This window comes from Epinephelus fuscoguttatus, linkage group LG7 (assembly GCF_011397635.1).
Source record: "Epinephelus fuscoguttatus linkage group LG7, E.fuscoguttatus.final_Chr_v1".
Taxonomy (NCBI): Eukaryota; Metazoa; Chordata; class Actinopteri; order Perciformes; family Serranidae; genus Epinephelus; species Epinephelus fuscoguttatus.
In genome coordinates, this window is record NC_064758.1 from 32,770,016 (window position 1) to 33,268,512 (window position 498,497).

The following is a 498,497-nucleotide window of genomic DNA, read 5'->3' on the forward strand; positions in this document are numbered from 1 at the left end:
TTTGGTTCTGAATGAAAAGCTGACTCACCACGTTAATAAACAGTCCTGAGTAGAACAAAGAGCCACTCCAAAAAGAAAATAAACTATAGACAGGAGATTGAAAGCCAGGGGCACAGTGGGGATTGTGTGTGTGTGAGTGTGTGTGTGTAATAACAATGCCCTGAACACAGAGTGAGACCCTGAGTCACTGGTTGTCAAAATAAAGAAGTCAAGAGGCAAACAAGAATAGGTAGAAACAAACCGCAGGGCTCCTCTGGGATTAAGGATAACCAAAATGCTTCATACAGAAACTCCTTCTCTTAATTAAGAGAGCAGAGACCAAAGGTCCGCCTGCACAGACAGAACTCTACAGAGATAACAGCTGCATGAATATCATCTTAGTGCCTCAAGTTTCAACATGGTCAGAAAATAAGTGAGAGCCTACGAGCGACTGCTTTATATTCATATCTATATTTTATGCAGTATGTATCTTTAGACTCATTAGCAGTGTAGCTCTAGGATGGCTGTCTGTCTGTTGAGTGGTTAGTCCACCTGTTTGGTCCAGACTGAATATAAAGGATTGATTGCCATGAAATTTTCAACATACATTCAGAGGATGAAAGCAGAGGATGGAACCCAGTGACTTTCCCCTCACTTTTCCTCCAGTACCGTCACCAGGTTTACTTTTTTGTTTTTTATTTAAATGTCTCAATAACTATTAGATCAATGGCTGTGAAATTTGGTTTATGCTCACCTCAGGATAAATTTTAACTTTGGTAATTCCTTAACTTTTCATCTATTTGTTGAGACATTGATCTTAAAGCCCAGTTCAGACCAAAGAATCGTGACGAGACAAAACCATTTTAGAACGCTGCAGAGAAAAGTTGCAGCAGTGTGAACTGGCTGTCTGAGCTTGACTCAAACCAGCTGATGGTGTCACCTGCCACTCCGCGAGTCAAATAGCCGGTGGCTGGATTTAAAACGTAAAGCACGTCACCTGTTTGTACAGCCAGTCGGCTTATCATGAAGTCCCCTGGTCAAGTCAAAATGACCGCAGACGGCGTGTTCACTTGCTGCAGCAGGTGCTCCGTTCCAGCTAAGCCCTCTGTTTCTGTCTTCACAGTGTGCCAGTGTCAAACAGTGGGTCGCTGCTGCTCACTGTATGTGCTCATGACCCCTCCTACACATACATACTCATTGACTAACTAATTGGCGCTGCTTACTTGTATTATTGTGGCGTATTGATTATGAATACAGTCCATCTGATGCTCTTTATATTTATGTTTTTGGCCATTTCATCACTACTACAAATGCAACTGTAGCTAGTATCTCGCTATCACTATACTCATTCATATTTTAGGAAGCTACAAATTATATTCAGCCACTAAATAAACCTGAAATGCTGGAAATCAGAACAAAAGTACTGAGAGTTGTTGCATAAAGATGCATTGCAACTCATCTCATCGCCAATCTTTTGTCTAAACTGGGCTTAAAGGGCCCTATCTCACTTCCGGCGCAAAGCTAGTTGGTGTGTAGATCTTAAAATGAGGTGTGGTCAGGCACATTGTTGTACTGCTATTTTTGAGGCAACAGATCGTGCAATTGACAAACAAAAACCTGCTCTAAAGTCAGAATGGCACTGCTATTTAAAGGTCGTATTATTCAGATAGTAAGATGTGCCTACGTAGGCGGGTTCACAACGTGCATACACTTTGCTTGTTACACACACAGGCCCGAGCAGATGAGTTGCAGGTGGGTGAAATAATGCATCATGAATGAGGAAAATATTAATTACATTTTCTAAACTGTGAACACATCAGAGAGCAGAGCAGAGCTGCTGCCCGACTCCCCATTAAGAGAGACGATAGGCGCATTTACTCACAAGGAGCACTGTAACTTTTGGACGTAACATTGGTTATTTCAGAAGCTGGAAGTTTAGTTCTGTTTCCTCTGTCAAGTTCGTAACTACAGTTTTAATTTTTGCTACGTAAACGTTATCTGCTGCAGTGACATCACTGCTCTTAGTGCTTTACTCTGAGCAGAAAACCACTTGCTTGTCAAATTTGCCAAATCCACCATGTAAATAGCAATGTGCCAGCTGTGGGCACACTTGACTTTTAAAGGGCATGGAAGATGACACCAATTGGTTGAATTCAAATTATACCCATAATCCACATATGATTAATTAAGGAACTAAAAAAAATAACCCTTTACTCCTATGTCTTACTTTGTGCCCTGATTATGTGCAGTTAAACTTGCAAAAGTGGAGATGGACACGCTGTAAATGCACTTGCACCATGCACTTTAGATTTAAATAGAGTGCAAAATCATGGTAGGATTTATCTTCTGGTAAACATGAATGTCTATACAATTTTTTTGTATTGTACACCACTAATTTACAGAAAAAGCTGGAAAATTTCCATAAAAAACCTGGCCACGGTTGTTTCTAGCAAACACACCTGAACAGAGGTACACAGAGTATTTGTTGAGCTGTGTCAGTTTCTGTCCACACAGTGAATATTTGACCAGTATTCTGCAGAACTGTAAAGAGGCTGAACCCCTGTATTTTTTCTGGAGGTCAAAGTCTGAATAATGAGCAAGAATTGATCATGCAAATCAACACCATCATGTCCAGAGCATTGACTGCTGGATGACACCTCGGGGTGGTGCAGGCTGCAGGGCAGGGAGGTGTAATGATCACCTAATCGGTTCGGACGGCTGGTCCTCCTGTCGTTATTGACAACAGAGGAGAAGACAGGGGACATGAGCTCTTGGCTAAACCTTTTCAGTGCTTCAGGCATATGAGTCTGAAATCAGTTTAAATGTCAGAATTCGATATTTCTAGGAAACCATCATCAGTCTCTATCTTACCCTACCTGCTGCTTTATGGATGAAATATCATAAAAACCTCCCCCACTGTCATGTGGGGATTTTTTATCTATCATATTCGGGATTTCAACCAGCTCCCACACAATAGAAACATTTCTTTGCCTCCTACATTTCCTTCCTCCCTGGTCTGCATCGCTCTTCCCTCCCTTGTGTCTCCTGAACTATGATGTTCTTTCCCCCGTGGACTCCTCTCCATCTCCTGCCGCACTTCCCCACCCGCCCCTGCTTCATTTGATGAATATTTCACAGGCCAGTAGAGACAGTCCTCCTCCTCTCTCATCCTACTCTCAGACACCGTCCGGGCTCTCAGTACCTATCACCTTCAGAGACGATAGCATCATAACGCCGGGTAAGGGGCACCTCAGGAGACCGGAGGAGAGCGGGGAGCATATCATATGAAGAAAAATGAAAGTGTGTATTCACTTAAGTTATATATGCCTCAGAGAACTGCCTCTATCTAAAAATCAGGACTGTGCTGACCTTAGCACTATCACAGCATGACAGAGTGAAGATGAGATTTGCGTTAAATCAGGCAGGTGTTATGATATAAGACCGCAACTTCCAGCAGGTGAGAGAAGAGGTTGTTTATAGCCTGAATGGATGCATAAGGATAATATCCAGAGGTGGAAGAAGTATTCAGACCTTTCATCTTAGTAAAAGTAAAGTCCTGCAGTCAGAATTTGAATTAAGTACAGAAGCATTAACAGCAAAATGTCCTTCAAGTATCAAATATAAAAGGAGTAATTCTGCAGAAAATTGCCCCGTGACTTATATATTATTACAGGTGTATATTATATATTATGTATATCAATGCAGTAGACTGAAATGCTCAATATTTCCCTCCGATATACAGTAGAGTAGAAGAAAAAAAGTAGCAGGAAATGGAAATACAAGTAGGCATGGGATGATACTAAAATTTTATGTCTCAGTTATTCTGACCAAAACGATTGTGATTCATGATATTATCCCGATAATCATCAAAATAAGCTTAAAACTCTCACAATGGCACTAAAACACTTCAGGTATCACTTTTTAGTGAATATCCTCTTCAGTGAAAAACAATCAAACAATAGCCAGGTGAGGTTGGTGTGTATGCAGCCTGTTTTGCAGAGTCTCTTCTATTGTTGGGTACCCAGCAGTCTTTCTTGGGATGCTGTTGGCCACAATATACATAATGATTCTGAAGATGCAAATTCACCATTAGTTACACCTGTTCAACTGCTCATTAATGCAAATAGCTTATCAGCCAATCACGCGGCAGCAGCTCAATGCATTTAGGCATGTAGACATGGGCAAGACGACCTGCTGAAGTTCAAACCGAGCATCAGAATGGGGAAGAAAGGTAATTTAAGTGACTTTGGACAGGTGGCATGGTTGTTGGTGCCAGACGGGCTGGTCTGAGTATTTCAGAAACTGCTGATCTACTGTTTTTTTTTTTTTTAATCCACAGCCATCTCTAGGGTTTACAGAGGATGGTCCGAAAAGAGAAAATATCCAGCGAGCAGCAGTTCTCTGGGAGAAAATGCTTTGGCAAGAGTAACTCAAATAACCAATGGTAACAATCACACTTGTATCAACGGTCAGGCTGCTGGTGGTGGTGTAATGGTGTGGGGGATATTTTCTTGGCACACTTTGGGCCCCTTAGTACCAACTGAGCATGGTTTAAACACCACAGCCTACCTGAGTATTATTGCTGACCGTGTCCATCCCTTTATGACCACAGTGTACCCATCTTCTGATGGCTACTTCCAGCAGGATAACGCACCATGTCACAAAGCTCAAATCATCTCAAACTGGTTTCTTGAACATGACAATGAGTTCACTGTACTCCAGTGGCCTCCACAGTCACCAGATCTCAATCCAATAGAGCACCTCTGGGATGTGGTGGAACAGGGGATCCCTCCCCAAGTGCTGTTACCTTGTTGGGGTGGGGAGGCTTGTGTGCTTCCATGACTCTGGGGGTTATGCCAGAGCCACTCAAACCCCTGGCAGGTTCAACCAAGCTGGGCAGGTTCCAGGGGAGAGGCCTGACAAAAAACAGCACACTGGCCCTCCAGGTTGGGGATTTGGCGTGGGGCTACCAACCCCACCCCAGAAAAAATAAGATGTTACAGAAACGAAGACAAGGGAACAAAGAGAGAACTTTGACCCGGGAGAGAAAGGTTCTTCAATACGCAGACCTATGACGTTGAGTGGTGAAAGCCAGGAGCTCCTGGAAGCCTCAGGACTGATAACCCTTCTCTCAACCCAGGAACAGGAGATTCACATGATGGATGTATAGCCAACAAATCTGCAGCAACTGTGTGATGTCATCATGTCAATATGGACCAAAATCTCTGAGGAATGTTTCCAGCACCTTGTTGAATCTATGACACGAAGAACTCAGGCAGTTCTGAAGGCAAAAGGGGGTCTGACCCAGTACTAGTAAGGTGTGCCAAATAAAGTTGCCGGTGAGTAAATTGAGTATTGTAGTATTTTCATCGTGGTCAGTGATTAAATTGTCTATTGTCCCATCCCTGAATACACGTACCTGACAACTGTACTTAAGTTTAACACTTGAGTAATTATACTTATACCACCACTGTGTAGAAAGTAGGTGTCTTCCACTGACACACTATAATCTGGCCTCTAGTTCAAGCTTCTCAAATGTGAATATTTGCTAGCTTACTTATTCTATTATAGTAAATTCAACATCTTTGCATTTTAGATTGTTGAAGAAAACTCCAGCAACACTTGAAGTGTATTGAGCAACTTCAACGTAAGATAAACACGTTTCGCCTTGTGGCATTCATTGGGGTCAACCCTGATCCCAGGACGACCCCAATGAATGCCACAAACCAATGCGCTGCTTATTATACTTCAAATGCTGCTGGAGTTTTGATATCTTTCCCTTCTCCATGCACCTTGAAAGTAGGTGAAATGTTGCCAGAAACCCCGAAACTGCCTCTTCAGTTTTAGATTGTTGGTCGGATAAAACAAATTGAAACTGAAATTTGAAGACTTCACCTTGTTGCTCTGGGGAGCTGTGATGGGCATTTTTCACTATTTTTTCTGGCATTTTATAGCCCACATAAAACAAGAATAAATCCACAAAATAACAGGCGTATTAATCTGCAATGAAAATAATTTAATAATATCAGAAAGTGGCAGAAATTTTTCATAACATTCAGATGGCTGTGTCACACTGGGATCTAAATCAGCTGAGAATTAAAGAGGGACCTTTCCCGAGGAAAACAGAGGAGATTCACAACAAAACAATATAATAGCTGATGAAGTGGAAGCAGCAGAGCCTGCGGGGCCACTATCTGTCTCTGAGGACAACTAATTGTTGGTTTAATGCAATCCCTGGTGGTGTCTATGGTGGATGGAGTTGCAGTGGCTCCACATACTGAGAGGAAATAACACCCCGAGGGAAGGTTCTCTGTGATTCCTCCCACCTGCTATTCGCCGAAATGAAGAGAGGGGGAAATTTTTGTTCAAAGGCTAATTTAAATAACTATTGAAAAATGATGGAAATGGTCTTGTGAATTTCGATGGGGGACATAAATGTCTTAGAATTGTCAGTTCATATTCATTCAGAGCTGTTCAATTTTCTATAGAGGCTCTTGCAGTTAGCAGCCTCCCTCTTATTTTTCCCCAAGTGAGCAAAAGTAGAGTAGAGTGAGATGGTAAATGGCTGCTCTGGAGGACGGAGACATTCACTATCAGCCAGTTATGTGATGCAGTTATACAGTACATTTTTACGATATAATTATATAAAATTAAATCGCTCTATGGCAGTTTAAAAGTACTTGCACTGCTTGCAAATTGTGACATGTAACATCAATCTCAGCATCATCACCCCGTCTCCCCCTCCTCTTTCCCCATGCCTTGTGCCAAACCTTGATGTACAGCAGATCCATATGGGATGTTAAAACCTCCTCTGCATGTCTCAATCATCACAGTCGCCTACAAATCTCCTGCCTGTATGCTTGTGCCAGTCGTGTGCAGAACCCACGCTCGCAGGGCAGGCAGAGAGGCCATCACAGCAGCAGCTACAGTAGCTGCCCTATAACTCCAACGTGCACCGCCGTCTCGTCACGCACAGCTGAGTAAACATCGAGGGATAAACAGCCCCGGGCCCAGTCAGAGGCCACACTACAGCTGAGGGCACTTTAAGCAGCACACAGCAGGGTTAACAAGGATTAAATCCTCATGTGTCAAGTGTAATGTGTAGGTTGTGCTAGAAAAAATATGTACAAAATGTAGCGGGAGCAATGAAATGCAACATTAAAATGGAGTTTCAAAGCACAGCCAGGAATGAAGTGGCTTCATCATGAAATGAGGAGTGAATATCAGATATTATAACATGGCATTGAAACTGAATACAACCATTTAAAGAGCCTGAGAGAGGTAATAATGAACTTGAAATGGACTGCTGGTCCAACAACTGACCTAATATTGTGACTAAGCATAAAGTCCATGTAAAGGTGTCTGACAGTTTGAAGAAAGAAACTTCTCCACAGAAGCTTGCTTTCAAGGTGCAGTAGTGCAGCAGAGAGATGAGGCCATTGTTGGGTTGGCTGGTGTCTTTTTTCTTCCTATTGTCCTGCAATGCTTGTGGTAAATGTGGTAATGCAGTCCGGATGGAGTGCTGTGCTGACGGCACCACCCTCAGCAGGGCCTGCCGGGTGCTGTTCCCAAACCAGTGTGAAATCGTTCCTGTCAGGAAGCACTCAGTGGTGGTGTTATGCCCACCATACAGTAGATGACTTTGAAAAGACATTTAAAGGACTGAAGCCTGACACCTTCTCACATCCAAAGACAATGTGAGTTTCCCATCCTGCTCCTGGTGGAAAATGTTACACCAAACTCCCTTTAAGAAATATGTCATATTAACAATTACTTACATGTCTGCAAAAACATGTAACTCTGGAAACACAAGATAAAAGTTGCCATATGTTGATAGTATTTTTGTAAATTCGGCCTCTGAAAGTTACCTGTGCTATTTTAGTTTAAGCAGATGGAACCATGGACATTGAAAGACCATGGCAATGACAAGTGAACTGTTTTTTAAACAATTAAGACTTCTCAATAAATAAATTGTGGTTGGTGGATCAGATAGACGCAGAATTAAGCACTGACTCTTGTTCACTTAATTACTTGACCAGTTTTCTCCTTCTTTTCCACAGTCCGAGAGAACTCAGACTTATTGACGATGTCCACATCACCAAACTTCACTATTTGCAAGAGCCAAGACTAAAAACGTCTGATAATAGAGAGAAAACAACTGACTTGAGACAGCTTGGACTGAGTTTTATGATCACCTAACACCAGATAATCGCACCAACTGGGATAAACTTTCATGATTTTAATACAGCATTGGAAATTTGTTGCAACAGTGAAATTGCTTGAAATGTCTTTTAGTGTAAGGTCGGCATTTATGACAACCATGCAAAAATCTTTGTTGGTTATTTTTCATAATGGAAACAGGACTATAACTACATAATGTCACAAAAAGTACAACAGCTTTTGTCAACAAATAATAAATAAACAATAACATGAAGGACAAATGGATGAATTATTGTTTTGATGCAAAGTCTTATTCAATGACCTGAATGTGTTTGCACCAACCACACACTGTATTGTATGAAACATATATGATATTACATACTGTGGTTAGGGAGTGTGTTCCTAACTTTGAAAGATGAATAGCTGGCTGTGTGGCATTTGACGTATTTATCATAGACTGCAATAACAATCGGAAGTTCAGAGACATAAAAAGGCCTGATAAGGTCACCAAATCAACTAGGACTGAAATAATACCCATGCTTTTATTGCAAATATATTATTTGATCTTTATATTATGTTATCATTGGACCTCTGTTGCTGCAGCCCAGATGGGTCTCCATTAATTATCTCAATGAGCCTAATAATAACGGGTCATTTCGGGTGAGTTTAAATTAGTTTGCGCAGTCAGATGATTGGTTGTCCGTCTGGCTGCAGAGACCATGAAAAAAGGTCATCTGTGAATTACTAATGATTGGCTGTAATGAGCGGTGATGATATAGTTCTGGCTTAAAGTGGGTGCATGTTTATAAGATGGTACAGTACAGCATGTATGTGTGTGCATACGTCAGTCGGTCTGTCTCTGCATGTGTGATCATTTGAATATTTAAATTTGTGTGAATGCCTCCTCGGTGCATGGCTAATATTATGCATTGTATAATAACGAGCTGTAATCACCCTCCAGCAGGATGGAGGAAAATTCACTCAGGAAAGCCAAAAGGCTGTCACCCAGCATTTCGCCTGACACCTGACTTTAACTCTCTAATGGCCCCAGAAGGGTCTCAAAATTGCAAGTTCAGTTTGCACGTTCATCCTGACTTTTCTCATAATTCACGCCGACTTAAATCGATACCTTCTTCACCCGCTTAATTAAACTGTATATCAGGCTTAAAGTTGCTTTTAATTGCTTTTTTCTGTCTTCTGAAACAGACAAAATAACTTAAGTCAAATCCACCTAAAAGAGCCCACTTTCCTCACAGCGTTGCTGAGGTGCAGTGATGCCATTGTGCTGCTAATGTGCGCTGTGAGAGCTCGACAAAATGGACACCCTCCCTTTAAGAAAAGCTGTGGATGCTGTGCAACAGTGAGACGGCTTCCGAGGAAAAAGCCGCATAAATAAGTAAAACACAGTATGTTTTGTGGTCAGACGAAGACCATAAGTAAGCATGGGCATATGGTAATGTGTCAGACGCTAACAGTACACAAACATGTAGAGATGCACAATGGGGATGCGCTGACAGATGATGCGTGACATGCATGCATCTTCATTCCCTCTGGACTTCCCTTGTAAAACATACACACATAGTTCAGTTGGACAATAGAGTACTCATAGATTTATTTTAGGAATAGCGCCATGATTCAACATCTGAGTGGTTGTAATAAAGTAGTTTTTGGGGAGGGGGGGGTGTATGGGTGAGCGGAGACCAGCTCATACAGTAGCTCTGCCCCTGGATATAAACTGGACAGCAGGAAGAGTCACTGCAGCCCTGAGCTTTTATTCACCAGCCAATGTGATCACCGGGGACTGCATCCCAACAGAGGAGGAGGAGAAGGAAGCCATCACCCTCATTAGTTAGAAAACATCAAAAGACAGATAGAGGTGCTACTGGCAGAGCACCTTTTTGCTTCTTTGCAGCTAACAAACCCCTCTTTCATCAACTGTATTTCATTTCACTATTCCCAAAATACCACCCAGCAAAGGTGGGACGAACCTCAATTAATGAATGCATTCATTATGGGACTCCTGTCACTTTTTGGTGCAGTTTAGAGGGCGGGAAAACTGTCAAGAGGGAAAAAAGGCCCTGCAGCTCTTCCCCTGGAGTGAACCTCCTCCGTGTGACAAATTTCACACTCTGCTGGGAGAAATCCGCTGAGGCTTTAGATTTCCCAGCCTGTCACATGCTGTTGCTGAATACCAAGAGATTAATTCATTCCGCAGATGGTGCATGTAAGCAACTCAGACTCCCAAACATGCAGCGTTCACACCATCACTACCTGCCCAATCTCAAAGTGACAACTAGGGAAGTTTCAAGCTGGGAGGCAAGATAACAGACAGCGCACACAAAGGTCAATGTGTCAAACAAAATACCCTGATTGTCAAATGAATCATGTTTAATATACAGTAGCCTGAATGGCCACAACATGTTGGTCAAACTAATGTAGCAACTTCAAGGTATAAATGAACAAACATTTTTATACTGACATTGTAAGGGGTTGCTTATTGTTGAACCTACAGAGAACTTCGGCTTTATGGAGGTTTATAGCAAGTTTCTGCTGTCCGGGAAAAAACTTCACAGTATTAATTCACTCTCAACACACTTACCTGTGAACAACTCATTGTGCACGACCTGTTTAACACCACACAGGATACAGACACAGTTAGCAGCTAGCTGGTGATCATAGTGGAGCATTTAGCAGCTAATAAGGTTTAAAGGTATTTTTCAACCTGGACCCTATTTTCCAACGTTTTTGTGTCTAAATGACTAATGGAGACAATGATTTTTGAAACTGGTCCAGTATTGATCGAGAGTGCTGCAGCCGCCAGCAGCAAAACAGGCTGCAATGTAACTACTACTACTGCACTATCAAGTTACGACTAGCCACTTACATGTTCGCAACGTCAATTTAAGTCCACTTTTTTGCCATTGAAAGGCCTAGATTTTTACAAAAGTGTCTAACAAAATTATGGAGAGGATCCCTACAGAAACAGAACTTTTTGTTAAAGAGTAAGATCCAGAAACAGTCCTGAAATCATTATTGCTAATCCCCCCTGACTATAGAGCAAACAAAAGACAAAGCAAGACAGCTCTTGTGAGTTTTATTTTATTTCTGTCATGTTTGAATGAAGTGTGTTTTATTATAGTAATAAAACTACTACAAGCCAAAAAAAAGCACTTTTATATCCCTTTTCCACTAAATAAGCATGTTTATGCAGGTTTTTTAAACATGGGTAAACTGGCTAAACTCCCTAAAAAATCCCACTGCCAGTGGACTAGAGTATGTACAAGGCTCTGCTGCAGACAAGCATGCTTTTCTGTTTGTTTTATTTTATTGGTGCTTCACATTCGACTTCATGGACAGGTCAGAAAACAGGTTAGTAAACAGTAGAAAGCATAATGGAGGCCAGTGAAAATGTTACAGTGTTATGTCTTTTTATATATGTCTTACTTATTCAGTCTCTTTAAAACTTGGTGCAGACTAATTTTGATCAATGTTTGCTGCTTAGGCAGAGACAGATGGGAATTTGTGGTGGCATGTCATTGCATATTGCTGGCAAAGAGTCTCAAATTAGTGCGTTCCCTTGGATGTTGTATTTCCATCAATGCTGATCGGAGCTGGAGCTGATAGACTACTGCAGAGTCATAGAGTGTGCATAGTAATGAGTCCTAAAACCTGAAAATGAGTTGCCATTTTACCACTCACGGTTCCCTCATCTCAAAGTCAATGGTTTTTGATTAAACACCTGAAATAAGGTCTGTGGTTAACACAAGCTTAAGAGACTTTCCCGTTTTGTGCAACAACATAAAATATGTCAGTAAATACCTCACTTGTGAACTTCAAGGCTTCTATGGCACGGTCACTACCTGGAGCTCGCAGAAACGGAGCGTGGGTTTGTTGAAGGTGGCAGTGCTGTTTGGGCTGAGAAAGCCTGTGAGTTTATCTTCTCTGTCTCCCTTAACTTTAGCTCATATTGGAGTTATGATATGTAGCATGTGAAATAGAGTATGGTGAATGTGCTAGGAAAGGTAGTATTAGCACGGTCGCTACCTGGAGCTCGCATCAACCGAGCTTGGGTTTGTTGAAGGTGGCAGTGCTCTTTGGGCTGAGAAAGCCATGTGTAATGTAAGGTAAAGCAGGTTGTTGGGTTGGTGCGGGGAGCAGTGAGACCTGGCATTAGGGGAGTGTCTCTGGGGCGCCAGAGATCACTGTCTAGCCTCCTGGAGGTGTCGTGGGACCAACTAGACGAAACACTGGTGAAAGGAGGTTCCCACCTGATGACCCCAAAGACATGTTAGTTATCACTGCTCATTGGTCTGTATAGTTAAGCCTTGCCATAATAGCTTATCATAGGGCTTAGGAAGTTATTCACTGAGCGCTGATCCTTTATCTAGAGCACAAATTTCTTGTATTTATTTGAACTGTGTCTTGAAAAAGGTGGTTGCTAACAGGCTAAATGAGACTACATCTTGTTATGTTGGTGGTGTTAAGTCAGGCAATTGTAGTGTTGTTAGCTTTTTACCTCTAGCGATTACATTTAGGTTTCAATAATCATGAAAATGGTGTTCATTTGTGAAGGTAAGTGTAAGTATCACGAGTGTTAGTTTGCCTCAGAGCTTATTTTAAGCAATAATGCAAAATCCAATGGAAGAATCCCACGGGCTTTTTGACAAGGTAACCAGTGCGATGCTGATTTCCACATCAGCCTACAGAAAAAAACGTCACCCCTGGAGCACACTATTTGACCCGGGTGTGAATGCTGATTGTAACCTCTCCCATTACATTAAAAAGCCAGATGTTAGTGAGTGTTAGCAGGATTTTTGTGCAGTGGGAAAGAAGCTTTAGTGGATGTAAACTGATGGTGCAAGTACACCCCGAGTGGTTACATTGCAGCCTGTTTTGCAGCTGCCAGCTGCAGCAATCTTGCTCAAAAATGGACCACTTTTAAAAACGGCTGTTCCTATTAGTTACTTAGACACACACACACACACACACACACACAAAAATAGGATCCAGGTTGAAAAATGGTTCAGTCATCCTTTTAATTACCAGGTCGACAGAAACATGACTCCGAACAGACTGTAATGTTGCTTCATAACTGCTGGATGTGAAAATAAGCAACCGTTTGCTAACAAGTTTGCCACATCAACTTCAAAGTATTAATATAATTTTTCATTTTCAGCTTGTTTTTTGCTGCCCCCAAGTGGCCAAAAGAATCTGTTACTGCCAGTACAATTTTTTAATGATTAACTACAGTTGCAACTAGGGTTGGAATTCGTTAGGATTTTAACGGTCCGATTCCTTACCGATTCCTCTTACCGATTCCTACATTATATTCATTATACTTGCTATACTTAAACAAGTATGTAATAAACACAAATGCAATCATACAAATACAAAAACTTTATTCTAACTGTTGCACAGTACAATTAGATGAAAATACACATTTGTGTGTGGTGTGTATTTCAGATTTAGAGCTTGTATCATCTCCCTGAGAATATATAACAACAAAAAGTTATTCTCTGATTTCTACAGTAACAATATTACCTCAAATTAACCACAGCAATGTAATAAAAAATACTCATATGCATTCATGCTTGGGCACTGTTATTTACGTGACAACACCTGAACATAACACACACAGACACACATTGGCTGTTTGTTTCTACCGCTCCCCTCGCTGGAAGTCTCGGACCTCCAGCCGCCAGCCTCCGCCTTGATTAAACGCTGAAAATAAAATAAAAGAGGGAGACAGGTTTTCCTATTTTACTTTATTTTGTTATATTTATCCCTCTCCCCTCGCTGGAAGCGTCGGACCTCCCGCCGCCCGCTCCTGCTGCCCGCTCCCATCTCAAACACGGAGGTCTCCGTCCCCACAGCGCCTGTTAAATAGCCTGTAACTGATCCGGATCCCAACCCTAGTTGCAACAATCATTACACAGAATATAAGTGTATGCCCTGTCTCTTCTTCTATCAATTGAATATTAGAGCCATGGAGAGTTTTATTAAAGACTCCATCATGCTTTACACAGAAGCAGAGCTCAGACAGCAGTCAAAGTATATTAGAAGATAACTTTTCAAAGTCTTTGGATGAATGTTTCTCCCTTTTAAAGATACATCAGTAGTCTACACGTCCACACCCTTTGGCCAGCTAAGATTTTGTGTTACCTCTATGCTGGAGAAACTGAAAGAAAATATGTTTTACTTCCAAGAGGAATGAGCCATAGTTCAGCCATTTGTTTTTGTGTTGTGCATGGTGTTTCAAAGAATCAATCCTTTTTTTATTTGCCTCACGCTGCGTGTGTTTCTTTTGTTGGCTAGATGGATGTGAGTCTGTGGGGGGAAGGCTGGAGTGTTTACTGAGGACTCAGAGAAATAAACACTCAGAGAGGTGAAATAGGCCACCCTGCTGTGTCCTCTCAGAGACAAAAGGACAGCAGGCCATGACACAAACAGCAAATGTGTACTAACAAACACTTCACATTTAGTCATCCCTTCCTGCAATCAAAAATATTGTTTTGTAAATGTGTTGATCATTTATATTATTAGAAGAGAGAAAAATAAGTTGTTGGGGAAATATCAGAAATGCTCCTTTTTGTCCCAGATATCTGGAGAGGCGTGTCGATATCTGTGTTTGATTGACAGCAGCAGGCAGGCTGAGCACCAGAAAAAGTAAACTACCTTGTGCTGCAGCTTACAGGCCACATGCAGACAGAGTAGCCTCTTTGCCATAGGACAAAATAGCCTACTATCACCCACTAACATCTGGCTTTGGTATTTGATGGGAAAGGTTACAATCAGCATTCTCTCCAGTGACAGATGACTCTGCAGTCGTCACAGGTATTAATCGTCTCCAGCTCCGATTGGCTTCACTTGATGATGGAAATATGAGGTTCATTTTGACCCCTTTGCCAGTGTGATGCAATGACGGGCCGCCACAAAACACTGTTGGTCTCCGCCCAATCAGTGCTCGAAGGTGACACACCAGAAATAAAAAAGAGAAAGGCACACTCACCTACTGCAGAGCCATGTATGGCTCTGGTCTGCTGGCAATGGGAAAAAAGTCCATCCCATTTAACAAGTTTTCCCACTTTTAAAAAACCTGCATAGATGTGCTAATTTGTCTACAAGTACCAGACATTTACATTAATACTTTTTAAGACATTTTCAAGATCATTTTAACCACATTTCTGACAGATTTTTGAACACATTTTTTTTTCTTATTCAAAGATTACAGTCCCCTGTAGAGGTAGAAGTAGGTTGTGGGAACATGATTATTAAAAGTTAGATGATTTAAAGTCATTTCCATTTTGCCAACAGGTAACTGCAAGTATAAAGTATTAGGCTCAGTGGTAGGTTTAAAGATTTACAACATGAAAAATGTGGACTTTCGCGCAGAAGATCTTGACTCATTTTTACAAAAAGAAATTACAAGATAGAGGAATGACATTAGATAACATGTTTGTGGCAATTAAGCCCATGCAAATGTAAATTTGAGACTATTTATAATACATACTTCATAAACTCCAGCTGGTCCTGAATTCAGCCGCTTGTATCATTACCAGAACCCCCTCCATAGATCATAACACTCCTGTGCTCCAGTAGCTTCACTGGCTTCCTCTTAAATATCACATTGATTTCAAGATTCTGCTTCTCACCTTTAAGGCCCCTCACAATCAAGCCCCTTCCTACTGTACCTGTCTGAACTCCTTCATATCTACACACCCTGCTATACTCTTAGATCCTCTTCTGCACTCCAACTCACACCACCTGCTTGCTTGACTACCATGGTTTTTAGAGCCTTCAGCCATTCTGCCCCCTGCCTCTGGAACTGTCTCCTCCAAACTCCCTTTCCACCTTCAAATCCCATCTGAAAACACACCTTTTCAAGCTGGCATGTTCGGTCTGATTTAATGGTGACAGACATACTGAGACTTGCACTGATGATGACTTTGTGATGATGATTTCATACCTAATATTTCTAATTATGATTTTTGTCTGGGCATTTTATTAGAGTTAGAGTTAGATTAGAGTTGTTTGATTTTTTGATCTATGGATACATTGCCACTTGATTTTTTAAACTGTGTCTTGTAAGGTGTCCTTGAGTGCTTTGAAAGGCGCCTATAAATAAAATGCATTCTTTTTCTTATTAATATTATTGAATGACGTTTAAGGCCTAATGTTTATAAAATTGAATCCAAGACATTTTATGTTTTTTACAGGACCTGCAGACACCCTGCACACCAGCATCTAAACATACCAAAGTGACATTTGCAAGCAAGTTCCTCTGGTGTTGTGTTGCAGGATGCTGTCTGACTGTTAGTCAGTGTGACCCTCTGCTCTGATGGTGCTGCTTCATGCTAAGATTTGAAAAGCTGCACGGGAACTAGTTCTCCATATGAAGCTTTAGTGAAAGTTCTGTCAGGAAGACAATACTTTTCATGCTTTCTTTCTCACCCTGCCATTCACTCCTTGCATGCATGCATGCATGCTCACTCACTATCTCTAGGTGTCATTGTCTGGGTAGGTCAGTTTCTCTTCCTGCCGCTCAGATGTCCCTCAATCACAAAATATCTCCCTCTGGTAATGTTCCTTTGAATTAATACAAAAACAGGATGACGCCATGATGAAACCAAAAAATATCCCTTTTGAATTCGGATTTTTGCTGAAAGGAAAACACAGGACGAGTGATTTACAGATCAGACATGTATGCTGCTGTGACAGACAAAAAAATCCACGCAATATGATTTGAGTTGGACTTAAAAGAAGCACAAACAGTTTCAACATACAGGAGGCATTCAGGGTAACAACCACAACTGCACTGTCAAATGAGTCATAAAGAAAGTCAAAATAGTTGTGTGGTTTAAAGCTGGAAAAGAACCTGATGTGAAAGTTACACTAACAAGACAAGGAGTAAAAAAAACAACAATACTGCATTTGTGACTGCGGGTGTTAAAGATTCAGTGCAAAACAAAATGGCAGAACTATCCAAGGCCATTTGCAAAACATTCCCCCCCCAAAAAATGGAAGCTGTAGAAAACCATTTCAAACAGTATTTCACACAACCAGTAAATGATAGAGGGGAGCAATTATAAACAGAGGCATACCAATCTGTGACAAATGGATATGAAATTGATTTGCATCTGTAAACGACTGTCTCTTATAAATTAGTTCTCCTGATTTGTCTCCCTCGAATGGCTATTATGGATTTCAATTCTTTTCTTATCAGTTAGAAATGGTGGGCGGAAAAAAAGCTTTCCGCTGCAGTGCTTTTCATTTTTACTGGGAACTGGTTCATTTTAGAAATCCCACTGAGCTTACAGCAAGTGAGTAGTGTCGGTGAAAGTTGAGGGTCAGGTCTGTGCTGCCTCTTAACAGGCTGAGGTTGCCATGGTGACCTAAAAATGGGGGGATATTGGGAGGCTAACAGCTCGTTTAGACAGAGGTTCACCGTAATCCTAAACACCAATCCTCCAACAGGTGTCAGATTATTGCGGGAGGGCATCTCTGTGTTTATTTGTTCATTTTCTGTGAGTAAAGATGTTTCCTACGGGGGCTGAAATAAAAGAGACACTGCAGTCATCCTCCTTGTCTGGAGGAGCAGCCCAGGTCTGAGGCGCAGCTAATGAGAGGCATCATTCAAGGCGATGGCATTGAAATACACGATGCAATCAAATGATGACTTGATGAGCGCCTCGCTGCTGCACAAATCAAGGGAGGGAGCACAGACACACAGCACTCTCTCTGGAGCAGCATCTGCATATTGACAATTTGCAACTGCATGTGATATTGAGGCATGTTCTGAACAGAGGGGAAGTTTGAATCCAACTCTTATTAAAAACATCAGGATCCAGCATTGAGACTGTCAACGCCAGCAGCGTGAAAACTAGCTCAACACTGCTGAGGATTGGATGAATTCTCTTGAGAGGAGAGCAGGAAGAAAGCAGAGAGATTTCAGAAACATATGAGTTGTTGTCCATCGGTGGTTTAGCAGGCCTGGCTGCATATAAAGTACTCACTTCAGCTGAAGCATCAACTGGCTCCTTCATACGTTTATCTGTCGTATCTGTTAACCGCTGTTCACTTTTATCACCACATTGACATTCTCTGAGCGTCCGAGAGCAGCGGTGCACAGTATCCTCGCTGAGCATATGTCTGAACCAGTTGGTCATGAGCTGGTCTGACTGTTCGTTTACAGGAACTGGAAGGAAACCTGAAACTACTCTGAAAACTAGATAAAAAAGTCCTGGTCTGATTTTTCTTTTTCTGGACGACTGCGAGGTGTTTCTTTGAAGCTTCATGCTCCTGTAACACATTAATGTTCTGCGCAGTATGGTGGCTCACAGCAAGACAGTCCTGAGGGTATCCCAATGCATGCTGGCATATACAGGTCCTTTCCCATCTATAACCGTGAATAAAAATAATCTGGTATAAAAAAGAGATATACAGGATTGTTCAGGTTTTGTTAACCTTCAGTTTAATCCTTTTTTATTCTAATTTAAAAGCCTTGCACACCTGCTCTGTTTTAACTTATTCTGGCTGATTACACCTCTGCTCTGGCTGAAGAGGGGTGCAGCTGATGCTCGCTCCACACTAGAGAATAATTGGGCAGATTTTGAGTCTGATTCACCTCTCCTGACAATGGCGGGGCTGTTCCCAATACAAGGCTGGCCTCAACAAATTATGATCCTGTAGTGTGAGGGGTTTGCAGACATAATCTTAACGTACTGACTGGAGCAGAGCCTCCATAATTTCAAATCATCAACTATATACCGTAGTGTGAAAAGGACAGTGATGGAATATTGAGCAGAAACCCGCAATAGCCAATGACAGCCAGCTGACCGGAAAGCGTCCAGGGTTCCCACACATTTTCATGGACAAAATTTCCATGACTTTTCAATGACCCATAAATATTTTCTTTTCATGCCCAGCATTTTTCAAACTGATTCAAATTCTATTAAAATATAATTCCAAGTATCTAAAATGAGCTTGTGTTGTAGAAACTGTGGAACATGCACTGCCAATCACACACATATATTCTGTCAATGTCCGAAGTTAGGTTTATACTGGAGAGAAATATTTGATGCCCTTAAAGAGATCTTTCGACAAGATATTTCACAAGACCCTGCAGTAGTACTACTGGGTGTTATCCTTGAAAGTCTGAATGTGAGGAATAAGAAATGCCTCCTACATATATTACTTACAGCAGCCTTAAAGTGTGTAACCATCAGATGGCTGAAACCAGAACCTCCCACATACAATACATGGATCCAAAAAGGAAATGTATTCACTGTATTTTTATTGAACAAAAAATGAAGTTCTAGAATAAATAAATAAATAAATAAAATAACAACATAATTCCAGCTGACTGGCATACATGAAGGGAGAGAAAGAACGTGGTGAGAAAATGAAGAAATGAACGTGATGGTAAATAAAACATTGCCCGACATTGACGCAAATTATGTTAAGTCGATAGCTACAGAAAATAAATTTGCCATTATATTAAATTACATGGTAATCATAAGTGCTAATATCGTACGCAACTGGACTTGCTTGCGTTTCTTGAAGACGTTTCGCCTCTCATCCAAGAGGCCTCTTCAGTTCTAAAGGACTGGTGCAGAGTTACAGGCTTTAAACCCTGTGTGGGTGTGAAACCTTGCAGAGTTGTAGGGGTCACGTGTCGTAACCTCGCAAGGGTTCACACCTACACAGGGGGTAAAGCCTGCCACTCTGCACCAGAGCTTTCAAGAAATGCAAACAAGTCCAGCTGCCTACGATGCAGCACTTATGATACCATGACCTGGATGACTGAGCATCTTCACCAACACATTACATAGAAGGGTATCCATGGGAGATTATTGTAACAAAATTTTAGGATTTTTCAGAAACTTACAGTCATTTTTTTATTAATTTTATGAGTTTTCCAGGCCAGGAAAACATGATTGAACTTTAACTTGAACTCTATGTCTTTTCATTCTAATTCTGTATTTATTAATATTGTGTATTTATTTTTTTCTATGAATCTGTTTTTGTCTAGTTGGCATATTCTTCTATTTCATGACTTATTGATTTATTTTATCTTAATTATCTATTTACTTTTTTTTCTTTTTTTGATATTTTTTAGGGCATTTTTTGCCTTTAATTGATAGGATGGTGAAGTGTGTGTGTGGGGAGAGAGAGAGAGAGAGAGAGAGAGAGAGAGAGAGAGGGAATGACATGCAGCAAAGGGCCACAGGCTGGAGTCAAACCCGGGCTGCTGCGGCAACAGCCTTGTACATGGGACGCCTGCTCTACCACTAAGCCACCGACGCCCTGTGTTACATTCTGTTTCTATGAAAAGTGCAACATAAATAAAGTTTGATTGATTGACTGATTGATTGATTGATTGATTGAGAAATGTCATGATTTTTACAATTTTTCATGACCATAGGAACCCTGGAAGTCACATTTGATCATGTGATTCCTTGGAATCGCCACTCTGAAATCATTTAGTATAAATGGCAAGTGTGTGGTCCTCCATTTTGGCTGAATGGTCTGGGGTGTGTTCTCACGATTTAACATATTAAAAATCAGTTTAAATCTGTCATTATGTCGGTGGTCTCCCACGTTTTAAAAATCCGTTAAAATTTAAAAATCCTCTTGTGTGCACCAGGCATAAGTTAGGGATAACATAAGGACTCTATGTACTCATGAAGTTGTAGTGCTATTTTTGTTGGCTCTGGTTCTGGAAGTAAAAGTCACAATAATTTTCTCTAAAGACAATGTACAATCAGTAACTGCATTATGTAGTTCTGTGTACCTACAATAAAAGGTTACGACCGCCAAGGTGCATTTTGGTAAGAAATATCCCATCTCAGAGCTTATAATTCTGGTGCATGCCCCTGTAGTCGCCCCTGGGTGGAAGCTTAAGATTACTTGGTTGAGAAAACTGAGGAAACAGTCTGCAGCCCCAATAAATTCACTTCCAGATTCTGGGTCAGCTTTGGATGACTTCAGCAACTGTGGCACTGTGTGCAACAATAAAGATATCATTAAAAGAACATTTTGAAATGGGAATACAGAATGAGGAAAAACACTTATGCGACCGACTCTATAATGGTGCCAAAATTCACTTCCCATTCATTTTTTATGTGGAACATGGCAAGACACATGCGCTTCCTGTCACTAATTGACCTCGCTTCTTTCCCTCCATGCCAGCTTGAAATCACAGGGCTCTCAGATGTCCAGCAAGGTTGAGAGAGGTCCATTAGAGTTTAACTGTTATTAAAAAAACATTAATTATATTCTTGCTTTGTAACTGTTTGATGAGATAATACGGGCAGCTGAAAGGACAGTGACAGTGAAATTAATGAGCGAAGTGTGTGATAAGAAGCTGTGTTTATTGTCGTGGGCTGGTCTTGTTAGACTGATAGATATGTTAGCTCCTGCAGTTTATGTTTACAGCGCGAAATTCATCTGTGTGTTCTTTTATGAATCTGAGAGAAGTTTTTTATTAGATGTTACCAAAAGGTACAAACTGGACTTTACAGCAGACGCTATCTGATGCTTTCCTTCCTGTCACCTCTCTTCTTTCCCTCTTCCCCCCTGTGTCTCCCGCCCATCCCCTCTGCTAGTTATTATGCAACCCTTTCTCCCTTTTCCTATCTGAACCTGCGCAGCCCACTTCCACAAAGTGGAACTCATTTGTCTGTCTTCAGATGCTAATAGAACACATAATGAACGCCACTCAAAATTATCTCCACTCGCTGATATCAGTGTATAATTAAAACAACAGTGTCCTTAATAAGGTGTCAGAGGTGATAACGCGGGGCACTGATAACTCTTTAAAGACACACATACACATGCATGCACCCAATCACTCCCTCGTTACCAGGCAACAATAGAGTTATAATGAGAGGGACCATCAGGCCAAAATTAATTTCCAAGTATAAGGACTAATGCTCTGATTGCTCAGTGGCCTTCCATAAGTAGGTTATTGTCTTTAGTTATTTACTATTTTAATTAACCTTTTTTTTCTCCCCAATACATAATTTCTCTTAAGCATACTTTACATTATGTTATGGCTAATTTCGAATGATGGTAATTTTGGCTTAACAGTTATATTATTAAGCTCTCAGAGTTCATATAAACTGCTATAATCAATATTTCTATACTAATAAAAGATTACGTGACTATTTGCATGTGAAAAGGGTCACTCGAATAGACAAACCCACAGAAAATTATCATCCAACTTTCAGCTTGTAGTTTCAGTTTCCTGGTCTGCAACTGTTTTAGTTCACTCTCAACAAGGGCTGGCACATTATCAGATTTCCACTACAGGACTACAGGCCGTAGCCAATCCGATAGGAAGACAGACAAAGTAAGCGACTAGCTGGTGAACACAGTGGAGCATTTAGAGCCAGATATTTATTCCAGGAGTCAGTGGAGCTCAAAACAAAGATAAAAGAAGATGCAATATTGAACTTACATTCATCAAATGGACAGAAACACAACTTCAAATAAATACTGATCTTAAGATAAAAAACAACGACTGGCCAGCTCACTCAGTGTAAGAGTCAGACAGTCTAAAAAGTGCATCTGAAGCACTCTGACTGAAGTTATAAATCCTTGACACCATGATGAAGACTCTCTAGTTGAAACATGGTGGTTATCCATGTATTAATAAAGGACTTTGAGTGAGCTGGCCAGTCTTTGTTTTTTTTATCTTTATGTGACTTTTTGCCCCATCCTGAAGAGGACCTGATTTTTTTTATAACTAACTACACAGAGCCTTCACCCAGTGCAGCACTCCCTATTTTTTTTTTTTTTTTTTTTTTTACCTCAAATACTGCTGGATGTGTAAATGAGCAACTTTTTGCGAAAATGTTCACTGATACTAGATTTTTTTCTGCTGTCCCCCAAAAATGATTAATGCAGACTGCAGCTTTAGCCAGTTTCTGCTTCCAGAAGCAAGAAAACCTCATTCAAAATCCTATTGAAACTAATAAACACTATTAAGAAATACAGGCTTGGTGCGAAACCTTATTCAACAGTACGTTGTGTGGTTAATCCTATATGTTGAGACAAGGATGGTAATTTTAAAGAGGGCAAATCCAATATTGTTGTTTACACAATATTTCAGTATTTCAGTGACCTTTAATGAACAGTGTTTTCCACAAGCCCTAGACCATTGCAGGTTAAATGTCACAGCTCCATGGAAGAGATGAGTCCATATCACCTCAGACATTATCTGTAATAACAGCAGCGTAGCGAGGTCTGAATGCTGTACAAGTTTTATGCCCAGTTCAGACCAAAGATAAGCAATAGGATGAGTTGAAACAGGCAACTGCTTGCAATGCTCCATTCTGCAATGTTCTAAAACCTGCCGGTTCACACCAATGCAACTAGATGAGACGGTGTATCATCTCTATGCAACAACTCTCTGTACTTCTGTTTTCCAGCTTTTCAGGCTTATTGTGTGGCTGAATATAGTTTCTAGCTTCTTAAAATACGAATGAGGATAGTGATAGTGAGATACTGGCTTCAGTTGCATTTGTAGTAGTGATGAAACGGTGAAAAACATTAAATGAGCATCAGATGGTCTGTATTCATGATGTGCGATGATGAACGTTCTAAAATGGTTTCGTCTCGTCGTGGATCTTTGGCCTGAACTGGGTTTTAGGCAGCACAGATTACAGCTACGAAGTTTAAAAAATGGCTATAGAAGAGAGCGTACCCATGTACAAGTACCCATGCTGTCACCCTTAAATTACAGTTAAACAACATTAAACAAAGCTTTCAAATCCTGACAGTAACTATGGACTCTGGAAAATAAACTCCAGGGAGAACATGCTTCATTCTTTTATAAAAGCGGATAAAATTACCAAAGGAGACAATACTGAGCTACAGAAACTCTCTGTAACCTTCTAATATCAGGTCATCTTGGGAAAGGGTGTTAACTTTCTTGCATCACTTTGCTGACAAACACTGGGCTTTGAGGGCTGCTCACAAGATTTAAAAGGCAGAAGCTCTGAGTCATGTCGGAGGTTAGAGCCAAAATTACAACCTGAGGCTGTCTAAGAAGTGTGACGCACCGTTCCATCAACCTTGTTTTCTGCTGTTCTGACTGAAAACATATTGCCTGATGCCTTAATTGAGCAATGAAGTGTCACTGAGGTGGAGAGGATGGAGAGTAGCTGGACCGGTGGGGTCCTGCGGGGCAGACAGCAGCATCTGCACCCAGCGAGGACTGAAGACTGGAGGAGCATAATAAGTTTCTGCTGCTACTTTAAACAGGTGTGTCCCTGTCAACCGGAGGACACCAACAGAGAGAGAGAGAGAGAGAGAGAGAGAGAGAGAGAGAGAGAGAGAGAGGGAGAGAGAGAGAGAGAGAGAGAGAGAGAGAGAGAGAGAGAGAGAGAGAGAGAGAGCCCGGCCAGACAGCACACACCTGACAACTCGGCCACGGCTTCAACTTCAGCTGCGCTCCACTTATCAGAGCAGCAGAAAAACAATGACCAGCAGAGAGTAAACAACAAAACGCAAAGCCAATTTACTTTTTCAGATATACCTGTCATTCCCCACTGAGGCCGCACGCCGCAGTGACTGATGTCCTCTATTCTGGGTGGCTGTCTGAACATCACTCACTAAGTGGTAAAGCCTGTTTTACCTTAATGCCAATGCATAGCTGGATGAGTGATGCGTTTCATTTAATTCATTACACAAAGAGAACAGTTGTATCATATTTACTGTGAGCGTGTAGGAGGTAAACGGAGGAGAATGTTCATTCATCCCAGTAATGTGTTTGATATTCAGAGATAAAAGGACAAATCATTTCTCCGCTCTTTGTTTGTATCTCACCTTGATGAAAGATGTGATTGTTGTACAACACTGGTGAGCCCACGTATTTGTCCTCAGTGTCAATCCAGAGCTATTTCAGCTCTTCACATCTGACATGAGCAGTGTATGGATCCACAGAATAACAAGGAATAATAGCATGTTAAAAAGTATTTGTACACATGGAGGTTAAAGGGTAACCTTTGTTTTATTCAACCCGAAACCTATTTTCCAATTTTTTTTTATGTCGAAGTGACTAATAGGAGCATACATTTTTTAACTGGGCCAGTATTGAGTGAGAGAGCTACAGCTGGCAGCAGGCTGCATGTAAGCACTTAAAGCACTTGTGCACCATCAACTTACATCCACTAGAAGTGCTTGTTTTGCCACTGACAGGCTCAGATTATTATTCTAAGTGTCTGACAACACTATGGAAAGGATCCCTACAGAGATACACCTTGTTGTTAGAGAATAAGATTGTTTTTATTACCAGGAACAGCCCCCAAATTGCTGCTGCCAAACCCACCAGGCTCCATTTATCCATCCATGCATCCATCCATTTTCTCTCTCTCTTTTCTCTTATCCAAGCCAAGCAAGGCACCCCAGACATCCATGTCATTAGTGACGTTTTCCAGCTCCTCCTGAGGCGTTTCCGGGCCAGATGAGATATGTAGTACCTCCAGCATGTTCTAGGTCTGCCCTGGGCCTCCTACCAGTGGGACATGCCTGGACAACCTCTAACCGGAGGCGCCCAGGAGGCATCCTGATCCAATGCCCGAACCACCTCAACTGACCCCTTTCGACGTGAAGGAGCAGCGGCTCTTCTCCAAGCTCCCTCTGGATGTCCAAGCTCCATTTTAATAAACAGTAATTTTATCATCCAAAAACAAACTTCATTCAAAGGTGAGAGCAACAAAATAAAACTCACAAAAGCCATCTTGGTTCATCTTTCCATCTTTCCAACTTGCACCAACTCTGGTTTGGTTGAAATAAACCCCTAATTCCCAGAGTTAGATATAAAAATATGCTGGCTCTATACATGCTTTAATTAATATTTGTCTGAATGGAGTCTGGTGAGGCTGGTGGTGGAAATTTCAGGGCTGTTTCTGGTTAAACAAAAAGATCTATCTCTGTAGGGATCCTTTCCATAATGGTGTCAGACACTTACAATAACAATCTGAGCCTGTCAGTGGCTAAAACAAACACCTTCAGTGGACGTAAACTGAAGGTGCACAATCACCTGTGTGTTAACACTGCAGCCTGTTTCACTGTTGCTCACTGCAGCACTCTCACTCAATACTGGACTAATCTAAAAAAATGTTGTCTCCATTAGTCACAACACAAAACATGCAAAAAGGGTCACACAGTTACCATTTAAGTGGACTAAATTGTTGTGTAAGCTTTCTTTTGCACATGTTATGATGAAAGACACACAAGTACTTGTTATGATCAGTAGTCAGAGGAGCAAAGAAGAGTTTCTTTGGCAGCAAGTAGAGTAACAAACTACACAGATACAGGTTTGACTCTGATTAATCTTTTAGAGCTGTTCAGTCACCACACTGCTTCTCCTTCTCCTTATTTAAATCTGAATTTACAACCTGTAAATACCTAAAAAGTTGATAGAGCAATTCCAATATTCACTCTCTTTTAGCGCTGAATTTGCTCTCCACAAACCCCTGAGGGAAATACCTGGCTCTACTGTCTTCAGCAACTAGTCTCTAACGGTGTCTGCATGCCGTATGGTGCTGGACAGGTAGTGCATTCCAATTAAAATCTGGCTAAAAATTTTCCAATTTGTATTTGAACCGATAATTCTCTATGGCAGTGAAATTTGGGGACCAAAATTAAATCATGAATTTGAAAAATGGGACAAAACAATAATAGAATCTTTCCACACAGAGTTCTGTAAGAACATCATACACATCCAGAGAAAGACACCAAACAACGCATGTAGAGCAGAACTCGGCCAATTCAATTAAATTTTACAATCACCTAAAAACTAGTGACCCTCAGACATACCATCACAAAGCCCTAACCTGCCAAGAGCTAAAGCCAGAGAAGAGCCCCCTCAGCCAGCTGGTCCTGAGGCTCTGTCCAGACAACCTAACATGCCCCGGACAGCCTTGGGACCACAACACCGAGCCAATCAGACCAAACTGAATTATCAACCAACAAAAAGAAATCTATATCACATACTGGAAGGAAACAACTAAAACACAGAGTAAATTAAAATGTTATCTGACCCTAAAAAGAAACTTCACATTAGCAAATTATCTGAGCACAGTAAAAGATCCTAAATTAAGAAAAGCCTTGACTATGTACAGACTCAGTGAACACAGCCTAGCTATAGAGAAGGGTTGGCATAGACAGAGCTGGCTGCCAGAGGAGGAGAGACTCTGCTCCCACTGTGACAGACAAGAGGTCGAGTCAGAACTACACTTCCTCACCTCATGCCCCAAATACCAGGCTCTGAGAAATGAACACTTTCCCAAAATAATACAAATACACCCTGAATTTGAAAACATGACAGACATGGAGAAACTCCCATATTTACTTGGGGATATGAGAACACTGCAGCTAAATTCATCATCTCATGTCACGACCTGAGGACAGCCAGTGGAACCTGAGAAACACAGCTCAGTATTTACTTCTTTTTAATTGTTTTTAATTGTTTAATTCTTAATTATTTATTTATTCATTTATTTCTCGTATAAACATCAACACACACACACCACCACCAACACACACACACACACACACACACACACACACACACACACTAACAACTTCAACACAAACTTCCACAATCTTTGTGCCTGCCATAGACTGTACAACATATTTGTTGTTTGTTGTTTTCTTCATTGTTGTTGTTCGCTTCATCCTCTTGAGGGTCTTGGGGGGGGCTGGAGCCTATCCCAGCTGACATCGGGCGAGAGGCAGGGTACACCCTGGACAGGTTGCCAGACTATCGCAGGGCTGACACATAGAGACAGACAACCATTCACGCTCACATTCACACCTACGGACAATTTAGAGTTACCAATTAACCTAGTCCCCAATCTGCATGTCTTTGGACTGTGGGAGGAAGCCGGAGTGCCCGGAGAGAACCCACGCTGACACGGGGAGAACATGCAAACTCCACACAGAAGGGCTCCCATGCCCGGGATCGAACCGGCAACCCTCTTGCTGTGAGGCGAGAGTGCTAACCACCACACCACCGTGACGCCCTTGTTGTTTTCTTCTTTTTTGTTATTACTGTTATCATTATTATTGTTATTACTGAGAGTGATTGAATGTGACTATGACTGTGATTGAGTCAATCATAGTTATACATATTATACATACAGTATTACCAAAAGTATAGATTATAACTAATTTATTGTAAATATTGTTTTCCTTTATTGTTATTATTATTTTGAATTCCAAACAATTGCTTTGGCAATATGTGCAGTGTTACCTCATGCCAATAAAGCCATTTGAATTTGAATTTTAGTGCAGAGTCAGCATTGAGGGCTTTTATACTGAAAACAGCTGGGCCACAATGGCACATTTACTGCTGCTGCAACATGTTGCAGATCACACCCTGAGGACGTAAAGCATCTGCAGGACCATGTAGATCTATCTGCAGAGAGTGATGAGGGCAAGCCCGTCCCCCTACAGTGGTCAGCGTCTCTTTTCTGTGTTTGACAATATATATTTTTTTGGCCTAAGATTTGAGATTGACATGCTCTTCACCGGATACAGCTTTCACTGGACAAGGACTAGCATCCCTTGCATCTTTTTTTTTTTTGGTGTAATGTTTTACCCACTACTGATGCTACTAAATATGACAGTTTGTTTGGCATTCACCTCCCGCAGAAGTGCCTCCACTTTAGATCTATTTAAGTTTTTGTTTGGCATCCAGTTCCCCAGACTTTGGGGCATTCTTGACTTAATTCTCTCAACTTCTCTTTTCAATTTTTGCGTGCACACAGCCCTGCGGTCTGATGCCCTTTAATGGGGATTTGTGGGGTGTTTACCTATGATAATCAGGATCAGCTGGCACAGACTTTCAATTTACGAGGACAAGGGGATTCACCATTATAGGAGCACAGGTGTGAGCAATTCTGCAGTTTAAGAACACGTGAATCTGACGTAGACTTTCTTGGGACTTCTCAAGAAGAAATTTAAGAAGACACGTATGTATGTATAGCTTATGAATATTGCTGACTTTTGCTAGAAATAGAGTATTTTCACATTGTTTTGTCAGTACTTTTATTTAAGTGAAGGATCTGAGTGTTGCTTCCACCCCTGTGATTAGTGCAGTTTGTTTTCATCAGGTGGATCAGGATGGTTAAAATCTCTGACATGATGTGCTGTGATGTGCCGGTTATTGTAAGCCCACTGAAGTTTATGTTAAATTCAAGACAGGACTGAATGTTTCCACGGTTACCATGTCAGACTGAATCATAATCACAAGACTTTTTCATTTTGATGTAACAGCACAGCCATGAAAACATGACACACTGGGTTTTAATATTTCTCTCAATGTAATATTTCTCTCAGTGTAAATGTGATACTTTACTGCTTTAATGAAGCGCAGAAATGCGCAGATGCGGAATATATGAGATATTGTTAAACAGAGTGGAAAAAATGAAGCTGCCTAACAGGAATTTAAGAGGGACATTAGGAGCATTTTTTATGGTTTAAAATAGGTTATCCAGTCAGATGCACAGGAATGCGCAAACACACACACAAACACACAAACAGCAGCTCCTAATAATCCTGTACTGTCGGGGAACATGCACTGTAAACACAGCTGAAAGATAGCAGACAAGCGCAAAACCTGTAAACAATCAAATAATCCTGCCACAGTACAAACGGCGCTGACAGAGACACAAACACACAGAGAAGAAGAGAGTGAGAGGCAGCTGCAGAATAAACATGCTTTTATGTCTTTCTATGTAAACTGCACAAGAACTGTGTGCAGACAGACGGGGGCTCAGTGTGTGACGAGGTCGCAGAAATGGATGCAGGGCAGGACAAAGTGAGAAAAGACAGATGGGAGCATTTCTAGTGACAGGTGAGGATGCAGACTGTAGTCACTGTAGGTGTGAAACACAGTGCAGAAATGAACTGAAGGAGGCAAGGACACATGGATGAAAGAGAGGGGAGAGAAGAAAAGAAAATGAGCTGGAGGCATGTTATTTAGAACAAAAAAATGAGTGTTATAATGAGGTGGTTTTGAATGGAAGGAGAAAGCGGCGGGAGATGGGAACAAGTAGGGAACAAGGACGACTCCTCTCTGCATGTCTTACTCTGACGCCGCTATAATGAGTCATTTATTTTAATGTGCGGGGAAGATCCTGCCCAAATTTACTCTGCTCATATTAAAGGTTTTTATTATTGTCTGAGGGAAAGTAGGCGATATTAATTTCTTTGCCAGTAAGATCATACATAGGTGCACTCATGCAACACACACAAACACAAACCTACACACAGATAAAATGCTGTGTGCAGGAGGCGGTGGCATTCACAACAACAGCAGCAGCCTCCCGGGAGAACAGCCGGGAGACTTTGATTAGTATTTCCTGGATGTGCTTTTGCACTTTTATATCAACCTCAGACTGGCATTTCCACCACAATTACTGAGCTAATCAGTTAACCAGCTCTGGCCTGCAGCCTGAGTTTAGCAACATTTCTCTCTGTGTTGTTTTTCTTTTTTTTAATGTGTCTGCGGGAAATAATGGCACGTCAGCAGGAGCCACAGTTCAACGGCCGATGTATGTGTGTGGTGTATTGTTGATTGTTTGAGGCCTTGGCTCCTCTGGATGCTGCACTTTCCTGAAAGATTATCATTGTGACATTTTGTGATTATCGCACAGAATACAATGCAGGCTGGCAGGAGAGTTGGGAGACAGATAGAAAGACATTTACAGGCTGACAGGGAGGGGGAAAGGGAAAGGACAAAATGGCTCAGGGAGACTGTTCAATAACTATTAATAATGCCTGAAGTTCACTTATTGGCTTAATTAAAAATGATCTCATGAGAAAAAAATACATTTCTTTTTAATTCAGTGCAACAGAATTCAAACTTAAGTTACCAAACATAACCTGTTCAAATTTTACTGACGTTAGGCACTTAAGGTGTTAACTGCTCATGCATGTGCTCAGAACCTTTTGCTGAAAATCACATATGGTTATTGACACTTTCAGTAGATATCTACACAGGGAGCAGATCCTCCTCCAGGGAGTGCACCTTGCTGTTTCTACAACACACTCTCACTCCGACCTCGTCACATATTGACGTGCCAGAGAGGCCAGAAATATTGGAGGCCACTGGTTTAATCTTCAATAATGCACTGTTTTCTATAATGTAAAATCTTAATCTGAAGAGTAGCTGTCAGACAAATGTAGTGGAGTCCAAAAATGCAATCTTTCCCTATGAACTGTAGTCGAATAGATGCATTAAGTAAATGTTCTTGGTTATTTTCCACCACCCAGCCTCTTTGTCACATCAGAGAACTTTATGTCTCCCAGCCAGCCTCTGGAAACACACAATTAGACTGATTTCGGGGTCAGGCGAGTACAGAGGAGCTCGACGGTCTGAACTGCGGCATCATCCCTCCTCGGTCTCCTCCTCCTAAACCCCATCCAGCAGTCTGAGTCACAGCTAGCCCTTTGCCAGCCTGCCTCCAGCCCACACAGAGCTCGGCCCTCAAGTCACCTGCACTAATCCTCAGGATAAATAAACCATGTGCAGAGCAGTGCAGCCAACCCGGGCTATTTTCAGCCCCGCTGTGCTCTTTTTCTTTCTCTCTCTCTCTCTCCCCTTCCTCCTTCTTCCCCGGTCCGAAATGTCTTCATAAAAAGCGTTTCCCCCTCTCAGGCCCGGGCAAATAGAGCGTGCTTGAGCAGCATTACTGATCCGTCTAGAAACCAGCTGGAGTCATGGAGATGCTGTGTGGCTGTCCGCCCTTTAACAACATGGGATGAGATATCTCAGGGGTTTAAGATGAGCAGATTTGTTTGGGGTTATTAAAGTGGGAGTTACAGTGAAAGCATCGAAAAGAATGATTAGGCTGTTAGCATGCTAAAACAGCTGGTGATGTTTTGAAGCTTGCTGATTGCAGATGATCAATCTGGTCCTCCTGCTCTCAGTGAAAGCTGATTTTTGCCTTTCATGATAAAACTGCACACCTCCTACCTTCCTTCATCCTTTTATTTCCTTTTACCTTCAGTGCTTGATGCACTAAACATCCCCTGACTATTCCTTAAAAACCCTCTGTGGGTCAGTTTCCCTGGTTTCTATAATGGCATGAAACGAAATTGTTTTTCTGCAATACGGGGAAACAAAGTAAGCAATTAAAAGACAGAAATGGAGAAACGGAGAGGAAAAAAGACGGTAAATGCGTTTCCATCCAGCTGTTTTCATACAGATTTTCAATTTGCACATAAAAATACCTGAGTGAAAAGCCCAGACATTAGAAGAAAAGTCAAAACATCACATCAGTACATGAAGAATCTACTTAAACGTAACTCGCCATTGAGGAGATGAAAAATGGTACCATACAGAGACATCTAATCTGTGTGGACTAATGACGAGACTGCAACCTTCCTGATAATAATACATGAACCAAACATGAATGCCACGTTTTTCAACATTTGAGGTTTGACTGGTGCTCTTTTAAAAAAGTATTTTACTGCAGGAAAGATGGTCTTTTCATAAAACCAAGCTGTGTGTAGTAGAAAGATGCAAATACTTTTGAAATTGGTGCTACGTGACCAGAGTAACAGAGAAAAAGGGCTGTGGCATTCGCTTTTGCTCAAAAGGTAAAAAACCTGCGACTAACAGAATGCCTGCACCCCACCGGACCACTTAACAACCTGCTGGGAAATGAGAGTTGCCAAACAGCCACTGGCAACAAATGGTCTTGAATCACAGTTAAACAGCGCACAAAATATGTTTCTGAAAACTGTCTAGGAGAGAAATACGCAATGCAGTAACAGAATCTTGGTTTATATTTGATCGGCACTGCCTAGTTTAACCATCTGATCTGAGTTTGATCCGAGTTTGAGAGAGTAGACAGTGGGAATGCGCGCGATTAGCGGTCTAAACGATTAAAGGTCCGCCCCCTGGCTAGTCGGCACCAGAAATATTAATCGGTTAAACCAGTTAGTGTTTTAATCACGTACAAGGCTGCTTAACTGTCATGCAGCCACCCGCCACTAATGGGTGCTACAGAGCTGTCAGACAGCAGTCCCCCTCCCTGCGGTAATGCTCATGTACAGCTCCGGGAAATTGGAGAGATGTCCTCTCGCAAAACCAGCGCGGTTTAGTAGTACTTTGATGGAGGAGATGAAAACAATGTAGGCTGTGTCAGAAAAAAATGGCATATAATCACTCGATTGGAGCAACGCGCAACCACATTCAACTCAAGCATTTGGATGTTAACCTGCACGGAATGACGGCCGCTGCTGCTGGGTCCATGTCATTGATCCGACAGCCTATTGGTCCGACATCCCATTAGTCCGACGGTCCGCGGTGCTGAATGGCTCCCTGCAGGCGTATTTCTACCTTGATGGTGCGCCGCGACCGGCTCAGGGTCAGCTGGGAAAGGCTCAGGAAACCCACACCATGATCTTTTCCTGACCCTAACCAAGTGGTTTTTGTGCCTAAACCTAACCAGACCTTAACCACAGGGCATCATGATGATTTCGGAACAACAGGACTTCGGAACAATGGGTTTAATATGGTCGGAACAATGGGATATCGGACCAATGGGCAGTTCCCCTGCTACTAGCGGTGCGAGCCACACACCACCCACATTGACAACGTTCACCCAGAGACGCTGTGATCCCACCCAGTCTGAGAGGATAACACAGCCCATCACGACAATGACCTTGCAAGATATGCTTCCACTTAACTTTTTTAAAGGTAAAAGCTTCAGGAAGTTAATAGAATATGTTAAGCCTGAATACACTGTGCCGGGACGCAGAATGATAACCTCCAGGCTGGAGCACATTCACCATGAAGTGTGTTTGTCTTAATTAAAATTTTCATTTAGTCAACAGGGAAATTAGTTGCCAGGAACATCCCTAGTAAAAAGGGGTGGGCCTCTCTCAGTTTGCACCTCTACTGTTTGTATCCGGGTTGGCAAGCATACCAAATTGAGGAAGTACAATCTGTAGTTCAGGTAACAGCCCTAGAGCGAGTGAAGGATATGAGCACGGAGATCTAGGCACTGGAAAGATGGAGGGAAGTTTCAGTTCATTTACACATACTACCTACATTGTTATGATACAAAGCTGGTTGAAAATTGATGAAGTATCCCTTTAATTACGTCATCTCATTAGGCCTCTTCTTCTGCATTGTTAAATGGCACCCGACTGGAGAATTAGCTCCACCAGCTGTATTCATCACTTTGCCCAACTCTTAATATTCCTCAACAGTCCTGGATGGAGACACACATTAACTCACATTTCCTTTTGACACTTTTCTGGAAATTAGGTTAAATTTTGTGCTACATTCGGATGGAAACTTGACTGCTGAGGTTTTCTCTGAGTTTAGGGTTTCACATAATAACTGAAGTGGCACGAGGGAAGCTGGCAGACTTGTAATTTAATATGGCTTTAAAGTTGTATGCATGATGGGTCTAATCTGCCGGGATGTAAGGAGGTGAATGTTTATTAAAGTTCCTGTTTTAAAATACGCTCAATAAAATTGCACTTGAGCTCTCCTGCTGCGTTTGGCAGTCTCACTGCTGACAGTTGGCTTTCATGTACAGGATTACTCTCCATTATGAGCCCTGAGTATTCACCTGCTGATCTGGGTAATGTGGTTACTCTGGCCCTCAATCAGTCTTCGGAGGTGGTCAGCACTAAATACCCCTCGTTCAGCACTGTGGGGCGAATATTAATTTAATCCTCAAAGTGTGTTCATACGTTCATCACAGTGGGAATACATTTAAGAGGCTGTTTAAGTGATTCATTGTGTACTTATTAACTTTACCTATCCTCACTTCATCAAGATTTCTTTTTGCCTCGTATTTTTTGTTTTCAAAAAGTCAAGGTTCTCAAGTCAGGGAGTGAAAGGGGGATGTCATGGGAGCAAGGAGAACAAAGGAAAGGGCATAAGAGTGAGGGAGGGAAAGGGAGAGGGAGCGCGAGGAGAGAGGAGAGAGGAGAGAGCACGACATGAAAACATAATGAGGATTGTCATGCCCATGGGGGTTGATGTGAGGGATGTACTGCGCAGGGGTTGAGACGGAGGAGGAATGCAGAAAATTGCTCAAGAAAGGAGGGAGCGAGAGGATAAAAAAATGAGGATAAACACCATGACCGAGAGGTGACATAACTTTGCTGGCTCAGCGCATGAGTATGCGACAGGTTCAGGAGCCAGGATGTGGAGCGCAGCTGTGCTGACCCACACGCCGCTGGGCCGTGTGGGTGGTGGCTGTGCTTCACATCTGTCGCTTCAGGCCACAAAACCCAGAGGAAATGCAAGCCTAAGTATATTCTTGCCAGAGGAAAAAAAAGGGCTGTTTCCCCCCCAGGAGTCTGGTTCTTTTCCAGCTGCCAACACGGCCGGAGTTGTCGGAGAAATCTGAGCTCATCGTCACCCTCTGGGTTGCTTTTAGAGAGTTCAGGTTTGGGCTAAAGACCATCAGTATGCAAGCTTTATAGCAGTCTAACTAGACGTGAAAGCACATGGGATGTGTTGCAGCTGCAATCCTGCACTCCAGTGACAACATCACAGAGCAGAAATGAAACTGTATTTTGGATTTCAAGGGAGCACAGTGGTGGTTTTGTATGGTTTGTTCCATCCCTTGAGAGTTAGGGTATATTTTACAGTACTGCTGACCATTTTTTCCATAGCATACCATACATTTTAGATTTCCCACCTTTCAGACAGCCATTAGACTCAGGTCATGGCAGCACAGTTTGAAAATCGACTTACTGAAACTTGAGGAAAGTGATCCAAATGTTCACCTTTATGTATTTATTTCATGTCAAAGTTATGCAACTGTGAGCTGTAACTACTTTTAAGCTGCAATGCTTTGGGAAATCATCATTAGTAGTCTAATTAAGATATACAGGATTTATAGGGAACAGGCTAAAATATGCAGGAAGAGTTATATAACTGTATTTCTTTAACAGACTTCCTTATACATTTCCAGCAGCACAGCTTTCAAATGATAAAAGTGATACAATATGCAGTGATTCTCGTACTGCCGAGCTGTCTCATCCCCTCTCCAAGGTACAGCATGCCTCACATTTTGTCTACAAAATCTACAAATGCATGTTGCCTTCTTGAGACATGACAGCAGCGATCAGAGTACAGAAATTATAACACAACTGTCACGACAGCAGTGTGCTGGGAGCTCACAGACACACACATCTATTCCCCGGGTAGAGCTGTCAAAGCCGGGGTTTGACAAACAAAAAAGGGCCAAGCATCAGACCAAGGCAAGCGCTCGTCACGAGTGGGACTCTCGCTCTGTTCTACTTTGCTGGAGTTCACTGCTGAGTGGGTTTTTAAATAAGCACAGTTTGCCGTCTACTTCAGAAATACCTCCGAGTCCAATTAGCAGTGATGATTCTCGGCAACTGTTGAGGAGCAGAAGGGGAGCGCTGGGTGCTTTCGATAACTCCGTAATAACTGCCGGAGCCATTTATCCATTTCTCAAAGTGCTTCTCTGAGTAAAGGATCGCAATAACTTTTCACACGAGTCTGATTGGCTTTCCTTTTCACTCTCTTATAAAATTAAATCAATCAACAGAGGAATATTATGTAAGAATGATGGAAAAACACAACAACAACAATGAGAACAGTTCTGCCTCTCTTGCTTTGAAGCTGTAATGAGGTGTTAAACATTTGGGGGATTTTACTCTCTGGTGGAGAGTAAGATGAGGGTAGTGACACAACCCTCATGTCTGCATATTATATATGAAGCTACAGCCAACATGAAATGCCATATTTTGCACTTTGGTTTTTGTCCAAGTTAAAGAGAGAGCTATAATGTGTTAATTAGCAAGTTTTAGAGGTGCTGGTATGCTGATTTTGTTATCTCTGGGCAGTGCCAGGCTACCTGTTTCCCCTGTGTCCAGTCTTAAAGCTGAGCTGATCTAACCAGCTTCTGGCTGTTGCTTCATATGAACCATACATAGTGGTATTAATCTTTTCATCTAACTCTCTGACAGAACGCAAATACAGTAAGTTTATTTCCCAAAATGTCCAACTATTCTGCTATAATTATGTACTTTCAGCCTGGGCTCATAGAAATACACAAAATGGACGGTGAGCGCGAAATGTGTTAAAATTGCTGGCAACACTAAAACAATGCAAATGAAAAGTCAGTGAGGAACTTTTGTTGTCAAATTAAGTACATAGAGTGAGAAAGTCCATGTAGGGTGGACAAGAAGGGTGCTTGATGAGTCAAACAAACATGGACTCTCAACCGGGAGACTGCTGTTTGTGTCCTGTGTGAAACCAAAAGTCACCATGGTTACCTGACTTTCTGAACTTAATGGATAATTTCACCATTTTTCAACCTGGACCCTATTTCCCGTGTAAATTGATCAAAGAGACTGATGTGAACAGCAATTGTTCCAGTATCGGGGCAGTTGGCAGTGGGGCAGCAGCGGCAGAATGAGCTGTGATGGAGGCACATGGTTATTTTTCCCACAGAGCAGCTCAGATTGTTATTATAAGTGTCTGAAGTGTCTCTTTACCTTTCACTTGATCCCGTCTGTTTGTTATTGCCTCGTTTAGCAGAGGTCTCGTTCATAAATATCACGAGATATCACAAGATGTTACTTGTTGCAGGAAAACAACAGTGGAAGCTTGTGTGAGTTCTGGAGAGAGCATTTTACAGTAATTGTAGTTTAGTGTTATCTAAAATATATTCAGTGTCATGGATGATTATTTATCTGATTTCAACAATGTGACCGAGGTTTTTGAATTTGACCGCTGCCCATATTTATGTGAACATAACAGGGTCCAGGTTGAGAAATGTAAAAATTATCCTTTAATGTAACGACAAAGTTTGTAAGTTTACGTCACTTGCGTCCCGTTCAAATTTATTTTGACCAAAACCACAAACTTTTCCTAAACTTAACCAAGTCTTTGTTGTTCTCTAAAGTGTTTTTCTTTCTCTATACCTGACCAAACTGCGACCACTCGTAACAGACTTTGCAATGGCATTGTTTTCTTGTCACTAGCATGTAATTTTAACACATTTTCATGTCCCCGTCATGCCTTGTTATGTATATTCCACAAAATGAATGATGATGTGTGTCACTCGTAGCGGTGAATGCTTATCATCAAAATCTGCAGCTCCTTTTAGCTTTATGGAGCTTTACTTTGACTTTCAGCTCATGTTTTAGCTGTCAGGACCTCAGCTTTACTAAATTGTTTCACTAACACTGCTCTCATCTGGTTAAAACATTTTGGCAGAAAGAACAAGAATTCTTTATGACAAAACCCCAGTTTTTAATTAAACTGAAATATAAAATCTCAGAAGAATCCTGTCAAAGTGAATCTGGATTTTAATTGGACACAATCAGATTTTAAGTTTTTTTGTGAACAGCAGATGTTCAAACAAATGCTGCTGATAATTCCCTTTTTGGGGGCCAACTCTCATCACACTGGTATATCATTAAAAACTACCTCAGCAGAGGAGCTGTGAAGACACAGAAATATGAACTGGTACATTTGTAATTCTGTGACAGGAGATGACAAGGTATCGTCAACTTTCTGTGGTTGCCATCAATTGGAAAAGTTTCTCCCTGAGGCATCTTACAGGTGAAGAATCGCTCCTTTGTTTTCCACATAATATGGTATGAAATTATTGTTTAAAAAAAAGAAGTGATCCTGTCAATTCAGTTGAGCGCTGAATCTGTATTCTTATCAGATACGGCCTGAAATAGTTTCTTATCTTTCCTTCTTTTGATCTTTTCACAAAGAACAGTCAGTTGGGATATACCTCTTTCCTTATTCATCAAGCACTTTGCAATGAAACAATGAGAAAAGATTAACAATGCAATGCATCAAAGACGGTCTTCAAAGGAAGTGCATTTTCCAGTTTTCTGGAGCTGTGCGGTGATGTAGATAACAAAGGGAAGTTGAGAGGAGAGAAATGAAGGCCTTAAACCTCTCCAGGGGAAACACCTCTCTGCTGCCACTATGTTCTGGCCAGATGCAATTTCCTGAACGCAGCACTGCTCTTCAAAGAGAAGAGAAATTGCTCCATCACAGTAGAGAGCTGAGAGGAGGGGGTGGTGTGTGGGGTGGAGGGCAGTTTAAGAAACAGTCTTGGACTTGAGAGCTACATAAATTAACTACTACATAAATTATCCATCCCCCTCAAAGTAGACAAAAACACGGAAAGGTCAGTAAGACGCTTGAGTGGGTGTTAGGACACCACACACACACACACGCCCACACACACACACACGATAAACAACCATTTACATGCTTAATATGTGTGCATTTCATATTCCACTGCGGAGATGAATTATTGAGGCAGCAGTAACCAAATGTTTGGGAGCATGTGCTCAAAACCAGAAGGCTGTGTTGAATCCTATCGGGGAAAAGTCATGATGCAATGTTTGGGTTTCGGAGAAGGGCACTCTGCTCAGCCAACAACTACTGCATCATTAAAGTGTCACAGAGCCACAATCTTCACCTCTCAGTGCAAGGGACTGTTGTGTTTTCTCTTCTTATTCTGAAGATCGCAAACTCATTAAAGGCCTTGTTGCGTTTCTGGTGGGTGGGTTTGAAGGTGGTCTTGGCCAACGTAGTGTTATTAGACAGCAGATATTTTGACTTGCTTTAGTGGGAACAACTCATTAACCATGGCTGCGCTCCCAGTCGGTGAGCCAGCGTGCACAATACCAGGACTCTGAAAACTGAGGCAGCTAAATGGAGTTCAGCCGTCATTAATTTTATTTTGTAAACGGTTTCACTCTTTGATTACGATTGGCTGTTTGAAGCTGTCATAAAATACTCCATAAACACACAGCTGTGACTGCATTGCAATTTCAGCCTTACTGTGCCAGTTAGTCACCTATTGTCATATGGGACGCAGAGCAAAAGAGGGCAACCGCCAACTGAAGCGCAAATCATTTATTATCTGCCAGGATGAGAACAGTCAGCGTTACGCAACACTGTCATTCAATGAAGGTATAAAAAACCATAAAGATGCTGCTAAAGAAACAAAAACAGCCTCCAAGGATTTTATGTTTGAGCAGCCAGGGAACTCACTGTGTCCTGTCACTTCGTTGGAGAAATACACGTCTCCATCCTAAGTGGACAAACTACACCAACGATCTATGGCAGTTAACAATGTAACTTCAGTTCGCTCGCATGTTATCTGTAGCCTATAGACCCTGGAGGCAAAACCTGACTCTCCACCACAGGGCTGTAGGCTACATAGGAGTCATAAAATGTTGTGTTTTTGGTAGAAGAAGGAGTCATGGCTCAAAACTGGTTAAATGCGATAAGACGAAAGGACTGGACGGAGGTGATTATTGAAAATAGTTGCATGAGCTGCGCACACTTCACATCAGGTTAGAGAAGGAGTATTTACTGTTGAAGGGATGAATAACGTTATGCGTATTAAAGGTTATCACCTAATCAGAAATAGAGGAGGTATTAAGAGGAATATTGGATTTCTCTGTAACACTAACTTTTTAGCGCATTAGTTTCCAAGGAACACTTGTGGTACCGGAGAGTTAGGGACCTGACATGATGCGTTCATAAATTCAGTCTGATGTTCGACACTAAAATGAGAGCCTTGTTGGTCAAAGAAACTGGTGTTATATTTCTATGTGAATTAACGAACGGTTAAGTTAGTCACACATTCACTCCACTCGAAGCTCTGCTGCTGTGAGAGTGAGAGCACCGACAGCACTCCGAATTTATGAACGGTCCAGATTGTGCCAGAGTGTGCTCTGAGTGCGCTTTTTTGTCTTATCACAGATAAGAAACAGTAAATTGCGAAGATAATAAAGATCCCACAAAATAGCATTTGAAGTCTTGTGTGTGATTTATCCTGGCTTTTTATGATTAAAAGAAAAGTCTGTTAGCTGCTAGGCTAATTTATGCAATGGGAAATGTTGTAGGCTTATGCTAATACCTTTAGCATGTTATATTTGTGGAGAAAACATCTTAAGCAAAAGACAAGCATTTTGTCTCTAAACCTTGCAAGTTATAATGCAGCTGAGGTTTGTATTTTGTTTCAAGTTATCCCTAATTTTGTGATATATACATGATACATTTCCATTTTGTATTTTAGGTGTTTGTTGAATGAATCATACTTTATTGTCCTTCACAGAAACACAACACAGTGGCAGAGAAGCTCCACCTCTAACTAGGGTTTTGGCTGTGTAATTTGGCGACCTAAACACACCACTGCACAGATCAATCATAGTACAAATGCTCACAACTGCGTAGGCCACTTGCGTAGGCTACAAACATTAATCAGCCTTTACCAGGCAGAGCAGATGAGGGGTAGCTTGTGTTAAATCAAGCAAAAAGGAGCTTGATGGGTGGGTACAGCTCCACAGAAAGCATGTCCCCTCTGGTGTGTGACTTTGTCTAGTGTTTTGTTCTTTATTTTAAAATGCATTTACATAAATTTTTCGCCTGGGCTGCAACAGTGGGGCCACCTCTGACAGTCCAGTAGGCAGAATAAAATATTGGCATTGTATGTTTCTGAAAACCACGGATGTGTCACATTTGTATGTGTCATGTATACATGAGCTGAGTGTCCCATAAGGAGGAGGAAGGGATGGTGGATGGCAAGACACTTTGGCAAGATTGCCGCCAAGCTTCAGAGAGCAGCAAACCAATGTTAAAGACAAAAGCGGGTACCTTTTAACCATACATTAAACATAGCATTGTCAAAACAAAAAAAAAATGAAAATTGAAACATAAAGAAATGTTAAGTTTTAACATAACCGCTACATTAGACGCATACAAATGTACATATCCATGGTTTGCAGGGATGTACAGTGCAAACATTTATTCTAGCAATTGGGTCTTGTCTGACTGTGTAGAGCTCTAATAAAAAAAAAGAAAGAAAGAGCCCCGAATTGAATTCTAAATTTAAAGAGAAGCCGTTGCAAAGAAATCAAAACACATCAGAGTTGGTACTTACTAGCAGAAACATCTAATAATTGAGGTGATCCAGACTAATATCACTACTTCAAACTGCATACAGAGACATAAAAAAGGCTTCCAGTGGTTTTCTTTTCACTGGGTTAGTGAGAAAAATAGTAAAATTGCCCATGAGCAAAAATATCACTTCAAAGCTACTTCAGTGCAGCTGCTCCAGTAAGTGGCAGCATGTAGAGCCCCTCTTTGGTGTCACTGTGGATGAATGCGTGTATTAATGTTCCCCCCCCCAAAAAATAAATCTCCGAGGCCAGCCTGTTCTTAGTCAACTCTGCTGGTTAAATCAAGGTAAGGACCATTTTGTGCTATAATATGTATAAGAGGATCTACAGCCGCAGATGTCTACTGAAGATAAACAGGAATCTTCCTGGGGAAAGAAAAACTACCATTAAACTTAATCTAATCTATTCAGCGCGGCTGCTGTGTGGAATGATCAATGTTCAGCTCCAAATTAAAAACCACGTCTGATGCCAGTGACCGTTGGCAACAGTCTCTGGGTGCGCCAGCAGCAACAGCAGGCGTTTATGGCAGAGACATTACAGCCCCTACTTTCTGCTGCAGGGAAAACTTACATGGGCATCAGTCACTCACACACATATATATACCACCAGTGGACCGTTCAAACACATTCCTTTGACCAGCTCCACTACATTATTTTGCATCTTTTTTTACACAAGGTTTAATTTCAAAAGGACATAGCTGCACAATGCCGCCTCTCCCTTGTTTTAAAGTACAAAATTATAATTAAAAGATGAAAAGGGAGATGTAAACATTTACTCAGAGCTGTGGGGATTAGTTAAATAAATAAATAAAGAGCTCAAAACAATGTTTGATCATAAATTTTAACAAGGACTTGTTGACACAGATTCAAAAAACACATTTTATACGCAGACTGCCATCAACACACCCCAACGTTATTATCATAAACTAAACTAACTGAATCACAGAAGTGCACCACTGATTTTGTTTCGTAAACGTGTGGGGAATAAAAGACATACATGTTCACACAACAACACGTACTGTGACATATTTACACCAGAGAGGGTTTCGATTGAAACCAGCGGTGTCCACAGACAAAAACACAGCAGGTATCACCAGGTTAGAAAACTACATGTCTTTCTGTTCAGTTCACTCAGAGGTTTGCTCTTTCTTTGCTGGGGGGGGGGGGGGGGTTGTCATTCTTCAACCCACTATAAATAGATAACCCTATGATTTATACAGTATGTGTCGTCTGCACTCTTCCAAACTGATTTGTCCTGCTGAAGATATAAATCTTTAAAAACAGGTCATAAAAATATGTTTTCAGAAAAATCCTAAAATATCTGGGCAGTGTTATTTTTAGAAAACATTACTCAAACAGGATTAAATTGTGCTTTTGATGAGGACTATTTTCGTCATTAGATTTGGACCACTATCATTAACCTTTTCTTAGTCATGTCTGTCATTTTAACACTCCCAACTTTACCTCATGAGTCAATTCATTGCTTGGTGTTGTGATTTACATCATGGGGTTATGTAGAGAACATCTGGTGGGAATCAGTGCTAACATCAGAGCTGCAACGATTAGTCAATCAATCAGTTAATCAATCAAGGCAATTGTTTTGATGAACAAATACTCGTTTTAGTTTTTTTTAATGCAAAAAGCCAAACATTCGCTGGTTTCATGCTTCTACATTTGTCAGAATTTGAAGCTTTTCTTTGTTATACATGATAATAAACTAAATCGCTTTTTTTTTTTTTGGACTGTTGGGCCTAGTCTGCTATGATACACCAAGCCCCTCCCCTGTCAAGTTTAGTTTCTGAAAAGCTGGTTCTTCTTCATCTGCTAACATTCACGTCCTGTTACTGCACATCACTAACTCGGCTTTACTGCATGTCACTAACTCGGCTTCTTCTCCGGAGACTTTGTGCTCCACTGTCTTGCAGGTTTTCTCGTATCACAGCTACGCCTGGAACGCGTGACGTGGTTGTGCTGCTGCCGTGGTCCTGCTAGTGAGTTCAGGAAATTACATCACTTTACTGTAATGCAGCTTTTAAAACCAGAAATAGAAAACATTCACCGTATTACGTCACCCAAAAAATAAGAGGATATATAATCTCATATTACGACATTGATACGATGTTGATATATTGCCCAGCCGGAGCTGCAGTGTCATTTGAGTTTATATTTCCTTTCACATAAAGTCTGAAGTTAGTTTGACTTTAATGGGAATAAGAGGAATATTCTATATCAGACTTTGACTACACAGATTAAGTCACTGTTGGTTTTGGTCTTAAACAGGATTTGTTGACAATCACCAGACTTATCCTTTAATCGTGATCGGATAAAATTTTCACAGGAGACAACTCACCACTTTGAAGTCCTCCGCTCTGCACTCGGTTCCATGAAAGTGGCAGGCGAGCAGCATGTCATTTATGTCGTGTCCGGTGCGGTCGTAGAATTCCCGCATGTTGAAGGGTCGTGGCTTGAAGTTATGGAAATCAGCTTTAACCTTCAGGCTCTCCAGGACGCTCTCCTCCACAAGATGTATGTCCCTGATCTCATACCTGGGCAAACAGACAGACAGACAGACAGACAGACAGAGAGGTCAAAGAAATATTTCATACTTTTCAAGTTCAAATTTTATGTCCCGTAGGCTGGTATGGATGGATGAATTTCCTTGAGCAGGACGTCTTCACAGTGAATAATCGCTGCCTTATGATAAAGTAGACTTCATATAAAGTGAATCTCAGCCTTGGAACATTTTTTTGCACACTTCAGGAAGGTTTATGAGTCTTTATCTGTGAACCCTCACTCCTCTCAACCATAGCTAAAAATAATACAGTCCAGAATGAATCACAAGAGACAGAAAACAGACAGTAAAAATGTACGAGATGGGTTTTAGGTGGCATTTTCCAGCTCTGAACTGATGGCACTACCAGAGTGTAACGCTTTATTGTACAGTACATAATAAAGTTCAGAGACAAGACCTGTACAGGCCCATAAAGCTAGTCGTCCATTTACTGTCAATGCAGCAGCTTCAGGCTACACTTCAACTCCAGTCTCACTCATCTGGATTCAGACGCTGAGAAAAATGTGTTTGTGTTTATGTTGATTTTATTGTTTTGGCCATGACATTTAACTTTCATGCGAGTATTGCAACTTAGAGGCCAATCTGACTAAAATATTAAAGGTATGGCAAGAAGACACAGTCTTTTTTTTTTTTTAAGGGAATCGTGTTTCTTTGGACTTGGAGTGAATTCACTCATTACAAGAATCTCTGCTCATTATTTTTGTCAATTTCTTTAATACATGATACATTTCCATGAATCAAGGTATATGGTGTATGTTATACTTTGATGAAAGTCCCACATAAAACTAAATAAGAACATGTATGCATGTATTTATACTTGGGCAGTGGTGTGTCTGTGTCACTCTGCAGTTACACTTCCAAAACACTTTTTGGTGTCAGGGTTTCTGTGAAGTGCTGTAAAGTTTAGTTGATTAAAAATGGTTTAACAGAGACAGTTTATAACACAGGTACACAAATCAGCTTCACTATAACTCGCAGCATTCACAGACAAAGCGCTTGTCTTTATCTGGACAAATTTTCCCCACAAATACAACATGCTAATGTTATTAGCACAAGCCTATGGCATTTTACATTGTATAAATTAGCCGAGTGACGAGTATAAAGTACAAATCCCCAAAGGATAAATCACACAGAGGACCTATAATGTTATTTTTGTGGAGGCTTTACGGTCTTCACAATGTAGTGTTTCTTATCTGTGAAATTAAAGCAAATTAAAGCTTCGTTTCTACTAGAGGAAATGGTTTTGGTTTACAAAAATAGACATGATGTCTATATCGCTGCAACGTATAGTTCCATTTCTGGGGAGGTGCATATGTGCTCTACGTCGACGCAGAGCCTTTGCCGTAAGTATGGTATCAATGCGACACAAAGGTATAAATCCCGTATTAGAAGTCCTTGATCATGTTTGTTTGTTTTCTGTGTATCATTATAGATTTTTTACCATGGGTCTAAGGACTTTAATGTTGGTGTATCAGTCTACCACTTTGTTCCAGACAGACATATCTCAACAACTATGTGACAGATTGACATGAAATTTGGTAAAGACATTAATGGTACCCAGATGTCAAATCCTAGAAACTTTGGTGATTTCTTGGCTTCTCATCTAATGACACCAGCAGGTTAAAGTTTTCACTTATTCTGAGAAATAACTCAACATCATTTGTTTCCTCGATTACGTCTCTAATTACTCTCATGATGCTTAGACTTTTCCTCTAGCCCCACCATGAGGTTGATATTTATGGTCTTAATTGTCTTGATATTTATTGGAAGATTTGTCTTGAAATTTGGTAAAGACACCTATGTCCCCTTCAAAATGAATTGTAATTATTTTGGTGATCCCCAGAATTCCTTCCTTTCATCCTCTTGACTGTCCAATACTTTATTTAATGACCAAATACCTGACAAACTAATGACGTAGTCATTAGTCTCTGCTGTACTTTGTGCTTGGATCTGCAATAATAATATATCATCACTTTTTAAGTTGACATGGTAAATTTGTTAGCAAACGAGTACTTAATTACACATCCACCGGTTACAGAGCAATATTAACATTCATTTGGAGTCGTGTTTCCGGCCACCTAGTGAATACAAGTCCAGTATGCACTCTCTCTTAGCTCTGTTTCTGGTCTCATATATTTCCTGAGAGAAATATCCTGAAGGAAATATCTGGCTCTTTAACTGCTTAATGCTCAATTATGTTCACCAGCTAGTCACTAACTGTGTCTGTCTGCTGTTTGGTGCTGAGAAGGTAGTGTACAGCAGGTTTTGATAGGGTTTTTTTTTTCCTTCTGAAAATAACGCTATAAACCCTTTTCCACCAACAGAGAACTGGTTCTGTTTCAGCTCCCGCACCTAATTTTTAGAGAATTTCAACCAAAAATAAATTGGTTCAGAACCTGAAAATTGGATTCTCAGGTGGAACCAAACTATACAGCAGGTTTGTCTTGACCTGAAGTGCCAACTGTGATGACATAAGTGGGCGTGTCATATTCTACAGGTTGGAAAGAGAAGATGGAGTACGAAATAGTCAGAAAAAAGGGCGTGCAGTGGTCTCTATAGTTCGTCCATGCTTGTTTTTCATCTGTAGTAACGGAACAAAGTTTGCAGGTAGTCACTGTAATTTTGCTTCTACTGTTGATATCCATTGTGCATTGTGCAACGCCCTCCATTGGTTATACATCCTTGATTACGATGGTTTCACTCATAACTGGTGGAAATGCGGGCACTAACAGGAATGAAAACAGTGAAGATGCAGCAAAACAGCTCAACAATGTGCTGAAACTCACTATAAAGCTCCGTAAAGCTGAGGGGAGCTGCTGATTCAGGTGATAATTATCTGTAGGTTCATTTCACCCGCTTCACATTGTCACATTATTTTCAAGTTGTTATTTGATAAATTGCTATGATTAAAAAAAAAAAAAAAAATAGACTACAGCTGCTTTACGTTGATTAGCAAGTGTTAGCATGCTAGCACCCTAAATTGAGATTGGTGGTAAACATTAGTGTACTGCCTGCCTGCACCATGGATTTTAACACTGAGTGAGCTGACCACTCATTGTTGTGTTTTATCTTTATCAAACCAAAGATACTCTATGACAAAAGATGAAGCATTACAAGCTGCTAAGTGAGTGCAGTCGTCTCTCTCCCACATCCCCCCACCTCATCATGAAGCATTGTGAAGGTCGTGTGGATGGATGAAAGCGTATTCAATACAACACTATATACAGTACAAATTGAATGTTTGCTCCTCATTTGCCACTCGTTTTCATCTGCAAGCTTAACATCTGATATCAGTAGAGTACAAGATCTTATCAGTTGTTGCCAGATCTCACAAGAGTGTGTTGCTGAGACAGAGGCAGGTCACAAACAAAGTTAACTTTCTACGGATTTGTCTGGAAAATGCCATTCCAGTATCAGAATGTTCAAAAGATATGTGACTGAGGTAGACGCAGAACATGCCGCAAGCCTGCTAAAGGTGCAGGGCAGGGGCGAAACCCACATGACAAAGTCACAGGAAATGCCTCTAAAGTGAGCTGTCTCCTTTCTGACTGGTCTCTGATTACACCAAGCCCGCAAGAACAACCAACCTCCAGGTCCATTATGTGATGCCACGGGGCCCAAAATAACTTTTTCCCATTGACTTACATTGTGTAGGAGTAAATCAGCAGATACTTTATTTTTGAGCATCACAAGCCCTGCAAAATGACTCATTTTAAGATTGGGATATGATCCTTTAGGTCTGCTAACATTATGAAAGTCTGGAAGAGCCGCACCATTAAATCATTTTATCCCGATTCAACTTAGTGCCGAGCTAAACCAGAAGTTAGCCACTCATTCACCGTCAGTCTCTAATGTGTTTGTGCTACAGGCCCCACGGTGTGGAAGATCTGGGTAATTTCATACTGCAGGGGCCGAGCTTTTTTGGCTTCATATGGTACTGAGCATCTTTCATCGGATAAACGGGCCCCAGTTCCCTTCATTTCTCCATGAAAGTAAGCGGTATCCTTTCTGATCTCTGATTACACCTGCTAAACATCAGCATGTTAGCAGAGCTAGCATGGGTGTATGTTGTGTTTGTCTATTAGAGAGTCTTTACAAGCAACTGGAAGGTTTGTTTTTTATATCTGTTGTGCATATTTAATATACATGTAAATATGATATAATATTGAGATGTTAAGGTGGCCTTTCCCTTGTCTTACAGTAAAGACTGTATTATTGTGAAATGATATAATGTTTTCAGTGTATTAGATTGTTCAGTGAAAGCAGCAACGAGCGTGCCCTCATGTTTCATCATATGTCTATCACTACTGATACATTCTCAAAGGTTTTCTTGTGTGGTAACAGCCAAGCCCTCGACATCACCACATTATTGATAGCTTGGTATTCTGTTACACTTCTGTAATATTTCATTTTGTCTGCATCACCAGCTAAAGTCCTTTAAAAAAAAAAAAAAAAAAAAAAAAAAAAACTACATTAAGAATAAAAGGCGAGTAACTGAGTAGCGAGCCAGACAACCCACATCACACCCGGCATTATCGGTGGCACTGGGAAATTTCCTTTCATTTAATGGTGCTCGCAGAAATCTGACCACGTTGCCTCATATCAAAAGAGAGCAGAATAGCTGTAAATGCACCCAGCCTCTACCCTCGCTGTGATCTCCCGCTGTGCTATTATTAAAAATGTCACCATTTTAATGGACTCACCAAAGAGCAGACTGTGTGAAGGTTCTTTTTTTCAGAGCACTGCCTCAAATGAAATTTTCTCACATGAACGTAGCTACTCCTGTATGAATATAGTCCTTTATTGATCTTTTGTGTGACATACTATTACTGCACCCCATGTGTTTTCATGCACCACATGAATAAAAATGACTTTCACTTTTACTTATACAAGGGCTTTTAATGTATGATGCATAATTACAGCATCGCTACTACATTTCCTGTAAAATCTGTAAGTAAATGCAGTAATCCTTTTGTTTTTCATGAGGGCAAAGGGACATTTAACACTGTAAGTGAAACATTTCAAACATTAAATCAATAATAACAAGCCTCATTCAGGTTCAGAAATAAGTTCATAGATTATTTTTGTGACATTAAGATCAGACTGAGCTCCATTATAGCAGAGGCGGGGAGTGTTTTTGTTTGATTGAAAGAGAACTTAATTGAAGAGAGGCAGTCGCTCCCTACTGTTTGTGTAGTGGACAAACCTGCCAAGAAGGCACTTATGAGATAAAATCCCCAAAGAACGAGCCGACAGAATCAGCGAGGGCTGACACTTCAGGATGTGTGCAGCTTAAATATCATGCCACAAGACATTTCCCAGACCAGTGACTCCAAACATGGGAAGTGGGCGGAGAACGGTTTTTAAATGGATTCATGCCACAAGCACTTTCATTTCTGGCCGGGGGTATAACAGCTAAGTGTGCCGTTGCATCGCCTCTCTACCTTGCCAAGGGAGGCAGGATAATGAGCACTAAACCTACTTCAGAGTGTAAGAGTTGAGATGAGTACATGGAGAAGGAAACTCAGCCCCGTTTAAGCTTTGGTCTCCAACTTTGAAAAGTCTTCCTTGTGAACCACTGCCTGGAAATGTGAGATTAGGAGATGTATTCCTAAAAAAAAAGAAAGAAAGAAAAAAAAAATCCAGATGGCAAGTGTTGATCATCAGTCACACCAGCGTCACAGAAAAAAAAAATGCTAATTTTAGTGTTCATTCTGGGATCTTCATTAAAGATTTAGTATAGAAGTTGGCTGTATATCCTCATAAAAGCAAAGCCACCAGGGGCCTTCAGCACTGTATGCTGCTGAGCCCTGTCCTTGATCTCTGTAACTGACAGCCTGTCAGACGTCCACATCATCTGAGGCGAGTTTTTGATCACTCAGATGATAGGCGCTGGTCATCAAATGTGGTAAATAGGGATGGGACGATATATGATTTCATCGCGGCTCTCGATTTAAAAAAAAAAAAAACACTCACAACGTGTCTACAGGTATCAGACACTTAAATGTAATGCTTTCTACGACCTTTTCAAGACAATTCTTTGACAAAATGTATGCCTCACTTTTGGACAAATCACCTTTTTGTTATTCAAGCACTGAAGGTTAAATATATAGGTAAGTAGTATATATGTGGTCCTGCACAGAGGTAGGTTTTATGCAGGAATAGTTATAATAATATAATAGTTATTAGAGTGAGTTAAGTTAATCTACACTTTGCCAACAGGTGTTAGGTTCAGTGGTAGATTTAAATACTTGTAACACCAATAATGTGGACTTTCACACAGAAGTGCTTCACTCATTCTGACAAAGAGAAATTAAAATATGGAGGAAGGAAATTAGATAAAATGTTTGTAGCAAATATCGTCTCAGACATTCAATTTTAAGAATATTTAATGACTTCTAAGGTTTATTATCTGGAAAGTTAAATAGACATTTTAAGACTTTTTATGAACCTGCAGACCCCCTGCTCTCAACACGTTCATTGTGATTAAGTTCCATTGTTGAGACAATAGTGAATATTGTGTCAAGTAGCATCTGAAGAGACTGCTGGGCAACCAACAACAAAAAGAGACTCTGCAACAGGGATCCTCAGCTTGCAATGCCTGAGGGTCACTTTTGCAAAATGACAGGAGGCCGGGAGCAGTAGCAGCCTGCATTTGTATACAGGGGCATTTCTAGGATTTGAGAACATTTGGGGCTTAGCCCAGACCTCTGTTAGAGAGTTCAGGGGATCCTCCTCTGGCACTTTTTTAAGAAACAAGCTCTATTTTGATATTTTTTAATGGCGTTAGTAGTAGGGATACACAATTAATTGATATATCATCAAAGTCGTAATAGGCTACGGCAAAGTGCAATATCAAACTCGCAGTAGCTGCAGTTTTTTTGATAAAGGTACAATGTGTCACAACAGACCATATAAATGAAGCATTGTGGTGCTACAGAGCTGCCCAGGCCTACAAATCATATTCCAGACATAAGGAAGCATGCTTGTTTGATTCAGACCCCAGCAAAAATCCCATCATCATCATTTTTATATTTTTTAGTGAAGATGTAATGCAAAACTAACCACTCCCAATAAAATCGTGACTCATATCGCAATATCTGTCAAAAATAATAATTACAACAATTTCTTCTCACTGTGATTTAGAAAATGGTTATGGGGGCCACCCACCACTCTATCAGGGGCCAAATTTGGCCATAAGCTGGGTATCAGTACTCTGCAATAACAAGCTGCATATGCACCAACCTTGAAAAACGCAAAAGATCTTAATCAAGAATTGACATTTTTCATATTGAAAAATATGATGCCATTTCAAATAGTTATATACTAAATAAATACTAAAAAAAGTCTGTGATGCAAGATTTATTTTCTTTTGCTAAAATGTGAGGTACAGTGATTTTGGTGTTTTGGTGCCATTTTAAGAGTTTAAAGTATGGTGGTTGATGACTATCAGGATAATATTTTGAATTATAACTATTCTGGCTAGGATAATCGTGACATGAAATTTTCACAGCGTCCCATGCTTAGTGGCAAATGACAACATTTTGCTGATTTGTTTCATTAACGCTGCCTCTGCTGACATTTGGAACAATATTACTACACCACAGGTAGAGCAACATGTTTATCAAACAACTTTCAAACCAGGAATAGTCAGTTTCTCTCTGGGAGGTCCTTCTTCATTCACCTCGGCCTCTCTGACAGCCCTGTGCATCATCTAAATCAACTACCAGTCCAGAGAAGTAAAATCTGTAACAGCTCAGAAGCAAAGTGGATTAAATGTGCAGCAGTGGAGTTTTTCAGCAGCCCTGCTGAAGCGACAGTTACATGAGGATTTAAACGCATAACCGACAAAGACACCCAAAGCATCTGCCATTTCACTTGTAATCAAAGGAAGCAGTCTTTCTGCATCTTTTCCTCCTGTGCATACACTACATGCTGTTGCCAGCCCCAGTATCCAGAGCCCTCAGCTGCACCAACAAGACGGCTGCCGTTCTCTGATTATGATGCCTCACTTAATTCAAGCTTGACAAGCCTGCTCTCCAAGCACTGAATGACTCAACAAGGTAGAAACTATTAGAGCTTGCTGGATGAGTGGGACACAATTACCAGTAGTGGATGAAGTACTCTGATCATTAACTTAAGTAAAAGTAGAAATGCAGCACTATAAAAATAATTCATTACGATTAAATGTCCTGCATTAAGGATATTGTTAAAATGTGTGTTATTATCAGTCAAATTAAATGTTTAAAATGCAAAAAATGGCCCCTGTGATGGCTGAAATGGAGCTACTTTAACAATTTTGTATCATTATTTTACATAAATACTGGAGGTTTTGTGTCTGGATCTTAATATGCACAGTATCTAGTAACTATAGCTGTCAAATCAATCTGATAGTGGGTCAATATCTGCCTCTGAATTGTGGTGGAGTAAAAGTATAAAGTGGTATAAAATGGAAATACTCAAGTACTGTACATGCAGTACCTCAAGTTTATACTTGGGTGCAGCACTTGAGTAAATATAGTTAGTAACATTCCACCACTGACATTTCATTCATTCATTCATTCATCTTCTAACCGCTTCATCCTCTTGAGGGTCGCGGGGAGGCAGGGTACACCCTGGACAGGTCGCCAGACTATCGCAGGGCTGACACATAGAGACAAACAACCATTCACGCTCACATTCACACCTACGGACAATTTAGAGTTACCAATTAACCTAGTCCCCAATCTGCATGTCTTTGGACTGTGGGAGGAAGCCGGAGTGCCCGGAGAGAACCCACGCTGACACGGGGAGAACATGCAAACTCCACACAGAAGGGCTCCCACGCCCGGGATCGAACCGGCAACCCTCTTGCTGTGAGGCGAGAGTGCTAACCACCACACCACCGTGCCGCCCCCACTGACATTTGCAATATGAAAATAGTTTATGTATTTATAATGACAGGGGAATGGGTGGCAAGTTTCTAAGTGGATACTCTTCCATATTAAAAGGGAATATAAAGTATTGATGATAAACAATAAATAAATAAATAACCACATGCAGAAGCAGCACTGAATTATGGGCTTCATTTTGCACTTTTTTAAACTGGTTAAACTGGTTACCTCTGGTTGAGCAGGGCCAGCAGCTCCCCTGCGTGGTACAGGTCATTGCGCGTCACCCGGCTGAAGCGGAACGCGTTCAGGTTGCAGAAGGTGACCGCGGGGAACGTCATGATCGGGGTCGCGACCTCATCCAGTTTGGTGACGTGCGGGTACTCGAGGTAGAAGTGGATCCTGTCCACGCACACGTACAGCAAGAAGGTCAGAGAACCCAAGAAAAACACGACCCACAGGCAGCGTTTGATGCAGACCCGCTCGTACGTGAAAATGTGCGAGATTCCGTGCAGAGTCGAGCTGTGCGCAAAAACTTCTATGGGCGGCGGTTGATTTGTGTCCATTTCTTCGGTTTCCACTTTGAGATCCATTGTCACTGTGCAACAAGCTCGATCTGAATGCCAGAGTCAGAGAACAGCTTCAAACACCCCCCTCGCTGTTAAGAGAAACTGAGCCGATATTCATTCACCTGTGGCATAAACTGTCATTATCCACCCGGACAGGTGCAAACGTGCAGATAAACACTGTTGGACTTGGCGCGGTTTGGTCGCCATCCCTCATGCAGACAGATGGAGAAACATTTTGAGCATCCGCCGCTCTTTGAAAAAGTCACACGAGCAGGAATTGTGCGCAGAAGTGATGCATTTCACAAAAGCAGGGTGACTGACAAGCGTGCATCACCAAGATGTCAAAACGAAGGTCCATCACCGCTGCACTATGTAGTGATGTTGTGCAGGTTTCTCGCTGGGTTGCAGTAACGCAAAGAACAAGGATTGGCAAAGTGTTTCATCAGCCTGCGAATCGGCTGCTCGAGTCCAGTGAAGCACGCATCATTCCTGCACGCCAGCCAGAGGAAACCCGGAGACCGAAAACACAGAGAGAAATCCTTTTGACACTTCAGCTCATTTATTAAGAGTTCCTCTGTGGCGGCGCTTTACGCACGTCCCTCTCAATCCGCAGATTACCAGGTCAAGTCTGGAGATCTTCTCTACTCAGGAATCACAAAACGTGTTTAGGAGTCAGACGCTTGGTTATTCTGGTCGGTGGTGAGTCGTGAGCTTTTCCTCAGCTCGTGAGTGTGTGTCTGCCTGTAGACGGGAGATGAGAGGAGAGAGGAAGAGGAGAGGAGGGTGGACCGGACTGAAGCGCTGCCGTTCACCTGTGAGTTAGTTTCACATCTTCACTACACAAAACCGCAGCCCGAGTAAAAACAGAGAGAGGGAGGGAGTTTCTTGAAGGGGCTTAGAGCATGTGGCTGGATTTACTCCCATTATCTATTGTGGTGACAGTTTGGACAGCATCCTTCTGCAACATGTTCTCATAAGAGGGAGAAAGATGGAGAAATAAACAACCCAAATGTAGCCAAGGAAAAGGAAAAGGAAAAAACAACACTAGGCATAAACTCAAACGCTATATTTAGATCTAAACAGATGATACCAAGAGGAAGAAAACAGCAATAAGGGGTCCAACAACAATTTAGTTTTGCATTTCCATAAAGTTGGGGTCCTCACAAGAGATGGATTTAAGATAGAAAAGTCAAAATAGAAGCAGCAGAGGCAGAAATATCCTGACTTTATTCTTTATTCCTGTTAATAAGAGTCCTGCCCTTCCCATCATGCAACTCAAAAGTGTTTTAACTTAAATCATGATGATGCAGCCTGTCTGTAAATCAATGCAATCTCTCATTCAGCATTTCTTTAATCTGAAAATCTGAAATCTGTGACGTCACCCATTGTTTTGTTTTTTGACTGCTGTTTTGAACAGGGTGTCTACAGATACAGGCAAATTAAATTTAAGACTTTTTAAGACCTTTTTAATACCACCTAATTTTAAGACCAAACCTGCAATGGAAAAACACATTATATAAGTGTGTTTGTGTGTGTGTGACAGACATGTGTAAGTACTCTTTCCAAGTAAACACACTGATGTCAGTTCAAAATGAACAGTAAGGAAAAATGACAACAATTGGATGAGTTTAAGTTTAATGTAAAAATAAAACAAAATCTCATGGCAGTCATAAATGCTATTTATTGTTGCAATTCTTCGGTCTGTCCAGTGATTGTGAACAGTCATTGAGTCTGTCAGGCTGGAGAAATTTTCGTGATAATGTGATGTAAAATATTTAACACCCATCGAATCTGAATGTAAGATTTTTTTAAGGACCTGTAGACACCCTGTTGAAGCATCGAGTTCAGCATTTCACTTCAAGCCTTAATAAAATGCACAAAGGTGAATTATATAAAAATTCATCCCCCATGGAGTTGTCATGAATGTTGAGATTAGCTACAGACCAAAACAGTTTTTTTGTACCAGGCTGTGAACATGTTTATTTCTGATGTAAATTGGGCATGTTAACATGAGGGTCTATGGGAATTGACTGGCTTCTGAAGCCAGCCTCAAGTGGCCTTTAGAGGAACTGCGGTTTTCAACAATTCACCACTTCCAAACAGAAGATAGAAGATAGTATTATCTCGGAGCCTCACAGTGGAAAGTTTCTCCTCCTCTGTGACGGTGCATCACGTCTGCAGCTGTCTGTACACAGCAGAGCACTGAGGGGTCTCTGACTGATGATTCGAATCCCCAACTTTCAAGGGGCGGCCCTACTGCATTGGCTTAATTTTCCAGCCTCAGATGTTGATGCTCACTCATGACAAGTAAACTGAACTTCATGTGTAAAACTGGTGGCATGCCCCTTTAACCAAACACAAACCGAGTGCCCACTGCCCTGGCCACTGAGACTGGTGGACCAAGACAAATCTGGCATCTCATGGTAAACAGACTGTGTCAACATATGCCAACTATAAGAGGCAGAGACAGAGCAACACTTCCTGCAGACTGTAGAGACATTAAATATAACTCAGATACCAAGAATTCAACACACTGTCAGACCAAAACATAATTCTATATTTACTATTTGCTTGGGTCTGTACCTCACAAGCACATACCCTCATATCTGGAATATGATTCGTAGGCCGGGGCATCTCTGCAGTATCACAATGCTTCATTTGTAACAGTCTATTGTGACACATTTTACCTTTATTAAAAAAAATAGCAGCTCCTGCGATCTGGATATTACAATTGGCCTTTTCGCAATTTTGATAAATTGTACACCCCTAATTACCATTTTGTTATTAAACTATATCTCATTTTGTAATGTATACTGCGACTGCCACTGATAATTATCTGCATCATCAGTTAGTCTGATTATATTCTCTATTCATTATTAATTGTTTGGTCTATAAAACATCTAAATAAAATCTAGAAAATTTGGTCCATGAAGTGAAATAATCACTTTACTGTTTTGGACTAAAAAATGAAATCAGGATATATTTAAATCTGAGAAGGTGGAAGCAGAGAATTTTTGGCTTTGCTTAAAAAATAGAAAAATGATTTAATATTTTTCTTTCCTTATAATATACCATGCAGCAAAGTTGTACAGTATAGTATAGTTTCATTTGTTTTTTAGTCTATATGACAGTCGTGACTTGTCTTTCTTTCTTTACGTTCTTATTTAATCAGAATTGTATTGATGAAACAGAAAAGGAGATTTGCATGTGACTTCACCATACAGACTTTGATTGTGAGCCATACACATCTATCAGAAGTGCAGAGAGGTGAGGGTGTATTAACAGCTAAGCTCCAAAACAAAGTCATCATCAGGCACTGCAAAGCAAAATAATGATATGTGCTATGTTTAGATTGGACCATGAATAAACAATGACATTTAGTCCCCAGCTGGATACTGGCGTGAAAAATGGAGCCGGCTGTGCAACAAGGCTGAATCAAGCTTTGTTAATATAACGAAATATTTCATTGCGTGTCATGAAAGATGCATCACCCATCTTAAATGCATCAGCATGAAAAAAAGATTCTTATCTGTGACATTAAAAGTCCTCCTACAGTTACCACTGTGCCCAGGAGCAAGTCTTATCTCAGATCCAGCATAAACAGCTATAAGTAATGCAGGGATGTGTATTAAATTTGATATATTTATAAAGCCCGAGCAAACTTTTCCCAGAGCTGTCTGGTTTTAGATATGCGACTGTAACCAAGTCATTTAATCAAGCTCTGTATTTTACTTAACTAAATTATCTTTATCTGTCCTCCACTGCTGCTGTAGAGTAACAAACAGTTGTAATGATAAAGCAGAGGCAGAACCATACTTTTTGTTATGAAATCCAAACATGAGTTTTAAGTATTCAACAGCTGTCCTAACCCACAATCCTCTCATTTGAAGCTGGCACTTAGTATGGATCCCCACTGCTTTTTGTTTACAGCCAAATGCCGAACATTACCTCTATGCGATTTTCAGTTTGCAGCTGCCAGCGTGACTCTGAGGTCATTATTTTTTTGCTGTGAATGTGGGAGTTTTCAACAACCTGGGGGGAGATTACACTCTGCAGTTAAATATTGCCACATGGTGACCATTCCTTGCCTGGGTCTAGACCTTTGAATCTGTCCACTCCACGCAGATATGTAACAGGCAAGAGTATTGAAGACTTTTTAAATTCAATATCTCTGACTTTGACTACTTTTAGCTCTATTAAATGAACAAATGAAGAACCAAAACATAACTTTTGAATAGCTTTGAAACAGCATTTAGATCCTTTCGGTATTTTGGGAAATAAAATGTTAAACTTTATTTTGCAGGTCAGTATAATTTACTAAAAATATCCAATAAGGTTTGGATGCAATCTGGTTATTCTGCTGCCACAGGTTGATTTCAGTTGAACGTTCTGTTGCTAGTAGCAACCACTACTCGCAGGGTGCAATAGCAGTTGAACTGACATTATTACATTTAATATTTTGTCAGTTGCCTAAGGTCTGAACCCAGGCAATTTTATCAGATCAGTGTCCGAGCAAATACTGACGGGCATTTTTATCTACTTCCCACATGCTCTCATGAGAGTGTTACTGATTTGTATTACAGCTGTCATGCAGTTGTTGATTTGAGATTTAGTCAAAATTTTTGCTTCATCAGTTTATCACTAACTAAGCTAGTTACCACACTTACCTAGCTGTCTGAAGCTAATGTGATGCCAGTACAACATTATAAGTGACTGCTGAACTACTGTTGGGATAACTGCTCTGTATTCTATTTTTACTGTTATGGACTTAATGTATATGTTTACTAGTTTTTAATACTTGACTACTGTTTAGCTCGCTGCATAGCTGTTTACCTGCGCCATAATGAAGGCAGAAGGTACAAAATGCTGGGGAAATTATAACAATGTTACCTGTGAGACTGTTATTCTATTTAAGAGTTTCATTAGTTGAGTTTTAGAACTCATCACACCGTGACCTCCAGCATGCACTGGGGCGGTTTGCAGCCGAGTGTAAAGCAGCCAGGATGAGTGTCAGCACCTCAAAGTCTGAGGCCATGGTTCTATGCTGGAAAATGGTGGACTCCCCCCTCTAGTTTGGGAGTGAATTACTGCCCCAAGCAAGGGGGTTCAAGTATCTGAGGGTCTTGTTCACGAGTGGGAGTAGAATGGAGCATGAGATGGATTGGCGGTTTGCCACTGTGTCTACAATGATGCAGGTGCTGTGCTAGATTATCATGGTGAAGAGGGAGCTTAGCAGGAAGGCAAAGCTTTCGCTTTTACTGGTCCATCTACGTCCCAACCCTCAGCTATGGTCATGAGCTCTGGGTAATGATGGAAAGAATGAGGTCGTGGATATAAGCGGCCAAATTGAGTTTCCTCTGTGGGGTGGTGGGGCTCAGCCTTACAGACAGAGTAAAGAGTAAAGCCGCTGCTCCTTCATGTTGAAAGAGGTCAGTTGAGGTGGTTCGGGCATCTGATCAGATGCCTCCTGGCCACTACCTGTTAGAGGTTTTCCCAGCACGTCGAACTGGTAGGAGGCCCTGGGGCAGACCCAGAACATGTTGTGGGTATAACATATCTCATCTGGCCTGGGAACGCCTCGGGGTCCCTCAGGAGGAGCTGGAAAGCGTTGCTGGGGAGAGGGACATCTGGAATACTTCGCTCAGTCTGGTGCCCCCGCGAACTGGCTTCAGATTAGTGGTTGAAAATAGATGGATCTAGTTTAGAAGCAGTTTTTGAATTCCAGAGAACTGATCAATATAACCCCTTAACATCCAAGTGTTCCCTCTTTATTTCCCTTTAGCTTTAAGGTTGTTGAAATCATCTTATTGTTTGTATCATACTATGGTATTACACTGTACATTCTATTTCAGCTTTATGTCATTCATTCATTCATTCATTCATCCATTATCTGTAACCACTTACGTACAGTGCTGCAGGGGCTGGAGCCTATCCAAGCTGACATTGGGTGCAAGCCAGGGTACACCCTGGACAGGTCATTAGACTATCACTGGCCTGAAGCTTAGAGACACACTCACAATCACATCTACAGGAAATTTAGAGTCACTGATTAACCTAACATGCATGTCTTTAAACTGTGAGGAGGCCAAAGAACCCAAAAAAGTCTCATGCTGGAGAACATGCAAACTCCACACGGATTCGAACCTAGAACCCTCTTGCTGTGAGGTGACAGTGTTAACCACTGTATGCCATGCTGCCGATAGCTTTAGGTAATTTTGTGAGCAGAAATGCCAAACAATAACTGGCTTCAGCTGCTCAGTTGTGAGAATTTGCTGCTTTACTTTTATTTTTTGTGATTATAAATGGAATATTTATGGGTATTGAATTGCTGGCAGGACAAAATAGGCAAGCAAATTACATCATTTTGTGATGTTTAATAAATCTAAGCATTAATCCATTGTCAGTAAAACAATTAGCAGATTAATAACCCTTTGTTGCAGCCCTGAAGTTTACATTGAGTTAAACTCCATGCTTTTTTTAAGACCCCATGTTTAGTTTTTATTTACTATTTGTTTTAAGACTGCTGTGCTCAAAATTCAGTCAGATTTATTTAGTATCTTTGGGAGCTTTGGCATCTCTACTAGGAATTTAAATACAGTTGTGTGGGTTGAACAGTGTTTAGCTGTGGGTCAGGGGGGTTTAAGAGGAGTACTTACGGAGAAGTGCAACTCTGCAAATGTTGAGACATCACAGTTTTGACAGGCTGTCTGCTGTCCTTGGTGCTGATGTGTCTCATTGGTCATGAGGGTCTGGGTGTTCCCCTCCGGGTCTGCAGGGGGTGGCAGAGTGCGCTGCTGCTACATTTCCATACCCTGAAAAAAACAGCATGTAAGCGGCAGCAGAGAAAAACATGGCGATGGCCGCTAATGCAGCCCGTCTCTGTCGTCGCCTGGCAGGACGGAGTATCACCTCCCTGTCGGTCACCACACACAGGCGAGCTGTCAGCCTGCAAGCCAGGAGATGCTATACTGCCACACCAGCGGGGAACAGTGAGTGAAGTTTAGTAAACGTTAAAAACACAGAGTTGTTAGCTTCTGAGCTGCTCATCAGAGGTCAGAGTCCCATCTGACAGCTTATGATTTATGTGTGTTATTGTTCTAGACTTCTCCTCTTACAACCTGCCCTGCTGCTGCAACAACAGACTCAGTGACTGGGCTGCAGCCGTAGTAATAAAGCAACTGTTAGCACGTCTTGTTGGCAAAATAAATAAGCAAATGAAAGCTACGGAAGTTGAGGAAACATTAAGCAAGTTTGCACGGGTGGATACATTTGTCAGATCTCTTTGAGCAGCTCCTCAGCTGGCATTGTAGTCTGAAGTGTGTGTGTGTGTGTTGTCCCTAAAACTGAGTGGATATAGTGGCGGTTTTAGGCAGGAAGACAGGGTGGGGCAAATAAACCTATTTAGACAGATACAGCACTAGAAAATTGCGCAATATTACAGTTTTACATAATGCGCCAAGATGTGTCCCACACAGTTTCATACAGATGATGACGTTAGTCCGGCTGACACACATGCCTGTTCTCAGTCTGCTGTTCCAGTTACTGCTGGTATGCGCTGTCATTTTGCTCAGTTTAGCAAGTCCAATTTTACCACGCTGCCATGCTGCTTTCATGTTTAGTAATTCTTTCAGACAGATATGAAGTACTTAAAGTCTGTTCTTCATCAGATAGCATCCCCTTCGGATAACAGGACGGCAGGAAAAAAGCGTCTTCTCCCACAAGCTAGCTGTTAGCCATTTTTTCACGGACAACTACTCCACGTTAAATACCTTTTTTTTTAACCAGCGGTTTGATTTATTATAATATCCCGCAGCTGATGGACAACGAGATATGAAATCTAAAATTTCTCTTAAAAAAAGACTTTAAACTGAGTGCTGAAGAAACTAATCTACATCGTTCATCGTTCAGCTACCAACGTCTGTCAACTACCGGCAAATGACGTCAGCAGGCAAATAGCCAATGAACTTGCAGATGGGCAGTTTGGAGCATGCGCATTGCTGTTTTCCCGCATTCGCTGCACTTGGCATCACAAGCTAGCGGCCAAGTATAATAACAACTTCATTTTATAGCAAATGTTCAGCCCTTAAAATTGTAGAACACTGGAAAATAACGGCAGCAATTGAGGATTTTTTTATAGCATGCATTATTCCAGAATTATATTAATTTCTAAGTCACTCAGCGCCACTAAAACCAAACTCTTTTGTGCCGCCAGCAGGTGGGGCTTTACCCAAAATAACCAGAGGCCACTTGATGAAATTTGATGACTTTAGATTTTGACAAAACCAGAAAACCCTGCAACGTGAATCTTTGTAAATTTATATTTTATTTAATATATTATTACTCTCAAAACAACTCAAAACTCAAAGTTTAGGACTTGGGACTTGAGATGTACTTGTGACTTGCAAACAATGCCATAATCCTACCTCTGGTGGCCTCTAGCTAATACAAGATTTTTATGCACACTGGTGGCTCAATGAGTGTTTGGTTGTTTAGATTTTCATCTGAAAATATATTTTAATTAACAGCTTTTTTGAAAAGGGATGTGTCCTGATTCCTGACTTTCCTATGATGCTGTGCACAGACTGTATTTGTGACACTTTGTCCCTCTCTATATAATACGGTATTCATCTGAAATAATAATTATCAGTGTGCTAACAAGATTACAAAACAAAAAATGCAAACAGGCAAATTACCCAAAATACTGTGTTGAAAAATACACACTTATTACAGCTGTCAGTGTGACCTAAAATGTGATATGTGCAGTGGCAATTGAAGTGAAATTCCAAATCAGGTCACAGACTGTGTTGGGTCATTAGTAACATAAGGAGTCCAGTTTTCTCGAAATAAGATTCAAGAATATGGACTGTGTTTCTTTTAAACAATGTCTCTTGGTATGTTTTGTGCAAATGAAAAAGGCAAGTAAAACTTGACAAACTGACAGTTACTTCAAAGGTTTTGACCGATGTGTTCCCGTACATTTCTGTCCAGACTTTGGTGGTAACAAAGATACCAATGAGACTTCTAAAGCATTTTGTCTTCTTGTTATTCTCTGCAGATCTTCAGTTCAGGCTTGATGAGCGAACAGCTCACAGCAGTCTTGACCTCTTCAAGAAAAATACTGGCGTCATCTACCGCATGCTGGGTCTGGACCCCAGCCATGTGCAGGACAACCCAGAACGTTTCCGAGACTGGGCCGTGGTGTTTGGCGACGAGAAGATCAGCAGCGGCCGACACTACTGGGAGGTGACAGTCAAAAAGTCTCAGGAGTTTCGTCTGGGTGTGGCTGAGGCCGGGATGTCCAGAGAGGACTGTGTTGGCACCAACAGCTCCTCCTGGGTGTTTGGATACGCTCAGCGCAAGTGGTTTGTCATGACCAATAATAAAATAGCTCCCGTGACACTGGTGGGCAAACCAGACCGCATAGGCATCCTGCTCGACTATGAAGCAGGCATCCTGGGGCTGGTGGACATCAAAAAACCCAAAATCATTCACACCGTAAGGGCCCGGTTCAAAACACCCCTCTGCCCCGCTTTTGGACTTTGGGACGGGGAGCTGCTCACACACTCAGGTCTGGAGGAGCCTGAAGGCCTGAAGTGAAGCAGGATGAGTGGTGATGGTGGTGTTAGGGTTTAGGGGGGTGTTAGGTGTTGAGGTTGTGTTTGGTATCAGGCAACATTTATCACAACAGTACATCAAGGAAAGCAATATCTCTGCAGAAGTCATTTACAGCTTAATTACAGGTGATGGTTTATTTTCCGTGGTCCAGCTGGTGCATAATAATGACTCATAACAATGCAAGTTCATACTTTGTGTATGTCATTTATCCTCAGGCAACTGTATCACAGACACAGCATTGTGTGTACCTCATGTATTACCTCTCAGACTAACTGATGTGAAACGAATGTTTCTGAGCAGAACATTAACTGCCAAGTTTTTTTTTTACGCGGTGTTCTCGTATTACTCACAGTTACAAAGCAGAAATCAACACAAAACCTTTTTCAGTCTCATGTTCATACTGTATATTGTTTAATAAAATAACTTCAATTAAACTACTTTGACATTTCTTGTTTATTTACAGCAGGATGATACATATTTACAGTGATGACTTAATCTTAAGTCGTGTCAAGGAATCACTTCACTGAGTTAAATGAAATAAAACACAATGAATAAAATGCAGTCATTTGAGATGACTTGCAAAATAATACATTTTTATCACGACTTAGTCGAGGAGGTTAACTTAGCTGTGTCTGACTCTCAGTACACTTCATACTAACAAGCAAAAGCTTTGATTTAATTATGTCATTTGCATAACTTGAATTATACATTTTTCATTAGAGTAACCCAGATAGGCAGTGTTCCCAGGGCCTGAGACATGCAGATACTAATGTGATACACAAGTGACTAGGGATAGGAATTGAGAACTGGTTCCAAATTGTCTGATCCATCAGAATTGTATACCTCTGCTCTTATGAATTCCTGTTATCAGCGCCAGCATGTTTATTTAACAGTTGCGCATTGCAAAACAATGACATCAAACTCCTGCATCTATGCTGCTGGAAACAAGGAACAAGGAGCCATCACAGAGATGCAGAAATGGTCCAAAGTGAATTTCAGGGATGCCATTTATTTGACACTACGCATAAGTGCCACAGCCTCCCGACTGAGCAGCACTGCAGTTACTGGAGTAAATATCCTCTTACAGTAACATCAGTGCAGCGCAGGCAGGCTTAGCAGGGTTTTTTTTAACAAAGAAAACCTAAATAAAACAAACGCTGTACAAATACACTCTCTTTTCATTTATACTGCATTCATTCTCTGAGATAATTAAACGGCTGCACTGACAATTAAACCTGTGTAGGCCTTCTTTTTACCACCACACAGAAAACTGAGCAGGAGCCAATAAAGGAATTGAAAAAGTCAGACTGATAAGAATCAATAATAGCATTGGTATCAATATATACTTACCAATTCCCATCTCTACAAGTGACCAATGAAAAGAGTTCACATTCCTCCAATAATAAAACAATCACTATGTTAACACAAGGTATCAGCAGTGAATAAACTGGCCTATGAGCCTTAATGAACTGATAAAAAGTACAATCAAACAGCCCTTCCACAGTTAAAGGCACAAATGCAACTGAATCACCTCTCGTTGACTGAGAATAATTAATGAAGCAGCTTTGGGAATATTTATACAGTTATTACAAGGGGAGCATAAAAACCCCTGATTAAACAGCATACTGATAAGGCAAAATATATTTCAATATATTAACAATAAATATGCACAGTATATTAGATATTTACATCACAGTGGCAATTTCTATCAGAAGCAGAGCACAAAAACAGTTCATTAATATTGCAACATGAGCTAAATCATGGCTTACATTAATGTCATTTTTCTCCACACAAGCAGCAGATTGCCTGATTATACCGGGCTTTGTTGATACTTTACATTGTTAAATGATTCCTCCAGCCTGCAAAATAAAGGACCTAACGGGACAGTTCATCCCTAAATCAAATATACATACTTTTTCTCGTACCTGTAGTGCTATTTATCAGTCTAGATCAAGGGGTAGGCAACCTGCAGCTCAGAATTTATATGGAATATATGGAAATGAATAACAGTTATTTCTTAACATTTTAATTTTCTTTTTTTTTTATAATTTTTTATTTAGAAAGAGCACTTTCAAATGGCAATGTCATAATCAGGTAAAATAATCAGCATAAAACATATGTATACAATGACATTATCAAATAAGTAGTCACAGATCATCTGAGTATATCTCCATATAGCTCTTTCAGATGTTTTTGAGCCTTTATGTAAGCATTAAGTGTGAATTATTTACAAGAACACGGGGGGCCTTCACATTGGAGAGGTATAGAAACAGAATATCAGTACATCCATATAACAAAATAAAAAGTTCAGGTTAAAGGTCACAAAAAATTACCTAGGTCAATACAACACTGTTTGCCTGACCTTTTCCAATAATTTAAGAGAAGTCTGGTCTTATAGGTTTAACGTACTCAGTCCATTTGCTCCAAATTTTGTAAAATCTATCTTTCTGGACTTGAAGGGAATATGACAGCCGCTCCATTATGTAAATTTCATAAATAATGTCTAACCATCCATCTATAGTGGGTAAGTGGGGTTTGAGCCAATTTCTCGTAATAACTTTTTTGCTTCCAGCCAGGAGAATTAGAACCAACTTTTTATCGTTATTTCTCCATCCGTCAAATTGAATATCTCCCATATAAACTGTATCCATAGTAAAAGGAATATTGACTCCAAATATATTGTTAATATGTTTGTGGATTTCCTGCCAATAAGGAACAATGACTGGGCAGTTCCAGAAAACATGATAATGATTGGCGTCGTCCATCCCACATTGTCTCCAGCAGCTGGAACCCCCTCCCCCATGTCTCTTTTGTAAAGGTGTAATAAAAAACCTAGCAACGTTTTTCCAACAGAATTCACGCCAGTTAGTGGAGCAAGTTGAAGTCCATTGTATGAGACATATTCTTTTCCAAGCATCCTCTGTTATAATCAAATTGCCTTCTTTTTCCCACTTTTCTTTTATGTACCACGTATTTCCTGATTAACATTTTAATTTTCATTCATGATTATTGTAGCCGTAAAGTGATTCTTACATTTTCCAAATGTATTAATGAGTGGCCTATACACTGTATAAAAAATGTTTTAACATCTCATCAATTATGCCTGGCACTTTTTCCTAGAATTTGCTCAATCTCAATACCGATGACTGAGCTTGAGTCTCCTTAGTGAGGCTAGCTATTGTTTCCAAATCCAAAAAAGAAAACGTCCCAAAGGAAAATAGTAAATTTCATAGTGAGTGGACAGATTTGTTTGTTTTCACTACAAACACTGTCAAGTTAAAGTACCAAATAATCATAATTAACCCACTGCAGAGTGGCTATTTTGTTGTAAAACATATTTTGAACAATCATTCAGACCTATTAGGAATGTTTAAAGGCTAATTTAGATTAAACAGGCTGCGTTGCCATCATTATCAAGGCACAAATATGTTTCGTGGCTCCAGAGAGTTTTTTAATTTTTTTTTAAATGGCTCTTTTGATTGTAAAGGTTGCTGATCCCTGATATAGATCATTTGGGTGTGAATTTCAGAGTGTTGGGGATATCGGCTGTAGAGATGTCTACCTCTCAAATACAATGAAACTAGAAGGCACTTGGCTTGTGGTGCTCAAAGCGCCAAAAAATACATTTAAAAAACTCAACAGCAATGTCTTTGTCCAGAAATCACAACCTCGTTGTATAGAGTTTTCATGTAGGAACTATTTTCTTTCTTCTGAACTACACCCAGCAACTGTATCACCACGCAGAAGGAAACGTGCATCTACTGCTAGCTCACCTAGCACCATGGAGCTAGGTAACGTTACAGCTCAGCCGAGGAGGACGCCATTGATGTTTACATCTCATGTTGTCACATCCATGAGTAGATGCACACTTCCTTGGGTGAACTGTCCCTTTAATCCTGGACTTCAAAGTTTTTCAGCAGTCTAAATATAAAATCTCTATTATCATATTAAAGACATTTATTCATCAGGTCTCTCCATCAGACTGTGTCCTTTCAGTCCTCTCATAATAAAACAGATATATTTCCATTACAAACCCTCTGATCCCTTATGGTTTAGATGATGCTCTTTAATGTGTCTAGTGGGGTCTTCTGCTCCTCTGTGTCACATGGTGCCTCGCTCTCAGTGTAGACACGCTGGTACTCTTGCAGAACTGAGACAACGACATCATGGCCAAACTGCATGGCGTCATCTAGAGGTGTGTTCCCCCATCTGATAGATAACAATGTAATATGGAGATGATTGTTAGGGTTGGTAATATGGAGATGGACATGTGTTTATACTATTTCTAATCTAATATCAGATGAATTTATGTTTAAACCCCTACCTGTCTTTCATGTAGGGATTCACTTTACATACTTCAGTTAGGAAGACAATAGCTTCCACATGACCTGAAAGACAAAAGGGAGCAACCCCCATGCCATATTTAATTTATTCTCGATTTCAAAGAAGAGACTGTTGAAGAATGAATGAACTGGTAATGAAGTGTCACCTTCTGCAGCAGCAATGTGGAGTGCCGTGCGAGAGTCGTAGTCTCTCTGCTCCATGTTCACAGCTGAAAGAGCAAACCTGGAGGGATAACAGAGGAACAGAGGGAGTGCACATGGAAAGGTTGACTTGAGTGATGGCAAATTATCAGAAACCCTGCTGAGTCGCCCGACAGTGACATGAGTAAAGAGCTCGTTAATACGAAAGCTGACGTGTTTTAAAAGGCAGTGAATGAACTCATGAAAGAATACTTAAACATTGTGGGGAATAAGCTTTATTGCTTACTTGCCAAGAGTTCCCATCTCTCAAGTCCGTATGGTAAATATAAAGCTATAGCTGGGACGGTATACGTAGCATAAAGAACAACTAGCCTGGCCCTGTCCAGAGGTAACAAAAATTGCCGACCAACACCTATAAAGCTTAATAATTAACATGTTATGTCTTGTTTATATAATCAAGTGTATAAAGTCTAGTTGTGATTCAATGGGGCTGGGTTATGTGCAGGAATAAATCTGTAACTACTATAAATTGTGGAGGACATAAAACCTGGGATCAGAATCTTCACTCTTATGACGCTTACTCAATTGGGCTCACTTCTATAGTAAAAAAAATATTGAAAATAAACTATTCCCCAATTTTCAGGCCACCCTTCGCTCTCCCTCAAGGACCCCTGTGGGTCCCCGGACCCCTGGTTAAGAACCACTGGTCCATTCTTCTCTAAATGGGACAATAATTCAAAAAATGAACATCACGCTGGATTGAATAAGACTTGAAACTAACGACTGGGACCATACATTCATTAGAGAAATGTTTTCTGAGATCATAAATCAAATGAGAATACATTTCATTTTCTTATAGACTTCTATTCAATCAGACTTCTTTTTGCAGCCAGTGTCGGCTGTTAGAGCGGTTAGAGAGAATGCTGGTTTAAGACACTTCTACATTGGCTTCACTTTTCAGACCCCTGAGAAAAGGCCTTAAAAAATCTAATTTGTTCGGAAAAAGAAACAAATTATAATAGATTTAGTTGTTACGTTTAGACAAAGCTGTTTCCCCTGTGTTCAGTCTTCTAGGCTAAGCTAACCTGCTCCTGGTTCCAGCTTCATACATAACAGACAGTATTATTGATCGTCTCATCTAACTCTCTGCAAGCGAGTGAATTTGTGCATCAATGTCAAACTGTTCCTTTAGGATTGCATCATCCAGCTGATGTGTATTCATCTGGTGTCTGCGCTTTGTGATGAAATATGAAAGGCGACATTTCTGTTTTTACTTACCTCCTCAGAGCGGAGACGTCACCGCTGAAGGCTGCAAACATCAGGTTTACCACGGACTTGTTCTAATGAATCAACAGACAAAAATCATATGAGTGTGGACTGTTTCGTAAACATTTTACATACATTTTCTCTGCTTTATTTTAATCATTCACTCCAAGAAGCATCTATGTTGCCTTGTAGCCTGAATGAGAATAACAACCTCGACAGCTGTGGGGCTGAACTTACTGGATCTTCATCTGATCTTCTCCTGGGGTCATGTTTCTTGGTAAAGTGTCTCAGATTGTCATAATTGTGGAAGTTGAAGTGAGACACCAGCTCCTAGTGGATCAGAAGAAGATTAAGATGACATATTTAAACCATGCATATACTGACAAATTGGATAAAGACATAATTATGAAATTGTGATGGTTACAGCATACCTGACAGAAGTGAATGCCACGAACACTGTTTCCAAGCCGATCCAAAGGTGGGGACCAACACATCATGCCCATGACGTTGGGTACAACCAGCAGAACAGCGCCTGAAACGCCAGATTTAGCAGGCAAGCCCACCTGAACAAAAAGGAGCAAACAAAAGGTCGCAGTTAATCTCACGACATGCTACCACTTAGAGCTACAAGAGTCACATTGCTATTAAAAAGATCCTTGAATTCCAGGCGGCTTACATGGAAGGCAAACTGTCCAGAGAAGTCATACATGCCACAAGAATGCATGAGGCTCAGGGTGTTACGAACGGCTTCAGCACTCAGCACACGCTCGCCTGTGATTGGACAAATGCCCCCGTTGGCCAGTGTGGCAGCCATGACACTTCCTGACTCACAGGTCACCTCAATGGAGCACAGCTGGAATGGAGAAATACAAAAATCAAAACTTTGTAAACTGGAGAGGCACACAGAACGGTTTAGAATAGTTTTGCTTCATTGCCCAGAGTTAGATGTGTACATCTATAGCTGGTTAGCTTGGCTTAGGGGGCGGCAGTAGCTGAGTCCATGGGGACTTGTCTTGGGAAGCGGAGGGTCACCAGCTCAAGTCCCCATTTGGGCCAAATATGGAGTGTGGGCTGGTAGCTGGAGAGGTTCCAGTAAGTCTCCTGCCAAGGTGCTGAATACTGAACCCCCAACTGCTAGGGCACCTGTCCATGGGCAGCCCCCTTGCTCTGACCTCCCTCCATTTAAAATTGAATTTCCCCCCAGGCATTAATAAAAGATATCTTCTTCTTCTTCTTAGTAAAAAGACAAGAAATAGCTAGCCTGGCAAATAAACACTATATCTGTATAAAAAACAAACTGCAAAATCAAAAAGGGTGGTGCATGGACTTTATGGAGTCCCACTTGCAGCTTCATATTTATCCCACAGACCATACAAAGAGCAGTACCCATCTTCTGATCTAATTCTTGATTAGAATTTTTTTTACTTATGTCCTAAAATATGGAACTATTTCATGACAGTTTCATCCACAGAATACTACAATGCGAAAGACAAAAGGTGGGTTACATAAGCAAGGATTAATTTGAAAATATGATCATAGTTTAAATTTAAATCATGTTGCACCAAACTTTAAAACTATCTTAGTTTAAGATAAGTGATATTTAAGCCTGTCTGTAAACATTAGTTTAGTTTTTTTTTTCTATTTTATTTTTTCAAAATATACAAAGCACAGTCACAAATTGACAGTACACAGACACCGATTTACATTACGAATGTTTCAAAAATTGATTAACAATAAAATAAATTGGGACATAACAATGCAAATAAAAATGTAACTAATAAAATCAAGTACTACACTACAAATATGGAGGACGCGGGGTTTGAGAGATAGGGTAGTCTTGTCCACAATTGCATGGTCTCTTATAAAACTAGTGTGGCAAAAAAATAGAACACGTAGACATTCAATCATATTGGATGGGAAATTTTCCATTTAATTAATAAAAGGTTGCCATATTTTATAGAAAGAGTGTATCTTATTCTATAAACACCAACTCTTAAAACTTCAATTTGAAATGTGATCCAGTGTAAACTTTAAACCTTTGAAATCACTGCCTTTTTGAGATGGACTGAGCAAACTCACCAAGTTCCTCAAAGACAGTTAAAGGACAGACTATACTGAAGTTTTATGATTGTGATAAATTTCTCTCAAGATATCGGTTCAGCAAGGAAACCATTATGGAACTGAACAGGAAGATTGGACCTGCTGTCAAACATGGCAGGGAAAGAAAGAAAATATGAAACTGTCTGCCAGCTGCTGTCGGGGCAGTCTCTTTTTTTCTTTACTGTGCTGTTGTCCATTTTTTTTTATCTTATCTTTCATCTTCTTTTATTATTTTATTTATCTTCAATAAGTTTTTTTCTCAAAGGAGGAGAACCTGCTGAGCCATCATGAGTTAGTAGCCTACTTACTAGGTCTAGACAGCATGCAAATTAATTTACTTATTCATTTAATTTAGGTAAGCGAGTACCGCCATATTGATTTAACTCTATTTAATTTGGGTTTACATTTTTAAAAAAAACCTCTGGTTTACTAAACATAAATTAGATTTTAGTTGTGCATTAGAGCTTTAATCTAGATTGACATTTTTTAAATTCTGATTACAACTAATTACAGACTAAATTAATCCTGGTAGGTGAAGCCCTGCCAAAGAGTCTTACCTGAAAGTAGAAGTCAAGAGCTGCTGTCATATCTGCATTCTCTGGAAAGCACTGCAGGGATTAAGATCAGAGTCAGCATATAATCAGGACATTTATTTTTTCTGAAAACCTGAGCATGGAACAAGCACTTGAAGTCATTGTATTTAAACATAAGATACACCATAACTCACTTTTTTCTCTTTGAGATAATAACCAATTGCATAATTCCTATCACCGGTCTCCCTCTCGGACTGGAAACTGCAAGAACATAACTGGTATTCAGAGAGTTGCATTTCGTGTGATGTAGGACAATAAGGTTGCATTCCTTGAAGCGCAGTACTCACGTTGCGTTGCTAAAGCCCACAAACTCTGTACCAGCCAAACTTTTCAGGAACTCCATCATCTGAAATAACACCATGGTTCAGCAGGGAGACCAAACAAGTATGTGGCATCAAGAAAAAGTCTGGAAATTAAAAACTTTTACTTACATAGTCGAACCTTTCGGCTTTATTTGAATGTGGCTGTCAACAGAGAGGGGCAAAAGTCACGTGCTGGTGCCAATTTTAAGTATGCCAACAGTCAGTGAGTCTCTATAGATGGCAGTGTTTGAATACTTTGACACCAAAGTGTACACGATGTCTTTGTGCCTGTCAGTGCATGGCAATGTGCACACGGTGGCCTGTGGGCTGTTCATGGCTGTGCTTGGATTTCACAGACCAGTAAGGGATTATTACCAAGTTGTAAAGTTACCAAATAGGGACCGTAGTCACATTCATATTTAATGGGTCTACCTTTAAAGGTTAAAGATGGTATCAAATATTACTGAGAGTTGAAGGGTGACCTGGGGCTAAACCTCATTGCCAATACAGGAGTTGATTTTATTTCTGGTGGTTACTCTCCAGGTGCTCTGACAACTAGTTTTTGAACAAAACATATAAATTTGTGACATTTAAACTTTTGCAGGTACAGCTGTTCCCACCGGGGCATGAATATTTCAGAAAATCAAAAACAGCTTTTATCAGCTTTGTAGTTTCCCCATTCTGTGTGGAAAATTATCAACCTTCTTCGTATCGAACCTCCTCAGTATACGTATAAATTACATGCAAATATAATATTCTCAAGCAATATTGTTCCCCTCCACACACACACACACACACACACACACACACACACACACACACACAAAAACAAACACAAGCGAGGGTGGCTAACACACCTTCTGTTTCGGGGGCTGTTATTGGCCAGGAGCACACACACGCCCCTGGTGCCAGGCCCACACACACGCAGTTCCTCCCTCGCTGCTGAACCTGACCCACATATGATAAAAAGTCCAGAGTATCTCTTCAGTCAGCTGGAAACATTATGAAAACTCCATGGAGGAAAAATAAACAGCCATATATGGATAAACTCCACCCCCACAACTCTCACAGTAAGGACAAAGCTCCCAGATAACTCTGACGGATGGTCAGTCGGATGTTAATGACCAGAGTCCAGCTGCTGGGCGCCAAGTGACCAGCTAATAGATGAGTGATTAGACAGTACGACATCACTGATAGCTCCAGCTTACAAAGGTTTCATTCTGTGAGCCTGAACTCAGTCCAATGATTCAGTCGTTCAGGCCTTTAAGACCATAATAAATGTATAAATAATATATAATCTAATATATAATCTAATTTTCAGAACCAGAAAGCTTATGTTTCACAGCACAAAAGCAGTTTGCAATCACTTCTTTCACACAGAGTGCGAATAGTGGCAGTGCCATGTTTCACAATGATTTCTGAAAGCATTTTTCAAATACATTTGTGAGTCCTGGAGGGCACCCACATGACCGTGCATGAATCGCAAGTGCAGCTTTTGTTTTGATGAGTGAAATGTGGTTTCATGTTGCAGATTGCAGCTTTCATTTTGCAAATTTGATGAAATGGGTCCCTGTACTTTTTTCTTCTACTGAGGTTGCAGCTAAAAAACAGATATAGAGCATCAATTGTAGTCCTTTTATTAGTGTAACACAGAAACATATCTGATTATCCTATTTAGTTTCTTTTTTCTATTACTTTTGAAGGACTACATCGCTGATTCTATTTATTTATAGTAAGCCTATATCTCAGCATTTAATTAACATCTCTGAAGAAAAATCAAACTTGTTGTTTTAAATGTTTAGCTTATTATCCAAGATATAAACTTCTTATAAAATCTCACAGGATACGGACAAGATGAATACCTGAACACAAACAATATTCACAGAGCTTACGCAGTTAAAACAACCAATGAGCTAATAGAAGAGTGTCAGGAAGAAAACAGATTTTTTTTTTTTAAAGCTTGCTAAATATGTATGATTGTTAAAAAAACAAATAAACAAACAAAAAAACACAATACAGAGAGAGATTTGTATAAAAAGTCCCAACAAATCATCTCCAATGAAGTATTCACAGAAAATAATCTAATCAAAATTCATTCAAATCGCTCGTTTTACGAAAACATTCTGCAGCTGCCACATTCACTCAGGAAGACTGTCTTTATGCTATATCCACTCACAATTCCCTCTCTATCCCACTCCCATCACTTCCACCAATCAGCTGATGATGGGTGTTCCCTCTCCCAGTTAGCCAATCAAACTTTGCCACAGTGTCCTTCAGCCATTTATGTTGCTGCTGCCAAACTTGAAATCTGTCCTCCTCTCTGCTCCTGTTGGCTGTCATTTTAGGCGGAATCGTCTCGCCCTCCTCCACCCCGTTAACCTCCAATCACCTGATCCTGAGCCCAAGACGAGCTCATCAAAATTCCTCTCACACTCCTCTTCACATCCAGATCCTCAGCTCCCTCTTCATCTCATCACCAGCATTACCACCACCAGCATCTAGACTCCACAGGGGGGGGTTCCCTAATCTTTCCCATACCTATGTACACATGTAAATAAATATTCTTTTATCTCAGAAGAGTATCTCCTGATTGAATTTGGGTTAACTGTACAGTTTTTCAGTTCAGTCAGGAACACTTTAGTCAAAGAAAACTTTATTTCCATTTGCAGTATTATATTTGGTGGTATGGCTCTGTTCTGGGGCCCCTCTGCCTTTCCTCTGGCCTATGCAGAAAGCCTCTTCCACATGCCTACATGGAAAGAGAGAGAACACACCTCTCTGCCCTTCCACGTGCCTGCATGGAAAACCATAAGGCAGAGAAAGCACACCTGTCTGCCCTTCCACGTGCAAATGACGGAAGCCTGAGGCAGAGAGGCAAACCCCCCCTGCCCTTCCATGTGCCTACATGGAAAGCCTAAGGCAGGGAGAGCAGTAGCAAAGACCCCCCAGGACTGGAACAGAGCAGCAACAATGACAAACAGAAATGACATTGATAAGTCAGACACAGCATCAAAAGGAGGAGCTGGGGTGGAGGCGGGTTGCAAAGCAGCTTGCAGAGGAAGCAGCAACAGTAGGCAGAGATCAGCTGATGTAGCTGGGATGTGAGCTGAGCTTGACATTGTGTCCTGCCTGAACTAACTCTATGATGAATTTGTTCTGTACTGTTATAGTTATGCATTTCATATAATATGAAATATCCATTAAATATGCCTCTTAATTTGGGGTTGTCAGTTTACTCAATAATAGAAAAGTGGTCCCTTAAGGAACACTGCCGGGAACCACTGGCCTACATTTGATCTGTGTAGTGAGAAGTTGCAGCAGAAAGCTACATTTAACATTTAACATTTAATAAGGTCTCAATTTCAAAACAATTTTTTTGGCATAAACAGATACTTCCTGAGATTCCACTCTTTGTTTTTTACCCTGACATCCTAATTAATGACAAATGACTGTTAGTAAGTATATTTTGTGTGTGTAGTCTAAAATGAAAACCTCTGTATCTACTGTCATATCAGTGTGTTCATTACTGACAAGCCTTCAGATTTTACCTTAATTAAAGAACTGATGACGATAGCTCCGGCATTCACCATCGGGTTGTGTGGTTTATCTGCATGAGAAACGAGAGAATGTATTACTCATTTACTCCTTGAACACAAGAGCAATAAAGTGCTGAGATCAGAGAGGATATTTCATCACAGTAACTGATGAGCTAATAAACTGAGCACATAAAGTACACTTCTGTTTGCTTCAGAGGGAATGTAATAGAAAATTGCTTCAAAGTTAGGTGTTTAAATAATAAAGTCCTTCTGGACAACTTATTTTCCAGTAAATTCTTGCAATATCTTTGTTCTGTCAACAACTAGAGACTGTTGAAATTTCTGTTTCCAAAATTTCGCAATCACATTCTGGGGGAGAAGGTGTGTTTTGTGGAGTTTCACTTTTTACAAATCCAGGATTAATCACATGTACACTCAGTATTACTGTTACTGTTTGTTCTCATGTAAAAAGGATAACTGGAGTGAAAGTTTCAATAACGCTCACCACTTACCGTCCTCATTGAGTGACAGCTTGTTGAACTTGAATCCACTGGGCTCTTTGCCCACAAAGTGGTGAACATTGTCACCGCCGAACTCGTGCACAGCGATGGCATACTCCAGAGGTTTCACACACGACTGCAGACAAAAGGGAACCTTGGTGTCACCAACAGAGTGTCTGCATGGCATGAGGATGTGATGGAGAAGAATGGAGACAAAACAAAAATGGAGGAGTGTTAGTGAGGGAGTACACATGGTGGAGGTTTTCAGAATGGTAACATGATGAAGTGATGATGTCACCGTACCTCTGTCCGTCGATTGTGCACAGAGATACACCCCAGAGATCAGGGCTGAACTTAGCCAGCTGAGGAATGTAATCAGCTACCTGCATGAAGACACACGACAGTTACTGTAATGAATGAGCACACAATGGATTAGTATGTGGATTAGTTTATTACAGGGCTGCAAGTAACACTTATCCTCACTGTCGATTAATCTGTCAATTATTTTATCAAATAACCAATTAGTTGTTGGTCTATAAAATGTCAGGAAGTGGTGAAAAATGTCAATCAGTGTTTCCCAAAGCCCAAGATTACATCCTGAAATTTCTTCTTTTGTCCACAACCCAAAATATTCTGTTTAATGTCAGAGAGGAATAAAGAACCCAGAAAAAAAGTCACATTTAAGAAGCTTAAATCAGAGAACTTTGACGTCTTTTATGAAAAAATACTTAAACCAATAAACTGATAGTCAAAATGTGTGCCGATTAATTTTATAGCTGCCACTTAATGGATTAATCGCTTACTCTCTGCATCTCTAGTTTATCACAGTACTCACTTGTCCTGCCTCCTGCTGTTGTGCAGCCTCATACATCCTGTCAACGTGCATGGTGAACTCTTCAAAGTTCGGGATGATGAACTTTTTTCTGAAAGCCTTAGTCAGCAGCATGATGTTGTTGCCCACACATCTGTAAGAGGACACATTATTGAACAGACGTCATGAGGAGAATTACAAAGAATTTCAAATACAGATCCTGCAATTACAAAAACACCCCGGACCGAAACACATACACATAACGGTAAGTTGAAGTGAATTCAATTTTGTTTTTGGTGCTCAGTTCATTTACAAAGTGCCTCTCAGTGTCTTTGTCCCTGGTTACTTTGTGTGTCTTATGGATTGTCCATAGAAACAGTTACACTGTTTGAGGAAACACATCATGCTGTTGAAATTCTGAAAGTAATTTCATGATAAATTTCACTCACTTCCATTGTATCACTGGCGAGACAGACATCTCTGAGACAGATGTTTCTTTTTATTGATTTTGGTAAACTAAAATAAGCCGAACAACCACAGTTCATAGGCTACTAGGCAGTAGGCTTGGAAGGTATGCGGTTTACAAATCCTGAAGGTATGATTTTCAATATCGTCACAAATACAGACACAGAATCTACCTCTTCGTTTTCTCATATTGTAGGATATTGTAATGTGAAGCACTCTGAAACTCTGGTTTAGAAAAGCACTACAGAAATAAAGTTTAATATTATTATTATGAATAAACTGATATGGAGATGCTGCATTGAGGTGATGTAGTGCACAGCATACGCCATGAGGTATACTGCCATGAGGTCAGTCTGTACTGGTGGAACAGGCAGCTGAAGCTAAGGAGGCTGGTAACAGTGAGTGGTGGAGATAACATTACAGGGCTAGTGAAAAAACTAAGACGCCTCTGCCTCTGTTTGGGAGTATTGCCACATATAACATTATCTTGAGATGACTTCTTTCAACAACAAAAGCAGTTTATAGCCATATGATTTTATTCAACACATCATGTTCGTTCAGCCAACTGATGTGCTGGTATCCACCACAGCAACGAGAAACCCTGTGAGAGTCTATACATTGTTTTTAAGGAAAATCCTGCATAGTAAGTAGAAACCAGAGAAGGACATAATCCTATAATAATTTACTCACATAAATGGTAATGACTTCTGCATTTATTAATTAATGAAATGACCATAGCATTCAGAGTGCTGTGCATATTAACTAGATGACTACAGGCTAGTATGGCTGATTGACCCTTCGCTAAGTCCTGCCCCTGGACGCAGACTGGCCAATCATAACGTAGCTTCAGGCTGGATCAGACCAGGGTCATTGACTGTGATGCAATCGTTTCAGATTTCCTTCATTTTCAGGCTGGTTTTGTGGATTTGGAGCTAAATGTTGTGCCTGGGGCACGTCGTGTATTGATGATACTGGTTACCTGGAGAGGCTGGAAAAAGATATGTTTCTTCCCTGTTCCAAAACCAAAATCACATCCTGAAAAGTGTAGGGTTAGCTAGCTAGCTACTGAAGATACAGCCTACTGAATGTATACACATGCTGCTTTTGCTTTGTAATGATTATAACAGTGAAAAAAGACCAACCCTACTGTACAGGAACCAGTGAAGGGAAGCAGGGAAACTTTGCTGATATTGAACCAGCTGTGTGTCATCGCACTTTATTTGACTTCCCTCAGAGATCCCTGCCTGTCTGTTAGCAGAGGTCTGTGTACTGGCAGTGGCACGGGGGCGAAGCCAAACACCGTTCATCTGCACACACTGTGATGCCACACAGCCGGTTCAATATCAGCAAAGTTTCCCTTTATATTCATTGTCTTGTGTGGCGATCAGCAGTGATGTGGTGGTTCACTTTTACACTGTGATCTGTAGCCTATTGTTTGGCTTTAGCTTCTAACTATCTTTGTCTTTTTAACCTGTTGTTGCTGCTGAGTCAGTTTGACATCCTGGATATATCCTTCTAACACAGACTGTAGACCCCTCTGTCTGCTTATCTCTGGAATCACTGTTTCTTTTTCCCAAAAATATGATAATATTTCTTCAGGGAGTGCAGTTAGTTACAGTGTGGGCTCCTGCTTATTTAGCTTGGACAATCACAAAGGGGTGGGGCTTAGCGAAATGTCAAGTTGACCTCTAAAAGTAAGGTAACAGTTATTATGAGTTACAGTTATATGATTGGATAACATTTTTTTACAATTAGCAAGAACACCAGACAAAGTTTTGCTTCTCTGACTCAAACACCAGAGCCTCCATCACTGAGAGCGGTTCTGCCTAAAAAGTGTTTGTATAACTGAAGATCCAATCAATATAATTGACATGCTCAGCTCCTCACTGGGCTTTCATCATTTTGTTTTCATCACACTGGAGTCAAAGCGACCATCTTCAGGCCAATAAATACCCAACTAACAAACACGCCTGCCCATATCAGCAGATCCTGATAGTTATTATAGATTTTCACTACTATGATTGGTCAGCAGTGTTGTAAGCTCTCAAGGAAAGGTCTGTGCATTCTGTCACAGCTGGTCTGAACTAAAGTATCTGGCCTGCAGCCCTCACTAATCCAAAGCGATGCTAGCGTGAGGTTTTGAGACACCAGGAGAAGAGAGTGGAGAGTGCCTGCATTATTCATATGGGTCATTTCCTAAAAAAAAAAGAGGAGATAGCGCTCTCTATTTCTAGTAGCATATTTATAGTAAGCTCTCAAGTGTTCTTCAGGAAAGGATAGCCTCGCAAATCAAAGAAAGCAAGCAAAAAAGGCGGACATGGCCAATTAAATTTGACAAAGACTACCAGACTGTGTAACCCTCTGCTGTTCCAAACCAAAGGAGGAGATTGAGTGAATTACACTTACAAATGATACTGCTGAGATCTGTAGAGTGCACTCATGTAATTGCCACAGTGTGGACTGGAACTTAACCAGAATGATGCCCTTTTATTAACAGCCCCTGAGACCCCTATGTCTTTCTGCACCGTCCACTGCTTTGACTGCCATGTGTGCATGTGAATTTGGTTAGCAGCAGCTGTCGGCCGTAAAACGCCTGTCTCTGTCAGTCTCTTGGACTCAAATAGCGCTGACCACAGTTTACTCCTCCTGTTACTCCTTTGCATGTCCACAAAAAAGCGTGAATAACCCCTAACCTCACCTAACCTTACAACTTGCATCATCCTTTTTCTTTTGCTTTTTTGCAGATCTGCTGGTTTCACAAACTAATTTGAATATGCAATTTCCAATTGAGAAGAAATGTATGAAAACATTAGAATAAAAACCAAATTAGAAAAGCACTCGGAGAGCGCAGACCTCCACCAAACAGCTCGGATTTTATCCACTTCGCTTCAACCGATCACCATTTATCATCTGTTCCTCGTCCCATTATCAACCTTTCCTGAAAATTTCATCAAAATCCGTTCAGAACTTTTTGAGTTATGTTGCAGACAAACAGACAAACAGACCAATGCTGGCGAAAACATAACCTCCTCGGCAGAGGTAAAAGTGGTTGTGCAGCAGTGATAGAAATCAAGTGTTCATATACATATATATGTAATTACAGAGGGTGTTCTTTCTACTTTTCTCTCGCAGGTGAAAGTTGAATACTCCCCCTCTGTGCATAACTATGTCTCCATAAATACACAAAGCTTTTCTCACCTTCTGAAGAGCTTCTTGTCCATCATGACAGGCCCTATAGAGTCACGTGAGGATTGTCGCATCTGACGGACACAGTCACGCAGCCGAGGGTCAGATGTTAACAAACCAGTTTTTCTCAAAGCCTGGAGAGGGGGTAAATAAAGCAGGTTTTTAAGACGGAAAAAGTGCAAGTCATAGATGACAGACATTATTCATAAACATTTTGGATCATCATGCACAGTAGTGTTTATGTATTTTCGGTTAGCAGGGTATCAAACAAGTAGATGGATATAATTAGGGGACTTAAAAGGCTCAGGGGTGCCCACATGGGATTTGGGAGGAAATACAGGCGTAGACTGGCTCACTGGAATCCTTCTAGTAAATCACACGTCAAGCTAACAGTCACTGTGTGAAGCATGTGCGTCTATTTTGGGGACACCATGTGCATGACTGATCCGACCTACGAGGCCCCAGAGTCATCTCATCTGGTAACCGTAAGCAAACGGACCAAAAAGCACATGGCTACAAGCCTGCTGTTGCTGTTGTTGAATGTCTGTGAGTGATTCTTTGCTTCAGGGCAGGAAATGCTAAAGATGGGGCTTCCCTCGTCGAGTTTTATCCTTCAACTGAATGTATGAGAGGGTTTTGTGTTCAAGTCTGTGGAGTTTTTGAATAACAACACACAACAGACACAGATAGGCCTTGTGAAAAATAGCTCAACTAACAAGATATAGTGCAGGGGTGTATGTCTGTGGGCCAGAAGCAGGCCGCAAAAGGGTCCAACCTGGTTCACTGAATGACTTTGCACGCCTAGTATTAATGCACTTGCAAAGGCCAAGTGGTGCCAGGTTTCAAGAGCACATTAACACTGAGGTGCCTACTTTATGCAAAGAGCTACTTTAGAGACTTTTCCACCCTGAACACAATACAGTTACCTGAAAAAACTACAACAACAACTTATCGTGGTCATTAAACATTGTGCAAAACATTGTCAATCTGCCACCTAAGTACAAAAGAATCTGTATCAGACACTGCCAAAAACTTTAGATTTGTAAATGGTTTGGAACGCAGCAGACAACTTAACCTGCTTCCTCAACAGCTTCCACTTTAATTTGGTGTGGTGATGGTAGAATTAATACAGAGGGGTGGAAATGTATGTAAAAATGCACATGTAATGACAGTGAGTAGCAGAATGACTGAATGTGGAAAACTGAGACGTATTGTTGGAATTGTACGTATTCTTCTTAAGACACGTCATCCATTTAGTAAATGAATGAACATTTTCTTCTTTACACTGAAAGAAAGAGAAACATTTGGAGGTGTTGTTACTTACGGGTTATTATGCAATGGTTTTACTGGTCCAACCCACTTGATATCAAATTCACTCATAAACTAAAATTAGTTTAACCACACTGATATAGTGTTTATTACATGATATCTTAACTAATGAAATAATGATGCACCATGTATGCCTGAATCAGTATATAATGAATAAAACTGTTATTAAATACACATGGTCGTGTAGAGTTGACACAATGTTGATTATTTGATTCAAGTCATTTTAAAAATAAACATGATATAAATACATTGTATCTAGCTGAGCGGCAAATGTGAATATTTGCTGGTTTTCTTAGTCTTCTATGATAGTAAACCAGGTATTTTGGACCGTTGGTCAGATTGAACAAGTAATTTAAACAATCAAACCTGGGCTTCTGGAGGGTGTGATGGACTTTTTTCTTTACTATGTTCTGGTGTCTTATAGATCAAACAATTCATTGATTAATAAACAGTACTGAACAATCAGTTACATTGTCAAGGGCACTATAGAATATGTATATCAATGTATGCCTCCACGCACCAGTCAAGCTGCAGTTATAGTTTACGTCAATGTTTGTGAAAACGTGGATGCTTCAAACACATTTTCAACCCAGCAGCCAAGAAGATCTAAACAATCAACACAGTTTCAAGGTGGACACGAAGATTAGTGACAAGGTTTTGTAAGGTCACAGTGACCTTGACATTTGACCTTTCAACCACCAAATTCTAATCAGTTCATCGCTGAGTCCAGGTGGACGTTTGTGTCAAATTTGAAGAAATTCCCTCAAGACATGTTCATGAGAATGAGACAGATGTAAAGTCATAGTGACCTTGACCTTTGACCACCAATATCTAATCCATTCATCATTGAGTCCAAATTCATAAAATTTGAATGTTTTTGATGGATTTGCCAAACAGATCACTGCCAGGTATCTCCATCTTAACCAGGCATCTTAATCAGTCGACAACAGTTTCAGCTATTTAAATGTAAATCAGCTACTTTCCACATCTTTATAAAATTCAGTGTCATTTCCTTGATACTACTACAGTGATTTCCCATCTTACGCTGCCATTTCTACAACAGAAACTGGATTTAACTAACACGTGCTTTAAAAACAATTATTTCTTTCTTAACAAGAAATATTCTTGAAGGCTGACTATGACCCTAATATGACTTGTTAGGAAGAATGTTTTGCAGTTATCTACACGGAAGGACACTAACACCTTCACCATCTATGCTCTAACCCGGTCACCTCTACAAACACAGCCAATCATCCGTGGCACGACAACAAGCCTCCTGTGTTGACACATGTCTCTTCTCCTGAATGTGTGCTCGTTTTTAAAATTACTGAGTTGCCATAGACACTGAGCTCACCAGATGTCCATGTCTGCCTATCTTTTAACGTGACTGTGTAAAAGGTTGCACCACGTGAAGCTAAATGAGAGTGAGATTAATTTCAAGACAAAAACACCACACAGTATATGTCCTGGTCACCTTCTGAGTATGTAAGGTACAGAACGTGCCCCTTGCAAGACTTTAAAAAGATGAACTGTGGCACAGATTCAGAAAAGCTCAACATCTTTTCAGTAATATGTGTGTTTGGGGTGCCAATGTATAAGGAGGTCTGTGCCTTAGTCTACCATAGTCACTCTGTAAGCTCTTAGGTTCTGTAGTTAAAATTAAATGCCTTTAATCTGGTTGCCATCACATCTGGTGGTACAATCTCAAAATTAAGATATTGTAATTAAAGCCCCAAAGTAATTAAACTTCAATGTTAAAAATGCATGTTCCACTGGTGCCGATTCCCTCAGAGTCACACCTACTATATTTAGTCCTATTACGTAAGACAGTCTTTAAACACCTTTTAAACTTGACCCCGTGTTCAGCTGGAGACACTCTGGAATCCTGTCGCGGGCTTCTATATACTCCCCAAGGCTGCTTTAACATAAGCCATAGGTGTTTTATGGAAATACAATACTGCTGTAGGGCAGAGTGTGTTTGTATATACATCCATACACGTCATGGAAAGTCAAAAGAGTCCATGGCGTGACAGAGAGTGTGACTGTGTTGTTGACTCACAGAGATGAACTGAGACAGGGGGATCATCTCCTTGCCTTCAGTGATGGTGTAGAAAAGTAGGTCCTCCATGCTGGACATCAACCTACTTCTGCCAAAACAAACAGCACACATAACATGTATGTTGTAATCTTTGATTTTGGACTGGCTCCAATGTATCAAGTGAAAACCATGACCGGTGTGCCAATGCTTGTGTTGACAACATGGCCTGTAGTGAAAATACTGGCAAACATCCAGCTATTGACCTAGTTCTTCACACAAAGTGTGTTTTAGAGGGGCCATGACCTCTATACCATGACTGTATGTATATGAAATATACAGTATGTTTTCTCAGGCGCCTTTGGGTCTAGCATACCTAAAATACACATGTACTTTGAAATATTATTCACCTTGCCAATTTAAAAAATGAAAAAAAAATGAATTTTTTTTTTTTTACCCAAACCCTAATTGTGTACTTGTAACTCATATACTCCATGCCAATCATAAAATCTATGAATAATTCAATTTAAAAAATGTAATTTTGTGGGAGACAATGCTTATTTGCTTTCTTAGCAAGAGTAACTAAAGGACAAAATTGATACCACTCTCTTATCAGTGAGTTAAAGCGATAATTCAGTTTTTTTTAAGTGGGGTTGTATGAGATACTTATCTTTAGTTAGTGTATTATTTATAGTAGATGTCAGTCGGCATGCCCCTAATTTGGAAAGGAAAGACTGGAGTCCAGCAAGGAAGCTGCGCACTTTACTGCTTTGGAGGAGTCAGCAACAAAACATATTTTTAAAAAATCCCACCTAAAACAATCAATAACAGTTCAAGCGTACGTTATATTGAGAGTATTTTAACCGCTTTACCTTTCTGTCAGACAGCTCGTTCCAACAGGGAAGTCATTAATGGCTTCAGTTCCATAAGTCTACACTCTTCAAAGCCAACAGACTCCATTGACAAAAGCAACAATTTTGACTCATTGAAAACAGGAGCTGCTGGTCCACCGCTGCCTCACTCAGTTAGTTAGTTAGTGTTAATGTGTCACTTTGGCTAATTAGAAATAGTCCATTTAAATGCCAAAGTCACACAATTACACAAACAAAATAACTATTGAGGCAGTGGTAGACCAGCAGCTCCTGTGTTAAATCACTGTTTTTCTCAATGGAGTCTGGCTTTGAAGAGAGTGATATATTGGCTTCAGTTTTCAGTCAGAAATTTCTGTCTGATGCAAACGTAAAGCAGTGAAAATACTGCTAATGTAGCGTACACTAAAAGTGATATTGATTGTTTTTGGTGGCTAAAATACATTTTATCGTTGATCCAATCCACAGTAGTGAATTGCTTAGCTTCTATTGTGGAATTTCTGCCTGTTTCTTCAAACTGGGGGCATACCGACCACCATCTACTGTAGGTAATCAACCAACTATGGTTAAGTACCTCATACAACACCGCTTGAAAAATCAGAAATATCCCTTTAACATAAGTAACTAGATAATGTTATGTAATACTAGCTAGAGACAAAATATAGTTAGCTTAGCATAAAGGCAGGAAGTAGGGGGAAAAGTAAGCCTTCCTCTGCCCAAGGATGAAAAAAAAAACCCCACCTACCAGCACTTCTACTGCTCACCGATTAAAACATTAAAGTATATCTCGTTTGTTTAACTTTTACAAAAAGGTGTGTGTAAAAAAAAAAAAAAGAAAAAAAAAAAGACATTTTGTGGATTAACCTGGGAGCACTTCTCGGACCGGACTGGCTGAACACAGTAACTTCCTGGCGCCATGTCATTAGTCTGCGGTTGCTAGGCAACCAGCAGAATGATATTAAACCGCATATGCTAACCGATGCGCTAACTCTTTAAAACTAATACATATATGCTTTAAAACCGCAACTTGTTTTACACTTTAGTTTGTTTATTAATTTAAAAAAGAACAAGTACTGGGCGTTGTTTTTCATTTTATTTATTTATTTATTTATTTATTACTTTTGTACAGAACGGGCTAGCTGTTTCCATCTCTGTGGTTAGCTAACGTCGTCTGCTAGCTTTATGTTTGGCTAACGTTAACGGACAAATATGACGGTGGGATTGCTCTTAAAACGCCTCGCAAGAAAGTGAATAATATTACTGGTAAGAGCTGTTGCCATCAAATATTTAAGACAAAAAGTTAAAAATTATCGTGAATGCTAAACTTAAGAGATGTTTTAGGCTTAAAACATAAAGTTGAACAGACAGTCAACATAATAGGATAGTCAGAGCGGCCGTTTCCATCTGTTTCTATGCTTAAAACAGATTTTACTGTGGTTACTGACCACCATTATTCTTGTTATTGTTAACGTTAAGTAGGTGTTAAGTTTTATGATATGGTAGGAGTTGCTAGTTATAGTAGCATGAAATGTTACAACCACACAGTTAATTACATCTGACATCTCTCAGGAATTTCATTGTTGTAAATTTATGAAAACTATTTTGGCTACTTAATGGTGATTTATTCGTTCATAGACACCCTACTGTGACCTACTTGGGGTGCTCTTGGTCCACATCAGGGGGCTTCTGTTCGTGAAAGGCTCTGTGGGTGTGCGGTGATGCTGCAGCCCAGCAGGGGAGATGAACAGGTTGCTGCGTCCTCGACCAAACAATGTTTTCAGCTCCAACTCTGGCGGAGATCCCTGCATTTTTAAATAGCTGCAAGATTCCCGGGTTAGCTGTCCTCAGACTCTTCAGACAGTGCATTGTGATAAGTAGGGCTTAATCTTTAATAATTCAGAAGAGTTTATTTTTTTCCCCGCCAGTAGCTGATCTAGAGAGATATTTGTGACCAATGCCCCTTGGTCCTCAGAGCTTTAAAAGCAGCTGCTGTCTTGCAGACTGGGTCAAGTGAAGGCTCGGGGGGCGGGGCTGTGACACAGACAGCATGTTGGTTCAGACGGTGGGGTCAATATTATAACTAGCAACTACTGAAACCACTCCAGTGTTTGGTGTAGGTATAACTTTCAACTGCAGCTGATTATTAAGGTGGAAAAATCACGTTCATACTTAAGTTATATTACTTTTAGCACTTAAAGTCTACTCTCTGATCATTGGGTATTCAGCTTTTTCATCCTAAATAACTTGCAGTGTATTACGTTTCAAATTAAAAGAAAAAAGCAACAGACCTGGGGTGACAGAGCTTTCTTCATAGTCGCCCCCTCCCTCTGGGACTTTCTCCCCAAACACGTGTTTGCAGAGTGATTGCATCAACCTTTCCGGTTGAAATCACTCATCAAAACGTTTCAAAAGAGCTATTAATGTGTGAATAATGTTGGATGTATTTTTGTGAATTTCAATTTTATGATTGTTTATAACTAATGTGTCTTTGAGTGCTATGAAAAGTGCTCTATAAATAAAATTTATTATTATTAATAGATGAATAATGTCACTGTGGACAGTGTAAACATAAAATACTGTAGTGATAATCGTGGTCCAAATTTGAACGTAGAATTGTGGTTGAAATTGCTAGGAAGAGCTCAAATATCACTAAACAAATTTTATTCTCCAAACATTGCAGCATTTAGCATCAACTGGCCTTGGACAAGTGGACATGTCAGCAAACAAGTGCATTTAAAGGAGCGGTTTGTAGGATTTAGTGGCATCTAGTGGTGTGGATTGCAGATTGCAAGCAGCTGAAACTTCTGCTCTGTGCCAAGTGTGAACCAAGTGTAGTTAGCAGTCTCTCTGTCGTCACAGAGAGGCTGCTAACTACAGTGGCTAACACAAAAACCTGGATGGTCCTATCTAGAGCCAGTGTTTTTTTGTTGTCTTCTACTGTAGAAACATAGTAATGCAACATGATTCGTATTTTCAGGTGATTATGCACTTAATAAAATATACTTATATTCAGTTTCTAAAAATGTATCTCCCTAAATCATACACTCTGAAGCTTTCACTCTTATTACAGAAATTTGACCATTTAAAGCCTGGAATTTTTTACTTTTCCTTGTATACATTCATATACTGATATTTCATTTATAATATATTTTCTTTTTTCTGCAACTTTATGTTTCGTTAATTATGTTGCTTTCCAAAGATTTGCTGTAGAAGAACTACTACTAGAAAGACATCTTACTATTATTATCAGTAATTACAAGGATGGTCATGATGATGTTGGCAAAAATGCTGATGATAGTCAAAATAATAACAGTCATTAATTATCTACTATTAGCTCTGTGGAAGAATAAATATTTAATGATCTGCATCTCAAACATCTGTGCTCCAATGTGACATTCACTTGGTGAATCCCTTATCAGTATCCCAACAGGAATCTATGATTAAGTGTTTCAGCTGTATCTGTCAGTTAAATTTAATCTTATATGGGGTGTCTTTGTTGTCTAAACATGGCCTTAGTGGATAGAGCAGGCGCCCCATGTACAAGACTGTTGCCGCAGGAGCCCGGGTTTGACTCCAGCCTGTGGCCATTTCCTGCCTGTCACTCCCCCTCTCTCTCTCCCTTTCACACTTGTCTGTCCTGTCGATTAAAGGCCAAAATGCCCCAAAATATATCTTTAAAAAAAAAAATAATAATAATCTTACAGTATTCATTGAATCTAAATATGGACTGGTGTAAATGTGTGTTGTTATTCAGTCAAGTAAATGATGTAAATAGGTAATAAGTCAAGGTGTCAAGAGAATTATTTCTACTGCTGTTAAGTGGCGACACCCCATGGTGAGTTTCCCACACTGACTTACTGAAATCTCACTCTCTTGTCCTCTAGGTGGCGCACTCACTCCAGGACCCCATATTCAGGTTAGTCTCTGTTCTCTGACTCTGCTGTTTTGTTCCGAGGACACATCACAGTCGTGTGTCTGATACCCTTCCTCCCCACATACTGGTTTTGGCAGGCTTCCTGGTGCTTCAAACACAATTTATTGTATAATTTGTGATCTCTTGAGGTTGAGCCCTGGCTTCCTGTCTTTGATGACAGCTGCTTTGTGAGATGCTCCTCAGCATGACAGAGGCTTACTGTGATGGAGCTTTTTAAAGCATACTCAAAAAACAGTTGGAAATTTGTTTCTTTTTTTTGCCAGTTATCCTACTTTTTGAACTATTTTTCATTTTCCTCCAAGGCAATCCTTGTGAAGGCAACTTAAATCAATCAGGAGATCAAGGATCCTGGTGATCCTCCACCACACCTACCTCCAGTTTCACAGCACACATGCTAATCATTCACCTTCTACCTTTCTAATGCTTGCAGACTATGCAGTATTAATTTCCAAGCAGACTCTAGAGGGTGACATGTTATTATCTCCATTACCAATTAAACAAGGCCCCACTAGGTTCTGGTGGTACCCTCTGCATTTCTAGGTGTGTGACTTCTCCAAAGAAGTACATGCTAACCGATGGCCTCCCCGCACTACCTCTGCCGGTTGTAGCTTCTCTGTTTTCAGACGAAAATGTTTTCCATTCCTGGGCCAATGAATGCCACCTTTGTCCCTTCATCCTCCATCTTGTGTGAGAAAGCCCCCCTCGCTGCACTCGCCAAGCCTGCACAAACTTAACCTCTTCCCCCCTCCACCTCACACAGGAAAAGAAACATACCGGGTCTGGTGCTTTGATTCAGGCTCAGTAATCTGGAGGTCTGGATAAAGCCCTGGCTTAGAGTCCACTTTGGGCAGCCAGTTTGGAAGAAAAAGGTGTAGTAGCTGCTGAAATGTGATTGGAACAGCATTTGGATTAATCAGATAAAAATTTGGGTTAATAAAACAAATTGACGATACAGACTAACAGCCTCTAAGAAGTTAAAAAGAGTTGGCTAAAGATGTAGAGTCGTTATTCAAAGTTAAGTTAGAACAGCTAGTTCATGCTTGAAAATGTGTGGTAATAAACATGGTAAGAGATATTTATTAGTTCTAAACCAACTGAAAGCACCCGGACACATTACACGAATTACCCTGCCATTTTCATAGGATTTATTCATGCTTATTTTTCCAAATCACCCAAAGCCCTTCTGGGCCTCGAAACCCTCCTCAGGCTACCACACACACCACTCATGTTGGACTGAATGTTTTATTACCACAGAGACAACGTGCCTAAAACACCTTAATTGAATCCATTTCCAGTCTCAGTTAAGCCTAAAGCCTTTTACTTTTCCACTGTCCTACTGTAGAGCTGCATATTAATAATTTGATATTAAGTAGAGCCATGAAATAAGAACAGTACATGGTGAGGCAAAGCTCCTTATTGGAAACTGTTAAATGCTTGTAGAGATTTAATGCATCGTTTAATGCATCTCTCAAATTAAAGGATAAGGGCCATTATCCCTGTGCCACCCAGGGAGAAAGGAATTCCAATCTCTTCTCCGAAGTGAACCTCACCCACATAGTGAAACACACACACACACACACACACACACACACACACACACACACACACACACACACACATGTACCCACACACACACATACACATAAGGGAGAGTGAGAGTATAAAGGATCTATCCATCCACCTATCTTTCCTTTTATCCAATAGATAGTGGTTCCCAAAGTGGATGTTGGGGTGCCAAGGGTGCTGCAAAATGTGTTTATTTCAATTTCTAAGTTGTGCATTTTTAATAATGTTTTACCACCTGAGACAAATGAGGCAACATTTTCATTAACTACATTATTACATTATGTTTTTAAACAAATTAACAGTAAGCATACAAATAAACACATTAAAAAAACATGCAACTATGACGACTGATGACCTGACAGCTCTACCTTTGAATAAGACTTAATCAGAACAATTAACCAATTAGTACACTTAAACAGGAAGACCACCAAAATCAAGAATTCTAGTATGCTATTTCCATGGCATAAGAACCTTTATCAGTGTTTGTGAACATGAGCTGCTCTTTCTCAAAACCAAAGAGGTGAGTCTCACACTGGTGATGTCAAAGGGTATAAAGTCTGTAGCTGCTCCACAGACAAAGGATGGGAGCCTGATTTTGTGAAACCAACTAATGTTTGTTTCCTTTTTAACCAAAATGAACTGTAGTGTTCTCAGTTCTGAGACAGAAATTGTACCCATATATTCAGTACATTTTCCTGGGTGCTCTCGGTTTCATCTTGAACATTTTTCCCAGTCCAGTTTCAGACAAATCACAATTATGAGTTTTAGCACTCTGGTATTTGGATTTGGGAGAGTTGTTCATTCTTACTCATATTTTTGGACTGCCTCAGGCCATAGGAATAACATGTATGAATTTTGAAAATGGGCATAGTTCACCTTCAACTTTTGTTCTTTGTTCAGTTTGTCAGTATTTATCTCCAGTCCACACAGAAGCACAGCTCAAAACTGCTGATGTCTTTTTGCCTGAGTGGTTGAGTGAACAGTATTATTTAACTTAATAATGATGTAAAGTTGTCACATAATTTACTCTTGCAAATGTATGCGTGTTCTGTCGATTAATCCAGCTATGATTCAGTTAAGTCAAATTTACTTTAACACTACAGGGATCTTTTGAAATTAGTTATTTTAGTCTAAAGTGTTGCCTCTGCACTTTGGCAGATTTCATTGTCTGGGAACAATTATGGCCCTCAGAGGACGGATCCTACCTTTACAGCTAATGACCAAATTGCAACATCGGCAAAAGCAGCTATAATCTATATTTTCATCAAAACAATGTAATGTGGCAGGGTGAATTATCTTAAGCTCGAAGGGTGGCTGCAGATTTGGGTGATTCCGGAGCTGTACAGTGGGTTTCATCTCAATATTTAGCTGTTCAGCCTGCAAACTAGGCCACACAGCAAAACTACTGTTTTGGTTCACTCTCACCACTCTCACAGCAGCAGGCAGCTGTTTTCAGCGAGAAAGCTCTAAAAACTCCTCTGTACTGTACCTGCTGAGTGAATGGCAAACAGACTAGCTGCTGAGCATAGTGAAGCATTTAGCAGAGACACAGAGACACATGCTATTTACACAGATATTTACTTCAGGGGCTGTGCTCAAGTCTGACAAAGTAAAGCTAAAGCTGACAAATTCAGTCCCAGGCATCCTAAAATGGCCACTGTAGTAAGGATAAACTCTTCTGATTGAGGTAATATCACAGCCCTTCCTCTGGCACTGCCCCAAGGCCAAACTTCACATTTTCTGCCCCAGCAGCAAGACAAGAGAAGCAAAATTGTTTCTGCTTTTTCATCTATCAAGCCATTTCAGATTCAGGTGTGTAGTGAGCATCACAGCCTCATGGGGGTGCTGGTGGTGCTGTGTAGTAATTAAACCAAAGTATTTAAATATTCTGTACATTCATTTTTGTTCTCTACATTTCTGTTTTGTCCAGTTGTTCATTTAACTTTGGTTTAATTTCTTATTTCCATCCTTTTGTCAGAACAAAGTTGATGTTAAAACAGTAACAACAGTGCTTGAGCGTGCTGCCACCACTGGTGTCTTATCTGTCCTCTGATGATTCCCTGTGGGTTAATTACAACCTGAACATTTCATCAGTTTTGCATGAGGGATAGGATACATTGTGAAACTCTGTGAGCCCTCAGGGCCTGTCTGTCCTCTCTTCTCTCCCAGGTGGGGGCTGACTACACTCCCGTCACCACTTTGTGTGTACACAGAGGACCACAGCCACCCCTCTGCTGCGGTCACTGTGCCGAAACCTAGACACCCTCTAGACCCCTGGAGCCTCTGCGCACCCATACAGTTGTGAAAGGTCAGCCCCCACCTCATCAACCCCCCCCCCCCCCCCCCCCCAACCTCACCCCACCCCTCCTCCTTCATCCTCCTAGCTTCCACACCCTTCCTCACCCACCAACCCCCATCCTCACCATGCAGCTATCCCACTGCCCTGCCATCTCGCAGCATTCCGCGGCCCGTGCACACAGAGGCCTATTGTGTGTGCTGGGAGACGGCAGAAGGCAGTATACAGTCAGAGCACCAGAGAAAAAGGATGTGTGGCATTGAACTGAGCTCAGTATTCCTCCTGTACATTGATACAGATCTGCAGTTGCCCTGGTATTCAGTGACATTACTGCGACATGGTTTTAAAGAGAGCGGTGGCAGATGAATGTTGAATGAGTGCTCCACATCTCTCAGCTGTGCTCTTGTTTTGAGATTACACATCCTCTGCACTTGTAGGATGCTATAAATGGTTGCACCCATTTCGTTATTATCCCTAGATTCATGTTGATTTATGTTTTCCCTCAGTGTTCTTCTGATGAAGCATAATCAACTGATCCTTGTAATCTCCATTTACTTTCTTGCATGTACGTATCTATACTTTCAGGATGGTTTGGTTCCTCTAGCTATTTTTACTATTTCGGTTTCCTTTCCAAGAAGAGCTGTTTAGCTTACCAATGTTAACATCTGCGATGAAACAGGCTCTCAGTCATTCCCCAAGTTAAAGCCCCTTCTAGCAAAACTGCAACGTCATCTCTCTTAACGTGACACAGCAAATAAGACATGACCTGACACAGCAAACTGGACACAGTGTTTGTGCACTGTATACTCCCTCTATTGTCTAAAGGCCACAGAATATTTATTCAGCTGGGTAACTGGCTGTTTAAATTCCTGAAATGTCTTCGTTGCCAGTCTCATTAGCATTATCACTGCTTGCAATGTCCTGGTAAAGTTGAGATTACTAAGACCAGAAGATCCTACGATACTGGGACACTGTACTGAGCAGCTATGATGATCACCCCATATGGTCACAGGGGAACAGGACAGCAAGAAAGTGAAATCAAAGCATGCTGCAGTTTTCCACCAACTTTTGTCTTAAACATATTTCCAATATACCAAACAGCTATATGAGAGCTAAGATGGTGGCTTCCAATCTTTCCTTCCAGTATGTGGAATGAGGGGGGCTCACTGGAAGGTCATGACCCTGGGATTACTGTGCCTCTCCTTATTACAAAGACCGTCTTTCAAGCCCACTCACCTGAGCTATCTAGAGAGAGGTACATGATAAAGATCACACAGACGTTTCATCACGTGTCTGGCTCAGCTTCACAATGGATAATTCTGGCATGTATGTGCTATTTTATCAGGAATGTTTCTATGAAGGTAAATAAATCCTGTGACAGAGCTACTGGGCAATTAAACTGCACATGAGCAAGTGATAAACAGACTAGGGCTGGACAATATTTTAATGTTATATTGATGATGTGATATGAGGCAACCTATACTTATTCCCAGGTTGTCAAATACTGACGCTTTGTCACACTCTTTGGTGTTTCATCACAATGCACAGGGCACACTTTAGCATATGTGACATAGCCAAAACACATTGTGACATTTGCTCCGTGATTAAATTTGGGCAACAAAACTACTTAGAGACAGACAACCATTTACGCTCACATTCACACCTACGGGCAATTTAGGGTCACCAATTAACCTGCATGTCTTTGGATTGTGGGAAGAAGCTGGAGCACCTGGAGAAAACCCACGCTGACATAGGGAGAACACGTTAACTCCACACAGAAGGGCTGGGTTCAAACTAGTAACAGTCTTGCTGTGAGGTGACATTAATAACCACTACACCACCATGCCGCCTGGTTAGACTTAGAAAAAAGATCATATTTACAGGTTAAAAGAAGCATGTTTGTTACGTAACTTTAGTAATGTCAGTATGTAAATTAGGGGCGGCACGGTGGTGTGGTGGTTAGCACTGTCGCCTCACAGCAAAAGGGTTGCTGGTTCGATCCCGGGCGTGGGAGCCCTTCTGTGCGGAGTTTGCATGTTCTCCCCGTGTCAGCGTGGGTTCTCTCCGGCACTCCGGCTTCCTCCCACAGTCCAAAGACATGCAGATTGGGGACTAGGTTAATTGATAACTCTAAATTGTCCGTAGGTGTGAATGTGAGTGTGAATTGTTGTTTGTCTCTATGTGTCAGCCCTGCGATAATCTGGCAACCTGTCCAGGGTGTACCCTGCCTCTCGCCCGATGTCAGCTGGGATAGGCTCCAGCCCCCCCGCGACCCTCAAGAGGATGAAGCGGTTAGAAGATGACTGAATCAATGAATATGTAAATTACAACTGTACATAAATTGGGCGATGTCACTATGAAACAGTGGTGAGGTTTGGTTTCACACAGGACACAGACTGTTGTCTCCTGGTTGACAGTCCAGTTATGTTTGATCCATCCACCTGCGTGGTCTTTTTCACTCTTTATACACATCAGTTGCTCTCATAGTGCCATACATGGGTTTAAATTAGTGTTAGTTTGCGTCTGAGAGACACTAAAAGGTGCATTTAGCGTCAGAATCACATATCACATCCTTTTGCGTCGATATCACGCATGACAAAGCAACAAGACTTGACACCCAGGGAGTGAGAATGGACTGTCTCAGACTAGATATCGTCTTAGATTTTGGATATTGTAATACCCTAGGTGTTGTTTCCCCGGTTGTAAGGCTCCATTACAGTAAAGTGATGTAATTTGCCTTTATCCATTTAGTCAATATATCCACATTACTGATGATTATTTATCAAAAATCATCACATCAATCATTGTGTATATATTTTGTGAAAGCACCAGTAGTCAACCCTACAGTATTGTCACAATATTGATAATGAGATACACCGTAATATTTTATTTTCTCCATATCACCCAGCTCTAATACAGACATTAATGTAATATATCGTTGCTGAATGCAGGAAATGTGCACCTCTATCTCAGGGGAAACTTCCTTTTATGTGGGCCACAGTTGTATTGTTCTTTTAACTGGATCTCACAACCTCTTGTCAATGGTCTTTGTCCAAACAGGCGAGGCCCTCAGAAAAGTTTGACAGCCATGTGATCATGACATAACTGCACTGTTGATTGGTCAGCTCAACACTTAAAGGTTGTCTAAAGTCTGCGGATTAATCCTTAATCCAAGGGACTAGACTGAAACAAACAACCCCGCTGACCCGGTGCTGAGTTCCCATAATCGTGACTTTAACTGCACATGGCACCTCATTATTCTAGATGGCACTTTTTTGTCCTTGTCCCAGTACTTGAGACTTTATGTGTGTGTGTATATATATATGTGTATAAAATCTAACTGTTTCTAGCAGTTTCCAATTAGAGGAAAACTAGTTTTAATGACACAATGATTTTGTGTCTATTATAATTTTACCAATATTTTATGGGTAGAAAAAAAAACAGATTCATCAAGTTTTTCCCTTTGTTTGTGAAAGTTAGAATTTTTTTCTTATAGTTACTTTGGCTTATAGACTTATATATATATTTAAAAAGCACCAGATTCAGGTCAGTCTTGGAAAAAAAGTGGATTTTTAAGTATGTAGCACCCAATAATGTGATAATTTCCTAAATGTAATAACACTTGCACTAAGTATGATCGAACATTGTAATAACTTTCAAGTGGGTCTTTTTTTTTTAAATGTAAAATGTGCAGGTACAAAATTCTAACACTGTTAGCGTCACGTAAACCTACTGAAAAACACTGACATTTGACTCTGATTTCATGTTTCAGAAATGTAAGGCTTTGTGTAGAATTTGCTATTACAACAAATAGCAAGTGGTACTTTGTTATCAGGCAACGATGCATCAAACTAAAATCCCTATCAGAGGGAAATGAACCCAGCCATACCCATGTGGATTGGTTGTTGTGTAAGGATCATCCATTAGACCAGAATGGATCTTAGATTAGACACAATCAGAAGATGACAAAAGCTGCAAAAGATGAGCAAGCGATGAAGGCAAAACTGTCAGTTCAATCTCCACAAAATGTTCTTTTTCATCTGAGTCAAAGGTGATATTCATTGAATCAAGTGTCGTCTTTGCCTCACGGTATCGTGTCTGTTTTTATTTTTTTAAAAAGCTATTATTTTTATCAACTTACAAATTGGTCAATTGGAAATTAACTTTTTTAGCCACCTGCCACTGTGGCTTGTGGATTCCAAAATCTATCAGCCACTCAACAGATTACCATTGCTTTTTTTCCACTGGTGAGTAAAACAAAGCCACTTGCATATTTTACCGGCATTTTCTGGTGGTTGGTGCTAATTTCCAACCCTGCTGGTCATTGCAACACCAAGAATTTGCCCTGAAATTCATCTTAAGTTCTTCTGGTGGAGTCAGAGCTTGACCTGTGCTCTGCTGCTTGTAGCTCCTTTTCTAATGTGAGTGAAGGTGCATCTCATGGCCAGGCCAGGCCAAGCAGGTCAAGAGAGGAAGGAGGGGTTGAGTTAAAAAAAAAAAAAAAGAAAAACCCTGGGAGAGTAGATGCTGCTGAATTGAGGGGAGGGAGATGAGGTTCGGGTTTCAGCCTTACAGGGGGTCTGGGGGAAGGACTGGTATTTTGGAATATACGAAGATCCATACAAGGCACAGTGGACATAAAACCGCGGTGCTTGCCCTGACGCGGTGGGTGCAGAGTGCCAGCTGGGGCCCCGCGTTGGATTCCACTTAGATTTTTGGAGGGTTTGACTGCATGGTGCTATAAGGCTCTGGGACCAAACACCTAACACACCACTGACTGAAAGTCTGGTCAGACCATCTCTTCACTTCTCACCCAAGCTACTGCATGTCTAATATTTAGACATGTTCAGCTTTGTGGACTCAAGGACTGTTCTGCTACTTGTAGCATCCCAAGTTGTTTTACTATCCGTGGTCAGATGTCAGGAAGAGGACGACCGTAAGTTGCACTGTTTTCCTTGATTTTTTACTTTTTACTTGCAAAAAGAAATGTGGACTGTTATTCTGATGACATTACCGACTTCTTGTTGTCTTCAAAATCATCTCTACCTGATGTTTCGGAAGGAAGGTGGAAAGTAAATCAAAACCCGGTGGTGTGAGAAATGAAGAGCCCAAAGAACCAAACTCTTTTTGGTTTGCTGCCATGACCAGTAACATTATATGCTATTCCCAGTTATATAGTTATAACTGTTTCTTAGAAAGTGAGTGCATAATGTTAAGCAGGCTACCTAAGGTCTTTTCAAGTAATCCAGTGTATTTCTTTCTGAGGAGAAGAGAGGTGAGGCTGACAAGGTACATCTGTGAGGGATGGAGGACCAGGTGAACAAGTGTCCACTTGTCCTCACCTGGGTCCTGCTGCTCAGCCTCTCCTACTGTGTATGTTCCTACTGTAGTTCTCGTTTTCAGCTACAGATCTGCACATAAGCCTATTGTGACCTTAAATGCCTATGGATTACTTTTTTTCTACCATTAAGTGGCAGAAACACTTGTCTGTAGATTGCAAGGGCGTAGGATTTGTTACAGCATTTGAGGGGACACATATGAAACAGGGGGTTTGGGGTCTAGAAAATTTTGAGCGTCAAACACCTCCATTCTGGGGATCAATTTGCGCATTTACAGTGTAAACATCTTTAATTTTGTCAAAGTGAAAGTCCTCTGCTACTTTTCTGTTTTTATTGAGGGGGCCAGATGCATATATTCTAAATATTGAGAGGAATGTGTCCCTTGTGTCCCTCCCAAAAAAGATCTATGCCTATGGTAGATTGTGTAACAAATGAGGATTTCTTGAAAATTAATCTCAACAAAGTCCTGTAGACAAAATGTAACCGTCACCCACAGGGTTTGGCTGAGCAGATTCAGGACTTTTCATGATGTGAAGTGACAGGGTCAGACAGTGCTTGACCCCAGGCTAGCAGGCTCAAAGGGTAGCAGGAAGGAGAGGACAAGGGTCACAGCAGGGAGTCAACAGATGATGGACATATAGCTGTATTTATAGATGAACTTTACTGCTTCCAATTCCCTCTCTCATAGCATTAATCAGCTTTTAGCATTAAATTAACCCTTGACTTGTAATAAGAAAGAAGTGGTGGAGGAGTAGAAAGCAAAGCTGCAAGGAGCCTCATTCCTAACTACACGTCTTTGTAACATGCAAGTGCTAAGAATCACTTTCACAAATATGCCTCAAAAACAAACAGCAGTTAGTAGGCCCGGCCCTGAGCTGTATACATTAAACAAATCACCCTCTCTTAATTCCCCAAAGTGTTTGCACTGGCGCTTGACACAGCTATGGGATCCAGATGGAGAAATTTAGAAGGAACCCGTGTTTACTTAAGGCAGCAGCTTGTCAATTGGGCACAGTATCCCTGTAAGAGAGGTTCATTCATTCAAGGAGGAGAGCAGGCCTGCGGGGTTAAATATACTCAGCCAGCGACATGAAATACCTCAACCAGGGCTTCAGACACAACTGTTAACTGTGACTCTTGTTGACATTACATTTTATCCTGCTGTAAAAATTCTCTTTACTATAACGTAGAGCATTGTCTTGCCTTCTTGATGAGATATTTTTAAAACTAGTAGTCCACAGCTACTGATTTGCACTAGTGTATTTTTGGGTCAAGCCACCACCTGTTCATCAGCATCAAAGCAACAAGGCCAATTCCTCCTTATTCATTAACATGCAGTCACACTCAAACTGTTTTGTGTTTTTGAATGCCATTTTTTGTGTACTTTGCACTATTTTATGAAGGTTTTTTTTGACACAGGATAACTTTTATCTTTCTCCATCCCCCTTCATTCACTAACCACTCCTCCTCCATCTTACCCCCATACTGCTATTACTCCTCCTACTTCCTTGCTGTGCCTCTTGACCCCCTTTCATCCTCTTCCCTCTCTTAAACCAACTTTTTTTTAACATCTGCTTTACCCACAACACTGCATAATCCCCCAAAACCGTCTCCTATCTAATTCTCTCCTCAACCATCCTCCCTGTCTTCCTCCTCTGTCCACCTGCCACGCGCCCCCTGCTGGCCACCACAGAGGAGGCAGGTGGCTGCATCCAGGACGGCCAGCAGTATAATGATAAGGATGTGTGGAAGCCCGAGCCGTGTCGCATCTGTGTGTGCGACAGCGGAGCGGTTCTGTGTGATGAGATAATCTGCGAGGAGATCAAAGAATGCGCCAACCCTCTCATCCCATCTGGAGAGTGCTGTCCCATCTGCCCTGCTGATGCCAGTGCCCCCATTGGTTGTAATTTATTTATTCACATACCCATAAATAAATTACTCTTTTAGCTTGCGTTCATCTCACCCTGGCTAACACTTTTGAATGGGGAACTGCCTCAGGACCCAAATATCCTGCCTGATCAGGGCTGCAGCAGTCACTGATTTGATTTTAATAGTTTTGGCTGCTCTGAAACATTTCAGTTTTATGATTTAGAATCAGTCAATAATGATGTTCCCCATTCCGAAGTGGCCCTCTACATGGTGGTTTGGATGGAGACCAGATAAACAACATTATCAGGATCCTCTCAGTCCCAATGAAGGTCTGCTCCATGTGGAGTTGGATGGATCCTGAGATGTGTTGTCTGGTTCTCACCTAAACCAGTAGAGATGCTTCTGCTCATTTTAACTCAAGACGAAGCCTTTGTTCATACTAAGCCTCAACTCAATGATTTATTTGACCCATTTGAAGGTCTTCTACAAAATTAATGTGTTTTCCTTAAAGTTTTCCTGACTTTTAATGTATAAGGCCTTATGTTAAGACTAGATAGATAAACATGTCAGAGGTTCAAGGCCTTGTAAAGAGCCACTGTATCCCTGTGATGTCCTAAGAGACCTCCTGGTATATGAGAATTATTTGACTGATTATATATAACATTAAGGAGACAATACATACAGGTGTTTTTATATTTAAAGTAAGAGTAATATTGCAAATCACAACTTTTGCTGACATCTGACTTCCTGCTCAAATTTGGATCACCCAGGCCATCAGATATAGAATAAGTTTAAGGTTACAGTCAACATAAATTCATTACCTTAAATTTTGCCAGGCTTTATCCAATAAGCTAAGCTAGGCTGCTACAGCTTGCTTAACTCTTACTTACTTTCATATTTAGCTTTAATGACTGGATCGAAAACTACTTAACTCTCATCTCCTAGTCCTTGCTTGCTTCTGCTTCATCCTTCTCGAAATTACATTTCACCATTAATATAATCTGGATGGATTCTTTCCCTTGGGTTTGGTGAATGGTGTTTGATCACTTTAGCATCATTAGATTTCCTTGCAGGTCTCCTTTCCTACGAATCACAAACTAGGATTCAAATCAGTGAAAAATGTTTTTACTTACTTGTACACTTTTAATGTTTTGTTCTTTTTTTCCTCCTCCTTCACACGTCTGTCTGCAACATCAGAGACTATTGGTGCAAAGGTGAGGCAGTGGGTTATGGGAAAATACTGATATCCATTCACTCAATGAGTAACAGTATGGAAATATCTGTGGCATCAAGTAGTTTGTTTTTTGATAAAGTGTTTCAGGCCACTGACATCACTTTTGTCTTTTATCGATCAGGGCCAGAAAGGTGAACCAGGAGATATTGCAGATGTAAGTATAAATCCTTTAGAGTTGGTCATACTGAAGTAATTTCTCACTGTACAAGAGACTTCCATTCTGACCTGTTTAATACACATACGTATTATTAGCCTGTGTGTTAATTCATCTCAGAGAACAAACTATCAAACAGACTTTTTCTTCCTCTGTTGATTTTATTTATACTGAACAATTACACAGTTTTGGGACCGTTCAGTGTCCAACAGTGTGCCCATTCATGCTAGTGTTATTCACCTACACAATACACATATTTCTCAAGATCTTGCTTTGATGATTTTGACATTTCTCTGTGGATATGACATTATCTTCTTACACTGAGAAAGTATCCATCATTTGTTATTCTTCCATAATCTTTTTCCCAAGATTTAAAGATTTTGGATCATTACAGGAGCAATTTCTCACTCATAAGAGGCTAACTACAATGTCCGACAATCCCTCAATGAACTCTCTATCATACGAGGAAAAACCCCACATTCCTTGGACATAATGAACCCAATCAAATCCTCTTAGATCCTCTCAGCAACTTTGCTGCAAGTGCACATGTCAGGTGAACAAAGTCAGCCAAACCAGAGGTTAAGAGGAGGTTATGTTTTTAACAAAACTTGTCCCTGTCAAACGAAATCCTCATCAGATTGTGTTTTTAGCCTGATTTCCACCTCCTACAAAGCAGGAATGTTCAGGAAGTAAGACAACTGGACAAAACGAGAAAGATTGACCTTGTAATAAAGAGGCATTGACACAAGCTTTCTTTTTACCTTTGTGCAGGTTGTAGGACCACAAGGACCACCAGGCCCTATGGTAAATATTTTCCATTTTTACTAATTTTAGTGAGATTTTTAAAATTATCTTAATTACATTCAGTCTGCACTTGTGCAGTGAGGATGTTCATTAATAGACAATAATAGTATTTACTTTGAACAGGAGTTTTATCCATCTCGGGAATCTTACTGAGACAAATATCTTTGTTTTTGCAGGGCCCCCCAGGTGAACAGGGATCACGCGGAGAAGCTGGCGCCAAGGGTGATAAGGTGAGCAACAGCCCATTGTGTCACAAAAACCACCCCCCCCACCAATCTGCTCAGTGCAGCACTCAGAAGAAACTGTTCAGCATTAGGCTGCCAAATATTGGGTCAAACAACAGCAGTTCTAATCACTATAATAACTGAACTGACAGACTTCTGTTGTAGTTTGACTTTACAGTGTACCTGCTCAAGGTTGAGACATCCAAATTATCATGCAACAGATACGAGCTTTTCCATACAAATGTTTTGTAGGTGCTAACGAAAGAGCAGTTATTATTTCTGACCTGAAATCTCAGAGAAAATCACCCTGTCTCTTTTTCCCTAGGGAAATCCAGGACCTCGTGGAAGAGACGGTGAGCCCGGCACCCCTGGAAACCCCGGACCCCCCGGCCCACCTGGCCCACCTGGCCCACCTGGACTTGGAGGGGTGAGTCTGAGGGCACCTCTGTAACACATGGCACAAACAACAGTTGGACATAAACTCATCTTCTTTTCTCAGATTTAAGTTTCAAGTTCTTGATTATCATGTGCACAATTATAGAGGCAGTGTGGATAATGACAATGAAAATCTTAGATCAAATATGTATTAGAAAAGAAAATCACGCAAGTAAAAGCAAAATGAGATCTGTAAACAGAAATAAAATATAGATAAAGGAATATAAATGTGTGTAGACAGTATTTGCAAATGAATAAACTGAATGTAAACAGGACTGTGGTAAACATATAGATGCATAATGAGAAGTAATGAATACACAGAGGCATAAACAGTTTGTAAAACAGTAAGTAGAGTACATTGGGTCAAAGTGACCATGACAGTGTAATGCTTCTATCACAGTTTTACTCCCACACTCCTATATCTATACTTTACTCCTAATCATATCACACTGTGATAGAAATGTTTGGCTAAGCATTTAAAACGCAGGTATAAATATTCACTTAAAGATGACATGGTGGTAAATTGTTCATGTAAATCACAGACATAATTAGTGTCTTTACCATCACTACATCCATTGTTTGCTCTATTTGCCAAGTGCAGGATAAATTGAACCAATGAATGACTGTTTGTGCTTTGAGACTTTGCTTTGGCTACATTTGACTTGATCCATACATTAATTTTTCATTCAAAGAAAGAAGAGAGACTATGAATACACACTAGAGACCCACTGTCCTGGATGGACCGCAGCATTCTTGTATAGCATGCTTTCACAGAGACATTAAGGGTGAAAATGATGCTTATCTTTAGCAGGGAGCAGGTGAATCTTTTCCTCCTGTTTTCTTTCATGCTAACTGAAGCACCATTACACTCATTAATTTGCTTAATGTTGTTCACTTGCTGCTGTGTGTAATGGCCCACTTAGCTCGGGCAGCTCAGGCAGGATAAACTACATTAACTGAATCTCAGTCTCTGTCTGTTTTGTGCTTTCACAGAACTTTGCTGCTCAGATGGCTGGAGGTTTTGATGAGAAGGCTGGAGGCGCTCAGATGGGTGTGATGCAGGGACCAATGGTGAGTAGCACAATGTACAGGAAGAGTTTATGTGTTTCATGTGTTTATCTCTTACAATGACACAACATCATGACTGAAACTTAGCTTGTCTCAGTGTTACTGCTGGGGATGGTAAAAAATAAAATGTGAATGTTCATGAGATGGTTGAAATGCTGCCACCATGTGGCCAGCAGTTTTATTCTAACACAGAGATTTTAGTTGACTTTTTTTTTTTTTTTTTTTATCAGATTCCTCCCTGATGTTAACACTGAACTGGAGCAGAATTTTACTCTTCTTTAAAAGGACTATGATCCACATTAAAATCTGCTTTAAAAGCCATTTTTAAAATATATAGCATATCTTAAAATTCCTTAGAAATATGTTTTGCAGAGGTTTTGTAGGAGAGATATTGTACGGGGATCGCAACTTCAAATTGAAGAGATAAGTTTTCAAAAATCTTCTGAGCTCAAAATGGAGTTAGGTTTACATTTTTTCCATCACTCTCAATATGTAAAAAAAAAAAAAATCAAGCTATTTATTTAATTAATTTGTCACACTGTGTGGTATTTATGAAATCAGGTGAACTTACTCTGTGTTTCTCTTTCAGGGTCCTATGGGTCCTCGTGGTCCCCCTGGACCTAGTGGAGCTCCTGTAAGTACATTCATTACAGCACAACATCATTATGAGATTATTTATCATAATCAAACAGCCAGTGTGGAAATATACTGTATAGTGAGGAATTCTTGCTATGACTTAATAAATCCCTCATACTTTGCTTTGTTATTTGCACCTATAGGGGCCACAGGGTTTCCAAGGAGCCCCTGGTGAGGCTGGAGAGCCTGGTCCAGCTGTAAGTATTAACACATATCCGAGAATGCACCCCTTCGCTTCACAGACTGACTTTAAAATGCTGTAATGTAAAGGGGTTCACCAACATTATCAAACAGTATCATGAGCGTATTTAAGTTCATCTCTCTCACAGTAAAAATTATTGTTGTTGTCACAAAATTTGAACTGTAGCTGCAAATTTAGTTTAACAAAATGGGCAGTTATGAAGGTGATGTTTGCATTTTGCAGCACAAAAGTCTTTCTTACTGTCTTTGGAGCAACTGTCACTAATGAATTACCTTTGTTTTTACAACAGGGATCAATGGGACCTCGTGGACCACCCGGACCCTCTGGAAAACCTGGAAGTGATGTAAGAGTCGAGACTTTATCTTCATATATAACCCACAGCTCAGTGAAACACAAGCGCAAAACTAAAGCAAACCATAATGTTTATTAACGGAATGAAATATTTCACAGTAAAAAAACGTTTTATCATCATATGTCCCAAATAACAATGCAGCTATTTCACTTTTTTGTCATACCATTATCTCAGTGATGTTCCAATCCAACATAGAAGCAACTTTTTATGAAGCGCCCTACACTCATACGTACCACCAGGGGGCACTGTATGTCTCTTAACAATACTGATGATGACTTCACAAAACACAGGCTGCATCATGCTTATCTTTGAAGTGAAGTGCAGTGCAGCTGATCAAGCAGGCACTGTCCACTGGTTTCATAAATAACCATTCTACTTCCTGTTTGTTTCCAGGGTGAATCTGGCAAACCTGGCAAACCTGGAGACCGTGGACCTGCAGGGCCTCAGGTGAAAAACTCCAGGATTACACCACGTCACAGTCAAGAGAAGAAAATAGAGTGTAGAAAAGTAATAGTTTTAGTGTGTAAATATATTGTGCTTCTGTAACTTAGGGAGCTCGTGGATTCCCTGGAACTCCTGGACTTCCTGGAATCAAAGGACACAGAGTGAGTGAACCTTGCAACTCATGCTTGTACATTACACCTGAGGACTGACTGATGTGTGAGGTCCTGATGAGTCCTGTCTGTGCTTGTCTTTAGGGTCATCCTGGTCTGGATGGAGCTAAGGGAGAAACTGGTGCCGCAGGAGCCAAGGTAAAACCATCACATGGATTTTTTCGTTGCAATATAACCAGATTTTAATTGCTTAGCAGTAGTTTCTATCATTTTCTGCTCACATCTTCTAATTGTCTGATCTCTGTTCCCATCAGGGTGAGAGTGGTGCTGCCGGAGAGAATGGAGCCCCTGGACCCATGGTGAGTCTCCAGTGCTTTATCTGGTCTGCCATAAAATAGTTACAGAGTGGGATGCTCGGGAATATAAATAAGAGGTTTGTAAATTCAAGCTGTATGTTTCATAATAATCAAGATAAACTGACTGGTATCTTCTGCTGCAGGGTCCACGTGGTCTGCCTGGTGAGAGAGGACGTTCTGGAGCTGCTGGAGCCGCAGTGAGTAACAAACTCATGTCTGCTTCAATCCACAGTGTCAATATGTTTCTAGTTTTCTGTATAATGTTTATTAAAACTTTAAGGCCTCTTCATCACAGTGTACACAACTGACTGTTCTGTCTTTCTGCTCCTCAGGGTGCCCGTGGAAATGATGGCTTGCCTGGTCCTGCTGGTCCACCTGTGAGTATTATCATCATTACTTTGCATCCAATAGATGTTCGTCTTTGGTAATGTTTATAATAATTTTTGTTTTTTATTTAACTTTGTTTATTGTGATTTCTGATAAGCGGTATAATACTGTTTGACATATTCAGTGACATTATTTACACAATAAAGACAAAAAACAGAACGTAGTGATGATAACAAATAATAATAAAAGCAGCAAACCCTCAAACGTCAATTAAATTATATGACATATTACAGAACAGCAGGTCATTGAATTTTCTTTGCTCATAATGTTTTATAGTATTATTGCCTCTGATAACACAGCACCAAAGTGATGAGAAATGAAGCTGCAGATTTTTTAACTTCAGTTTTTACTGATGATTTCAACATGTAAAAACATATAAAACTCCCAAAAAACAAACAAAAAGATTTCATTAAGTAGTTGCATTTTAAACGTTCATCCATTCTGTTTCATCAACTAAATCCGGTTTCCTTTCTGTAGTTTTCGTCGCTGAATTGTAGAGCTGCAACAATTATTTGATTTGTTTTCCACTATTAAATTAATCACTAACTAATCTGATGAAAGCCAAAATTCTCTTAAAGTGCAGCTTTTAAATGTGAATATTTTCCAGTTTCTTTACTCCTATATGACAGTAAACTGAATATTTTTGGGTTGTGGACAAAACAAGACATTTGAGGACATCATCTTGGGCTTTTGGAAACACTAATCAACATTTTTCTCGATTTTCTGACATTTTATAGACCAACAAATTAACCAGTAATTCAAAAAATATAATTAACTGATTAATCGACAGTGGAAATAATCATTAGTTACAGCCCTGCTGTTTTGGGAAGGGAATGATATGTGTTTCTCCTACTTTATTTCCAACCGGTGCATCTTGCAATCTCAAACAACATTTCAGTTTTTCTATTATGTAGATTTCCTCTGCTGTCTCTATGTATTGTTCCTGGGTAGGAGGTTCCTAACCTGTAGATTTGTGTTCTGTCTACAGGGGCCTGTTGGTCCTGCAGGAGCTCCGGGTTTCCCAGGATCTCCAGGAGCCAAGGTTTGTACAGATCATGCCATCATAAACTAGATTTTTTTTTGTAGCAGACCCAAACATAAAGCAGTAACAGTCTTGTGAATGTCACTTGAACTATTTGTGGTAATTGCACCTCTTGGTTGCCTGGTTCTTGTGGTAACTGTTTTTTTTTCATACACAAATGATATGCTTCAGTCGTGTATTCTACAAACTACTCTACAATCTTCTCAAGAAAGAAAAAGATGCTTCAAGAGTCATATTCTGTTGGCTTAATTAAAATAAAGGTCATGTTCCTTTAATATACATGGGAATCTTGTATGGATGGACAGAACAGGTCCAAAACACACCATTATCTTCAGCTGTGCTATACAGAGGTTCAAGTGTTTGATTCACAGGTAAATGAAATGTTTTTCTACCTGCTGCTGAGAAATTACATGTGTCCTGTCCTGTCAGGGAGAAGCTGGTCCTACTGGAGCCCGTGGAGCTGAAGGAGCACAGGGACCCCGTGGTGAGGCTGGTACCCCAGGATCTCCTGGACCTGCTGGAGCATCGGTTTGTTTATTTTGATTTACTACAGAGTTATTATAGTTTTGTATCTTTTAAATTAGTTTTCATTGTAATTTCATTTTTCAGTGTTGGTTCTCAATTCAGTTTAGTTTCAGCTAGTTTCCATTTCAGTGTAGTTTTTTTGTTTTAATATAGTTATTAAAAGTTTTGGTATTTGAAGGCAATGACTCACAGTCATGTCTAATACCCTTGCAACATACAGCAGTACAATTCTTACACTGTGCTGGTTATTTATGGACTTATTGTCTCCACAGTATGATGCATTGCTTCTTCTTCTCTGTCTGTATAGGGTAACCCTGGTACTGATGGTATCCCTGGAGCTAAAGGATCTGCTGTAAGTTCACTCTTTGTTTATACGTGGTTTTTGCGTCCTCCATCACTTAATGTTTCTTTATAATTCATAATATTACTGTTTTACTTTATTCTGATATTTGGTTATTTCTCTCTTCCTTGAAGGGTGCTGCTGGTATTGCTGGTGCTCCTGGATTCCCCGGCCCCCGCGGCCCACCTGGACCACAGGGAGCTACAGGGCCTCTGGGGCCAAAGGGACAGTCTGTGAGTCACTTGGGAATAATCTAAAACTCTGTGAAACCTCAGTATTTGTTTGTGGTATGATTGTTTATTGTTGTGTCTGTCTTCTCTCTTGTCTAGGGAGACCCTGGTCTGCCTGGGTTCAAAGGTGAAGCTGGACCTAAGGGAGACCTTGTGAGTTGTTTCCACCTTTTGACTATACATGGCATAACAACTGTGAAGCATCTTGTAGAATTAAACTGAAGAGAAAAATTACTTATATATCTTAATTCTTTCAGGGCCCTGCTGGTCCCCAAGGCGCCCCTGGCCCTGCTGGCGAGGAAGGAAAGAGAGGTGCCAGAGGAGAGCCCGGAGCTGCTGGACCACTCGGACCTCCAGGAGAGAGAGTAAGTCATCAGGGTGTGCAATAACATCAGTAAAAGGTGACATGAGAAATTTTCCTGTTAATGCACAGTCTAACTAAATTCATCTCTGTGACCCTTTTCAGGGAGCTCCTGGTAACCGTGGTTTCCCAGGTCAGGATGGTGTTGCTGGTGCTAAGGTGGGTGCTGACTGTAGCTCACTGACACCATGAACTTCATTTGCAGCACAAGAAAAATGATCAAAAGTTAGCTGTCATATTTCCACCAGATTGATACTTAATTAGCTGATCTTATCCTCTTTAGGGTGTTCCTGGTGAACGTGGTTCTCCTGGTGCTGCTGGGCCCAAAGGTGCTTCTGGAGACCCTGGACGCCCAGGAGAGTCAGGCCTTCCTGGAGCCAGAGTGAGTCAGAACAGTCAGACAGAGTTGCTCACACGTCTCAAACCAGATTGTGGTTGGTTTGATGTGGCAGATGTTATTTCATTTTGTTGAGATTCATCCCACTTCTTGACTGATGCTGATGAGCATGTGTGTCTGTTTCAGGGTCTCACTGGTCGTCCTGGAGACGCTGGTCCTCAAGGCAAAGTTGGACCCTCTGTGAGTACAATATTAATCCTTAGATGTCACCTCAAGTCATGCTTAGAAAAGGATGCAGCATTTCACTTCTTATATAATACAAAGCATTTTAAAACATCTTAAGAAAAATGAAGAAGCACAACCTCACTAGTAACAGTTTGATTTGTTATGATACACTGGCGTCATAATTTATCAGCTAATCAACTAATGCAAATTCCACCATTGCCCAGGAATTCTACATGACCTTGCAATTTTTTTTCCAATCCCTGCAACTTTTCCACAAATTTGACCAGTCATTGTAGTTTCCCACAAGTTTCATCAATCATAACAGCCCCCCAGTGTAATGTCACCAAACTCATTTCCTTGTCTCTGGTTGTGAAGATGCGGACATGTGAGACACGAATGTCTCACATGTACCAACCCCAGTTTTTCTGCACAAAAGCAGGGGTAAACTGTTTTGGACCACGTGCAAAGTTGTGGTGGAACACAAGCAAAAGTCATCGACTGAAAAAAAAATTCTACCACAAAACACACCCAGAGAATGGCTGTAATGAGCTGACAACAGACACAATAAATCACTATGACAGAGGCTGTTGCATCCAGATTTACTGCACGCATTGAAAAAGATCAGGAGAGTTTGAGTAAATATGCAGGATAGGGTAACGTTAGTGTTAGTATAGATAACAGACTCACAACAATGTGACTTTATTCTCATTGGAACAAATTGCCTTCAGTTTTTAATGAATTATACAAAAACTATTCTTGCAACTTTCACTTGCTCCTGCGAAGTCATGGCAAGAAAACACCTCAAAACACTGCATCATGCCTCACAATATTTTAGTAAAGCTGCTGTTTGCCTGATGAAGGTCTAGTCACTGAAACGTTAAAGCATTAAAATAATGATTTTTGCAAGTTAGACAGTGTGTGGAAGTCTTTTCTACAAGTGAAGCTGCTGTGAAATCAGGCACTCTAGACCACAACAGTCTGTCCCCAACAAAAAGGCTGTGAAATCCTGGAGCATATAGCAGCAAAGTGCACAAAAAGTAAAATTTACTTTCAAGGTTAGAGACTTCAAAATGGGAAAAAAAATACAGCAGATGAGGCGTTCAAAGTGGCTTCCCAGCAGCGTTTTAAACAGATCATCACTTAAGATATGACAACACTACTTCCCATGTGCTCACAAACACAGGAAAAACATCAGTCAGGTGGCACAGCACATCAGAGAGTCAGTTCCTTTACATCTTCAATACATGGAGACCACACTTTAATTAACGTGTCACAGGACCCACTCAATGTTCGTCGTATTTTCTCGAACTGGAACAACAACAATATAAAAATCTTCATGCATATGCAAGCAAGGTGTACATAATAAGCACACACAAGTTAAACTCCCAAGTTAATATCTGTTATCTCACTGCTGATGTCTTACCTTGTGCCTTTGACAGGGTGCCCCTGGTGAAGATGGTCGCCCCGGTCCACCTGGTCCTCAGGGAGCCCGCGGACAGCCAGGAGTGATGGGATTCCCTGGACCAAAGGGAGCCAATGTGAGTTTTTATAAGAGCAGAGTACAGACAGATCAGTAATACAGCTTTTCAGTGGCCAGATATCACCACAAACACTAGTACTCTTGGTAACCTTGTAGCATTCAAAGCTAAAGAGACTTTCTAAGGATCATTCATTGTGATTTCTCCTCAACAGGGTGAACCTGGAAAGACAGGAGAGAAGGGTCTTGTGGGTCGTCCTGGTCTGAGAGTGAGTACATTGTCTCCATAAATACTTCACTCACAAGTGGATTCATTATTTTTCTGTCTCTGGATCAGTTTCTATAATTTAAATACTCTCTGAACAGGGTCTGCCTGGAAAAGATGGTGAGACTGGTGCTGCTGGACCTTCTGGCCCCGCTGTGAGTATTTCACTGTAATTACATGTTGGGAGATACAACTTACACACTCTGCTGCTCTTTGTGTCCTTGACTGATCATTACCTGTGTTTGGGTTCATCATAGGGACCTGCTGGAGAGAGAGGAGAGCAAGGACAGCCTGGACCCTCTGGCTTCCAGGTCAGTTTATTTTCTCATGAAATATCAGATACACCAGCCTGGGAATGAGAAAAATCAATATTATATTGGTATGATTCAGATTCTGTAGTGAGGAAGAGGAAAACCAGTTGCATTTGTTTTCTGTTATCCACATGTTGCAAGTTTGTGGACTAATATCCAAATTTAGCTACACCCACTCACCATTCATTATAAACCAACACCTTTCAACACCCCAAATAGTGTATACAGTTATTCTGTTAGCAAATGTTTTGTTTCAACATTAATGGAGACAAATTTGAAATGAAGGGGGGTGTGGGAGTCCTCCATCAAGCATCGAACACTTAATTTCTTGTACTAAATTGTGCATCTTTTGCATCATTTTATGGAGTATATGTCTTTAATTTTGTCAAAACAAAAGTTCTCTGCTACTTTAATGTTTTTATTCTTCTAAATCTTGAGGGGGGCATGTCCCGTGCAGCCCCCAAAAAATCTACACCATTGTCTGTTGGGTAAAATATTTATATTTAAAGCGCATTTTTCACAGAGCATTTGTTATCAATAAAAAGTTTTATCATTTTAAATTTGCCATATTTTAAAGATGTAATTAAAAATGTCATCAGGTAATCCTTGACAATGTAACTGTAATTTATTACACATTTTTAAAATGTAATCTTTGCTGATTATAGTAACTTTTTTTATTTTGTTTTTTTTTGTAATGTAATCCAAATTACATGTAACCTGTTACTAGCCAACTCTGTCAGCCCTATGACATCACATAATTAATCTCTTTGATGTTGTTGGACAGGGTCTGCCTGGACCATCTGGTGCCCCAGGAGAGCCTGGAAAACCTGGAGACCAGGTGAGTGATCTTAGTAATGAACCTGTTACTCTGGATTTGTTGCACGTGTATGACTGTGATTGTCGCTGTTGACAAGCTTCTTCAACCTTCCGGACACAAACTACAAGTAGTAGAACTACCTAAGCAAACCACTCCTGGAAATACCAGCAGATGTAGAAATTAAGGGAGTGAAAAGGTGAAAGATGAGCTAACACAGTCTCTGGTTCAAGATGGTAAAAATAACTTGGTGTATTTCTGTAGCAGAGAAGCCACTTAAATATTCTGATGCTAATGATTAATGATAATCACCAACTGGCTGTTAAACACACTCATTAGTCATTTTACAACTTTTTACATCTATGTGAAGTGGCTCCTGTAACAACATTTTACCTTTTGGATTAATAAAATATTGATCTATATAATACAATACAACATGTTTGCCAAGGTTAAACATCTTGATCATATATCTATAAATCAGTTAAGATTTTTTACTTTTTGTATTTAATTTAATTCAACAGATTTTTCAAGTTCATGAAAACAAAATTATTCTAAAAGCTGAAAATACAGTTTATTTTCTGCAGGTCATAAGTACTTTTCTGCAGTTCAGTTGTGTAAAAGCTGCAGAATGGTTTTTGAGCCCAAATGAATGACATTACAACACTGAATTAAGGTTATATTTAGATTAATTGTCTTGCCTTTTGATATTAGGACTAACAATGAAAGCTTAGAAGTTTAGATGTTTGTAATAATTTGCTTTTCTCTCTGTACAGGGAGTTTCTGGAGAGGCTGGAGCTCCTGGTGCTGTTGGACCCAGAGTAAGTTTCCATGTTAAAGCCTCATGTTTTCATTTCCAGTAAATATACACATTCAATTATGACTGATCTGCTGTTATGCATATTTTTACATACGACCTTACAAGCACTCCTCACAACACATACCTGAGTTGATTCAGTGTCTTCTTGCCTCCTAACAGGGTGAGCGTGGTTTCCCTGGTGAGAGAGGTGGTGCTGGAGCTCAGGGTCTGCAGGGACCTCGTGGACTTCCTGGAACACCTGGAAGTGATGGACCTAAGGTCAGTGGATGACTTTGAGGCAGTTTTTAGATTCAAATAGTTGTTTTTCTGCCTTTCTTACATGTCAGTGAGCATCATATTTACTAGGCCACACAACAGCAGCTCCCCCACAGCTGTTTAAACTATTCACCATGTCTGATGTGCAGCTTGAAAGAACCTGTACATGAATCTGAGGAGACTGGATTTACATTTATAAGATAGATGCACAAAATGAACTTGATGTAGGGGTGGGAATCTCTCTGCACCTCTCAACTCAATTCAGATTCACAGGGCGATTATTATCAATTCATCTTGATGCATCAATATTTTGAATTTCCATCTGTAATTCATATTTTCTCTCTGCGTGACTACTTTCAAAACATAGCATATTTGTTAAGATCAATATTTAAAATAAACAGAACAATTTACTTCCATTATCTTAGATTAATACAACAGAAGTAACAAATAGAAGAGACTTAATTCTTCCATATGCTTGCTTTTAAGCCAGGGGGTGCTAGTGGGATTGTTTCCATCTGTGGCTGCTCACCACTCGGCAATCCTTACCAAAACTTAAGAAGCAGCCTAGCTTAGAACAAAATCACATTGCATACTGTCATGTCTGTTACGTTTACCATCTGACTGGTTCAGCTGTAAGGAACGTACAGCCAGGTCTTATGAAAGTTATCATAATGTTGAGAATTGGGTTTCAAATGTCGATTATTCACTTTTCTGCGTTGAGACATCATCTTACAAGACAGTTCAATTTTTCCCCCACCCCTAACTTCTTGTTCTACCGACTAGTTTCCTCATTGTTCTTGAAAGTTCAATTACACCTCATTGCTGTTAATTCAAGCATGAAAAGAACGATTATTAATATTCTTTTAGCCACTCAGGATTGTCCTAAGATATCCTTGTCTAACTGACTTCCTGGCATCTCTGCTGGTTGCCTGGCTACCTGACAGTGACAGCAAGACTCCAGGAAGTTACTGCTTCCAGCCAAGAAATAGTCTGGCACATAACTCCCTGTCAAACACAAAGTGTTGTTTTAACGCTTTAGTTTTTGTATGGATTAAACAAACAAGACATTAATTAGTGAGCTTTGCCTGCTGGTAGGCAGGTTCATTACCTTTCGACAGAGCTAGGCAAACTGTGTCTGTCTCCAGTCTTTATGCTAAGATAAGCTAACCAGCTGATTGTAGTTTCATATTTACTGTACAGACATAAGAATGGTTTAGACCGTAACAAAAAAGCGCATTTCTCAAAATGTCAAACTATTGTTTGAAATTAAATGCAGTGAAGCTGTGAAGACCTCTCTGCTCTAGACATGTTTAATATGAACCTGCAGCTTTGGTCAAGCTCTCATTTTCAGGGAAATTACGACATATGTTAGATGAACAGTGAAACTTTATCAGGATATATTTAAAGCTTTTCACAATATTTATAGAATAATGTATAATCAAAGGACTAGCATGCCCACACTGAAGGGCAGTATATTTCTGTCAAAGCCTGAAACAAGTCCAAGACGAACTCGGACTTGGTTTGACAAACTCAGTAGGAATTCTGTCTTTATCTTCAAACCTGTTCCAAACCCGATGCAGTTAATGCAAACACTCTGCTTCAGTGCTGCTGCTGAAACATGCAGACAACCCTCTTTACGCTGCCCCCTCTATTTCCTTTTGTCATTTGGACAACAACCTGAAAGGCAACATAGTGAGGAAGTGGATATTAACTGGGAGGTGAAGCATGAAGCTTCATGTCAAGTGAGCTGAATCTGACCCGAACCCGAACACCATTTGGGAAAATTTGTCCAGACTCTGCCTGGTTCGGCTCGGGTATCCACACTCAGGTTCAGTTCGTTCACAGGAAACTAATCGACATCAAATAATTTGACTGACGAGTTATCTCCTGATTGTTATTCAGGGAGCTATTGGACCAGCTGGCGCTCCTGGATCCCAGGGACCCCCCGGTCTGCAGGGTATGCCTGGAGAGAGAGGAACCGGTGGCATCCCAGGACCCAAGGGAGACAGAGTGAGTAGCAGATTCTGTTGAAAGCTGTGAAAATGGACTTTTGTTGTAATATTATGGATTATTTCTTCAGTTGAATCGCACATACAGTATAACAGAGCAAAAGTAATGACCGAAGGCCTTGTAGTTTCACCAATGATTAACAAGAAACGTTCTTTTGCAGGGTGATAACGGACAGAAAGGACCTGAGGGAGCTCCTGGAAAGGACGGTAGCAGAGTGAGTATAAAATAAATCTCTTTGTTGACGGTCATCAAAGAAACAAACAAAAAAACATACAGTGACACACAAAGTCTCGATAACGTGTTTCCATGCTCTTTCCTCAGGGTCTGACTGGTCCCATTGGTCCTCCTGGCCCAGCTGGACCTAACGGCGCCAAGGTAAGAAATATAGTGCTACACTTTGGATCATTAAAGGGAAATGATATCAATGAAGTTGAATGATTTTGTTTGGTTTGACTGACTGGTTCTCTTCTGTCCAGGGAGAGACTGGACCCACTGGTGTTTCTGGTGCTCCTGGCGCTCGTGGTGCTCCTGTAAGTACTTCTTTTTGTGTCTCGTGCACACAGCAGGATACACCACAAACTGATCAGCTGGTGTGTGTGTAACTTATGTTCTTAATTTCTGCATATGATAAAATAAAACAAATGAGAAAAAATACAGTGACATAAGAAAGTTTGATGCTACTGCCCATAGATTAATTAAATTAACATTACAATAAAATAAGGGGTCGTCACTAAGATAAACGTGAAGTGTAGAGACTTTGCAAGTGAATATTAAACTCAGGTCGGACAGCACTGAGACTTTGCTTCTCTCGGAGACTGTACCCAGTGGCAGACAGAATTGTTTAGAGAAAACTAGGATCATAGTGAACCAATCTCAACTTCGATGGTGTCACTATTCTATAGCCATTACATTAAGCAATCAACATTAACTTCATAATAAGTTAAAGCAAAAAAAAGAGTCTAATTCCATTTTAATATTATTGTATATTTTCAAATGTTTTCTCCTTTTTCTATATGAACAAAAAACAGTAAACCTTGTGTCAAAGAAGAAATTTTAAAATAACTGATAATATAAACAGCATCAGTATCTCACCCTACGCTCGCCATGACCAACAGTCTCTTCTGTCCTCCTGCAGGGTGACCGTGGTGAGGGCGGACCTCCTGGGCCTGCTGGATTTGCTGGACCTCCTGTGAGTAAAGTCACCACAGACATGACATAACTGAAACATCAAATGTTTTTAATATAATAACATTACTGTTCTGTTTACAATCTCCAGGGTGCAGATGGTCAGCCTGGTGCTAAGGGAGAGCTTGGTGAGAGTGGACAGAAGGGAGAAGCTGGTTCTCCTGGACCTCAGGGACCATCTGGAGCTCCTGGACCTGTGGTGGGTACTTAAATATTCACATAAGGTGTCACATCTCTGTATAGTTACAGTGCTTTAAAATCACTCTGGTTTAATATCTACATTAATTATTGTTCTTCTCTTTCAGGGACCTACTGGTGTAACTGGACCTAAAGGAGCACGTGGTGCTCAGGGAGCTCCTGTAAGTAATGCCTATCTAACTGAAATGGAAGAAGTCTCTGTCTGTACGTTTGTCCTATAATTTTCATGACAATCGTTCCTCGGACCGACTTACTGGATGTATTGCTGAGGGCTCAAGGTAGTGCGGTGTTGGGTGTGAGCTCTTGAGAGCTATGGGACACATTTATAGAGTGCTGCAGGGATGAGTGCTAAAACCCAGAAATGATTTAGCTGGTTTGCTCTCCTGTTTCTCTCGTCTTGAAGGCAGTGGGTTTTGGGTGAGAATAACACAAGCTTAAGAGACTTTGATGTTTTGTTGTATGACATAAAATACGAAACCAAATACCCCACTTGTAAATTTTGAAGCTTTTAAGTGTCTTAAAAAAGGCAGTTGCTAACAAGTGGCTGAATGACACTTAAAAGGCTGTCAGGAACATTAAATGTCATCATGCCGAACACAGCTTTACAACCTTATTGTTGTGGCAATGCTGAAGTCATGCACACCTCAAAAAGTATTAAAGTGGTGTCTATTTGTTAAGATTATCTTGCTGAACAAAACATGTGACTATCATAAAGTTTTGTTGCCACTGAGCTTCATTTCTGCAGTTATACAAAATCTAATGGAAAAATCCCATTGGCTTTTTTATTGAGGGAACCAGGCAGATGAAAACTTAAGGGTTGGCCTACAAAAAATGTAATCCCAGCAGTACTCTATTAGTAGTGTGTTATGTACACACTGTGTAGTGTATTAAGGGGGAACCCATATTAACTGTTACACCTTGAACAGCAGTTTCGCTCTCTGTTGCTCACTACAGTACATCAGCAACAGAAGAATAAAGAGACTGGAGATGTTACATTGAAGCAAACTCAAACTTTCAAGCATCAGTGATGGATCTTGACATGTGTACTCAAGCATTGCTAGGGGATACAACTACCAGTATGACATGGCAGGTTTATTGATCAGGACAACAGGAGGCACAGTTTTCAGTTTTTTGGATGAGCGATTCTTGAGAAAGCTACAGTGGCAATAATGGAGGCTGAGCAATCAGCCTGTTTAGAACAGGCAGGTTTTAAATGGGCACTACGCTATTAGTGACTTAATTACATGAACTTAATCGCACAATACTTCTGCTGAATGCAGATACAGATATTATACATTACAATACATATACGGTGAACTTCAAAGTTCTAGACCTTGACTGACTGATTTGCTCATTGATTCATTCATTAATTTGACTGATTTAAGAGATAAGTGGTGTGGTGTAGTGTAGTGTACACTTGTAATTACTTTTTTTGTCTCATTTAATCCTAAAACAGTAATATTTGGGTACTAGACTGTTGGCTGGACCAAACAATCCATTTGAACCTGGAAATTATAACCAGTATTTTATACTATTTTTGGACATTTTATTGACCGTGCAGTCAATCATGAACAGTAAGAGTGATCAGCAGATTAACTGATATGGAAATAATCATCAGGTGCAGCTCTAAAGGAATTTATAAACATATACAGACAAAATACAACATATATAATGTCAGGGGTAGCTACATTGAATAAAACAAAGACAGTAATGCTGACATAGACTAATTTACATACAATATATTTCTATTTTCCATTAAGAATATTACCAGAGCTAGCCTCCCTAGCAATGTGAGCTCCAATACTGAGGAGCAGGTGCCTCTGATTTCAGTCAGATGACATTTATTTGCATGAGCTAATATCAGGCCCACAGCAGTAACAGTTTCTGTCTCATCCTAAGCTCTCAGATACGATAAGAGAAACCTGAGCACCAAAAGCAAAACATGATGTTGATGTCAGATAAATATATAGGAGGAGAACTGTACAACCAGCTGTACCCAAAACTGGCAGCATAGCAGGCCATTTCCAGACAGCAGCAGACATTTTGACTCATAGCAGGAAGAAACAATTACAGCAATAACATTAGTGACTGTTCCATTTCATTCAGGTGTCCCAGTTAAATTGACAGTGTGATAGTGAGCCCATATGCACAATACCAAGAACCTGAAGCCAAAGCAGCTAAATGGAATTCAGCTCTCATTCATTACTATTAATTACAGTTATGCTTTTCCTACTTGCAGAACGTGGGCCTTTTGCATTCAAGCGAATCTGTTACAAGTTCTCTGCTGAACAAGTTCATGCAATGCTGATTAACTCTATTGCTAAACAAAAGAATTGACATGCTCGATTCACCATCTGAGAAATCACAGTGTGCCGACCCAAAACTCACAAACTGAATATATCCAAATGTCAGCACTCACAAATATCATATATATCAGTCTTTTAATAAGGCACAGCAGTATCACAAACGGACGCGTTTCAGCACTTGGCTTTCCTCAGCGTGATATATATGATATTTGTGAGTGCTGACATTTGGATTTATTAACTCTATTGCTGCCAGGAAATGATCTCTGTATTTTGCAAGTGGCAGCTTCTGGGGCGTAGAAATGAAGCCAATACTGAAGTGCTAAAAACTGCAGTTCCTCAAATGGCCACTTGAGATCAGATCAGATAGCGAGTCAATCCCCATAGACCCCCATATAAAAATGCCCAACTTTACAGTAGAAATAAACGTGTTTACAGCCCATAGCTACTTCTCACAGTTCATGACAACTTTATGGAGGGTAAATTTTTATGTAACTCACCCGTTCATATTTTATTAAGGCTTAATGTTACTCACATTTAAGGGTCGGGCTGCTTGACTTCACTACAGTCTATGGGTCAAATCCACCCCTCGCTCCTCCCCTCTCATCCTAATATGGTCACTTTTGGCTCCAAAAATAAAAGATGGCGACGACTGAAACGCTGAACTAGAGGCTAAAAACTGGAAGTCCCCAAATCAATAGGTGATGTCATGGTAGCTATGTCCCTTATTACATACAGTCTATAATATTTCACAGTCTACTGGAGTAATGGTGTCCTGTGTCTGTGGTGACTTTTGCTCAGCAAAATGCAATGAGAGAGTTAATGATCAGAGTAGACTTATCTTTAAATATATCAGGTCAACAGGTTGGGTATGTTTTGGCTTACTGAACTCTTTTTCCCTTTGGCAGGGTGCTACTGGTTTCCCTGGTGCTGCTGGCAGAGTTGGACCTCCCGGCCCCAATGTAAGTGTTTCATCAATAACAAATTCTCGGAGTGTAAATTAATTTACTGAGTCAATTTAAAACGATCTGTGTACATTTTGGAGTGTACATCATCTCTTACCCACTGAAATTCCTCCTCGTCCCATCACAGGGTAACCCTGGCCCTGCTGGCCCTGCTGGTTCTGCTGGCAAAGACGGACCTAAAGGTGCTCGTGGTGATGCCGGCCCCCCCGGAAGACAGGGAGACGCTGGGCTTCGTGGACCTCCTGGCGCACAGGGAGAGAAGGGAGAGCCTGGAGAGGATGGACCACCTGTGAGTTCCTGAGAAAACATCCAGTCTCAAATAAACTAAATGAGAACTTCACCTTAACAAGAACATTTCATGACATCTCTTTCCTCACTCTGTAGGGTGCTGATGGGCCTTCAGGTCCTCAGGGTCTGGCTGGATCTCGTGGTATTGTTGGTTTGCCTGGTCAGCGTGGAGAGAGAGGTTTCCCTGGTCTCCCTGGACCTTCTGTAAGTGCTTTCATCTATACAGAGGCCAGATCAAACCCAAACATTCTTACATTTCACACAATTACATAGGCCACACAGCCTGTGTGTGTGGTGCCATCGCAACAAAACTAGACAGTGAAAGTGTTTTCTTTTTTTGTCATATTGACATCACACCAGCAGAATTACACATCACTACAGTTTCAGTATCTATATCTATAAAATATCTCACAGACATGTACAAAAAATATATAAATATTTATTTTTGACTCAACAGTTCTTGTTTCAGTTTCAAATTAAAAGCCTTTAACTTACTGTAGTTTATCTTAGGTTTGCCTTAGACGTTAGTTACATTATCCTTGAATAGCAGTGTAATAAGAAAGATAATCTACAGCATTGGGTCATTATTAATATATATTGATTGATTCAGGGTGAATCAAGACCCCTCCACTTCACATGGGGGTCCTGCATCACCCTGACCTGCTCGCTGTACATCATCTCTTACTCAGCCAACAGAAACAAAATACTGATCCAATGAAAGTCAGATGATTATTCTGTCTGCCTTCTATGTCGACTACTAAAATCTAATAATAATATGTCCTCTGTGTGTAGGGAGAACCTGGTAAACAGGGAGCTTCTGGTTCTGCTGGTGACCGTGGACCTCCTGGACCTGTGGGACCCCCTGGACTTAGTGGACCTGCTGGAGAGCCTGGAAGAGAGGTCAGTGACAACAACATAATGTTATAAATCACAGCGTCAGGACATCAGCTGTGCACCAATCCATTGCTGTAGAAACAGGGATCATAATTACAGTGGCAAAACTTCCACAATCAATCATTCACTGCTTTATAATCGTCCACATCTTGCTATCTTGATCTATCAAATGCCATATCATTAACAAAGATGTTTCTGTATCTCAGGGTACCCCTGGATCAGATGGACCTCCTGGAAGAGATGGAGCTACTGGAGTCAAGGTGAGAGACTTCAGCCTCAAATAAAAGACCAGCAAATCACACAGAAATCTACACGATCTGCGAGTTTGCAGAAATTGTTGTTACCCTGACTCATCGCCTCATGTCCTCCTGTAGGGAGAGCGAGGTAACACTGGACCTGCTGGCGCCCCTGGAGCTCCTGGTCCCCCTGGTTCCCCTGGACCTGTCGGACCCCTTGGCAAGCAGGGAGACAGAGGAGAGAGTGTAAGTAGCAACACAGAAAAAAGGCGCAATGTCAGGTACTGATCCATATTTTTAATGTTATCACGAGGAAACACTCATACTGTTATTTCTGTCTTTAGGGTGCTCAAGGACCTGCAGGACCTGCCGGACCTGCTGGCGCTCGCGGAATGGCTGTAAGTATCATCATAAGTATCATTACATTTTTTGAATTTTAATTTGATTTAGGTAATTAAAAGCACCACATGTATGCGGCCATGCATTTTAATACATGTTTAACATTTACTCAAGGGACCCCAAGGACCACGTGGAGACAAAGGAGAATCTGGTGAGACCGGAGAGAGGGGACAGAAGGGTCACCGTGGCTTCACTGGTCTGCAGGGTCTTCCTGGACCTCCTGTAAGTAATCCAAATCTAATAGTCCGTCCCTGTGGTACCATTTTTCATCTCACTCCCCTTCATCTGTCCGTTAAATCTGTTACTGTCCTCATCCTAACAGGGTCCTGCTGGAGATGCTGGAGCTGCCGGACCTGCTGGACCAAGCGGAGCAAAGGTGAGGAAACTGAGCAAAAGAGCAAACGAGAAGAGAAACTCTTATTACATTTCCATCCCGCGGCTTAAACGCCCCAGATATGTGATGGTAATGAAGGGCACAGGTTAGTCTTTTTGTAATTCTCAAATCACCTGATGAGGATGGGGACAGGAAAAGGCCAATGTGCTTTAATTACCCACCACTGTGATAAGATGGGCAGCTGAGGCATTTTGTAATTACTCTCTGTGAGGAAAAGAGGCAGACAGACAGGAGGGACTGCGATTTGTGAAACCACTCCTGCTGAGATCAGAAATGGACTTCAATATCTATTCTAGATTAGCTGAGCACTGCGGCTGATAAGGAAAATGAAGGGAAATGTCACCATACAAATAATCTTCATGCATAATAAGGCAAAGGGTCTGGAGGTGATTGGGGTAACAGAGAGGAACTGTTCGCACATTTGAATTGCTTTATCAGATTTTTTTTCTTATTCAGGCGACATGGTGGATCTAAAAAAAATAACTAGTACAGTATTTTACTTTGAACAGAAAATTCAGGACATGAGGTAATGCTTCAGATTAATGCAGACATGTTAGCAGCTTTTACTGTAACACTCACTGTTTCTGTAGGGACCAGCTGGACCCGCTGGACCTGCTGGCAAAGACGGATCAAACGGACTGCCTGGCCCCATTGGACCACCTGGACCTCGTGGACGCAGCGGAGAAACTGGTCCTGCTGTACGTAACTTGTCCTTAAAATTAAATCCACAAGCCTGTGCACTGTGCTTTTTCAGTGCTGTCTTGTATATGAATGCCCTCCTGATCCGTTCCCTGCTTTCAGGGTCCTCCTGGTAACGCCGGACCCCCTGGCCCTCCTGGTCCTCCTGGCCCTGGCATCGACATGTCTGCCTTCGCCGGTCTGGGTCAGACCGAGAAGTCCCCAGATCCTCTCAGGTACATGAGGGCCGATGAGGCCTCCAGCTCCCTGAGGCAGCACGACGTGGAGGTCGATTCCACACTCAAGTCCCTCAACAGCCAGATTGAGAACCTGCGCAGCCCCGACGGCAGCCAGAAGAACCCTGCTCGCACCTGCAGAGACCTGAAGCTGTGTCACCCTGAGTGGAAGAGTGGTAAGTAGGATGAAAAAGACAGCAGAGAAAGCTAGTCTGCTGACGGTTTGCCTTAAAAATGTTAATCTTGCGTACAGAGGCTGTGTCCTTATCAAAGCAGCCTGGGTTTGCTTCCGACCCGGGACCCTTTGCTGCATGTCGCCCCATCGTACTATCAATACAGGCCTAATTTGGATTATTAAATTAACAGCTTTACTAATGCTGAACTGAATCTTCAGATTCATTTTGTTGAGTGATACTGGGATAAGGATGGCTGCATCACCTGCAGCATCAAGACAGAGCTACAGAATCAGAAAGAAAGTTTACAAATATCATTAAATTTGATCCTTTTAATTAAATGACTGGGCCTGTAAGTTTCCCTGCCTGAATAAGATCACAATGAAGGTTATTTTTCTTGGACAGAGGGCAGAACACTAAGACAGGAATATCATCACCACTGTGAACAAGATCAGCTTTTTCATATCTTTAACAAAGGACAGTAAAAGTCAGACACCTTGATGTCCATACATCTCATTAACCCATGTTTCTCATTTCTCCAGGTACCTACTGGGTGGATCCCAACATTGGCAGCATAGCCGATGCCATCAAGGTCTTCTGTAACATGGAGACTGGAGAGACCTGCGTCACCCCGAGCATCGCCGAAGTACCAAAGAAGAACTGGTGGACTAGCAAGAGCAAGGACCGCAAACACGTCTGGTTCGGAGAGACCATGAATGGAGGATTCCACGTGAGTGCACTTTCACAAAACAAGGCTTTAGATACTGTCTTTGTCTTTAAACTTCTCTTCAAGTAAAACTAACTTATCCTTAACTTGAACACTGCTAATGAATTCCTCAACCTGTCATTCTGATCGTACAGTTCAGCTACGCTGAGGATGGCCCTGTCGCCAACGCCGGCAGTGTCCAGCTGACCTTCTTGAGGCTTCTGTCCACTGAGGCATCCCAGAACCTCACTTACCACTGCAAGAACAGCGTCGCCTACATGGACCAGGCCACAGGCAACCTGAAGAAGGCTCTGAAGCTGCAGGGCTCCAACGATGTGGAGATCCGCGCAGAGGGCACCAGCCGCTTCACATACAGCGTGTTGGAGGATGGCTGCCAGGTGGGTGCACACAGCTGCAAAACAGAGCCAGAGGAAATAATCTCTCTTAAAGTTTTAGATATGTATGATTGTCATCGTATCATAAAGCCCAGTTTAGACCAAAGATTCGCGAGAAGACTAGCTGAAACAGGCAACTACTTGCAATGCACCATTCAGCAACGTTCTAAAAACCTGCCTTAACACATTTCTGTTTGTCTCCACCAACAGAAACATACAAACCGATGGGGCAAGACTGTCTTTGAGTACAAAACACAGAAAACCTCCCGCCTGCCAATCGTGGACATTGCTCCCATGGACATCGGAGGAGCGGATCAGGAGTTTGGAGTGGAAGTAGGCGCAGTCTGCTTCTTGTAAAGTGGAATATCACAATGGCCCCCCAAAAAAAACACAGGAAATAAATAAACTCAACCATGAAAACATTACACGCACACTTCCACAATAAAGAAGACTGGAAATTGTAAAAGAAAAATTTTTCTCTCACAACGAAGTGCTCTCCAAGTTGTACTCCCTGGATGTTAGCACTGAAGGGCACCGGCAATATCTGTACACCACACCAGCATTCTCTGTCAACCCGCTTCCTGAGATCCAGTCATGTTTCCCATGGCCCACTGTTGACGGGAATGAGTCAGAGCCAGGAGGAAGAGGGACCAAGCGAACAAGTTATGGAGAACAGAAACATGACTTGATGTCACTTATTTATTGTCTAACCTGAGTGGGCAGAGTTGAGGTAGGACTGGACGGGTTTACTTTGTAAGTAAGACAAGCCCCCCTATCCACTACAGAACAGCCGCACGACCTCTGTCCCAGTCCTACTCCAGCTCCCTCCCTGTTTCCCTCCTGACACACTAATACGGCATTTTGAATCAGTGTAGACCAAAAATAAACATCCTCAGTAAAACCAAATCCAGGTGCTCCATGCCTGTCCATCGAGAGCAGGAGTAAAACCTTTACTGTGTATTATAAATCCTTGGTTCTATTGTTGTAAAAGTCTGTGTTTATAAACAACCAGATGGTTTTATATATATTTCCACATTATGTGTGTACATGTGTCTATATGCACACCAACACTTTTTGGAAAGTGAGGTTACATTTGGGATGTATGTTTCGATGTCCTGTCCCCCTTGACTGCCCATCAGAGGAAGGCCCAGTTCTCATCCAAAAGAAAAATAATAATACGTTTTGAAAGAATTTGAGGGAAATTTGTTTTGCTTTTTTTTTATTGTAGTCATCCAGATTGTTAAAAGCTACCTCACGCTGAAAAAACAAAGTGAAAATGTTGAGTTTAAATCTGAGCTGACCAAAAATTAGCTTTCAGGTGGATCTGGGGCTGAACGGCCATCTTTGCTCTCTCTTCAGAAGGTGCTATGAGTTCTGTAATTCAGTCCCCCCCCCCCCCAGCCCTCCCAAACCCTAATTCCCACTAGCCTCACACCACACACTCACACTCCACCCTGGAGGAGGGGTACAGTCGGGTTAAGACAGGGGAGACAGGGGCTACTTGGAGGCCTCCTCTGGAGACCCACAAGCTGAACGCGGGACTCCGAGGACGGACGCTCACAAACAACCAGGATGGGTTGTCTCTGTGTGTGTGTGAGGGCGTGTACATTTTTTTAATTAATTTTATTATGATCATTTTTTGTTTGTTTTTTTTTTTTTTGCTACACTTCTAATTGATGTAAATTGGAAAATAAAAGGAAAACCGAATTAAGAATGAAGTTGATTTTTAATTGACTTTTGAATAAAAACAGAAATGGCGTGGGGACGTATTTCTTCTTTCAACAGAACCATTCATGTGTGCTTAAATGTTTTTTTATTCTACTTTTTTTATTTCATGTGGTCAGTTACTCTTGACTGTGAGTGCATAGGTTGTGTGAGTGTGTGTGAAAGTACGACTGTGATGAAAGTGTGTTTTCATATGAGAGAATCTCATACCAACAGGAACTAAAGTACTGTAATCGTTGTGCGGTGTCAGGATGGGGCTGGGCGTAATGGCTCCTGATTGTCTGAACTAATAGGCATAAATAAAGAACATGTTGTTGACTGGAACCAAGTATTTTGTAGAGTAATGATGCATCTGAATTACTGCGTCTTGTGCTGTGGCCAGCTTCTTCTCCAGTCTGTCCTGAGTAATAAAGCTTGACTTAAGCCTTTACAGTGACATATTCTTTAATTATTTAAATGTGACCATAACAAGCCAAACGTATATCATTATTATTATATTATTCTGATTGTTATGGCACCAAAATTAATGGCAATTATTTTAAAAAGAACAATAAATTAGATCACATTTTAAGTGGAACTCTGCAGATTTAACACATCAGAGTTATTTCTCAGGTCTTGTAGGTGTATATGTCACTTGAGTCACATGTCACATGTGGGTTGGGCTGAAGACTACAAGCTTGAAATTAAACTAGAATGGCAGCCTCACGGTTGAATGCCTCCGCAAACTAGTCAAGTCACAGTAAACTACAGTTTATATCCACATCTGACCAGACTCATGTAGCTTCGACAACTGATAATTCTTCAAATATGGATGTTGCTGCAAAGACGCTACATTACCTAAAACATGGATGCTTTACATACATCTTCCTCCCATCAGCACAGATCTAAACAATCAGCAGTTTCAAGATGGACACCTGAGATCAGTGTCACCAACTGAGTATGACAGATGACAGCTTGACAGCTCATTGACAGCTGTCAGATGGATGGCAGTGCATTCAGGTGACTGATGACCAGTCGATAAGTAATAAAAGGAATATTAATTATTTAACTGTATAAAATAATCAAATATAACCAACAGCATAAGTATTAAATAACAATGACAGGGAAATGAATAACATAATATGTTACAGCCTACCATGTATGCAGTTATAAAAATGCAAAATAACACCACAGCTGTCCGGGCTGTCTCTGGCGAGCTCGGTGAATGGCATTTTGTTTTTTCTCCTGGACGTATGTGTCAGAGGGTCAAAGTTATAATTGTCATTGTCTGGGAGGTCACAGTGACTTTTGACCACCAAAAACTCTTCAGTTCATTGTTGAGTCCAGGTGGATGTTTGTGCCAAATTTACAGAAGTTCCTGCAAGGTTTTCTTTATATAGCCTAACCAGTTCCTAAGAATGAGACTGATGAGGTCACAGTGACCTTGACCTTTGACCACTAAAATCTAATCAGGTCATCCTGGAGTCCAACCAGATATTTGTGCCAAATTGAGGAGATTCCCTCAAGGTGTTCATGAGATATCATTTTCAGAATGGGACGGACAGACCGGCAGACAACCCAAAACACAATCCCTCCAGACCATAGACTATACATACACTCTAACTTACTTAACTTGTACTTTAACATTTATATAAACTTTATATAAAGTCTGTTTCGGTTATGAATGTCGCCGGTGCAGAGACATAAATAATCTGGGAGTGTGGAGGTAGATAAAAGTGACTTTACCAGATCTCTGTAGCCTTTCCTCATCCCTGCTTAAGGCTAACGGCTACATTAGCCGCTGCTAGCATAACGTCTGACCAAACCGTCGGCGGTCGACCGTTGACAAGGAAGAAAATTGCTGAAATAAAAATACTTCACTGTGTAACTAATCTATACGACATATACATTCTATACACTATGTAGAACATATTAATTGTCATAGTATGCTGTTTTAGCAGTTAGTATACAAAAATAGCCGGTATAAAAATATTAGCCGGTACTAGCATAACACACCTGAATCTTTTGGACCAGTTGCATTGTGGGTAACCCGGGGCTATTAGGACTGAAATAAAATTAATCAATAAATCAGCAAAGAATATCTTTCTAGCCGTTATTAGACAAAAATAAATAAATTAGTTAATAATAATTATAATAGTAATAATTAAAAATTAGTTAACATTAGCCGCTACTGGGGCTGTAAAGACTGACTGTGAAATAAAATTAATACATAAACCACCAAAGTATACTGTTTAAACAGTTAGCATTTTATTACTGACAGAAAACGATAAAATATGGTTGTGCAGTGTGACTTTGGAAAGCTGCTGCCAAGTAAACTTAACACATATAATGTTTTTCCCAAGATTTAATACTTTTTGCCTAGCAAGATTTCTTTTGGAGCCGTTTTATTTTTCCTGAAAGAAGCTCCTGCATTTCTTGCCTGCGCTGCATTAAGGAAGAATTAGCTGTATTTAATGTACATTCGGTCTGCTTTGAGTATGCTTTATTTTGTCACTTTTCTATACACACTACAGACAAAAAAACTCTAAGAAACAGTATATAGTGTAGACTTGGATATGGGGGATGTCTCTGACTGATGCACACATTTTGAGCCTTTTCTTAACTGCATATTGAGAGCCCAATGTTATTGAGATGTAATGGTTAAATTGGTGGAGTATTCTTTTTACTTAAAGGTATATTATGCAGCATTGCAAACTTGGTCACCAGCAAAAATCAAAGTAAAATCCAACCCCATATTCACTCTCAATTGGGGTTTTGACTTGCTATACATATATTTTTTTTTTTCTGAGTTATGTCTCTTGGATGCCTGCTGCTACTATCTGGCACCTGGTTGATACCTTTTCATAAAGCCCTGAACTTACCTGAGCGCTGTGGGAGTAAATGCCCATAAACGTCCAAAAAACAAGAAAATCCAGGCAGAGGGCAAAGTCTCTAGAAAAATACACCACCACACACACAGAGTGGGACATAAAGTGATGACTGAGAGGATTTACCTCTGTATGAGTGTATACATTATTTCTTATGAAAATCCTACATAGTTTATCTTTAGTAAGAAAATGTTTCAGCTTTGGAGCACATCTTAGCTGTTTTGAGAAATGAGGGAGCTCATAAGTCTCAGTTTAGCAAGTACTTTACAGGTTTATTAACAATCCATGATGACAAAAATGATTTGTGAGTGTGCGACGGAGGGTGTTGGTCGGTCAGGAGATGAGCTCTGTAAAGAGCGACTGATTAGCAAAATCTGCAGGCCTCTCCTGAGGGCGTGGCAGTGACGGACTGCCGCTGAGGCCAAAATGGGGCACGCCAGCACTCAGGAAGTAGAAAGGCACATGGGTTATTCTTCCACTGGACCAACACTGTTAACAGAGAAAGACAGATGTTACTTGAGATTAGGTAGAGTACAGACAGAGTAACCAATATGATTCCTACTGTATCAGGGATTCTGCAGGTTCACCAAGTTAAATTTGATACATTAAGTCCTTTTTAATACCACACGCAACACACATTAATACCTGTTTCACCATCATACCAACTTAAGTATGAAAGTATGAAGGAAAACCAGCAGGGAAGACATGATCTTATATTATTTATTATCAATATATCACATTTTTCAGTACTTCCCAGCAGTTTCTAACAATAATTCCTAATAATATTAATCAAATGAATGATACCTGGACCCAGATAGCCAGCCCAGAATAGATGAACACATTACCAAGTAAAAAATTATTAATTAATTGCAAGTTTTTGCAAAAATCAACACATGCCCATTATGAATCGATGAGCTTCCTATCTACTGTAGCGAGCAGCACTGACAGTATTTTCGACGGGTCTGATGGTGCTGACTCCACAAAATAAAGTTTAAACAGCCTCCTGCGTGTCTTCACTGTCACAACAATCCAACTTTTAGTTTAAAAGTGTATATCATCCCCCGACAGCCCTCAAACAGTTAGTAAAAAGTTTTCTCTTGCCTTCACAGCAGGCAGGAGAAAATATTTTGGAATTTATTTTACTTCAATGCTTTTTAAGACTTTATAAAAACCCACAGAAACCACAACATTATTTACTGAAACATAATATGAGAGTAAAAAATATAGGATAAGACTGACCACAGTGAGCAGAGCTCCATGCTGGAAGTTTGGGTGGAATTGCATCAGTCTTGGCTCTGCACCGGGCTCCCCCTGAACAAAACCACTAAAAACATAAACACAAGAAAAAAATCAGTGCACTCAGAGAGGGTGTGCAGTAGGGCTACACTGGGAAATGCAATATTGTTGAGCTCTACTAGGGCATGAAATGTAATCACATGTCAAAGTACAAACCAGGGCAAAAGCTCAAAAATAGGGTTGGTTCTCGTCTTGAACATGGCTATGATTGCAGGCCGACCGGCTGCTTGTGGATCACCTGAGAGAGAACATCAGATACAGAGACTCAGATGAGTTTTAAAAATAAAAAATAACATAACACTGATCAGGTTCATTGTGATGAAGAGAAGAGGTGGACCTTTGAGAAGCACTGCGAGCCTCTCTCCTGTTGGGTCCCAGGCTAAAGACTGGATCTCTCCACCGACGCTGGCAGACAGAGCAGACAGTAAGTGACACTAAGCTTGACTTTTCTGTAAGTGGCTGTAATGTTACAAGCAGGCAGGAAGCCAAGCAGCGCTGGATGCTGCCTGAATACTGAATAAATGCTTCAAACAGTCTTGTTTGAGCCTTTTTGGAAACCAAACTCATCACTGTTTCTGATGTAGTTCAGCTGAAAAGAAGCTAATTAGTGAATCTAGTTTAGAGCTCTTACATGATGTCTCCATCTGCTGTGTTAAAGGTTGTCTCTGATAGGTCAGCCACCACTGCTGCTGCCTGTGGCCCTTTTGATGTGCATGTAGGTACACCTGCTGAATAACAACATCATACAGGTCAATTTAAGTTATCAAGACTCTTTAAAGGGACAGTTCATCCAAAAAAATACATATTTTTCCTCTTTCCTGTAGTGCTTTTATCAGTCTGGATTGTGACCTTGTTGTGAGCAGTTTCATATATGACCTATACGGAAGTGACACCTACTCATGGACGAGAGGCTCATGCTTGTGGCAGTGTGAGATGTAAACATTATTGTCATCCTCCTCAGCTGAGCTGTAATGTTAGCTCATTCAGTGATGCTGGGCAAACTAGCAGTAGATGCACACTTCCTTCTGTGCAGTGATACGTTTGGCAGGTGTAGTTTGGTAGAAAGAAAGAGTTCCTACATGAAACTGCTCACAACAAGGTCTGTGGATTGTCTTAGCAACTGAGTCATGATTTCTGTAAAGAGACATTGCTGTCAAGTTTTTCAGATGTATTTTTTTAGCGCTGTGAGCACCACAAGCTGAGTGCTATCTAGTTCTATTATATAAAAGAGAAGGCAGACATCCCTATAGCTGATATCTCCAACACTCTGAGACTCACAGCAAAACAATCTAGACTGATAAACAGCACTAGAGGTAAGAGGAAACATATGTATTTTTGATTTGGGGTGAACTGTCCCTTTAAGTACTATAAACAGTTTTTCATACAACTTGAAACAAAAACAACTGAAGCTGTACATCAGTTACAAACAAGGCTGAATATTCCACAAGACAACTGGTTATTCTGTGTAAAGACTGTGGACAGATAACCTGGTGAATCAGTGAAGGTCAGAGCGTAGATGACCATCTCTTCCTGTACGGTGAAGAGCAGTCGGCTCCCATCTGGACTCCAACAACCAGACTAACAAAAACAGACAAACACACATTCATAATCATTTAATAAAATACATGTTACCTAATTAAACATTAACTTTAAAACATGGTGACAAGTTTTCACCTGGCAGCGCCCTTTCAAACATGGCCAACGCTCACAGGTCCACATCCTGGTCTCCCAAACCCTGAGGAAAGAAACTTTACTTATTGATGTGTAAAAACACCACGCTCTATCCACTTATTATCTTATAACAGCTGCTGAACTCCAGACTGTGCCACTAATCCCTCACATGTTCATAAATATTCATGAAGCTTGACACTTTATTGTAATACAGCATCGACTCCGTACACACTAATCATGACAGGGACATATATTCACTGGCAGCTTGACATATCTGTTGAATAAAATGTGCTTCTGTAGCTCTAAAACAAAGGTAGATTAGAAACTTTAGCTATCTGAATTGTTGTCTCTGACCTGAACAGTGCAGACGGTGTAGAAGCCAGGACGTGGCTGCCATCAGGGGACCAGGACAGGAAGGTGACCCCGCCTCCTCCAACACGGTGAAGAGGCACACAGCTTTCTGAAGCTACATCCCAAATCTGTAAGATACAATAAATCCAAAGATACAAAAGCCCACAATCACTTTGTGAATCACTTTCTTACGAGATGAATCAGACTTCAAGACAAAGCTGTTGCCTCGTACCATCATTGCGGTGTCCATAGGTGAGGCCGACGCGAGGAGAGATCCACTTGGAGACCAGGCGATGGAAGTGACAGGAGAGTGACCAGGATGAGACAAAACTTGAGCGCAGCCAGATGAAGGCCTGGAGGGGTCGAGAAGAGTGCAGCACGAGAAATTCCACTGTTTAGAGATGTATGTCATGTCACAAAATTCAGCAGCCACATGCACAAAAAGTTAGAACTAATTTTTAATGGTTTTTTTGAGAGAACTGACTACAATCATTTTAAGACTGTTTGGAGTTTACGTACCTGGTTGACAGTGAGCAGGGGTCCACATGCCAGACCAGTAAACAGTTTTGACAGGCGACAGCGAGAGCAGACGCACACAGCGGCTTCCACTGCACTGCTGCAACGTTCCTCTGTAGACGGTGCTTCAGTGTGGGAGTTGTGGCGCTGAGAGACACGAGAACAAAGGGAGACAGAGTAGTGAAAATACTGTCCCAGAATAAAAAAGAACAAGGCTGCACTATGAGGCTGACGTGCACTCAGATTTTGTGTTTCTGTTTACAAACTGTCCTGGTGACATACAGCTTTATTACCTCAGCCGAAGAGATTATGTTTTCAGTTCGGTTTGTTTGTTTGTCAGCAGAATAACAGAAAAACTACTGATCAGATTTTCATGAAACTTGGTGGAAGACTGCAGCATGAGCCAAGGAAGAAGCATCACAGGGTGGACACACAAATTATTTCTCACTTTTGTTAAGATTGTGAGATAAGGCATGTGGCCTTGGTGGAATAAATGCCATACATCTGAAAATCCTGTCAATGGTAGTAAAGATCAAGAGTGATAAAACAGCCAGCTGTAGAAATACAATTACTCCACAATCCACATCCATGAGTAGCCTGGGGTGGCCTTCACATGTAGCTGGTGAAACTTGACACAGGAAGCAATCGTCAGGAAGCACTCGGGGACAGACAGTGGTTTCATGGAGGAACAAACACAACTGTAATGTCATTTTTTTTCTCAAACTAAGGTGTGGCTACAGAAACATTAATACACATATATTATGCAACTAATTAAACTCACATCCGAATGTGAATTGTGTGAAATAAACTACACCACAGATACTGTTTTAAATTTGACTCCAGAAAAAATACCTTCTTGAATATAGTTTTCTGTAAAAACTGTTTTTGATAACAGCTGCTGATAACATTTGGTTTTTCCAAATGTTAATTATGTAAATTATTTCCAATGTAGCGGTACATAATTAATGCACAGCTGAGATGACGAGGCTACAGCTCAGCACAACCATATTTTGACAAATTTGGAAATATATACAAACATATTTGGTGGTTGTGTTTTCATATTTACATATCATAGAGCAGTGGTCACAAAATCCCACAGTGCACCTGGACTGACATCATGGCACACACAACATTTGAGAACCACTGGTATAGAAAACTGGACAACAGGAAATATTAAGTTGATATCACGTCTTGTTAAATTGTCTTGTGAGGTACGCATCCTGTTACCTGCGCCTGCCATGGTGGTCTCACAACAGTATCTGGACAAAGAACATAAATCCATATGACCTGGCAGCCCAAATCTGGATTACAGACTGCAATGCACTACCTTCACTGACGTACCTGGACTTTAGAAATCTTGTTTTTTGACTGAGAGCATTTACTTTGGTATAGAGTTGCAGCAGTATGAGTGTGAATGTATACACTACAATTACAGTCTTTTCACATCCTCTACTGGCCTTTGTGAATGAAGATCTGTGCTCTCCAAGTGCCCCTCTACTTGTTATTGAGATCAGAGGTTCACAGTTGCATCAAAGTATGTCTACAGACTAACACTGACATTCTGTTATTATGAAAAGTGAATGTCTGGACATGCTCCAGCACTGGATTCTGCCTCAGTATCAGAGCACATTAACATTTTTATACAGTATACTACCACGCTGCTGTTTGAACTGTTCCTGCTGCATTAGTGTTTCATGTCACTGTAGCACTGTAGAGCTTTGATCAGCAGTAATCTTTTTAACTACAATTATGTAGCATAGACTTAATTCCACAAGCTGTTCTGTCTGCCTTCTTCAGAGCTTTTTTACTGTACCTTTTGGGGTTGTAGATCTTAATGGAGTCATCCAGTAGCGCTACTGCAAATTTATCTGTATGAGGATGCCAAGCGAAGGCCCGCACCACACAGTCAGACCTGGAGAAGAAAGAGGGATGTAAGCAGAAAAAAACATATATACAGGTGCTGGTCATATAATTAGAATATCATGAAAAAGTTGATTTATTTCAGTAATTCCATTCAAAAAGTGAAACTTGTATAATGTATACATTAATTCCACACAGACTGATATATTTCAAGTGTTTATTTCTTTTAATTTTGATGATTATAACTGACAACTAATGAAAACCCCAAATTCAGTATCTCAGAAAATTAGAATATTGTGAAAAGGTGCAATATTGAAGACACCTGGTGTCACACTCTAATCAGCTAATTAACTCAAAACACCTGCAAAGGCCTTTAAATGGTCTCTCAGTCTAGTTCTGTAGGCTACACAATCATGGGGAAGACTGCTGACTTGACAGTTGTCCAAAAGACGACCATTGATACCTTGCACAAGGAGGGCAAGACACAAAAGGTCATTGCTAAAGAGGCTGGCTGTTCACAGAGCTCTGTGTCCAAGCACATTAATAGAGAGGCGAAGGGAAGGAAAAGATGTGGTAGAAAAAAGTGTACAAGCAATAGGGATAACCGCACTCTGGAGAGGATTGTGAAACAAAATCCATTCAAAAATGTGGGGGACATTCACAAAGAATGGACTGCAGCTGGAGTCAGTGCTTCAAGAACCACCACGCACCGACGTATGCAAGACATGGGTTTCAGCTGTCGCATTCCTTGTGTCAAGCCACTCTTGAACAAGAGACAGCGTCAGAAGCGTCTTGCCTGGGCTAAAGACAAAAAGGACTGGACTGCTGCTGAGTGGTCCAAAGTTATGTTCTCTGATGAAAGTAAATTTTGCATTTCCTTTGGAAATCAAGGTCCCAGAGTCTGGAGGAAGAGAGGAGAGGCACAGAATCCACGTTGCTTGAGGTCCAGTGTAAACTTTCCACAGTCAGTGATGGTTTGGGGTGCCATGTCATCTGCTGGTGTTGGTCCACTGTGTTTTCTGAGGTCCAAGGTCAATGCAGCCGTCTACCAGGAAGTTTTAGAGCACTTCATGCTTCCTGCTGCTGACCAACTTTATGGAGATGCAGATTTCATTTTCCAACAGGACTTGGCACCTGCACACAGTGCCAAAGCTACCAGTACCTGGTTTAAGGACCATGGTATCCCTGTTCTTGATTGGCCAGCAAACTCGCCTGACCTTAACCCCATAGAAAATCTTTGGGGTATTGTGAAGAGGAAGATGCGACACGGCAGACCCAACAATGCAGAAGAGCTGAAGGCCACTATCAGAGCAACCTGAGCTCTCATACCACCTGAGCAGTGCAACAGACTGATCGACTCCATGCCACGCCGCATTGCTGCAGTAATTCAGGCAAAAGGAGCCCCAACTAAGTATTGAGTGCTGTACATGCTCATACTTTTCATGTTCATACTTTTCAGTTGGCCAACATTTCTAAAAATCCTTTTTTTGTATTGGTCTTCAGTAATATTCTAATTTTCTGAGATACTGAATTTGGGGTTTTCATTAGTTGTCAGTTATAATCATCAAAATTAAAAGAAATAAACACTTGAAATATATCAGTCTGTGTGTAATGAATGAATATAATATACAAGTTTCACTTTTTGAATGGAATTACTGAAATAAATCAACTTTTTAATGATATTCTAATTATATGACCAGCACCTGTGTGTGTGTGTGTGTGTGTGTGTGTATATATATATATATATATATATATATATATATATATATATATATATATATATATATACACATATATATATATATACACACATATATATATATATATTATTAAATTTCTGTTTAAAGTACTGTTTCAAGCCAATGCTTAAAAATACTGCAAATGTATAAAAAGATCCCACAGTTTTTCCCAATCAAAACGATTGTTTTCTTTGTCCTTTAACCTGATGATTATTCCTTCAATCTATTGATTCATTGTTTGGTCTATAAAACACCAGAAAACTGTCAAAAAATCCATCACAATGCCCTAAAAGTCATTAAGTGACTTTTTTAATTCAACTGACAGTTGAAAACTCAAAAGATGTTCAGTTTACTTTAATGTAGGAAAACAAAAAACAGCAGATCCTTACATTTGAGAACCTAGAACACTGAAAAATGACTTAAACAATTACAACCACGATTCCAAAAAAGCTGAGACACTGGAAGGGAAGATTCTCCGTCCAGTTGCATTTTTTTCCCAATATCATAGATAAGCAAATATACACAGCTATCAACTTTTATATCACAGTATACCTTCAAATCGGTAAATCGCTGCAACTCTAGTCCCAGCTTTTTTTGGAATTGGGGGTTGTAACTTGATTGTCAAAATTGCTGCAGACTAATTTTCTAACTGTTTCAGCTCTACAGTTATATTAATATAATAAAAACTCTCAGCTCTTCATCAGCATGTCTGCTCACCACCAGCTTATTCATAATACATAATATCTTTAAGCATTTGCCCTTTGAAAGCAAAAATAAATGACAGATGACAAAGTTGGCACTCACCACTTCAAAACTTGTGAAAATTCAGCGAGCATGTCCTCACTGCTCATCTATAGAACAAATGACAAACAGGTAATACCCATTTGACAAACATCTGGTGATTAAGTGTATTGCTGTAAACAACACATTTAACAGCAACTTACTGTGAGGTGAGGAAACAGGGAGCCGTGAAAGGACGAGAACCATCTCAACAACGCCAGGGTACAACCAGAAATCACTGACATCCATTTAGGCACTACAAGAGCACAAGATACAAGAGAGTTGATGTGTAAACACATGAGTGGATAAATAGTGAAGGAGCAGGTCATCACTGTATGTGTTAGAGCAAACAGAAGATTTTGGCGTACCTTCTGTATTTGAGTTGGTAATTTCATCGAGTAGTCCTGTGAAACCACCGTCCCGCCTGAGATGTACAGAGAAAAGTTGCATAAATGATCTTTGTATGTGAAAGACATTGGACAAACTTTATTCCAAGGCCTACATGAAAAGTTTATTTTTCAACTACAAGATGTCCTACTTGCCAAAACGTGCCTTGGAAATCAAGTTATAGTTATAGTGAATGTACTATAACTTGTCTATAATAGCAATGTTATCATGGTCTGACCAACACAGGATTTGATTTGATTTGATTTCCTGCCAGTTTATTAAGTACACCTGGATAAAACACAGTCTAATGCAACAGTCCTGCAATAAATTACACCAACATGTAGGTCAGTGGTTCCCAACTGGTCCAGCCACAGGGTCCAGACTTCTCCTTAGTCATTAGTTCACAGTCCACACAGTTCAATATATTCAGCGTCATACTTGCTTTTGGCCATGTCATCAAGCTTATTTGCTGTCTCTGTCAAGTAGCTGTCCGTTAGTCACTCACTCTACAGCAGGAAATGGCACTTTGAAATAAACGCTATGCTTGAGAAATAAACTGTGGGTTTTACAAACTTGACACACTCTCAAGGCACTGACGTTGGTTGTAATGTTCAGATTTTTGTTGAAAGTATTGATTCAACTACGATCATTTTGTAAACTGCAGGTTGTGGTGACAGGTGTCTCTATTATTTATGTTAACAATGGTAAGCTAAATAAAAGAAATATCTCTCTCTCCTCAGTTTCTGAAACATTGCTTCTCCTCCATTTGCAAACATTCATGTCCTATTACTGCATATTGCTAACTTGGCTTCACTGCACGTCACTAACTCGACTTCTTCTCTGGAGCCTTTGCGCTCCACTGTTTCGCAGGGTCTATCATATGGCAGCTACGCCTGGATTGTGTGTCATGGTTGAGCTGCTGCCGTGATCCTGCCTGAGGCCTCCTACTACTGCTGTTATTATTAGTCATATTTCTACTATTATTATACACATAAGGGGTTTTGGGGGAGTTTTCCTTATTCTCTATGAGGGTCCAAGCACAGAGGGATGTCATACACTGTAAAGCTCTCTGAGGCAAATTGTGATTTGTGATACTGAGCTTTATAAATAAAACTGAATTGAAACTCTCTGTGTGTTGCAACATAGTCCAACAGCACCACAAACTACAGCCTCTAAGATGATCATGAAGTTGCATCAACAACACTGCTCTAATACAGTGAAAATAAAAACAACTTTATAACCCTCAGGAAGGGAATATTTGCAGGACTGCTGTATTGGACTGTATTATTCTTAGCTAGATGTATCTAACAAAGTGGCAACTGTGTGTACATAATGTAGTCTGTGTTGTAATTCCTACACCTAATCTGTGTCTGTGTGTGTGTGTGTGTGTGTGTGTGGGGGGGGGGGTTACCTACCATGCTGCTGCGCTCCTCATCCACAGTGTTTCTGAGTGGTCCAGGAAGGCCGCCTTGCTGCTGCTTTCTGTGCGACTGTGGAGCTTCAGAGACTCCCGGGGGAAATATAAACTCAGAGGACTGGACTCCTGCAGGAAACACACAACACCATAATGATAACTTTTCCACTAGGCACAGTACAAACACACAAGAAGATACTGTACATCTCACCACAATACATTGGTTACAAGATTTTGACCCCTTGACCATATCCACCAAACGTTTAATCAACATGTTGTGAGAGATTATCAGTTGTGTGTTAAGTGACCACAGCAGCTTTGACTCAGACCTGCTTCAGTCGGTCTTCAGTACTTGTTCCCGACAGCAGCTCGTTGTTGGACTCGCACAGAGTAGTCTGTCCGGAGGGCAGCGGAGGAGGAAACAACGCCAGAGAGCACATCTTCAACACGATGGAGCCTCTGGACCCTGAAAACACACCATGTATCAGTCAGGTAAACACAGAGGGACTTAGTGGAAGCCATGTTTACATCTATACAGCGGGCTAACAGCTGGTTAGCTAGCACCAACGGTTAAAGTTAGCTAGCTAGTTCAAGCTAACTTCTATTATATCGACCTCGTTTTAGCGACAACAGTTTCTCTTCGTTTATAAGTCGTTAAATTTACCTTGTAGTTTGTTATGTCCTGCGTAGTATGGTCAGTTATCACGCGCTGTATTTCCAAACAAAATAAAAGCGCATGCTACCTCGCTGTGACACTTTGGGATAGCTTCAGACTTCAAGTTAATCGCGCCGTGTGGGCTACGGCAAGTCAAAGGGACAAACGGTGCGGAGTCGGCTACAGAGCGCTGATGTGCTGCCCTCTTCAGGACTCAGCGCGACATTACATTATTGAAACAGGCACCAACTGTTTGTTGTTAGAGAGTTGTGATGCTTTAAATACACAAGGCATCTTATTTAATTATACAAGTCGAGTTGTTTCCACATGGATTTTCGCTGAAGTGTTTTTCCTCCACATTAGCCGTCTATCATCATGTTTTTAGTTAACTGAGTTGAGTTTGGTATGTTTTTTTTTCCAACTTATAAAACTCATAATGCACACAACAACAACAACAACAACAACAACAACAACAACAACAACAACAATAAGGCATTACTTTTGAAGCTGTGGCAAACCAAAGCAAATTTTGATGACCAAAAGGCCCTTTTAACACTTTATTTATAAAGATTTTCCATGAACATACAAGTCATTACCATGAGTTGTCTTCCAAGTTGCAGTAATGTGCAAAAAATAAAATATAAATAAAGGATACTGGAGACTAACAAAAACCAAAACAAAGAGATCATATTGAGAGAAAAAAACAAAGCAAAACAAAACAAAAAACAAGGAAATGATTAAATAAATCTATAATAACAGTCTATGATAATAAAAAAAAGGTAGCTACCCTTTTAACGTTAATTGTTTTGTACTGTTCTCTTTATATTTATACATTGATAGTTAAAGAAAGAAGCAAAACAAAATAAATGTATATAATGTGTAGGCCTACCAAAAAAAATTCATACACACACACTCGCTTCCATTACTCTGTTTTATATCTGCCAATCACCTCATTTTAAGATGAGTTTTACACATTTTCGAAATATTCCACAAATTAATTCCTTTGTCACTTTTTTTGTCTTTGTTTGTTTGTTTGTTTATTGACCACATTATAAGCATTTTTTTTTAAAAAAAAGCATAATCAAGTATGGTTTAATGCCAAGTAGGTTTAACATAGGAGGAATTTTTTGTGTGTGTTTTGTTGCATTGACAAGAAACATAAATATAGAATAGGGGGAAACAAATACAATAACAATATTAAAAAAAAATACAAATTAAAAACGTGTTTCATTTATTCTATTTAATCAGGAAGTCCCATCGAGACTGAAAAAGCCGATCAAAACACAGTTAAAATGCAACAAATACAACATATAATACAACAAAAATCCACAATAAAACAACAACTATTCAAAGATAGTGGCCTCTCAAGAGAAACAAGCACATGTCTCTGTCACCACATTCTTTATGATGCCTTTAAATTCATCAGTGGATAAAAGTGTTTTAGATGCTTTTTAAAAAGTGCTCCCAGTTTTTTCCAGTGTATAACTGTTTAAAATAAAGGAGCTGGACAGAGACTGTGCAGACATAGTATGGGCTGAGCAAAGGTTCAAAGTATTCAGATTAAAAAGATTTTTAAAAAAGCATCTGATCCGTGATTATGACTAAGATAATGATGCTGTCTCTTCATCCTCACCAGGGAAGGAAGGGCAAAGCGCATGGTCAGTTGCACAGCAGCCTCCCTGGAGCCGGCGGGGACCGGTGTGTCTTGCTCAAGGACACATCAGCAGCAGCAGCAGCAGCAGCAGCAGGGCGGAGGGCACGGGATGGGATCCTAGTTGAAGCTCAAGCATATAAACCAGCGAATGAAAGGGCACATTTTGGGACTGGAAATAATGGATGTGATTATAGAAAACTGATTCCCCTCTGTGTGTGTGTGTATGTGTGTTTGCAGAGGGTGTCGGCAGCGCCCCCTTGTGGTGCAACTCGCATTTCCGTGACGTCAATTCAGCACTGGGAAGGAGACAGCTCCCTCCCCCAAAAAACCCAGCGCGCCTCACGTTGCATGGGTCCCCGGTTATTGATAACACAATTTGCCCGATGGGATCCATCCCGGTAACGTGAAAGTCGTGGATCCAGCGGCTGGAGAGACCACAGAGAGCCAGGACCGAAGGAAGAAACAAACGATCTGCTCATTATCGCCGACAAATAGCAAGCCGAGCCCACCCCTTCACTTGACAACGCGACATCAAGCAGGCAGAAAGGTATGGGAATGTCATACTATCTGGTTAAATGCTGATAAAATCAGGTACCACAGGACGGTGAGGTGTGATGCTTGGTGCTTGGTGCGGTTGCGTTCACGCCGCTCACACTGCACCACTCAACTGATGCTGCCAAGAAACCAATCATCGTCGATGAATGCTGGAAAAATCATATTTTTGCAGCACATTACGAAATATGTGTGTTGATGCCAACGTTGAGTAAATGTTGAGACGCTGCGGCAGTTTGACTTGGCATGGACCATAGTAGGCATCGGGCGCTTGCAATTCATGCACGTCGGTTATGATGCTGCTGAGTGTCATCATCACATCCTCGGTTATTTAAAGATTGATCTTCCTGCGTTTGTGTGTGTTTGTGCGTGTGTGTGTGTGCACTGCTCCTTCGCACAGGCCCGGTGCTTGTTTATTGCCCGTTTTTTCACGCTCTCATTTCGCTCAGCCGTCGTGGCTCCTCTCATGCAGTGGTGCAGTACAAGAAATGGAGCTGGTGTAAGATATGTGAATTGGGTACATGTGCTCTCTCTCCCTCTCTCTCACACACACATGCAGGCACGCACGCACGCATGCACGCACGGACGGACCGACGGACGGACGTACGTACACATCCACACCGAGGCGGTTATGCAATTCGTCATATTCTTCAGATGCACACAATGCTCCTCACTTGATGCATGACGAGCGACATATGGGAGCTGCTGAGTCGCTTTGCTGTGATGTTGTCACACGCTGATGCTCCTCAGAGGGACACTTAAAGAACAGGTGACAGCCTTGGCCGTGGACTGCACAACCTCCTCTGGTAGATTCATTCATAAAGCCCATCTCCACTCCGGGTGATGGCTCCACTGGGCAGGCTGGTTCTCCCATTCATGCTGTAGACACACAGAGAGATGAGGCTCCCCTGCATGATTCAGACAGGACCTGGTTGTGGAGATGGAGTGGTTAAACTGGGGGACTGGCTAGGTGCCCAACTCACAGCACGACTCCACTGTTGTGGTGTTTTGCATTGCTTGAGTAAAAGAAAAGTTAATGCAAACTTCAGTTATTTCTTGAAGGATCAAAAGAAACTGTAGAAGTCAGAGTTTGGAGCAAGTCTTTATTTTGCAAGTCACAATTCAAGTCAAGTCTCTGCACTCAAGTCCCATGTCAAGACAGGCAAATCCCAAAGACTAAACTTTAAGTTGCGAGTCTTAAACAAGTCATCATGTGCTCTTCAACAAATGTAATGCAATTTAAACAACAGAGTAACAATATTGAATTCACAACATACATGAATAACCTTTAAAATTTGTATTTATTTGTTAAAACAAGTTTGTTGGATGTTGTTGCGTCTCTGCACAAACAGATTTACCTTTCATCTAATTTTCCCCAACTGGAGTTAAGTACCATAACGTTAGTTCTTCATGGTTCTCTCCACCAACTTGCCAGGATGCTGTCAGCATTCGTAGATTTTGGGGGACATGCCCCCCTCAGTACTTACAACACATGCATTTGTCCCTTCCAGTAAAAAGAATAAAGTTGCAGAGGACTTTGCTTTCGAGCACGACTCATTGACGCCACACTGTCTCTTGTAAAGTACGTAGTGACAGTGTGCAACCTCAGAAACAATGGTTGCTATTTGCCATGAAATGGAAGGAAGATGAAGCAGCTACACGTGGTAGAAACAGGAAGTAGCAGGACATTTCCAACATAAATTGATGCAGAAAAGGCACGTTTAGGTGCCTAAAAATTCACAAGGAAATTTATTAAGGCAGGACCTTCAAATACCCCAGTTAATATGTGCCCCCCCATGTTGAAACAAAAGTTGTGCCCTTGGCTGTTGGATTGGTCCAAACAAAGTGAATCTGGGGAATTAAATGTTGACTTGCTGGGAATGAAAAGCGTTAATGTTAATTGATTCAAGAAGTGGAGGGAAATGATTTGATTTGTGGCACATTTTTAGAATAACATACTTTTAAATCTTTAGGCTTGGGGGACGTTATCAAGTATTTTCAAGTCAAAAGGTTGGAATTAAGTCCAAGTCTTTTTTGATTTTGTCAGGTTGAGTCTAAAGTTATCAAACTCAAGTCTGACATGAGTTCAATTCATGTGACTCAAGTCCACATCTCTGGTAGATATGCTTAAATGGGTCTACCAGGCACAGGACCAGGGTCTCCTCTGGCCTCCTCCTGCAAAATGTCACTCAAAGAGACATGTACTGACCAGGAAGAGACTTAGAATAACCAAAAACAAACATAACATGACAACAAAGAGACACAAACAGCTACAAAGAGATGCAAAACAGCGGCAAAGAGACACAAACAGTGGCTACAAAAAGGGGCAAAACAACCAGAAATGAAACACAAGAGATGCAAAATGAGTACAAAGATACACAAAACCACAGAGAGATGCATAACAACAACAACAAAAAGTCTGTGTGTTCCTTCCTGTGTCAGAGAGGTGGTGGGGCCTTTTGCATGCCTGTGCCCAGGGGCCCATTGTCTCATAATCCGCCCATGCTGGTAGAGGTAAAGGGAGCAGTCGTTCCAGCATTGTGTCCAGAGCTGAAGTTAATCCACACTTGTTTGTAGCGTGGGAAGCAGTTAGAATATTGTTAACACAGAGATTGAACATGGCTGATGATTATAAATCATTCTAATGCATTTCCTGTCATTAATCTTCTCTTTCAGGCGTACGTCTCATCTCTCCACCCTCCATCCACCCTGACCTGCTGTGTTGGGGAAACCCCTAATGAGTGGGACCTGTATCCATGAGCCCCGTGCCCCTTCCCCCTCCCTGTCAGGCTTCAGCACCCCCATCTCAGAGCCCCCCTATCGAAGACTCGATGGAGACACCCCTGCCTGCACCCCCGAAACGGACCTGACCCCCACACAGTGTGTCCTCCGTAACGTGCTGTCCATCGACACCGGTGGACCGGGGGCGCCGGGCGGCAGCAGCCCCACTCCCAGTGATGGACCCTCAGCCCACTTTGACAACAGCGTGCTAAAACTACATGAACATGAGGCCTGCCAGTGTGGCGGCGGGGCCGAGGCAGGGCACAGTCCAGAGGCTGGTGCCGTCAGGAGCCAGTCGGAGAACATTCGGCTACAATCAGGAAGTGGAGGTTTTTTGGAGGGACTGTTTGGCTGCCTAAAGCCAGTGTGGACCATGATTGGAAAGGCCTACTCCACTGAACACAAACATAGCCATGAAGGTATGTGACAGTAAATGTTTCACCTCTGTGCTATCTGACATGACCCTCTGCTGTGCTTTAGATAAACACCACAGAACAAAGTCAAAATTTTGTGACTCAAACATGACATCCATTCACTACATGATTTATTATGGTGCCTTCGTAACCATGGAGATGCACTATAGAAAATAAATCTAAGCTCATGGATGAAGCTTCAACTCCAGAACTGTTCAGACCCTTTATTTAAGTACCAATACCACACTCCAAAAATACACCTGCATTTAAAATCCTACCTCAGTAAAAGCACAGAGATTTTATTTTATTTTTTTTTAAGATATTTTTTGGGCATTTTTGCCTTTAATTGATAGGACAGCTGAGTGTGAAGGGGGAGAGAGAGAGAGAGAGGGAATGACATGCAGCAAAGGGCCACAGGCCGGAGTCGAACCCGGGCCGCTGCGGCAACAGCCTTGTACATGGGGCGCCTGCTCTATCCACTAAGCCACCGACGCCCCAAACACAGAGATATTATTAGCAAAATGTACTTAAAGCGTCAAAAGTTAAACTACTTGTTCTGCAGAGAAAAATACACCTGTGACAGAGATATTATTACACAGTACCTTATTAGACTGTCAGTGATGCATCAATGCATAAGAAGCTGTTAGAGAGTTTATCCACTTCCTTAAAAGTGTAGTTTAGTCCAGTAGTTCCCATCCTTGGACTCAAGTGCCTCTAAAGGGTCACAAGATAAATGTGAGGGGTCATGAGATGATTACTGGCTACCATAGCATCACCCATTGGTTTGTGGACTCCCGTTTTGAAGCTTCAAGTTTGGCATTATGGCCGTCGCCATCTTGTTTTTTTTGTAGCCAGAAGTGACCGTTTTTGGGTAAGAGGCTGTAGCTGTGGAGGAGTGAGGACTGGATCTGACTGAGAAGTCAAAGACACTATTGGCAGAGCTTGTCACTCAAAGCAGCCCGCCCTTAATTATGTGTAACTTTAAGCCTTAATAAAATGTAAACAGTGAGTTATATAAAAATGCACGCCCCATACAGTTGTCATGAATGTTGAAATTAGATGTAGAGGCCAAAATCATTTTTGTACCAGGCTGTAAACTTGTTTATTTCTGCTGTAAAGTTGGGCATTTTAACATGGTGGTCTATAAGGACTGACTGGTTTCTGGTGCCAGCCTCAAGTGGACATTTGAGGAACGGTAGTTTTTAGCACTTCGAGGTTGACTGTTGCCTTAGTTTTTGTAGCGTGTCCCGCTCTGTTGGCACTTGCCGGCCCTTGTCAGCTGTTTCTCCGCTGATTCAGCGTGTTGAATCAGTGTCAGAGACAGTGGAGCCTGTCAGTTAGAGGAATCATGGCAGTTCAGCTCAGTGCACAAGAAGAGAAACGGAAGTGAGGAAAGTAAACAAATGACTAAAAGAGGGCGTGAGATCGAAGCAAACTTGTTAAATTAGGTATGATTATATTTGTAGCCACTGAGCTTTCTAGCAGAAGCTGTAATCATTTGTGGCATTGTTCATTAGCGCATGGTAAATATTCTTTGATCATTGTGTTGTTAATGTGCTAAATGGCTAAATTGCATCTTGAATTGAACATGTTGGTCCTCAGGTTTCCCTCTCTAAATGACAAATATAGACTACTGCTGCCTGCTGGTATGGAGAGTCATTTCCTCTTTTTTTTTTTTTAATTGCACAGTAAAGTGATTACAGGACAAAAAAAGACAGGTACAGGGACACGTGAACAGCAAAAAGTCATTATTTAAAATAAGAACAAGACAAACAATAAGAACAAACGGGACAAAACTAAACTGTCCAGGGTGTACCCTGCCTCTCGCCCAATGACAGCTGGGATATAGGCTCCAGCCCCCCGCGACCCTCAAGAGGATAAGTGGTTAAGGGAATGAATGAATGAATGAAAGTCCTAACTAATGGGTATACAGTTTAAACAATGAGGTGAAACAAACAAAAAAGCAAGCAGAAAAATAAACTAAGTTATCCTCTTGTACACAGGCACAGAATGTATGTGCTAGCTGGCCATTGGCTGTGGTCTTTGTGGTGTGTTCAGGTGCAACTTTTTGGCTGGGACACAGGCGACGTGAGTCAAAGCAACAGTTGGTCTTGGTTGCCACTAGTTGTTTCTAAAATTTTTTGTTAAATATTGGATGATTTTACATCTTTGAGCCTTCAGTTATTATTTAAATGAACCATGTGAGAGGTTTAGAAGGGAAATGTCTCTTTGGTGGTACTATAAGCTCAGACATCTGCAACATGACATGAGGCCACACTGCTTCGTTGTGAGGGGTCACAAGCCAAAAAGGTTAGGAATTGCTGGTTTAATCTTAAACATTTATTTATTCCTGATCCATAACTGCTTGTCCTGGTTCAGGGTTGCAGGTAATTTTTAACAATTCATTGTATTTCTTAAACTTATCAAGTAACTGCAGCTGTCAGATTAACATAGTGGAGTAAAAACTACTATATTTACTGCTGAAATGTTTGAGAGTAGTGGCATAAAGAAGTGGAAAACACAAATACTAAACTACAATCACTTCAAATTGAATTTATGTACCGCACTTGGGTAGGTTTACTTAATTTTCCAACACTAGAACTCATTATTTTCATTGCCTCCATGTCCTGCTGGCAGCATCACTTTGTTTATGAGTCGGTTCATTCACAGTCATCAGCACCAGTGAGTTTTCACAGCTGGCCAAGGGGAAGCATCATGTACATCTGCCTGGGCTGCAGCAGCCCCTCAGAGATCTCGACACTTCAGTGGACCTCATGAAGAATTGATCTGCCTGTCTCTTTTATTCTGCCCAGCTCGTCTCTCTTTAGCGACCATGCTCTCACAGTCGTTTAAGTCGTGTCAGTGTGACAGATGACAGACAGATTAGACTGTGAGTGGATTGTTGTTTCCCTTCTTATCTCTGGATGGAACTGTAATGCTCTACTGGATAAGTTATCAATATACCATTTGTTTGAACATGGCAGGCACTTTGTATGACGCAATGGTGTCCTGCCAGCCCATACTAATGTGTAGCATGGACGTAGCATTTGCTCAGCAAGCCCCCTGATTCCTCCCGGCCCAAACTGGCAAGCATGCGTTTTGACATTTGGAGGCTTTGCAGTGTGTGATGGATATAAATTAAGTCATTACTCAAAGAATGCTGCTAAAAAAAAATCTGTTGCAATGCCTGTGTCAAAGTGGAAACAGGCGACTTTTCATTCCCTCCTAGCGTTTCCAAGTAGTGTTGTTTTTGGCCAGTGTTGGGAAGTAGTTAGTCTCGCTCACCAGACCTTTCTCAAGAAAAGAAAGGTCTGGCTGGGCCGACTCTCACTTTAAGATTGGAGAAAAAAACGCCCCGGCTGCTTGTATTTCTTTCAACCAATCACAATCGTTCTGGGCGGTGCCACAGCAATGGTGCGCTTGCAAAAATATTGCCGGGGGGAAACAGGTTTTGGTGTAACACGCCCACAAAAATAACGCCTACAGGACGCGAACCATGGCAGAAAAATGGCTACATCCTCGCAAGATCAAACACCGCAAAAGTTAGTAAAGGACGTGTTGAAAACTGCAACCGGAGGTGGTAGGGCGGGACTTCAGTGGGTGGCTCGTTCCGCCCAATAAGAGGCTGATCTATGCAGCAAACTTCCACCCTCTCAGACTAGGAAGTAGTTAACTACATGTACTTCAACTAAAAGTTTAACTACTTGGGTGTCAGTTTATTCATTCATTTACCTGTGACCCCTTATCCTGTTGGGGGTAGCAGGGGGGCTGGAGCCTATCCCAGCTGATACTGGGTGAGAGGCAGGATACACCCTGGACAGGTCACCAGACTATCACAGGGCTGACACATAGAGACAGACAACCATTCACACTCACATTTGCAGCCAATTTTAGAGTCACCAGTTGACCTGCATATCTTTGGACTGTGGGAGGAAGCCGGAGTACCCTGAGAAAACTAACACTGACACGGGGACACATGCAAACTCCGCACAGAGGGGCTCCCCCACCCTGGGGTTTGAACCAGTAACCCTCATGCTGAGAGGCAACAATGTTAACCACTGCACCAGGGTGTCAGTTTAACTACATTAACGCCATGTGCTTTGGGACATGTAGTTTATGTAGTTAATTATAAACTACATATTCATAGTATTCTCATTATGTTTTTTGCCGTAAAATATGGCACAGTGCCACAGCTCATTGGCCGCAGTTGCAGTTGTCACCTTGTAGCCAAGGTGTCTGTAATCAAATGCTATAAATTTCCCAAGATTGTTAGTATTGTCCTGATTCTGACCCAACAATCGCTCCTTATCTTCTCCACAACACATGCTCAGGCTGCCGAGGTGAGGGCTGGCCCACACTTTTCTCAGCGTCAGTTCAGTTGTACCTCTGTGTAACAATATGAGACTCCAGGCTAAGATTGTAATCATTTCCCATGATGTGGTTTGGATAAAGTTAAACCACTTTTTGAAGCTAGTTTCACCTTGACAAGCAATTTCTTTTTATCAAATGTCATTGTGAAGTAGCTTGAAGTTTGGTAAACATCAGTTTTAATGCAGTTTCTCCAACACTGTTGTTGGCGCTGCTGATGCAAAGACAACTGGTTCACTTGCTGTTTTCCTCAGAACCCAGCAATAGGGCTCTATTTCTTTTTCTGGGTAGCGTTTCCACAGTTAGGTCTTTGGGTGGCCAGGGCTCGGAGGTAGAGCGGGTTGTCCACTAATCGGAAGATCAGCAGTTCAACCCCCAGCTCCTCCAGACTATGTCAAAGTATCCATGAACAAGATACTGAACCCCAATTTGCTCCTGATGGCTGTCCCATCGGTGTGTGAGTGTGTTAAAAAAACTAAGTAGCAGGTGGCACTTTGTAAGGTAGCCTCTGCCTCGAATGTGTGTGTGAATGGGTGAATGTGACTCGTATTGTGAAAAGCGCTTTGAGAGGAAGACCAGAGAGGCGCTATACAAGTGCAGTCCATTTACTTAAGTTGTTCCATCGTACACTATTTCCGCTACGGGGGATAGTACCTGCAAAGAACTTACACTGATACTCTTTGGTAACTGGGGATAGCTACTGATAGCTACCACGGAAAACAACAGTGCTATCCTCTTCCTGTTTTGGTTGTGCACTGGCATAAGCGTCAATCGTGTATCTTCAGTTCTTTTTTTAAATAAATTGAAAATTAGGAATTATTTTCCCGTTATTGCCTCAAAATTGATCACGTGTGTTCCACAAATCTTCCCTGGGTAAATAGAGCTATATTGCACATTTTGAGCATTTGCACGTGTTCTTGTGATTGTGTTATGTATTAGCAATGCGTAACACATAAAACGGGTCAACAAGATGGCCATCAGTGAATATGAGCGAGTTAACTTGTTCATTCCTCCATGATTTTTGACCGCATGTTATGGAAGCACTTTGCCAAGCTGCTTTAGATAAGTGTCCAACTGCCTCTACAAATGATTTCCATAATTTTAGGTGTCTTAATCTCTGGTAACGAATGAATTCAATCATGTTATTATGACTGAAAGTACCATAGCCATGTGGTCACTTTGAAACTACAATAAATGTTCCTATTTTGTTCCTATTTGCCTTTTGTCTTGTCTGTGCACTTCTTTATTTTCTGTGAAGTCTAAACAAATGGCTGCATGCTCTTTGTCCATGGTGCCAAAATAGAAACAATTAAAGGTGTTTTCACTGCTCTCGTTGTGCATTACCTGCAGCATTAAGCACTGTGAATGTGAGAGAGCTGTGTCTGTTAAAACAGTTTTCAGAAGCATGGGAAGTCCTTGAGGACATGTCACATTGCCATACCTTGACATTTGCTGAAACACAATGGTTGATGCACTTCCTTTGTGCCTTAAATCCAGCCTTCATTTTCTGGGAGATGGTACCCAGTGGCACATAGTAAAAGCGAGGCTTATAGGGAACCAATCTAAATGCTGATGGTGTCATTATTCTATAGCCATTACATTAGGCAATCAACATTTACGTTATAATGACAAGTCTGAGCCCAAACGTTTCTATTTCCATTTAAATCCTGTGTAACGCTTCATGCTTTTACATTTATTCATTGAGTTTCTTTTTGTGGACTTGTTGGTCTGAGTTTAGAGTCCTGGGAGGTCCCTTTTGAGGAGATCTCCGACCTGCAGTGGGTGGGCAGCGGGGCACAGGGGGCCGTCTTCCTTGGCAAGTTCCACGGGGAAGACGTGGCTGTGAAGAAAGTCCGGGACATCAAAGAGACCGAGATCAAACACCTCCGCAAACTCAAGCACCCCAACATCATCACTTTCAAGTGAGGAAACTCCCAATATCCTGCAGGGTCATCCTGCGTCTAACTGCATCACTCTCTCGTGCTTTCTCTTTCTGTGCTGTGTTATCTGACTGCCGTGCTGTCTTCCAGGGGCGTGTGCACCCAGGCTCCTTGTTACTGTATCTTGATGGAGTACTGTGCCCAAGGCCAGTTGTACGAGGTGCTGAGGGCGGGCCGTAAAATCACCCCCTCCCTACTGGTTGACTGGTCCATGGGCATTGCAGGTGGCATGAACTACCTGCACCTCCACAAAATCATCCATCGAGACCTCAAGTCCCCAAAGTAAGTCCACGAACTCAACATGAGAGATTCATCCAACACCAAACCTGAACATTTATAATCGATTCCTTCTTACTTCCATATAAAACAACATGAAATCTCGCTTTTGCAGCATGCTGATTACACATGATGACCTGGTGAAGATCTCAGACTTTGGCACTTCAAAGGAGCTCAGTGACAAGAGCACCAAGATGTCATTTGCCGGCACCGTAGCTTGGATGGCTCCTGAAGTAATTCGGAATGAGCCAGTGTCGGAAAAGGTGGACATCTGGTACGTCTGACATTTAACAATCTCACACCCTTATCTTTTCTATTTTACAAATACATAAGCATGTTTTTTTCTTGACTGGTTGCAGCGATTCAGCATTTATCTCAATGTACTGTACTACAGTACATTGAGATAAATGCTGAATCGCTGCAACCAGTGTACTGTGTACCAGTGTACTCTCAATGTACTGTACTACAGTACATTGAGATAAATGCAGTACAGTTTATAGAATAAAGCTTGCCTTCAAGGGACAGTTCACCTCAAAATCAGAAGTACATACTTTTCCTCTTACCTGTAGTGCTATTTATCAGTCTAGATTGTTTTGGTGTGAGTTGCCAAGTGTTGTAGATACCGGCCGTAGAGATGTCTGCCTTCTCTCCAATATAATGGAACTAGATGGCACTCAGCTTGTGGTGCTCAAAGTGCCTGAAAAAATACCTTTTAAAAGCTCAATAGCAATGTGTCCTTCTACAGATCAGTTTGCCAGTCTGTCGCTCATGCGGCATTTGAAGATAATTACAAGCATGGCTGTTCTTGGCTTTCAACATCCGGTAGTTGACCACGAACACTTTCATCACGTCTTGTCTCGTCAACAAAAATGAAACATAGATTTCGTCTTGGTTTTTATAATCAGTATCCATTTTTAGGTCATCGTCTCGTTTTTGTCATGGAAAAAAGGTTGTTGACAAAAGATTTTCATCGTAGTTTCCGTCAAGGAAAATAAACTCTTTACAGGTCACGACCTGGTTACTCAAGATAATCCACAGACCTTGTTCTGAGCACTTTCATGTAGGAACTATTTCTTTCTACCGAACTACACCCACCAACAGTATCAATGCTGTAGAGCAACTATCCAAAAAGCAAAAATATAGTCGCCAAGAGGCTAAGCAGGGGAAAAACTTTACCTGCCGGGCGCACTGGCATGTCAATAAATCTTCGCTCCAAAGATGTTGCATTTTACATATTTATTGCTGATAAAACAAACAGTGAAACAACTTCCCAAAGTCTAAAAACAGTTCCTTTTGCTAGTGTTGAGCGATCAAAAGCATCAAAGCGATCAGCAAAAGTGAGACTTCCCCCCCCCTCACCCTCTCAGTTCATTCATAAGAACCACCCGGTGAAGAACAGCTGATTTTACTACTACTGCTGCTGACGTACCACCAACACCACGTGACACATCCTCGTAAGTGACCAAATATGGCATGCAAAGAAACTTAATACAAAATACTACAATAACAATAGCTGGCACCTACAAATGCAAAGAAGGAAGCGTGCATCTACTTTGACGAGAGATGCTTGTTAGAGTGCGAGATGTAAACATTAATGGCATCCTCCTCGGCTGAGCTCAGTGTTGCTAGGTAAGCTAGCAGTATATGTACGGTTCCTTCTATGCGGTGATACGGTTGGTGGGTGTAGTTTAAGTTTAGAGTAGTAGAAAATAGTTCTTACATGAAACTGCTCACAACAAGGTCTGTGGATTATCTTGAGTAAACGGGTCATGATTCCTGGAAAGAGACATTGCTGGTGAGTTTTTTAGATGTATTTTTTTTGGCACTTTGAGCACCTCAAGTCGAGTGCCATCTAGTTCCATTACAGTCAAGAGAAGGCAGACATCTCTATGACTGATATCTCCAACACTCTGCAACTCATACCAAAACAATTTAGACTGATAGATAGCACTACAGGTAGAGGAAAAATATGTATTTCTGAATTGGGGGTGAACTGTCCCTTTAACTTTAAGGTCCTTTGGAGTGGTGCTGTGGGAGATGCTAACCGGAGAGATCCCTTACAAAGACGTGGACTCGTCCGCCATTATCTGGGGTGTGGGAAACAACAGCCTCCAGCTGCCCGTACCTGAGAGCTGCCCGGACGGCTTCAAGATCCTTCTCAGACAGTGCTGGTGAGTAATGCCTGGAAATGGAGAAAAACATAATGAGCGCAGCAGAGAAGACAAGAGAGGCAGAAAATGAGCAGATTAGAGTAGAAGTGAGAGTTAAGAGTAGATGCACGGAGAGGCGTTAGTCTGTGGTTTAAGGACTTTATTGATTTTACAGTGCCCTGTAAATGTGCACAGCTGTCTTCCCTGTCTTGGACTTGCAGGAACTGTAAGCCCAGGAATAGGCCCTCTTTCCGTCAGATACTTCTTCATCTGGATATAGCGTCAGCTGATGTGCTGTCCACTCCGCAAGAGACGTACTTCAAGTCACAGGTATGGTTGCTTCCTCAGAGTCCCTGTCTGACTATGGAAGATGTGTAGAAGCACTGAAAGACACACAAGTCATACATTTAAATACACAGACAAATACACAGGCACCCACATCGTCCAGACTTTAGCTGCCATGCAAAACAGAAGTGGTTTTAAAGTTAGCTCTGGCGAGATGGAGCTGGTTAACAGAAATGTGCTCTCATCAGGCTGAATGGCGAGAAGAGGTGAAACAGCACTTTGAGAAGATTAAATCTGAGGGTACTTGTCTCCACCGGCTCGATGAGGAACTGATCAATCGGCGCAGAGAGGAGCTCAGGTCCGGATTTTTTTTTTACTTTTGGATCTCACATATATGGTCAGATTAGTTGCAATCATAGACTGTATGTAAAGATGAACGACATGTCTCCAAGTCCTCCTACTGTACAAAAATGAAACCTGAATACAGGCCGCTATCTTGCGCTGGTGACATCATTTGAAGCCAGAGTATCCCTGCAATCCATAACAAGATGAAAATTGATCATTCCACCATGATATTCCCAGGTTCTCTTCTAAATGTGTCCCAGTGCATCTGCGCGGGGAATTAAAGATGAAGAGTGAGTGACCATGTGTGGTGCCGTGCAGTATGTATAAGGTGCATGGAATGGAGAGTCCAGTTTAACTGTTAAGCATCCTAACAGCCTGTGGGAGGAAGCTGTTAAGCAGTCTACTAGTCCTAGACTTGATGCTGCGGTCGCGTTTGCCTGATGGCAGCAGTTCAAAGTGCCTGTGGAGAGGGTGTGAAGGATCCCCGATGATGCTCAGAGCCTTGTTCCTGCATCGACTCTGAAAAAGTTCCCGGACAAAGGGTAGTGGCACTCTGTCCATTGATCTGTCCTCCTGCCATCCTCACTAATGTCATACCAGTGTTTCATAGCATCAAATGACTAAATGGAAATAAAGTTATAGGAAAATAAACACTTGAACAAACACCAGTGTGATAAGGACTACCTAAAATGACAGAAACATGGAGGAAGCAATGTTTATGACCGCAGCCAGCCACCAGGGGGAGATTGAGATGCTATGGCTTCGCTTTTCGGCAGCTGTCATGTCATCCATCTTTATATACAGCTTATGGTTGCAACCAGTGGATGATTGTACTTTTACTATGTTAGCTGACATGTATGAGGCCACTTTCACCGTGCCCCATTTCTCTGTGTCATTCCTTTGCCCGCCCATGTGGATGAAATAAGTGCCTTGAGTGCATGTCTATTGTGGAGGATTCGGAGTCTCTCATGCGGATGCACAATGACGGTAATCAGAAGCCTCTTTTTTTCTCAGGCATGCTTTGGACATCCGTGAGCACTATGAGAGGAAACTGGAGAGGGCAAACAACCTTTACATGGAGCTCAGCGCTGTCATGCTGCAGCTGGAGCTCAAAGAGAAAGAGCTGCAGAGGTACATCCATGAACACACTGGGTATACGTTCTTTACGTATTAATAAGCCACAGTGCATTTACACTTTGGTGTCTTTTTTCAGGAGAGAGCAGTCTTTGGATAAAAAGTATCCAGGTTTGTTTAAGCATCACAGCTCCAGGCAGAGCAGCTCCTCCAACTCCATGGACAAACTCATCAAGAAGAGAAACGTCCCACAGAAACTCCCCTCCGGAAAGAGGTGTGTGATCTCATTTCAGTCGTTATTTGATGAAAGATTGATGCTGAAATGAATATTCATCAGGCCTGTGGATTGTAGTTGTTGACTAATCCTTCCTACTCCTCAGGCCAGACATCCTCAAGTCTGAGGTAATCATTCCCAAAATGGACTCCTCAGTGATGCAAGTCACAATCCCAGCCTGCCCCAACAGAAGCTCCACTTCTCCCAGCCGGTCTCGGAGGGTAAAGACCCGCCATCGCAAGCCTGGGAAGGGCAGTAGTGGGGACCTGGCTGGACTTAAGGCAAATCAATCCTCCCCTAATAGGGACACAAATGCCCAGGCTAACAGCTCCACCACTAACACCTCCAAGCAGCTCCTGGAGCCCTCTGCAGCCCTGCGAGGCCTCAGCCACGAGCAGCAGCAGAGGCAGCTATCCTCCTCCAGCCCTGACCTCATCTGCACCACGCTGGAGGCAGAGGGGCAGGGGAAAGGGGAGCCCTCTGTGGGCGGACTGGAGAGAGGGGGGAGCCTCAGTGCCTCTGCAGGGTTAGGGGGATCAGAGGCGGGGGCAGCTGGTCTAGATGATCTCACAGAAACCCCTCCGCGCAGTGACACGCCGAGTGAGGATGCTGCGTCGTTCCCGTTCTCCAGCAGCCCAGACTCGCCGTGTGGGAGGGGGGCGGCAGCAGGGCGGGGGTCTCTTGGATCGCCACGTCTGCCTCATGATGGGGAGGATAAAGAGGAGGGAGCTGGAGCTGTCAGGTTGCCCCGTGGGGCATCAGGGGGGATTGGGAGTCAGCACCTCACTCCGTCAGCCATTCTGTACAGGGCAGCTATCACACGCAAACAGGTACAGAGATATCTGTACGCACTCATCAGTGTTCCTCTGGTAATGCTTTGATCATTCTCACTCGTGCATCTTTCCTGTTTCTGACTACAGAGGCGTGGAGTGTCATCAGAAGAGGAGGAGGGTGAAGTTGACAGTGAGGTTGAGTTACCACGGAGACGGTGAGTAACTTGCTGTCCTTCGTCATTGGAAAATTCCCTCAAGCCATCTTCCCTCTCTGACAGATTCACTGATTTATTCAGAGAACAAAGAATCATTTTGATTTGCATCATAGCTTTACAACATTAATTCACTGAATTTAAACCCAGTTCTGTTTTTAATCTCTCCAGACGTCCGACGAGCATCACCAAGTGCCAGTCGGTGTCCACCTTCAGCTCAGAGAACCTCTCGGTGTCGGACGGTGAGGAGGGCCACACTACTGACCACTCTCACAGCGGCACCCCCGACGTGGTCAGCACCAACACAGACGACAGGTTGGACGACCGCAGCGACGACCTCCTCTCTCAGGGGTCGGAGATCCCGGCGGACAACACTGATCCTGCGCAGGCTTCCGACGGCCTGTCAGAGAGAGACGGAGCACTGGGACAGGCCAAAGCTCAGCTGGACGCTGGGCAGAATCCCAATGAGGTAAAGCAGCTCCTCCACAGAGGATCACATGTGTTAGTTTGAGTCATCTGAGACTGAGGTAAAACAACAACCTAATACATGGCTCACAAGTTGACAAAATATGATACAAACAAAGACAATAATGAATTAAATTAAACGAGGAGAGAGGGAGAGAGACAAAAAAGGAGGAGTTAAAAGGCAGCATTCACTAAGTCGGCTTTATAGGGTCCTAAATCCTTGAGAACAGGTCAGTTTTGCCCTTAAGTAAGTATCTGATCTTCTCTAAACTCAAAGACATCAATAGGTCTCTAACCCAGTGTCTTAATGGTGGAGTGTCAGGGGATTTCCAGTTAAGCAGAATAACTCTAGCTAGGCTACTGCTCTACACTGGGATCCAGACAGTGGTGACCTCACTGGTAAGACTCCAAATCGAGCAATACATGGAGAGGGTTGGATATTTGGTTTGTATATCACAGAGACATTTAGATATTTTATCCCACAGTTTAGCTACTCAGGGGCAGGCCCAAAATTGACAGTATAAAGAGACAGGTTCAATCCTGCATCTGATGCAGGTGGCGTCAAAATTAGGTGCAAGAAACACTGATTTGTAATGTGAAACTGCTTTATTTGGTGTTCTTACTGGTTTTAATCACCTGCCGTGTTTGTTTAGAAGAGAAGGAGACCTCTGCAGATAATTCGGCTCCTGGTAAAAACCTCCTGAACAACTGAAGGAATTCTAACGCGTAGAAGTTTCAGCTCGTTGCAGTCTGCAAACATCACCACTAGATGCCACTAAATCCCCCCAAATCTTACACATTGGACATTAAAAAACACACTGACAACCAAAGAGATACAATTATACATTATTTCATATAATAGCAATGATCTGAGGGAATTCTTCTACATTTTTGTCTTGGTGCTTTTACTCAAGAAAAGGATCTGAATTCTGCCGAAAGCACTTAAAGGCACCAGGGATGCACAACATTGGATTTTTGCAGGTATCCGATATGCCGATATATAACAGCTCGACAATAACCGATCCCGATATCGATATTTCCATATATTATGAAAAATTATGCAACTCTATTGCCCAAATCCTCTGACTGAATATACCTCATTTTTCTGGATGCTTGTGCACCAGTTTATCTATCTACTTTATGGTGGTTTAAGAAATTTGTAACAGACGTAAAAACCTTTAAAACTCTGACAAAGACCTGCAGTGGTTGAAACATGTTGTTTCTTTTAATGAGTTAGCCGCTACAATTAAGACTTTTTAATATTTCCTTCCTCATTGTCTATATTTTTGGAGTGCCTGGATTGCCTTTCTGTGTATCCTGTCATTTCCCGTTCTCCACGCAAGGTTGTGATCGATTCTGATATGTCATTATAAAGCCATTATCAGTTGATACGGATGGCGTGCCGATATAATCGTGCATCCCTACAAGGGACGGTTCAGCCCAAGATCAAAAATAGATTTTTTTTTTTTCTGTTACCTGTGGTGCTGTTTATCAGCCTAGTTTGTTTTGGTGTGAGTTGCCCAGTGCTGGAGATACCAGCCATAGAGATGTCTGTCTTCTCTTGAAAGTTATGGAACTAGATGGCACTCAGCTTGTGGTGCTCAAAGTGCCAAAACATTTTTTTTTAAAATTTAGACAGCAATGTCTCTTTACAGAAATCATGACCCACTTACTTAAGATAATCCACAGACCTTGTTGTGAGCAGTTTCATACAGGAACTATTTTCTTTCTACCAAACTACACCTGCCAGCTGCATCACAGCACAGAAGGAAGCCTGTGTATTGGATTTTGGGATGAACTCTCCCTTTAAACAGGATTTTGAAAGCAGAATCTTTACTGTACTGAGTATTTCTACATTGTTGTATTGGTACTGGATCTGATTTCACGCTGATGTCACACTGACTGTCTGCTGCAGGTCATGTATGACATCATTTTTCCGTGTCCCTCCCTCTTTAGAGTCGGGCCCTGTGCGATGACTCCGACTGCGACAGTGCTGAGCTGGATCAGTCAGGAAGTGGAGAGCCCAGTCGTCCTCCCAGTGCTGGAGCGTGGGTGTCGCCATCTCAACCCTATCAGGGGTCTCCACAGGCGCCCCACACGGGACCTCCATAGATCACTGGACGCTCGTAAAGCCCTCCAGCTACCATCACAGGCGTACACCAATCTGTCAGTGCAGTACATTACTGTTGTCATGAGGGATCACACCTACTACACTCAGACTATGACAAGTTGACTTATGGTGTCTCATAAGTTTGTTGGCTGGCAAACCTACATCAGATGACATAGGACATTTGTCATAACCTGACATCAGATATTTTGGCAGCTTGTGACATCAGATAAATGTCATTTAAGTTCAGTAGGGTTTTTGTTTTAGGCAAAACTGTTACCAAGGTAACCTTAGGCCACTGCTCCAGTTCAGCAAAAACCCTTCCACAGACGCACACGCACGCACAAGATACCACACTCGTTGTCCTTTAAACACTCTAATCCTCACTCTGGGAGCATCCTCCATGATACTCCACACACTAATGCATCAAATACTAATGAATAATAATGTAAATATCCATTACATACCACATGAGAAATATCTAACTTTATTTTATTTGTAAGATAAAAATGTAAGACTAAACGGTATGCAGCCCTGTGAACAAATGCATGACTACATGTTTATAATTTATGGTTCGAATGTGTCAGTTTTATATTTTGTGAAAGTTTACACTTTTTTAATCCTGAAAGTATTACTTCAGTTATTTTGTTTTGGTTCTTTTGTTAATAAATGTCAGCACTCAAGAAAAAAAAAAAAAGGAATGAAAATCTCACCAAGACATCGATCATGATGCATAATTAGGATTCTCAGTAGGTGATATATTATTTTTTTTAACCCTCCTACTACTGAGTTTCAAATACACATAAGACACGGCTGAGGTTTTTATCAAGCTTATCAAATTTGTGACAGGACGGTAGACCTCAAATGATTGACTTTTAATGTCTTCTATTAGTCGGATGTACATTTGAAAGGGAGTGTGTTCATGTAAACGACCTCTGACATGCACTAGCACTGATAACCACGGTATTATCTGAGCATAAAACACCACTGAGGGTGCTTCAGTAAAAGAGTACTCCACCTGTTTAGCATTACACTCCTTTACAGTGAGCAGTTTAAGAAACAAAAATGCAGCAGAACCAGAGATATCATCTGTTGTATTCCACACACTCTTCCTCATTTTAAATAACAGGTGCCTACATTACCCACAGTGCAACCCAACCGACAACAGTTGTGTCGGAGATGTAGTTTGTGTTATGCTAGTGGCAGCTAATATGTAGCCAGAGACGAGCAGCAGGCTACAGAGGTCAAGTGAATTCACTTCTTTTTAACTCCACACCTCCTTCAGACCAAATCAAGGCTGACTCAAATGACATCACATGAGGCAGTTTATTTGTATAAAAAACACAAAAGGATTTATACGACTTTTTAAAGGGTGGGTCCATTATTTTTAGATTTTAGTCTTAAAATCGTTCTGTAGCTCCCCAGTGTGGTTCCTCATGAATTCAAATCCGAATATTCAAATTTTGGTCGATGTAAGTATGTTATAGCGTCAAAATGTTATTTTCCTGAGCCCTTTTTGAAACATTTTCCCGTGTGACTTGACGTCAGAGACCTGCACCGTTCCAGTTTTGCAAACCCGCACCCCCAAACCTCGGTATCGTAACCAACCCGTCCAAACCAGATCTGCCCTCATCCATTAATACAAGTCCCGCGACCTGACACATGATTAAACAAACCGTTTTGCCGTTAGAACATGGTCACATGAGCGAATGCAGGGGAATGTCTATCGCTTGCTGAGGAGGTATTCACTCTGAATGTAGGCGGTGCCAGGTGTGCAACCACAGAGAGCTAGCTTGCTAATAAATACAGTGAAATATGATGTTATCAGTCCAGTTTCCATTGTCTTAGGCTTTGCCACGGAATGTTTTATATAGCCTTTGAATAGAAGTGAACGGAAGGCAAACATTCACCAATGTTAATTGCGTGCATGTGTGATCATGTCTATACTCCGTTTTGCAAAATGTACTGTGCCATGCAGATGTGCGCTCGCTCAGTCAGCTCCCACTTGTTGTAATGTAAAGTGACACAAAGATGGCCGATTTTGAGGTTATCATCCGTCCACATATCTTAAGTAACTGTCCTGTCGCTGTCAGTCAGCTGCAGCCTCAGCTCTGGAATGTTGTGTCGAACATCCTGTGCATATTTAATCAGTCTGCCAGGAGATATAGTTGTTGGATCAGGCAGAAGCTGCTGAGCTCAGGCACCTATGGTTATTTTGTTCTCACCATATGCCCACCACATTTCCATGCCCCACAACTATTTTGCAGGTTACCCAGTGGGTACCAGGTGAAGTATTTTAACTCTGCCTGACGGGTTTCTGCATGATGACGTAGCCCGCCTAATGTGCCTCTTTGTGACTGAGCCAAGCCTTCTTTGAGAATTGTGTGTCATTGATCTTCCAAATTAGCTCTTCTAACCCCCTAACCAGTGCAGAAACAAAAAAAATGTACTGCTGTGGACGCCACGCTAGTTTAGATCTTAGAGTCACATAATCACACAAACTAACTTCACTATCGAGGCAATGGTAGACCAGCAACTCCCGTGTTCTGCCAGGTAAAAGCATAGATACCAGCTTCAGTTCCCCGTCGGGAAGGACTATCTGACGGCAAGGAAAAGCAGTGAAGACATCGCACTGACAATGGATAAGTACCTCAAACCTCACTTCAAGAAATCCAAACTAACCCTTTCAGTGCTCACTACTCTACATCCCTGCTTTTTGCTAACGCCTGATTGGGTGTTTCCATTTGAAAGATCTAGAAAAGAGCAGATGGACCCGCCCTTTACATCTGGATGTGTAAAATCAGCGTTCTTCTCCTTTAAGTAACGAACCAAAAGGACTCCTGTAGTTCACGATGTTGACGAGCTTGATAAAAAACCTCAGCTGTCCCTTTTACCCTTTAAGATAACTACGGAAGTAGCCAGATAAGGAATAGAGCACTTCTCTGTGGTGGTTACTAGTAGAACAGTAAGTATCCTTTGGGTTTGAATAGAAATGTTTTGTTTTTATACAGCATTGCACATTGTACCTGTAACATAGGAATTATATCGAAAGCAAAATATTATGAGCAACAATAAATAATGTATTGGTTAAAAAAAAAAAAAGAAAGTGTGATGTTTGTTTAAAGAGACGGGTCGTGTCATAGCTACAGTTTGTTGCTGCATCACATCGTAACACAGCTGAACGAGAAATAAATGACTATTTTCAATGACTTTAAGCATGTCCGAACTGCTCCAGTGTCGTTTCTTAACTCACAACTTTCATATGGCTACGTTTAAATAAGATTCCCCACAATAACAAAAACTAACCAACCGACTGAGGCAGCGGTACACCAGCAACTCCAGTGTTCTGCAAGGTAAAATTACTGTGTGTATCAATGGAGTCTGGTGGCTTTGAAGAGAGCGATATCAGGGCTACAGTTCCCCGTCACAAAGGGCCATCTGACGGGAAGGCAAAGTGGTAAGAATATTACATTGACTGTGGTTGAGTACCTCATGTGACCCCAATTCAAAAAATCTGAACTTAGCCTTTCACTTAATGTACTGCATCTCTGACCTCGGTCGCTGCTTTCTGCTCATGGCTAAGTGGATATTTCCTTTTGAAAAGCTTGGAATAAAATGCAGGTACATATACATAATATACAAAATGCAACTACAAAACACAAATACATAAATAATATATTGTGTAAAAAAAACCCCTGTATGTTAAAAAAGAGATGGGGCTATGTTTTGGGTTATTAAAAAAATCTGAGTTTGACAACAGGGTTCCTCCACATTTCCCTAGACAAAATTTCAAAACTTTTCAAGTACCCATAATAAAATTTTCATTGCCATTCACAGTGTATAAAACCAACTTTTAAAAGTAGTAATGGGGCAAAGCAGAGCAAGATTTATGGCTCTACATGTTAAATCACACTGTCACATTATTTCTTTTACATAATTTCAGCTCACCGGTGTACAAGGAGGGAGAGAAAATGAAGATGCATGAGTGATGGTAAACAAAATGTCACACACTGATGCATATTAGAGCTATGCTATGTCAATAACTAGCTCACAGAAAACAAATTTCCTGTTAAGTTCCATTATGTGGAAGGCTATCCACCGAAGATTACTGTAACAATTCCTGTCAATACACACAACAAAATTCCAAGACTTTCCCATGCCTGGAACATAGGTTAGCAAATTCCATGACTTTTCCAGATTTTCCATGACCATGGCAACTTGGGGTGGGGAAAAAAAAAAAAAAAAAAAAAATCGATACAGCATAATGTCGTGATATTTTGCATGGCAATATGGTATCGATTCATGGACGCCAAGTATCGATCTTTGTATAATTTTTGCAAATACATGTTTTAATACTTTTGGTACTGGAATAATAATTAATTGCCTTTTGGTCCACTAGATGGTGCTGATGCTTCTGTATTCCTGGTGAGGTCAGCAGAGGTCTCAACAGCAGCATTTGCGTTATCACATTACCTCACAGAGGACTGGAGACTGCTGTCTCACATAATTCAAAATCCAGCAGTACACCAAAGACCTTCGGCAAAATGCAGCACAAGAATGTCACAGGCATTCAGTTAGCGGGATACCTGCATGTTAAGTGTTTAACTTGTGCTTAATCTGGCCTCAGAAGGCATTAAATATGCCAACAGTTTAGTTTGGCAGCTTTTATGATGGCGTTGGTCGGTCTGACTTCTTTGCATCATATTTTGCCACAATAAAAATGATTAAATGATTTAATGATTAAAGTCATATAAACAGACTGAAAACTTTATCTTCTGAGGTAAAACTGACGTTGACAAAGTTTTCCTTTGGGGAAATAATAAGCAGTTGGGAAAAAGGTAATAATTCGTAATATATTGTATCATAATACTCAGCATATCACAGTATCACAATAATATTGATCATGACCTAAGTATTGTGATAAAATCATATTGCCAGTCCTTTGGCGATTCCCACCCCTAGAGGGAGCCCTGATAACAACGTAGTCCAGTGAGCTGCCTTTGTGAATTAACGTTAACAATACAACATTAAGAACAAACAACTGTTTAAGCATTTCACATCTTTTTTATTTCTGCATTTCATTTCTTCAACAATTTAATTGCACCCAGATCTACAATAGTTTGAAAACGTGCACAAAAACGTGAGTTTCTTCATCCTGCAAAGAATAATAAAAAATAAAATCTGACCCAGGCAAAAAAGGATAGCAGGAAACTAGTGTTAATTCTATAATTCTCCTTCTAGTTAATCATAATTTAATACCTCAGCATAATATACTTATAAAGACCAATATGTCTTCTTGTAGTTTTGCCCCTTGCAGCATTCCCCAGCCCTGCAGTTAAAAAAAATATTTTCTCTATTTAAAACAAACATTTCAATGTTATTTTCATCATCATCGTCATTACTATGGTCTTAGTAATTTCAGAGAAAAGAAAATATTTTCCTCTCATTCAGGCCCACACCTGGTGACCAAGGCCCACCCACCCTTATCAGAATCCAATACACAACAATGCTCAAAAGTCCTGATCGAGAAATAAAACGGATGGAAACACAGGAATGACACAAAACAATTACTCAGCAAATTAGAGGTGAGACAAAAACGTAGCTTAAAATTCTCCTTTGAACCCGCACTCGACAAGGGATAAATTACCTCCTGACTAAAAAGGGTTTTTCCTGCATACATCTTCACCTGGAGATCATTTACACCCACTGAACCCGTTAAACCCACAATGCCTCATTCAGGAAGTACAGCTTCAAATAGAAGATGGCAAATATCAATGACTTCTACTCTTACAAGGAGCTGTGTATTAAATAAAAATAAATAGATATTTAAAAGGGAAAGAACAGTCCATCTATAATGTTATTGTGTTTCTTTTTTTCTTCATTTTTTTACATTTTCTAAGAAAAATCTGACATAAGAAAAACATTATTTATGCCTTTTCAGATTTTTCCAAAACTTTTTACCTATATCAAGAAGTTCATACAGATATACAGTAAAATAAGAGGAAAAATACAACAGAAGGAAGTCTTTAAAAACTATATGCAATGGGAATTTAAAAACATAATAAATAAATAAAATACCAATATCATGACGATGGTGTAATTACAACCGAGTAGGTGTCTAACCAAAGCAGAGGAGAAAACAGTGAGTTTATAGTACTTGGTTTTTGCATTAAGTTCAATAAGGGACCTCTTGGTAAAAAGTAGGGGGAGGGGTTACGTTAGGTGCTGATGAAGATCCTCCATGTCAGTTGGCTGCGAGTCCAGTAGCTTCAGAAGAGAGCCTGAGGAACACGACACAAAAATAGGAAAACTTTAATACCTTAATATCTAAATAAAGAGATCATACAGCACAATTAAATCTTTAGACACAGACATATTGCTTGCTGTGGTGTCTCGCATAGTCATAGGCAATTTGAGTTTTGTGGCACATGATTTCACAGCAGAATGACCTTGACAATTACGAAGTACCTTCTGCATTTAGTAATAACGAAAATGCTGCCCCCAAAACGATGATAAGTCAGATAATTCAGGAGCATGACAAATATTCTATCATCCACTTCCTCCTGATATTTTTATCCTGTCTGAGCGGGACTTCCTGTCTCTAAAAACTGACCTGTCCAATGCTCTGGTAATAATAAATACATTACCCTCATCCCACTCTAATGCCTCAGTAAAATCAATCACATTTTATTTGCACAGCACCTTTCATACAGGCTAGTGCCACTGAGAGTGCTTTACAAGCAGATCATAAGATAGTTAAAATGTAAACAGTTAAAAAAAATTAGACTAATGCAACAAGAAATATAAATTTGAATGAAATAGATTTCAAACTAAAGAAAGCAAAGTAGATAGTAGAAAGACGGTAACAAATATAAAAGATAAGAAGGAATAAAAACATTTTAAAATATGAATGAATTACTTTCTAATGGGCATAAAACATATAATCTAAAGGCCAGGCTGAACAGGAAGGGTTTATGGTTACTTTATGTGTACGTAAAAGCTACATACTTATCCGTACAGGGCTTAACATTATTTTTAGAAAATATTTCACATTTTACAGTTGGCTGGTGTAATAAATAAGTACCGGAAAGGTCAGTTTTTACAGTGGTTGACTTTGAGCACCAGTCAAGATTCTGCTGTCTTTTACCTTCATCAAAGTGACCAATAAAATCTGTCTCAAGTAACATTAGTCCGGTGGAAAAAAAAGCCTTAGTGAACACTGACCAATTTCATTTCCCAGTCTTATCTCTTATTATTATTATTAATTAGCATGAAGGCTTGGTAGTGTCTTTAGCCCCTTTTCAACAGCCTGCTCAACGCGGGAAATGTAGGACTGTTATTCAGCCTTGCCATCTTTATAAGAGATACAATCGTGTAATGGGGGACAGAGTTGCCTCGCCTTTAAGCAATGGAGGTAGAGCGCCGCAATTTACGTCCGTGTAAAAGGGACAGCTGACAGGATTGGACCATGGACAGGACAAGTGTGACGTTTTGAGGATGCGTTATATGTGCAGCCCACTGGCCAGAGATCTTAAAAGCAGCTTGCATCATTTGGCTATTAATGCGAAGAGGAACAGCAGCTGGAAATGTCTGCAAACTGGGGACGCAATGAGGTCAGGGAGGTCCTTAACATTTGGACTGTGCTAAAGTAACTAATGCTAGTGATACTCACTACATACATATAACCATAAACAGCTGTAGAAAACACCAAATTAAAGCATGTATTCAAAGTGCCTGAGCCCCACTACAATGTTCCATCACACGTGCACTTTAATCTGTCCATTGTACCTGCTCTGTATAAAGGACTGAAAGCTGCCGTAAAGCACGGCACAGGTCGGAGCCTTATGATGGAGCTTTACTGACCTTTGTTTTAAGTATTCTTCCGTATTCACAATGTGTCAGTAGTTGAGTGCCTTCACTGTTACAGTAAGAATTATGGCCAATAAGCAAGTGGTGAATATTTACATTTTTCAAAATAAAAATAAAAAGTTAAATTGTGTGTATCGTTGCATTCATAGTTAATATTGAACCTTTGTAAAATGCACTACAGAGAGTTTTAGAACTACAGATACCAAGTGAACAGTCAGGCCTAAAACACCACTGTGCTCCTGTCGATTGGCTGCTTTGTGATGGATGTGTTGCGGCTGCATAAAGCCTCTTACCGGGCATTGATCAGGTACTCAGCCAGGCTGATACTGGCATGGGTGCCAGTGATGGTGACCGTTCTGTCAGTGGAACCCTCCACCGGGTTGGCAATCTTGATCTGAGCCCCTGACATCTGACGGATCTCATTGATCTTTGCACCCTGACGGCCAATGATGCAGCCAATGAGCTGAGGTAGAGGGGGGGGGGAGAGCACATCAGCACTGTGAATCTCACAAACAGCAAGAAAACAAGCTGCTTAAAAACTGCATCACATTTCTCTGCAAAGAACAATAAATGGGAGATAAATGCGACTTACATCGTTTGGAATGGTCAGCTCATGGGAGGCAGTTTGTGCAGAGGCGTCCATCCCAGCTGAAGAAATGCAAAGAAAGCCCATGAGACTGTTGACGAGGTGGATTATTACAAATCTACAGTAATCACATTCCCTCGTTCAATCTGTCCACCTACCCTGGAAGCCCTGGTTGCTATGTGCAATGGGGAAGGGGCTCTGCTGCATGGCCAGCTGGTGAAGTTTGGTGAGCTGTTGAAACAATGGAGGAAAGGACGCGGAGAGCAAACAAACGAAAAGCATGAATGAGGAAAAATCTAGAAGACATTTCAAAGCTGAAATTTTGTAATTATTTCCCTTTTGTAAGTGGTGACGGTGATGATGGGAGGAAAATGTGAAATGCAACATGGAGCTGGTGATTTAGTCTAGAGGGGTAAAAAGAAATAGTCGTTAAGATGTTAAATAAGTTTAATGTTTGGAGTTACATGGATATCAGGCAGCGGGAGGAAAATTAAGAGTCAGTGGGATGAAATAAGAAGGTGACATGACTTCCCAGGACCGAAGTTGCAAATATATTGGATCACTTACAGAGGGCCCTTCACTTACATCAGGCTGTGGAATGGCGTGCTGCCCTTGGACAGCGTATGCCTGCAAGGAGAGAACAGCACTTAGGAGGGTGTGGCAGTGTCACACACAGTGTACTCCAATATCCATCAGTCCCCTGTCCTTGGTTTGCTACAAGAACAAAGCCAGGCATGCTACAGACAGCACAGACGCAACCAGAATGACATCGAGTGTAATTAAATTCTTTTGACCAGAAGTGCTTCAGAACAAAACAATGGACACTGCTGGGACTGGGGATGTAGCAATCCCATACTAAGTATTGGTACTGGCCTGATATTGGCCACAATCTCTAGGGATGCAGCATTGGCATCAGCCAATATTCTCCTTGTTGGCTGCCATCAGCCTATCGGCCAATTAAACAACATTATCCAACGGCAGTGGCCAATGTTTTTTCCTTTGTGTCACATCTATTTTGCGTGGGTTAAAAAGCAGGGCTCGAGACTACAGCATCCTGTCATCCCGAGAACAATAGAAAACATGTTGGGGAAGAACAGAGATCTTCCCAGGGACGCCATTGGTATGAAAGATGCAGTAAACTCACTATCGACACGACAGGAGATGCTTATTTTCCCCTGATAATGCTACACTATGAAAGACAAATCCGTGTGAAATTGGCAGCAGAAGAGCTAGTCGATCTTAGCAGTTAGCAGCCGTGACTAACTGCTGACTGAGGTTGCAATGAGTTGCATATACTGGGGAAAGATAAATAATAATATTCTCATGATGTGTTCAATGTACCTTGTAAAATGTAGCTTTTAGCTAGAAAGTTGTACAGTTGTTTGAAGGAGAAATTTGTTGATTTCATGGCAACATAAAATTGACATTAAAGAGGGAATTATGATATAATATGTATAGTGAAAAGGCTTTTGAAGCAATTATGAAGAAATGCTTGTCGTGTGAAAGGTTATTTTAAATATCATTGCAAAGATATGTATGATTTTTCTTGTGCTTCTTAACAGAGTTTTGTGCGACATGCCTTAAAAGAACATGCCAGCTGTAGAGTTACTTTAGAGCTCGCACTGTCTACCCTTTTTTAATGCAGCTAACTTGGTATCATGTATAATCATACCCTAAAGTTTCAGCTGTAAGTGCCTTAAAGGACCAGTATGTAAGATTAATTGGCATCTTGCATTGAGTATGCACAACTTAACCTCTCCTGTGTGTCTAACATGCAGGAGAACTACGGTTGCACTGTGAAAATGCTAATGGCCCCATCTAGAGCCAGTGTTTGGTTTGTCTGTTCTGGGCTACTGTAGAAACAACATGGCAACCTCCATGGAAGAAGAACCACTCCACATGTAGACATAAATGGCTCATTCAAAGGTAATGAAAACACAACTTTTTTTCCAATGGTGATTATAAACTAATGAAAACAGTTATTAACATTATATTCCATTCCTGCCAACAGATGCCCGTAAATTCAAACCACTGGACCTTTAAGATGCCATGTTTACTGTACTGTGTCCTACTGTACATTTTATACTGGAGATGTAATTATTTTTATGTTAAGTTATTGATGTTTAAGTTATGGTACACTACAGTCCCTCGATTGCAAAAATTAACGCAAATTCAGCCAATCCCAGTGAATTCGGTGCGAACTTGCATCTTTGTCCAATCACTGCAACTTTATTGCAAATTTGACTGTTTAAAACAGGTAAAATCTCATTTTATTGTAGAGCTGTGCGCAGCGTATTGAACAGCTCAGCCCCTTTTTCCTCTCTGTTTGTCATGAGATTACTGCTGCAGGAGCAGAGCTCTCTGCATGGGACAAAGTCTGAAACACACAGTGACAGGGCTTACTGTTAGCATAACATGAGGCCTGTTTCCACTGAAGAAGTTCCTGGTACTATTTAAGGGGCAGGAACTACTACAGGAACGTTCTCTCGCTCGGCCCTCTCAACCGCAGTGTCTCCACTGAGAGAGCGGAGTAGGAGGAAGGTTCCTGTAAAGTTACCGGGCTCTGGATGTGACGTAATCGTTGTGCGACCATTTTGACCGGGGCGACGTAGGGGGTAGGGACGCCGTTAGCTGTTAGCCGATAGCGGTGCCTGTAATAACTCACGAAGTGGCCCGGGGAAAAATATTTTTTCCAGCGGATGTCTTAGTTACAACATGATTGAGCTAACTGGAGTAGTTATGTCGTATCCAACAACGGGAGGCTTTTAACAGATGACGTCCTGATGTTAGCTTTGCTGCTGCTGTTAGCTGTCCCTGTCAGCTGCAGCCACTGATGCTTTCTAGACATCGTGATTTCCCAAAACTGAATAAATACCACACATAGCAATACAAAACTGCTTTGCTAGCTCGATCATGTTGTAACTAAGATATCCGCTGGAAAAAATATTTTTTTCACGGACCGGTTATTGAGTTTGTTTACATGGCGGTGGAAGCTATGAACGAGCTAACTCTCGTCTGCTGAGTTTTAAAAATGCCGGCTATTTTGTTGCTTTCTGTTGACGTCACATCCCCCCTTGAGTATATCCAATCAGCACCAAGTAACCCCCAAGCCCCAGCCAGGAGTTTTTCGGGGCCGTTCTGAGTACTTACTCCAAGGCAGGGACTTGTTTAGCCCCTGTGGTGGAGACACGCACCAACAGCCCCGGCCCCGTAAAATTACCCCGAAGTTCCTGCGGTGGAAACGGGCCTATGGCTAACACTACCCAGCAGTAGTTAATAGGTTTAGTGAGAAAGTCAGGCTGTTTTGGTGTCAGTACAAGATCAACGGCTCAGTATCATATGTTAACTGCTACTGCAGTGCTTCGGTTCAAGCGGCAAAATATGATGAGTAGGGATTAGATTACATTGTGTTGTGTTAGCTCCGGAAAACAGCTAATCATCTACGAGCTGTTGCTGCCCCCGTCCCCCTACAATCACCAATAGATTCTAATTCTGGGGAAAACACTGAATGCTCATAATAAACACGCTCTGAATGCGTGACAGCACCACAACTATTTCATTGCAAAAAAACATCTATAAACACTGCAACAAGCATTGCAATTTTTTTAGAAAGGCTGCCATGAAATCAGGCTGCAACAACTCCAAAAACAGCTAGTGAAATTCGAAGGGACTGATACAGCAACTTTTGTTCTGCTATGTTACTGGGGCTACATTATGTGTTGTGATATATAAAGCTGAGTGTTTGAATGGTGCTGACCAGTCAAAAATGCTGCTAAAAGTTCTGTGTATGGAAAAAGGTTTAAATAAAAAGAAGCAGTAGAATTGCCTAACTGAGTCCTGTTGTGTGCCATTTATTTCTTCTTCTAAGGGACTTAAATATTTTTTTGGTTTGAGCTTGATGTTTTTTAGATCGCTATGTTAGACGAAGTGCATCCATACAATGTATTAACAGATTTGTTGTTTAAGAGAGGGAGAAAGACGGGCGGATACTCAAGGTTACTGTATCAATATTGGTACTGAACAAGAAACAGTGGTTGTGAGCCATCCCGAGGTGGGACAAATATTGTAAATGACAATCTAGAGAACAAACATTGTTTACCTGACCACCTGCAAAGATGACGGGAGAGCCTGAGGGTTTGGGTCTGTACGGGATGGTCACTCCCTTTGGTGGAGACTAAGAAAGCAGAAATATCCACCATTGGCTATTGAAGAAACATCAACAGTAACACAGAAAATAACAAACCATCAGGAGTATCAATAACAGACATCACAAATTCCCAAAAAAGTCAAACCAGCATTACAAAAGCCAGCGTCTGTACCTCAAGCATGACGACGCAGATCTGCTTGACACACTCGATTATGGACTGTGGGGTCCCTGCAACGGTGATGGCACGCTCTGTTGAGTTGGGCAACATGTCCCCTGCTACTTGTACCTGAGCTCCTGCTGACTGCAAAGACACAAACCAACAAATAACAAGTGTTAGGACACATCAATTAACAGACACAAACTTAACAAATGATAAAGAAATATGATGAGGCACCTCTCTGATTTCCTTGATCTTGCAGCCACCCTTGCCAATGAGTGAGCCACACTGGCTGGCAGGCACAACGAGGCGCATGGTGACTGGTGGTTTGCTGGTGGCTGTACTGTTAGTCATTGAGGTGCTAATGTCCTGGAGGGAAGGTGACACGACAAGAAGAGTTAGACGTTTCAAAAACTGCGAATTCTGTTGTTGTAACATGATGCAGGATGCAGTGAGCAGATCTAACCTCCTCCAGTTTCTCAATGATCATGGAGAAGGCTTTAAAAATGGAGGTGGTGGGTCCCGCGAGGGTTATGATCCTCTCCGGACAGTTCCCCTCTGAGATGTTTATGCGAGCTCCACTCTGCATGTACGGGGGAACAAAACAGGAAATATCCAATCAGTCACAGCGTTGTCATGTGATGCGATATGATGAGCGTGTCCTTTCTTTCTTTCTTTCTTTCTTTTTTTTTTTTTTACAGCATCTTACCTCCTCTCTCATCTTCTTAACCGACTCTCCTTTCTGTGACGGAAGCACAAATACACAAATGTTTACTAAACACACCGAGGGGCAAGATGCAGATAGCAATCACTCTGGCAGAATAAACAACTCACCTTGCCAATGATGCTTCCAACCTCCTACAGAAGAACAAAAATGCACGTTAAAGCAATAAAATCAGTGAAACAGATGTTTGTGTTCGTCGAGCGTGCTCTAATTAAACTCAGGAGTGAATAGAGACTTAAAGTGAGGCTCACATTTGAACTTGTCACCAAACAAAGCATGCAGACACACTCACCTTCCCATGCATGAGTAGCCTGATGGTTAAGGTGACATTAAGTCCTCCTTCAACCAGACTTGAGTCCATTGCTGCAGTGGAATCCAGAGTTAAGCCGGCCAACAAAGTGGGTCTTTGGTCACTGGTTGAATGTCTGCAATAGAGTGGAAAATGTGACCATCAGGGACAAATATAGTAGCTGGAAACTATGAGGACATCTCAACAGAAAGCCTTGTTTACTAAGAAGCTGCTGTCAGTGCAGATCAATGGAGCAGTGCATGCAGCTAACACGGTGCTGTACTTTAATAACGTGAACCAGCCACGTTAAAAGAATGAGGCGTTTCAGTTCAGTAATTCACGTTTGACTGGCCCGGGTCCACTCATTCACGTTAGCACAATGACCCACTGTCTCCCTGGGCCAATGTCTATTTCCTGGCATTAAACAGCTGTGGCGACATAGCTTTTAGATTTATATTAAACACCAAAATGCGAGCTACCAAACGTCCTCTTTATGTTAAAGTAAAAGTGTGTCGAGTGTACACTCATAGTAGCAACACAGGGCTCACAGGATAACATTAACATCGCAGATCCTGCTTCTGAATGAGCATCACAGCTAGTCACGCAAGCAAGATTTGGAGGCTAAGTTAGCATCTTTACATTCCCACCGTAACTTCCTAAATTAATACCTACAGGAAACACTAAGCAGCGGGAGTATTTAACCGCAACATCCGTAAAACACGCGTGGAAAACCAGCGTCTAGCAACTAACTCCTGGTCGGCTATAAAGTTAAATACAGTTCTGTAATTTTCCATCCAGGTCGCTAGCGTTAGCATCGCCTGATCCAGGAAATAGCCTGATCCCGCGGCCTACGGAGCGCACTGAGGCACGCCGAGTTATCCCTGTCCTTCACTCCGGCGGGGGGGGAGGCAAAGAGAAACAAAGCCGTATTTCTGGAGGTCTTACCCGAACCGTCCCTTGAAGAGTGTTCAGGGGGTGGGTAGGGTGGCAAGGGTAGAAGGGGAGAGGTTCGGGAGGGAGTTTTAAAAGGATCCGGGGAAGAGGGAAGAGACGCCGCTGTTCGATCGGACTCCACTCTTCTGCTTGGCACAAAAGACAAAATGAAATCAACTTTGACCTCTCAACTGCCCCGCCCCTCTGCCCGGGTCAACCCCGCCTCCCCCGGAGTGCTGCCCCCATGGATGTATTCAAAGAGCGGCCCCTCCACCATCATGTTTTTATTTATTAGAAAATAGATTTGAAATTCAGATAAGGAAACATTTTTTCTGTGTTTGAATTATTTTTTTTATTTTCGACATATGTATATATTTTTTTAATCAATGAGTACAATGAATATGCTGATTGATTTATTTAAAGTGTGTGAAGGAACGCTATCGCAGGTCCTTCCTGCCTGCTGCTGTCAGGCTACATAACCAGCACTGCTCACAGTAGATTGCACCATGGACACTTCATTGACACTTTATTGACACTATGGACACTTTATGGACACCACAGCTGTCTGCTGTTTTGCACATACAATTACTTGCACTAGATGTGCTCCCTTTATCCACTGCTCATTTTCATTTTCATTTTCTGCTCATTATTATCCACTTCCTATTATTTTCATTATTATTATTATTGTTATTGTTATTTATCGCCGACTCTTGGATTTTTGTACTTATTTGCATGCCTAGTTATTTAAGTTTTTTAAGTCTAATTTTGAAATCTTTAATCTGACTCTTTTTTCTTGACTGCTGTAACACTGGAATTTCTCAGTTATGAGATCAATAAAGGTGTATCTTATCTTATCTTATCTTATCTTATCTTATCTTATCTTATCTTATCTTATCTTAATGTGATGTATTTTGTGATAATCAGAAATACTTAATTGATGCCAGAGGGGAAACTGTGAATCACTTCATTTGCTCCAATGTAAAATAAATTAATTAATTAATTTTAAAAAAAAATGAGGAAGTGACTTAACAGTATTAAATAAGAAGTAAATATACTGTAAATATAGAGTAAAAAAAAATAAATAAAATAATAAATAGAATGAGCATTATACTACAATGTTTAACATTAGTGCTATATTATACCATACTATACTATTACACTAGTATTATACTATAATATATGATTATAATAATCTAACATTTTACTTTCTGTATAAGGTTAGTTAAGTTCTTTTGTCTACTTTTCTCCATTTTTTGTCATTGTCTTTGTTGTTATTTTATTTATCTTTTTTTTACTGTTTGGATTCTATGCAGTTTTATGTGAGTTTATAAAAAAAATATGTAAAATATTAAGAATATAAATATGCAGTCTGTAAAGTAAATAAAAATCTACAAATATGTGCATTGTGCTACATTACACTGTATAAACCAGTATGTTACTTTTCATAAATATAGAATATGTAGTATTATGTATATGTAGGTTATTATTATTAGATATATATATCATTATTAAATATTATCAGTAGTAACTGGAAGTGAGCATTTCCTACATGATTAAGTTAAAGATCATTCTGGGTTAATGTCACATCAAAAACTCAAAATGGACTGGAGTCAAACCCCAATTTCACTATTTTATTGTCAAAAGGGTAGTATGGGATCATACTTAAAGATGTGAGGAACTAAAAACAAAAAGCCAATCTATTATTATTTACAGTATTTTGCTGTGTTGTATATTTATGCACTAATATAGCATCTGTATAATGACATAATTATCTGGAAAGGGCTTTTCTACATAAAGTCAGTTTGGCTATGTTGTGCTGGGATCAAGCTTTTGGTTCTTTAGTGCTTCTTCCTCCTGTGCTCGTCTAAATTTAATCCAGTTTAAAGTGCTGCATCGAATGCATCTTTGTAAAGTTAAACTTTCGAAATTTTATACTGAAATAAATGATAAATGTGATCGATGTGTGCAATCTCCAGTTGATCTAACCCATATGTTCTGGTCATGCCCTGCATTGTTAAATTTCTGGTCCTTTTATTTTAAAATGATCTCTGAGATTATTGGGGTGGAGGTTCAGCCGAGTGCAGAAACCACTATCTTTGGAGTTCCTGATAAGAGTAATAATTTTACATCAAAACGATTAAACATTATTTCATTTAGCTCCCTCCTTGCTTGCAGAAGGATAATATTCCTTTGGAAGTCCTCTGCCCCTCTTTCATCCTCATCACTGTCGGAGGACCTGATTACATTTCTTAAACTAGAAAAAATCAAATTTGTCATTCGAGGGTCGGCCCAGAAATTCTATTCTACATGGCAGCCTCTCTTATCTTATTTTGATCAATTACAGTTTTTTACAGTTGTTTATGCACTAAAATGAAAATTTTCACACAATTACGTAACAGCTCTTTACACTCAAGAAGCAAAACACCTGTCCATAGTTGCACAACAATAAGCACAGACTCAGCTTCACACTTTTTGCAAAAAATTACACACAGTGATTTGCAAAACTCTACACACATTATCACACCTTAGACACAGATAAGGATTGTGAGGTTACTTCCTTCTCATTACAAGGCCCCTGCTTGCCAACGACCACAGTAATGAACAAATTGGATAATCACATCCACCTGGTGTGGAAGCACACAGGTGCTTACTGTAAACCAAGTGGACCACATGCAGTACATTGTCGTTTGGGACAATGTATCTTTCCATCAATCTGCTCTGGTCCACAACTGGTTCCATGAGCACCCTGAATTTGCAGTCTTATACCTTCCACCATACTCCCCATTCCTAAACCCAATAGAGGAATTTTTATTTGCCTACACTTTACAGTAGTAAGAAAAACTACTATTTTGTTCTGATTTTCATTGTTGATCTGTTACTGTAACTGAGTATGGTAAGAAATAAATATTTTCAGTCTGCAGCAGTCTGCAATCAGTGTTGTGTTTGTTTGTTGTATTTGTGTACTTTCTCTGTATACCTCAAAGTAATTGTGAAGAATGTTGTGGGTTTGACAATATCTTTTTCTCATCTAAATTATCCCTTACATAAAAATGTCTGGCAAAAAAGTCTAGCACTAGATCAGCTATTTCCCAAAATAGGGGTTTTTACAAATGTATTTTGTATTGATCACTGTAGTGTGTAACTGACTGCAATAATGTCTGATCATTTGAAGACTGTGTTAGTGAGATGAAAACAAAACAGCATTTTTATAAATATGTGTATATGTTTTGACTGAAGTGTATATGTTTTGACTGAAGTGTGTCATTTTGCAAACAATCTAGGCGTTATGAAAATTGAGTGTGGTGTTTGGATAATTGTGTGAATATTTTGAAAAAAGGAGCCCTGTTTTCAAAATTGCATGTAAACAATTGAGAAAAACTGTAGTTGTCCTTCCATAAGGCCATTTGTATGTATGTGTATATGTAGCCTGTGTGTATATAGATGTATGAATGTATGTATGTATGTATGCATGTATATGTATGTATATATATGTATATGTATGTATGTATGTGTATGTATTAAATATGTATGTGTATATGTATGTATGTATGTGTATATATATATATATATATATATATATACATATATATATATATTTATTTATTTATTTATTTTTTATTTTATTTTATTTTTTTTGTGTAAGCATAAGCGTAATTCTACTTGGGTGCTGTGTCTCAAAAATATGTAGGCCTACCTGTGTATATAAAAGGGCAGTACTTACGTGTACATGCAGGTACATGCATTTAAATGTGTGCATGGTGCACATGTATTTAGGGAATTTTATTTTTATTTTATTTATTTATTTTTGCATCAGCAGTGGGTGGGGATTGGGTGGGTGAGATCAAAATCAACAAATGGAGGGAATACTCTGAAACAAATCTATGTATGTATTTATCTGTACATTTATTCCTGCATATAAAAAAGTTAAAAAAAAAAATAAAAAAAAAGAATTCATTCACCTGTGTCATTTGTTATCAAAGTTTGCAAGTTTATAAAAGCAAACTTCTTTTTTAACCAAAGAAAAATTACCGAGCGTTCACAGGGGAGAGGTAGTAGACTCCAGATGAGTGCCAGGTGCTCTTGAAGTTGAAAATAGTCAATTGTAGAAAAAAGCACAAAGCTTGCTTCAGGCACACCGACAGAGCCAAGGATATTATAAAATGCCTTTACTGATTAGGGCATGTCAATATAAAATAACTACGAAACGCTGACCGGTTTCTTTTTTAACCCCTTTGTTCTTTGGTCTTTTTGCTTGGTCCCTGACAATTTTCAATTGTTTCAACTTTAATTTTAATCTGTTTTTAAGTCACACTGTGTATTTCTTATAGTTTCACTGTTTGTTTTGTATTTTTTAATTTATTGTAGTACTGTGTCCTTGAGTGTGAGAAAGGCGCCTTTAAATAAAATGTATCATTATTGTTATTATTGGTTTACTTTTGGTACTGCAAGATTTTACTTATAATACTTCTCTCTACTTCAACCTTTAGTTTTACATTGAGGTATTTCCACTATCACGCAAGTAAAAGATGTTAAAACCTTTCCTACAATTGTACAGTCCTCAGTGAATAGTTTGATAACCTCAACACGTTTTGACCTCTAACATATGTCAGGCTGCCAAACCTATCGTAAACATTGTAATACAGTGTTGAGTTGTGTTGCTTTTAACTTGGCATTACTATACTTCAAATAACTTTCCACTAAATTTTGCAACTCAGAAACATGACTATGACTGAAGCATCTGCAGCTGCAGCCTTTAATGATCATGCTTAAACTGCACCCTGAGAGCAAACAAGTCTAAAAGAAAGCAAACAAAAAGTACATTTGATGTCGGTGCCTGTGACTGGGTTAAATTTGTTCTGCGTAAATATAGTGAATCTTTTACTGGAGCTGACTCGCTCTGCTGTAGTTACCATAATTAAGATGCCAGTTTAAAGCATACTTTGTCCAAAATTATTGTGACATTGGTTATCAATGCAAAAAGTAACTGGATGAACTGTGGAAGCAAAAAACAGACAAACATCAGAACAACAAAACAAACAAAAAATGTAATTTATAACTATATAGAATCTCAGAAACCCATGCAAATCAAATTATCTAAACCTATTACTGACATTTTGTCATCAAAATACAGTAGAATTCATTATTTCCATTAATTAGTGGGCCTCATAATCCAGAATAGCACTCTAACATCTTTAATAATAAGAGCATCAGACATTTATCAACTCACTGGTGGCAGTTCCTTTAATGAACATGTCAGGTACAAATCATTCATGCTTTTTAAGGAAGACAATGTTGTTGGATGTGTCTCCACTAAAAACACAGTGCTGTAGTTATCTGTAAATCCAACAGATGGCACAATGACTCTGTGAGTGTCAGGAATCCGAACTCAGCTGCTGTCCTCTCTTACAGCATCCTCTCTGGGATTTATAGAATAATTAGCATTAACCATTAAAAAAACCAAGCATTTCACTCAGTTAAAGATAAAAATCTAAATGTATTAATGATGGCAAAAAGTCCTCACTCACAGGAACATTATGTTTAATGAGTCAGCACTCGAATTTTACATTTTACAGAGCAGGACAGATATAATAACTCTATTAATTATCTTTCTGTCATTAATCTCTCAGTGTAGACTCAGGCCACAGAGGCGCCATAAAATTGACTGAAAATGTTAAGCTGATTTCACTCAAATCCAGGGACATATCCACTGGAGTATTTAAAATATACAGTAAGTCAAGGTCTGATGTTTGCACCTGCAGGTTTTTACCCCTGATGATATTTGAAAGTGCTGATACAGTATCAGCGTGGCCTAAAGGAAGACCTCAGGAATTCACCTCCTGACCTGAACATAATGAGCTTCAGCTTTATTATTTGTTTATTTTTTCTTAAACAAAGAATATGATTGATGACTTTCCGCCTCATGATGGATTGCCTTGTTTTCTGCGAGGGTTGTTGTTTTGTTGTGTTGTCACATGATTGATGGGATAAATGAGGATCTTAATTGTGGACTATAGTGTTTATTTTGAATTAGAGGAGTGGAATCAAAGCGCAGTTAAATCCTCAGTCTCACAGTGTTATATTTGAGTGCTGTATAAGCCAGGAGAGCAGCAGAGACAGATAAGAGAGTGTAGCCCTATAGCCATGTGTTCATGGTCTGGTTGACAGCGTATTCTGCCTGAACTCACTCAGCACATGTTCATTAATCTGGTGCACATCAGAGCATCCACAATACAATTAGTCAATGGTCAGAATAGCTCGCTATTGTCTGTAACTAATCTTCCGTCTCCCTGAATCGTTAATCTTATGAATCCAATTCTCCATCAGAGCTGATGTCCTCCACAGCGAGCTTTACACACTCTTGTTTACATGCGTGGCTCATGAATCATGCCAGGCTCTGTTTCATTGGTTCAAAATCACTCCGCGTTCCATAGATTGCCTCCACGCTGGAAGAAATTGAGCTCAGCTATTCTGAAAGCAGTTTGTCTCAGCACTTCCTGTTTTTAATTTTATCTCAAACATGAATCCAGGCAGTAGATGTTGGAGCTTGTCTTACAAAGCCATCTGCAGTGCTGCCTGAATGGTGCCAGGCTCACAAGGCTGCTGGTGTGTTTCTTAAAAATAGAAGCATAGCTGTCCAGATTTGCCCCAATGAGAGGCCGTCATGCTTCTCGTAACAGGTAAAACATTTACTATAACTAACTACTCCTCCTGCGTACTACGCATAGGCGGATTATGAGACAGTGGGCCCCTGGGGCACAGATATGCAAAGGCCCCCACCACCTCTCCTATGTAGGAGCAAGACACTCAGACTTTGCAGTGGTTATGCATCTCTTTGTCGTTATTATTCATCTTTTTCTGATTTTGTGTTGCTTTATGAAGCAATTTTATGTCTCCTTGTGGTTGTTTTGTGTCTTTTTGTAGTTGTTTGGGGCTCTTTGAGGACATTATGTGTCTCTTTAAAGTGATATTTTGTCGCTTTTGTCATTTTATTCATTTTATTTTATGTTTTGCGGTCATTTTGTGTCTCCTTGTGGTTGTTTTGTCTCCTTATGTAGTCATTGCAGTCTCTTTAATGTAGTTTTGTGTCTTTTATTGGTCATTTTGTGTCACTTGGTTGTCATTTTCTGTCACTTTGTGGTTGATTTGCTTTCCCTTGTAGTTAATATGCATCCTTTTTGTGGTTTTGCTTCTTTCTTTCTCTCATTTTGTGTCTCCTTGTGGTTGTTTTGTGTCTTTTTGTAGTTGTTTGGGGCTCTTTGAGGTAATTATGTGTCTCTTTAAAATGATAATTTGTCGTTTTTGTCAATTTGTGTCACTTGGTTGTCATTTTGTGTCTCCTTGTAGTTGTTTTGCTTCTCTTCGCAGTTGTTATGCATCCTTTTTGTGGTTTTGCTTCTTTCTTTCTCTCATTGTGTGTCTCCTTGTGGTTGTTTTGTCTCCTTATGTAGTCATTGCAGTCTCTTTCATGTAATTTTGTGTCTTTTTTTGGTCATTTTGTGTCCTCCTTGTGGTTGTTATGCCTCTCCTTATAGTCATTAGGCATCTTTTTGTGGTTTTGTGTCTTTATGAAGCAATTTTGTGTCTCCTTGTGGTTGTTTTGTGTCTTTTTGTAGTCATTTGGATCTTTTTGCTGTTGTTTGGGTCTCTTTGACATACCGTTCTGCCTTTTTAAGGTAATGATGATGTGTCTTTTTTGTCATTTTGTTTCACTTTCCTTGTGATTGTTTTGTGTCTTTTTGTAGTTGTTTGTATCCCTTTGAGATACTATTGTGTGGGTTTTGTGCTTGTTTTGCATCTCGTTGTAGTCATTATGCATCTTTTTTGTGGTTTTGTGTCTTTATGGGGTCATTTTGTGTCTCTTTGTGGTTATTTTGTGTGTCTCTGTAGTCATTTGAGTTTCCATGTGCTTGTTTTGTGTCCTTATTATGTGTCTATTTTGTCAGTTTGTTTCATTTTGTAGGGTTTTTTTGTATCCCTTTTAGATGGTTTTACATTTGTTTGTTTTTTGTGTCCGTGTTGTTATGTATCTTTTTGTGGTTTTGTGTCTTTATGAAGTCATTTTGTGTCTCTTTGTGTCTCTCTTTTATGTCTTTTTGTAGTCCTTTGTATCTCTTTGAGATAATTTGTGGGAGTTTTTTTGGTCTCTTTGGCCTCTTGTGTCTCTGTAGTTATTTTATGTCTCCTTGTGCTTGTTTTGCATCTCTCTGAAGTCCTTATGCATCTTTTCACGGTTTTGTGTCTTTTAGTAGTCAGTTTGAGTCTTTTTGAGGTAATTTTGTGGGGGTTTTAGGTAATTGCAGGTCTTTTTTTGGCAATTTTGTGATGCTTTGTGATCATTGTGTATCTCCTTGTGGTAGTTTTGCCAATGTTTGTAGTTATTTTGTGTCTCATAGCAGTTCCTTTGCATCTCTTTGTGGTAATTTTGAGTCTTCTTGGTCACTAATTTAAGTGATATTTTGCAGGTGAAGGCCAGGGGGGCCTCTGACACTTCTGGCTCCTGTGCCTGTGCCTGGTAGACTCGTTAATTGATCCATCCACGATACTACATGAACCATGTTGGTTTTATTTTTTCCTATAAGAACACTGACAGGTAAATAAATGAAAATCAAAGACAGAGAACAAGTGTTTTTTTCTGTCATAACAGAAGACGTTTAATTAGAGTAAAAAAAAGTGCCTGTTCTTTGATGTGAAGAGCGATCACTGAGAGATGGATTATACAGAAGAGAGGAGGTGCAAGCTCTTCAGCTTTTTCAATCAGCACAGTTTCCCTGGCCTTTCATGTGTGTCTCCCCCTGTCAAGTAATTGCTTACATAATCATCTGCTTACTTTAATCTCTGAATCTTTCCCACAGTTTGTGCTCTTTTACACATCCCCACTTTTCTCTGTCATACCCCCCTCACCAATTTCAATGCAGCCTCCTCCTGTTCCCTGTTGTTCTCCTTCAGTGCTTTTATCTGACATGCCCACTGGCACTCTCACTCTCTCCGGTCCCTCTTCCCTCCACCGGTGAGTGGTCATTGATTACCGTGCATGAATTGTATGATGAAATGCCACTCGCCCACCTAACATCCTCTTGTCAGCTGCCCCTGACATCCCACCGCCTCTGTGCATTGCAGACTGTCTTTGCCAGCCTGTTTAATGCTCACAATATTGCATTACCTTTCTATGATAAGGCTTCACATCTGGGATCACTTTTGTGTTTTGGGAGGGCGGGAAGTGTTGCGTTGCTGAGCCTTTAGCTACGGTAATAAGCACATATTTGCTGCACATGTGCAGTTTGATACGGTGGAAAACACTATTGTTTACAATGATAAAAAAGGGAGCCTAAATCCAATTTATTCTCTTCAGCTGTAAATTGTCTGTGCATATTAAAGTAAATGATCTGGATTACAGTGTGAAAACTGATGACACACTCAAAGCCAGTGAGAGGGGTATCCAATTAGTCACCTAATTAGCAAGTGAATGTTGTTTTAAAATTTAAAGGTCTTGAAAAGCGAAGCAAAGCACATGCAAAGCATGCATCCCTAAAAAAGAGCATGCACATCTAGTATTGCGTGTTTTAAATTTGGTATCATGATGCCATGACAGTAATTGTCTTCCCATTTGTGATTTGTGACATCCAAAACAGAAAAAAAAACAGACTGTGTGTGTTTGTGGCAGAAGAAAAGGTTGGGATTCATGTTTGACAGAGCCATGGGCAAGTTGTTCAGATCTGTTAACTCACTAAAATGGAGATGCAGAGCTGCACAGTGGGACTGAATTCTCTCTGCAGGGGTGTGAACAGAACCAAAAGCCTGTGCTTGTATGGCGACTGCAACGTCACTACCTTTCCACAGCCGTGGTTAGATGGGCCTGCGGGTCGCAGTGAGAGCTGACACGTGCCCACGTAAACTGTCCAGTCAGGAACCAGAGAGGATGTAGAGCGGCTGTGACTCCCCACTCTAATTTTAAGAAGATCCTCCGCAAATAGGTTGCTCCCACAGAGACAAATAATTGGCGTGATATCTTGGGGGCACGAGCATGATGAGCAGTCTGCATTTCAATGCCAATCCTCCACAGGAAGAGCCCAGTTATGCATGCCAGTGGGCACATTCTCTGGACTCTGTGTGTTTAGGGAAACACATGCCATTGGAACAGCGCTTTAAAGGGACCTGTTATGCTTATTCTCAGGTTCATACTTGTATTTTAGGTTTGTAATAAAACACGTTTACATGCTTTAATGTAAAACCCCAGTTTATTTCACTCATACTGTCTGTGCTGGAACACCTGTATTCATCCTCCGTTTGAAACGCTCAGTGTTAGTGCCTGTTTCTTTAATTCCCTCTACCAAAAAATCCCAGTCTGCTCTGACTGGTCAGTGTTTCCTTGTCTTCTGCATTTTGGCATCTCTGCATCCTCATTGCAGCCAGGAGATGACTGTAACAGACTATAGCGGCCCTTTCTGTGGTGAAAAAAGACCAATACAAGCTGCTAATTCAAAATCTTTATAACCTGACATGTTCTAGCAGAAATATGATCTGAAATTGTGGAGAAATTAACAACACCTGATGTACCATGTAGCTACATGTAGCAGTGTACTGTCAGCCAGGAAATGACTGTAACGGACTATAGCAGCCATTTCTGTGGTGAAAAAAATGCCAGTACAAGCTTCTAAACCAAAATCTTCATCAACAGGACATGTTCCAGCAAGAATATGATCCAAAAGTAGGGAGAAATTAACGGCATCAGAAACCAAAATGACATGTTTCCCTGATGTGAGCATGTAGCTACATGTAGTAATGTTCTTTCAGCCAGAGAATGACTGTAGTAGAGTGGAGCCCAGCTGCATTTTCTGCGGTGAAAAATACCAATACAAGCTTCTAAACTAAAATCTTTATAACCGCACGTTCCAGCAGGAATATGATCCAAAACTGCGGTGAAATAAACAACATTAGCAACCATCATAACATGTTTCCCCTGACGCTAGCATGTAGCTACATGTAGCAGTAATGTAAACACTTACAGTAGCGTGCCTGTGGTAGATGACCATGTAAAGAGATCTGTCACGATCTGACGTCATCTGGTAGCCAAAGTAGAACCACGTTATCTGAAACTTTAGCCACTTTTAATGTGAACTTCTGACATTGTAAAAATGTATGTATGAAGCAAATTATGTAAGTATAGAAGGTCCCCTTTAAGACAGAATATGGAGTTTAAAGATATATCACATACAGTGATTAAAACTAATTATAGCATTTTATATTAATCTTTGTAGAGTAAAACTGTAGAGCAACTTTAGAAATTACATTAAAAAAATAGAATATGTGCTGTTCAATTAGATTAGTCAATTGTATTTAATTATATTCATTTATGATCAACTCAGTTCTTCGTTGTTTCTTTCTGATAACCAGTTAACAACAGACTACCTTAAATTAGTGACTCTACGGAGGTCAGTGTTCAAGGTTCACCATTTTGGTTCAGACTGAAATATCTGAAAAACAACTGGATGGATTGCCATAACATTTTGTGCAGAGATTCTTGGTGCACAGAAGACGAAGCCAACTGACTCTGGTGATCCCCTGACCTTTCAACACCATCATTATCTTAAATATATCATATATTATATTTGTTTTTAAATGAAATCTCTAAACAACTATTGGATAGATTATCTTGAAATTTGGTACAGACATTCCTATTGGCCTCTGCTGGATTCACTGCTAAATAGCAAATGTTAGCATGCTACACACAAAACTGAGACATGGTAACCATAATATCTGTTAAACACCAGCATGATAGCATTGTCACTGTGAGCATGTTAATATGATGACATTACCATTTTGCTCAAGGCACCACTGTGCCTGGGTAGGTCCTCACAGAGCTGCAAACATGGCTGTAAAATCTGGCTGGTTTCAATGTCATACCGTCTGTCTCCACCTTTATTCTCTGCCTGTGTAACTGAATACAACAAAAATATATATCATGAATTAAATCTAAAAATGAATCACAGGTTCTTAAGCAGCTGTAAGCATCAGAAATATGGAGAGTGAAAGCAACACACACACAAACACCTGGCAGTAATGCTTTCTGAGTAATCTGAGAAACAGTTTGTTAGTCCTGGAACGAGCACTGAATATGGGGATTGTTACATGAAACAGATTGTGAATGACGAAATGGAGCGATCTGATCGAGCTCACAACAGAACTTGGCAGTTGATGGTGGAACAGCTTTCTCCCTCCTCCAAAACACTCACTATACATCATACACTAGTCACAGGGAGGCCAGAGACAAAGCAAGAACTATCCCACTATTTTCACTCCCTCTGCCAACAATGTGTCACGATTCTGTGCGGGTTACTACGCTGAAAGGGAGTGCTTACAAACCTCATTTTGTTCCATGTTTAATTTAAAAAGAGAATAAAAATGCTTTGCTTTCATTTGATATTCTCACACGTGGACCCAATGAACCTCTCAAAGCACACTAACAATGATGGATGGATTGTGAAAGCAATGCCTATTTTAATCTGGAATACAGAAGAGGAAGCTGACCAAACAGCTGAATCTTTAAATAATTAAACAAAAGGCTGAATTGAGACTGTAAAAATGGTCTGTTTTGCATCTACCTGACTAGATCTATGTTGACTTATACAGGCTGTCGGTGCTAAGCTGATTAGACATGGTCTGTTTATCTCATAAGCATTTATTGAAGAAGAAAATAATGTACCACATTAAAGCTGTAAAACGGTATTTAACTCTTTGCTCTTTTAGTGTTTTACTACTAGTTAGGATTCTAATGCAGCAGAGCAAATGCCGGATCTTCATTACCATAGGATACCATTGGATACTATGGCAGTTCATTAGGTTTTAAAGGAGCAGTGTGTAGGATCGAGCAGTGAGAACTGCAAATTGCAGCCACTTGAAACCTCTCCCATGTGCCAAGAGTGAACTCTCGGCTAAGATACCTTCAGTGAGCAGGTTTTTAGCAGCAGCAAAATCATCCTCTCCAAAACAAATGAACCAGGTGATTAAAACCGGTAAAAATACTGATAAAGCAGTTTCGTGTCACAAATCAGTGTTTCTCCTACGTTGTTTGGCACGTCATCTGCTAGCCCAGTGTGCTCACCTATTTTCTCTGATGACTTTAAGATCCAGACATTCAGGAGGTTTTTTACCATGAGCTGAAATATCCATAGAGGTACATTGCTCTCCAAAACAAACAGACCTGGTGATTTAAACTGGTAAAAACACTAAATAAAGTAACTTTGATTTAAAAACCAGTGTTTTCCGACACTGCTCGTCATAGAGGGGATTCTAACTACAATGTTTGGATTGTCCTTTCTGGGCTACAGTAGAAACATGGAGGTGCAACATGGCAGACTCCGTGGATGAGGACCCGCTCCCTGTGTAGCTGTAAAGAACTCATTCTAAGGTAACAAAAACCAACTCTTATTTTCAGGAGGTTGTACACCAAAGAAAACACACTTATTATATCACATTCCTTTTCTGCTTGAGATCTCCCCCTAAATCCTACACACTGGACCTTTAATGTTGGTTTAAAACCACAACAAAGAATATATTTTGACAGAATAAAACACACTGGAGAGGACCAGACAAACAGCACACAGCTTTGAACTTCTGTTCAAGGCTTTGTTTGTTTTCCCCTTGAGTCATTTGTACTGCCTATTAAAAAACTCAACAAATTTGAGCTCCCCCATCTTATTTTACAACACGTGTTACTCCCAAATTAAGATAAGATAAGATAAGATAAGATAAGATAAGATAAGATAAGATAAGATTGTGTAGTGCAGGTGTATTGTTGTAAAGTGGGATGTACATCATTCAGCCAAATACTGGTGCATAGGTAATGTTTGCCTCTCTGTCCCTCCCTTCATTCAAATCCAATTTTCTCCATGCGTATCCATTACTTAGGAACTATCCAGACTTGCCACACTTGCTGTTCTGTACCTGTCCACCAGATGCCCTCAGACTCATACACCTGTCACCTGGCTCTCTAATTCACCTGCTCATCTATTTCCACTTTCCCCAGTCACCCCTGCAGTGTATAAAAGGCCTATTTCGTCTCATTTCCAGTCAGATTGTCATGGGGCTCTTCTCATTTCTCTTTTGTGCCTCTTTGTCTCCTCTATCCTCTGCCCTCCTGCCTGGGACTCAGGAATTGATCTCAGCATGTAGTCTTAAAGGATGTCTCAAAAATGCATTTTGAGAGAGGAGGCTTGCTGGGGCTATGAGTGAGAATGCACAAATGTTTCCTCTCTGTAATTCTTTTCAGCACACGTGACCAAAAGGCAACCTCGGGCTCAAGGCAGCTAAGAAATAAAGCCAATGTGGAAGTGCCAAATAATGCAATTCCTCTAATGGCCACTTGAGGCTGGCTCCAGAAGCGAGTCAATCCCCATAGACCCCCATGTTAAAATGTTAAAACGCTCAACTTTACAGAGGAAATAAACATGTTTACATCCTGGTACTTAAAACAGTTTTGGTCTCTATAGCTAATTTAAACATTCGTGACAACTGTACAGCAGCGTAATTTTTTTTATATAACTAAACCATTTACATTTTGTTCGGGCTTAAATGCATAATTAAGGGTGGGCTGCTTTGATTGAAAGGTTGTCATCAGATATTGTCCTCCGCTTCTCAATCAAATCCAACTCTTGTCCCTCTACAGCTCCGCCTTCTTATCCAAAGCTTCTGGCTTAAAAAAAACAATATGGCGATGGCAGTCCACCAACTAATTGCTGCAGTCATGGTAGCTACATCCATTATTTTATACACTTAAAGGGGCAAAAAGCGAAATCGTTTCACCGCTAGGTTTGCTGTTGTGCGCTGCCTGTAGACCAAAACAAAATGTGTCATGAGCCAGACCTCCCTCTACCTCTGCTCTCCACCCCCTACTGTGCAGCTGAGCACCGGAGCCTCTCCACGGACCATTACATGCAGACGGTCCCGGTGTTTCTTCCGCAGGCTCCACTTCACTAAGCTGCCCGATATACCCACTGCTTCTTCCCACATTGACCTGAATAACAAACCAGGGCTTGGTGCTCCGGTTGGATTCAAACGGAGAGCCGGGGCTAGCTGGGAAGCTAGCGGAGGCTAACTGGCTGTGCTGGCAGCTGAGTGAAGTGGAGCCTGAGGAGGAAGCACCGGTTAGCCCCGGTTTCACTACAGGCAGATTCACTCGCCACAGGGGCGAGGAAATAAAACCTAAACAGCCAACTTAGTTTGGCTTAGTTTAGCAGTTAGTGATGTCTTTCACTCACTCTCAGTCTCTGCTGTGTTTAGCTATTTCTCTGCTTTCCTGATAGCATTAGCACTAGTCGGCTGCCAAGCTAACGTCCCTACCCTTCTCCGTGAGCCCGTGAGCACGACTCCGGCTCACGCAGAGTAGGGACGTTAGCGTTAGCTCCTGGAGTTAGCACTAGAGCTACTACAGCTACTGCAGTAACTTACGGCTATGGAGCGCTTCTACCAGCTCTTCTAGTCACTAAGCCTCGCCTCCATCTCAGCAAATATATTACATTTATTACTGGTACCATCAGCATTGAAGTAGGCAGGGGAATAGCTAAACACAGCCCACCAGGCTGCTGCCGGGCTACATTTTACAATGGTAATTGCAAACGTTAACTGGGCTGCCGGGCTACTTACCTAACACAACCGAAACGCCTGACCCATTGCTGGGACCGAGCCGCTAATAATTCAAGCTCCAGACATTAACCCATGCTGCGATTGTAACATTAAATTTAATTGAATCGACATAGTGACATGTGCCTAACGTTATTGTAACACTAATTAAAACAGACATTTGACTCCGCCATTTCACTTTGAAAATATGTGTGTGAGGTCATGCTATACTCCAGATGAAATTACACTTCTAGTTCTTCACATAGCAATTTTTTAATTCCTTCAATCTAGAAATGATGAATTTCGCTTATTGCTCCTTTAAAGAGGTGTGACACACAGCTGATGATGCAGCCATGCCACATGTTGCGTTTAATTGACGTCACTTTAAAATGACAGCCCTGAATCACTGATGTCTCATTTTGTTTAATGCCTGTTGCCTCAACTCCTCTTTTCCTTATGCGTCTCCCTTGCCTCCTGTACTCACATCCCAGGAGGAGGGGACCAGAAGAGGGGGTGAGGAAAGGAATCAAGGATGACCAAACTGAGGAATGAGAGGAGGAGATTGTTGCTTTCCACTTTCATATTCAAGCCTCTGAAACCTGAAGACTGTACCTGTACCTGCTGACTATATTCTGAAACCTGTATCAGGATCTGTACCTGCCTGCTTGCTCTTTTACCCTGCCCCGTTTCTGATACCATGTGGATTCAATACTTCCTTTGTTTGGACTTGTTAGCGGGTGTATGTATCTTTACCACTCTCAAACATAGGGAGGGGAGAGTCTTAATGTCTCATCACATACATCCTCGTCCTTTTAAAGTCATTGATTTTGTGGCACACAGTCAGGAATGCAGCCAACTGATCCACTGGGGCTATTTAAATGGGCTTCAGCCTAAAGCCTGTTGGTTCATGTCACATGACTCACATCCCATCAGGCTTTGCAGGATGCTGAAAGACACTTAACGTCATTAAATAACTGCTCAATCACCTGGACCAAAGGCTGTTAATGTAACAGCCAGCTAAATGAAGACAAGTGGAACTTCACCATCCATGCAGGTAGAGTAACAGTCCTGGGAGGCTGAACTAATTGTGTGTCTTGTTGGGAGACAATATGCAAGGAGATTACTGTCAGATAACTTAGCTCAGCCCTTTGGAAATGGACAAGCTCAACAACAACAATAACAAAAAAAGGTATTCAGCTTACAACACAACAACTGGCTGCCTTGGTGCCCCTTTGGATATCCACCCTTGGATCAGATGCAGAGTTATTAGTCATGGTCTTATCCAATCAGCCATCCTTAATGCTTGTGCTACTGGGCATTACTCTGGAGAGGACAGATTGTCTTTTATTGTCAGTTTGATTTCAAACTGGAGATTAGTCATACTCACGCAGTAGCTGGTGGCACAGTCCTCTCATTGTGTGTGCGTGCGATATAATGTTTGCATTTGTGACTTGGAACATCTGTGTGGCCGTTATTCACTTCAGCAGACGTTCATGAGTAGACACAGATTCAGAGATTAAAGGGAAAATCCACCTTTAATTGACTGTCACATATTGTGCCTATGTTATTAAGACTAACAGCTCATAGATAGAGTGTAGCGGTGATGTCACCCATCCATAACAGCGTCATGGGCATCATGAGAAAATATGATCTTCATCATGTCCTCTGTATTTTTTTTTCCTCTGGAGGAGTAAGGTGGGTTAACAATTATAAAGACACACTTTCAGATTTAATATATTTGAATTTTACTACTTTAGGCTCGCATAAAGACATGAAGGATTATTTAACATTTACCCACCAGAGTTTGCAAAGAGAGGACTTTAAAACAGGCTTTGAGAAATAAATTTACAGAAAATGTAATTGAACAGTCGACTGAATAAATAAAATATGACAAATAATTTAGAGGAGCAAAATTAACTTGGACAAGTAATGGAAAAACTTTATATTTTAACACCCCATTTAGTATTTAAAGGAAGTATATAAACATACACAGTATATCAGGATCAGGTTATTGCCAGGTAGGTTTTCATGTATAGGAATTTGCCTTGGGGTTTTGGTGCATAATAATAAAAAAAAACACATTTAGAGAAAATAAAATAAAAATTGAGTGAAAATAAAAATAAAAGTAAAAAATAAAAATAAAATGAAATAAAAAAAATGAAAATGAAAAAAATAAAATAAATAAAAAATAGAAGTACTGCAAAGCCAAAAAAACATAAATATAGAATAGAAAAAAATATATAATTAAAACATGAAAAAACAGTACTGAAAAGAATACGTCGTACAGTGGGCTATATCTGTTTTTAAAATAAGAAAGCTGTACTGTTTTGTGCAGGGATGAACTAAATATTGTCCAGGGAATCTCCAAATGTTCACAGTATGAAGAATAAAGAATATGCACAGAGATAAAATTTCAAAAATTTCCAGTATTTGTATAAACATATACACCAGTTTATTAGGTACACCTTTCTAGAAATAACACAGTCTAATGCAACAGCCCTGCAATAAACCACCTTCATGAGGGTTATAATATAGCCTATGTTTGTTAATGTATTGAAATTGCTGTTGGTTGCACTGTATGGTCATTTTGGAGGATGTTTGTGGTGTTGTTGAACTGTGTTGCATTATTTTGTTATTTAGCCTACACTCATAACTATAAATGGGGTGGACAAAATAATAGAAACACCTGTTCAACAAACCACAACCTCCAAAGAGATCATATATTTGAATCAACATCTCTGTGGAACAGTTTCAACAAAGCCGGGATAATATGACCAGAGGGAGGGATTTATCACAGTTCTGTTGTATAATCCATTCAGATCCTCCGTCCATTCCAACAGACATATGTGGGATGTGTAGATGTATGATTACTGTCCTCTAACTCCACCCAAGTGCGCAGATTTATTTGATGGGATGTGTATAAACCAATCACAGTGTTCACATCATCTAAAGTGGACTACAGTAGAGCCACACCCCTATTTTAACAAGCATAGAGGGACTGTGAGTCTATTACTTATACATGTCAAAAAATCATATGAAGGATTTGTTCTCAGGATTAAAAAAATCAGCATATCTGAGTGTCACAGGAAAAATTAAATTTGATTTTCTAATGAAACAATCAGCCTATAATGCATTTTATTGATTATGAACACACACAATATTCATCTCAGGAGGTTTTCAACATACTGTTTTCTGGAGATATTCCGGAAACTGAGGATATTTTGACTGGTGATGATGAACACAATGTAAAATATATTTGCAATGTGTTTTAAAGCATCACTTTATTCATATAAAATATATGATATGCATTACCCATTCATGAAAAATAAAATAATCTCATGATTTTTGTTCACAAAAAGATTTATTAAGACCATGTATTGTAATTTTTTTTTTCTGTGTTAAGAATCTTTATCAGTTGGAATGGGAAAAACCCCAACACATTTAAGTATCCTAATAAAATGTGTTATTTATGAGCACATTTAGAGTAGAAATCCACGATTACATTTTTTTCTGTGTTTGGAACATATTGGGTTCGTTTTTTTAAACATGTTTTTATTTGAAGAAATGAACATTCATCACAGACATTCAACATATCCCTCCCACCCATCCCCACCATGCTGCCAACACGAAAAATAAATTAAATATTAAAAATAAATTCGGTGAGTGAAAGGCACACCTCCAATGATATACAGAAGAGGTTACAGGTATGAAAATATACAAGATTAAAATAATAATACATAAGTAAAAACAATAATAATGATAATAATAATAAAATAAAATAAATAAATAAAAATGAGAAAAAGTGGATATGGAATCATGCCTTCTTAATTTTCAGTCTTGTGGGAGGACTTCAAGTTTCTCAAAATAAGATAGTAGAGGGGCCCATGTTTCATAGAAATTTTGGGTTGACCCTCTAATGCAATATTTTATCTTTTCCAGCTTTACATATTGGGTTCTTAACTGGATAAAACTGTGTTAGTTTTAGCTTTAGTTTGGTGTATTTAACATACTGTATGCATATTTCAATTGTTTAAAACGTATTATACTGTAGCTGTGAGCTGATACAAGGACATTGTAAACCATGCAATATTATTTGGCCACTTGGGGGCAGTGTGAACATGCAGTAAACACTATGTCGACCTATTACGTTGACATGGCTAACTCGTTAGCAAACAGTTAATTGTTGACACATTCCGTGGTGATGGAGCAACATTATCATTTTGGAGTCGTGTTTCTGGACAACAGATGAATGTAAGTTCAGTATTTACTCTATTTTAAGTCTTGTTTCCTCTCCACCAACTGCTGAGGGACATGGGCTGTATGTCTCTTTAACTGCTAGCTTAAATGCTACACTAGCTAGCTGCTAACTGCTAACTTGCGGTTTGCTGCTGAGCAGGTTATGTGCGTTTTTTTGGCTTATTTAATATAAACAGCTGCCTGTTGCGGCTGAAAACAACCATACTGACAGCAGTGAGGTAAAACTGAAACAGTAAAGTTGCGAAAACAATGAGCTAAAAGATGCTAACGTTAAAACACTAGAGCTGAATGTAACGTAACTGCAGAGTGGAGGAGTCATAAGCTGTTAGCTACCTCTGTCCACTGGTGCAAAGTAAGGTAACTGTTAACCATCCAAGTAAGCTACATTAACTCAAGTAATTTATTAAAGTACAATTACTTATACAAGCATTTGTACTTTCTTGAGTATTTTAATATCCTGCTACTTCATTCTTCTCCTTGACTACATTTCAGAGGCACATATTGTACTTCTCACCCCACCACATTTATTTGACAACACTCAGCTACTCAGTTACTCAGCATGTCCAGATGAATTATACAACCTACACTACACATACATTATAATGCAATATAACAGATTAACACTTTAAAAAACTTTATTGATTCCTGGGTGAAGCTACCCAGCAGATTAAGTATACTGACTATTTAAAATTAAGTAGTTCAACATTGAAATGATGTAGATACTCATTAAAGCATCAATAAACATAAGTCAGTATATATTTTTGAATTGACATTTCTGCAGGCTTTTTTGGTATTATAAGTATGCTGATACTTTTGAACTTTTACTAGTAGACATTTTAATGCACTTAATATACTTTAACTTATGTTAATGGCCCAAACACTTCTTCCACCTCTACCTCTATCACATTAGACATAGTCTAAAAAAAGTTATTATAGCCACTTACTTATTGTTTATTAATGTATTTTTCGATAACTTACTACTCACCCATGAAGCATCTATAACTGGTGTATATACATATAATAAATAATAAACAGTGCAGTTGACACAATTGTAATGAGACTTCAATCTCTATGACCAGTGGGTTAACTCCATCTGCTGATGAAGGCCACAAGATGCGGCTAAGAGCCCCAGAACAAATCTAATAAGTGCACTTTTTTTGGTCAGAGTCTTGCCTGTGAGCCTGCCATTTGTACATGTGTGGAAGTAAATGATTTACAACACTTTGCTTGCTCATGCAGGTAATCATATTAATAAATGTGATTACAGCTAGTTTTATGTTATAAAGCATCCATTAAAGTATTTACAGTAGTTACAGATGATTCATAACAGATGACAAATACATAAGTCACCACTTAGAGTATGTAGTAGTAGTAGTAGTAATACTAGAGTATGTTGTGAAGTTAACTATTCTTTAAGTGCTTATATAGACATACAGTTTATAAATGTTAATATAAAGTGTTACCACTGAAACATTTTAGAGATTTGTGGGCCTAGATTTTGTGAGTGTTTGAGTCTTGACGTCAGTATTTCTAAAAATCCTGTCTGCAGCCCTGTGGGACTTTTTTTCTGACTCACATTCACATAAAACTCATTTAAAAGGAACATCTCAACAAAAACTCCATGAGTCAATCACTCAGACAGTGTTGAGTTGAAAGTACTGGTGGATGAATTGATTAGTTGATGGGCAGAAATGATGGATATATAGCTGAGCTTCTCACACCGTACCACCAAAACAGGCCCCTCAGGTCTGCTAATCTGGGTCCTCTAACCGTTCCAGAGTCCAGGTCAAGGACAAAGGGTGATCAAGCATTTTCAGTTCTTGCCCCTCGGCTTTGAAACAGCCTCTCACTGAGCATCAGATCAGCTGACTCTGTTCACGTCTTTAAATCTCGTATGAAAACTTACTTTAAGAGATTGTCCTTTCCTGACAGTTGGTAGACTTATTGTGTGTATGGGAGTGTGTGTATGTATGCAACTGTGTGTATATATGTGAATGATTTTTTCCACACATGAACTACTGTCTGACCAGTTGGACTCACACAGGCAGAACTACACTAAAACCAGTAGAAAGACTGAACAAACAGGCGTTAAAACGTTGGATAAACAGTCACAAACATATCATCATTGTAAAATTTTAACTAAATATGATTTTTTAAATTGGGAACATATGCTCAAATTGTATATAAAATTCTTCATGGCCTGGCCCGTCTCCACTCAATGAATTCATTAAACAAAATCAGAACTCATCTACCAGATCTACCTCCAGGGGGGGATTGTAAAGTACCACACAGAAAGAGCAGTTTTGGACAGTCAGCCTTTTCAAATCAAGCAGCACACACCTGGACACTGTACCTACAGAGTTATGTCATTGTCCAGATCAATGAAACTTAGGTTACTGGTCAATCAAACATGCTGTCATGATCTGAATTAGTGGTTATGTCCTCATTTCATTACTGTATGCTGGGGCTAATGTGCTTTTGTATAGTGTGTTTTCCTTAATGTGCTTTGGTTTTTTGGCTGTTGTCCTTGCTTACAGTATGTGCTTTGTTTTGTGCTCTTGTGTGTTTGTTTGTGGCTATGTGCTTTGGTCTATGTTGTGTTTTTCATTGTACTTTTGTATGGTATGTTCTTAATGTTTTTGGTTATATGGTTATGTCATTGTTTTATTAATAGTGCTTATGTCTTGTTTTTGCCTATATGCCTTGTTATGTGCTCTGTCTATGGTTATATGCTTGCTCTGTGCTCATGTGCCCTTCTATGGACATGCCATCAATCCGTTTTTATCTGTGCTCATGTCTTTCTGTGCTTTTGTATGTTATTTTGTCTTTTTCTTAAATATATTTACACCAGTGGTGTCCAGACTTTTTTGAATGGGGGCCAGATAAAACAATGTGAAAATACCTGGGGGCCAACTGATTCTTGCATCAAATGGGTTTAAAAAAAAAAAAGTGAGACCATGCAACCATTTTTAACTTCAATGAACTATTACTACTTGATGCCTGTCTACAAACTGTATGATAGTCCTATTATTGTGAGGTGAAGGGTGAAAATGCAAAGTGATCTTGCTCAATTAACCATTATTGTGGAAAAAGCCACATTTGGTATATTTTGAAAGTCAAGCCGAGGACTGATTAAAATTGGTCTGTGGGCCACAATTGGCCTGACTTACACCATCAGCCTACCAGGGACTGCAACTGAAAATTAACCTGTGTGGCTAAATCTGGCAAATTTACGTGATGTAAGTGATCATGTTCATTAATGTGCACTGTCCCTTTCTGAAAAAATAAGCATAAACGTGTTTTATTAGTATCACTTGTATTTTTATCTTCTTGGAAAGTACTTCCTGCTTTCAGCCCCTAAAGTGCTCTACAAATAAAGTTATTATTATTACTTTTTTGTCATGGCCTATACAACAGTGAACTGAATAGGATTGTTTGGACACAATAAGCAATTTGAATATGGAGGATATTGGATTAAAATATAAATTAATCAGCAGGTTAATCGATGACAGTTTTCTGACCTTATTGTCTAACATCCAGAAATATAAGACAACAATGTTAGATGTGTTTTTGAATGAATTTTCCCTTTAAAGTCTCCCCTTGAATCATCAAAGAGCATCACTCCACAGTCACAGTCTACGGAATTGGGAAAAAAACACGCGCGCATGTTGCCTCTCTGTGCGCATAATGATTCATCAACCACCGTTTGCTCACGAGACAGTGATTTCGGGTCCGACTAGTTCATTTTACAGAGCTGAGTGTTTTGTCGTGGGCCCTCGGATGCCCCCACCCCCACCTCTCTCATCCCGCGTCTCGACGGACCAAACGCTGCTGCTGCAGCATCACCGGCAGCCTCCAAACTGCGTTTTCCCTGCCGTGATGGATCCCTCTGTAAACCGGTGAGCTGCTACCAGAAGACCGGCTCAACTGTGGGCAACAACCGACGAGCAATAACCGCGGCGAGAATGTGCCATATATCCAAGGGATAAAAAAGAAAGATATATATTTCTAGCAATGTTATAGGAGCGTCTTGTTTACCTTGCCGACAGATAAACAGCCGGGTGACAGTGATATTACGGCCGACATGTAAGAGCTGGATAACTATTCCCGTGTGACCGACACCCATCTGCAGCTGCTCACAATAAAATGAAAAAGGTAAGCTTGTTGACACGTTCAGGATTTACATCGGGCGTTGCGGGGTTTCAGTCAAAAAACCTGACGGCTCGATCGGAGCTCATCATCAGGCTGCATTGTTGCATCGTCAGTCCCCCCTCTTGAGTTCAAATTGACGATTTGCCTGTTTTTAAATAGGTCGCTCTTCACCTGTCGACTCATGAGTGTGCCTGTAGCTGCAAGATGCCGCTGTATGACTTGTGAAATGTCACGTCAACAGCCTGGTTTTTACCCATGGATTTGACTCTGGACTTGAGCTGCCTCCAGACAGCCAAAGTCAGTTTACTGAGGCAAGTGGAATAGGCTATATTTAAATCTCCAGTGATAATATGTATGTGTCTAATCTGTGTTTGACAAAGTTATGAAATCCTTGCTTTCATGATTTCTTCAGGGGGAAAACAGCGAGTGTATTTAGAGTTGTGAAGGGGGGAGAAACACGTCTCTTTTGAGAACAATTAGGCACATCTCTGTTAGCTTTTAACTCGGTGCAGATTTTGAATTAATCAGCACTAAATTACCATTTACTCGTACTTGGTTGCGTGGCTTTTTTCCTCTGGCTTTTGATGAGTACAAAATCAAAACCACAGCAGCATACTCTTAACAGCACATCTTCCCTTTGAAGTTTCATCACTCTTGCTGCTTGAATCATTAGAAAACGTTAGTGTCTTTGGTATCTTAAATGTAAAAAATATGTGAGAAACATGTTTTAGGCCCCCCTGTGTGGATGCTCTCTTCCGATGCCGAGGATGAGGCTGCGTCTGTTGGGGGGGGGGTTGATCGATAGCCAGTTTGTGTCGAGGCCTGTGTTTCAGTTGTTGTCGAACAGGAGTCCCTACAATTAAAAGCCCATTTTGTTAGTGGAAGGCTGATTAATAATTCATCCGCAGCTCAATGGGACCACAAATCTGTGGATGGCACACTGAAGGATGTCAGTGTAGCAGTGTACAAGCCTCTGCTGCCGGCAGAGGAGTGCTCGGGCAGCCTGATGGGTTTACTCATCACAATAGAAAGCTGAATGGTAAATACCCCCCTTTTTTCCTGTTTTCCGAACCTGTTCACACTTTTAACTGTGTGCTGGATTGTTTGCTCTGGTGATAAACAGCTGGAGAATACAGGCACACAAACTCAGCACACAGTGCTGGAAAAGCTCTGGTTATCCTGTATATAAAACATCTCTGTTGGTGGTGGACTGTAGGCTCTCACTAAGGTGTCAGTGTCGTATCTGCTGCCAAGGAGCCAACAGCCATGATGATACTGTACCAGAGAGTTTGAAGAAAACCCAGCTGGCTCCAATCCAGGATGGTGGGTGTTTTTTTTTTTTTAAAACTGGCTTAGTCAGGACTACTGCAGGGAGTGATTAGACAAGATGCTGTACTGTATCACACACACCAGTATGACGTCAAAGGGCACTGAGCTTTAAAAGTCCTTCATACCAACACCCTGAGGAGTCCTGCAATAACTTGAGGACTACGCAAACAGTCATACTGAATATTAAGCTGACATTTAGATTACTGTCATGCAAATTGTCTGCATGGACATTTGAAAAACCTCTGAAGAGGTTGTGTTGGTGGATTGTGTCTTCGGAAAGCTCGTCATAGTTTCGAATAACCAGTGGAGGAAGTTCACTTGCTCAAGTACTGTCCTTGAGTACAGTTCTGAGATACTTATATGTCACTTAAACTTTAAATAGACCGTATATTTTTGCTTTAAGGTGTTATTATGAAGTGTTGATTGCACAATGTATTGGCTATAGAGTAATGACACTATTAGCATTGAGAGTGGTTCCCTGTAAGCCTCGCTTTCACTATTTAATTCTGTCGGCCACTGGGTATGATCTGCTGCAAAATGAAGTCTGACTGGTGATCCAGTCAGGCTGACAGTCTTGTGCTGTTTCTACCTGCTTTCATGTTTCCATTATAGACTAAATTAATGAATTAATGTGTGCTTTTGTCCTGCGTTGTTGGTAGGTGAGACTCTGAGGAAAACCAAAAGCAATTCGGTTGTTTTTGCCAACGATAATACCACTTGGAAACACTAGAGGGGAGATTATCTTGTCCATTTTAAAAGCTTTAATTTTATGTTACTTTGTACTTCAATTCCACTACATTTCAGAGGGAAATATCTTAGGCCAGTGGCTCCCAACTGGTGAGTTGCAGTCCAAAGGTGGGTCATAGATCCATTCTGAATGGACCGCAAGTGACTGTGAAATATGTGAAGTTTATTAAAAACACAATTTTTTTTAAGTACAGTGAATTTATGGCTCTGAGCTTTTATTTTAAAGTGCTGTTTCCTGCTGTTGTGTGGGTGACAATTGGACAGCTACTTAACAGAGACAGCAAACTCGCTAGTGAACATGGCCAAACGCAAGTATAATGTTGAATGTATTAAACTGTGTGGACCTTGAACTGATGACTAAAGAGAAATGTGGACCCTGTGGTCGGACCAGTTGGAAACCACTATGTTAGGCCTGTGTGTTACTGCAACACATTGATTCAGTCGTTCACTTAAGTAAAAGCAGTGGTATCACAGTGTCGAAATACTCCAGCAGCCAAAAGGTTATGCAAGTAAAAGTATAAAAAGTATTAGCATCAAAATATACTTAAACTAACAGAAGTAAAAGTACTGATTATGGAGAATGGTTCATTTCATAATAATGTAGATTATATTGTGGGATTATATGATGCAGTGATGTGTTCATTACTTTAAATTTTGCAGCCAGTAAAGTTTAGGCTATTTTAACTACTTTATATTCTGCTTTTTTAATTTATAATTGTAAGTAACAGAGCTGAATCAATGTCTGTGTAAAATGGGGAAGCCGTAACATTAGATGCCTGTAGTGGAGGGTATATGCAAGTATGCGGGATACCCTCCATTTTTTCTGGCTGTTTAAGTTATACCCACCTATCAGCCAAAAAGCCATTGCAATATAGTGTGCCCACTTCCTCCTTGGTAACCTTCCCATCTACTCATGATGATATAATCACACATCATCAGCTACCATTACATCAGTGGTCATGCTTCTTTTCTTCTGGAAAGCCGACATGCTAGCTAACTCACGCACTGGGGCAGCATTGTGCTAGTGTTGTTTGGTTCTGTGTAAAAAAGCAAACATGGCGTCATTGCAGATCTTCTTTACAGCAGTATTGTACGATGCCTGTATAAGAAGGGCTTATGATTCAGTGTTTGGGGCGGGATAGTCTACAAATAGAGGTTGCTGAGCCAGTGGCTGGCGCTAACAATGGCAGCAGTACTGACAGAATTAACATAACTACTCTGGGGGAAGGCCAGAGGGTGGACACTATGCTTCTGCCACAACACTATCTCAATAGCAGTACTAACTTCCATATGAGCGCTGGGACTGGCTATACCAGCACCAATACAAGTATGCTTAAAGTGTTACTGACACCAGCAGAGTACTTTGATACCCTTTTATTTTTTTTATTATTATTATTTTTTTTTTTGTATATATAAATTTTTTATGATACCCACGATGTTATTTCAACCATTTAGATGCGTAAAATGCTACTGGATGCCACAGGCATGTAGTATAGCCATACTTTTGAATGTTTCCGTGGCATTTCAGCTCACTGAACTGCCAACTCTGTCAAATTAACTATGCTCTGTTCTACCACATCAGACTGTATGGATTGTAGCTGCTGTGCCAGTAACAAAGAATGCCTGCAGTGTTTGGCTGCAAGCAAAACCATGCAAATAGTTATTTTTTTCGGAATCTGGTTACAAAACGGATCAAATACAGGTAACATTTGACTGGAAAAGTTTCCATACTACTTGGTACTGACTTATTTTAGTCAATATCTTGAAGGTATCGAGTACTTACACCCAGCCCTGATGAGGCAGTGCAGAGCAGTGGCAAAAAGCTAGCTAGTGGGACACACTCACAGACTCACATGCACTATAAGTGCTTTCAGACCTAGAGTTGTCTTGTTTTGGTCTGAATCAGGGACTAATTTTGTCACAAACTTGCATAATTGCCTAGAGTTGGTTCATGTTCTCACGGCAGAATTTACAAGAGGACCAGATCAAATGTCTTGCACAAGAAAGCTGCTCTTGAGTACAGTTGCAAGATAAATGCAACACTTTCTAATGTCACAATGGAGGGACAACTACGCAGGTTGATTTTAGCGCTGGTCATCGTGGACTATATTGCTGTCATTGTTCATTTTAGTCAAACCATACAGTTTGAAAACGAGGTGCGGCTCCAACTAGAAAACAATGTTTTGATGCCTTGGCTGTGCTGAATGTGCATATTAAGGCAGTACAGGAGGAGTTGGTTCAGATCGAGGTCAGAACACGTTCTCACCGCAAATGAACCACCCCAGAGTTTGTTTGTAACCAGACTGAGACCACCTCTTCAAGAAGGTCTTGGTCTGGTTGTTTTGGTGTGCACCTGAGTGTGACACCTGCCCAAACCAACTGCACTTAAGGGGCAAATGAACTTGAGTTTGATTAAACCAAACCAAACAGGGCAGGCGTGAAAGCACCCTAAAATGTACGTGCAGCTGGACCATCTACCACAAAAAGGAACAGAGAAGCTAAGATTACAACACACACAGATAAAGTGTGACTTCATACTCTGCTCGGGACGCCATTACTCCACTATATCTTTACACAGCAAATAGTTGTTTGCTAATACATTAATGCTCTGAATGTCGCACACAGCCCCTTTAAAATCCTGTGTGTCTGACTTACTGTGTTAGAGCCTCTGCATTATAAGGCTTCCTGAAGTATGACTGCCCATGCTGGGGCGCATTAGCTGTATCATGAGAAGAGAAAGAGCAGAAATGTCACAAGGTATCGGCCTAATTGGCATTTCAATGAACACAGACTCCAAAGCCCAGTCTCTTCTTCTCTCTTCTCATTCTGTTTTATTAGCTCGCCGGCTTCCCTCTGTCAGTCTCCCTACTATATTTGCTGTATAGTATGTGGTGGGTGTAAGGTCAGTTGACAAACACAACAAGGTAATTACAATATAGCAGATTCACCAGCCTTTCATGTCAGTCATCGCGCTGGGCGATATTGAATGATGTAGTGCTATAACTGAGTCAGTATGGATTATTTTAGCTTGCTATGTTATTATGTCAGCAGCGGTATGAAACTCATGTTATCAGTATGGATGATTGGAAAGGCAAAAAGACAATACTAATGTGTTTTACCGCCTGTGTGACTAAGTTTGACTCAGATGAAACAGTCTAAATACAGTAGATATACAATATCAAGCTGTTGTTTCTCTATATTTACCATAGCAACAAGCCATCAGTGTAACTTCAGTTCAGGCAGGAGAATGGCGCTCTGAGCCCAGCCGTGTGTACACTTCCTCCTTACCATTGCTGAAGTGTCTTAGTGCTCCATCTGATCAGCTATTGTCTCATCGTCGCCTTCTCAGATTTGTGGATAAAGAGGACTCAAATGGAGAGCAAAATGGTGTGATTTCGTCCCCGAGGAGAGCGGCTCATCCCGCTCTGTTTTACTTCAACAGAGAGAAAGATTTTATGACCTTGGTGATGCAGCTCTCAGTCCATCACATGCAGGAGCTGATGAAGTGTTTGGAGGTGATTAAAGTCTGCCTCCTCTGGAGCTGCTCTGTGCTGCTGAGTCAATGACCTTTCCTGCCATTAGGTCACCGTGCTCAACAATCCTCTCCTCTCCACTCCTCTCCTCTCCTCTCCTCTCCTTTTGTCCACTTTTATCTCCCCCATCCCCTGTTGTCTTCTCACCCACTCTCCTTTTTTCTCACCTGTCTCCTCTCCTTTTATCCCCTCTTCCTTCCGTTCTTCTCTCCTCTCCCTTTCTTCTCTTTTTCTTTCCTCTTACCTCATTTCTCCTCCCCTCTCTCCTTCCTCCTCCTCTCTGTTCTCCCCTCTTTCATTTCCTCCTTTCTCCCCTTTTCTCTAGTCTTTTCCTTTTCCCTCCCCCACTTTCTTCTCCTCTCTTCTCTCCTCTTTCTCTCTGTCTTTTTCTCCTCTCCTTTCCTATCCCCTCCCCTTGCCTTTTCTATTTTCCTCTCCTATCGTCTCTCCTTCTTTCTCTCCTCCTCTCCCCTTTTCCTCCTCTCTTTTCCTTCTCTCCCCTACTCTCCCCTTTTCTTCGCTCTTTTCCCCTCCTTTCTCCTTTCTTCTCTCTTTTCTTTGGGTGTCATTTCTTATCCTTTTTCCTTTCCTTTCCTTTCCTTTCCTTTCCTTTCCTTTCCTTTCCTTTCCTTTCTTTTCCTTTGCCTTCCTTTCCTCTTCTCCTTTATCTTTTTGATTTTCCTCTCCTCTCTCCATTCTTCTTCTTTACCCTTTCCTCTCCTCTTTCTCCTTCTTCTGTTCTTTCTCCTCTCTTCTGATCTCCCTTGTTCTCCTCTTATATCCTTTCCTGTCATTTTTCTCCTCTACTCTCCTCTTCCTTCCATCACCTTCACCTCTATTTTTCCTCCTGTCCTTTTCTCTCCTCTCCTATTTTATCCTCCTCTTTTTCTCTGCTCTTCTCCCTCTTTTCCTCTCCTTCCCGTAACTTTTCCTTACATCTTTTCTCCTCTCCTCTTTCCCTCCTTCTTTCCTCACCTTTTTTTGTCTCTTCCTCTCTTCTGTCTCCTCACTTCTCCTCTCTTTTCCTTGAGTCGCCTCCCCCCTCCCTCTTCTCGTCTCCTCTCTCCTCCTGCTCAGCTGTATTTTAATGCAGTATGAAAATCAAGGACAAAGCAAATCAAATGATAAACAGTGCGCCACGTCAAACCAAAGAACTCTTTCCCCTTTGCATTTCAGTATTCGTCAAATCCAAGTTGTAACATCTCACATTTTCCACTTCTTGTATAAGAGCTCAAAATAGAAACAACTGTTTTACAGTGGGCCCCTGACAAGCGTCTTGTTATCTCCCTGCATGTGTCATTTTACAATAAGTCCCTGCCTGGGCTGCGTTCGCTGAATGGATCCTCTGACACAAATTTGCATGTTAAGCTGAACGTTCCTCACCAGGGACGATTAATCAGCACACAGCAATTAATGAGTCTGTGTCCCGTGGTGATTAATTATGTCTCATGTGTCCAGTGTGGGGGAGATCCCTGCAACAGCTGTTTGTACATGTCAGTGTTTTTATGGCAGTCCGTATTTGTCATCCAACGTGCAAAGACTAATAGTTTTCTGGGGATATTAAGCATTAAAATTGGGTTTAAAGACATGGATATTAGTTGAGAGAAATTGTGTGTGTATTGGTTCTGCGTGCAGTTTACAATCAAATGCAGCTAAAAACTCACTGGTGTGGAGAAGAAATAAAACAGCCTTGATGGAGAAGCTGCCTAACGTGACTAAGAGAGGCATTTGCTGTGTGAAAGAAGAAGCAACACAGAGCAGCACCAAGGATGCTGCGGAAATAATGCAGGGTGATTTTCAAAGCTCAGGGATATTTTGTTTGCCACTACAAAGAGAATTTCTATAACCTTCGCTTGAATTTCTGGGGCAGTTCTTGGTGACTGCGTCTGTGGGCGTTTTGTGTGTATATATATATAAAGAATACTCTGTGGACAGGGACAGAGCTCACAGGGTTTCATTGTAATATACACTGCCCTTGAATCACAAGTTGGCTTTAATTATTTCATTGTAAATGTAAGAAAGCTGGTGTTGAGAGCAGATTTTTGCTTTTGGAAACCTGCTTCTCTCTGTCAGGTCCAAAACAAATGCATAAATTCACATACATATTTCAGAGAAGTGCAGGATGGCAGGAAAATACATGAGTTTTAAGTGTTGATGGCTGAGCATGTGGGAACACTGGGAAACAAGTGTGCAGACAAGATGGAAGGAAGAAATATTACTTAAATGGAAATCATGATCCAGTTTTTGCCTCATTGTGCAGAGAAAGAGATCAATTCCCGCCTCAAACTGCCTGCAGCAAGATTCTCTCTCATTAATGCCAAGTTAAATTGATTTGTCATCATTAATTTCAGAAATTTTACTCACTGACTAGTGATTGGTTTCTTAGCAGAAATGTTCACATGTCACTTCGCTGCGAGGGCACCAGTGTGCACAGACAGTGGGCTTGGTAGGGAGTTGGAGAGCAGATCTGAGCCCTCTGAAGATTAACACCATGGGATGGCTGCCTTCTGGCTTCTGCCACCGATTACATTCACTCAAACCGAGACCTGACCCATGGTGTGCCTGTGTCACAGCTCCAGCCCCGAGCACCATATGGACACAACACCTCGTGTTATCACGCCTGTTGCCATCACCCCTTCACACTCACCACACCAGAGTGTTTTCACCTTTTGACATACGTGACTCCACATTATTTCATGCACAGATGACAGTATCAGGGCCCCACATGTCAAGTAGATGCACATCTGACCAAGACTGATTTAGACTTGTGCAAGTAGCATTTTTTATGCAATGACTAAGCATGTTATTGAAATGGGAACTGCCCATTAGTTCGACAGCCCATTGTTCCGACCATATTAAACTCATTGTTCTGAAGTTCATTCCGAAATCATCATGACGCCATGTGGTTAAGGTCTGGTTAGGTTTAGGCACAAAAAACACTTGGTTAGGGTCAGGAAAAGATCATGGTGTGGGTTAAAATGAAAAAGAAAGTGACAAACACATAAGCCGTGAGCCTGCTCCGCCTCAAGCCAGTCGCTGCGCACCATACGCCTGCCGCGAGCCGTTCAGCACCGCGGACAGTCGGACTAATGGGATGTCGAACCAATGGGCTGTCGAACCAATGACATGGACCCATTGAAATAGATACAGGGGCCCAGATATAGACAGTGGAGGCAGTGTGGTTACACAGGGGGGTCTGTAAAGTGAGTGGGCCCTCCAACACAACGTTAACTCATACAATATGTAGGATATTTTATGAAAATGCACACAAAACAGTGAGTATAATATCCTTTGAATCACCGCTCTACCAATGAAGTTATGTCCTTAACATAAATGTAAAGTCATGGAGGTTAGGTTTAGACAAGTAAAGTTGCTGTGGTTAAATTTAAGGGAAAGACACATGTGAGGACATACCTTAATATGACCCAAATTTAGTCAATGTGAACACCGTTTTGAACACCAGTCCCCTGGGGGAAAGTCCTGTGTTTTTTGACCCAGAGGGCTTTCTACCAGAAAGGGATCTCTTGGCTATGGATAGGGAAACAGGTTGTGGTTTACATTAAAATTAATAGATTTCTATCAGAAAGGGGTTTCTTGGAATACTTCTCCCATGTGCTCTTTACTCCCATCAGTGCATTGGTCACGTGATGGCAACCTTCCGAAATCCATGGGTTATGCATGAATTACTGGGTCATACTTATTTGGGATATATACGAATTCTGGTGTCTTCCTTTTGTGGAAAAACTTGAACAGTGCACGAGAACAGCCTGTTCCAACAGTGTGCTGGGCAGGAACGAACCCCTGCGAGTGATTCAGATTGCAGACACATCACCAAAGCCAAAATGTATCAACTCTTGTTTGGCACCGTTCAGTTTTTCCTCTGTGAAGATTAAAAGTTTAGTTTTAAAATCGACCCCATTGCCAGATAACAAAATCAATATAGACTTTTCTGTGGCGACGTGTTTATGTTCTTCCAATGTCAACATTTTAAAAGTTGTAATTCTAAGATTTAAGTCCTGGTTGATTTGGCGACACTCGTGGTTACTGTGGTTACAGTGAGCGTGATTTACAGTAATACTACAGCAAACATTCCTTGAGCAGCTACTTTGTAAAATACAAATACAAGAGAACAGCAGCTTGTTTGTGTGTTCACAGTGCAATCAAACAAACCTATAGAATTCAGTCAGAAAGACATGCAATTAACAATCACACAATTAGTTTTACACAGAGAGAGCACAGTTAAGTTTGTTACCTTGCAGAGGAGTTGGAAGTATGCAGGATGTTGCCTACAGCTGTTTATCCAACAGCTCACTGTGGCCACTTCTCTCTGCTCCATTATGTTCTTGCAAAATTTAAAAATGCTCTGCCCATGAAAAAATAAGGAAAATGCCTGTTGTCTTGTTTCGTAGGTGCATTTTTTAGCAACTATCACCGACAGCACTAACTGGCAAAAAACACATTGCCTGTGGCTGCTTTACAATAAAAGCCACCCCGTGTTCCATCAGTTGGACGTGTTTAATGTGAAGCAGGAGCAGTGTTGAGAGCAAACAGTAAACAGTGAGACTTTAATCAGTTAGATAAAATTGCACAGGATTACATGCATGCGTTGTTCTCCTGTGGATCCCTTGTGCTTAAGTGGGCGGTTTGATTTCCAGAGTGGGATTGGCGGACTCCGCCACTACCAATAAAAACTAATATATTGAGAGATGCCCCTGAGAAATTGCCCATGTAAACACATTCAGTGGCTACAATGATGAGGTCTGATTAAAACCTTAAGGATTTTAACTTTATAATTCGTGCAATATCTGTGCACAGCATGAACATATGGCTAAGGTCAGTGAAAACCTGGTTATAGCAAGCACACCTGTTTATATCATGGTTAGGGTTAGGCAATTAAATCACCTTGGTTAAGGGTTAGAGGAAAATCACGGTTGCAGTTAATGAAAATGCAGGTGTTAATTGCAGGTCTGAGATTAGGTGTGAACTTTGGTCTCCTGTATGAAAGTCAGATGTGTTACACACCCATCCAGCACCCACCTCCACATGTTAACTATCTGCCTCCATGCATAAAGGACACACTACTTTCCATATTGATACTGAATATAATTACTGGTTAGAAGTGGCTAGGAGTTGTAGAATCATCCAGTACTGACATAATTTAATTAGGGATACTAGGCTGTTTGAAATATGTACAAAAGAAAACTACTCTTAGAATTACAGCCCAAAATTTAAACAAATTACAAGACTAAAAACAGACAGTAGAGTCTCTGTATTATAGTGATAGTGTATGTTAAAACTTGAGGTAACAGTTTTTCCCCTGAACTGGACATATGGCATCCAAAACATAACATCTGGACTGTGAGAGTTCCTCACGCCTTTGTGATTTAGCTGTTTCAACCCACATTAAGCAGGAGAGATTGTCAGAGTGAACAAAGAAATATCTAGGTCTTCATGTGCTAAAAAATGCTCCTCTCTCATTATCAGGCCTTTAATTTTAAAGAATTTCCTATTTCTCAAGGAGGACACCGACCTTTAATATGTTAATGTGTCTCTACTGCAGCAGCAGTAACCCGGCAGTCAGTATCCTACTCCCATTGAATTATTTACCGAAAACTACACTCACACTTGAAAGTGGTGTACGTGGAGGGTACACACAATGTGCAGCTGTCGTGCTACGAGTGTGCAGAAAGCTTCAAGCTCAACAAACTGACAGAAAACCTTACGTCTCTTCAACTAGCAGTTACTGTCTACGTTAACTTGTAATGATTCAAGGCTGACGTGCACTTTCACTGACATATGCACACACACATATAGTACAGTACGTACACACACATCTGAGTGGAGGATTTCAGAAAGGAATACTGTAGCCCTTTGTGAACTGCAGATTAAACTAAGCTTGAGTTGGAGACTGGGAAATCACACCACGGCTTCGCTTTGACTTAATCCTGCCTGTGCACAGTGTCAAGATCTTGCATAATAACGTAAAGTCGCTGCCGTAGCTTGAGATAACAGAAAAGTTAGAAAACTGCAGTGCTATCATAACTTTCAGTTGTGGTGTGGCAGTGCCAACCCATCAACAATACGTGTAACCTGTGACAACCTTGTCAAAAGAAAGTTTTTAGTTTAACGTTGTCGCTTTGATTGTGCTCAGTGACAATGTTTCTCAATGAAGAAACAGTTTTTGCGCCACACACAAGTCATAAGTTGTTATCTCCTTCACACATGTAGCACACAACAGGATATTGTCTGTGTCAGAAGCAGTCTCACCTACTGGAAATACTGGTTGGTTGGGGTAAGGGGTGGCGCCTGGGTAGAGTGTGGACGTGATGTGGATTACACCCCGGTCATGTAGTCGGTTTGTAATTAGGCCATATACAACAGAGCTGTTCCTTTATTTTGTCTGACAATTGCAGCTTTGGCCATGACTGATGAAAGTTCCTGAATCTCATCATCTCTCCAGTTAGACTTTTTTGTTGCTGTCTTCATGTAAATGACCTGTCCTCTTCACTCTTGGACGCTTCTGCTTTTGTGTGAGCCTTGTGATAGAAATGTCATCAGCACGCCCACTTGCTTGCTGTAAATTCTCCGGACAGTTACCTGCTCTATTCACACATGGGCTTGATTGGACATTACACACATTTTGTACTAGGGATCTGGCAGGATAAGTTCCGTATAATGTCTAACTGATTCAGACATTTGCGTTCTCACATACAACTCCTTCGGGTAATGTCTAGATAATTTCAGGTTTGAAGTGCATGTGTGAAAGGGGCTATAGTTTGGTGGTTAGGGTACAGTGTCTAGGTGCTTTCGTGCTATTTGTAAGTATTTAAATCAGGTAATATGCACACATTTAGTGCGGAATTGCTCCCTTTCTATACAGGCCTAGAGTTGTCTTGCTTTGGTCCGAATCAGGGACTAATTTTGTTATAAAGGTGTGTAATTGCCTAAAGCTGGTTTGTGATCTCACGGTAGCATTTACAAGCGGACCAGATCAAATGCCTTGCGCGAGAAAGCTGCTCTTGATTGGTCAGAATTTCCATGTGGGAAAAATCCAGCAAGTAAACAAAACGTTGAAGAAGAGTACACTTGCAAGATAAATGTGACACTTTCTAATGTCACAATGGAGGGACAACTACGCAGGTTGATTTTAGCGCTGGTCATCGTGGACTATATTGCTGTCGTTCATTTTAGTCAAACCATACAGTTTGAAAACGAGGCGCGGCTCCAACTAGAAAACAATGTTTTGATGCATTGGATGCGCTGAATGTGCATATTAAGGCAGTACAGGAGGAGGTGCACATTAATAATCCTCCAGGACTGTAACATGCTCATATTTAACCCAAACAATGTGTCATGTGACTGCAGTTGGTTCAGATGCAGGTCGGAACACGTTCTCACCACAAACGAACCACATCAGAGTTAGTTTGTAACTGGACCGAGACCACCTCTTCAAGAAGGTCTCAGTCCGGTTGTTTTGGTGCACATCCGAGTGCAATTGCTGGGTTCACACCTGTCCAAATGAACCACACTTTTGTCACAGAAGAACTTGAGTTCGACTGAAGTGAACCAAACAGGGCAGGTGTGAAAGCACCATAATTCGCAAAGACCAGCGCGAAGAGCCACACAGTCACACGCAGAGTTGGAGGTAGCACATTTATAAGGGGTGTCACAGTCATAAATGTGCACACAATATATGAGGCTGATTGGTCCCCTAGTATACAAGATTAGCTGTGGACAGATGGATAGACATACTCAGGCACACACACGACCAAATGCTGATCCCCTCCAGACTTTTGCCTGGTGGGGATGACAACAGAGCAGTGAGAGTGCATCAGAACAGTAATAGTGTTCACAAACAGTAACCAACAATTTCAGTTTAGTGTACCTTTAATGACAAAATATTAATTTACACATTATGTTGATTATAAATGTAACTCAAGTTTATGTATGAGCTTTGTAGAAATGTGAATTCTTGTCTAAGGTTGGATGGTTTCATGCGATTTAGTTTTAATGTGTTTTTGTAGCTGGTTTGGACACGTTTTTCTGCCCCCGCGCCGTGTTTATGACTTTAGTAACTCACAACATGTTTGGTCACGAGAGACTCGCAAGCGCACCCACACAGCCCCTTCACTGTCAGGGCCACAAAAAGTCAAGAACAACATTCAACCTTGTGACATTACACACCCGCATCCCCTCATCCCACACACACACACACACACACACACACACACACACACACACACACACACACACAAACTTTGACTGTAGCTGGAAGGAGTGATAGTGCACTGTGTCATCCTCAGCAGTGAGGCAATTTGAAGCCTGTCTCACTTTTCACAGATAGATGCAACACATCCCCGAGGACTGCTAAACACAAACACCCTCATGATCACTCACCCTCACTATAACCTTGAAGCTACACAGAACAGTTTGCCACATGACAACAAGGTGAGCCACTGTATCTTTTCTTATTAGAGTTTTGGTCCTGGGTGCAGCCTGGAAGCTGTTAGTGTATTTCCTCCCCCTGTATTACAGGATATACCTTTGCCGACACCAGACCTATATATACAGACAACTTCACTCAGTTGTAGCCTCAGGGTGTTTCAGTTTGCTAAACACTGTGTTTCATTCTTTGTTAATCCATCCATCCATCTATTTTCAACTGCTTATCTGAAGCCGGGTCACGGGGGCAGCAGGCTGAGCAAAATATTCCAGACGTCCCTCTCCCCAGCAGCGCTTTCCAGCTCCTCCTGGGGGACCCCGAGGCGTTCCTAGGCCAGATGAGATATGTAATCCCTCCAGCGCGTTCTGGGTCTGCCCCGGGGCCTCCTACCAGTGGGATGTGCCCGAAACACCTCTAATAGGAGGCGTTCAGGAGGCATCTGATCAAATGCCCTAACCACCTCAACTGACCCCTTTCAATGCGAAGGAGCAACGGCTTTACTCCGAGCTCCTTACCCTGTCTCTAATGCTGAGCCCAGCCACCCCTCTGAGGAAACTCATTGCAGTCGCTTGTATCCTCAACCTCATTCTTTTGGTCATTACCCAGAACTCATGACCATAGGTAAGGGATGGGACGTAGATGGAGCATGAAATCGAAAGCTTTGCCTTCTGTAGAAAGAGTACCTCGCCCGGTATGGGGACACTGGGGCCCCCTCTGGAGCCAGACCTAGGGGGGGAACACACCAGCAAGCGTCTGGTGGCTGGGCTTCGGGCCATGGGGCCTGGTTGGGCTTAGCCCAAATGGATAACATGAGCCACCACCACTGGCATCAGGGCTGGATCCATTGTATCTTGTGTGGCAGGCAGGGGCAGGGACCTGGGCGTGCTGACCCCTGGTGTCGCAGACTGGTTCTGGGTACGTGTAACGTCACCTCTTTGTCAATCCTTGAGGTAAAAATCCTCCCAAACTGGCAGCATTGAGAGTTGATACACTATCTAGTGCTCTCTGTTTCATCATACCGAATAGACTTGCAGGAGATTTGCTTGACAAAGTGATCACATCTTCACGCTCTTAAACTTAACATTATAGCATATGTCTGCCTTTTGTTCGTGTGCTTCAGTTGTGTTTCAGTAGCACTCAAAGTCACATGAATAATTGCTAGTGCACAGTTACATGAGATGTTGTCATATTTGCATCATACATTCGTCATGACCGTCTGCTCGTAGGTTGTATGCACTCTAACAAAATAAATATTTAACAGACAAAATAGCATCTAGTAATCAACCACAGCACTTAATAGATTGATTTGTTCCCTGTTCATTAACGTGGGCTAATGGACATCAATGCTGTGTGTTTTCACTGGCTTCAGAGAGAAGATGTGTGATGTAATAGAGAAACTTGTGCTGCTCTGCCACTGCGGCAGGATTAGCAACACAGGCAGAGAACTGACTTCTGCAATTCCTCTGCTGTCTTGTGTTTGTGTGTGTGTACCTAAACCTCTCAGTCGCCACAGCAGGCTGTCTGTATTGCTTAGATTTCTCCAACATGACTTGACCTCCGGTCTCACTGTCATCCTTCTGCGTGAAGTGTCAGTCGGTGAGCAGGTCACCCTGAGCTGTAAATTCCTGTCGTGCTAACTGTACGACAGCAGGAACAGCCTCCATCCTCACCCTACTGAGGGTATACGTCCTTGTTTGTGTTTCTACAGGCAGTGCAACCTTCATTGTAAACACCACTGTTGCATAATTCACAGCAGGAGGAAGGCAGCTGTTCCTGAAGACTGGCAGGTAATGGGGCAGCAAGATGCTCGAGAGCCTCACAGGAGGCTGGAGGGCAAATCCAAGACAACTTGGAGATGTAATGCAGTTCCAACCTTTTCCAAAGGGATCCTGTCTGGAAACATGACTGTTGGTCCTTGATAAAAGTGCTGCCTTGAACTTCCTCCTGTAACTATACTTTTCAATAGATATAGTTACAGGAACATGCACAGTTGAGCATTAGTAGCTGACTGATGACAGAACTGTTAGTCTCAGACTCACCACCTGCATGGAGAGCATCTGTCCATCATCGCAAGGCAATCTCTCTCCATTAATCTGCTGGTGGTGGTGATGAATTCATCTGGAGAATTGCAAGGGCTCCCAAAGGTCACTGTTTGCTCTCTTGCTTCCTCCGTCTCTTCATCCCTCCATCTAATCCTCCTCTCATCTACTTTAATTTGTACATCACACAGAAGCACATACGTACAGTAAATAACATTGTGTTCTGTTGTTGTTATGTTTATTTTTACAAGCTGAGAAATACTTGAAGTTCAGCTCTGTTTATAGGTTGGAGAGACTTGTTTTGGTGGGTGGCTTAGAACAAGTATTTGAGACTGGGAAAAAAAACATAAACATTACCAAAAATGTTGTATTTTTATGGATAGGTGCTACAAATTGATGCTCCTAAAAGGATATAGCACAGCGTCAATATGGCGACGTCACATCTTTGTTGTGTAAACTCAGAGAAGATCCACATTTGCCTTTCAATTAATTAGACCTATCCTCACAAGAAGAGCGACAGTCATTCAAAAGAGCATGGACAGACATTGTGTTTTGTTGTTTAATTTGGAGGACTTGTTGAGCAGTTACTACAACATTTTGGGTGTCACCATATATTAGGGCTGCTCCCTAATAGTCAATAGTCAATAGTCATTTGAAAAAATGTAATGCTGATATCATGTCAGTAACTTAGAATATTGTTTAAATAATCCAGTGTAATTTCCGTTTCCTTCCTTTGTTGCTTTTTCAAAAGAGTAGGTTGTAGTTAGTTTCAAGCCCTGACACAGGACATGTTACATTAAGGTCTTAGTTGTGTGTTGTTAAAGCTACATTATCATGGCACTGGATTTGACAGTATTTTCTCTCTCTTGGTTATGTGTCAGGCAGTGTCAAAGAAGCAAGAGAGCGCCAGGGATTCAGGTCAGCTAGTGTGTATCAGGATGAAGCCTTCACTAAATCACTGGCCTACTTGCGTAATTCATTTCAATCAGGAGAGACAGAAGAATGATGTAAATATAATATTTGATACAGAATATGAGTGTACAGATTAACAGATGATTTGTGCTGTTTAAGATTTAAGAGAAGTGCTTGGACAAAAGAGGGAGATATTTTGCGATCGAGGAACATCTGAGCGACAGAAGGATAAATCCCCCCCATGGAGTCCAGACACTGCATATGGTGGTGGTGGTGGTGGCAGCTGACTCTGAGGCTGATGAATGCATAAAGAAAAGGTGGTGATGGGGAGGTGGAGGATGTGCAGCAAGAAAGAACTACAGCAGAGAAAGAGCCATATTTAAAACAAGGAGCAGTAAGATGATAGGCTGACAAAGAAGGTGTGTCACTGTGCTATTGGTTTATTGTGAATCAGCTAATGACTCAATTGACCGACCCATTCAATGACACCTAGAGATAGTGAGTGAGCATGCGTGCAAGGAGTCTTCCTGACTGAATTTTCGCTTCAAGTTTTCTATATATGTCACAATTATGTTGTTATTGTGAATTCTTTTGGCCATGAAAACCATCTCTTGAGAATCTGATATCATGCCAGCTATACAACATATATGCTTAATTTATATAAAAGCAAAAACAAACCCATCTGACTTGTTACATTACTCAAAAAGATTTGGACACATAGTTGAGTAGCATACTGTGGTTAGAAGAAAAGATCCTTTTATTGTATTCTTGTTTAAGATGGAACCAGCTGTATTAAATGAATCTTTATGGAGCATCACTTCAGAGTGCAGGTGCATTTCTCTTAAATGGTTTTTGCCTTCTTGCCAACACACCAAATAAAATATAAGAATGTGAGAACACTGTATAAGTTCTGACAGACCATTCGACTCGTACTGCCTCTCTTATTGATAATATTGAATGAAAGGGGGTATTTATATCCTGCCGTCATGCTGCTGGGGATTCTTTAGTGTACACACATACTGTGTAAACAGTTTGATCAAATAAAGATGTATTTCTCTGTCTCCAAAGACTCAGTAGTGGATTAATTTTATTTAGATAATTTGTAATTGAAGACAAGATGGTCTGCGCTCAGCCTGCAGCGTATTCTTGAACTAACTGACCAACAGTGGTTGTTGTTCCTGCGGTAACAAGATCGATGTGTGGTTGTTGTCGGGGCTGTGTTGTGAATGCTTAGTGTGCAATAGATTTGTCAAAATGTTTCAAAGGTTGAGAGGATTGAGATGGAAAGAAAAGAAAGCAAATAACTTTTTTTCTGAATGGTGAAGGGTTTCCATGAGGCAATATCCTCTGTGGTAGCTGTGTGATTGTTTCTGCCTGATCCTCCCGCATACGCTTGGTCACTGCGCTGCGTAGAGTCTCATTAGTATGGGTGTCAGTGCCTCTCCTTCAGCTGAACCTGCCATGCCACTACTGTAGTAGAGCTGCTCGCCTGCCTGCCGCATTGTCCCTGAATGGCCGATGTGAGGCTGCCAGCTTCTGTCTCCTCCCAAGGATGACTGAAATGTGGGCGAGCGTCAGAAGCTGAATGTCATGATTCAAGCAAAGGAGATGTGTGTGTGTTGTGCAGCACAGCAAGGCATGTTTTATATAGACGTATAAAGAAGAGGGAACATGAAAGAGGCCTTTATCATTATCGCTGCTAACATAAAGCCTGCATTAGAATGTATGAATGAATGATGACTGAGGGGCTGTAAAAAACGATTTAAATGTATGTGAGGAACAAGAAAATTGTTCCTTCAGTCAAACTGATTCAATGTACAAATCCACTCTATATAAATATACTGTATGTAACGATTAGAGGCTGTAGTTGAAGCAGAACATGCTTACAGTTCACCTGAAGGAGCTAATTGCAATGTCCATGGTTCGATTCTAGGCTGAAGGACCTTTATTGCATCTCAAACCCCCTTCTTTGTCTCTGCCATCGTTTGATTCTCATTTTAGCCTTTCAAATATAGGCAAAATGCCCAAAAAGTCATCTTTTAAAAAATAAACAAACACACTGACCTGTGCCTTTGAAGTATGGCTGATACTGTAGATGTAACTCCAGTGTGAATTTTTCCTATTTTTGTAGCGATTCTGATATGATCTTAGTTGGAAAATGTTCAACTCTTCTCAGATGTACGAAAACTGACAGCCCAGCGTATTTGTTTGTTTACCCTGACAGCTTTGGCTGTAGCGCCACCGCCTTGCCTCACAGGTGGTGATGTACAGTGCAATCCAAGGACGCAAAGCTGACAAGGAGAAGCAAAGTGACGTCATTTATAAGATCCAATACCTGTCTTGGAACAAAACATATGTTTGTGAGACAGCCGAGGCGAAGCTTTTGGAAGCGGGAGAAGTCAACATAAAAAGAGTGTGAAAAGGAGACATCTGGAGTATGCACCTAAAAGAAAAAGCAGAAGAGGGAGAAAAAGACAGCCAAGAAAACCTGGAGTCGGCTGTCTCAGATCATCGCAAGGCAGCAAGCCACATCATGGGCTGGGAAGGGAACACTAAGGTACCCCTGGTGGATTATGGCAGGCACAAATATCTGAAAACTGGCCCACAGGACAGTCAAGCAAGATAAAGGGGCCGTCCAAGTACCGAATCCTTGGGATACTGTCCTTAAAAAACTGCCAAGTAATGCTGTAATGCCTGTCATGCTACCGTGAAGTCATATTATGACCTGGTGGCTCATGTCCTACATGATGCCTTGAACAAAAGTGGTGAAGTCAGAGCTGTAGACTTCAGTCAGTTTAGCCTTAAATCACAGAAATGAGGACTTAAAGTCTGACTTATTTTCTTGTTTATTTAATGCGTTTGAGAACCCTCGTGAAAAAATGATAAGTTTTGTTTTTATGGGGGAGTCTGCGCTGTTTTCCTGGCAACCGATTACAGCAATATTCCAGGAGGTCAAAGCACAATGCTAATTTGTTTTTGTTCAGAATAAACAAGGAAGATATCACATGTTAGTTACTGAGCTTTAGAGTTTTTGATAGTTGTTTTTTTTTTTTTTTTTTTTAAATTTGGTCAGGCTGTTTTCATTGTTTATGCTAAGCTAAGCTAAGCTAACTGGCTGCTGGCTGTCACTTTGTATTTACCATACAGACATGAGAGTGGTATCAATCTTCTCACCTAACTTACAGCAAGGATGTGAGAAGGCATATTTCCAAGTTCTGACTTAATAAAATCCCATAACAATAAAAAACTTAATAGGCTACATTCACATCACAGGGCTTGATGCTCAATTTTGATTTCTTTCCGCCTTGACTGTTTACATTCATGTTTGAGGTGACCTATATCTGGGGTGGCTGTGGCTTAGGAGATAGAGCAAGTCGTCCATGAATCGTAAGATTGGTGTTTCAATGCCCAGCTCCTCCAGTCTGCATGTCGAAGTATCTTTGGGCAAAGTACTGTAACTCAAATAGCTCCTGATGGTTCTTCCATCAGTGTGTGAGTGTGTGTAAATGGTCACTGAGTAGCAGGTGGCACCATGTACGGTAGCCTTGGCCACCAGTGTGTGAATGTGTGCGTGAATGGGTGACTGTGATTCATAGTGTAAAAGCGCTTTGAGTGGTTGGAAGATGAGACAAGGGCCATACAAGTGCAGTCCATGTACATCAGTGTTCCACCCTGAAATGCCTCACACGCAGCTACAAAAATGTCACCTTTGTGAGACATGCGGAAAAAATGATTGACATAGGGTGCAAGCGTTCATCTCCTGGCTGATTTGCCACTGAGGTCGGATGGAAGTTCATCATATGTTGAGGATGAGGGTGAGAAGATGAAGGAATGCAAAGTCAGTACTTGCCAAAAAAAAAGGGCAGAATAGGATGGGTCAGACCTTCACCATAGACAAAACGTCCGATGATGACATTCTGCAAAATGATTAGCCATGTGCTTCTGTTTGGGAAAGAGCCATTGGAGAAATTGCCTTTTAGAACACAATTATGGGCCATCGGAAAAATGGGCAGTCCACAGTAGACATATGGCTACGGCACGCTTCTGTAGTTTCAACGGACTGCTACGATGTTATATGGTGAGTGATTTGCTCCTGTGCAGTGAAGTATGAAGTGGAAAAACTATGGATGTATGGGAGAAACACTTCTAAATTCTGATATGACCCCATACAGTGGCTGCATGGCGAGTGATCGGATATGTATTGGATTTAGGACCTTATATACAGGAATACATGACCATTTACGGAAGTGGCTGAGATCTGATTGGAAAAGAAAAGATTTCTGTCTCCACACTATTCTGGAAAAATCAGATCTGTGTCACATAATAGCAAAAAAATCTGGTTTGGGCCACATTTGCTTTAATGTGAATGTACCTCCTATAGCTCAGAAGCACATGATCTTTGTCTCAGTCCCCCAAACTATTTACTGAGCAGCTCTGTCGTGATTTTCTGTAAAACAGATGGACAAACAGGCTGCTGGGCTTTCATCAAGAACCTCATTGGGACCTCTTACACAGCCTGACAGGCTTTCAAGCTTCTTACCCCAGTGTTCAAAGCATTAAAGTAAAGCGAGGTTTATACTGGCCATGAATGGAAGAGAAGGGATGATTGTATAAGCATGGAAAAGAGCTGAGCTGAGAGATGTTTATATATTCTTTCTCTGTGCACTCAGAGCCATTGTCCTTTGTCCCTCCTCGAGGCCAGAGGATAAACTCTCCTCTCGCTCCCTGCTGCTATGTCATCACTCCTGGCCTTCATTCAATCAGTGTGACAATAAGATGAAACTGCACTGCCTTTGCAAAGTCACCTGATTATGCAATATTCTGTTTTTAGCCCTCATAGCCTTGGCTCATTAATTCATGTATCGCCGGGCTTAAAAAAAATAATAAAAAAAACGCCACACAACACAAGAAATCACAGATAAAACTTGTTATTATTAGAGCTGTTACTTTGAGGTTCCTTGATGTAATATTATATAAATTGGTAGACAACGCTTGGCTTTGTTGTGCTGTGATTGCACCGAGGCCCTGCTGTGTGGTTTGCCATTTTCCCTGCTAAATCTAACTTTTAAGACATCACATTTCAGTCGTCATGGTTTCTTAGACCCCCCTCCTACCTGCTCTATGTTAACACACGCCACAGGAGTGAGAGTTTCTCCAGGCATGACTCTGAGACACTGACACCCGCCTGTTTTGTTCCTCATGTGCTCACAGTAAGACATATTGACATGTTGTCTCAGTGTTTTTGATAATGCATTTGGTCCTGGTAGATAAGAGGCCCATACATCAAGCTCGACAGATCTGTCGCGCAGCAGTCTCACCTCATCACTTACATTCTTTCATTCACCCTGCACAATCGTTGTTGTCTATGGTACTCCCACTCACTCCTGTTTACCTACTTTTATTTTTCACTCTCGGCTGGCAGTTTTCTATCCTAAATGCTCCCTCTTCATTTATTTTTTCTCTCCCAAGGGTTTGTCCTTGTCTCTGCCCTTGTTACTGTCTGTTCCTTCTTTTTAACGTTCTGGCACAGAGTCTGTCTAACTGATGCTCGTTTCGAATTTCAGTTTGACTCTGACGTTCTCCTCTTCTCCTTTGTTGTTTCATCGAGGCTTTGATTAATGTAGTTTTTGATCAACAATAATCAGCAATGCCCCTTCTTTGTCCTCTTACTGGAAGGAGCAGGCTGGATGAAATGGAAAAAGTAAACACCTGATGGAAAATGTATTTAAAAATTAGGGAGGCCTGGGTTTGGAATTAGCAGTGTTAGCAGGCTCCTGAGAGTAAACAGGGCAGGACAGGCTCATTTGTCACAAGCTTAAGCCTTAAAGGCAGAGTGGACTCGGACCAACAGGTGTAGCCCACAGAGGAAATGTCAGCTGAAGTAATTGTGGCAGTGGTATGGTGACTAGGTTGTGATTAAATTCTATTGATATCATATGGTAATGCTGCCATTCCTGGTGCATGGTGGTGAAATGCACCTATCAATCTCTTTCTTGAGAGTTAGCTAAATGCATCTCCCAAACAGCAGTAATATCTTACCAGCTTGTCAAGCTTTGGATTTCTCCACATAATGAAGCAGTTAACATGTTGCTGTACTAGAGTTATACTATGCACTTAAAGATATACTATGCAGGAGAGACAATGTATACACTCATACAGAAGTAATCCCTCTCAATCATTACTTATGACCAAGTGGCAACCTCGAGGGCTGAAAAATGAAGCCAATATGGCAGTGCCAAAAACTGCAGTTCTTTGAACAGCCACTTGAGGCTGGCTCCGGAAGCTAGTTAGTCCCCATAGACCCCCGTGTTGAAATGCCAAACTATACAGCAGAAATAAATGTGTTTATAGCCTGGTCGAAAAAACGGTTTTGGTCTCTATAGCTAATTTCCCCCTTCATGACAACTGTATGGGGGCAGAATTTTTTATATAACTCATCCATTTACAATTTATTAAGGCTTAAAGTTACGCATAGTTAAGGGTGGATCACTTTGCTAGTGACAGGCTGTCTTCAGATAGTGCTCTCAGCTTCTCAGTCAGATCCATTCCTTGCTTCTCCACAGCTCCAGCTCCTCGCTCAAACATGGTCACTTCTATCTCCAAAAAAACAAGTTGGCGACGGCCAAAATGCCAAACTTGATAGTTCAAAATAAGAGTCCACAAAGCAATGGGTGACGTCACGGAAGCTACGTCCATTATTTTTATAATCTGTGCTTATGACCCCCTAGAAGTGCGTGAGGGTGTCTGTTTTCTGCCTGTATTTTTGTATTTTCTTCTTATTCTCTGTGTTTAGGACATTTATGGGCACCTACCTCCACAGTGCTCAGGTGAGGTCAGAGCTTTATTGTTATGTTCAGACCTTGTCTAGGAAGTTCAGGAGTAACTGTAATAATTAAAAAATACATACCGGAGAGGGAAAAATGAAGCGCTGGTAGGGTAAACGTAAGCCAAATATTTTATTAACGAAACAAAAATGTAAACACGAACACAAAACAATCCTCCAAAAACTGAGGATGATAAGAACTAAGTATAAACTGAAAACAGTCCACTCAAAAGGAGAGACGATAATGCACAATCACTACACACTAGTATTACACTAACACACTGCGAGGAGGTACACTAAAACATGTGGTGGTGAGACGGTTCCCAGGAGCACTAGCGGTCCACTGACAGCCGGCGGCCTCGGTCCACTCTCCTTTATCCTCCACCTGATTGGCACCAGCTGCGAAGCACCATTCAGGGAACACACCCGTAACACGCACCTGTAACAAACACAAACACACCCACTCACACACACCACGAACTCTATGGCACACCAAAAGCAAAAGGTATCCTGGAGATCCAGCACTCAAAAACCACATATATAACATGGTGGAAAACAAAACGAGAGTGAATATGGAGTTAGCTTTTACTTTCATTAACCAACAGTACCACATAGTATACCTTTAAAGAGTTTAGGATGGTGTCTTTTTTAAGACTCTCCAAAGCCACAAACACAAAAACTCTAATGCAGGCTACCAGTCATTAGCATGTCCAATCAGCTATTTAGCTTACTTCCAACAGTAATGGCCAAGCAATAGCACATCAGAAACTAACTACGGTATTTTATGGGGTTTGTGTTCACAACGCCTCTTTCACGATGTGCACATCCTCTGTGTTGTATTTCCGCACTGTGTTGAAGCTGGTCCTTGGTGTCAGAGTTTAGACTAACATTAACAGCTCTGCCCTCTGCTCTTTTCTGGATATGGGGAAGTTTACACTCTAGCTACCCCAAAAATGTTAGCTGAGATAGCCAAAAACACTACTTAGTCCTCTTCCTAAGCATTTTGCCTTGTAAAAGTGAAAACATACTGAGTATAAGCTAAGCAGCTAATCATGTTTTGTAAAAAAAACAGCAGTCTGATCTTATTTACAACCATATCATACTTATAACAGGAATTTATTGATTCCAAATCTTAAACAGGGATCATGTAACTTTAGACAGTTCTCGTTCTACCTAGCTGCCAGCTTGAAATGAGAGGCTTGTCTACCTCTGTCTGAAAACAAGAACCCAGTGTTTCAAAAATGATTAAGAATTTGAACAGTAAATCTGCCATCAATGATAAACTGCATATGCGCCATGTGAAAATGGAAAACCTGACAGGCATGACAACCGTAACTAAGGGGGGCGAGGCAGTTGGGTTTCGACACCTTGATTTTGTGCTTGTAAGTCTTAAAGTATTTTTTTATTACACTTAAGGGTGCAGAAGAAAAATGCACAAAGAAAATCAATTCTCCAAAACTCATCAGCGTCAGTTCTGGCCCTGGTTTGATTCATGGGACACCTCCGCTATTGATTAAGCCTGCTTTGTTCTGAGATCAAGGCCTCCCCCCTGGCTCAACATGTGGTCAGGATTTGCATTCAGCATTCATTATCAAAGACTGTTCAAAATGCTGGCACCCAAAATGCTGATCCCTGGTTCTGAGTGATGTATCCTTGAACAAAGAAACTGTAACTTTTGCATTATTTATGTGTGCTTGGTGTTTGGTATGCTAATAGTGAACATTAATATTTTTTTTCCCCATGACATATGGCTGTTCTCAACCCGGTGTTACCAGCTGACCGAGGCTATCAGTGACCCAATTAATAAAAGTTTTAATGAGTGCTTTTTAAATAAAGTGTCTGGAGGTCACCTTGTCAAACTAACAACTTCGAGATCTGTTTTAAAACTTAAGTTCTGTTTGATTCAGTTTAACACTAAAATATTTTTCATGTTGTTTCTCCCCACTTCATTAATTTTCTGTTGAAACAGCTTAACTAAGTAACCCTTTTATCTTACCAGCACCCACTAACAGATTACAGATAACACACAGATCCCTCTCACTTTTTAACCAGCAGCAGCTTATCAATCGATGTATCATCATCTGGTCCCAGCGAATCTGCTCATCAGCAGAAACGACTGCAGGATATACATGAATTTTAAGTTTGCCTCAGAAGTAAATCTGAATCATTACCCTCTAACTAACTAGCCAGCCAGTTAGCTGACTCACAGCATGTTATTTGATGTGATCAACTGGTAGTGCTGATGTCAGGAATTATTCCTCGCAGTTAGACTCTGCAGTCACTGAATCACGAAACACTTTTTTGTACTGTGTAAAGCTTAAATATTAATGTGTTTCAAGCTGATTTGGAAGATTGTTTTTTTAATGTTAAACACACAACTTAAAGTTGGGGTATGCAGTTTCATTTTGGCTTCATCGAGCAAAAATCCAATAACACATTTTGAGCATATTATGATTTAAGTACACTGAGGGAAAACCAGACTTCTGCATCTCCTCTTCACTCTGTTTTAAGGCTTTAGAAATGTAGTTCATGATGGGAGACTTTGGTCAATCACAGGTCATTTTCTTGGCTGTTGTACAATTGCAGATTGCATGCATGTCCCTTCTGTGAAAGCCTGATTATATGGTGAAGAGTCCTGCAGAGAAAGTTTTATTCCTACGTTGGTAACAACAGCCTACACTGCAAAACAACCCCCAAAAAGGAAGCAGAACTTGTCAAAAAGAAAGTCTAAAGGCCCTGACACACCAAGCCGATAGTCGGCTGTTGGCCAGTGTTGGGCAGTCGGTGAGTAGGTGAGCATCCATGGTCCTCATTGCTGCAGTGTTTCCTGCACTGTTTGCCCTCCTTGGTGCAAGTCGGCTTTTTTACCAGTGATTTAGCATGTTGACTTGGTGTTAACGTTAGCAATGGCAGAGGCTGGTGAATGAAATCACTGTGACTTGTAGTTAAGCTCAGCGCACGAAAAGAGAATCGGAAGTGAGGAAAGGAAACAAAGAGCTAAAGTCAAGAGAGAATCGGGCCAAAACAGACTTGTTACATAGTTAAAATTGTTTGTCTTTACGCATTGAGCTCTTTAGAGGAAACGGTTCGTGAAAGTTTGTGTTATTGTTCACTGATGCGTGGTAAATATGGTTTGTTCTTTCAACACTGGATTGTGTTGTTAATGTGCTAACTGGCTAACTAGCATCAAGATGGTTTTCTGGTTTTGCTTTTGAATGACGAGTACAGACTACCGCCGTCTGCTGGTGTGGAGAGTTATTTACTCTCATGCAAGCATAGAACGTACATGCTGGTTGGCCATTGGTTGAGTCTGTGTTCATGTACAACTTTTTGGCTGAGAAACAGGCAATGGGAGGCATTTGATGCTGCTAGTCCTCTGAAATCAGTTTGGTATGTCTGTGCGTTAAAAGAGAGTCTGATAATAAATGAAACGAAACACATGCCAATATCAAAGCATTTCATAGATTAAGAGAAAATGTTGCTAATGGTTCAGCCCTCTGCTAACAGGAGCCAAAGGCTCACAGCTTGAAAGCTAGTCAGCCTTTATTGTCATTGCATCGGAATACAATGAAATTAGCGGTGACACTCAAGTAATGCATCCCAACAAAAAATATAAAAACACAAGACACAGGACAGTAAATACGCAGACAGAAGCACACAGAAAATGCACCAAACTAGAGAGCCAAGAGACGGTGCATAAGTTTGCTGCCATTTTTATCGCCATGTTTATGTAGCGTTAGCTAGAGCCTTGAATAACAGTGTCCCCTGCCTCACTCCCCGCCACTACAGACCACCTCGCTGGGAGGTGAGCAGGCAGCAGTGCCAGAGACCAGTCATCGGCCACAGCAACCCACATCTAGTCAGCATAAACCCCAGGTAATAATGGGAGCACACAGCCCTATCCTCCTGCCAGATCAGCAAACTTTCTATTGCTGGTTAGACCAGGGCCCGTATTCACAAAGAATCCTAAGACTAAAAGTAGCTCTTAGTGACGTCATTCTAAGGAAAAATCTTAGAATTCCTTGAATTTTAAGATTTTTCTTAGAATTTTCCCTTGGTAAGATAAAAGTTATTCACAAAGCATCTTAAGCCTTAAGAGAGCTCCTAAGGTGAAAAACTGTTAAGAGGAGGGAGGAGGACTTTTAAGAAGCCTAAGAGTGTCTTAAACAGAGAAGATGGCGGAAAGACAGAGAGGAAGGAGAGATATTCTCCGTATATTGAACGACAGTGATTTAATAAGATGCTACCGGCTTGATTGTGCAGGGATAATGTTTGTGGTTGACCTCATTAGGGATGAGCTTACTTTCCCACCCAGCGTAGTAACGCAATAACGCCTGAGATGAAGGTCATCACAACATTGCGATACCTGGCTACGGGGAAAATGCAACAGTGTGTAGCAGTGATGACTTGGGTCTGTCACAACCCTCTGTCAGCAGAGTGGTTAGTCAGACCATTAGGCTACGGCGCTTTAACAGCCTCGTATTGCTGCAATCTCCGCTCTCGCTTTGGGTTGCAGCACGTATGAGCGCTTCTCACACTCATCTCTTGTGCATAAAAGGAGAGGGAACGAGGCATTGATTTGTCGGGCAATGCGCTCCCAAGTTTGCCTCTTCCCTTGTGCCGTGATCCTGGGACCGAATTTCCCTCTTAACACTCCCTTGTTCTCTTCCACGAGCTGCGCCAACAGCAGGCACTGCTCTTCTGTCCAGTTTGGCTTTCTCGTTCTTTTTTTCTCCATTTCATTTGTTGTTTTGGTCATTCTGCCAAATCAAACTGCTTTTTACAAGGAGGCCAGCAATCACAGTAATTGCTGACAGCTGAGTCTGCGTCCACCATTAATATCAAATAGATTAAGTAGTAAAATTACCAGCATGGCGAGTAAACATAACAATAAGCAAATCAATATAATAATCGGCATGTGAATGAGGTACGTTCAAACATTTTTAAAGCTGTGTAACAATTAATTTAATTTTGCTAAGTTTCATCATCATGACATAAAATTATTTTCACGATTACACATTTCTTAATACAGTCTAAGTTCTATGATCGGTTCATTTCACTGTCCATTCATTACTAGGAGCGCATTTCTTTTTTCCTTTTTGTAACAACCAATCACAGCTTTTAGAAGACTGCGTCATACCTAGCAACGGGGTCAACCACACCTCCTCACTAGGATAAAAGTTTCTGTCCCCTCCTTGCTCAGAGTTGCTCTCAGAAACTTCCTGAATCACTCTTAAGCTAAGATTCCTTGCTAGGAATTTTTAGGCTAAGTTAGGAGCTCTCTGAGAGGACTCTGAGAATCTTTGTGAATACAGGCCCTGGTCTTGCTGCTGACCTCCAGCCAGCTGTGACCCCTGCTGCTGGGAGGTTCACACTGGCTGAATTCGAGACACTATAACTGTCAACCAAAGGTCTGTCTCTCAAGCTGCTGCCTGCATTCCTCTTAGGGCGGCAGTCCACAGCAGTGGGAAGCAAAGTGGCTAATTCTTGTCTTATTGGTGGTCTAATAGGCAGAGATAGAGAGCAGGGCAAGGAGAGGCTTAGCAAATGAGCTGTGGGCAACTGTGTGGTGAAATAAGATTAAATAAATTAGTGTATAGGAAATGCTGGGTTATTGTATGAAGCACGTTCATATGCCCATGTTCGTCTGGGGGGAAGGGGCGAAGGACAGAGAAAGGAGAGCTGTAGGAGGAGGTTGTATTTTCAGATTCTGACAGTTCTTTTGCCTTGTCAGATTTCTGCCTACCCCAGCTTTAAACCCAGTAACTGTATGTGTATAGATGTGATCAGTAATATAAGCACAATGGACAAATATCTGCTGTTGTGCTTGATAACAAAATGCAGACTAACACATTTGAAGCTCCATATATCATCAGCCACAGTGCTAAATACTTCATCTGAATACATACAGCCCCATTTATATTTTATTTTGTTTCAGCGTTTGTTTCCTCTACATCACAGAGGACGTGCAATAAAAAGACATTAATTAATAATCAAACAGAAGCACATTCAGCCACTGGAAGCAAAAAATTGGCCTGTTCTCCGTATTCCATACAAAGGGGCTGTAAACATGGCTGCAGCCCAAGAGTGGAATAACTGCAGTAACAATGGCTGTCAGATTATCAGTTTAAGCCAATGCCACTTTGAGATTTCAGCACACAGCTATTTCCTATTCTTTGATTATTGGTATTAGAGCAATAAAAATGGTTTCTCATTATTCTTCAGTTTGTAATCCCCTCAATATAAAATCTCACTTTAAGCTCATAAAAGGCCAAGGGAGGCCCCGTGTGGTCTTAATGTCAGATGACAATGCCAAATCCCATGGACTAAACTAATTGAATTCCTCTATTATCGCCCTTCTTTTGGGCCTGTCTTTAAAGAGATCTTATCAGTCACATAATCAAATCTCTGTTCAGTCATTCAAGATGTATGAGTCGTGCAAAATAATAGGTTTGACACATGAAATCTCTTTGAGACATAAATGTAGCAGAACATATAACTCCCCCCGTTGTGTACGCCACATACCACAACATTAACCCACATTTTCTACTAAGAGTGTCAGTATTGTTTGACCTCTCTGACGAGTTGGTATCACAGTAAAATCCCAATATTACAAATTACCATTTGCCCAGATTTGTAAGTACAGTTATTCCATGATAACAACAAAATATGTAATATCAGTTGCCTTTTTCCAGCTGTACATTAAATTGTAACTAAACCGTTGTCTTAAAACTTATATTTAACCTGCATTAACAGAGTTTTGAGGGCACTCAGAGGCAGAGTAATCAAGCTCAGTATTGAAGTATTATCCCATTATAAAGTTGTTGTGACATTTGCAACATTAAAGGTATACTTCACCTGCAAATGATCATTTGTATATCAATTACTTGTCACGTTTTAAACTTAAATTCAAAAAGCAAGCATTATTTTTTCTTGCCTGCTTACACAATGAACGGAGGATACAAAAATGGAGACAATTCTTTATTAATTTAAGCAAATGGGCACCACGTTTAACAGCAAAACTATATCAACACATCTGTTTACAAAATCGCAAACAACTTGTGTAGTATAATCCAAGTGTCATTTGTCCAGTCATATGCTCAGTACTTCCCAAATGTGCATTTTTGCTAAAACATGATTTAAAACACACAAGTACAAACAGTCTCATGCACGGCAGAGTAGTGTGCCTGAGCATCAGCGTGCGTTGAAACTCATACACATGCACTCATGTGTACTCAGGCACGCTTAAGGCGCACTACTTGTGGGTGGAAGTGTTTTGTATTCCAGTGTTATTGCTGAAAATGCATGTGTTTCGGAAGTAGTGAGCATACCACTGGATAAATGAGACTTATACTGCAGAAGTTGTGTGAGAGTTTGTATGAGGCTTTTTCTGTTCCTGTTTACTTTAATTAATGAAGAAGGCTTGCCTTTTTTTGGATTCTCCATTCACCGTGGACACATCCCAGATAAAAAAAAAAGTTTTCTTTACAAATTCTATGTAACACAAGGTGAATAATTGATACAAAAAATGGTCATTTTACAGGTGAAGTATGTTTCTAATTAAAGTGTAAATAGTTTGTGTATCTGCCCTGTGATTTGGATCCGGTCCAAAATTTAATTAGTGTTTTCCTTGGCTTAGGATACACCCATTTTCAGTAATGCAGTTTACAAGCAAGCCAACAAACAAACAAATCAAACTGAAAAGTTTATTTCCTTGGCAGTGGTAAATATGTGAAAACCCTGAACGAGACAGTTTCACTTGACTCCATTGAAGTTTCACCTCATAAAATGTCTTCATCAAAGTAAAATCTTAAAAAAGTGACGTGATTTCACAGCGGTGGGAGATTTTCTTTTTACTTTGTAGTATTTGATGAATTAGTAGGTTACAGTAAATTGATCATGTGATGAGAGCAATACCAATTACAAACCCTGTGATGAATACCTCCCTGCAATGTCTGTAATACTGGTCGTCATGTACAGATGGTTTATATTGATTACATCATCAGCCACTGTCCAGTCAGTCTTTACTGTTCCTTCATAAAGCTATAACTCAGCAGTGCAGACAGCAATCCAGTGAGAGCAGCGACTTCACATTAATTTAGCGATTAAGATTTCTCTCATGACGTATGTGAGCGCCACTGATGCAGCTGATGGTAGTTTTTGACAGTAGCTCTCAGTGTGAAAGGCTTGGTGATAAGCTGTTACAGAATGCTCCCCCTGTGTGTGTGTGTGTGTGTGTGTGTGTGTGTGTGTGTGTGTGTATGGGTGTGTGTGTTTTGGTGCAGGTGGCCTGACAGCAGTATGATGGCTGTGTGTGATGGAGTGCTCACAGCAGGCTGACCAGAGTAATGAGAAGTGCATGGCTGCAGCTGATACTCCAGGGCCTGGCTCACCTGAAATGGATACCCACTCACGTACCCACGCAGCCACAACCTCGCCCTAATACAATAAACTTAAAGCGCTTTAGAGGACGCTCGTATCACTTCATTTATCAAGCTTTTTTCTGACCACCTTGCCACTGTGAGAAAGATTTATGTGCGATGCTATCCAGGCTCTAATGGCACACGCCCTTCTTCACTATGTCAGTGATACTGACCAATGTTTCATAAACGTTGCTGTGGAAAATTGACCAGTTTAAGAGGATTGCACCCTAAGGAGATGAATTCTCCTCTATTTATCATGTGTGTTGCCGTGTTGAAGCTTGCATGTAGCTCTTGTGGTCACAGACGCGGTTGCTGAGATTTCAGGCTGGTCACTCAGGTTTGATCTCACTGTCAGATCAATAAGATGTTCGGGGCTGTCTCCTGAGTGTTGTCCTCTAGAAGCCCCTTGGCAGACACTTGATCGGAGAGGGGGTTTGCCTTTAGTGCAAGGACAGATAGTGAGAGTGGTTAGTGTGGCAGAGTGACTCAGAGAGGGAGGGTCTATCCAGTAAGTGGAGCCTCATCATAGTAGCTTGATTAAATCACTGGGGCAGCCTGGGGCAGGCCGGAGGGTGGGCACAGTGTTTCCACAGCAACGCTGTTCCGCCACCGTGGTTTGGGAAGGCAATGCAGCGGTGGCAACGAGCCAACCGATGTAGCATGAATACCTTTATAGAGTAGCTTTTCAGTAGCAAAATTAACCTATAGACTGGTTAAATATTGACATCCCTGCTGGTAACACGTTATTATCCTGATCTTATTTACGTCTATACGCCATCGTTGTCCACAAAATAAACACATGACAAATAAAACATGTTAAAGAGCGGTGCAGTTGTGTTGGTATTCAATGTAGGATTTAATGGGCCTTTTCCATTGTAACTTTTGGCCGCACTGAGTCAAGCCATGTCGCGCCAAATTGCATTTCCATTGCCAGTTTAGACGTGCCGTGCCACGCCAAGCTGCACCAGAGATAGACCTACCCTAGAGTAGGTCCAAAAGCCGAGCTGCCTGCCTTAAAGCAGGTAGCGGTGATGTCTTGCTTACCACAGCCTACCTGCGACGAAACCCGCCTCTTCCCCTCAAACAAGCTGCGTGTGGTACGAGACACTACTCACCTCTGTCTGCAGGAGACCAGAGGGAAAGGTGTTTTTAAAACTGTGTGTTCAGCTCTCAGTGCTTTTGCAACTTCTAACTCAATCTCTGTGGTTTGGAGTTTAGTTTCTCTCCTGCGTCCTGTTTTTACTTTAGACATCTGCTTTATTTTACTGTTTCATTTTGCTGTCAGAGCCCTGCGATAGTCTGGCGACCTGTCCAGGGTGTACCCTGCCTCTCGCCCGATGTCAGCTGGGATAGGCTCCAGCCCCCCCGCGACCCTCAAGAGGATGAAGCGGTTAGAAGATGAATGAATGAATTTTGCTATCAGCCGTGTCAGGTTTTTGGAAGGTGCTGTTCGAAAACTCAACATTTCCTTATTTTGCTGCTTCACAATAAAAGTCTTTATATGACAAAATAACAGGGAACTTTTATTGTGAAGAATCTATAGAAAATGAAATGTGTTAATCACTGAATTAGCGGAACTCTGTTAGTGGCTTTTCTTCAGTAAAGGCAAGTCTAGAGACAAGTAAAAGCAGAAACAGCCACAGGGAGATGTTGATGAAGAGCTGCAGGCAACAGGCTTCTCTGCAAACAGCTCACCTCTTACAGATAAACTTATTTTAGCTGCCCTGCTGTGGTAAAATACATGCAAGATAGCAGGGAACTTTAGCCGTGGACCTGAACGCCATCAGTGGAGATAAGCCGTCATCAGTTAAAGACACACCTTCAGATGGGTAGTCCTCTTGTAATGGAAGTTACAGGTGTCTGTTGTGCTGGGCTGATGGCCTAAACCAAACCAAACCAAACCAAGCCAAGCCAAGCCAGCCCATGACTGTCAAAAAGGGGTATTAGTCTCTTCAGAGTGGGTGTGGGGAATGTAAAAATGTAAAATAATTCCAGCTTTATCCTTTTAATGCAGTGATGGATTGTTGACCCAGCTAATGAACGGTTTAGAGAATAAATGAATGGATGATGATCACATTTGTTTTCATTTGATCTCATTGGATTCCTCTGCCAAATGGGCAATCTTGCAAGAAGACGGTCTTGTTCCACTAATAGGCTGTGGACTACACGTGACAGCACAACCAGCATTACAAATAGCCAGTTTCAGACGAAAAAAAAAAAAAGGACTTAGAGGCAGCTTGATTAATAGAAAAGTGACTTGGCAGAGTAGCGAGGCCGTCCATATAATTTCCTCATTCAAACAAATGAGATGTAGCTTAACAAGTTAAAAGACAGATGACCAGCTCTTTGTAGCATATTAGGCCTGTCGCTTACTATGGGGCATAATCATTTGTGTCGTACAAATTCTGTTTCACCTGCAGACCGTCTTTTTGTCTGTCCATTTAGTGATGCATTACATAATGCGGCACACTTAACCAGTGTTATTCAACTTAAATGTGCAAAGAAAATAGCCTTCATATCACGTGCAGAGGGGCTCATGCTGGTGTTTGCTTGTAGCGCATGCAAGTCCCTTTTCATAGTGCAGCAGAGACAACTTTTCCTCAGCAACATTCGGATATGACAACACCTTACACACTTTAACTAACCGACTGAATTCTCAAGTCAAAGGAAACTTTCTGTATGAAAGCACCCAAACAAAAATGAAACATAACAAGGTCCTGGAAGAATTTTAGCGGTCTAATTGGAGTCAAAGTTGATCCCAGCGTTAGGTTTCATGCTCTGCCTTGAGATGATGAATTTAGTTTGCATTTTTAGGGAATCTGCTGCATTGCTACCCAGTCAAATCAATTTTATGTAGATAGCCCATTACAAATCACAAATTTGCTCTAAAGGTGTTTTACAATCAGTGCAGACTCTCTATTCTCCCCCCAAGAACCCCATTTAGGAGAAGAAGAGACAAAGAAGAAGAAATACTTTATTAATCCCTGAGGGTAAATTCATTTTTTCACTCTGTTGTCATGTATACACAAGCCTGAAATACACAGACATGAACAAACAGGACCTATACATGTATGAAATGGAGAGATGTCAGAGTGAGGGGCCTGCCTTGGAAAGGCGCCCCAAGCAGTTGGGTGTTTAGTGCCTTGCTTAATGACACCTCTGTAGAACCCAGGGGGGGAACTGGCACCTCTCAAGCCACCAGTGCACGCTCCATATTTGGTCCAGATGGGGACTTGAAACGTTGACCCTCTGGTTTCCAATCCAAGTCCCTATGGACTGAGCTACTGCCGCTCCCAAAGTCAAAGGTGACTGAGGGAACAGACTAACCCGCTACTGCATGACTTTTTAATTTTTGGGGGAAAAAATATTTCACCCTATTTTTGGGGAGCTTTGGGGTCCCTGATCAATCATAAAATTTGACCCCCCCCCCCCCCCAACAGATATTGGTTTGTTGCTTCAAGGCAACATTGTGCAACGAGGGTAATAAAACACCAAGGTTTTCTATAATAAGTTTTATCAGTGGAACAAGCATAAACATATAATAATAATAATAATAATAATAATAAACAAACAAGAAATAAACAATTTCATACATTTCATATGTCAACATTTCATATTTCATAACTGACCCCTAAGCCCTCAAGTATCTCACACACACACAGTCTTGTTTATTTAGTGTGGAACCTCAGGAAGCAGTTGCGGTCGGTGGTGAAGCAGAGGTACACATTGCATTTGCGGCACATTGCGTTTGGTGGCACCCTGGCACACTGCATCGTCCCTCGTCCCCAGTCATGATGAGCCAGTGGGCTGTTTGATCAGACCAGAGTGCCCAAGAACTGCTCTAATTCATTGGTGGTAAGGTTTAGGGGCTTGTTGGGATCACACTGAATTGCGTACAAGTTGGATTCCTCTACAGTAACTTCAAGAATGTCCTCAGAGAAGAACTCTCTGAAGTATTGGAGGGAGGACATGATGTCGTCAGCTGTTGGCAACTGGCTCTGCCATTTTGGGTAGACATCGATGTTGGCGTTGTTGACTTTTCTCCATCTTGGGAGGTGAGACACTTCACCCTCCTCTTCATCTTCATCTCCTTGCTCTTCCTCTGTCTCAGACTCGCTGTCTTGAGGCTGGTTTTCTCCTGAAAAGGAGAAAAAGGAAGCACATATTAGAAAGAAAGAAAGAAATGCAACAGGAACACTTGCACACGCATGCGCGCGCGCACACACACACACACACACACACACACACACGTCCTTAACTGCACACTCCTGCTGCTTTCTGCCGTAAAGTAAAAAACATTGACTTTGATCATTTAAATGCATACAAACACATCTCTACACACACATGCTAAGGCATTATATTGCCTGAAAAAAAATGGGCTAACTGCACAGTGTTGCCTTGAGGCAACGAATGAAAATGAACAGTTTTACTGTATAAATAAAAACAAAATAAGTACTCAAACAATCAAATATACTTATTTACACATTCATGCACATGCAAGTATTTTTTAATATACAGTTATTTCAATGTAAACATGTAAAATAGTGATTTTTATCTTACTTACTAGTGGCGATCTGTCCCATGTGGTGCTGCTTCCTGAAAGGGGGTTTCCCGCCCCCAAATGAACGTCACACCACCTTCAACTTATCATTTCACTGGACAGAGATGTGTCTGGTAGCATTATTTGAAAAAAACAAATGTGGTTTGTTACCTGAGGGCAATGCTATGCAGGGCTGCAAGTCCTGCAAGTTAAAAACAAAACACATACATGTGCCCTCTAATACCATTACATTAACATACACATTAACTTTGGAAAAATAAACATGAACACAGGCGCGGGCAGAGTGGCAACAGTCAGGGAAGTAACTTCAGTGGCGAGAATTAAGGATACAAATGTGGCTATTTTGTCTGATATTGTGAATTGTGCCAACAAAGGCAACAATGAAAAGCGTCAGACTCAGTGTTCAAGATTTCTGTGTGTACAGATTTAACGGCCTTAAGCCACAAAAGTACAATTCAGCATTTTTGAACAAAACCAGTTACACTATCAACAGTCTTAGGACCTTAGCAATGTGTTGTCACAGGTTATATTGCCAAAAATAGAAACAAAAAGTTAAGATCTCCAGGAGCTACGTTAGCAGTGTAAATCCAAGAGCAAGGATTACAAAACTGTTTGCATGGATCTACAAGTTTTTTTTTATATCATGTGACCCCAGCTGAGCTTCATACTCTTCTTCTCTCTCTCTTTCATTCCACCACACACTCAAGAAAAAACAGCCAAATATGTACACTATGTCAGAGCACCTTTAGAGAGCTGCCGCAGTTTACCCTGACAACATCAGAGGCGAATTGATTGTGCTCAGCTCCTCCGAGTGTGGGGATCATACACGGTTCAATCAACCTTGCATCTGCTGTACTGTATTTATTAGTGATTTCACTGCATGTGGAAGTTCCTCCTCAGCCAAGCACAACCGGCATGCCAGCAGGAAATCATTAAGGCTTGTTTTAATGTCGACAAGCATCACACACTGTAGGTGAGGCCAGGAAACATGCTGCATCGTTTGAGAGTGCTGCCATTTCACCGCCGCATCCTCTTCTGCTCTGAGTGATCTATTAGTGGTTCATGCTGTTACACTTTCTGTTACAATTTCTGTTGTATTCCTTTGTATTTTTTTGCAAACTGAATGTGATGAAACTTGTTTTATTGAAAAAAGCACAATGTTCTTCTATTTCTGCTCCTAACTACCCGCAGTGCCTGGCTCATTGGTTTGTGTTGCTGCTGCTTCCTGTTCCTTGTGCACCACAGAAGTTGGTGCCATATATTTGTGTTCATGATGTAACTGATCAGCATGATGCCTGTGCAGCGCCTTGATGTTGCTAAGCTGTTTGCAGTCTGCTGTCATGTCCTCCAGTGTCATGTGCCTTGTCAGTGCAGTCTCTTTCTCTCTTTAAAATCTTGGCTCACTGAGTCTGCTGTCACTGACATCATCCAGGACTGCTTATAGATGACTGAGATAATGAATGACACACAGACCAGATGGCTGAGCAATTGCTTTATGTCCATGTGGTTTTATGGTTTCTTTGTCTGTGATGTGCAGGATTTATTGGAGGCAGTAAAAGAAAAGTGGACCTTCACAAACTATATTTAACTTTTTTTTTGCTCTATCTCATTCATGTGTATAAGCATCATGAGAATGAGCTCATCTTACTTTGCTAAAATGTAATACAGCAGCGAAATAGCCATGTTGTATTACACTGAAGAGTTTTGTATTGCAGCATATTGAATTATGGACAACTGAGGCTCCCATCATTGGAGAAACTACATGTTGTATCTTCGCAGCTGGCCACCAACGTTGTTAGACATTGATATATGGTTGACAGTAGGGTGTGACATTGGGTGACCAAAATTCGATGTCAGGACAACGACTACTGTCAACGTCAATTTGGTGTAGACAACTGACAACAGATGATGCTGCTATTTTGCTGGTTTTACGTTGTGTTGCAAAATAACCAAACTCTAATGCTTTCCAAATGTCTTGTGCTAACATCATCCAAGGGGGGGCAGTAGCTCAGTCCGTAGGGACTTTGGTTGGGAACCAGAGGGTTATCGGCTGTCCAGACCAAATTTGGAGTGTGGACTGGTAGCTGAAGAGGTACCAGTTTACCTCCTGGGCACTGTCGAGGTGCCTCTGAGCAAGGCATCAAACCCCTAACTGCTCAGGGCGCCTGTCCATGGGCAGCCCCCTCGCTCTGACATCTTTCAATTTATTGCATGTATAGGTCCTGTTAGCGTATGTATTTCGGGCCTGTGTATATCTGACAACCAACTCAAACAACTGAATTTCCCCTCAGGGGATTAATAAAGTATATCTTATTCTTCTTGACGTAGAATAATGACATGTAGTCGTAAGGTGTAGAGAACAAAACCCAACGTCTGCAAAACGTCATAATGTTAACGTCCACACAACGTGACACTCTAATGTTGTTTATCACTTAAAAAGTTGACAAGATTTTCATTCTAACCAAAGTATAACGTCTGTCCGATGCAAGACTCCAACATCTTTCTTACGTCATATTGACGTCCGGTGCCAGCTGGGTTTACTTATTCTACATTGTATTCTTAGTTGTATGATTACTGATGTTAAGTATCAGGTGGTCACAATGTTAATATTTGTCTGGCAGAAGCTATAACAATAATATAATGAAAACAAACAACACCTGCAAATCTGAGATACATCATCAGCTTTAATGTGGTTTAAGTCGCACTGAAGAAATGAGTATATATCCTGGATGTTTGTTTCGATTTCTGCATTTACTTGATTAAAATGGTACTTTAGTGTTCTCTGTGGGGATTGAATTTTTGGCTCTGACTGATGAATCAGTGCTAATGATAACAAGCTAACTATCTTCAAATCTTGAAGTGGAATACACAATGGTTAAAGGTTAGACATCTTAAATCAAGATTCACAAAGAGTTGTTGCAATGTGTCAGTCTGGCGCTGAAATCTACCAATTAGCACCAGTGTGACTAAATGAGGTGGTGGGGGCGGCAGTAGCTCAGAGTGAAAAATTGAATTTCCCCTCGGGGATTAATAAAGTATATAAAATTAAATTAAAAAAAATTTCTCTATAGCAACGACTCTGTACTTCCATTCAGTCTTCTGACTTTTCATGCTGTTTTTTGTAGCTGGATATAATTTATAGCGTCTTAAAAACATTTATGAGCATAGTGGTAGTGGCATACTTGCCACAGTTGCATTTCTAGAAGTGATGAAACTGTGATAGCATAAAAAAAACGAGTGTCGAGAATTTGGAGCTGTCCATGGGTGCTTCAAATGAATACCCAGGGGGCTTATGCAAATTTATGCCGTGATCTTGACACAGGAGAGCTCCTCTCTTTTGTGAATTTCTTCCAGCTATTCCTGGAGCGCTTCTGTCATTTAGAGGAGTTGGTGTCACCTCCAATCAGCAGAGCAAACACTAACTATAGAGACAGAATTTCACCAGGGGAACAGCTGATGGTAATGCTGTGCTTTTGGCGACAGGTGAGCTATAGCCAATTGATACTGAGAAAACCATGCACTTTATAGGACTTTCCTGTATGATGTATCCCATTTATTATTATATTCCCATTAGTGTAGCCACAAGCTGAATGGCTGTTGAAAAAGGTGCTGTAGCGTACCTTCTTAAAACAGCCAATGGTGATTTGACAAACTACATAGCAGGCGACACCATTAGGCCCCAATCACACAGAAAGTGTTTAAGCAGCTGGAAACGGCTTTTTGTAATTGTTTTTAATGAGAATGAAGATTTTTTGCTTGCAGTTTTTGCGTTGTGGTGTGCCTCGTGTTACTGCGCCCTGAGACCAAAGCTCCCCATGTCATCTCTTTTTCCATCATCTTTTTTTCCCATTGTCCAATGGGATAATTTGAGAGGCGAGCCTTCTGTGGTGGTTTACAGCTGGTAATCAATGGAGGAGAAACTGGTGGTAGCAGTTGCGGGATACTCAGAGCTGTATGGCCTGACGATAGACAGGAGGTTGTCAGACTGCCCCAGAGTCACCCTCAACCAGAGCTACAGCAAGTACCATATGCCTCAACATTTTAGGAACCAGAAACTAATTACTGTAGATTGATTACACAGGAAAGTTAGAATACGGAGGTGAGTCCATGGTTGCCCGGCAACAATAAAAAGGCGCAGCAAACGTTTTTTTCTCACTAGTGGCATTCAATTTGAAAAAAAGTCAGTATGGTGCACCTCGCGTTTTGCCACCTGTATAAGGCTTTCTGTGTGATCTTGGCCTTAGCCAGCTTCAGTCAACCTGAGACACACCAGCATACCGCTCCAACTCCTTCCTTCAATGGTCTTAAACTATTTCATTTGTCTCGTCCCAAATCTGGGCTTTGAGTTGACAACCAACGATGGGTGTGCAAGGAGACCTGGGGACAGCATTGGAGGGCCCTATTCATTCCTATGAAAGTTGCTCAGTGGTGCAGGAAGCCAAAATTGTTCAACTGCCGTGTATAAGATTTCCCCAATGATCAATTGATGTGTGGCCCAGAGAGACTGCCACTGGCTGAGCCGCCTCCTTCTGGTTTAGCTCTCTGCTAACTTGAATGGGGATAAAATGACTCAATTGCGCAGCTCTTCTAGATCTTCCCATGGTTGTCAGACCAAATGGATGATGGTGTAAGGAGTCATTTTATGGAGCTTGTCACAAAAAAATGTATCCACTGATTATCCACTGCATCTTTTTCCCAATGTAAGTGAACAGGAAGAAGTCTTTTTGGGGCCGCAGGGCATCATGTGAAGGTGTAATTACACTGTTTAGCCACTATGAAAATTGGCTTCAAAGCCTGATGCGCTCCCTGGGGGCCTGTAACCAACGCTATGTGGACTTGAAAAGGCAGAAAAATGTCTTCTATCAATGTACATAAACAAAACAGGGCTAACATCTGCTCCAGTCAGTAAGTGCACCACAGAGGTTCACAGTGCTTCTCCCAGTAGTGTCGGCTCTCAAGTCTCAGTCTGCTGCTGCACAGTGGTTGGAGTATCATAATAGTTTATATTTTCTCACACAGAACGCGAGTAGAATTCACATTTCACTTTGAGTTTTAGGTAAAAATGAACAGTCCTTAAAGGTTTGTGCTGTCTACTCTAGACTTACTAAGAAGTGGTATCAGGTGCATGTAGCCAACAGTCCAATCATATCGAAAAGAAAGCCTGCCCCCTTTCTAGAACTGAAAGAGGCTCATTGTAATTGATAGATTTCCACCTTTTAAGTTTGGCATTTTTATTTCCAAATGTTGATCTTTAAAACTACCTTGTCTCGCCAGCTGTTTTTATCTGCCATCCTTGAAACACCTCTGCACTCCTGCTCTATTTTCTCTCTTTAACCCTTGACAAACAACATCAAATCCACAACAAGCGAAAAGTGGTTGAAATTCATCCTGGTGCTTATTTTGACACGTCAGACTTCAGCTCCGGATTTGAGAGGCTGCTTAAAGAATCTGTGGCGTACAGAGAAGATAAGAATAGACCGTCTTTACGATGCTGACAGGGTTAACGTACCTAAATCATAATGAAGAGACTCTAAATGGAATTACCTCTCACACATGCATGCCCGCATCTGCCAAACACATGCTGTACCTATTTTCCTACAGAGGAAAAGTCTCTAGAGGACAGTGCCTATTAGTGCATGATTGACATTGGTGGAATTTCTTATGTAATCCATGGAGGGACAAGGACATTGTTATTGCTCGCTTTCCCTGTCATCTGAGTTTAGCGGCGGCTGTGAGTTTTTTCCCATTTTGGTTCAGCTCCCAGGGCCAAATGATTCAGAGATGCTGTCACATGACACAAGATAATGAGTAGACCGCGCTACTGCAGCATGACAGCAAGGAGGTCTGCTCAAATCCATTGCGGCAAAGTGCGCCTGAGCATCCAAGGACAATGCTTTGTCACTTAAAATGTCTGTATGCATTGTGTGTCGTTGCATGTGTGTGTGGGAATTTGGGGATGCTTGTGTATGTTTTGACCATACTGTGTGAGCACCTGTATGTGCATGTAGATGTGAGAAAGTGTGTTCCAAGAAAGTATATCCTGGCCTTCATACAAAATGCACTTTAATATACTGCCAAGGAGACCTGTCAGTGCAGCTTCAACTTGAGAGTCGGTGTCCTACATCCATATGAAATGCAAGTTTGGGTTTGTTTGATCCACACACCCCAGACATTGTTAGAATTGGAAGAGAATGCAATTGCATGCTTGGATAATTATCTCCCTGAACTGAATCCAAAATGAGGACCACGGGTTGCCAGATTGACACCATGTGCTCTTTAAAACGTCTCATTTTGTCTTACTGCGCTGTGAGATGCGTTGTTTTTGAATCTCAGAGTTTTCCTCTGACAGCCACCAGGGAGACGACTGTGGCATCAAAGTTCATCTCCAGTGGATTATCATCTTGCTTTTACAGACTGTTTCATCCCAGATTGCTGTAGTTTAACCTTTCTCTGAAGGATAAAATTGAGGTTGCCATTCTTGGATATACATCATATGACTCTATTCATAAGCAAGCACCATTCAGTACATTCAGTCCTTAGACGTTATTAAGACTTCCTGCTAAACCAGAGGAGGAGGGCTTACATTAACAGGGAGGTTGTTTGGTAAAACAGACAACTGAAGACAGCTGATTCTTAAAGGAGTAATCCATCAATTTTGCACTTCTGTAAAAGAATAGAAAATTGACACATTGATACAAATTAGATGCAGCAGACCTTGAGATCTCCTGACCTGTAGTCTGTTTTGTTGGGTCAAGCTCCAAACACTATATTGATAGTGATATTTGATATTTATTTCGAACATGTATTAAAAAAAAGACATGAACATAAAAACACGCAGACAAACAGAAAGAAAGTAGTAATTACAAACGATGAAGCAATTGTCAGTGTATAGTTAGTTTGATTTACACATTTGAAGGAGTGAGTGGAAGTATAAACTTATTAAATCCCACCTCTTTTCCATAAGTCCATAATTGAGTGAAATGACACAGACAGCTTTCTTATATAGATAAACCTATACCTAAGACTTTTCTAAATATGCCACGGTTATTACCTTATAACTTTGTCACACAAAATAACCCATGCCTATAATGTATAAAATACAGTTTCCCAAATATCTATCTTACAAAAACCTATCTTAGTATATGATATAAATTACCAATTATCCGTGACTTACAAGTATAAACCAGTCTAAATGTATGATATATATAATACCAAAATTTGCCTGACAAAAAATAAATATGAGTATTAATCTTACACATATATCTTCATCAACTTGTCCTACTATTTTTTTTATATTTAAATAAATAAACCTACACCTCCTATAATGCATCACAGTAGCCCAGATGTGACATCATGACCTTGTCTCTGTATAAATTTGTGGTGTCCCAAGGCTTAACTGCGATAACCCTGAAAATAACCTCGTCATGACAGGCTTATTTTCTCAGATCTGACAAAGTCCATCCAAGAACAAACATTAACATTAACTATTTTGTGCTCAAAGATTACATTTTAGTATGACAAGTAAAAATGCCACATTTGTTCTGATTGGTATAAAGTCTTGAAATCTGGCACGGGCAACTCGGGGCAAGTATCTTAAAGTACAACTTTGAAATTTTTAATCACGTGAAAAATCATACTTTTACTTTTATGATAATCCCCAGTAAAATTCCTGACATTTTCTACCATAAAAAAGAAAACAATGTGCCCAAAGACTAAATGCAGTAGAATTTGAGAGAAACTCATGTTTCAGCCAAACAGTTTGACGGATTTTGAAAATTTCTTCATTTTGTGCTTAATGGGCAAATTTCTGCTCTGGTAGTTACCAGCTACGCTCCTCCAAGTGGTGTCTTTTTAATGAACAGATCTCGGGAAAACTGCATTCTTCTGCTGTGCACCTTGGACATGGAACAATCTTCATGAATTTAAGGGCATCATAAAGAATGTGTGAGACGGGATGTTTGAACGGTTGACTTTTTATCGTGGATCTTGGTATTATATGTTGTATTTGTTGCATTTTAAGTGTGTTTTGATTGTCTGCTACCTCGCCCAGGTCTCTCTTGAAAAAGAGATTTTCAATCTCAATGAGACTTCCTGGTTAAATAAAGGTTAAATAAAATTAGGCAGTATCAATCAATCAATCAGTTTTATTTATAAAGCCCAATATCACAAATCACAGTTTGCCTCACAGGGCTTTACAGCATACAACATCCCTCTGTCCTTAGGACCCTCACAGTGGATAAGGAAAAGCCCCCCCCCCCCAAAAAAAAACCTTTAACGGGGGAAAAATGGTAGAAATCTCAGGAAGAGCAACTGAGGAGGGATCCCTCTTCCAGGATGGACAGACGTGCAATAGATGTCGTACAGAACAGATCAACATAATAAATTAACAGTTACCAGCATGACACAGAAAACACTTCCACCAAAGTAAATTCAAAATTTCAGTTGTGGGCACAAAAGGGTTTAAAAAGGAACTGCAGTATCATAATAAAATCGAACACAAATTATTATTCATTTAGAAAAAAAGATCACAATTAGATATTATTATTATTAGATACTGTTATTTTGTTTTTCAGAATTAAAAAAAACTATAGATATTTATTATAAGAGTTTGCATATTATCCATAGTGTTGTAACAAGTAGTTATGTTTGTATTTTATGACTGATAGGGTACAGACATAGTACAGGAATGTCCGGACATTCTGTTGCAAATGTGAAAAAAGACCTAACTACATTTGAATATAGTTCACAAACACAGAGCAGCATTTAATATAGTTTATCTTGTACATAGATTTCTGAAGACTTCTCTCAAACTAAGGAAGTGTGTTTACATTACTGTGATATAAAGAGTTGTTTGGTGACATCCTGAGCAATTGTAATTTTATTTATTTTACGTTTACATTATTTATTTGATGAATACTTTTAGTATTATCGCTGAATATATTAGACCATATTTATTTTATTGCTGCAGAGCCACAGCGGACACTCATGAGCACTCCCTGTCAAAGTAAATTGACGTCAATGTGAAAAATTAGTGGCATGCCCCTTCAATTTTTCTCTTTGTCACATGGGCTATATTGACAATACTTTTCAAGATTTGTGACGTGGTTGCCATCTAATTTCATGCAGCTCAAGTTATGGAGTATTATGCAACACCCTGTTAATCTTGAAAATGTCAGCCTATTTTCATCGAATCACTCTGGCGAAATAATGGTCTAAATATAGCAACAAAAATAATCACAAAAGGTATATTTCTGTGAAGTGAGACCAATGTCTGCAGCGAGGTACTAGCTCAGCAGTAGAAGGTCACTGTCGTCATGGTGTTTTTTCTGCATTTGCCAACGCTCCACTGAATCTTCAGACAGACAATTGGCCCATGTTCTCATAAATGTACTATACATGTCTGTGTTCAGCATCTTAGTCTTTTTCGGCACAGAAAGAGCAAGGGAAAGATCAGTCTGGCCACTCATGTGTATTCAGGCAGAAGGAACAACAGCCGGGTGCATTCTGTAGTGACTATAGCGACTTCTATCTTCCTCTCCCCATTTAGAAAAAACATGCAGAATTAACCTGCCTGCTCTGGAGTCGAGCACATCTTCTGTCCTCGCATTCCAGTGCAAGCACCGACGCTCACACATATACAAACAGTATACAGGGACACGTTTATGGCACAGCGTGAGTACAACACATGCACACAGCACGCGCACTCTGCATAAGTCCCCATCATGAATATAGATAGTAATGAGCTTTTCCCTCTGTATCTGGGCTCATGCTGCTGAGAAGGGATTGTCCCTTATGGCGGCGGTGGCACTGTCACCAAATGAAGATATGCAGTTCATCTAAAATTGAGTATCACCCTGGCTGGGATCCATAATTCATTATCTAAGTGAAGACGTGACTCTCATGAAGTGGAAGAGATTTAAAGGCTCAGTGGGAGGGGTTGATAGAACAAGGGCCCACACCAGGTGCCCTCATTCAGACAGCAGCTGACATCACTCCCTCTGTCTCTCCCATATCCCTTCAAGAGGTTCAAGTTCAAGGCTTGTCATTCCAGGAGGTTATCTCTGTCTTCTAAAGAGCTGCCACCATCCCTGCCATTCAGTACTTATGCTAATGAGCACGAGGAAGCACTTAAAAGCTTTTAATTTGCGCTGTTTGACACCGTGCCATAGGTGATATGTCTAATATATAAGCACTGCAGTAGTAAGCAAAGAAACATGGCAGGAGTGTCATAGTTTGCTTTTATTTGCATTTATTAAGGCAATGAATATAATTAATGTGGCTTTTCGTGTTTTTCTTGGTGCTTGTGATGCTAGTGTGAATAAATAGGAGATAATGTAAATGTATTCTGCCACATTATGTAACAAGAGTCTGTGAGGCTGTACTTTGGCACTGTGGTGCTTTGGGCCAAGTGCTAATGTCAGTACACTAACATGATCTGAGTGACAGTGCTAACATGATGATGTTTAGCTGGTATAATGTTTACCATCTTAATTTAGCGTTTTAGCATGCTAACATTCTCTGATAGTGCTAAACACAAAGTACAGCTGAGGCTGAGGAGTAAGTCTTTAGTTCTGCAGGTATTTGGTCATTAACGTAAGTATTGGACAAAGTGACATTTTTACCTGATGATGGTGCTAAAGGAAAAGTCTGAGAACCACCAAAGTTGTTGCAATTCTTTGTGAGGGTGATCTGAATGTCTGTATCAAATCTCAGGGCAATCCATTCACAGTAAGTTGTCAAGACATTTTACCAAAAAGACAAATGTAAATCTCTTGGTGGTGCGAAAATACATGATTTGTGAATGAAAGTACAATGTTGACCTGTTGGTGGTGCGGGATGATACGTCAAAGGATTTCACCAAAGTCAGTAAGGTTCATTTTCAGTAGATGACGAACACGAAATCTCATACCAATCCATCCAGTAGTGTTTGAGATATTTGAGTCTGGACAAACAGAAACACGAATAAAGTGTTTCAATTACAAATATTAGTAGAACTTGTGGACTGCTTTAAACTTTACAAGATATTTTTTCTAAACAGTGTCATGGTCTCTGCTTTCAAATACTCTTACTAGGTGTTTGAGGGGGCCTAACACTAAATGGAACATATTACTATTTAAACCAGAACAGGGAACAGGATGTTGGTGCATGCTACTGTTAAATTTGTGGTGCATCAGACCTCCACAAGCTTCTACACATACTGTATATTCAACCCCTTCTTATTTCAAGGTCGTCAAATACAGATGGCCCTCTGTGTTTGATATCGTCGCACAGGGCAACCATCAGTGTATCTATGTGACACACGGCTGAAACACATTGAAACATGTTGTTAATGTTGTGAAACATTAGGTCAGGTTTAGAAATGGGATCATATTTTGTGTTAAAATAAGTTCATTTGCTACTTAACAATAATGTAACGTGTAATGTGAGTGACATCAGTGCATGACATCGTACATAAATTATGTGATGTTTTGTAAAAACAATGCTGACTTTTGGTTTCACATGGGATGTAAGTACGTAGGTATGTAAGCAGTGTCCGAAATTAACTTTATGACTCGCCACCCAAGAGGACTGGTAAAAAAATCAATTTGTCATATTTTTTACTGGCCAAAATAATGAAATACCATTTAGTGTCACAGACTGTATACATTTGTTTCAGTACATTTCATTGAGATGAATTTTGTTGAATATAAACCTAAATAGGCCATATTAAAATGACTTTAATATATTGACTTTGATACAGTGAAGCTGTAATGCTCTGCTGTTGATAGTGTGAGAAGCAATAAAGAGTTTGCTGTCTTAGTTCTAAACATTTTGCCTCCGTGTTGTTATTTTATCACTTTTATAAATATGGGCGCAACTCAAAACCATCGGCTACATATTAGCATCACAGGAGCTAGCTGCAGACTGTCATTAAGTGATAGCTTAGTGGATCAGTTGATTTCCTGTACTGTAAACTGTGCTGCAAAACTAGGAGCTCTAGAGACAGTCAGTTTATTGGCACTGTTGTGATGCCTCTAAAAACACATTTTTTTTGTGTGTGTTTTTGTGTGTCAAACTCCAGCACTGATATGAGAAGAGCAACAGAGCAGCTCTACCATAAATGACGCCAAAACACAGTGGAGACTCAGTTTAGTTTACTTACTACATTACTATTTTGGTACCAGCCTTCTGAGATTTACGCTCTAAACTGAAATTTTACCCTCAATTGGCGCTTGGTGCGTGTCAGTTTCGCACCCCGTACATAAGTGATGTTAAACAACACTGACTTTTGGTTTCACATTGGACACAAACTATGGTCTCCGGGATGAAAGTCCTGTGCTTGTTTGACCCATCCAGCTCCATTCCCACCCACCCTATGCAGACTTTCTTGTTCTTATACTACGTCAGTTGCTTACAGCATCAAGTATTACCACAGCTAGGTTTACAGTGAAAGCCCAGCGCGTCTTGTGAAAATGCTTAAGGGTGACTTTGGAGTCGATATCACAGGCTGAGGGCGTGATAATGCATCAATATTGAGAACATGTTAGTATTTCACCATAAACATGATTATTGACTTAACACATTGATGGCTTGATTTTCAACCAGGTGATGACCTGCACTGTGTTATTAATTAAAATATTGATTGAGAACTGTCATTTCATGTACATACAGATTACTGTTTGTGTATATTGATGAGTGCATGCTGTATGTACTGTATATGTTGTTGCTGTATCTGACATTGCTGGCTTGTTTTGGAGATACAATGTTGTGTTTGAGTTGAAAAAGCTCCTTCTGCATTCATGGTGAACGATTATTGAGTCTGCCATAATCTGTTAAATGTACTGCGGTAGGTTACTGTTTATTTGCATATTTACTGCTAGTAGAGCATCTCATTAATTTTGGAATTGATTTAATCCACGCCTCTGAATACTTTTATAGGACTATAATTCATTACGTGTAAGCAAGTTAAATGGAGTAATCTGCCCGACTGTAACTGTAACTCGGAGGTTTTCTCTCACCCTGTACTGTAGTAGCAGCTGCATCCAGTTTACCATTATGAATAATTCAAACGGTACACAAGGCCACTTTTAATTTAGATATTCAGAGCGGCTATGTTTACTGCGTCATCCCTTTCACAGTCAGCACTTTTTTCATTTTGTGTTATGCTCTCAGTGAGGGGAGGGATGAGAGGAAGACAATGAGATGAAAGAGGAGGAGAACATGAGGAAGCATTTATGCAGCAGCAGAGATAAGAGCACCTGTGTGTGTGTGTGTGTGTGTGTGTGTGTGTGTGCGCGAGTGAATGTATGCGCGCTTGCAGCTCTCAGGTAGATTGTTGTTGAGATGTGCTGCCTGAGCACCTGCTCTCTGATGTCACTGTGACCCAATGTAACAAACAGGGAAACAGCCAGGGTGTCCAGCGTTCACATCGCTCATGCAGTCTGCAGCATCACTGTAGCATATCATTTGGCTCTCACTGTCAGACCCCGTAATTGATAGTCCTGCCCCCAATTAGAATAGTAATTATACCTGCTGTTGTTGTTGGAGGCGTCTAACTCTGGGGGTTAAAGGCGATGTTTTGTCTGTGCAATACACCCCACAAATTACCATAACATTTACTACACTGTACAGTAAAATAAATACACATTATCATTTGCCTACAACATAAATATTGACACAGGTTTTAATGCCAAACTGTCTGTAATTATTCATCAGATTTATTTTTGAGGGAACGTTAGATTGAAGCTGACCGAGTGAATCAGGTCTACTGTAAGAGATCGTTGCAGGCAAAGTTGGACACGGGAGGACTTCTACTTCTGTGAGCATTCACCTCTCACTGCAGGACATGTCAGCCTGCACTCACAGCTTTAATTATCCAGAACAATGGCTTTGCTGCCCATAAGGCTTGAGCAGGAGACAGGTGAAGGACACATAGGGTAGAAGCAGGCAATCCAAAACACATACAATGCAAAGCCACCACAACCCACCTCTCAACATGGATCCTGTGTCAGAAGTGACGGGATAAGTAAACACTGCAGCACTCGTATCGTCAGTCAAATATGTACGTTTGTACATGTAAAAACTGTCCAGCTTTATTTTCAGCAGGCCTAAAGAAAGCTGCGGTGACTCATGTGGAGACTGTTTGCACTTAGTGTAAAACCGTAATGGTCCGAGGCCATGCACTGTGGTGTACTTTCCATATAAGCCCTTTTATCAGGGAATATTTTGGACTGTCATTATTTTGGGGAACATAAAGAAAAAGCCTGTGCTCTGAATAATTGATAACTAACCCCAGATGGCTTCCAGTCTATAGTTTGTTTATAAGATGACACGAAAAAGTTAACTTGCTGAATGTCTAAACAGCTGAGTGTAGTGTACAGACAGACAGACAGACAGACAGGTAAATCACTAGTGTCAGCTTCATACAATATAATATTGATTCTCTGGACAACAATGTGATATGTGCTGATATTACAAAGTCTGCCACGAAATTATTTTGATTTGATTCAATTCAGGGGCCTGAGAGCCTGTTTAACACAATCTGTTAAACCATAGCTTCATCATACCGTGACCCGACCCGACAGAACAGCACAGTTGAATTTCAGCATACATGCAAGTTTTTTCAGCCTGACATGGTTGAAACAGAGCAACTCATGTTGCCTTAACAAGAGTAATCGGTTTGTCATTCCTGAGTATTTCATGTCTTTACATTATATGGCATGTGCTTTATCTTTCCTCCGAAATCCAAAATATTTCCACATTGCTTATCTATTCCCAAAAAGGGAGTAAATATCCTCATCATCTTTTTCATGGCTGTTTGCCGTTATCTGCCTGGTGCTAGCAGAGCGGTGACACGGGGAATTTTAAAATCAAAGCTTATCTTAAAAACGATGCTGGATCCATGCTTTCATTTTGCATCAATGATATTGGATTGGTGATCTTTGAATTGATGCATTAACCCGGCCCAATGGATCGCTAACCCCTATATACAGATATTATATTTAGTACAGAAAAGAGATGCTGTGACAGTTTATGCAGTGGAAAAAAACAGAATTAACACATCCTGTGTGAGAGAGAACTTGAAAGTTTCTTCTCTGTTTGCGGGGGATCAGCCATTTCCAAACAAAAAACTGCGTCCTCTGCCTGCCAGAGCTCTCAGCATGACAAATAGTCTTGGCAAAGCCTTTGGCCCCATAATTAACACCAGCCCAATGAGGAGCGATCTCTGCCTACAACCTGACAGGCTTGTGCCCACATTGGCCTCACACATCAGGGCCAGTGTGTCAGAGCAGATCTCCATTCACACCCATTTCTGCCCATACGAGTCTCGTCTCTCTGTCCTGCCTGCGTAAGCTCTCCACCCCCCAGGTGTTGCCAGACGTACGGCTTCCACCAAGTTTCATGAACTGTTAGATCAGTGCCATCATCGTTATTATCACTTGCACTCCCCATAATATGTTGACATCATGTATTCATACTCAGTGTATTCATCTCCCAACCCCAAAAACAGCAAGGTAAATTTCACCTTGCGCGTCTTTTCGTTGTTCCAGGCAGTAAACCACCATGTTGTTGTTAAATCAGCCATATCCTCCACCACTGCACTGCCTCTTGTGACAGAGTGCCTCTTTAGTATGGAGGTGGGAATGGACAAAGGGGACTTGGGAACTGAGGGCTCAGCAAGATTTGTCACATTTTGACACTCGCTTTGCTCCAGTAACCCGTGTCACACTAGGTCAACGTAATCCACCCCATTTCTGCAGAGAGATATTTCCCAGAGCAGATAGGATGATAGAGGTCGATGTGCAGCTGGTGTCTTTACATGCGAATCAAAGCTGCACAGGTAGCAAGATCTGGCACTCGGGTGAAGTCACTCCTTGTGGATGAGGCTCTCAAGTTTTAGGAAAAGTCAAAACAGATGGGTTTGACCCATGCGTCAGCTCATATCCGGTGCCATCAAGTTTCTTTTGTCTTCTTTCTGTCATTACCTCTCATTACCTAGTTAAGTCCATCACTCACTGTCTCAACTGATTATTTACTCTCACAGGAACTCATCTCTCTCATCAGCATCCATCCACACACGTCCACACCTGGACCGTGCACACAGTGAGTTGCAAAGCTAAAAAGTAACTTTGAGAAGCCGTCTCAGCTGCATACTCTGTGGCATTATCACCTCCCCTTGGGATGCTCTGATTAACTATTCCTAACCACAGAGATTTATGTGCTGCTTCTTTTACATAATTCCTTATCTCTGCCGCTATGAATAATTCATGTGAAACTGGAGAAGTGAGAAGACATTGAGCTAGAGAAGGCTGGGAGATGAGCGAGGACATTTTGCCTTGTCTTTGTTGTAAGTTTGTGACCTGAAGTAAATACTGGGTTTATAATTAGACCGCTTTTTAGCGAGGGAAAAAACCCAAAGTGTGGTTCGGTATTGAACTTCAACTTCAGTGTATGCCTAAGATAATTAACAGATTAATTAACTAACTAACATTTACATAGTATGGTATACAGATTACTTTGATTAATTGATTTGGGTAATGAGCTCAAAATAACAGGAGCAAATGAGCACATTGAAAGCATGTTTTGTCATTTTCCTGCTAGCAGTGACTTAGGTCACACAGACACGTTTGTTCTTTTACCTCCCTTCCCCATTATGCATGGCTACACTTTCATTAAACTGCATCAGCATTTTGTGCTTAGCAGCACCTACTGTTTGTTGTGCCCCTGAGCAAGGCACTGAACTCATACTGCTCAGAAGAAAGCTCAGTGAGCCCACTCTGAAACAAACCTACAAACTTCTATACCGTGTTTCAGTTTCTCAGGATAATAGTGTGACAGTCATGTGACCTACGTGTATGAAACATTGGTTATGTGGTGACAAGCAGTCGTATATGAGGAGGGGGTCACATACCCCATCTGTATTTAAAGATTTTCGACCGACCACTACAACCTGCAAGGCAAGGATTAGTCAAGAGCAACCAAGTTGCCAGAAAAAATGTTGCTATAGTACTTGTCTCCAAACCACGCACATAGCAGATATGTTGAAACTTTACACTTCAACAACGCTGTCATTAATGTGTGGTTATGTTTAGTCAGAAGACCACTTTGTTATGGTCTAGAAAAGATCATGTTTTGACCTAAAATACATGGGTTCAGGGGCATAGTCCCTAATGGAAATGCAGCAGTGTCTCAGTAAAAAACAACAAATTTCTCTGCTAATATCCCAGCAGGAAATGAAGCAGTGTCTGGGTATGAAACAACCATTTGTTGTAGCACTAGCCCCACTGGAAACACAGCAACAAAACTCCCAAGTTTGGTTCCTAAAAGCTGCTGGAACCACAGCAATGACTCGCTAAGTAACAACCATTTTTGTTGTTTGTTGAATGGTCTGCAGCTTAGCAGGTGTCTTGCTGAGGTGACACTCCACTGACTCTCCCCTCCTTCTCCTCTTGGTGACAAAGTCAACTTATACCTCACCTTAGAAACATTGATAGGATATGTATGAAAGTAGGAACACTGCCAACATTTTCTTTTGGCAACTGGGCTGGAAGAAGCACATAACACAATTGCCCAGAGTTTAAACTCTCAACTTATAGATCAACTTGCTGTGTTTTTTTTTAATTTTTTTACGTGTATTTAGTTTGGACAAAGCAGGACCCAATTACTGTGAATGATGTAATCAGTGCAAAACTGTTCAAGGTAGAAACGATTATGAAAGAGACAACCTATATTTTGATGTGTAACATATTAACCTCTTGCCAAAATATGACATTCTGCATGAATCATGCATAACATAGATGATCCCTTCAATATAAGTCAAAATTTTTTAAATTCTGAGTTATAGTTCTGTCAATTTTTACCTCAAATTCTTTGATCCAAAGAAAATATAATGTTGCATGTGATGTTACGTACTTCCTCTCTGGTTGGTACCTTTCTTAAAAAATGGAAACAGACAACTTACCTCTCCGAACGTTTCCAAGTGGTATTATAGTTGGCAAAGCTGTGGCAAAGACAGCTGGATTGCTTTCTGTTTTTCTCAGAGCCGAGCAGCTACCACAGTTTCCACAGTTACTTTGGTTGTTCCACCGTCTGCCATTTATGCTTCTGGGAATAGTAACTGCAGAGAACTTCAATTGATACTCTCTGGTAACTGGGGATAGCTACTAAAAAACAAAGTGCTACCCTCTTCCTGTTTTGGTTGATGCGTTTCCTTTGTGCTGTAAATTGAGCCTTCATTTTCCTGGGAGATCGTAACTGGTAGCAGACAGACCTGCATAGTACAATCCAATTTTCTGTTCAGTTTTACTCATAAAGCCTAATATCTCAAATAATGATTTGCCTCAGAGGGATTTACAGCATACAACATCCCTCAACCTACTGTTTCCACAGTGAAAATGAACTTTCCATAATTCGAGAAGTGACTCAGAAAATAGCTGATTGGAATTAAGTCCAGTGAGTTGCCTGTAAAACTGTCACTTCAACTCGCTTTATGTTACAGACACAAGAGGTGGTCCTGTGTCTCCTGAGAGACATTCTCATTCAAATATGCTTACTGACTTTGTGTAATGTATTCAAAGGAGTTTTGGTGAAAGCTTTTTTTCTCTTTGAAATCAATTCAGAATCCTGGCTGTCAGAAAAATAGCCAAATGATTTTGGGTTGGAGCTAAGCCTTCTTTTGCCTTTATGCATTTTCAATCTCAACCTCTAAATCTTTCACACAAACTCCTTTTCTCTCGGTGGGCCTGCCTCTGTTTTCTCTGCCTGCTTTATTTTTTCCTTTCCCATTTTCTCTCCTGCCTTGAAAGTCATTGATTCTGCCATCTACCAGAGAAAATGTCTATGCAGAAAGAAGACATGAAGGGTTGGTGGAGACCTTGAGGGTCTATTCATACATATACAATGACAGGAGGTTCACTAAGGTCTCCTGGGTTTAATGTGTTTGTGTTTAATCCCCTCAATTTATGCAGACCATGAATAGCTTTCAAAGTAAAGTGTTTATTGTGCCTGTTGTTTGCTTTTTTGATTCTGTGCTATTAAAGATGTAAAATGCTTGGCGAAGGCTCCTGGTTCAACTGTTAAAAAGGAGGTGTTTGTTCAGGTTTAACAATTTGGAGTGGGACCAACTTGATGGTGCCTTTGCCATACTTGAGATTAATTTATCTTTCATAGCTAAACATCTTGGGTTTTAAGGTCCAATGTGTAGGATTTAAGTGGATATATTGGCAGACATTGAATATGATATAGTAAGGATTTTTTCTTTGGTGTATAATCATCTAAAAATAAGAACCGCTGTGTTTTTGTTACCTAAGAATGGGCCGTTTATAGCTGCATACAGAGCTTGTTCTCATCTACCGAGATCGCTATGATGCTACTGTAGCCCAAAATGGGCAAACTAAACAGACTCCAGATAGGGCCGTTTGCATTTTTGCACCGGCCACTGTAGTTCACAGCCTCTCTGTGAAGAGAGCATTGGAAAAACACTGATTTTCTTTAACTTGAAACTGCTTTATTCAGTGTTTTTACCATTCTAAATCAGCAGGTCCGTTTGTTTTTGAGGTGAGCACACATTAGCAGGTGCTGGGCTAGCAGCCCATCTGCAACATGCCAAACAGTGTTGGAGAAACACTGATTTTTAACATGACACTGCTCGATTCAGTGTTTTTACTGGTTTAAATCACCGGGTCTGTTTGTTGTGAAGTAGAGGAGTAAAAAGCTCCTGAATGTCTGGATCCAAAATAAGGTGAGCACATATTAGCAGGTGGTGGGATAGCAGCTCGACTGTAATGTGCCAGACAGGGTAGGAGAAACAGTCATTAGTGATATGAAACTGCTTTATTCAGTGTTGTACAGGTTTTAATCAGCTATAAGTTAATTTTGGCGAGGAAGGGACCTCTTTGGATAATTCAGCTCCCAGTTAAAACCTCCTGAACAATGAACACTGGCTTAGTGGGTAGAGCAGACGTCCCATTACGAAGGCAATGTCCTTGCCACAGCGGCTATGAGTTCAGTTACAGCCTGTGGCCCTTTGCTGCATGTCATCCCCCCTCTCTACCCCTTTCACACTCACATTGCCCTGTATAATAAAGGCAAAAAGCAATTTTTCAGCACTACTCAAGTTCTGTCCATTTGTTGTGTGTAAGTAGCTTTAAACCCTCACATAAGCTTTGTTGAACTGGTTTGAGTTTTCTTTTATTTATGACACATTTAGTTTAGGTTGAAAACTTGGTCTTTTTCAGTCTTTGCTTATTTGTCTAGCTTCTACTTTTTGCTTGGATGCATTAGAAATTTCAATATTTCTGATGAAACTTTGATGGCATCTGATGAGAGTCTCAGATGCTGTACTGAATTCCAACTAATGAAAATTAATTCCTATCAAACAGATCAGAGCTGTTCCTAAAAAAAAAAATACATCTCGGTGCAACAAGATGATGCCCAAATTCTGTTGGACATTTGTAACAGAACAGAACTGTTCTCTGCTTTAATAGAGTGAATATTCTTGCTGTTTGAATGCATCCAAATTCCCACAAAAATATCTCATCCTAAAGCCACACTAGGTGTAGATACTCTGCCAAGTGTTGATTTGTACATTATCAGGTGTAGTGTAGTCCTCATATAGTGGCATTCATGTCTCATATTCACTTTCTTGCTGAGAGGTATTGATAAGCAGATTTTGTCTCTTTGGACAGAGCCTGGCTAGCTATTTTCCCCTGTTTCCAGACTTTATGCTAAGCTAAGTTAGCCAGCTGCTGATGGGAGTCCTATCAGCTGTTGAATCTGACTTCTTATCAACCCAAAAATATGTCTGTGTGTCATCCTGAGTAACTGGGACACTGTTTCTGGAGAGATGTGTTGCTGTTGATTTTCACTTGTGTTTGTTTTTTGTTGTTGTTTGTTGACTGCTGCATGAATTAATCATTTATCTGGTGCTCTCTTAAAAAGACTTTCAGCATTTCTGAAAAGAGATGTCAAAGTTTTGAGAGTGAAATGAGAAATGTGGTTTTGTTATACTATTGCACCATGGCTAGATGCATCATGTTTTTGGGTTTTCCCTCCATCTATACATAAGACCATCTGTCTGTCCATTCTTATGAAAGCAATATCTCAACGCCTTAAGGGAATTTCTCCAAATTTGGCACAAACATTCACTTATACTCAGTGATGAACTAATCAAATTTTGGTCATCATAGGTCAAGATTAAGGTCGCTCTGACCTTGTCTGTCTCAATCTTGTGAAGGCGATATCTCATGAAAACCTTCAGGGATTTTTAAAATTTTGGCACAAACATCCACTTGGATTCAGTGATGAACTGATTAGAATTTGCTGGCTACAAAACATGCTTTCGGCCATAAGAATTCCCACTAAGTATGACAAAATTCAACACAAATGTGTGATAGGATAAAACAATGAAATGATGTCATTTTGTATCCAAAAGGTCAAAGGTCAACTTCACTGTGACATCATAGTATTCTGCAAAAACTCTTTAGTCATTACTCAACATCATTACTTAGGAACAGAAGGGGAGACTTTTGGTCAGACAATGAATTGGTGACACTAATCTTGTAACTGCTGATTTTGTAGATCTTCCGTGTGGCCGGGGGAACCTGTGGGTGTAGCATCCGTGTTTTCACATACATGACTGGTTTGTGGAGGCATAAATATGCGAGGCAGTGATTCTAGTTAAAAGATAAATCACAGTTCATACAGATTAATATACATCAGAAACATCCATGCAGTAAACTGTGATGTAGATACAGCTGCATGAGCTCTTTATATGAGTCTGCATGACGTGTCTCTGCTGTAGGAGGACCCATTATTTGATTAAGAAAAATCTATAAACACATGATTATTTATTACTGAATCTATGCGACTAGATAATGGACTGGTAGGCAGATACAATGTACTTTATTTTTGTCACATAGTAAATGAACCTCTTTAACTGCTGACTGTGTTCATTTTGCTTTTCTTCTTGCACTCTGGTTGAGAGTTAACTGACCTCATGAAGTCTAGTGTATATAAAAGGCACTGATGCAAGTGCAGGCTTTAATTCGGATGAAATTCATCCCAGGGAGATTAAAGTGAAGGCTGATATCTCTGGATCTTAGTGTCATCCTAAGTGTGATGAAGAGACAAAGCAGTGCGACCTTTGACACTTCAACCCAAAGGCACAAATGAGATACAGCTGGAGAGGATGTGACACGTGATGTGGCTGTGTATAAGCTGAGGTTTAGGCTCCACAGAGGGTTAGAGGTCGGCTCTTCTCTAATGCTGAAGTCGACACATGGTTTTCTTTTAGCTGATTGGCAGAGAGGCCGCGGTTGGTGGAGCTGTCCAGGGTCCTGACCTTTGGCGCTGGTGAGGACCGGAGCATCTCTGAGCTCCTCTCAAAGTCTTTATAAGCTGAGCAGCACAAAGCACACAGCTATTTGAATGATTTAATTCGGGTGAAGTTGGATTTAGGTCAAATACTTTTTTCCACATGCATGTTGTGATCCCAAATATTTATTACAGCTCATGTCCAGAACATCATGCTGTTTTGTTGTCAGCTATCTTGTCTTCATCAGGCCTGTTTACAGTTTCCTCATTTATGCAAAGTATACAATGTATACTTTAAATTTACTGGTCCATCTACGTTCCAACCCCCACCTAAGGTCATAAGCTCTGGGTAATGACCGAAAAAATGAGGTTGTGGATACAAGCTGCTGAAATGAGTTTGCTCCGAAGGGTGGCTGGGCTCAATATTAGATAGGGTAAGGAGCACGGAGTAGACCCGCTGATCCTTCACGTCAAAAGGGGTCAGTTGAGGTGGTTTGGGCATCTGATCAGGATGCCTCCTGGGCACCTCCCATTAGAAGTGTTCTGGGCACATCCAACTGGTAGGAGGCCCCGGGGCAGACCCAGAACACGCCGGAGGGATTACATAGCTTGTCTGACCTGGGAACGCCTCGGGGTCCCCCAGAAGGAGCTGAAAAGCTTTGCCTGGGAGAGGGACGTCTGGAATATTTTGCTCAACCTGCTTCCCCCGCAACCCGGCTTTGGATAATGGGTTGAAAATGGATGGATGGAATGGACAAAGTATACTATTATCATACTTGTCTTAAAGGGAAGCTCCACCAGTTTTACACAGAATCTATTTACAGGTCTGGGGGAGTACCGCTGCACATGTAAAAAGTTGTATAAAGCCTTTTTGTGGCTCCAGAGGGAGGTTTTTGAAATATGGTAAACACTTAACACTTGAAAATGTATGAAACCTTTCGAGTTTTGACACTTTACAAAGTACAATGTCAGTTTTTCTGTGACACTCCATTATAGTACCTGTATGTTCGACAGCTAGAGCTGACGAACCCACAGAACTTTTCTTCAATGAACTACTAGTCGTTGCGTATAATTTTACATTAGTAAAGATAAAACGTTCATTTTAATGCATTGATTTAACTATGTAAGGTCAATATGATGTTACAGAAATGTCCCTGACCAACCAGCTGTTGTTCTTGAGGGGCAGTAGCAGTCACCTCTGCAGTCTTGTGCTGCATCCATGTGGTGTCAAAATAATCTGAAAAGCGAGTTTCTGATCCTTTGGTCTTCATTATCTATCTGTTGTTTAAACACTCTGAGCAATAAAGTACAACCCATCTTCTTTGTAGCATCCATGCTGTTTCTACATTACAACTTAAACCTTATGAACACACCAAAGTTGGAAAAAGGGTCATCCAAGGAGCATGTGTATGCACCATTGGTCTTGGCTGGTGAAAGTCTTGACTCAAGTCAGATTTAATAGGTCCATATTCACTCACCATAGCCGACAGCTTGAGCAGTACTCTGCAATAATAGCAAGTGGGAAAGGTCAGGGATTAATGAGCACTTCAACATTTGACAGGCTGACCTGGTACATACCAACACCAAAACGACTCATTCAAAAAGATTCATTCACGCATATTTCCCCCATCACTAATATCTGGGGTTGTAGAGTTAAAAAAAAAGCAACCTTACCAGACCTCTGTAGCCCGTAGGGCTGTCAAAATTGCTCAAAAATGACGTTCGAATATTCCTTCTAAAAATAACTCATAGGTTCGAACCATTCGAATTTTTTTTTTTCACATTATGTCCACAAGAGGCCAAAGTAATACAAAGAAACATACTTGTATATGTATTAATACAAGGAAACATAACTACCTGTAGGTATTTTTATTTCAACATAAACGTCTTTGAAAACATTTACATACCTATACATTAAAACACACAAAACAATTATCTATAACATTACGTTATAAACGACTGTGAACCTCTTGCTTGCCCCCCCTCTCTGACCCATGGCCACACCGCCCATGTTAACCGATTATGTCATCCACACCGGCTGCGCCGCGCCGCGCAGCTCTGTTTCGGCGTCTGGTCTATTTTCTGCGCGAGCCGTGAGCGAATGTGTCAAGCCGGGGGGGTGACGGAGACAACAGCTGAGAGCAGAACCTCTTGTCGACCAGCAGCACTTCCGCGGGCGGTGTGGCCCTGGCGTTTATGCAGTGGGTTCAGTGCAGCGGCCCAGGCCAACGCACACTCGCAAAGAGGACAGCTGTGGTGGTGTTTTTTTTTCTCCACAATCGAATATCAATTTTCACATTTGAAGGTCCATTTTTTTTTTTCAAATTCAAATTTAAATTCGAATATAGAATATTCGTTGACAGCCCTAGTAGCCTGCTCCCATTTTCTGCTTGAGTCCAACAGCTCAAGATAGCATTAGTTGCTGCTAGCATAGCACAGCTGAATCTCCAATGGAACAGTTAATGGTTGAGTTGCATTGTGGTTAATGTAGGTGCCAGGCTTTGACCATGGAGAAGAATGCATGGAACAAAAAAAGATGATGTCTCTTGTTCTGCCTCATTGATTTTTATCCTTTTTTAACTGCCTGTGAGGCAGACAATGTTGTAAGTTCACATGGTAAACATTAAATGTGCTTAAAGTCCAGATGAAACAGCATTTCGAGAGTATCTAGCTTTAGTATCATGATGTGTTTTGCTGCTGAAAGCTAAATTATTACCAACTCCAAAAAGAGGAGTGGCTTCAGTAGTGTGGAATAAACTGTGGCATCCTGAATGTTTTATAAACAGCCCTGGACTTCTCAGACTCTTTTAGCAACTTAGTGCTCAGAGTGAACTCATTTAGTGGCCCCCCCGGCAGCAGCACAGCGTCTTTCCCTTTCCTTTTTCACTGTGCGCCCACAAGAGTCGGTGTTGTCAAGTGTCATAAACCTTTGGTAATGTAAACGTACGTTACGCAAAAAACTACTTATATATATGTGAATGTGTGATAGTCCTGGTATCATAACAGCCTGACATAGGTTACAGTGTGATGATCAGAGGAGAAATGGCGGAGCATCAATCATTTAGGATTTTGTTAAAGAAGGAAACCACCTGTTGATTTATATACTATATAGATCCCAGGGGACATTTTTTGTATGTGGGAGCTGTTTGAAGGTTGACATGTAAAACCGTATCACTTATTTCGTTGCAATTATTATTCTATGTTCTTAAATTATTTATTTATTGATTTATTTTTTGTCTTATCATTAAGAATATCGTTATTGCAAAAATACCCTAAATATTGTGTTATTATTTTAGGGCCATATCGCCCACCAATAATTGATTTGATAATTGAAAAGAGGCTGACATACAGTAACAGTGAGGCCCCGACAATGTAACATCTCACTGAATTTGTTTGTACAAACTTATGTAAGAACAATTCTTCGACTTAAACATCACATTGTCTTTATGAGCGTGTTAGCATACTGACATTAGCATTTAGCTGTAGACTCTTAGTATTGTTTAAGATCAATCATCATTACCGATCAATGGGATGTTTTGTTGAAGAGTTGTGCTGCATGTTCGAAGTTTGATGACTTGCATTTAAGATCACCTTGGTCGGTGTCTGCATTCTCAAAGTCAGGGGTTGTTATCCTAAATTTGTCCTGTCCCTCTGGTCTGCTGTTAAGTCTAAATTTGCATCCCCTGCTCTGGGCCACAATGCTCTTGTGCTTTACACCGGCTGTATATATGTGAGTTTGCGGACAGACAACAAAGAGGGGTGTTCCTGGCAGAGCAGCAGCGCCACAGATCTTATAAGAATGGCCTCTGTGTTGCTGCCTCCTCGGAGCATTGTTCCTATTAATCAGAAAGCCATTTGTGATGCCGCATTAAACCCTCGGATGTCTAAAATGTGACAAATGATGATTACCTGGGGGAAATCGATGATGATCACCACACTATTAATGGTCCCTCTACAGGAACAGCATCCATCGACGTACAATTCTAGCAAGATTCACCGGCAGAGAAGGAGCTCTAATTTAGAACTGGCTTTGTGTCAGGTGATTCACTTAATCACTGCAGTTTGAGAAAGGGCCCCTGGTAAAAAAGCAAACAACAAAAAAACTCCTCGCATCTGCTACCTCATGCCTCTTTTGACATCAAACAGACTAAATAAAAAGAAAACAAAACCTGCATTGTCTTATTCCAGCCAGTGTGAATACAATCGCTGCGTTCTGTGAGAGCAGCCGGTGAGTCAGACTCTGTAGTTTTGAATTGCAGATACAAAGAGAGAGGAAAAAGGGGAGGGGAGTAAAATACTTGATAGTGTATGGATGCTATATGATAGTTTCTTCAGGGTCAAAAACATACTCAGTCAACACTTACCGCCCTTGGCCTCTGTCAGGTCAACGAGGGGCAATGAGCTCAGTGGCATTGGCTGCCACGTCTGTGCAGCCATGTGTCACTTCTCTCCAGGGGGATAAAATCCATATGTCACCTGCAATTTATGGTCTGCTTCTTTAATGTTCCAACACATGAATAAGTTATCGTATGAGTGTGACTGGCGCTTTGAGTCGGTTAGATAAGGGCTTTAATGTGTGTGTGTGTGTGTGCGTGTATGCGTAAGATCAGGTGTGTACAGCGTACAGGGGCCAGGGGGTGCCCTTTACTTATGCATGAGCCAGCGGTTTTCCAGCTGATCACCGATTTGATTTGCCATGTGAGATCGCTCCTGGGATCTGTCTGACTGCAGAAGTCGTGCTGGATTTAAAAAACAGAAAGGCCAGTACAGTGAAAACATCTGTGTGTGTGTGTGTGTGTGTGTGTGTTCATCAGAATACATTTGCACCTTTATGTATTTTTCACAACATTCAGTTTGTTTGCTTAAGACTGTTTCTTTTCTTTCATTCGATTCTGCTGTCATCACTTATAACTGTGGACGTCAACCTCCATGACCTTCAGGACTTTTTCTGTGTATGCGAGATACGGGGAGGCTATTTGCAGCTTTCTTTGTAAATACTGAAACTAGTGCTAACACAACTAAGCTGCTCAGTTACTGATTAGTTGACTGTTGGTTTCGAGTTCTGTTATTTCTGCCATTGAATGTTAGTCCTGTCCAGTGTATGATTTTATGGAAACCACCTGGCATTTGTCATTCTGACACATTATGGCAAATTAAAAAGTAGCCTACATCAGCAGCCTGTGCCAACGGCATCACGGCACTAAATCCAACTTATATTGCATTAGTAATAAGCAAATTTACAATGTGAGTCACCTAACAGAGCCACTAGGGTCTGAAAGGTTGTGTGCAATTTACAGCTAAACCGAGATTATGAAGGAGATCAAATTTCAGGGGAGATGTGAGGGGGGAATATGTGCATGCTGCACTTTGTCTTTGTTTACCAGAAAGTTGATGTGGTTTTTGAGGTGACAAGACGAAAAGGCTCTTTCAAGCAGTCAGGGATGTCGAGCCACCTCCCTGTTCTGTATGAAACATACAGACCTGGAATGGAGGGTATTGTTACTCTGCTGACAGCGGAGGTAGTAACAGAGCTGAATCTCACTATGTTCAAATTGGTAACAGCTGCTAAGTGCAACAACGAGTAGTAAAACCTGGTATACCTGTCTGTTGTTTAGCTTAATGCCAGAACCACTGAAAAACTTTCACACCAGCCTAACCGTAGTTAATAGAGGTGTTATTGTCAGCAGTTTTGATAATGGATTAAACCTACATTCAGTAATTTTTTGGCCACACTGTGCAATGCAACAAACTGTAACTGCTTTAAATCACCATTCCTATGTGAAACTAGTGTTGCATAGCCATACTTATTTCCACACTTTGTTTTAGTGCTGTGTGTAAAACAAAAATAACAACCCGTCCTTGTTAGCAACCTACGCATTAAAACATGTTAATGTTTTATGCAGCGTTTTCTTTTGCGAGGTTGAATTTTAAGGTTCGTGCCAGGGCTCGCCTCTGCAGTTGCAAATGTTCCACCAAAACAAGTTCCCTCCTGCCTCTGTTTTTTAGCCGCACCGTCGCTCCATCCTGAGCTCCTGAGCTTAGGAGCGCCAATGAAGATTGTGATTGGTTGGTGTGATTTTTTTTCCCGCAGTGCGAAATTGTGATAGGTTCTGATAGACCTTTCTCCAGCACTGGCAACTTGCGATAGGTCTGGCTATGCAAGACTAGATAGAAGAAATACATGAAGACGTCACTTTGGGCTCTGTGAAATCACCCCACTATTTTCTTACGTTAACTAAATGAGTAAAGGTGCCCTGCCCTGTTCTTACGTAAAGGAGGTTTCTATGTTATGTGTATCCTTGAAGTTTAATAACTGTTTTGAATGCATTCCTTTTTTTCTTTAACATTTATAAACCTGTATTGGGCACCCAGTAGCTTAGTGAGTAAAGCGAGTGTCCCATGTAGAAAGGCAAGGCTCCTTGCTGGGAGTTTTCTTGTTCCTTGCCTTTGCTGGCGCATTGTTGCATTATAGCCACCTGTACATCAGCGAATATCAGGAATGTGTACCAAGACAAAGAAAACAATCTCTGGAGCACCACTAGTGGTCAAGAATGTTATCTTTTATATTAAAAAACCCATCTAAACTGATATTAACTATTAAAACTATGAGCGTGATGGTTAAATTGCGATCTCAATAGCTTAGTTCATCTGTGTGTGTATGTGTGTGTGTGTGTGTGTGTGTGTGTGTGTGTGTGTGTGTGTGTGTTATTTGTTATTTGTTGTCCTATTGCTGAACAAAACTGAGTGGCTGAACCTGAGTAAGGTGGTGGTGGTGGTGGAGGTGTTAAAGAGGTTAGGAGAGAGTCTCATTGTCCTTCCGCAAAGCAATCACAGGGCCAGAAGAAGATTGTGTGTGTGTTGTGGAAACGGAGAGAGGAGAGCGTGTGTGAATTTACAGTTTGTGTACATGTGTGTGTGTGACAAAGGGAGAGAGCGGGCGAGAGGAGGCGATAAAGAGAGAAATAGGTATAAGAGAGAGGGAGGAGATGAGGGGATGGTGAGAGAGAAGGAAGAGAGGTGGCAGGCAATAAAGCGCCCCATCAATCTGGTAAATGAGTGTCCTTCCAGCAGAGGGTACTCCGAGAAATGCAGCCTGCTTCGTGTTCATCAGTCACAGGTTTAGCACTCATCCGCACGCTATCTCACCCTCCGCTCCAGCACTTCCTTATCGAAAGAAAGTAGCGACAGAACAAATGCTTCGTGTACGGGTCACTCTGCCAATTAGACCCCATTTACTTACAGTATGAACTCGTCTATGCAGAAGGATCATACCATTATTACTTAGTGAGGAGTTCGCTTAAGTAATCGCCCGATGCAGATTACACTTTTAGTCCATTTGTATGTTTATGTGGACAGTATTAGCTCATATACCTCACTGTTCACTCCACATTCTATTATTCTATATATATTTGGATTTTTGGAGCCAGAGGAACAGTGGTGACCATATTTGGATGATAGGATGGAGCTGGGGATTAGTGAGGAGGTGATCTGACTCACATGCCTAACAGCAAGGGTGTCACACAAAGCGGCCACACCCTCAATTATGTGTAAGTTTAAGTCTTTTTAATTCACCCACCGCACAGTTGTCATTAAACAGGAAATTAGCCATAGAGACCTAAACTGTTTTGTATTTTGTATATCTGCTGTAAAGCCAGTGTCAAGTGGCCATTCAAGGAACTGCTGTTTCTGGAATTTTCCTGTTGGCTTCCTGTTCAGCACCGCAGACCACTACTTGGTTGGAAAGCACGGTAGTTCAATTAAATGAATGATTCCCCAGTAAAAGGTCTTATGAGGGTCAAACTGCAGATAATACAGCTGCACTAATCAATATTTTTGATTAACATAGAAATCAATTACTGTGTGTAATGTGAAATGTAGGCCACTCATAATGATGAACCCATGGAGAATTATCACCCGACTCTGCAATTCTTCTTTTAGTTCATTGTTTTGGTTTTAAAGTGCAGGATTTTTTACTGCCCCCTTCAACCAGTTTTCACCTACAGCAGGCAGCAAACAACCTTTACTAATTAACTGTACACAACCTGCTCAGCACCAAAGAGCAGAAACTCAAAGTTAACGACTAGCTGGTGAACACAGTGGAGCATTTATTAGCTTAACAGACAACTGTTTCAGTCAGGAGGTGGTAAAGACCAGACAAGAGGTGGAAACGAATTAATATTGATCCTACATTCATCAGGTGGCCAGAAACGTGACTCCAGTGAAATGAGTAATAATGTTGCTTTGTATCTGCTGGGCTTGTACGGCTTGCTCACACTTTGGTTACTCTTCTTTTAGCTCTGTTTTTGGTCTCCACCAGCTCCTGACAGCAATATTCAGCTCTTTAGCTACTAAATACTCCACTATCTTCACGGTCTTGTCACTGACTTTTCTGTCTGCTGTTTAGCGCTGAGCAGGTACTAGGGCTGGGCGATATAACGACAATGTATGATATAATGATATATTTTCAAGCAAGATATAAATTTAGACAACACCGGTTATATCCGTAAAGGGTCAAGTTGCGTTACATAATGCATATCAGTGTGCATCTCTCCTCTCTCGCACTCCGCACAGCTCCACCCCACTCACTCACTCACAAGTTTTCCATCAACACTCAGAGAGACACAGAGCTGCTCCTCTGTTTAATCTGTCTGTTAATTAGCCTACAGTGAAACGTCAGTCTATATGCTGCAGGTGCTACGCTAAATCAGTCTGTTATGAATAAAATTACTGCAGCACTGTGTAATCCAGCGCTGCACTGCTAGTTTGTGTGTGAGGTGGATCATAGCGCATTGCAGTTACTCTTGGTAGTCATAGTTTATTGTATGACACTAACTGCCTGGATGCAGGTGACAGATGTGTTTAAAAATTGTAGCGACAAAACAAAAGACGCATGTAAAGCGGACAAGGTGTCTGTTGCTCCTTCCCTCCCTCTGCCTCTCTGTTGATGATATGTGCATGAATAAGATTAATATCCTGAATAAATAAAAATATTTAAATCATTTTCCAGCACTAGATTAATTTGAAAGGCCGCGGAAAATGACTTAAAGATTTCTAATTATTCCAAACTACATTAGGCCTTCTTGATACTTTAATTCTCATGTTATAGTTTTGTGTCCTGTGCTGCAAACCTTTAAACCTCTGTAGCTCCAGTGCTGTGTGCAAAAATGTTAATGTGCAGCCCTGCTTTTTGTTTTATATCATTTTTCATTTATATGTTGTGCAGCTGTATATTTTTTAAACAGGGGAAATATCAGTGTCTTTGCATTTTATTTTGATCACAGTCTGTTTTTATAAAAATGCTTGTGGCATCTCAAAAATGTGGCTCTGACTTGCAGCTGAACATGTCGCCTATTTCGTAGAAAATATCGAGATATATATCGTGTATCGCCAGTCAGCCTGTAAATACCAAGATATGAATTTTAGTCTATATCACCCAGCCCTAGCAGGCAGTAATCAGTCAGTTTTTAAAACTACTCCCTGTTGTGGCTGAAAATGGCACAATGAGACCTGTGAGTGAACCAAAACATTAAAGCCGCCAGAAAGTTCTATAGAGTTGAGAGGAACAGCAGTAGTACAAATGACCCCTTTTACATATATGTAGTCCTGTGATTCATTGTTAATGCACAGGAAGTACATTGATCGAAGCTGCTTTATGGAAAGAAATGACAATGGCAGTAGAAACAGTAGCAGTGAGTACAATTTGCCTCAGTGGTTTGGGCGGACATCAACATGTAAGCCAGGGATCTTCCAGTTCAGTGCTCAGATCATTAAATGATCCAGGAAGAGTTTTGATTGTTCTGTGTGTCAACATAAATCAGCTACGAAGGGAACAGAAGGCGCACAAATGTGGCCGCAGATGGATAACTTTCATGAAAAACGAAATCTCCGAGGAGCCTCAGATGCACATTTGGAGAGTTTTTAGTGGCATTCTTCGCTAAATAAAATGTTCTGCATATTTGGGAGCTTTTGTAATTTATTTTTGTTCAGAGCAAAGTAGAAGGCTGTTGTCAAGGCCGAGCTTTGTTGTTGGAATTGCTTTGTGGTGATATGATGCTCAGAGCGTAAAGCGAGCCAAGCATTTGTCATTGTTGTCACGAGTATTGTGACTCGACCACAGAATCCCATGGCTGTTAGTGGTGGTGACAATGTGAGAATCAGTGATACAATTCTGAGATGAATGTTAAGACTCTATTCTGTGCTCACACAATGATGTGAACGCTTGATATCGGTGTCAGTCATATAGTCATAGAAAAAGAAATCATACTCAGATTAGAGTTTAATGAATGAGGAATGCTGCTGTTCATGTCTGCGTGTTGTGTTTTAATATCAGCTTTGTGTATCTATACAATATCTACTGGAGGTTACTGATGTGTGGTATTCTTCATTGTGCTTAGTCTTGACAGTTTCAAGTGCTGTATGTTTTATTTAACCACTGATGTAAAAAAAAAAAAAAAGAATCTGTGTACTTATCAGTGCACAAAACCTGAGTTAATGTTTTAAAAATCTCATTTTGTGTTTCTGTGGAAGTAGTACTTGAAAATGTCCCTCAGTCCAGTGAATTTTGAGAGATGATTTACTGAGTTCTTTTCCACAAACATGATATAGCGTTCTCTCTGTCCAAGAATAAGTTGGACTGTTCCCAGACAAAGAAATAGAGAATTAACACCAGAAAGAAGAAACTGTTCCAAATTGTTCTTAATTTGTGTCTTCAATTAGGCATCTTTGAATAATAACACAAATTGCTGTTAAAGGTGCAGTCAGCAATTCTCATTAGGTTTGGGCAGTATCTTTCATATCTTCATGTCTGCAGTGTAACCCCAGATTGACCCCAAGCACTGTGCCGACTACTCTGCCTCTTCCCTGTCCTCACACATGCTACACACACGATGGAAATGAAACAAAAATAATTGGGTTGTCAGTTTCGGTTAATTTTGACAACCATTAACTGGTAACTACGCGGTAAATTTTTAAGAAACAAAAGGCAGTGAGCTTTATTGCTGCATTCCAAAGTGCTGTTCATTTAGAGGTGGTGATATTCAATGTTTTGTGATGTAAATGTCTTTCCTTGTATTTTATTTTCTGTTGGCTTTGTTGACAGACAGCTGGCTAACATGTGGTAACATGATGTCCACCGCCTACCCTTTGGTCTCCATTGGTTAGCTAACGTTAGCCTTGGTTACTTCACACTGCTCACCACCTGAGTTGTGGGAGCTAGCTAGTGGTGCTGCTCCTATTGGGATTACCTCTTGTAACGCATGGTTAGCTAAGATTAGCCTTGGTTGCTCTGCACCGCGCACCACCTGAGTTGTGGGACCTAGCCAGTGGTGCTGTTCCTTTGGAGATTGCCACTTGTAACACCATCCTAGTGATGGGACAGTATTGCCACAGGTCTCCGCAGGTAGCCCCGGTGAATGAGCGGCTTCATTTTGGGCTGCAAACCCCCTTTATCTTTGTTACCTATGTTAGCACCACTAGCCATGGTAACACTGCTAATGGTGTTAACAAAGCTGATAGTGATAGCATAGAAAGCAATGCTAAATGGGGTTTGCAGCTAAAAACTGAGCCATCCCTCACTGGAGCAATCTGGGGGAGACGGAGGATGGGTAAAAATTTTCCACAGCAACACTGTTGGGTCGAGATGGTGTTACTGGTTGTAATCGCCAAATGAGTGCCTTTGCTAGCTAGCTAGCTCCCAGTAGACCCGATTGGTGCGCAATGCTGTAAACTGACAAGCAGCAAATAACCCACAAACTGACGTGCATAACCAGTCAAAAGAATTCTTGGCTGTTAACTGATTAACAGTTAACCATTGACATCCTTTGTAAATGACATCACAGATAATACCAAGCTTCTGAAGGAGCACTGATGGGAGGGGTGTAGTACTTGTTTCAGTGTTCATTTCAAATATCAACAATCCTTCTCCAGAATCGCTGACTTCACCTTTAAACAACTGTAAATTATCGAAGCACATTGAACAGTAAGCACCATGACCAGCACCAAAAAACTGAAAAGACACTAATCATCAGGATATATCCTCTGCGTGAACGTGAACCTCCACCAGCAACAGCTTAAACAGAGGAGAAATGTGCAACAGCAGCACCTTACACTGACCTATAAAGGTTACACTGAGGGGCGTTCAGCAACGATCAAACGGGACTTCTTCAATCACGCAGTGACGTCAGCTCATGCAGATGTCTGGGCTTGTTCAAAATGCTTCACTGATAACAGTAATTTACTGGATGCTGTGATTGCTTTTAACAATTGTTGTGATCCTGCGGCCCTCACACCTATCAACAACCCACAGCGTCTACATATGTCTGTGCCCAGCAGCAGGCTCACAGAGACAGGAGTACCCAGGAGACGGGCCTAGCTCGACACTCTGTCCTACAGCGTTACACAGTCCCACAGGGAAGGACTCTCTCTTCCCCTCCGCTTTTTTTTTTTTTTTTAAAGCTGCCATAGTGGACCATCTGGCTGCAGATGAAACAAGAGAAACGAGAAGTCAGAGTGAAATGAAATTGCATTTTTTTCATCTGTCATCTCTGTAACTCACATTTTCTGCCTTCTCCTCAGAGAAACCAAAAGAGACAGAAATGTATATGGTATTTTTTGGTTTCATGATGGTGCCCTCTATTTTTGCATGAATTTGTCAGAATAATGTATATCGTCGACCTATGTAGGTGGAGATCTTGTTTCCATACCATTTTCAATCAAATCTTTGCATAAAGCAGCAACATCAGTGATCTATCATGGCAGACGGTCACACTGACAGCCAGAAAGCCGTCTTTCACACAACACAAGAGTCACAGACTTTGAGCAACAACCCACATTAGCTTTCTTGCTCAAGTCTCCATCTCACTCAAAAACATGAACACAAGTCTTGCCCTGCATCCTGGGTTGTAGAATGAGCGACCAGACAAAATTCACCAGTGAAAAGTACATGGCTAACGTCCGATTGCAGGCTAGACAGCTGATTAGCTGGTCAGTTGGAGCACATTAAACAGCATGTAGACTCACCTGCAGATGTCACTTTGGTCAATTTAGATCCTGGTTTTGTCAGGATCTGTCTTTGCTGTAGCAGCTCACGATTGCTTTCTTTTTCTTTTGCTCTCCCTGGCGGCGCTCAGCCTCCTAGCTGCCGTCAATCAAACACAGACACGCCCTCCCAGTCGGCTGAGATTAAGACAAGCATTGCAATCAGGAGAGACCGAAGAATGAAGTAAAGATAATATTTAGTACAGAATATGATTGTGCAGATTAACAGATGATTTGTGCTGATTAAGATTTAACAGAAGTCTTTGGCGCTTGGACACCAGAGGGAGATATTTTGTGATCGAGGAACATCTGATTGACAGCAGGATAAATCCCCCCATGGAGTCCAGACACTGGTGGTGGCTGAGGACTCTGAGGCTGCTGACTGAGAATGAGGCTGATGAATCCGTAAAGACTAGGTGGTGATGGGGAGGTGGAGGACACGCACAACGGCAGCAAGAAAGAACTATGGCAGAGAAAGAACCATATTTAAAATGAGGAGCAGTAAGATGATAGGTTGACAGAGAAGGTGTGTCGCTGTGCTATTGGTTGACTGTGAATCAACTGATGACTCAATTGACCTACCCAGACAATAACAGTGAGTGAGCATATGTGCAAGGTGTGAATGGCAGGGTAAGAAAGAAAACTTAAAGTCTCAGCATGAAAAGTATTGTCCTCTTGACTGAAGTTTTGCTAGAGCTTCACTTGTAATATTTCCCCAGAGACATTTATGTCTCAATTTAAAGGTCTGTCATGTAGAATTTAGTGGCATCTAGTGGTGAAGTTGCAGATTGCAACCAACTGAAACTTTGTGCCCACTGTGTAGAGAATGCAAAAACATGAATGGCTCTATCTATAGCTAGTGGTTGGTTGGTTTGTTCTGGGCTACTGTAGAACATGGCGGACTTTGTGGAAGTGTAGATATAAATGGCATCCTAACGTTAGGAAAACAAAAGGATTCTCTGTACTTAGTTACGATAGCATGAATATAATATACAATTTTTGCCAATATATGCCCCTTAATTCTACACACTGCACCTTTCATAGTAAAAATATTAATTACAATACATTAAAAAAATATTTGACAATATTTCAACTACAGAAAAGGATAACTTAATGTGATTTCAGTTGGACTTTTTATCAATAAACATATACGAAATTTTAACTAAAAAATAATATGCTAATTTCATTGCCTTATGAAGTGCAGTTTCTCAGAAACACAGTTAGAATATTAGCACATATATAGCATATGTGTATAGCAGATGGTCATAACATAACCCTGCAAACATTTAGTTTAGTGATCTATTATTGTTAAAAGTACACCGTCTTTACATTGGGGGAAAATACTGTAAGAACCAGTGGCGTCCCTAGTGCTTTATACATCTGACTATGGATTTAAGTCTGACTCTTGAGTGAGACCTTACAGTATTATTATTATTATATTATGCTTTTATTCTTTTTTATTCTTAAAGCTTTGATCATAAAAGGCTTTTTCTCCGCAGCTCACCAGGTAGAGCGCATACCGTTAAGGCTGAGTCCTTACAGCAGCGGCCCAGGTTTGAGTCTGGCCCAGGGCCCTTTGCTGCTCTCGCCTGCCTTTCCTGTCGCTGTCTCACTATCAAAAATAAAGCAGGGCTGGCAATAAATAAATCAAAGGCCTTTTCTTTTATGAAACAGTTCTTCCCTTCATCACTGGGGAAGTTAAATATGTAGATGCTGTACTATACTTTAATCCCAGTGTACTGGCAAGCACAACATGACACAACATCTCTATATTCTCTCCTACCAGTGCACTGTGTCTATCCACTGAAATCCACAGTACTTCAGGAAAAACAGTGTGACTCTGGATACATTTATATGTTGGATAATATACCTGCTTCTTCCAAGTAGCAGGAATGTAGGAAGAAATGCTAAAAAAAAATGCTGTGTACTATAGACTTAACCTCCAGCTGCTTGAAGCTTAAAATATAGCACGTAAACCCACAGAAAGATGTTCTATTTTCACTTTGCTGCTGCTCCATAAGCTTAGCTACTCATCTCAGTTGCAAGATGACAGCATAGTCAAGGATAAATTAGTCTGACACCACACTGGCTAAATGCTGCCCATCATGCCCCGTCTTGGTTGCTACTGTTGATCCACGTTTACTCCGCTTCATGTCCCTTGGTGTCAAGCACGCATGGGATCACAGACCAGCTGGAGAGCACTGACTGATGAGCTTTGTCAGCAGTGAGATGGCAGCAGCGGCGGCAGCAGCAATGGGAGGACTCCCAGCACTCTCCCAAGATGGAGCTACAGTGTGTCATCTGTGAGACATGCACTGGCGAGGCAGCAGAGTAGTCAGTGTTTACCTCCAGTCCATCATCACTGCACAAGCTAACAGGTGTCCTCAAGGTGTTCTTGATATTATCTGAGAATTTGGAAGATGATGGCTGAAGCTTCTGCCAATTGGGGCTCCCGTTTTCAGATTTGATCAGACAAATTCCAGGCTACACCTTTTGCCAGGATGTTCCTCTATCAGATGATGTGGTTGCTACCGACACCAGAATGTGCGAGATGCTTAAGGTCTAGAAAGCTTACTACACCTCTGGCCAAAAGTTTTGGGCTCCTTACTAAAAAATAATGTTATCACTTTACTCATTACTGCCAACAGGTATTCGTTACACTACTTGTTATATTACTTTACTGTTTCATCCTACAAAGTTTGTAATTGAGTACTTTCTCCTCAAAGTCTATTTTTTTTTGTCAGGTTAATCGTCAGTATTAACAGCTAAGGCTAAATTGCTATTTTCCCAAGGTTCTGTCTGAAACATGATGTCATAGTGTGCACTTTCGACCTGCCATACTAGCCTTTCTCTCAATTCACCCAGTAAATTTCCTCTAACCTCGCATACTGACCACACCTACCTGCCAGCCAATCACCTGTCCTCACATCTTCCGCTCCTGCAGGTCCACCACACCCACCTCATCAAGCCAACTCTGCTCACCTGTGGCTCATTACTCCCCTGCCACTATAAATACCCCAGCTCCACAGATTGCCAGATTGTTCTTTGTCATATCAATGCAAGACTTTCCAGCGTTCATTCCCGGATTGCTTCCTTGTTGCTGACCTTGCCTGTCTCTGACCTTCCTGCTTCGCCTGCTCCCCCGTAAACCACTCAGCCATCTGTCCCTGACTTAGAGCTCTTCTTCCACGTTCCTGGTTTGTGTTTCTCTGTTTCTAGTGGCTGAGTGGAGGGACTGCCAGTCAGTTCTACGTCATGAGTGTACCTGTTTTGCTGCCTGTGATATCCTGTGCTGTGGATTACTTTGCCACATGGTTGCACATTCTTCCTTTGTGTGCGCCATGGCATCTGCTCATCGTCATCGCTGGCTTCTCGACTCCTTGCCAGTTCCATTAGTTCTTTGTCTCTTATAGCCTGCAGCTGTCCACGATTATGTTTAGCCATTGTGGGGCTACAGCAATCTGCAGCCTAGGAGGGCTCACTTTTGGTAGGGTGTGTTTCCAGGAGTATTATGGTATTGTGCTGTCAGTTGTAGTAGGTGTTTCAAGGTTTGAGTATGTCTTAGAACTTCTACCTGTACACACATTTTGCATTGATGTTCTTGTCATCTCTTGTCACAACAACAATCTAATGGGGATATTTCCAGCCACTGAATGTAAGCACTTCCACTCCATTGTGCAACAATTCCAAAAATGAATCCGGGGATGTGACTAATGGTTGGATTTCAGATCAGAGGGTGAAATCAAAAGTAAGGTTATTTATTGGAGGGGTTACTGTAATATTGTTGATGAAATTGTATCAGTAGTTGGTTACGCTACTTGTTACTGTGAAAAATAATGTTACTGTAATGCATTACTATTAATTTGTTACTGCTGGCCAATGACCGGGAGCTAATGGAATATGTTAACATTATTATAGCATGACAGCCAACAAGCTGGAGCTGGATTTGGTGATCCTCATAGCAAGACAGATTGATAAATTGACCAAGTATGTTGCCGTTGCCAGAGGCTACATCACAGCATTAGTCATTGTTTGATTGGATATGATCACCCTTCAACACAAGGGCAGATAAGACCTGAAAGCATCCCTCTTCCTTAGCGACACATCATTCCAGCACACTAAAGGACAGAGTTGAAATATCTTGTAGTCTCGACAGCAGCAACTTCCAACATCTTCCTTCTGGTTCAGAAGACAAGGCATGTTTACGCCTAAAAGAAGAGACAAGTGCAGAACCATGGCTTTGCTCATTGTGCCTCTCTCCAGCCCCAGAACTGTCCTAGCCTCGGCTCGGCTGGCAGTCAGCTTGCCCTATGACCAATGCTCCCGCTGCTGAATCTCCAAAGTCCCGAGGGTCCTACAGAATCACCAGTCTGCTCTCACAGCTGGCGAAAAAGAGGGCCTCTCTCGTCCCCCGGCGGCAGTGACTCTGTTCAGAAATATTTCTTTGAATGTGTCTGATGTTAAGGAACTATTCAGATTAGTTTGATGGTAGTCTTATAATGAATGTGACAGATGAAGTGCCTACATTTGAAGTATTCTCGTGCTCACTGAATGTGTCTGAGTCAGAGGATTGTGTCACAGAGCATGTGAACAAGAGACTGACATTTATCTGATGTATACCACAGTTGTCTTTGTGCTTTGTTCTCTTCCAGACAGACTGCAAGGTAAATTCAGTTACCAAACGTGATGAAAATACTTTAGCTTAATTTCCCGATTGATTCTGCACCACTTACATTTACTCAACATTAAATTACCCCAGGAAAGACTGGCAGATTTTCATATTGCAGGCACCTGTAGGCCTGTCATGTTAACTACTTTTGTTTGACAATATATATGGCCCCAGAAATAAGTGCAATAAAAGATATTATTATCATTTTGAGACAATTTTTTTTTGCCACAGATATAATGATAACATAATGACATATTAATCCAAGTACACCTTTTCAATGAGCAATTAACTTTTAATTCTTACAATTATTCAGACAGTGGAATTGGGATATGATTTTTTTTTAATACATATTTTTAAAACGTAATTAACACCTGTCAATATACACAAGAAAGTGGCAACAAACAATATATTTTTTGGCTAGTTATTAGAGGTTGGCAAGCTAACGACTATCACGACTGTGCCTCTTCCACTCCAAAAGTAGAGATGTAGGCTACCAGTAAGCTACACTGTGTCGCCTTTAAAGTATGGTTTTGTTTTCCTTTAGACTTGCCTAAACAGGTGAGGGTGGAGAATAAAAAGGGGCAAAATGGATGCTCCCAAGTTTTATGTTGGTCTGGAAACCCTGCTGTTTATTCTGGCATCATGTTGGCTAAAACATGTAGCCCAAACACAAAGAACAATATCAAGATCAGCAAAATGATCAAGGTCATGTCCATATATCATACGATAAGTCATTAACGTAATTATTGTGACAGTTTACCTTATGAGAGAATTTTACTCTACAGTCCAGAGAGGTTACACATTTACAGTCAGGCTTTTCAGGGCACCTTTAATGACACATACAGGAGAAATATGTTGCCTTTGGAATAGGACATTACATTGCAAATGGACAGTAAGAGATATGGTCAGAGAGAGAAGCCATTTTCCTCGAATGACCCCGCTAACATGAAAAATATTGATGTGCAGATAATTCATTTGTATCTAGCTTTATAATTTTAAAGTGACATACAGACTGGGGGTCGGAGCACACACATACTGTCCTGCTGTGGGTAGGGGGTGGAGGAATATTTTGTTGGCTAACATGGAGGTACTGTAGCAAAAGCCTGAGGTGGTGTTCAGGGTTAGGGCATAACAATAAGGCATTATTTCTGTTTTTATCTGTGTATCAGTATTAAAAACAAGTTCACGGTGTACTTAAGCAATGAACGAGAGCACCGTCTACACCGTCTTACCATGTTAAGACCTAACACTGCTGTATATTCAGTACTAATAGTTATAAATGTGATCCCGTGGCTTCTTCTGATCCTGTTACTTCCATTGCTGGCTAAACAAGCTTTGATGTTCACTCTAATTAGACCACTTTGCTGTGCTTTTTAGAGAAAAAAAATATCTACGCATATTTAATATGACCTTGCTGTAATCCTCTCAACAGCCTCTGCTTCTGTTTAAGAGTGCCTCTTAATGGACAGATACGCTCCTCCTCCAGCCCTCTGCTCTACCCCGTCTGACCGCGGCTGCTGCAGTTGAACCGCTCTGCCTGGTCATGTGCAATACACACACTCAATCCTAAATCCTGATACTGGTGGATGCTCTAATCCCTTCACATTACTGAGAGCAAAACAGCATATTAATTTTATTTTGTTTTGAGTGCCGGGGCCAATTTGAGCAGCGAGGGACAGCTGCTGTGCGGCTGCCCTGATCTTGCCTCCCATAGGATTTACGTGGGACTATCTCCGAGAAATCCGTTTAATATGACACCCTGGGCTAGAATATGATGTAGCTGAAGCTCTTGTGGTTTATGTTAATGTAGCTGCAAACCCCCAATGCAGCACTATGTTGCTTTTTATATTTACACACTAGGTGAACTTTCAGGGCATATATTTTTATTTCATTAAACTTATAGTATGCAGGAATTATCAGCTACAGTTTGTAAACAGTATTGAACGCAAACATGAAAGCCCACCCCAGCTTTGTCTGCTTAGCATTTCGGTTCACTTTATTTGTGTTTTTCTGGTGCTATGTCTGTGATGTGTGTAGCTTCTTCTTGGACACGTGCTGCTGATGGTCTGCACCTGCACCTGGGGCACCTGGTCACTACCTTTATGTAAAGGCCCTGTGCCCAGGAATGTCCCAAACACAGCAAAATAAGACGTAAATACGAAAATCCCCCTTTTTTGCCAGAGAAACAAAGAGGTCTTCATTACAAAAACAAGCTAAACTGCATTTTAATGAACACAAATTCAATCATACAAATTTATGAAACAGCCTTTTTCTGAACACATCACTTTATGATTTACTTTCTCCCATGAGTCCTTTTTACTGAATTAAGCACAAATGCATCATAATGTAACTCTGTGCAACCTTCATGAATGATAAATTCTTGCCACCAGCTGCTAATAACTAATATTAACTTGCTTTGCATCTGTCGCTTTCAACATAGATTTGTTATCCTGAAGGTATCCCAGGGAAGACTGGCCACCGCCATCAGTTAATGTTGTCTCTTTTACAGGTAGACCAATGATGGTCATGTTGTTGCTTGTTTTTTATTCCTCCTTTTGTGCTAAACAATCAAATAAGTCTTCATTACAAAACAACAAAAACAAAGTAAACAGCCCTTTACAACACAACCTTTACATAAACACAAATTCAATCAACAACCTTTAATATTACCTTCTTTCAAATGGAAAAAACCTGCCTCACAAACCTTAATTCTCTCGATAATATCTAGTTTGTATTGCTGTGAAAACATCAACAAATGTCTTCTTCAAATAACTGTTTTTATTCAAGTTTTTCACCAAAAACTAAATTTTACATGATAACATTTGAACACATCATGATAACATTATAATTTTTACCCAATAATCATTTTTACTGAATAGAACATGAATGCATCATAACTCAATGCAATCTAATAACTAACATTAACTTGCTTTGCTTCTGCTGCTTTCAACACAGTTTTATGCGTTCTTCTGTCGTGGGGAAGAGCTCTATTCATCCCAAACCCGTTTTCTATCGTTTACGGTACAATGGGATGATGTTAGTTTAGAGCCCTGCTTTTTACTCAACACCAAATTGATGTTGCACAGACAAGCATTGGCCACTGCCATCAATGAATGTTGTCTTATTTGCAGATAGACCAATGACAGTCAACAAGGCAAATAACGGCTGATACTGATGTTCAGATGATGAATTGGTGCGTCCATAGAAAAATCAGGCAGATGGCATGGTCTCTGCAGATTAATACACCGCCACATACTTCTAGTAGGTCGTAAGTGATGATTGAGAGGGATGACTTTTGTAAAAACAGTGACTAAACTCATGGAGACATTGTTTTTGTGGGAAATTCTTGTGTAGTGTTCATTTAGCCTTATTTTTATAACTAACATTATCCAGATTGGTTTCATATTTTCATCAGGAATCTTTTTTGTCTTTATGAAGAACACAATGCAAAGATGTAAGGACTGAGTGGACACAAGCCATCATTATTTTACTCTATGTGTACGTGATTAGATGATTTAAGGTCACTGTCCTGCTGCATACTGGAGAAAGTCCAGTCCCCCTCTGAGGTCAGCTTGCATTGAGAGAGATAAACCACACGCAGCTCACAATCAAACAGATAGATTTAATCCAGCCTGCAAAGAATTAACCCCAATAGTTTGAAAATGGGTTAGAAATGCAAAGGGCTATTAAGATTCAGTTGTGCAGAGCATGATGCCAGACAGCAGATTAGTTTAAAACTCAAACAAAGCTCAAACAAAGCAATTGTACTACTTCCTGTGGCAGTGCATTGTCTGTTTTGCCTTTTCTTCTCAGAGTAGACTGAAGCGTTTCCTCTCTAAGCCCAAGCCCCCGGGACTATTAAAGCTTTGACAGCATTTTAAACGAGCACTGGTGGAGGATTCACCCTGGCAGCTACTAACCAATAGCATGCAATAATTCCCCGGGGGCCCAAGGGCTGTGCTGAATGTATGGGTAGCGTGTTTTAACAGTGTATACACTGGGCTATGGATGCTTAGCATGCATGACACAACAGCACATGACTGCAGAGGTTAACGCGTAACACGCAGCTTATTGGGTGCTTTATGTCTTGTTTTGCCTGAGACCAATACAATGTCAAAGTCATTTTGTCAGGGAGGGAAGTTCGCGGCTCTCAACACCCACCCTACAGCTTCTGCTACTGTTCTGCTTTATGAAGACACAACAGCAGAGATGCACATATTCAAAATCATGTCACTTCTTTTCAAACCCAGAATTTGCCTTTTGCTCTCAGGCCTTTTATCTTATTAATAGTTTAGTCATACTAGCAAGTGATGATTTACACATCTCTACACTCACGATATTGCGTGGCTATCCAATAAAACAATATTAGGGTTACAGCTTCTTTTTAATTAAACCCATAAATGTTAACCCTTCTATTCAGCACTGCCATGCATTCAATCTTGCAGAGTCACTGAAGTGGATCTTTGTGGTCAGGCGGTGCTGAAGCGCTGGCACAAGATGTTACCAAATGAAAACATGCAGAAAGGAACCAGCAGCAGTATAGTGAGGATGGTAAATGGCCCAAGGGAAATGTGCAACCTCTCTCTCTAATTACACTTCAGTGCGTGCAGTGGTGAACGAGGGAGAGCAGTGCACTGGGATCGCTTTAATGGGCAAAGCACTGATGAGAATCCTATGAACGCCAAATGCTCCTAGCTCTGAATATTTCAGCAGGCTTCGCATTTTGAGAGCAGCATCCCCCCATGTTCAACAATGTGAAAAGAAGATGCTTTCAGATTTTGGAAGGCGCGCTTGCATGCCATCAACAAAGTTCCCACAGTTCTCTGACAAGAAAGTCGCTGAATGAGATGAGCAGGTGTTTTGGAGCGCTTCTACCTACGGTAAATACAGGGGAGCAGGAAGAAAGCTGTCAGCTGCTCTGGCTTGTGCTGTAGTGTAAAGTCACCCATCTGCTGGACTATCTGTCTTTCCCATAGCCCTATGGTATACTCAAAAACAGTGGTGGAGTGTAACTAAGTACATGTACTAAGTACTGTGGTTAAGTACAATTTTTACTTGGGCATTTCCATTTTCTATTAATTTGTACTTTCACTCCACTACATGTCAGAGGGAATTGTTGTACTTTTTACTAAACTACATCTGCCTGACATCTGTTACTTGTTACTTCTCAGATTCAGACCAGTGGTTCCCAACTGGTGGGTCATGGTCCAAAAATGGGTCGCAGGTCCATTCTGAATGAATTTATTTTGAAGTGCCGTTTTCTTCTGTAGAGTGAGCGACTAACGGACAGCTACATAACAGAGACAGCAAACTAGCTCAGTGATACAGCCAAACTCAAGTATGATGCTGTATTTAACTCTGGGACCTTGAATTAATGATTAAGGAGAAATCTGGACCTGTACGCTGGACCAGATGGGAACCACTGATTTAGAGGGTAACTGGTATTTTTCCACCTGGACCCAATTTTTTCTTGTTTTCGTTTCTAAGTGACCGATGGGAAACAATTATTATTATGTCAGCAGCTGGCAGCCACCAAACAGGCTGCAATGTAACCATTAAGGGCATTAACACACCATCAATTTACATCCACTTAAAGTGCTTGTTTTTGCCGACAGGCTCATGTTATTATTATAAATGTCTGAAAACATTATGGAGGGGTTCCTAACAGATTTAGACCTTTTTGTTAAAAAGTAAGATCCTTTTTTTAACCAGAAACAGCAACAAAATCACTGTAACCAAACCCCCCAGACTCCATTTAAATAATCAGTACTTTTATCCTCATATCCTTTCCATAATGTTGTCAGACACTTGATAACAATCTGAGTCTGTCAGTGACGAACACAAGCACCCCAAGTGGACATAAATTGACGGTGCGCAAATGCCCTGAGTGGTTACACTGCAGCCTGTTTTGTGGCTGCCAGCTGCAGTGCTCTCGTTCAATACCGAACCAATTTTTTTTAATTTTTTGTTTTAAAAAGCTGATTAGTAGACACAAAAACACTGGAAAATATGGTCAAGGTTGCAAAAAAACTGTAACAATTTAACATGTAAAACATTTAAGTTTAAAAGATCATATGCATTCTTTTAAATGAAACTACAAAACACTAAGTAACCATTAAGTAGTTCTAATTATTCCTACCTTGACAACATTTAACTGCTTCTTACATAAATGCATCAGCAATTATATTTCAATAATATATAGAGAATATATATATAACACTGGAGGGGTCATTCTGCATATGTAGTACTTTTTATTTGACACTTTAAGTACATTTTAATGCAAATACTTTTACTTAAGTATGATTTTGAATGCAGGACTTTGACTTGTAATGGAGTATTTTTCTACTGTGGTATTACTCATTTACTTGAGTACAAGTCCTCACTCCTTCCATCAGTGCTGAGAGCACCTTGATGTCCGATGCTAAAATGTGTCATCAACTTTAAACAATACCAATGTTTTAAAAATGCTATCCATTCATAAACCCCTACTGTTAATCTAAAAAAAAGGCACTGCAAACATCTGCAGGCCCACTGTAGACAGAAAGAAAAATATATGAACTCCTCCTAGATGTCGTGTTGAGGAATACAGTTTTCCTGGGTGTAGTTGATTTTTTCTTCTAACCATTTTAACAACCTCTGCCTCCTCCTTTAATGTGACTGACCAACATTTGGCAGTTACAGCCCGTCTGCAGAGAGAAATGTCCTAGTGATAAAGCCTCTTGGGCGTATAAATGATGTTTGAATGGTTTGTTGGATATATATGCAGCTACACTGTCAGAATCACTCCGTTATATCTCAGTATCTTTAGCTTCCAGCTTATTGGACACTCAGTGGTACTTATAATCCTTGAAAGACTAAAAGCATTTTGCAATCATGGCACGCTAAAATAGAAAGAAGTCTTATTGTGTAACTCATTTCCCTCCTGGTTATGGACTTGGCCTTTTCAGCAACACAGACACAGAGGAGAGGAAGGAGGGTGTGTTTTTATCGTGTAATGGATATGCATTTATTGGCCTTGCCTGTTTCGGTCATGTTAAAGGAATGGTTTGACATTTTGAGAAATACGCTTATTTGCTTGATGGCAGAGAGTTAGATGAGAAGATTGATAGCACTCTCATGTCTGCATGGTAAATATGAACCTATTGCAAGCAGCTCTTCAGCTTAGCACAAAGACTGGAAATGGGGAAACAGCTGGCTCTGTCTACAGGTAATAAAATCTGCCTTGCAGTGTCTTAATGTGATCTCATCCCTATTCATTGTAAGTTGACGCTTGGGTGGAGGCTGCCTTTTGTGGTGTATCTTGGCACACAGGGTTGGCAACTAACAACTGAATAATGATTCACAACTGATGTGACAGATTAGCTCTAAATTAGATTTTTGTTTCACATGGGACACAACCACTGGTCTCCTGGCACAAAGTCCCGTGGTAGTTGGACCCATCCACTTCCCTTCCCACCCGCCCTAAGTGAAATTTTGTGATCTTAGATCTACTTCAGTTGATCTGAACATTTAATTGTGACGCTGATGAGTTTACATTGGATTAGGTTGAGAGCCCTCTGCATCTCATACAAATGCTAAAGATGCATTGTATGTCCGTAACTGACACTGACGGCCACTGCCCTACTTTTTAATCCCAGTAGTCCTGTAATATAACAAGTTACTTTTAGGGCTCATTTATGCTCAACGTTAAATACGGATCCGGCTACGAACGGAGCCTTCTGTCCGTGCTCCGCGTTCATTTTGTCCGTATTTCTGCACGTTTCCATAATGCTTATGAATATGGGCCAAACGGAGCAGTACCACCGGGAACCGTGGGGGCAGTGTTGCTGTCACTACCCGATACGTAGCTCTAGTGAGACACGAAGAAATAACAATTCAATTTCTCTAATTGGCAGTACTAGAGAAAAGAATTCTCCGTCCTCCAGTCGCGATGTATTTAACGGCCTCACCAACCACCGCCTCCTACAACGCTGCCTCTGTTTTTGTCTTTTATGCAAGAGAAACATTATCAATATCTCCTCCACAGTCGCCATTTTTGTTTTTGAGTTTGTTGTTGTCATAAACTTTTAACGCTGGGCTGCCTCCTGGTGGATATGTTGGTTAACATCCATGCCAACGTAAAGGGCGCATGGAAGTATGTGGGCAGTGACGGTAACATCGTTTGAAATGGACGTATACATTTTCGTACGTAAAGGGAGCATAAATGAGCCCTTGAATGTAACATCACCCAACACTGGTTATTGTATAATGGAAAAGTATCATGTCTTGTGCTGGATAGCCCTGTTAGCCACAGAAATGAGCCTTGTTGCTCTTGCATTTCTCCAGGCAGTAGAGAACAACACTTGCAGCAGTAAAGGACAACACTTGGTTTATCCACAGGAAGCCCTGATGACATAACTTTGTGACTGAAACACGCTATTAGTAGATTCTCACCCAACAGTGGGGATAACGGATGGCGTTGGCTCATCTAATGTGTTAATACAGGAAACACGGACCTTGTACTTGGAGTTGCTCGGAGGAAGAGACACATGTGATACTGGTTATACAACATTTTATTAGATTAATCTGAAATTAGTCCACTCAGGGGGACCTCTATGTTTTGCGTCAGTATCAGTGAAGTGATTTTAAAAGATAAACAGGGATAAGACACAGGCTGATAAGACACAGAATTCTATATGCACTCAGTCACTGTAGTGTAAATGTACTGTACATGTATCTCAAGGAGAGTGGATGCAGTGAGAAAAAAAAGTGATTATTGAAGGAGACTGCAAAAGCCAATACCCAGCAGCTGTATATTCACCCTTAGAACAAGGAGCGAGCCCCAGATCGATACCTCTCTCTTTTTTCACTCCCTCCCCTCCCTCTGCTCATCACCCAAGGCTGCAGGGGAAGTGCACAGCTACAGCACACATTTATTACAGGCCTGCTTGGTGGCTCCGTGGGACACAGCCCAGCAATTCTTGGCTCAGCTTGTTAGCAGGCCTTGTGTAGATCTAACAGCGGTTGTATGTCAGCGTTGGGCTATACGTGACATCACATCCCGATGGGCCAATGATGGCAGTTTTTGACAAAGTAGCAGCAATTTCAGCAGCCCTGTGAGGATGATTGTTTTGTCAAAGTACATTTATGTTCCGAGTGCCATCCCCATCAGTTAGATTTTAAACCTCTGTGTAAAAATGATCCCCAAATATTTTTTATGTTTTATCTTCCCTTGTTTTCCACATAAAGCATTTTTAAAGTGATTAGCAAAAATATATTTATGTATAGTTTTAGAATTTGCCATCTTCTGTTTAATTTCACTTAATGAACTCAGTGCTTGTGTGGAGGCACTGGAGGAAAACTCCAAATAATGAAGTCTAACCACAGTAAACAGATGCTGTAAAACCTCAGCATTACTTTTCTTTCTTTTTAAAATGCAGTTATAAAATATTTACTAGTTGTTTTGTTTACAGGTGCGGACTACCCATTGGAATGTTCAGGAATTTTCTCAGTGGGCCGGTCTTGTGAGGGTTGGTCTTTTCTTCCTAAGCTTGATGTTATAGTACTTTTTGTTAAGGCCCTGTTTTGAAAAATTGAGCAAAGCGTTAGTTCAGTCAGGACAACCTCAGCTCACATCCCAGCTACATCAGCTGATCTCAAACCACCCAATCAACTGATGGAGCAGCTGATTGATGGAAGTCAGCTGGTAGAGCACATGAGTCCTTTCTATGCAACCAAGTAGTGAATCTCATTCAGGATGCCCTATTTAAACTGCTCTGGCCTGCCTACTGTTGCTGCTTCCTCTGCAAGCCACTTTGCACCCTGCCTCCATCCCAGCCCCTCCTTTTCATGCTCTGTCTGACTTATCAGTGTCATTTCTGTTTGTCATTGATGCTGCTCTGTTCTGTTCCTGGAGGGTCTTTGCTGCTGCTCTCCCTGACTTAGGCTTTCCATGAAGTCACGTGGAAGGGCAGGGAGGTTTGCACTCTCTGCCTTAAGACTTTCCACATAAGCACATGGAGGGGCGGAGAGGTGTGCTCTCTCTGCCTTAGGCTTTCCATGTAGGCGCATGGAAGGGCAGGGAGGTTTGCTCTCTCTGCCTTAGGCTTTCCATGTAGGCACATGGAAGGGCAGGGAGGTTTGTTCTCTCTGCCTCAGGCTTTCCGTGTAGGCGCATGAGAGAGGCTTTCTGTGTAGGCCCAAGGAAAGGCAGAGGCCCCAGAACAGAGTCATACCGCCAAATATAATACTGCAAATGGAAAAAAAGTTTTCTTTGACTGAAGTGTTCCTGACTGAACTGAACATAGTCATCTATGTAACCTTTCACTGACATTGCCACATCTGCCGCTAGCTCTCCCCATCTGGAATTTGTGTTTTCTAGGACAGTGAAAGCATGACTTGCCTTACTTTGCTTCTGATTGGCTTACCTTGATGTTCCTACACTTACCAATCTCACTCCTCCTGCCTTCACCTAACCAACTCAACCAACAAAGGCAATGAGTACTAGCCAGTCAGAGAGAGAATAGTGCAGGTCATGCCATTGCTATCCTAGGAAATGCAAATTTGCCTGCCTGTCAGGTTGATCTGGGCCGTCTGAATGCATTTACCATAAGTATCAGTGTACGGGTGCACTAAAGTTGCAGTGTTGGCTGATTTGACCACGGAGATGCGAGTGATGACTGGCTTGATCATAGTTATTGTACAGAATGTGCCCTGCAGGCGACTTATTGGCTCCCTTCAGGCGTCCAGGCCACCCCTGATAAGGTATAATATTTGATGGCCAGCCCAGCAATAAAAATGATTTGTTAAATACTTACTCAGTGTAAATATAGCGTGCTTGGTGTGGATATGCAGTGTAGTGTAGTGTGCTCCTGTGGATAGAGTCTGCTGATTGTTAGTTGTGTGGCTAATAAATCAAATTAGGCATCAGGTGATCCCTACATTAATTCATTGTTCTGTACAAACAAACATGTGGAGGAAAACTTTGGAGAATTAGTTATATTGTTTTACATATTGGCCTAACAATATGTAAAATAATTGCCGAAGCTGGAGGTATTATGCTTTCAGGTTGTCTGTCCGTCCCACTCATTGTCTCCAGGGAATTTCTTCAAATTTGGCACAAACGTCGACTTGGACTCAATGATGAACTGATTAGAGTTTGGTGGGCAAAGGTTGCTGTGACCTCACAAAACATGGTTTTGGCCATAACTCAAGAATTCATACGCTAATTGTGACAAAATTCCCCAGAAAAGATTGTTAAGGATAAAATGCTGACATTATATATCCAAAAGGTCAAAGGCCAATGTCATTGTGACATCAAAGTGTTCGACAAATACAATATTCTGTCCATTATTTGAAGTCATAACTTACTGAATTGGTGACACTAATTTTGGGTGTCCACTGTGCTGATTGTATAGATGTTATAAGCTGCTGGGTTGAAGATGCGTGTGAAGTATCAGTGTTTTAGAAGATGTAGCTTTTCTCGCAGCAACCTCCATACTGTCATGGCTACATGAGTCTTGACAGACATGGATGTAAACTGTAACTGCAACTTATCTGTGCGGTAATTTTAGTTTTTTAAATTAATAATTCATTCATCGACAAACGTGTCCGTTTGAATTTGGTGTGCCAAAGTGAGGCCGCTAAACAGCAATTTCCCAGGCTGCTTGTTGTTGCTAGTCCACCACTGTTTGTATGTGCTTGTATTCATGTAGCAACACCTACATGTGTATTTTTATTGATATTTTTAAAGAATAAACATTAAATTGATGTTTCCAAGACTAAATGAATGTCATGGCTATGAGATGGATAGACGCACAGATGGACTGATACTTTATTCATCCCCATGAGGATATTCTTGTATCCAATAGCTCACATATTGCTAATCACAGTCATCTTAAAAACTGATGTAAGCAACTGAATTTTGAAATGGATTACTGCTCTGTGGCTCATATGTAATTGATTTTAGCTTCTTAATTCAATCAGATTACAAAAACTGACATTGCACAGAACACTGCAGTAGGAAGGAAGTAAAAATACAATGCCTACTTTTACACCCTTGCCCAGCAACAGACAACATGTCAAGCTTGTCCCCATTGTTTTTTGTTGGTTCACCCGGAGTGCCCTAATTATCAAAAACATCTCTACCTTGACAGCTGAAAATCTGATGCATAGCCTCAAGGATACTATAAATATTATTCCTCCCCCTGGGCTTTTTTTCTGTCACAGCAATCTCTAGAAACATCATTACATAACTGCAAGGTACTTGGAAAGTCTCAAGCGTCTTCCAACAATGAGCATTATTCAAAGCCGCAGCCTCGATAACATTTGTGCTTGTTTATTGTTTGTCGTCTGGCTTTGATTTTCCTGCACAATAACATGTGACAGCCTCGTTGTATAGGAGCCAACTTAGAAGTCCCAGCTCTCAGACAGACACAGAAATACAGCACACAGTATACAGTAATAGCCAATATAGTGGGACTGCTTTACTGTAATAAATAAGTGGGTGGTTTGATCATCAGACGACCCCCGGATGATTAAAATTCCAGTTTTAAGACAAATAGTTTCTTTGACGGAGGTATGAGTCAGTAAATACTGTCTCTTCAGACAGAAACATGCAAAATTAATAATTTGGCATTGCTCATCTGATTGCCTCTTTTACATAATGGGTCACACTTTTGTGTTTTAAATTTGTTTTAATCTCTGAATCAGGACATTAAACCACTTTCATCTATCCCCAGATGCCAGTTTTCAAGGAGTAATTGAGAGAAGATGCTATGAGGGAGTTCATAATGACCAAATTTACAATATAACAACTCTTTGGTAGACTATAATATCTGAAATGGGCATGCTCATAATGTGACTGTGCTGAATTAAAGGTGCAACTAACATTATGACTTAGGTGGCTCCCCTCAGGCACAAGATGGGACAGTTTGAGGACAGAGGAGGGGAATTTTTAAAAAAAAAAACAGATCTATCAGAGTAAAATAAACAGATGAGCAATCAGTTAATGACATCGCTCTCTCATCTAATATTAAGATGCAGCAGCTAATAGCTTTATAAATGTGATGGATGAAGATATTTTGTACGTTGGTATTTGAAATAATCAATATTTTTATATTAACAATGGATCAAATGACTACATGTGATGTAAAAGGGGTTGCTGGTAGTGATGAACCCACTGAGAATTATTGCCCAACTCTGCAGTTCCTCTCTCTTCATCTCTCAGTTCATTGTTTTGGTTTTCTGGCCTTAAGCACTCTGATGAACCAAACGCACGCTACCTGCTCAATACCAAAAGACAAAGGTCACTAAATTTACTGACTATCAGGTGAACAAGGTGGAGCATTTAACAGCCACAGAGCATCAGTATTGGACTGACATTTGTCAGGTGGACAAACACATACACCAGAATATATGTTAATTTTGTACATTTCTGCAAACCACAGATACCACTTGGTTACAGTTAGGAAAAGGTCATGTTTTGGCTTAACGCACCTGGTTTGATGCCACAGTCACGGCTGGAAATGCTGCTAATGTCTCGCTTAAACACAAAAACTCAGTTTTTTGTGTGTTGCTCTTGAACAGTGGTCTGCAGTTTGGCAGCTGTCTCACCTACATGTCACGCCATCCAGCACCCCTCTACCTCCCAATGGCGAATGAAGTCATCTCTGAAACATCTATGCAGAACTTGGTCACTTTAGAAACATTGATATGATGGGTATGAAAATTACAAGTGTAACATATTCATGATTTGCAGAAAAGTACAATGCCAACATTTTCCTCTGGCAACTGTGTGGCCAGAACGATGACTCCAAATGAATGCTAATGTTGCTACATATCTGCTGGATATTTAATTTGGCAACTCTATACTAATAAGTCTGCCATATCAATGTAAAAGGTGCTAATATGTCAGTGTTTCCTGCAGCCCCCAACAGGCTTCTAAGGGACAACCATACAGTAGAGGTTTGATGGATTTACAATGTACAGACTATACACCTCATTCATCTTATTAAATTGCAATGTTCTGCTGGTCTTGGCATTCATGTGGATGCCGTGCTCCACCCAACCAAACACCCCACAATGGCAGTGGCACTCAAGCAGGACAGTGCACCATGCCACACTGCAAAAACTGCTCAGAAATGGCTCGAGGATCGTGACAAAGAGCTCAAGGTGCAACCTGGCCTCTAAATTCTGCAGATCCCAATCCAATCACGTGTGGGGTGTGCCGTACACCACCTCACAATCCACAGGACTCCAGGATAGGGGAGGATCCATCGCCAATGCCATGGTGCACATCCCCAGAGGTCCTTTGTCCATGCCCCAAAAGGTCTGAGTCATGTCCGATCCATCTTTGTCACGTTCCCGAGCAGTTCTTACAGTGTAGCATGGTGCATTGGAGGCACTGCCATCGAGGAGTGCTGCTGCCATGAGGAGGGGTACTTGGTTATCAACAGTGTTGAGGTGGGTGAAACGTGTCAAGTGGCATCCATGTGAATGCCAGGACCAAGGTTTTCCCTGCAGAATATTGAATTCTAACAGGATAATCAAAGTTATTCACTTCACCTGCAGTGGTTGTAATGTTTTGGTTGATTGATGTATACTCATCCTATGTGAGCACTAGGGAAATATAGTTAATCATAATCATAGTTTAAGTGTATTTTCTGTACATGCTCAGTAGTGAATTTTTATACCTGAGTGCACCAGTGACAGCACACTTCTTCTGACCTGCTCTGACTCTCCGTGGAAAAAGAAGTTTTCCATGTTACGTATGTTAGCGCTTGATACATCACTATGCTTTTTAAAGGCCCTGGTGGATCCACCATCCAGGTTTGTTCTTTAGACCTCATTAGCACTGTAGTGTAGGGGGAATAGGAAAGGCTTTTTTGATCTGCTCTGTTATAATAAGACATTATTCGTTATGTAATTTAAAATGTAGACGGACAAAACATTTTAGAAAATTATAGTTAAATATATATTTATTAAGAAAATTGGAGGATACAGTTATTTTTATACTTAAGGGAAAAATGAATAAAGAAAAAAATCTTATTAAGTGGAAAATCTATGTTATAAATCAACAGAGTTATTCATGTTTTTTTTTCTTTTCTGGAGATATATTATTTCGTTTATGAAATTAGTAAGGACAGCTAGTAAGCCTTTTGTTTACTTTGCTACATAAATAATCACTGCAGACACACTGGTCAAATCTCATTTTCCATGATGTTTAATGGTTGATTAATGATTGTAGCTGTCCACAGATCACCTTCACACACCAATCAACCAAATGCTTGCGTGAGTTTTTACCCTCCAAATGACCCTGGCAGGACCAGAATACACAAATAACTGTAAGATCGCTCTCGTTACATAAGTGCACTACAACTGCAACCAGTACGGCCCTTGCGTATGAGATCATCTGAGGTTGTGCTTTTGATGATGCGTGTGCTGCATATGTAGCTGAAAAGAGACGTAACGCTCCTGTTAGTCAGTGAATGTGCAAGATTTCTCTGAGATAATTCCCACAGCCAGTTACTGCTTCCCTACGGTGTGTGTGCATGTGAAGCAGAGACATATTTGCAGTCCAAGGATTCATTCACCTTGTAATTATGCAAGAGCCTGCTGGCCACCATCACACAGGCAGAAAGACAGATGTACTGAACCTGTGACAGAATTACATGAACTGTGAACATTATTTTTTTCTCATCTCAGCCCTGTGATGCTCAGCACTTGACAGGGTATTCGTCGGTGCAGTGGACGGGGTGGGTGGGTGGTTAGCACGTTTCTGCGTGTGTCAGTGTGTGTTGGTGTGTCAGTGTGTAGGTGTGTGTCAGTTTGTCAGCAGTGGCGCCTACAGGACGTGAACACGTGGGGCTACAGTAAGCTTGGGGGGGATGAATTACAGCAGGCTGTGCCGTTGTAAAACACTGGTGTATTTGTCAGCACGCCGTTGTGCCCGTCCAGGAACACTGACTCAGATAAGTGGCTGCTCTCGCACTGTCGAGAGTGTATGAGAGGTCAGAGAGACGTAAGAAGTGGCAAACCAACACAGTGGAATGAAAATGCGTGCAGTTAACATTCCACATTCAGCTCCCAGGCAAGATTTCATGCTTTGCTGTGGGAGAGGGCTCTTACCATTGACTGATCAGTGAGTCACCCCACTGTGATACAGACAGCATCTGTTGGAGAGAATTTAATGCAGCATGGGTTTCTGCTGTGTGAATTATGAGTTTTCATAACCTTGATGCAATATGACTGTCTGTATAGTGAGTTTTGAGAGTGAGTAGGCTTGCTATAGAGGAGGATGAGACGGTCGCCTTAAAATATTTCCGTTTCCTTCATTTATGTTTCTATACTGTCTGAGCTACTGAGCCAGGCCACCATGTTTTCCTTTAAGGCAGTGATACATCATATAGAGCAGAAGACAGAAGCCAATTAAAGGGATACTTTGTGGATTTTGAACCAGCTTTGTATGGGGCTCAGAGGAAGAGCGGGTTGTCTGCCAATCGGAAGATCACCGGTTTGATCCCTGGCTCCTCCAGTCTGCATGTGGAAGTATCCTTGAGTAAGATACAGAACCCCATTTGCTCCCATTGGTGTGTGAGTGTGTTAAAAAAAACTGAGTCACAGGTGGCACCATGTATGGTAGCCTCAGCCACCCGTGTGTGAATGTGTGTGTGAATGGGTGAATGTGACTCGTAGCGTAAAAAGCACTATAAAAGGCACTATATAAGGCACTATACAAATGCAGGTCCACTTATCATAAAAATGTGGGTAGTGTACATGAATTAACTGTGGTAAACTTCCTTGCATCTAACCAGTAGGCGTGCTCAGATCTCCTACTCATCTCCCAGCTCAAAGCGTTTTCGCTGGTTCTAGGGCTGTCAAACTCAGATCAAATGATAAAACTAGGCAGTGGTGATCAAATATAAACCAAGATTTTGTCACTGTCCTGCCCATTTGTGTTGTTATGAATATCGATTAATTGATAGACTTCCATTGTGAATATTTGAAACGATTTCAAATACACGATTACTCATTTTTCCGCAGTATCAATTCATACCATATCAGTATCAGCACCAGCTGCACTTTCTCGCTCTGTTTTATTGTTTATGTTTACTGCAGTAATTCTGCTGTTCTCTGCTACTAACGCAGGACAGAAAAATTGTTATTGTCACGTTATAGTCTTGTGATATTAATCTTTTGACAAAAAATCTAAGGGTTATGTATGCCCTCAGTTCCTTTCCCTGTGGCATTGAAAACTGTGTTAAAAATTGATATTTTTCAAGATGTTCTATCGAAGTTAGAATTTCCAGTATTGCCTATTTCTTGCTTAAAATGTCTTCAGAAACATCTTGTTTGAAATCATCTTGTTTGGCTGTAATCTGAGAGTTTGTGAACAGGACGTGAGCATCATACTGTTTCCTGTATTGCAAACACGGAGGCTGAAAAAGTGAGATCAAACAGTAAAACTAAACAGTGCCAATCAAATACGAGCCAAGATTCTGTTACTGAGTTGCTTTTTCTCTTCTTTAAATGTTTTTAGAGACATATTTTAGCTTACTGTTGAACTATAATATCAGGTCGCCATATCGGTTTTGGACAAGGCAAAAACGGGCAGCATAGTGGTGCAGTGTTGTTTCACAGCAAGAGGGTTCCTTCTTTGTGGAGTCTGCATGTGTTCCCCGTGTCAGCATGGTTTTTTTCAGGGTTCTCCGGCCTCCTCAAACAGTCCAAAGACATACAGGTTAGATTAATTGATGACTTTGAATGGTAGGTGTAAATGTGAGCATGAAGGGTTGTCTGTTTGTGTCAGTCCTGTGATAGTCTGGTGACCTGTCCATTGTGTACCCCGCCTCTTGCCCCCTGAGACCCTGAATAGGATCACAGACTCTAAAAATAATTTATGTAACTACCGTGACATCAACCATCAGTTCAGCATTTTGGTTGTCACCATCTTGGTTTTTTGGAGACAGAAGTGACCATATTTGGGTGAGCGGCTGGAGCTGTGGAGAAGCGAGGGGTGGATCTGACTGAGAAGCCGAGGACACTATCGGCAGAAAGCCTGTCACTCAAGCAGCCCCACCCTTTATTATGCATATCTTTAAGTCTTAATTAAATGTAAACGGGTGAGTTATAGAAAAATTCAGTCCCTGTACAGTTGTCATGAACAGCAAAATTAGCTACAGAGACCAACTCTGTTTCTGTACCAGGCTGTAAACATGTTTATTTCCTCTGTAAAGTTGGGCATTTTAACACTGGAGTCTGTGGGGACTGACTGGCTTCTGGAGCCAGCTTCAAGCAGCCATTCAAAGAACTGCAGTTTTTGGCACGTTTCTCTGGTCATGTGGCACCAAATTCAAAAGTATTTGCATTTTTCTACTACATGGACAGCCCCTTTTTTTGAGAAGGCCATCTTTCCACTGGTGAAATATTAGGGCTATGTCATGATGAAGTTTTGTGGTTGCATTGGAAACTGTGTGACATATTGACTAAGAGGCTATATTACTGTAGATTTGGCTTTATCCCAGGCAAGCAGTTAGAAAATGAACATTACTGTACATCTGAGCTGTCATCCCCCGTCAGCTCTCTGGTGAGCTATTTTCAAATCTTACCCAGCACAAGGAGCTCTGCCTACAAAAATGAAAGAAAGTATACATAGTCTGTAAATAATGACAGAGCAGTTAAGTGAAGTTTTATCAGATTGAATTCAGCATTTTTCCCTGCTTGTATCTAATAGAAATGCCACTGAAATACATCTATGAAATACTTGCTTTAGCAGGCATTAGAGAAGATTTATTGTTCCCTGTGGTTGAGAAAGGAAAGGAATCTCAGTTTATCCCACAGTTAGTGGATTTGAGAGGATGGCGAAGTACCAAAAATGATTTGTTGAAATGAGGGTTCATTTCCTGCTTTGGAACAAATAGCGCTCCTTAAATATGAAGCTCATTTACATGTGTGAGTCACAGAATCGCTCTCCTATGCATTGTCAGCAAAGTGGCTCCAGGCCGTACATCACTGTGGAGGTTTAGTTTGGGCCTCTGGCTTTCTGGTCGGCTGCTATGGTGGAGCAGTTCATGCATTATAGGCCGTCCTTTTCAGTGAGAATAATCTGTGATTTAGTCTGTTTGTCTTTAGATTTTCATCCTTATGGCTCCATTGTTCCTCTGTGTGTAGTGGCGGCATGACGAGACAGTAAATCACACAAGAACTGTCTGAGCACTGTTCATTGTTTGCTTGAAGAATCAGACACTTATATCAGAAAATATATTAATTTCTTAACATGCAGTGGGATTGTATAAATACACGTATGATTCATTAAACCCGTACATATTAATGTGGAAATGTATTTTAAGGCAATGTTTATGTGCCTTTTCCCCCACAGCCCTAACAGTGTCCTTTGTGCACTTGCTACTGGTGCACCACCTGGTGGTTTGTGTGCAAAGCAACTCATATGGGAACTTACTGTAGAGGACAATGGCTTACTTGCTGTGTTATGCTGCCTTTGTGAAATGCGCCACACAGCAGAGACAGTCTATAATGTCTTTTTTATCTCAATTACTGTACCGAAAATTCAAGGACACACTGGGAAAAACGCTTTTAAATGGGCTCTAACTCTAATGTTTTCATTAGCTTTAAGTATTGATGTGGAGAACTCCCCCTCTGAGCCTTTATATTGTACGCAAATGGCTGTTTTACTGTTTTGCACTGTTAAGTATAATCTCTGTAAGGGGACAAAGAGTCTCATTTTTATTAAACATTCCTGAGAGAATCTGCCACTAAACTAGGATAAAAACGGTTTAATCAGAGGAAATAACTAAAATGTGACAGGAGTATGCCCAGAAGTGTTGTTTTAGTTTTAAAAGTTTTATGTTAATGTGCTCCCACACAGTCATCAGATCTTTGACTTGATTTCCATGTTTAATCGATCGTTTCTGTCTTTCCTCGTTGCAGGATGGGCCTTTCAGGTCAGTAGACCCGTACTGATTGGAGACATGTTCTAAGGACGACATCTTAGCCACCATGAAAGGGTTAGGAGCCAACCGCAGTCGTCACCTGTCTGACTCGTGTGAACCACCCGGATGCCCACAGAAGCCTCTGTGTCCTTTGTCCTCTGACCCTCACGGCGCCTTTCTGTTGAGCCCCACCATAAACCACTATGGCACCCTGGACCCCCATCTCCACCAGTGCACACCCACCAGCCCCACCACCCTGACCCCTGACTGCCTGCTGCCTTTCAGCCAGGTGTCCAACAGCAGCACCTTCCCTCGTCTGCACTTCACCTCCCAGACCGACCAGGTCGACTGCTCCCAGGCCTGTATGGCAGGTGGTGGTGGAGTTGGGCAGGGAAGCAGAGCAGGTGCGCTATCCACCTCCTTATCTATGGGTATGGGTTTGGGTCTGGGCCTTACTGGTGCTCCTATGATCACCAGTGGATCAGCCACCATATCCTCTGCAGCAGCAGCTAAGATGAATCGGTTACCCTCCAACCTTTTGGATCAGCTTGAGAGGCACCTGCCACTGCAGCGTGATGGCTTCAGCACGCTGCAGTTTCATAGAGGACGTATGTCGAAGCAACGCAGTGAGAGCCCAGGACGCATTCGCCACCTGATGCACTCTGTGCAGAAGCTATTTGCCAAGTCCCAGTCCCTGGAAAACTCTGCAATCAAAGGCAGCTTAAACGGGCGCTCCACTGGAGGACTGAGCGTCACCACAGGAGCTGGTGAGGACGGTGGTAGACCAACACGCAGGAGTAAGAGTAAAGACAGGGCTAAAACTGAGGGGCCAAAGCAGAGACCTAGGCCTAATGCACTGGGTCTGTGGAGCTCGGACGATGCCCTGGACACTGACACTACCAAAGCTGGCACTATTGCTGTAGGTTACCGCAACCCGCTGACCATGATGACTCTTGGCAGAGCGGTGTCAGACAGCCAGGCCCCTCCCAGACATATCCCACAGGGCTACAACACCATTTCTGCACATACTCTCAAGACCTCGAAAAGCAGCAGTGACCTCAAGTTCCTGGCATGCCAGGCGACGCAGGTAGGATCCAAGGAAGAGGAGGCGAGAACCAGGGGAAGTAAGGATGATATACTGGTGAAGAGGGGCTCCTGGTCCACTCTCACCCTCAGCCAGGCCAGGCAAGTGTTGCAGAAGGGCTCTGCTACAGTCAATAGGACCCTGCTTAAATCAAAGTCATGCCACCAAGACCTGGCACAACAGTTCCTTCAGGTAGGAGGATCAGTGAGTATTCATCTTCATCATCATTCTTTGTAAGTTTGCATGGATACTTTTATAATTTCTCTGAGGTTTATTGGTTTTATTGATCAGTTCTGAGCGCTGGTTTCTGCTTTGAATGATAGTTTACCTTATTCTTTTTATCATATACACCTTATACTCACAGTTATAGATTTTGTCCCATAAATCATGTTCATCCAGTCATATTTTCTTTTAAGCACCACTGCTGCACATGCACAGAATCATACTGCAAATGTATTTAAACAAAGAATTAGAAACAAACCTTTGACATGCAGTGTCTAAGGAAAACACCAGAAGTATCCTCACACCATGCTTTAAGAGTCTCATATCAGTATGTGTGTGTTTTCATAATCCAGGTCCCACTGGGGGACTGGGCAGGAACTCTTGGTCGGGGCCGGGCTAGAGGAACTGAGATCCCCTGTCGAAGGATGCGCAGTGGCAGCTATGTGAAAGCGATGGGAGACTTAGAAGACAGCGAGGACTCGGAGGGAAGCCCCAAACCTTCCCCCAAAGCCACTGCCCGTCGCCAGAGTTACCTGAAGGCCACCCAGCACTCCCTGAGCGAGCAGCAGCCGCCTCCACCTCAACGCAAGTGAGTCCTACAGCATATAGAATCACATTTATCAAACTGGAATTAAAACCTTTATTATCATGCTCATTGTTTTGCCATGGTTGTGTTTGTGCTCTCTTACTTTTCTTTACTTTTCTTTTTTAAAAATAAGCACTGACGAGGTATTTGTTGTTAAAATTGTGGGAAGGAAAATTTCTCTCATGTCCTCAAAGGTAGTCAGCAGGTGGCAGCATCTTGTCACAAATAATTGTCTGGAGTAGCACTTGGTCAAAACAAGCTGAGTGAAGCTATTCATGGAGGTTAGATGTGTAGATTAATGAGAGGAGAGAAGTAATGACATACATTATCATCTTTATTTGGTACAAAATCATCAGAAGATGAAATTTTGCCATGTCTTTTACTCCTACATCCACACGGACAGGCCTCGTTGCTACGCTCTCATGCGGGAGGATTATCTGTGGTCTCCACTACAGAGTGCATGCTCTATGCAGCATCTGAGGTCAGTGCCATCCATAGGCAGGCAGTGTGGCCCTCCACCTACCCTCACCTGCCCCACCACCACTACCCACCACCTCTTTTTTTTTGGCTAACCTTTCCAAGTACTTTTCCTCTCTGCCCCCTCTTCCATCTCTTCTTACCTTGCAGGTTCCCTGAGTGGTGTGTCAGTACTTTACTCTTGCCTGATGCCTGATTTCATAACATGCAAATTTTCCATGCAAATCACTCAACCACACCCTGCTGCTTATGCACACACATTTTCACTAAAACCAGGTGCCAGAAGGGCAGAGACAGAACAGAGGAAACTTCTCTAAAATGTCCTAGATCAGTGATTCCCAACCAGGGGCACCTGTACCCTCAGAGTACTTCTGCAATTAGCAGGGGGTACGTGTTGCTCAACTGATTTAAAAAACAAAACAAAAAAACAACAATTTGGTAAAAATGTTTATATACATAAGTATATTCATATATTGAATCACCTATAACTTTAACACAAGGGGCCCTATTTAAATGATCCATAGTGCATGGCGCAAGTGCATTAAGGACATGTCCAACTCCACTTTTGCTCGGTAAACAGTTTATAATCTGGTCAGAAAGTAAAGTGCAGGGCCAAAGGAGTTGTATTTGTTTACTTAATTAATCATAGGTGTGTTTTAGGCATGCCATGGATTTAAACAATCAGTGTGTCATCTCCCATTGTCTTTAAAGTCAAGGTGTGCACGCACCTGTTCCACTCCTATTTATATGGCATAACGACATTTGCACTTCGCTGTGCACTGCTTTGTGCTGCTTCATGCCGGATGTGAAATAGGGCTCAATGTTTTGCAAAGGAAAATGCATTAAATAAGTTAGTTAGAGGGTAGAGAATTGGAAACAGTTGGCTAAAAGTGATGTGTAAATGCTAAAAAAGTAGTTAAAAATACTTAATTTAAAGTTCAAATAGTGAGACAACTAAAAGTATTGTACATGCAGTTGAAATATTTAGCTATAAATATTGAATAAATGGTTAAAATAGATAAATATCTAGCTTCTGTTACTAGTAGTACAAATGTAAACTTGACCAAACCAACCTAGACATTAACAAGTTAACTGTGAGAAGATTTTGGGTCCAGATGGATGGTGATGATAAAGGGGAACTTGAGTTCATCTAATGCAGGTAGGGCTGGGCAGTGCATCACTTTCATATCAATATTGTAATATGAGACTAGATATCATCCTAGATTTTGGATATTGGCTTGTCTTTTCCTGGGTTTAAAGATGGTATAATAGTAAACTAAGTTGACTTTCTGAACTTACCAGACCTTTCTAGCCTTTACCCACTTATACTCATTATTCCCATATGACTAATGGTTATTTATCAAAAATCTCATTGTGTAAATACTTTCTGAAAGCTCCTATAGTCAACCCTACAAAATCGCTGCAGTATCAATACCAAGGTATTTGGTCTCCATGGAGTTATATTTGGTGTCTCTATTTTGCCCAGCCCCAGGTGCAGGGGTACGTCTAAAAGAAAAGGTTGGGAACCACTGTCCTAGATCAATGAGAAAGTCAGTTTTCACATTTATCAGTTCTACTCATAAATCATTGTTTCCTCTGCACTGCTATTTTAAACCCTCACACATATCACTATCTGCACATCGCAATAGTATTTAATTTAAAATACCCAGGGGAACTTTTTGGAGTGTGATTTAAATTTAAAGTTTCTCCTGGATATCATCAATTAAACACAGCCCTCACTTATTCCGCTCTCTGACTTCTGAGAGGCTGATTATCACGTTCACCTCCACAGCTCCCTGCCGTCCCTGAAAGAGCTGTCGACCAATCGGAGCCTCGATAACTTAGACTGCCTGGTGAGCCCACTGGAGGCCCCTCCACGCTACAGGAACAATGATTTCAGCCAGTGCTCCAGCACGCTGGGCAGAGGCTCGGGCACTCAGGTATGTCTCTTATCTTATCAAATGTGTGTGCATCACATTATTATTATTCCACTGGCAAAAACCATTTCCTCCTGTGCGTCTGTTTAACTCAGGTGTTGTAGATTAGAAATCAAACAACATTTCCATGGCACCAATATTTAATGTATTTTTTTCTGGGTCATATATAAATATTTATACCATATGGAGTTTCATATTTCCTAACGGCTAATTAGATCTTTTTGGATCGACTCCAGTGACACGTTAAAAGAAAAAGTAAAAATCGCCAGGGAAGGAGCAAAAAATACATTAAAACAACTCTCCAATTCGGCATCCACTGTGAGAGAATATTTAACTGTATGTAATGTCTGCTGAGACAGTCTATCAATATGCCAGTCGGGAATAAGTTGGCAGAAAAGAAGTGATGCTTGAGAGTGTTTGCAGAATGTCAAAGTGGGACATATGCCTCAGTGTAAACCTGAGGGAACTTGTTATATATCTTCATCAGCAGGATTGGAGTGGGATGCAGAATCACACACCGCACTAATGCAAACATCTTTTCATAAAGACGCAGTGGCATCAGTCTCTACTTGTACATGGGAGCTTTTACATTAATCCAGTAATGACTGAGAGATTCAGTTTCTTTTATGATGACAGTGAAGTCAATCAGAGTAAAGAATTCGTGGATACTAAACTACAATATTTTGAGTGAGCTGATTCTGAGGGATTGTTATTCGTGTTTATGTACCACCCACGACACGCTCATGTTTGCCACTAAAATGCCAAACATAAAAATACTTCTGCTGGTTGTTTCTACTTCTTTTTATGTCACTTGATCAAACATTTCAGATGGTGCCGGGTGTCAGCGCATATTCCCATGATACAGTGACACATCCATGCAGCAAAGAAATACTGAAACAAAGCTATTTTGAGTAACTCATACAATACTGCACAAAATTTGTATGCTGTCCGTGCTACAAGAAAAGTCCTCTTTGTATGTGCTTTTATATGTTATGAATCTTTTTTAACACCATTAACACTGAATAAGGAAAGTTATCACACCGTTAGCTCATTAGGCTGTTACAAATTATTTTAACTTACACTTAAAACTCCAAAGTGACCTGCACCTTGATTCACAGGTATAAACAGTGGTGGAAGGTAACTAAGTACATTTACTAGCATTAAGTACCAGTACATGAAAAGTGTACATACATTTAATTGTTCTTAAATTAAATTTTACATTCCACTACATTTATCTGACCACCATAGTTACTAATTACTTTTCTGAATATGTTTTTCCATTAAAAAAACATATTGAGTTCATAAAATATAATGCATTGTAAAGGATTAATAATGTATGTATTGTAGATTACATAAAGATTATTTAAAGGGGACCTATTATGCTCATTTTCAGGTTCATACTTGTGTTTTGAGTTTCTTCTTTAACATGTTTACACGCTTTAAATTGCTTTGCCCTAATAAATGAATTAATTAAAATGTATTTTCCTCATATTGTCTATGTTGGAACACCTGTATTCACCCTCTGACTGAAACCTTTAGCACTTAAGTGCCTGTCTCTTACAGACCTCCCCCCAATTGAAACCAGTCTGCTCTGAGTGGTCAGTCAACCTTGGTGTCTCTGTACTATCATTGCAGCCAGGAATGACTGTTCAAATTCAATTTGCAGCATGTTTAGCCATGTCATTTCTATTTCCTGTCTACATTAAGCTGTATCTAAATGTAGTGAATTGCAACACCATCAGTTTCAATGGTGAAAAGTCCCCTGTAGAACCTTCTGAATCAAAATATTCACAACCTGACATGTTTCAGCATAAACTGATATGAAATTGAGGAGAAATAAACAACATCAGCAACCAAAATTACATTTTTCCTTGATAGTAGCATGTAGCTACATGTAGCAGTGTACTTTCAGCTGGGGGAATGACTGTAACAGAGAATAGCAGCACTTTCCACCATGAAAAATCCTCAGTAAAAACTTCCAAACCAAAATCTTCACACCTGGACATGTTCCAGCTGGGGTATGATCCAAAATCAGGGAGAAGTTAACATCGGTAACCAAGATTACATGTTTTTCTGATGTTAGCATGTAGCTACATGTAGCAGTGAATGCAATATAGAAGTGGCACACCTGGAGCAGATGACCATATAAAGAAATCCGTCACAAGCTAGCACAGCTTGTCTCGAAAGTAGAAAAAAACGTTGGCAACAGAGTGTTAAAAACAGTCTGACACCTGAGATTACTTTTATATACGTTTACCTCATTATTTGAAAGTTTGGCCATGTTTAATATAAACGTCCAACATTGTCCCATTTTATAAATATATGACAGAAAAAAAGGAAAAGCATAATTGGTCCCCTTTAAAGTGGTTCCCACCATTTTGACTTGAGGTAGTTGGATCTCCTCGTCATGTTTCAGTTGTCTATGAGTTTGCAGTCCCACCAAAGAGACGTTTCCCCCTCTAAACTTCTCAGGTAATTTTGTTTGAATAACTATTTAAGGCCCAAAGAGGATAAATTGTCCAATATTTGACAATATAATCGAAGATCAGAGAAAAGTTTTTAAAAAGAACTGTAAATATGTTTTTCATTATTCCCTCTCCGATTAATCTTCTTATGGTCTCATCATCATGTGACTGTTTGGAGGGGCCCAATCCCCAGGCTGAGAACCACTAGACTTAACTACCTAACTTTACATAAAGCATATAAAACTAGCGTCACCTCAACCAGCTACAACAGAAAAATGCTACTCACACATTGGTGCATCTGTATTAACAGTCTAATAATATCATGTATGTTGGTACATCAGTCACAGGGGCCATTTTACTGTGGAATTATTACCTTTACTTACTTACCTTTACTTCAAGTACGCTTTGCTGATAACACAAGAGAGTATTTTTGCATTGTTGTATCAGCACTTCATCTTCCACCACTGGGTATATACCTGTTAAATGCATGCTTCTCAGTCTGCCCTCTGCCCTCAGCGTGTGAGTCTGCACACGTTCTTTCAGGTATACGGGCAGGGCTGTGGGCACTCAGTACCGTACTGTGAGGGGGAATCGCAGGCAGTGGAGGCTCTGGATCTGCCTGCACCCACGTGCTTCCGGTCGCGTAGCCACAGCTACCTGCGGGCCATCCAGGCGGGCTGCTCCCAGGATGAAGATACAGCATCTGTGGACTCAGACTCACCGCCGCCCACCACTACAGGCTACAGCTCCAACACCAGTGAGTACCAGTGAGGACAAGGTGGGACGGAGAAGATGAAGATAGTGTTTGATTTTAAAGGTATATGATGCAGGATTTTCTGAAAAAACAAAGACTCAGAAGTAATCCCTCTCAATCATCACTTATGACCCACTAGAAGTGTGTGCCGGTGTATTTATCTGCACTTCCTCTACTTGACAGCGTTTATGAGCGTGTACCCCCACAGTGTTCAGGTGAGGGCAGGGCTTTATAAAAAGTTAGCAACCAGGTGCCAGACTGTAAGCAACAGGCTTCCAAGAGACACAGCAACTAAAAAAAACGCAAATACAGCGAGGCGAAATGCCAAATGACATTGAATCAGGGGTTGGCTTTTACTTTCACTGAGGAGCTTTTACAAACAGTAACTGACAATCCTGCATTGTATACCTTTAAAAGTATTAGCCTAAAGGGAGGATATGGTTGACATTAAATACCATCCTCACATCTATTAACTCTGCTTCATATTAGCAACATGAACGTTTTGTAGGGAACTGAAAATTGTCCTTTAAAGGAAGTAGAACAACTCATGGACTTAAATGAGTGCTATTAAATCGACATGAACAACCTGTTTATGAGGCTTATCCCAGTTAGGCTCATATTTAGGATATGGTGTTTACATGAGCACAGAGAAAAAGGGTTATTTATATTCCCTGTGTACATCCTAGTTTCTTTGGGAGTTTTCCTAGCATAATTGGGTTTCTCATAAACAGAATATGGTGTTTACATACTCAAACCCATAAACAGTATACTCCAAAAACCCGATCATAAAGGGGTTATTCATGTCCATGTAAATGCACTCACTGAAATACATCAACCAGAATTTGTAACATATTGTCTTTTAAGGTACACTTGCTAACAATTTAACTTTGCATGTTAAGTTTATAGAAAACCTAAGGAGCACATACGCTAATCTAGTCAGTATAGTCTGCCTCTGTCTTTACTATAGGTTAAATTATTCCGCACATGGATCAAATATAACTTTACTGTGTTTTGTCTGAGATTACCAGGGTTGTTTCTTGCTTAATAAGTTTGCTTTGTGGATCATCTCTGTGCTGAAAGAAAGCTCTGGAATACACAACCTTTAACACGTGACATGTAGAAAATTGTTGAAAATAGTTTTGCACTGTATAAGCATTAAGAGAGCAATTATATTTTAGTCTGAATAAGGACTTTTGGCTCTAATTTTATCAATGAAAGTCCATGACAAAATATTTATACAGCGACAAAAACACGGAGCTGAGCAGCAACAGTACTCCTCTGAAATCGATGAGTACATGAATGCAACAGAAGAGTGAGACATTTCATGTAATCATACAGTGGTTGTAGAAGTTTGACCTCATTCAGCTGCCACCAAATTTGTGCATTGTTTTTCAATATGTTGTTTAATTTATGACAAATACATTTGACTTACAACTATAACACCTCCTGAGAGTTTGATTAAATTTCCAACCATCTGTCCTTTTCAAATGACTACCGTTTGGTTTGCAACGTCTCCACTGAGCAGGTCTGTAATGTAGATTACATGAAGTATGGTTTGTGTTTGAAAAGAATGATGATCAGTCACACAAATGCTGCACCATTAAACTAAAATTAATCATATTTTATTGTTCTGGGTTTGAAAGAAATATGAGAGACACACTGCAATATTTTTCGCCTGCAGCCAGTGATCACTCAAAGCAGGGTGTCACTACCTCATTGACTGTTTTTGTGTTAAAGTGAAGTGAAAATAATTTGGACTTTAAAGTGTTCACTGTGGATGCAGTGAATGCATGAAGTAAATTAGAGTATTTTACACGAAAAAACAAATATGTTAGATATTCTTCTTTAGCTTTTTTGTCCTAGCAGGTGTAATTGTCTCTTATCACTGTATAAAATGTCCTGAAGCTGGACGATATTATCTGAAAATAAAATTAAGGTATAGAATATGGCAGGATTAGTTACATTTTGTAGATTAAAAGTATTATGAGATTGTATCTACAGTGCCAAGTGTCCAAATATGCCTGATGGTAATTCATTATGTTTATCATCAGAAGCATATTAAAGATGACTGAAATGATCATACAACCCAATAATAGTGAAGCAAGTATTCTCTCTGGGGTATCTATATCATAAATTGCAATTGTAGTCATACCTGTGTTATCTGTCATTGCGTCATGTGTCTAAATGCATTGAAATTTCATACATTAAAAGCCTGTATTTACATTGGATTATGCCTCACACAGTGCACATTTACTGTTACAATAATCTATTGATACTAACCGTTATTTTTAGTTATTTGCTGTATATACAGGATGCAACAGGTTCTTTGAAACTATTTTGGGTTAAAATCAGTGATAACATGAACTATGAGAATCAGAATCAGCTTTATTGGCCATTATGCACACAGCTACAAACAAGAACAACAAAGCTGAACAGTGTAAACATAAATGTTTGACTAGTATGTACAGATATATACAGTGAAATTTGCAAATATGATAATAGTGCAATGGTGCAGAGTGCAAAATGTGCTGGAATAAATATAGAATGATTCATGTCACAGGTTGCTTTAAATGCAGGAGGTGGGTGGATATGACAGCATATACAGTATGTACAGCACACCTAGATTTATATTTGACACTTAACAGTGTAACATTGGTTTGAGAAGTGGGAGGGACACTATAAAATGGGAGATACAGGGTCCTCCTGCAGAGAGAAATAGCAATTTGAATCTCATTTTCTGCATTTCTACATACATTTAAGGGCTATGGTGAGCAAAACAAAATCTGAGAAATAATTAAGTTGGTCATCAAACTAAACACTGCCAGATTGGTACTAAATATGCTAAATTTGATTGTCCAGTGTGGCATTTTTCAGCCAGGATGTGATGGCCGGCCAAACAGTAATATTAAGACAGATTTTTGTAGATAGATAGATAGATAGATAGATAGATAGATAGATAGATAGGGGTTATGGTTAGGTGTGCATTAAAAATAAAATGTGTCATTTACAGGCACAGTGGATGTCTGTCTCACAGGGTTATAAGGAAGAATCTGTTATTTATTGTCAGCCTAATCTTTAACTAGCAGTTGCAAATTTATAAGATAGGTTTATCTTATTTATAAACATTATATTGACTGATTTGGTGTAATTCAGATGGTTTTTGTTTTGTCTTCATGCCCTGATTCATTATGATGCTCGCCTTTACGAAAACAGTGGAGTAACTGGAAACGCCTCCATTTCAATAGAGCCCCATTGTTTAGGGAGACGGGCGGTCACAATGGATCGAATATGTATGAGCTTTATGTCAAAGACTATAGAGCCCTTTCCCGCGGCGCCTGGGACCAAAATGAAACGCACCTATCGCTAACACAGTCACAAACAACGTTATACGGAGGCTTCAGCCAATCACGGCCGCGTTCGATTACATCGAGGAGCAGAACTGACCAATCGCTCGCAGAGAGCGGTTACGGCGAAAACGTGGACTCCAATCCTCGTCGTCAAGGGCGTGTACTACAAATCTTTTCTTCACAGCGTCGTTGTGTACGGCAGGATACCGTAGCCCCGTCTGCATCTTGTCTGCATTTCATGAATGACCAGAAAATAAGGATTTTACGAGCCAGCCGCCACACAGTAAGATTCTGTCGCTTTTTCGACCAGTGAACGGTAACGTTGAGGCTGTCAGTTGGTGTAGATACGCTAGCAACGGCAAGCTAACGTGAGCTAACGTTGATGGTACGGTAGGTTAGCTAGCTAACGTGGATGAAGAAAGGGGATGAAACCCTAATACGAGTCGTTAGCAAGCAGGCGAGGCAGGTAGACAGTAATGTGGTTGATACAATGGTAGTAACGAGACAAAAAGATACCGGCAGCAGCTCCTCTTTGTTGGCTCTCCTCCATTTCTGCTATACAATGCCTCCGGCTAACGTTAAATGCCCTGTGTGAAATCCCACCGTAATGAGCGTTAACTGGCTAGTAGCACAAGCTAACAGTAGCTGAGGCGTTAACAGCCGGGTATGGACAGCTCGGTTACCGGCTAGTTAGGCTAAAACCAACACGTTCACCTCTATTACAGCAAATAGTTCATATTTACTAATACAGTGTGTAATAAAAGCGATCATGCCGTAACAAATAATTGGATGTTGGAGATGATTAAGTCAAACTTGCTGACACGGATCATTCATTGGAACGGAAAAGGAAACCCAAAATACACCTTGTTAACTCGCATTGCTTTGCCTGACATTTACTTTTCCTTTTATGGATTAACATTGGCTTTAGAATAGAATAAAGCACTGTTAAACGATACTTCTGTCTCTTACCACAGACTCAACATGTGACAGTGATCTGAGCTCAGAGGCATGGAGGAAGCAATGAATCACGTTTAGCTTAACTTATCAGTCCATCTACTGAAGTCTAAACTGACAGCTCTTTCTGTAGCAGATTGTGATTTGTCTCACTGCATGGCTTTCTCCTGATTAGGTCAAAGAACATTTTTTTAAGTTTCACATTGATTAATTAATGGAGGATAATCCTGAACTTTGTTTTAACATTTCACTTTTAAAGACGTGGCATGCATAGATTCATTTACTGACTAGAAATCTAACCTGCTAACATGATTTTACCTCAGCTGCAGTTGCTATTTTTGGTCCACAGTTTCATGTGCCATTTTTATGCAGTAGCTAGCTACCATGTGTTAAGACCTGAGGACACAATCAATAATTTATCAGCTTCCTGTCCTGTGTAGTGCTTTGCAGTTAGGACACTTTACAGTGCTTTTATAAGGACCACCTGACGAGAAGGATGTGCACATAAAAGGAGTGTAGCACCACTGTATCTGTTTCCCGTTTCCATTATATCGAATTCAGCTCATCTTGTTTTATATTTTTTATTTTAACTCATGCCTAGGAAATATTTTGATATATTTGGTCCGTCAAAGTTTGAAATCATTCCAACAGACTGTGTAACAGGCTGCTGGATATCATCACAAACACTGACTTTAAAGCTTCATCGTGGCGACAAGGCGTGTTCATTGTATCCGGCACCATATTACACAAACCATGGTGTGTCTGTGTATTGCCATGGATAGACTGTGAGTCATCCTCCACAGTATTACACACTCTTCCTCTCACTCTCATTGATGAGGTAATCTCTCGACTGAATGGACGAAGCAACTGTAGTTTCACTGTAAGGTCAACAGCAGACAGGCTTCCTGATGATGTGTGTGTGGTGCTATTAGTTAACATGGTTTGACAGTTGAGTCCAGGCCTATCCATTTCCTGTGCTAATGACACACTGATTACAAAACAACTAACATAGATGGAAACATTTATTTGGCACCTGTAATGATATTGGCAGCCACTGAAAAGAATACAGCTGGTAAAATATCATATTGTGAGTATATTACATATTGATAAACACTCTTTGTGTATTGAGTATGGCGCATTTTAATAGTATGCTCTATTCATGGAAATTTTTCATGGAGCTTAAACAAGTAGTGATCGGTCAAAGGTCAATAATGTGCAACTCTTAGGTCATTTTTAAGCAAAAATGCAAAATACTCCCTTGTTTTAGCTTGTTAGTTCTGAGGGTCTGCTGCTTTTCTTTGCCATTTGTGACAGTACACTTAATATCTTAAGTCTTTTAAGTGTTTGCTTGACAAAACAAACAGTCTTTAACATTATCTTTGGGCTTAGGAAATTGTGATGGACATTTTTATACTTTTTTTCCTGACATTTTATGGAACAATTGAAAGATGCAGTTTTTTCAGTAATGCAACTTAAACAAAAAATGTATCTGATAACAGTCAGACAGGTTTCAGGCATTACTGGTATGTCCAGTCCTATCCTTAGGTTTGCGAAAACTGAATTCAGGCATGTATCGGCCTCTCCGTGGCTCTTAAGGGGAGACACTTCACTCCTCTAGAGCTGTATGCTATTAACCTGTCATGATGTCTTTCCAAAAATCATTCCTAGTCTTTTTGGAGCAGTGTAGTCTCAAAGTGAACTAAAAGTTGCTCAGGTACAAATACTCTACCTTAAAAGAGCTGCCAGTTTCTCATCCTGAAAGGTTTGACCTCCGAGACACATGCCACGTGTCTCTTCATCAGCTGATTAGGCTGTAACCCAGACTGTTGACCCAGTGCAGTAGGTCAGACCGAGGTCTGGACTGCAGAAGGATAAGGATATCAAGGATATCAGACTATATAGTAGATAAGAATGCACAAATCAACTCTCCAGAAGTGCAAAGGATGGACTAAATTGATGGGATTTTGCCTCAATTGGAATGGCAGCTCTCAAGGCAAGGTGTTATTTTATTTTCATGGGCAGTTTTATATTACATTTTCTTTTGGATTGCTAGCCACTGTAGCATGTAAAGAAGAACAAATTGTGTTGCTCTTAATGAAATCGTAGGTGTTTGTTTTCCTATCCTGTTATTCATTTTTTGGCATTGTCTCTCTCTCTTTCTCTGTCTGTGTTGTGCTAGTGGTTTATTTTTTCCTATCAGTATGTCAGCATTGTCTGCTAAATGGCAGCCTGCCTGTCTTTCTGTCTCAACAGATAGCCCTCTCTGTCAAGTCTGTGCACCGTGCCCGTTGATTTGATGCGTCTCTACTCATACCTTCAAGCTCATTTCTCCTATTCATGAAGCTATTGTGGAAAACGGCACAGATTGCATATCTGATTCTTGTAAAATATGTAACAACAAAATGAATATAAATCATGTAAGACATCAATGACAAGCAGCAGCAGAGGGAGGAGAGCCAAAGTATGTCAACTTGTCATTAAAATTTACACAATGATGTGTGCAGCAAAGGATTTACTGTCGTTTACCCTAGGAATAGGCCCAATGCAAAATCCCCTTTGTACACAGTATATTTGTAATGCATGGTGCCATACATAACGAAAATATGTAGTTTCCCAGCTGAAATGAGATTGACTCTTAGGCTAAGACACAGATTCAGTCAAACGCTAACCTTTGCAGCTTTCTGATCAGATTTAAATATACAGTATTTTTTCTAATGTGCTTAATCTGTTAGTCAGCAGTCATGCTTAGCCATGTGTCATGGTCTAATCTCTCAGTCTACAACTACAGCCTGTCAGCCTGCCATACTATCTTACAATAAGGCTGCTAATCTTCAACAGAGCTTCTGCTAGCCTACCACCTCTCTTCATTATACTTGGCTTATATCCAGAGTTTCACAAAGGTTCATCCATAATAAGACAGAATACTGTTTGTAAGGCTTGGGTGTGCACTCTGCTTTTGTGTGTGTTGAGCCTGATGCTTTGGAAGAAACCAACGTCGAGCTGCACTGTGTCTCCACTTGTAAGGGATTCATTCTGCAGCCTAATTAACACACTTGACTGTAGGTCAAAATCACTCAAGAATGAGCTCAGCAGTAATCAAGACATCTCTAATCCCAAACCGGAGCACCAAACAGTCTCACCTAAAATGGAAGAGAAGCCAGTCCTGCCTTTTTTAAACAGTTTTAATGGCAACAGCATTGAATATAGTCAGTCATGTACACTCAAATTTTAGCTTGCCATGGAGGGCCCATTAGTGGTTATCTGATAGCTCTCAGACAGACCTGCTGATGGAGCCAGAGCATATCCTGGGTCAGAGACTGCATGGCTTTCATAAGTGATGCAATTTAGCTAACATTTGATGATCTTAGCAATGTTGACAGGGTTGTAATTGATTTTAATTTGTATAAAGTGAGAGGAAGCATTTGGGCCCCTCAAATAAGTGACTCACAGACAGCTGCTGTCCACATAACATGTCAGCTTAAATATGTAAAGCAATGGGATTCCTCTTCCTTTTCTTTCGTTAGCTTAGCTGCCATGTTTCCTTCATAGCTGGAGAAACAGTTTCAGTTTCAGTTGTAAACCATGTTAACAATAATCAACGAATCATTAAAATTTTATGTAATACAAAAAGCAAGTTAAGAAAGTTAGTTAAGAAAAGATTAATTTGAAACTAGTTCTGTTTTTGAGGTACAGCACAAGTAAATTAGGCCTTTGAATTATTATTATTTTCAATAAACATTATTCATTTTGAATCAGTTGAATAAGCACAAGAAGCTTGAACAAAATGCCAGCACACAAAACCGCTGCTCCTGTTCTCACTCATCCTGTTATTTTTAAACCGACAAATATAATAATTCTATGAAGCAGGAATCTTGTCAGCACATAAATTAGATGAGCTCAAACAGGTATAACACATAAAACAAAGCCTAACCCATCCTTCTATCAACAAAAAAGGGTTGTAGCCTCTAGGGAAAAAGAGAAAGATGGGCTGCTCAAGCACAAGGCTATTAACATGATCAGATGAGTCATGTATCATCAGTTTACTGGAACATAAAAAAAACTTGCAGTTTTGGAAAGGATTATATTGTAAATGTTGAAGAGGAAGCTTCTGCAGTGAATTGGTTAAATTAAGAGATGCAACTTCCTAAATTTAAAATTCTCTCATCTTCTCCCAGTTCAGGATGACATTTATGATTTTTGAACATGAAACATGTTCCCTAACTACATTTAGGAAAATAAAATCTTATCTCAGGAATTTAACGACCATGTTAACTTGACAACATAAACACTTTAAATTGGTCCCTTTATATTTCCTGTTGGAATGTTTTGTATGTGAATGACATCGGCTGACACATGGACCCAAGCTGTTGCCTAGCAATGCAATTACAGTTAAACTTTATATAACAGAACCGCCCTAACTTTGGGATTTCCCAAGTTGAATGAATCCGCTTTTACGTCTGGAACCTTCTGTCTGCGACAGGCTTGAGACAAACCCTCGCTGTGGACTTGGCTCAGAAGTCAGCAATCCTAAATAAGAATGACCTTGTCCTAAATTCAGAATAACTGCTAAAAATGTCAGTAGCACTGTTGTAGGGTCTGTATGGCCATGACAATGAAGATGGGGAACAATATGAAAACCAAAATATAATGATTGAAAGGTTGCTCAGACCGTATGATTAAATTTCCCAGACCATGTATTAATGGATACATTGACCACTAGCATGATAATAACTTTGAAGGTTCATGAAAAAAACAGTTGTTTTTTGCTGGTCACCATTATCAGCTTAAGGATGTTTACATTGCATAAATTAGCCTAGCAGCTAGCAGAGTTTTCCTCTACTCATAGCCTAACAAAGTACATGTATTATTTGTACTTTAACATCATCTCTCCACAGAACAGCTCTGTTGAAATTCAACCTGCAAGCATATTTTTTCAGCCTGACATTGTTGAACAGAGCAGCTAAAGATGCTGTGTTGCTGCTAGAAGTTAGCAGAGTGCAATGCCTGACCAGGCAGGTGCGTCCTGTTTAACTCATAACGGCATTGTTTACATGAGCCATTTGTTTTGTCTGTTGACCCATATTTTCCAAATATAAAATATTTCCCCACTGCAGATTTATTCCTGAGTAAATAACATTATCCTCATTGTCTGTTTCTTGGCTGCTCACCATTATCTGCCTGATGCTGTTGATGGTGACACAGAATTTCAAATTAGAGGTGTATACTAAATATGATGATATGGATGATGTTTTCACTTTGCATCGATGATATTGCATCGTTGATCATTGAATAGATACATCAATCCAGACTGCTGATTAGTTAAACTCCTAGTGATTATTTTAGCAACTGATCATTAACTGATCTAAATTGGACTGATGCTCATTCATGCATTCATTTGTCAGGCACTGACTGTGATGAAGGAACTTATGATGAATGAAGGTGGGTAGGATTCTGAAAAAGAAAAATAATGGGTTGAGCTGAAGGCCATTAGCAGGTACTGCCCCAGAGGTTTAGGGCCTGGGCAGTGTATCCATCTCACCTCTTAGCACTGAGCCCCTAAGTAGGTGATATGGAGAAGGCCATTTCACCACATATTGCACTAGGACAGTGAAATGGATGGTGTTCTTTACTAAGGGTGCGAATACTCTGCAATTATAGCCCACTTCACTATAACTGGATGGTCGTAAACAGCGTTTAGTCCGTTTGTTGACGTTTCTCATAAATCATGCTATTGTAGAGCTGAGAAAGAATAGCACATGTGTGGGTATTTGGCATAAAAGAGGTGCTCCATTACTGTGGAAATAATCAACTTTATAGCTCTGTGTGAGTAAGAGACGTAGTGCAGCCGTGTAGGCGCAGCAAATGGGACTGAGGCATGTGTTGACTCGGGGTGTAGCTGGACACGATAATTAACTGTGGGAATGTGGTGCATCTGTGCTATGAGTACCAAAAGAAGTGTCTCATTCTTTGGGAATAAGTGTGCTGTTGTTGGTTGGATAGTTCTCTGAGAGGCCGGGGCTGCATGAGCCGCTCATGAACTATATGGAGTGGATTCCACAGCCATGTTTGTGTATGTTCGTGGGATTTAATGAGGGCTTTACTGGTGCGGTGAGTCACTGGCTGATGACGGAAGTGCAGCACCCTCCCAATTACAGGGTGTCAGGTTGCTATTTAGATTGAAACCACTACCGGAGAGAATAAACACTACATTTTCATTATTGATCCAAAGCGGCGGGCCTTGAATTTCTTTCTTGGTCAGCTAATTTTAAAGAAATATTTCATCCATCATGTGTGTCAGTGAGGGCTGTAATTGGACACAAGTATTTGTCTTTCAGTCATATGTTGACATCCGGCCAGCTGTTTAAATAGCATCTACACAAAACCGCTTCAACATCCCCTCAATTCTTGAAGAAAGCCTGTGGTTTTTCCTGGTTACTCATGTCGTTGTGCTGTAGTTAACTCTGTATCATCCACCACAGCCCTGCAGTCGCACTGATGACAGAAAAATAGGCACCAGCCCTGTTCCTTATCCCTGACTCAGATTGTCTTTGACCTCATTTCAGTTTCTGTGGAAAGAGTATATGAATCAGGGTTCATATGTCAGTTAACGCCAAAATGTCACACTTACATTAAGTAGTCTGCTATGTGACGGCTCTGCTTTGAAGTAAAAGAGCTGTCAAATCAGTGTTTTATGCTTTAGGTTATCTGCCAATCATCAACATTAATAATGATAATTCAGAGTATTTACCAATCCCGATTGGATTTGGAATCAATCAGATAAAAATGTGTAGATGTAGAGATAGGTACATGGTGCATTTCACATCATTCCTAAAATTTAGAACACAATTAAATGACAAACTTGTAAGCACAAATCGAGCAGTTATGGAGCAACATTAGCGTTCATTTGGATTTGTGTTCCTGTCCACCTGGCGAATTTTAGGCCAATGTTCACCCTGTTTTATCTCTATTTTTAGTCTCTACCAACTCCTGAGGGAAATATCTGGCTCTTCAGCTACTAAATGCTCCACTGTGTTCACCAGCCAGCTGCCAACTGTGCATGTCTGCTGTTTGGTACTGTGCAGGTAGTGCACAGTTGGTTTTTAGAGCTTTTTCATTCAAGAGTTGCCCACTGTGGCTGAAAATAACGCTTTGAGAGTGGTGAGATTGAACCAGGCAGTAAAGTTAGTGGTCAGAGAACTACACAGTGAGTTAAATACCACTCAAAATCCACAAGCATATCTAAGGTAAGGCACACACATGCACATAACTACAGAAAATGTGTTGTGTGCAGGGCTGCTAATTCACATGCATTGACAGTGAGACTAATGCAAATGACGTGTCACATGCCCTCACGCCACACGACTGATTTATCATGCAGTGAAAAACAATTTTCGAACTGATAACATCGCAGTGTGACACTGACAGCGCATGGACTGAAAGCAGCAGACCAGTCCTCATCAAAAAGGCTGCTGCTTGGATTTTGAAGCGCGTCTATTTGTGCTGTTACAATACTGTTATTTGGAGTGGCCAAAAAGGACGTTCGTATTAGATTAAGTAAGTCTTGTTGAATCAGTGACATCACCAAAGAAGACCTCATGTGATAAAAAACGTTTCCATATTAAATAAGAGAGTGGTGGTCAAGAGAGCTAGTGAGGGAACAAGAGAGGATCAGTGACAAGAGAAGATGAGTGAAGAAGAGAAATAAAACTTTCTATGCGAATAGTTCATCGCTGTTACATTCTGAAGCAGAAATTAATAATCAAGCACTCAGCAGATTGTGTACTTTGGAGAGAGGCATGTGGAGTTTTAAATGTCCTTTTTCAACTCTTTAAGCCTCCTTTTGCATCAATTCATAGCATCCACATATGGCTGCTCCCTTATTGTCAGTCGAGAAACTTTATCTCAAATCTCATTTTGTCAGTTAAATTAGTGCTTCCTTAGTTTATTAGTTGCATCAATATACATAGAGCAATACAGGATAACAGCATGGCAGGCTACACTTTTACAAACTGAGTCTTTTCCCAGAATTACCTAACGTCAAAACTAACTTGAATGTAAATAGGGGATATTGATGGAAATGAAGATAATGCGAGCAGCGCGACTTGTTTGTGTTGCTCTCAGTTCCGGTGCTGAATGTCAGTGAAGTTGCCTAAAATTCTGATTGTGATACAGGTGTGCATCTACTGAAACGTGTCATGCAAAAGTAAATACAAAACAACAGGATAGCTATGTGTTGTTTGCCTCGGAAATGCAAACAGGAAAGGGCAGAGGGGTCTTTTTAGTTCCTGTGGTTCCACAGTTCCTGGAAGTGTTTGGTTGAAAAGGGCTGTGATGAGAGAAGGCAGAGTTGTCTTGTCTGACAGTCCCCGGAGCAAAAGGACTGTGAAGGTGTGGCATGTGAAGGACAGTCCCCAGAGACACACTGACGTCAGTGGAACACAGCCACCAGCAGGTTTGCAGCAAACATAGAGGTAGCTTGAAGTGCAGCGTGATGAAGGCAGCAATAAGGGCAAAGTGCACGTTTGTTTTTCAGATAGGCCATGTTTATGGTTTAGTGTTTATGGTTTTGTGTATTGGCACTTTACAGGCACCAGCTGGTTTATGTCTAGTATCACAGTTTTATTTTGCTTTTGCTTTCTTTCCAAAGTCTCAAGTGACGAAGAGCAGATTTCTCGCTCTCAGCTTTGTTTTCTTTTGTGTGTGTCTCTTTCTGTCAGCAGTCAGCAATAGAAAGGCTCCTCCTCCAGTCCCACCCCGCACCACATCCAAGCCCCTCATCTCAGTGACGGTGCAGAGCAGCACAGAGTCAGCCCAAGACACGTACCTTGACCAGCAGGACCGTGGCAGTGAGGCCAACAGCCAGTCAGGCCGCAGCAACTCCTCTGACAGTCTCTGTAGCATCCGCACGGGCAGTCTGGCTAAGGGGACTCGACCTCCACCAGTCCCTGTCCCTACTGCAGCTCCTGCACCCGCTGTAGGCTCTGTGCACCCTGTTCCAGCCCCTCGTGACCTCCCTCCCACCACCGCCAACACTGTCACCACTACCACTACTTCCACATCTACTCAGTCCCAAAATGACACCCTGAGCGTTAGTATCACCGTAGAGCAGCCCCCGACTGCAACCAAGAGGAAACTGTCCTCTATTGGAATTCAGGTGCGAATTTTCTGCTTTTCATTAATGATACAGTCGTAGTGGAAGGAGCCACATTCACGGTTGTATGTGATGGTTTTGTTTTGATCTGTGACGTTTCAGGTGGATTGCATTCTGCCAGTCTTGAGAGAAGAACCACTATCCCTGACTGCCCCCCTTAAGTTTCAGTCAATTGGAGTTCAAGTGGAGAACGGCAGGCCGTAAGTGTACACTCACATGTGATAGGATAATGAGGAGGTTGTTTAGATCAAAACAAAATGAAAATCTTTTTAAAGGTACATTTCATTTTAATGAGAATGAAGCTTTTTGCTCGCAGTTTTTGCTTTGTGATGTGCCTCGTGTTTCTGCACTCTAAGCGCCTGCCGTTTTTGTTGGAGTGTTCTGAATGCCTCAAGTTGAAAAAATTTCAACTCGGAGCAGAAAAACGCCTCACATCATCTCCGCCTTCTCCCCATTGTCCAATCGGATGATTTGAGAGGCAGGCCTTCTGTGGTGGTCATGACAACAGGTTTACAGCTGGCAGCAATAGAGGAGAAACTGGTGGTAGTGAATGCTGGATACCCAGAGCTATACGGCCCGACGATAGACAGCAGGTTGTCAAACAGCCCTCGAGTCATCCTAAAATATGCCTGGAAAGGGCCATCATGGAGGTGAAGCTCCTGGACCAACGGGTAGTACTCCCCTGTGCCCAACAAACTATTTACAGACAGCCTCTCACCCTCAACCAGAGCTACAGCAAGTACCCTCTGCCTCAACATTTTGGGGACTAGATACTAATTACTGTCAAATAAATAGAATAAATAAACAATACGTTGATTACACGAAATGTTAGGAAGTGATGGGGTGGTTGCCTGGCAACAATGAAAAGGCACAGCAGGCATTTTTTTCACTAGTGGCATTCAGTTAGAGGAAAAAAAGAAAAGAAGGCAGTGCGGCAAGCCTCAGGTTTGCAGCCTGCAAAGCGCTTCCTGTGTGATCAGGGCCTTAGAGATTAAACATGGATGTTACTGTTGCTTGATTTAAAAATGTTTTAAAAATCGGCTTTGCAAATTTTTAATTAAAAAAGGAAATGCATTTAACATGTTTGTTAGAACTCAAGGATACACACAGTATGTTTTGGTCAGTAACTCTGAACCTCAATGAAACCTTTATGTAGAAATGCCCACACTGATCAACCGTCGATCGTTATAGGGTGATATTCAGTGAAAATATTCAATGGGGATTAATGCTTTCTACTTGCAGAGGGGGGCGGTGGTTTGGGGGGTGGATTATCAGCAACTACTACTCAGCTCTCCCACGTGTGTTGTATTTATTTATAGGTACTCTTTAGGTACTCTGTTGTGCTAATTCTTACACTACACTACAACTGAACTCCCACTTCTGCAGTGTGCGGCATCCTCTTACTTGCCCCACGCCACACATCCACACACCTCTGGGTCTGTGTGCATGATGCAACAGGAGGGAGAGAGAGGTCACAGTTCATACTTTAGTTGTTTTCCTACAAACTGTCATATAATACTGTTGTACCAGCCTTTATAACAAATAAATGGGCAGATATGGATCATTCAGTATCGGCAGCAAAAGAACATGATAAGGGCATTCCTACTTTTATTTATTTACAACAAAGCTCAACAGGGTGCCTGCCTTTATTATTGTGACAATTATTTTAACCCCAGTGCTCAGCCCTAGACCTCCTGTCTGCTGTAGCTCTTCTCCTGCTTTTCCCTCCATAACTGCACACACTCACTCACTCACACTGTCACTCTGTCTTTCACCCATGTGGCTGGTGAATCTGCAGTCTGTGCAGCAGACACTGCTAAGGTCATTCAGCAGTCAGCCTGGCAGCAGCACAGCAGCCCAGGGCTCTGATTGATGTCCTTTTGCTCTTGTTTTGACTGTAGTGAGCTGAACATAGTGAGAAACACGCCATTTAAACTTTTCCAGTGCACTGTAATTTCCCTTAATCACATTTTGTTTGACAGCTTGCTTCCTTTTGTCCTGCTCATTATCTCTGAAACAGCAGTCTACCAAGCTTTTATGTTGTATACCTGATTTGTTCCTAATTCGCTCCCTGCTTACCATCCCCGATACGGCGTGTTTCCTGACTCTTTGTGCTCCTGTGCGATACATGATACTGCACCATCAGCAGCTGTACTGGCCTGTCAGTTAAGCTCACTGACCCCAAACTGTTACTGTGGAACATGTTTGACACATCACTACATGGTCTTATTTATTTAATTGTCTGTCAGAAGCTGATGTTTATGCATGTTTCTGCAGTCTCAGCCGGGACAGCAGCATGGCGTCCAGACAAAATACAGAGTGCGAGCCTCAGGAGCCCCAGGATGCCGCGCCCACAGAAAACAACACAGCCAACTGCACCAACAGTCAAACAGTGAATGCCAGCGCACCCAACAGACAGGACAAAGCCATGGAACAGCAGCCCCTTAAAAACAGCTCAGCCCCATCCAGGATATCCACCTCGCCCCCCGAGACCCTGGATCCGGCATTAGACCCCTCCTCGCTGCCACCGCCAGATCCCAGCCTTGAGACTGCAAATTGCAGCTCCCACGGAGATGCTGTTCAGCCCAGCACGCCAGCTTGCCTCCGAGACGGGAACTGGTTTCTGAAGCTGCTGCAGGCGGAAACAGGGCGCATGGAGGGCTGGTGTCAACAGATGGAGCAGGAGACCAAAGACAACAAGCTGTCAGAGGATGGTAAGTGACCAAAAACAAAGCATTAAAGCCTCATTTACACTTGGCATTTTAGTCTTGTGTCCTGATAAAATGTAGATAATATTTGACAGTCTTTATTAACACTTAATAGGGTTGGGCATTTTAAGTAACTTAGAGTACTGGCATCATATTATTATAGTAGTGTGTGAGAGTACTTGCACAAAAAAATCTAATGCAAGAATACTAATGTAAATGGATCAACAACAGAAAACAGGTGCAATTTGAAATTCTATTAAACCATAAAATCAAAGTTAACACAAGAAAAATCACCAAACTTTCTGTTGCTGCCTTACATTGTTTAAACAGTCGCTCTGCTCCCATTTAGTTCAACGTCTGCTTGGTTTGCATGAGCTGACACAGCAGCAGTGGCTAACATCAGACACATGGCTGCCAAAATGGCTTGACTCTGTCATTACACTTGTTAGTAACCATTAGGTAATGTTAGCCATGTGATGCTAACGGTTAGCTCTGTCACTGTATGTGTGCGGTTGGACTCTCACCAACTGTTACCTGGAGTAGAAGTCACACTGTCACTGCAATAGTCTCATGATAGCCAGAGAGAGCAACGGCAGGGCATGAAGGCACTGATCTACGCAATACTCTACACACAGCTCTCCAATGAGATAAGATTTTACTTATTTTGAATAGTAAAAAAAAAAAAAAAAAAAGTCAGGTTCACGTGTGGGAGGTTTGGCGGTGATTACTCTTTATATTGAACAAATACTTACGTCGAAATCCAGCACTTGCCAAGGGTTGTGAGGATATACCGGTATTGATGATAACCATGATACTTAAAAAATGAAATACTGATGTCATGTTCATAATACACATGATAATATTGTGTAAAAACAATTTCTTGCTTTGTCTCCCTCCCTTAACACCATCTGGTGGCCTTTTTACTATCCATCTAGTGTAAAAGCTCTTTTCAATTTTGCACATTTGTGGTTACAGACTCTCTCCACCTCCCGCTACACTTGTATTTTGAGTGTAATTCATTTGCCAAAAAAGAGACAAAATGCACAACAAACAAAATTCAAGATGAATTTGATTGATAGCTTTTTTCCTATATTTTCTATAGATATCGCTACAAGGGGCCGTACACATGTTGCGTCTTTATCCGCCTGGAAATTGCGAGGTCATGCCCTTGGTGATACTTTTGTGCCTTTTGTCAGCCAGCTTTCAAGAGCACGGCGCCAGGTTGCGTCTAAGGTTGCTAAGCAACCCTATCAAGCACCTTATCATAGCCTGTTAACCCGAGTTCAGAGCTGATCTTCTTCAAGGCACTGTTTATAAGTGTGTGGGCCTATCGTCCATGGGACAGATGTGAAGCTCTGGCAGCCCTGCACCAAAATGATCAACTTTTCCATATTTACCACAGATATGATATTTACGGAAGAAGGAAAAGATATCTGTCAGTTATGATTGGTTGGTCCTCGTCACATGACATGCGGAGCACGCTGCTGCATTCCAAAAGTTGAACTCAGTTTATCTCAGGATGCAGCCGTCACGCCCTGAAAAATAGGCACTCAGGAATGCGTGTTTACCGCGACGGCATCACTCTGGCGTTTGAGCACGCCTGCTGGGCGTCTACATTGAAAACAATGAATTTGAGGGCGCAATAAACTCTCAATGTGTACAACCCCTAATGACATTATCATGAACTTTTGTGGCTGCAATAATGGTGTAGTGAAAATATGATATCATGCCAGCTCTCATTTATCCATCCCTAACAGCAGTGGCATACAGTAAATGCAGCTCTGTTGGCCAGATCAGAAATCTGATAGCATTTTATCTTTGATTTTCTGAGCTGTATGCAAATCAGAGTCACCCATACTCCAGTTCAGATTGTGGTGGTAAGAGAAGAATAAGAAGGTTTTTTAAAAGCATCTTTCTTGATGAGACTCCATAGAGGTCTTTACAGTAAAAGACAAAAGAAAGATGTAAAATAGAACCACAATATAAACATAATAGACAAAGTACAGTAAATAGCTTGTTGAGTCTGTAACATGAAGAATTTAATTGATGTCCCTGTTAGTCCACAGACAGGGGGTTAGCTCAGGCCTCATCCATGCTGACCGTGGACAGTGAACCACAGTCTCGACACAGTCATTACTGCCATCGACTCACAGTAGCACTGCTCATTGGAGGGAGAGTACACTTTGTTTTAGCTGTGACGGAGCAACCGCAGAGTCATTTCAGTTTTTCATCTCCCAGAATACCACTCAGGCTTTTAGGCAGATCTATCTCTGCAGTGTCTTAAATATGAATGAGCAAGGAGCAGACTAGATGTAGAGGCTTCGTCAGATTATCATTCCTTCTGCTCTCTGCGGACCTGAATTATGAATTTCCATTTACATGCAAATATTAGAGGCGGAAAATAGCTGAATAAAGAGTAATTTGTTATCCTCCCCAAGATTGAGTTAATATATTACCTCTAAGAAAATCATTTACTGTCACAGAATGTTAATTTTAAATGTTAAGATAAATATTTCATTACTAGACAACAAGAATAAACCACATAGTCGCTCCCTCTTATATCTTGATGCAGCTCTCCTTGTCTGGATCTCAAAGTAGCTGCCTTTTTACATCCTTTTTGTAGAGTTACGTATCTTTTTTGGGCTCAAAATATTTCTATCTCCTCACATCTTGTTGATGATTTATCACATTCTTCTCTTTCAGTGTTGGGAACGATCCGCAGTGCAGTCGGCAGTGCTCAGCTCCTCATAACACAGAAGTTCGAGCAGTTCAGAGGGCTCTGTAATGAGAACTTGGTGAGTGGTTTCATTACATCCTATTGATTCTCTCTCTTGAAATGCTACCCCACTAACTACATGTTTGTGTTAGCCTCCTAAACTCTTACTGACCCAGTTATCTTTCATCTGTCTCCTGCCATAATCATTTGTCCTGCACACACTGACATGCAGAAGCCTTCCTGTTATACTACATGTAGAGAGGACGTGATCTTTTTTTAGGCAGAGCCATGACATTTTTGAGGATTTATCTTGTCAGATTTACTGTGATAGGTTTTTGTTCACTTATCTTACTTGACTTTATTGTCTAGCTGTTCCTCCCTGCAAGATTTTCTCTGTTAGTGTTGAAAATTGAATGATCTCTGCAGGTTGATTGGTGTCAAATTTAATTTCTCCTTATCCATTTGCTTGAATGGAGGCTGCTGAGGAAATGTGTGTGGGGTTAAATGTGATTAAATCTCTCTGATTTGACCATTTTTCTGTACCGTCTCGTTTTCCCCTCACTAGAACGTAAATGCCAACCCACGACCAACAGCGCAGGACCTCGCTGGGTTCTGGGATCTGCTACAACTCTCAATAGAAGACATCAGCATGAAGTTTGATGAGCTCTACCAACTGAAAGCCAACAACTGGCAACTTCCTGAGAAATCAGAGAAGAAGGTGATGATTGGTGCCAGACAGTTTTAATTATACTGAAGGTTTTTAGAGTAGAGAAGTAACTTGAATATAGTTGTTTTCGATTTTGTATCATTGTAAATTAGTCATCTTTTAAGGATTTGAACTGTTTGTCCGATGAAACAAGCTATTTGATGCTGTCAGCTTTGGCTGGGAGATAAAAAAAGACAGTTTTTGATATTTTTCATAGACGAAGTGACTAATCGAGAAAATAATCAGCAAATAAATCAATAATGAAAAGCGTTTATAGTCCTAAAATCAAACCTTGGGAAGTTAAACTTTACACTGACTTGATAATCAAAGGGTAACTTTGACATTTTTCAAACTGGACCCTTTTCTTACATGTTCTTGTGTCTAAGTCACTAATGGAAACAACAGTTTTTGAAACTGGTCCAATATTGAGTGAGACAGCTGCAGTCGGCAGCAGCCATGTAATGTCACCAACAGGGGCATTTGTGCACCGTCAGTTTACACAGGTCTGACAACATTATGGAAAGGATCCCTACAGAGATAGACCTGTTTGTTACAAAGTAAGATCCTTTTTGTGTAACCAGAAACAACTGTTATATTGCTCTAACCAGCAACCATTTAAATGAACATTAATTTTGTCACACTCGAGGGACAGAAACAAAATATAACTCACAAAAGGCGTCTGGGTCCCTCTTTTTATTTATCCAACAATCACCAACTCTGGATTGGTCAAAATAAACCCTTAAGTCACCCTGGTAGATGTAAAGATATTCTGGCTCTTTTTGATATCCGATCTTCCTCTCGCTCCATATCCGATACTTTCACATCTGACTGGGCAAATTAAGGTTTTTTTTTTAAACCAAACCAGTGTTGGTGATTGTTCCAACAGTGGAAAGACAAACAAAGATGGTTTCTGCGGGTTTTATTTTGTTTCCATCGACTTTGTTTATTTAAATGGAGTTAGGTAGGTTTGGCGTTAGTGATTTTGAGACTGTTTCTAGTTAAACGAAAAGGACTTTACTCTTCAAAAAAAGGTCTGTTTCTGTAGGGATCCTTTTCATTAGGTTGTCAGACACTTAAATAACAATCTGAGCCTGTCGGTGGCAAAAACAAGCACTTTTAGTGCGTGTAAATTGACAGTGCGCAGAAAGATTATATTGCAACCTATTTTGCAGCTGCCAGCTGTAGCGGTTTCGCTCAATAGTCCATTAGTCACCTAGACACAAAAACAGGGGAATATGGGGCTCATAGTTGGCATTTAATAGCTTACAAATGAGAGTTCATCAGCACCACTGGAGGTTGTGTTTTCATCTTGTACCACACCGTACCTTATCCCTTCTCCTTCTTGATTTGATCTCTTCAGGATGAAAACAAGCAGCTTCCATCATCTGTGCCAAAGAAGCAGACTAAACCCAAGCTGTCAGCGGGGAAGGACAGGAGCGTGGACTCGGCCGTGGACAAACAGCGGCAAGAAGCCAGGAAACGTTTGATGGCAGCGAAGCGCGCGGCGTCAGTACGACAGAACTCCGCCACGGAAAGCGCTGACAGCATTGAAATCTACGTCCCCGAGGCCCAAACCCGTCTCTGAGAGTGAACCAGCACCGATCATCGAGGAAAAACCCTGACTCACTTCAAACATTCATTGACACAAAAAAACACACAGACAGAACAGAGACGAACACACAGATGTACAACGGATGCACAGAGTCCGATCCCTCGTAGCAGCACAGCTGATGAAACGCGGGGGATCACAGGGCACCGAAACAATCCAGAATAATGCAGATCATCACCCTGCTGCCATGGGACAAAAATAACCTTGACAGATGTTTAATACTATTGTTATTATTGACATTATAATAATTATTATCTCCTAAAGTATATCAGGACTGTCTTAAATGTGCAAATATCTTGGATAAGGACATCCTGTACCTTGTGAGCTGAAGAATCTTGGTATCCCAGAAGTTTACTCTCTTAAAAACTCCCTTCACTGCTGAGTCTACCGGCAAGTTGTGGCTGCCTGGTTTACGAGCTGAGCTACCATCCACACACACTCAGGACACACATGCAGGTGTACTCACTGTCCACAGAGTCTTCCTGTTCTCTATTTGTATTAGGCTGCCACTCGTCGGGTGTGGCGTGCACGCTTTACCGTGTGCGCATCATGAGATGGTGTTAATGTACTCAGAGGTTTAAAAATGCAGAGAACCAGAGGAAGGCAGTAGCATATATATTATAAATATCACACTATTACAATGTTCATTTTGTAAATGTTGTATACCAGATTATTTGTTAGAAAGAGGTCAGTGTTCAGTACCAAGGTAGTTTTTTATAGATCGAGTACATGTACTGTCATGATATATTAGCACTTGATGCAATCATTCACTCCACCTCTCTCTATCTCTCCTCTTCACAAACGCACACTACACAGTCTGTGTCTGTGAACACCCATCCTTAGTCTTACATTTGTTTAGTTTTTTTTTTTTCTTTTTTTTTTTTTTTTCTTGTGAAGGGATGTGAGGAATGACTGTCCTGCCAGTGAGCTACAGAGGAATGTATGAACTCGTATGCATTTACAGCTCATGTTCGACTTGATCACTGCACTTTTTTTCCATTCACCTCGGATCAAGTTTGCTCACCTTCGTTTGCCTAAATCATTCAGACTTTCACTGCATCCGCACGCGATGTAGGGGACCAAGACATTCACCACTCGATAAAGGCATTCCCATTCAACCAGACGACGTGTGATAGGGTGGGGGTTTACGTGCCACTGGAAAGGAAATGGAATAGCATAGCAATAATAAAAATCGTACAAGAGCGAGCAATGCAGTAGGTACCCAGTCTTAAATTATTTAACATTTCCAATAAAACTTTCTTAGAATGAAGGATGAATGTTTATTTCTTGTATGAACTGACTGCCCTTGAAATGATTAAAATCTCAGGTTGAATGCAAACTCAACAGTAGAAAACCACTATGGATGGATTATTTATTGTATAACCACAAATTAACTGACCCAGTGCTCAGAGCCATCGACCAATATTTTAAATCCAGACCTATTAAACAAGAAAAGGTTTGGTGCAGTGAAGTAAAGGCTTAATTTGACTGCTGATATCGGCAGTCGTTGCCCTTTCTAGCAGCTTGAACTCCCACCCATTTGTTGAGGATGAACTGTGGTACATTATTTTTTAATTTAAATTTTACTGTCATTGACACGTTAGAGGTCGACCTAAACATGTCTTGACTTCTGTAATTATAATAATCAATGGTGCTGCGAGGGACTAAATATTGTGCCAAGACGGCAATGATCACCAACTTTTCAGTGTCATTTGATGAAGCTTTTATTTAAAGTGATTTCTTTTTTATTTTATTTAATCTGCTCATAAATTGTCTGTGTGCGCATTCTCAGCCAAGTTTGTGTTTGCATCACTCCAGATATACGCTATGCCTCGTCTCTGTCTCAGCTCGTGACGCTTTGAGTGTGGGACTGAAATAATCTCCACATTTCTCAAATGGAAACACAAGTGCCAAAGGGTACATGAGTGGAAACTAGGCATAGCAGATACTCGTGCACAAGTGTAGGTTGACTCACTAGGTTTTTGTTTTCTTGGTGGTGGTGTTGTTTTTTTAAGTAAGAGCTGGCTCTCCCCCTACTGGTCAGTCCTTGCGTGACACTCCAGACATCTTGTCCTGCTCCATTTTGAATCTTTTAGTTAACATCACACGAGAAATGACGTTGAACTGGGAATGCTGACACGACACCAAGTTGTTGATTTTCTTATTCTCTTGTTTGTATTACATCAACAATGGACATGTGCATTTCATTGTCCAAAGAAATCATTAAACATCCCTTTGCTACATGTCCTAGTCATCATTCTTGCTGTCGTTTTTTTTAATAGCACTCATCCATGACACACTGGTAATATTAGCTGCTGAGTTAATATTACACACAGATAAATCATAATAAGCATTAGATTAGACCTTTCTATTGTTACTGTGTAATCTCTAAAAAGCATGGCCTTCTGACATATAAAAATATACAAAGATCCTTGCCAGTGAATTTTCAGTACTCCTTTAAATGGGTCTTGCAAATGATCTGAAACTATTCAATCTGTGTGAGGCATTCAGGGTATGTACTGTACGTAGGAGTTTATAACTGTGACTCATGGTGGAAAGTCCTTTTTTTCATATCATTTGAGAGCCGGATCCCTTTATTTGCCAACATACTGAACTTTAAGAGAGCATGACCTGATCAGGGATCCTCAGACGGTTTGTTTACCAGTACTTCCTGAGTTTTCAAAGGGCTACAAAATGGACAAACGATGACCAGAACTCTGGAGGCAGATTAATGTGGACGATCCAGCTAGGAAAATGAGCAAAAACTATGTAGTTCCAGATTATCTTGTACTGACGAACATTATTTTACAAAATAAGCACATATCTTACAGACGAAGGGGTTGTTTCATGTTATGGTGTATTAGTTAGACACTGTGAGGCTAGTTTCTTTTCAGAGAATAAAGACTTGTGATTGCAACGCGTTACGTGGCATATTTTCTGTATGAAATAAGATGTAGAATTAAAGAGGAATGCCACTCAACTTTTTGGAATGCATGTATGTTTTTCCTCTGATATATAAACAGATTACCTCAATTCTATCAATTGTTGTTCTTGGATCTGGAGCAGAAAAAAATAGTGTCCAGAAAACCTTTCTCTGTGATCCCAAAGCAGTGTTTGTTCCTTTTTGTGCTCAGTTGTTTTCTTTGTTTTATAACTTAAAATAAAATGAGGGTCAGTAAAACACTTTCATTTGGTCCACTTAGTACGTGGTCACACAAATAATGCTCCTCCTAGCGAGGACCAGAAACGTACAACACATTGAGACATGTACTATATGACCAAAAATATGTGGACACCTCAATGCACATACTTTGTCTTGTAGGTCAGTGGTTCTTAAAGGTCCAGTATGTAAGATTTAGTGGCATCTAGTGGTGAGGATTGCACATTGCAACCAGCTGAAACTAGAATTCCTTCAGTGTTCATTGTTTGGGAGGTTTTTATCAGGAGCCAAATTATTTGTAAAGGTCTCTTCCTCTTTAAAACAAACAAATGGAGTATAAAAATCCTTAAAGCACAGAATAAAGCTAGTTTATGTGTTTTTAAGTTACAGCGTCAGGCCTTTGCACACTGATTCCGTTTTTTACAGATGCATTTATTTAATTGTCCTTTGAAAAAAATCATTACGCACAGAAACCTTGCACACTGATTCAGATGCATTTTATTGTTCTATTCTTTGCGAAAATTCGCAATATGTGACAAAATGACAAGACACATTTCTTCCTCTGTCTCCACATCCTGTGTGCAGTCCACATCCTCCTCCTCTTCATCATCATCCACCCAAATATTACTATCTGACCTGTTGAAAGTGAACTATGTATTTCCGTGCGCCCTGTTCCTCTGTCTTGTTGCAGCGGATTCGTCACATTCTCTTCACTGATTCTTGGTCAAACATCTGTAAAGGCTTCGGACACGTGCGAAAAACACAGAAAATTTTAATGATGAATAAAGCGGACTCAGTGCAAAGGTCTTTAGGGTTTCTCATGCGTTGTTTGGTGTGTCAGAGACGGGCCAAGCCTAGTACCTGCTAACTTATCAATCAATCAATCAATTTTATTTATAAAGCCCAATATCACAAATCACAATTTGCCTCACAGGGCTTTACAGCATACGACATCCCTCTGTCCTTATGACCCTCACAGCGGATAAGGAAAAACTCCCCCAAAAAATCCTTTAACGGGGAAAAAAATGGTAGAAACCTCAGGAAGAGCAACTGAGGAGGGATCCCTCTTCCAGGACGGACAGACGTGCAATAGATGTCGTACAGAACAGATCAGCATAATAAATTAACAGTAATCCACATGACACAATGAGACAGAAAAAGAGAGAGAGAGAGAGAGAGACAGACAGACAGATAGAGATGCAGGACAGACGGTAATGACAGTAGTTTACAACAACATTATTGAAAGTAATAATATTATAATTGTAGTTCTGGCTACTGTGGTACAATATGTTGAAAGTATATATTAATATCTGGCAGTATACATGTGTGACAATAATCATATGTGTATAATAACAGTAGAAGTATGACTAATGACTAATGATGGTAGCAGCAGCAGGAGGCATCTGGCAGGACCACGGCAGCAGCACAACCACACACGTCACGCTGTCCAGGCACCGCTGCGATATGAGTTAATCAGTTAGTTAATGAGTTAATTAAGAGAGAGAGAGAGAGAGAGAGAGAAGGAGAGAAGGAGAGAAGGTGCCTGGTGTATTATAGGGGGTCCTCCGGCAGACTAGGCCTAAGTCAGCCTAACTAGGGGCTGGTACAGGGCAAGCCTGAGCCAGCCCTAACTATAAGCTTTATCAAAGAGGAAAGTCTTAAGTCTAGTCTTAAATGTGGAGACGGTGTCTGCCTCCCGGACCGTAACAGGAAGATGATTCCACAGGAGAGGAGCCTGATAGCTGAAGGCTCTGGCTCCTGATCTACTTTTGGAGACTTTAGGGACCACGAGTAACCCTGCGTTCTCAGAGCGCAGAGTTCTGGTGGGATAATATGGCACTCTGAGCTCTCTAAGATATGACGGAGCTTGACCATTTAGAGCTTTATAAGTTAACAGTAGGATTTTAAATTCAATTCTGGATTTTACAGGGAGCCAGTGCAGAGAAGCTAAAACAGGAGAAATATGATCACGTTTCTTAGTTCCTGTTAGTACACGTGCTGCTGCATTCTGAATTAGCTGGAGAGTTTTTAAGGACTAACTAGAGATACCAGATAATAGAGAGTTACAGTAATCCAGCCTTGAGGTAACAAAAGCGTGGACCAATTTTTCTGCATCTTTTCGGGTCAGGATAGGCCTAATTTTCAGGGGCATCGGTGGCTTAGTGGTAGAGCAGGCGCCCTATGTACAAGGCTGTTGCCGCAGCGGCCTGGGTTCCACTCCAGCCTGTGGCCTTTGCTGCATGTCACTCCCTCTCTCTATCCCCCTTTCACACTTGTCTGTCCTATCAAATAAAGGCTTAAAAATGCCCAAAAAAAATCTTTAAAAAAAAAAAGGATAGGCCTAATTTTCTCAATATTATGCCGATGAAAAAATGCAGTCCGTGAGGTTTGTTTTAAATGAGAATTAAAAGACAAATCTTGATCAAATGTTACTCCAAGGTTTCTTACGGTAGTGCTAGAGGCCAGAGCAAAGCCATCTAGAGAAACTATGCCATCAGATAAAGAGTCTCTGAGTTGTTTGGGGCCAAGAACAATAGCTTCAGTTTTGTCTGAATTTAACATCAGGAAATTGGTGCTCATCCAGGCTTTATGTCTTTAAGGCAATTATGAAGTTTAGTTAATTGATTACTTTCTTCTGGCTTCTTAGATAAATACAACTGTGTATCATCCGCATAACAATGGAAATTTACAGAGTTTACTTATGCTCACCTTTTTCCTCTGATAACTCAAAATCCAGACGTTCAGGAGGTTTAGAGATTCAGAGGTTTCCTTCTCTGTAAAACAAACAGACCTGGTGATAGTGGTAAAAACACTTGTATTTTTTCTCGCACTGCTCACTGCAGAGGGGCCGCTAAATGTGGTGGCCAATGTAAAAACGCAAAGGGCCCTTCTTAGAGCCAACTGTTACCCTGGCACTCCTGCACAAGAGTCCAGACCAGCCTTCATATTTAAGTGGACAAGATTAGCCTGCCTGTTCTTCTACAGTGCAAGTTTCTAATCAATGTAGACTGATAGACTGGTGCATGGGTGATTCATCCACCTATTATTTGTCCCCTGCTGAAGCCTTCCCCACTGCGTTCTCACAAGAAATCTTAGTGGCCTGAACATAAAATTACCAGATGAGGACATCAGCTCCCCTCTAAAGTACACCAGAAGTAGACCAGAAGTCATCAACCTTTACTATCAGAAGAGCCATATTCGTCCCCCAAAAAAAGAATGAAATCTGTCTGGAGCCAGGAAATATATTTGAGCCTTATCATGAAGGTAACACAGCCTTATTAAGTCTAAATGAGCTTATCAACATGACTCATCCCACTGAGCAAGCAACGTCTGTGGACGTCCAAGTCTAGTTGATATCACGTCTGTGGACATGATATCAACTAGACTTGGACGTCCACAGACGTTGCTTGCTCAGTGGGATAGGTCTAATCATTAATATGTTTTACCATCAGGTGGCTACTCTGCAGTGAGGTATTTATTTTGTACCTTGCAGTGAAAGTAACTGCACAATGTACTATTAAATTCAAAACTGCCCTCCAAGACTTTTCCTTTCTGGATTTGGAATCCACGGTTACATTCACTAAGGAGACTCAAGACATGCCACCGCTTTTGATGTTCAGCAACATTTGAAGAAAAGACACCAGGTCGTAGACGTCGCTTTGACTCACATTTTAGTTGAAGAAATGTTAAAACAAAAAACATTTTTGTAGGCATATAGGGTACACATTTTTACAATTGGATATTGTAAGAATAACTTTAGGCCTACAACAATGATAAATGAAAATTGAAATGTTCAAAAATAACAGTGATTCATTTCCATGTTTCCTAATTTTTGGTCAAAGTCACAGGGATTCACTGAAGAGGGGCTAAAGAGCTGCAGGTTGCCTACCCCTGCACTAGATCAACACATAAGAGCCTTCATTTATGGACCTGACTTAGCTGCACACAATTTGGAATTTTAGCATCGATGTTCATTTCTCAAGCCACTTTGACAAAATGTTTGGTTTGTCTGTTCTGGGCTACTGTAGAAACATGGTGGTGCAACATGGTGGACTCTGTGGTAGAGGACCCTCTCCCTGTGTAGATATCAACAGCTCATTCTAAGGTCACGAAAACATATTGATTCTTATTTTCAGGTGATTATACACTAAAGAAAATATATTGTATTCTCTTTCTACCAATATGTCCCACTAAATGTGAATATAAAATATGGTTTATCGAACTTTCATTTACATTTTTATTGAACTCATTACAATATAATTATTTTAAGGAATTATTAATGACTGATATTTCTTAAATGAACATTTTAAAAACATTGCACATACACCCTGCAGTATTCCAAAGCACCCCTAGGGGTACCCATACCCACACCTGAGAGACACTGCTCCTGTTTGGGGAAGGCCCTCTCCTGTTTCAACATGACAGTGCTCCCACACTCAGACAAGGTCCATGAGGAATAATTTCGCTCAGTTTGGTGTGAAACAATTTAACTGGCCTATACACAGAGCCCCTGCTTTAACCCCCTGCAACAGAGTTCAGATTAATAGGAACACCAGCTCCTAGCCAGGCCTTATAACCATGCGTCATTCCAACTTCGCTGATTCTCTTGTCACTGAATAGAAGGAAATTCCTGCAGTCAGGGTACAACATGTTGTGGAGAGCCTTCCTAGCAGTGTGGAGTCTGTTAGAGCAGCACATTAATGTCCATTGTCTCCCATGTGTGTAATGTGCAGGTCGTCCACATAAAAAACAGAGTCACCAGACTGAAAACGAATATATAAGCACAAAAGAGCTGTTGTCAAACAAACAATGCTCAGCTCATCCCGGCCCTTGTATTGCATCTTTCCACATTCCCTCCTCCACCCATACCTCACCTTGAAGGATCCCTCACTGTGATAACACGTAAGATGTTATCCTTTGCTACTCCAAGAATGCCGGAGGCTTTAAAACCATGATCAGTACTGGAGAGACACTAAACAGAAAAATGAGAGCAGCCACTTACAGCAGGACTCAGTATGTGGTAGTTCCTGTCTACATGGAGTCATATTTGTGGGAGTGATTTACAGGTAATGTGCCACAGGTTCATGACCTTTGACATTGTCACATAAAGTGTGTATAACACTGTCTAAATTAGGGCAAACAGAACAATAGTGACTGAAGTAGCTTGACTTGAGGAAAAAAGTGACAATTTACTCCAGCTTACAGCAGGGGTTTCAGAAATGAGTGAGTACATATTTTACAATGTCGTCAAGAAAGGCGAGAGAAACAAGAGAGATTGGATTTACATGACAGGTTTTGGATTATAAAGAGATCTTTAAATCTCACAATGTCCTGTGGAAGTGATAACTTCCTTTCTAAACATTATAATACTTTAAAACATGATTAACACGCCATAAACTCTTTAAATTTAGTGGCATTCTCCTTTAATATGCAAAAGATGCCGTCACGCGGGCGCATCTCTTTGTGTCACAGCCACTGATCACAGCGCCTCCTGCAGGCTTCATGATGAATGAGCAACAGATACTCTTCATCAGATGCATCAAGTCAGCTGAAGATAACCAAAACAAGACAGCCTTCAAAATAAAATCATGTCATTGATTTAAAATCATTTCACGCCATCAGTCAGTCAACGAGTATACTCACAGAATTAAAAAGTTATCATCAAAATCAGCATTTTATTGAACAGAATTGAAACTGTGATAAACACAAACCTTTTAAGCATCAGAAAGCATGGTAACTTTTGTGTCGGGCTTAAGTACAATACTGAGGAACATGTACTTTACTTGAGTATGTTCATTTTATGCCACTTACTGCTATTCCACTAAATATTTTAAGGGAACTATTGCAATTTCTACCACACTATATTTGTCTGACAGCTGTAGTCACTAGGCACTTTCTAAGTTACGATTTTACACGCGAAACTTTATATAAAACAATAGTATATAAATTGTTTAAATTAGTCACCACCTTGAAATACTACTACTAGTGCTGCTACTAGGAACACTTTTCGAAACAGTTAAAAAGTGCTTTACATGTCAATGATTAAAACAGACAAGACATGAAAACAACAACTTTTAAATTAACTCATAAAAACACTCTGGAATATAAAAACTGAGGGGGGCAAACAGTTTAAATTAACTTAAAAATCAGGAAAGGCTCTCAGATAAAAGTATGATTTAAGAAGGGACTTAAAAGAGATCACTGACTCGGCTGACCTGACCTCAGGGCCCTGACAGCAAACACTCATGCTAGTTTTCAGCCAGGCCTCTGGAACAGACAAAAGACCTTTGACAAGGACCTCAAAGTACGTCCTGGCGTGCATGGTACTAAGAGATCGGAGATAAAGCTGGGAGAGAGACCATGAAGAACCTTAAAAGTAATCACTATCTTAAAATCTATTGTTAAACATACTGGGAGCCAGTGTAAAGAGATTAAAACTGCAGCTGAATTCTGTGCAGTCTGGAGTGTATTAATATATGTTTTATTCAGGTGAGAAAAGAGGATGTTGCAGTGATCCGGGCATGGGGAGATGGTGTGTCAAATTGACCCTGTGTCTTTAAAAGTTAAAATCCATCATATTTTTTAAAATATTTCTAAATGATGAAAACATGATACGTGTTAGCGTGAAATGTGTATCTTTGCTTTAATTTAACACTTATTGTTTTTTTTGTTTTGTTTTTGGGTTTTTTTTTAAGGAGGAAAAAAAAGTTTTCAAAGAAATATTTTATTTTGGAAACACCGGAAGTTGTCGGGTTGACCGCGGCGAACTTCCGGCAGGCACCGGGGAGGAGGAGCTAATACATCCGAGAAGAAGGAGTTGTCTCCGGCGGCGGTGGAAGTCAATTGATGGCAGCACCGGAACAAAGCAAATAACCGAATATAACCGGCACCTGCTGAACTGTGGTAAGGTTATTTAATTTATGTTTTCATCCCTGCTTTGTTTCAACGTCTTTTTCCGTCTTTTTAAACGACTCTTCTTCACGTAAAAGCAGAAGTGATGAAGTTAGCAGGCTAACCGTTGATGTTAGGTACAGTGTTAATGTATCAGACAGCTCTGCTGAATGTGACAGGATGATACACTCATACAACTTATAACACATCATTAGCTGGTACTTGTGGCCTGTACACCAGCCAAGCATCTCTAATTATACCTCTGACAGTGTAAGGGCAGGAGGAGGGGATGTGTGGAAATTAGTAATTACTTTAGACTACAACTAACATAGTAATTAAAGGAAAATAATGCCGAATTACTCTGATAGGAGTTAAATACACCCTACAGCAATTAGATGAACTGAGCAGAGCTGAAACTGTCATTTAAATTATATTAATTTATTGATTTCATTTTGGATATTTGCTGCTCTTCTGAGTCATGTGTTATATTTAACTGAATATTTTGGTTTTGGACTATTGGTCAGACTAAACATGACATTTTAACATGTCAGAGTGGGATGTGGGAAATTGTGGTGACCATTTTCCCTCTATTTTCTTACATTTAATGGCTCAAATCAGTTAAGTTGCTAAATAGCCAACAGATCAACCGTTATTGAAAATGAGAAGTAGCTGCAGGCAGCCTTTGAACAAGTGAGCAAGTAGTTATTACAGTTTGTAAAGCTGTCACCAGCAAATGCTTTGATATAAAACAGTATTGGAGTGTCATACTTGGAAGAGATGAACTTAAAATGTCCATAGATCAGCTAATTAAATAATTGACCAATGATTCAAGCACTGGTGACTTTATATTCAGCTTATAAAATAGTCTGAAAGGGCTGCTCAATATGGAGAAAATCAAATATCACAATATTTATTACCCAATATAGCGACACTGGATTGCAGTGATAGTGTAGGTTTGACTATCGGTCCTTTCACCAAATATTTACTCAGTGAGATTTTTGATAAATAATCAGTGCTGTGGATATAGTGACTAAGTGGGTAAAGGCAAATAATAGAACAGCTACAACAGTCTGATAAGGTCGGAAAATCACATCACTTTACTATAATGCAGGCTTTACAAAAAGACAGCTCTTACGATATGATATCAAAAATATATGAAGATATCTAGTTTTATATCATGATCAATATAATATCTATGTGTTGCCCAACCCTATTTAATTCTAATACTTAAATGTCCTGTTGTAATTGGCTTATCAGTATCCTTCAAGGGTTTCTGTATGTATGTCGTCAGCATCCTAAAATATATGGCACTATCATTAATATCACCTTACATTGGATCTGAGCATCAGTTGGCATTTGACTGCACTGTACGCACACTTCGGCCTGCTGTATCAAAAGGCAGCATTTCGCATGACACAGCAAAATTTTGTCCTCAACAGAGAGATGCAGAGCTCATCCTGCCAGTGACCAGAGCTCACCATCCCCATACCAACCAAGACACAGCAGGATACAGACCAGACTCGCCATGGCTGCCAGGCAGCAGAGACCTGCAGCTGCTGCAGACGGCTCAGCAGAGGCCAGAAGGACAGACGTCAGGACCAATGAGAAGAAGTGCTGTGAGTGGTTTGTTTTTCCACTATGTGTGAAATGTTGACTCATTTCCTGAGGCTGTTCTGTAGTAACCACTGACCCCTGTGCACCTCAGCTGTTACACTTACTTAATATAATGCAGCAGCAGCGTGCAGTGAATTGTCCTTTTAATCACATTTGCTGATCTGTTGGCGGCAGGTAAAGAAAGGTGATACGGTTTCAGCAAGCACAGATTATTAAATATCAACGCTGACACGCCTTCTGTCATTATTGGTATGTATACAGTGTGTGGGGGTATTTGCAGAGGCAGGTAATACAGCATGTACTGTACCTTTCTGACGCATGGTAATACTGCAGTGGGCAAGGTCAACATTCAGAGTCAGCCAGGAATAACGTCACTGAGCTCGGCTTAATTTTAATGTCACAGTCAGACTTTGAGGACTCTTTAATCAGGATTGTGAGATGAAATAAGTATACGTCTTGAACACAAAACCTGCCCTCTGGGTCTTAAAATGTCAGTCACCCGCTCATAGAATCTCGAGTCAAGTCTCGTCTCGCCACGTCTTTTGTTTTGGTTTGTTTTCCCAGAATGAAGGATGGTCTTCCTTGGTCACTGAACAGAACGGAGAAAAAAAATTCTGTTAAGATATTTTCCATTTCTTGTTCCTGCTGACACGGTGGATTACCTAGCTGTGTTGCTAAGCAGCAGGACTTTGAGAAACATTAACCAGCCATTGAGAGATGACAATGGTATGACGGAAATGTTAATCTAAAATGTTAACCAGCAGCTAGAAGAACACTGCAGAGGTGACATTGGATTATTCCACAACCCTTCCTCTCCCTGCCGTCAGGTTGTGTATACAGTAAGCATTGTCCGCCCTTTAACACAAATACTACGTTTTAGGGGCAAAAGGTAAAGTGAAAGTAAAAGTTCAACACTTAAAGGAATTTATCAGCCTGATTTACATCGAATTAATGAAGGAAACTCAGTTTTCCTCACAGGCCTACACAGTGAGGGAAGAATCCAAAAACATAGAATCTTCTTGGTGAATTGGAGTAAAAGGCGGCCGTGTCTAAAAACAGCAAAACTATTTCAAAACATGCGTTTGCACACTCTCACACAACTTCTAAGTCTCATTTATCCGGTCATTTGCTCAGTTCATCCCCAACACATGCGTTTTTGTTAAAATCTCACTGCATACGCAGTCCGTACGCATACCAGTAGCGCGTCTGGACAAGCGCGTGCGTCTGAACTCTGCTCCTGCATTCCTCGACATGACATTCTGCATGTGCTCACCCAAGCGCAAAACTTGTCCCTGCCTGAGACTGTTAATGCCGAAGTTTTTTAAATACCAAGGTCCTGGCAAAAATACATGTGTTTGGGATGAATGAGCACACGACTGGGTATATGAGACTGTTGTGTGACAGTGTAAACAGCAGAGGTGAAACGTAATAAAGTACATTTACTCAAGTACAACTTTGTGGTACTTTTACTTTGCTTGAGTATTTCTGTCCTTTGCTTCTTAAAACTTTCACTCCACTACATTTTGGAGGCAAATGTTGCCCTTTAATACTTTTAAATTAATTTAATGACTGACCCACCTGATGACCCCAATGAAGCTTTTACCCTCCCTGAACCTTCACCCCTCCCCCCAGCATGGCTCTAACTTTCACTCACAATCCCAAGTATGTGCAACGACAATTGACCTTTTAAACTCCACCTTGATTTAACTTAGGGAAGTTTTTCAAAATGAGGGAGTTGGGGGAGGTCTAGTGTACAGCCCGGTCCGGCGAGGGAGAGTTCAGTCTGCACAGATGTCTCTCCTCGGCTCTGCCTTCCCTATGCTCTCTCCTACTTTTCTAACTGTCTAACCTTAACCCTTTGGCTCCCACTCGGGCACCTCCAGATGACACTGTTACTATCACTCATAGTTTCAAGTATATGCATATGTGATTGTAACATCTAGTCCCAAACTGAACTGAATTTGTAGATTTATCTTATTAATACGCCTACAAAATTTAATCTATTAATAATTTATTCATATTATTATAGATTAAGCTGCCTAGCAGTGTATAAACTAATTAGAATGAGCTCCACCTTTACCAGCGGCAACATTCAAGTGATGTAGCACATTAATGCATCAATACTTATAATCCAGTAATATAATATTTGTTATTCTGAAATGGGCCATTCTACATACTGAGAACTTTTAATTTTGGTACTTTATGTATACTTTGATGCTGATACTTTTGTACTTTTACATAAGTAAAAGTTTGAATGCTGGACCTTTACTTGTATCGTAGTATTTCTGCTCTGTAGTGTTGATGCTTTTATTTAGTAAAATATCTGGATTCTTCTTCCCCTGCTGGTAAACAGATGTTATGATATAGTTTTGTTGTTGTTAAAGGCAGCCCCTTTACTTCAGTTTATAAAGAGTTTCTTCAGTTTTTGGATTCTTCCTTCACCGTGATGGCAATGCAAGAAAAATCGTATTCTTTATGAATTCAACATAACACGGAGTGAGTTATAGATATACAAACTTCTCCAGACTACAGCAATAGTCTCATCATCCAAAACTCTCAAGAAACTACTACATATCCAGAGTTCAGCTGCTCGTTTACTCACACACACTCGCACATGACCACATCACCCTCCGTCCTTAATAGCCTTCAACCTCCAGAGCAGGTTGTCCACCAACTGCAAGATCGGCGGTTCAATCCTCTGTTCCTCCGGTACGCATGCCAAAGTATCCTTGGGCAAGATACTGAACCCCAAATCCTGATGGGTGTTCCATCTGTGTGTGAGAGCATGTGAATAGTTACTGAGTTGCAGGTTGCGCCATGTATGCTAGCTTTGGCCACCAGTGTGTGAATGTGTATGTGAATGGGTGAATGTGACGTGGTTGGAAGACTAGAAAGGCACTACACAAGTGCAGTCCATTTACCTTTTACTGCTGGCTCCCCATCCCCCAGCGTGTTCACTTCATCACATCCTTTAAATCCCTCTTTAACCTGGCCCCCACCCAACCTGTCTGAGCTCCTCCACTGGCACACTCCCTCCCACACTCTCAGGTCTGCTGATACCAACCTCCTGTCGCCACCCCCACCCCCCAAATACATCAGAGACTCCCCCTCACTATCCATCCTCAAGAAATCCCTCAAAACACACCTCTTCAAAACTGCCTACAACCTGTAAAAAACTGTTTTCTTCTTCTCCCTTTCTGCGTTGTTTCCCATCTTCTGGATTCTTTTGTTTTTTTCTTTCATTTTGTTCTTCTTCTTCTCTGTAAAGCATGTTTGAACATCCAGAAAAGCACTATATGAATCCAGTGTATTATTATTACTATTAAATGATCATTTTGTGGGTAGAGTTGTCCTTTGCCAGTTTGTGAAGAAGATGAAGATCACAAAATGTCCTTGAATGCTTAATTAATAAAATCTCTGTTTGTGTTTATGTGTATGAACGGTGTGTGTGTTGTCTGTGTGTGTGTAAACTGCAGCTTGGGCCTCCTACATGACCAACATTCCAACTGTGATAGTGATGATTGGGTTGCCCGCCAGAGGGAAAACCTACATGTCCAAGAAGCTGACACGCTACCTCAACTGGATTGGAGTGCCAACTAAGGGTCAGTACATGTTTTGATTTTTAAGCAACATTCGATCTTTCCACAGTAAATCCAGCCAATAGAAAACGGGTTCAGATTGAGTTCAATGCCTCTGTGAGTCCTGCGAAATATCAGAGTGATGGTGAAATTAAGAATTGCTATTCTTGGAAGGAACACTTGAGAGTATTCAGTGCAGATGTGCCTCTGTAGGTGGCGTAAATCAGGGTGACACCATGATAAATGATGCTTTTTATTAAGACTGAAATGGCATTCAGAGATTAAACCCTACTGAAAATCTTGTGCTTAAGGCAATGCTGTTTTAATTTGTAGTTATATTTATGTCACCACCCTCTGTCAGCTGGCTCTGTTTGTGCTTTTACACCTATGTTTTCACCTAAGTGGAACGCAGCAGGACTGGTTTGGCAACATCGCTTTAGATGAATACCACCGCCTCAGAGCGCAGACAGTAATCCTTTCCACTGCTTTTGCATGTTTTTTGACTTTGTCTCTTGTTTACTTTTCAGTATTTAACCTCGGAGTTTATAGGAGAGAAGCAGTGCAGTCATACAAGTCCTATGACTTCTTCAGACATGACAATAAAGAAGCAATGCAAATCAGAAAGTGAGTAAGAGTTTCTCTGCATGTTGACCACCTTTGGTGACATAGATTTACTCCTTTCCCACAATCGTCCCTCTGTATGTGTCACTTGTTGTGATTACTACACCCAATAAAAAAAACAACCCCTGCTTACTTTGCTTTTTTGACTGTATCATTTTTGTTTAACAAATGTAGCTACAATAATTACAGTACGTTATGTCTTAAAGACTTTGATTTCCTGATCGAGTTTTCTCATGTTTCCGCAGACAGTGTGCTCTGACGGCACTGCAGGATGTCAAGACCTACGTGAATGAGGAGGGAGGCCAGATCGCTGTAAGGACACAGAAACGGCACAGTGCATCTGTCAATATTTAGAATCGTAATTTGAATATCTAATGTTGTCTGTCAGGTTTTTGATGCCACCAACACCACCAGAGAGAGACGAGAACTCATCCTTAATTTTGCAAAGGATAACTCATACAAGGTCAGATTTACATCATTACACAGACGGCACATTTTCACACGAGTCATTAATTTCTAACGATAACTTCTTTTCTTAGGTGTTTTTCGTTGAATCGATATGTGACGATCCAGATGTCATCGCTACAAACATCCTGGTAAATGATGCTTTTATGCTTTTGAGCACAGTTTTGACCTTGAGCTGTTAAGATGTCACGGTGAATCATCTCTACAAATGTCTCTGTCATGAAGGATGTGAAGGTGTCCAGCCCAGATTATCCCGAGAGGAACAGAGAAAGCGTCATGGAGGATTTTCTGAAGAGAATAGAATGCTATAAAGTGACGTACCAACCTTTGGATCCGGACGAACACGACAAGTAAGAAGTCATTTTTGATCAGGGATGCTACGAGTTTTTGTGCATTTCTTTACTTTTTGCCTTGATACTGTTTAATTCTTGTCAACACTAGACGTCATCAGGGCTAAGTGTCCGAAATAATTCCCTTGTGTTGGCCTTGTAGGTTACTTCTGTGTTGGTAGATGTAGTTGCAGAAACTGTCCAGCAGGTGGAAACAGGAGCTAGTTTGTAAAACAGATGGTTCATGTGTTAGGTTATTCACTGTCATGTGCACAACACACAACACAAAATCTTAGATCTCAGGCTCCCTCCAACAACACTTTAAAAATATGTATAAAAAATAAAAACATACAAGTAAAAATGGTGCAGAAGTTAAAATATAGATTAGGTATAGATTATTGGAAATGTTTATGTGTAATGAAAGTTATACACTCAGTTGGCACTATGGGGCCCAGAGTGTGCCAAGAAAATATCCCCCACACCATTACACCACCAGCAGCAGCCTGAACCGTTGATACAAGGCAGGATGGATCCATGCTTTCATGTTGTTTACACCAAATTCTGACCCCACCATCTGAATGTGGCAGCAGAAATCCAGACTCATCAGACCAGGCAACATTCTTGTAGCCTCAGTTTCCTGTTATCAGCTGACAGGAGTGGCACCTGGTGTGGTCTTCTGCTGCTGTAGCCCATCTGCTTCAAGGTTGGACGTGTTGTTGGTTCAGAGATGGTCTTCTGCAGACCTTGGTTGTAACCAGTGGTTATTTGAGTTACTGTTGCCTTTCTATCATCTTGAACCAGTCAGGCTATTCTCCTCTGACCTCCCTAGAGATGGTTGTGGGTGAAAATCCCAGTAGATCAGCGGTTTCTGAAATACTCAGACCAGCACCAACAACCATGCTACTTTCAAAGTCACTTAAATCACCTTTCTTCCCCATTCTGATGCTCAGTTTGAACTTCAGCAGGTCGTCTTGACCATGTCTACATGCCTAAACGCATTGAGTTGTTGTCACGTCACGTGATTGGCTGATGAACTATTTTTGTTAAGGAGCAGTTGAACAGGTGTACCTAATAAAGTGGCAGGTGAGTGTATGAATACAGACCGGTTTCAAAAAATGCTGTTCCCATCAGTCGCAAAACATGGGGAAATAGGGCCCTTGTTTAAAGAATACAGAACTTCCCATTTTACTCAAAATAGTCCCACATATTTTATTTTGGACTTTCGCTTATAGAGAGGACGAACAGCTGTTGAACTTCTTGAACCTTGTCTCTGTCAAGGAGCTGCTGACACAGAATGTTCTGAAGCGTGTGAAAAATAAAATATCAGGATATTTAGACTACACCAAAAGTACAAGATATTCCTTCTCTTGACTCACTTTTCATTGTCTTCAGTTACAGCTTGTATTGATTCCCTTTCTGTTGTCCTCTTCTCACTCTGACCCATAGGAACCTGTCCTTCATCCAGGTCATCAACGTTGGCCGTCGTTTCTTGGTCAACAGGGTGCAGGACTACATCCAGAGTAAAATAGTGTACTACCTCATGAACATCCACGTACACTCCCACTCCATCTACCTCTGTCGACACGGAGAGAGCTTTCACAATGTGGAGGGACGCATCGGGGGGGACTCTGAGCTGTCAGAGAGAGGCAGAGAGGTGCTTTAACAAATCGTCTCATTCTTACATTTGTAAACTCAAAAAAGACAGCAGCATCTCCAAAAATATTAAAGGAACTGTTTGATGTTTTGAGAAATGCTGCGATTTGATACCACTCTCAAATCTGTCCTTTTAAATATGAAGCTGCAGCTTAGCTTAGCTTACTGTAAAGACTGGACTTGTGTGTAAACTAGTGTTTCTTGTGTGTAACAGTTTCTGTGCTAAGCTAAGCTGGCAGGCTAGCTTCATATTTAATGGACAGATATGAGAGTGGTGTCAATCGACTCATCTAACCGTGGGTAAGAAATCAAATAAACACATATGCCAAAACAGGATTCCTGTGGATCCTTAAAAAGTCTTAAAAGATATTGTGTGTATTAATCTAAAAATAAGGCCTTAATTTGTATTAAAATGTCTTAAATCAGTCTTTCAAACGTCTTCAAATTCCAAAGACATGGTCAGTAGTATTTTAGGAATTTTATTTTATTTTTTTTTGTTTTTCTGACCTTACATTGTAAAATTTCAAAATAATTAGCAAAATCTGTATTTTATTTTATTTTATTTTTTTAAAGATTTTTTTCCCCCCGGTTAGTATTATAAAACTCTTTAAAGTCTTAAACTAACTGGCCTTATGAAGTAGAAAACCTGCAAATGTTGAACTAGTCCTTTGATATAATGTCTGGTACAGCTAAACAAGCTTTTACAAGCAGAGATAATGTAAGTAAAAAAAAAAAAAGCTCAAGTCACAAATTGGAAACGCACATTTTCTAGCATAAATCCAGTTAAATAGTGTGAATGAAATCCTGCTGCTATAAATGAGCAGATTTCAGAGCCATCCTGGGATGACGTACTTGAGTTGATCCACTGCATAAATTCTGTTTTTGTATCCAGGTGTCTGTTCTCCAGCATAAACGTCTTTCATGTGTTCTTTTTCAGTTCTCGGCAGCTCTGAAGGGTTTTGTGGAAGAGCACCATCTGTCAGACCTGAAAGTCTGGACGAGCCAGCTGAGACGTACCATCCAGACAGCAGAGGAGCTGGGAGTTCCCTACGAGCAGTGGAAGATCCTCAATGAAATAGATGCTGTATGTCCTCTGATGTGTAATCAAAGAAGACACACACATACATTGTGAGGGTGTGTGTGTTTTGAGTGTTTTTATTATTTTGTGTTTCAGGGAGTGTGTGAAGAAATGACCTATGAAATGATTGAGGAAAAACACCCGGAGGAGTTTGCCATGAGGGACCAGGACAAGTACCATTACCGCTACCCTGGGGGAGAGGTAATGGCGTTTTTGTTTCTCTTTCTTCTGCCTGACAGATGAGGGGCTGTTGTGCTTCTGGCTGTTTTTTCAAATAATAAACTGGAGAATTATTATAGTGGCTCAGTTTTGACTCGTTTACCTGTTGTGTGAAGATCACAGTACTCACATGTAGCAGGGGAAAAGTTGAACAAGCTGTATTAAGAAAAAAAAAAAACACAGAATGGCATGAACCAGCTTTGATGTTATGTACCTTTTGCTCCAGTCCTACCAGGACCTGGTTCAGCGGTTGGAGCCTGTCATCATGGAGCTGGAACGGCAGGGCAACGTGCTCGTCATCTGCCATCAGGCCGTCATGCGCTGCTTGCTGGCCTACTTCCTGGACAAGAGTGCAGGTAAACATAAACATGACACATGCTTAAATAAAGGCCTAGTCCACACACACACCAATATTTTTGAAAATGTATTTTTTTCTCCTTCGTTCTCCAAAAAAAAATCCCATCCACATGAGTACTGTTTAAAAAAAATTGTTAAAATGAACACAATTGAAGCGCTGTCAAGAACATGTCAAACCAACAGATGGCGATATACCCCTTAAGCCAATTCGATCAGAGGACTAAACAAAAGGTTTTCCCGGAGGGCGACCTACAGCATTTACCTCAGCAGTGCATTCTGACGTCTCTGCTCATCAGTATTGTGTGAGAGCAACTGTATGTTTATATGGCAACATGTAAGAAGACCTGTTAGAGCCAGCACTATTTTGGTTAGGTCCACCATGTCCAAAATATCACCTCATTTGTGACGCCTTCAAAAGGAGATAATGACGCACACTCTGATGTCTCAAGCCAAAAACTCTGTTTACCCCATCTGCATGTCAACACTGCAGACACATGCTCTGAAAATGTTCACCCTGGAGTGAGTTTTACGAAAGCTCCATTTTCAGTGACGTAGACAAAAGGGCCAAAACACATAGGAAAAGGTGTGTTTTAAAAACACCTGTGTACATGTGGAAAAGGCCAAAGCCTCACATTATGAAGACAGTTACAGTACAGTGTTGAGTCACTGCTAACAGCTGTTTTTATCATTATCTAAAACTTATATGATCATTTTACTCAAGCACTGATTTAACAAAACAGCTTTGCCCTTTGAAACCTGGAGCAACATCACTTTTCTAAGTATTTAATGAAGTAGTTCAGGGCCAGATATAGTTCCCCTGAGTCAGTGTCATATTGCTGCTAAACTAAATGTTCCTGTGAAGCTGTTGAAGACGCACTGGAGAGATATTCAACAGCACCTGAAGACCTTAATGAGACAGATAAACATCGGCATTCATGATCAAAGCTTAATAAATATAAAATGCTCCGGTCCAGTCAGCTGCACAGAAAGACTCTTGGCAGAGTGCAGTTTTAAAGGGTGAGTGGTACTTCATGATGACGAAACAAGTTTAAAGGTCCTGTTTTGTTGGTGTGTGAAGAGCATATGCAGCATTACAACATTTAGGTATTTTTGAGGCCTTGAAATCTGCTTTTGCTGTATTCTTAGACTTGCGATAATGAGAGTAGCAGGGCGATGAATTAGAGCTGCACCTAAATGAAGGGAGGTGTGTGCACAACTACAGTAGCACCAGGCTCCTGCAAAATAGTCACACAAACTTTGGCGCTTTTGTCAAACTAGTAACTTGTAATTTGGTATTTTAGAGGCATCATCAGGTGTCAGTGGGTGTTGTATCAATGGTGGGTAGATACAATGAACAGGATAAACATTAAGTAACAGCAGAGGCATGGCTGTTAATGTTTTGGCCAAATTTGACTGTAAATAGTGAGGAAACCATTTTTGTATTTTAGCAAAAATGAACTGCAGTCTGACACATTGTCTTAATGCACATACGACTCAAAGCACCTGGCTCGACCCCAGGGACTGTTTAACTACAGATAATCTTTGATTACAGATTAAATAAATTTTGAACTTTAACACACATGATAAAAGGAAGAAGCAGAGATGTATCATTCAGTTCAGACGCCACTCTTGCTTAAAGTTGGGTGAGAGGTGATTCATTAATGTGTGACAGTGACAGTAATCAGACACTGAATCATGGCTTCGGACACACTGTAGCAACTGCACTATATGTCGTAAGAATCTGTGTGATGCTCTAAAAGAGTCAGAAACACTGACTCTTCAACTTCTAAAGTCAGTGATAGATTATTTATTAATTTATGGACAAAACACTTAGAATGCACACAAGAGCAATGACATAGAAAAGAAAAATAGAAAAATGTTGAGAATAACATAAAGTCTTTCTATTCCTATATTTTATTGACAGAACACACCTGTCTTATTACAATGGAAAACAAACATCCATACGCAAATGTAAAGTGAAATAAAAAAACAACAACATAGAACCCAAAATAAAAAAGATGCTGGGAATGACAGATTCTTCAATTACTGAATTAAAGAAAACCAGATTTTGTTCTGCCTTTTTAAGTGATCCACTAAAAGTGAATCTGTGTTTCTGACTTGTGATGATTTCCTTGATCCATTGTATAAAAGATGGAGGGCAGGCAGCCTTCCACCTAATAAAGAGGCAAATGCTTTCGTATTGCATGACAAAAAGTTTGACTGGATCATAAATACTAATACCAGTAAAACTTCAATTAATAGCTCGGGCCATTATTTTCTTAAATCCTTGAACTCAACAGGTCTATATTTGGGACAGGCCTTTAATTCCTTTTACAAAAAAAATATTGCTCATCAAAGTTGGGAAATACAAAATAGTAAATTTTAGTAAAGTATTAATATTTCTTGTATAAAAGTTAAGCTTCGAGTAACATTTTGACTTCATGACAGCTCCTGAGGAAGGGAGTCACCACTTGTTATTTTGTCATGCTGGTAAATCCGAATGACTTATCCTGTTTGCACCACTCCGGCTGTTGTGGTCTTTAATTCTTCTATAGTCACTTTTGAGATTTTTGTTGTCTAACATTGCTCGGCCACCCGGTGGAAGCTGTGGTCAGCCATTCGTTGACAAACGAGCTGGAGCACCTTCTCATTCCTAATGGCTCCGTCCAGTTCCCGCTGTATTTCCTCTTCTCTGATAATAGAGAGGAACGTCTGCACCTCGTTGACTGACCATGAAATGTTGTTGCGCGCTGACATTTCGAGATAACAGTGTCTACAACAATCTGCAGCAATTGATGTGATGTTTAAAAATGGCGGGTTCCTGCTTTATGCTTTAAGTCCTTTGTCAAGCAAAAGTGACTGATGACAATTCTCTATTGACCAATCAACAGACTGCAGTGTTCACAGCTCCACCTTTTAGTACTAGATCTGTGTGCTAGGTACCCCAACAGAGGGGGGACCAAAAATGGGGACGGTATGGAACGGTTCCATTGGTACCATCCACAACTTTCACAGTGTAGAGGGAAACGGGGCTTTATGGTCCTTTCTGGTGCTCGTGGTTTCAGTTAAATGAACTGAACGTTTGAATTGTGGAGAGTCTAACCGAGCTAACAATGTGTAGCATCTCCAGATTGACAAAAATTTAAACATTTAAATTTGTGTGCATGATCTTAATAGCTAAAAAATCTTAGCTCCTGTGGGTAGCCAACAACCTGGTTTTATACATCCAAAGAACTTCTATAAAAATGAACTGCTTGGCAACCAGACCAGGCGTCTAATTGAGACAGGTCTTTATTTATCAAAATGTGTAGCCACACCGGGCTAGTAAAAGGGACTGGGCGTTTAATTTAAGTTTTACAATGTGTCTTTTTTTTGCCTTTGGAGAGTTGTGTAGTCTTTTTTTTTAAAACCAAACTAATATTAATTAACTAGTATTTAAATGTTAAAAAAGCAAATGCAGCCATTTTGCAGGTGATCATTTGCAAGTTACTTTAGAGTACCTCTTGGATTGATGTGCCCTTTTGAGGATGTTGCTCCTGCCCAAATGTTTATTTTATTTCACTTTCCGTCTTGTCTTTGCTTTTGTTATATGAACTGTTGATGTAAGTGTGTGTAAGGTATCTCTTGTCTTATAATTATGTTGTCAAAAGAGAGTAAACATACCATTAAAAAAAAATCCAAAACATACTTGGAAATTTGGACAAAGTGAAAAATAATTCACCTGAATAATGGCTGGGTGGTTAGAGTGGAAAACACTGCTCAAAATCAAATCCATAATTAGACGTAAGCAGGCGGAGGCTTTCGTCAGTCAGCAGAGGAAGTGGTCACGTATTCTCGACCACAGTTTGATGACTGCAGAGACCAAACAGTGTGGGTGCAGCTGGCAAATCATGCCGCAGCACGTCCGTATAGGATGCAGCACCACAGTCTTTATACAGCTTTGTGTACTGTCCCAAACATGAGGGAAAAACACAAACATGACTGGAAACAACAACAGCTCAGAAGATCTAATGTTTTTTTATTTTTGTTGGCACAGATGATCTTCCCTACTTGAAGTGTCCCCTGCACACTGTCCTAAAGCTCACCCCTGTGGCATATGGTAAGTCTCTCTACTGTTCATGAGTCATACGAACGCCTTCCTCTGTTGGGGTGTGACGTATTTTTCTCCTTTCTCCTGTCTTCTTCTTCTTCCAGGTTGTAAAGTGGACATGTTTGACCTGAAGGTGAAGGCTGTCAACACTCACAGGAACAGACCTTTAGTAAGCTTTGATCTTTTATTTATGTCATAAACATGCTGTGAAATTTGTCTTAAGTCATTGCCATCCACCCACAGTTCGGTGTGTGTCGAGTGCATGCAGCCTGGAGGATCAGTCTTTCCCTATGGTCATGACTGGACATGCTGCTCTGACCATGGCTATATTTAGGAATACAAAGCCAAATTAAACACTACTGTTTCTGGTTCAGCTTCCAGGAGCCAGACATCTGGTCTTCTCTCTTAGCCCTGCTGCTAGAGGCATAGAGCTCTGTGCAGCTTCATGACTGAAAGTTATGCACAGAGAGAAATATGCAAACTCATTCTTTTAGTCAGATATATACTGACTGACTTTGCTCTGTTTTAGAAAGCTCTGTCTGTAAGGGGTTGGTAGGCAGATTTTGTTACCTTCAGACAGAACCAGGCGAGCCGTTTCCCCCATTTCCAGTCTTTATAACCAACTGCTGCACAAGGGCATTATATAAAAAGGAAAACAGAATGACAAGGTGACTACGTGAGCCATGTAGTTAAAAGTGCACAACTAGCAAAACTATTCGCACACAAAAAAGATGATTTCACACTACACAACAACAATACACAAGACATGAATAAAATACAGATCTCGTGCATATAAGTTACCTAAACGCCTGTCTAAACAGGTGCGTCTTTAGCTGGCTTTTAACCGAAATCACACAGTAAGCCAACCGTAGGAAGCAGGCAGAGCATTCCAACATTCCAGCAAAACCTCAATCACCATGTGTCTTAAAGGAAGTGCAAGGTAAGGAGAAAAATGCACTGCATTCAATCAAAGAGTGCCAGCTGAAGAATACAGTTTAAGTAGTTCAGCCACTTAAGAGGGAGCGTGAACGTGTAATGCTCTGTGAGTACGAATGGGAAGTTTGAACTGGATCCTAAACTTGACAGGGAGCCAGTGAAGGGATCTTAGTGTAGGGAAAATATGAGAGCGTCTGTTTGATCTAGTTAGTAGTCTGGCAGCAGCATTCTGGATTACTTGCAGTCAAGCAAGAGCAGACATACTCAGTGAGGAGAAAGGTGTGTTACAGTAGTCAGTGCGAGATGAGATAAAGGCATGTATAATCATTTCCAGTTCAGCAGTTGAAATATTTCTCAAATGGAAAAAACAAGGTTTGTTCAGGTGCTTCATGTGGGTATCGGAAGTCATCGACTGATCAGATATTACCCATAAATTCTGTAGGTTTGAGTGAGCAGCAGAGGAAAGAGGCCCAACACTTGATGACAGGGAAAACCTTTTCTGGAGCAACAATAAACTGCTACCATGTTACAAGGACTGTGATAAATACAAATGCAGCTTCCACTGTTCTGATTGTATTAAAGAAAGTGAACTTTGTGTGCCTCCACGCTGATAGCTGTGGCCACAGGCATGATGTTTTCAGGTTGTCCATCCATATGTCCTCATGAATGCAATTTCACAAGAACACTTTGAGGGAATTTCTTCAAATTTGGCACAAACGTCCACTTGAACTCAAGGATGAACTGATTAGATTTTGGTGGTTGAAGGTCAAAGATTTCTGTGACCTCATAAAACATGCTTTTGACCATAACTCAAGAATTCACAAGTTAATTTTGACAAAGTTTCACACAAATGTCTGTTAGGATTTAATGATAAAGTGATGACATTTTATATCCAAAAGGTCAAAGGTCAGCTTCACTGTGACATCATAATGATCTGTAAAAACACTTTTCTGGCCATAACTCAGCGTCATATCTCAGGAACAGAAGAGGAGACATTTGGTTGGATACCGAGTACAAATACTTGTATTATGAAAAGTATTTGGCCTCTTTGCTCTGCTGCTCACTGAAACCTGCATAATGTATGGTTAATATTTAATCAATCAAAGACATTTGATACTGACATGAAGCACCTGACCAAATCTTGTTTTTCCATTTGAAATATTAGTAAACTGAGATCTCTTGTTTCAACTGCAGAACTGGAAATGATTATACAAGCCTTTATCTCATTTCACACTGACTACTACAATGCACTTTTCTCAACATCCATGTTTTCACAGACATGGATGTAAACTATTAGTACAGCTTGATGGATTCACGGAGGCATAAACCCGCAAAACCTCCCCTCCCCGCGACCCCTGACAGGATAACTGGTTACAGACAGTATATTGAATTGTAAACCCTCTATCTTGATGCGTATCGTTTCACCAGATTCTTGCCAATACACAGCTGGAGACAGTAGTGAGATGACAGGAAATAAGGGAGAGATGCAAACCAGGTCCTTGTTGGACTTGAATATAAATGTGCTTTTGCATTGGTATTGTCCAAATTGCTGTGTGAAAATGAAACATGAGTGAAACTGGGGAACAGCCTAAGTCAGTGTTTGTTATTCGTAGTTATTACTAATGTAATTATTATAAGAATCCATTGGCACCTGATCATATCACCCTCAGTTCTCTTTAGAAACCATCTGTTAGTGTTGAAGTATGTGTGAGGTGGAGTGTGCACATTTCACCACAAGATCTGTTTTCGCAGATACCAGTTTATGTGTGGGAAGTGGCATACTGTACTGTTGTTTGCATGGTGTTTGTGCACACTCATTGTTTATACATCTGGCCCTTGGACTTATCAAAAACATTCCCCAACAGTGAGCTTCTACTCATCAACTGAGTGTTCATTAGTGAGCCGACTTGAGGTGCCACACAGAAAATGAATCTGTATTTAATCAGGGATTCCCACTGACACATACAATGCCTTTTGTCTTCATTTCCTAATCAGCCAACTCCATATCTGCTCCCTGGTTGTAGAGTTAGTGCTGTTGGGCGTTGAAACCAAGAGTCCTAGACGAGTGGGTGTTAACATATAAACACATTTACTGAGAAACCTCTTGTTAACTGGGCTGAGAAATATCCTGTGTGCCGAAACCAACATGACAATGGCCTTGATATTTATAGCTGTTTGTCTCAGTGGTTGTTTTTCCATCTTTGCTCTCACAGTCTCTCACACAGGACGTAGTGATTTCAGACGTTCAGCAGGAGAGGTTTAACATTATAAAAGCACGTGTTAACGACCCACCTTGTCTGCTCTTCTCTCACCAGAATAAAGTCAAAACAGATGTTGTGCATCCAGCTTTCCACCGAAGAAACAGCTTCACTCCGTTGTCCAGCCAAGACCAGATTAAACGACCTCGTCTTTACAGCGTGGGAAACCCTCCACAGGCTCACGTGCCCCAGGCCCCACATTTACCCAGCATGCTGTTCCCTGATGTGTCGGAGAAGGCAGAGCTGCAGCAGAGCGAGGTCAGTGTTCTGAATGTTACTGGATATGAACTTTAGAGATGTTGTAAATGCAGAAATAAGTGAGTGGATATTGACTGACAACACGCATAATGATTGTACGTCACTTAGTAGAAATAATAATAAATATATATATGATTTGAGCTTTGTAGCCATCAGAAGATGGGTACACTGTGGTCATAAAGGGATGGGCACGGTCAGCAACAATACTCAGGTAGGCTGTGGTGTTTAAACCATGCTCAGTTGGTACTAAGGGGCCCAAAGTGTGCCATTACACCACCACCAGCAGCCTGAACCGTTGATACAAGGCAGGATGGATCCATGCTTCATGTTGTTTACACCAAATTCTGACCCCACCATCTGAATGTGGCAGCAGAAATCCAGACTCATCAGACCAGGCAACATTCTTGTAGCCTCAGTTTCCTGTTGTTAGCTGACAGGAGTGGCACCTGGTGTGGTCTTCTGCTGCTGTAGCCCATCTGCTTCAAGGTTGGACATGTTGTTGGTTTTAATAATGACCTTGGTTGTAACCAGAGGGTTTTTTGAGTTACTGTTGCCTTTCTATCATCTTGAACCAGTCTGGCCATTCTCCTCTGACCTCTGGCATCAACAAGACATTTTCACCCAGAGAACTGCTGCTCACTGGATGTTTTCTCTTTCTCGGACCATCCTCTGTAATCCCTAGAGATGGTTATGTGTGAAAATCCCAGGAAATATTCATCGTGCCACTTGTTCAAAGTCACTTAAATCACCTTTCTTCCACATTCTGATGCTCAGTTTGAACTTCAGCAGGTTGTCTTCACCACGTCTACATGCCTAAATGCTTTGAGTTGCTGGCACGTGATTTTCTGATTAGCTATTTGCGTTATTGAGCAGTTGAACAGGTGGGCCCCTTTCCTGCAGCACAGAGCAGGTGAATTTGAACATGTGTCATACCAAGGATACCTATTGGATCAAACGCACAATGAAATTTAACAGAGCATTTTAGAACACTGGACACAGACTCATACACTGAGTAACTGTTGGAGCTTTTTGACATGACAAACTATAAAGTGTCACAACTACTGTCAAGCTATCGATGACACAACAGACCCTCCCTCACATGATGCTGACTCTACTGCGGTGTGATGTCTGTCTTTGTTTTGATCTCGCTATGTTCAATAGATGACGCCTCTGTGTAATTAACAGACCCTATTATTTGATGCTTTTGTGTTACAATGTTTTGTTAATTGTGAATAAATTCTTTATATCAAATGGTAACTGCCTGAAAATAAGCATTATGCATTGCGATCCTTCCTCATATAATTCATGCAATAACTTGATCTCGAAAACGTTGCTGGTGTCCATCCCTAAACTGTATTGTCAATTGATGTATTCAGCTATATTTGACACCATAATCTTTTTCTTCTGTTTGGTTTCTGTATATTTACGTGTTATAACACAGATCAGGGCCTTGATACAAACTCCCTGAGATGTAGTTTCATGTTTTACAGTATGTAGCTGTGTAGGACAAACAGAAGTGTCCTTCACAAGCTCAGTGGATGTGATTTCTGTCGGTGCTGTTACTCACAAAATGTCTCTCTTAAATTTTCTGTAGTTAAAAAACGTTAGAGGGACAGAAGGGGAGTTACTCACTCTGGCTGGTGACCTCAGATTTTAATATTAGCTCAGGTTCAGTCAGTGCCAGTGAAAACAAACGCCTCATTCCTCTTTTGGTTTGATGTTTTTCCTAATGCCGTCTCCCCTCTCCCTACATCCTGCAGGACTCTATCAACGGCTTCAGCGCAGCAGACCCAGACGAATGTGTTCAGGATTGAAGAAGCACATAAAGAGGTATTTTCAGCCTGTTCCTCTTGTCTTACATGTGACACATCTGTGATCTCCACCTCAAATGTCTCACACGTGTTGTTTTGGTCATTTATCTCAGGCTTTTCTCCACATGGATGTATCACCAGTTCTGAGGACCAGCAGTAAAATCCCCACCAGCGTCAGCCATTACATTCTCAAGCACTGTATTACACACAGTATGTGGGCGTAGCAGAATGTGTGTTATCTGTTCAGTGTTTGTTGGATAGGTTATGTGCGTGTTAGTGAGTGCACATACATACTCAATGCCTTTGCACAGTAGCCTTCAAATCTAAGCTGTGATCTGGCTTGGATGTATAAAAATGTAGAGCTTTGTAGTACGTTAATACTCTGAAAACCCGTTTGTTAGTTTTTAGCACACTCCACACACTGTCGTCTACAGTCGTATTATGCTGTATTGAAACATGCTGATTGTGAATTGTATACCTCAATGGAAGTGACTGCTTTTAGTTTCAGTGTAAGGGCGTGCCTCTCTTGAAGGAAGCCATGTACAGCCTTAGCTTCTCCTCAGATTCTGTCTTTAAAGGGGACCTATTATTATTCTTTTCTTTATTTTCTGTCACATGTATAATGTCAGGGTGTCAGAGTTCATGTTCAACGTGGCCAAAGTTTCCGACAATGAGGTAAATGTATGTAAACATAATCCCTGTGATATCCCTGTGTATTTTCCCGCTTCTGAGACAAGATGGCATCAGCTTGTGGTGGGTTTCTATATTTGGTCGTCTGCTCCAGACACGCTACTGCAAGTGTTTGCATTGTTTGATTTAATAACGTAGCCTACACTGCTACATGTAGCTACATGCTAACATCAGGGAGACATCATCATCGATGGTCTCAGGAAAATAAAGTGTTTTTTAACATTAAAGTTTGAACCTAAAAAATAAAAATTAATAGGTCCCCTTTAAGTTACTTATTTAAACATTCTTTTTCTCATGTGGTTTGATAAGATGTAGTGATAATTTTATTTTGAAGTGTAATTTAAGGCATAATAAGCTTTCAGTGGGCGGACACAAGTTAAAAGAAAAAACAAAATGTTTTGTCTGGCCCGTATAAAAACGACTGTACTTCTTTTCCTCCTCTCTTCAGTGATGCCTACCTGTGTGTTCTGCCTTCTCCTCAAATAACAGCTTTAATATATTCAGCTGTCTACTGTGAGTGATGATGTAGCACTGAAACTGAATCCACAGAAGTGATGCAAATATTTCCAACACAAAGTGCTCCTGAGTTTTAATATATTTAAGTTTCTTTGTACAGAAAAGCAAATCATTTGTGCACTCCTGATGCATTATTCTGATGAAAATACACTGTATGTTATTTACCGGCTTCATAGAAACCATATGGACGACACTGATTCACGTGACTTTGATTTTGCTATCAGCAGTAAATCAATATTTGGAAGAAGTGCCTCTGTTCAAAGGACAACGAGACTGTGACAGTTGTAATCAAAAGTATTTAAATAAATGTTATGCAAAGGTATGTTGAAGGGTTGCTGATGTGTTTCGATGTCTTAAAAAAGAGCTTGGATGTTATTGCACACTGTGCCATACATGTTTCATTTAATAAATTTGATTTAAATGCAGTTTTTACGTAGACTTTTGCTTTTTTCCCAGAGTGTTTAAAAGTGCAGTGTTTAGGATTTATGGGCAGATATGGATATGGATATGGATATTCATAGATGTTTTCATCAGTTTCTGATCATGTAAAACTAAGAATTGTTGTGGTTTTGTTGCCTTGGAATGAGCCGTATACATACGGAGTGGGTCCTTGTCTACAGAGTCTGCCATGTTGTTTCTACTGTAGCCCAGAGTGGACAAATCAAACACTGGCTCTAGATAGGGCCATCTGCTTTATGCGTTGGCCATTGTAGGCCTCCTACGAACTTGGTTCATGGGAGAAGTTTGAGCTCTGCAACCTCACCGCTAGATGCCACTAAATCTCACACACTAGACCCTTTGGTGTGCGCTATATTTAATATATTTCTGCTGCATAACCTAACCACCATACAGCCCTTTCCAACAGGAAACTAAAACATCTATACTCTCTTTAAAGCCAGACTCCATTGACAAAATCAGTAATTTTACCTCACTAAACACGGGAGCTGCTGGTCTACCACTGCCTTGATCTGTTAGCTAACCAAGCTAACCAGTCCGGGTAGCCGTGCACCAGCAGCTCCCATGTTCAGTGAAGTACAACTACTGTTTTTATCAATGGAGTCTTGCTTTGTGGCGGCACGGTGGTGTGGTGGTTAGCACTCTCGCCTCACAGCAAGAGGGTTCCTGGTTCGATCCCAGGCGTGGGAGCCCTTCTGTGTGGAGTTTGCATGTTCTCCCCGTGTCAGCGTGGGTTCTCTCCGGGCATTGCAGCTTCCTCCCACAGTCCAAAGACATGCAGATTGGGGACTAGGTTAATTGATAACTCTAAACTGTCCATAGGTGTGAATGTGAGCGTGAATGGTTGTTTGTCTCTATGTGTCAGCCCTGCGATAGTCTGGCGACCTGTCCAGGGTGTACCCTGCCTCTCGCCCAATGTCAGCTGGGATAGGCTCCAGCCCCCCCCCCCGCGACCCTCAAGAGGATGAAGCGGTTAGAAGAAGATGATGAGTCTTGCTTTGTACAAAGCATAGTAGTTCCAGTTTTAGGGCAGTTCCTTTTTTCTGCCCTTTTTCTGTTCCTCATCAGAAAGGGCTGTATGATGGTTAGGTTAAGCAGTAAAAAATAATTTAAATATAGCGTACTCTTAACCTGTTATTGATTTGTTTAGGTGGGACTTTTTTGTTTCATCTGAAAATAAAAATCGTGTGTTTTTCTTATCTAAGAAGAGCCCGGTTTCACTCTGAAGTCGCTGAAATTTGACTTGCAGTTTCCGAAACAAAAGAACAAGCTGTCCTTAACGTCGGCTTGATATGCGTCTGGTTGCTGTTATAGTTTAACGGCGCCCTACGGCATCAGGGGGAAACATGGCGGGACAAGGACAAAAGTTGAGGTGGTGGAAGTCCGACTGAGGCGGGTGGGCAGGAGGGGTGGTGGATGGGTCCAACAAACAGTGGCTTTCACCCGAGAGAGAGGTGTTCACGTCCTGTGAGATTATAAAGCCAAACCCTGTTCTTTTTTCCTGAACCTAACCACGTGCTTTTGTTGTTGAAGGAAAACAAACGTCAATTTGAGGTGTTGTAGTGCGTTTATTTTGAAAGAGACTGAATGTAAATGTGAAATTTCCTGTGAAAATTTTCTGTGTATTTTGAAAGAAGACAATGCATGTAACAGGCAGAACTTGACATGGCGTCCCAGAACGTCAACAGCCAACACACCCAGGGTACCTCGCATGTCATATGTGGACGTGGAAAGTCCATGACCAAACGTCAATCTGTGACGAGGTCAGAGTGAGAATGTGTTGCTTAGAATGAGCCATTTATATCTACATACAGAGTGGGTCCTCTTTCAAGGAGTCAGCCATGTTGTTTCTACAGTAGCCCAGCACGGACAAACCAAACACTGGCTCTAGATAGGGTCATTCACCAGGTTTTCGCACCAGTCATTGTTGTAGTTCTCACCCTTGGCACACGGGAGAAGTTTCAACCTCACCACTGGATGCCAGTAAATCCTACACACTAAATGTTTGAGGTTATTTTGGCTGAGCCTATTAGTTTGGCGAAGAAATTGTGTGTGTGTGTGTGTGTGTGTGTGTGAGCTCACTGGGAGTTGCCTTCCTGTTTGCTAAATTTCATGTCCCTGAAGAGTCGGACACACCAGCATCACCACAGCTCAAAGAACAGAGTGAATTCTATATTTGTAAATTATATGTTTGTGGTCAGACTGACTTCAATTAAACATTATTATGTGTTACATCATGAGCGTGTAATATTTAATGCTCTTTTTAAGTGGATGACACAGAAATTGTACCGCCACTATTTTTTGGAACCAAACAAATGATGCAGCCTCTCACAGCCCTCTCCGTTAGTAAAGAAAATAAGATGCTGTCAGATTTAATCTAACTGATCCAACACTGATGTGCAGTTTTGTCAGAAACGTCATCACTGAGTCTCTCCTGAGCTCTTTACAAAACAGACACATAATGCCCCGTGGGGCCTGTTAAATTCTGAAGTAGGAGTTATTATTATTTTTGCTCTGTTTACTGAGTGTTTAAAACCATGTAACGTTCTTTAATTGAAAGTGATTTGGTTTTATAGGCAGCGGAGTGAGTCATCTGGGAAACAAACTGAGGAGGAGAGGGTCAAATTATGAGTTGTATGTCAGAGAATTTAATCTGCGAGCTGCTTTGACGCCAGAAATGGTCCTGAATGAGAGGATTCAGATAAAAAGCTCTGATTAAATTCCATGCTGATTACAGATATTAAATAAAAAAAACAGGCCACTGAAGTTCTAAAGAAAGGGACGTGCGTTTCAGTAGTCATTATTACTTGTTTTAGGAGTAAAAAATACATACTAAAACAATATGTGTAACACACAACAGAGTATCCAAACTAAACAACTCAACTCAGCTTACAGATCAGATCTGTAAAAGGAAGAGATTCGGGAATTACACACTATAAACAGAAATGAAAAACAAATGACGAGACATTTTAGTCACCCCATTACATTAAGCGCTTATATGAATAGTTGAAATATCCAATTTAATGTAAGACATAAAAGGCTCCATGTTCTACGGAATACATCGTATTTTGAGTGCAGGATACATGTCCAAAATAATCCAAAGAAATATATTCAAGTATGCCACTGTGCTTTAGTTGTAATTATGTGTGATATCCAGTTCAGAAGTATACACTTTCAGTGTATTTTAGATGGGTGTGATTTGGGAGGCAGGCCTCTGCTGCTCAGAGTTGATCTCCTCTAATTAGTGGCACCAGCTGACTGATCCATCACACCTGGTTGTAATCTGTCTGTGTCTACATCTGTTCTGTGAAGCACACATGTAAGAGGCCGTTTACACGTACACGGTGATTTTGATAAACGGAGACATCTTCCTTCGTTTGTGCCCTTCGTTAACACGCAAACGGAGATTTCTCCTCTGAAAACGAGTCTTTCTAAAAACTCCGGCCAAAGTGGAGATTTTGGAAAACTCCGGTTGCGCATTTGCATGTAAACTGAGATAAACGGAGATAAACGGAGTTATAGGCAGCCGACGTCACAGTATGCGCCGTAACTTGCGCCTGTGTCAAAAGTGCGACCTATGTTGCTATGGTGACAATGGATACATGGAAGGCTTGAGCTTCTCGTTACACTGCCACCTACAGGTTTGGCATGCTCTTGTGTATATATACACGGGTAAGTGTAAACGAAGATCTTTTTGAAAACGGAGACGGTGAAATGTCAGTTTATGAAAATAGCCGGCAACGTGTAAACGGCCTCTAAGTAGCAAGGACTGAAACATCTGCTGCTGTTTTTATCACTTTTTATCATTATTTTTTGCACTCTTCTTATGTTTCGAATAAACCAACATCCCAGCAAGACCACAGGCAGTGGATGAGACTAGCATCTCATTTATTTGCACCTGAGGCACAGAGGGGAGAGGTCCGTATTAAACTAATGGTGTTGGGAAGGGGATATATGAGCTCTGTGGAAAAAAGAGTTTGAGTTATTTATCTTTTATTCTGTTACAAACAACTAGTCCATACCCATTGGTAGCTTTGTCACCTTCAATGCCTATGTGCAGTTTCAAATAGATTGACCACATCAGTAAGTAGAAAAACGTGGGACAGACAGAATGACACACTGACAGTTTCCACGATTATATACAGCATACCATACCATGACTTAGTCACACCAAAAATTAGAAGGAAAAAAAAACACAGGGGGAGCCACAGCGATCGGTCGCATTTTAGCCATTTTTAAGCATTTTTCTGTTGTTATAGCGCCACCCAGTTGCCAATTAGCGTTAAATTTCTCCAGTCACCTTGAGGCGTCCTGTTCTACATATCTACCAAGATAACAAATTAGCTCTCTAGCGCCCCCATTTTGTTTGATGGGGTCAATAATGGAGGGGTCCCCTCAGATTATGTGTGGTCATATGCCTACAAAACCCTTGAGATGTTATACACCTTTATGTGATGAGCCGCGCCCTCCGCAATATTCATTGCCTTATAGAAACTCAGTTTTAGTAAGTTTTCCAACTTTTGCCAAGAGGGAACTTTAGATATTGGTCCCTAGATTATGTTCACCCAGTTTCATGCAGATCGCTCAAACTTCCTAGGAAGAGATTGATTTTAAGTGTTTTTCAAAAAATTCAAAATGGCGGAAAATCTATAGCACTGGAGGTTATAGGTTCTTGAGGCAAATTTGTTCCTCATGAGGAGAGGCATCTCTGTGCAAAGTTTCATGTCTCTATGACATTCGGGGCATGAGATATGCCCATTCCAAGTTTGCAATTTCAATCGGTTGCTATAGCGCCCCCCTTTGGCCAATTGATGTAATAGTGCTTCATTCACATCCTCCCACGACCCTCTACCACTGTGCCAAATTTCACATGGATTGACCAAGTCAGTGAGGAGAAAAACGTGGACCAGACACACAGACACACCCACAGACAGACCGAGTTTTCGTCATTGTAAAGTTAGAGACTAATGTTTTTGCACATTCCTAGGCATCATCCCATTTACCTTCTGTAATATTTATGTTGAGCTCCTTTTCCTACATTTTCTTCAAGTGCCTTCAGTATCATGCCCTGTGCAACTCAGTGCTTATTCTTCACTTCTTTTCAAATGAAACTACTGTGCTTTTTACTCTGCTGCCTGCATTCCTCTGATGGCTGCACAGTTACCAGATACTTTGTAAAGTCAGATTTTAACATTTAAAATGTGGAGTGCTCAGAAAACACTGCTTCACTTTTTGAAGTGGCCTCTTGTCACAGCCTGCATTTGTCTGAGTAACAACCAACCAAAGATTATCCTTAGAGGGAGGAGTTTTAAGAGGCTGGAGCAGATAAAACTATGCAAAATATTTTTAAGAAAAGGGAGGAAGAGAGAAAACTCGATCATGTCGTGAGCTTTTAGATTTATCTTATAACCATTAAGGGGCTCCTGATCCCCAGGTTGGGAGCCACTGTCACAAAGTAAGTACCACAGATGAAGCAGCTACGATAAAAAACACTGTTTACATGTAATGCATCCATAATTTAATGCTCTGAGAGGCACCATTATTTCCAATACTTTAATACTTAAAAAGCTGCTAATGCAGAACTTTTACTTGTAATGGTTATTTTTAGAGTGCAGTTTTATCTGAAGTGAAGGAGCTGACTACTGCTGGGCGTACAATCACAATCACAGTCACAGAAACTCAAAATACTGACAAAGCTCTGCTGTGACTGTGCAGGAACCACTCCAGGAAATCCAGACTGGATTTTTTGTGTGTTATAAAAATAACCAGAGATACAGAGGCTGAAGACTGTGACTGGGTCAGGAGTCTCACACAGTCCAATGAGTGAAATGAAAGACGAGTTTAAAACAAGAAGGCAGACATACAGTTACATTTTAAATTATAGTTTGTGACAAGAAGACTGAAATGTTTAGTTTTTGTTGAAACTGAGGTGTTTATTTAACTGTATGATCATTTACAGAGGCTGCAGTTTGTTGTGCTGTTGAACTGCATTTATATTCAATATTCAGTACCTAATAGATCTTAATTAGGTGGACAACATTTTAGAAAAAGCTCTCAGTATAATGCAGTACAATCAATGATGTTCATTAGATTAGGTTTACCCAGCTTGCATTCCAATGCTCATTCAGTGCTGAATCAACGTCGCACACCATGACTGATTCACTGCTGAATTATGTTCTGATTTTGATAGATGAATCAGTGTTGATTTTGCAGTTCTGTTTCGTAAAGTTTAAACCTTGTTTCAAAATTGTTTTAATGTTGAAACAGATCTTTGTGAAAATTTCAGTGCTGATTTATGAGAATTCTATTAACCCTTTTACAACCATCAGAATTAACCCTTCGCTAAGTCCCGCTCCTCAAATGCAGACTGGCCAGTCATAGCATAGCATCAGCCAGCTCCGACACACACAGCTGTGCTCCATTGATTCAGATTTCCTTAATTTTCAGGCTGGTTTTGTGGATTTGGAGCTAAATGTTGTGCCTGGGGCACGTTGTGTATTAATGATACTGGTTACCTGGAGAGGCTGGAAAAAGATATGTTTCTTCCCTGTTCCAAAACCAAAATCAAACCCTGAAAAGTGTAGGGTTAGCTAGCTAGCTACTGAAGATACAGCCTACTGAATGTATACACATGCTGCTTTTGCTTTGTAATGATTATAACAGTGAAACAAAGACCGACCCTGCTGTACAGGAACCAGTGAAGGGAAGCAGGGAAACTTTGCTGATATTCAACCAGCTGTGTGTCATCACAGCGTGTGCAGATGAACAGTGTTTGACTTCCCCCGGAGATCCCTGCCTGTCCAAATGCTGGCAGCAGCACGGGGGCGGAGCCAAACACCGTTCATCTGCACACACTGTGATGCCACACAGCTGGTTCAATATCAGCAAAGTTTCCCTTTATATTCATTGTCTTGTGTGTCGATCAGCAGTGATGTGGTGGTTCACTTTGACACTGTGATCTGTAGCCTATAGTTCGGCTTTAGCTTCTAACTGTCTTTGTCTTTTTAACCTGTTGTTGCTGCTGAGTCAGTTTGACATCCTGGATATATCCTTCAAACACAGACTGTAGACCCCTCTGTCTGCTTCTCTCTGGAATCACTCTTTCATTTCTCCAACAATATGATAATATGTCTTCAGGGAGTGCAGTTAGTTACAGTGTGGGCTCCATGCTTACTGTGACAGCTTGTGGGACCATCACAAAGGGCGAAAGGTCAATTTCAACCACATTTGAAAGTTGAACGTCAGTCGTGTGCCAGCTGGAAAGACATACAGGGCCAAATTTGCGTTCTTATATTTGAGGAATCCTTTTGTCTACTTGGCTATTATCAGGTTAGATGTAGTTTGTTCCTTTAATTTAAAAAAAAGTGAAGGTCATTCACATTTCTAGTATCTTTTTATTATTATTATTATTTATTCATATTTGTAAAAGACTTTTTCTCCCCTCTGGTTGAAATATGTTCACTTTCGCAGCACTACTGATTTTTTTTCTGTTGAATCTCACATGTATTTCCAAAGTCTTGAAGAAAGACTTTCATCTTTCTGAGTCTAACGTGGTGATGATGGACTCAAGATCATGTGAAGGTTTGGGACATGTCTGCACCCAACATATGCTTGTTATGCCTCGTTAAGGATTAACTTTAAATGTTTTGCCCTTAAAGTTATTCATGCAGATCACTAGATTACAACCATGGCTTCTGTTTGAAAGACGGTTTGCTTTGTGATATTGTAATGTTCACAAGACTGAAGAGTGGGAGCATGTCTGGAGAACACTTCACAAAACATCCAAATCAGTAAAGAACAAAATGATAAATGATAATTATGTAGTTATCTGTTATCCAGATTCAGCTTTCACAACTAAAGCTGGTTCTAAATGCTGATGAAACTAAGGCTATGCATTTCTCAAATGCAAGGAAGACGCCTGTGAATACTCCTGACGTGATTACTGTGCTGTGTGTAAGCGTGTACTAAGTTAGAGAGTGTCACTTGTTACAAATATGTCAGTATTTGTCTTGATGACTCCCTGTCTTTTAAACCTCCGGTTGATAATCTTCATATAAAGCTGAGGCTGGGGTTAGTATTTTATTTCAGAAGCAAATCCTGTTTCTCCTTCAAGGCCAGAAAAAGACTGGTTGCTGCTGTGTTTTTATCAGTTCTGGATTATGGTGATTTGTCTGTACATTGTTTGCACATTAGATCCTGCATATCATAGTGCACTGAGATTTGTTACAATAAAATAATAATAATAATAATATAAATAATAAAATGAATCACAAAACTTATTTCACCCCTGTTGGACTGCACAGGATGGATGTTTCTGACTGCAAACAAGATAAGGGTTCTTTTTATCACATGGTGCAGACCTGTCCTGAGATTGGCTCCACCATGACCCAGCATTGTGTCTTTTAAATTATACTAAAGTTAAAGTTAACTGGTCAAAACACGAGTAAGATAATAATAATGTTCTCAATAAATCCAATTGTTTTTTTATTCTATCTCTTTCTTGAATGCTGAATGCGTGAATGCTGTGCACTACGTTTGGTGCCTGTCTCCTTGTTTTCCTGTGGGCTGCTCCGGCTGTGCCACCCCTCCTGTATAAATTGCCTGATGGGAGCCTGCTGGTGACATTTGATTTGCAATCTGTGTTTGAGGATTTGTTTACTGGGTGGATCCACACGGACAAACACGATGGACGTCGGGTGGAATATTCTGGTTTTATCGTTTGCTCTCCTCGCCTCAGGTAAAATAAAGAAAACGCCACATGTTGCAGAATGTGATAGTTTTTTATATTGTTGATATTTTAACTGTTGATTTTCCAAATTATAGCTCAGGTACCAAAGAAGTGTTCGGCACCTCCGGAGTACCCTCACGCCAGGCTGGTGAGGAAATACAGCACCATACCGAGGTTCAGCAGCGGGGAGAAGGTTTATTATGACTGCGCAGAGGACTTCACTCCATCCAGAGGGAGCCGAGCTGTGCAGTGTCTGGCAGGAAGATGGACCAAACTCACTCTCAAGTGCGAAAGTAAGGACTCAGTATAACTTAATGATTATCCATTTTGGTAATGAAAGGACTAAAGAGACGATTAAATGTTGGTCTTCGTTAGAGATGAGTGATTTCATTGAGTTACTCTCAGCTGTATGTGATTTAAATTGATTTAAAGTACACATCAGAAGAAGGCTGAAGCCCCCTAGCGGCCATGGAGGGAAGCTGCATGTTATTCCAGCACACTAATTGAGGTCACTAAAATTCAAAGTGCCAATAAAACTTTTTTTTCAAAAGTGTAAATGCCTGCCGAGATGATTTACAATATAAAAAGAGAAGACACTTAGTTATTTATGCAACTTTTTATTTAGGTTTACCTAAAGTTTCATTCAGTTAAATTTTATTTATAAAGTTCAATATCACAAATCACAGTTTGCCTCACAGGGCTTTGCAGCATACGACATCCCTCTGGAGGAGGGATCCCTCACAGCAGATAAGGGAAAAACTCCCCCAGAAAAACATTTAACGGGGGAAAAAATGGTAGAAACCTCAGGAAGAGCAACTGAGGGGGGATCCCTCTTCCAAGGATGGACAGATGTGCAATAGATGTCGTACAGAACAGATCAACATGATAAATGTACAGTGATCCATATGACAAAATGATACATAAATAGAGGGAGAGACAGAGAAAGATACACAGCAAACGGCAATGACAATAGCTACAATAATATTAATTTTGGAAATAATATTGTAATATAGTATTTTGGTAGTATAAATGTTATGTTATATGAATATATGATGGTATATGTATAGACTGGTTGTAAGGTACAGAGAACAAACCCTAATGTCTGCAAACTTCATTATGTCAACACCCACACAACAAGAAATGGTAATATCACTAGACATTTAAATTATCGTCATACCAATTTTCATTTCCATCAAAATGTAACATCTCTCTGACGTTATGTTTGACGTCTGGTGCCAGCTGCGAGGCCGAGAAGCACCTGATTCAGCTGCGTACTGCTGGAAGATGCACCTTTTCCCACTACTATGTACACAGACTAGTACATTGAACGAACCACTGGTGGCTGTAGTTGTTCCTCCTGTTCATACCTGCTATGTAGAGACCATCCTTTGAACCTTAACTATGATAACATCTACATTTTAGAGTGTAAGACGCAAACAGAAACAAGTCTTAAAGGTTCTTGAAACTGGCTATCATACTTTATTTTCATATTTTCCAACTAACTTTGTGGTGTTTGCTGCTGTTGATCAGTATCTGATGTCTGTCAACAGGTTTAGTTTTATTTCTTCATGTCATAAAGTGCAAACATGCTTCATTTTCTAGACCTGCTGGTGCTGTTAGGTGTAAAAAAAAATAAATAAATAAGGAAGTGTGCTTCTTATTATCAATGGGAGATGTCACATTATTAAATTAGGAGGTAGACTGTTGAAATTTTATGTCTGTCTTGTCTCTTTTTATTTAAAACACAACGAAATAAATGCATCTTCTGATTTATCTTCATGTTATCATACATAATGTTTGATAAAGCCTGTAACTGTAGCTGGTTGATTTTCATCACCAGTAGACTGTTGCTACCCCGTTATAATTTAAACTACATGTGAAAACACTCTTGTGAAGCTCATCTCTGTAGACTCTAGTACAAACTAATGCATAAAATATTCTGATCTCATAATAAATGAGACAAAACAGTGTGAAAGCCTCTGCGACTGTTCAGAGTCAGACAGATCTGTGTGGAGCTGAAAATTGTTCAGTGTTAAAATCAAGAACATTTAAGCAGACCAGTTTGCTGTCAGTCTTCAACCTGAGGCTTCTGCGTTATTGTTCTTCATAATTAACTTCACGCATTTCAGTGTTTTCAGAGAACGCTTTCGACACCTCAGGTCTTTGTGAGGTTGGCACACAGGCTTTGCAGCAGCTTATGTGAGTTGTTTTGCAACTCTGTGGAACAAAGGTGCTTCTGTCTTGTTTTTATTTTCATCAGGTTAACAGGACTTCACCTTTGATCCCTGTTGTGATCGGGTATTTAATCTTGCTCTCATTTCTTACAGAGAAATCATGTGGCAATGCTGGAGATTTACCTAATGGGGAGTTCCAGTATGAAGGGAATTCATTCATCGGGGAGAAAGTTTATGCCGTATGCAATGAGGGGTGAGTTGAAGCCTGACAGAAGTCCTGTAAAACTTGGTCACAAGAATCATCTGAAGTTGAGTCTGACTGTGTGGTTCATCTCCATGTCGACAGGTACACTCTGAAAGGACTCAACTACATGATCTGCAAGAAGACTGGCTGGACTGGTGAAATCCCGTCTTGTGTCGGTGAGCAACAGCACATCAGATCTCTCTGAAACCCTTTTGTGTTCTTTACACACTGAGGTCGCTGCACCTGAAAAGGTGACCTAAAGTGGGTGGTGTTGTGTCAAGAATGAGTAACTGATGTGACGCACAGTGAAGGCTTTTTGTTTGATCCCTTAATTCACTTGAACATATTTTCCGTAATACTAATAGAGTTGTGAAATTTAGGTTAGATTGAGTGCAGGTACTGTGACAATGAAATGCAGTTCACTATCTAATGTTGTGTGTGTGGCAGTTATAAATAAAAATATATGTAGCAGGTACAGATAAAAAACAAAACAACCATCATTTAGGAGGTATAAATGAAAATATGTATGTGTACAAAAACATATCCTTAAAGCATAGCAGGAGTGTGCATTGTAGCTACTGTGTTCATTAGACGGTGCCAAATCAATCTGTAGGAACAAAAATAATCCGATTTTAACAGGTATTTTATCTTAATCTCATCAGAGGGAGAGGCCACCACCTGCCCCACCCCTGCAGTGGCCAACTCTGTGAGCAGTGCTGGAGATGTTTCTGTATTCTGGGTGGGAGACAGCGTGACCTTCACCTGCAGTCAGGGTTTCCAGCTGGACGGAGCTCAGCAGATTACTTGTGGCCCGGGTGGCCTGTGGCAGCCTCAGCCCCCTCGGTGCCTGCCTTCACTTAAAACAACTCCGTCAACTGTCAAAGAGAGTGAGTTGGTATCCTTCTGGATTGTCAGCTCTCTAGTTTTTGGCAGCACCTCAAACTGTCATCTGTTTTATTATAAGAGGTGGTAAAATATTTTTGTCTCTAAACTGACACTTTCCTCTCTGGAAAATCTGTTCAGCAGGTGGCTGCGGTGTGCCAGTAAACATCCCCAACTCCAACGCCAACCTCGCCAACAAGTACATCACAATGACGTCTTTTGCTTCTGGAGACAGAGTCCATTATGTGTGCGACGTTGGATACGTTCAAGCAGGCGGCAGCAGATATCGCAGCTGTATGAATGGGAAGTGGACACCACTGTGGCTGAGATGTGAACGTAAGATCAGTCTTTTTTATTTAAATTTAAACTGACATTTTTTATGACATTTTTGTGACACACTACTGTGACACATTTTATGATATTTGTAGGTCATACTATACTATGACATTTTTTGACATTTTGATGTCTTACTACACTATGACATTTTCATTAATTACCATACTATGACTTTTTTAATTTTATTTTTGTGACAAAACTAGTGTGACAATGAGATTTTGATCTCACACCATACTATGACATTTTTTTATGACTTTTTTTTTTGACGGGCTTTACTGTGACACTTGACATTTTTGAGACATACTATGCTCTGACATTTTTTCTAGATATTTTTGTCATACTAATACTATGAACTTTTTTGACATTTTTATGACAAAAATACTGCCATTTTTTTGCAACATTTTCGTCCTACTATACTATGACAGTTTTTGACATTCCTTTGTTATACTATACTAGGGAAGTTTTTATGACAGTTTTATAACATATTATACCATGACATTTTTATGACATAGTATACTATGACATTTTTAGGACATTTTTATGACATTCTATACTATGACCTTTTTTTGTTTACATTTTATGACATACTATGACATTTTTTGACATTTTTGTGACATATTATACTATGACTTTTTTTTTTTTTTTTTTTTACATTTTTATGACATACTATACTATGACATTTTTTTACATTTTTATGACATACCATACTATGACTTTTTTTGTACATTTTTATGACATATTATACTATGACTTGTTTTGCATTTTTATGACATACCATACTATGACATTTTTTTTACATTTTTATGACATACCATACTATGACATTTTTTTTTGTACATTTTTGACATATTATACTGTGACTTTTTTTTTTTTACATTTTTATGACATACCATACTATGACATTTTTTTTGTACATTTTTATGACATATTATACTATGACTTGTTTTGCATTTTTATGACATACCATACTATGACATTTTTTTTTTTTACATTTTTATGACATACCATACTATGACATTTTTTTTTTGTACATTTTTATGACATATTATACTATGAAATTTTTTTTTTTTTACATTTTTATGACATACCATACTATGACATTTTTTTTTTACATTTTTATGACATACCATACTATGACATTTTTTTTTTGTGCATTTTTATGACATATTATACTATGACATTTTTTGACATTTTTGTGACATATTATACTATGACATTTTTTGTGATATTTTTGTGACATACTAGCTTGGTTCCAGACCACAGACCCCGCCCACTCAACTGAGTAGGCTTGCATCTCTGGTCTGGCATACTGCAATGAATTTGCGAATTATTTCATCCAAAAGATGGACGGACCAATGAACGCCGGGGGTGGGGGCAGGTCTAGCGATTAGCCAATTGGCGCCACGCTGATGTCAAGCTGTAAGCTGGTGGGTAACTGGTAAGAATAGCAACAATGGCGACTGCTACAGATCCTACAGACCACATTAACGATGCTATCGAGGTATTTTGCCACTACTCGCGCTAATGGAGGATCAAATTAAGGAAGCTGCTAAACTGGATTTAACGGCGATGCAGCTGGCCGTGCACGACGATGGAGACATTTTAAACGGGCAATGCTCGCTTGTTTTTGGCACCCCCGAGGCATGGATACTAATGACGTCAGATTCTGGGTGAGTCGTTGATCTCTACTGATTGGTTAGGGAAAAATCAAATTCCCTCCCCCTTGTAAATCGCCTTCAGTGGAGGCGATGTCAGACTGAAGGTTCTGGGAGCTTCAGTCTGACACTCAGGCTAGTGACAAACTACACTATGACATTGTTATGACATTCTATACTATGACATTTTTTTTTTTTTTTTTACATTTTTATGACATACTATACCATGACTTTTTTAGGACATTTTTATGACATACTATACCATGACTTTTTTAGGACATTTTTATGTCATACTATACCATGACTTTTTTAGGACATTTTTATGACATACTATACTATGACTTTTTTAGGACATTTTTATGTCATACTATACTATGACTTTTTTAGGACATTTTTATGACATACTATGACTTTTTTAGGACATTTTTATGTCATACTATACCATGACTTTTTTAGGACATTTTTATGACATACTATACTATGACTTTTTTTAGGACATTTTTATGACATACTATACCATGACTTTTTTAGGACATTTTTATGTCATACTATACCATGACTTTTTTAGGACATTTTTATGTCATACTATACTATGACTTTTTTTTAGGACATTTTTATGTCATACTATACCATGACTTTTTTAGGACATTTTTATGACATACTATACCATGACTTTTTTAGGACATTTTTATGACATACTATACCATGACTTTTTAGGACATTTTTATGACATACTATACTATGACTTTTTTTGTGACATTTTTGTGATGTACTTTACTATGACATTTTTTGACATTTTTGTGACATACTATACTATGTCATTTTATGACATTCTGTAATATGACATTTTTTTTTTACATCTTTTTGACAAACTTTACTGTAACACATTTTTTGTGACATTTTTGTGATGTACTTTACTGACATTTTTATAACATTTTATGACATTTTCATGAATTACCATACTATGACATTTTTTAATTTTATTTTTGTGACAAACTTTAGTGTGACAATATTTTGATCTTATACCATACTATGACATTTTTATGACATACCATTCTATGACATTTTTATGACAAACACTGCTGCCATTTTCTCACGACATTTATGTCCTACTATACTATGACACTTTTTTATGACATTTTTATGACATATTATATGATGACACTTTTTATGACATTTTTATGATGAGTATGCAATGACATTTTTTTTATGACATTTTTGTGATATGTATACTCTGACAGTTTTTATGACATTTCTATGTTATACTATACTAGGGAAGTTTTTATAATATTTTTGTCATACTATACCATGACAGTTTTTGACATTTACACATATGACACTACAACTGACATTTTTTTTTTTGTAGCATGTCGTCAATAATAACAAACGTCATAGTATAGCATGTTTTCCAAAATCACTAAAAACCGTCATAGTATAGTATGTTGTCCAAAATCACGAAAAAACGTCATAGTATAGCATGTCGTCAAAAATCACGAAAAAACATCATAGTATAACATGGTGTCCAAAGTCACTAAAAAAACGTCTTAGTATAGTATGTCGTCCAAAATCATGAAAAAAACATAGTATAACATGTCGTCCAACATCATGAAAAAACATCATAGTATAGTATGTTGTCAAAAATGATGAAACAACATCATAGTATAATATGTCTTCCAAAATCATGAAAAAACGTCAGTGTACCATGTCTTCAAAAATCACGGAAGAACATCATAGTATAGCATGTCGTCCAAAATCACTAAAAAAACATCTTAGTATAGTATGTTGTCCAAAATCACTAAAATATATCGTAGTATATTATGTCGTCAAAAATCACGAAAAAATGTCATAGTATAGTAAGTGGTCCAAAATCATTAAAAATCATCATAGAATAGCATGTTGTCAAAAATCATGACAAAACATCATAGTATAGCATGTCTTCAGATATCATTAAAAATCGTCATAGTATAGCATGTCATCCAAAATAAGGAAAAAATATCATAGTATAATATGTCATCCACAATCATGAAAAAACGTCACTGTATCTCATGTCTTCAAAAATCACAGAAAAACATCATAGTATAGCAAGTTGTCCAAAATCACTATTAAATGTCTTAGTATAGGATGTCGTCAAAAATCACGAAAAAATGTCATAGTACAGCATGTTGTCAAAAATGATGAAAAAACATCATTGTATAGCATGTCATCACAAATCACGAAAAAATGTCATAGTATAGTAAGTGGTCCAAAATCATTAAAAATCGTCATAGAATAGCATGTCGTTAAAAATCGTCATAGTATAGTATGTCGTCCAAAATAAGAAAAAAAATATCATAGTATAGTATGTTGTCAAAAATCTTTAAAAATCGTCATAGTATAATGTCATCCAAAATCATGAAAAAATGTCATAGTACAGCATGTTGTCAAAAATGATGAAAAAACATAGTATAGCATGTCATCACAAATCACGAAAAAATGTCATAGTATAGTAAGTGGTCCAAAATCATGAAAAAACATCATAGTACAGTATGTTGTCAAAAATGATGAAACAGCATCATAGTATAATATGTCTTCCAAAATCATGAAAAACGTCATAGTATAGCATGCCTTCAAAAATCACAGAAAAACATCATAGTATAGTATGTCGTCCAAAATCCTCGTCCAAAATCACGAAAAAACGTCATTGTATCGCATGTCGTCAAAAATCATGAAAAAATGTCATAGTATAGTAAGTGGTCCAAAATCATTAAAATTCGTCATAGTATAGCATGTCGTCAAAAATCACGAAAAACATCATAGTATAGCATGTCGTCCAAAATCACTAAAAAATGTCTTAGTATAGTGTTGTCCAAAATCACTAAAAAATATCATAGTATAGTATGACATCCAAAATCATGAAAAAACATCATAGTATACTATGCTGTCAAAAATCTTGAAAAAACGTCTTAGTAAAGTATGTCCTCCAAAATCACGAAAACACATCATAGTATAGTATGTTGTCAAAAATCACGTTAAAACGTCATTGTATAATATGTCGTCCAAAATCACAAAAGATCGTCATAGTATAGTATGTTGTCCATTATCACGAAAAAACATAGTATAGCATGTCATCCGAAATCACGAAAAGATGTCATAGTACAGCATGTTGTCAACGATGAAAAAACATCATAGTATAGCATGTCGTCCAAAATCACTAAAAAATATCATAGTACAGTATGTCCTCCAAAATCATGAAAAATGTCTCAGTATAGTATGTCATCCTAAATCACAAAAAAAAACCCATCATAGTAAAATCTGTTGTCAAAAATCACGAAAAAAAAAACCATCATAGTATAGTATGCCGTACAAAATCATGAAAAAAGGTTTTGGTATAGTATGTCGTCTAAAATCATTATAAAACATCATATTATAGTTAGTAGTCCAAATTCACTAAAATGTCATAGTATAGTATGTCATCAAAAATCATGAAAATGTCAGTGACAAAAATGTCATAGTATATTATGTGAAAAAAGGTCATAGTATAGTATGACAAAAATTGTCATAGTGTGTAATGAAATATAATTGTATTTCACAAAATGTCATAGTATATGACAAAAAATGACAGTATAGTATGAGAAATGTTACAGTATGTAATAATAAAAATGTCAAAGTATAGTATGTGGAAAAAATGGCATAGTATCTCAAAAACTGTCATAGTATATTTTGACATTTTCTGTGATACTACACATGCCATTTTTATCATACTCTATTGTATGACTTTTTTTTTTGGTCATATTACAGTATGACATTTTTTTGGCATTGTTTGCCATAATATTTTTACGACAGACATATATAGTCATTCCACCCTGATAGATCTCATTCTTACCAATAGACCAGGTCATTACACACATAGCTGTGTGCTTATATTTTTGGTATCACTGTCCTGTGGCCTGCATCAGAAATTGAACAACAAATATTTCAGGACCTCAGTGTATCTGTAAGAAGTCTTTCAAAAACAAACAGTCTTGCATGACCTACATGTTAGTGATCTCTTTCATAAATCCCATCCCAGATGCTGAACTGGCATTGCAGTGCTTTCTCACTGTTGTTATACTTAGGATTTAAAATAGACATCTTAGACATAACAGAACTAACTTACTCCCTCCCTCATCAGTTAGTGCTGGACTCTAAAGATGTGACGGATAAAAAGGAGATTTGTAATACATTTAATGATCATTTTATGAAATCAGGCTTCCTGTTTGGCTCAATGGCATGTATGAGACAGAGCGTCATGATCATGTCTCCGCTATCTCAGATGAAGAATGGTTCTTATTTTCAAGAAACATTTCTTTCACGTTCAGACCACTTCATCATTTTGAAGTTTATCACGCTTTGTGTAATTCGAAGTGCATGAAAAGCTCCTTGGGCACAGACCAGTTGGACTCCTACCTCCTAAAGCTTGCTGCCCTATCACTGTGATGTCCTTGATGCCCCTCCATGATCTGAATAGCTATAGGCCCATCTCCAAACTACAATGTCTATCTTTTGTAAATGAGCAGCTACGTACTTTTTTTCATCTGCAAATGCCACTTTAAGTCAGTCAGTCGCACCTGAGTCATACAAATTATAGTATAGAACAATATAAAAATGTAATGCAATGGTATGTCAAAAAACGTCACACAATCATAGTATAGTATGCCATAAAAAATTAGATACGTAGTATTTAGATCAAAAAAACAAACAAACCCATAGTTTAAAGAGGAAAACAACACATGCGTTTTCATGTCTTTGTGCATACACAGTTTGATTGATCAGGCTCCAGCATGGCTCTTTTGAGATAGAATTTATTTACATTTCTGCTTACGGATGTACTGTACTGTGTCCCCTTTGATCCTCTGTATATGAATATAAAAGAACATATTACAAGGCCATAATGACACATCAAACTCTACAACTTGACTTTTTTCATCCTCAAAAGGAAAGCCATGTGGCTCTGCAGGGGAGATTACAAATGGACAGTTTACATACACTGGAGTGGAGTTTGGAGACACTGCTACAGCTGTCTGCGATGATGGGTAGGAAAAATTCCTTCATACTGTGCTGCTTTCTTTACACTTAAAATATTTTGTATTTTTCATCTCTGAAACTGCTGCATTTTGATTCATCCTTTCATCAGGTATCACCTTGTAGGACAGGCAACCAGACGCTGCATGAGTCAAGGCTGGGATGGACGTGAACCTACCTGTGAAGGTGCAGTGACCTACCGTAGCATCATTTTATATAGTCACCTTTTTTTCTTTCACTTCAGCTGCGCTAAACTCTGTTTCTCCTCCAGCTGCGGCATGCGACGAGCCTTCAGGAGTGACAAATGCAGTCATGACCAGCCCTAAAGAGCCACCGTACACATACAGGACTGTGATTCGCTATCACTGTCCTGTGGGAACTCTTATCGGACAGAGGGACATTTGGTGCACCAAGGACGGGACATGGAGTCATTCTCCTCCTACATGCAGAGGTTGGTGACGGAGCACTTTAATCTTTATGCAATGTTATTTAGTTGTTTTTTTATACCTGAATTAAAATAAAATCATCTTCCATTTCCTCACAGAAAAAGCAACATGTCCATCTCCAAATGTGCCCAACGCCTATTGGATGGGAACTCACAACAACATGTATCAAGAGAGGGACACTATATATATTGAGTGTACTGCGAGCTACACAAGGATTGGCCCCTACGCTGTTACCTGTGGTCGAGATGGCAATTGGTACCCTCGCCTGCCCTCATGTACACGTAAGTAACACATTCTTTGTTGTGGATGGGTTATTTAACATTTTTAGTTTTACAAAACTTAAAATTTTGATGACCACTTGTTGTTTTAGCACGTCGCTGGAGGAGCAGATACGGTCGCTGAAAAGTGAAACCACAGTATTTAATCAAACCTGGTTAAACAGCAGTCAGAGGAGGATGGGAATAAAATGATATCTTAGACTACACAATGCCTTCCTTCTGCAAGAAATAATCATCATAATCCACCCTTTTAATAAAGCACATAGTGATATATTTTCTTACTTGCTCATAAAACGTGTAAAAACATTATACAGACATTAAAATATGTTTGAAATGAAGCTGAAGTACAGTATGTTTATTTCGATAAGTGTTTTGGGCAGTAACAAGTACAAACTTGTTTCATTCACCTCTGTACATAGTTTTCTTTTTTTTTTTTTTAAACAGTTGATAATGTTATGTGTATCATCTCTATAGACTAAACGGTGAGTGAGCATTTCATGAACAAACAAGCTACAAGAAAATAAGAACACCAATTCCATTCATTTAAAAAGACAATACAAAATCCAGACATTTCTTTACATGAGCAATAACAATTCAAGTGCAAATATCATTATCAACTCTATGATACATCATAGCAAACTCTCGTTAAAAGGCAACAATAAAAAAACCAAAACAAAACAAAAAAAAAAACAGAAAACAAAAAAACTTATCAGGTTGCAGGAAAGAAGCTGATTCTTGGTGGGAGGGGGATTTTTGGGAATGAGGGCCAAGTGAGCGTGCTGGGATGCTGCCTGCTGGCGTATAATGTAACACACGGAGATACTGGAGACTAAATGTACAGAATCTGAGAACTGCATAGAGGAATTTCAAACTGACATGAGATGGCTTGGCCCAGCATCGCCCTCAAGTTTGACAATGTGGTCAAAATCCCTTTGTGTCATCCTAAAGTTTAGGTACATCATATAAAGTGTACCACCTCACTTATTTTTATTTACATGAGTGGGGACGAAATAGTCAGAGAGCAAGTGTTGACTCAATTTAATTTCTTTCAGAGGGTTGAATGTACAGGATGGGGTGTTGGGATTATCTGTACCAATTTGACTGCAGTGGTGGTGCTAATGAATTTAAAAGAACAGTCTGTAAATTTTGGGAAATACTTTTACTTTCTTCCAGGGAGTCCTTCCTGCAGCCCGATACACCAGCTATACGCAAGTTCCCTCTTACGTTAGGGTGCGAAATCCACAGTGAATGATATGTTAAAACCAGTTGCACCTTGGCCCCCAGGAACACCGCTTAGCCTTACTTTGATTTCCTCTAGTGGCCACTTATTGCAGCAAAAAATGCCTGACAGGACACCTCAGACTGCAAACAAGGTCAATTATGACTTTCTATTGAGAATTTTTGACCTACGGAGGTTTTATATTCGAAAAATGTTCCTTGAGCCGAGAAAAGAGATTTAAAATCAGTCTATGAGCCGGGTAGTAACTTGTAGGCGTAGCCGATGGGGTAAACTCTACTGCGCATATTCATTGGCCCGCATACTGCGGAAGTAAACCTGTAAGCTAGAAACTTTTTTGGCAAATGCACCCGATGAGCAATTCCATTGGACAGACTGGGTGCCATCTTGGGGTCTGGTATCTAGTTGTTATCTATCTGTGGTTGCACCATAGAGACGCAAGGTTCAGGCTACTTTGGCATTAAGTCCACACTATCTAAATCACTGTTGCAGAAAATGACATTTTCACTTCCTGTGGCCAATCAGTGAAAAGCACTGCTAGGCAGATGAAATTGTAATGTTATAACGAACGCATCATGATTACCTACACTGGCAAATTGTTAGAAATGGTGTAGTTTTCATCTATAATTATACCTCTATCTGCTTGCAGAGGATATTTGTTATTGTCCATTTACTTGTGTTATTTTATGCGTACGCACTTGATTTTGCATGTTTACAGAAACCCCCGTTCTATTTCTAGCATTTCTATTGAGTATAAATGACATAAGATCACCGAGGGTTTATTCTTTCACAAAAAACATGTTGCCGATACAAAACAGCCGGTATAATTAGCTCCTCATACTCCAGTTATCCCACGTTTCAAAACTATACAGAATGACAACCTCTATTTTATGGAGGACTTTAAACCTACCAAGGGCTAGGTGTAAGATTTAACGTGGCTGTATTTCAGTTGGTGCAAACCTTAAAATGTTAGTAGCACGTTAACTCCAACCAATGTTACACTGATTTACGTTCAAACCGGGGTAAGTTTGAACTCGCTTGTAGCTGGTGCAACCCAGTGCGGTGCTGGAGTCTTTGAGGTTGCTAGGCAACTCCCTAGAAGTAGTGCTACAAAAACCCCTGCATTTTAACATTTAAGTTACTGTAGTGATTAAACAAACAAGATGTAATGTGTTGATTAGTGAGTTTTCGAGGTGCTGGCAGGCAGATTTATTTACCTGTTGAACAGAGCCATGCTAGCTGTTTCCAGTCTTTGTGCTAAGCTAACGGTCTCATGGCGGTAGCTTTATATTTACTGATCAGATGAGAGTGGTGTCAGCCTCATTTAATCTCCAGAAAGAAAGCGAGTAGGCGTATTTCCCAAAACACTGAACATTTCCTTTAACTACTTAGCAAATCCTGACATGAAGCAAAGTGTTAGATTTTTAAAACTTAAATCATTTTACCCTGTTTTGGTCGCTGTTTTGAACTCAAAGAATATTTTTTTTACACACGAAATACTCAGTTTTTATTACATTTTTTTGACACTATACATATTTTTTTTGTGTTTCTCTGGATAAGAGCAGTTACACGTTGAAACCTAAACATCTTCTGCCCATTGTGACTGATAAATATTTAATACAGTGAGTCTCAACAAGAATGCAGCCTTAAACACATTTCACAAGCTTCATTGTGGGTCTCAATAGTGTGTAAGAAAATTGAGATGTGTTTTTATTCATTGCACTTTGTACTCAAAAGGTAGGATGATGGGCTTTAAATTTAGTGCACAAAACAAAGTGACCCGCCCCTTTTTTTGGGCGGTCTTTGGAAGAGCTGTCTTCATTGGGACAGAACAAAACATGAGCGGGGTGTTTGAAGGGGTCACTGGGTGTCTTTGGATTTGAGACTGGTGGGGCAGAAAGTGATTTTACGGGTCCTGCGTAAAGAAATTTAGGATTAAAGAATTCAACCCTCGTCTAATTTATTTTCATTATTTACAAGATTGAAATAAAAACACGATAAAACTGGTAGTCCACAGACAGACGATGTGAGATTATCAACTTACTGTGTGTAAGAACTAAAGTATTTCAGGCGTGGAGCTTCCTTTAGTTTTAAACCTAGAGACTATTAGTGTGTCGAGTACATCAGAAAGACAATATGAGATTGAAGAATTAAAGTGACCTTTTAAAAGAAGCAGCAAACATAATGTCCCTCAAAGACATTTCTCTCTCTCTCTCTCTCTCTCTCTCTCTCTCTCTCTCTCTCTCTCTCTCTCTCTCTCTCTCTCTCTCTCTCTCTCTCTCTCTCTCTCTCTCTCTCTCTCCCTCTCCCTCTCCCTCTCTCTGAGACATGTTCCACTAGACATCACATTATCTCATTTCTGTGGCTCTCACAATTATAAGTTTGTTATTCATCTCCCAAATGTCCACTATGTTCCTGGAACGATAAACCACCTGTTTGTATTTGCTTTGAGTTGAAAAAAATAAAAGAGCAACAGAAATAATCTTAAGGTTGGAAAACGTCAGCACAGTCTAGACAGATGGAACAAAACATAGATTAACTGTTTTAACAGTAAAACCCTTGGAAACTGCTCTAAGAGCTCAAATATAGTAAGGCTTTGAATGACCTGGAACGCAGCTGCGACATGAATTGAACAACTGCTCCTCCTCGAGGACAGCACACAGACACTGAAGATGGAACCAGGGTTACACAACACTTACACAACACTTACAGTCATACTTAATGGTAGGAGTTGGAGCTGGAACTCACACCGCTCATTTTAGCAAATACAATGACAAGCTTGATCAAGCTCAAACCGCGCACACAAAACGTCACTCCTACTGTCTGAAATAGGCGTTTCTATTGTTTGTTTTTTGTGGTTGCATTGCACAACAGAAACCAAACCCACTCACGTACTCTACATCCCCACTAAATGCTTGAGCTCGGGACTGCAGACCTGCGCTGAATGCAAACTGCCAAAAAAAAAACCTAAAACACAAATTGTCAGTATTTCTCAGGTCTGCATAGTGTTTATTGTCAAAGCCTATGGAAAATAAGAGAGTGTAAACATACTAGTATGTTCTTAAGTCCTGTGAGAGTTGTGGGATGTGGCCTGTAAGGTGGAGGGGGATGTCAGGGGGGAGGAGGTGGGGGTCACGATCCGGTGCTTCAGCAGCTGTGCGAGCTTTACTTGTATGGCCGCAGGAAAGCCGACACTTTGCTGCTTATGAGGCGAATGAAGGAGCGAGGAAGCATCTCGTTGGACTCCCGAGTGGTGTACTTAAAGTAGTTGTTTGGGTGAGCCAGCACATCAAAAAGAGTCTTAATCAGTTTTTTATCCTGTGGGGAAGAACAGACGGGTGTGAACACCACACTTCAATGCATATCGTCATCCTTAATAATAGTTTGAGTAACATTTGAGGCTATTACCCAAGGTTGGAAAACAAATTGCACACCTACTACATGACGACATTAGCAGATCTTTTCAATATTCGTCTGACTCATGCAAGTACTACTGTTTGTTGGCAACAGCTTTGTGTATCCTAATAACATCTTAAAGGTACAGATTATTGGTTGACTGAGTCACCTCTCACAGGTGGTCTTCTGTACCAACATGAAATGAACATAGTGAGAAGAAGATCTGCTAACCTTGAGGATTTCTTGATGGTTTTCTGAGGCGTAGAGTCTTCCATCTCGCACTATGTCCTCTACCAGCTGTTCATAGTCCTCTGAATTTAAAAGAAACACGAGACACAATTATAACTTGACATGTTATGAAATGATATAAACAGGCTGTGTGTGTTCACAACAAGTTAGGTGGTGAAATAAATAATAGGCTGTGTCAAAAACATGTTGAGAAATTCTTTGACTTATCACCTGTTGGACATTAATACAGACCGTTTAAAGATGCAGTTGGTAACTTTTATAAAAATTGTTTTATTTGCTGATGTTTTTGATGGCATTTGCAAGTGTCCACAGCATCTGAACATAAACAACCAATTAGAGCCAGGGAGTCTCTAAAGACCTGACAGCACACCAACAGCGAATCAAAAAACAGCCCCTATTATTTCCAATGTACAACCTCACATCGGCAGTGGCTAGACACATGTCTGCACTCCTGGGGTCCGTCCCAAGTCTCTTAATTTTATAGTGCTACTGCTAGCTCCTCGCTTGAACCAGAAGTTGTTCGAGGTCCACCATCTTCTAGGCCATCCCAAGTCTCTTATTTGTGCAGCGAGGAGCTAGCGCTGGGAGCTAGCAGCAAGCTTTAAGCAGCTACGAGCTAGGATGGTCGAGAGCTTCCTATCTGGAAGAGTTTTTCAGCTGAACGCCATGACGTATAAATACCCGCCCTCTACATCTGGCACATTTGAACGAGATGGCGGAGAAACAGCGCAAGTGTACCCGTTACATGCATTCTTTGCAAAGAAATGCTGTAATTCACATGCCTACGTGACTACAAAGAGTAACGTTAATGATATTTTGTGCAAAACTGTCATGTTGTAATTAAGTTTATTTCATTCACAACCCGTTGCGGTGTTCAGCGGACTGTCGGTGACGTGTGGCTGTTAAATGTGCAGCTGCTCATGTCCAGAACCACAAGTGTTGATGTAACAGCACGCACGCATGCACACACACACACAAACACATTTGCCCATCATTAATTGTCCTGCATGTCATGTGAGTGGAATAATGTAATATTAATTATTAATATTATTACTTTCATTAATGTTGTTGTAAGCTACTGTCATTACCGTCTGTCCTGCATATATATCTCTCTCTCTCTCTCTCTCTCTCTCTCTCTCTCATATGGATTACTGTTAATGTATTATGTTGACCTGTTCTGTATGACATCTATTGCACGTCTGGAAGAGGGATCCCTCTTCAGTTGCTCTCCGTGAGGTTTCTACCGTTTTTCCCTGTTAAAGGGTTTTTTGGGGAGTTTCTCCTGATCAGCTGTGAGGGTCCTAAGGACAAAGGGACGTCGTATGCTGTAAAGCCCTGTGAGGCAAATTGTGATTTGTGATATAGATATATAAAACTGACTGATTGAGGCAGACTGACAGGTCTGATATGTCTTATTCACTCAGCAGCTGACTTGTTGAATGATGCCGAGTGGATTTAATAATAATGATAATAATGATGATGATAGTAATAATGATGCTCATCACAGTGACAGTGGAATAGCAGGGCTACAGACCGTTCTGTAATTGCACAAACTTCGGCAAATGACTGAATAACAATGGTAATACATGCAAAAGTGTGTGACCAGAGGACCAGGGCGTGGGGGTTACTGTTTTGGTCAGTGAATATAATGAGACCTGGGATGTACCCATAGTAACGCCAGATGCTGGCTGCTTTACGGAGCAGATCCAGCAGTGCCGCCGTCATCAGGAATGGACGTCGCTTCACGTGACGCTTCAGTGGAAAGGACGTCTCATGTCTTTTTACCGACAATGCTCGCTCATTGCTCCTAGCGCTAGCTCCTCACATTTTTTCCCAGGTGGGAGGGGCTAAACAGCTAGCAAAGTCGGCTAGGTAAGATAACTAGCAGTAATTTAAGAGACTTGGGACGGACCCCTGGCCTTGCTGCCTCATGGCACTTTACACCACTGTCCTATTACCAGCCTCGCTGCCCCCAGAATTAATTGCATTTTCCCCTCACTCACTCTCTGCTTGTACATACTGTACCAGCTCCCATACCAGCTCGACTCCTTTCTTCACCATGGATGCATAAAGAGAACTCTGTCGCTGTCTCATGTCTGACAAAGACTGGTTGACAAGAGACAAGAAATATCCCGAGCTAAAAGACCCCTGATCCTGTCATTATAAAGACGATTACCAAAAAGATATTGTCTGGCAAGTCATAGCTCTGGGGAGCAGCTCTTCAGGTGAGCAATCAAGTTTAATTAGGGATTCTCCACACGTGATTTTAAGCTAACGCAGAGGTGAAATCTTTCTCAGTAAAAGTAGTAAGAACTATGTGTGGTCGTCTGTTGAATAGCTGCAGTGCGATGCGTCCAGGGGGAGGTGCCAGTGTATTTTTTAGCTTAATGCTGCGGTCAGTCATGTCAATCACTGTTTGTAAACTGCGGTCAAACTAGGCAGCGCTGATCAAATATGACACATGATATATGATATATGGCGGCAGTCGGTTTTGGCATAACAGTTTTCAACAGAACACAGACTCTCTCATTTACAGCTAAACAGTACACTACAATACGTTTCTGAAAACATCTGAGATAGAAATAGGTGATACAGATACAGAATCTTGATTCATATTTAATGAGCGCTGCCTAGTTTGACAGTTTGACCACAGTTCACAAGCAGTGACTGACAGCTGCGTTAGAGGCTCCTCGACTCTGACTGATTGTTTTCCTTCAAGTGCCGTAGAATTTTGCAAATGCCATTACAGGCACCAGGACAATGCTGAGTAACAAGTTTTTTTTTTTTTTCACACACCGTCTTATTTACTATTGTGTGGATGTCGTGACAGTTTCAGCAAATGTGGCAGTTATTTTTTTAAAGGTTACCAACTGAAGCTTTAATTTTAAATCTACAGTGTAACATACACTTTGTAACATACACTTTGTAACTCTGAGATTTTGACGTTTGTCCACATACAATGCAGTGGACAAAATTACTTTGATGCTCAAAGTTCTGAGAAATGTCTGTTACTCTGGTTGTTTTATTCTGTATGGAAGAGTCTTAGGGCTGGGTGCTAAGGGGGCAAATGCATTTTGAGAAGATCAGATCCCTCAACATTTAAGATACTGTGCAGGATTTTCCTTAAGAAAACAACAAAAACAACGTACAGACTCAAAGAAGTAATCCCTTCTAATCATAACTTAAACCCCACTCTCAGTTTGTGGTAATGTATATTTATTCAGAGACCCTCTGCCTGTATTTTCTTGTTATTTTCTGAGTTCAGGATGTTTATGGGCGTGCACCTCCGGCGCTTGGATAAGGTCAGGGCTTAATAAAAACGTAGCAACCAGCTGCCAGCCTGTAAGCAGCAAGCATCCAAGAGATACACTGCAGTAAGAACATGCAAATATAGTGAGGTGAAATGCCAAATGAGAATCTGGGTATGGCGCTTACTTTCACTGGCGAGCTGGATTCCTGCATAGTATACCTTTTTTAAAGTCGAACTTTTGAGAATATATTAAACTACTAGCGTTAGTGTTGACAGCTGCCTCTACAAAATGCTTTGTGTGCATGAATTCGTGAAACTGTACTTCAGAATTGGTTTTATTAACAAGAAGATTGTTTCTCTTTAATGCAAATTCACAATCTGGTAATAGGTATTAGGGCTTTAAAGAGACTGTGCTGAAAATTGCAGAAGGAGAAACCACAAATTTGGAGGGGGTGACTGCATTTGTGCAGTCTGCAATAGCTGGTAATGGACGGATGTATGGTTAGGGTATCTGTGGTGACGACTGATTCAAATACAGGGAGGATATGTCATATGATTGCATCACAAGACACAACTTGATGGACCGAAAGGAGCTGATTTTATTCACAAAATTTTGACTTTATTCTCAAAATGCAAAACAAATCTTCCTCCTCCGATTTAGTTTTTCTTGTGCCTGCAAATCATATTAAAGTTTGAATTTATTCTCTAAATGCAAAGTAAAAAAAAAAAATATATATATCATCTTCCAATTTTTTTTTGCCTGATCCTAATATTACGAAATATCAATTTAATAGTGGTGTGCTTCCACCGTATTTGTTCTTTTAAGTCTAATTAAATACATTTTTAATTATTTGTATTTTATATTTTTTGTAATATATTTATTTGTAAAATAATAATTTTGTATTTTATTTCATCTTGTGATGTTCTGTGTAACTGGCTTTAAAAATGCTATATAAATAAAGTTTTTATGACATATTGAAGTCAGAACTTTAATTAAAGTTGAAATTCAATTTTAGGAAACTGAAGAATTTTTGTGAACAATAGAAACACAAGCACACACAAAGAGAAGACAGATAGGTGTATATACGCAGCTAGTGTGATAAATGAGCTGGCTACGTACCATCATAAGTAACATAGGGGATCTGAAAGCCTCTGGCGCTGTTGGCCTCATTGGACTTGAAGTTAATCCAGAGACGTCTGGAGCGAGCGGTGAAGGCAATGGGCCGCTCATATGTCTGACACGTCTCGTAGGTGGTGATGGATGTGGCCGACCCTGGCAGGGGCACAGAAAGGACAATGGTGACTAATCAGGTTTGTATGACACAGTTATAAATCCTAAATCCCACTGACACATCGACCAGACAGAGAGACACTCACAGTTCTTCCTCATAACCAGCACATCTCCGCACTCATCCTCCGAGGGCAGGAAAATCTCCGGCACCACAATCAGGATCTTGCGCTTGCTGGGCGGGTTGATGTTCCAGATACACTCCACATTAGCAGGGTAATTCCCGGGATAGTTAGGTGACTCAATGTAACCCATGAATTCACCCATCTCACCACCACATTGCCTGTCTAGACATACACCAACAAAACAAATTAATCTCCAGCTCATAATTAAGAAATCTGGAAACTCAAAACAGTAATTTTCATACTCACTCTTGCATTGCGAGACACTTGTGGCACCATCAAAATCTGTGGTGGTGTTGCCAGGGCAGGAAATGCAGTAGTTCTGTCTGAACTCAGTCTGGTACGTCCCCACTGGGCAGCGGATACACCGGTGTACCGTGGTGTTGTAGTAATGACCCGGAGAACACTGAACTGCAGGGTAGACATGACAATGTACATTAAGTGGGAAAAGTTTGGCAAATTATTTGAGTATTTACTGAGTGATTAAAAAGAGCACAAGCTGACCTTTGACTTCACAATCATGGAAGGAGCTGGCACCTTCCCGCTTGGTGCCCAGTCCTCCCCCACAGGGGAAGCAAAGGGTCCGTCCTAAATCTGGTTGGTAGGTGCCCTGTGGGCATGGCTGACAGGGTTTGAACCCATCGCTGGAGAAATACCCCGTATGACACTGGCCTAGATTAGATTTGCAGAGCAGGGAGAGAGGGTTTACTAAGGACATCAGCCTCTCACAGGATCAGGAATACATGTTTCACATTGTGCCTGAGAGTTTAAACTAGGCTACCTGCACAGGAGGAGATGTTTCGTGCCCCGACAGGCCCGTGGCCGTCACTGCCGGGGCAGAGGTCACAGGCCAGCTGCCCCTCCTTCTCCTGGAAAGTGCCGGGCGGACACTGGACACAGCGCTCCTGCTCACCATGGTAGTAAGACCCCGATGAGCATCTGACTGAGAGAATATCGACAACGGCTCCGGTCAGAGAGGACACACTTCACTTTAATCAGTTCAAAGATATAAGGGACAGTTCACTTCAAAATCAAAAATACATATTTTTCCTCTTCCCTGTAGTGCTGTTTATCAGTTTAGATAAACTACAAACTCAATGCTAAAATGTATAATTTAAAATAACACCATTATGATAATGTAAACAAAAACTGAACATACTGTAAACGTCTTCCTGACAGTTGACTTTTAGGAAGGACAGTTGTATTAGAATTCATTTAACTGTGCAGGTGTCCCTAATAAAGTGGACACTGAGTATATACTACTGTCTCACAAGACATTAATGCAGATTATGACACCATAAATTAAGACTTGATATTGTACATACATAGCTATAGGTCACTTCACATACATGTCATCCTTATTGTTAACCTGTTTGTGTTTTTTCCATTGTATATATTTTGATATTTGCACTCTTTTCTACTTTGTACTGTAACTGCTGCACAACAATTTCCCTCCCAATAAATACATTTCTATCTTATCTTCACTTGGGTTATATTACATTCAGGAAACGGTCATTGTTCTTTTAGTTCTTTAATCTAATACATTTAGACCTCACAGTAAAACAGCTCATCTAACACTCCCGGTCTCTGGTCTTACCACATCGGCCATTGTCTCTCTCCCAGCCTGGGCCGCAGTTCTCCTGAATGGGAGCAGCCTGCGGAAGTTTCTGTGCCACCTCGTATTCCAAACCAGCGACTCGGATCAGGAAGCGCTCCTGGTTGATGGACTTCTTCAGAGCCTTGATATACGTCTTAACCTGCTTCTCCATGCGTTGTCTCAGGCAGCTCAGATTGCAGCTCCCTGTTTAAGGGTCAGTAAAACAGTTTCAGTCACAAGTACACAGAGATCCTAAAATCACATATTTAGATTCAATCTTAAAAATGAGATATTACCATGTGCTGGACATTTAGGTTGCATAAATAATCTGTTGGCTGTACAGTCACATAAGCACAAGGTCAACACAGGCAGAAACTGCTGTAAAGGTACTGATTTTAATGAGATGTCTGACCTGTAGTGTCTCCGGGTTTGACCTCAGCTTCCAGCTCCAAAGTAATGCGTGTCACTTCTTTGTTGGCGGGGTTACGAGCACGTCGCCCTTTAGCTTTCTTAGAAGAGTCACATTTGAGATTAACAAATGTCACCAGGCAGTTGCTGCAGGGCTGACTCCCTCCTGTGGACAGCACGATATTAGTAAACTCCAATCACACAATAATATTTAATGTTGATGAATGTTTGACAGTGAAGGTCTATAGTTTCTTGGGAGCTTTGACTCAAGGGTAGCAGATACGACACAAGGATACTAAATACATTTTATTACATATTTACATATATTGGGGCTAATTATTGTTTTCTTTATTAATTCATCTTCTGATTATCTTCTTGATTTATAGACTAATTTGTTTTGTCTGTAAAATATCAGAAAATTATAAATATACACAATGTAGTTTGCCAGAACCAAACTGATGTTTGTGCAGAACACAGCACACCACTACACATTCAAGGATATGAAGGAAGTTTGGGTGGAAAAATCTAACCTGCTACCTCATTACAAATAAAATAAAGAGTCAACAAGCTGGTTCACAACAATCATCTTGGCAGATACATGGGAACAGATGAACCCACCCACACATTTTTGGGGGGAATGTCACACATTACACTCATTCTGGGTCAGTGTGAATGTTACAATTAAAGAAATTCTGGTACAGATACACAATATTGGAATTTTTGCTGATATCCGATATGCTGATATAGATAGACGTCTCTTCTATAGTGGAATTAACATCATATTGTGCATGTACACTCTTATCATGATGGCCCACCAGCAGATGGAGACATGACATACAATACTTTTCAGTGTATGTGATATTCATTCATTGTGCACATTAAGAAAAAGCATGTTGGCCAATTCTGATCGCATTTTAAAGCCAATATTGCCTGATACAGATGACGTACCGATATTACTATGCATCCCCAAATTCTGGTAGATGCAGGACCTAAGGGATGCAAAGTTATGTACCTTTTAAATATAAATGATTGTGTCATTGATGATTAAAGACATTTACCCAAGATATTAGTGATCACAAGCAAAAGGCAATCACAAGGATGTGGGACAAGACTGACCCCCCTACTATAGAAAAATGGTTTAAAATAGAGAAAATAGAGAAAATGTTTTTGATAGTAAATAGAAGAAATGAATGGTTTATGACACAGCGGAAAATGCTCATGGACTAACTGATGTTTAAACTTCAAGATACTAGATTAATATGTTGGTGAAGATTCTCAGTCATCCAGGTCATGGTAATCCTAAGTGCTCTATCGTTTGCAACTTAAGTTTCTTGAAGATGTTTCACCTCTCATCCAAGAGGCTTCTTCAGTTCTTTCACATGATGACCGGGTGGGTCAATGACTCACATGTGACCTCAATGACTCTGTAAGGGCTCACATCCACACAAGGCTTAAAGCCTGCGACCCTGCACCTGTCCTTTAGAACTGAAGAAGCTTCTTGGATGAGAGGTGAAACGTCTTCAAGAAACTCAAGCAAGTCCAGCTTCCAACAATATAGCACTAAGAACAGATACATATATGACCTTCTTCGATAATGAACATTTGTAAATTTTGTTTTTTTTCTCTATCTTCTGACTGTATAAAAAAAGTCCTGAATTAATATATATACTACTTGTGGTTGTATGCACAAACTCAATAAACATTAATGCTTAAAAAAAGAAAAGAAAAGAAAAGAAAAGGAACCAAATTACTTGTCTGGTCACAGCAACAGTATAAAAACCAAAAATATATATCTTATATGACAAAGAAAAATGGCAAATCCTCCCATTTACGCAGCTGGCACCAGCTGTTGGGCATTTTTGCTTGAGAAATTATTAAAACAATTAATTTATCAAAATAAAAATTGCCACTAAATGTATAGTTTCAGCTCTAAACTACACTGTACACCCCTTTAGATTTCTATAAATAATAGCATATGCAAACAGATGAAGACAGACCTGGTCCAAGTGTCCGTCCTCTGTCCTCTGTCCTTCCGGTCAGCTTCGGGTGCAGGTGACATTTGGCGTTTTTAATCTTGAAAGACGCCGTCTGCTTCACTGGAGGGGCCAGAGTCTCTACAGACAAACAGAGCACAGTGGGTAGGAGCACACAGTAACATCAAACAGTGACCGACTGAGTGTTGAGAAGTGTTTGATTCTAGAAATCAGCGAACCTATGCAGCTCTGACTGCTGCTGGAGTTGAGCCTGGCAGGAGACTTCCCTCTGAGGATGGGGATACCACAGCTGACTGAGTAGCTGTTGTCAGACTCTGCAAAAGGTCACACACAAACAAAACAAGTTAAGCAGCAATACATTTTTAATTAAAGGAACAGTGTGTAAAATTTAGGGGGATTTAGCGGCATCTAGTGGTGAGGACTGCAAATTGCAACCAGCTGAAACTTCTGGTTAGAAGTTTTTTCAATGTCATTTCCTGTTAGCCTATATTTGAAATATGAAAATTCTGCTTTCTTTGATTTGAGGTACAGTGACAAATTTAGGCCAAAGCAAGTGTAATTTTCAAGATAGAAAGATCAACTTGGGCTCAAACTGAAGCTTATGAAATTGGGAAGTTTTCTATGTACAAGTGAAGCAGTAACATTAAACACAAAGTGATGAAAATAATAATTTTTGATGAGAATTAGTCAAACGGATAGTCATTTGTTTTGGGGATGTTGTGTGTGATATTTTGTAATGACATAGCAGCAAGCCCCAGAATTCTATTTTGCTACTTCGCCCTTTGTGTCAGGATACAACTTTCACACTTGTATGACTATTAATGCCATTGTAGTGCCCTGATATTTGCGTTTACATAATTTCGCCAGAAACATGCCCCAAAAAAAGAGGTTCTGGGCCCTCTAAGACCAAACGGCTAGAGTTGGGGGTGCTCGTTACCAACTCGATCTTATTGGCTCAGAACATTTTCCGCTGTCAGTACAATCGGAGGATCTCATTGGCAGGCAGCAGTGAGTGTCGACGTGGCAGGTATCTTGGTGAGTTCCTGCAGCTGGGTGGCGATGCCGGACTTCTGCAGCAGTAATGCCTGATGGTTCTCGACCAGCAGACTCTGGTGACTAGCGTTCTGCAGATCCTGGATCTGCTGGGAGCCCTGAGTTCCCAGAGTTCCAAGCAGTTGGACCACCGGGACCTGACCACCAGCGACCTCCTTCAATTTTTTGTTCAATGTTTTATCAATATTATTGCTGTTGATAATGGTGTATACTATTGCATCTGTCCCCAAAAGCTATTTATAAATGTGTTTTTAAAAGTGCAAAACAAATAAAGTTTACTATTATTATTATTATTACATTTCTGCCAATATATCCCCCTAAATCTTACACACTTGAACCTTAAAGACTTCTGTTTTGTGACATACCTGCCAGATAGTGAGCCTTAGAGGCACAGGTGAGAGAGCAGCTCTCTTTCTTGCCCGTTTTGCTGCAGGTCAGAGTGGCCTTTGGTGCCACCAGCCCGACAGGACATTTCACCAGCTCTGAGGGAAAATAAAAACCCACACAGAGTCACACACACTGTTGGTAAAGAAAGCTGACAGAGAGCGCGAAATCACCAAGGCTCCAGTATAAGGACACTGATGTGCTTTGAGTGTGTCAGTAGATTCACCACACGGGGGCAGTGCTGCTACGTACCAATACAGTCCTTCCTGTTCCAGTGCAGCTTGTACCCTGGTGGACAGGTACACTCGTAGCTCCCCAGAGTGTTGATGCAGCCGTATTTACAACCTCCACGGTTTATACTGCATTCATCAATATCTGTGAATAAATATTTTGACATATAGACATTTAGTGGTCACACAGAAGTGTCACTACAAGGACTACCTGGACACACCTTCTCTAAAATATAAAATGAGGAAAAGGATTTTCATTGACGCTGAGAAACAATGTGCTCCGTTAAAAGAGATCTGGAGTCAATTTTGTTGACTAAAACGAAAAGAGAAACTGGCTTATTAAGAACCAGCCCAGCTGTGAATGAGGAGTTCCTGAGAGGTCAGATCACTTCATCCTGTCACAGAGCCACATTCTAGGAAGATTAATGTGTTCGCGTGTAAACAGGAGTGATTCTTCGTTTTGATGTCGCCACATTCAATTTCATGGTCAAAACGTCTTTGCTCTTTCAGTGTGGAAGACTTGTGGTGAGCAGTAAATTATAATCACCTTTTCAAACACATGCTGAGCTAAAACCACTTAAAGCATCCGGGATCCAGATGCAGGCTCGCAGCCATCGACGCCAGACAGAAAATCAGTTTAGTGGGTAGAGCTGAGGATGCGGCAGGCTGCGGACAAGTGGCGGAGACATCGGGGCAGAGACTGAGATAATGGCAGTGATTGATGATCTGGCCCTCTGATATGAAATGCTCTTCCTTGTCTCATTCAATTATTCACCCTGAATAAAAACAGTCGACATGCCTCTGCTCTCCCTGAAGAGGATGATGACTTCATCAACAGCGACGTGTAGCCAGAGCTGCTTGGAAATGTTACGAGAGGTGCACTGCTTATCCTCTGCATCAAAGCACTCAATTTAAAGGACAAAGAACTCTAATGAATATCTGATGGCAGAGCAGCTCATCTGCCAGGAACTCTTGTTTTGACTTCTTTGTTCCTCCCATACTTGAAATGTAACCAAATAGACATGATCTGACCTTTCTCCAGAGCCTTTATTCTCTGTGTGTTCTTACAGAGGAGATGAGTCAAGAAGGAGGAAAACAAAAAAGACAAATTGACGTTTAGACTCAACAGTTGCTTTGTATAATTTGTGAGGAATTTCGGGATGGTTTGGGGGGAGTTCATGGAAATGTTGTCATCTGTAAATTTTAATCACTTTTGTGTACTTATTCATCAGCATCAGCAATTCCCAGTCCAAACATCGTAATTTGAGTTTTTAGAGGAATTTTCCCTGAATGCAATCTGGACACATGGAATTGTTGAGATATCAGCTTAATCTCTGTGTGGTTTTCAGGGTTTAAACTTCTGTCTGTCTTAGATCTATGCACACATACATGTGTCAGCACCAGAGGAAAGCATTCCTGTTGTGGCCAATGCTGGCAGGATCAAATAAGGTAAATTTGAAAAGTATTTAGTCACAACAGTTCCAACTCTGTTTTCTTACCAGATAAGCAAAAATGAGCGGCTTGTTCTGCTGGCTGAGACGGAGAATGGCTGGATACACTCTCACTTGGGAGGAATGTTGACAGTCCTTGGCACAATGCTTGACAGCAGGTCACTGACCTAATTGGGTTTGTTTAGGGTGAGTCTATTGTTAAACACTGAGCACAGCTTTCTGGATTGTTTGGCAGTTATATTTCAGCTGATAAACCACACAGGGAATAACATAACCTTGGTTATGGCCGGGAGTGAGAAAGTACAACGGGGAGCACCATAAATCTCGGGGGTTATCTAACAGTTCCGACAGTGCCGATGAAAAGCGGGGGGAAATCATTCATCACCTTCCCTCTCAACAATGGTATAGAGAGTCACTTACGCCTGACCATCTTCTCTCCACTCAGCAGCCCAGTGTGGCCTGATCACAGTCCATCATGGGAGTAAAAGCCCTACAAATCCAATTCTGGTGCTTCTATTACCCGAACTGACAGCTAATACAGCTGCCTGTGTGTGCAATGGATCCCATGAAGCCACTGGACCCATTCGAAATACAGCTTGTGTAATTCTAACCATACATACATACAGGGTGTGGATGAGATAAAAGCCCTTACAATATAATAACATCCAGCAGCATTACAACCATCTCTCTGACTCTGTAATAATACCCCAAGACACTGGCTCTCAATCTATGGTACGTCTACCCTTCCTCTAGTGGTACGTGGATCAATCTCCAAAATATTGAACAAAAAACTTCAAATGAAAATAGTTAAGGCTCATTTTTGCTCAATGTTAAATATGTATGCTGACACGGACAGCGTCTTCTGTCTGTACTTACGCCTTGTGTCCACTTACATGTGACCGGTTCCCCTTAGATCTGTAAACATACGGTTGATGCCTCTAGTGTCCAACACAAGGAAGTGCATTTCAATAATGGATGGATAGAAACGTGATAGAAACTACCTGTAGCCGTGGGGGAGAGGCTAAGTTTGTTGTTTTCAATATTCAGTAATTTGGTATATGTGCTTGGAACATTGCCTAGACAAAAGCAGGACCTGCCAGGTATATGGTGTGTTCTGTGAAATATGCCATTAAAAAGACGTATGAAAGGCTGAACGAGTCATAATGACAATCTGACTGTATATGAATAATAACCATATTTTAGCAGAATAACATTACTCAGATTCACAATGTGTAAAAACTAGATAAACAAGTTCTTTTTATTCATACAAACTCACTAGACAGTCAACAGGCAACTGAATTGAAGCAAATAGCCTGTTAGATAAGCTAGCACTGTCATATGGTCTTTCCGAAATCCACCGCTAAAGTTCAATTTTTTTTTTTTTATAAGAAGTCATTACAGAAACATTACAGAGGGGTTTTGCAAGCACATCAGATGTCACAGACATTCCCACAGGAATAAATGGACTTCCAGTTACCTTGTCTTCATACACATACGTAAGTGGAAACTAGACATTAGCTGATTTTGTCCGTATTTGCGCACGTTCTCTAAAAGCTTATGGATACAGACAAAATGGAGCAGCACCACTGGAAACCTGGGGGGCAGTGTTGCGTCGTTCAAGCAAGAAACAACATAGAAGTTTTAAAAATGGTGGAACAGAACAAATCCTTTATGTAGTGAAGAGAATTCATCGTCCATAAGTATTTAATGGCCTCACAGACCACCACTGTCTACAACCCTGCCTCTGATAAAAGGTACTTTATTACAACCTCTTCCACTGTTGCCATGTTTTTGGCTCTGCTCTCTAGTGCCATCTAGTGCATGTTTCTATGCCAACACAAAGGGCACATGGAGGTATGTGGGCAGTGAAGGTTACATTTAAAATCAATAGATCTATTTTCGTATAAAAGAGCCTTTAATCCATGATATCCCTGAAATGCAATTGTGATTAAGTTTTGCTTTTCCTGTAATATTTTTGTTTCAATATCAGCCTGCTAAGTTGTCACGCTCATGAACGTAGTGTGCACACACCACTGGTGTATAAAGAGAACTGGATACAGCATTGGAGATGAGGCCTCATTCATTCCAATGAAACTTGATCAGTGGCGCATGAAGCCAAAAAATTTAACTGCCGCGTAACACATTTCCCACATGATTGGCACTGCTTTCACGCTGTGTGAGCCGGCTACTTCCAGTTAAGTTTTCAACTCACTTAAATAGGGATAAATTGATTCAATTGGGCTGCTTTTCCAGACTTTCCAAATGTTACCAGACTGAATAGATCCTGATAGCAAAACAAGTCATTTTGTGGGGGTTGTGATGCTCATAAAAATGTATGTCTATAGGAAAAAAATTTTTTGGGCCACAGGGCATCAAGTGAGAGACATAACTCCACTGTTTGGCCACTACGAAAACTGGCTTCAAAGCCTGGGGCACTTCCTGGGGGCCTGGCGCATGCATCCATGATTACAGTAGTTACGAGCTAAACTGTGACATGTGTAAGCAGAGGTGAAATAAATGGTTTAAAAACACTGCAATCATGGCCCCAAACGGGAAGTATTAGGAAGAGAAGTGTGGATAAAAGAGGAGAATATTTTAAGAAGACCTGTCGAGACTGAAGTGGACGACAATCGAGCACAAATGTTGGTGGCTACTTAAGCAGCACCAGTAAGGTCTGCACTGCACATGATGAGGGGCTTGCCCTTGCTGTGTATCAGAGTTGTGTGGAAGAGTTTAAGTGCCAGTTCTAGTGCTGCCCCTTTGCACAGCATGTCTGTGGCAGACAACAGCCGACAAAATCTTGTGATGAGGAATAATCGTGCCTTCTGAGTGAACTGTCTGTAGCTGAATAGGGTAACTTCAGGCCTATGCTACTGTATTTTTTAACGTTCGTCTGTGCAGAGCCTGGTATATTCTGAGGTGGCATGCAGCTTAAAAAGTTTGAAAACTACAGCTTGAAGATGTTCCTCCTCCAGCACTTTTTAAGGGCATTTTTGCCTTTATTAGATTGTGGCAGTAGGAAACATGCTAAGGTCCTCAATTGGGCATGTTGCAGTAAGAGGGTGTAAATAACTGCTCTGTTGTGTTTGTGAAGACCTCACGATCCCACACTTTACATGTTACCGCTCTCTAGTCTCATTCCTTATTCTACATTCTGTTGCAACATTCCTGATCAGTAGACCTGTCAAACCACAGACAAAAAAACACAGAACAAATCACTGCAAAGCTATGTATTTCGAGTGCATATGCGCTGCCTCTCCCAGAACTACTGTGAGGCCCTGAGGCGCTGGAGACAGCAGCAGATTCTAACTGGTGATACACACTCCATCAAAGGGCCGCCGCAACACCCTGATGTGCTCTGGCGGGCCTCTTGCTGCCTGCCAGGCAGATCTGACGCGCCCCCACACACCTCCTCCTGACACCAAAGGCTGCCTCTGCTATCTGTTCCACACCAGAGTACTGTAGGTACCTGCTAATGTTTGATGAACATGGTCATACTCCAGCTTCAAGGACCATAACTGTGGTTTTTCATGTTTTAGTCCATTAACTACAGCACAAATTGCCAGAACACTTTACATTACAGTGTAGCAAAAGTTCTTTGATTGATTTCCTGCCTCCAAGGCAGCCACCTGCTTTAGCTCATTTCAATCGATTTGAAAATCAACTTGCAAAGACTTCAGACTGGCTTGAGAGGGATAATCCATCAGAGTCATTTAGTTACATCTTGTTATAGTACAAGAATGAAGCGGCATGCAGGGACCTTTCAATGTTTTTATTCTTTAAGGATGCTGTGACATCCAGAGTTAGAACAAAAACAACACACTGATTCTGTAACAACAATGGTTGTTTGTTTGTTTCTTGAGTATGATTATATTCCAATAAGGAGGACAACTCTCAAGGCTCAGATGAAGTGCAAATACTTCATTCTTTTGATGGATTGCCCTCCAATATGTTTAAAATTGACGAGTGAATTTGATTTTTCTCATTTTACTGACGTCACTCTCCTGCGCCGCTCAGATTACCAAATCAATTTCGAATTATGGGCACTATTTTGCAGGGCAGACCACGAAAATGAAATAGCAATGTCTTCTTTGTTTTCTTTTTGAGTATGGCATAAAATGTGCAGCTTTGAAGAATAAAATGCAAATGCAAATAGGTTGATTGATTATTAATTTTATTAATTAATTTTATTTATGAGTTTATGAGTTTAACCAAAGACCATTTGACTGACACAGCCATCCCTAGAGTCAGATTGCTAGCATGGTTCAAAATCAATGCCTGAAAAGTAAGAAACCAAACTTCAAGACTATGTCAGAGTTTGAAAATTAATCAGCAGTCGTCTGAAAATACTTTAATTTATCAGCTAAATCTATCTGATATTGTCCTTTATTATACACAGAATATTGTAGGGAGCTTTATATAAGCTGTCAGTAGACATTTTAATTACCAATAATAATAATCTATTTCTAGTGTAATTATGATTTTCCTGCCAAACATTAAGAGCAGCTAATGAATGGTTAGCACAGAGGTGTGGGATGCAGAGAAAGAGTGATGGACAGATTAACATCAAAGAGAAAGAGCGTGGTCGGCTCACCTCCACAGTGTGCCAGGCCGTAGAGGACGTAGCCTTTATGACAGAGGCACTGGAAACTGCCGGCAGAATTGACACAGAAGTGGTCACAGGCGCGGTCAAAAGAGCACTCGTCGATGTCTGTGTAGATAGAAAGACATGCTGTTAGAAACTTCACAAACAGTTCAACAAATTACAAAAAAAGATTGTCAAACAGGACTCTTCCATCCTCCTATCATGGCATATTTTTTTTTGTTTTCATCTTTTGTCATGAATTGCAACGGGTCAAATCATATTTTGCAGGGGAAAAAAAGTGTCTTTTGAAAGCAAGACGTCCTGTGTTTGGTACTTGGTATAGTGGTTGACCTCCTGCTGTCATTCAGTTTTCCATTTCGATGCACTGAAATGGAATTTTCAAAGTATTTTTGAAATAACAAGCGGCCACAGCAGGAGTCAAAGAAAGTCTGCTCTTCACCTGATAATAAGAGCTGAAGTGCCATTTTTCACTCCGCATAGAACCTGCCAATCACTTTTCTTTTCTCCTCTTTACCATTCCATAAATGACCCAGTAATGTTGGACCCCATAATTTGAATTGTCTTTCATTTATTCTGAGGAAATCATGATAAAAATCAAACAATCACTGTCGAATTTAGATAAATTTGTGAGATGCAGATAGGAAGAAACTTGCTATTACCATCTCCGGTCTCTCTGACACTGTCAGTCTCATCACACCTGCAAATCCACACTGCTACAGCTCCTTCCTGCATGACAGTAGCCTCTCCACCTTATCTTTTTGAGCTATTCTGCTCTCTTACAAGTGCTTCCTGATAAGTCGCTTAAATGTCACAGGCTCAAAGACCATATGGATTGATATGTGAAGCTACAGGAGACTGATGACATTTGGTTTTATTACAATCAAGGTTTCCTTTAATGTCAGCAAAAATCTGAGTCAAGCCCAGGCAGCACATGCTGGGGGAAAATGGGGATGTGCTACAACTTTGCTGAAAGTTCCCAGGATTTTCCCAGGAATATCACGCTTTCATCCACATTATCTGAACCTCCTCTGGGTTACAAGGCAGCGCCAGCCGGCATCAAACAGATGACGCAGGTATTTCACAGCAATTACAGGAGTTCAGTTAAATAATGGGTTGTCTTGAAGAAACCAAAAAGACAGACGGATAAATGCCTGCACAAATCTTGCAGAGCGTTGCACAAAATACATCACGTATTCACGCTGGGCATATTCCTTCATGTGCAATGCAGCTGAGCTTTGTGCAAACCAGTGAAGACAGTCATTGAGGTTAACACTTGGCAGGCCTGTTAGAGGGCATCAAAAAGATGAAAACGTGCTGAGATTAAAAGTTTATTAAGTGATCGGTTTACAACAGAGCACAGGTTTTGGAGGAGATCCACTGGTGGATGATCAAAAGATTGAAAATTCCCCAACTCCAACTCAGCTAGATAAAAAAAAAAATCCACTTTTAGATAAAAACAAAAAACAATTCAGGTTCAAAGGAGACTTATTATGTCCATTTTCAAGTTCATAATTGTATTTAAAGTTTCTACGACCACATGTTTACATGCTTTAATGGTCAAAAACACTTTTTCTCATACCGTCTGTGCTGGAACACCTGTGTTCCCCCTCTGACTGAAACGCACTGTTTTGCGATGGTTTCTTTCAGCCCTCCTTCCAAAAAAGCCAGTCTGCTCCGATTGATCAGCATTTACAATTCTTCCGTATCTTGCAGCTGGGGGAATGACTGTTATGGAGAGTAGCATCAGTTACTACCGTGAAAAATCACTAATGAGGGACACTGAGTAGCTTAGTGGGTAGAGCGGGCGCCCCGTGTACAAAGGCAGTGTCCATGGGTTTGTTTCCAGCCTGTGGTACTTTGCTGCATGTCTTCCCATTTCTCTCCCTTTCACACTTCAAAATGTCCTTTAAAGGCAAAAAGCTCCATAAAATAATCTTTAAAAAAAACACTCAACTCAGCACAATCGGGCATGTTCCAACAGGAATCTGATCCCAAATCGGGGCGAAATTAACAACATCAGCAACCAACTTCACATGTTTCCCTGACATTAGTGTGTATGTATGTTAGCAGTGTACTTGCAGCCGTGGAATGAGTGTAACAGAAAATAGCTGCACCTTTTATGGTGAAAAATCACCAATAAAAGCTTCTGAAGACAACAGGACATTTTTCAGCAGGAATATGATCCGAAATCTGGAAGAAATTAAAAACATCAGAGACCAAGTTTACATGTTTCCCTGATGTTAGCATGTTGTTACATGTACATTAACAGTGTAGTTGCAGCTGGGGAAGGACTGTAACAGTGAAGAGCAACACTTTCTAGCTAAAAAACAGCAATAAATGCTTCTAAACAAAACCAATCAAGTTTCAGCAGGAATATGATCTGAAATCTGGAAGAAATTAACATCACAACCGAGTTTACACATTTCCCTGAAGTTAGCATGTTGCTACATGTGCGTTAGTGATGTACTTGCAGCTGTGGAACCAGTGTGACAGAAAGGAGCGGCATTGTCTAGTGTGAAAAATAGAAAAAAAAGCTTCTAAACAAAACCAGACATGTTTCAGCAGGAATATGATCCAAAATCGGGTAGAAATTTACAACGTTGGCAATAAGGATTACATATTTCTCTGATGTTAGCATGTAGCTTCATTTAGCAGAGTGCGCTACGTAATGTAAACACCTGCAGTAGTGTGCCTGTAGCTGATCACCATATAAAGAAATCATGAACCAGCATGAAATGATGTCGTACTGTAGCCAGAGTAGAAAAAACTGTTGGAAACAGAGAGTTCAGAACAGTAGGAGACCAGCGGTTTTTGCCCACAGAGATTACTTCTACATACGTACCTCATTATTTTACACTTTGGCCATGTTTTTGTAATGCTATATATGAGATACAAAATATGGAAAAGCATAAAAGGTCCCCTTTGACATCTAAGAAAAATGATCTTTCAGATCCTGATGCACTGGTTCTACATAGAAAAGTCAAACGTGACCACAAATAAAGATGAAAAACTTTAGCAAGAACAAACTCGCACAGCTCTCGCTGTCTGTCCCCTCTGGTGGCCCCAAGAGATTCATAACAGTGGTGGCAGATGAGAGCAGCATGGGTCTGCAGACGCTGCATGAGGCATTGCAAAAGTGATTGTTTTCGGCATATTGAGCATAAACTTTGCTCAGCACACTTTAAAGTGAGGGGTCTGAAACCCTCTGGGAGAAAAAGGCGTGGTGACTCAGTTTACCCTCAAAAAATGTTGCAATAAGTGACGCCAGAAGTCAGTCTGCAACTTATCATTATCAGTTTGTGTTGTGCCGCGCTGCAGAGCTGATGTGTGAAGACATCTGGGACTCCTACAGTACAACCCTTATTTACCAGGCAGCTAAGGTGAAGTATGCAGTGGGTGGGCATCATGAGGTGAGATGTACGTGCAGGGGAACATAGAAGGATGAGAGCAGCCAAATCACTTGCACTCACTGGAAATAATAAATCAGAGTTTCTATCCATTAGTTCTCCTCAGTGCTCTCTGTTAATCTGCCCACTCACTGCACTGACTGTGTGTCAGGAGTCAATGCATCACTTCAACCTTCACCCTTTTCAATACAAAACTCTGAGGAAGAAAATGAGGTTGTGTGAGACTAAGAAAAGGTCACTGTTGTTTATAAAGAACAGATAAGATCTCTATCATAGATGTTCACTTTGGAGAAAACATGGCATCTGATGAACATCTCCCTGAGTGCCCTCATGTGGATTAGGAGTGAGAAAGAGATGATTGAGGGTGTTGAGGGTGGAGGAATGCTGACAGGGGCTCAGCAGACATGCCCCATCCTGACTTATGGGCCATGGTCCACTGACAGCAGGGAAACACCATGACTGTTTAAACCAAGATAACCCAGAGTTCAGTTGACACATCTCAACACCTCGTGGAGACGGCAAACGTCTATTTAAGTATCACTGATGTCACAGAATACCACAACCCAACACCAAGCTCAAGCACGTATTAACAAAAGTGTAGCACTGTATCAATTGCTGCAGGTCCTCTCAGTCCACCAGTTCCGGATTTTTGCTCATAAGAGAGATGCATGATGACATTACTATATGTTGTTTTATCAAAATGTTACACTGTTAGCTCTGTTAGCAATGTTAGGATGTTGTCATAATATTCAGATCTGATCCAACATTTAATGGGATCTTCATTGGCCCATGCTTTACCTTTCTACCAAGTGTTGTAGTCATGTTGTACTTAGAGTTTACATCCGTGTCTGTCAAAACAAGAATGCTTCATACACATCTTCCCCCGGCAGCACAGAAGATCCAGAAACCAGCACAGTTTCAACGTTCACACCAAAGACTAGTGTCACCAATTCAGTATTTCACACAGTAATGGTCAAAAAAGTGTTTCTGCATAACACTACAATGTCACAGTGAAGTTGACCTTTGACCTTTTGGATATAAAATGTTATCACTTCATCCCGTTATACATTTATGTGAAATTATGTCATAATTACATGTGAATTCTAGAGTTATGGCCGAACATATATCTTTTGAGGTCACAGTGACCTTGACCTTTGGCCACCAAGTTCTAATCAATTCATTCTTGAGTCCAAGGGAACGTTTGTGCCAAATCTGAAGAAATTCCTTCAAGGTGCTCTTACGATATTGTGTTCACAAGAATGAGACAGGTGAGGTCACAGTGACCATGGCCTTTGACCACCAAATCTGATCAGTTCATTCTTGAGTCCAAGGGGATGTTTGTGCCAAATTTGAGGAATCTCCCTCCAGGCCTTCTTGAGATATCGCATTCATGAGCATGAAACTGGCACAAGGTCAAAATGACCTTTGACCACCAAAGTCTAATCAGTTCATTAATTGCAAGTGAACATTTGTGCCAAATTTGAAGAAATTCCCTAAAGGTGTTCTTGAGATATTGTGTTCACAAGAATGTGACAGATGAGGTCACAGTGACCTTGACCTTTGACTACAAAAATCTCATCAGTTCATTGTTCAGTCCAAGTGGACTGTGCATGAGACCGGCACAAGTTCAAAATGACCTTTGACCATCAAAAGTCTAATCAGTTCATTAAGTGCAAGTGAACATTTGTGCCAAATTTGAAGACATTTCCTCAAGGTATACTTGAGCATTTGTTTTTATCTATTTATAAATGGGACTTCTTAAAAGCCTTCATATTTAAATCACTATCGATTGGCATTACAGCTGAAAAATCTGATTTGAGAATTGCTTATAGATTCTATCATCTACACACCTGCTGCTCTGACTCTGACCTTTCTTTTCTCCGTTTGTTCCAATGAGTCCATCAACTTTATGGAAATGCCATGCTCATTCCATTTTAACTTGTTTTAACTGACTCATTCTTATATTACATTATATTATCTAAGTATCAACGGGACTTACCTGATTAAATAAAGGTTTATATATGATAAATACATGTATTTTTATTATTCAAACACATTTCAATGTGCCATCTGATACTACCACCCCCACTGGTGAGAAAATGAAAGGAATGAGAGACAGGATAAGGAGGACCAGCTGAGTCAGAATACCTTGACCTTTGACTACAAAAATCTCATCAGTTCATTGTTCAGTCCAAGTGGACTGTGCATGAGACCGGCACAAGTTCAAAATGACCTTTGACCATCAAAAGTCTAATCAGTTCATTAAGTGCAAGTGAACATTTGTGCCAAATTTGAAGACATTTCCTCAAGGTATACTTGAGATTTTGTGTTCATGAGAATGGGATGTACGGTGCAGAAGCATATAAAAATACTATCGAGTTGCATTACAGGAAATGTAGGATCCAGTGTTTGGGAATTACTATTGCTATCATCTCGGCCCCTGCTGCTCTGACTCTGACCTTTCTTTTCTCCGTTTGTCTCCTGTGAGTCCATCAACTTTATGGAAATGCCATGCTCATTCCATTAGGTGCCCCTTTAATCACAGATTATCATTCTAACATCAGAGGTGAACAAACAAAAATCAGAGGAGATTATTGCGATACAGTTTAACCTTTACTGAGACATTCTGCTGTTACTCTGCCCGGCTCTCGTTCCACTGGTGGGAAAAATGAAAGGAATGAGAGACGAGGATAAGGAGCAGACAGGTGACTCAGTGAGGTGGAGTGTGTGTGTTAGCCTGGCAACACCTCACTCAAGAAGAAGTGAGCTTTATCACAACCCTTCACTCCAGACAAAACACACAGCACCAAACAAGGACAAGACTGTTCCAAAGTTGCCCCCGTGCACCCAAACAGCACATGACGGGGTTGGTTAAGGCACGGTGCCACAGAAAACAAACTGTGATTTACATTCCTACATGCACAGACCACATTTTCTCAGTTATCTGTGTTATTATGGCAAAATAAACTTTGCATTGTTCTGCTGTAAATAATGAGAGAAAGGCATCCCACCAAAAATAGATCTGAAGTGACAAGAAATTCGCTGCAAAGCACAGTGACACTGAAGACATAAGATGTTTGTGTTCTGTGTACAGACTGGTGTGATTCAGTGCGGCAATTCTAAACCCATTGCATGACATTGATGTGTACCAGGCTGGATATTGATCGACCACATCAATAAAGAAAAGAGAATTAAAAAATAGCATGTCATCTGTTTTTCCACTCGGAGAGAGGCCGAGCTCGGCTCCACAGTTCTAGCCTGCCTGTCTTCTTTCACCAGATGTTTCTGTAGTGGCTTGATTCATCCAAGAACCAGAGGTTTTAGAGTTGGAGCTCTAATTCCCCACACCTGTGTTCGGCCATGGCAAACTCTTTATTTGTTCTGCAGCTAGTCCTCCGAGCTCCTGCTGAGCGATGGCTACCACCAAATGTAACAGACAAACAAGCCAGAGAGGCCTGGTCTGGCCTCTCTGCAGGCTGGAGGGAGCATAGTTTTGTGGACATTTTTGTTTTACTATTCTTTGTAATCAATGCAAAAATCAATAGCTATAAGAAAGAAAGTGCTGAGGACATGCTTTTGGGTAGCAGTGCATGGGAAAATGTGTTTGATCTCAGTGGTAAAAGGATGTCAAATGGGCAGCCTACCTTGACACGTTCTCTCGTTGGTCAGCAGCTTGTAGCCTTTCTTGCAGCTGCACTCGAAGCTGCCGACTGTGTTTCGACACACATGATCGCAGCCCCCATTGTTAAGACGGCACTCATCAATGTCTGTGAAAAGAAAATAGTTCAGAACAGTGGATACATCAAATCATCCATCAAAAAAGAGGGGGAGAAGGAGAGAAAAATTTAACTTAAATCTGCTATATGTGATATTTTTGGTCACTTGGGGGCAGGCCCACTATTGGGGGGGGGGGGGGGGGGTGTTTGTCAAAGGGTACAGATGACCCCAGCCCAAGGCCAAGGGGGGGCCTGTGAAAAGGTCTATGGTCGACCCTTGAATACAAGTTTCATGTATTTGTCTACCATTCATTGTTGTCTTTATCAAAAAGTAGGTTGGCCTCCTCTTCATATTAAAAGGGACCAGCATTTGTTTTTATCTATTTATAAAGGACTTCTTAAAATTTGCCTTCATATTTAACATCACTTATTGGCTGGAGAGCTGAAAAAATCTGATTTGAGAAAGATTGCTTATAGATTCTTTGCACTACACACCTGGAATGAATTGCACTGTACTTTGAAGCTCGATACTCTGGTTCCAATGAGTCAAATCAGAAATCTAGTCAAAAACCTGACTGATTCTAATTTTTAACTTGTTTTAACTGACTCATTCTTATATTACATTATATTATCTAAGTATCAACGGGACTTACCTGATTAAATAAAGGTTTATATATGATAAATACATGTATTTTTATTATTCAAACACATTTCAATGTGCCATCTGATACTACCACCCCCAGCAGCTATCTGACAGCGGGGTCAGATGCACATGCATGTGTAGTACATACAAGCCCAACAAATATAAACATGTGAGGTAAACTGTGGCCTGACCAGCTGAGTCAGAATACTTCACCAAAAATCAGGGGCTCCTAAAAGAAAAGCCAGGGTACAGAGAGAACAAGAATATAAAAAGGAACAGAGATGCAATATCTAGCACAAAAAATGTGAAGCAGCAGCAGGTATGACAGGCAGAGCTGAAAGTGAGAGATAAATACAAAGAAATAAACAGCAAATAAAACCTGCTGTATCCGGCTCTGTTTTAAAGCCACAGTGGAGGCACATGTATCATATTAAACTAGAGAACCAAAGGCATCCTGTGGTACCAACTATGTTAAGCTATGTTGTCACAAAAGGGGGCCAAATAATGCTCCAATTTTATGCTAAATTTTGGCGAGGAAAAAAGAAACTGCCATTTTTCTTTTTTTTTCTTCACAATGGCATATTTAAATATAATAAATACTTCTGCACACCGGGGTCCCTAACGGGATTGGGATTACATAAATTGGATATGACTGGAAAACTCAGAGTCCACAGCCATAAACTCTTTACATTATTTCAGTTCTGCACACAATTTGAACAATATTTGATTAAAATAAGACCTCAAGACTGAATGAATAAATCAAGAAAAAAATATTTGTTCACTCATGATTTGATCTTCAATACTTTGCAGTAATTTCTTCAGTCACTGTTTGATCTTACCTTCTCTTATAGTTCTTTGAAGGGCATTTTTTTGGGCCAGGACAACCTTTATTCAGAAGTTTATTCTTTTTTTTATTACTTAATAATTCAGCTTTGTTAGTATTGTGAATTGTCTATCATGTGGTGTTTACATGTCTCGTCGTGTGGACCCCAGAAACAGCTGTTATGGCACTAATAACAAATGGGCTTAAAGGAGCTATATGTAAGAAATCTAAAGCAAATAGTCGTAAAATCCTCCTAATATGTCACAGAGACTAAGGAACAATGTTCATATAACATACTGATCTCACCGACAACAACAGTAAAGCCAGAATATTCGCATTTAAAAAAAAATTTTACGGTCCGCAAATCATGTTTATGTTTTGAATTTGTGTTTTAGCCTGTTGCGCCACCCACTGCTGTCTACCAGTCACGCAGTCAGTAGAGTCTCAGCATCAGTTACAGTTACGACTGGGCTACAGCAGCATGGCAAGCAGCAGTAGCAGTGTCCCGCTACATAACATCAGCAGCTGGCTCCTCCGCTGTATCCCGGCAGCAGCGTTAGCAGCAGACAAGCTGGACTTGCTCAAACGGTCTGCTGGAAAACCGAAGATCAAGGACGCGGTGACGCGGCCCTGCCACGGCAGCCGCCCATAGGCAAACAAATCAGTCTCCAGCGTGCCCTGTCCAGCAACCTCGAATCTGTAGGGGAGGGGGGGCGGACACGACTCGCGGCAGTATTTTGAATTTGAGTGCAGTAACCATTCTGGCCACATTCTTACATACAGTGCCTTTCAATGTAAATGTTTCTGTCCACCTGATAAATTTAAGGCTTATATTCACTCTCTTTTAGCTCCGTGTTTGGTCTCCACCAACTCCTGACAGAAATAGTTGCTAGTGTACATTGAGTTTTCAAGCACTGATGAGACCAGTGAGACTGAACCAAAGAACTTAGATTTATGGTTACATATTGATCACAGCAGCTTCAACAAAGGTATATAAAAACAATGAGGTAGAGACAGAAGAGCAAAGGCAGCTTGGCTAAAGGTGCAGAACAATTCAAAAAAGGATGATTATGTCTTTGGTTGCGCTGCCTTGACAGTCCTGCAGAAATGAGCTTGAGGGATTTCCTTACTGGCCCTCAGTTGGGCTAAAATCAGCTTGCGTGTGGCTGTAATGGGATGCAGCTCTCACACAGTCAAGCCTCATGGTGGTGAGGCCTCTAAATCATCATTGTCCATCTCCCTCCGGTTACTCTGCTCTTTATTTCTGCAGCCAATACCCAATCAATATATCATGTGTTCATCCCCGCTTTTGATGATGCTCTGCCTTGGCAAGTTTGGCAGCGGCTCTGATTAATTCTGAATCATCATCACAAATGAGGCGTCTGTCTCTTGAGGGAGTCTTCATCATCTGGTTGAAATAAATGCATCAGAAATGGAATAGAATAATCCCTTCCTTGCTCCATCTTTGTCTCTGCTCCTCAGAAGTGCCTGGCCTGCAGCGAGCCCCTGTCTTCCTGTGCCAGAGCTGCCTGGGTTTGTTTTCCTCTCGTTTCCTCTCAGAGCGAACTAATATAAGCCAATGTACTTTTATCAGAGTTGTTAGTGTAACATTACGAGGCATAGAAGGCTGACAGATTTCTATCCCCGCTTTTCTGGAAACACAGATTGTCCTCATTCTCTCCAAAGTCATCTAACTCCCTTACTGTCAGCAGCGCCTTTGTTTTCTAAGTCTCCTAATATAATTCTCAGTTTTACCCTAAAGTTTGGAGATGATCTTATTAGACATAATATAATAAAAAAGTTACTGCAGCAGGTTGCTTGAGTTGTGGATGTTCTGCCAAACCCCAGAAAGGAGGATGATGGTAATGTAGTGGAAAAACTGTCAAGAAAACAGGTGGCATGACAAAATATTACTCAAAATATGCAGCTACAGAGCAGAGAGTAGTGCAAGAATGGTGGCATCAGTAAGGATACAGATATCATATGGGAACTTGTGGGTGAAAAACAACATCAGTGTAGTCTGTAAAGAGAAAATCCAACTAGCACATTGGGAAAAAAAGGTGCAAACACGGAGGACAAAAATAACTTGTTAATTCCTGTGAGCTCTGGGCTGAGAAAGGCGCTCCAGTGTGCCTGGCAACACGACAAGCGGGAGATTAATTTGGCGACAGCTGGACAGGTGCGGTGTGAATGGTGATGCTTTACCTTTGCAGGTCTTGCGGTCCGGCTGCAGAGTGAAGCCAACAGGACAGCTGCAGCGGACTCCTGTCACTGAATCATGACATGTGCTATCACAGCCGCCATTGTTCACTGCACAGGTCTCTGCAGGGGAACAAGCACTCACAGTCAGACAAACCCTCCACAGAAAAATACACCATAGATGCTGTTTTGACCTACTTATTCCTCCCCATCAAAACAGCATATTTGCATACTTGTATTATAGTAAAATTTAGAAGGCACAATATTATATGCAGCATTCATTTTTTTGTGTCAAATGGGCTAAACAATAAGAAGCAGAGCAGGCTATCAGGTCCGCAGCAGAACACAGGTATGAAGAGAAGACAAGAAAAGAGTCGTAAATGCAGCAGCAGGACGAGATTAACAGTGAGAGGATTGATGCTTGTGAATAATGAAAGGAGACAGGAAGTATTAGATCCAACACAGCCAAATACAGGGTTTCACACGTTTGCTATGTGTGTCTATGTGTTTGTTGAAGTGCGCAAGTATGTGCATGTTTGCTTCTCTTTGGTCAAGGTGAATTATGACCTCCAGAAGTCCTTTGTCCTGCAGGGCATCTGTCTCCCCTCCATCATGAGGGCAGAGGTTTGACTTCAAGACCGATACGACAAAACCACCACTTTTTCCTGGTTTTTGACAAAACCTTCCGGGCATTTTGGGGATAAAAAAGCAATTTCAGCTACCTTGCCCCTGTGTTGGCTAGACTGATTTGAAAAAAGGGAGGTAGTCAGTCAAGACAGGATAGCTGAGGTCTCTTCTCTAGACAGTGACAAATTTCACTGAGACTTTCATTTTAAGCAACAGCACAGAAGAAATTTGTTCTATCACATAAGAGAGACCGGTGTGTGCCTTAATAGTTTTTGGCAGCTTTATAGAGAGCCTCACACGCTCCAAAACAAAAAAACAAATAAAAAAAAAAAAATACTTTTTGTGACCTGGAACAATCACTTTAACTTGCTGTAAGGCAACTGGTCAGCCACACAGAGCATCACTTCTCTCTAATGGGCTGTAGGATGCGGGCTGGCAGCTCTCCTAAAGAGGAGCCAGCACAGCTGAGGCAGTTGCAGACTTCACACTGGCAGGGAGATGGCAGCTCACACGTGGCACTAAAGAGGGAATGCAGCTGCTATGGTTTTTTTTTTTTTATAGAGAACGAGGATCCCTTTGGGGAAACACCTAATCCTCTTCACTTAAATCTAAAAGTGCACTGCCTGCAGCAGCCATAATTGGACTCTGTAAAACCTTTTCTCTCAAATAAAAAGCTCAACTGTAAACTGGAATTATGCATCAAAGCAAAACAGGTGTTTACAGTGATGTAATTTTATGTTTTATTGGTGTTTCATCGACAACTGCTTAAAACAGTTCAGTGAATGTTGTTGCTGAAGGCGGAGGAAGATGCATCAATATACAGGGACAATTTTGAGTAAATATCCTTATCCATATTCTTCATATTTGCACTGTGTAACATTCCTGTGTAATTTCATACTGTGCAATATCTTACCACTGTGAAAGGTGTTTATCCTCATGAGACCCTGTGTCCTCATATGAGGACATCTCATTTTGGGTTTACTTGACCTTATACTTCATTCTACTTAACTTAGACTCGTTGTCCTCGTTCGTGGACACTTGTTGGTGCCATCTAGTGGTAGTAAGAGCACGATACACTAATCCATGTAAAAGCAAGATGGCAGCCATCTCTGCCAAGTCAGTCTGCAGCTGATCCTGACACAAAAGTGGACAAGGTCCAAAAACCTGATCACATTTTATGGTTTAAACTTGCTTATTTATGATCAAGAATGTTTGTAGTTTGGTATGGCAACAAATTAAAACAACAAATTTTGGCAACAGTGACAAGCTAAGACACTGTTAATTAGGAAGTACTCGTTTGAGGACATTGGAACTCTATTATCATCTTGTTTGAGGACATTGAGACTTTATTACTGTCCACAATGTTTAGTTTTTATACTTATCAGGTCCTACTGATCCCAAATAGCAAGAGAAATTAAAAATACATACTCAAGAAATATTCGGGTCCCAGGAGGATAAAGTGTATATAGGTTTTATACTACATTTATGTTTTCTAGTTTGTTATTTTATTTAGCTCTCAAACACTTTTTCCTATTTTCTCTTGCGTCTTAAGGTGCTGCAATGTGAGAATTTTCCCATAGTAGGATTTATAAATATTTATCTTATCTACACATTAATGCACAGAGAGATGAAAAATTATACACTTAATGAAAAGGGACTCTATTAAAGGCATACTATTAAAGTGGGTTGTCTTAGGTTAGATGAAAATAAGCAGTATTTTCACTTCACCCCCTTTATAATTGACTGTATATGTTCTCAATTGATTTCAACTTCTGGCCGCTGCTTCTATTTGTCGATGGAGTCTGAATGTGTTTAGTATGTGCTGTCATTAATTTATATGATAAAGTTTCCTTTAATAACTTAAATTGTTTTGCTTTTTTTCTTTGACCGATGCTCATATGTTTCACAAGGATTATTTGCTTTTAAAGCCATCCTCCATTATAGCTGTCAAATGTTTTCAACATAAAATAAACACATTTTATGGCAGTGTGAGTTAATGTTTATAACCCCGATTCCAAAAAAGTTGGGGTGCTGTGTGAAACATAAATAAAACAAAACGCATTGATTTGCAAATCCTTTTTGACATACAGTGGGGAAAATAAATTTTCAACATGTCAAAGCCTTTTTTCTCTAAACAAATTTCCAGGTCGGCTGTTCCCATAATATTTAGACAAGACATTGGTATTAACCCAACAAAACTACACTGATAAAGAAAGTGTAGCACATTTTATAAAAATGTGCAATAAAGTGGGATGACGCAGGAAAAAGGAATTAAACACGCTAGCTGAAATCTATTTAATACTTGGAGAAGCCTTTGTTTGCAGTGCCAGCTTCCTGCACAAAGAATCTAATCTCTCAGTGTTCCGATGGGATTTTGGCTGATTCTTCCACACAGACTGTGTCAAAGTTTATCTTGAGTAAATCTTGAAGATTTTGGGGGGACTGGCTTGTGAATCTTGAGAAAGAAATGTAACTTTCAAAACTAAGAAAAAGTGATGTAACACAGTGGTAAACATGACTCTGTGTCAACTTTTTGGAACGTGTTGCAGGAATCAGTCTCAGAATGAGTGTATATTTATAAAAAACAAAGTTCATCAGTTTGAACATTAAATATCTTACCTTGTCTTTGTACTGTAATCAACTGAATGTATTTTGAAAAGGATTTGCAGATCAATGCATTCCATTTTTATTTTACACAATGTCACAGTTTTTAATTTTGGAATCAGAGTTGTATTTATAATCAGCAAAATGCATCTTTTCTAGATTCAATACATTCTGGGGGATTTTACAGCCTTATTTGGTCGAATATCAACAGTAGCATTTGGTGGCTAAAGTTAGCAAACTTTACATAGATATTGCTGTGAAACTGACATTACTGAGTCAGTTTGAGGACTCTGACTTTTCTTTACTTGTGCTACTGTTTCATTATCTTTAAGCGATTACCATGACTTCCTAACTGCCACTTTTATCCACCCAAAGTTACACAAGGTCACGCTAAAGGTATACTATGCAGGAATTGTGTGCTCCTGTTTGTTAACAGTATTGTCGGTGAAAAGGAAAGCCATCCCAGAGTCACTATGTCTGAGTTTAGTGCTGCGTCCATGGTTTTTGTACCTTCCTCTTGGATGTGTGCTGCTTACAGCCCGGCACCTGGGTGCTACCTTTTTATAAAGTTCCGACTTCACCTGCAGTGGTGCACAGTAAATCTGCCACTAAATAATGATGGAGAGGGATTACCTCTGTATGAGTCTATACAATCACTATGTTAACATGCAAAAAATATTGTGGCTTGTGTCCTTAATCCAGAAAAGACAATATTCCTAGTAAACTTTTTACATGGCTAATGGGATTCAATATTCGTCAAATATTTCTGTTTACATGCAGCCATGTATACTCCAACTAATGTGCCCTAATGTGTCGTTTATCATGTCCAAATATGAAAAAGTGGAACGGCTATTGCTGGTGTCAGAATCTTTGAGAGATTCCCACCGGTGACGATAATGTTCGACCATGTGAACACAGCCTCCCTCTTTCACTCCTCAGCGTTGCAATATTTGCATATATCAAAAACCTGATATCCAAGTCTTTTATAATGTTTGAAATAGGTGTGTTTGTCCTTCTGACCAGAAATGTGGGCTTTTCTTTTGGGCATGCATCTGTACCCCACAGCTCTGCAAGCTGCTGGCTAGTTGGTTTGTGTACAAAACATCCATGACAAGCACACAGATGACCCTGAACAGACAAGAGCCTGTGTGTTGCAAACTGCGGTAAAAGCCCCTGCTGAGATGCATATTCTGAATGCGCTGTGCACATGTCCAGAGAATTCTCCTAAAACCTGAATGATATCCGCATTTCCCAACTTAATCGGAAAATGCTACATTCGGGACAGGGCCTAATTCGGCACATTCAAATGGAATATGCTGTTTACATGACCCGTATCATATTCAGAATATTGTCATATTCAGAATAATAGTGGAATATTAGTGCGCATGTTAGCATACCCATTGTTTTTTAGGAAAATCCTGCACAGTATACCTTTAACTTTCTTCATAGCTGAAATCCTTTTCTGTGAGGTGTTCCCATTATTTTGTCCACTCCCTGCAGTTGGTAGAACACAGTGATTCAGCCTCTGATCCTTCACAGGAGAATGATAGCTCATGATGAAGTACTGGGCAGAGGGAGGGCTTCCAGTTAATACCCCGGTCCCAACCCAGGCTTGAGAGTGTAACACTGTGGCTTCACATAATTGCAAAGTGTGAGCGGAGACAGTTGGCAGACGAGACGATAAGACAGTGTCAGGACATGCCTCCAAAACGCTTAGTCAGGCAGCCATCTCACCAAACTGTAATGATCATGTGTTAAGAGAGCAAAGAAATATTTCTGACATTATGGTTTTGTGAAGACAGGGGAGAGACACACGCTCTGGTATGTGCGTGGGTTTGTGTGTTTTGGATGCGCACCAGCCACATCTACAGTGCACCGGGTTGGGACCCGCAATTACAGTAACAGTGGGCAGACTTCTGTAAATATTCTCCGATGTGATGTGTAGGGTGTTTGGTCTAATGCTGAGCTTCTACAGTATACGTTTCATACAGAGGGGTTCAGACAGTGTACATAATCTTTAAACAGAAGCCACAGGATTTCTAGCTGCAGTGCTTCTTGACTTACATCAGGACTGTTGACAAGCAACCGCAATGCAACTTGTCATCAGCCATTTAGGACAACCGCAAACAATATACGTCAACGGGTGAGCGGACAGAATTCACAAAGAAGCACAAGGCAGAGGCTCTATGGGTGTTTATCACCCAGAATAAATGGCTTTGGTGAAAGAAAAAGATTTTACTCTCTAAAAAAACACGGGAGAAAATATTGTGTTTTCTTGCCCAAACAGCAAACATGCGGGTTAAGTCACTCAGAAGGTGCAACTGTTATCAGACAAAAACTCAACTAAAGCTCTGAGGTGAATGCTCTCTCAATAACATCAATAAGAATACCAACAAACTGTTCTCAATGTTCTCTAGAGGTGCGACTGTGAAAGTAAACCACAGAGCTGGTTTCAGCGTACAGTAACACAGGAAATAACGGGCAGAAAACCTGATGAAGGAGGATGCAAAATGTATCTCTTGCTCCTAATGTTTCTATTTCTGAGGGGGAAAAAACAGAAACTAGGACACAAAATCTTAAAATAGGTCAGGCCGTTGTATTGTGGCATGAGGGAAACTCAGTGTACGTACAGTAGCAACAACTAGTAACTTAAAAAACTATTGTTTCCCTTCTCACCTTGAACAAGCTACTCCTCTGAGAACAAGCCTCCCCCCTCAGTCTCTTACATGGTATAATTAAATCGTAAATCTCTTTGAAGTATCAAGGTTTGATACATCGTCGCAGATTTCCGGGTTTATTTCTCCTGGCATCTTTGCCATTATTAAAACACAGCTCATCCTGAAAATTGGGCTGAATTGCATTTGTGATGTTATCAAAACGCAAAAACTCTCTTCATTTTTTTCTCTCTTTTTTTTTTATTTATCCGCCTAACACATGCTCCATTGTCCATGTTGCCTGTAAATGTTGTGAAACAAATTACTTCTGGACACACCATAGGAGAAGAAACTGAACTGAGGTAACATGGACATTCCCTGAAACTGATTATGTTTAGGACACAAAGCCACATGTGTATGAAGAAGCAGGTTTAGAGAGATTCTGTGTTTTATCTTTTCTATGAAGCACTCACGGACACGTTATTGGCTCCCTCACAAAAGCTAATAGGCCATGCTGATGGAGTTTAGGAACACCATGGCCCAGTGTTTGAAAAAGTGCATGCTCAATTTCGCCCATTTCAGCCGTATCAAAACACAAATAAAACCAGACTCTTTGGTCTGCCTCTTAGAAGCTATTACAGTTAAACTGACTTGGACTTTTGACAGAGGATAATTGTTATTTGTGCAAAAAAATTCTTATTCAGAAGATCAGTCAAACTGCAGAAAACTTATTCTGATCCTTTCAGTAAATGTTCCAGTGGATAAATATGAAAATACTCCATTTCAAGTAAAAGTCCTGCATTGAAAGTCCTCTCAAAGTGCACAAGTGTTTAAGTATCAAAAGTAGAAGTACTCTATCTGCAGAAAACATTTCCCTGTGACTGATACATTATTATATATGATATTACTGAGGCATTAATGTTAAAGCAGCATTTCATTGTAGCCCTGGGTTGTAGTTAGTTGAGGTGGAGATACTTTAAAGGGACAGTTCACCCTCAAATGTATCTCAAATAGATATTTTTCCTCTTACCTGTAGTGCTACTTAACAATCTAGATTGTTTTAGTGTGAGTTGCTGAGTGTTGGAGATATCAGCCGTAGAGATGTCTGCCTTCTCTCCAATATAATGGAACTAGATGGCACTCGGCTTGTGGTGCTCAAAGCATCAAAAAATACATTTAATAAACTCAACAGCAATGTCTCTTTACAGAAATCATGACCTGTTTACTCAAGATAATCCACAGACCTTGTTGTGAGGAGGAACTATTTTACTTCTAACATACTTCACCTGCCAAAGGTATCACTGTGCGGAAGGAAGCGTGCATCTACTCATGGACGAGAGGCCTGTGCTTGTGACAGCTCAAGATGTTTCAACATTAATGGTGCCCTCCTTAGTTGAGCTATAACATTAGCTAGCTCATTGGTGTAGATGCATGCTTCCTTCTGTACGGTGATACAGTTGGCAGATGTCGTTGGGTAGAAAAGTATAGTTCCTACGTGTAACTACTCACAACAAGGTCTGTGGATTATCTTGAGTAACCAGTAACGTTCCATTATTTTCAAGAGAAGGCAGACATCTCTATAGCAACTCACATCAAAACAATCTAGACTGATAAACAGCACTATAGGTAAGAGGAAAATTATGGGTTTTTGATTTGGGGATGAACTGTCCCTTTGAACCACTTTATATATTGCTAGATGGTAGAGTTTAATGGTTCCTAACCTAGGGGTCCGGCCCCTCTTATAGAACATGACATAAAACTGAGGGGTGTTAATGTGATAGGCTGATATAACCTCTTTAGGCAGCAAACAGTTATTCAAATGAAACCATCTGAGAAGTTTAAAGGGGAAAATAACTCTTTGGTGGAACTGCTTATGTTACAGAGAAATCTAAAATGTGGCAAGAGGCCTCACGGCTTTATTGTATCTGATGACATAGTTTCTCTAGATGGCATTGCTCTGGCCTCTAGCACTACTGTAAGAAACCTTGGAATAACATTTGATCAAGATTTGTCTTTTAATTGTCATTTAAAACAAACCTCACGGACTGCATTTTTTCATCTGCGTAATATTGCAAAAATTAGGCCTATCCTGACCTGAAAAGATGCAGAAAAATTGGTCCACGCGTTTGTTACCTCAAGGCTGGATTACTGTAACTCTCTATTATCTGGTAGCTCTAGTAAGTCCTTAAAAACTCTCCAGCTAATTCAGAATGCAGCAGCACGTGTACTAACAGGAACTAAGAAACGTGATCATATTTCTCCTGTTTTAGCTTCTCTGCACTGGCTCCCTGTAAAATCCAGAATTGAATTTAAAATCCTACTGTTAACTTATAAAGCTCTAAATGGTCAAGCTCCGTCATATCTTAGAGAGCTCAGAGTGCCATATTATCCCATCAGAACTCTGCGCTCTGAGAACGCAGGGTTACTCGTGGTCCCTAAAGTCTCCAAAAGTAGATCAGGAGCCAGAGCCTTCAGCTATCGGGCTCCTCTCCTGTGGAATCATCTTCCTGTTACGGTCCGGGAGGCAGACACCGTCTCCACATTTAAGACTAGACTTAAGACTTTCCTCTTTGATAAAGCTTATAGTTAGGGCTGGCTCAGGCTTGCCCTGTACCAGCCCCTAGTTAGGCTGACTTAGGCCTAGTCTGCTGGGGGACCCCCCTATAATACACCGGGCACCTTCTCTCCTTCTCTCCCTCTCTCTCTCTCGTGTCCTGTTACTGCATCTTGCTAACTCGGCCATTCTGGATGTCACTAACTCGGCTTCTTCTCCGGAGCCTTTGTGCTCCACTGTCTCTCAGATTAACTCATATCGCAGCGGTGCCTCGATAGTGTGACGTGTGTGGTTGTGCTGCTGCCGTGGTCCTGCCAGATGCCTCCTGCTGCTGCTGTTATCATTAGTCATACTTCTACTGTCATTATACACATATGATTATTGTCACACATGTATACTGCCAGATATTAATATATACTTTAAACATATTGTACCACAGTAGCCAGAATTATAATTATAATATTATTACTTTCATTAATGTTGTTGTAAGCTACTGTCATTACCGTCTGTCCTGCATCTCTCTCTCTGTCTGTCTCTCTCTCTCTGTCTCTCTTTCTGTCTCTCTTTCTGTGTCATTGTGACATACAAAAGGGGTTTTTTTGGGGAGTTTTTCCTTATCCGCTGTGAGGGTCCTAAGGACAGAGGGATGTCGTATGCTGTAAAGCCCTGTGAGGCAAACTGTGATTTGTGATATTTGGCTTTATAAATAAAATTGAGGGTCAAAGGCCAAAACGGTTGTGAGTCACTTATTTAATCTTTAAAAGGTATTCTATGCAGGATTGTAATTACTGTTTGTAAACCGGCTCCCCAGCATAAGTGAAAGTAAAAGCCAACCGCAGATTCACTCTCATTTAGTGCTTTGCCTCGCTATATTTGTGTTTTTTCTGCACTGTGTTTTTGGATACCTGCAACTTACAGTCTGGCACCTGGTTAATACCTTTTCATAAAGCCTGACCTCACCTGAAAGCTGGGGGACACACACTCATAAACGTCCCAAACACAGACAATAAGAAGAAAATAAAAAAATACGGGCAGAGGGTAGAGGCTCTGCAAATAAATACACGGCCACACTCTGCTCATGGGTCTTTAGTGATGATTGAGAGGGATTACTTCTGAATGAGTCTATACATTGTTTTTTTTAGGGAAAATCCTGTGTAGTATGTTTTTAAATATGTATTGGGTGTTGTAAGTTTATGATAGGTTTTAACAAAAAAGTCTTTAATCTAAAAAGATACAACAGCTGTAGTAGTGGAGTGAAAGGAATCCTGCACTCTCTGTTGTATTTTACTGATAAAGGAAAATGATAATTCCTTTGCTAAGATGCACAAAAAGTAGTGCTATGCTGTTGGATGTTACAGGGACTGTGATGAATACAAATGCAGAGCCCACTGTTCTGATTACATTAAAAAAATAAGCTATTTTATGCATATGGCGGTGTGTTCTTCAAACTATGACATCACCTTGCTTACAGCATTTGAATGTAATGGATCATAACCCCTGTATCGTGACACATATCATATCACCACATTCTTGCCAACATTCAGTCCCACTGAAAGTAGCATCAAATGGAAATAATTGAAAAAAGAACTTGAGTAAACCACCGTTAAACTGACTGATTTTAAGAAGAATCTTTCCATGTGGCAGTATTACATACAGTATATGTGTATGTCTTTATATAAGGCTCAGACTGCTGGTCGGAGGCTCCCTGTTCGCAGCTGTGTTTTGAAAAGGTGTGGTTTGACACGGGCAGCGGTTGTTATTGAGAGGGCATTCACAGAAGGAAGAGGAAGGTAGAGGAGGAGGGGGGTCAGAGGTCAAAGGTCAGAAGGATGATGCCCCTGTGGGGAGGGGAAGGGCCTGATCAGTGCCTGCTAGGTTAGCTTCCTCTATCCCCCACACCCACAGACCCCCAGAGAGAGGAGTCAGAGGAACACATATTTACCATTGGGGAACAGCTGTGGGGCTGCCTGGGACTGGACACTCCTCTCCCCTGCATGCACGCGCACACCCACACACACAATAACACATTTTAAAAAACACCACTTTAGTTCTCTGTACACTTGAACCACGCAGCATTGGTGTGTTATGTAAATCATGAGCATGTGACAAGAACTAATCTGATGTGGTTTACAGTAGATCCACCTTATTCCTACAGTACAGCTCCACGATGTCTTGTGTTATTATGGGCACGACTTCCAGTTATTTCTTTCACTGATGTGGCATCTGTGAGAGGTAGTGGTATGCTACAGGTGTCTTACTCAGAGATTTTAGGGAAACAGATTATGTGGGAACACAGCCTGTCACACCTGGAATGGGATAATGTGATCATACCTCTGTTTTCTAGTACCAAGGGATGCGGAGACGACCTGAAGAAATGGCCTTTGATAGCGTACAATGGCAGATTTAGCTACTTAATTTGCTACACACCATGTATATAAAGATAAATGAGGTGACAGCTCCCTTAAAGTGAAGCCAAAATATCTGGATCACCCCCTGGGGCCTGGCTCAGTATAGGGCATTAAATCCACCCCCTTCATGTTAGCAGACGGGACATGGGCCAAACTAAAAGATCAAAGTACACGTCGAATAAATTTTTCCCAAAGATGGTTTGTGTCATTTAAGGTGGTTCATATCACGCTGATATATGTTTAAGTGTTCAGTTTTTAGATACGTTTGATCATTTTTTTTAGATAAAAATGGGGTGCGACATCATGACTGAAGGTTGTGTGTGCCACTTGGTGTGATTGCAATCAATGGCCCATCTTGCCGTAGGGATGGACTGGTGTAATAAGTTTAAGTTTATTTCCTTTATTAATCCCCCTGAGGAGAAATTCAATTCAATGTATGAGTGGGAATTTGATACCATGGTCTTACTGTGGCTCCAAATGACATCATCAGCTATCCCGCATATTTTGGCTTTGTATTTTTTTCCAATGGGAGGAAGTGGATGCACGTCGTCCATCTTTATGTACAGTCACTGCTCCAGATGGCGAATCAATGAATAATCTGAAGCTCATTAGTACTTCCAAAGTAGTAAAGTCAGGTGTGTATTAATGAGGTAAAACCAAACCTTGTGTATTTAAAACGGTTGTGGATTCATCTTCTTTTCGTACATTATGGAGATGGTTTCATTGCCGACAGGAAACAATCCCTTTTTCACTTGTGGTTTACATTCGTTGAGCCTCAAATTTAGTTTAACTTGGCCGCTAGTGCAACCACAAACAGCACATTGAGAAAGGTCACATATTACAAAATTGTTTACTAGGAAAGTGTCCAAACTACGTAATTAACGTGAGAAGGGATACGGGAAAAGATGCAAGATCACGCAAGGGACAGGAGTTCTTTCCTCTAGAAATGTATGTCAGTAAGAAGCTAGCAATCCAAGTTGTTTGTGTGCTAATTTGGGGAGATGCAGGCAGCAAGGACTGTCTTTTTTGCCTGGTGATATTCTGTTGCAGGAGTTACCTCTTGTCCCCCTAAAATTTCCTTCAGCCCATATCTGGCACTCTCATTGGCTTTTCGTCGCTGCTGTCATTGCCCAACAAAACAAAATTCACACTACAGGTTTCATACCTGCAACCTGCTAAATTTCTCTTGGGCATGTGCGACACATTAGCACACATCTCAGATTTTGAAAATTCACACATAGCTATTGTTGCACACAGGAGAGCTGATTTGACTAGGGCTTTTGTCAGCAATCTTCAAAAACTGTCTGCAAGTGGAAAATAAAACTAGTTTGTTACAGCTATCCAAGGCCACCGGTTCAGGTTGTCCTCCCATCCCTCTGTAGTAGAACGTAGAGGTGTTGTAAAATTACGCTGTTTTTCAGGGTCCCACATTATTTATTTCTTAAAAAACTCCAACAAAAAGAAGACACAGGTTCAGTGAAAGAAATAACTGGAGGTTGTCCCCACAATTCATGCAAGGTATCGTGGGGCTTGGAAGAAGGTGTTTAGCATGGATGAGAGGGGATCATCTCTCCTGAGTCAAACAAATTGTTATGTCCATTTATGCCCGCAGGAGGCGATAATGACATGGAAGAATGACATTATGTTGTTGCAAAAGAAAAGACAGCCTCTTATTGGTAACAACTGAGCAAACAGCAGTGATTATTTCTCAAATCCTTACAACAAACTGATGATAGATCCTCGTCTAAAGTGAAAAGGGTGACATCTCAAGGCAAAAGTGTTACCTCGCAAACATGCAATCATGCAAACAAATATTCCACACATTGCAAAGTGCAGTTTTTTTGTTGTTTGTGTGTGAGTGGGGGCTTTTGCTAGTTAGTATGAGCGCTGCGAGCCTCGGCAGACAGAGCGAGTGGTGGTTAGTGCGGCAAGCTGAAAGACGGGGACAGCCAGATTCATGTCTGTGCTTTATGGTGTCTTTTATGGTCAGATCATTTCAGAATTAATGTTGTTAGGCTGTTACGTCAAGTCTCTAAGCACAGTCAGTGGCCCAGCCGTACAATTTATGTGCGGTCACTAAAAAACGATTTAAAAGACAGCACTCTAGTTTTCTTTTAAAAAATTGTTTGTGTGAAATCATGACTTTTATTGTTAATTTAACTGGTTGTACAAGCCAAATTTGCCAAGTGAATCTCATGTCTGCAGTCTACTTAGTGTATATTTAACTTTACACTAACCTACATGGCACACATTTAGTATGATACAGCTGGGGTGACAGATTGGGCCTTTAAGCACATCAACAAAATGGAAGAAGACCTTCTGAGGGTCTTATTTTAAATTGCAGTAAGAGCTACCGTGTTTATCTTCACACTGTTTTAATTACGTTTAAAACCAAAATTATTTCAGAATAAAAGTCACGTTTAGTCCCTGTAATTAAAACATGTAGCTTCCGGCCCTGTGGACGTCAGAATGGCCAATTCAGAGCTCATTTGAGGTGCCAGGTGAGGAAGCAGATGCTCAACTCTGACGATAACAGATCACAACCACAAAGCATGCACAGTTCACATCGACTGCCACAGTTTGACCAACATGTCCCAATCCCAACATGTAGCATCCAGAAACAATGACCCTCAGCAGTTAGGAGGACAGAGCACTGTGAGATACATCTGAATACACCAGCATGAATGCACAGACCACCCGAAATGAGTGTTTATGTTATGGGCATATGCATGTAGACTACATGTGTTTACATGCATATGATGCATGCATGCTGGATATGAGCTGTATGTTTGTGTGGTTGTTTGTATAGCTTTCTGTTTGTATTATAAAATGCATCTCTTGCTCTCTTCTCTGCATGTGTGTGTGTGTGTGTGTGTGTGTGTGTGTGTGTGTGTCTGGTATAGTGTGGCCAACTCTTCAGATGATTGAACTCCGGAGCATGTCTGCATCTGCCTGCTATTTGTGAATGTTTATGATTTGCTGTGCTAACAGCGTGAATGCTTCCACATGATGGCTGCTCCTTCCCGATACCTGAACTTACTTGTTGTACAGAAAAATAAACCCGACTCTGTTGAAGCTACACTTGGTAACTTTTGTAAAGATAACCTTTGTGTTATATTTGCTGACACTGTCAAAATATTCTGAAAGACCTACATGAGACAGATAATGTGTGAAAAAAATCACATCTCTCCTCCTCTTCCTACTGGTTGTAAAGGCATTTGTGAGAATCTACCGCAGCACGGTCAGAAACAACCAATCAGAGCCGAGGAGTCACTAACACAGCTGTCAATTGCTGCTCTTGAACCGTCCAACTAGGCAGTTAACTAAGTAGGCTGATCAAATATGAGTTCCTACTGTTACTGCACTGCATATCTCGCACTATAAATGTTTTCAGAAACATACTTAAGTGCAATGTTTAGCTGTAAAATGAGAAAGTTTGTGACCTGGCTGCCATGGTGGATACAGTCGACCCAAGTACCAAGCATCGTCAACAAGTCAGACCACCTTTCTCATTTTACAGCTAAACAGTGCACTAAATATTTTCTGAAAACATTTAAAGTGAGAGAAATGCAATGCAGTGACATTAGTAACTCATATTTGATCAAACTACTTAGTTGTTTGCTTGTTTAGACAGTTCAAGAGCAGTGACTAATCGCAGTGTTAGACTCCTCGGCTCTGATTGGCTGTTGCTGACTGTGCTGCACTGGATTCTTACAAATGCGAGGAGGAGGGACGTGATTTATTAAATATGTATGTTTCTGTATTGCATATCTTGCACTATCAGTGTTTTCAGAAACATATTTTAGTGCACTGTTTAGCTGTAAAATGACAAAGTTTGTGACCTGGCCACCACGCTATGGTGTCGCCCACAAGTCAACGTTCTAATTTTACAGCTAAACAGTACACTAAAATACATATATGAAAACATCTGAAAAGAAAAATATGGAAGGCAATAACAGAATACCGATTCATATTTGATCAGCACTGCTTAGTTTTGTAGTTAGGCTGCAGTTCACAAGCCATGATTAACATGATTGACAGCTGCGTTAACCTCCGCTGTGATTGTTTATGTTCACGTGCGGTAAAGCCATTATAAGCGTTACAAAGCAGTAGAATAGGCAGGGGAGTATGATTTTATTCACCAATTATCTGTCTCATTTAGAGCTGAGTGAATACAGAGACAATTTCAGCAAATATGAAAAAAGTTATTTTTCATAAAAGTTATCATCTGCAGCTTTTAGTCTGTTTCAGTCAAGTAATCTGACTTTAAAGGGTCGAGCAGGCGAATGAACAAATACCTCCTATGTGTGTGTGTGTGTGTGTGTGTGTGTGTGTGTGTGTATATATGAATGAATGAGAGAGAATGTGTCCATGTGTGCCATCCATAAAAGCCCTGCTGACATTAAAATTCCCACCTATAGAACTGCAGAGTATCAACAGAGGTGAGACAGGAAGGATAAAGAACCAACACTCCCAAACGGAGCAGAATGTGCTGCATTATTACAAAATGCATGGCCAAGCCTGGGTGAGGAGAGACACCACAAAATGAATGAAAATGTGTCAGAATTCATATAAAAACACCCCACAAGATGCATTGAACGGTGAGGCTGCAGCATACTGAAAGAGCACACCAGACTAACGACAATGCCACGGATGAGACGAGAGCTGTTTTGTAATCATGTGCTATGTTCCTTTTGGATGAAGTATGCGGCGACTCAATTAATCATAAACGTTTCTAAATCAATAGCGAAGCTAAACAGGAGTGTATTTTCACTTTGTGTGGTTGCTATGGATACCCTCCACACTCTATACATCATTTACTATTTCCGAATGCGGCAGCTGAGAGGTAATTATCACTACGTGCCATGAAGACAGCGCGTAAGAACACTACAACCCCAGCGAGCCATTTTTATCTCATTTGTGACATTTAAGACTATTTGAAAGTTAATTCACAATTAGAAAATAGTTTCTTGGTTCCCAGGGAGAAAAACATTTGTTTTAAGCCTTGAAATAAATAAAAATGAAATTTCTTTCTTTGAGGCAGAGGTAGCTGTCATATTTATCAAGAAAACATTATTTCTTTGCCAGAGGGATACGGATATTACATTTAAACCTGGCACACCAACTTGAAATATCACTTATGAAGCTTTTCAAGTGTTACAAAAAAAAAAAACCAACCAGAACTTCAGCATGCTTTGCTTTTGAATTATATTTCATGGTGGAAACCCTACACAGTTACAGGCCTAATGCACAGTAGTGGTGCCTCTCTGAAGGTCTTCCAGCGTTCTTGTCACTCACTCTGCCGTCAGTGGTTCATTTGGCAGATTGTTTGTTTTATTGAGGTTTTATTAACTAATAGAGTGTCTGGGAGATGGAGCGCCCCCGTGTCGACCGCAGAGCAGCCCTGCCTCCACCTCTGTAACCCCAGACTCTGAGGGGGAAATCAGAGATTTTAACTGGCTGACTGCTTCCTAATCTGGCACACCAAATGTACATTTGCTCTGCCTTGGGAATAAGACGAGCTAAGACGTATAATTTGGTCGCGGTCAACTTTGTGGCGTCCCCCTGGCCTAGCGGGGTACAGCAATAATGACAGGTTGGCTGACCAGACCTTGACATAGGTCTGGCTCTCATCAGGGCTGTGGTAATAAAGGGGATCCAGAAGCACTGAGCTAATCAGCCGCTACCCAAACCGAGCTCTCAAACTTAACAGCCACTGAAACCAAGCAACCACCCCACCAGTCTGCTCTACAGGCGTAGCCTCTAATTCGATTACTATGTTTGTCTTCCTGACAATGAAAATATGTCCTGTCCAACTTGCTGGAGCTTCCACAACAAACAAAGGTTACTAACGCTGCGAAGTACGCGCTGAATTGGTTTAAATAGGCTTGTAGTGCATCCAGAAACGATTAATGACACTCTGGTTAAAAAGGCGGATAAAATAAAGGCCTGTCTGCAGTAATAGTCGGTCTCCAATTCACACCTGACTAACTTTATCGTTAATGTTCCATGATTGTCGGTGAAGTGTCTGAGCGATTCTGCATGGCTAAACGTGATCCGTACACATTTATCGAAACCTGTGCTTTAACTCTACTGCACCTGCAGGCCCCATCTGATGGGAAACTGCCCTTCAGAATGGTTCAATATGCCTGAGTGGCTGAATGATTTTTACTCAACTTAAGTCAACTGAGGCAAACACTGATAAATGCCAGTGGAAGGTTAGGTCAGGTGTGTGAGTTAATCCCCAACGGGAAGCGGTGGAGGAACTGACCCAAGGGCTAATAGAAGGTGTGCGTCTGACTGCATGGCTGAGGAACAGAGAGGAACAGGGAGAGCTGTTGCACTGTGTCCAGTGAAGAAGAGGAGGAGGAAGAGGAGGAAGAGAAGCCGAAGCAGATGCAGGGACTGAGAGGTTACTGGAGCAGCAGCAGCAGAGGGGAAAGCACAGTGGGTGGTAGCCTTTTGTCCTTGTATGTCACAGATCAAGAGAGAAGGCTCAGGTGTGCAGCTACTGTAACAACGCCTGAACTCTCAACTTGCATTTTATCACAATAAACCTCATTGCAAATGTTAATTAAATTTGCTGTTGGAAATTGAGTGCCAAGTTAATCATTTGTGGTTTTACATTTTCTCATTTCAAAGCTATTATTTCTCGCCCATGGTAGCTGTATTGGGGTGAGATGACTCACCTACACAAGTCTTTCCATCGCTGTGCAGGACGAACTTCATGTGGCACGCACACTTGGGGCCGTGGTCTGTCTCCTCGCAGATGTGCTGGCAACCCCCGTTACCGTAGTTACACGTCACTATCAAAGAGCACACAGTTAACGTAAACTGTACATAAAGGATAATATACATTCCTTTTTTAATTTGAAAGTTGACAATGGAGAGGGACTAGAAATGAATAATAGAGAGGGTTGAGACATGCAGCATAGGTCATCAGCTGGAACTCTTTTCTCTAGGCTGTGTGCTCTATGATGTAAACATTACGGGCTTAGACTGCACTGACTTCTTCGGAGGGCTTCAAGGAGACATATTGTACGTAAAGCTTCCTATTGCAGAGTTTCTCAAAATGGCTGTATTAACAAAGTCACAACTCAGTCTCAACAATTTGACAGAGTGGAAAAGACAGGTTGAAAATTGTCTCACGCTACTGTAGAAAAATACCAGACTCAGAAACTGTTCACAGTTCAATGCACTGAGAGCACTGCAAACACGGCCCAGTCACCACAAGAAAACACTGTATGTTTCTGCACCACAGATGTTACATTTGTATGTTTCCAAAGTATCATATTAACTTTTTTAAAGTGACATAGTTCTGATTACATGTACATGAGCTGATTTTGTCATCAGGAGGTGGTGGGAATGATGAATGGTATGACACCTCGGTGACACAGCTGCCAAGCTGTGACACCTAGGTGTCACAGCTGCCAAGCTGCAGGCTACAGACAACTGTTCGTCAGCAACAAACTTCAAAACCTGTTGTTTGTTAGTGATACATGGTGGCATTTCCAGCTGTGAAACACACATTCTCACTACCAACTTGTCAAATACCAACGCTTAGTCAGTAGACCTACTCGTCAAACTATGATGCTCTGATACTCCTCCAGCATCAGCTTTAGACACTCAGGCATGGCGTGTTGGTTTACACTTGTTACATGCATTTTGTCTTTTCAAAATAAACTTCCGTTTTCACAGGAAATGTACAATTTCTGCTCATTAAACGCGTACATTTACTTTTCAAAATAAACTTCGATTTTAGGGTAAAAAAAATGTTGTTTTAGGTTTACTTTCTTAGGTTTAGACAACAAAAGCATGTGGTCAGGTTCAAAAACAAAATCACAGTATGGCTTAAAATAAGCCTGCATTGTTACTGAAGTGATGTATTGTCATATGACACATGACATACATCAATAGCGCAGTATGCAACACATTCTAGTACACGAAGTTGTTGGTTTCACACAGAACATGAACAGCAGTCTCCAAGGTGAAAGTCCAGTCTTTGTTTGACCAATTCACCTCACATCTCGCCTGCCTGATGCAGACTTTCTTGCTCTATATACTATGGCAGTTGCTCATGGTGTGAAAAAAACCACTGCCTAGTTAATCTCATACAGGGCTAAAGAGTGCCTCAGTGTGTTGGTATCTGATGCCGAGGTCCACTGACCATGCGTCGTTATTTGATGCTTGGAATACCATTGAAATTTGAGGTTTCTATGAACTTTATAATAATTTACAAATGTAACATATCTGTGGTTTGCAGAAACATACAATGCCAAGGTTTAGTCTGCAGATTGTGCTGTAAAACTGATGTGACCTCCGGATACCTTTCATCATTTTTTTCAACCTATTAAAAGCTGGGCTTAAACTAAGATAAAATCTGTGTACTATAATGTGAAGGAGAGCATGCCTTGATTTGATATTCACCGACTCAACTGGGGAACTATATTAATCACATTTATTACTATCGTGGCTTTATTCATTTATTACTCCTCAGACTCAGTTTTGCATTAGAGTTACACATGGTCACATTTTTAAACTATCCAAGAGAAGTGGCCTCAAGCAAGAGGCTGAATTCACTCATTGAAAGTCACTCCGTGTGATTTCTTTCTAGGGCATTTAATTAATTCTGCAGAATGGGAAAAACTTAAAGAGAACACATTTTTTTAAATCATTTATGGCGTTCTTTATAAACACAGTACAAGACTCGTGTCAGTTACACACAAGGGTGCAGATTTGCTGGAATATTCAGGATGGGATTATTGGGAATTTATGGTAATAAAATGTGCTCAGGCTGTATTTACCATGTCATGTGCAGATAGAAACAAATCTGAATGTAAACCTTTCTGATAGGAATGAAAAAACTCAACAACTTAGTTGAGATGCACTTTAATGAAACAAGTTGGCTCCACATTGTATTGAACTTTCTTCTAACAATAAAAAAAACATTCCCTACCAAAAATTATTTTCCTCTCAGACCTCCACACCCTCTCCACAGACTTCCTCAATGTCAAGTATATGGATTTTTACAAATGTGTTCACAATTTTTTTTTAAAGGTAGAGTTTTTAAAAAATAAATTGTGAAAAACAAAATTCCTTGTAAATTTTCTGGAAATGTAATGATCCTTTAGAACCCTTGTTCCACATAAATGATGGTAGTACTTCTGGTATAAATATGTGTGTGTGCAACTCTCTAGGAGCAAATACATTTATTTGCTGGCGGGTGAAGGGAGCATTAACTCTGGCACTTCTAACACACCTGTGATGACAGAGTGAAAAAGAGCACCGACGAGCTGAGGCTTCCACCGCCATCCTGTCTGCACCCTACCATCCCAGTGCCTCTTGCCCTTTCCTGGGCTGTCACAGAAAAAAAAAACTATAGAATAACACTTCTCCAATCCTTATCCAAACACAGACAAATCCCCCATCAGCCCTGGCCCCAGCTCTGACAGGATGATCTCCGTTGCACAGCAACAGGAAGTGTGCGCTGTCCATCAGCGCGGTCCCCTTCGACTAACCTCCACACTTGCCCTGGTTGTGTAAATGATCGCTCCTTATTTGATAAACATGTTTTTCTTTACGAGGACTATTCGGAAGATTAGTCACGGCTCTGGTAATGTAACTTAAATGTCAGTAGCCTACTTTAAATCTGTTGGAAGGCATTTGTGGAATGAGTGCAATTATCCATCATCGGCAGGTTTCCAACCCCAATCACCTTTTCATGAGGAGCCTATAAATCCTCCTTCTAGTGCATTTCCCTGTGTGTGTGTGTGTGTGTGTGTGTGTGTGTGTGTGTGCATGTTTGTGTGTGTGTTTTTCACAGAGGGGAACTATCCTTCAGGTTGACATGACTTACATTTGCAGTCCTTCATGTTACGCGTGAGCTGGAATCCAGGTCGACACTCACAGGAGATGCCACCCTTCTGTGTTTCCCTGCAGATGTGTGCACAGCCGTGATTCTTGTCCATACAGGTGGGTCCCTCCTTTGCGCCTTCTGGTTGAACTTTGAAAGAAAAAGCGAGACCAGGAGAGAGTGTTTATCTCTTGACTGCCTCACAGGTTACACACAGGTTTTTAAAACGAAAGACCACTCAATAAACTTTTAAATTGGATGTCACGGAGCTGGTATGAGGAGTAAAAACGCTCAAATGCCTGTCACGTCTCCTGACCCTGACTCACATTTATGCCTACTTGCTGGTGACTGACATGCCCAGTGCCCCTTTAACAAAGATTCAAGCACTTGTTGGAACACGCTCACTCGGTTCAGGCTATAAAAAGGAGGCTGCCTACAGAAAGGATAAAACTCCCAGCAGGAGCTGATCCCGAAGACCTGTAATTTTAATTGAGGTAATCCCCCCATAAAGAAAAGAAAGGAGGAGCACACTGAGAAAAAAAAACTCCTTGGTTAAATTCTCCCTGCAGAGACTGAGATCAAAGGGGATTGCTTTAAAACGAGCGGGTCAGTGATCATGAGTCATCAAGGCTGAAGCACTTCAGTAAGAATGTGACAAACCTCGAAAATGAAGACGATGAAAAAAGGTTGTTTTATAATCTAAAGCTTTACTAAACATAACTTGTGAATGTTTCATGAAGAGGTACAACAGACACCTAGCATGCATTTCCATGGCTCATGAATTATTACACAAGCGGACGCAGTGCTCCCTCTGCTTTGCTCTGTACTGCAATAATCCTGCTGCCTTCGCGGCGAGAAGACTGATATTTGACTTATTCGTTCTGAAACCCTGCCGCCGCTACAGACGCAGCGACAAACCCCAGCTCTCTGGCTCATTAAAAACCAAACAGATCTCTCTCCGAATCCTTCTCTTCTGGTGAACAGGGAGGCAGTGAGCAAGAAGACATCTCCATTAATGTCTCATTAAATCCGCTGTCGCAATGAAGGGTGTTTGGAGGTCTAACTTTCTTAATTAGCCAACTTTTTTCTGCAATAAATGTAAGCATTTGCATATGTGTATGGAAGTGTCAACACCTAGTAAAGCTCATATAACCTTGCACACTCTTCCTCTGAAGTCTAAATGTGGTGTGTCAGTCTTGAAAAGCGTGCGCTGTCCCAGAGTTTCTATATACCTGCCTCGAGGGCTACGAGGAGAAAACAATCTCAGCTCGACAGAAACAGGTTTTCACATCATTCTGTGCTTAATTACTTATTTATGTACTTTAACTCCTGCCACTGTAACCTCCTTTAATTATGCCCTCTTGTTTTCCATATGTTTTGCCAAGAACCTGCCCTTCTATGTATTTCCACTCCTGGCTGAAATCTATTCTGACTCTTACTTTACTTCACCGAGCGGACAACGTGATAGACAATTCTGGCCTCCTGGTTAAATACTTTCCATCACTTTAAGTCTGTCAACAAGTGTCACAAGGTCATACAATCCTCTCAGACTTTCCTGCCTGAGCTCTTGTCGTCTTTGCAGACAGGGTGACACTAACTGCAGCGACAGCCCTCCCTGCCTCACAAAGACTGAACAAACACTGGGCCGGCGTTTCAGCTCTGAATGCGAAAAGAAAAAGGCACGGCAGGACTGAGTGAAGTGACCATGAATGAGCATCAACAGAGCAGCTGCTGTAAAAGTGCTGCAAATTTCACAGCGAGTCATGTGGATATTTAAGTAGGATGTGGAATTCAGTGGTCCCTTTCCTTGGCTTTGTGTCAATCTGAGGCCGGAGCAAGACACACACATCTATGAACTTAACAGAGGATTGAATTTCCAACTAAGTAACCCCAAAAGACCAAAGATTACTTACTAAGGTTGTATTATGCATCCCAAAACTCACTTCACTCCCCCTTTATTTTTATGCAGCCCCTCTCCCCCTGAATGCTACAGAGCCATCCATCAATAACATGTCGGACCGGGGCCAGAACCTGGGCCTTCGTCTCTCTGAGGACCAATAAAAGCCAAAGTGTTGACACAATGGCCCTTTTCTCCAGGCCAGGCCCAGCTATCATCCACCGTGTGCAGTTCCCTCTAACTGGCTGCCAAAGGCCTCCAGTTTTTATCATTACTAAACGATGGGAAGCAGAAAGAAAAACATCCTTTCATAAGGAAGTGGATGGGAAAGAGGAGGAGAAATGCTAGATCATATACGCCACGATCCACTAAAACGATCTGCTGACCCATAAAATATAACTCTATATGTAGAAACTAATAAAAAACGATCACAGCCCACTTTACAGGCACAGAGCTGGACAGGAAATAGAGTCCAACGTCTACAGAGGGACTGACCAGACTGGATGTGGGTTTTCTCACAGCTCAACACGGACAGGCGTCTTCAGAGCTACTGCACTCATTGTAAAAACGAGAACACTGCAATTAACCAAGAAAACAAGTGGGAGTGTTTCCTCCACAAAGGAGCCACAGCTTTATCCTCACCAGGACAGGTCATGACCTCTGCACCCGACAATAAGAGGTGATGCTGCTGGAATAGACAATAAATCCCTTTTTGTCCAGTTGTTTTCACATGTAGGCTTTTGTACAGATAAACAAGTGGGATGTAATATGTTAATTAGTGCATTATATTTTTATCATCTGCTGTCCATTTCAATACTTTCACTTTCAATAGCTTTAATACTCTACTACCCATTTAAGATTCTACCTGACTATGCCTTATACTGTGCCCCCTAACAAGCCTCCGTCAGGTTAGGAATGACATCTTGTCGGTCTCAACTAGATGCCTGGTCTGCCAAGCAATTTGTTTCTATAGAAATTCTTTGGATGTATGAAAATGGGTTGTTGGCTACTTGCTGTTTAGATCGCACAAATATAAATGTTTAAACTTGTCAATATAAAGATGCTACACATCTCATAGCTTGGTTAGATTCTCCACAATCCAATAGTTCAATTCATTTTACTGAAATCATGTGCACCAGAGAGGACTGTTAATTGTTTGGATTTATTGGCATGACGAAAAACAAGTGGTGACTCCCTTCTTCAGAGGCTGTCATAAAGTCAGAATAAGTGTCTATTCCTCAGTTACCCTGTAAGTTATTCATATTACTTTAGTCTGTAAGGATCCACCGATCAAAAGAATCAAAAGTTTTTTCATAACAATTAATCCAAGTTGTGAGGATTGTTTTAACAGGATAAAGTGGTGTTGTGTCGGTATGCCGGGTGCCGGAATCCTTGAGTGCCATGAAACGAGCATCATAACACTCTCTTTCTGACGCGATGTCTGTTGGAGCTAGATCAAATTAATGTATATGTCGTATATGTATGTGGATGAATGATATGTTATTTGAAGCCTAATTTTTATACAAGAAATATTCATACTAGTTCAAATAAATAATTTGATTGCAATGCCGATCTTACTGTAGCTGAGCAACAGTTTCATGTTAAGGAATTAAAGGCCTGTCTCAAACAGATGCCTGTCCCATATATAAGCCTACTAAGATCAGTGATGTAAGCAAATTATAGCCTGAGCTATTAATTGAAGTTTTACGGTATCTGCAAATTGGGGAGAAAATTATTCCAAGAGCAGGAAGCAGGAGCCTTACCATCCGAGAAAGGGAAGAGATCAACCACCATGTAACAGGGATGGTAAATGATAGTTACTGCATGTTATGCTTTTTTTATTGTTTAGAAAGCGCTACCTTACACATATGTTTTATGTCACATTAGACGCCAACACTGTTGTGTTAAATGTCACTCCTGTTGCGGCGGCATGCTGACTTAAATCAAACACTGGGGCATAGCCGGCGTAGTGAAGGGACTTTGCTGCGGCAGTATTGTGGGATCTTAGTGTAAAAAGGGCTGTAGAAAGTTACTGGTTGCATGGTAACTAGTGGCATCTCAAGTGTCACAAGAATTACATTCTGTTATCAGTGCTAGCGCTGTTAGCTAAAGTTAGCCATTTCGGTGGACAACTCACAGCTGCATTTTTCCTGCGTGGCCCTCAATCATATGCTGGCTCCCTAAATGGGCACTCAGTAATCAAAACTTTGAAAACCTCTGCTTCAATAGATCCAAATATCATATGATTATATTTACAGTAATTGCCTTTCTAGAGCATATACTTGCATGCCAAGAGTGATGTGATTCATCTTTCTTTTGCCAGAAATCATTTTTTTTGTTTGGATATTACATAAATAATCATTAAAGCCTCTGAAAACTTGGTTTGAAATCTTTTCTCTGTAGCATAATCACGACTAAATAAGCAACAGCCAAAATTAAGTACTTTAGTTTTTATTCATTAAAGGTTTAACAGTGTAAACTGTTAAATCTTGACTGCGAATATCATGTTGAGTATGCTAAATTTTTTTGCGCTCACTTTTCATATTCATACCCTAAAAAACAACAACGTGATCTTTGGGGATAAAGTGACCACACTAAACTCTTTATCATATCTTGAAGCAGAGTCAATTTGTGTGTCTGTCACGGAGATCTGCTGCAGCACCAGCAGGACATTAAATTAAGTTGAGGTCACATCAAAAAGCCACCTTTCCAGCAGGTCAGGACAACAGGGGAAAAAAGCAAAGGTACATAAGGATTTACTGATGATGGCGACTCCTGTGGGCAAGTCAGTCTAAATGGATAGCTGTGTGGAGAGATTGATTGGAGCTCAAATCACTATCTCAGCCAGTGGCCTGCAATCTAAACTCTATCGCTGGTGAGCAACGAATGAACAAGATGTTTCTCTCAGAACTCTCAGACCAGCCTTTACAACACTGCAAAAATATCCACTGAAAACATATTTTCTGAGACAGTACAACATCTGTATCATGGACACAGGAGCTTCTGGCTCTGCATGACTGTCCTTCTGAGCTAAACGCTGCTTGCAGAAAAAACAAACTTTCAACAGCAGGGTATGAGTTTTAACGTCACATGTGGGACCGCGCAAAAGAAGTTAACATGGGTGCTCCAGCTAGGATGCAGACGAAAAAGATCCTCGAACAAAAGATCCAAGGAGGCCACAAGTTCTCCACCACAGCGCTGCAAGCTCTCTTAAACTTGAGAACCATGTAGTGGAGAGACTGAAACAATAGGGCTGAAGTAGTGGAAGGCATGCCAAGGGTTTATAGTCTGCTCTGAGTGCTTGGGGCAGTGAAAAGAGGGCTCACGGTCCGTGCTGAGCTGCTGTCATATGTCTAAGAGGGGAGACGGTCCCCTCATTGCTCGGCTGGCTGGAGAACATTAAGCAGCCAGCTAGTGTTGGTGGGTTACAAACTGAAAAGAAGGGGCCTTAGCATGGAGCCACCACACTATTAAAGCAGCATTCCTTCCTCCTAGATAATGGGCCCTTAAAAGTTTTAATAGGAGGATAAAAATGTCAGCGCATGAAAAGGAGAATGGGAAAGGAGCTGAACCGGATTGGGTTGGGCTGAGCTGCGACGCAGATGGTCAGACGGAGCAACGGGGCAGTCAGCCGGTCAAGGAAGTAACTCTTCCTTACTGACTCCGTTCATAGAGAGCAGAGAGAATCCACCCATGTGCTACTGTTTGGTCTGCTGTGCGAGCACTGATTTTCTCCAGCTCCCCAAGGCCTTGTTGAGGCTGCTTATTTCACTCCCTTTTCTCAGAGAGGAGCCACTGAAAGCATAAATGACCACAGAATGGAAAAGACAGCGCAGAGCATTCTGGACAGACAGATGTCACTGCCAGAGTTATTAGTATATTGTGCTCCTGTGACTGAAACAAAGCCCACAGTTACCATTATGCTCCAAAACAAGCCAAGCACAGACTTCTGATCAGTTTACACTGGTGCAGAGTTGAGAGTGAGCACTTCTGGTATAACAGACAGTATGGCAGTAGGAAACTTGCATTAATGTATGTGTATGCATTGACACACAGGTGCATTTGCATAATGTATGCAGGTTGCAAGCAAATTTGTGTGCGTCTGCCCATCTGTGTCACAGACAGTTGTGCAGCACCTGCTGGGGACATGCCACTCTCGCCTTCACTCCTCCTCTCATTCTATCAAGGTCACCTCACTGTGCAGTCCCAGAGGAGCCAGGCATCCCTCCCAACACAGCCAACACAGCAGCAGAGCACAGCAGAGCTTTCTTTAATAAAGACATACAAAAGATATGAGATACAGTATGTTATTACAGAGCCGCATTCTTTCCAAAAATCAAAGGGGAGAGGCATCTGAAGAAGGCATCTGTCTCTGCAGAGCTCAGTCTGGCCCTCTGGTTAAAGCCATGACAGCCAAGTGTTAGTGGAAAAACCCCACTGGCACTCAGGCAGTCCGCAGCAGCATGCTGGGCTGGCCAGCTTAGAGATGGCCTTCAACAAACCCACGAGCAAAAGGGATGCCCGTCTCAAATGAGGTATGGAGAATTCAGTGGCAAGGCAGCCAACATTTGCTAAAGCCCAAGCCACTGATGTATATTTGTTCAAGGGTGGGGGAGACGGGGCGGGGGGGCATGGGGCTTGGTAAAGTCTGGACAAAGAGGGAAGATAAGGGAGGAAAATGTAGGGGAGAGACAGAGGGAGATAAAGAACAGAACAAATGAGGGGTGCACAGAGTAAGACAAGAGGGACAAGAAAGTGTCCCGTATGTCTTCGTCTCTGCTGCGGGACTAACGGGAGAGACTTAATAGGTAGCAATGGGAGCACGAGGCGTTCCCTTCGCTCCACTTCCCTAGAATAGGAAAAGAGCCTGGTTATACGGTTGGGCTGCAGAGCAATGGAGCAGCGACTTCTGCACTTGTAAAAACAGTTCTGTGGCCAATGCACAGACAGGCAGGCAGGCCTGCTGAGAACCAACGGGGGGAACATGTAAGAACCGTGTCGGCTTCTGCACAGTGGGACATCCACACAGCACAAGACACGAACTTACATAAAAACCCATGAAATCTCCTTTTGCACATACAAATAGTTCTATATTTTCAGTTTTCAGCATGAAACATTGCATCATTGGAATGATGGAAACTGGCCCTTTAGCAGCACATTACTTCATGAAATTAAAATGTGCAAACAGTCTGCTAAATGGATATTACATTCAAAGGGAGCAGGCTATTTTATCCATTTACGATAAGAACAAAACATCAATAAAACAGGGCTCACTGACCCCGTGCCTGACTTCATACAGGAGGAATGTGACGGTTGGAGAGCAAAACTAACTGAGAATATGATGCGAACATTTATTATGGATTTGATCACATTTATTGGAAAATTCCTTGCGCTGCTGCAGCTCTGGCCAGTGAAGAGAACACATATCCTGAAGTCGACATGCCACAGTCTGCATCTAAATGCCATAACAAAACGTGTCCAAATGTGCCTCGAGCAGGATTAAATTGAAAATGATTTGTGAGTTGTGTGCATGTCGTGTGTGTGTGACTGTGTCCATCATGACCATTGTGTTGAATCTGAGAGGGAGAGAGAGAGACAGACAGAAGAGCCTGACTGCACAAGGGGTAACAGCCCCTTTGGGAAGCTAATGAAAGTTGTAAACACAGGAAGAGGTTTTCATTGACAAAGTAAACATTTCCTGGAAAGACATGTCCTACTGTAGAGAAAGGGAGCAATGCTTGTATGTCAGGTGACTAATAAAAAGATTTTTTTCTAGGAAACTGTTCTATTAGTTTTTCTAATTTGGTAGAATAAGTAAATGTTGCTTTGGTGACCATAAACACTCACCATAAAGTTGATTTTCTTTCCTTTTAAAGGAACAGTGTGCAGGATTTAGTGGCATTTGCAGTGTGGATAACAGACTGCAACTAGTTGAAACTTCTCGTATGTGCCAAGTGTAAACACAAGATTAGGATTCCTTCAGTGTTCATTGTTCAGGAGGTTCTTAACAGGAGCCGAATTATCCGGAGGGGTGTCTTCCTCTCCGAAGCAAATTGACCCATTGAATTAAATTGCTAAAAACACTGAATAAAGCAGTTTCACGTTAAAAGTCACTGTTTTTCTGATGTCGTTAGTCGTAGATGGGCTGCTTGCCAAGCACTTGCGTATGCGTGCTTACCTTTTTTCTCTGATAACGCCAGACACTCTGGAGGTTTTTACTAGGTACCAAATTATCTACAGAGGTCTCTTCTTTTCCAAAACAAGTGGAACAGGTGATTGAAACAGGTAAAAACACAGAATAAAGCAGCTTTACATGAAATATCTGTTTTTCCGATGCTGTTCGGCTGGTTGCGGAGGGGCTGCTAACTACAGTGGCCAATGCAAAAAAACGCGAATGGCCCTATCTAGAGTCAATGTGTGGTTTGTCCGTTCTGGGCCACTGTAGAAACATGGCAGTGCAACATGGCGATCTCCATAGGCGCCTGCCTATGTAAACAGCTCATTCTAAGGTAACAAAGGTAACATTCTTATTTTCAGGTGGTTATACACGGGTCTCAGTCAGAAGGCCATTTCCTGTGTCCACCTTGTTTAAAACTCGACTGCCAGACTTTCAACTAATTCCAAGAGACAAGACTATAACCCTTTTTAAACAGGAATTGTGCAAATTTGCAGGAGGGCTCAATCAGTCTTCTTCATCAGCATTGGCAGTATAAAAGCAGAATCGGGGAGTGCAGCAAGATGCCGCCTGCCTACTTTTGTTTATGGAGAATGCACCTTTTTCACATGGGAGGGAAGCCGCGGCTGGTCAGTCCTTCGGCGATTCTCTCGTAAGTCGGCCCGTTCTTCACCGTTTCTGTCATCTGACGGTTAATGGCCTCTTCGTTTACAAGGACATGGAGGGCGCGCAATTCCTTGTCTCCCCAGTTGTTCATCTTTACTGTGTCTTTCAGGTTTGCGTTTCCCTCTTGCTACTAGCTGCTCGCTAATTCCTGCTATCAGCTGTTTCCTGTTTATCCACCGCCAGTGGCTCACACGTGCGGCGTCATCAACAGCCCCTCCCGTTGCGGAAGGCTGCCTCAGTCTTTTTAAGGTAAAAGGGTTCCACCAATATGACTACCCTATGAGGCGGAAAATTGGGCACCTCTGATCAACTTGCCAATCCGGCTCTGTGTGTCTCATCGCTTGCAGCTTGCCGGCAAAACAGCCCAACATTCGTGGAAAATCTGGCAGTGTAAAAGGGGCTTATATAACTCCCACCCTTGCAACGCTACACTGGTGACCTGTTAGGTGTAAAATTGATTTTAAATTTCTACTAATTTGGTTTGTCTGTTCTTGGCTACTTTAGAAACATGGCAGTGCTACATGGCGACCTCCATATACAAGGACCCACTCCCTATGTTGACATAAATGGCTCATTCTAAGGTAAGAAAAACACAAGAATCCTTATTTTCAGGTAATTATAATCTAAAGAAAACATACTTCTTTTAATATATTCCGTCTCTGCTAATATATCCCCTGACATCCTACACAATGGAACTTTATATGGCGGTCACTTTTCTGTCATACTTTACATGACAGACTTCTTTCTTGACTGCAACCCTTTCTTGCTGTTAATCTACAGTATTATTGTGGTTGTGCACTTTGGAGTCTGAGTGCAGTTGCCCATCAACTGATTTCTCCCAGCAGTGAAAAGTGACAATAAAACCTCAGGGGCTTATGTAATCAAAGTTTTCCCTGCAATGAGCTTCAAATGGTGTAATGTTACCATCACGCTGGTGTGAACTTTCAGACTCCTTGCTGCTATTCAGCAGCTTTCCACACAATGCCAGGCACATTTATGCCTTATTGATTGGCAGAGTGCCAGAAATGTGATCCAGAGGACCCAGCTTTTGTTAAAAGTTGCATTTTCTGAGTTGTGCAGAGCTGATGATTCAGATTTAAAATCATATAATCAAATTTTGTGCATTTCTGGGCTAAAAATCGGACAGAACACAGAAGTTTCTACATGTGACTTCCATAACAGCCCATCAGTGCACACTCAAGGTAATTGCTCCTACCGGATATTCAGAAAAGTACAGGACTAAAATTATGGACGTGTGGATTGACTGAGCCTGAAATTCCAATGTGCTGGATCCCGTCTCACGCACATACAGTATAGCACGTCCCCGTTGTCCTCCTATATAAAAAAGACAATAAATCAAACGCAAAGCAGTGGAACCCTTCTTGACCTAAATGGCATTCCTATCAACCACTAAGCACCTTGGCTGGCCTTTCAAAGGCTTTATTTCTTGACTGGGAGAAATGTTTGGGGAGAATAAATTAACTGTTACATTTTGGCCAGCCAGATGATGGAGCCTTCATTTGGCCGGAGTTATTCCTGCTCAGGGGGGCAGGGGCAGGTCTAATAAGAGACAGGCCAGCGGCAGCCTTGTCATTAGCTGAGAGGCTGGCAGACCCCTGCTGCCTAATTGGCACAGGCTCACTGCTAACAAGGGCTTCCTACCAGCAGGGGAAACAGACTGTTAGCGACATACGCTGCAGTGACCAGCTCTCCACTGTCCTCAGAAAGTCTCGCAGAAGTTGCCCAGGGAACACCTGACCCATTAATGAAAGAAATGGAAAGCTGATGTCTTTTTAATGAGAACAATAAAGCTCATGAGCAAACTGCACCCCAGGCTTCGCTCTTTAAGAGGAGCCTTCGCACAATGGATGGAGGGTTGCATTTAAACCGACTTGGCTGGCAGATTAGATCGGTTTTAATTTTCCCAATGATTTTTTCCCCACTTGTGCATAATTTTGTCAGTAAGCGAGGGAAAGTGATATTTGCAGCAATTTAGCAGGGTTATTGTCCAATAACTCGGCGAGCCACTTCCTCACTACTTCCATTTTCCCCTCAGACACACACTGTTGTAATAAGAGCAGTAATAATAAGCAGATGAGTAGTTGTTCTGTCTGTTAGTCTTTCAAAAATAATGAAACAATGACAGAGCGGCTATCTGATGAGTGAAGGAAGTTTGTAGATTTATGGCAGCTTTAATCTCTTGATCCAAATGGGTCTCATCTGGAAGCAATAAAGACAAATTTAATATGAAAATGGAAGATTAACAGGAACTGAGGGCATTTATCAAGAAAGGAGAGAGGAAGTCAATGTGAGACAGGGGAGCTTGGCGAGACTGGACCAGTGCTCACAGTCTGCTTCTGACAGATATAGCAGTAGTACTTTGAAACACATGATCCAGCTTTTCACTCCACTCAAATAACACCACGTTTATGAAATGTAAACATTGACAGTTCACTAGGCCAGACTGATCTCATAAACCAGACTTCCAAGATCCTCGGTTCACCATCCTGGGGACTGAGGAACATCACAGCCTAATGACTCCCAGCACGAGCAGTTACCTTACAAAGAGGAGGGCAGGGATGGAGAGGCACTTGGAGCACTGCTGTACATGCTGTCAGGACTTTCTGTACGGCAAGTGCTGCAAAGCCCAGGAACCAAAAAGATCTACAACACAGTCCCAGCCCGAACCGGCAGAGCAGAGGAATCTGGAGACAGCTGGATAATTACTCCTTGAATAAATGTGTTTTGTGATAGTGATAACAGCTGTTCATTTTCTCTGATGTTGCTTCTCTGATCTATGGAGAAATCAACCAAACAAAGAACAGAGGCAGGGCACGCTGTGCAACATGTACGGTGTGACAAACAACAAGCAGATCAACAGCACAACGCAGAGCAGCACAGGAAACAAAATAAAAGATAGACTCGAAATCTCAATGACCTAAATCTAGAGCAGCAAAATGAGTCTCCTTTTAAAGTCAAACTGATATTAAAATTCATATTTGCTAAGAAATCAGTACTTATTATTTATTGTCCAGCGGTGATAGTGCCCCTAAACATTAGTGTTTTCCAGGGTGAGTGACTTTTTTTCCTCATTTATGATATTGGGCTATGTAAATAAAACTGACCTAACTGATTCAATGTATGGAGGTCAAAGACATACCTGATGCTGTGAGTTAGGACATACTGATATAACTAAATACAGAGACAGCTAACACTAGCAGGAGCTGCCTATGGATGTGTTAAGAGACCTGGATACAGCCTTCGAGGCGGGACTCCATTCATTCTGATCCACCCATAGAGAAAGTGCACTAGACTTCCACCGGCCAAAGTGGCTACTTCCACTAACTGGGGATAAAAGAATTTAATCTTGCAGCTCTTCTAGACTTTCCAAATGTTACCAGACCAAATGGACTGAATCCCGATTGTGACACTCAATAAAATGTATCCACTGATTTACAAATATCTGTTTCACAATGTCGGGGCGGCACGGTGCTATGGTGGTTAGCACTGTCGCCTCATAGCAAGAGGGTTGCCGGTTCGATCCCGGGTGTGGGAGCCCTTCTGTGTGGAGTTTGCATGTTCTCCCCGTGTCATCGTGGGTTCTCTCCGGGCACTCCGGCTTCCTCCCACAGTCCAAAGACATGCAGATTGGGGACTAGGTTAACTTATAACTCTAAATTGTCCGTAGGTGTGAATGTGAGTGTGAATGGTTGTTTGTCTCTATGTGTCAGCCCTGCGATAATCTGGTGACCTGTCCAGGGTGTACCCTGCCTCTCGCCCGATGTCAACTGGGATAGGCTCCAGCCCCCTCCGCGACCCTCAAGAGGATGAAGCAGTTAGAAGATGAAGATGAAGATGAATGTTTCACAATATAAGTCCAGGGGAAAGTCTAAGGCATAAGGTATAGGACTCAGGTGACAGTTTGGCCACTATGAAAATTGGCTTCAAAGTCTGGTGCACTTACTGGGAGCCTGGAGCTGCTAATGACTCAGTAGGTGTTGAAAGGTAACACAGTGTGAATCCAGTGCTGATGATAGCAAGCTAGGCCCAGTACAATGGCTCATACGCTCCAAATGGCAGCTACTTAGCCTAGCTTGCTTGTTAGTTTAAAGCTGGAGTGCAGAACTTCTGTCTCTGGCAGTGAGAGTAGTTAACCGTCAACACATGCCTATGACTTATGCCTGCAGATGAACTTCCTGCTTGTTTTGACTTTAATCCTTTCTCTGAACACCGATTTTCTTTTTTTATTGGGAGCATCCACTCCAGAAACTTTTCTTGTATGCCTCTCAGCATTTCCCACCACAGATTCCACCATACTTCTTGATGCTGCTTCGTTGCTAAGCTCTCTCCCCCTTTTTCAGTCACTTTCTCTTTAACTGGTTGACGTTAACACATAATTTCCGGTGCTCCAATGCAGAAAAGTCGCCACAGACACCACAACTCTGGTAGACTACAAAAGCTATACACATTAACAGGATTTTTTTGAACTCATTTGGCTGAGGGTTGAACTGAACATTTCTTTAGCCTATATAAAAAAGTCCCACACTCCAGCTTAGGATTGTCAACCATCAACCGCCATTAACTGCTGATAACTGCCATTAACCGCAAAGTACATTTTTGACCAGTTAATGCATGTTGGTGTACTGGAAAATTTTGTTACTCTTCAGTTTACTGCGCTGTGCACCACCGGGTCTGGTGGGAGCTAACGTTAGCTTGTGGCACTGCTCATTTGGCAGCTACTGTTAGGAACAAAGTCCCTGACAGCATTGCTGTGGAAACATTGTGCCCAACCCCCTATCTCCCCCAGGTTGCCCTGGTGAGTGATGGCTTAATTTTGAGCAACAAAACCTCACTCACTGTTAGCTCTTTTAGCACCGTTAGCAATGTCAGCATGGCTAATGGTGCTAACATAGTTAACAATGCTAAAAGGGGGGTTGCGGCTCAAAATGCAGCTGCTTACTTATTAGAGCGCCTGGGAGGGAGAATGGAGGGTGGCCTCCATGTTTCCACGGCAACAAAATTTTACCTCTGGGAGGCGTTAAGGCCCGAACATACTCGGGCGGAACATACGCGGAACGTACTCCGCGGATGTCCATGCGGACTCAAAGCGGACGTCCGCAAGCCCTGTGCGCGCAAAGCTCCACGCACCAGTGACTGCTCGGCATGTATTTTTCACATCACAGGGATTTTTCACGGATATTTTTACAGGAAACTACAACGTGGAAGTGCACTCAACTATGAAAGCCCGAATGACTGCGGACATTCCTCACGGAGTCCGTTACGCGTACGTTCCACCCGGGTATGTTCGGACCTTTACCAGCAGTAATTGTGAGCTAGCTACCTCCCACCCAACCAAGGTGGTGCAAAGTGCAGAGCGGCCGAGGCTAATGTTTGCTAACCAGTGGAGACCAGAGGGTGGGCAGTAGGCATCATGTTACCACGTGTTAACACTACTAGCTGGCTGTCTGTTAGCAAAAGCCAACCGGAAATTAAATAAAAGTCAAAACATTTACATCACAAAACATCAACATTTAACCACCTCTAAATGGACAGCACTTTGAAATGCAGGTTTTAAAGCTCATTGAGTCAGTGGAGCGCCTGAATAAAAGGAAAGACCTCTTGTATTTCACATTATTGTACGTTTTTTTTTTTTTTTTTAAATGAACCATTTAGTTACCGATAAATGGATGTCAGGTTATCGCAAGCAAAATGAACCAAAACTGACATCTCTACTCCAGCTTTAATGTTATAAAGGTGACAGCTTGACTCACTGACAGTTAGCTGATGTCATGTGAGCTTGTTGAAAAAAAAGGAAGTAATGATTTGTATCATCATTTCTAAGATTTTAACACGCTCCAGTCAGTCACTCATCACAGAAAGTGACAGTGCGTCTCCTAGAAACGGCAGTTTTCAGCTGTCAATCAACTGTTGCCATGGGAAACGCCTACCCAGAGGCCTGGTCCTAGACACTGTTTCCACAAATATGTCCAGAAACTCCTCTGAAAAATGGAAAAGCACATTTTAGTATCATCCTTGTTTAAAGAATTATGGGCTGGCCTTCAGTTTGTGCTTGATGATAATTAGATTCATCAGGAAAGCTAATTTTGTCTTTGTACTTCCATCAAAAATGTCTCTGGCACTACGAATGGAAAGGCTGAAACAATTCAACAGGTTTTGAGAAAAATGCTGCAAAACTGTACAAAAATGCTCTCACATTACCACAACTGAGCGATAAATACAGCGACTGGAGCACAGTCTTTCTTTTAACAACTACAACTTTGAGCCAAAGCTGAGGCTCTGACCTTTTTTATGGTATAAAACATATTGTTTTGTGCAATTTTAACAAACCAGAGTGGATCTGTTACAAATCATGACCACTGTGCTGTTGTTTTATAGGCTTGTAAAATTCTGCATTGTCTGCTGCGAGATGCATAATAGAGATATTTGCCTGACAGCTTGCTTTGCTTAAGATACAGCTATGACGTTATGAATGTATGCATGTCTGCAGAGCTCCAGTGTCTGATGAGTAAGCCTCAGAGCAGGTTGGCTCTGTACCTTCTGCTGTCACGTCTCCATCCCACAGGAATGCTCTATAAACAAGAGGTGTGTCTGCCCCAGGCTACACCTTTAATTGTTTTCTCTGCTCACAGTCCCCTGAAGGCCACTCTCATACCACCGATACCTTAAAATGCTGCCAAGCACTAGATTGGTTCAATTTGAAAGGGTGGGAGGAAAACAAAAAGAGATTTATCCCCGTTCCTCTTCTTTTTTTCTTCCCCCTCAGACTGGAGACACCCACCTTTGCTCACCTTTCATTTAGGCCTGTTAGGGCTGATCCCACTCTCAGTTTAAATCTGCACAACTCATCACATTAGTCAAAACCGCCTGGACCTGAACATTTGCATGTTACATAAAGATTCCACTGCATCATCCTCCAAATGTTACTTAAAATAATGAGCTTTCCCCACTTACAGTAATATCCAACCTTGAGTCAAATGCACAAACATTTGTCCTGCTATTCTCCATAAATCATCAGTGAGTGTGTTTGTGTGTGTGTGCGTGATTAACCTTTAGGTCTTTGGATACAGGTATGCTGGTTGTCACTCAGGAGGAAGCCTTCTCTGCAGCGGCACTCGTAGCTGCCCATCATGTTGACACAAATCTGTTGGCATCCGCCGTTGCCTTCTGAGCACTCATCCACATCTGCCGGGAGACAGACGCACACAGCAAAATTAATAAGATCACTTCAAGACGGAACAAATGCGAGACATATTACCATTTGTCTGAAGGTTGTCTGGGATCAAATCATGACCCGTTTAATGGGCAAGTAGCTGTAAATCATAATCGAACAGAGACTGTGGGAACACACATATTGTATCCAATGAGAAATATTATTACTTAGTGCACAGAGTGCAAGTGATTGTTTATGTGTGAAAGAGCTCCTGAGCTAACAGCACTTCACAGAGCATAAAATGCTTTGAATTTTAAGGCAGTATTTTTATCTAAGTCTTGATTTTTTTTCATGTGATGTGATCAGTGCTGGAGGAAGTACTCAGATCATTTTACCTTAAAGTTAAAGTTTGAGAGGCTGCGCAGGGGGCAAGTCCCCCTTAATATTTAGAGCATGTGCATTTTCCCCTACTGTAAGAACATGACAGCGGCATCATGTTTTGACAAATTTAAAGACATTAAAACCATACATTAATGCTGAAAAGACACATAAAAAAATCTGTGGATGCAACTGTATAGGACTACCATCGCTCAGAGCCACAAAATGTGACATGGCACTGAGCGATGGATAAATGTAAACAGCCTAAAAGGTGCAGAGATGAGTAGTAATGGTGTAGCTGTTTTGCCATCAGATTTGAAAAACTGTACTTCAACACAAAGCAACACACCACCTGCAGCCATCTTGGGTGTTTTCAAAAACGAGCCTCAACTGCGCTCTTCTTTACTAACCTAGGTTTATGTCTGTCGTGGTGTCCGGGTATTAAGATGTGCGAGCCAAAAATGAAGTCATCACTTATTTTCCGTAAAGTGTAAAAGCTCTGCAAGTTGTCAGTCACTGTCTGAAACATGACCCATATTAATTAAAATGGCTGTAATTGGCTGGAAATCTGTTTGAAAGAGTGGGGGACCAGACGCATCTGCCAGAGCAAATGAAACATGAGCTCGCAGATACGTCTGCTTCCCAGGATATAAAATCTTTAGTTAGTAACCAAATCTCTCAAATAAATGTCGTGGAGTAAAACATATGATATTTTGTATGAAATGTAGTGCAGTAGAAATATATGCATGGTATACTGGAATGGAAACAGTCAAGTACCTAACAAGTACCTTAAATTTGTACTTGAGTGAATGTATTGCACTCTATGACTGAGTATGATATAATTCATATACCTGCTGTGTCTGAAATTGAAAGAAAAAATAACTATTTTTTAAAGCTTTTCATGATTTAGAACTTACTCACTTCCATTTTCAAAAAGGTAAACCAACCACCGAGGTTGTGCCTTGAGTGGAAATGTCACCCAAAAGGAAAACACAAGGCACAAAAACAGTGTTTGGATATTACGAAAAGCCGGAGGAGCTTGTCTTAAGCTGTTTGAGGAAGCCATGTCTGTCTTAATGGTTATCTGACATGGCAGCACACAGAGTTGCACTGAAAACCTCCAACTGTGCAGCACTAAGCCATAAAAATGCACATGCAGCACAATCTCCTGGCAAGTGGGAAACCTGATCCACCTGGGCCAGAGTACCTGCTGATGACGAGTGTCTGTCAGCCCCGTGACGGGAGGAATGCAGGGAGCGGGAGGAGGAGGGAGAAAAGAAGTAGAGATGGAAAGAGGAGTGAGTATGAGACATGAGGAGGGGGGGGAGGGGCAGGAGGGTAACAAGCAACCATGTGAATCCACCTCGAGTGCATACAAAGGAAGAGCATTTACAAAGGTGTCGCCAGAGGCCTCGTCCTGCCACAGGGCAAGAAAGGGAAACTGACCACAAATGAGAGCTGCTGACTTCATTTCCACCCATAATGAATTGTGCACTTCCAGCTGTTCTCTCCTAATGGCACAAAACTATTTTTTTCCAACTCATTGTGACTCGACAACAGAAACAAATGAACAGCCGTGGAGCATCGATAAATCTTATGATCTATTTGTTTATTTTCAACATGAAACATTTTGCACGACGTCACTTTTTTTGCTGCTTTTTATTTGTCTGGCATGCTGCAGAGCTTAGTGGCCCCGGCCTCCCCTGTGCGTGACTGCACTGTGGCTCTGGAGGTGACTCTTCCCCCGGAGACCTGGGCTCTGTCCCTCACTACCGACCACACTGGAACCTTATCCATCCCTCTGCTCGATGCATCAATAATCTGCTGTATACACAAGGCTTTTTTTTAATAAACCGTCATGCGAAACTAATTTACTGTCTATTTGTCCAGTCTGAGAAGGCCTCGAGATTAAGTTTCCTTTCTGGGGAATTCTCAGCCCGGCAGAGTTAGAAATTAAACTTCACTCTGTCCTCGTCTTTCTTCTTTTTCCACATAGAAATGCAGGGACATGTGGATTCACCAAATGCATAAACACACACAGACCGTGCTCACAAAGTGGCACCTGGCAGGACGGAAACCTCTGGAGTTGATAAATAGGTCAGTGGCAGGTAGCACTCATGACCCTCGCCGGCTTGCCAAGTCTGCTGTCGTGTTCTCACATTCCATCAGCAAAACTGTCTCGTTCCTCTAAAAGCTATGCGTCATGTCAGTTGAGGTCATCAGGAAAAGCATCACTCTGCAGCCAGGTGAAGCAGTGCACTCAGTAAAGTTAACATTTAGACTTTAAGTCGGAGTAAAGGGAGGACAGTTAAGATAAAAAAAAATAGCTCTGCCGGCTTTCATTCATCTGTGTGGCTGCCTTGGTGTCGGCCGCATGGTCTCATCTCACCATCAATTTAAAAAATGGCAGCAACAGAGAGGGAGGACCTTTGAGCTGCCAACAACCTACAGCTGCACCTTTACAGATAAACTGTTAGCAGGCACCAAAAACTCCACTACTCAAACGGTAAAACATCCACACACACACACACACACACACAGTCTCTCTCTCTCTCTCTCTTCCTCTCTTTCACACACACACGCACACACACAAGCCCCAAAATATTCAAACATGCAAAGGCTACACAAATGCAACGGTCCTCGGCGCATGCACAAAATGCCCATGAGAAATGCAACCAGCCTCAGACGGCCCAGGGGAATTCTCTTTCCATACCCTCAGCGCATCAATGAAGGTTTCATTTCCTGATTCCTACATCCCTCCAAATGAGGCGTCGCCTGTCAGTAGATCTCTCCTGTTTAAATAGCTCCCATAATTGCCTGTGTTGTGTGCTGGGCAAGGCTGGCGTCCAAAGCAAATATTTCCAAGCGGAAAGGGGTTCTGGCATGGCCAGGAGAAGTGCTCATGTTATTTGGACTTTAAACATTTTTTAAAAATTCTCTTGAGAGAATGGAAAAAAAAGGTCTTAATCAAGTTAAAAGGGCTGCCTCACTTCTGAAAAATGAGACTCGTCTCCGCTCTATCCTTGCTTCACTCGAGGAGACGAAGGGAAAGCGAAGGTTCAAACGGAGAGAGATTAAGAGATTGGTTGTGTTTGCAGAGGCCATGTCCGCTGGTTTCTCAGATAGCCTTGACTGTATATATAACATTTGGCCTTGCGCAGAGCTTTAGAGCCATGTAAACATGGTGGTTGCCTTACAGAAACTCCTGAACCCTTATTTTGGAGAAAAACTCAACTTTTTTGCTCCTTATTTTTAAGGTTTAGCAACTTTAGGGGCGTTTATTGCTGACCCAGAGGTTTTTTTTAACGACTGCTGTCTGTCATCAAAGCTGTCCATGCATCCATCCCGCTGCTTGGCCTCTGTCTGGATCAGACAGAACCGTCTCTGTGGTCTAGACAGACCAGAGACAAGGAGGTGAGTGGACGGACACTGGCCTCTTTGGGCAATTCATTTACAGGAGTTAAAGAGGCACAGACTCTTTAATAAGGCAGCAAATCGGAGCCATGTGCCGTGACAGGCAGCAAAACAGCTGGTGGACTGCAGGAGCCGACCGTGTTGCTCTGGTGGTAGCTCAACAGGCACCAGCTTGGCTTGACTGTGCCACTCCCTCCTCACTGATGCTCATACACACACAGCCAGCTCCAATTAAAGCGAGATCCTTTCTTATTTTAAACAGGATTACAGGATTTCCTTTTTCTCCATCGCTTCTGGAGTTCAATGACACGGCGCATTTCTTCACCCGCTTGAATGAGCAGTGACCAGGGCGCCAGGTCTGAACCCCGGCCTGAGAGCACGACTGAGTGCACACACAGATGCTGAAACTGGCTTTGTGTTCACAAACATCCAGCCTCGCTCTGACACACGTCAATGGAGGTTGTATAAATTGATATGTTGCAGGAAGTGTGGGTCTTTCATCTGCAGAACACACACTCTCCTAAATCAAAGAAGTGTGGGTGACTATTTCAGACTGGAATTTAATGCATTAAGACACTTACAGTATTTAGCTTTGAACAATTTATTAGTTCCAGCGCTTCCTGTCTGCCTGACCCACTGTGTCTAATACAGCTAACTGATTCACATCTGCTATGCAAACATGAATACAATCTATGTTTACTGTAGCGTTTCATTCTTAAATGAGCAGCGAGCAAGGGATGATTTTTATGCTATTACATAAACAAAACTAATTCAGCTTGCCTTTGATTGAACTCAGACTTTTTCGACTTTGGGCCTGTCTCCCAGGTAACCATTTTGGTAAATAAGCACATGCTTCACGTCCAATCTCTCGCTGAGTTCTTTCCTAAATGAAAAACTATGAGCTAAGATCATGCTAACTGGCATTTCTCTGTTCCTCCAAAACAAGTCTGGAAGTATTTTAAAAACAAAACCCCAAGATAAGTGTTTGGGTGGACAGCCTTATGCCAAGGAGACGAGAGGCCCTGCACTGACGGCTCCCAGTCTGCTACATCCCTAAGCCCAATCTCAGGCTTGAGTTTCCCCCAAAGCCCTGCCAGTGGGCTCAGCTGGAATTGTTCATTTCATGGTGGATGGGACTGAACAATCCTGAGAGAAGAAAGAGAGGGAGAGAGGGTGTGTTGATATACTCTTCAGGAGCCAGCTAATGCACCAATCTCAAATCCGTCCTTTAACTCATCACTCTGGCTCCTCTCCTCTGAACTGTGGAGAGACTCTCTTGTCCAAACTCGATCCGTGCATGTCACAACAAAAGCAAAGTGACTGCTAACTGGGAAGACAGCGGGGTATTTGCATCTGCGGCGGTGAAGTGAGGAGGGTTAGAGCTAAGCCCCAGCAGTGTCTGTACGATTCTCAACTCCTCTGGGTATGATGGGAGCAGGGTTAACCAGATCATCATTTCCTCGGCTCAATCCTACACATTCAGGAGTTAAAAGGTGGTGGTTAAAAGCAGCTCTTCCAGGCTAGAATCAAATGTTTTCATCACAAGTGAAGGGTGAGGATGTTATCATCGCTGCCTTAGAAGAGCGGCCAATGCAGTTAAAAGGAATGCATTTAAGAGTGCAGCAAAGGCTGTGGAGCAAATCAGCGTGACGCTCTTTGATGACTGCTTTTTCCCATCAGGACCTGGTCAATAATACATCACTCTGAAGCCTCCTGTTTGATTAGCCAACCTTGCAACATGATCCCTAAGGATTACAAGAGCGGGGATACAGGCTGGGCCGGGCGATGACTCAGAGACTTTGTGGTAGATGACAGATTTTCTATCAAAAAGATTCTGAGGGACATTGTCAAAAAGAAAAGCCAATGTCACTACACAATTACAGCCATTAGCAAATCAACAGTGTTAACTGATGTGACCTTTTCTTAGTTGCTACTTCAAAGCCCATTTCAAAGCTGTAATGACATTGCTTTTGTGTTATAGATCATGTTATGTCTTTGGGGAAGGTTAAAGTAAAAGGGCATTCATTTCCCTATAGATTGCGTGGGGAATTGAGTGCTACTGAATCAATACAAACCAAATCAGTGTTGGTCAATAGAAATCAAAGGAACACGGCCTCTAAAAAAAGAAGTGTTTCGCCGCTGAGAAGATGCTCTTTTCATAAAACTGGGCTGTCTATGCAATAAAAAAAGACATAAATATTTTTAAAATTGGTGCTACATGACTGGAGAAAACAGAGTAAAAGGGCTGTGGCTTTTGCTTCTGCTCAAGAGGTAGAAAACCTACGACTCTTTACGGTTGGTGACCTAATGTGAGTAGCTTGTCTTATAACAATATGGCAGCCGGCTGGTAACAAACGATCTCATGTTACACTTAGACATTGAGCTATAATATGTTTCTGATAACATTTTAGGTGCTAAACAGGCAAACCAGTAACAGAATCTTGGTTTATATTTGATCAGCACTGCCTAGTTTTACCATTGGATCTAAGTATAAGAGAGAGATGGGCGGCTCTCTTTTGATCAGCCTTTATATGCGCAAGTCCTTTTTAAACAGAGATGGCGCAATAGGGCCGCTACGAAGTCCTTTCATTACACCACCTTTGCTTTTTTACACAGAACCGGCATAACACCACCCAAGTGTGTGATTTTAGATATCATGACTGCGCACCAGAAGCAAAAGAGGCGTGAAGCATTGACTTGTAGTGTGACATATAGCGTACTCAACGGCAGCACTTTCTTAAAAAATTACAATGGCATAACATGACAATAACAATGATTTACCAACCCTATTATATGGCAGCTGATCTTGTCCTCTGTTCGGAGGGCAAGGAGCTCCTGGACCTCATTGTCTCCTCAGTTTGCTGACATTTTCAGCTGCTGCTCTTCTTTTTTGAGTTAGCTGCTAACTGCTTCTAGCTGCTTTTCAAATATCCTGGCAGTGGGTCACACATATAACACTTCGTCAAAACGTCACACCTGTTTCGTCCATAATCCCATCCAGCTAGCTGTCCCTTTTACACAGACAATGATTCGGCACTGTTACTACCTCTGCTGACGGCTTAAAAATGAGACAACTTTGTCTCTCCATTCTGTCATCATACCTTTTATACAAAACGGCGAGGTGCAGTAATGGTGCAACATTCCTGCCTTGAACAGGCCGTGTAAAAGGAGCTTTTGTGTCGGTGGTGGCAGCGGGCATACAAAAATGAAGAAGTACAAGAGCCAATGAAAACTGTGTTTACTGCAGTTCATTTACACATGCTACCCACATCATTATGATACAAACTTAAACAACTGGCAAAGTATTCCTTTGAGCTGTGTGTGATCCCCAAAATCAGTAATGTGGCAACAGAGGACAACATGTACAATAAACAGAGCAGAGCAAGATGCACGTGAGTAAACAAATTAAGATAAAATCTTCTCCTTTACAGCATGGTGACGCTCTATCCAACATCTGTAATGTCTATTTCAAGCCTGCTTTCGTTTCTTCCAGTGAGTCACACTCGGGCTGCATGCGACTGTGGCATTTCATCTTTATGGGAGCATTAGAAGTCTCTTTGTTTGTGTCTTTTAGTTCCACATCGAGGTGAAATGTTGTGATTTGTGGTCGTGAAGGAAAGGAGTATTTGCGCAGATGCTTGCGATATTAAGCTACTTGAGAGGGTTTAACGAACTAGCAATGATAAGAGGGTTTCTGTAGGACCTCAACCAAAACACATAGGTCATAAATGTGGGGACGGTGGTGCTACAGTGGGGAACTAATAGCCTTCCTGCATCTGGTTTTCATTCTAAAGAGGATGTGTGTTTTGGATTAAATTGACATTGATTCCTCTGTTTTTCCTAAGACTCTAAAAATCCTTTACAGCCTCACCATGAAAGAGGTGTGGTGATTAAATCCCATCCCTCACCTCTGTGAGATAATAGTCATGACAGTTATAAAAGATGTAATCAAGTTCTTATATGCTTCACTTCCTCTCTTCAGTGTGAGTTTTGAGAGGGTACAATAGCTCCCTGTGAGGTAAATTATACAGTGACTGACATCTCACTCTGCACAGACAGGAGCAGCGTGCTGTGATATTGCATTGCTTCCACCTTGCTGACTCCCTGACATCTTTGTGGGCTTTAGGGCAGCCAGAGGAGACCTCAGAAACCAGAGCGTCCCCGGCGAGGCGCACTAGGCAGCGTTCTGCTTCACGCTCTGCCACCTTCTGCCACCGCCCCGATGTCATTATGCTGCCAACACATCCAATTACAAGGAGCCGTGTGGCACGTGTGGCAGCGAGCAAACAAAGAAGACATCGACAGGGATGAGTGTGCGCTGGCCTAACTCGTGTCCCTGAGCTGACAGTCACACACACCAGTGCCTACTGGCTAAAGAAAAGCCAAAGAAGGCTAAGAGCAAGAAGTTATGGACACCACTGAGAGTTAATACGGCACTGTAACCATCAAAAGCAGACGAAATCAAACAAAATCACTGGAGCTTTGTGGAGAAACAACATGGGGTAAATCCAAAGAGAAGCATCTTAAAGATCTCCGACTCTTAACTCAGTGTGAACTTTTGAGGATCAGGTGAACGTCTCCTCCTCTGCAGCCTCGGGCACATCTGGTCTATAAGGGCTCTGAGGGTCTGACCTCGTCTGGGAACCAGCTGCTTACGCTCTCCACTCCAGGGCCAAGGGGACTAATCTTTTCTCAGGGGCCAAAAAGGAGCTTAAACCTGGAAGAGGAAGCCGGGGCCTTAACATGAGACCTCAGCTATACCTCTTCCTCTCCTCTCTTGTGTTTGTGCTGGGGATTATTTCCTTAGCAGAGCAGAGCGGAGGCATTAGAATGAGTTAAATTCTCGAGAAAAAGTGGTCTTTAGAGTCCTTTCAGGTCTCAAGGCAAGAGTTGGATTTGTACTTGACAGCTACATATACACCATTCTGTGGGTATTTCTGCCCCTGCTAAGATTAAAAAACATTTAATAATTAATTGGATCGATATCTTCACAGGAACATGAGAGAATTTTTGAGCCAGATCTGAAGCCTTACCAAGAAGTCTCTGCCCTCTTGCGTACAGGTCATTCGCAGGGAAAAAAATAAAACATGGCAGAAGAAGAAGAAAAAAAAACCTTCCCCACGTTTGATCGTGTGTGTTTCACTATGACAAATTATATCAAAGGGATCGATGGGTGCAACTCTGTTTGATGCAACAGCAGCAGCCACACAACCATATATTGCAATTACACACCTGCACGCAAGGCAGGAGCTGATCCGCGGCACGGCAAATGATCCACGCACAACTGAGCGCCGTTGCTAAATGGCTTGGAAAATAGCCCTGCTTTACACTGTAGATACAAGCGCATGAGCGAGGAGGAGGCAGAGAGGCAGGAAAGAAGAGAAAGAGACAGTAAGAGTGAGAAAAAGAGGGACTCTGAGACATCGACAAGTCAGAGCAGGTTTATTATCGATCTAAAGATGTGAGTGTTTTCCATTCCACCTTAATCCCAGCATTGCATGCGGCTCATCATGTAAATTGATATCAGTGTGTTGCCTCGTGTGCCCGCATGTAAAAGCGCCTTCACAGTGAATTGCAGCTAAGTGCTGATAAGTTTTTCTGTCATCACTTCACCTGAATGTGAAACCTACAGCAGCAAGTCGCAGGTTACTTTTCCTCTGCAACAAGCTCACAGGAGCTCCAAGCTTTAGCCATCTTTTTATATCAAGTGAAATGTATCACGCTGAGGTTGTTACCAATGGAGATGATTTTGAGGAGCAGCAGGGTCTGACTTGGGGGTTTCAAAACAAAACAAAGGAATGTAGGATGGGTGAATGGGGGAGAGGGAGCAAGACAGACTGTGAGGGGAGAGCTGGGTGGGTGATGTCTATGTTTAGCAGCTCCCAGCAGCAGGAAGATCAGTGTTTTTTTTTCTTTTCATTTCATAACCTTTTAAGCCTAATACGTTCTCTGTGAGGTTAATATGAATGGCACACCGCTGAAATATTAAACCATGGGAAAGTACGGTCGGCTGACGGCTCACTCAGAGCTCTCGGCTCAGGGTCAAGCTCTTCATAAATTCACCTCTTTCCGTCAGACTTGTGCAAAAAAACCCTCCTTTTTTCTTTTGTGAAAACACATTTGGAGACTACCTGCTATGTGAAATGAGGAAATAGCTCATATCTGATGCAGCAGTCTAATAAGAGCTCAATTCAGCCCTGAAACATACATTACCATTCATGATGAGACATTAGACATGCAGAGAGAAGAATTTATGCAACCACATGGGTTATGTCAGGCTGGCTTTGACACATGCAGTTTAATGTATGTGTTCTCCTGACAAAAGCCCATTATATAATGTTTTCCTGCATAATTAAGTCAGCTGCGAAAAAATGTGGAGAGAAAAAATCAGTTGAACACACTGACGCACACGCTGTGTTAAGTGCACACACACACATTCCCACACATCACACACTCACCTAGACAATTGTGCCCATCATGTGCCAAGCGGAAGCCATCATAGCATGTGCACCTGTAATTTCCTGGGATGTTGATGCACTCGTGGACGCAGCCACCGTTGTATTCAGTCGCACACTCGTCGACATCTGCAGAGAGGAGGCAGAAGATGATTGTGAGAGCAGGTTCTTTAAAACTTGAAGCAATCAAGCTCCAGTTTGTGTGTAGGAGCAGGCTTAAAAGGAACAGTTCGTCATCTTTGGGAAGTGCTTTATTCGCTTTCTTGCTGGGAGCTACATGAGGAGATCACTGCCATTCTGATATCTGGCTGCAGCCAATGTGGCTTAGCTTAGCATTGAGGCTGGAAACAGGGTGTACCAATGGCCCAAAATTTCAAAGCTCCAGTAGTCCCATTAGACTGAAAGCCCATTTCTCTGATAGCCTGTTATCCCAAAAGCAGATGCACTTTGCTCCGAAGTCCTGTTTCTCCAAAAATATACCCTTCCTGCAGTTAGTTTCAGTTTTCCAGTGGCATTTAAGCCACTGATCCCAGGTGGTTTTCACCAACCCTTTGCGGCATTTCCCAGCAGCATTTGAGCCACCAATCTTGGGTGTTTTTCACTGACCTGGCCCTGCTTTTCCATTTCTACCAAATGTGGGTGTTTAAAGCCAAAACATATCCTTTCTTAACCATAACCATGTGGTTTTGTGTCTAAATGAAACCACACCTTAGTTGAGAAGCGTTACGTTTCAACACATCCACTACAAATGTAACATATCCATGGTTTACAGCAATGTGAACATTTTTTCTTGTGATTGAGTTCTCTAACTGCAGGGAAACAAGATTACAGAGCAATGAGCTTTGGTTTTTGGGATAACAAGCAGTTGGAGAATTGGGCTTCCGATCCAGCGGGATGTTTTTCTGGCTTTGGAATTTTGGGCCTTCGAAAAAATGGGAAGTCCACGGAAACATCTTGCCTTGGCTCTTTTCGAAAAGTAACAAATTTCCCTCACCAGGACCTCTAAAGCCTACTAATTAACATGTTATGTTTCAAAAGCAATCCATCTGCTCTTTAATTTCTGCAAGAAAACAAAATGAGCATGTTCCCCCAAATGTCAAAAATATTTCTCAAAAAATCTGTGAGTGCAATTAGGCCGTTTGGTGTAAGAATCAAAGTGATCTGTTTTGTTCCATCTCTTCTTTCTCGGAGCTCTTAGGAGGTAAACAGGGACGCGGCAACAGCTGTGGTAATTAGTTGTTTCACCTGTTACTGATGTAATTTGGGTATATGCCAAGCCTCGCTGATACTGTTTTGTTTTTTAAAGCCTTGTACTGATAGCCAAGATTTTATGCCATATTTAATATCTTCAAATTTGAACAGTTTTCATGCCAGGACATTGCTTTTTCCCTTTGGAATTGCATTGTTGGCAGGATGTAATAGCCTCTGAAACAGCTTTGTGTGCAGCATGGGGTACTAAAAGCCTTCGACTGAGACCCAGAGAATGAAGTCAGTTTTGACAATCTGCAGCACGAAAATGTCCATTTATACATAAAACATAAACAAAAAGGAAATACAGTTGTTAGGGGAAATCATTATTTTATGGCAACGTACGTCATCAGAAAGGAATCTCCATTACATTAGTGCTGATGTTATTGACATTACAGGCTGACTGGTAGCCAATACTGAATAAAAGGCCAATATTGACCATCAGACCGATAAATCAATCTGAGCCTGAAGTTAATCAGTCCTAGAAGCTAAAACAGAAGAAATGTGACACATAAACGAGAGAGCAGAGGCCTGTGGATAAAGAGAGGCTGTAGATTGGCATGACAGCCTGAGAGGAGTTGTCTGTTATGGTTATGATGATGGTTGAGTGGCCCGTACTGAGGAGACGCAGACAAGGTGGATTGAGAACACAGCGCGCTTCCACTCAGCACTTACTGGCCCATTTAGGGCCGATGATCCCGGTCGTTCAGCTCCTCTTTGAGGCTGTCTCACTCTGGGCTAGATTGGACTTGACAGCAGAGGGATGGGACTGAAACAAAGAAACACTTTCCTGCTCCCTGCTTCTCCACTTCCCACACATCTCTGTCATTCCCCGATCACACAGCACACAATCAGCCTTCACTTTTCTACTCCTCTCTAAACCTGAAACACCCACCACATGTTAACTGAGTGATTTTTCTCCAGTAGCTCTGAAATTGTTTTTATCCGATGCTTGTCATGTCCTCCTAAGTCAACTCCAAACTTTTGTCCATTTACATCTACAAGACGTCGATCTGTCTTTTAGAAAAGCACACATATAAAGGCTGAACAGTAACGGACGTAACAAGAAGAATAACAGGGTTTAGTTTGGTTTATTGACAAGATTGTAAAATATAATAAATAACAATATATCAGACTTTAGATAGAAAGATGTGGTCTTGGAATTATTTCCATTGTTGCTCCTAGTGCTTTCACAGTCAACTAACAAAAATCATAAAAGCCAATTATTAAAACATTTTTGTTAGGAAGACAAAATTGAAAGTGAAAATATAATCACATGTATTATCATTTAATTCTAAAGCAGAAAAAGATTGTAAATATTCTAAGGATGATAAACCAATAATAATAACAGCCGGTAAGAAAAACTGAAAAATCTACTTTATAAGGTCACTAAAATTATAATTATTTCACCAAAAGACCCTGAAATCTCCTGTGTGTGTTCTGGGTGGTCATTTTGGGGTTCATTGTCACATTTTGCCAGTTGAAGCAACTCAGAAAAAAGAGAGATCTGTAAGAAAATGACCTCTTTTCGTATCCCTCTGCAGCTCAACAAGAAAACACTGTCTAGAGAAACTTAAGGAGGGACCTTTGTACTAGAAAGACTTTGGCTGACACCTACAAGGTCTGATTATATACCAGACAGCTGGAGCCTCACATTAGCCTCAGGTAAACATTGAAATACGTTTTTGCACAAAACAACTTCTGTGGATTTTGTCTCCCATCACTTACACTGAAAGCCCATTAGGAAGGGATCTTTGTACATCAGGCATTTTACTAATATAAGACCAACTTGATAAACATATCTTTCTCTGTTCTTTTTTTTTTTTTTTTGTGCTTTGAACACCAGCTTTCAGCGACAATGTAGTGCCATCTAGTTCCATTAAACTGGAGGGAAGGCAGACATCTCTGCGGCTGATACCTCCATTAGGGATGTAAATCATCAGTTTACAGATAAAATATTACATCAATTCTTTGGACAACGATACAATTTATTGCCACCATACGATTTCGATTTGATGTGATTTAGGGGCCTGCGATCAATATGACATGATATTATCTGCTCATTTTCACAGTCAGTTACAGAAGAAGCTGCCACATCTTTCTTTTTTACTTTTGGCCATAAAAGATAAAAACAACACATAAATAATGTAAATAATTGTAACTGCTGAAGTGCTGTAAAGTTTCCTTTAAACTGACTCCACTAACACACATAAAACAGCACATGGGATAAGTTTACCTTCACGATTCAATGACAGAAAAACCTTTTCTGGAAGAAATCTTTTCATTTTTCCTAAAACTTCAGGGTTATCTGGCTTTAAGCCCTGAAGGCAAACTTCTCCTAACAGCCATAAAACATGGATTAACAACAAGATCATTTCACAAAAGTATTAAATTCGGCTCAGTGATAACTGTCAAGGTTCACAGACAAAACAATTCTCTTTAGCTAGTCACGATTATCAGCTTAAACATGTTTACACTGCAGAAATTAGCCTAGCAGCTAGCAGACTTTTTCCCTCTACTCATAGTTTAACAGAATACACGTTAGGTTTTTATCTTTCTTACTCATCCTTGGTAAAAGTCGCTGTATCTCCTGACAGAACAGTATGAATGAATTTCAATCTGCATGCATGGTTTTTCAGCCGAACATTGTTACCTTGTGTTTTATCTTTGAACAGCATTGTTTATATACACCATGTGCTTTGTCTGTTGACCTGTATTTCCTCTGAAATCCAAAATATTTCCACACTGCTGATTTATTCCCAAGTAAATAATGTTATACTCACTGTCTTTCTTTCGGCTGCCTGCCATCTACCTGCAACTGTTTGACGGTGATGCAGACTTTTACAATAAAAGCGTATCCTATTGATGACGATATGGATCGATGTTTTCACTTTGCATCGATGAGATTGGATCGTTGATCATTTGATCTATATATCTATCCAGATTGAGGAATCATTACGCCCCTAATCTCCAACACTCTGCAACTCAATCCAAAACAATCTGGACTGATAAACAGCATCACGGGTAAGAGGACATAAACATATTTTGGACTTTGGGGTGAACTGTCCCTTTACAGTGCTGGACAAATCAGGACTGTCCCCTGAAGATAAAAACTTGCACTTTAACTCTTATATAAATCTCAGCTGTTGCTACAGGTTACTTTACACTAAGCTTTTAGATCACTAAAACCTAAAAATCAAATCTGAACCACAGGCTGCAAAGGCAAGCAGGGTGGAAATAATAATGAGGATTACACCACTCAGCATGGAAATATGAGAATGCTTCCCTTTGTCATCATCTTTTTGATTTCTGCTGCTCTCTTTTAACACAAATAGATGCTCGTCTGGTGCAGAAGTCAGAATCAACGGGCAGTCTGACAGCACGCTCCTCAAATCTTACCACCAGTTACCAAAACACTTTTTCTCTCTTTTTTTCCTCTTATTTTATGAATGTTGTTTTTGAATTTTGAATTGTACAAGGAAATCAGCCTTGAGGAGCCATCAGCTAACCTTCAGTTCAACGGAAACCCAACCTTGCACATATTTTACAATAGATTCAATAAAGCAAACTTTTATGACCAACAGGCAGGAGGCCATGAAAAACACTCGGTCAAGTAAATGAAAGAATAATAATAGTGAGGAAAAAAATGACATTGTGAAATATGGTTTTGTAATAATACTAATAAAAATTGTGGAATATAATGATCCGGAGGCTTTGGGCACATTGAAAAAGGTAGAAAAACAGACTTGTGTCTGACAGTCTATGAGGCCTGCCTCTGGCTGTGGAAATATCCCTGACTGCTTGGCAGGGGCCTCTGACTGCCGTTTCAGCCACTATCTTAATTCTCTCCTCCAACATGTGTAGGAAATTTACTGCTTCATTTCATCTTGTCACAAAGGAGCACTCTGCACCTGGCTTTCCCCTTCCTCCGTCCGCCGCTCTCTCCCCCGTCTCTCCTCCCACTTCAGGAGAGTCTTAAAGCTAATGAGTTATGTTGAGTGAGACAGAAGGTCTTATCAAACCTGTCAGCAGCCCAGGGGGCTTACGTTCAGATAGATAAGGCAAATCAACATGAGAAATGTTCCTTTCACTTCAATGTACTGTAAAAATCCTCCCTGTGCTCTCACAGAGGGGAGCAGAAGTCTGTGCCTCCAACCACAGCTGAAAAATGGGCGCATTAATCCGTTAAAACTTTTACCTTCACAATGTTTGCCGTCCCCTTTATAGCCCGACTTGCAGATACATTTGTATGACTTCAGGGTGTTCTGGCAGATGGCATCGATGCTGCAGTTGTCAAGCGCTTCTGCACACTCGTCCACATCTAGAGAGGAGGAGAGAGGGGAGGGGGTGGTTAGCTGATGAAGCTGAAATGTTCTCGCTGATGGTGACATAGTTATAGCACAAACTACAGATCTCTGAAATGTCAAACTTGGTATAATTGATTGTGCTGCATGTGACCACTCAGTGTGAAAGACCAAATACAGAAACACATTAAAAAGAACAGTGAAAGTTAATACAAATCAGACTGCCATAATTGTGAACTGGGTAATACTGTCAACATTTGTTGTGCAATTATAAACACGAGCACACCCACTTATTGATTGGGCTGCAGTGACCTTTAATTGATCACCTGGACATTTGTCCCTGAAAAAAGGGTCATGAAATTGGAAAAAAAATAAAAATAAAAAATAGAATTGTCGGAAAGAAATATCCCAGAAAAGCCTGCATAACAAATGGAAGGAAAAGAAGTATATATAACAAAGTTTTGGGGCATCCACGGTCTGTTAAGATGCCAACCATGAACCGAAACGCCCCGTTTGAATCCAGCCGGGGACCTTTGTTGCATGTCATCCCCCATCTCTCTCTCCTCTTACTTCCTGTCATCTCTCTGCTGTCAGCTATTGAATAATGGCAAAAATGCAATGCAAACAAAAAATCCACAGCCACGCTAGCGTGCACTGGCCTGGTATCCTGTGCATCACAGAGCCCAGCACAGCTCTGAGCTAAATGCTAACGTCAGCATGCTAAGACAATGCAGATGTTTCAAGTCCCAATGATATTAACAATACATTTTCCCAGTTTCAATCCTGTGTCCCTGTGTTAATTGATCAGCTTGTTATGAGCCAAATATATGTAAAAGAAAAACAGTATCAGGGTATTTTTACGTCAAAATCCCTGTCTTTTCTCTTGCTGCAAAGCAGTTTGATGGCTCATCCTGCTCTGTTTACAAAAGATCATCCAATCAAATGAGACTCTGTGCACCTAGCCAGCCATACTGGTCATATAAAACCACACTTCACCATTTGTGGGTTGTAGTAGCTAACAGAGAAATATGGAGCGAGATAGGAAGAGATGTGTGTTTGGATATCAGAGGGGAAAAACTGTTTTCGTGTCCAAAACAATGTGGCTAAGGTCTAATTCACCCATCTCTCCTGTGTCATCCTCCTGATCTAACAAGGAAGTTGTATGTGGAGCCAACAGTCCACCCAACAGCGGGTAGCACTCCATATAGTGCTAAACTTTAACCCCGCCCACTTGTTAGTAGTCCAATCAGCTGCAAAAGATTTGATTTAAATCCTTTTTGTAAGTGTTCACCGCGCAAATGGTCTGTTTCACTGTGAAATATGTCACAGTACAGAAGTTAGACACTCTGAAGTCCAGTTCACAGGGACTTCAAATGGCATAATGTTTTTTAAGTTCACTATTTAACAATCTTTAGGGTGTTAGCATTGCTAATTAGCCCTAAACACAAAGTACAGTTTAGGCTGATGGATGGGAATGTCATTAGTTCTGAAGTTATTTGGTCAAAACTTGTTGGAGGAATTTAAATACTGACCTATTTTAACAATGCTAAAGGAATTTGGATTCATTGTCTGGGCACCATGAACGTCTGTGCAGAATTATTATATACATGGTAATCCATCTGATAGCTGTTGGACTGTCCAACAGACTGCCATTTCTAGAGCTGCTAGCATGGCTCTAATCCAAACCAATACAATCTTGAAATATGACAACATGGCAAGCAGCCTTTATCAAGATTAAAAAAACATGTTCAAGCTTTCAAAAGAATGTACATTATGAATTCAATCACAGCAGGATGTTCAAGCCCAGACTAATTCATCAGTTACGCTTGACTTGCTCTCAAAGCTCTGAATAACAGATACGGGCAGATATAAAACAGCTCAGTATAAAAGGTGAGTGTTGTGTAACTGCTGTATTGAGTTTGAATTATAAGAGAATGTGAAAAGATACGAATGGAAATGGATTTAACCAGAAGCATGATCAGGTTTGCCTCATGGAGCCCCTAATCCCACCAAATCCCAGTTAACTAGCCCAGGTGTTTAGGATTACCCCCCTTGCACACAGGGGAAGGGCAGCTTAACAAGGTTTACATAGCTTCCAATATCCACTCTTATCACAAGCCCTGTGCAGGAGCGGGCTGATCCCACTGGGAAATGACCTGCAACCTAAACCCCTGAGCTAAGCATATTGCCTATATCTGCCTTTTCCACAGCAGACGCCATGTCCTCCAGGAAAAGGCAGATATTGCCTATATCTGCCTATTCCTGGAGGACATGGCGTCTGCTGTGGAAAGGAGGACAGTGACGGCGCAGAATGCACAAAACTCTGTGGAAATCTGTGTCACAGTATTGAACTTAATATACCCATTACAAGAGGTTTGAACACATTTAGGCAATCATAGTGGAAACATCACAATAGCAGTTTGTTGATGCTGCTGTTGCTACAGGAGGAACACAAAGCTACCAGGTCAGGCTCATATTTATTCTGCTATGACGTGAGTTTAACATTTCACTAAAAAGTTGGCAGAGGTTTCAGTGATGCTTGGTGATTGTGTGAAAAGTATTAAGGTTAGGTATCAGGGTTAGACAGCTCTGTGAGGCTGTACTTCAGCACAGAGGTGCTTTGTGCTAAATGCATGCTAGCATTCTCGTGATGGGGACTGCCCATTGTTCTGATGGCTCATAATTTCAAAGCGCTAATAGTCTGAAAAATGTATAATTGGACCAAAAGTTGTCCGTCAGCAAGGTAGGCTATCCCGAAAACACACATGAATCAATATGAAAGTCCATTTCTCTGAAAATATTCCATACTTTCCCCTAAACAAAAGCACATGGCTAATTATTATACAGAATGACGTCATTGGACCTTTATGAAAGCGTGGCCTGCCCTAATCTGCCTCTGATTGGCTAGTAGTCGTTCCTCTTGATGGTTGGGTTGGTTAGGTTTAGACAGAACGAGTGAGACCGGTTAGGCGTTACGGTAAGAATATCAGGATAAGCCAATCAGAGGAACAGCTGGCTCAAAAGTCTGAATGGATTCGAAGGGCTGTTTCTCCAAAAATATTCTACACACTCACCCAAACAAAAGCACATGGCTAATTATCATGCAGAATGATGTCATCGGACCTTGATGGAAAGACATGACCTGTCTTACTCTGCCTCTGCCTGGCTAGTACCAGTTCCTCTAAATGGTTGGACTGGTTAGGTCTGAGCATGACAAGTGAGACTGATTAGAGTAAAAATATAACCTAATTAGAGGAAGAGTTGGCCCAAAAGTTGTCCAACACCGAGATAGGCTATCCCGAAAACAAACGTGCATTGGTACAAAGGGCTGTAAATCCAAAAATATTTTACACACTCCCCCAAACAAAAGCACATGGCTAATTATTTTGCAGAATGATGTCATCGGACCTTGACGGCTAAGGTATGACCTGCCCAGCTCTGCCTCTGATTGGCTAGTACTCATTCCTCTCAATGGTTGGGTTTGTAAGGTTTAGGCATGATGAGTGAGAATGGTTAGGGTTAGGGTAAGACTATCAGAATAAGCCATTTAGAGGAAGAATAGGGAAGGTCATGCTTTTGTCATTCTGCATAAGGACGAGCCATGTGATTCTGTTTTGGAGGATGGATAGTCACAGGAATGGTCCTTGGAGCAATGCCTTTGTTTTCGAGATACCAGCTGGGCTTTTGCTCCAATGGGACATTCTCTAGACTATTGGGGCTTCCGAATTATGAGCCGTCAGAAAAACAGCATAACATCTTCACAATAACCACTGAGAGGCAAAATGAAACTATAACTTCTAGGTTTAGTTCCAGAGGTAAGAAAATCTAATTTAAAATCATACAGAAATTTGTAATAGGGCAAATAACTAAAACAAGGTTCCTACAGGGAGACCTAGATTTGAGACATTTTTAATGCTACTAGCAATGAAATTTAATGGCAGTTTTATAATAACCAGTACTGAAAAAAAAATCATGAACCAACATAAATTACTTAGGGCTAGGGACAGTTTAACCAAATGCCTTTTTTAATCAAGTTAAAAAGTTAAATGATCTGCTTCAAATGCTGAAAAAAAATAAAACTTTCTAGAGTAGTGACATGGAAAACAATGAACATAAAAATATCTGTTAGAGCCATTTTCTAGCAAGTCCTACTTTCCTAATATTTTTTGAGTCACTTTAATGCCCCACCTGACCTGGCATCTCGGGAACGTTTAATTAAAGGCAGGTGTGCTGAAGTGAGTGTGGAACATAGAAGACGCCACAGGGTTACCCCCGTGTTTTTGGTTAATCTTAGTTTTTATTGTTTGATGAAGTCATTTAATACACCATTGATTTGAACTTTGTTTTTGTAAAGGCCTGTTTATTTGGGGAATGTTTGTTTGGGGATTTTTGTTTTCTTTTTTTTTTTTTTAATGCGACAGTCAAGACAATCAGCTCATAATGTCATCTTGCAACTCTCCATACCTCCTGCAAATCAGTCAATTCTAAAACCAACCGAAGCACCTGGATCATCAAACAGTGAGTTAAACTAAATCAAAGACAGTGAGTTCATCATAACTCTCATAATGGCGTCTGCAAGCGGCTAGTTTTGAACTCATTTGTATCTATTTGGTTTGCCTCGAAAAAAGCTTGTAATTTGTTATTTGATTGGATGTGGTAAATGTATTTAAGTGTTGTTAGTGCCTCTATTCTGATGTGGGTGACACTAATACGAGAAGCATTCGGTAAATCATTTGAAAGATTAGATACTACCAAATATTTTGAGATTTTACAATGCAACGCCAGAAAAAAAAAAAAAGATTCATATCCTACGTTCTCTTGTCTTAGTATAATAAGACTTTTGAAAGACTGATTTGAGAAATTTAATGCCAAGGTCAATGCCTTTTAAGACTCTTTAAGGATCCAATGAAACCCTGTAAAGATTCTGCCAAGGAACAATGCTCAACGGGATGTAGTGTTGTTCACACCATATGTCTAGATAGGGACAGTCTAAATGAAAAAATAAAAGTAACTTTTATTTAATATTTTTGTTGAAAGGTTAAAGGATTACCAAAGTGATCTCAATTCAACCTGAGTTAGACATGAAGGTCTGCACCAAATTTCAGAGCAATCCATCCAATAGCTGTGGAAACATTTCACTAAATATCAAAATATCATCCTGCTGCCGCAGTACAGTACAGTCAGTAGAGATGTATCAGTTGTCAAAATGACATGTTAAACATCTGCTTTTTGTCACCTGATACAAAAGTTGAACATCAACACTAGGCCTTCCAAATAAAATGATACCAGCTGAGGTGTTTTCAAACGGTGCTGTCACTCTTGTAATGATTTGTCACGTTTTATGTGTCTGTATAGTGTTTTAGTTTCTGTGCAACACTCGGTGAGGAATTTAACACCTTGGACAGTTGTGGCTCGTCTCTTGCCAAGTTTCCACAGAGCCATTTAGTGATGCAACAGCTCCCCGAGCTCTGCATTGATTTATATTATGCGAGAACAATATGGATTCTCTTGAGGAGCGGCCTCAGTCCTTTCTCCTCACAGACTGTCTTCCAGGATTAGAGTCGGAGAGGCCGTGTGAGGAAGTGTTTTTCAATAGAGGAGGCATTAATCACAACAAAATATCTGTCTTATTGTCAGGTTTCTTGGTGCCAAGTCTCTGTTGTAATTAATATTCATTATGACAGAAACTCAAAGAATCCCTCTTTTCATCTTGTTATTAATGTTCCCATCTGGAGCATCAGTTCACTTTATCTTTCCAGTCTGCAAGGCTGCCGCCTCTCACTTACTTTCAGACAGGCTCACATACACACACACACACACACACACACACACAGACTCACACACTTTTCAAAACACGCCTCAAGTCGGAAGCTGCAAGTACGATTCAGAGATTGACAGCGTAACACATCAGCTGAAAGGTTAATGATGAAATTAAAACACAAATATACAAATAGTGCAGAAAAACAGCCAGTTATATGTCTGTTTTTGCCAAAACTCTGTTTTTTCTCAAGTTAAATTTGCATCAAGAACAGTTTGATGCTATTATTGCTTCAGGCAATTGCTGAGTGCAAAAGAGCAGCACTAGATATTGGGCTGCAGGTACCTCTAATGTTATGCAACTGCCATCTTATGATATAGAATAACTTCAGTGAGATCTTAAATGATGACAGAGCAGCTTGCCTTGCATTTTGGGTTTCAAACAAACAAAACAGCCTCTATGTTTGGTAAAACCACCTAAATTATGTAACGAACTGTGCAAAAGCTGCTCACTCCTCAAAAATCTCCCCCATCTATAAGAGGTTCGCAAATCTGCCCTACAACTACATCTTTGTGAGAATATTATCTTAACTTCTGTAGCACAGCACCAGCTGACATGTCACTAACTGTAACTGTAACTGAACATGTGAAAAATAACTTAGCAGTGTGTGCAAACAGTTTGCCTACAACGAGAAACCCATTGACCAAGATCTGGAAATCAAACAGGACGCAATAAGACAAGCAATTTGTGACTCCCACAATCCCATTGCCTTTGGTGTGAGCTGCACAAGATGGAATAAAAACAAATTAAGAAACCCCGGCCCACAAACTACAATAGTCCATGTCCGTCAAAGCATTGTTTAAAAAATCCACCCATAAAAGTTACTGGGAGCGTTCCAACAGACACATGGACGACAAAAGCTAAATGTGCTGGTCCTGTTGGAAACCCAACATGTCTTTGCCGTGGAAATAAACATGTCAGAGTCAATACATCCTCTGGTTCAGTCCAGAGGACGATCCTCTGAGCGCTTGAGGAAAAAAACACATGCAGCGTGCTCAGTAATGCTGCCCTGGTAATTGACTCATGCCCAAGATGAAAAGATTGTGTTTTTCATTGAGAGTTTCTTTCATTCTTTTGTGTTGAGGAATCACAGTTGTTGGGAACAAGTTAAGGCAGCAGAGGATGAAGCCGGCGCTTCGAGACAAGGATGAATAAACAAAGTCAAAACAACAAAACCAGAGAAGAAAGAGATGTTGGGCAATGCTCAGATGTTTAAACAGTTTCCTCCGGGGAATGTGTCATTTCGAATATTGCTGCTGTTGCAGCTTTCCTCTGGTTCATGCACTTGAGCACATTAAAGCCACAAATAGCTTTGAGTCCGTGTTTAAACTCACTGACATTCTCAGAGCTCCGAATTCAATGATTTTCGTTGGATGAAAACAAGTCGTGCAATAATAAAGCATGTTTTCTCTCCCCTGAAACCGATTCACTTCATGCTCTATTGTATGCTCAATAAAACTTTAAACTTTGCCGTGTGTCAAACTCCTAAATCCCTAAATGCATAATCCCATACTCTTGACTCAGCAAAGCAGACTTTTCATATTTGGAAGGCGGCGTTAGGAGGGTTGCGGGGCTAGGTGGGCATATAAAAGGGATTTATTATAATTGCATTAAAGTTGCTGGATAAAACATCCAAATGTCCTCAGAGATGGTTATTAGGAAAGTTACTATGAAGAGCCATTAGTCCATTTATTCCAAAGTACATGTAAGTCAGAGCTGCCGGCTAAGGGCTGCTGGCCGTCGAGGTGAGACCCTGTCAGAGGTGCTTTTCCTCCCTGATTTATGAGAAGGCCATGGGATAAGCAGTGTATTTAGCTGGGCCGGCTTGAGGGGGTGTTAGCAGGAATAAAACTCAGAGGGTTGAGTGCGAGTGTGTGGGAGAACTGTAGGGCCGAAGGTGTGTAGTTCAAACATAGAGTAATGTTTACTTTGAGTGTTGAGACCTTCGCTGTTTGCTTTGCCCCAAACCTGCCCCCCCCCCCTCCAACCCATCACCTTTCCTTTAGATACAGAAATAGACTGAGTGGAACTGGGAGCTAGCTTTCGTGCTGCCTGCAGCCAACTTCAAAATAATAGTCAGAAAAATATGGACTAAGGGATGCATTCAGTCAGTGAGAGAAGCAAAGTATGTGCTTTCCTGACAGCGTGATTCAGAGCATTTTTAACAGTTGCGGTTTCACATTAGAGACAAAACATTCAGTCTTGACAAAAGCATTTTCAGATGAAATCATTTTCATGAGCTGCTTGCGGCAGAGGAGGAAGGGTGCTGGGTTCAAGTCCATAAAAAGGTGTTCTTGGGATCACAGCGTTTGTTGTACTGCGTATAATTACAAAGGAACAAGTATTGTAATTATCCATCTTAGAACCACACTTACACTATACTTAGGGTTGTGGTTGTGCAGGATGGGGTTAAGGTCAGGATAATTACTTTAGGCACAGAGCAGGAGAGAGGCTGAATGGCTGTACTGTATGAGAGGCTGACAGTAACACCTCTTTATCTACCTACTGTAAATGACCCATATGATGATGTTCAACTCACAAACATTGGGTGTAAAGCAAAGAAATGGGTCTGGAAAATTGGCTCATTTCCTCTGTCTTGATTTGGGATCGGTAAAGCTACAGCAATAAAATTCTTTCCAACACCAGAGAAAAGGGAAAATGTTATGTCCAATGTTCCTGTAAACTACATTATTATCGGAACACTTTAAGATCCCCTCCAGACCTGTTTAAAGACAAATAAAAATACTCTGCTTTGAAAAATAATTTGTGTTTGATCTGGTTTTTCCACAAAAAAGTTATTAATATTACATCAACTCCCTCCCTCGAACTAGCAGGCTGTAAAAGAGGCTCACAGTTTCAAGTTCACAAACTTCCAAGGATTTCAAGGAACCCAAGGAAACCTTGTCCCACATAGAAAAACCCCGAAACTATGAATATACAAATATTATTCATTCTTCAAGTTTAAGGCCCCTCCAGCCAGTCTTACTTCCTGTTTTTTGGAAAATGTTATTTCTCAAACAAGGAACGGGACTGAGTTTAATAGTCTGTCGTAACCCATCAACATCACCATGGCAACCAAATTGCTTTTATAATATACATGTCAAGATCGCCAACATTAGCAAGAACAGTGAATACACATCCACCTCCTTCACCTGAAAACGAGGAGCCCGATAAGACGTGGGTCATCAGACCATATACCAATGGCTCGCATTTTAGGAGACACTGCTGGTGTGTTGAGAGCTTCTCAATCTGATACAAAAAAATACAACAACTTTGGTGCACGCCACAGTCATATAAACACAAGCAAAATATCCGCCACAAAAGTACTTTGTGCTACTGTAGTTTGAACTGGCTGTTCATCTGAATCATCCATGTACAGCAGTGTAGATGGGTGATGCACACTGACATTTTGTTCTTGCGTATTGATGTCGATGGATATACGTGGTAGCCTGCGCTGTCATCATGCAGTCTGCATACATCAAACTTGATGTCATACCTAAGTTTATTAGATCCATGTTGCACAGTGTAGCTACACTAAATGTATAAGATTGCCAAAATCTCACAGTCTGTAGGAGGCTGAAGACACAAAGAGGCACAGCACACCTGCTCAAGCTTGGAGGATGAAGTATGACCTGCAGCTTCTACTATAGTCACACGTCATTGTACAATTTTAGCAGCATTCCTTTTTTTTTAATTTCAAGTTATATTTGTCAAAAAAATATGTGTGGCTAATTAGCACTGTCAGGAAATGACTCAGAAAATACATTAAACATCATAAAAATGCCAGAATACGCTGGAGTAGGGCTGTAACTACTGGAGACAAGATGTCTCCTGCTTCACTGAAAACTCAGTGCATGTAATCACACAAGTGTAAGCTGCATATTGGAACACAACTGGCTTGCAAAGTAATTGAGATGTCACCAAACACCCTCAAAGGTTTATGTCTTAAACTGAGATTTAGGATGCGCACAGAGAAACTTCCACCCACAGCAGCTGAACGTGAAAAAAGCCTTCTAGTGTCAAACCAGCACATACATCATTCTGCAGAGTGAAGCTCAAACACCAAAGTAACGATAAGCAAAATACATTTTTAATTGGAGGGGGACTTTAGATCTATACTAATATCATACCCATATGCAGCCATAATGCTGCTACATGTGCTGGAACCAAAATAAAAACTGCTAGATTCTTTTTTTAAATGTAGTTTATGCACCACACATCACATTAATATTGGCATACTGAGTGCATCTACATCTGGTGCTATATATGGTATGCACTAATGAGAGGAAGTGAGGACGAGGTTGTGGAAAGGACAGGAACTATGGCTGGTTGTTGCAACATTATCACGGCACACTGTGAAAATGTCGTAGATTTTCTAAAATGTGCAGCAGAGCAGCAGACTGGCCAGCGTCCCAAAAAAAAAAAAAGGTTTTGATGAAATGCAGACGTCAACATTAACACAAAATTTAGCATCTCTCCCCCCTCTTGCCCAGATCCCCTTCAGCTAATGAAGGGACACACTGTTGGCTGTCCAGCAAGCCTCTAAAAAGTTGTGAATAAAAATATCAACTGCTTCCATTCGGGATATTTACACTCATCCTTCACACACTCTAAATGTTTAGGAATCATGACCACTGACTGATCCTGTGCTTTCAGAAACTGTGATCACAACTTCAAAACCCCGGGCCCCTCCCTGCTTGGGTCCACCAACCATGAAGCCTCAGATTAATCTGAGGCTAGAGGGAAAATGAACAAGAACATGCAGGCTGCGTTTAAGGAGAGCTGTATCATGTTAACATGCTGAAAGACTGCCTATGCCTTTTAATATGTTTATATCCAGGACTGCACAGGACTTCCTTTTTATTACTCATGTTTGTGTACTATTTACTGTATGTCTGTTAGCTGTGTGAGACAATGACAGTAATGACCGAACCTTGATGTGTTTGTATGTTCCTTCACCAATTTTACACACTAAGTTCAGTTTACTGATGAGGGAGCACTCCTCAGCCTGTGTTGTATAATGTCCTGTAGGCAGATTTCCAAAGTTTGAAAATTAACACACATGATGTAACTGAACGAAAGATACTGCTGAGTTGCGTTATGGGAATTTTATTTTAGTGTTTTAAAAATTTGACCCACCCAAGATCCACATTCAGATTTTGAAAATATCTAGCTTCAGTATCATGATGTATTTTGGACAGTCAGGCGGGATTGGGAGGAATTTGATTTGATTGTTGAAAATATGGGCGTCATAACACTGAGGCCCCAAAGATGTACACTGATGAGCTAGCAGTAGCTGTCAGGGAGAGACGGACGAAGTCAATCGTATGCTCCATGAAACCTTAGTTACAGTCCATTGTGAAATGCGTTATGGATGATCTGAAGCTGCTAAAGATACCATTTTCCTCAAAGTGAATTAATTCTAGCCTAGAGGGTAACAACAGGGTTTTGCGGAAACAAATGCTGTGTCTCAAATCGCGTACTTCTGTACTTACACTTACTATTTTGAGTGCATAAGTGTGTTCACACTGAGAAATATGGAAAAATGCAGTGCACTATGAGTACCCGCATGGTGCACTCAAAACGGTCAAGAAGTTGAGTGTGGCACTATGGACACTTCTCGCCCTCAATGGTCGCCATCTTGGCTAAGTAGCGGAAGGGGAGGGACCACTTTTCAAACTGGAAATAGCGACAGAGGACTGTGCAACCGTGAACGTCGCTGCACTGTACAAATACATGTGTTTTTGCACTAAGCACCACTATACTGTTGTCAGGTGTAAGCCAGCAGTATGTTTATTGGGTTAATTTAGCAGTCTGTAATAATTTGGTACCAGTGCCACGAACAATAACGCGAATGCTAATGCTAATTTGCTAACTAGCTAATTTGCGTCATTTCTGGTGAGTGCACAATGGCTGTGTTTGGTTTGAGACAACACTTCCCTGTTGAAACAATGAGTACATAGTGCAAATAGTATAATACATAGAGGTGTACTAAGGGAAGTATGTGATTTGAGACACACCGAAAGACACAACAATGTAGCATGCTTTTGCTAGCTAGCTAACCAAAGAATCTTGTGGAAGAAGCTAAAAGTTGCAGATTGAACGACGGGTGGATCTGGTTAAAATTGGTTGGCACCAGTGTTGTCAAAAATATCAATTTATTTATATTTATCGATATATATTGATTCTGAATAATTCAAACTCATTTTCTACAGTATCAATACACCATTACCAGCTACCTGTCTCTTACTGTTCCTGTTTACTGCAGTCATTCTGCTGTTCTCTGCTACTAACCAAGAAAAGCAAAGTCATTGTTGTCATGCATAGCCTTGTAGGTGGGGAGAAAACGATTGGGCATAGCATTGTGATAATTCTGTATTACAATATTGTATTGTTACATGGATGCCAAGTATCTATTTTTTTATTATGCAAATTGTTAATATTCCAAATACAAATAAAACCTTTGGTTGCCGATTAGAAAAATGTAATTAATTGCCTTTTCAGTCCACTACATACATTCTGCTGGAATAAAAATAACTGTGAGATGAACAAATTAAGCACTTAATCTTATTAGATAATACAAACATTGACAAAACTTTCTTTTGGAGACATAATTTGCAGTCAAAAAAAAGGCTTAAAGGTAATAAATCGCAATTATATGCATGTGTATATTTGATCACAACACTCATAACATGCATATCGTAACATGTTTAAAGACTGCATTGAGACTTACGTATCATGAAAATATCTTATCGTGGGGCCTCTGATTATTCCCACCTCTATAGCCTTGTTAGATTCATCTTTAAATAAAAGTTGTAACTTGTCTGCTTTCAATGTCTGTTTTTTCTGTGGTATCAAAAACTATATAAAATATCAATATTTTTCAAGATATTGTCTCAAAGTTAGTAATTCCTCTAACCTCACCTTTTGTTTCACAGAAAGAAAACATAACTAGATTTTGACTTAAGAATATGTAGATGATCTAAAAAGGTTAAAAGGGCATTTTTCATTTCATCTTGACTATCTACAGAGCATTAGATAACAATGTTATTTAATATATTATAAAATGTAAGACCAAGAAAATAAAATCAGCAAATTGTCACATTTGAAAACATAAAACTATCAAACCGAAAAAGGACAAATGAAGTACAACAAATGTTACTTTAACAAAGGAAAGATACTCTCAGAAAAGAAACCTAGTTCACAAATAACTTTTGGTTTATCCAATTGTAATAACCTTTGGCAAATACCTTCCTCTGTAAGTCATTAAGCTAACATTCTGACATTCAAACAAAATATGATACTCATCTCACACACGATGATCATCACAGAGGTTGCAGATCCTCAGGTTTCTTTTCAGCCCAAAAGCGAATAAATCACTGCAGCTGTAATTTATATTTCTGCGTTCTCATTCTGTGCAAAATAAATTCCCTAAGACTCACTATGTTCATTAATCAATCACTTCATTTTGCACTTTTTAATCAAAGCCAGTGCCATGCCCCCCTCTATTCAATCAAGTGTCATATTCTGATGCACAATCACAGCTTTTCTTTATCAGAGGTTTAGTACCATATTATGTACTCTTTTTTAATTTCCAGTGGAAATAACATAAGCAAACACTGGGAAGTAGTGACCCTGTAATATTCTTTGATGTTTAGCAAGTTGTCCAAAAACGTGGTCTGCCTTGCAGCCCAAAATAATAATATACTGCTTCAGTTTCCTATTTTACAAGTCTTCTTCAGGCTTCTGTATTACAAAACCCCTGATGCATAATGAATGTGTATTTGGGGTGTTCGACTAACTCAAGCCAGCACATACAAGGTCTTTGTATCTGCTTCTCCAATCTGTTGATGCCTTTTTGCACCTTTCAGAGCATGTGCTTTCCAACAAAACTGACAGCGACAACGACGAGCCTGGAGACTGCAGAGTAAAGAGCAAGTGGACTCACCTTGCTCCATTTATAAAACATGTCTCAGGCTCAGACTCTCTGAATAAATAATGTCTGATTCTCTGTGATTTTGATCATAGACCAAGCATCTGGTGCTGTGCCGTTCCTTTAGCATGTGTGGCCTTAACAGACTATGACTCACAGACCTCCGGACCACCTCCAGAAGAAAAACACTTATTACAGTAATTAAGTGAATCATAGAGTAATACTAAGAGGGTGCAGAGAGAGGCTGACATGACACGCTCTAAATGTTGGAGGTCTAATACATACCACACTGAATAATTGAGCATAACTTGTAACCGTTTCCAATAAGGAGCCAAAGTGACAAGAAATTCATTTGTACCTTTCAAGGGATTTTTCACCCTTCTTGGCATGTGTGCTCCACTGTTAATGACTTCTTGGCCTCATGCAGCATATTTTATATACGGAAAGGGTGGCACTTAGTCCAGCTGTATACCTTATATTTATACAACCAGAGCTAACTGACATGACACTCTCCCCTCTGCACACAGCAATTACATTCATTGGTGGTTGCTTTAACCAGATACAGTACCGACTATAAAGATGGCAACGTAGCAATTACAGCACAAGTGTGATATTTTTAGTTGTTTCCTGTCAAACTGAGGTATAAAGTGAATGGTTCTCTGTGTAAGCTGTGAAGCAGGCATTAACGACTAAAGCTCAGAAATGTGAAGTTCAGTGGGCTGGAACTGACTGGATATATAAACTTCATTTAAATGCTGCGAGACAGCATAATCACTTAATGCAAACATTTCACTCATACAGACGTATCAAGTGTTTAGTGACCTCTCCATCACTGCTCCCACTGTATTTCATTCAGACTGCGTAAGGGGACGCCAGAGCAGAAAATATAAATCCTCAAAGGTTTTTCACCCGAGGCAAAAATATGAGGGCATAACTGGGGCAAAACTTTTTCATGCAGTGATGCCCCCAAAAGAGGGGGGCATATCCAACCTGATACTGTCTTAAAGAGGTTGTAGTGCAGTCATTTTCTCCTCTTATAACTTGTGAAACTAGACAATCTAAGGCATCCATTGGTACCAACCATGTCGGCATAGCCTGTCAGGAAGGGGGCTAAATAACGGTCTCAAGTTAGGCCAAAATTTTGGGAAGGTAACAACGGTCATGGCCATTTTCAAAGGAGTCCACTCTCACCTCAAGATATCTGAATTAAAAAGGGTTCTATGGACACCCGAGTCTCCCCTAAACCTGAGAGGACTTTTTCCCAGTAAATATTTTGTTCCTCAACATCCCGTCAATGTTGAGTTTAAGATCAGGGTGGAGGTTTTGCCTCCCTAAGTGCAGCACTAAGCGTTACAAATCATTCTTTGTCCCATCTGCTATCACTTATCTTAACCAGCAGTGACCATTAATGTCCATGATTTACCCCTGATGATGTGTAATTCTGGATACTGTGTGTTATGTATTGTACTGTCTGTTTTGTTGTACTCATACTGTCTGTATCTCAAATTGCCCCTCAGGAACAATAAAGTTTACCTTACCTTACAATCAATGTACAAATCAAATTAAAGCTGTATATTTGCCTTTTTAAGGAAAAGGACAACCAGCCTATTTGACAAACAATTAATTGCTTAACGTGCAGACACATAAAACAGGATAGTAGTGGAGCTCAAAATGTTAACTGTACTGTGTTAGCCTGTGCACGAGATACTAAATAGTATTAAATGTAAAATAAGAAACCAAAGTATATCAGCATGCAATTCCTTAATTGTCATATGGACATCGTTTCTAACTAGCCTACATGCTACAACAACATATTAGAATTCCTAAAATAAAGTTATGGCTTTTAGTTTTGGTGTGCCGCCCAAAGATTCATAGTGGCCAGCATCTGGCCACCCCTATAAAAAGTTCTTGGGGCACCACTGTTTTTAGTGGCAAAAAAATTTGCCACTAAAAAAATAAAATCACAAATGAGACAATGGGTCAGTTGACCTGCATTCAACCCCAAATATTTTCATAGCAAACAATTTGAGTTGTCTGTAAAGAGTGAATCAGTTCTAATCTGTTCAACTGTTGGGTGAAGGGCTGCAACCAACCACAAATTTTATTATAACATCTGCAGGGTATTCTTAATCGATTTACTGATTAACTTGCTTTGTCCAGTCAACGGTTCCAAACCCACAGATATTCAAGTTTCCAAACACATAGGTTGAGACGCAGGAGACACAATTTAGAACATGTACATTGTCCCCCCACCCAATAAAGGCCCACGGCCAATAAAACCCTGAAAGTAGCTGTAGGATTTGCTTTTGACAAAATTTAAGACATTTACAACACAAACTGATGAAGAGAAGGCACAAATTAGTGTATAAAAATTCACCACAATGCTCGGTGATTTAATTGGTAGAGTATGCATCCCATATACGAAGGCAATGTCCTTGCCGCAGGTTTGATACCAGCCTGCGGCATTTTACTGCATGTCATCCCCTTTCTCTCACCCTTTCATGCTTAGACTATCCAATAAAGGTAGAGAGCCTGAAAAATAATTTCCAAAAATCACTACAATGCAGATAATTAAATATTTCACTCTAAAAACTTTCTGGCAGAGGACCACCAACAATGTTGAAACAACATCTACGCCCTTGTACGAACATGTATAACAAAGCCAAGCTCTCACAATCGACAAGCTGGGAGCAGCAAAGTGTTTTTCTACTTGTAAGTGAATGACGATTATATATTTGCCAATTGTAATAAATGTTGTGAGAAAACTTCACCCTTGGTAAACGATGAGATTTTTCCATATGCATGTCTTCAATTGTCTTCCTGCTGCAAATTTTCCCTAGAAACATGGTTGTCTATCATCACATTATTATTACTGGCTAAATTCAAAGTGCACCCAGTAATGAATCAGTGCAGCACAGCGTCACGCCTGGCAATCCTAAAAAGGTTTATATAATTTGAAGATATAACTGTGTTGACATCTTTTATTATCAAAAAAAAAAAAAGAAGTAAGAAGTACTCACATTGCATTCACATTTACACCAATGGACACCCACTTATCTAGACTACTGGTTAATGCAAAGTCTGTCATATTCTGTCTCCTTGGTTATACATAGGGCTGGGCAATGTATGAGACTTATGACATATGAGACTATGTATCTTCTTAGTTTTTACGTAATATCATAAGTGTTGTCTTTTTCTAGATGACTGGATTGGCTGGATTACAGTAAAGTGAAGTAATTTACCAGACCGGTCTAGCTGTTCCATTATTGGCCTTTACCCACTTAGTCATTATATCCACATTACTGATGATAATTTCTCAAAAATCTCAGTGTAAATATTATGTGAAAGCACCAATAGTCAGGCCAACAATATCACTGCAATATTGATATTGACATATTTGGTAAAAATATTTTGATATTTGATGTCTTATCGCCCAGCCCTAGTTGGACATGCATTTTTTCTTTTGCGTGGTACTTTGGTAATGCACTTTATGCTGGTGTCAGCCAGAGCTCAATTCACCATTTCCAACTGGTGCAGAGATCTGCCACCTGAGTTTTAACAGGCGCTAAGGAATACAAACCAACCCGGGAAACACGGCGAAACAAGAAAAAATGTTAAGTCTGAGTAAGGCGGTGGGAGGATCGGTGGATGTCTCCGACAAACATCGGCTTGCACCCTGGAGAGCAGTCCTTGCACCCCATAAGATTACAAAGCCAAACCCTTTTGTAGCCTAAACCTAACCACGAGTTAGTTATTGGAGGAAAAAGAATGTCAATTTGCGTTGTTGTACTGACATAGTACATTTATTTTGAAAGAGACAGTATTTAAACGTCAAATTTCCTGTGAAAATGGAAGTGTATTCTGAAAGAAGACAATGCATGTAACAGGCTGAACTTGACACGGTGTCCCAGAACGTCAACAACCAACACACCCGGGGTACTTTGCACGTCATATCAGGACGTGGAAAGTCCACGACCAAACATCGATACGTGACGAGGTCGGAGTGAGAATGTGGTGCACAAACACATTACACCTCTGCTAGCCAGCTTACACTGTCTGATCATTATATTCCGTACAGATTTTAGAATTTTAGGGCTCTAATGTGCCTTGATGTCCCCTTAGATCGGTGGATGCAGCTCTGCGGATTGTTCCTCGAGCTCGTTTTATGACTACATTTGACAGGGTCTTTGCTTTTAGAGCTCCAGACTGTGAAACTCTCAAATCAAGCAGACTCCATCTTTAGCATATCTTAAATCCCCTCTTAAAGCTTTCTTTTATAGTAAAGTGTTTATGAATACTTAATTTGTTACTGAGTTTTATCATCCCTCCTTGGCCATTTTATTTTATTTTTTTAAAACTCTATTTTATCGCTAAGCATTTTAATGTTTTTACGATCCCTCAGTTGTTTATACTTTGTTATTGTTTTAATGTAGTTTTTGCTTTTTATCTGTTTTTCTGTAAAGCACTTTGTAACCTCGTTTTTAAAAAAGAGCTACCTCAATAAAGTTTGTCATTTTATTATATATCTGTCTGTTCATTGCAAGGATGTAAATGCAATTCTGTGAACCCTATTAAATTCAAAATCTGTCCTTGTCAATATAAAGCAATATGAAACAACACTATACAAACAAATAGCTCTTTGTTCTGCTTTTCTTGGCCATAAATTTAGATTTTTTCATATACATAGGACATCTGACCAATGAAAGTACCTACTGAAAACTTGTAAATGACATGTCGATTTTTGTAGAGCTACAATGAATAATTGATTAATCATTAATAATAATAATAATTGCAACTATTTTGTTGATAGATTAACAAAAAAAACTCTGATTCCAGCTGCTCAAATATGAACATTTTCTTGTCTTTTATGATGGTAAACTGAATTTTGGGGGGATCTGAACTGTTGGTCGGACAAAAAAAACATTCCAGGACATTACAGTGTACTTTAGGAACATGTGACGGCATTTCTTGCTATTTGCTGACATTTTATAGACCAATGATTTATTGATTAATCAAAAGAATAATCAGTAGATTAATCGATAAAAAATATAATCCAGCTGCAGCCCAAATGCCTGTATGATGGATGATGTAATGATTTAAAACAAAAGAGCCATGAAAAACCAGCGCTTGCCATTAATCAACAGTATAAGCTATTACAGTCTGCAATAAATATATATGTGGAGTTCAGCGGGGGTGATTAAATACTGCAGAGGGTCATATGTTTTTTCCCATGCCTCTGTCCATTGAGGAAGTCTCAAATTCATCAGTGAAGTCATCCCTCTTTCTACCCAGAATGCATTGGCCAGAACCCACCAAATAAATAACTGGGCTTTTTTTTTTTCATCTGGATTCCTTGATGTATTGGGTTGGATTTTTCCATTACTAAGCAGAATAAGAGCATTTCCTTTCACTTCCAGCAGTCTCTAAAGCTGGCGCTCACCATCAGGAATGTAAACACACACAGTCTGTAAACAAGGCTCTCTCTGACCCCCAACCCCCCTCCGACAACGCTGACCACCGCAGACCAGCCTAATGACGTCCCTCTCTGACCCCCCCCAAACTCTCAAAGAGAGACGCAGCCCCATTATTCAGCCGAGAGGTCACGGGGGGAGTGGGGAAGAGGGCGAAAGTAGAGGAAGGATGGCGGAGCGTGAGCCGTGGGCCTCAAAAAGTACAGAGACTGAGATGACAGTCCCACTGATATCTTCTCCTGAGTCACAGTATCCCCAATCAGTGAGTAATGGAACAGAAAAACAAATGTGGGCTCTGTGGTGGGGGGTGAGAGGATTAATGATCTGAGAGCCGCTGCAGCTGGCTGAGGGACGGCACTGAGGCTCCTCAGTGAGCCATCAGAGCTTGTGAACAGGGCTCTGGAGGTGAGTTTAAGACTGGGGGGTCAAAGTGCCGTCAACACTGACTCCATCCTCCCCCGAAACCAACAGGGATGTTGTCAGCACAGTGCCGCATCTGCACAGAGAACAAAGGCCACTGACAGGGTGAGAGGGAAAGAGAGGCAGAGATGGGAGCAGGAGAGAGTTTTCTAATTTTAACCACAATGCTACAGTTGAGGAAAGCATCACAGGACTCATTTGGAACATATTGTTCAGATTAAACCCCTGATAAATAAACAAGCTCTGCACTCCTTACTCCTGATTGTGAGGGTTCGAATGGTTTCCGTCAGTGAACACTGGTGTTGCATAGAAAGCAGTTGTTTTCAGAAAAGTTTCGGGGATCTAAACTACTTTTCTTCTGTTGCACAAGAAATCTACAGCTTTGTCAGCCCTGCAACCATTCTAAATGAGGTGACAAATAGTGGTCACAGGGGCCTCGCTAGCTGCTGATAAGGTGATTTTCTGCTTGAGGAAGGGAGAAAAGGTACCATGACAGAGGAATCTCAACAGCTGATGGGTTCCCCTGGGGAGCAACAGGGAATCTGCAGTGTCCACAGGTTAAGGTTTTGTTTGGCTGTGACCTAACATCTGCGCTGCATACAGAATGAGTGAAACACAGTAGTGGTTCACATTCAGTATATGCATGCAGATGATGAGAGGAGGCAGTTGTTATACAAATATGACTTGATGCAAACTGAAGGAAAAACAGAAATAATCACACTCTGACCACACACACACACACACACACACACACACACACACACACACACACACACACACACACCAGACAGTGAAACACGAACCATTCACAGGAGGCTTCACAACAAACATTTTGGAAAATACACTTACTTGCTTTCTGTCAGAGAGTTAGATGAGAAAATCAACACCACTCTCATATCTGTCCATTAAATATAAAGCTACAGCCAGTTAGCTTAGCTTAGCATCAAGGCTGGAAACAGCATGAGACAACTCGCCTGGCTCTTTCAAATGGCAACCAAACATCCAACAGCACATCTAAAGCTCACTAATAAGTCATTAAAAAGTTATTTGTTTAATTTGCACAAAAACATAATTGCGAAAATGACAATTCACTGTTTTACAAATGGGGATATGTGCTGGACTATTCCTCGACTCTAAGCTGTTGCCAGGCAACCAGCAGAGACTCCAGGAAGTCACCAGACTGATTACAAACAAACGAGATGTAATGTGTTAATTAGTGAGCTTTAAAAGGAGCTGGTGGATACATTATGTAACCCTTTGACAGAGGCAGGCTAGCTGATTCCCCGCTTCCAGTCTTTGTGCTAAGCTAATCAAACCACCTACGGCAGTAGCCTTAAATTTCACAGGACACCCCAAACCTCAAAAATAAATGTTTTTCCTCTTACCTGTAGTGCTAATTATCAATGTAGATTGTTTTGGTGTGAGTTGCTGAGTGTTGGAGCTTGGTGCACAAAGTGCCAAAGATATACCTCTGAAAAACTCAACAGCAATGTCTCTTTCCAGAAATCATGACCGGGTTACTCCACAGACCTTGTTGTGAGCAGTTTCATTCAGGAACTATTTTCCTTCTACCGAACTGCACCCGCCAACTGTATCACTGTGCAGAAGGAAGCGTGCATCTACTCATGGTAGGTTAGGTTTAGGCAGGAAACATGTTAACTATGTACGTTAATACTTTTACTTGGTTTCATATGATTTCAAACATTTGCCTCCTGGGGGAAAGTCCTATGTTTTGTGACCTAACCATTACCCCAACCTGCCTCCCTACGCAGACTTTAGGTCTTTCTTTACTCCTGACAGCACATTGGTCATGTGGTCGCACCCTTCTCGAAAATGTATGTTATACACAAATTACTGACTCATGATGACGTAGGTAATATACGAACTGTAGTGCCTTACTTTTCGTAAGTATGAGTACCAACAGAAATAAAGATTAATGGCTTCCTCCTCGGCTGAGCTGTAACGTTAGCTAGCTCAGTGGTGCTAGATGAGCTAGCAGTAGATGCACACTTCCTTCTAAGCAGTGATACGGTTGGTGGGTGTAGTTAAGAAGAAAAAAATAGTTCCTACATGAAACTTCACACAACAAGGTCTGTGGATTATCTTGAGTAACTGGGTCATGATTTCTGGAAAGAGACATGCTGTTGAGTTTTTCAAATGAAATGAAAAAGTCAAGTGCCCTCTAGTTCCATTATATTAGAGAGAAGGCAGACAACTTTACGGCCGATATCTCCAACACTCGGCAACACACACCAAAACAATCCAGATGGATAAATAGCACTACAGGTAAGAGGAAAATATGTAATTTTACTATGAGCTGAACTGTCCCTTTAACATATAGGCATAAGAACTTTAACAGTCTCCTCGTCTATATCCGATAAGTGCATTTCCTAAAATGTTGCACTATTCCTTCAAATTAATGTTGGAAACTCTTTGTGAGGCTGTTAAATTCTTAATTTCTTAAATAAAAACGCAGAAGTAAAACTGTATCCCTGTATCAGACTGGAATAATAACCTATTTCTCATTTTCTTAACAAAGAAAGACATTCTAGCAAATATGCAGCTCATTTAAAAAAAAATTATCAGGGGAAATAAGATTGATTAAATGCTAATCATCCGAAAAGCGCACTTATTGAGATTCTCGTTTGCAGACTTGGAGTGGGGAAGTCAAATTTCTGAGGGCCAGAATCTTTGACACTGCAGAGAGGAAAATGTCTTGGTTTTACATTCCAGCAGCCAGGATGAAAGTGAGAAACTGTCCAGAACGAAGGCCCACTGAATTGCCTTGGGTCACAGCTTGAACCAGACAGCTCCGACTTTACATGTGCCTGTAAACATGGACCTCACTCTGTATGTATCTGCAGCCTGCCTGCCCTTAACCTATAATGTTTGTATCAAGCTGCAGCTTGGCCACGCTGAAGCCAGGGGATATGAAATTTAAAAAAAAAAAAAAAAATATGCACAATAAACCCCGACCGTTCCCTGTCTTTAAAGGATTCTCCGACTATAATGGAGCCTCATTTTGGGAAGTGAAAGCACTTCTGCCTGCTAAGTGCAATCATTAATATCCAGTCTAAAATCACTCATCGCAGTCATGCTCATTCATTTGTCCTCACAACACACCCACAGATCAAAGTCGTTTTCATGATTCATACAGCATTGCTCTTGGACAGAATTGTTATCAAGTGTTTTCACCACTCAAGTAATGCCAAGATAATAATCTCTCTGCTCTCACGGCTGCTCTGTAACAACATGTACAGTGGTACTGGAGCACCACTTGTCAGGCAGATGCTTTCTGAGTGTGTCTGCTGAGTGGTAAAGTGAAGCTGGATTGATCCCCTCCACCCACTCATCAGCAAGTGACCGAGGGCTACCCCGAGGCTCAACCTGCCTCAGACGCTCTGATCATAACGAGAACACAACTATCTGACACTGCATGCCTGCTGCAGAAAGAGAGGAGACAGACGGAGACAACTGTACAGGGTAAAGGGCATTTATAGGTTAGGAGCTCATCTGTTTTAATTGGGTTTGCATAGAAGTAACAGAAGAAATTAAAGGGTGACATGTCACTTCAGTTAAAGGAGCAAGGTGTAAGATTTAGGGAGATTTAGTGGTGTCTGGCAGTGATGACTGCAGATTGCAACCAGCTGAAACTTCTCCCTATTAGTTTTCCTTCAGTGTTCATTGTACTACAGGTTTTTACTGGAAGCTGAATAATCAGCAGAGATCTCGTACTCTAAAAAAAACAAACGGACCAGGTGATTAAAACCAGTAAAAACACATAAAAAAGCACTTTCATGTTACAAATAAGTGTTTCTTCTATGCTTTTTGGCATGTTGGAGACGGGATGCTCGACCAGCGCCTGCTTTGTGTGCTCATATAATTTCTGATCTAGATGCTCAGGAGGTTTTTACCGGGAGCCAAATTGCCCGCAGAGGTATTTTTCTCACCAAAACAAACAGAAGTGGTGATTAAAACCGGTAAAAACACTTATAAAAGCACCTTCATGTTACAGATTAGTGTTTTCTCTAAGCTTTTCGGCAAGTTGGAGACAGGTCTCTTTCTTGACAAAACAAATGGAACTATGAGTTCAGGAGGTTTTTACCAGGAGCCGAATTGCCTGCCGACGTCTCTTTCTCGCCAAAACAAACACAACTGGTGATTAAAACCAGTTAAAATACTCAATAAAGTAGAACAAAACAACAAGTATTTTCAACACTGCTCATCACAGAGGGGCTTCTAACTAAGGTGGACAACGCATAAAATCAAAAACAGGAAAATGCAATTGGCTCTATCCGGAGCTGGAGTTTGGTTTGTCCATTCTGGGCTACTGTAGAAACATATCGGTGCAATATGGCAGACTTCACAGATGAAGACCCGCTCCCTATGTCGATATAAATGGCTCATTCAAGGTTACGAAACACAACAATTTTAATTTTCAAGTGAGCACAGACTAAAGAAAACTCACATAATATATTTCATTTCTGCCAATATATCCCTCTAAATCCTACACACTGGACCTTTTAAGTGATCCAAACCGCAATGTCCTTCACCTCTCAAAGTCACAGAGCATCCCGATGAGGACAGAAGAGGTCTTTTTTCCTGGCTGACCTGAATATATCTTCCATTTGCCAGCTCTTAAAAATTACTTTGCCAAAAATGATGCTTCTGTACCTTGGCAAGCAAACAGGGACTTTTGCGTCTGCTTGTTTTAAAGGCACATCCAGTCTCTGAGGGGATAAGTGTAATAGCTCGACAAATACCACTGCAGGAGCTTGTCAGGACTCAGGGGCATCGTAGAAACCACATAGACTGAGAAACGAAGAGTGAAGGTGATGAAAGAGGAGCGCCAAAGTGGTGTCAAAATGTTAAAGATGACTGGCCCATGTTCATAAAAAGCAGTGCTGCTGTCTCTGTTTGTCTTTTTTTTTCCTCCATCTTTCCGCTAAACAGCGAACACTCACAGAAGTTCAAGGCTGTGGGCAGAAATAAAAAGCCCCATTTAAATGGCTCTTTTATGTGGCTTCACATACAGTTTCAAAGAGCTGTCCAAATGACCACAGACACAGCCCATACACTCTCTCTCTCTCTGTCCCAATTACATGTATCCACACACACATACTGACACTTCCATGCTTACACAGACCTGCAACATATCCAGCCTTCTATCGAGTAATAAAAGTGGGCCGGACAGGAGCGGAGAAAGCAATGGAGGGGACAGAGGGGAGCTGTGCATGTCTTTTTCTTTTGTTGCAACAATATAAATAGCACACGGGCTGACAGCGAGCTTTCTGACACAGTGGGTGTGATGCAGTCGTTGCTTATGGCTGACAGAGAAAAAGCACAGCTACTTCATTAAGTGCAAAGGAAAGGAAGCGAGGACAAAGCAAACAAAGCAAGAGTTGGGTGTAAAAGGAAAGGGGTGAGTGAGTGTTGGGGGTGGCGGCGGTGGGATTTCTTCTTCCTTTCCATCTCGCTCACAGTGGAGACTCAGGCAGCATCTCTAGGTAAGCTTCCTGTCACTTGGGGCCTCATATTGCCAAGGCTGCTCGGTTCCCACAGTGTGTCCGGGCCTGGATCTGGCCTTCCTCCCCACTCAGGCAGCCCTGCGTCTTTAGACCCCCAGGCCCCGGAGCAGAGGTTACACCAACATAGCCAGCCACGGCAGCATGTCAGCCCCACACCAACCGTTGCCTTGGTGCCGCCGCATTAACGAAGAGCTCCTGACTCTGTTCGAGGGAAAGTGATTTGCCATGACGTCTATGGCTCCCGTCTTTCCTCTCCTTCTCTTTTCCTCGCTTGTTGCTGCTCACTCACTAAGAAACCTCCTCTCTCGCTGTCTGTCTCTGCACCCTTAATCTCTCCTGTTTCCACGGTCTCATTTTTCCCTTCTTTGTCATTCTCTCCACCACATCCTCGAATCTTCCCTCCCTCATTCCACTGCTCTTTCGCTCCCCTTTTTCTTCCCCGAGTAATGACTGATGCCTGAGACACAGTGCCATGATTAGACTGACATTGATGAAAGACAAAGACTCTTGTCGGCAACATCTGTGTTGAATAAATATTGAGATGACAAATTGTTTTTTTTTTTGTTACTCATTGTTCATCTCTCCGTTTCTCCAGTTTTCAAAATTGTTCCCAGCTTGCAGACTTGTCAGTGCCACAGAGTTGCCACCGACATCAAACACAATATTTATTTTCAGTTAGGCACAAAATATGCTCACAAATAACTCCGGAGCCAAACACAGATAATATGTCACTGCAGAGCTGCTCGCCTCGCACTGAGTAACGGGAACCTGGAAGAGAAGCCTACCAAGTGGTCGTCCACGGCGTTTCACTCGGTGACCAACAAACAGGTGCATGCCATTACAGACCGACACTCACACAGCAGCATTCCACGCTACAAGGAAGTGTGTAATCGATGTTGTGGAAAATAAAGTGAGAAAAAAGTAGTTCTAATTGCAAAATGTAAATATTGAGTTTTCCCACAAGTGGGGGCAGACCACCCAGGATGCAAAATAGTCACCCACCCCCTTTCTCTTTTTGCCTTGTCGACCGCCCGAGAGATGTCTTTTTGTGTGTGCGAAACATCACCGACCACAATCAACACTCACACAGAAACCATGATGTGTCTTTGCATGCAAATACTTCTGGCAGCTCCGGCTCGCCTTTTTGCATTGTGGGAAAATTAAGTGATGAAAACCTGCGGGGGGAAAAGGCTGAGAGGATCAGAAATTGAGTGTGAAACACCATGTCTGTCTTGTTCCTGTAAGGTGCCAGAGTTTTTTCTTTTCTTTTCTTTTTTTTTTTTTTTTTAATTCAGGCTGCCCTTGTCTGGTCTGAATAATTTCTCACAAGACAAGAGAGCAAGAGGGCAGCCAGCTGGGCAGCTCGGCACTGTAGCTGCAGTGTCTGACAGACGGAGGCTCCCTCCATGTGTGCGTTACAGGCTGGTGTCAAATACTTGTCTGGACTGTGACAAATACCTCCTGGTAGTCTCACTACAATTACCTGCAGGATTAGCTATGAAACATAACTGTTCACACTGCTGGTGCTGTTTGAAGATCAAAGGCAATTGGGGGGTTTTTTCCTGACAACAGAAAACTGTCAGTGAAACTTAATTTAAGCCTTATGATGTTTCCTTGCACAAGCAACTGAGCACACTGACACCACATGAAAGCAATTAAATTATTGCAAAATAATCAAATGAAGCAGAAGCTCCTGCCTGAGTCAAAGTGAGAGTCACAGGTTGATTAAAGTCTCCAAAAACTTCACTTTAATTGTCAATCTGCTTTTAACTTGTTTTAATGCGCCTAAATTCAAGTTACATTCATTAAGACAACTGGTCAAGTGTCATCTAACAGATCTATCAAGCAGTGTGGAGTAAGCAGCACATTCCCAGCCATCAGGGGTAAATAAAAAAGCAGCTATTTTTGACGTGAAAACTTACCTTGAGTGGTTTTACTTCCTGAAGCTGACTGTTGGACAAAGGCGACCAAGCAGAAACCTACAAATCCCAGGCTCGCGCGTATCAAAGCGTGCATATACATGTTAACTTTCACTGTAGTTCAACACGAGCACTTTTTAAGATCTGCGATGCGCAAGAGCACATAGGCTACAAGGGTGCGCGTGTGCTATAAAGGTCTCTTGTTATTCCCGCTGAGCAGCCGCTGATAGGATACTGTGCGATCCAACCTTTTCTCTCCTCTCCTCTCTTTACGCCTGCTTATTTGAGTTTCAAGTGATCGGGGTTGAGGACAGCCCGACAACGCGGAGCGGAGGAAGGCTTTTCTGTTATCATGTTTCGAGCCAGACCAATGTCAATTTAAGAAAGGGGAGAGGGAGAGAGGGAGGGAGAGATGGAGCGGAGCGGCGGGGTCTGAATCTGAAGGGGGAGGAGAGAAGAAGAAGCGTCCGCGCTGCGCTCCGGACTCCTCTGCTGCTCCTTCTCCTCTCTCACTGGACCCCCACTCTTTCCTTTCCTTTTTTTTTGTTCTGCAGGAATTTACACACACAGGTGCTGGTCGGGCTGCTGAACGCGGACCCGGGTGACCACCACGTGCGCGGGCGCGTGCAGTCACCTGGCCGGTGCCACCTGCGCAAAAAGGAAAAATAAAAGTGGCCCCGTCACGTCGGCGTGGTAAAAGCAATGGCTGAAAGGGGGGCAAGAGGGCGGATGGATTTATAAATGACTCAGATGGAAAAAGTAATAGCCTGGAGATTGCATTTTGTTCTTAGGCTGTGTGAGGCTACGGCTCATCCAGTCCCACTATCAAACCAATAAGCGCCCATTTTCATCGGGTCGCGAGTGCAGCATTGATGTGATGACGTCTGCAATCTCGCTGATGGAAGATTAATGTGTTCATTAAAACTGTTTATCAACAGCAAATGTTGGCATTTAGAAAAAGTCAAATCCAGACCCAAAATATTACTGCACATGGGCGGATTATGAGAGAATGGGCCCCTGGGCACAGATAGGCAAAAGGCCCCACCACCTCTCCTACATAAGGGCAAGACACAGGGACACTGTGGTGGTTTTGCACACTCTTTTGTTGTTTTGCATCTGTTTTTAGTTATTTTGTGTCTCTTTGCAGTTCCTTTGCATCTTTTTGTTGCTCTTTGTGGTGTAGTTTTGAGTCTTTCCCTGGTTGGTACGTGTTAATTTGAGTGACAATTTGTAGATGACGTTCACGGTGGTGGGGCACTGACTTTCTTTTGGACCCTGGGCCCATTCAGTAATTCATCTATAATTACAGGTATTACCATAGGTGTAGATTTCGATGTTTGGTCATGGACCATCCATGTCCAGATAAGACGTGCAAGGAACCCTAGGTGCGTTAGTTGTTGAAGTTCTGGGACACCGCATCAAGTTCTGCCTGTTACACGCATTGTCTTCTTTCAAAATACACTTCTGTTTTCACAGGAAATGTAACATTTACATAAAGTCTCTTTCAAAATAAATGCACTACGTCAGTACACCATGAATTGGCTTTTTTTTTTCCTTCAGCAGCAAACGCACATGGTTGGGTTTAGGACAAAAGAACAGAGAACGGGCTTTATAATCTTACGGGACATGAACACCGCTCTCCCGGGTGAAGGTCGGTGTTTGTTGGACCCATCCACCACCCCTCACACCCGCCCCACTCTGACTTTTGCCGGTGTAACTGTCATTCTCGTCCTGCCACATTTCCCCCTGATGCCGCCGCTACTGACCGCGTATCATGCTGAGATTAAAGGACGGCTATTATCATTGGTTTCTGATGCCACAAGTCACTGCCCAAGCGCCAGATTTCAACGACTTCGGAGTGAGACCGGGTTCGGGAGGCGCGGGGGCATGTCCTCCTCAATATTTTACACAAAACATACATTTTTTTTTATTTTGATATGATTAAAGACATTTACACCATACAATAGTGCAGGAGATGCAAAAAGAGAATGCAGAAAATAAAGCATATGATCGTCAAACATTCTGGTGGAGCACCCCAAACCTAAGCCCTTGGGTATTTTTGATGGCATTTTAACAAAATGATTTCATTTCAGGGGGAAAAATAAGATTAAAATAATCTTTATCTTCAATATCTACCTACTGAATGGAGTTAAAAGTTCAGCTGACAGAGTTAGGAGCTAAATTATAACTCTGCATATCCTCCTTACTTCGAGGTCAACTGGGGGCCCTAAAGCAATTTCATATCCCTGTTATAGGTACAGCTGCATGACGCACTGAAATCCAAGTGAACCTGCATGAAAAAAATAGGCACATAAAGAAAATGATTTTTTTTTTTTTATTAAAAAGCCCCGTCGATATGAAGTTATTATGTTGAATGAATAACTGACACCAGCTGTTCAGAACACAGTTCAGCATGAATCAATTCTTCAGGTATGATGGCTAACAGTCAGTAATTGCTCGTGTTTACAGGAACATTGATGAAAGCATTATAATGCTCATCTGGTATAGGGACCAAACACAACCTGAATACAAATTTATTTTGTGTCATGTGGTTCCAAAACCATAACGAATACCATATCATGCGCTCATCAGTACTGAGTTTTCACTGCAGGAGATTCAGCTCGACTGCCTCATTGGTTCTGAATGACTACAGCCCAAACCAGTAATATGGAGAGCCACTTACATACGTGTGAAGCCTGTTGTAAAAAACCTTTCAAGACTTAAATCAAATGAGGAGTTTAGAAGTTGAATGGATTAAAGGAAGTTTCCCCACCATCAGCCAGCCCTGCAAAACTGATCATGAGGCGCCGTGTGCACACCATTACCCCCAAGACCTGAAGAGGAATGAGGCTTGAGGAGCTACATGAATCAAAACAGACCTCTCTCACATTACTCGGAGCACAGCCCACTGAGCTACTGTGCCACATTTCACCGGCAATCACATTGTTTTCAGGAAGCGCCCCACGGAGGAAAAGCATCTGTATCCCCACACCTGCTACCTCTGCCTACATTATCACCTAAATTAATCAGATGTGTTGATGCGTTTATGTTTGCATTTCAATGTACGGGAAGATTCTACACTATAATTATCACGCCGGCTCCCATGTGTTATTTTTTTTCTCAATCAAATATACTGTAATTAGGGCCTCACAATGAGGCTGATTGGAGATAACAACTCCACTTTCTTCTGACGATGCAGAGAATCTAGAAATAGCGCTGTGGGCTGATGACAGAGAGGATTATTTTTCATTATCTTCCATTTTATCAGGATGTTGTTATTACGTTTACTTTAGATATTATGTGATAAAATGTAACTACCTTAGATCCGAAGATACCTTAGATATTTCATAAACAAGGTAATTTAATACTCACGCTACCCCGTGTTTTTGCCAGAGACTAGGGGCTTCAATAAATAAGAGATTCAGTACAACAGAATAACCTTCTGAGAATCCCTCCTCGCATCCACAGAAGAAGAAAAAACATGTAAATCCACAGCACAAAGTCAAGCAGTTCAGTGTAATTAAAATAACATCCGTCAGGGATATGGAAATATCCCATGTCCCTGTGTCTAAATCTCTGGGTAATTGTGAGCACTTGTATAACCAAATGAGCTCAGAGTCACTTGGGGAGTTTGAGAAAGTCAGAACACGGTTGCCACAGAGCCCGAGTACAAGTCACGCTGGAGGATCAGTACACTTTTCGTGGCAACACTTCATTAAAGACAGAGGGGCTGTGCACGGGCATCACACTGTGCACCAAACCGAGCTATTTTTACACTAACAGACACAGAAGGGAAGCTGAGGCAATGTTTAATTTATGATGCTCGTCATGAAAAGGACTTCAGCTACACACAGTGGGTAAAGAGCAGTGTGGAAGGTGTCGAGAGAGCAGCGAGGCTCTTTCATAGACTTTAAGTCAAATTAAAATGAATCGCCGTTCTCAGTGAGAGTGAGTTTTGTGAAACGTGTTCGTGAGATTTGTGGCAGAGCAACTGACCGCAGCCTGGCTTGTTTTGCATGGAGTGTGTAGCACTGTTTTCTTTTTGGATTTCACTGGATTTGAAGGCAATATCAGTTCATAACTTCTTCTTTTAAAGGAGTTGAAGCATTTGGAGCTGTACAAAAAATGCACGACTGTCAGAGACAGACCACATTTAACAACTGCCACAGTGGCTCCAAACTCCAAATTTCCCACTCTTCAGCCATCAAAAGGCAGAAAATATGTGGCAGGTAGTTTTAGACAGCACTGTTACAACCTACTTTTTATTTTGATGCTGAAATATCGAAGCCAGGCGACGCTCCAGCAGCTGTTACTCTAAGATAAATGCAAGATGGATGCATGTTGGGAGGCGTCAGTGAGACCCATCACTGTACTATACTGCATGCTAATGAACTGGGGAGTTCGAAGCCCTGCAGAGAGCCTAATGTTCTCTTCCAGATGCTCATACACAGGGACACATCACCTCAGCTCCTCATTTACTTTCCTCTGGTTCGACATTTATGCTCCCCAATTGTCTGAAAGATTTATGTGTGAAAATGCCAAGACTCACGGCTCAGAAGTTTTCCCCCCTCTTTCTTCCCTTCTTTTTCCTCTCTGCAGGGGCTTCATATGCGAGGTTACCAACACCACCGCAGGCCCAGCAGGATCTCTTGGTACTCACCATGCCAGCACCACAGGGGAGCAGAGTGGCTTGCTGAGTTCCACACTTTAGTACAGGCATCCCTGCAAATGCTGTGGGCTTGCCCCAGGAATGCCTCCTGACCACAGCCTCAGTCACTGGCACTAACAGGGAGCAAGAGAGGGAGAGCGAAAAAGGAAACACAGTTATCAAGTTGGAAGAAATGGAGGTGTCACACACAGTCGCTCTGACTCAATGACTAATCCTGCATTCACGTGTGCCCCAGATGGTCCCATTTCCCGATTCGGGAAGTCATTCTTACTTTGTTGTGTTCATAAGTTTTAGGCTGTAATGTGGAAACAACATGGACGCTACAAAAAGGATGTGTTGCATTTTATTGCTCACAGCTTTTAAACACGTTGATAACAGGGTGAAGTTTTGTACTACAAAGTGATTTTGTCACAGACTTGTAGCTGCACCAGGACATACTAAATTACTAAAATATGGCTTTACCCAACTAATGCTAATAAATAACTTTTCTAACTAGCAACTAACAATTACAACAAACCATATTACGAATTACATGCAAGGCAGAAGAACTGACATGCAGTATGTGAATTAATGAAAAGCTTATTACTATTAACTGAGCATTTATTTCCACGTTTCTGATATATGACGTCAACTCAGCAACACGTGCCAAAATTTTTGTTGACTCTCAAAGTTCACATGGTGTTCGCATGATTTTTTCAGATTATTCTGAAACCCCATAAATGCAGGGTTATTCCAGCCTGTTTCCACTCCCAACTCATCAAATACCACCGCTTTGTCAGTGACATTGACGCCAGACATGAACACAAAGAGGTACCATTTGTGACAGTACAACACACATTGGGCGTATCAGTTTTAAAGGCTGTGGGAAACAACCCAACTCATAAAATACCACCGCTTTGTCATTGTCATCGATGTCAGAAACCAACACACAGAAGCACCTTTCGCGATGGTATGATACGCACCAGTTTCCAAAGCAGCTGGCTACAATCCAACTCGTCAAATACCGCAACTTTATCAGTGACGTTGATGTCAGACACCAACACACGAAGACACCTTTCGTGACAGTATGATACGCACCGGGCCCATCAGTTTTAAAGGCGGTGGCCAACAACACAACTTGTCAAATACTGCCGCTTTGTCAGTGACGTTGGCGCCAGGCACCAACACACAGAGGCACCTTTTGCGAAAATATAGCCTAATTCACAACAGGTGCAGCAGTTTTAGAGGCAGCGGGCAACAACCAAACTTGTCAGTGGACACTGGCACCCTTCTCAGTGGTATGATACACACCAGGTGGCGTCAGTTTGTAACGCCACCAGCAACTATCGTAATATAAAGAGTGAAAGGATGGGTCAAACTAACTCTGGACTTTCACTCAGGAGACCTGTGTTTGGTCCCCACGTGAAATTTAAGCCAAATTTAAGCCATTATGTTATTTTCTACACCTAACTATGTGCTTTTGTAGCCTAAACCTAAGGAAATCAACATAAATATGAAGCTTTAATAATGTTGTTAATGTATTTTGAAAAAGACTGTATGCATGTAACAAGCAGAAACTGTATGTAATAAGCCTGAATTAACATGCCATCCCTGAACATCCATAACAAGAGCAGGAGCGTACCTAGCATTCATATTTAGATGTGTTGGTCCACTGACAAAGTGGCAGTATTTGATGTGTTGAGACGACAACTTGTTGGTTATTCTTGCCAGTGAAAGACTACTTTTGCAGCACCATGAATGAAAACGACCCCAGTAGCGCAAAGGCCATTTAAGTTGTGTTACATTTGTGCATCGCACCGCTGGAAATGTCAGAAGAGTTGAAACCTTCTAATGAGTGCTATCACCACAGTGCCCTTAGGCTCTGTGTTATGAGGGCTTGTTTTCCTTGACTCCCAGTCATATTACCTGAGTCTTAATGCTGCTGCAGCAAGGAGGGAGACAAGATATGGAGAGGCTTGTTAGCTGCGTGAGTGAGCATACGGGTGCTGGAGGGGATACAGGCCTGTGCGCGTACAGTATCTGTTGTGTGTGCGTGTGTGTGTGTGTACACCTGTAATCAAATGGACCCATCAGGATCAAAAGAGACAGAGAGGGAGACATTGTCCTGTTAAGATCCTAACTTTAATCCCTTCTGATGAGCCTGAATCATTCAAAGTATCAATCATCATCATACAACTAAATTGTATGACAGTGCTTACTGTCTATCTGAACACACACACACGCAGAGGACAGAGATAATACCCGTATATTTTAAGTAAACTCTTTTGATGACACAGAACTGGGCCGGGCATGCTTAAACCCCAGCACACTCAGCAGTGGCTCTGTGCCACTTTGTCTCCACTAATCCTCTATGATCAACTCATATGTGGAGAAAGGGACGAGGCCTTTCGGCGGCCTCTTTCAGACAGGCGCAGTGTAAGTAGGTAAGTACAGAACAGGACCAGGGCGGCGGGGAAGTCCCATGAGCTCACTGTCTAGCCTGATAGTGCTGCAGCTACGCCTACCTGCTGCTCCAACTACCAGCTCCAGGGAGTGTCTCCCTGGAGCTTTGTGGAGGTTCAGCTCATATGTGTGTCATAAAATACCAAATAAGCCTCAGAGATTCTGGCCACTTTTAATTTCTAAAATCAGTGAAATACCAAACTTCAGATCCCATTCAAACCTTGTCAGGCAATCTAAGCTTCACACAAGTGATGATTGTGTTTAAGGGTCGCTGTGACACTTTGACGAGTACAACCTTCCAGCAAATCGCCCACATTCATCGCTTACATTCTTTGCTAATACTCTGACCTGAATCATTTCCTCTGGAAGGAACAAGACAAAGCAATTTTGTTTGGAAAGATAAAAACTGCAGCCAGGACCAAACTGAGCTCTCGGAGTCACGCTGGTCCAGGCCCTGTCTGACCTCATAAAGAGTATAGAAAAGAACTGTAAAAAATTACTTATTCTTTCCTAAGACTGAACGAATAAAGGTCTTTAAAGAAAATACAACAGGTCCTGTCTCTCCATAAAAAAGCCAGTTTTATGAGATGCTTCATGGATCAACAGCTGAACCAAATTCCTTTTAATAAGTGAACCGATTTGTGTTATTGCACAGGCAAAATACCAAATTCTTCCCACATTTTGAACAACCGAGCTTCAAAAAGACTCAGAAATATGAGGTACATAAAATGGAAATTGAGTTAAAGATGTTGATTATTATGGGTTATTAGCACTCTTGGCAGTAGAACGAAATTTGCATCAAACTTACTCTCCTTTGGCCAAATTAAGAGGAACGCTGACTTGTTAACCTTTCCCAGCCTTTTCACTTTAGTAAATAGACGATAAAACAATTATTATATTACAGTTTATTATGAATTATGAAATGTAGAACCTTACAAAATCAACAACAAATGATCTGCTGCTATGACCTCATATGATACATATATATGCGTGACAAAAGACTGTTTAACTTTCATAATGACTCATCTTTAAAATATTTTAACTCATTAAGAATATATTAAAAAATGTGCAATAAGCAATAGACATCTGTTAGTTGGGACACTGAATGTACATTCACCACTTTCCACTATTTTTGGATGCATGTAAGTTGTGATATGCAGAAGTAGAAATGTTTAAGATAATCACTTTTCTCTGTGTAAAGAGCTGAGTCTGTTTGCAGCTGATTCATCAGCATGTGATGTGAAAATTACCTTATGCACATTATTGAATGCTGCCCATCATATCAGCCCTAAACCACAGTGGGGAGGCCTGGCTGCACCAATAGTGGTTGTACTGGTCCACACACACGAATCCAGACCGCCCTCTAGTGGTCGAGCTGTTTCTATTAACAGGGGTTTTCAACCCAGAACACCAATCTGCATTATATGAATGCATATGGAAGAGTTCAAGATTTTGTAACTCTTGTTTTCATTCTGTCTCTAATTTGAGGGTAATTTCTAAGTTTTAAAACTACAGTTCCCATAATTCGGTGGCTGTAAACCGGAAGTACGCCTTTAGTGTTGCATTGAGCTCAGTTAGATACCTGTGGGCTTCAACCTACTTATTTAAGCCGACATTTCTTTGCATTTTGGCAAATTGTAGTCATTAAAACTATGCCGAATTATCAATTAGCAGTTCGTGATTGCAATGCACGCATGTATGTACAGATAACTATCACTATATTACTTTGACACTGAATTAAAGTTAAAAACGTCAGAAGTTTCAAGGAAGTTCTGGAGTTAATTGTAGCGCCATTTTATGGGCCGTATATGAGCAACAGTGATATCCTCGGAAAGTGTAAGTCACACTGGATCTAAAAATGTGTGTATCATGTCTGTGCGTTCATAGTTTATTGAGTTTTGACACTGAGTAGGTACCTTGCTGGCCTCCAGGAATTGTGTCATCCGCAGCTTCTGCTCCAGCTGCTCTTGACCATTGTTTAGAAGGGCTAAATTACAACTTCCGGTACCTTTTCAGGTAGTGTCTCCCTCCGCGGGACGGGTTAGGCCGTAAGTTAATCAGGGGTACTCAACCTGCGGCTCTTTAACCCGTCTCCATTGGCTCTCTGTGGCTTTGACAAAAAATATCACATGAAACTTTTTTTTTCTTTTTTTGTCATTTTTATCTTAGGGTTATCCCTATTTTTTTGCTCCAGGCAAATTTTTCTTTATTATTTTGGGTCAAAAATGGCTCTTTTGATAGTTGAGGTTGCTGACCCCTGGGTTAGATTATGGTTAGGAGTTGTAGAGATAACTGTTTGTGGTATAGGATATAGTTAGGTGCAGGTAAAGTGCCAAAAAATATATTTGAAAAACTCAACAGCAATGTCTCTTTCCAGAAATCATGAACCAGTTACTCATCCACAGACCTTGTTGTGAGCAGTTTAACATAGGAACTATTTTCTTTCTATCAAACCTCACCTGCCAACTGCATCTTCTGAGCTAGCTAAAGTTACAGCTCAGCCACGGATGATGCCGGTGATGTTTCCATCTCGCGCTGTCACAAGCATGAGCCTCTCGTCCATGAGTAGATGCACACTTCCTTCTGTACGGTGATACAGTTGGTGGGTGTAGTTCAGTACTCAAGATATTCCACAGACCCTGTTGTGAGCAGTTTCACGTCAGAACCCTATCACTGCCCGATGGAAGCACGCATCTACTCATTAACAAGAAGCTCATGCTTGTCACGGCACGAGATGAATATATTAGTAATATCCTCTTTGGCTGAGTTGTAACGTTAACTAGCTCAGTGGCGCTAGGTGAGCTAGCAGCAGATGCACGCTTCCTTCTGCACGGTGATACACATGGCGAATATAGTTTGGTGGAAAGAAAATAGTTCCTACATGAAACTGCTCCAACAAGGCCTGTGGATTTGTAACTGGGTCATGATTTTTGGAAAGAGACGTTGCTGTTGAGTTTTTCAAATGTTTTGTTTTGTTTTGTTTTGCTACACTCGACAACTCACACCAAACAATCTGAATTGTTTAAGATAAGATGTAAAGCACGTAGTTTTGATATAGGGGTGAACCATCCCTTTGAGGTAAGGGGAAACATATCTACGGGGAAACAGACTTTGACACAACAGCATGCACCTGTCCCTTTCACCTCCCTTTCGTCTCTCTCTGCTGTAGAATAATAATCAGGTGTTCATGGTGCTGGTTTAGAGAGCTAAGGACATCCTGTAAGACCTACAATTTTTGGCAAAACTATGAGCAAGCACAGTTGTACTCTACTTAATAAACCACTTTGTCATTAAGTGGCAGCTTCTTTGCCTTATCATTATCACATGGTGATGATACGGCTTAAGAGTCAACTTCTCTCCTCATCTCGAATCCCATCTAAAGTCTTTGTAATTTCTTCACACTGAGAATGCAGATATGCAGACTGATATGGTATGTTATTCATAGCAACTGATCTATGATGCCTCGGAGGGTAAGAGTGAAAGTGACAGGAACTGTCACTGGGTCCTTGTCAGTCAGGTCTGCTGGCAGCGGGACAACAGACAGAGCAGGTGGAGAGGAAAGATAGCTCACATACCAACATACCACAGAGCAGCACAAAGCAGCCTGTGTTGGTTTGACAGCACGTAACTGCTCCCTCTTCTTTCGGCTTTGCAGCGAAAGAGGATTTTCGCTAGAAGCTAAACTAATAATAACGCAAAACACCAATGATAATTTACTTACTACTACCCTTTGGTGTCTTGAAAGTACAATGTCTTATTCATCTCTAATGCAAAAAAAAAAAAAAAAATACACGTGGTTTATCTTTAAAATATTCAAACAACATTCAAATCCTTTTTGACTTGGCTCTTGTTTAAAGCCACTGACAGATCAGGTATTTACTTCCTTTGGAAAAATGTGTGCAAATATACAAATATGTGAAAGTATTCTGTTTATAGACCATGCAAATTGTTTTGATGGATTAAAATACACACTGAGAAGAATTCCAGGGTGTGATCAAAACATCAAAAGTGTGCACTTGGCACTGATGCAGTTATTCAGAGACGACACACCTATGTGTAGATCTAATTGCACAATAAAAGATAAGAGTGATGATTATCAGTTGGGACGCCCTGTATTGTGTTACCAGCAAAATGCTGGGGACTTTTAGATGTGGAAGGCCTGCAACATTGTCTAGAAAGTTAAGGGAAAAAAAGGAAAAGTAAGTTGCATCAAACACTTACTGTTTTCTATACAAACTCTATATTGCAGCAATGTGGTGGAAATACCTACTCAGAGAGTTAGCTTTCAAATTGAGCTTAATTTTCACATCCGTGGGTGACCTTTACATCAAATTACAGAATAGAGCAAATCTATTTGTCTCTGAAAGCCTGCAGCAGCGATAAAACGTCTTTCAGACCAACTGTCTGCTCAGTAATGTGCCATAATGAGCAGCAAAGGTGTTGCATAAAGGCTAAACCAGGAGGTGAGAAAACAGGTTGCACCGGTTCTATTGCCATCCCATCAGATAAAAAGCTGCTGAAGCTGAGACAAAAAAAAAATGGTGCCTCAATTAACGATTTGACATGACACGAGGGCTTCACATGCCACCAGAGGAAAACAAATGACATATTCCAAATGCACATAAAGGAAATCTGTGACTTGGCACGTAGACACCAAAAAACTATAAGACTGCTTGTAATAAAAGCTGTTAGATCAGTTCATACAACTGACACCATTGTATAACAAGCTCATAAGTTTTGACATATGCGTCACTATGCAAACATGCAAACCGCATGTTTCAGATTCCTATCATCCAGTGGCCACTGGCTATGTGCTGGGAGTTACATTAAGGTATGTTCCAGCTATGCAGCACACACATTTTTATTCATTTAATCAACACCCTTTAATTATGATGTAAAATCCTCGACTGCGCTGAGCACTAAATGCAGCTCATGTTAAAGGAATACTTCACCCACAACATGATCATTTATAAATCAGTTGGTCATACCGTGTTACACTGAATTCCTTAAAATAACGTTGTTTTTCTCACATACCTCCACAGAAAATGGTGAACATACTGATTTACTGATTGGGGATCATGTTTAACACAAGTGGCAACTCACAGGGCTGAAAAATGAAGCCAACATGGAAGTGCCAGTTCTTTGAATGGCCACCTGAGGCTGGCTGCAGAAGGCTACAGCAGAAATTAACATGTTGAGGCCTACTCCGGACCTCGTAACACAGCCAAGCTACGCCAACCAGCAGGTTTTACAGCTAATTTTGACTGAGTCGCTACAGCTGA

The 498,497-nt window shown here is 40.9% G+C and overlaps 11 protein-coding genes and 2 long non-coding RNA genes across 20 annotated transcripts; 6 read left to right on the top strand and 7 right to left on the bottom strand.

Annotated features, from left to right (window-relative positions):
• Positions 1–44,442: 44,442 nt before the first annotated feature.
• On the bottom strand, positions 44,443–54,920 carry LOC125891601 (acid-sensing ion channel 1-like). The gene is made up of 2 exons (XM_049580981.1): positions 53,784–54,920; positions 44,443–44,656 (listed from the first exon to the last, which is right to left on the bottom strand). Exons 1-2 carry the CDS (start codon positions 54,143–54,145, stop codon positions 44,443–44,445), a joined length of 576 nt encoding a protein of 191 aa, XP_049436938.1. The 5' UTR covers positions 54,146–54,920.
• Positions 54,921–60,942: 6,022 nt separating this feature from the next.
• spryd4 (SPRY domain containing 4) lies at positions 60,943–64,040 on the top strand. The gene is made up of 2 exons (XM_049580260.1): positions 60,943–61,110; positions 63,177–64,040. Exons 1-2 carry the CDS (start codon positions 60,972–60,974, stop codon positions 63,716–63,718), a joined length of 681 nt encoding a protein of 226 aa, XP_049436217.1. The 5' UTR covers positions 60,943–60,971; the 3' UTR covers positions 63,719–64,040.
• Positions 64,041–64,725: 685 nt separating this feature from the next.
• Positions 64,726–87,224, bottom strand: gls2a (glutaminase 2a (liver, mitochondrial)). Its single transcript, XM_049580259.1, has 18 exons — positions 86,867–87,224; positions 84,368–84,455; positions 80,992–81,113; positions 77,353–77,482; positions 76,821–76,900; positions 76,530–76,693; positions 76,030–76,088; positions 72,611–72,643; positions 72,467–72,525; positions 72,314–72,380; positions 72,144–72,194; positions 70,163–70,339; positions 69,918–70,049; positions 69,724–69,816; positions 69,499–69,560; positions 68,226–68,302; positions 68,061–68,124; positions 64,726–67,945 (listed from the first exon to the last, which is right to left on the bottom strand). Exons 1-18 carry the CDS (start codon positions 87,076–87,078, stop codon positions 67,789–67,791), a joined length of 1,827 nt encoding a protein of 608 aa, XP_049436216.1. The 5' UTR covers positions 87,079–87,224; the 3' UTR covers positions 64,726–67,788.
• A 10,453-nt stretch (positions 87,225–97,677) lies between these two features.
• On the top strand, positions 97,678–126,721 carry col2a1a (collagen, type II, alpha 1a). The gene is made up of 54 exons (XM_049580261.1): positions 97,678–97,944; positions 100,041–100,247; positions 101,414–101,430; positions 101,572–101,604; positions 102,376–102,408; positions 102,585–102,638; positions 102,958–103,059; positions 104,061–104,138; positions 104,725–104,769; positions 104,915–104,968; positions 105,263–105,316; positions 105,719–105,772; positions 105,877–105,930; positions 106,024–106,077; positions 106,194–106,238; positions 106,379–106,432; positions 106,568–106,612; positions 107,611–107,664; positions 108,094–108,192; positions 108,497–108,541; positions 108,664–108,762; positions 108,859–108,912; positions 109,017–109,124; positions 109,226–109,279; positions 109,404–109,502; positions 109,644–109,697; positions 111,122–111,220; positions 111,375–111,428; positions 111,526–111,579; positions 111,682–111,735; positions 112,520–112,573; positions 113,323–113,367; positions 113,526–113,624; positions 115,524–115,631; positions 115,792–115,845; positions 115,953–116,006; positions 116,108–116,161; positions 116,767–116,820; positions 116,908–117,015; positions 117,122–117,175; positions 120,226–120,279; positions 120,410–120,571; positions 120,667–120,774; positions 121,363–121,470; positions 121,671–121,724; positions 121,839–121,946; positions 122,045–122,098; positions 122,214–122,321; positions 122,422–122,475; positions 123,084–123,191; positions 123,295–123,583; positions 124,123–124,310; positions 124,442–124,684; positions 124,892–126,721. Exons 1-54 carry the CDS (start codon positions 97,851–97,853, stop codon positions 125,036–125,038), a joined length of 4,473 nt encoding a protein of 1,490 aa, XP_049436218.1. The 5' UTR covers positions 97,678–97,850; the 3' UTR covers positions 125,039–126,721.
• On the bottom strand, positions 109,564–122,250 carry LOC125891206 (uncharacterized). 2 transcript variants are annotated; one of them, XR_007449612.1, is made up of 10 exons: positions 122,209–122,250; positions 121,809–121,916; positions 121,370–121,459; positions 120,660–120,788; positions 120,380–120,551; positions 116,724–116,818; positions 113,491–113,604; positions 111,661–111,773; positions 111,106–111,200; positions 109,564–109,695 (listed from the first exon to the last, which is right to left on the bottom strand). It is a non-coding gene; the product is annotated as an uncharacterized LOC125891206 (long non-coding RNA). The 2 variants fall into 2 exon arrangements; XR_007449613.1 differs by lacking the exon at positions 122,209–122,250 and adding an exon at positions 122,027–122,138.
• On the bottom strand, positions 123,439–128,354 carry LOC125891207 (uncharacterized). The gene is made up of 4 exons (XR_007449614.1): positions 128,132–128,354; positions 124,541–124,698; positions 124,131–124,276; positions 123,439–123,568 (listed from the first exon to the last, which is right to left on the bottom strand). It is a non-coding gene; the product is annotated as an uncharacterized LOC125891207 (long non-coding RNA).
• Positions 128,355–129,524: 1,170 nt separating this feature from the next.
• Positions 129,525–139,747, bottom strand: aaas (achalasia, adrenocortical insufficiency, alacrimia). Of its 2 annotated transcripts, none has more exons than XM_049582246.1 (16): positions 139,617–139,747; positions 139,289–139,416; positions 137,855–137,910; positions 137,651–137,742; positions 137,511–137,557; positions 134,921–135,019; positions 133,111–133,254; positions 132,824–132,944; positions 132,595–132,719; positions 132,244–132,304; positions 132,057–132,147; positions 131,201–131,294; positions 130,907–130,974; positions 130,726–130,807; positions 130,513–130,597; positions 129,525–129,762 (listed from the first exon to the last, which is right to left on the bottom strand). In XM_049582246.1, exons 1-16 carry the CDS (start codon positions 139,725–139,727, stop codon positions 129,607–129,609), a joined length of 1,560 nt encoding a protein of 519 aa, XP_049438203.1. In that variant the 5' UTR covers positions 139,728–139,747; the 3' UTR covers positions 129,525–129,606. The 2 variants fall into 2 exon arrangements, with proteins under 2 accessions (XP_049438203.1, XP_049438202.1); XM_049582245.1 differs by having other exon boundaries at positions 131,201–131,297.
• A 2,138-nt stretch (positions 139,748–141,885) lies between these two features.
• On the top strand, positions 141,886–159,718 carry map3k12 (mitogen-activated protein kinase kinase kinase 12). Its single transcript, XM_049582265.1, has 14 exons — positions 141,886–142,143; positions 144,825–145,348; positions 151,449–151,632; positions 151,741–151,932; positions 152,042–152,200; positions 153,939–154,097; positions 154,298–154,406; positions 154,610–154,719; positions 155,721–155,837; positions 155,920–156,054; positions 156,161–156,884; positions 156,975–157,042; positions 157,211–157,508; positions 159,461–159,718. The coding sequence occupies exons 2-14, from the start codon at positions 144,886–144,888 to the stop codon at positions 159,614–159,616; spliced, it is 2,874 nt and encodes a 957-aa protein (XP_049438222.1). The 5' UTR covers positions 141,886–142,143; positions 144,825–144,885; the 3' UTR covers positions 159,617–159,718.
• Positions 159,719–164,655: 4,937 nt separating this feature from the next.
• On the bottom strand, positions 164,656–174,477 carry LOC125891498 (poly(rC)-binding protein 2-like). 2 transcript variants are annotated; one of them, XM_049580835.1, is made up of 13 exons: positions 174,329–174,477; positions 173,387–173,519; positions 173,205–173,228; positions 173,080–173,112; positions 172,837–172,953; positions 172,608–172,739; positions 172,386–172,514; positions 172,166–172,240; positions 168,652–168,693; positions 168,225–168,297; positions 168,073–168,128; positions 167,774–167,943; positions 164,656–165,892 (listed from the first exon to the last, which is right to left on the bottom strand). In XM_049580835.1, the coding sequence occupies exons 2-13, from the start codon at positions 173,453–173,455 to the stop codon at positions 165,856–165,858; spliced, it is 957 nt and encodes a 318-aa protein (XP_049436792.1). In that variant the 5' UTR covers positions 173,456–173,519; positions 174,329–174,477; the 3' UTR covers positions 164,656–165,855. The 2 variants fall into 2 exon arrangements, with proteins under 2 accessions (XP_049436792.1, XP_049436791.1); XM_049580834.1 differs by having other exon boundaries at positions 168,634–168,693.
• A 19,570-nt stretch (positions 174,478–194,047) lies between these two features.
• Positions 194,048–326,071, top strand: dlgap4a (discs, large (Drosophila) homolog-associated protein 4a). Of its 2 annotated transcripts, none has more exons than XM_049580965.1 (12): positions 194,048–194,182; positions 295,074–296,351; positions 296,735–296,970; positions 297,371–297,448; positions 299,237–299,384; positions 302,363–302,603; positions 315,622–316,055; positions 316,155–316,252; positions 318,330–318,766; positions 321,464–321,555; positions 322,042–322,194; positions 323,543–326,071. In XM_049580965.1, exons 2-12 carry the CDS (start codon positions 295,143–295,145, stop codon positions 323,765–323,767), a joined length of 3,351 nt encoding a protein of 1,116 aa, XP_049436922.1. In that variant the 5' UTR covers positions 194,048–194,182; positions 295,074–295,142; the 3' UTR covers positions 323,768–326,071. The 2 variants fall into 2 exon arrangements, with proteins under 2 accessions (XP_049436922.1, XP_049436921.1); XM_049580964.1 differs by lacking the exon at positions 194,048–194,182 and adding an exon at positions 197,835–198,343 and having other exon boundaries at positions 295,074–296,363.
• A 7,642-nt stretch (positions 326,072–333,713) lies between these two features.
• Positions 333,714–354,740, top strand: pfkfb2a (6-phosphofructo-2-kinase/fructose-2,6-biphosphatase 2a). Its single transcript, XM_049580584.1, has 17 exons — positions 333,714–333,854; positions 335,282–335,458; positions 338,933–339,058; positions 339,562–339,658; positions 339,901–339,967; positions 340,044–340,118; positions 340,195–340,251; positions 340,346–340,470; positions 341,896–342,103; positions 343,040–343,186; positions 343,277–343,381; positions 343,626–343,755; positions 347,793–347,855; positions 347,951–348,015; positions 351,098–351,298; positions 353,059–353,128; positions 353,223–354,740. The coding sequence occupies exons 2-16, from the start codon at positions 335,368–335,370 to the stop codon at positions 353,110–353,112; spliced, it is 1,611 nt and encodes a 536-aa protein (XP_049436541.1). The 5' UTR covers positions 333,714–333,854; positions 335,282–335,367; the 3' UTR covers positions 353,113–353,128; positions 353,223–354,740.
• Positions 354,741–363,340: 8,600 nt separating this feature from the next.
• Positions 363,341–374,892, top strand: LOC125891359 (complement component receptor 1-like protein). Of its 2 annotated transcripts, none has more exons than XM_049580585.1 (11): positions 363,341–363,508; positions 363,595–363,792; positions 365,827–365,926; positions 366,020–366,093; positions 366,580–366,804; positions 366,941–367,135; positions 373,745–373,841; positions 373,943–374,016; positions 374,102–374,281; positions 374,375–374,557; positions 374,647–374,892. In XM_049580585.1, the coding sequence occupies exons 1-11, from the start codon at positions 363,457–363,459 to the stop codon at positions 374,676–374,678; spliced, it is 1,410 nt and encodes a 469-aa protein (XP_049436542.1). In that variant the 5' UTR covers positions 363,341–363,456; the 3' UTR covers positions 374,679–374,892. The 2 variants fall into 2 exon arrangements, with proteins under 2 accessions (XP_049436542.1, XP_049436543.1); XM_049580586.1 differs by having other exon boundaries at positions 363,342–363,508; positions 366,944–367,135.
• A 1,458-nt stretch (positions 374,893–376,350) lies between these two features.
• Positions 376,351–486,489, bottom strand: scube3 (signal peptide, CUB domain, EGF-like 3). 3 transcript variants are annotated; one of them, XM_049580576.1, is made up of 23 exons: positions 486,108–486,489; positions 458,910–459,032; positions 453,467–453,592; positions 443,114–443,248; positions 427,311–427,457; positions 424,141–424,260; positions 416,989–417,051; positions 406,614–406,730; positions 402,871–402,993; positions 395,808–395,924; positions 389,785–389,907; positions 389,514–389,630; positions 388,314–388,409; positions 388,099–388,215; positions 386,106–386,267; positions 385,694–385,897; positions 384,878–385,039; positions 384,601–384,768; positions 384,346–384,507; positions 384,064–384,261; positions 383,807–383,959; positions 379,419–379,498; positions 376,351–379,109 (listed from the first exon to the last, which is right to left on the bottom strand). In XM_049580576.1, exons 1-23 carry the CDS (start codon positions 486,205–486,207, stop codon positions 378,957–378,959), a joined length of 3,066 nt encoding a protein of 1,021 aa, XP_049436533.1. In that variant the 5' UTR covers positions 486,208–486,489; the 3' UTR covers positions 376,351–378,956. The 3 variants fall into 3 exon arrangements, with proteins under 3 accessions (XP_049436533.1, XP_049436534.1, XP_049436535.1); XM_049580577.1 differs by having other exon boundaries at positions 416,989–417,036; positions 424,144–424,260; positions 486,108–486,488; XM_049580578.1 differs by lacking the exon at positions 416,989–417,051 and having other exon boundaries at positions 424,144–424,260; positions 486,108–486,487.
• Between the last annotated feature and the right edge of the window lie 12,008 nt (positions 486,490–498,497).

What these genes read in the sequence shown, in the direction of transcription:
- LOC125891601 (XM_049580981.1), bottom strand. Translation starts at nt 54,145, where the DNA reads ATGGATCTCAAAGTGGAAACCGAAGAAATGGACACAAATCAACCGCCG. An exon ending in CTGGCCCTGCTCAACCAGAG is followed by an intron (nt 44,657 to 53,783) that starts GTAACCAGTTTA and finishes CTGTTTGCCCAG; the next exon opens with GTATGAGATCAGGGACATAC.
- spryd4 (XM_049580260.1), top strand. Translation starts at nt 60,972, where the DNA reads ATGGCGATGGCCGCTAATGCAGCCCGTCTCTGTCGTCGCCTGGCAGGA. An exon ending in TGCCACACCAGCGGGGAACA is followed by an intron (nt 61,111 to 63,176) that starts GTGAGTGAAGTT and finishes TATTCTCTGCAG; the next exon opens with ATCTTCAGTTCAGGCTTGAT.
- gls2a (XM_049580259.1), bottom strand. Translation starts at nt 87,078, where the DNA reads ATGCACTGTCTGAAGAGTCTGAGGACAGCTAACCCGGGAATCTTGCAG. An exon ending in GCTGTCACTCAATGAGGACG is followed by an intron (nt 76,089 to 76,529) that starts GTAAGTGGTGAG and finishes TTTCTCATGCAG; the next exon opens with ATAAACCACACAACCCGATG. An exon ending in AAGCCGAAAGGTTCGACTAT is followed by an intron (nt 72,526 to 72,610) that starts GTAAGTAAAAGT and finishes GTGTTATTTCAG; the next exon opens with ATGATGGAGTTCCTGAAAAG.
- col2a1a (XM_049580261.1), top strand. Translation starts at nt 97,851, where the DNA reads ATGTTCAGCTTTGTGGACTCAAGGACTGTTCTGCTACTTGTAGCATCC. An exon ending in AGGGAGACAGAGGAGAGAGT is followed by an intron (nt 121,947 to 122,044) that starts GTAAGTAGCAAC and finishes TTCTGTCTTTAG; the next exon opens with GGTGCTCAAGGACCTGCAGG. An exon ending in CCATGAATGGAGGATTCCAC is followed by an intron (nt 124,311 to 124,441) that starts GTGAGTGCACTT and finishes CTGATCGTACAG; the next exon opens with TTCAGCTACGCTGAGGATGG.
- aaas (XM_049582245.1), bottom strand. Translation starts at nt 139,727, where the DNA reads ATGTGCTCTCTGGCGTTGTTTCCTCCTCCGCTGCCCTCCGGACAGACT. An exon ending in ATGAGGAGCGCAGCAGCATG is followed by an intron (nt 137,911 to 139,288) that starts GTAGGTAACCCC and finishes TGTACATCTCAG; the next exon opens with GCGGGACGGTGGTTTCACAG. An exon ending in GACCTTCACTGATTCACCAG is followed by an intron (nt 131,298 to 132,056) that starts GTTATCTGTCCA and finishes GTTGTTATTCAG; the next exon opens with CAGGTGTACCTACATGCACA.
- map3k12 (XM_049582265.1), top strand. Translation starts at nt 144,886, where the DNA reads ATGAGTGGGACCTGTATCCATGAGCCCCGTGCCCCTTCCCCCTCCCTG. An exon ending in ACACAAACATAGCCATGAAG is followed by an intron (nt 145,349 to 151,448) that starts GTATGTGACAGT and finishes GTCTGAGTTTAG; the next exon opens with AGTCCTGGGAGGTCCCTTTT. An exon ending in ATCCTTCTCAGACAGTGCTG is followed by an intron (nt 154,098 to 154,297) that starts GTGAGTAATGCC and finishes TTGGACTTGCAG; the next exon opens with GAACTGTAAGCCCAGGAATA.
- LOC125891498 (XM_049580834.1), bottom strand. Translation starts at nt 173,455, where the DNA reads ATGGACTCAAGTCTGGTTGAAGGAGGACTTAATGTCACCTTAACCATC. An exon ending in GGCTACTCATGCATGGGAAG is followed by an intron (nt 173,229 to 173,386) that starts GTGAGTGTGTCT and finishes GTTCTTCTGTAG; the next exon opens with GAGGTTGGAAGCATCATTGG. An exon ending in TCTGCGTCGTCATGCTTGAG is followed by an intron (nt 172,241 to 172,385) that starts GTACAGACGCTG and finishes CTGCTTTCTTAG; the next exon opens with TCTCCACCAAAGGGAGTGAC.
- dlgap4a (XM_049580964.1), top strand. Translation starts at nt 295,143, where the DNA reads ATGAAAGGGTTAGGAGCCAACCGCAGTCGTCACCTGTCTGACTCGTGT. An exon ending in CCGCCTCCACCTCAACGCAA is followed by an intron (nt 296,971 to 297,370) that starts GTGAGTCCTACA and finishes CCACACGGACAG; the next exon opens with GCCTCGTTGCTACGCTCTCA. An exon ending in TGTCCTCTATTGGAATTCAG is followed by an intron (nt 316,056 to 316,154) that starts GTGCGAATTTTC and finishes GTGACGTTTCAG; the next exon opens with GTGGATTGCATTCTGCCAGT.
- pfkfb2a (XM_049580584.1), top strand. Translation starts at nt 335,368, where the DNA reads ATGGCTGCCAGGCAGCAGAGACCTGCAGCTGCTGCAGACGGCTCAGCA. An exon ending in GCTCACCCCTGTGGCATATG is followed by an intron (nt 347,856 to 347,950) that starts GTAAGTCTCTCT and finishes TTCTTCTTCCAG; the next exon opens with GTTGTAAAGTGGACATGTTT. An exon ending in CTCACAGGAACAGACCTTTA is followed by an intron (nt 348,016 to 351,097) that starts GTAAGCTTTGAT and finishes TTCTCTCACCAG; the next exon opens with AATAAAGTCAAAACAGATGT.
- LOC125891359 (XM_049580585.1), top strand. Translation starts at nt 363,457, where the DNA reads ATGGACGTCGGGTGGAATATTCTGGTTTTATCGTTTGCTCTCCTCGCC. An exon ending in ACTCACTCTCAAGTGCGAAA is followed by an intron (nt 363,793 to 365,826) that starts GTAAGGACTCAG and finishes CATTTCTTACAG; the next exon opens with AGAAATCATGTGGCAATGCT. An exon ending in ACGTGAACCTACCTGTGAAG is followed by an intron (nt 374,017 to 374,101) that starts GTGCAGTGACCT and finishes TTTCTCCTCCAG; the next exon opens with CTGCGGCATGCGACGAGCCT.
- scube3 (XM_049580576.1), bottom strand. Translation starts at nt 486,207, where the DNA reads ATGTATATGCACGCTTTGATACGCGCGAGCCTGGGATTTGTAGGTTTC. An exon ending in TAACATGAAGGACTGCAAAT is followed by an intron (nt 424,261 to 427,310) that starts GTAAGTCATGTC and finishes GCTCTTTGATAG; the next exon opens with TGACGTGTAACTACGGTAAC. An exon ending in CCCCTATGTTACTTATGATG is followed by an intron (nt 379,499 to 383,806) that starts GTACGTAGCCAG and finishes TTTTAAATTCAG; the next exon opens with AGGACTATGAACAGCTGGTA.